This window comes from Thunnus albacares, chromosome 21 (genome assembly GCF_914725855.1).
Source record: "Thunnus albacares chromosome 21, fThuAlb1.1, whole genome shotgun sequence".
In the NCBI taxonomy this organism is placed as follows: Eukaryota; Metazoa; Chordata; class Actinopteri; order Scombriformes; family Scombridae; genus Thunnus; species Thunnus albacares.
This window is the reverse complement of record NC_058126.1, coordinates 21,238,441-21,717,880: the sequence shown is the minus strand read 5'-3', so window position 1 is coordinate 21,717,880 and position 479,440 is coordinate 21,238,441. Positions and strand designations below refer to the sequence as shown.

Below are 479,440 nucleotides of genomic sequence, written 5' to 3'. Positions count from 1 at the left end.
AAAATAATAAACATGAAATTAAAAACAAAAAAAATCAAGTAAAATAAGCAAGCAGCTGAGGTAAAATCGGGAAATGCGTCCCCATAAAAGTACATTTTAAGAAGAGACTTGAAAGACAAAGCTGACTCAGACAGCCTTATTTCCTCAGGCAGGTTGTTCCAGAGCCTTAGGGCCCTGATGGCAAAGGCTCTGTCCCCTTTAGTTTTCAGCCTGGACTCTGGAAGGGACAGAAGACCTCTGCCCGAGGATCTCAAACTATGCAAAGGTTCATAAGGGATCAAAAGGTCTAAAATAGGCTATAATCTGGAGCCAAGTCATGAAGAGCAAAAGGTAATCAGTAAGATTGATATTTTCAATGAAAATAAGTGTCTTTTATGTGATAAAGAAAACGATTCAATCTTTTTACTAAAATGTCAGTGATAGTTATTCTGGATAGTAAGTTAGTCTTGGCTTGCCTTGATTAAAGAGAGAAAGCAGCACTGCATTTTTGGGGGACACATTGGAGTTTCAGCTTCATTTATACACTATGGGTTTTTCTTTTCCAATCAGTGTCACTTATGTGGCGTTTTGTTTAAAGCCACAATATTATCATAACTGATGGACATGATGGCAAAACCTACAAAAAAGCCAAAAAATCCAGTAAATGGAATTTCCTTTTATGTTTCTCTGTCACACAGTTGGGGTGGGTCATTGTGAAAGATGAATTACAATGACCAGCTTGCTTCTTCTTTTTCACATGGCGAATTCTAAGTATGAAGGCTCATGTTTCACCCTATCCCATCTGAATAGGCCAATGCATTTTTCATTGACCAGGGGCTCTGTTAGACATGCTGATAGATGTTTCTGACACTGGAGGAGCACATTTTCATACATCCACACAGGGGTGATTATGAACAGAGATAAGCAGAGTGAAATGACACACAATTACACTCTTGTCCCCCCTCCCTCTCTCCTCTCACATCCCAATTTTGACAGCAATCATCTAGCATTTCACACCTCGGAACCCAGGCAGACAAGCCAGCACTGTCAGGAGCGCTGACCTAGAATCAGAGATACATTTCCGATATGAATGATAGCAAACTTAGTCATATTTTTAGCACGGTAAACCGTCATTATTTGTGACCAGTAAATATAGGAAGGGAGCAGCAGTTATAATAGTGACAGCACCTCTGCTTGTTTACTCCTATCAAACAGCAGGATCTAAAAGGCAGCTACATATATATACTGACTGCCTTAGAACAAAAAATATATATATACATTGTGAAGACAAGGCAAGAAAAACAACTAATAGAGGAAATTACAGATGTTATTGAGTTTTCAGTTATCTGTATCGTTCTCTATGATTTCCCACCAGTCAGCGAATACAGAATGTGTGAGCTTAGAGTTGCTGTGCTTTGTTGTGCTCTGAGGAGCCCACTCAGGTTTCAGTCCAATCAGTCAATCCAAAGCATGATAGTGTATTGCTGTAAAACTGCATGGTGCCAACATGTCACATCCTTGTGCTTTTAAGAAAGAACTCAAATAATTCCAAGCAAGTTTTGTGCACTCAGACGGAAGAATAGCTGCATTTTTTTAAGCAGATGAATTCTCCAAATGACTCTGCTGTGAATACATCTGTATCATCCTCTAAGTACGTGAATAATGGCACGCGTTCAATAAGTGCATGTGGAATGGACTGAGAGTTCATCATCATTACCGTCCCCACATAGCAACAATCATCACATCTTACACCTTTCTCTCCAACCTCTGATGTTTACAAAAATGCGTGAATGAACTCCACTTTAAAACCCATTCCAAATAAATGGTTTTATTGATCTGTTGTTTTGCCACATAATTATCTGAGAGGTGTAGCTCTTTGAATAGTTTTAATGGACCTTGGCCAAGCGTGTGGGCTTGTACTTACAGATGACAACATGATTGTGTAATTATTCCAGGACAATAAGTTGGAGACAAAGCGCAGCTCTCCCTGTTGCCAAATGTAATGATCACAGCTGCAATACCTAAGTTCACTTGTAAAATTTCACCTGATACCTTTCCAATCGATTGTCTTTTTTGAAAAAAAAAAAAAACCTACAGCCTGATTTCTGTTATCTACAATGTAACGTATTTCCATTTACAACTTCCATGTTAGGCTTTATCTCTGCTGCACTCAACCAGTTATATTCCACATCAGTTTTTTTGTACGTGCTTAGATCGACACAGTGCAGATGCCAACTGGCTCTCAATCTCCCAGCCTTCCTGCCCCGGGCTCTGGAGATGGAGAGAGGCCGTCCTGGGGTCACAACACTCCATGTTCTCATTCAGAGAAACCCCACTGCTGTTATTTTCTCATTACCCACGAGCCCCGTGTCTGTGCAAACCCCCTTTCACAACCGCACGCCTCAGCCTCAGGTCAGAGGTCAGGTATTATTGAAGTTGTTTTCATTTATTTATTTATTTATTTATTCTCCACACTCTTGTATCACTGTTGTTGTAACCGTGGACAATCTTGTTTGAGAGTGCTGTGGCAAATTCTTCAGTGTCTATGAGAAATCATACATTTCTGATTTGTTTGCCCATCTTATAAGAAACTGAAAACTGTTCTAATGTCCCATGACTGTCTGGGAAGAAAGTATTATTTATTCAGAAAGCAAAAAAAAAAAAAAAAACTTGCACAGGAGGAGGATTAATACCAACAACCGCTGAGGGGAATGAATAGGCTTTTGTCAACCCCTCAGTCCACCCAAACATCTGCAGGAAGGAAAAAAAAACTGCTGCCATATTCTTAATTAATAACATGCAGTACATTCCAAACACGGAAACACATAAAAACATATTATATTCGATTGGACACATGAAAGACTGCACATGTGAGACTTCTCTGCAGTCTAATCACATGTATAGATGATCTGTGGTGCACTGATGAAAGAATTCAGGAGTCACGCTTTACTTGCAAACAGAATAAAATATATTACCTTCATCAGAGCAGAGCACCACTTATTCAACAGTTTGTATTCATAGTTAGTCTTCAGCACGCCTGGATCACCATCAGTGCATGCAGGACACCTGCTGCTTTGAGGTTACTAACAACTGAGGGTTCTAAAGATTTGTTTTCATAAGGAGATTAATCTAAATGACCAAATTCATTAATTTTAAATAATACAGTACTGTCAGTGCCCATATAAGGAGCTGAAGTCACTAACAGGGTGCTCTATTTCCAGCAAGTGTTACAGTATGTGTGCTACTTTCACACAGAATTGGAGAAACAAATAAGCCTCTTGTTCATCCGACTTGGGAGAGTTCACACAATATTCCAAGACGGTTGTAATCACGTCACTGGGTACGGCTCTTTTTAAGCCATTTTGCCACATATTTGTTGATACTGCGTATACTTCTTTTCATGCAGTCAAAAATTCCCTATATCTCACAGCTGCAACTGTCTATACGACTCAGTTGTTGTTACTGATGGGCAGAGCAACATGACATGAATGTGACAATAGTACAGATGCACTGGGAATCACTATTATTGTTTGGTCATTTCCGAAGGTTTTTCCCAAAGGCGTCGGATTGAAACATCATTAATTTTGTTACCTCTCTGACTCCCCTTTTAAGCAGTCAGCAACAACATGTTGACCATTTCGTGAGGATGACATTAGTCTGCCACTGAAGCTTCTGAAACCCTCTAGTTGGGGGTGCCAAATCATCACATGCAAAATATAAATAGCGCCTTGATAATGTTAGATTAGATTTAATTTACTGTGTAACTTTGGTTCTGCAAACAGAAATCACTTTAATCCTAGATGCTAAAATCTGCCTCTCCCCCCACTTAAAGCCAAGTTCACTGGAAAAAAACACACATAAATAAGAGAAAACTCAAAAAAAATGATAATAACTGTGTTGCCTTATGAATAAATATGTTGTTGTCATCTTAGCTACAAAAACCTTGTGTTGCTTTCAAGTGATATCAGTTTCTGCCTCTGTGCTTTCATTTCTGTGATTAATGAACAAATCTGTCAAGGCTGCGATATGTTTGAGTCGAACATCTTAAAGTTTACAGCGGGCCTGAATTGGACAAATGAAGTCAGATTTGAAATTGTTATTAAACCTGCCTAGACACCATACATTGCTAATATGTTGTGCATAAACTAGCTTTTGCCAATGCCACAATCATCTAGCTGCTACTGTAAATAACAAAATAATAAATAAGGCATATCCATACATCCGTACATTTTAAGTGCTTAAAGCAATAGTTATGATAACTTTTCTTATGTTTCTTTGTATGGTCACATTGGTCAGGGTGGTTAGTCTGTGGGAACAAAATGCTAAATCTGATACATTTAGGCCAAAAGTGACCAACAGGAATGAAGCAAAACCTTAAAAATAAACATTCATGTTGAGGAGCTTGGGGGTGGGCTGCACTGTGTGGCGGAAAAGGTACAACTTAAGTATGCTTATGTGATTTTATTGTTTGATAAACAATAAAGAATATTTATTGGCATGCATTTCTTGCTAACCTCACTATTCTCCACTGAATACACAATGATTTAATGGAGGAAGTGTGAGGTGGACCAGCCTTGGGCGACGGGCCCGCCTCGCAGCAGCTGTTGGTGCAGATGTAAGGTGACAGTAATCAATACTGATTATTAAAGTGGGAACACCATCTCCAGTGTGTGATTAATCTTCATTCCCCCATGTTTACAGAGCCTCTTCTGGCCCGTTCGCCTCACAGGGGGGAGCGTTCCCCATTATCTATCCCCAGAGACAGGAAAAACAAAACACTGTCACCATTAAAGATACACACTGTCACTGTGGAGGAAGGCAGGTACAGGTCGGCAGTGGGATAGGGTCCACATGTGCTGCAGTATTAAAGCACAACATCTGTAATATATTGGGAAGGTGTAGAGAGACAATATATCTAGTATCTAAAATGTAGTTAAAGGAACAGTCTGCCCTTGTGTACACTGTTATAGTGTGTTCAGACTGAAAGTAAAGCTCATTTTTAGAGGGAGGGCAATTACATACAAAGTCAATGAGAAGATGCAATTGGACCGGAACAGCTGCAAATTCAAGTAGCAAATTGGGGTTTGAGATCATCAGAGTGTGAGATGTCACAAATAGGCAGACTCCACACACACACGGCAGTATGTATGATCCTAGCTGTCAAATTCAGGAGATATTTAGAGATAAAGTTCTGCAAATGGCTTTCTTAGGTGTTCTTCCTTTCCCATTTCCTTTTACTTCTTCCAGTGTAACTCTGTCTCCTAGAGCAGAAACATAAGGGTCTCAGTCCTGCGCTCTGTTCACCCACCATCCACCCTGATCACCTCCACCCATAATGAGGAAATGTTTTTAGTGTATGTATCTTCAAAGCAACAAAATGTTTTCACTGCTTGCATTTTCAAAATGCTGAATGACAACATATTTTAAATGTTTCCCCTGTTATATACACTCATAGCAGCTAAAGCATGGTTGTGGTTAGACAAGTCCAAGCACTTGGTTAAAGTCAGGGAAAGATTATAGTTTTGGTCAAATATTGAAAAAGGCAAGACTTCAATAATTATTTTTGACCATTCCCATCCTCAACCCAAGTGTTTTGGTAGCCTAAACCAAAGGTCAGCCCCAGTTTCTGGTGTCAAAGTCCTTGTCTTTGTACACCAACCGTCCACCTCGACCTCATCTCTACGACTTGTGTGCCGTACAAGAACGCAGCTCTTCCTTGACTGAAAAAAAAAATTCCATCCAAGTGAACATAATACAGACCGCCATGTGTTCACATTTCATTCTAAACACACTGGGAAAACAATTTAGCAGTATATAAACATAATTTTCAGGAGATAGGTCTGGCGAGTGATTTATAACATTTCCCAGAATGCATTTTAACAGTGACCTGGGAATATACTTGAATCTAATGTATTCATTTACCAGTTATGCCTTGTGGCTGGGGAAATTGTTATTGCAGCCTTATTCCCCCTCATTTAAAAAACAGTACTGCTGTTGGTGGATAATCATATAATAAAAGTTTGTCTGGTCATCTGAAAGACTAAGCAACAAAATAGGCACAGACATGCGGGTACAATAGTTATTTTAGGGTTGATTTTTCCCTCCCTTTTAACTTAATCAGTTCCTAATTTCTCTTTGCCTGTGTCAGATGTTATATACGCTGCAGCAGAAGTAAAACCATGGAGCTATAGATATGCAGATGAATAATTCAACCTCTAACCTTCCTCGAATGAACAATGTGTCTTTGTACAATAAGTTAAACCCAGTTGTTATTTTGAAAAGTTAAGTCCTGTAACCTTGCCATATGGCAGCTATTGCGAAACAAACAATTCATCATCCTTGCTCCACTGCATCCACAATCAAATTCAGATTAATGTTTAAAACAAAACAAAACAAAAATAAAATTAGAGTCACTTAGGGTATTGATTGTTTGGTTCGGGGGCATTTATGCTACCAGGTCAATTAAAGTAAGAATCAATAATACAATAATGAAACAATAATGAAAGTTTGGCATCACGTGGGGGAGAAAATAAAACAACCCAGGGTGATAATGCTAATCACAAACATCCAAACCATGCAGGAGCAGGTATGAATCATGTATTTAAAGTCAGAAGGAGAATGCTGCTCCGTGCGCAGATGTGCGTTTGATATGCATCAGCGGCACACCATTAACATTTTTGGACTGGGTTGAAGGCTCTCAGTGCCTCTCGTCTCCATCGCCTGTGACTGCAACAGATGGTCACCCCCTTTCTCGCAGGCTCCACCTCCTCCTCGAGTACTCCCCCACAGGTGTCAAGCTCCCACCCACCCACCCCCTCCTCCATCGTTAAATAATCGCCAGCAGTGGCCCCGCCCCTCCTCCTCCTGCTTGTCAAAAAAGGGAACGCCATCCTTCCTCTCTTTAATCGGCTCTTACTCCTCCTCTCCTCGCCTCCCTCTTCCTCTTGAGGACCCCCACCCCCGCTCTCCCATGCTCACATCACTCAGCACCTGTGAGGATCCCACCGAGAGCAGATAAGGCCTCTGTGTAGCTCTCTCTCAGTGAGTGGGGTTGTGTGTTAGGAGGGAGATGAGGGAGGAAGGGAGGGGCGGGGAGGGGGGTCAGGTAGAACAAAGAGGGAGAGAGCGCATCGAGACGTTGGGAATTCTTGACAGCTGTTTCATTCGGAAGGCAATCTCCTCTCCCGAGTGCCATACAGTATCTGAAAAAAGAGGGGTCTTGTGAGGGAGGGGGGCACAGAGAGTGGCTCCACTCTCATGAAGAAAAAGGGAATAGACGAAGATCTTTAGGAAAGTTCAGAGGATTAATTTGACACAAGGCAGAGAGGATGGTAGAAGGCAAGGAGGAAGAGGAGGAAGAAGGGGAAAAAAAAACCTTCTTTGTCAGAGTAATTGCTCTCAGCCAGTCTAGTGTGCAAACTGGGGAGAGATTATAGGATTTATTCCCATGTAGATTTTCAACAGAGACGCTTTGCCAGAGCCATTTTATTCCCTTCAGCAGAACGTGTGGCCTGGGATGTTCTGTATAAATCCATAAATCCATAAATACTGAACAATGCTGGAGCACCATGTCTTTTATTTGGCGGGACAGTGAGGCAGAGCGAGTACACATGGATCAAATGTGTGTGTGTCAGTGCAAACAAATGGAATGTCTGCATAAATGACAGCGCTGTATATATTTAGCGTATGGAGGAGCAGAATGGCAGCTGCAAACTACACAGCCATTGTTTCACAATGAGGAAACAAGCCTTTGTTCAGTGTCAGAAGGCAGAAATCATTTCAGATGGCCGTAATCACTCTCTACTGTTAAAGGTGGATAGAGCAGAAGCCAGCAAGAGGGATGGAAATAGTAATTATAGATGCTATCACACAAGTAGATATTCAGCAGAATTATTCATTTATTTGATGTTGAAAACACAGAAACAACCTGAATTTGGGGGAAGAGATTATTACAAGATCAAAACCACTGCACATATTTGCATTTGTTGTGCTACTTTGTTTACCAGAATACTTCAAACAATGCATTACCATTTCAAAGCTGGTCAAGTACGTGTAATTCCTTGTCCACACATGAAAACAAGATGAAATTGTGTTTGTCGATTTTATTTATTTATATATTTATTTGCTTGCCCGCGAGCTGAGTGAGTGAGAGTGCAGCTATAAACCATCAGCTTATCTTTACAGTGAACTTCTGCTGACTCCCTCATGACTTGCATAAAGTAATGGGGGTAAATAGCGTTGTGTGCAGGAGAAGATGCTTCATGCAGGACAGATGCCTCAAAGATACTTTGTGAGGAATCAAAGGCCCCTCTGACCTTGTGAGGCAGCTGGATTTGCGAGATCACGTCATCACAGGATCATGCAAGAATCCATCTTGTCATGCCTCAAGTTATGTGCTTTTGTCCAAACCACCGGTGGTTTGGACCAATCAGCATCCTATGAGGATTCTCACGTGATCTCATAATCTTGCGCATCCAGCTGCCTCACAAGGTAAAACAGTGATAGACAGATGGTTCATCCAATCACCTGCTGGGTATTTTTTGAAAGTCTCTGTCCTTTTCCAAACAGTTTCCAAGGACAACTTCTCAGATGGTTCTGTGTAACAAACCATCTGGCACGGCAGGTTAAGGCCCCTCTGCTAGGAAAGAAACTTCTGTCATTCCTAACGGTTTCTTTCAACATGTGTCGCCAATCAAACAGCCCTCAGAACACCTTCTGTTTTCAATCCGATTCTTTGACAGGCTACTTGAAAAGTAAAAGGTCCTGAATGTTCCCTGTGGTGTGTGTGTGTGTGTGTGTGAGAGCATGGAATATGACAGGTTCCATTACCTTCAACGCTGCCCACCAGGGAATGCCCCATAGTTGCCCACAAGCTTCTGTTTCTACAGTAATACAGCTAAAGGCAGCCTGTCTGTATGTTCCTTCACGGCACAGAAACAGTGTGTCATACAAGCGAGAACAAACACCACCACCAGTTTTTACAGGCCTTAATGACACCAGAGTGAAACAGCTCTTACACAAACAGTTCTGAGGCTTCAGAGGAGACAGAGTTTACTGAAACCATTTTTCTGTGTAATGAAGTTGCATCATAACCTAAGCAGAAAACCAAAGACTTTTTTATGTACTTTGTTGCATGCTTCATGGTGACCTCAAACTCCACTGAAGTGTAAATAAAATGTTCAAGTAAAACATCAAGCTTGAGCTTTCACAAGGCGGTGACTCATGGCACATGTGTAAGCTTGTTATCTTGATTGCTCCTCCTCATTTGTGGGGAAGTCCTCTCTTGCTGTCGCCTTCAGGGCTGTAGCTGGTCACAGGCAGTGTGTGATGCTCCATGGGTGGCAGGATGGGAAAAGGCCCCAGGTTAAACTGGCACAGGAAGAGCAGGCCTGTCAGAGGACGACTGTAGCCTAGTTAGGACTTTTTTTTTTGGCCCAAAGAGACCTAATTGTGCACTGGGATCAGTGACATGGTAGATAAGCTGGTGGGCTGCTATGACCTTCCAGCTGATGATAGAAACAAATAAATAGCCACACAATCAATGATTTTCTCAATTATGTGACCTGTGACCCCATCTGATAATAGGGTAAGAAAAAAATATTTGATGAGAATTCTTGAACTTGGCATAGAAATCAGACCACTTTGAACACTGTAATATATAATAAGATGTATAATAATTCATCTCAGTTTAGGAGTTAATTAGATATAAATTTCTCTGCTTAGAGCTGGAATGTAAAGGGGGCGAATATATTATGTTTGTACTGCATTTATGTCCTCATACACCATGTTCACACTTGTTTGTCAGTGCATACAGTTTACAAGTACAGTTCACACTATTATGCATTTTGGGCTACACACTGATGGTTTGCATGGACCTTCACTGACATAGACAGATGACTAAATTTACATCATATCCGTCTGTGCAGATTGGAGATGCTATTTCTGCTGAATCCAGTGATTGAATCAGAAGTGGCCTTGACCCAGAAAACCTGAAAAAAAAACTGCATTGCACACAAGCTTGACCGTGTAAAATTAAGCCCACTCAACTTATTTCAAGAATTTACAAAAATCAAGTGTCATTTTTATTAATACTAATGCACCAACCTGCCTGAAGTCCAATTGCGTAGATTTAAATCTAAATATACATACTTCCACTTAGATGTATGTTTATTTGCAGTGGAGACTGTGCTTTTAACCAATTCAGGTAAAATCAATAAAAAAAGAAAAATATTTCTGATTATATGCTGTTTTGCCCAGTTGAAAAATAGATTGAATATTTTACCTGGCAAATCAAGACTGGTTACCTTGAAAAAGCTACATATTTCATGGTCAAGCAAAATGTTTCTTAAGATGAGACAAAATAAGATTTCATCAAATATTATGACTTCCTTGAATCACCCGTGCAGTGTACCTTCTTTCTTTTAAAAACACTACAACCATACAGCTTGAATCCATTTGATATCACTCAATACTTCCATACTATAAAATATGTGGGTTATAGGAAAAATGACATGTATACATTTATATGCAATGAAAAAAAGAGTCCCTAGAATTTATTGCAGTCTTAAAAGTTTGGTAGGCTTCATCCAACATCACATCCATGACTGCTGCTAAAGGTCAACTGGTGCGGCCTAAAACATTTTTTCTCAAATTCCACATAATATTTGGCTACACAAAGTGCTTGGATTCCAGCTGAAGCTATATTTTGTCCCACTAAGAGGGAGATGAGGCCTCTCTCATAAACAAGCAGTACGCTCTCTCTGTTCCTCATCTGGTCATCTTTTCAGTAAGCCAGTTCATCTGTGACTCCTTTTGCCTCACAGCTGCACACACACGCACACGCACACACACACACACACACACACACACACACACACACAAGCCTATTCCACTTTCCATGGTCCAGAGAGTGAAAGACATTAGTCCTCCTCCTTCCCCTACCCACACATTACAGAGACCAGCCTCTGCTCAGACACACACTCACCAGATGTTGCCCAAAGCTTTGGGGAAGATCCTCCAGGTATGTGTATGTGTGTGTGTGTGTGTGTGTGCATGAGTTCATGTCAGCCTCCCACAATTGGCTTTTCTTGCGCATCTGCCAGGATTTATGACCACAGATTTTCCTACAACAGAGCCGGCTTCCTCTTTTAAATTCCCAGTGGGGCAGCAGATTGAGGATCAGAGGGAGAAGCAGGTTCTTCAACCCAAAACAGGTGACTCCGACTAAGGCCTCACCAAGCTGAAATAAAAAAAAAGTTATCTTCCATATCCCCAGACCTAAGCATTTTTATCTACCGGCAGTTCACACGAAGCCCATCTGCTTCTCATATCAACACACTTGCACTCGCCAACACAGGGGTCTACTGGTCTGGCCTGCAGGGGTCAAGAGGACAAAGTGGAGTAATGAAATCAAACTGGCCGAATGACAGAGTCTGCTGTTGATCACTGGAAATCACTGAAGGTTTTCATTATAAAGTATTATGATGGTGGGAATGCAAAAGGGGGATATTAAAGACTCAGTAGAGCTCTTTCAGTGTGAGTAATGATCGGACAGAGCGAGGCCAAAGACAGCTTAACTGTTCCCCCAGGCCTCAAAGTGTTAACGGTGCAAGCTGATACAGCAGAGTACCCACTAGGTAACATGCTGCGCTGTGTATCATACTGGGATGAAACCTATTGTGTTTTGATGGCTTTACATCACGTCTATAGATGTGTCAACTGGATTTATGTCTGCGACGTCAGTTTTGTGATGATGTTGTTGTACATGAGAATATCCTGTCTGTATTTCCACAAATCACAACGGAAATATAGCAAGAAAATTAACATTTTATTACCTATCAAAGCTAAAATATTTCCTCATACTATGCGGTATCTGTTGTCATAAATATGTCTAAACCTGGAGATTTACTGGCATTATAATACTCTTTGATAAGTTAACTTTATAGCTTAAAAAACTGAAACCAGCTTTGTAAATAACAAAAGAATATCATCAACATATAATGAAATAATGTGAGATATTTCATGCACTTTAAATCCTATCAAGACAACACTGGGCTCCATTGCAATTACAAACAAAAGTGGTAAAAGATGACATCCTCATCTTGTGCCACGCAAAAGGAAGAATTCTGTCTATAAAAACATATAGTTTTGAGCTTATAGTTTGTAACCAGGATGAAAGCTGAAACACTGCTGGTGGCTTCTAAAAAGCATATGACTGTAAAAGGCAGACTGGACCAAACACAGGATCATTTCTCTCCATTTGCTCTATTGACACTCAATCAAAGGTAATATTGAAGGAAATGGACCGTAGCTCGGCAGGGATGTTCAGAGTTGAGTTAAACTCCCCCCTGAGGTATTATTCAGGGTTAAGGCCTCTCTCTGTCCTTTCACAGTCTGGGCGAATTTCCAGTATTCTCCCTCTTCACCTTAATTTTATCCTTATCCCCAAAGGTGATATATACACGAGTGGATGTCTTTATCCCTGATGCATGTGCTTTCTAGTATATTTCCTCTCTGACCAGACGGATCCTTTTAAAGACCTCTCCCTTCCTCAGGATGAAGACAGATTTGGCAGGAGTTCTGTGATGCTGGGCCAGCGCGGCCCTTTCTAAAACCTGACTTTCCCCGGGAGTTGCACATTATAAATTTGACTATTGTCTTTATCACCCATCAGAGTCATCACAGGATGTTATTAGAAGTTAAGCCAGCTCAAGGCAAAACCTCCCGGCCAGGCGTTACAGTGACCTATCAAGAATGGAGATTAAAGAGATGGGGAGACAGGGAAGGTTTAATCTCACATTTTCACAGCCGCTTCAACACATGTGAGAGCCACATTTTGAACTAGTGCCAATATAGCTGTAGCTGTTGCAGAGGTTTAGTTTTTGGGTGCAAACTTGATTCAACATTGCTTCAGTTGTGAGAGGAACTGTTGAGAAATTCCTGATTTTTTTAAAAGTTTATTTTTAGCTGTTGAAGGCATAAGGAAGAATCTGGCAACCAGATGACTAAAAGACAAGTTATTTTGTTAAAGTATGCCATCTTACTGTAGTTCAACTAACTACATGTAGTTCTGAAAGATAATAACCAATTTGAACTGTTTCATTTTGAATTTTGAAGTCAACAATATCATAAACTGCAGTATGATAGCAAAATAAGATATTCATTACTCTCCTTAAATGATCTCACTAGTGTGTTATCAGTAAGAGAAAACTTTTGTGAATGTTGAAGAGAGACAATCAAGGGAAATTATTGTTACAAGGATTGAAACTACCCTCAATTTATTCTTTGAAAAAAGTTGATATTGTATGTACAGAGAATGGCAGAAACAGTCCTTAATGATACACTGTTGTAAAAAGGAAAATTGCACTGTGCTTACATATTAGTCACCACCATAGTACCATATTGTGGATAATAAAACACAATGAGGGATGGTCATAAAAACACAATGAAACAACAACAATATATTTCTCATTTCTCCCAGGATAAAAAAAAAACAAACAATCCCTTGAAACAATAGCTTTATGGGAAGAAACCATGTGTTACAGAGGCGGCCCACAAACATTAATTACACAACACAAATAATAAACGTGAAATTATGGGATATTATCAAATTTGCATATGAGGGGGGGGGGGGGGGGGGGGGACTCGTTAGATTTTGCAGGCACTTGAACCCTTCCCCAGTTCATGATTAGACACATACAAATGGAAACATCAGTTAAAATAGCTGCTGTAACCTTCCTCCACACACGCACCCGTACACACACACACACACACACACACACACACAAACAAACTGCCACTTTCACCCTAACAAACCAAACCCAGTCTAACTCTGCCCCAGAAAAAAACAAACAAACAAACACGAAACTCGACAGACAGAAGAAGGATGAAAATGAAGAGAAGAAGAAGAGACTGCAAAAGTGAGAGCAGCCTTTTCCGTAACCTCCTATTTGTACTGCAGACCCAGAGGAATACTTGTGATTACTCCATTGACTGAATCATCTGCAAGGTCAGGTCTCCCATCTTCTCTCCCTCCTACTCCTCTGCTCTTCTCCCACTCAGCAGCCAAGTGGTTCATACGCATGGCTGCCAAGACATATTCATAGACATATTGGAGCATCCAGTAACTGGCAGCATTCACAGACACTTAAACACATGTCCACCTACACACATGCACGCTGGAACATTGGTGGATGAACAAACATACAAGTATTTTACATCTCCTTGTATTGTATGTGTGAGGAAGCACAAACACAGATACCAGCATCTTTTTTTTTCTTTTAATTGTAAGAACCTCTCATAGAATCTCAACTACAATATTTCTCTAGATCCTACTAGTAGCCTACACTCTACGTCTAATAGTAACCATGATCTTAATTCCAGTTTTAATCTTAAACCCAGGAGTTCATTTGGCTCAGAAATAACTTCCCTCTAAGGTTTAAAAATGAAACAGAGAAGGAAGAAAACGTCACCATTTTTGGTACGGACTTCTGCTTGTTTACAACACTGGAAAAGTAAATGTATGTTATATGTTATGTTTAATTTAAACAACTATGAATAACTATGGATGAACCATGAACAATTGTAAAAATCGGATAAAGTAAACAAAAAGTCATTTAATTTTGTAAATCTGTTAATTCTTTGAACCTTAAAGGTACAGTTCAACATTTTGTTCTGGTCTTTGTGCTAAGCTAAGCTAAGCTAACTGGTTGCTGGCTGTTGCCTTACAATTACTAGACAAATAAACACACTGTCTCTCAGCAGGGAAGCAAGTAAGCATAATGTTCCATTAATACTTGACCTAAAATGAATCTAAACCATATTTTAACCTTGAAATCAAAAACTACTCCTCAGATTTGCCCTTCAAGAAAAAGGCCTTCCATTGCACAAAAGTCCTCGCTCTCATCTGAAACTCATGCTCTCCTTCTCACAAGGATGCAACTACAAGAACACACACTCACACACACACACACACACTTTTAAAAATGCACCACTAATTATTGATTGAAAAGCTCCCGAGAGGTTTTCTATCAATGGACATAATCATGAAAGGAAAACAAAATCAGCTCCATTGTATCGGGGCGATAGATAGGCAGTCCCACACTGAGGCCACCCACTGCAGAGCTGATATGGTTTCCCGTGTAACCACCCCGATGAAATATTCAGCAAGGAACAGCTCAGGCTCCAGCGGGTTTCAGTTATAGCCAAATCATTCTAGGCGAGGTCGGGGCCATAGCCTCACCGGAAAGGTCGCTGTTTCTTCCTCCTCGCCACGCATGACAACAAACACACACGCATAAAGGGGTCTATTCATTTATAATGAGGTACAATAATTAATAGCCCAGACCTGACCCCGTTTATACTGCTGGATTCCCTGGGTGGGCGGGCAGGGTAGGAACAAAGGAGATCTAAAGCTGTTTTGCTTCATGGAGAGTGCCGTATGGTGAGGGTGACAATGTGAAGAGAAAAAAATGCAGATAAAGCAGCCAGCAGAGGGGAAGAGAGAATTTAGGATTATCATACTGAATACAAGAGAGGGTTGGAAGGAGGATACACACTCTGAGTATCTGAAACCGAAAAGGGATGTTTCTCTGAAGTGAGGGGGGGGGGGGGGGGGGGGGGGGAGCCGTCATGCCAAAAACCCCAAGCTGTGACTCCACAGTTCACACAAGCTGCTTAACCTCCACACACTCACATACACTTATGCACACACAGATGCACACACGTACATTAACACATAGTGCTTGACAAAGTCCCCATGAATAGCAAAACTCAAAAAAAAAAAACAACCTGGGCCGTGTCTTGTGCTTGGGTTTATGATGTTTAGGTCAGACTGCTGGCAGATGTAGCGATGCAGCAGTGGCCTGAAAACATATTGCCTTCTGCTGTGATGTCTACTGTGTGGAATGTGTCAGATGGATGGGTCAGAGCTGCAGATCATGAACAAAAAAAATGGGGCTGCTGCCTACAAAATGTGAATCATCAATAGACTAGAAGGCACTTATACACATAGATGCTAAACAATAAACATCTCAAACCTTTCCTTTTTCATAAAGCTAAAAAGGATCATGATTCATATCATTAAAAATCTTTTTTTTTTTTTAAATATTAACATTTTATATCAACATTCCCATAAAAATCTTTGTATCTCAGCATTTTTAAAAAACAGATTAATTGCTTTCTTTGTATAATTCCCTGTTCATCTCCCAAAACATCTTCTTTCCAGTTCCTTGTCGCTCTCTCAGGAATAAAATGGCCTCCCTTTCTCTGAGCTGTGATGCCTGCTAAGCTTGGCCAGTTGAGAAGGGGACGGGGGTACATCCTGTCTGTAGGGGCCCTTGGATTGAGGTGGGGCCTGCACTGGCACAGAGCTTGGGGCCTGAGTGTGGTCGTAGGTGCTGCTGCTGGGGGTTTCGAGTGGAGGAAGTGGCCTGCCTTTGTTGGCCTCCTGCTCTCTACGCCTCTGCTCCTGCCTTAGCAACTCCTGAGTCTCTAAGAGGACACGGGCATTAAAGCTGGACGCTCCCAGGTAGCCATTACGTGATCCATGGCTGCCGGAGTGGCGAGGGTTTTCCTTGGCGGCTTGGAAGCCCTCTGCTGGCAGGTACACCTTGTCCCATGAGTCCTGGGATGCCGTGCTGGGGTTCTTTCGAGGTTGCCTAAACACACAGAGACAGGTAAAGAGGTCAATCGTGCTGTTGAGTCACCTTAAAAAGGACCTGAATCTAAAGGGAAAAGAAGAGAATAGCAGTTAACTCTGCTCAGAAAAGATAGCTTTTTTCTGCAGCGGCCCCTGGGTCAGCACTATTGAAGGTGATTTCAAAAGAAACTGCACTTCAGCAGAGTGTGGCCATTTTCACATTTTGTCAGATGAAAAGGGGATGTGGTAGTGGCATCGCGTTAAAAAAAACTGAAAGCAACACGAGTGGAGCAAAGAGGGATGTGTTATAGCCTCCTGCATGATTACACTGAATCCAGTGACATAAAGACTGAGACATGAAAGAGACAGGAAACAAATGGAGGAAGCCTGAAACACCCACAGGACTATTAGTTCCACATTGTAAACAAACACAAATGTTAAAACCTCCTTGAGAAAAATGGCTGCTTTCATCCATTTAACTCCTTTTTGGAGTTGCAGACGGGTGCACTTACAGCACAGACACAGTAATGGCAGGCCTCACGGCGTTAACCGCCTTCTATTCGTCCTCGGTCCGCCTGCCAGCCCCTACACTGACAGGACGGCCCAAGATACAGACACGTATTATCTCTCATACAAAAAACAAACAAAACACACATGCATGCCTCCCGCCACGCATGCTCCCCTTTCCAGAAATTGGCCCTGGAAAGCTGTCATTGGGATTTGCCAGGTCTTTGGGTAAAGTGTTAAGTCTGCTCCTCCATTATTAGGATCCATTAAGGCCGACGTGCGATGGAAGACCTGTGACAGTGTCTTTTACGTCAGGGGTGCTAAGAGAAATCCCATTCACACCTCACTGACCCGCTGTGTGCTTAAAAGGCTTCTGAGTTCACAGCATACAAGGCTGCAGAGGGTAACAGGAGCCCGGCATGCTTTTAGACCAAAGCGCCTGCACTTCTTATCTGGCGGCTCTCATTCCAGAGAGGCTGAGAGGAACAAAAGATAGAATAGGCTACTTATTGTTCAAAGCGCTTGTGTTTCTGACAAACTGATGTTTTTTTAAAACCGAAACTTAAAATAAGGTAAATGGATCTGATTTCTTATTCTGTATGTACTGAAACGTTGAGAGAAAATGACTTGCCAAAAGTAAAAAAAAAAAAGCCCTTCGGAGCTACAGCGGCTACAAAGGGGGACCACATGGGGACCAGAAGAACTGTGATAGGCTGCTTGTGTTTTCTGCAAGTCTGTGATGGCGGTGGAGATTGTTGATAGTGAAGATAAATGTTGAGGAAGTTGAAAGAATTGAGTAAGAGTTGAAAGATTGAGTAATCTGCTGCTTTTCAGTAACACACATCTAACACAGTCACCTTCACTGCAAACCTTCTGCTCACTGCGATTGCTGCTCTGTATGAATGAACATAAACATGCTGATTGCACAGCAGCAGTCTCCTATTCAGTAACATGGATGTGACCCCGGTTCTGTAAGTCCATGCAAAACCCACTGTTGCTCTCTATCATGAAGTATATGAAAACATTTAACAAAGTTACTGTAGGGAATATAATTAAAGCTTGATATATCTTGATGCGTTTGGTGTTACTGTGGTGATATCAACAGGTGTAATGCAATGTGATGCTTGTACATTAACTGCATTGTAATATTTTCTTCCTACTTCTTGCCATTTTATTCAGCTCTCCCTTGCACAATCTCTATGTATAATCTCTAATGAGAATCCAGCACTGCTAATAGAAGGCCTTGTGGTCAAGAATATCTAAGGGGAGGGGAAGCGCTGACGCACATGACACTGAAATGTGAGTATGTGTGAGCTTTGCTTTACATTTATGCATGTGTGGACAAATGTGAATGCATTTATGTACTGTACTCGCAACACAAGCGCATTATCTTGTTCCGCCCTGCGTATGTGTGTGTGTGTGTGTGTGTGTGCATGCGTGTAGCTCATGTGTAAATATGAGGGTAATTGGCGGCGGAGCAGATGTAGGGACAGACTGCAGAGAGAGCCCCACCACATGCTCCATATCTGGGTTTTGCTGTCTGGGCGAGCCGCCATGCATTTACACCCCGGCTTGGCTTACAGAGCAGCCAGCACCGCTCATGAGGGAGCTGCTTGTTCAGAAACCTGGGACGCCTGTTGCATGAGGCAGCGATCTGCGTTTTCCAGAATTACCTTTTAGTTTTCTAAAGTAGATAAGTGAAGAAGGGAGATTTAGGGGCGAAGTCGGCGGCGGCGATGAGAAGAGAGCAAAGATGGCATTGTTCCACGGGAATGTATTCGTGATTGATGCATCGGGGGAACTAGTTCTCTTATCACCTCTACTCCTGTGCCAGAATATGTCACAAAGTAGATTAGTTACATTTACAGAGGGAGGGGATGGGAAAATACATCATGCCAAAGAGTGGGATAAATTTAGAATGACAGAACATAACAAACAAGGCCAGGAAGTTGGCTCGCAGAAAAATTTGTGGCCGCTGTGTGTTTCTTTAAAACAGCTGGGAAGAATCAGAGTTTATGAGAAGGAGGAGAATGCACACACACACACACACACACACACACGTACAGACACAAAATGATTGGGAAAAAACCAAAATGCATGCAATGGGCAATGGAACAATCATTCCTATACTGTACAAATAAATTGTCTACAAACCTGGAATAATGTTTTCTTTATGGTGTGGAACAATGTTGTTTTGGCTAAGGAATGTAAGAGCTGCATGGGTAGATGGGCGAGCTACTGGCTGTTCACTCAGGCCACTGTTAAGAACCTTATCTTGACTGCATTCATGTGTGTGTTTGTGTGTGTTTTTTGTGTGCGAGTGTGTCTCTTTCAGGCTAATCAGTGGTCTGTCTTTCCTACTAACACACTCGTTCCTCTCCCGGCCCCTCTCGCCCTCCACTGCCTGTCACTGCTAATCCTGCTCCGACAACAAGCCTTCATTAGTGCTCCTCCAATCCTCACATCCCAGACACTGAGCTTAGCCTGGCCGTCATCAGATAACCAGCTACCATGGCTTCTTCTGGAAGCTCTTTGGGAGGGAGTTTTTTTTTTTTTTTGTTGAGCGGAATGTCCCCTTTTGGCTGAACGGATGACTGCTCAGGCTTCCTGTTTTGGAAGAGAAGGAAAGGATGAAGGGCTTCCAAAAGAGAGGTGGTTGGAGTTAGAGGGAATTGTGGTTATTAATCTGGGGATGTAAGACTTTAGTTCTTTAATGAGGAGCCGTGCCGAGACACGAGATCTGAAAAGCCTTAGCTGGGGTCAAATGTCAAACCTGAGCTCATGCGACTGTTTGCTAAAAGACGCTATGAGATTATGAGAGGAATGCATATCAAAGGCTATCCTCGCCGGGCTTTTTGGGCTGGCCAGACCGACTTTCCCAAGAGAAGCAACTCGCTGAGATGGGAGGGTTTGGAGGCAACTGTCACATCACATGAGATGCCAGCAGATAACACCTATGAAGGGAATCTATAGATTGGCCTGGCTCATACAGACCACATTGATTATACGTCCATGTGGACCACAAATCCATAGCCATAGACAGGAACATGTTTTAATCGACCCGACTGTGGCTGTTGAGAGACAGCAGAGCAAAGGAGGATGGCTATGAAGAAATGATTGCTGTTTGTGCAGAGAGAGATTGAAATCACAAGAGAGCAGACTTACTCTGGCCAAGAAAATGAAAAGACCACACACACATATACATATACATATTAAGTGTTCTGTCATTGTTTAAATTGGCAAAGCAGCAAAACTTAAATAAATCAGACTTCACTCCAACTTCCCTCCCAACACTTGAGAACATAATGTACATTTCATAATATGAAAAACTCACACTAGATTATTTTCAATGTGGAAATATTTAACAGGGAGAGAAAATAACGTTTATTGTTACTAATTTTAAATCCCTGTGTCAGTCAAAGTGTAGAATTAGTGCCTTTAGTGACTTTCTTTTTCAGTGTGTAAAGCTTAAAATGTGGGAATTTTCCACCAGCATTGGTTGGCTTTGCAATTTGCATTGACTACAGTGCGATTAGAGAGCTTCAGAGGATTGGTAAAGATACTTCACGGAGTGATGGCAGGAAATGCAAATACTGATACTAAACTCTTCTCCCCCCCGAGGCCTCGAGATGTAAGATATGGTAAGCTTTATTGGCATCTCTTTGACAAATATGCAAAAGAATCGAAACAGGGGAATGGAGAACATTAAGAGCAGCAGTTGTAGCTCTGAACTCGAGATGTGTAAGGCGAGAGATTGGCAAGAAAAAATTCCTTTTAAAAACACGTTTTGAGAGGGAGTTGGAGAGTGGGGAAGATGTCTGTGACAAAGTCACCACTTCCTCAGGGTCAACATTGACTTAATGAAGTTGAATATCAGTCAAATAATTTCAAGCGATCATATTAAATGATTATATTCAAAGAGTTTTGCTAAGAATCATTTAAATGTCTGGAGATGAGTTGAAAGTGTCTTTGTGGTGATTGACTTTGAGGGTAACCAAAGAGATACGCCGAAGAAAGTGTGGAGGAAAAGGAGTAAAGGCACAAATATGAGGAAAAGAAATTGACAGGAATAAAAAAAAAAAAAGTCAAATGAAGAGGTCGAGAAAGGGCAGCAAGAACGTGATAAGTCACAGAGAGGCACGGGCACAAACAGACAGGCAGACAGATGGAATACAGAAAGGACAGGAAGAAAGATGTCTCACCGTGGTAGGGAGCTGTACTGTCTCTGTGCTTGTTGGAAACCATCTCTGTCGTCTTGCTGCTGTTTCTGGACCTGAGTATCCACGGTTACTGAATGGCGTCCGCTCGCCGTCTCCGTCCCGTTGTTAGCCTGTAACATTAACCAAATTACACAAGTCAAGACACACACAGCAACAGACAGTAGCATCAGAAGAAATGGTTGACATATTCTGTCTTTGGACACAGTGGTTACCCACAAACCAAAACATGCTCGCACAAATCTGCAAAAAGAGAAAACATTCACACGCTCATATACACACATACACACACTTAGATGATGGATTATAATTCCCACAGCACAGCAGGTGGGATGACAGTGTGATGCCTCCTGTGTGTTGGGCTGCCCCCAGGGAACAGGTAGTTAGTGAGTGTGATTCCATAATGACAATAGCAATGAAAATGCACCTGTGCCAGCGGACAAAAAGTCCCCTGATGATTGTGTTCATGCAGATATTACGATTCTTCTATACACCAAAAGTGTCTAAGATGACGTTAACTAGTCTTGGGTGTGCTGACCATGTAACAAATACATTATAATAATTAAATATAGCTGAAAATACACTTACACTGCAGTTTTGGATCATGTGGTTGGATGTCTTTGATGTCACTATGACTTGTGATTTGCTCTGATTTCGTTTATATTTCAATGACTTTGGCATGAAGCATTCTTCCTTCTAAAGGATTTTGAATGCATTTCTCATTACAGTCAAACTGTGTGCTGGCCAATTACTGTTGCGCCTTCTTCTCTGGATTTTCTGTTAATGACTTTCTGTTGATGGAGCTGTTTTTGTCTGTTCAGCTGTAGCGGCTATCACTGCATATGCTAGCAACTCTGTTTTATTTTTTATTAAACACCAGTTTGTGTGCATCAGAAAGCTGTTCCCCAGAAAGAAAAAGTGTGTTAAGAATAGCAAGTATAAAGGTTTTTCATGAAAATTCAAACGGTTTTCATAATGTGCTGTGTATTTGCGAACAAAGTAAGCACCACCAGTGTGCTGGAGACATAAGATATAGATCAGTATTATGTATGCTTCATTTCACAGATTTGACTACACAGCAGGAACCCCTATCAGTGTGTATGTGTGTTTGTTGTCTGATCATCAGAGGGGTTGACATGGAGATATCATCTCCCTCAACACCAGGCACACTGCTAACGAGCTGGCTGATGAAAGAACATGACAAGCCAATTAAACAGAGGCGAGCTGAGGTGTCGCAAGCGTGGCTTGACCAAGTGTCAGTTTTCATAAGGCTAGGATGGGGATGTGGTGGACAGGTGGGATTGCGGATAGAAATTTTTGCTAAAGATGGAAATTATTTTTACTGTTTTACCAGCAAGTTGAATTAAAAAGAAACTTATCAGAACCTCTAAATAATCAGTGTTTGAAAGTTTGGGAGAGATTTTCTTGAATTTGGTGTTTATGTGTTTGCGGGGAAGAGGTAATAGTACGTGACAGAGTGGATTGATGGGGTAAAGGTGTGTTGATGGATGGAAAGGCTGTCAGTGAAAACATCAACTTGGAAACATCTTGTGTTCTTGAAATGGTTGCTTTCCTCCTCACTTGGACAGCTGCAATAACAGCACAATTACATTTCACTCAGCGTCAATACCATGTCCTTTCTCAAGCCCTCCAAGTCCTAAAAACACAACAGATTTCCACGTGGGTGAAGTGAATTGGACTCATATGTTTCAGGTTTCGCTGAAACAACACGTTTCCCCCAGCCTGGAAAGTGCATAGCACATAAACGAATATCAGATGAACTGTACGGGAAAAGGAGAAATTATTTGACTGTGGTGGTGAGAAAATAATTAGTCACGCACACTGACGGCTTTTAATGTGATTCGAAAGGAAGTGGTGAGGAATCCGGAGGTGCTTGACGCTTCGGTTTAAAACTGAAGGGTTGAGTTGGATGACGCCATGCCAAGAGAAATGCATGAGAAATAGCCAGGAGAGAAAATCAGTCAATGTAATGGCATTAGGCAGGGAAGGAGAATCAGATTATTCCATGTTAGGCCTGGAATACAATGCCATATAAAACATGACATTTGTTGAAATCGAATCAAAGAGACGTCCATGTTCGTTTTTATCCAATAATGTGAAAAATGATGTCGATACGGCACGCTTTTATCTCTCCCTTGTTTCCTTGGTGGTGTCAGACAAAGTGTCAGACGAAGCATGGAGAAGAAAAAAAAAAAAAAGACTTCCCCACCTGTTTAAACATAGGAGCGTTCACAGACGGTGAGCTGGGACGGGGGTGGGGGGTGGGGGTGGGGGCATAATTATGAAAATTATTTGCAGCTATCAAAAATCCGGCAACAGGAACACAGCTGGGAGGGAGCCCGGTTTTAAAAGTTCAAAACACAAGCAAGACAGCCAAGGTGTAATATTTCTTGGTTCAGAGCTGGTCACAGACCTTTCAGATATCAAAGCAGGTTGCTGCAATGGGTCAACACTAACATATGGCTTCACCGCCCACACTCCTCATGATGCTATGTTTGTAGACCACATAGGAAACAGTTTGGAGAGAGCACCCGCGCTGTACACAAACAGACATATGGAAGGCATTTAAGCTGCTAATGGGCAGACAGAACAAGAAGAAAGTGAGAGAATGGTAGTGAAACACCACTTCCTGACAAAAGCCCAGTTGGATAATGATCCTCTCTTAAAGTCTTTGCACCGACCCAATTCCGCCAATTTATTATAAACAAGCCCAGTCCATTTGTGGTCGCCGGGGTGTGTAGCTCCGGGCGAAGTATCCATCCGAGAGCAAGCAGTGTGGTCTGCCATTTCCCAGTGCCTGGCCCAGGAAACCATGGTGAATGGGAGGGTGGTTTGGTTATCTCTTTATCGCTTCAGGACTCCACAGCATGCACGGAAGGCAGAACAAAATCTTGGAGTCTCATTTTTTTTGCAGTACAGATATCTGTGTGGGGTAATAGTGCTGAGAAATATTATCACGCCCACATAAGAGAAGTGTAATCGTTTTGTTCTCCTCTCCCCCCCTCTATCTTATCTGTGAACAGATATAGTTTCTAAGTGAATTGAGCTCAATAAAATTGCTGGATGTGTAGGCATGCGTACATCTGTGCGCGCTTGTGAGTGCAGATGTGTGTTTTATCTGTGATTTGGCAGCAGGGCTGAACAGAGCAACGATAATGTTCTTGCTATGTGAAATCCATTCCATACTCACACGTCTTTATAATTAAGTTTGTGTTTGTGTGGTGTTCTTTCACATATGTAGTGAAGTCTTAAAGCTTGTTGCGGATGTAATCATACAAACAATAAACACACTTGCTGCACAACATTGAACAGCACTGTCCATACTTAACCCCTGCAGCCATGACAACCAGCGCTAGCATAGTTGAGAAGGAGCTCAAAGGAGATCATAAGCATCATAATCGATGTAGTAGTAGGAAGAGGACTCTGATATCCAAGTCACCAAGTTTGAAATGCATCTTGAAGAAAGAGAATCTTCTCATCGCTCTGAGAAAGTCGAGTCTCACAGAGATAATCAAGAGTGGCAAAAGGATTTCTCTGCTGCTTTCTATATGTTAAGGTGCTTCTTCTACAAGGTTGCCTTTAAACAGTTCCATCATTGTAAGACATCTGATATGTTACAATATTTTTGAGGATGTGTATTTGTGTTTCAGTGTTTAACATAAAAGAATCATATTATTTTTGAATTTTTTTTATCTCAGTACTGCTACAGAAGTGAACATACAGTCTGCATGGTAGCAGCCGGGGGCTCCTACACTGTCATGGCACAGAGCTACGTTGTCTTAACTCTGACCCATAGCTTCTGGGAAGTCAAGTGACTGCGGCTAAAAGAGGTTTATGCTTCACATGATCACATAAGAAATAGTTGGCTGTACACAAAAAAACACTCACCGAAATGAAAGCACCATATAGAGTAGCTCGAGTTTGCATAAACTCAACAAATGGTTGTAGACACATGAATCCTGGTAGCAGCAGATAGCATGATAATAAAATCAAAAGAATTCACATAAATAAGGGCTTTACAAGCTGCTGTTGGTGTGTTTGATCCAAAGTGCCAGCATGGTGCTCACGCTCCTCTGTGTGGTCATGCTCATTGGAGCTCCAACCCAACAGCACAAATTGATTTTATTGCTGCAGACAGAGAGCGAGAGAGAAAAAGGCAACTCTTTGGAAAATACATAGCGCTTTATGATGAACATCTGGAAATCCCCTCTAGCAGAGCAGCAGGGAGGGAGAGAAAACATGCCAGCTCTAATTGTGAGTGTTGGCTTGGGGGCTTCATGATAGACAGGGCTTCTAGTGTCCTGGTCATTATTCCATTAAGGAGGAGCCGGGGTTCGAGGACTGACCTCGGCACTGTCATTACAGGCGTTCACAGCAGACATACCTGAGCTCAGTCTCCAACACCCCAGAGACAAGCCGGGGTCAAACCCACAGAGAGGGAGCCTCACACCTCTTGCTGCCCCATGTGCTCTTTCTGTACCTGTTCCTCATTATGGTGATCATTTTCTACCACATTTCCCCCCTAAAAGTGAAACATCTTTAAGGGGGTAATGTGTTACAGCAGGTTGTTTACACTGAGTGGAAGAAGATGCATTGCTGGCAATATAGTTGGACAGTTGGTTTGACCTGTGATCACAGAAGGTGACCACAGACAAAATAAATAAATATTTGTTTAGTTTTAAAATGTATTCTTGAACTTGGAAACAGTGTAATAATGTCAACTCTAGGTCCATTTAGTAGCTGATCTGGAGCATTCAATCATATTACTAATTGGAAATTTGAACATCAACATTTGCATTACAACTGGGTAGGCTGTATCATGCAATATGATTGAAGATCAAGAAAAGATCCTAAATGGACCTTGAGGTGAGACTCTTTTGTCAACTTCTGTTTCCAAGGTCAAGAATTAGCTTTGAAAATCAGCTTTTAAGCCAACAACAACAAGCAGCCCTTAAAGTGCTAAAAAAAGAACATTTTAACATCTACATTTCCATGAAACCTGGATAGATCATGTGATATGATTGAGAGCATCCCAACAGCTACCAAAAGGACCAAGAGGTGAGATTGTTTTGACATTATTACTTTCATCACTTTTTAAATGTCAGGATATGTGATTGAATAAATCTCGGGTGGTGCCGTTTGTTTTGATCAACAGTATACAGTAAAAATATTACACCGCATGTCACATTTTGAGAAGCTATGAAGCAGCTGCTTCTGTTCTGGCTTGTAGAATCTGCGTGCAAGCCATTACAATACAACCTTGAGTTCTCAGGGACAATGTACATCAATGTGAAGCTCTGCAGACTTTGATGTGGTAGGCATTTAACTGCCTTCTCAAACATCGTGCCTTTTCCTGCTTCTATTCACTGAATGTTTTGATTTACAAAAAAAAAGTAGAGGTCATAGAGGTTTCGCTTTCATCACCGTGGACAACATTCAGCAATGACACGGAGCAAAATACACTGTAAAAGAGAAAAATATATCCATTTCTGCACATAAAGTTGTTTTAATAGGTTGGAATGCAATGAAGACACAAGGTTATGTTTTTCAATGTGGGTCAAAAGATCTTCTAAAAACGCTGGTGACGTCATGCTACCAACTCACAGTTGGCAGCAACAAGTTCAGGTCAGTTTTTTTGAAAGTCGTATAGACTTTTCTGTTTCATAATCAGTCTAAAAATATACAGGTAAGAGTTTGTTTCTCTGGTGTATTTTTACCTCTTGGCCCAGCCTCTGCATGTACATCTTTGAAGGCTTTTGTAATTTCTCTTTTCTTCTTTTCACAAACAAATCAAATGGCAGATGCGTCACCCCACGTTTGTCCCTCTTCCTTTTCTGTCAACATTTTTTTCCATATCAAAATGCTTGTTCCATACAACTCAAATAGAGCCATATTCATTTTGCTTTTGGATGACACTAAGACAGGATTTCCCTCGAGTTCCTCTAATCAGTGTCAGCACATAACATGGGTACGGCTGTATCTTTCCTAACAAGCTCTGCCATTGTGAATCTTTCTACGCAGGACTAAAATAACATGAAAGAGAACTAATAAAATAGACTTCAATACTCAGGGGCTGGCCCTGTATCTTATTACCAGTGGAGTAGCGGGGGTATGCTCAACAATGTCAACAATCACAAGCAATTAGGAGCTCAGAGTCTCAGAGAGAAAGACGGAGACTGCTTAGCGCTGAACAAACAGTTAACATCTCATTTTGACAGCGAGAATGGGAAGAAGGAGAGAGATTGAGAAAACAGTGGAGAAAGATGACCGCTTTCAGTGATTTTCAACCATCAGTTGGACTAACACTGAAGCAAATCCAGAGTAAATAAAGTCTTCCTTTCTCTGTATCTGTAAAACATGGTGGGAAGTGTGCGGTTAAGGCTAACCCAAACTCATTTAGACCATAAGAAAAACAACAGAAGATCCCTGCCACATCAGACCACCACTCCAAACAAATTCAACTGACAAACTGACGCTGATAATTGTTAAGAAAATTGGATGCCAAATATTTTAACTTTCAAGGTCTGACATTATGACCCATAATTTGGAAAATTGCTCAACTTGGTGCAACAATTAGTCGCCTCCTTCTACAACCAGGTTAGAAAGGTCACAGGACAAAAAAGCCATGTCTGTCTCAAGCCATTACACCGCTAAATATACAAATATTTGACCTCTGAACTGTCTCTGCTTGGCTATGAGTTTGGTTCTGTTAAGAGTTTGATAATATTTTAAAATAATAGGATGTCTGACCTCTAATTAAGACATATTAAGATCATCGGTGATATTACAGGTTATATGGAAAGATATTTCTGAGACAGTTGAAAGGCCTGACACAGACAAGCTTCTGTACTTACACTCCAGGCACAGCTGAACTTTTCATGCACAGCAGGGAGGAATATGAGATCAGTCAAGTCTGGGTGAATTAACAACGGAATTAACTTGATTACATTTTTCCAATTATGAGTAAATCCCGTTACAGATCAATCATGGGAGAGGAGAACGGCTTAAAGAAAAGTTTTCTTAAATTTTAATTTAAATTTTTTTTAATTTAAAAATCCGTTTAATCAAGTCTAATGAAAATGAAAATGAACAGTGTTTCTTTTTGTCTTCAACTTCTCTTCCCTTACTTTGCCTCAAAGTCCTGAATTGTCATTTGCCATCAAATGTTCCCCTCATTCGTCTCCTCTCCTCCTTCCCGCCGCCAGTGTGTCATATTTCCAAGACAGGAACAGTACAATTAGTTGTGGGTCAAAGGTTGACCCCGGAAATTAGAAATTAGTCTAAGAAATTTGGCAGAAGTTGGGACTGAAGCCTTAAGATTTAAGGACATGAGTCAGACAGTTTGGCATTCGTACAGTTTTCACTGTCTGAAAGGATGACGCTGTTAGAGGACTGACAGAAGCAGCTAAGCTTGCTCTTGTGCTGGGATTTATACTGTGCTTTATCACTTATTATTCATTTCACAAGTTGATTATTATTATTACTGTTAGTCCCTGGGTGCAGGAATGTATGACATTCGTTTATTGCAGTCTGCACTCTCTCTTACCTTGAAAGATATTTATAATAAAATGGATTCTCCTGGGAATGATTGCAGGAAACAAATCACATTCATGTATTTGTATTACTAACATCAACTGGAAATAGTCAAATATATTATAACATTTCAATCCACTGGATATTTGACCAAATAAACAGGGTAATAGTGATAATCATTATGAGAATACCAATGACAAAAGGCATTTTCTCTTAAAATAGAAATACTGAAATACTGATTTTCTGGTTGCCAACATACAGAATAATGTCACTCTGACTGAAGTTAGGTTACATTGCACGTAGACAGGTAAAGAAATAAGATTCAGATCGAGTTCTGTAGGAATAGGAAAATAACTGAACTGAGTGTCAGGAATTCATTTGGAGATGACCAGAATGTCCAGTGGTGCAGTGGTGGGAATTACCCTTGGAGCGCTGAGTCTCGGGTATTATACAGTATGTGTTTCTGGGTCTGTGCAGCTCAGCGCTGCTCTGATGGAGCGTGGCTTCTATCGGACACTCACCCAGGACTGGTCGAAGCTGTAGGTGTGCCGATGGTCCTCGATGTCCTCCTCCTGCTTGGCCTGCTGGAACTCATGCCTCAGCCTCTGTATCCGGTCGTGGTTACTGGGAGCCATCTGACTGCTGGGAGAGAGAGAGAAAGAGAAACAAGCTGTTTTAAATGCAGATACTGTAGGTGGTAATTTGAAGGTCATTTTTCAGTATCGCCCCTCACTCAAAAACACCTGGTACATTACTCTAGCTAGCATCTTGTTACGGATGCTTTTTCATATTTGAATCATTCACTTGACCACCCAAACACCCCTCTAAATTGTGTTGAGGATCCCTTGATCTGACAGTCATGATTCCCTTTCGCATACCTAACTGACATCCCTTTATGCTTTTTCTTCCCACCCTCCTTTCTTCCGGCCGTTGCTCCTGAACATCCCTATAACTGAAAGTGTCCCTCGTGCACCATTGTGCGTGATGCATGTCCCTTTTAGACTGCAGGAGAATGTTGGCCTTTTATGGTACGCAGTCATTAAACACTGTGGAAAACCCTCATTTACATCCCCTTCATTAAAGGGCTTTGAGGGGCCTGTCAATAGGAATCAATAGCCTTCCCTCAGCTTAATCAGGCTCTTCTTTTATCACCAGCTACAGAGGCAGCACATGACAAAACGCATAATTATGATGAGACAACTGGCTTGATAATAGGCCTGCATTTATGCATACCGCAGGGATGAAAGTGACCAAAGGTTAAGAATTTGTGCTGGGAGGGGATGGGAGCTTGGGGATGTAGGGAGTGGGATGGATAGGGTGAGGGAAGGAAAAGGAGATAAAGGTAGAAGGGGTGTTCTGAGAGAAAAAGGGAAAGGCTAATCAAGAGCATGTGAGAGAAAAGAAAGAAACAATGTCAGCCAGGACGAAGGAACTGAAAAACACCGATGAGACATAGAGCACAGAAGTGCAGGCGCATGAAACAAGGAGCAAGGGGAGAAAAAGCCAAAAACATTTTCAAAACGGACACTTGACACGAGGACCTGTCACCCTGTCATTGTTTGTGTCCTCCTGAGTAGCACTTACAGGTGGCACGACAGTGGTGGAAGTGATTGCTTATTTGGGCCCAGAGGATTCTGGGTGCAATTATGGTGATAATTGCAGATTAGAATGAGCACATCCTTCTGATGATAATGGGCACTAGGACATGCTGCCAATCAAGCTTCATTAAAAGCACAATAAATAGCAGCTCATAAAGGATGCACGGATCCCGGTGCATGCCCCTGAGTCGCACTTGGCGAGACACGGTTGTCGTGTTCTTCGTACTGCCTGATCAAAATCAATTGTATTAGTTATACTCCATTTGATTCCTATAGCTTTATGTGGACAGGAGTGCAGGGAGCGTACATTAGGCCTTTTATGTGGATGTGGGCAATTAAGTGGCTCACTGGAGTGTGAGATGGCTTATGGTTTTAGGTTCTGGGGTGATGATGAAGTCTCTCTATTACTGTTCATTACCAAATAAATGTTTCCTTTATTTAATGTTTCCCTTTTTGCATGAGGTTGCTTGAATAGCATATGAGATGTTAAAGAAATTGAATTACCTAATTGTAGTCATTAAACAACAAAGCTACACTGACTAAATGTCTTTGACTTTGTTTTGAGTGAAACTGACAACACTTAAAGGCTCATAAAAAAAGGCATTCTCTTAAATTTCATATCTTTTATCATACAATGAGTTCTTATCGCTTTTAACGGCCAAAGTAGCATGCAACAGTTATATGTAAGAGTTACGAGTTCCAGAAAGAGTATTTCTGTCTGAATACCAATGCAACATGTTCCATATGCACACTGAGTCCATCTGTTGAGTTTCATCTGTTGCAAAATACACCACTACACCCACAGGTCTCCAGGTTTCCCCAAAGATATGTTGTGTGAAAGTGTGTGTGCCTTAGCTACATTGTACATACACACACACACACACACACACACACACACAGTATGCTATTGTGAGTAAAAAATAAAAAATCTGCAATTCTGAATTAATTTTCCTCATACCTCCCAAATATATTCGAGCTAAAACGTGCATTGAAAAACAGTACATGCCATCATCCCCACCAGTCGAGAGAGACGTATGACAAGACTGTAATAGGTGGAAAAAGAAGAAAAGATAGATCTTGAAAGTCCAATGCGTTCAATTAGCTTAATCCCTCAGGCTGGTCAAAGAGAAGACCGGGCCGACTCAAAACAAACAGCCTCATAAATTTTTCTCTGTGACCCTCCAGGGAGGGTCAGTGCTAGCATCAGCATCTCAAACATGCACCACTGGGGCCAGAGGAACCAAGGGAGTAGTGGGAACCAGCTGGGGACCCAGAAAAAGGGCCACAACCCAGGCTATAAACAAGACTACTTGAGTCCATATACACTCACTACACAATAAGACCTATTGCCCTTCTCTCACCCACTCTCTCATCAATCTAAGAAAAAGGAGTGGTTGTATATTACCCAAGATCTGCTTCAGAGTGTGGTGAATGAGGTGGTGGGGAGTGGAATGAGAGAAGATCTACGGAGACAAGATCTCCAGCAAATTAAAAACTAGCAGCATGGCACTTCAATATATTTTTCAAGGCGCTACAAATGGAAATTGCATCGAGAAGGGGCAGGGAGTGGGGGTGGGATTTAACGAGGGGTGAATTTGTCATGGCAGTTCAAAGGAGGCCTGTGCAGTATCTAGATTATCTGCAGGGGCTTCTCCTCTTGGTCCTCCACCCACCATGGGGGTACCAAGTTGATGGGATTCTTAGAAAGCGCTCTATGGAATTCTCCAAGTGTAAATATATTCATATGCTTGGAAAAAAAGAACTAGAAAGTGAAGCATTTGGGATGAGCAGGAATTAAACATACGGCATCAGAGGCTGCCTACTTTCTGCAGCCGACAGCAGGCCTGTCTTTGTAAATAAAGAAGATAGATTTAGCTGCCTTCTCTGAGAGCTCTCCAATGTTTGGGCACCTCGATGCGTAATTAGTCAGCATGATCGTGGCTGATGCATCAGGTGTCACTGCTTATAAATTCCCCTCTGAATACATCAATGTCTGTAATGGGCCAGAAGAACAAGAGCTGTGAGGAAAGACTGGGAGGGAAACTGGTAGCAATTTACGTCAGCAGACTACCTCATCAATTAGTATGAATGTGTCACCCTGGCCAGCAATGGATGGGTATGAGAGAATATGAATGAGCACTGCTCATCAGTTTGCTATAAGCCATGTGTTTGTGCATAAAGGAAAAAGGTCACAGGTTGTGTAAGTGTACTCATGGGTACATGCAGGCAGGCTGTCTGCATCATGATCATATGAGCTTACAGGGCTTAGCCACAAGGTTGTTTTTTTCCAAAAGTTCTCTTTTTAAAATCTGAGTCAATGGGAAATTGGATACCGCTTGTAAAGTAATTAAAAAACAAAAGGGAGATAAAGTATTCATATACCACAGCATTTTCACAGCCAGCATCTTCATTTTGTCTCGTATAATGAGATTTCTAAAAAATCATCGGTGTGTTCCCAGGCTGAAATATCAGCACTTGGCCTCTCAGGGTGGCCGTGTCGCTCCCCAACACACGCAAACACACCCGAATGACACAGATTGCAACACACAGAAGTGGAAATAGACACAAAGACAGCGAAACACACTGTCTGTCTCTCTCGTTCCCTGTCTAGCTTCTCTTCACTTTGCAGACACTTTGTATTTATAGCTTGGATGAAAGCTTACTCTCAAGGCTTATGGAGAAAGGTGAACCTGTGAATTCACAGGCAAGCAGAGTCAGGCCAAACAGCAAGGATCCATACCCATCTCATCAACAGACCCTCTAGTCATCTCCTCCTTCTGATGCTGCTCCATTTCCTTCACTCCGTAATACATGGCATTATGAAAACTATTTAAATTAGGAAAATGCCATGGAGGACCAAAAAAGCTAAGCCCCAAGCTTATAAGACTGGTGATGAATGCAGCTCTGCAAGCAAATAATGCTATTTGGTTTTCTATATACCTTACAATATCACAACTGCAAGAGCACATCTGCTAGTGCAACATGAACAACATGCTCGCAACATGAACAAAGAAGAGGAGAAGGACAAGTGCTGTGCATGTGTCAATATGTGTACATATGTGTGACCCCCATTCCACCTGTGTTTTTTAACCTGACCTGTTGACAGGGGTCATGAGCCCTTTAAAACTGCAGTTGGGGATATGTGGACGCCTGTCTGTGTAATAGTCATCCTTTGATCCAGGAGGATTTGGCAGATGTCTCACACACCACAAGGCTTAGGCCGAGGATGCAAACTATGCCACAGTCCCCCTATTTGCTTCTGTTAGTGGATCAAAGCCTTGCTGAGTCTCAGCATGTCCTATAACCACTGCCATTGGCCAATAAAGGAGTAATCCAATCACCAAGAGTGTAACATGGGTCATGTGAGCATGCAAAAGGTCGGGGGTCAGTCCCAGCCAATCAGAATGAGAGCAAAAGAGTATTATAATCCCAAAGATAAAATTTCAAGGGATGAAGTTTGACAGGAGCTCTGAGAGTTATCACAGACTTGTTCATTCCCAACTAAAGGCAAAAAGGCTGAACTGCTGGGGCTTCGATGTGACTTTAAAATCAGACGGTCTGTTATTACTTATCTGATCGGTGTTGATTGAAATTCTATCAGATTATCTGGTTTCGTGCTCTGGCCTCAGTATCTCCATGCAGCAGATGATGGGGCAGGCTTCTTAAGTTTGGGCCCTTCGGCAATCTTGCATCAAGTCAAAGGCTTAGCTCATCTTTATTCCATTGCCCTGTGGACTTTCATTTATTTCAAAGACAGAAAGATGAGGCTTTTTGGGGAGATGGACAGCCTTTGGGACCTACCGCGATGATAGAAGCAGATTAGATCTGCATTACCGCTGGTCATTTTTGAAGGGGAGAGGGACAAAGATAAAACATTTTTTTAGTCTTCAGAGGAAATCAGCATATATCGGCCAATCTTCCATGATTTTGCAGCAATCAAAAGGAAGCATTTGAAGCATACAGCCCTCTTCCAGTATTTCTATCCCTCTCCACTTTACTCTCTTTTCCATCTTCTTAAAAATATCTTCCTATTTTTTTTCCTTTCTTCATTTCTGTCTTTTTTTCCTCCCATATGTTTCATCTCTGAATGCCTCAATCCTCCTCTGTGGTTACAGGGATAGGTCATGAATTCCCTTCTGTCCCCCTCATCCTCTCCCACTAGCCTGGTAAGTGACAGCTGCAGGCTGGACAAAGGCCTGATAATACCCTGGATTTGTCAGGCTCTGACTTCACCCATGTCCTCCTGTGACTGATGCACCGACAGTGGCGCCTTGCCAGCTAAAAAACCCACTTCTAAATGGGGGCTGTTGCTGTTGTTGAGCTGTGTGTGAACGTATGTGTGCATGTGTATCCATGGTTTCTTTCAAACTCCAAAGCAGCCCATATGGGGTCCTTGGGGTGTCTAAGAGGCCATCATCTGGGATGCCTGCCGAGGCCATGGTGGTGGCGTGACTGGGGAGCGTGGAGCTCTGATTAGCAAGGGAAAGAAGCAACGCCTGTGGAGCTGCTCCCTCCAAGAGGCTGTCCAGCATGGCTGGCCCCTGGTGTACCGTTCATCTCTCGCTTTCCTAGTGTGAGAAATGAAGAAACAGCTCTGCCCTGAAGGGAGCCACAGAAGGCCCTCAACTAGGAAAACACAGCTCACAGGAAATGAAGAAAAGAAGCACTTCTTCAGCTATCTTTTTGTCCCCATAGAGACATATACCCTTTCGTATTTCAAAGTCCCTGTTTGCACCAGCACACATAAAGCCTGCTATCCCCTCTACCCCTTCTATCCTCTGAAGTTCACCCCGATGTGCTTTATTACCCCAAGGACACATGCTACAAATAGTCTTCCCCAAAAGTCATTACATTTGAAATATTTCTTTCTCTCCTCTTTCTTTCTTCTGTTTGAGGGATTGCCAAAATACAGGTGCATGTGAGGAATCATCTTGCAGCTGTCTACATTTGAGAGAAACACTGTTAATGCCTTCTATCCTGCCGTTTCACAAGTTTTACGGCTTCGGTTCCAAAGAGAATGCACTGGAACTGATCAAAGGCACTTTTGTTTTTGTGTGTTGTACCGTGTGGATGTATTACTCGTGTTTAGAAGGAAACAGGTGTGACCTTTTCTACAAAAGTGGAACCGAAAGTGCTTTTGGTTGTTTAAAAACTTCTAATATATGGTCTGTGGCTTAAACGCTACAAGAAAAAGAGGCTAAGTTGGGACTTTACGGGCCAGAGAAATGGCTCGAGGCAATGTTGTGGCAGAGCCAGCTGGATGGCTGTAACATAAAAGTAAAAAAATAAATAAATAAAAAGATGGTTGCTCAAGTGTAGTCTTGAAATATATCAATTATTCAACTGAGGTGGATGGCAGCTGCTCTAACTCGGAGTGAAAGACAGACAGGAGGACAGTCAGGAGGTCGTGGTGGCTGTCCATTTGAGGTAAATGCAGCTTAAGGGGGCCGAGTTCAAAAAGTTTTTGTTTTCACTAGAAAAAAAAAGTGGTTTGGTGCCATGTTTCTGTGTCTGTTCTCCTTAATTTAAGTGGAAAAACAAGTACCCATATATCATGGTATAATGTATAACAAAGTGAACTATTCATGGAGAGGCTCATTCACTGCTATGACTAAACTTACATTCTAACATATATTCTAAGAAGATCCATTTACAAGATTCATTTAGCTAATTCTCATGAGTTACGCCAAATCCAATCCAGTAACCCAATTTAAATCCAACAGCAGCTACCATTTCTCTGGCTGCCTTTTCTGTCCTCATACACTAAGTTAAAAAAAGAATCAAACATACAAAGGAGGAAAAGACAACATTGACATAGCATGTTCCACTGTATGCACGTGACTAAAATTTTAAATGAATGATAAGACTCTTTGATAAGTTTCTTCGCCTCAATTGCTGGCAACTTTTCTATAAGTTGTTCTCTGGGAAGAAGGGAATAAGGGGGCTTCTGACTGACAGCTGCTTCCGCTATGAAGAAAGAGATGATCTTTGAAGTTAAGGCCCGTAATCCAAATCCATTGATTCAAAGGCACTTGCTCACTCTGAGAGAGAGAGAGAGAGAGAGACTTGGAGTATGGCTAGGACTGCATAATTTATTCACACAGACACAAACACACTCACACATGCATGCGTCCACATCAGGGTAGGTTCAGAGCAGTGCCCCTTCGTAATGAGACAAAGCTGCACTGCATGCTAATGATTAAAGCTAATCACGTGCCCAAAATTTGCAAGCACACACAAAATGAATTTGCTGGATCATGCCCCAGAACACTAATACAGGAAATCTTTTAATTTTCAAAGAAGCATATAAATAGTATGAAAACACATTTGAAACAGCCAAAGTCTCTTTCCAGCGTGAATACAACTTTGAATATCTTACATATGTGTGGTGTTAAGGCTGTTTATGTTGCACAGAGGCATCTGATGAGTCAACATCCCTCTTCAGGGTAAGGAGAGTGAAGTGTCAGTCTTAAATAAGGTGTGAAGGCCATAGGCTAAAGTATCCATCTAAACAGGTTAGCTCAGCTTTTATGAGCCTATCAGGCTTTTTATGAGATATCAGCTAGCTTGACACTAAGAGGCCAGAAGAGAAGTGAGATGGGGGGATACTATATGACTTTGGCTTCCAATTATGTACCCTGACACCAAAAAATTTGGTCTAAGTATAGATTGGCGCCATGAAATATGAAATTCGTGGCTGTTTTGCATTGGGTGACCTCAAATAAATGCCCAGTGAGGCTGGTGTGCTGCAGCTACGAGTCACCTTTGCAGGTTTCTCTGTTGAGGACCACTCCAAAACCCAGAGAGGCCTGGAGAATTTGGCAGAAGCACCGGCTAGACAACTGTCAGCACTTAGACAAGAAGGAGCCGAGTGGATCTTGAGACGAGTTTGTCCAGCCAAGTGTGGATACCTCAAGTGCTTTGCATAAAATAGATGCCATGTCTGAAGTTAAACAACCCGCTAAATGAAAGTGTAGGAAAAAAACTGCCAAACTTAGGAATTTAACAAGTTTTGGAACTATAGAAAAGAGACAGAGTGGAGCTGCTTGTCCTCCATGTTTCTATGTCTTGGTGTTCTGCCACAGCCATAGTCCCACAGACACAGTCTGACAAACATCTCCAACCTGCCTGGCCAGGTCCAACTGAGCTCATCACACAGCTGTGTGACCCAGCAACCCCCTGCCAAACCCCTCCTTCCCACTTGACTTACTTTTCAACTTTGCATTCTGAAACTGTCTCATCCTTCAGCTGCTCTCATGTGCTGGAATGCCCACAGGCAGCTTATTAGAGGGACACACATTTTTTTCAAGCACAGTATAGCACAGCCCCAGCACAGTAGCAGGAAAAAAAAAACAGATGGGAGGGAAGAAATTCAAAAACAAGGTCTTGGGGTGAGCCTGTTCTAAAAACCAGAGAATGGGATGGATTATTATTCACATGAAAAAGGCATAGGTGGTGATGTCAGCTACTAGAAAATCTCATCAAGTTGGTCATTCATGAAATCACTTGAAATCAAATTTTAAGTGGTGGTAAATTGCTCTTCCTCCACTAGCTCATAGTTTAAAAGTAAAGCAGATTGTGCTTTTGAGGTTGTGGCTGATAAACTTTGGAACTCTTCTCCTTTTGGACTTAAGATCTGTGAACACCTTTAAAAAGCAGCTCAAGACCAATTTGTTTCTATTTTCTATTTATTTCTGATTTTATTGTGTATTATGTCTATATGTAGGTTTATGCTTTATTTCCTCTGTGAAGCACTTTGTGACATCTCTGCTCCTGAAAGGTGCTATATAAATAAAGTTACTTACGTACTCATGTCTGGGACAATGACTGAATGTACTTTATATACTGTATACACACACACACACACACACACACACACACACACACACACATATATATATATATATATATATATATATATATATATATATAATTATGCTTTACTGATGACTTTTGATAGGATACCATAGTGTTTTGAATTTTTCCTACCTGCAGGCAAAACATCAGTGGATGCTGATTTTGAAATGGTATGAAATTTCCTTGCAGAGACTTGAAACTGAAGAGAAATCATTAAGGGTTTTATTAGAAAATACTTAAAGGGCAGCATTCTTGGATGTCTTGGCTTCTCACCACACAACTTGAACATATGGTATTCACCCCAAGACCTTTGAAAACAATCCCCATTTACAACTGCATTACCACGTAATGTGTACTTTATCGTTTGATAAAAATAAAATATATAATATTATATATCATTAATACATAATATATAATATTATGTTTACTAAACAGTACTACATACTGTCAGTTCACCATATGGTCTGTGTAAATTAATTTTCATCCTTCATTTATTCTGAGATAACTGAAAACCAATGGTTGCCTGCAGGGCAGGAGAATACACATGAGAAAATCTATGGTATCCTTTGTTACATGGTTGGCAGTGTAAACATGTCCTATACGGATTAAAATACTGGTGTGGTCCTTTAATGCAAATATATGCAAATGTATCAGCATGTGAATGAGCAGATGAATCCATTCCAGATGCAGATATTCACATGCAACTGCCCCTGTCTAACTCGTTTGCTATTCCAGCACGTTGCCAGAGTGACACATACTCACTGGCTACCTATAATGAAAGGCTAATATTAGATTTCAAATGGGCCTAAGGAGCAGTGGTGTATTGGCCATATATTACATATGTATTCAGAAATGTACCAGCTGACATCTGGAGCATCATTTTCAGTGAGATTCTGGTCACAGGAACACCTGTTTTTTTTGTAATCCCCTTTAGCCGCTAACAAGCCAAGCAGATATCCTGTCTTTTATTAGGGCACTGAGGTCCCTCAGGTTCATGCTGGAAGGCCTACACCTGTAAAGTATCTCATTTACTCCAGCACAACATCACACTGTGCTGAATGCAGACAATCGCTCCCTTTCCAAATGTCAGAGCCTGACGCTCAGCGGGCGAGCCACGAGCCAACGGTAAATAATTCACGCCAGCGCTCCGTAGCCCTCCTCGCCATCCCATACACAAGCAGCCCGCAAGTCTCCTCTCCTACGACCCCCCGCACCACCACTACTTCCTCTATACATAATTAAAGAGAGAGGCACAGTGGGATGCCCGTCAGTCAGAGCTGGGCTACAGCCAGGGCCACTTTAAACAATAACAATATTGATAGTGGGTGTAATAAAGCAGAATTAAAAAGATGGATTCCAATGATTTTTTTTGCTCCCGGCGCAGCTGGTCCTGGCTTTAAGTGGTGAGAAAAGGGAAAGGGGGCGGGGGGTCTGCTTGTTGGTGGTTCTTCTATGGGAGTGGGAAAGAAAGCGAGGGAAGGGAGTAGAAGAAGAGGAGGAGAAGAGGGGAGCTGGTGCCCCTTTCCCCTCCTCTTCCCCGTCATCCCCAGGCGTCCCGTACAGGCTGCTCTCCTGTCCCCTCCATTACTGGATTAAGTCTTGGAGCCCTCTTCTGAGAGTCAGAAAGAGGGAAGAGGGAGGAGGTCAGGGGTCATGACCTTTAGTAATGGCAACGCAGACAGACGAGCAGAAGAAAAAACAGATGAGGCTGGCAGCATCATTTCAATTTAGGCTATCAATGTTGTGTAATAATCAATGTGAGGGTCAAGAGGTTGGCAGATACTGACAGATGGAGAGACAAAAAGAGGTAGAATAAAAGGAGTAAAATGAGAGAATCAGAGCTAAAAAAGACTAATCAATGTTCATATAACAGCACTTGGAATGATTTGTCTTCTATCCTTCTCCATAATGACTAAAATGGATTATAAGCACTAACAAGTGATTTGCATGACAGTTCAAGTCTATTTAAAGCTTTTTTTATTTATTTATTTATTTATTTTTTACACAAAACAAAATGTAAACTATATTGACTTGTAAGACAATTCGGGGGCTTTTAGCAATTGTTCCATTTATCTTTTATTGAGCCTTTATGCATGTAAAACACATTCACATATCAAATCAACCAATCCTGTGTGGGTTTTACTACGCTGTAATGCATTTGTACCAGTCCATAAAGTCACCAAATCAAATCAGTGAAGAAGAAATCCTGCCACTACCGCTATCTCACATCAACCTCCAGGAGGCTTACATATGTTAATGCCCCTTCAACCTGTGACCCTCACATTCATGACATCATTATCAACCCAGCCAGACATAATGTTGGCCTGTCACCGCCATGATCTATGGCCGCAGCGGCTCTCTGCCTTAATGAAGCCGTAACACTGCCTTAAACTGCTGAAGCCGCGACGAGCTTCGGCATGGCCGTCACCCGGCTTAATGCGAGTACACATCCATCATCTCGCATCAGGCATCAATCAATCAAAAGCCCCTATGACAGCTGGGAGCCCCCCTTGCCCCCCAGTACACCACTATGACCACCATACACACACACAAACACATACATACACACACACACACACAAACTCATTGGCTGTGATTATGATCTCAATTATCATCATGACCGCGGGCCACCACTTCCCCTGTGACCGACATGCTAATCAGGAGCACTGGCAGTCAATAATCAAGGCATGGAAGAGGCCATCGGGTGTAGAATTGGTCAAGTATAATTATAACTTTTAATGTCAATTGGTGGAAATTAATGAGCTTGGACCCCAGTGAAGACACATGCTAATGCACAAACACCCCAAACCCCTCCCCCTGAATTTGAGAGGCAGAAGCTAAAGCTCTGTTTCAGTCTCAGTGGTCATTTCTTTAAAGCTAACATCAGATCTATCCTGTTGTTTCTTCTCAGCCATGGGGATTTGAACCAGCGTAACATAAGATGGGCTTTGGGCTTCAGCAAACACGCAGAGATCTGATAATGTTTCTCCACACCTTTCAACAGACAGCTAATAAGGATAACATCCCGTCATGAGGCCAAATTTAGCATTTCAACTGGGCAAGTTTTGTCTCTTTCTTTATTTCTTTCTCTGCAGGTGACTTTTGGAGGCCTTCCCAAATATGAGCTGTTATCACAAACTGGATCACAGCGTAATCTCTTCTAATCCTCTAACTAAACTGCTTCTGAGTCAGGAAAAAACAGAGCTGTGAAGAGAGAAGAGATGGAGGGTGGGGGTGGGGGGGGGATACAAGATGAGAGAAGGGCAGGAAACAGACAGGAATTTGTACAGAAACAGAGTCTGTGTCACCAACAGCAGAAATCTATCTAATTATCTTCCTGAGAGGAACTCCTGTCTGGCATTTCAGCCGTCATGAAGGGAGACTGCAAATTCATGAGAGGGACTACAGAGTTGAAATAGCGATTCTCATAACACTGCTCTTTCTGTGTGTCTCTTATTTCATCTCATAACACAGTCCCTCTTTTCACAAGACTATGTGTTTGTATGTAAAAACCCTATAAGGAGCCACATTTTAAATGTGACACAGCAAAGCACTTAGCCAAGCTCCTAATGTGCCTTGTAATGTCCGAGAGAATTATTCAGGCCTGGTTAGGTGGCTCACTTTGGCGCTGAGGGTTTAGACTGCACTTTAAGTGAAGGGAGCTGAGAGGCACTGATGACAAAACACTGTCACCTTCAGGTGGTTTAAGGAATGGGTGACAGTGGAGACGTTTTTGATGGTGCTCCGAGAGTCCCAGACAAGCCATAGAGGATTATCCCCAAGTGCTGATAAAAGAGGCCAAGCGGTCATGGGTTTGCCCACAGATGGCGACTGCGGCGGCTGATGTGTGAATGAATGCACCAGTGAGTCAAAACCAAATTAAGATACCGTCACTACATCTGCCTATATGCACACAGGCATACACACATATGTGCGTACACACCCACATACACAGAATGCTCATTATCCTTAACCCCCATAATAAGGGAGGGTGAGGGGGGCATGGGAACAAAAGCATTAAGTAGGAGTGAGCCCTTTAATTATTGGCCAGTGTTTGGAGATCTCTCCATAGAGTGGAGAACAATAGAGGTCTTTGGTAATGCTCAACCTGCTGAGTTAACACATATCCGGCAGGTATGACAAAACACACACACACACACACACACACTCATACACAAAGCCAATGGTCACACCATGGAAATGAAGCAATAATTGCCCTGTTGGTAACTGAGACCTGAGTGGCTAGTCCATGTGGAGGCAGAAATATCTGAAGCACATTTAATTAGCTTTCCCTTTATACTAACTGCAACTTATATCTCATTATTTACCATCATCTTTAGCATTCAATTTAAAGCATCTATGTGTAGGATACTTACCTGAATATATAATTATCAAATTCATTTTGATACTATAGTGTAATGGCTGCAGAAAGGGAGACTATCGAGAGAGAATTAGTTAATTCTACATTTTGCTTTGTATTTGCTGCTTTTATATGTCCCTGGGTGAGTTTCTGAATTGCTACAGACTGCTAAAGACCCAAACCACCTCACAGAAGGTGGAACCATTAAGACACGCAATTCCCAGCAGCTGTCTGCTCTACAGTAAAATGTAGTTAGTAGCTTAAAGGGCAGTAAAGAGGTGATACTAAATGAGTAAATTGTCACTCTTGGTCTCTGAGCGTGGTGAGGTGTCATGTTATGTGAGTCCTTATAGTAGCGAATGTGTGAAGGATGAGACCTATAAATAACCTGAGTGCTGATTGTGTCCATATGACCATATGAGAAGTGACAGCTTTCCCTGTCAGTGCATTTGACAGGTTTAAGGATAACTCCACATGCCTGGCAAATTGGATTGGAGCTCTGGTGGCTTTGCAATAACATAAAAAAAAAAGAAAAAAGAAATGAATCCTCCCCTGCCTTCTACTTGTCCCCCTCTATCTCTTTTCTCACTCTCACTTTTCCCCCACCCACCTTCAGAAATTCAAAGAAGTGAGTGATGAGCCAGTAATAGGTAATAGTTTCTATTTCATGTTTTAAAGTCAGTACTAAAGCACGAGGCTGGCCAGGAGCTGATAAATCATTATTGGTGCAGATTAAAGACTAATATCACCTTTAAACAGCCCTGCCCCCCTTTTCCACCAACGCATCGGCATGGTGATCGTCTGAAGAAGACAGAGATGGGGGACAAGAGACCAGGCTTTTGAAACCTCTGACGGCACGACTGTGTCTGAAGGACACCACTAGGTCAACTGGGAAAGGCAACTTGAAAGAGACCTAAAATGAACGTCTTCAAAACGACAAGAGATGGAGTCCAACCCTCCCTGTCTTTCCCCAATGACACCAAAATCCCGAGAGACTGTCAGCCAACCTCCCACCCAAATCCAATCCATCACCATCGCAGAGAATAAATGAGAAGAAGAATGCTCAACAAGTGGTATCTTTTGTCATAGTCTGATCAAAACCAAGGCGCTCCCAAAAATAGCTTTAACGGGCATCACAGGCCGGTTAATATGGCAAAGCTTAACTTATGGGATCTTGTAAAGATTAATGAGAGGGGAGAGAAGAGAGAGAAAGTAGATTGATGTGTAAAAGAGAGGCAACAACTTCAATGAGCAAAAGCAGCTGGTAGCAGTGAACAGTGGTTGCCAATTGGCCACTGTTCACAGAATGCCAATCTCAAAAACGGGGTGTGGCGTCCACGCCAAAAATGGCACAAAAAAAAAAAAAAAAAAAAAAAAAAAGCTCCCAAAAGTCGCCTAACATGGATAACAGAAGGGATTGGCCACTTTTCAAGTTTTTTTTCTCTTTAGATCTGAGATCAGAACATTTTATAGGGGACTGAGAGAACATGCAACCAAGAATGTACTGGTCATTAAGACATCGGCAATGAAAAAAAAGAAAGAAAAGGAGAAAAAAATCAGTCCAATTAAATAAAACAGCTGACAGACACTCGTCATCAGCAGATTTGTGTTGATGAACGGCCAAAATGTCAACGTTTGCTCAGAAATCAATTGGAAAATCCTTAAAATTCAATCACATCCTATAAAGATGAACCATAAAACAGATTTATTTCCTTCCTCTTCTGCAGCTTTAATATGTGCATGTTTATGTGCTTGTGCGTGCGGCCCACCCTGTATTCGTCTCATGAGAGACAGATGAAGTGAAGTTTTTCCGCACATATATGGTTTCTATGCTTATTGTAATATTTCTTCAGGCTGTTTAAAATCTGAAACCTAGTCATTTCACTTCTGGCAGGTTATGATAGTTTTCCTTAGCATACGTCTATATTTGCACAAGGCCATTACAATATTCCCCAAGTGGGTGATTTCCAAACTTATGTAGCATGAATTGGCTATTGCTCCAGTAAGTCCAATATTCTCCACTGCCCGGGTTATTTCAGTAATGGCGGCTTTGCAAGTCAAGTGCTAATGGCCTGATATGGTGATTTCTCTATAGACGATTTCAGATTAATTTCCTGTGTTGAAAGGGAATAGATACACGAAACAGTCCCACTCCAGACAAGTCAGGTCTCTATGTCTAGGATGTAAGTGTGCAAAGATTATGTGACAGTGTTGGGAGTAATGAGAGTTCGCCGTATGCTCTGGTCGCTGTGCCCCTTCAAGAGGAAAATCTCTGATAATGAACTCTAGACCTTTACTGTGCTCCTCAGCGGCATAGACAGACAGACAGAGAGAGAGAGAGAGCACTGGAAGGCCACATCACCATCACTGTCATGATCATCATACTGTATACTCAGACTGCCTCTTATTTCTCCTCTTTTTTCCAGCACATAGTAACACACTCACTCACATGTGCAGACATATTGCATGTGTATGAAAATGTATTCTTTGAGTGAAACCTTTTCACAAACATGCAAACATAAAGACAGTTTCCACTTAAATTCTCATCATCTCACATTTATCTTAATATTTAAAAGATTACAAATTGTTTTAATGTTTTATTTGCATTAACTAATGTGTTTTAAAGTGTGAGTCAGATTCTTTGCATATGAACATAATTCATATGCATGTATGTTTGATACTATAATGTGTGACAACAACTGATTCTGACTGGTGAGGAAAGTGGTGAAAATCAAAACACACACGCATGCATGCACACACACGCACGCGCACGCACACACACACACACACACACACACACACACAGACACACACACACACACACGCACACACACGCACACACACGCACACACACATACACTGATGTCATTAGAATGTGAGGCAATAAAGGCAGAACCAGATGTCATGGAACCCAATGATGTAATAAAGGCTGCTTTGATATATGCTTGAAGTAATCTAGATACACAGCATCTGGCATTGCAGATCAGACAAACGTCCTGACAACCTGCAACTGCGAACAAAGTATTTTTGTTCACATCTTGTTAACGGTTTGAAGTACACTTGAAGAAAACCAATCAACACGACAATGTACAACACATCTAGTGAGAACTTGCAGATTTTTAAAGGGAGCACACTGGGCAGGTGCCACAAAGTTGAGGCTTTCCTCGGCGAGGGCGGCTTTGGGTTTGTCACCAAATGCCGCAACATCGATACCGACAGGGTGGTGGCCATTAAGGTCAATAAGAACCACCCTGAAATCGTGCAACAGGCAAGAGAGGAGATTGCCATTCTAAAAAGCCTCAAGTGTCTGGATCCAGACACATCTAATATTGTGAGGTGGAATGGTTTTTTCTTCGACAAAGACCATATTTGCCTCAATTTTGAACTTTTGGACCAAAGCCTGTATGACTACATGGAAGAGAGACATCACCAAGGTCTTTCCATACAAGAGCTGAGTCCAGTGGTACATCAGTTGGCCACAGCCCTGTCACATCTGAGGTCCATGAGAATTATACATGCGGACCTCAAACCTGATAATATCATGGTCGTGAACCGCCACCAGCAGCCACTGAAGGTCAAAATCATTGACTTTGGCCTCGCCTGTCACGCGTCTACTGCTGAGCCTGGAGTCTGTCTGCAGACAATCTGGTACAGGGCACCAGAAATAATCCTGCAGACCCCTTTCAACGAGGCCATCGACATGTGGTCTCTCGGCCTGGTAGCTGCAGAGCTGGCTACAGGCTACCCGCTGTATCCTGGAGACACGGACTACGAAATGCTGTCCTTCATCATGCAGGCCCAGGGTCAGCCAGAGGACCACGTGCTGGATCGTGGAAGGGGAACTGATTACTACTTCTACAAGAAGCCCAACAGTCAGAGGATGTGGACATTCAAGACACCAGAAGAGTTCAGTTATGAGACGGGAATGTACACCGGAGAACCCAGATACCTTGAGCTCGGCTCTCTGGATGATCTTGAGCAGATCATGGTTATGAACAGGGGACCTCAAAGAGACCAGCGTCTATTATTAGACCTGGTCAAGAAGATGCTGCAGCTGGACGCAGACATGCGCATTAAACCCCTGGAGGTTCTGCAGCACCCTCTTTTCAACCATACCGACCATCAGATCTCCTGCCCCAACACCTTCACTATAATGGACACTGAGGAGGATGAGCCACAAGTCAACTGGCAGTCTTCCTCATTCCAAACATCAGGGCCAGGGAGGCATCTTAAACATTGCAGTACCACAACTGTAACTGCCTCCCGTGCTCCAGGAACTGCCCTGACACATAATGACCCTGCCAAAATGGAGGTGAATGATCTGGAAGAGGCCGTCGTCCAGCCTGACACTGCTAGGAATGACAGATGGTTTAGACGCCTCTTCAGATGGATCACAGGGCCGTTCCGCCGTTTCTTCTCTGGTGATGGAGAAGACAACAATTTCAACAGTTGATCAAACAACAACTTTCATCACCTCTCCTTACAGACGGCCACATTGTGGCCTCTGTTTCATCTTTTCATATTTTTCACTAATTTGTTCTAAAAAAAATATTTTGAACAAATTTTCTGTAAATTGATAATTTATTTTCTACAATTTTTCTGTAAATTAATATATTATATTTTTCTAATATGCTGTAAATAAATATATTATATTTTTCTAATATACTGTAAATAAATATATTATATTTTTCTAATATGCTGTAAATAAATATATTATATTTTTATAATATGCTGTAAATAAATATATTATATTTTACTAATATGCTGTAAATAAATAAATTATTTTCTACCAATATGTTAAATGCTCCTTTGTGGCAGCCTTGTTGCTGCTCTGTGTTTTCCTGTCTGTGGGGGCTGCACCTGAAGGTGCACCTTCTGTTTTATCTTTTCTTATTTTTTAATATTTTGTTGTGAATTGTTTTCACTAATTTGCTGTAAATTAATGTATTATTTTCTGCTAATTCACTGTAAAATAATTTATTATTTTCTACTAATTTGCTATAAAACTGTATTGTTTTTTACTAATTTGCTATAAATTATTATTATTTTCTTTTAACTTATTTGCTGTAAATAAATGTATTATTATTATGTGGCAGACTTCCTCAGAGATCAAACATATTTTTATTTGATCAAATATAAATAAATATAATACAAATATATAATAAATGTATTGTTAATAAAAATACTGTTTTTAAATATTTTTTTTTTAATAAGAGAATGTAACCACAGGACAAATGTCCTGAAGAAGGTCTTATCTGTCCAAATTTGCCCAAATATCTGACCTAACCTTCTTCAGTTAGCAACTTCTGATTTCATTCATCCACATCCCAGCATGCAAAGCACACCTGGCTTCAGGAGCTAAATTTGCAGGGTAGGCCTTGTAGTTGGGTCAGATTGGGTCACATTCTTACCACAAACAAACCACTCCAGAATTCAAACTCTCATAGCAAGGTTTTTGGACACAGCATACATCTGTTTTCAGCAGAAAAACACTGCATGCTACCTGCCCATCATCAAATAGCAGACTAACAAAGTTAGCTGTTGAACATATTTAACAATTTAGCAGCAAAGAGTGAGATATTTCCTAACCTGCATAAAACCAACACAGAGCTAAAAGAAGATTGAATATTGGACTTTTATTCACCAGTAAGACAAAAACACAACTCTGAATGAATGCTTATGTCGCTCTGTTTCTATATAAAGAGTGGACACACTAAAGGCCCTGTTTTCCTGAAAGTGGAGTATTCCTGGTGCAGACACATGTGAGTGTGATTTACATTTTTTTTTTTACAATTTTCCTGACCATCAGCATTTGTGCAAAGTGGGCACAGCCAGGTGCAATGTGGGTAAGAGTACATTATCAGTGGGAAGGATACAGAATAAGCAGGTGGAATTGGGGCGAGCTTCAGTAATGACCAATCATCTAAACTGCTCTCATCCCCTTTAAAAGCAGTTACAGGTGAAACATGGTAGAGAGGCTGAGGTCTCAGAGAGAGAGAGAACGGTTCACCTCTGTGAAGCACCTGAAGTTCCAAAATACAAATTCAGGACACCTCAAATATTAATATACATCACTGTAAATATGCTGACAGTGGTAGAAAGAAAATAAAGCTGTTATGTTCTCATGTCTGCATATATCATAAGTCCTCATTTATGATTTTAAGTCAAATAAAGATAAAGGTGTTAAAATGCAATAGATAAGTCCTGATTTATCCAATAGGAAAAAAATAAACAGTCCTCATACAATATCTTTAACCTGTTAAATGACGCTGTCCTGCCCATGGGACACTTTAGCCTTGGTAGTGCTATATTCAGGATCACATATACTCATTCTGACTTTTTGGTTGTAAAAAAAAAGTTACATTTCAAATGAGACCAGGGCTATGACAGCACTGTTTTTTTGTCCAAATGTTTAAATAATGAATGAAGGTATCAATGCTGTGCCAGCTGTGCATAAAGTGAGCAGGATTTTGGAGAGGTGTGAGTACGTTCCTCTGTCAGAGCTGATCACAGATCATGTTAGGTTTTATATTAACGGGTCAGATCAGAATTGATTTCGAGATAATTGGGTAACAGATCAGTTCCTGATGAGCTTTATTACTGTCTCACATGTTTAAACCAGTTGGATACACATCCACGCGCAGAACCCAATACTGCAAATATTTTAAGACTTGACTGCATGTGGTGAAACTGAACTACTCACTATAATAATCCTCCTGACATGACAGAAAAAACTATTTGATTCTCCAAACTGAATTCAAACTTATCTTAATCAAACTTAATCAAAATGTCTGGACAGATTTGATGCTCAGGATGCATCATGAGGATAACTGTGTTACTTCAGATTATTTTATTGTTAAACTTGGAATCTGATAGTATAGTTTTACAATCTGATGTTTAGAAAATACAAAACATTCATTACTGTAGATCCTGATAGATCCTATATACACTATCAGAACAGATGCACACAAACGCAAACTTACAAATTTATAAATCCTTACACACCAAGAAAAACACACTACCAACACACACACACACACACATTTGCTCTCATAGACAGACTCAGGACTACCTGAGCCCCATATCTGATTTCACATGTCTCATCGATCACAGCTTACACGTCTGAGATGGACAGCTGCTGTTGAGAGGCAGAGGTCCCTGCTATTACAGAGCCATCTCATCCATTTACTTGCAGATCAATGGGACAGTTACTGAAATGGCCCTTGCAGCAGTGTGTCATCCAGCCCAGACCGCTTTGGTTGTGCACTAACTCCTCTCTTGCTCACCTGAGCCGGTCTCTGTCTTATCGGGGCTGTCCTCTCTCACCTCGGCTGTTTGTTTGGGAGATGGACTCTGAGACAAGACTGTGACCTGGACCAGTGAGTCTTATTAAAGTTTGATGGCAGCGCCGGGAGGAGGTTTTGTTGGCTCGTGTTCTTTACAGCGCCACTCTGATTAACAGGTCGCTCAGAAACAAAGTCACTTTATGAATAAGTAATGGATCTGCCTGGACACTGCCAAGTTTCCTTTTAATTAAATTAAGTCACATTTTTTTTTTTAAAAAAAAGCACAAGGAGAGGTGGGAAAAATGGACTATCCTTCTCATTTGGACATGAAAGTGAGGTATGATTGCTGCCCGGTAGGGGATTAACGACTCGTCATTAAAAACGATGATGATGATTCTTGCTGAGGTTCAAGCTCAAAGTCACCACAGAGAGAAGGGGACATTTGGGAACTCAAAGTGAAAGAAATGCACGCAGGAGGTGCATAGGTCCCTTGGACATCATTGTTTTTCTATAGGCCTTTTCTCACGCCTGTGCACATGCATACAAACACACACATACACATGCATGCACACACCCCGGCATTCTTTTCAGGACGAGCTGACCACTGAAAGCCCTCCAAAGAGAGGGAATCAAATAAAGCCGTCAGTGGATGGAGATTAAAAGGAGTGCTACACAGTAAAAAACTGATTTATGAAGCTCAGGCTGGGTTGCTACGGGGGTTTTGGTGCCATGGTAACCCAGTGAACGGTAAGGTCGAAGGGGCGGTTGAATAAGGAGCCGGAGAATGGGGAGAAAAGAAAGGAGACTTTTAACCTCTCACTGTTCACATCTTTTCATCAAGCCTCAAGCTTTTTCCAGGCTAACGCATAAAGGTAGAGTTTCAATAGGAGGGTCAAAGTCCTCTTCATAAATTACGAAAGCCTTTCTCATTGTTTCCATTCACGCCAGAGCAGACCTATTTGTGTCCTGAATGAGACATGGATTTAAAGGCAACAAGTTCATGATTTTAACTTAGAATAGAAATGGCTCTTTTTTTTTTATAACCTTTATTTCTTTCTGTTGCTGTCTCCCAATTCCCTCCACCTCTTTCTACTTCTTTTCCTCCTCCATCTCTCCACTATCCTTTATTGTCAGTCCACCACTGTGCAGCCAGTCATTCAGCCAGCCAGCCTGTGTGGCAGTTGTGAGACCCACCGTGGTTAGTGCTGCCTCAGTGTGTTGTTGTGTTTTGTCTGTGGGAGCTGTCCTGTGCCATGCTGCTGTGTCCGGGGCCAAGGCCCTTTCCTATTGTCTGCTGCCATATGGAAGCCAGCACCAACATGGAGATAAGCCTGTCCTCATGCTGTTCCCTGACCTTCTCAGGCACCCAGCTGGCACTAAATGCAGAAATAATTATTATCCCAATTACCCAGGCCTACTCTGTCTCCTCTTTGTGTGCTGAGGGTGAAGGGGGGGGCCTCTGAAGTGCTGGCGGAGATACTGTGGAGGGAGGTCCTACACAAAAGGAGACCACTAAGAGGTTGGTCTCATGCTGCCTCATACACTGTATATTAGCCTGTCTGCCTCTGTAGAGAGCTGATAGAGGGTCTATAAATCTTGCTGACGATTCAATATTGTGCTACTGACATGGATATGGGTCATAGCCTGTGTTTGAACCCAATTGTTAAGTAAAGACGTGTTTCTTTAAGCAAACGTGTTGTTGCATAATAGGAAAAACATAGTTGCATCAGGTCGGGGATGGTAATGCTCAGTGGCTGCCACCAAAATAATTGTAGACTTTTTCAGAAGGTAATTATAATACATTTTAGAATGGATGCATTTGAAAACACTATTTATGAAGTGATTAAATACATTTGCATTTAAATGATGTGATTAAAACATTGTAAAAAGTAATAAATGTTCCATTTAATGCTTCTATTTCATTATTCAGTCTTAAACGATGATTAAACTGATTTTTAAACAGAGTACTCAAATAGTTTTGAAAGGGCTTTTAAATTGTATTTTGTTATTCCATTATGTGGCAGAATATGGAGTCCTCAAACACAGGAAATGTGCTGAAGTGAATAATGTGTCAGGGGTAGTTTGAGAAGCCTTTTCATCCATTTTGATACTTGGGGTTTACTTGTTTTAAGTTGACTGAAGCTATGGTTCTCTATGGAGGTACAAACTTCCATTCAAGCCATAAGCGCATAAATAATTGATACTTATTGATTTAACAAATGCTTTTGTGACATTCACATGCTTTAAACTGTACCTATTCCCTTTTCTTGTCTTTATTTTTTGTAAATAAAGTTAAAGGATGGAGAATACATCCTTTAAACATACCATACATAAACACACACTTAAGTACAGGACCTATTAATCATTGTTATTTCTTCAGAGATTAAGCTGGCATGTAGGTTCAAAGGTGACTCAAGTTCCAAATGTTTTCCTTTATCTTACTTTCACTACATTTTCCTCTTGTTGCACGTCATCTGTCTGGAACAGGTGTAATGTTGAGTAAGAAAAGGAGGGCAAGGTGTTTAATGGTTACTACTTTTTGAGTTGTGACATGTTGATTGCACACTGAACTCATAAATAAACATGGTTCAAAGGGAAATCCTGATATACTGCTACAGAGACACAGGTTTAATAAAGTTGGCACCAGCCTTTAAAAGACGCTGCTTTCACCTTCTCACCCTCCTCTAATCAGTTCCCGGTGCACACTGGAGCTCGGGACACCAGGGTCTAAGCTCCACAGATGTTCCAGCCTTCCCACCGCTGGAGCATCAGCGTCATAAACCCCGTCGTACACGCTGAAAGATGGATGGGCAGACAAGATGACAAGCACAGAGCTTCAAAGCCTGGTCAGTAAGAGGGGGAAACAATGGATGTGTTCACTGGATGTGGAAAAAGCCATGTGAGAAGGATGTCTTTGCTCTGAAGTCCCCCCCCCCCCCCCTCCACTCCCTGGAATCTGCTCCAAGAGTCCAAAGCAAAGGTGGGAGGGGGAAACTGAGGATCCCAGAGAAAGTGGGAGAGATGAGGAGCCCTCAGTGGCAAAACAATGTATTGCATGCACTGTATGAAGAATCCGCAAAGTTGAGCTGAGTTGATCATCTGCGCAACATAACAAAATGGACAGAAAATGTACATGAAATGCCTCTCAACATGCATACAGACTGTAAAAAGATAATATGCTGTAATATTTGCCAAGAATAACTTAAACATAGTGAAAGTTTAGCTTACTTGCAAATGTGCCTCAATAAATATGTGAAGCAGCCACAAACAAAAGCCAAGTACACAATAAAAGCTGTAGAAAATAGTGGGCGAAACACACAACAAAAACACTGAAGGCATCATGAGTGCCGAAAATGTCTGCACCATCAGCTCATCTTATCTCTGCACTTTTTATTGCTTTCTCTCCCTGTGGTGAAACGCTGAGGCTGCTGGGGATGTTGCTGATTCCTCCCCAAAGATTTTTATCCGTACTGAATGTCACGGGAGCTTTGGGCGCTCAAATCACTTTAGAAAGCTGTATTTTATTGTGTCGTTTCGCTTCAGGGCTCAAGCGCTAAAGAATGAAGGGGAGCGGGAGTGGTGGTGGTGGTGGGGGGGGGGTTTGAGGAAGAGAAAATATCATATCCATGCCAGGAGAAATGATCTCACTTATCTTCTCAGGATCTCGGCGACGCTTCCGCTAGATAGATAAATAATGAGGTAAATGCCACGATTGGGGAAAAAGTGAGGGAGGATTATTACATAGCTCTGTAGACCAATGAACATTTCATGTCTTTATCGACGTTGGCCTGTCAGAGCTCGTCCTTTATTTGATACATAACAAAGTAGATTCCCATACTATACTTTACGGCCTGGGGTGTTTCATAGAGAGTTAAGCAATTCCACTGCTGGAAACTGGAGCAAAATGGTCGTCTTTGACATTGCGAGAAATCACTTTCTGACTTGTAATATCAAAGGGAACGACCAGAAAGAAAAGAAAACAGCGCACACCTCAGTGAAGTAATGAAAGCAACGGAGGGTGGATTTGAAGAGATTAGCCTCCCAGCACTTACATTTAAATGCATGTATCTGGCCTTGCTTCGCTCCATCACATAGAAAATGTTAAGAAGCAGAGAAAGGAGCAGCAGGTTTGATTAGAGTGGGGTTGGGGATTAGGCCTGAGCGAAGGCCCTTTTGAGTTATTTAAATCTGCCCCCTTCGTCAAGGCACAAAGCCACCGCCGGGAAGGTGCATCATGACTTATTGGAATAGAGTGAATAAAAAAGGCAGAAATAAAAAGAAGCAGATAAGTGAATTGCCACCCTGCGATTCTGCAGTGTTCATTAGCTCAACGTTGTTCAGGTAGCGGCTGGAGAACAAGGATCCCAGAGAATGGATTGTCCTGTGTTGGCAGGTGTGGAGTTAAAGCTTAGGCTCCATCCAACCGGGAAAGCTGGCAGAGTCCACTTTTAATTAGGGGCATCTCTGTGAGAGGTCACTCAGTAATGAAGAGGTGGCAAGGTGGGGAGGATTTGTGATAACTGTGATTTAATGTCACCTTGACAGAAAAAGAGGAGAAAAACTGCACATACCATAAATACTGTTCATATTTTAAAGTGAAAAACTACCATTTTGTTAAGGTTAAAAAAAGTGATCTGGAAAACATTTTCCAGAAAAGCTATAAAGCCATTTGTTTGCCAATCACTTTCCACATTAAACATTAAAGAATCTTAAGAGTGTAGGCCTTTAGCTTTTCATGTACTCCCACCCTTAGTGTCTGTACACTGGGGCTTTCTTGTGTCTCTCTTGCCTTGCCAAGACTGTGATCTTTTCCCTCCGAGTGTGTGTTGGTGCCAATGAAAGACAGACTAACACTGCCGCGGGAGACGATGGGAACACTGACCTTCTTTTTTGCCATTACATCTCCCACAAAAGATGAAAATGGCCCCTGTGTTTGTGATAGCAACACGGTCTCATCAGTATATCCAGGGTGGATGGAGAGATTGTGTGTATGCATGTGCATGTGTGCGTGCGTGCGTGTGTATGTGTGTGTGAAGAGAGAAATGTGAGACGGAGAGAGGAGATGACTTGGTGTCTCAGCAGGGGGACACAGCCATCAAAGAGAATCCCAAAACCACTCATCTCCCTCCGCTGACGAGACACTCCGCTCACACTCGCTGACACTCACAAATGTGTGTGTGTGTGTGTGTGTGTGTGTGGATGTGTGTGTGTGAGAATGTTTATTCTAAAACCCAAAATTACTTCTCAGAGCATCTGACCTCCATCTGTTGGTTGTTGCTGGAGCCATATTTGTCTTTGTTTCATCTGCTAAGATTCAAAGACTGTAATCCTGTTGAAATAGGCAGCATCACACTTTTACACATTATGCTGGATGTGATGCTATGTGTGGTCAGGGGTGTACTCTGATGCAGGAAGTTGAATTTGTATAAATTGGTTTTATGGCTACTTGGGGTCAGCACAACAAGCTGTAAACAAAACACTGACTTGTTTTAGTTTCAAAGTTATGGTGAATATGTTGGTAGACTATTTACACATCCAGCAGACAGGGCAACATTAGCATTCATTTGGAGTCCTGTTTGCAATAATTACTATCCAGCAACTTCTGAGAAAAATATCTCTTTAACAGCTAAATGATGCATTATGTTCACCAGCTAGTTGTTAATGTTGTCTAGTATTTCATGCTGAGGAGGCAGTATACAAATGGTGTGATGGCAGGAAACAATAAGAGTGAAATGAGTTAAAAGGAGCTGCAGAGTGAGGTGATAATTCTCTAATTTGTAAAATTTGAGCAACCCCTTTCACATTATACATAGTAATTAGGTCCATTGTTAATATAATACTGATTAGAGCATCTTAACGCACCAAGATCACCTGGTCTGACACAGTGACCATCTCGAAAGGCATTAATAATGTTAGTTTGATTCTAGCTTTAGATGACACACCAGGCAGAGATATTATGTTTATTAATCAAAATGTTCCACATGATTTATGTAGTCAGATTATCTGCCCTTCTGACGTATCCAAATACTATATTTACTATACTGTTTCTCATCCTGTCGTGAAGAGCAGCTGACTCTAAGATCATTTCTCAATTTTTTGGAATCTAGTGTTCACCGATGCTTTAAAAGCTGTTTCAGAGGCATTTCCATCTTTATTTCTGAAATATCTGAAATGTTCTGGTCAAATCTAATGAGCATTGTTTTTTTGGTTCTTCGTCCAACATGTCTGACCTCCTTATTGACTGTCAAGAGTAGAGGGACTGTTTGAGTGACCTTTCACACTTCTGTGTGACGGGGATGGAAGCGGTGCAGGATGGTTGAGCTGAAATTCGAAGGGCTCGGGCAGGTTGAATGTCCCGAGTCTGATTCAAAGCGATCTGGCTTTTCCGTCTGCTGAAATGTCAAATGACAAGCCCTAGCACACACACATACACACACACACGCACACACAGTGTGACAGTGTCTGAGCAAGGACTACTGTATGACATTTCACTGGTCCTGACAGGGCCAGAGAGCAAAGAGATTAGCGTGCAGGCCTCTAAGCTCAGGCAAACGGGTGATTTTGATATGAACTCCTTGCCAAGTCATGTTTAGAATCTCTGTTTGACAGCTTAAGAGAACCATTTTAAACCTTATTGCAGCTGTTCAAAGCTTTACACAGCCTTCTTGGCCAATATAAAGTGTGTAATCTTTTCAAGTTCAGATGGTGTTTTTTTTGTGCAATAAGCTGCGAGGCATCATTATACATCATGGATATATAAAAATCTTCTTTTCCATAATAAGAAAACAACGCATTTTTGTGTATTCACAATGGCAAAACACAACCTGCATTTGCATACACCTGTAACCTGAAGCGTGATCTGACTGGTGAACAAACATGGATCCATTGTTGTGTGTATTCACTGTCAGGGACGTCAACCTGGCTGCAGAGACACCTACGTTAGGTGCCACTGGAGCAACACAAAGAGTGCAGTTTCTTTCATTCAGCAGCAACAATTGAGAGTCTTTAGCTGATTGCTTCGATTGATCGCGCAGGGCGGCGAGGGAGTTGGTCACAGAACAGCCTACCATTGACTCCTGCATATGGGAGGGACTACGCGGCATTGGTGGAAATAAATCATGTGTTAAAATTATATTCTGATGTGGGGCCTTGAGTGCATATTGATTCGTAATTATTTGTACTAACAGTGGCGAGGGAGGGACAATGCCATCCATTACTGTGTGAAAATAGGCAGGGGGATCAATGTGAGTGGAATAAGGATTGTGGTGAAAAGCACGGTGGCCATTCCTCTGTCAAAGGCGATCATTAGCCTGAGCAGAAGAGAGAGCGCTCTCCTCCATGACCATGGCTTTGCCTTTACAAAGCTGACGGTAAATTACATTCCATTCACAGAGGAAAAATTGACCTCACTGCTCTTGTGGTGGCACAGGCAGCTATGTAATAACAGTGTCTGTGGGCCGAGGGCAATCATCCTTTGCTTCTCTTTTGTCAGTCATTTTCTGCGCCACTGATATCTTCTCACTTGAAGTGTGATTTCCGACTCATCAAGGGAAGATGACATAACAAACCAAGACCAAAACCGAGACCAAAACAACAGTGGGGGGGGGGGGGGGGGGGTGAAGTACTCACTCAGCATGCACATGAGAATGGATGAAGTCAAGCTGGCCTGGCATTAGGGTTGCAAGGTAGAAATGAGACAGAAATATAAGACACATATAATAACCATGGAAGTCAGATTTGAAGGCTGTTCATGGTGGTCTGCACCAGTGATGTCATAAGAAATCCACTTCAGAGACAATGTGCTGCACAGTGATCCCCACAGGCACAAGATGTAAAGGTAACAGCTGGAGAAGTAAAAATTACAAATAATGTACAATAATGTTCTGTATTGCAAAGCATGAAATTAGTACAGCTTATTCTGATGTCTGACTCTCGGTTACAGCAATGCATGTCAAATTTATTACAGGCAAAAACAGAGTGAGAAGCAGTCCCACAGACAAGTGTTCCCAGTTTCTACTAATTAAGACAGGGAACTCTGCAGTGAAAACCCAGAGAAACAACAAAGAAAAAACTACCTTCTCCTCAGTTGGAAAATAGGAGAACAAATGTGAGCTATCTAAACACATTAACCCCAGCCTACGGGCCCAGAGAATATAAACCTGCTTAGCTACCCGCCATGTACACATTCACCCACACATACACACACAAGCGCCGAGGAAAGAAAGGCAATCTCATCCTCCCATTATGATTTGATAGCTCAAATTGTAGCAATGATTCAAGTGTGGTCCTGTGGGTTTTGTGGATGAGCCCAGAGCCTGTTATTTCACCACTGGGCACCAGGGGATGGGAAAGGATCCTATTGCAGCCAACAAAATAACCATTAAATCACAGGCTATGAAGCCACTCTGGACTGTGAAAAAGCATGCACCTACTGTTTGATGTGTCAGGTGCATGTATGTGTGTGGATATAAGGCTTTGCTATCAGTGTACATTGTTACCTTTGTGTCTGTGCGAACAAGAGGAAATTGCTTGGATAAAAATCGTACAGATACACATTTGCATTGCTGAAGTGCACATTGTGTCAGTACAGATTGTACGGCAGTGTATAAGTGCAAATTGTGTCTATACACATTCCGCGGATGTACATGAAGCGTACACAATGTTTTTTGTTCATCTCTTCCTCAAATGGTAGAGGTCGTGACAGTAAGCATGGTACACCTGCCTCACATTATTACATGAAATATAGTGTGTGTATGCCGTATAATAAGGTGAGAGGCAGGTCAGTTGAGATGTGATGAAATGCATGTGTTTACATTGTAACTGTAGAAATCCAGTACATAATGTATCTATCTTTCAGGCATTGGAATGGGTTGTGCTTGCACATTTACGCTGTTTGTGTGCCTGCAGTGGATTTGTGGGTGTATGACGATATGACTTTTGGTCTCTTGTCACAGCCTGTCATAGCCAATTAAAGAGAGGCGTAAGTTTTTGGTAGACTGACCTGCTAGCTCGGTCATGAGAACATAAACATGAAAGTTAGAACGTGGCCTCTTTTGGCAAACGTCTCACTCCCTTGACATGCTAACATTAAAGTAGTGTTTTTGACTTCTATCTTCAAGTATTTCTTTGAACTTCTTCATTGGATCCATAGGATACTTTGAAGAGTGGGCTTGTGTATCAAATGTTGGGAAAAACCCAGGATCATTCAGGGGCCCAGAGCTGGACACAGGCCCCAGGATATTTATTATATTAGGTCTCAGAGTGAACTGTTGTCAGTGTCAGGGAGTCTAGCAGCTAGTGAGAGCTACTTCTGTGAACACAGCCAATCATTAGCCATGTTTACAAGAATAACTTTGTGCAAAACCAGGACATATCTGCATGATGCCCTGCAGTTGAGTGATGCTCATTTTCATATTTTGCCTCCACCTTATTTTGTTGTAGTAAACAGGCTGACTCAGTGTTGAAGAGCATGCTAATAGCAACGTGACTTGGCAAGTGTTTTTCGCTGAAAGGTGAAACATGATGCAGCTCCTCCATGATGGCCTGATTTCTACAGTCTGTGTACTCCATAGTAGGAAGAAGCTCCAGCTGTGCAAAGGCCATCCCTCCCTCTGCTTCATTCCTAGCCAGGAGCTACTTGGACTAGTTGTAGATAGGAGAGTGGCTCTTTGGGGGATTGGAGTGGGTTGGGTGGTTACCTCCCTACCACTGTGCTTAGCATCCTGCCAGGAGCTGACATATTGGGGGTGCAAGACTCCCCCTTGTGCTCAGCTGAACAGAGCAAACACAGCACTTTCCCTATCCGTGGCATCACACTGGCATATTCTATAAACACAGGAAAACTGGGATGGCATGTGATGTTAGCTGCTGCACAAAGCTACAGTGTATTAAAGGCTAAAGCGACAGGTAAAGACACAAACAATGCTAGAAAAAAAGACCCGAACAGTACCCGATGACTTTTTTTTTTTTAGTCCTACCAAGGAAACAAACAGATGTATGGAGCCAACACAACAAGCAGCAACAAATCTGCTGAGAGCAGGAGTAGCTGATGGCTACAATCTACCACCTGTGCCACTGATGATAGCTATGAGAGGCCGAGTACTTCACTGAGCAGACAAAAATACCTTGATCCGACGACAAACCCTGGGTTCCCATAGAAACAACATGGAGGAGGTGAATGCAACAGATTGCACTAAAGAACACCGTCTGAAACAACCATGCTGTTTTCTTGTCTCCAAGATATTTCTGTCTAATGACGATGAATCTTTGAATCTTTATATTTTGTTGAAACATTAATGGAGTATTTGAAAGTTTTTAATAAAATCATTCAGAGCAAGTTGAGTAGCCCTGCATGACTCAACTAAAGGCTACACGTCTATTAGACATAGGGTAACTGCTTCAAGGTTGTTAGAGTCATATCACACAGTGCAATGACTGATAGATCTCACTACTGTAACTTTATGAGGAGGCACATCAAAGGCTCACAATAGGACATCTGAACTATGGATATCTCACCCCCTCCCTGCCTCGGCTCACTGCAAAGCAAAAGAGTACGGGAGAACAGCAGAGAAAGAGAGGGAGAGGGAAAAAAGAGAGGTAGAGGCTTAGCCTTATCTCCTCCATGCCTGCCTACCTCCAGAGGTATGTGCTTGGAAGGTTACAAAGTGCTGGGGTTTGGCCCTTGTCGCTGCATTACTGTGTTTCCAATAGACCTGTATAGTAAAGCCACGGGAGAGGGTGTCGTCTGAACTGAGATATGTCTGTGCTGCTAAAGGGCTTTTTCAAAGTCAGTACATCATGTGTATTTTGTCTTTTGAACACATGAATGTGCAATGCTGTAGTCAAGACTCCCAAGTCAGTTCCAACGTAGGTCCAGTTAAGTTTGAGTAAAGCTCAAAAGGGCTAAAGCAACAATCAGAGATATGACTCTTTCTGCAGGAGATGGACCCTTTCACTGATAACCTTTAGTATCTTGTTCACACAATGTGGACTACTCATCCATATCCACATGTAATTATTCAACTATTCTGCTGCTGGAGAGACAGTAAAGGTGGATGAGGAAGAGAAACTTCCTTCGTAACATTTTTAGAATTGTTAAAAGTTCAGTCAACATCCAGTAGAGACAGAGACAAAAAAAGCACATAAATGCAGTGAGAGATGCATATGTAATGAGCCTCAAATCTACAGTAACACTGTTTGCACAGGCACACACAGTCACATGGATACAAACCAGAACTGGGCACAAGCCTGTTTTAGCTTTTCCATTTACCAAACTGTTTTGAAAAGGCTGCCATAACCTTTTCCTACACTCTTATCTTTCCTTTTCCCTGAGTCACATGAAGAGTTTTAGTTTACCTCAATCTCTTAAATCCCCAAGTGTTCTCTCAGGAGAGAGAGGGTCTGTCTTTTTAAGTCCAGCTTTAAATGACATGTGTGCAAACAAGAAGACTTCTGGCTTTTCTCCAGCATGCGATGTGATGCCATAATTTCTCCTGACAAGCAGGGCTTGGAATTGGCATTTATCTAAACAGGCCGTGAAAACAGCGCAGCAGTGAAAGTGACACATGTTAAGACTCAGCATAACAAAGGCAGAAGAGCTTTGGGGGGTGTAGGGGTTGACAAGTCAAAGGTCTCCCTCTGTGAAAGTTGACATGGAAAGGATTAAAAAAAAGAAAATTGCATTAATTAAGTCATTATGGGGGGTTTGGTGTGTGACTTTTGACTTTTGAAAAAGGGGGAGAGTGAATGAGCAGCCCATATTTGGGAATGTCCATGTGTGAGCTTGTCAGGAGAGAAGTATGCTACAGGTGGGAGTCATTCTGCTGGTTGGACTGGCTTTTGTCATTTTCTGGGATCAAATTTAAAATGAAAAGGAGTCATATTCCAAACATAATATAGTCAAAGTAGAGGATTACAATTCAGTCTAGTTGTGGTCAATATGATGATGGAAACAAAATAAACATGAATTCCAGTCAATTTCAAGAACACAAAGGCAAACAAACACAGTTAACACTTCCCTATGACGAGTTACACATTTCATCCCGTTACCCCTCCTCCAACTATGCAGGATACGTAATTCAAATGTCGGGCTTGTGTTTCTATAACCGCCATCCATTCACATGTGAATTAATTCCCTTAAATACAAGCCCCTCTAGTTGGAATAAAATTTCATTACAGAGATGAGAGGGAAAATAATAATCTTTGACTCACAGTTATAGCAAATGAAAGATGGTATCTCCTGGTGCCAATATTTTCCCTCACAGTTATTAAAATGAAAATGAATGCCTGAATGTTGGAGAATACAAAACAACTGTATTTGCTGCTGAGTGTGTGTGTTATAAGGGGTGATTGTCTTCAAAGAGGCCTGGTCAAAGACAACAACACCATAAACAAATAGAAACTGTATTATTTGTAATTGGAAAAACCTATTTTCTGACATCAACCTTTGTGTGATGGCATCTTCTTTATGAATTGTCTGTCACCAATGTTACATCTCATACACGAGTGGCTATTCTACTAATACTGCCACAATGAACTCATCCCTATGTGTGCTGGAAGGAATTTTTGATCTTTCTGGGAACTACCACCATAGTTTCTGGCTGCTCTGTTCCCCGAAGGCATGTTACTTTGCTCGGTAAGCAGTGATGAAGAGCGCGATTAATGCCCCCTTGACCAGAAACTTGCGTGCATGTGCATCTGTTTGACTGTTCAAGTGGTAAAAGAGAGTGTGTTTGTGTGTGCCCCTGGGTGCCTGCTCCCACTGCATCTTTTTTCCCCGGGGAGCCACCACAGCTGCATAAACCTGTCGGCTCTCATGATCGGCAGGGCGATGCGTGGAGACACACGGTGACAAGGCCCACCTAGTTTCATTAGACCTCCTAAGGACCAGATCCATACAGCACTGCAGGCTGGTGTCACTGCTGGTTACCCTGATGCACACAGGCACACACACGCACAAGCATAACCAGAGCAAAACAAATGTTCCAGATTGGAAAAACATGGAAGAGGACCTAAATCGATCTTGATACACAGTGAGACTTCTAACAGTCGATATCAGACAATTCATGTCAAGGAGTGCGACAGGTATTGTGTTTCACTTCTGAAAGTTGGCTATAGTTGACATTGTCAAGATTGCGGAAAGTTGATGGGAAAACATTGAAGGAATTGGGCATAAAAAGGCAGCAGTGATGACATACTTGCAAGAAAATAAGGTTTTTATTTCTGGAGGCAAAGCAGAGTGCTGCAAAATGAGGATGTTTAGCTGAAAGAGTAGAGAAGCAGGCTGGTTAGAGACTGGCTATGAAAATATTACACCAGACCCTTCTTCAATAACTACCTTAAGATGCCTTTATTGAAAGCACTTCAACTACAGCATTAATACTTAGGGGTGTTGATAGAAAACAAAACTAAACATGCATGCTCAGTACAGTCTCCTTGCATAAATAAAAAAAGACCAAGCCAACCAAACGATCCAATGTGCAGCAATGTTGCCAAAATGGGACAAACTGTAAAGATGGCAACTAAAAAAAAAAAAAAATCTGCATCCCTTTGTGCATGAGTCTGTGTCAGTGTTTTTTGTGTGCATCTGTATGGCGGTGCCAGGGCTGAGACAGGACGGGCCACAGAGCTGGCAGCCATGCTAAACCCCCCGACTCTGTGTCTGCTCTGATTAGATGGGGCTTCTTACTACTGTGTGCCAGGAGCTCTGCCAGAGATAAAGACAGACTAACAGATGTTCCCCTTATCTCAGGACCAACCTCAAGCCCATCAACCCCTTAACACACACACAGACACACACAATCACAGAGATACACGCATACACACACACACACACACACTCTGACACTAGTTTTGTTTAGTCTCATTCTGGAATGAGTCAAGTCTTGCAAGGAAATATTTCTTACTTTCAATTATGAACACACATATACGAACAGTGATTCATGCATGGGAAACTAAGAGGGACATATGCTGGATAGAACTGCAGAAGCATAGAAAACGCACAACTCCAGGCCCTGGTAGCTTCCTTTGACAGAGAGAGGAAACATTTTCAGCCGCTCCACCCCTCTGCCTTCCTCCAGCCGCATGCAGTCAGGGCTGAAGTGGAATGTTAAGGTGGCTTTGAAGAGGTGTCTGCTTCGTGTCAGCCCGACACGACACACTTATTGTTCTCACCACGCACGACTGATTATATTATCTCTCTCTTCCACACGCTACAGAAAGAGAGAGTTTGAGAGATGGGGGTGAGGTGTGGGTGGAGAGAGAGAGAAACAGAGACAGAAAAAGTAGCAAAGAGAGAAGGAGAAAAAGAGTGGAGGAGGCTCTAAATCAGGAGACAAAGAGATCACGGCACAAAGACGAGAAGCTGAGCTCTGGGCCCCCGAGGGTTTGGGGTCTATGTGTAGGCATAATGAGCGGAGCCAAACATATCCAGCCTCATTAATTTCAGCTATCAAAGCCACCTTCTCCGTGTGCCACGCTGTTGTTTCTTCTCCTGTCTGCAGAAGCCCTCACTTGTCACCTAAGATCAAAACAAGTGAGAAGGAGTGCTAGGCTAGTGGAACCGCGAGTTGGAAAATACATGTTTCATGTTAAAAAAAAAAAAAAAAAAAGGATTTCTGAGAGAACGTCTTGCTATTTGCAGCATTACCCGGCAGAGTCTGGACTTAGATGCCTAAGAATATCACCAAACACCTGGTTTGGAACAGAGACTGTGTGTTGTAATGCAAGTGGTTAAACATCAATATTTATGAAGGGCATCTCCTTGGGATGGTAACAAGGAGACCCAGTTAAAAGACAAAAAACAAAAACAAAAACAAAAAGACACTAAGGGTCTCGAATGGAAGTGCAATCAGAACAGAAGAAAAATACCACCATCCTCCATGAAGTGAAAAGTCAATATGCCAATTACTCTCTATAATGAAAGCAGAAACGTTCAAACTGTCAGCACAGCAATATAGAGCGGGGAAGTAATAATCACTGAATGAATAGATGAGAATATGTTGAATCCCATGCAAGAAAAAATTAAACTGGTTTCATTTGAAACAACAAAGATAAAAGACGGTGTTTTATTTTTTTGAGGCATGCTATACTAGAAGAAGACTGTTGCCAAGAGTTTTGTAGCTCCTTTCACCAGTTTGCATCAGTGTTGTTTCCTTTCTATACTGCAAGTAAACACACGCCTCATTATGAGACATTTCTCAGCTGAACGTCAACGAGCTACAGCTAGTTCTCCAAAGCATTTCACAAACTAGTTTGCTCTGCGATGCTTTTCAACTCTTATTTGTGGCTTGTTTGTGAAAACACACACTGGTACGCACCTCAGGACATCTGGAGCTCAATCCTTTGGCTACATGCTCTTCCCACAGAGGCCAGACAAAGTGGTCATTGTGACATTATCTCCATCGTGTGCTGAGGACAGGCCCGAGGACATCCATAACCACCAAAACCTCTAGACCTTGGCATTTGATGGTCCCCTTATGGGTTTCCCAAACAAAGCCCGCCTTCATTAGGAGATGGCATCCACCGCTCTGATGTTGCACATGTCAAGTGCAGTCAGATGTTTCATAATGTCGAGCATAGAGGCAGCTCTTGTGGCTCTGAGTTAAACAAACAAACAGACTTTTCCAAAAGCAGAGGAGAGAAAGAAGAAAGGTGGCTTTTGTGTAGGCATCACCTACACAACAATAGGCATGCTGTTCATTTGACACGTACATCTACCAGTTGATAACCTATCTGATTAGCAGACAATACCAGAACATCATTTGTAAACATGGAAAAGAGTAGGGGTTGTATGTCATGCAGGCGCTATCAGGAGTCCTACATTCCTGATCTTATCGTCGGGACTTGATTCGAGTTGTACTGTTGTAAAATGTCTCAATGGAGAACGGAGCATATCCCTACATGCTTGTGTTCCGTGCGGAAAAAGAAAAAGAGAGAATATATTCACCTAGAGTGAGGGAGAAAAGTGGACAGGCTGTCGAGTGGCGGCCAAGTTTGTGTCATGTCCTATCTCGCTCGGCATGGGATTTTATTGCCATATCACCTCCCTCCCTCCCTCTCAGAAAGAGGAAAGTGTATGATAAACAACACTCTTCTCGTGGTATGAAAAATGACAGCGATCTTGCCATCTCAGTTTACTGTTTCTTATCTTCCCTCCCTCTTCTATCCCGCCCTTCACTCAGTCTCTCACCTGCATTTTCCACGCGCTTCTTTTCAACCACATATGCAAATACACACAAACAAGCACACAAAGAATGAATTAAGAATCAAAAAGTGACTCAACAGTGAAAACTTTTCCTGAGCAAAAGTTGGAGACAGCCAACTGATAATGTGTTTGCAGGTAAGGCAATGATAGAGAAGAAGGGAGGGAAGAAAAACATTACATGAAATTCTAGTTTTTCGCTTTTGCCGGTAATCTGACACTGTTGATGGCAAATCAGGTATGAATATGAAAAGCATAAAAAACAAAGAGGCCTCATTCTCTTTGGTCTTTGCCTGGTAGACTTTCACTTTTATAGAGGTAGAGTGCTGAGTTCTTCAGACAGACATAAAGTTTTTTCACACAGCGCAGGCATGAAACAGAGATTTCACAATGGGGGCTGCCAGATATGTGAACGCCTGTGTGTGGGTGGTGAGGTAACTGGGGAAATACGCCATACTGCGCTTTTATTAGGGTTTTATAGTGAATCATAATCGTCAAAATATGACGGGCCCTTACAAAGCCATGACCATACCAACCTGTTTTATATATATATACATATATATACATACATATATATATATATACATATATATATATATGTATATATATGAAAGGGATCTAAGGGGGCCATTTCTTCACTTTTGTCATTTTCAGTTCAAAGGCGAGCTGAAACCCACAGAGCAAATTCTATAATTCTATTTTCCTTTATTTTACTAATTAACTACAAGCTAATGTATTTTGTAAATCTTGTTTTTGATCCTCTGAGGCTTTGTAATAAACACAATTTGAGAAAATTCTGATATGATGGATGGTTGTAATCCCTAAAGTGTTAGTCACTGACAAGAGCTACATCCTTACAATGTCAGCTTTTAAAAACTGTTAACTTCATTTAATTTCTTGCATAAAACTTTTATTAAGTTTTTTCACCTTTTTTTGTGAGCTAACTTCTCATAAACTTGTAACATACCCAAATGATTTATGATTTTATTATCATTTGGGTATGTTACCCAAATAATAATAGATCCTATTTTTTCATTCTTCAAAAGAAGATATATTTGTGGAAACAGCTTTTAAGTTTTCAGCTGCTGGGTGGGCGTTTCCCATGACAGTGAGATGAAACATTTTCAGCCATTCTACACAGCATCTGTCTAGCCTATATGAACACTGATAACATTTTCTTTTTCAACAAGTCCACATTGCTATCAGCCATTCAAGACTTCTGTCCCACCAGAATTTTGCCAAAATTTTCACCAATTTCCACCAAATGTAACTTTTCCTTCATGTTATTTCAACACCTGCTGAATCATCAGCAGCTCCTGCTTATTCAATGCCAGCTAGCATTAGCCATCTATCTTTCATGTGTCCAGCTGTGGTGATGGCAATTGACAAGATTGTCACAACTCACAGCAACAGATAGTCCTCTAACCTCAGCACCCCATATATTATCTCTCATGCTTTGAATCACTACACAAACTAACATGCAGAGTCATGGAGAACAGAAGTAGTGCTCAAATCACACAATTGCAACAGCTAACAGCATTGGCCCACCAGTTGCCCTCACAGATACTAATCAAATTGAATTAATCTAATTCATATGAAAAATCACAAGAACTTCCTGTTACAGCTGGAAGATAAATCAAATTTCTTCAAAAAAAGTACACCAGTGAAAACAAACAACACTGGCTGATTTCTTAGCAGAAATTAATTTTAATTTCAGTTCAACTCTAAATAATTTCATTAGTCTGAATTTTTGTGATTCAAGAGATTCATCCAAATTAGTTTTTGACATATAAATTCTAATTTAAAGCAGCTGTTGAAATAAGAACATAAATTGGCCAACTCTGGCCTTCAAACACCCATGTCAGTCAAGCCCAGACGTGTGCACAAGTGTAAGTGTTTTCAGCAGCTGTGGGGGTCATTCCAGTAGCTTTCAGACACTGATCAGTCAGCAAGGCTTTAAGCCGGGGCAGGTCACTCTCAACACAGTCACTTTCATTGAGCTGCCGTCACAGTGTGGCTAGTGACAGAAGACATCAGCAAGCCACTAATCCCTGTTTAGGCCTGCAAAAACAAAGACAAAGGCCTCTCCTACCCTCTCACTCAGTCTTGTTATCCCTCTCGCTGCCAGTCCTTCTCCCCCTTCACCCACACAGCCAGCCAGTCACTCAGCCTGCCTGCCTCCCCGCTGCTTAGCAGCCTTCACACACATTCACACGCACACTCTGTCCATACGGAGAGGCCTGGCCATTGCCATTGTCTCCCAGGTTATCTCCTCTCTCAGCACCTGGTAGGGGAGGGAGGATTAGTGTGCCTCCTAACCACTTTAAGAATGCTCTCTAGTCTTTGACTCTCTCCCGCCACACTTCCTGTTTTGTTCTCCTCCCGTTGTGGTCAAGCACCATATGTCGGACTGAATGAGGCTTATCCGTGAGGGGCAGGGGATTACATGCAGGGCTGTTTAGCCCAACACTGGCATGTGTGGTGATGAACGGAGGAGGAGGCAAAAATGAATGGGCCTTGGGTTAAGCTACTTGACATTCTCACACACACAGGGCCAAATGGTGCATAGGCACACTCGCCCTTTGCCTGTGACTGTGCCAACAGTGCCACACTTAACCATGATACTATAAGATTACATAGTTACAGTAGGCTTAGTGATGTGGAGGCCAAAACTGTAGTGTGACTTTCAACATGACAAGACAAAAACTAACAAAAATCTACAGTATACTACTTTAAGAAAGGCATTTTTGGCCTTTCATCCAGTGCTAATAGTCTACTGAAAATGTATCTTTACTCCATTATTAATTAGTGTAGTTTACATAGCATTCTGGGTAAAAATAAATGTATGAAATGTTCTGTTTACCACAAGTTGTGTAACCTTTGTGACAAAATCCACACCAAGGACGATGTTTAATGGACGCACAGATGTGCTTTGTGATTCATTTGCTTTCTGATAAGATGGACTGGTAAACAAACATTAGAGCCTTTTTGTTAGTGAGGTGAAGCCATCAAGGTCCCCAGATAACCTTGTTTACTGCTCTGTACGTATGTCTCATATGATATGAAACTCTGCTACCCTAATAGCCTTGTGGGGTTCAAAACTGAAAATAAACAGTGCTTTAAAGTTACCACCATGCTTCGCCAAACACTTCTAGCTGTTCTATTTAATCTAACCAGAAATCAGGAGAGCTATCTGGGCTGTGAACTGCATGGAGCGAAACAAAAATCAATAATTTGTTTAATTGTGTTAGGCTAATGTGCAGGAAAGCCATCTATGCTCACATCAGCCAGCCTGGCCAGCACGCAGGCGGGCAGGGAGGCAGATAACAGAGGATGGCTCTGTTACACCTACGGGCTAATTACAAGTGATTCATCAGACAGATACTGCAATGACACTTGTGAATTAATAATCAGGGGTAAAATAATTCTGCTGCCAATATGATTCTGCCGTCATGGTATCTGGCCAATGACGAGACGCTCTGCATGCTGCGGGCTGCTTCTACTGATCAGAAACAAACAAAGGTAGAAGATTGAACGCTTTATCTCACAACTTCATATCTGATTATGTCGCAAAGTACATTTATCGTTTTGCAGCATTTTGTTGTGAAGCTGCTTTTACATAAATTTTCCACTTGTCATCCCTTGAGCAAAAAATTACCCAGTTGCAAGTTGACCAAGCTTTCACACATCTAACAAAGCACCACGGCTAGTTCCTCATATCCCTGATACTTACAGACAGGAAAAAGTGGACACCATGTAGAGTGGATTCTGGTAAAACACCACTGTAAGGTTCCCTGTCAAGCACTTTTCTTTTCACTAGCTTCTCAGGGCGCTCGGAAGGGGAAGAGAAAAAGGTAGGAGAGGGAAGAGAACTGGCAAAGAAAGAAAGTTGGAAGAAAGAAGGAGTTGGAAGCATGAGTGGATTCACAGGTAGGGCTATGGCCTGCAGGGAAACAGGGGCTATGCCAGTATGGTTGGTTAAAGGTTGTACTGTTATTACAGCCAGGTATGGGGGATGGCAGCGTTCAGGCAGAGAAAGCACAAGGAGGTTAGGGGGTCATGGGGGACTGGAAATAATGAAGAGGAAAGCCTCATTCACTTCCTTGGTTTAGCCTTTGGCCTATAATGAGGGCTCTTGACACCGGGGAGCACACTGATACGACACATTTGGCAGCCTGGCAAATTGACCTGGGAGCCTGACGGGTGATTGACAGGTACTCCTCAGGGCGCCTAAGCTGCCCTGCATGTGAGTGTGTGTGTGCATGTGCGTGTGAAGGAGTGCGTTAGGATGACCGAGAAGGAAAGATAGTGAGTGAGATGGAGTCAGTGAGTGAGAGAGTAAGAGAGAGACAGAGAGAGAGAGAGAGAGAGAGAGAGGATGAAGTGACAAGGGGCTGCTGATGATGAAGAGGAAAAAGTACTGAACCAATCCTGGAAAGGTAATTGTGGGTAATTTAGTGCAGGACCAAATTAGAATTGAGGTTCAAACATCAAAATGGTCTGGAAGGAAAGTGTTTACCAGACAGGGTAATTCGATATTGGTGTAGGCACTGATGCAAGTGTGTGTGTGTGTGTGTGTTAGTGTGCTTACGCTTGTGTGTTGCTGTGTCTAAATACATAATGTATCTCTGTCTAGACTCTACCTCTACTGCTCCATAGTTGTCTTCAGAAAACAATGAAATATTTTGGTGCTAAAATACCACAGAGCTCGGCCACAAATTGTAAAGTTGTATTTTTGTCAAACAAAGAGATGACGGTGGAAAAAGTCATTTACCATCTTTAAATCTACGCTTTGTAAATAAACATTTTACACCTAATAAATTAAATTTTAAAAGAAATATTCATGACAAGTTGTAGTATTTGTCTTTAACACATCATAATCATTATTTCTTAAACCAAACCAAACCTATATATATCATAATCAAACCTTATAAAATAAACCACTCAAGAAGAGTTGCAACCAAATGATAACAAATGTATACTGCATGACAAGATTTATTATAAGACAGATGAGATTTATTTTTGTGGAGATTTATTAGATTACCTTATTTTACAGATGTTTGTTGGGATGATTGACATCACTGACAGGAGGTTACATACTTGTTTATTGCTTTTTCCCACTCATGTGCCTATTATAAGATTCTGCTATTTACCACCTACCTAGCACTTATGGAGTGCAGATTTTCTCTTCTGTATTTCACTTTTGAGGTGAGATGTATTATTCTAAACATTTGAAACAAGGATATCTCAAATAAAGCAGGGGAAGAATGTAAGTTGAGGTTTATTTTTGTGGAGATTTATGTTGTAGATAACCTTATACTAATGTGTTGATGAGATGATTGACATCATTTTTGATTGTTATATATTCTGTATATTGTAGTTTAAAATGTCCTTGTTTTGCATAGATGGGGAACTACATTACTGTGTACATTGCCTGCAGTGTTCACACAGTTTAGCTTGGTTAAACTGTTGAAGTGGTCACTATAGTAGATCACATTATACTGCAGCAGCTGTCCCTGTTCTTAGCGTTTATTGTTAACCAGTGAATAATTATGAGAACCAGCGTTACATTATTGTGAGAAGCTGATCTCTTATTATGTGATGAAAGATTAAATATGGATGATACAGCATTAAAAAAGGCAGTTTGTTTGCATTAGCTTACAGTTGTATCGATCATTTTGCAAAATGTGCACATTAATTTGGTCCTCGAGTTGTTCTAATACAATATGTTCTTGGGCTGCAATCCCTGAAATGTTACAATAATGATATTAGCAAGGCTGTAACACTCAACATATTAGACTTCAGTATCTTTTAAAACAAAGAGATATAATGTAAGCACGAGCTGTGGAAGTCTTGTCTAAATATTGTGCAGCTACAGGGTGACAGTTATTTCAAATAGTCCAAGATTGGATATGACAAGAAGTGATGCCCGGACACAAACTGGAGATTTAAACCTCACATGTGCCTGTCTCTAAATCTTCTTTGTCTCTCAATCTTTTTTGTCCTGCATCCTCTTCCTATTCAGCATACTGTACATCAGAGCTGCAGTCCATAACTCTGACTCATATCTGTGGCCTGATGGGCTGTGATGTCTGACTGGTGGACAGAGATGAGTAGGTGAATGAGATCTTTATGTCTCTCTTAACCGTGGGGACATATATCAGTCTGACCCAGGTGTAAACACTGACTAACAGTCTATTCATCTCACAAGCCACAGAGACCCTGACCTCGCTGCTGCACAGCTCATAAAATAGACTCCCAAACCTGGAGGGGAGACTTGTACCTGATGTGGAGTATTTAGATACTGTCACGGCATAACATACTAGATGGAAAAACAATATTTTCTTTAAGGTCCTTAATGTCTAAATCTCTGACACTGCAACAGAGAGGTGCAGCCTACTATGATTGAAACACTAGATTGAGCCTATTTACTTAATGAAATTCTGTTCTTATGTTCATTATTGAAAATCTAACTTTTGGCTATAACTGGCACATTTACAGTGATGTTACTCAGTGTATTTTGTCTCTGTATAAATATATAATAATACCAGGCTATAATATAACTAGGCTGCAAATATCTGTACCCTCAAGGGCTTATGATTTGCCTAATGACTTTTGATTTTGCACTTTTTTATGAAGAATTTTACTCAGGCTTCATGATTGATATGAGCATGCATGACATAGACTATGTGTCTTTGATATGAACCGTTTTTTACTGTCATAATAATAAAGGTGCATTGTGAACACTTAAATCTCACTGTCTAGTTTTCTTAATAGCTGTATACTTCTCAAGTGATTTGAAATTAAATCTTTGGGTCAGCTCATTAAAAGCTTAGTCTAATCAGCACTGCTGTGTTGGACAGCGCTGTCCAGGGTGGGGCACCACGAAAGGAGTGATAATGGTGCATATTTACAGCACTTCCCTCCCAGAAAATAATTCCAGCTTCCCTGAGTGAACCTGCAGGAAACAGAGTCGACACATGAAAGCTCCTCTACCGTGTTTACTTGCTGTCAACACACTGCCGGCACACAGCCACCTAATTAACATCTATGGCCTGTAAATGTGCCAATGTGTGTGTTTTTAATTCTCAGTCAGATATTGGGGAAACAAAGCGAAATCACAACAAAAGGAAAGCAAAAGTATTTTGTCCAGAGGCATCAATCGCACCGCCATCATACAAAAAAAAAGCAGAAATTATCAACAGTGGAGCCCAAAGCTGGCTCAAGAGAAATAAGTAAATAAAAAGAAAAGGATGGTTTCACGTGAACGTGAGCAATAATGACACAGTGACAGCTCTAGTTTATATGGCTAATAACCGTGTCACAGCATCATGGAGCCGGCTTGGTGAATTATAGCCCCTGTAGACTCTATTGCTGCCATTTTTCCCAAAGTCTCCCTGAGGAGCAACACCATCCACATGTCGGCCACATTCTTTTCCCCCCCGGGCCTGCAGGGATGAGGCTGGTAGATATGTGGAGAGTTACGGTGATGGTCGCAGGCTGTTGGTTCTCATATCTCCACTGGTTGTTTTAAAGACAGACTGATGGGAGTGATGAGAGAGCGGGTGGAGGGAGGCGGTGTTTAAGGAGCGTCTCTCTGGAGAAGAAGGCTTGAGTTATGGAGCGTGATGGAGACTGGAAACACCTCGCACCGCTCTGCAATGGCGGGGATGAATGATGGGATGGGAGTCTACCGCCGTGGCCTCAGCAGGGAGGTGTGGGAGGGTGAAGCGCTCTTCACTGCAATCACTCTCGCTCTCTGGGAGGTGGAGGTCTGTTTGTCTTGCTGTATTCTCTTCCTCTGCGTTAATCTTTGTCTTTTTGAGCACCTCTGCTTGGTTCACTGCCTCTCTCTCTCTTTGCTATTTAGTTTTTTTTTCTTCTTACCTTCTGCTTGTTGTTTTCCTTACATTTTCCCCCTCATTCATCAACTCTCTGTGTTTACACCTCTCCAGCTGTGTCTTCCCTCTGGTGTCTGCCTATCATTCTCCCTTACTCACTCTCCTTTGTTCTTGCTTTAAAAGATGTGAAGGTTAAGAACAAGTTATACAATATCATCTAGTCAGATGGAGCTTTCCACAAATTTCAACCCTCCTGATTGTCATGATTTGCATCAGAACTTGCACCCTTTTTCTTTTCAGAGTCATAACTCAGTCCACTCTGACCACACATATATCATACACACACTGATGGAAACAGTTACTCTTTCCAGTGATAGATCTCTGATGTCTATCAAGGAGAAATGTCCATAAACCTACTTAGAAATCATAGAAAAAAAGACTAAAACCTAATCCAGTTGATGATTACAGTGCAACTAGGAGCTACTGTACTATTAGCTAAGATTTAAGGTTCATGTATGTGTTTGTTAATCTGGGATTTGTTCTCCCACAACAATCCTCATTGTTCCCTCAAAGAGCGGAGCCTTTTCTACTAAATCTATCAGTATAAAATATATTATCATTTGAAATGGTCAGTTTCTTAGGTAAGTGTCTGAAACAGTCTAAAACACAGCTCATAACTCACTGACTCCATGGGAACATTATCCTTCCTGTTTAAACCGACCAAAATATGAAGGGAATGAAGGTGGCAGAGACTCAAAACACATCAATCCCAAATGGAAATAAGAAAAAGAAAAATAATGTGAGTGAGAAGTTTGTTGACATTCTCCTGCATATCCAGTCATACAGAGATGTTTGCGGTGCGTTGAAAACCTGAAGGCAAATAGCCCAAATATTTGGGATTGTGTAAAACTGACCTTGTACATCTACAGTATGTCAAATGATGGCATATATGAGTAGCATAAGATAATAAACATGAAAATAAAAATATTTGGCATGCCTGGCTCTGACAGGTGAAAATGCCAAGAGCCTGAAAATAAAAGGAGAGAAAACTGAGCTGACAGCCCTGGGTTCAAAGGGTTTAAGGTGGTTACAGCTTTATTCCACAAATATGAGGTGGCTAAACTTTTAGTTTGTTTACCCTCCACTTCTACATTCCTGCTCGCTTTTGTTATCTATTTATTTCCCTGCCTCTCCCTTCCTCTCTTTTCTCTGACTCTGTCTTTCACTCATCCCTCCCTCTCTCTCCCGGCTCTCTATGACCGTGCGGGGAAGTGACGATGACACAGCATGCCATCCTGATTACAAGGTTAAAAGACACAGACGGAGGACTCGCACAAACAGTGGCAGCGCTTAAATCACCCTCGTTAAAATAGAAACGACGTCTGTCAGATGCGGCCGTAATCCTATTTATGATTTGTGCGCTTTCTGACAAATGCATGGGCAAGTCCAAAACCATGCACAAACACACACACACACACACACACACACACACACGTCAAGCAATATGAAAGATGTGCTGCAAACAATTTCATTACACAGGACATTTTGCTGTCTGTTTGCATTGGCCACCTCCAGCCCAGCAGATTGAATGAGACAAGACATGAGTGGGTGTGTGGGGGGTTCATCATGTCACTCTGCACCCCCAGAAAAGATGTTCACCCGGTGTGTGAGTAGCATGTGTGTGTGTGGGCTGCTTTCACCAATGGGCCACCTACCCAATCAAGTAGCAAAAACACTAGTTTCTCTTTTCTCTTTCGCTGTCATCCTCCTCTTTTTCCTCATCTCCATCCTTTTAACTAAGCTGATTAAAAGGCAACCCCCCCCCCCCGCCCCACCACTACCCCCGCCTCCTCCAACCCCCCTACTCACCCTCCGCCCAACCCACAGCCCTACGGCAGCGCGGGACGGCGAGGGGCCCAACCGCTTCTGCATGAATATTAAGTGCAGGATTTGTGTCGCGGGTTTGAAATTGGAAATCACAAGTTTGACTAATCAGCTTTGGAGGTTCCACATTCGGGGTTTTGTGTGTGTATGTGTGTATGTGTGTGTGTGTGTGTGTGTGTGTGTGCGTATGCATCTCTTCCCTCGTCTCCAGTGGCAATCCCACCACCACCACCCCTGATCCTGCTGCGAGTCAGAATGCTTATTCACTGCCTCGACAGGGCCAAATACACCCCCTCCCCCCCGACACACACACATACACACACACACACACTCCCCTCCCCTCCGCCCCCTCCACTCCTTCACTGCATTCACTGCCACCCACCTCCCATTTAAAAAGGGACCCAGAAATAGCCCAAGAGGCTATTAGGAAAAATACAGCCAGAGGAGGAGGAAGCTGTAGGGGTTTACAGTCCAAAGCCATTCAAGGGTACACTCCAGCCTCTCCCTCTCTCTCTTTCATTCTCTCTCTCCCCCTTGTCATCCATCCTTCTCCCTCGCTCTCTCTGCCTCTCTTTGTTCCGATGAATCAGTGCTTTAGTGAACATGCTCATTATGGCTTGATAGCAGGGGCTTGTTCAGTATCCCTGGCATTGGTGGAAAATGGGGGAGAAAGACGAAGATAAAGAGAGAGAGACGGGGAACGGAGGGTGGGGAGTGAAAGAGCGCAACAGGGAGAGGGAGAAAAAGAAAAAGAATGAATGTAGATTGAGAAGAAGGAGCATTAATGAAGCAGAATAGAAAAAGTGAACAAGTATAGATTCTTCACAGCCTCATGATGGAGGACAGATGAAATGGAGGGGAAGGACGCGACCTGAAAGAACACGTCAGGTCTCCCAGCTATAACTAATGTTCAAATTCTAATTTTCTACCTCTTTCTACTCATAACCTTTTCTATATTCTGGTCATACTTGCAACATCTTTGTCTTGTCCTATGTCATATAAAAAAAGACAAGTTATTTTCAAGAGACAAATGCATTGCCATTAAATTCCACCTGTCTTAAATCACTTTTATAGAGCACTTTTGCTTCATGGCTAGAGCTGTAGCTATCAATTGATGCTGCTCTAGTTCTTGCAAAAAAAATGCCAAGAGTTTGGTAAGAGATTAAAATTATAGAGAACATTCAAATGTATTATTGATAATAACAATAATATCAGTTTTAGTTCTTTTCACAAATGTCACGCTTCTTACTAAAGGACAGAGGGTTTTTTTTGTTGAAAGTGGTTTCTCAGAAGCTGAATTTTCGTGAGAAGTTAAATGTCTTACTGACTAGCCTGACTGTGCCTCCTGATAGCAAAGTGCAAAGATAAAAGGATGATAAAAAGGCACGCAAAGAGATACTTTAGCAAATACTTCAGGTACCAGCTCCTATGATGAAATCTCTAACCTCATCACACAGTTTATGACCTCACAGGATTGCAAGCATGATTCAATGGCCCTGCCGATATATAAACCGTGACACTGTAGCACCTCGCTATATCCATGACTCAAGCTCTGCGGTGAAACAGATGTCTGGTGAGATTTACTGTGATTATGTAGAAACACAGCCAGACAACAGGCATAACAGCATTTTATGCGCAATCCTACGATAGAAACATTTTCTTAATCCCTAGATAGAGCGACTTTAGACCACAGACTGTCAGGTGGTGAGATTTTGCAAACCTCCATATGGGAAGATTTTGAATTGTCTGGCAGCATACATACTGTTGCACTCAGGTAGAAAATACTGGCGATGGTGAAATGTGTAAATGTAATTGCCATATATTCTCAAACTGGGGTTGTACTGTATGTATGTAAATCCTACAAATAAGTAAATGATCAAAACCATTGCATAGATGAGCTATGTGGTCATACATTTTCATTACATTGGGAGTCTCACAAGAAAGAGATTAAAAAGAGGAATGGTAAAATTCAAGCAGCAGAAGTCAAAATATCCCATGCCTAATATGGGTCCAGCTCCAAAAACTCTGGAGCCTACAAGTCCCATAAAACAATGCATTAGCGCATTCCATTGGAGCCTTCCTGCCAATTAAATTCCCACTTCTTTCAAACTCCATGTCCCAAGTTTGTAACACAGGATTTTTGTTATAAAAAAAGTCCCAAACCCGATCCAAGATAACCTTCTGACATCATCAGGCATATTTTTTCCCTCAGAGCAACAGAAGACATATAACTGTTTTCATAAACTGAGCAGGGCTCCTTGGGACAAGTAAACTGATCGTCATGCGTGAAATTGATAGAGTTCCCCTTTAAAAAGGTCGGTGAGCAGCATCTGACTCTTAAATCTCAGGTTTGGGATCATTGTCTTAAAACGCATAAACAAGCTCAGAGTTTCATTATGACAATAAAGTGACAAAATGTTAACTGCAGTGGATTAGCAAGCAAATTTATAGCTTATGCGAGTTGATTTTTAAACCACAACGGCATGAATGGAAAGCAAAGGCTGACTTGAAAGGAAGGAATTTTATCTAAAACATCTGGTATGCTTTGAAAAATCGGTTGGTTGTCAGGAATGTAAAGCATAAATGATTAAGTAGTTAACGGAAGAAAATCTTGCAAAACCACTGATCTTATCCCTTAAATCATTCTGTTTTTCCACCAAAACAATACAACAATGTTCAGACCTCTGTCAGCAGTTACTCACGCTGGTGAAGTCAGTCTTTACTTAGCCTCGCTGTAGGGGGCTGTTTTGCAGCTGACCCTGCCATCTGACCACTGACCTCCTCCCTATGGAGTATTGCAGCCTGAATGACATAATATGACATAATATCAAACATATATATCGAAGGACATTATCACAATACACCAGGGAGTACATGTTTTATGTTTATTCTAATTCTATGATTCTCTGGATGTAACCATACTCGCTGTATTTTTTTTTCTTTTTTGTCACAGCCAGCTTCATTATCTGAGAGCCCGTCTTTTCCCAGTCAGGACTCCCAGCCTCACTATCAACCACTCTATTAAAGTCATTCTGCACAATCAAATCTCCGCCTGTTGCTATATATATTATTAATAAGTGACAGACACTAACACACACCAGAGAAAGAATGGTAACACACTGCACTGGTCTCAAACAAGGATGTGGAGTCACGCACACACACCACAACACAAATATGAAAACAATACTCCAGCCATAAACACAAAACCATAAACTGCTGTGAAATTACATCACAAAGTCAACCCTCACAGCCACGCGATGGATAAACCACAACTTCCTACAAAAGGTCATAAAACCGAGGTGGATTTTAATTGACGTCCCTGACTACCACTAAAACATGCCCATTATCCAGGGTGAAACAAAGGCAGGTTGGCCTGGCAGTGAGCCTTTAATGATGGCCATATAACTGCAGGACAGGGATTATTCTTTATGTTTAACCACTGCAGAGAAGACAAGTGTTTCTGGGATGCCGTCTCTCACTGGGACGCTTAGAGACCATCAGTCTTAGATGCTGTGAGGCTAAAGGATGGCGGAGCGGAGAGAGCCCACGGCCACACAGGAGTGTTTAGGTAACAGCCAGCAATAATGTGTGTGTTCACCTACAGACACACACACACATCTGTGTGTGTCAACACACGCACAGATTTGAAAAAATACCCATTTTAAACATTCAATTCGTCCTTAAATCCATCTTAAAATAGATGGAAAATTGAGACGGACCAACGTTTGGTCCAATCAGTGAACCAATTCAATAAGGCTGACTAGGTTAAAATGCCTTTGGTTATTAACTTCCCCAGTAATTTCTTCTGGCACAAACAAACTCCCCCAATCACAGTGAGCACAGTGGAAACTGAAAGACACTTATGTGATTCCCTTGAATGCGACTTCTTTTCTTTGAAAGCAGGCCAGGCTCTAAGACCTTTGGCTCCATGATGATCTGGGATGACATCATGGGCCCATTAAACTGAACCAATAAGACCATGCGCTGCCATTACTCTGCTGCAAGTGGCTAAGAGCATTTTTACAGGCATGCTGATGGCATTAGAGATGTCTGGTGGCCCCAACAGGGTTTTATTAGGCCCCACTGTGAGCTCAAACAGGTCCGGTTCAGGTGCCCTAACGATACACTTGTCCCATTTCGCTAGAGGGGTCCCAGCAGAACCTGTACTGCTTGGAAACACACACAGAGAAGCCCCCAGGCTTTTCCCGGTATATTATGGTTTAATTCTATTCTGACTGCTTTGGATGATGGAGTAATAGTCAGGAAATGAGCCCCACGTTCACTGTATGACCACATTATACACTCTGCTGACAGGTCAAAAATCTAATGTGAACATGAACATGAAAACCAAACACTGAAAACATTTAAAACATGAACACTGGTTCTATGTTAACTGATTATATCACACACTTCACTCTGCAAAGAAGGGAACACTTCTGTTTGAATTCTTTGTCCCTGCATTGGCATTTTATGAACTTTCATTTAACATGACACTGCTGCTCAACAAAATAGCTCTCAAATGCACCATTACAATAGCCGAGGATTATTCATTCACACAACAATGTTATCAACACGTTAGAATGGAACAGCACTAATGCACCAGAAACAATTACTTTTACAGAATACATGAGGAATGGACAGTTTTTTCAAGAACTGGTAATAACAAATTTTGTCCTAAACTTTCTAAAGACTTAACACAATTCTCACACAAGCAGCTGAAAAAAAAATGGTGATGGTGCACACTATTTCAGTACCTTCTCATGAGTCAATCTCAAATACTGGAAGGAGGCTTAAGACAGATGGAATGTGTCGCTGGCTGGTCTTGTGGATTTGGGACGTATTCACCCATTCAGCTCCCTGTAATTACAAAGGCTCTTGCTGAGATCCGATTTGTCGCTGGGAGCTTGTTCAAGGCACAAGGATTGGAACGACAATGGCGTAGTCTGACAAAGGAATATGGATACTGCTCTTAAAATAGAGAAAACTAATGCTGTTCTGTGCTGAGTGCACAGGCTTGCTGGCTCAGATGTGGGCAAGGTAAATTTAATTATGTAGCCTGTACACAGTGGATGGCTTTCGATTAGAATGGACTAACTTCTTGATACAGTTGTACCCCAGCGACCACTTAAAAAATAGTGTTCAAGACACAGTCTGGTAATTGATGCAGGAGCCATTGGTCAGTATTAAACTTTCAGGCATACAACACTATTGTCTCTACTGTTTCCAAGTCAGAACATATCAGCAGGGATCTATTACTACTGCAAGGGAATGGCAAAGGTTAGGGTTGACTATGACAATTTTAAAGGAGAACTCCACCAATTTTTACACATAAAGGTCAGTTTACTAGAGAGTGAGTGATTATTACTCAGCCTTTAAAAACAGCTGTATAATGTCTTCTATGGATCTGGAGGAAGATTTCCACAGTCTGTGAAAATCACCCTGATGATGTCATCAGGGTTATTACCTCGACTTACGCATGGAATTTCAAATTTATAACGCAAAGCAGTGTAACAAAATGGCGGTGAACTTCGAAAGAGGAGGGCATTTACTAGACAGGGAAAGTCCAAATTAAAGACCTTATAGAGTTGCATTATAGGAATTATGGGATTCAGAAGGTGATTAAAGGTTAATACGAATACCACTTGTTATATTGCTCCAGTTAAAGGATAGTCAGGCTGTTTCAAGCATTTTATGCCAATGAAAATGCAAGTATTTGGGGTAACCCATTATACCCCGGTTACAATATCTTTATGGTACATACTATGTCAGGTAAAATTTTATTATATTGTTATATGCTTACCTTTAATATTATGTTTACTCAACCAGCACTGTTGGGTCTTATGCTATCCGGTTCTGTTCTGTCATCATTTCAGTTCTTATTTTGTTCTCCCCTGTCTTCTACCAGATGTATTTACAGTGAATGTAGAGACCTTAAACACTCCCTAAATCCTCTACCAGCTTTCACCTCACAGTAAACAATAACTTCCCCAGCCTCACTTCACTGGTCGGCAAACATCAATACACAGAAGGAAAATTGCAGCAGTTAGCGTCCCTGTCTGACACGCTGAGGTCACTTTCATGTGTATGTGCGTGTTTACATTCGGCGTAACTGAAGGGGAGAGATGAAAGCAAGGTGAGGAGGATGGGGTGGCATGACAGTCATCTGCTTGCTGACACGGTTCATAGTGCAAACCCACGCTCCGCAGTCACCTGCCTCTCTCACATTTGTCACCTGATCTATTTCTGGTGAGGCTGTGTGGGAGCGACGTGCAGTGGGGATGAAAGCGGTGATGCTATGTTAGCCGAGAGGACCTGTGATTAGTTTATGAAATTGGGTTATCTATCATGTGAAAACCGGAGCTTCTCACAGAGTAACCTCATATTCACGTAACAGGCGCACCACAGTGTGTGTTATTCAATCAAAATGGATTTTTAAGCAATTGAATTCGGAGAAAAGTAGATCCCATATTTGCTAACAGCATGTTCTCCGTGTGCTTTTCAAAACAAATCATCACATTCACTCTAAATTGTAGAGGAAAACTTGCCAGGCACAGCAAATGGTTGTCTATTTTGTTAATCTCTCCTCGGTGCGGTGCAGTCAGTTACGGTGTCAGACATCGGCAGCCTTCAGGAGAGTTGAGGGGGGATTAACTGTCTGTTTGCAGCTGCTGATTGCTGGGAATGAGATGCCCTTTGGTGCCGATCAACAAACGAGGCTTCAGCAGCCCTCGGCGATATTCAAACCTCCCCCCATCTCCACTTCCCATTTTTTCTGCCGGGGCACCCCTGGTCTAAATGGCACGCTCCCCTTCTTTCCTTTCATCTTCTTGTGAAAATTCATTAGGTACTGTATGCATGTCTTCTGGGCTTCCCATTTGAAGGACGATGATAAAATACATACTGTATTTGCAACCTTAATCAGCTTGATCCACTTGATGTAGAGTTGAAGGCGAAGTGGGTCTATATCCCTCTCTCACTCTCCCTCCCTCTTTCTCTCTCTTGCTCGATCTGCTTTCAGGCTGTTTGCTTTCTTAAATGAACGTAATGGTACAAACGGAGGATAAATTGCTGTCTGTGTGCTCCATCTCATCACATCCATCCCACAGGGCCAACTCTGAAGCGGGAGGGTGAAAATAAATGAAAACAGACCAGGAAAATAATTCACTTGCTTTGCCTGGGAGATACACGTTGCTATCTGTGTAGAACCCCTGCGATAAGGCTGATGTGCATTTGGTGCATTAGGCCTTCTGCACTATCGCCACAGTACAGAGCAGGCTGGGAGGAAGGGCAAAAGTCAGTGCGCGAGTGTGCGCGTGTATCAGACTTGCACCCTCATTTTGTAACCTATCTACAGCGTTTACATGGGGCTTTTTCAAAGCTGTGAGGCAACTGAAACATCACCTACACAGGTTTACCAGGTGCGGGGTATGCCCTGTAGATACCGGTAACAACAGCTGACCTGAGGATTCACCCAGGCTCATTCATTACACCGGCAGCTCTCTCAGCAGGAGCTAACATTCCCCATCACCTCAGTGTCCCTTTGCTATTCTCAATTAGAGCAGGAGAAGGCACTACTCCACACATTTACTGTGACACTAATTTCCACACAAGGACACTCAGAGGGAGTAACGGAAATTGCTGGCGGATGTCAGAGACAAACAAAAAGGCAGCGCCAAATCATGCTGTCGCAGCTCTGGGAAGAAAATGTGATACAGTCAGCGTCGACTCTAAGTCCTGTTTAGCTTGGCAGCCTACAGGAGGTGAAGGAACTGGATACGACAGACAAAACACCCTGGAATAACAGAGATACCATTGAGTTAGTAAAATGTAATTAGTTACCACTAATGTATGTGCCTCATTCAAGCAAACTGTTCCTTGATGCTAGACATATAAATTTTACTCCCTTGGGAATTACAAGAAACGTTATTAGACTTGGGAGCTGTTATTAAAGTCTTAACGCAGACGCAGGGGTCGTGAAAGATTCATTTGTTTACCAATGAATTATTGAGAGGTAGGATTTAATCAAAGCTACAGATGTTGCAGTCAGAAAGTGTTGTTAATCTCACTTTGATTGCATCTAAATGAAAATATAGACTATAAAAATCACAGAGACTGATTGTTGATTGCAGAGTTAATTACAGACGCCAAATAAGAGACAGCAAACAATAAAAAAACGATTATTTCGGATTGGCTCAGTGATCATCTGATTGAAGTGGAACATTGCTGTTCATAAGAACTTATACTCAATCTACATTACTTTAATGAACTCATCCAATGGTCCACTCAGACAATACGGCAAAGAATAAAACCAAATGATTATGTGTCCCTGTTTGAATGCTACAGTGATGTTTTCTCTTCCAAAAAACATGATGTGTTCAATAAGAAACAAGACAACAAGGATCATGCTTAGTGATAATTATCCAAACAATAGTGGGGATAAAAGCTCTATCTGCCTGTGGCTCTGAACAGTACAGGAACAGGCTTTTAACAATAGTGGACGGCTGTAAAAGACCCTTCATCTGAGGTGTGAAGCGTGCGTCTCACTGCAGATTAACTTTCCCACCTCACAAGTTGACGTCTTTCAACCTCAGAGTGGTGAGAGCGAAGGGGAGAAATCCTCACAAACTTTCTCCTGAGATTAAAAGCCTGACCTTTTATCAGCTACAGAAAATGCATTAGCTACCTCATAATCCAATTTCAAGACCATGCAAAGTAGAGGTTTTGACTGAATTTTCGTGTGGAGAGAGCAAGGGGGAAAACACCACAGTGAGTGTTTCTTTCGGTGAGGATCTTTAGGTTCTCTTTCTCTCTCTGCTGCTTGCCTGCTTGCCTGCAAGGCTCTCTGGTGCTGCTGAGTTGCAGAGGACTTCAAGGGCTTTGCACCGTTGAGCTCTGTGAGCTCCATATCTTTTTCTCCCTGCTTTCCTCCACCTCTTCCTCTCTGTCTCTCTGACTCTTTCTCGCCCATGCTCTAAGGAGCTTTAGAAACTCGACTGGGTAATGGGAGCAGCAGTCAATCAAATTGCAGTTTCAAAGGTGATGCTTTGTTTCACGCTCGCTTCCCACAAATCCCTTCGAGCCTGGCACCTGTCAGGTTGTCGTTCTGAAACGCAGCATCCAACACCAGTCACCGAAACCCCAGGGTCCCTTGGCAGATGGAGGGGTTGACTTGTCATATGCCTATCGAGAAATGAGGTCATTCCATTTTGCTAGGTATACCTTTTTTTAATAAGGTAAGACAAAACGATTGAAAAAGAAAGCACTGTGTTCAGGTGTTTACAGCCCGCTTTCATGTAAACCCGGTAATAGAGCAGAATTCATGCAACAAGTTTTAGGGTGAGTATGATATTTACCTTAGCTTTATATGAGGTTTTAACAAAACTGAACACAAATAAATCCTGAATTTCTATTGGTGCCCTTCAGTTTTACTGAGTCTGACAGCATTGTCAAAACACCACTGGTGCTGCCAGCTCTAATAACGTGGAGGTTGGTAATAAATTGTCAAATGAGCTCTTGTTGTACCGTGATCCCGTAGAGGAACAGTAAAACCTGATACGGCAGAATGGGCAGGATCTCTGGACGCCCACAGCATCCAGGGGTCCTCGTATCTCCAAGGGTTTATAGGCTCAGGTCTGACTCATTCCAGCTTTACAATCACAGTGACCTTCCCATTAGGGCTCCATTACCAAAGGTCTATTCGAGTGAGAGGCATATACCCAGGCTATTTATCCAGCTGTAGCCTCTTCTTATGAACTGCAGTAGGTAAACAAGAGTGCAGCTTTGAAAGCCTTGGTGAGTCATGGGCAAATGCCTTTATTATGGCATAAAATGAATGCACATGTATATAAACACATGAGGCATAAAAAGAGCTCAAGATGCAAAACTATAATGTACAGTAACCGGCAATTGCTGACATGTGGACCCCACCTCCTCTAACAAGGAGCACCTCCCCACATCAACCAAAGGGCCCCTAAGTGTCTCTAATTAGTTAACCGGATCTAAAAGAACTGTCTCCTCATTGAGCGAATATGTTGTGTAATGACAGCACCAAGGGATATACAGTAAACAAACTGATGGTATCTTCTACTCCTGGGTACACCGGCATTGTCTGATGTCTTTCCAGCTATGCTAATGTTTGTCTAGGTGGCTTTTAGATGAAAGATACTGATCGGTTTGACTGTAGTAATCCTCCAACACACTTGCACTCTCTGTTCAGCATTTGGTGTGTTTTTCCCAGCAAAGACTGAAAAATAAAGGAGGGCTGCCAGCTAATTCAAACTCAATTTACTTCCATTACTTGGTCCCTGGAAGCAATTTTACAAGGTAAGACTTGTGCAGTCGTGCCATGCATCTAGAGGTCATATGATAGGCAGAGGATGGCCTCCACCATGGTAACATCCCCATATAACATTATTTACTATGCTGTAGGTGTTAGTGGAAGCTAGTCAACAACCAGTGCTGGGTTTACTTTTGACTGGTACTGTATATATATTTTGTAAATTATGTAACAAAAAGCAAACAAAAGAACAAGCATATCTTCCCTACACTGCATGAAATTAAACCTCCCTTGGAACTATTTTGTTTGTTTGTCAGGTTATGGGCAGTGTGATTTAAAAAAAAAAAAAAAATTATTTATCTGTTTTTGAATATTAGATCATTAATTTGTGCTGGCTTTCTGTCAGGTCCCTGGCCGACACTACCGGAAAATAAATAATACATATGCCTGTAAGACAGGATCCTTATAATCTGTCCCTTTGATCAGACAGGTTTCTCCAGGGCCCACCACAGAAGGCTGTAACTGTACCCAGGTTGGGGTTAAATGCTACTCATTCTTCTCTTTCATACTGAAGACTGACTGACAGCTAGGAATGAGCAGCCTTCCCTAGACCAACATCATCTATTTCCTGTTTCCTGACCTTCAAACAGGAAGTTCATGTTATCCCTGCAGTTGAAAAATATTAAGTGAAGCAGCAGCAAGCTTAAAAAAGTAAGGATATAAGCTATTCTGTTTAAAACTGTATGTCCCCTAAAAGGTAAGACAAAAGTTCTGAGTTCAATTTTGCTGTCTTACTACATTGAACAGTCAGAAATGACTGCAAATTCTGTTGTGTTGGTGCTTTATATTTGACAATGAAAGTTCCATTAAGTTTAATTTAGAAATGCAAATTACTATTTATGTTTGTTATGATAGACAAGTGACAGGAGTCTTGAATCTGAATGTGTTTCAAGCTCCTTTTTGCAAATCGTAAATAGAAAGCCTCTGAGCTAAATAAGAACCAGTGCATATTATTATATCTCAAAGGCAGCAAGACAAATATTACAGGCATACAGCCGGGCTGGCATACACAAGATATGCAAAGCAGCAAGAGGTGCAAAACAAAAACGCTGTGTTGAACACGCGGTGCATATTTCAAATGAAATCACAACACTCGTAACAGCTAATCCTGTCTCTGCAAATAAAATTTCATACTGCGCTATCAATACCTAAGGCTCAGACCCCAAACTAAATATAAGCTTGTATTTATAACTAACACGCAACACTAAGCTTTTTATGCTGAAATAAACCCGTGAAGGTGAGAACTCACTACCACCATGAAACCACAAAAACAGGAGAGCAGGAAGGAAAATAGGTTATTTTTATGTTATTTGCTTTTTTAAACCAATTAATTTCATAGAAGACCTAATAACTAGTATAATGTATTCATATTGCAATCCAAAAAGATTTTATGCCAATTTGTAAAATGAATTTACCAGATGGTCAGAGCAAATTTGGCATAATCTGAATAAACCTAAGCAACCAAAATTACTTGGAAAGTTACTTTAAACAAAGCATCTGTTTACAATCAGAATCCTCATGCAGGAGGAACTTTACATAACTCTTGTTTTCTCTGTGAAAGCCACTAAGCAGATTGCTATTAATATTCCCTCTAGCAATAAAGGAGAAAAGGAAATAATCACTTACAGGTTTGTGTTGTGTTAAGGCCTTTATACTGTATCCCAGCACAGAGAGGGGTATTGATAAACCCCTGAGTATCATTAGCATCACGTCTATCACTAACCAATATCTATGAGTCTTGTGATCTGAATACACAGATTCACTGAACATCACTCAAGCACTGTCTTGCCCTCTTCATTTAAAAATGTCAACTGGCTGCCAGACTTATCATCAGCTTCTGCTATGGAAGTGGGATAGTTTACAGTAGATATTGACACAACAAGGCTATCCTGAGGAAACATGTGGCTCTATCTGCTAGAGGTAACCTTCACTTTAGACATATGGATCGGTGGCCTTCAGTAAGCCCCGGATGTATTGGCACATGGATTTAACTGGATATTGGAGGGGCCAGATAACCTTGTCATTTCTGCTGTGATTGTCATAGGGGGGTGACAGGATGGAGATTCTACCTCTGCTGATCCTCTTACAAAAACATACCCACTCACACAGAGGTGCTCTATCGCGGTCACGCATAGCAACACATACACCCCAACCCACCTGAGCTTAGCAGTGAAAGGTCACAAGCCCACAAGTGACAGCTGTCAGTCACAGGAGGTGGGAATTATTCGATCCATTAATAACAACCTTAAAGGTTCTGGGAGGCCATGGAGAGGAAATCTGTGGCCCACATAACACCTCCAAATTAGCAGAGGAACAACCATTATTTAAGCAAAATAAATACAAGTGTTGTTTTCAGAACCAAAATGTGGACCATGCAATCTGTAGACTAAGACTACAGAAAGACTGAAGCTAAAATGCATAATACAACTGTTGATGGGGCTTAGATATATCAAGAATCCTAAAATTGCAATATTGGTTTATCGCAGGTCTCTAAAAAATGTGCTCTGGTTAGCTGATGCCAAGTTAGTTTGATTTAAGTTTCATGGTTGTTAGTTGGACGTTGTTAATAGAAAGGGTAGCTGAAAAGCTGTAGTGTATCATTAGGGAATTGACATTGCTCATAGTTGGCAAAGTGTGTAACTTACACTTTAACTCACAACACAAGAAATCATGTATACTTTCCTGTTTACTGGAGCTGAAAAAGTGAATAAATTTGATGCTAAAAGCATACAAGACACCTGTGTAGTAATAGCTTCACACTGGCTTTTTGGCAATTGGTTATCAACACATTCATATGAAAGTAAAGTCTTGCATGGGTTTGTCAGCACATCAAATATTCTTGTTGACAAGGAAGCTATGAGTGATACAACCTCCCAGCAGTCAAAGTAGCTGAACTCAGATTCAGTGTGACTCTCTGAAAAAGGTGTGTGAGTAGGCGGGGAGGATTACCTGTGATCCAGGGATAATGAAAAAAAAAAGACACTGTCTGATATTAAATTCGAACACATGGAGAATAACTGATAGGCTCCTGTTGTTGTTTCACCTTGCCTGTGGATTTTGCCTGCTTGCATGGGGCAATGCCTTGTGGGACGAGGCAGCGATAAAACCCTGTGTAAAATTCATTGTTTTTCTGTGCAGTATGTGTCATCCATGACAAGTAAAAGTGAACAAACCCGCCACAGCTTATACATTATAGATGAGGTGTAAATGAACTAGATTGTTGCAAAGCATAAGCACAAGGCACAAAGCTAGTTAGTGTCATCTAAATGAACGGGAAAGGTAGAGTAACAAAGCACACTGTTGCGCCCTGAGAATTGTGAGCTTTGCATGTAGAGTCAGAAGCCTTGAAACACCTCCGGATCAACTGTGTTTTCTGAGCGTTCCCTACCTGTCCGGAGCTGCAGGGCGTCCGTTGCGTGGCTTGTTGACCTGGGCATACAGAGCCTCTAGGGGTGGACCGTTGTCCTGAAGATTCAAGGGAACGTGAGGGCTCTGGGGACTCTGAGGGAGGTGGTAGTGGTGGTGACTGCCATAAGGCTCCATGCTACTGCTGTCCACCGATGAGTCTAATGATCCAATGCCAGCGTAGGTGTGCTCTTCATCTGAGCTGAAGGTGCGGCTGACAACATCTTGGATCTCAGCGTATTCCCTCTCCTTTGCCTGCCTCTCCCGGAGCTCCCGCATCTTGGCCTGTATTCTGTGATAAACATTGAGGATGAAGAAGTGTTTCTTACTTGTGAATTGTCCAGTGAAATTAAAATGATGCACATAAATTACAAAATTCAATACAATTTCCTCACAGGGAAAAAAGATTTCACACTCAATAACATGTTTGGTGATAAGGACATTATCCCACAAATAGTGATGGAATACATTTGAGGAGTCAAAAATTACACACTTGGTTTCAGATGATCAGCTTGGAGAATGGTATAGTGTCTATGCAGATAAAAAGAGTTTTTGGATGGCCTGAAATATCTGTAAAATGTTGCCAGTTGCTTTTCTTTGCCTTCATCTTTGGGTACATGTAGTTGGCCAACTTAGGCTAACATAAAAGAACCATATCAAATTGCTCAATATTAATGAGCTTTTGAAAGATTCTTTTCTTGTTTTCCAGAGAGGGAGTTTGTTTATTTTTATGTTCAGGGAACTCATATAGAGTATTTGCTCCAGCTGTGCTGTGGGAAACACTTTTTTTGTTTTCATGTTGTTTTTGCAAGATTGGAAAAGTTTCATAAATTTGCCTAGGAAATAAGACAATGATGCTGATTTCACTAAGTACAGAAATGTCTTTGTGAAGACTGTGTTTTATTATATGGAGAAACAAAGTGACACTTAAAAATCATGAAAAATGAATTTAAGGTATTGAAAAGCTATTGATAAGCAAGCGAGCAGAATATGTAAGAAGGTACACAACACTTCAGGAGAAAAAGGATGGGGGAATTTCGTGTTTAAAAAAAAAAAAAAAAAAATTCCATCCAAGCTTCAGGGCGGTTTACAGCAGCATTCCAACTTTCAAGTTTAATCTCAGATATTGATCAGTCCAGACTGGAGAACCTCAAACCTAAGTAACAAGGAATGAAGGGAAATAGAGAAAAATGTCTTCCCCTGTAGTGAGAGAAGCCCTGCAGTATTATTCAAATATATGGTTTTCCCTGAGCTATTAGAAGGCCGAGATGACTTTACTTATCTTATCCCTCAGGTCCTCTAACACAGTGGTACTCAACTTTTTCACATCAAGGACCCCTCAACTGACACATATTAGACCACGGACCCCCATTTGATAAGAGTTTTGCTTTTAGATGTTTTATTACAGAAAGTGTATGAAACACCTTGACCAAAATAGTCATACATTCTGTCACTGTGTTACCTATGGATGGAATTATAGTGAAAATAAATTATTCTTTTTGCAGGGGATCCCCTGGAACCCCCTCAAGGACCCCTGGGGGCTCCTGGACCCCGTTCCCCAGAACCACTGCTCTAACAAGAGGAGGTGGGAAGGAGACAGTCAGACCTTCCCTTCCTCCTTTCCGCCCCTTCCTCTCCCTCCATGCCGTTCCTCTCCCCGGGACCACTTCAACACAACAGAGCCTTTCACAGGGCCTTTCCTGTCTCATAGAATGGTTCCATGTGAATGCCCATGTGTCCGCAGCTAACAAGATTCAGTCATGGTGCTGCATGGGGAAGCGAGGAGTGCTGGCATTGTGGGAGTGGGGAGGTGGACAGTGGGGAGTAGAGAGGAGAAGGGTTGAGGACAGGCGAAGAGGGGGAGGGAGCTGACCTCCCACTGCTATGACCCTAGCAGCAGCCACCAGACTGCTCACCAGTTCCAGATGTTGTATCCCTGCCGTAGGGCAACACACACATCATCTACACATGCATACAAGCACGCTACCTCCCACTGGCACTAGACTTCCCTATTACCTCGAGTCATAACTGACCTCTGACCCTCCACACTACTCCTCACAGATGATTGACAAGTTTGGAACAGGGCTAGAATCCCCTCTAGCCTAACTCTGTCTCCCATGTCTGTGTATTTTAATAACAGTAATCACATTTCAAACAATCACCATTTTTCAGTGCTGGATTAACCCAATTCCCACATCCTATCCATAGACTGCCTTGTTTATTTTTAGCCGTCCAAAATCCCATTTTCTCGGCATTATCTGCGGAATGAGATTTTGATGGAGGCCTGATGCAATGTTGCATGATATGCAGTCATCTATAAAGCCTCTAAGCTGGTTTAGTGTATTTTTACATTGTCGTGGACCAGGTACAGTATGGAAATTATCAACTCACTGCACAGTTGTGTGCACACCGTGTGGTCTCACTTTAGCTGGTGCTGTCAGGAAACAGTAAACAAGCCTCACAGGAGAAAGAACACTAATTCCCAGAAGCCCTTTCACCTGCCATCTGGCTAATGTGATGTCAGATCTCTGCCAGGAAGGACCAGACAATGATGTTACCACAGGTTCACGGAAGTCCACTGGGATCTCAAGACCCTCTGGCGTTTTATGGACTAATCAAATTCATAAAAACGGCAATATTGACATTTGGGACGAGATAATGGCCTTGGCTAGACTGGCGACATGAAGCTAAAAGAGAGAGACTTCTCTATCAGGCCTCAGGAGTCCGACATGGATAAAGCTAATAGGTGCAATTTAAATAAGAGGATATTAACAAGCAAAAATACCAAAGATATGAGTCATGCTGTTGTCATTACTGTGGGATCCATATTGCATTATAACTTCTGGTTTTTATATACCTATCAGCTTTCAAAACAAGCTTTTGTTTCAATTCATGATATCCTATGCTATTTCAAGGAGAGCAGTCATGGCTCATTTTGTCTGTGTGTTTGTGGAGAAAACATATCCACAATCCAAACCTGTCGGTCTGCTGTGAGAGGCCTATTCCAACTTGTTCTGGCTGTCAGAATATGGTGTTAAGTTTCTATCCTTGGCCAGTTGGCAATGGGTCTCTCTGTGACATGCTGAGATTTGAGTGCTACATTCCCAAGTGCATATTTTCAGCTAGATGACTCTTATTAACCCATTAAGAATGAAATAACTGTATTGATTTATCGACTCTTTCTCCTAACTTTTGTTGTTGTTAAGTGAATCTGCAAACTTTTCACTGCCGACATAAAATTTTAATGTATATGGTGAAAAGTTCACAATCAAAATATTTCATCTGTTTTTTGTATAATATCCACTCTTGACAACAAAGGAACCACACTTTCTTAACTATGAAAGGTCTTGGTTAAAAATGGGACACGTTGACGTTTTCAATATTAAAACAAAACCCCCATCCTTCCCTACCTTTACCCATGTTAGTAGCCTAGTCCTAACAACACATGTAACCCAAGACACAACCCAAGCCAAAGTCCTGTGCTTTGTCCGGCCAACCATTCACCCTAATATCCTTCCTATTACTTCTGTGCAGCATAATGATGTCACACTTCCAGGATCAGAAAAAAAACCAGCAAGCAAATTAATGGTACATAAACATATTTTGTTGGAGAGGGGGGTAGAATTAAGAAGCCATTTTTCTGCTTTGCTGATTAGCTCCAAACCTTACATCCACACCTGCTAACAACCTACAACTGCTCCTCCACTGCCAACTCATCTCCTTCCCCCAATTTCTCCTAAGAGACCACCACACACTCTACCATATATACTCTATTAGCCAATTAATGGCCCAGCATGTTAACATTGAGGAGAGTGCTGCCCACACTAAACACATTATTACCGTACAGCCCCAATTACCAGCCCTTTTCCTCTCTTCTCCTCTTACCAGATACTACGTACAAGAGGAGAGGACACTGCAGCCTTTAATGCGACCAGCCCAGAGAGATTTTATTTCACAAAGGGGACAATTGAGTTGCAGTGCTTTATAGCAGCCCCAGCAAGAAGATACCGCTAATATTACACCACTAATTGCTCAGTTTTGTGTCTCTGTGTCTTGTCTTAATGCTGCATTGTATTGTATATTCTTGGAAATAGAAGCGACCTCACATGTACCTTTATATAAAATACAGTGCTAACACTTGAGTTTGTTCTTCATAACAGTGCAGTGGAATGGCATTTCCTCCTGGCTAACAGACAGTCTAGACAGTCTAATGCTGAGGCTTTCAGGGCAGTCAAAGTTTAACACCTAATCCACTGACTGACCATGTCCTCAAAAAAATGATGTGTCAACCAGATGATGCTGTTCTTTCTTTAACATTCCTCCTTTTTCAACCTTTTCTGTTCTCCCTGTTGTTTTTTTCTTGTCCTTCATTGCCACTAAATTGAGTCTGAAAACCGCATCTTCACACCAACTAAAACTGAATTTGTAATGATACTGTTGTGCAAGGTTCATTTCAGCGCATGAACGTGAAAGCGGGAGACTGTCACGTCAGGTAATTATTTAAACGTATTATATTGGGAGAGTGAGAGTCCTGGTGTGAAATGGTAGCAACCTGTCAGCTCACCTCAAGTCCTCCCTCTCCGCACTGAATAAATCTCGCTGTTTATCCAACAGTGCTGTTATTTTGGACCAACAAAGCCAGCAGACTCCTACCCCATATGTTTGTCAATGTTTAATCTAACCAAGGGAGACAAGGGGGAGTTGGAGAGAGCGAGGGGGGGGGGGCTGTCTGTACTCTCAGACACTCATTTTGAAGTCAACACACTTAGAAGTTTGAAAGCCTGCCTCTTCAATATGCATTGTTACTGTGGTGGATGAAACAGAATGTATTTGCTCTCTTACTTTCTCATCCAGCCGTCTTGAATAGATTTTTCTTTTCAATACCCCCTCATCAAAACATGTTCTATTGTTCTGAAGTGGAGATGGAGGGCAGAATGAATCTGAATCTAATCAAAGTGCAGTAAATGACTCTGCATGCAGCTGTCTGTGCAGAATTGCAAACCTCCGATAGCCCATCTTTTGTGTTGACACTTGGCCCATAACAGCATAATGCAATCACAGAGATAATTGTCCATGTTCCATGGTGTTAATTCACACTGTTAATAATCGCATTAACTTGCTTGTAGGTATCAATATAATTACAAATGTAATCACACTTCCCAATCAGCCGGTTGGAGCTTCCTTTGAACTTGCTATGGAAATGAGACTCAAATAGGATACTGAAATAATGAGATAGTTTGACAAAGTGGAATGATAACATTAGTGCCACAATCACTGATATGAAAAAACAGAAACGGAAGGATCTGCCTTAAAGCAAATTGCTTTATTCTTTTCTATCTGTGGCACAAAGTCTCTGAAAGCTGAGCAGGGTGTTAGAAAAAAAAAGCCTCTCTCAAAAGACCAAATTCTCACACCTAATCCAGGTTTGCTGTTTGTCAAAAGTGAATTGTGCTGACTGACCCAGTCCAGGAACACTGGTCAGGTTTTGTTTGTCTAGAGTCAGCAGGAAGTCAAACAATAAACAAGAGGAAGGGGCCCACTGTCGAGGAAAAATAAGCAGCAATGTGCTGTGCTGAGGTCTGGGGAGCAGGGACAAGGAGAGTGGCAGTGGAGTGCTGGCCGCTGATTAGAAGCCAACTGGAGCCAAGCAGATAAGAGAGAATGGACATCATAATCAGCTGCCACAGAGAAAGACAGAGAGAATAGAGTTCAGTTCAGGCATAAAATGAAGAAGGAACATTGTCAGGTTGTCTTTGTGTGCTCCCCACTTTGGCCGGGAAAATATAGTTTCAGGGCTAGTATGTGCAGAGATAAGTCAGAGACTGATAGAACCCATCCTCTGTTTCTTTCTTTCTCTCTCTTCTCCCCCATGGCCTCATATGAATGAGGGCCACATCCACAGAAACGGCTGCTCTCCAACCCACCCAGGGTCCAATCAGAGAGTTTGTTGTCTCCACAGTCCTCTCAACATGAGCCAATCAGATAGGGGTGCCTTGGGTGCTGTCCACGGGCATAAAGAAACAAGAGTGATGGCTGCTGCCGCTGGGCTGAACAGAGATTTAGATCAGTCTAACCACAGGTTCTAATGCTGCCTTGATGATACATGAAACAGTCAATCACAGGAGCTGTATAAAATCTGCCAGATTTTATCAAAACAAATGCTGCTGATAACCTCTCTTCATCAAGTGGATGCAGTACACTGTGCTCTAGTAATGAAGTCAAAGTTTTATGTACTCTCTTCTCCATCATGTTCAATCCATATGAGGCTGACAAAATATCAATGGAGGAGAACACATCTACTCAAAATAAACGGGTTGTGTCTGCAAGGACTGCAGGCCAAACCATAAATTGCATGAATCATATCAAGGTCAGAGTTTTAAATATATAACCATAGCTGCCTTATTGCAGGGTAAAAAGGGCAGGTTTTATGAATTAATCTGTCTCACCTCTTCTCTGACTCCTATTTTGAATCACTAAAAGCCCCTGTCAAAACCGTCTGCTTGAATTAATGATCGCTAATGTCAAATGAGCCGGGAGTTTGGCTGCAGCCCATCCCGGGTCGTGCTGACACATAGTGCTAGCTGATGACTGCCAGCTTCGGAAACCCGTTACGGTCCGATCCATAATTTCATAAACGCACTCTGAAATAGTCCTATCTCCGCGGCAGCAATGTAATCAATCAGAGCATGTGCCTTAAGCGGAGAACTACGACAATCAAATGTAACACCTTAATACAGTAGTGCAACCAAAAAATACAACAAGTAATGGATTTCTGAGCTGTCGTCCTGCGGAAACCTAATGCTTTGAATATCGACTTGGCTTCATGGCAGGTTGGTTTATTATTACCCACCACGATTTCCCTCAGGATTCCCTTTCCATTAACTGAGGGACAATCCCGGCCTGGCTGAGTGATGGGATTTGGGAACAGGTACAAAAGGAAAGAATTAGGTTGGCCTCCTGCACAGGGAGCTGGGACCACAGCTCACACATGCAGAACGGACGCAAACAAGACAGGGAACGAGAATGTGCTGCAAGACAAAGCAGCAGACAAAGAAATTGGGTGACACCGGTGAAAGAAGAAGAAGAAGAGTTAGAACGGGATTTAAATAGCATGTGTGTGTGTTTGTGGGGAGGGGATGGTTGCGAGGGCATGTGCGCTACATATCTCATGTCCACTGTGTGTCTGTGTTGATTCTGCTGCTTAGCATGACAGTCGTTTGGGAGCTGCTCAAAGGGGACAGATCTAGATGGAGAGCCAGGCCCGCCTGTCTCCAGGGTGCACTGAGGGAAATGTGTCGGGCCCTCAGCCAGAGGGGGTCGCATCCGCAGTGGAGAGGACCTTCACTGCGAGTCATGGTCAAATACCGCAAAGAAATGTGCTGCAGCCTTTTGAGCGAGGCCTCCAGATGTTCCATTCAGCAGGGAAGAGGGCCTTTGTGAGTGGTTTTTTGTGTGTGTACACTTGTTTGTGCTTGTGGTACCATGCATTTGCGACAGCCATCCATCCTTCTCTCCCTTCGCCGTAAGAGGGAGCGGTATCAAGCCCTATTGTTTCTATTCAATTAGCTGTCATTACCAACGGCAGTTTGATTACTGAGTTCATTTGGCTGGTGGAGAACAATGGAGGCAGCAAGCTGTCTTTTCATTCACCCTGCCACCAATATTGTCTCTCCTTCTGGAGAGAATTAAATAGGGCTTGTCTGTGAGGGATGAGGTGTACGCGACAAAACCAATTCCTCGCCTCATTCTTCTGGACGTCCTGATGTCCACAAACACCAGAGGACATAGAGCCAAGAGGGTTGGATAAAAAGGAACTTTTTATTTATTCTTGAGCGATTAACAACCTGGGCGAGCTGCAGGAGAAGACAAATGCAGAGCTACATCGATTTCACTGTTATAATGAGCACCATTCAATCATGACAAATCCACAGGGGCCTACGAGCACCATTAGGAGGTCAGCGCCTCTGAATGGCACAGGCAACAACAATCCATAAATGATCTATTTAATGTACTGATATAAAAGAAAGGGACATTTCACAAATTGACATCTGAGTGCTTTCCCAGAATTTCCCAACCTTGCTCCCCCATTTTGTTAATTAGGTAGTTTGCTAATTTTCCGGTCAGCAATGTCGCTCCTCCGCCCCCTTTGTTCAGCTGGGACTTAATTGTTTAGGCTTTTAGCGAGCCAAGGCTGTGTCTGAGCGCTCACCTCTCTTGTTCCAGCCTCATCCGCTGGGTCTCCTCTTCTGACGCCTGCACGTCCTCTGCTTTAGATTTACTGGAGCCCTTCCTCTCCATCCTGTCTCCCGGCCGCTCATCCCTCCGATGCTTTCCAAACCTGAGAAAAAGAGAAGGGCAGACATGGATTTAATTGATGTCCAGGCTTTAATAATTTCTAACCCAATATGGACATTTTTTACAGCAGTGTGGCTCCTCCTTTGTCGCTGAAATTCAGGTGAAATACTCAGAAGGAAATTAAAGTGTCAAACTGTCAAAATCTTCAGGTCGGGTGTGTATAGGGGAGACAGCTCAGGAGGAGTTTCCCCAGGCACCCATTCGTTATTGAAAGAATAACTTGGCCTTTTTCATATAAATGCAATCAAAATGCATCAAGCCATATCAAAAGATAACTCGACGTAGTGAATTCCCTCCCTGCCAAGTCTCCATCCAGGACAGTAGAAAAGATTCAGTGTGCAGTGTTTAAAGTAAGTTTGAAAAGCGGATAATAGCAAAACTCCCCTTTTTTAAAGAGAGGATGAGCTCCCTGTTTCCTCCCTGAGCTGTAGAGTTTACTTAAAGTGATGGGAGCAGTGACAGCTCATGATTTAGTTTTGAACGAGGAGGGAACAAACTACCTCCAACCAAGCAAAATGTAAGTGGAGGAAACGGCATCATTTGTAACTTTCTAGGCAGCGTCGCAAACTTTTACATTTTAATGACGGGAGTGACACACCGGTGGTGGTAAATCTGTGACAGCTTTACAGCGAGGTGAGAATAAGCCAAGCCGATGATCGTAAATTCGTCTGGTCGGGCCGGACTTCGTGCTGGGTGAATAAATGACTGAAGTCTCTGGCTGACTGAGAAGTGTGAGAAAATGATGAGGAACGGAAAACAGAAAGGAGGCCTGCAGTTGACAGGGAGTACGGTACATTTACAGAGCTGCACACTCACAAACACACACACAAGATATGGGCAAGTCTATTATCTGACCTAACTGGCTGAGACGTCATTATACTGACTACAATGTGCTTGTGAATAACACTAAGATCAGATGCCAACTTTATACATCTGCAGAGAATTTAGGGATTTAGGACAAACCCTCTGATGAGGCAGAACGGGAAAGACAATATCGTAAAAATCTGATGTCATTTCCTGCCGCTCCACAATGGTGCCAGCTGTAGAGGAAGTGCAAAACGGCAGGATACAGAAAAAGGAAGTATTACAGACAGTTATCCAGGAAGTGCACAGAATGGTCATTTTTCATATCAAGATAGAAGCACATCTGTACACCATACGCACTAAATACATCTGCTTTGATCCATGGTGTGTGGTTTTCAATACGTATGCACAATCTTAATTAAATACACCTATGTAGAATGCAACCATTTCAATCATTTGATTATTTTATAAAAGAGGTGAGCAATTGGTCACTGCATGGACATGAATGGCATAATTAAGATTATTATGGAGGCTTATAATCAGTGTTGGGTCATCTCTGCTCTCAATCATAAAAGGCTGACCAAGAAACTGTTTAAGTTACTGGAAATGAAAATGTGTATATATTTCTACCCTATGACATTTATTTGTTCTGTTTTATTTTGTTTTTGTACCACTGTCAAATGTTACTGGTTTCATATGTGACAAATCAATAAGAATCAAAGTATCAAAAAAAAAAGAAAAAGAAAACCTTGTACATATTATGAGTGACAGCTTTGTGGGAACCAGGCCACTTAGACTGTGAACAAATTGGATGATTGTAAAGACAAGACAATAAGAGAGAGTGTATGAATGTGAGGACATGTGGCCACAAGTGAGAAGGGAATTCAATAAATATAATCACAGAAAATGACTGGATTTTTATTGAGTGTTTATACTGCATAACATAACTCGATGTTCTCGCATTGTACACACGGACATTGATCATGATGTTCCAAATGATGGGCTTTTTCCCCCCCCAGCGGTCCCGTTCAATTTCAGACGGAGCAACAAGAGAAAACATGAAACTCTGCAGTCTCCCAGATCCACAGTGCGTCACTCCCAAGTTTATTTTTACCGTCCTCATAGCAAAGCTTTATTTGACAGTTTGAAAACTTTCACTGAAAGCTGAAAAAATTACATCAGACAAGGTTGACTTTGGGCCGGTGGAAGTGAATGTATTCATGAAATGGGAGACTGTTTCCCTCACGGATGTTTATTATTCTACTTTACATTAAAAGCAGCCAGGACCTTTGTGCAAATGGCTTCTCTTTGGTAGCGGCTGCTTTGGAATTGTAATCTTCTGAATGCGCTGTGGCCTGGTGGGAGATCCTGGTTTGGGGTTATACAGAGAGCCCAGGAGAGGCCGGGAGAACGATATGTGGACTCTGTCGCCCGGATAGCATACATTACCTGATTAATTAATCAACAAATGGCTCTAGTAAGGCATAAAACTCTAGGCTGGGGCTGGGAATGCTAATAATAGTGAGCCTGCTATCTATCACCAGGGCAGGTGACAGCTTCCCTCGCCTCACTTCAAGGACTTTCATTAACTTCCTCAGGAAAATTCACCTTCCTCCAGTTTTTTTGCTCAGTCTCTTCTTTCTCTCCACACCTAAAAAAAAACATAAAATAACCTCAGGCGAGACAAACTTCTGCCCTCAACTTTTTTTCTTCTTCTTCTGGATCAACATCAATACAGTCAGGGATTTGTCATAGTCAAACATATTGGCGGATTAGACTGAGCAGGACCCTGGGCATGCAGCAGCTCAAATATGAAAGGCTATTCCCCCATCGCCGGTGGCCTGAGAAGGAGGGCCCACATCAAAGTGGAGGCGGAGGAAAGGGACGATACTACCAGAGCTATTAGAAGGCTATCGGGACACTTGCTGGTTCACTGACAACATGGCTCTGCCCTTCACTCGAACAGCCTGAGCCCTGCCAGTGGGGACCATGGTGGAACACAGGATTAACCACCAAACCTCCACTGACTCACAAAGCCCAGTGTAATATTGCTACACTCGACATTTTAGTAGAAAGATACAAATACAAAAATCTGTGGTACCAGTGTGTGTAGAAAAACTGCAAACCACATTGACTTTTATACCTGTCTCTGGAAGATAAGTGTCTCTTTTGAGAAATGAAGGGAATCCGATAGAAAACAGTAATGATTTGGAGTTAATCAGTGTCAGGAGGGACTGGGAGGACACAACTCAGCCGTTTCTGTAAAACTCTTGAGCTAGTATTGACATCTTGGCATTAATTGGGGCTGGCATCAGAATAGCTGTATTGAGAGTGAGGTTGATGAGGCTTGATAATGAGATACTGATTGGTAGCTACAACTTATGGACAGAATGACAATGGAGTAACTACAGTATGTCTTGCAGTTTGGGAAAGAGAACCTGTTTCGGCCCAAAAATCTGATCAGTCTCTTAATGTGGCTGCACAACTGTACTTACATGTTGTATAATTACAACTTAGGCATCATGATGACAATTGTCAATTAACACTATTTTTCATTGCACACATTGTAAAAACAAAGTTGAGAATACCTGAAATTTCAAGGTAAGTTACAACAAACTACAATAACATTTTGAGTTGAGCAATTTAACTTAACTTCTTATGTTAAGGCTTTGAGTTTATCCAACTTTGAATTTTTTACATCTGTTAATAAATTTAAAGTGAAATCAAATCTAAACTTTGTAATCTCTTGAAATTTTTTGCTTATAATTGGGGTTGGTTTTCAATTATGCTTGTTTTATCAATCATACAATTGTGATAGATACACTCCCTCATGACTATAGCTGAATTATTAACAGCCACAATCAGCCCAAGATCAATGTTGTTTAACTCAAGTCATGTAAAGCAAGTACACTGGAAAACAAGCATATAGAGAGTAGGTGAAGTGCATATCTGTTTGCATTGTTTTACAAATAATGAGGTAAAAGTATGTAGAGGTAACCCCTGTGAGTTAAAAGCACTGGCTTCAGACTACTCTTAACGCTCGGTTTCCAACAGTTTTTTCTACTTTCAGCCCAAGCCAACATAGACTTGTGACGGATTTCTTTATATGGTCATCTGCTCCACACACAGCGTGTAAGTTCACTGCTGCACTCTGCTAACATTATGACGTTTTTTCATTTCATTTCATTTCATTTCTCACGCCAAGCTATGACTCAAGTCGAGCTGGCACGTTTTGAGTGTTTTTTTCATTACACAGCACTACAAAGTAAAATAAGTAGTTAACCTGTTGGAGGTGTACTCGTCTGTAGCTATTCATCAAACGTCATCATCACTGTAGCTGTTTCTGCTTGTACTATTCCTCCCTGCATTATTTCTAAGTGATCCACTGAACAAAGAGCTCCAAATATCTCCAGATGTTGTTTGTCAACTGGTTTTTAGCATCACTAATAAAACTGCTAATTCAGTGATCAATACGTTTCACTTCCTGTAAATTCTTCACAATAAAAGTCCCCTGTTATTCAGACATTTAAAAGCTTTTAATATGAAGCAGCAAAAGCAGAAAATGTTGTCAATAACTTAATATGACTCTGAAACAGCTGCCCCTCGGCAGGCTTCCGGAAAGCCGGCCAATCAGAACAGAGCTGACTCATCGGGAGGCGGGCTTTAAATAGACAGGAGCTAAGACTGCCTGTTAAGAGACAGAGGCTAAACTGAGGGGCTGCATAAAGAGCCAGTATAAGATAAATAAGGAGTTTTTTGAACTGCTAATCATGCAGAGCTACTCTAGTGGAGTCCCAGAATAAAATTAAAGAGCTGCAAATGAGCATAATAGGTCCCCTTTAAATTTGACAAGTTAAGTGGACAATCAGTTAGACATTTAGTCAAATTCTCATTTTGTTGAAAGACTGAACTTGTAATTTTAAGTTTTGAAAGTGCTAACTTAACAATGTAAGTTGACCTTACTTGAAACTGACAAACTTATCAAATTACTCTGAGTTCATAATAAAAGCATTCATTTAATAAAACTGATTATATGATTTTACAGTCTACATAAGTCTGGTATAGTAAAGGAGGAGTCTTCATGCCATCCACAACCACAACAACAACAAAAACACAAATTAATGTTTTCACTTTTAATGGATTTCAGATAAAGATTCTAAATTTTCTGGACTCAAATTTGTAAGAGAGAGCAAGTAACTAGCATGACTTTTTGCCACAACCTCAATCGTACAATTTCAAATGCTGATAATTTCTAAGGTGTAACAACTTTATGTATGCCAAAGAATATGTGTTGCTGTTTTTTTGTTTTTTTTGTTTTTTTACAATGTAGATGTACGACAGCTATTTGAATTGAGAATGGAAATAATTCATTCTTGACCTTGGGAACAGTAGTGTAACATAATGACCGTAACCCAGAAGTTTACAAACTGGCTTTTTTCTGAAAAAAGTAATAAGTGGGCCTTTGAATTAGGATAATTTTGTTAAATAGCTATTTGAAATGACTTGTGCTGGTCATTATTTGAGCAACGGCCAGACCTCACATCTCCATTCAAACCAGGTAAACAATGATACGCCATTTACATCCTCATAAAGCTCTGATCTCCTTTTTCTGCATCTGTCCACCAGACCGCAGCACTGTTTAATGATGCGTTCCTAAGCATCTATCTCACTGTGGCAAACAGCAGGTACTGTAAGAGTGATGAATACACAATTGCAAAGGGGCCCTCAAAAGACAAAGAAAGATGGAGAGAGGAGAGATGCGTCTGGATAGAAAGACAATGATCTCAGATTACATGAGCACAAACACACAACAGCTGAGTGAGATGCACATTTGATCAGTAGGATAGTGATAAACACACAGAATGCAGATAGACACAAGGAACGTTTATGACCTTTAGCCTGCATTCAAAGCTTGAGCTGCTCTGTGCTATTCATCACTGGTTGGCCTCGATGATGTCTGATTGGCCATCACAACTCATTTGGGGGGTATGTAATCTAACATGTGTCAGTCATATATAATAATATATTATATATTAGTGTTTTGATGGCCACTGATGCAATGAAACATCGGGAGTAAAATTGAAGTGTTCAATCAAAGTGCCGTCGGTTAGATATCTGCTGACAGCATGTCATGAAATAAAATGTTTTCAAAGACTGTTGCATATTAGGCATGTTACTGAGTAGCTGGCTTTACTCTATGTATGTACGGTATCTCCTTTTAGTAGAAAAGAAGTCAGTAAATAGGTACTCCATTCGATATGATACATCATCATATATCACAGAAAACAGAAGGGTTTATACCACTAGCAGTGGATGCCTCATACATCATCTTCATCGATTTACAGGGTAATAATACTTCAAGGCTGCAGCACAACAGGGGAGTAAAAAGTCAAAGACAGAATTTCCAAAGAGGGAGAAAAAGTAAATTATGCAAAGCCTCAAAGCCAGTTTGATTGTTACAATCATTTAATCTGGGGAGTAGATTTGAGAGAAGCTAATCTGTTTTGACATCTTCTGTGGGGAATTTTGTGGTTTGCTCACAGAGAGTTGCTGACTTAGGAGGGAGGATTGGGGATATAACTGCCTATTCCTTCCCCTAAAATGTGTGGTTTCTGAAAGTGAATGCAAGGATGTGATGGACCACCTGGTTTAACCTCACATGAAGCACTCATCGCATTAGGTGTTAAATCTTTGGCATTATTCAAAGCTGAAAATGGAACAGGTGAGCCAGAAAGAAAAAACGACTGCATCTATCAATATGAGTAAGTGATGAGAAGATAATTTCAAGGGCAGATAGAGAGAATCATTATGGTTTCTGCTCGGCCAACCTGAAAGTTAATCCAAATCTCCCAGGGCGAAGTCCCCCACAGGCATCTGACGTGGTGTCTGAGCCCCCATCCCCCGAAACTGTATTTGTCGCTGACTCGCAGTCAGGAGGAAAATAAATAACTATGCCCCCACCCACTGCATTTCATGCTGATAATCTATAAAGCACCATAAAAAAACACTTTTTTTCTCTCAGAGAAGAATCAAGAAATGTTATTATCATCTTATTGATGGCCAAAAGCACACTGCAGAAAGTTTAGACTAACACACATACCCACACACAAACAAACACACTTTTTTTTTTTTTTTTTACCATTTCTCTACCTTCTCCTATCCCTGTCCAATGCAAGTGCATGTCAATATGAAGTAGTGCATGATTTCTACACAGAGCTGCACCTGGGGCAAAACCCTGACAGTGGCATGTCATTGTACAGTGCCTTGTAGGAAGGTGAGGCTGTCGGATTTGTCTGTCCTCCTTGCAAGCTAAGTGTTGTGTGGTGAGTAAACACTCTCTACCTGGGGTGAGACACATCGATGCCTTGTAAAAAAAAAAAAAAAATCCAATAAGACAGTCAGAGAAAGAAAAAGGGAGAGAGTGTTTTTTTCTTCCCCGGGAATCACACTGTGACCCGGGGATCGTTAACAGGCATTAAAGTGGCGTTCGTTATCGTCGAGTGGCCTCGGCGTAATGTCGCCACCACTGGTTTCCAGGGACACCGACCCCAGAGAGGTATGCGAGGATGTTCTCCAGTTGTTCCTGCAGCCTCCAGCCACTGCCAGCCGATTATCTCCCTCCCCGTGGAACTCATTATCTGCAACTTGTAATGTCAGTCAGCGCTTACCCTGCCAGACCTCTTTTAAACCAGAATCTGCAACCTGACGCATCCTCAGAAAAGCATTTTTCAAAGGGAGTGTTTCATGAAAGAGACTTCAACCTGAGATTCATCAGTGAATAAATGTGTAAGATTTTTGGCATCATGCTTGGGCTTCAGTCTTGGGGTTCATTATATGGAATATGCCTTCAAAATAACACAACCCTTAATGCAGTCGAACATTCCCTTGCCTTTTACAGAGACTCTGCCTCTTGCAGGTCACAGCGAGACATGACATCTTTGCGCTTTCCCCTCATTGGACAAGGGCTTGCACACACTGAACCAATCGATTTCCTCCTGAGGAGGAGGGTGGGGAGCTGTTGTTGATTGGCTGCAGCTCTGGAGGGAAGCCAGGCCTAATTCTTTTCAGCGACGGTGTGAAAACAGTGGGGAGAAGTACAGGAGGAGGGAGCATGGCAGTCGAAATGGTTCATGCCGGGTGGGAAAGTGGCATGTCCCGCACGGCGAAGGCATGACATGCATTTATTCATGACATCAGGCCGAGCCCCGGTAGGTGGACAGCACTGTGGGTGAAACGGAGGGAAAAAATTATTCTCACCAGAAACTTGTATGCCTCTTAGGTCTCCCAGCTGAGCAAAGAAGACACCGTCACTTTGGAGAATGTTCAGTCTCAGTGACGCTCTATGTGGTCTTTCAATGTGCCAAAATAATGAAAAAGGAAATCAATTTACAGGTATATGAATTGTATACCATCTCAGATCACTGTATTTAAATGACAGTCTTTTTCTCAAACAATATCGCTGTCCCCACCTGTTTACCATAAAAAGGTTATTGTATGGAAATTAATATTTTCTGGCTGAAATACACATGCATGGAAATTGATGCGATACAGCCCTCTCTGAAAATTGTTTTCAGCCTTAACGTTATCTTTTTTCCTGCCATGTCAGTCAGTATTTCCTATTATTTCTGCTACTCTGTCAGTCAGGTCGTCCGCCATCTGTTTTTTCCTCTCTTCACACTTCTCTTGCAGAATTTATCTTTCTGCCTCGCTCTGTTTTTCCTCCCAGCCTTTTATTTTCCTTCATCCGAGTCTGTATGTGTGTCCAATGGCCAGATCAACAACTACATTCCACCACTGGTCTCGTTGTTGTTGGCCTCTCGTTGAGAGGTAGACACAGATAAGACAAACAGAGCTGGAAATTCTTACCCCACAACCAACACCCCCCAAGGAGGAAGAAGGAGAGAAAAAAAGACAAAGGGTTTACACTAAAATAAATATATGTGTGAAGAATGGTCAGCCATGGAGGGCTGCCAGGCTATTTCAGGGTGCTATCCCATCCTCCAGATATTTTATTGTACTTCCACAATGTTTGTTTGTACCACTTTGTACACTGTACCACTGTGTGTGTCTGTGTGTGTGTGTTTGTGTGTGTGTAGGAGGGTATGGTAGATTTTCAAAATTCCACCAACAGAGTTAATCCGCTCTTATTGAGAAATGTTCTTTCTAGCCACAGAGACCAGACAGAATATAGACACGCATAACTGCAGCAACATCCAAGATGCTGGAATTACATCACAGTGAATGGCTGAGGATGTTCTCTGCCTTTAAACTAACAACTATCAGTATCAAAGCCACTGTTGAACTGAATAAGTGTATATGTGTGTGTGTGGGGGAGAGTTTGAATGTCTATCAACAATAAAAGTTCTTGCATGCGTGTGGGTTTGTGTGTTCGCAAGCTGGAAAAAAACCAGCATTCATCTGTTTTCTCTGTGTGCCAATTATTCATATTTAAGCAAGAGCAGGTACACACAAGCATCTTTGTGTGTGTGTGTGTGTGTATGTGTGTGTGTGTTTACCTATATGTGTGTTCCCGTATATCAAGGGACAGCTTGGCTTTTCCATATTTCAAACAGCCTGTGCAACACAAAGGACGAGGCCCAGCCCAACATGATTGCCTTTAATGTTTCACATAAATCACTGAGTTGTGTGTGTGTGAGTGTGTGTGTATGCGTGTGTATGTGTGAGGAGGGGTGGGGTGTTTTTGCACACGCTCTGAGGAACGTTTCAAATCCCTGACACCCCTGATTAAAGCCTCTCATTACAACACAAATAAACAGTCCAAACGCATTCATACATCCATTTGTTAAAGTGTATGAGCGCAGTGAGCGGGGAGTTTCTGAAGGACAATTTACACAGAAACAGTCGAGCAGCTCAGAGGGAAGTTCAGGTGATGAGGTAGGCTTTGAGTGTGTGTTTGTGTCTGTGTGTGTACATTCTGATCATGCAATGGCATATTTAATATAATTGCTGGTATTTGCTCCACTAATAATCGTGCACACTTTCTATCACAAACACATTATCAGCTGCCAAATGCTTTGACTGGCCACAACCTATGCATGAGCAGACACACACAGTCTCACATGCTCATATACATATACGCATTTGACTAATGCCTAACCATCCTAGCCCACACAGCTACACACACAGGGATGCAGGAATGGAGATGGGGGTAGCGGGGAGGAGGGAACAACACTGCTGTGGTTTCTCAGTGGAAGAGCTACAGTAGGTGGCTCGGGCTGTGACCTAGATACAGTATGGCACACTGCATTCCTAATGGGCCATTTTGATCATTGCCACTCGCTGTATGCAGCTAGGTTGCTGCTGCATGCCTCAAACGCAAAAACTCAGCATTCAGCAAACATAGCAGCCAAAGTCTGCTCAGCTCTTCTAATGATGGCAACCGCAACTGTGAATGTGGGGGTACCATGGTGGAAAAAAAACAGAAAACCAGAATTTTGAAATAGCTGTACAAAATACAAGTGTTGCGCAGAAACTTGCAGAGGCCTCCACTGATAATAGGTTTGGTGATGTATTTACAACTGCTTTCACCACCCACAACTTGGACCCATTAGGATGTGTAGGTGAGAGGAAATAGCTTATGATTACTGTCATGATACAAGATTGCCTCATAAATTAATTTTCAGCCCTCTTTTCTTGTCTTTTCTGTTTTGATTATCTTTGGCTTCTTGCAATTGTTTCCTAACTAATTTACATGCTGATGAGTTTGGAGACAGATGTCTTTTGCAACGCTCAAATGCCTGATTTCCAAGATGCTCGGTTAAAGGACAGGCGAGGGGAGAGGGGAGAAGTGAGGCAGGTTTTCTGTCTCGTAAAACGTCAGACTTTGAAATACAGGCATGGACACACACCGGCCCAAGTGTTGTATTTGAGTCCATCGGAGAAAGGAGACAGCAGAACCACTGATCCGTGATATACATCCCTCCCAGCATTCAGAGGGAGACGGGAAAGGTCTTTCTGTCAATGCCACGATGAATCTCCAGGGCAGCTGGGGGGAGGAGGGAAGAGGGATACTGGTGGATATATGGAAAGAAAGTGGGAGGGAGTGACAGTAATTGTGAGTAAAGTGAGGATGAGAGACAGTAGGAATCCCATGGAATCTCAGGGATAGTGACTGTACATCACAAGCAGCGTTTGACAAATAACCCTGGACACTCCTCTTCTGTCTGTTGGACTTCTACAGGATGAAAGGGTTGTTTTTCCAAAAGCAAAATAAATGAATGGAAACTGAGTACAGAACCACAAGTATGTCAAATTAAACATGCTGAACATTCCATTTTTGAATCTAGATGTCATTTATAAAACCTTAGTATAATCAATGAAAACAAATGAGAGAGCAAAAATCAATTGCATGGTTTGCAGCTTGTACCAGTCTTCTTTATATTGTGGGATATTTCCCTACTGAATTGCAGCACAAAGGGTACTTGCTTTACAGCACAAATTAGGAATAAAGAGGCTTTTGTGTAGCAAAAAGCTGTAGCTTTTGGAATTTCTTGCAATGCCAAATGGTGTAAGGAGACAAAAATCCATCCAATGATTGTAGAGACATTTCACTCAAAACCACACATGTGAACCTCATGGTGACACTACAGGAAATGTCAAGGGATCAGCAAAGTCAATAGGCTTCCTTCTTTAGGGACCATGGAAATCTGAACAAACATTCATACAAACAGTAGTTGTTGAAATATTTCAGTCTAGACCAAAGGAGTGGACCAACCAACATTACCATTTCTACAGCCTGGCTAAAAATGACTGACACACATTCAACTGTTATGGTGAAGCAAAAGAGAAAACCTTGGGACAGAGGAAGAAGGGTTTATGGGTAAAGTGGTATACAACTTGCATGAGATAGAAACAACAAATCCACCATGGTCTCATTAGGAAATACTGCCAATACAAGAGAGATATACCAAACCTATCACCAGGCAAGACCATCAATATCAGACAAACTGGCAAAATCCCAGACATTCAACAATATCTGCACATGGCAACTATGATACAGTCAGTAAGGGAAAGATAATGTTTATGTTAATAAAAAAGGCAAACCTTACATACAAGTCTATATCAGGACATAAAGTCTGGTGCGCTGCATGAAAGTCAGATGTGCTACACAGCCTTCCACCACCCCAACCTCCACAGTTACTGTCCAACTCAAGCTACACAAAGGACACACTATGTCTGGCATCCACACTGAATGTTGGCGTTGGGCATAAATTAGGAGGTGTAGAATTGTCCAAACTGGACATAATTACAGGGTACACTGTTCAAGTTTATATGATATTGTTTGGCCCATCTGTGGCACAGACAGTGAAACAGAGGCTGCTGCACTGACAGACTGGAGGATGGATGCACTGGACCTGCTGGGAAATGATTTCAACTTATAAGGGGCTGAACCAGATATATGGATCTGTAGCTGGAAATATCAACTAGCCTTCATCTACTATTATGGGCTGTTCAGACCATCATCACATACTCTCTCTTCCTCTCTCCCTCAGCCTTGCATTCACACCCTCCCTAACTCACAAACTAGAAGGAAAACAGCTCACACATCTTCCCTATGACAGTGAGAGCCCAATTAAGATTCCTTCATGACAAACATGGGGAAGGATGAAATCCTGATTCAGCCATGAAAAGAATCTTCATTTCTTTGACACCCTCACCAAAGACAGGGAAAAAAGAGAGAGAGAGAGAGAGAGAGAGAAAACCGTGAAGGAAAAATAGACAATTTCTCTTTACATGCCAAACACATGTCGAGACGCTGACAGAACAAGAGGAGTATGGTTCCTACCTTTAATTGGTTGCCTTTGATGGAAATCAGAAGTGTAATTCAACATCGATTGATATTACCTTTGTAATTCAAAAGCAATTTTCCCAGCTTTTTTTCTACCTAGCCTTCACTGTGATTGTGTCTCTCTCACTACCCATCTTCTCACTCACATGTTTAAGTGTGTGTGCGTATCAGCAGGTGGGAACTCAGTGGATGGGAAAGGTCATTTCAGCCAAAGGCCTCTATTTCATTACATGCTAAGCCTGGTGGATGGATGAGCAGACTAGCAATGAGTCCTACTGTAGCAGGCAGCCCACTTCATTTGCATAACACATAGGGGCAAATAAATAGGTTCTCCCATGTGCATTTCTCACCTCTGTCTCTGTAATATCAAGCATGCTTTGCATCTCTAATTCAACGTATACTTTATTTCCTTCTTCAGACCAAGACATACATTTACAGTAATACGGTTTATTACGGGGGACATTAATGATTCATTTGTACTATTTGGAAAAACAAAATAGGATTGTGCTGTTCTCAGATCCTTGAACGTGTTCTTAATGTTTTCTCATTATTTTCAAATCCGCATGTCCTCTGAGAGTCGACTCGCATTGGAACAGCCTTTCCCTGATTGATCAAAGCAATCTGGGCCAGAGTGAAAAAATAACATCAAAGTGGAATCAAAGTGTCTCAAAGTGTGAAAAACAAATATCAAACAGAGAGGGAGGAAGTTAAGAAACATCGGCCGGTTATTGTTTGGAACATGAAGGTTGATGTAAGGAGAGAGCATGGAGCATGGATGTAGAAAGAGAACTGGATACAGTGTTGGAGGCGGAGCCCCGTCCATTCCTATCAAAGTTGCTCAGTGGCACATGAAGCCAAAAAAGCCAATTCCTGTTGTAAAGAAACTACCCAGATGTTGCTCATGCTTCCTGATTGTTGGGCCCATATAGCATGTGCACCAGAGACTTCCACCGGCTGAGCAGGTTAACTTCCAGTTTAGCCCTCCGCTAACTTGAATGGGTATTAAAATAATTAAATTGTGCAGCTTTTCTAGACTTTCCATATGTTATCAGACGGAATGGATCAAATTCTGACAGTGAAACTAGTCATTTCATGCGGGAGTTTTTGAAATTCAAATCCACTGATTTACACATGTCTCTTTTACAATGTAAGTCTATGGGAAAAAGTCTTTTTGGGCCCAAAAGCATCACGTGGTGAACCCGGAAGTTGTAATTATACAGTTTGGCCACTATGTCAAATTGGCTTCAAAGCCGGCATACTTCCTGGGGCCTTGGCATGGAGGGAGGGAAGGAGGGCAACTAAAGTCAGAAAGATAGCTGAGAGGAGAAAAGAAGACAGGAGAAGAGAGAAGAGAGAAGAGAGGAGAAGAGAAGAGAAGAGAAGAGAAGAGAAGAGAAGAGAAGAGAAGAGAAGAGAAGAGAAGAGAAGAGAAGAGAAGAGAAGAGAAGAGAAGAGAAGAGAAGAGAAGAGAAGAGAAGAGGACTCTTAGGTTTCCACTGGTGGGTCCGGGTGTGATTCCACTGGGGTTGGATCATTAGTAGTCATAGGCCTGATAGAGTATGGAGGGGTGCACTGCTACACTTAATTTGAGCTCTTTAATAACACACTTTATGAATTCAGTCATGTTTGCAGCCCTCTGCCTGAGACACAGCGTGAGAGACATCGGTGGATCTCATTTCAGGCCGACAAGATTTCAGATTCAATTAACTCCATCGTGCAACACCACCTCTCCACACACACACACACACACACACACACACAGTCATGTTTCCATCACTTCAGAGGACATTACATTGACTTATATTCATTTCCTCGAGACTTATCCCAACCCTTACCATAACCACTACTTGCCTAACCCTAACTCTTACCCTAACCTTAACATAACACTAAACTAATCTGACTATAAACCAAGTCTTCATCCTCAAATTAATGATTTACATTAAGGGGACTTGCTTTTTGTCCCCATAAGGGAGGCAGGTCCCCACGACATGACTGCGTAAACAGATTTATGTCCCCACAACATGAGGAATACCTCGTACACACACACACACACACCAGACTCCCATCTTCTCCCCATGCTTCAAGGTCTATCTCGGAGCACTGCATGATCATTCTAAACCTAATTACTCCAGGGCTGTCTGATGGAGGCCCAGTGCTGCCCAATCACATTTGCATCGAGTGGCCAAAAGCAGAGGAAGTGCAGCCGGACAGCAACCCCCCCACCCCCACCCTCTCCCCAATGCCTGAAACGACCATCTCTCATTCTTGCATGGTGGCTGAAGTCGCAGAGCATCCTCTCCTCCCCCCTCCTTAATCCTATCCCTCAGCCTCTCCTTACGTCTAAATAAATGCGTCACCTCGCCAGAAATTGACAGTGACATCCAATTTTTTTTGACACCAGATACAAAGCTGCACTTGCCTTAACCTGGCGTACAGAAGAGTTTTGTTGTTTTACTGTTTTCATCTCCCGTTGCTGCACTCTGTGACAGTGGCGCTAATCTTCTCAGTGGGGGACTTTGTTGTTAGTTGTTTGTCTCCCTGCTGGGCCTCTTTGGTATATGATTGGCAGGAGAGTAATGGGATGTCACACTCAGAGGACATTTTTGTGGAGGAGTTTGGAGTTCACCCTGCAAAAATGACCCCTTCAAAGTCCAGGGATCATGCATCAGCTTTGAAGATGCAGGGGGGGGGGCAGTTCTTCTGAAAAGATGTTTCACCCACAAGTTGAAAAAGCTGACCCTCCTGTCTGTATAGAGCCTCTGGTGACATGATATTTCCTCTAGCTGTGCAGCCATTTGAAGGTGATATTGAGGTATAACTTTTTTGCCTTAACCTAATTGCCCTTAATTGAGTACTTCATGACCTTGTACTGCATGGAGGGTCAGTGTTTATCTCTGTGAATTTACTAATCGCTGTCCTGCCGATGAGATTATTTATCATTGCAACTGTTCTGATAACAATTGCATCTCACTATCCTTCTGTTTGTTTGTTCCACAAACACATGAGCATCCGAGCTGCGTGCCCCTCTCTCTTCTCCTCTCCTCTCTTGTCTCTCAGGCATCTCTTGCTAGACCAGCACCCATCCTTTCCTGAAGTTTTGGATCTGGTTCCCCATCCTGCCAGAATTCAGCCTCACCTCATGTCTTTATCCTTCTCTCTCTCCTGTGTGAATAATGTCTTTTCTTGTCTCTTCTCTTGTGTATGTGAATGGTGTGATGTGAGTCTCCCCTGTGTGCATGAGTAGTCAGTCCTCCTGCCAGGTCTCCATGGTGATGGAGGTCATGTGGCTCAGGTCCTATTCTGTTCTGGTGGCATCTGGAAGCTGCTTGGCATTCTCTGCATTACATTCTTCATATATATTATAAATCTGTTGTTATTTTCATTATCTTGTTCAATGCTGTATTCTGTAATTTGTGTTCTATTCTGTACACACAACATCTATTGCACGTCTGTCCGTCCTGGGAGAGTGATCCCTTCTCTGTTGCTCTTCCTGAGATTTCTTCCTTTTTTTCCCCATTAAAGGTTCATTAAAAGAGTCTTTCCTTATTCGAATCGAGGGTCTAAGCACAGGGGATGTTGTATTGCTGTACAGACTGTAAAGCGCCCTGAGGCAAATTTGTGATTTGTGATATTGGGCTATACAAATAAAATTGACTAGACTTGACTTTGCACTTGGCAAAGCTACCAAGGTTCACTATTGAGTTCCCTCTGAAATATTTATACATGACAGGGGAAATTTGTGGCTCACTGTGTTTTAGCCCTCTCCACAGGGAGGTGGAAGGTCAGGGTCAGCAGCATAAAAGTACCCCTGGACCTGACAGGAAGTCACTTTTCTGCTAACAGGCGCTACAAGGGAGTGACACCTTGCCCATACGGAGACTAGAAAAGCGATTTCCCCAATCACTGACCACCCGGTGAGCTGATGTTTATTTTTACATCACCATGTTACATTCTTTTTTTCATGTAATTATCTTCTGTTACATTACTCACACTCTTCACTTCACCCCAGCTGCCACTCATTCTCACATACAGGCTCCAGCTTGATGCCGTGCCCTGCGCTTGCCCTTACTACCTCAGCACAGACATTATGATGAGTGAGGCAGAGCAAAAGAAGGACAATTATCATTTTCTCTCAGATTACATTCAGCAGATGTCAGCGCCCACATGTGGAGGCGGCTAATTGCTGTCTCCAAATCAACTGTGGCATAATACTACAAGCATATGTGAGCATGTGTGTGTGTGTCTTGGGGAAGGTGGACGGGAATGAACATTATGGAGGGAAAGTCATATGTTGATCCATCAGGCATGCTCTTGGCCATGTGTGTGTATAAAAAGCCAGGCTAATGCGCGTCATGTCGGTATACTAATGATCAAACTGGCTTACCCGCCATCAGCTGTTCACACCCACACGAGCAGAAAGAATCATATGGTACCAAGACACGGAGTGGCTCAGGAACACGCTAACTACCTACTCTCATGCTACACATGAGGTAATCGTGCTTTCGTAGCATTGTATCCATATTCTAGGCATACTCACGCATGCATGCAAACACACACTCGTGCCAAACCCCCCACACTCCAGCGCTCCCAGCATGCTTCCACACTGCCTAAGAATAATAAAGATTGAAGGATAGAAAGCATCCCTCTACTCCGGCTCTCACTGCTTTCCTTCCCACTCCACACCCCTCTCTCCCGCATCCCTCCGTGTAGCCTTGAGTGGGGCTGCATCTGCGGGGAGGAGCAGGCAGACGAGGTCCCCAGGGTGATGGAGGGCGAGGAGGAAGGGGAGGTGGAGGGTGGGGGCGCCCGGCTGTCACACTGAGCTTCAGTGTTGGCTGATGGCTCTCGGTGTGAGGCATGCCACTTATCAGATTGGTGGGGAGAGTGGGAGTGGGGGGTAAGGAGGGGGGGGGGGGGGGGGGTGAGTGTATGTGCGTGGGTGAGGACACACTGGGGAGAATGGGTGAGGGTGATGCCAGAACCCATTAACACTGTCTTTTCATCTATACGCACACAAATTTACATGTATCTTCAAAATGCGCACTCATGCTAACACACACACACACACACACTAAAAATCGCCAGAGATCCTCAATCCTCCCTCCAGGCAGACACGATGCCGTGACTGCCGCTGTGAAAAGCTCCCTTCTTTTCTCATTCCCCCTCTCCCTTTCCTTTTCATCCTCCTTTCCCACTCTCTCTTGGTGCCCCAGTTCACTCCAGTGCACACGCTCTCCCTCCACCCTCGCCCAATCCACCCCCCACCTCTCTGGCCCCCCATTCCCCTGTCCCATCCCCTGCCTTCCAATTTTGCAGCCTCCTCCCACTTGTCTCCTTCATGCTACTTTTCCTGCAGTATTATGCATTTCCAAAGCTTAATCAAACACACACACACACTAACTGTACAAAATCATTACATACACACAAAAACATACAGAACATCCATAAAGAAAATACATATGCAGACACTGCAAAAATACCCATCTAAAAGTCTAATTAACCCATTTAAAAATGTATTACAGTATCCACTGTGTTTTAACAATTGAACACTCTTACTTATTATAAATGACTCAGGATGGGTATTTTTTTGCATGTGCATCTGCACAACAAGCTCACACACATATAGACACATCAGAGGATGGAGATGGGGATTTGATGGAGGAGGTCAGTCAGTCACAGAGCAGATAAACAACACCTCATTAGGCATGTTGAAGGGAGTCTTGCAGGCCAGGCCGAGACAGCATTGTCTGCTAGCATGCTAACAGGGCCCAGGGCAAACCTTCCAACATCCAAACAAACCTGATATGATCGGAAAGTAATGATCACATGTTATCCACTAGAAAGGACATGAATAATTACGTCCAATGGTTTGGGGGATAATGCATCGCCCTGCAGATGCAGACATGGACACAGGGATACATGCGTGCAACAGACATCCTTGAAATAACATTGATGCCAGGCTGCCTAGGGCTGGATTTTTATCCTATGCATGCATGCACATTGCTATCCATTCACAAGATTATGAGCTATTCATTACTGGATGGTACGGGACTGTATACCAGGCAGTCTGCCATCGTATAAGCAGTACAGTATGAATCCAGAGAGGCAGGGAAGCCGGGGCTCTGCACTGCAGTTTCTTTGCTTTGGGCTTTAGGCAGTCAATTTTCTTTCCATCACGCACTCGCACACTTTCAGTCATTCTTGCACTCACAGTATTTATCTCACAGTCTCTCCCTCTACCCTCCCTCTCTCTCCCTATATTAGGCCATCCTCCTTTCCCCTGGCTCTGATGTTAATGCACTCCCAATCAGGCTGTCCATTAAGCGGACGTGCGCTACAACGTTCATCAGGCCGTCCAAAGGCCTGCATGCAAATGAGCTCAAATTGCAGCGCCCTGCAAACTCCTTGAAATCTCCTTAGAGGGAGAACGTGCGTGTAAGACATGCCTGTGTGAGAAATGCAGGAGAAAGTGAGAGCTTGTCCATTTTATGCAAATGAAAACCACGGAGACAAGCATTACAAAGGATTAACCCAATCAGGATGTCTTTTTGATGTTTTTGATGCAATGGTGAAACGCTCACATGTGATACTTGCTAATGTAAATTCTATGCGTGATCCGTAAGCCTGAGAGCGTTGAGTTACTGTCAGCCAAACCTTTTGTCATGCACAGGAAGACTTCTCTATTTTGAAATCACTGTCAAAACTTTTGCTAGAATCGCTAAAAATGAGACACATGACAGATCTTTCACTTGCGTTCCCTCTCCTCCCTTTTGACCGCTAGGCATTTCATATCACTCCATTTTGTTGTTCACTAAAAAAAAAGTTTGTTATTGTATCCAGTGGGATGCATTCTTTCTCACCTCAGTTCCTTGCCATCTCTAACTTTCTAAACCTGTTAAGTGGATTGTGAGAGAATGGGGAGAGAATAGAAGAGGACAGTGTAGACGTGTGGGTGTGAAAGCTGTCACAGCTTTAAGTAGAAAATTGTTTGAGGTATCAACAAGGAGTACGTGTAGCAGAAAGATGGGAAGACAAAGCTTGAGAGTTGGAGAGACACGCTGGTTCAGGAGGCTGCCTCTTTGCATTCAGGAGGCACATGGCCTGGCGTTAAATGCATGGAGCAGGGGGGATTGTCAGCGAGGCCTGCCGCGTGCCAACTCTTAAGTGGCGGTGGCACTCAAAGATAATGAAGAACGATGATGAGGCTGAGGAGGGCATGCCGAGGGCTCACGTGCACTGCTAAAATCACCCAGCAGTCACCTATCGGGGCGAGCACGCAGCCTCTCAAAAAGGTTTGCCAACGGCACTGATTGCATGTCACGGAGAGTCAAACCTGTGGCTCAAATTCCAGCTTTCATCAACTAATTCAGCACACTTCTCTGTGTGCACCCCTGTGAACACATGTGCATTTCCACATATGTGCTCATGTTGCCTGGTGTGTGACAGAATGTGAGCCTGTATGAGTCATTATGCATTTACACCACAGGATGCAGTGACAGTTGAGTTAAAAAAACAAAAAAAACCAAAAAAAAAAACCCACAAAAGTGAAAATAATAGAAGATAAGCTCCTCACATTCCTCAATCGTGACCTCGAAACACACTTGTCGTCTTTATTGTTCATTACCGAGCCGTGTGCTGCGATACGCTAACTAATCCCATTAAACTAATCCACATGAAAACAACTTACGGCACGATAACGGCTCGCACCGCCTCCATCGTTAATTTATGCCATATTCAAATGTGCACGGAACTGAAATAATGTGACTCCCCCACTAATTTTCCTTGTGGAAAAGATACTGAATGGATACCTGCAGGATGTTTATTTTCATCTGGAGTTTCTTTGCATGTTTCTCCTGCTATTGTCTATATGCACAACGGTCCAAAGTAACCCTACCCAGGGTAAAGAACTTATGTTTTTGTCCATTAGTCCACAGTGGCAGTTGAATTATTTTCCAGGCTGTAAGACAAACCTAACAACCAGAAATATTGCCTGCAGAGGTGTCTGGTTTGAATTTGCCTCCAACTTCCTTTAGTATATGAGGTGATAACACAATGTTTTAGACCTTTAGCAGGTGTGTATTATTAAATGAAAGGCGTATCCTCAAATGAAATCATTGAAATGAAAGCTTTTGCTTGTGAATATGTGTTTTCTGAAATGATGAATATTTAAAGGCTGTTGAGAGCAGGATCATAACACCTCTCCCGGACTCCCGAGGTAGTCTGCCTCTAAAATTTTTCTACAGCTGCTGAGAATACGATCTGTAGTCAACATTCCAATCTGCAGTCCATTTTATCATCTCCAATGGTCTTTCATCCCCAGAACCAAATCACAGCAACACATTAGCACCCGTATGGGTCCTCAACATTGTCCGCTGGTTAACAAATGCTGAGCGTGTTTGGATAGGAGGAGCGTGCACATGGGATTATGAATAAAACATGTTGCCCTTATTAAAAATAATCTGGCTCAAAAGTGCTAGAGGCCCTTGAGGTCGATAACCCCCCCTCCCCCTCCGCTACACCCACCCCCTCCATCTCACAGGGTTCAAGGAGAGGGGTCCCTGATTAGCACTGGCAACATCCAGAGAACGCATTCAAATTCTGTATGATCCTGTGGAGAACGTGTTCAGTGGAATTAAATAAAGCAGACAGCGATTAGCACTTGAGGCTACACAGAAGGGAGTTGTTTAGGAGTTTGAGCTAATCTCTGTCTTGTTCCTACCTGAGAATCTCGCCCAGGCCCTTCAGCACGCCTTTCTTGGCTTTGTTCTTGTCCTTGTCTTTCTCCTTCTCTTTATCCCTTTCAGGTTTCTTCTTTTCCTTCCCCCCGGTCTTATCCCGATCTTTCCCTCTGTCGTCTTTGGAGAGGTTGCCGTTCAGCCCGGGGCCCACAATGAGGTCACCGCTGGTGGACATCGACTCCCGACCTGATCGGGAACTTCCCTCTGTGTCCTCGTCCACTGGAAAGAAGTGATTGGGGGGGGGGGATAAAGGGGGAGGAGAAGGTGTTAAATATAGATACTGAGAAGGAGACAGAATAGTGCACTCACACAAACACAGGGATAGACAGAAAAATAAAATGTAAGTCAATAAAGACAAAAACTTCAACTTCCACTTGACTCCCTGTAGATCACAGAAGCTTATTTGAAATCAGCACACAAAAACAACTTTTTTTTGTCTTTTTCTTTTTTTTAGTAGTAACAAAGCCTTACGTCTTTCTTCTGGTAACATCAGATGAACCATTAATGGAAAATCTGTGTCCCACAAGGTATAGCAGCTTTGAACAAAACACACTGAATTCATCCGCCTCATTAGAGCAGAATATATTTATATTGTACACCCTTTGAGAATAGTGTTCAGTTGAACATATTTTCACTTAGCTGGAAGCCTGAAGTTATTTCAAATGTGTACATTTCACACAGCTCACAAGTGAACCATCTTTTTTCTCTTTTTCTCCTTCTTTCATATAAAAATGATGTGACCAAATAGTGGAAGCTCTAATGATAGTCATATGAATCTGGTTCTTAATTTACGTCTGAACTCATTTCAACCCAGACATCAAATTGAAACCAAACTCCTTAGGTGATGTAGGGTTGATTAAACTCAAAGTTTCCATCACATCTAATCAGAACTGATGTGCAAAATGTAATTAATCTGTCAGTAATTATACATTTAAATAATCTTGAAAAAGGCTCCCAGGGATCTTAATTGCAAATGTGGTGTGCTCTGCAATCGGCATAGCTCCTGTCTATGCTATATCTCTCGCTCTGAGGCGTGAGGTAGATGTCCTTCAGATTACAACTTATTACAGTCTTGCGCAATGTCGTCTAAGTTATGTGTTTGATGGAGGAGAGAAAAGCGCTTATCGTCGGGGAAGGAGAGGGAGGGGAGACAATGATGGATTTTCGGCATACGGGATGAAACAGACTACGGGAGGGAGGAGCGGCTGGATTCACATTTCAAGGATGAACAGTGGGGTTTGTTTTCTCTTGTGATCTGTGGAGCTATCAGCTATTTCTTTCAGCTGCTATCTCAGAGGAAATTACTGAAATGGAATCTCAACATGAGGCACTGTATGGTAGGAATAGAGAGCGAACCGGCAGATTAAACCTGCTCAATTATGCAATTCATTGCCGCACGTAACCCCTCCCTTTCCTCTCTCCACCTCTACAAATTTGGGAGCAGGTTCTGGATGGGTATCAGCTTTATCACTCAATCTGCTGCCTGCTTATCAGTCACTTATGAGCAACTGCAGCAAATAGCAGCTGTGAGCTGTATCTGGCTATTTAAATGATAGAGATTAGCAGGAGTGCTAATGTTGCTACTGCTTAATGATGCCAAGCTACAGATAACATAGTAAACATTGTAATCCAGAGCCTCCCACAGGGCACTGGTCATATATGTGTGTGTGTGTGAGTGCATGTATGTGCATGTATGTGTTGTCTTAGCCAGGTTCTTTACATGTATTCTTATAAAGGCCTCATATTGAAATTGAAGACAGACCAAACAAAAGGGAGCGCATCTTTTTTATAATTTATCATCTTCCTTTAAATCTGAATCTTTCAAATAAAGCAAGTCAGAAAAAAAGTGCCATCTCTTATCAAAAAACAGACAAAAGCCTTTAACACCGCACATCAAAAGGTGAGGCCATCCACAGCAATTTAACAGAGCTGAAAAGAAAAGACTGGTCTAACAATTTCAAATGACAGCAGAACCATTGATGAAATTGTCAGGAGACTGAAAGATAATTTGCAGAGACAGACAACCACAGGAAACATTTTGTCACTTTAGTGAAACTTTCCTGCTTTAATAATCGAGGATATTTAAGCTGGTCTGTCAGTTAAGGTTATGACAGACAAGTACAATTGCCAGTCTTATTCCGACACATGAAAGAAGGGTTTTTTGCCCAACAGTGCAGATTTCCGTCTTTCTTTTTCATTTCCTCGAACGATGCAACACAAAGTAGCACAAAGGTAAGTGCATTTTGCCCAGCAGGATATCTTGTGGGGACACATTTTCTTTAGGTGATGCCACATTCTTATTTTATGTAAATAAAAGTCTGGGAGCAGAGGAAGGCAGCGGCTTATCTGTCAACTTTGACTATTAACCTCAGTGACGAGCACAGACTGGCTGCTTTTATCTAAATTGAAAAACAGAGTTATTTGAATATCATGGGGGAGAATGCAATATACCGCAGCAGGGGAAATCGGTTGCTTTCCCCATTTTTCTTTGCCGAGATAAGACTGTATTTAGTGGCTTGCCGACAGAGCTTATGAGAACAAAGCGTTTCAGGCAAATAATTCCCTCTTTTTCAAATATCTCCCAGCTCTTTTAATGGAATCCTTTAATGGTGAATGGAAATTTATATCTAGCAATTACTCTTGTGGTGTTGCAGTGTTATTACCTGTCGGAAAACGTAAGACGGCTGTCTCTCTATACTCAACGCATGTCTTTTTGTCATCAAACACCAAGTAGGAATGGATATATTCACTCAAACGGAATGTGTCATGTCTTTACTTTCTAAGGTTGTCTTCATAGTTTAGAATAAAGTAAGGTAATTCTGATTTCAGTCTCAGTTAGGTACACAGGAAAACAAACAAAAGGAATCCTGGTATGTAGATGTATAGTGCCATGTGTCGAAAACTAACTGGCACAGGCCGCAGCAAATACATGTATTTGATTTGCAGTCATATAAGCTATAATAAAAACATATTACATGTAAAATGGATACAATAGGATCCTGACTCATGTGGATAAACACCATCATTTTTTTTCTTGCGTGCAGTCTGTTAAAAAACATGGCAATGCACTTTAAGAGTATGCAAGCTCCTGGGAAAACATGTTGCCTCAGTCTCTAACAATTGCACTCAACATGAACTGTGTGAATATTAATGAGTGTGTAACCTAGACACTTATTGCTGGTGTGCTTTGTGATACACACACATCACTCTAGCAAGCGGGGATCCCTAACCTAGTTTACTTGGGGGTGAATCTTGCCATTCTGAAAATGCTCTGGGGAAATAGTTGGCTTGAGGTGGCCTACATTACATTACACTAAATTAGTTAGTGATAATATACCAGTGTCTTCCACTGTACCTTATATAATGACACATGTTTGGGCACATTGTGGATCATGTACACATTATTGCAAAACAATAATTCTGTTTAAATGGCTTATACCAGGGGTTTTCAAAGTCTGAGACTGTGGGCCTCCCCACAAAGTTTACAAAGCTACCTATGGGATCATGATTACGTCATTTGATCCCATAGACACTCAACAAAACACTGAGCCAAAATAGCCTGATATTGCTGTTGGACATACTTCAGATTACACCAAATATCTATAAAACGTCTGTCTGAAGGCATTTATTAGTTTCTGACTCTGGGAAAGTGGGAAAAATAGTAAAATTACCCAAAACTACCGTATCTTTGAACTGTCTCTTTAACTAAATCACACACATTTAGGCCTTTTTATATGATTTCCTTTTGATAACTAATGTAATAACTAATGTAATATTTTTTCACTTCTATTCAATGAGCCTCCACTAAAACTGTTTGGAGCCCCCCTGAGGAGGCCCACATCCCACTTTGAAAACCTCTGGCTTATCCAGTATGTTTCTGCACTTACATGTCTCCATGCTGTTCTCCTCCTCTGCCGCAGTGACACCGGGCTTCTCGTATGACTTGTCAATTGCAGCTCGGAAACTCTCATTGCAGCCGCGGCCCCTGACGATCCGAGAGCGCCTGTGGACGTTGACCTCACCGTTGAGTGTCACCTCGGCAACAGCCGTCTGGAGGCTTTCGAGGGAACTGGACTTTTTCAGGCCCAGCGAGGGTCCGACCTCTTGTTCTGAAGAATGGAGTGAGGAAATAGTGTCACTAAGGCCAGCTAACTAATGGTGTGTGACTACGACTCCCCCACAAAGGCAGCGTAAAACCTGTCATCACAGAGCTCATTGCGTGTCAATGAATCATTCACGTTTTGCTAGTTTCGTATGGGATGATGTTATGTGGCATACTTGGCAAGCAAAGGGAAAGGTGTGAGTCTGGCAATTAACATGAAAAACAAATGATGCCATTGCCTGGCCAATGAAGTGTGTGAAATGAGAACAGAGTATTATATCTTCACTCAGTTTACTGAGACATTTTCCTGTTGAGAATTATAATTCAACCTTTGTCCTTGTGTCTGTACAGTTAAATTATGTGGTTGAATCATAATGCATATAAATGGGCCACTGTAAAAGACAGCAATGTAGCACAGCACTAGAGTGATTATGGTGTTATGGTTTTATATATTAAATTCCCAAAATGTTTAAATAGACTATAAAGCTAAAACTATTTCCATAGGAGGCCCTCTCTCCCCCTTTTCTTTTACTTTCTCAAATGAGAATGAAAGAGGGAATGCATGCAGACTGAACAAACTAATGTCCCTTCATTTACAACACCATTCCAATGTATTCACAAGCCCATCTTAGCACAAGCAACATTTAACAGCTGTCATTTTTTGCTCTGTTTCTAAGTCCTTCACATGTGTAGATGTTAGATAGCAGGTAATACCACAATATGAAGGCAAAGACTCTGTTATCAGTCTTATGTTGATTAACCCGGAGGGCGAAAACAAACCAAAACAGTCAACACAGGCCTCTTGCAGAACAAAGCTAGCACATGGAATCTTTCCAATACATTATCCTCATATGCACTGCACATAGAAACATGAATCACACTTCAGTATGAGCTTGGCAATATCATTTCTGGACAATAATGTCTTCATGAGACAACACAAATGGCATCCATTGCAGTTATTTCACTGAAGGATTCTGCACAATGCATAACCATTATGTAAAACAAATACAATTAACATGTAAATTTTACATATGATACAAATGGAGGGCTGTAATGAAGCGAATAGCTAACTGAATAGCTAAGTATGTCATATATATCATACTCATAGTATCAAAGTATCTCCTTAAAAGGATATACATAGCACTGATAGAGCAGCTGTGTAGACAGCACACTGAATGTTGAACAGTCAACCTGTTCAACACTTGGGCCAGGCCCCGGACAGCCGTAATTATTTTTCCAATGCTTGCCGGGGGTTTGTTTAGGGTATGTAATTGGACCGCGACTCAAGTATTGGTATTTCATTTTGTCAGGGAGCGTCCGTCAGTTCCCTGTAGCTCTTACCTTACCCGCCAGTTGGTAAACAAGCAGCCTGGTTGATTTTCTGTCCCCTTTATTCTGCCACGATTCAGCGTGCGGCAAGGTGCTGTCAAACGTAACAAGATGGATTTCTGAATATGTGCTAGTGGAAGCCTTGTTAGATGTAAACTTCTGCTGAGGAAACTATCAGTAATAATGAATAAACTGTTGATTCAATTACTTTGGCAGCCTCGCTGACTCTCCGAGGGCACAGCACATGTCAATGGAGTCTGGACAAAGCAGCATTGTGTGTTTACGACTCCCTGTAGACCATACAGACCCTCCACATGTACTGAGTATGTACTGCTGTTTCCTCTGTGGCTTCCCTCGGTGTAAATAAACGTCTACTACAGCTCTTCCTGTTGGTTTTCAATAACAATGTTGCCTCTACCCTCACTGCATTGGACACACACATGGAAAAACTGGATGTATGGGTTTTTATGCGTGCTCCATGCAGGGAGTCCCCAATAGGCACAATAACACAAACACATGACATGATGAAACACAGACACACACTTCTGTGTCAGCTACCATCAACAAGAACCCCGACATGTTTAAAGTGGCCTAAATGAGGCATGTCCCACTGCTGCTGGGTGATCACAGTGGATCTTTAGGTGGAGGACTGCATAGCCAAACACAGATTAGGCAAAGAAAATAAACCCCCTTCACTGAAAGAAAACAATTTGTTACCTTTGTATGGACTCTGAAATTCATTTGGTGCAAGGAAAGCAGGAGGAGAAGAAACACTGTGCGATGTGAATATACAAAATTTGCACAAGAAGGGTATGAATAAACTGGCGGCACTGTGCAGAAATCCATATATGCTGCTACTGTTATCATAATTTTACCAGTGGCAGCTTGTCTCTTTTGTTGGCTGAACCCCTTTGCTATTCTCTTCTTGATCCCTTAACCAAGCAAACCTGCAGCAGCTCACTAGTGATTAGCCAGCTATCTGGGTTTCGCAGTTCAAACACACACCATCTAGACAGATACTTACAGAGGACAAACGTAGGAACAGAACAGAACAATGGTGTTGATTCCTTATTTCAGTCATCTTTTCATTTCAAACTAGCTGAAAGTTTTCTTGCTACTCTAAGGATCTTTGGGGTCACAAGGGCATCCCTCTTTCTGCTACGTTTGCTACCAATGCACTCTTACTGAGAGTGTGAGTGCTTCTCTATCATCCATGGCAGCTATAGATCTGGTGTCAAAGAAGTCAAATAGGCTAAAAGGTCAGCTGTTAGTCAGTGTGTTGGGTTTCCAGACTGGTAAATGTATTGTAATGTCTTTTACGCACCATTTTCCCCTCTCCGTTTCGTCAATGTTAATAAAAGTGGCCAATCCCGAGAGAACCGGGACTCAATCCTGAAAGTACCATTTAAAATAAATGAACACCAATCCTATAATGCTGCATCCCATTTAGTTGGAAGAGCTCATATGTGCGCCTTCAGGCAGCCTTGGACAGTAAAATGAAACTTTACTGTGTGCTACAAATGTCTGGGGGGTGAGGGTGGGGGGGGTCAAAAGCTCTCTAAGTCAGGAATAGAAGATTCATTTTACTGCTCGCTTCCCCTGAGGAGGTGGACCATTTCTGATTAGTATGACAAATTTTAATGTCAGGAAAGAGTAAACAGCCTTATATGACCAAGAAAATGCAAGTAAAAATCATGGAAATTCATTTGATGAAAAGAAGTAATCTCATCACGTGAAGGGCAAGAGAGGACAGGCCAAAGAAAAAACACATTAAAAGGAAACAAAGGCGCAGATACAGTGTAGCAGGAAAATGCTGTGATTTTTCATACTTTGTGCAAAAACTCAATCAAGCCAGTATAAATGGCATGCAAATTTGGGTTTTTTTGAGGCTTATGCATAAAGCCTGCCAACAGCGGACATGCAGAAGCCAGGGTTCATGTTTGACACAATGGGATTGCAAGTTAGAGCCGCACAGGATGTGCAACAGTTCAAGGCATGACATCTGCTGTACTCGGAAACAGGGAATTATCCTCCCGCTCGGTATTCCGCACCACGATCCTCTTCGCCATTGTTTCTAGTCAGCGTGGTGAATGACTGAGAGGAGCAGAGAGACAAAGAGAATGGGAGAGCGAGCGAAAGAGAGAGAGTTTGCCCATAGACCCTGGCTGCCTCGAACCTGCCTTTGTTTTCACCAGAAACAGCCCCGGCTCTCCTGGGAGAGTTTGACGGACAGCTCTCTGTATGCCAGTCTATTATGTGATTCCTATCACACAACAGAAGCCTCACTGCTCTGCTCCTCATCTCCCTCTTATTCAGAGGGATGAAAATACAAATTCCCCCATTGCATACAGACATCAGTTTGTCACTCCCCACACGTCTGGAGGAGAAATGAAAATCATCAAAATGAAACACATGAAAGACAATCAAATCAAATAGGGGGAAAGTGCACCTGAAATTTTGTCATGGTCAAAGACAAAAATGGCCAACGTGTTGTGTTCCTTAGCCAGATTAAGGGCAAGGACAGTTAATTGGAGAAGATCCATTGCCACTAAACGTTAAAGGGGAGGTATGGCAAACTCCATGAATAAATCAGCAGTGGTTATTACAGGAACAGGAGCCCATAGTATAATTAGAGCAGCTAAAACTATGCTCCCCAGCCATTATTCACCGTGGGCTCTTGCATGTAAAGATCTGTGTACAGACAGGGGCTCCATTACACATAATTTATTCAGCGAGCTAGGGCTTTAAGCAGGGCGGTAAAAGGGTAATTATGTTAAAAATAGCCTCCAAGGTGGCCGGGGGAAGGCCATGTCCAGGTATCCCAATGGAAGTGAGGCTTCCATGGGTCGGCCGGGCTCCTATGTCTCTGTGGATCATTAGCCCAGACAGAGGACGTCCTCCGTACGCAGAACATGTGTCAAAAAGGAATCATCATTAACCAGACTTAGGGTTAATATCTCAATCAAGGATGCTGGATACCTTGCTGTGACTGCTTTACTCAACCCAATAAAATAATGTTTTTAATGTTTGTCTCTCTCCGTGTCAGCCTACTCACTCTACTAGCTATGATAATAATTTGGGTAGGCATGCTCCTCTTATGTCAAGCCTGGCAACCACTGGATCAGCAACTGACTTGGCAAGAATGGCAACTCCCAATAATGGTAAGCTTGAAGTCATCTGATAGTCTCTCTTTTACCGCAGCTCGTCTATCAGTGACTAGGAAAGCCGCCATGTTCATCAATCTCATTGTGCCGCCTACAGTTCCTGTCTTGTTTAATGTGTAGAACATGAACTATGCAAAAAGTTGTAATATATAATGTCAAATACCTGCTATGGGCGCACGTTCTTTTAAATTGTTAGTTTCCAATTACTGCTCACAGAAATCACTCAAAAATATCCCCTTATGACCCAGTGACCAGCTTATTCGGTGTTAATTGACTGGAGTGAATTCACCCCAACATGCTCCAACCAGAGCTCAAAACAGCCTCACTATGATGGATCAATTGCAACGAGCTGGAGAGGCCAACTGGCAATGAACGTCTCTCTATTGCAAATGCCACTCCATTGCCTAGTTCCCTCCAGCCCTCCACACCTCCTGGAGTAATGAGTGTTTTCTTCAATCATTTGCACTGCAGAACGAGCAAAATGGCACAGTTTCCCATATTAATTGCCAAGTCTCTATTCAACGCCATGCAACTCCCTCAGCAATATGAAAACCCTCTTTTGATCATGCTGCAATTACCTCAAACAACACTCTCCTCCATATGCATCTAAAGGTGCCAAGATCACACAGCCAATAATGGTTGGTTATGAGCTGGTTATAGAGAAGGAGTGGGGGGCTGCTTTTGCAATCTCTTCTATTGACTCGTGGACCCAGCTGAACAATCATAATGGTCCATTGTTATAATGGTGACAGTGTATTGAGCTGGGCCCGGCATGGTTGCTTACCTCCGTCGGTTCTTGTGCTGCAGTTAATCTCATCTGCTACTGTTAAAGAGCATAAACAAGCGTGAGTGGTTAGTGCCTTCTGTACCATGTTATCGTGCACATGCAAAGCAGAAAGAGACAGAACCGGAAAGTGCAGGACAGATACTGAGTAGTTTGAGAATGTGATCTAAGTGGAGCAGATATTACACCCCATGCAAGAGCCTGTCAGTCATGAGACTTACAAGGCAAAGTGGTGAGAATGTGCTAGGATATTACTGCCAGCTGTGGCGCCTCACGTCTCTTTCTTCCCTTTTCTTACCTCACTCAATCTTGTTCCCCATCTAAATGGGATTGAACCACGGGGTGTCTGACCAGTTTAGCATATTTCAACAATGATGGGCTTCAAAGTCATGAAATCCATCTGCTGATGTGATTTGGGAGCACGATTTAAAGGCAGGACAAAAATACCTAGTGACAACATAAAATGAGACTTTGTAGGGGATAGCATTGTTGAGCATGTTAAGCATTTAGTCAGGGTAGCATGAAAGCAAAGAGCGGCTTTATTAATGTGTTAATGAAATGCAGAGAGGTATGCTTACACCTGCTTCTTCACCTAACTTTCCAATACAAACCACAATGTCCAACGGTGTGCCAAAGAGAAGGCTTAAAGGTAAATGCTGGCATTATCTTCTTTAGCTCATTTAATTTTCAACTCTATTATACGTTACCCATAGGCCATTTTTCATTGTGTGGCTTTGATGTAATAATTTCATTAAAATAGTCACCATGTTATAGCAGTATGCGCCTTTCAGATAATTGGAATGTGACATTAGATATGTAGCCAATGTAGCTTTCATTTTGAACACAGACTCTAGAGTTTGTGCTCCACGTATTGACTGAAACATTTCTCCTCTGGGAGCTCACGTCAGTTACTAGATATTATATGAGAGGAACAAGTTAGTTATTTCCCTGCACCATCTGAACGCCGTGATTTTCTCACTGATGGATTATGATTTTGTATTGGCAAGGATTTCTGTCAGCAGGGTATTTCTCAAACTCAATCGAGCCCTGCCAGTAGTGGAGGGGAATGTGATTTTGAATTACATTGAATAACACACACACACACGCACGCACGCACGCACACACACAGTTATCTTCAGAAATAGAACTTAGAAATAATAGAGCAATAATAGTGAGAACATCAATAACACTGGTTATTCCAAGAGTGAAGCTCTTATGAGCAGATGAACTAGTCTTTTTAGTAAAGACAAACACTGTTGTTTTTTAGAACTAATCAAATTCACAAGTAAACGCTGACACCACTTTTGAACAATTAAGAAGCTTTTTTGATTTAACTCATTGATAAAATGTGCATTTGCAACAATGAGCTATCTCAGCTTCCTGTCCATTCTACCCACTTCCTGTCCAGTAATATCCAATTATATTTTCAATTGACACTAAGAACATAATGGAAAAGATCAACTAATTGCTCAGTGAAACATATCCTATGACTAACTATCATCTTTCTCCTAAGCAGCACTTTCTGCTGAAAGTTTATGTGCGGTTCACTTTGTGGAAAAGTTTTGAGGGCTGGCAAAGGGTAGGGCTAATCCAGGGAAGGTGGACCCCACAGAGCTGAATGCAGTGGCCCGGACCTGCATTAGTCTGTGGGAGAGTGAAAGATTTCTACAGGTCTCTGGGCTCTGTGTAGCGTTGGCTGTTATCTGTTATGATTAGCCAGTGATCCGAGAGAAGGCAGCGTCTGCTTCAGCCTCAGTGGGAGAGGCTCTGAATTCACACCATCTTCTTCCCTTGATACAGTCTGTGTGTTTGGGCGCATGCTTGTGCATGTGTGTATGGGCATGCATGCGTCTCACAACCTTCCCATTCAAAGACAGTCACTAAAGAGGCCATTGTGCTTTTGCTTCTTGTGTTTTAGCCATGCTCCACTGGACACAGGGCCATGGGAGATAGAGGCCAAAAGAGGAGAGGTGGTGGCTGGACAGGACTCAAAGGTCTATGTGTGTGTGTGTGTGTGTGTGTGTGTGTGTGTGTTTGTGTGTGTGTGTGTTTGTGGGTATTCTGGTTTTGAAAGTGACTGTCTTCATTTCCCCAATATTGTGCTTTTACTCAGACAGCCGTAAAAGGTGAGCGACATCAGATGCTTCACAGAATCACAGGTTACAGTTGGATTTGGTTGTGGTTAATTAAAGGATAATTCTGCTCATGTCTCTTCACCTGTTGTTTAAGTGATTTTCTTCCAAGATCTCAGCAATCTCGGTGAGTAAGATCATAACCGAATAATGACCAAAAACTAGAATTATCCTTTAATCACACACTCTTGACAACATGCATGTGTTTGAAACCAGCATAGCATTTACCTAGATCCATGCTCTTAGACTTGCGTGTCTTGATGATCTCCAGGTGAGCGGGACTCTCATACTGCTTAGTGCGTTTTTCTGACATACTCTGGCGACCGAATCCCTCCCTCTGGAAGGAACCATCAGGGTCTATGTCTGGACTGAGTGAGCTGCAGTTGATAAGAAAGAAATAAGAGAGGGACAGAGGCAGAAGATTGTTATAATGTTGCCAAGAGACATGGCAAATGCACCCTTTAATCCCATGATTATCCAAAGAATATATTTTGCAATCATCTCCATCAAGTTGCCGGTGTAATGGGGACCATCCTAATAATAAGATGGTGAGATAATCTACCTATTAATATTCATACACCCCCAAACCTCAGCCCAAAACACTATTATTATCAGATAATGACCACCATTCACACACACAATCAGTTTCAATCATTCATCTCAATGAGCATTCTAATCAAGGACACCTCCGCCTCTGCTGGGTGGGTTCAGGACATGCCACAATTCAACTTGTGTGATACCCCAGTGAGGTGAGGGTGCTCTGGGGTCACTGCCACTCAATAACCCCCTCCTCCTATGAGCAGTGGCAGAGACCGGCCCACCATAGCACCTTACCTCTGAGATCCTCTATCTCTGTCTGGATCTTAATTGAAAATCGGAGGGGAGTGGGGAACGGAGGTTGGGAGAAGGGGCACAGTGGTATTTGCATGCAAAAGAGTGCATTCACAATTAAGGTGAGAACATCTTGCCATTTAAGGAGAGACAGAAGCGGGGATGCAGTGCTGCATGCATGAGAGGACACTGTCACTATTTGTTTTGTTCTGTTGATGATTCTACATTATGTTCATTAAAGGGTCTTTGTGTTTTTACCTCTAGAGTTCCTTAAGGACACTGAAATACCTGAATCTTACAATGGAAATTTCAAAGCCACATAAGAAATGCAATCTTTCCTGCAACTGCAGATGGAGGGCTTTTGTTCTTACTTGGCTGATGTTATGCATTTCAAAGCGAAGTAGGAAGGAAACATGTTTTTTTGTCAAAGTATCCTCTCTGAGCAGATGCTCCTTCAAGTATCCTTCAGTATTTGTAATATCGCTAAACAGCAACTGCAGACCTGCTGGCACTTGTTTGCATGTAAACAATTCTGATTTAGGTTGTCAATCCTATTTAACAAAAGAGCTGCTTCATGTGTTACAGAGGGGACAGCATCAGCATGTCACTTTGCTGTCGACCATACCTGACAATCCCAACTAAGATCAGACTGCCTCGAAGGACCAACCCCAGCTGACACAGGAAGAGAGGGAGGTGAAGCAGGAAGAGAGGAATGACAGCACAGATGTATTATTCATTTATTCATCATCCCTCGCTTTTCTCCTTTCATCATTCGAAAGCCCTCTTTTTTTCTGTCTCCACAAATGTCATCTGTCGGAGCGTGACTGAGACGGCGAAGGCAAGGAAGGACGTATTTTCAGCCTGAATTTAGATTTCATTCGTTCTTGCCAGCATTGTGTTTCTGGGCCGATTGAACACATAAGACCATAGACAAAGTGAGAAGCCAGCAGGTGGGATCACGCACACCTCTGTCACACAGGTACAGAGAGTTGGCGAGTGTGTGACCATTTGTGAGAGCAATTACAGAGACAAGCAGTTGGGATGAATCAGGATCCAGCTCGTCTGAGCAAAAACAGTGAGAACTCTGTGGGCAGTAAGAGTGAAGTTCAAAGGCACAGCCTAGCAGTGGTGCAAATTCACTCTGTAGGACGTTAGATCTGTTGGTTTAAGCTGTTGCCCATTTTAATACTGCCTCTACTTTACTTTGGTTCATGCAGAGCAATAACTAAATGCAGGTTAATGCAGACTAAAGAAACGCTGACAATCGTGTTGGTTTGAGCACCCCTCCAAGCCGGAGGTACCTGCTGTCGGAAATTGCACCTAAGGTCTCTGCAGCAGTAATCATGACTATTTAAAGAAATGACAGTGGCTCTCTACACCACTGGCTCCAAACCTTCTCAACTTGTGACACTTTATTGCCAAGTGATTCCTTCCTGCGAACCTCCGTCACAGGTTCCATATGTCTTTGAGCTCTAAATAGTTCAACCCGCGTGATGTTCCCTTCTGATACCGTTTCATTTTAATAGGTTTAGCTTTTAAAATCTCCTTGAACAAGTCCTAAAAAGGTCAAACTTTTACATAAAAAACCTATAATATATATAATTGATATATTAAGCTGCATTGCTATGGACTAAACTACAACAATATAAAGTCAGATCCACCTCAACCAACTATAACATAAAAAGGAGATATCCATTTTTAAGTACCATTAAAAATAATCCAACAATATAATAATAATATACATGTAATAATGCAGTCTGTCCTACTGAAAGGATCCATTCTGCATAATGGTGCATTTTACTTTTTTTATTTACGCTTTGCTGATAATACTTCTGTACTTTTACCAAAGTAAACCTTGCAGGACTTTTACTTGCAATGGAGAATTTTTACAAGTTGACAGTGAAAGTTTTACATAACTAAAACATGTGAATAACTCCTTCCCCCCTGTTTAAAAGCAATGCAATGCAAGCCTTATGCACCAAGTGTGCTACTCTTACTATAGCAAAAGCATGACCGAGACTGGTATTAATCTTCAAGTCTACTTAAAGCTGGCACACAAAGATTCATAGCTACCAGAGTCCATTAATAGAAATACAGCACTCAATTACAGATCTCGCATTCACTTTCTACTGGCTATTAATTTCTTCATAGGAATGCTCATTGTAATGAGATACTCCTTTGGAAGTCTTTCTGCTCTTATACAGTTGCTTCTTGAGACAAGCTGCTAACAGAAGAAAAAACCAATTAAAGTAACGTTAACTGGCTGAGTCTATGAAGGTGAAGCCAGACTTGGATGACCATTAAATTGTTCATTTTGGTCACAAATTCAAAGACAGATATATTTGACAGATTGAAATAAGAAATGGCTTGACCATGTGACCGCCTCCGAGACAAGTTGTACAATCTACAGAGCGGCAAAATTTGTTCTTCAGGCCATCTATCCTGTCTACGCCTCTGGTCTATCTCTAATAGTGAGCTCAATCCATTTGGATAATACATTCCCTCATCTCTCCTTCTTTAAGCGGTGTTTAAAAGCAATTTCCACCATTTCGAGCAGATGCTTTCCTCTCCGTTCAAAGTCCTCCCATCATCTAAAATTAACTAGCGCTGAGGATTGCTCACAGGCAAATCCACAGCTTTAACTTGCATTTACATCAACTTGTTCCTGTCTCCGTCTCCCTTGCAGGAAGTTAAATGTGTCAAACTGCACATCGGCCTTGTTGCTAAGTGGTGTGTGCTAAAAGCCGTATGTGCTCACAATCTACCCGAGTGACTTTTTTTTTTTTTTTTTTACTTCCTTTACCACTTTTTCATGATTCCCTTCTTAATGTCATTTAAAAACAGTAAGTCTCAAAGCATCCTACTTCTCACAAAAGTGCAGCTCAGTTTGATCAACTAGCAGGGGGGGTCTGTGCAGAAGTTTCCATGCCTCAGAGAGGGGGCAAATGCCCGGTAAGGTGCTTCTTAAATGGTCCTTCTGAGGTTTGGAAGGGTTGATTCAGCTGACTGCACGGTTGCATAACTGGGCCAGACAGCTTGGAGCTGCCTTCAATCATTGCATGAAGCCCTCCATGAGAAGTCAGTGCAGACGTCTGTACTGCTGGAATCTGCACCAGCGGACACTAGATAGTCTAAATATTATATACGTTTCAGAAGAGAGAAGGTGAACAAAGAAGTCATTTCTTTCATCTCTGCAATAATTTTCTTAAACATATTGTAAAAAGGATGTCTCAGATTGACAGTTTTATTCCACTCACTTAATTGCACCAATAGAACATTTGACATAAACATTGTGAAATAAAATAGTTCCACTGCTGCCACACAGAGTAGCAGCAGCTGCACCTGTAATTTGTTGTAATCTCTTTTTAATTGTGATGAAGGTAGAGAGAGAGACAGTTTGGGAGTGAACAAGATCAATTAAGACCGCTTTGTCCGTCTGCTGACTCCTGCGTTGACCTCCTCATTCATTTCCTGCCTTGTGTATGAATGCTTTAATTAAGTTTTGCTGCATCGACTTCTCTAGAGCGACTGACAAGGACCAGGCTAAAGAGATATTTTGGTGTGTGTGTTAGGAGTATGTGTGTAGGTTGCTTTGGCATCACTCATGCTGAGATTCACCTGCATCCCTGTCAAAATGAGGCAGTGTGTGGCACACACACCCACATAGTACACAACACAGGAAGCGGTATATAAACACAGTCAAGGTGAGCCCTGAAACGGGAGCATGTATGACATGCTTGTAGCAATGGCGCGCCACTGAGATATGGTAAATATTCATGAAGCTAGAGGGGACTATTAGCATTTAAGGAAAAAAATGCCTGCAATTTATGTGTGTGTGTGCGCAAATGTGTACTACCTAGTATTAAAATAACCGCCAACTTAAATTGACATTTGAAATTAGTGGAATGGTGTTTGTGTGTGTCTGTTTGTGTGTGTGTGTGTACATGCACTACAGGGCTGTTGTTATTCTGATAGTTTGATAAGACAAACACATGCACTTAATAGAGCACTTGTGATTCTTAGTTACATTACTGATGATAGAAACTATTAGCGAGTCAACTGAAGTAGGCAGTCTGCCTGCAATGTTTGTTCATGTCTATGCGGACCTTTTCCACTTTATATGTTAATTTGTGAAATTGTTTACCAGCCAATGTGTATCTAAATACTCGTGAGACTGAGGGCGTCTGTGCAGCAGAGTGTATGTGAGTGTGTGTGTTTGTCTGGAGTCCTTTTCCATCTCTGCTGGTTGACAGACTATGTCAGAGCTGCCTGGGAAATGATGTTTCCACCTGTGACATCTCCCAAAGGCAGAAAAGGACACACTCTCTCTCTCTCTCTCTTTCTCTCTCTCTGTCTCTCTCTGTCTCGCGCGCTGTCCACTTCTCTGCTCCCTCACCTTAATGAGAATTGACACCTATCGCCCACTCTGTCAGCTACAACAAGATAGAGGTCCAAGCCATGCGGATGGTAGTCCTCCAGTTAGAGTTCATCTGGGTTGTGACAGTGTCCCTAGTGGTGAAAGTGGGGAGGTATTTTATTTAAAGGAGGTTACTTTTCTTCCTCCAGCTCAACTGCTGTCCTCGGTCCATCACACGCCCTGAACCCTGGGAATAGATTTTGGGATGTTTTACAGCATACGGACCATAAAATCATTTCAATTCAACTAAACCAAACTGTGGATGAAACTGTAAAACTGTGTTTGTTAGTTTTTTTAATATTTGTGGAGGTAAGGGTGTTTGGCAGTGTGGACTGAGCTATAAAAACAGTGAGTTAAAAAGTGCTTTGGGATGTAATCTCAATACATTTGGAATAGTGTGCATCTTTGAAAGATTGTTTTGTGCTGATTTTCATTTTTAAGTTGGACTTTTTAATGCCAAAAATCTTAAAATGTAGTACTGAGAAGTGATTCCTTAGTAGAGTTTAAGAGCTTTAAAAATCAGCCTGCAAAGTCTTTTCACAGAAAGACATGCAATCAATATGCTATAATTTAATAAATTGCACCATGTTACTCATATCAGAGGTGCACATTCTCTGATTTTAACTGTGCATACTTTCTTTGCTCCTGCGTGTAGAGAATCATAATGCAGGTGGTATACAGGGCCATTATGATAACAGTGGTTGGTATGGTAATAGCAGCATGTGCGCCACAGGCTAGCTGGTAGTAGTTAGTTCCTGGCTCTCAGTGATGTTGCATAACGCTCCCTAAACTTCAGACTGATGAGCATGCTGCAGACAACCCTTGGCTTTCTCCACACTTCAGTGCCAATTCAGAGTACATTGCACTCTCACCTCACGTCCTCGCACAAGTTAGAAAACAGCATGTTTGTGACTTAGAAAGATATCGTGTTCTACTGGAGCTGAGAGATGAGGTGTGTTCATGGCAGAGAGAGGCCTCTGGAGACTTCTTAACATTCTCAGAACAATCAGGCTCTAAAACACTTTTCTTTCACGCTCATTGCAATAACATCTAAAAAAAAACACAGCCAAAACCTACTATGATGTATTTATGTGGTCAAAACTGTAACCTTGTGCTCATGTTGTACTGTATAATTACATGAGCATGACAGTCTTCAGTGCTGCATTGTAATATGCTATAGTAGATTTTAATGACAGGACATAGGGTTGATAAATTTATCAGTTTATCAATGTAAGAATATAACATTTTCAGTGATAAAATGTTGGACTTTCTTATACTGTTCTTAACTAGCACTGTCGGATTTATTGTGCATAGAAAATGTGAGCAGCTAAATGAGCAGAAACACACCACTGTGGGTTCACAGGAAAAAAAAAAAAACTGCATGAAGAAGCAGGAGGAGAGACGTTCTCAGTCTCTCACAGAGCTTTATCTTCAAAGCCAAGTTGCTTTGTTTCAGCTCTGTAAGGGGTTTACACTCCTCCTGGTGCTCTCACAAACTTCTCCTGAGCATGGGGACTGTGTTTTGTCTTTTTTAGAAAGCTACATCGCGACATACGCCTGCAAACACTTTTAAAAAGCTGCTATTTTTGCTTCTGAAGGATGAAGTTGATGGCATCTCAGAGAGTATTTGATAAATTTCCAAGGCGGCATTGTTGTGAAAGGGAAATATTCATACAGGCGTGGGTGAATGCGCAGAACAGTCAGAATGAAAGGTAAAACTTCCCCAAGTGTTCTCATCTCTAGTTGCTTGAGAGCGTAGGCTTAATGCAGCTAGTTGGAGAGTTGATGTGAACTCCTCATACTTAAACATCTTTAATTCCTATTTTATTAGATAAGAATCCCTAATTTCAAAGATTTCCTAAATTATAATTCCAGACGTCTTGATTTTAACAGATTTTTATAAAACAAAGCGCACTAACTTAAAGAGGAATAGAAATTGACTGGGACCCCAGTTAGAAGGCACAGACACACCCAGCAACTTCACTTTATCAACTTTTGGGATGAAAACCAGGTGGAAACTTGAAACACTCCTTACGCATCTCAGATGAGCGTGCTTGTATTAGGAGCTGCCATGTTGGTACACTAAATTGTGATTCTGACACTGACCCGCATTCCATTCCTGAGAGAAAAACCTTTCATCTTCTTATTTATCCAGACTATTCTGCAAAGCCACGATATCACCCAGTATGTCTTATCTGTTTTACTGTAAATCATTTAGACGTGGGCCTTCCTGTTTGGCTTTTGGATTCAGACTAATGAAGGAGGAGGCAGACACCGCAAAATGTGACGGGCCGGGACCCAATGCTCAAATGAAGCAATCATTTACAAACTTTATTTATCCGGTGAAACCTGACAGGGGACACATGCTGGTTTCCATCACTACTCTGAATCATGTTCACACACTGTTTAACCCCGCACTCTGACATCCTGGACTCAACCAACGCAGTCATAGTCTGCCGGCTGAAAAATACCACACCACATCAAAGCTGTGGAGTTAAGCATACCAAAAGTGTCTCCGTAGAGGTTGTTGGTTTTACCACCTGGATTCTGAACTGGAATTGAACCAGTCACTACTAAACACTACCACCACCAGGCTGATAAAAAGGAGTATTTTAATAATAATACTAATAAAACAGTCTGTAATAGAAGCAATACAAGCTTTGATGTCTGTATGTTACCATTTTAACAGAGAGCTAAAAGCATTGGGTTGTAATATTTATAGTCTGGTTTATGTTCATTTAAGACCTGTAAAGCTGATGTGGTACAACAACAGTTCATAACAACGGGACCGCTCTAAGTACCTGCATAATAAGACTAAACTGCGTTGTCTTCATGAAGCAAGACATGAACACCCAGCATAGCAACCGTGTATGCAAGCATATACAGAACACACACTCATTAGATATTGGCTGGGGATGTCAGGAGGAAAAAAAAAAAAAAAAAAAAGTAGGTCAATTTATGTGTGTTGTGTGAGATGGGATTTCTGTCTCCAAAACAATCATTTATCTTGGGGGCAAACATGTTAACACACTGACATGTGTGCTGTATCATTCAGTAGAAACCTGCTGAAGAAAAGAAAGAAAAAGAGGGAAAATAAGGTAGGGTTGAAATTGAAGATGAGACTGTACATTTATAAAATTCTACAAGGCTGAAATTTAATGAATAAAAATAAGAGTAGGAAAGGAGGAGAAAAAACAAAAAAAAAAACTTCTTCTTTTTAATTGATTTTTGTTACATTAATAGTTATTCGCCTCTTAATAGCCACTGCCAGATGCTAAAATGACCTTATGATCACCCCTACATTAATAAAGAGAAGTAAGCAAGAATGAAATAAATTTTTCAAGTCAACTGTTCGGATATTCTGTTTGTGAACAAAGTAAATTTAAATACATGAATAAAAGGAAATAAAGGAGTAGAGGAAAAGTATATCTGAGTTTGTTAAATTCCACTGGGTGAAAAAAGGACATTAATAGTGCGGGGCTGCAGCAATTACTGAAGGTGTGCTCACAGTACGGCAAGGATTATGATATTAAATTTAATGCTAAAAAGAGCAATGTCATGATAGTCTGAAGTAGAGGAGGATAGGAAATGAGTTTTTCATGTGTCTCACTTGTGCCATATTCCTCTCATGACATGCAAGGAAATAAAATATCTTCCCCGTTTTCTCACTGATGATTTGAATGATGACAGAGATATTTATCGACGGTGTTGTAAAAACTATATTCTCGGGCCAATATTCTGCTTCGCAAGTTTAGTATGTGTTCTGTCGATGTAAAATGTTCATTATTTAGAGCTTTCTGCACACCTCTGTGTACGGCTCATCTTTGATGTTGCTACAGGAAAAGTAGTATGCAGAGGCTCGTAGTGGTTTACAACGATGCTATGAGGTTGCTGCTTCAGGTTCCCAGATGGCATAGTGCCAGTCAACTGTTTGTGTTCTCTGGTGTTCCTACATGTGAGGCATTTCTAAGACATCTGATGCACAGTTTTATGTGTCGCTTGGATGAGTCAGAGAACATCATCATAGAGGCTTTAACCAGCCCTGGGAAGAGCTGTTCTCTGTACTCATCCAGGCTCACAAAACACTGGTGAGCCTACATATGAGCTGTTTTTTAAATTGAATGTTGAACTGTTGTGATTTTATCTTGTACGTCTATTTTTTTTTTTCTTTTTATACGCTGTGGACTGTCTTGTGAGTCTGAAATAAAGTTTGAATTGAATTGAATTGACATGAAGGAAAAGCACCTGAATTACAATGATTTTTATAAGCCAAGCAGTCATTTTTCTGCTTTGTGTATGCACTGTAGGTTTAGCTGTGGCCTTGGTAAGGCGCCTCCCAGGAGGAAGGAGGGCTGCATAATACTGGAGGCCAGAGGTGAGACTTTCACAGCTCTGCACAATACATATTCAATACGTACAGGGCCCTGGCTGCTTAATTAAAAAGTAACAGTTCCAATACATTGGAGCTTGGCTGACCCACATCCCCTGCTGGCTCAGTATGCCTGTTAACGCTGTGTGTGTGTGTATATATGTGTGTGTGTGTGTGTGTAGTAGGATGTTTGGGGCACTTGAAAAGTAAAATGAGAAACAATGTAAGTCAGTCAGAATGAGGATACACACTTGGCACGTTTAAGCAGCTGTTAGCATTTGAGTAAAGGAGAATGTGTGCCTGATGTGTGTGTGTGTATGTGTGTGTGACTTTGAGGACATGAATTATTCACAATAACCCTAGGCAGTGGTATATAGCATACTTCTGCCTCGAGTGCACACGTCATGCACGTGTGTGTGTGTGTGTGTTTGCATCTGTGTGTGTGTACACATGGTGAGTGTATGAGGGAGCCTGAGTGCAATTCAGCCATATGCTGTGGACCTAATCCACTATGACAAACCTCTGACATCACATGAACAACAGGCATGCTGAGCAAATCTACTCATTCATAATTAATGAGAGAAAGAGAGAGAGAGACATAGAGAGAGAGAGAGAGAGGAAGGGTAGAGAGTCTCTGGGGAAAAGAAATAAAAATACTAAAAAAAATAAATAAATAAAGTGAGCATCTCTATTCATGGCAGCTGGCATTTCACCTTGAAAAAAAAAAAAATCTTCAACTCTGTAGCAGCATGCCATTACATGTGACATCAACCAACCAATCATGAGAAAGAATAACAATCCTTATTAAAAAAAAGAAAACATAAATCAATATAAGAGTTGGAAACAGCAGTCCTTGACTCTGTCGTTCAGACCAGAATGAAGACATGATTGAACGTCTTGTCTTTACATTTCCTGTACCTGAACACTGCAATCATACAGGAAATGCCATCGGTAATTTTAGAGTATGTGATTATATCTTTAAGTGCGAATGGCTGCAACTTCCTGTGTTAAAAGACAGCCTTTAAGTGACAGCAATAACAACGAAATGTTTTCTTGGAAATATAGCATTTTAAAATGCATCCTGTCCTGCAGTCTTGATATCTCATTGTTTTATTTTTGTTTTTCCTGGTCTGTAGGGGTTCCTTTGCTTAACCGGTTGGGTCCCTAAAGAGACTTTGTCCTCTGAAAATGAAGATGATGAGCCCTGGCTTCACATTTTATATATTATGAGGGTGCTCCACTCAGGCTGCAGTGTGAGGAGCTGAAATCCCATGGGTGGTCGGGTTTAGAGGGGTGGAGGTACTGTACAAGCCCCTGAGAGTTTTTTTTTATTCACAGTCTGACTACTGCTGCTGGGTCATCCATTATTTAACACACACACACGCACACACACACACACGCACACACATTCAGAGCCACACATGAGTATCTTGCCATTTACACACAAACTTCCACACAGTGTTACACAACTGCACACTTGTACCTAAATATTAGGTATTCCCAATGCAGCCCTGATTTCATTACTTTCTCAAAACAAACTTAGTGTATCATATTAAAATATTATTTCCTAGTTTGTTAAGGCAGACTGTCTGGTTTGCTGATTTCTATGAATGAAAACCATCACATATATTGCACACATTTACTGTAATAAATGTGTGCAATAACTGAAAATGCATTTATATTTATTACTGTAATGTCATTATTATTATGATTTTGCATTTAAATCCAGGAAATGCAACAGTCATTGACAGTCCTGAGATTCAATGACCAGCAGGAACTGTCACACACACACACACACACACACACACACACACACACACACACACACACACTCACACACACACACACACACTAAGCTAATCTACACCATCTGCACATTGTAACTGAAAATACAAAAAGCGTCCTGTTTTCTTCCACAGAGGGCCTGTCTTAAGTCCATCAAGTTATAAATAATTCAGCCGACTCCACCGCAAAGTAAGAACAACTCACTGCTCACCATTCATTCTGTCCGGGCAGCTCATGGATCCAGGGCACGGGGTTCTCGCCAACAAAGCCCATGTCATCGTGGGAACTGGAGGATGACTGGTCAGAAAGGTGGGCAGGAAGCAGAGGCGGTCTATCGTCTTCGATCATCACTATGTCATCCTGCGGCATGTTGACAGTGGGAGAGAGCTGGTAGTTACCTGAGAGAGAGAGAGAAGGAGAGAGACAGATGGGTCAAGACTACAAATATGTGTAAGAGATTTTTCCCAATTATAAAACACCAGATTGAATTAATACTCAAGTCCTTTAAACATCCATCAGTGGCGTCTGATAACAGGTGTGAAAAAGATGGATTGGAAAAATATGTGTAGAGGCACACACATGTTGAAGACACATACACACACACACCTCCACAGACACATTTTGGTAAACATAATTTTATCTTACTTTAATAATTATGAAGATAATATGGTAGAGAGATAACTTTGGGAAAGATAACTGTACTATGAAATGTTCATATCAGAACATGCCTGAAGGACAACAGCATTTTTCAAAAAGGGTAAATTAAGAATGCTTATCAGGCACACGTTTGCAGTGCTGAATGCAAACAAAGAGGTTGCATGATGAGACAATATCCACTAGATAGTAGCCAACACATGACACTCATTAAAGGACACGAAAATGGGCAAGATGGTTACAAGTGGACAAGACAAAGTGGCCTTCAAGACTCACAGAACTAGACACAAAATGTCTACTGTCCCGTAAAGTCATTTTAAGTCAGCTAAAAGTTTTAGACCTGAGTTGTTTTATCCATTCTCCTTCACTCTTCTCCAAGGACAAAGATGAGCAGAAGAATAACTCCCCTGATCTGTATTCTTTCCCGTCTGACCCCCCTCAGCTGAGGACTTCTCTGAATCGCTCCTTTGCTGCTCCTCAGGAGTCAAAGTCAATGGGGAATATTCTGCTGTGTCTGGCACTCAGCACCAAGGGCAGGACAAAGGTTGTTCAACAGCATGAGAAGTGCTACAATGCAGAGGTGCAAGATTCTCTCTGCAAATTGATCAGTACCTGACTTAAGTACAGACATGGATGCATAAAAAAAGGGGGGGGGAATCAAAGTCAAGACGAGTGACAAGTGCTGAGTTCAACCACACACCTGATTACCATTAGACAAAGGGTTTCAGAAATGCTGAACTTCCTGTGGTCTTTGCTTTTGTTTCCATTAGAGGAGAGCCATTCTGCAAATTTAACAGCTTAGGAACAATTGCGTGTAATCACGAACAGCAGACAACAATATTTACCCTGGCAGGATCCCAACATGACTCTCAGAGGCATTTCATTTCACCGGACAAATGATAAATGCATACCGTGAAAGTGCATCTGAGCACCAATCAACACAGCAATGAGGTATATAGCTCAGTTTGGTTATTTGCACAGAAAAAAATTAAAAGAAAAACAAAAAGACACAAAACAGCTGTGCAGAGGAAGGAAACCCGGTGGGCTTATAAAGGTCCTCCCAAAAGTGCACTGAAAGTCAAATAACAAACAGAAATGGACTGAAGTGCATTCCAAGGTTATTTGTCATATATGTCCAAAGCCTTATCAGTGGCATGTGACAAAAGACATATTTATTATACATTGTGTGAATATATTCCAAACAAACGGTTTCAAAGCAAACGCCAGATTTATTGAGGTTACAAGTCTGATGTTTATTATTTTAACTTATGCTTCACACCTGCATTTCTTGTGTTTTACTTGTTTTGCTATGTATCTATTAATTGATTCTTTTGGAAGCCTCATCTCTTTGTCTATAGACTGCTCATCTGAACCAGTTAAGATGGCTGCCAACCCTGTACAGGTGAAATGAAGGCCATTTCTCACTTGGGCAGCTTGACAGAGAACCATGGGTAATTGAATTCACCCCGTACAGTAAATCAGCAGGACTGGAGTAATGACAGTGAGAAACTCCAGGAAGTCTGTCAGACTAAGCTCAGTCTCACAGACTGAATAGTTAGGAGTTAAATTATAGTTGGACATTTACATTATATTCATCATTTATCATCTACTTGTCATCTTTTTTTAAATTTCATTAATTGTGGTATATAAGTTAGTTGTTTTTTTTTTTTGCAGCTCTAGGAAAATTAGATAAATACTATTGTTTGCAGCTTATAGTCATCAGTACTTAGTATCATTATTGTGCACATTGTTTGTGTACTTCATTGTTTTGTGTGCCTTTTGCTCTATATTGTAGTTTAGGTTTGTCCTCAAAGTCCCTGTGCAATTTTTGTCAGTCACTTCTCCAACTGCATCAAACACTCTTTCTTTCAAAATTCAACACCTCTTTCCTTTGTCTTCAAAACACTGTCAGTTTTATAAAAGTGCCGCAGTGTCAATAAGAGATGCCCTTCGGATGTGTATCCACAGGGGCCGTTGCTTTACCAGCCTTTGCTTTTCCTCACTTGTTAGGTAGAGTTACCTCTCGGTTGCATCAGCGGCACTGAGTATTTCACTACAGTAGCAGCCTGGAAAAGACACACAGTGCTACTAGAATGAGAATCGCTGTTTCTTTAAAAGATGAGGTGTAGACAATACATAACCCATAATCACTTTACATTCACTCATGTCAGCAGACCACTTTTGCCAACAGAGGACACAGTTTTAATTAGAAACTTTATGAAATATTTCCAGTCAGGACCTCTTGAAACAATTGGTCAGCTCTCCAGATGAAGAGTTGTTAAAGTCATTCCACTTTCTTCCTTGCTAAGTGGCTAAAGGACACACACACATACACGCACATGCACAGGGCGATGAATGGCTAGTGGACACATACAGTAAGGGCTAGCTGATGCTTTGAAAGGTGAAAATAATTAGAGAAACTACTTGCTTTTCTGCAGCTGTCAGCATAATAAGCATAGAGGGAAATCACAGCCCACTCACCCCACAGTTCTTGTTGTAACATTCAGCAAGTTAGCTCTGAAAATTACAGCCAAACTGCAACACTGAAGCAGACAAGACTAAGGCCAGCTAGATCCTCGCAGGAACGGATCACACACCCTCACATAAACACAGGAGCAAAACTACACAGAGATAGGAATACAGCCAGGGCTGTAACAAACAGACTGAAAGAAAATTTCTCTTAGGAACAGTATGTTTGTATTAAATTGCTCTTTCATAAAACTGGGCCGGGAAAGCTAAAAGGCAAAGGGCAGAGTGGGAAAAGAGACAAACACTGAAGAGAAAGACTTTTCAGCACCTTCGGTGGTGTTTTGGCACAGTGAGGTGCAGATGGGGCTGCTCACTCACTGTTTTAACACCATTGTCTTTTACCAGCTCCTCACAGTTGGTGACGGGGGGGAAAAAGGGCAGGTGACAAGACCAGCAGAGACACTTCACTTCCTTTCGCCAGCCAGATCGACAGGCGGTGTATATGTGTGTGTTTGAGCTTGAACTAGCTGATATCTAAGCTCAGGGGTGCAGGCAGTTGAAAGTCAAAGCTGGTCTGGAGTGATGATAGTGAATGCAAACAAATGCTGATGAAATAAAGACGGAATATATTTTCAGTGTCTTGTTTGCAGTCTTCTTTTATGTGCTTTGAGTGGTCTTTCTGTTGTTTACATCATTTTGCGCAAAGGAATCTGAGCTCACTGTTGTCTGGAGTTTTGAAGCAGGTTTTACCTTTATGTTGTTCCTTTGCCTAATAGCACCACAGCAAATAACAACAAGCATTCATACCTGAGTATTGTGAATACAGTCACTGTTTTCACCAAACACCAAAACCGCTATCTTAGCTAGAATCAAAACGCTGTTATTCAGCCTGCGATGACCTCGACAATCCTGAATACACTAGAACCTTTCATGCTGTCAGTTCATGGAAAAAAAAAAGAAAAAGACAAAGACAACAAAGAAACATCACAAATGAATCAACAGTCACATACGTATCTTAAGAGACATGTACGTGAGGTCACATGGGGATAAATATTACACCAGATTAATGGTTCACAGAGGCTGGCTCCTTCACAAAGGGGCTATTTGGTTATTTGTTAAAAAGCTTCTGATTCATGCTTACCATCCATGCAGCACATAGTACTCTGGCAACATTGTGCCACTGTGGCCTTTGTCACACTGTAATTAAAGATAGCTTCTCATGAGTCACACTGACAGAAGCAGACACACACCCTCCACCATCTCAGCACCCACCATTACAGTCACCATCCTGCTAGAAAACAAACACAAGTTGTCGGGGTGGGGTTTACAATAATTGCAATAATGCTGTAATGTGTTGCGTAAACAGGATCAGCTGAGACGCATTAAAGTCAAAGTGATTACTGTGGTTGTTAATTTTAATGTTATGACATAAAATTTTAATTGCAACTGTGGCTCATAGATACAACATCACTAAAGCATTTTGTTTCAGTTTATGTAATGTATGTAACACCTTCATATTAATCATGCTACTCTATCTGTCCACTCATCATGCCCAACACTTGAGAAGTTTGCTGCAGACAATCTTCAAGCACACAATCAGTATAGTGAAAGTCACATGTCTCCACGACTGTACTGAAGCACACGTAGCCCGCTGGCCAGCCGTGCTCAGCATATGGAAGCTATTCCATGATATTGAAGCAGAGATGTTCTTCCTCCTTCTGGCAGAGAATGAAGACAGAGACGGATGAGCTCTCTGGCTCAAGAGGCCACCTGGCTACATCCATCCAAATGGATCAGAGCTTCACTCTCCTCTTTCTCTGCCTTCTGACCAAGCGTTGCCCGTTGAAACATTGAGCTGTAAGGTGAGAGGTCACACTAATAGCCGCACTCCATCTTCTTTCTGCTACACGATTTCCTCCATCTATGTCCATCACACACACTCGTACTTTCTTTTCCTCTCTTACGCTGTCTCATTTTCTCTCTTGCTTCTTCTGTGACACTTTGGCCTATTGATCTGACTGGAGGAGGAATCATTAGTTGATCCACGCGGCCACGGCTATCAGACCCATACATGGATTGCAGCAGGTAAGCACCCTAAGTACACGCTGGTGGTAACCAAAGCCTTATGCTCACCAGGGGACACTGGTGCCGTTTCCTAACAGCGGTCCACCATGTACCACAAGGGATTTCCTCGTCAATGCAATTGATCAGAACATTTAGTTGATTGGCTGGATGACAGTGTCTCACTTCCATGCGGAAAAATGACACTCAGACATCTAGGACAGGATTAGAGACACTGAACACTGGGACCAACAGATGGTTCCCATGGACCCAGGATCACAGCATTCAGGCAACAGTCATGATCAGTTTTTGTCTGAGTCCTGGTCTGGGAGGTGACAAATTGTGGTTATTGTTATGACAGGAAAACTAATTTGGTGAAAAGCTTAAGGCTAATAATATATGAATGTTGACAATGCTACCAAGATGGCATCATTACTGGCAAAGATTATCTCACGTAGTTCGTCGTCAAACTAAACTAACCACCTCTCTGGCATATATTACCACGATGAGGCTGAAAGATTTTCCTTTTCCAGAGGTCAACCCATCAACAGTGTTGAAGGAAGAGCCGCCCACCTATCCAAGCCTGTTATTTAGCCTTTAAATGCCATTTCAAGGAATATAATTTCAAACCACCTCAACCTTTTCACACAAGCACCAGCTGTGTTAGCTAAAGCTCAAGAGGAGCTCACCCACGCCGAAGGCAGAGATACTGAGCGGTTTGAGTCCTCTGCAGCTTGTGTGGGGTGAAAGGTTAGAAGCAAATATCAAACAAGTCATCCTCTGATGCTATAAATGGAAAACATGCTTACAAAGAAGAGAAAAATGTTATAAACTTACTATATTAATTATTATGTATTAATGTACATTTACTCTTACACATGACTGATATATATAGCTACTGTACTCTATATATCTCAATAGACCTCCAATAATGTGGAGGTCTGGAAATATTCATATTTCATGCTTGATGCTTTGGGCTGTAATCATCATTCACACAAGTCAAATTCCACTTGTTCTGTTTCCGAGACAAACACCAATCTATCATATCACAATAATACAATATCAGATGGTAAATGTAGAATTGCTGACCTGCATACTCATTAAGGTGTTCTAACTTATTCTGGCTAATTAGACATTTGCTCAGGCAGAAGTTGGACGGAGTTATGATAGAATTATATAAAACAACAAAGCTAGATGCAAAGAAAATGTCTAATTAGGCAGACTAAGTGAAAACACCTGTGTGAGTTGATAAAGCTAATTTTCTTGTTTAATTGTACCTTGAAAGATGCTGATGTAATGATGTTGTAATGGTTCTAATTTTAAGAGGACCTATTATGCTCATTTCAGCTCTAAATTTCTATTTGATTTATTATCAGTATTAACTACCCAAATTTTAAAAAAAAGAAAAAAAAAGATAAAATAAAATAAATCAAACATAAAACAAGTTAAGAAATCTACTGTATGATAAGACCTCACCATGTATGTACTGTGTAGAGTCAGATTTCACCAGTGCACAGTCCCGGGTACAGTAAAACTTGCAAATAAGCTAAATATAATAAAAGAATGAATCAGTGAGTATATGTATCACAGCTTCATTTTGTTCTAATATAACAACATGTATCAACTTACCACATCTTACAGGTGCTTCAAGTTATAAAAGTGTTTTAAAAGAATATATTAAATATGTCAAAAGATTCTATTGCAGCTGCACCTCTTTTGCCCCAAATGACCACAATGAATAAGTATAAAGTGCAGGAAAAGGGAAAGTTCCTGGGTAACATCATTTATGTCTGTCATTTTCTCACTGAGGCATGTTAATAGCACTCTCAAGCAGCCTAAACACCAAGTTAAGGGAGGTCACTCCGCCTCATCTCCTGCACTGATGGCTGAGCATACAGAGAAGATGAGTCTGCAGGCTGTGTAATACTGAAGGTGAGGGGACGGAAGGGTCAATTCCTGGGAAGACGGCTCTTAAAGACCATTAGAGAAGACTACAGTGTCTAGGGACACTCAGAGGTTGGTGTGTTCATGTTAGTCTTGTTGCTAGTCTGCTCATGACTGTGTGTTTGCTCTTCATCTTTTAAATAAGTACATGTCATCATAATGATAGAAAAAGTAGAAAGTCCTCCAAAGTGAGAGAACTTTGTTGTTACACACTTTTATAAGTAACTAATTTTGGATTTGCCTCAGTGTGTGTCTGGTTTAGTCTATAGAATTTTCCACTGCTACCTGCGCTGCACCAATGGCATCCTGTGAATGCCTTCTTTCCTGTGTGAAAACAGCATAAGTCCACTCGCTTGGTTCCCACCTCTCCCACACTCCTGTACCCCTCCTAGGTGTACACTCAGACTCAGGCATTCATCCAAACAGCCACATTCACAGACAGTGTCAGTTCATGGGCCTCAATTTTCACCCCAGCGTGTGGAGCCCACACCCAGCAGCACTTTTCAATTAGATAGAATAGAAGGCAAAGCCGGGTGTGATGCTAACGACCTTTGTGTCAAACCCCGGCTGTCGCTATCACAGTGCGTGCACACAGGAGATTTCACTCAGTTCCATATTTCCTTCTCCTTAATTCAACTTTTCTTCTTTCTTTCTGCTTTTCCTTCTTTGAGTGAGAATGCATCTCTGCTGATTTCTCCATCCTTTCACCCCCAAGGGCAAAAGGAGGGTGGGGATAGAGTGAAAACAGAGAAAGATAAGACAGAAAGTGTCAGAAACTCATTTCATTTGAGCAGGGAGTTAAGCATACTGTATGTTCACTACCTGCTAGTTGTGGATTCAGCCTCTGGCCAATGATGCTACGATGCATGGTGTGTGCATGTGTGAAGCTAAAGCTGACAATGTCACAGTATCGCATGGTTTACTGAAGCAAACAGGGGATGGGATTACCTCTGACTATTGATTATATGAATGTATGTGCTCACAGACACACACACACACACACACACACACACACACACACATAGAGCAGATAGTTCTGAATGACAGCCCGAAACACTACAGGGAGGATTGAGGCAAAGTGCCCTTACAATCAATGTGATGGCACTATAATAGCACCTGTCTCCTGTGTCATTTTGTGCTTTTCTTCCCCGTTGCCATGGTAATTATAATTCCTATAATTCATTGAATTGTGCCTTTCCCTAAAAGAAGACCTATTCCTGCTGTTTCGGAAGAAAGGCAACGAGCTACCTGTGACTGCAGGGAGTAGATGAGACTGTCCAGCATATGATCAATATCTGGGTGAGGTGAGATAAGGCATCCATAGGACGTGGTAGTTATCTGCTGTCTTTTAACAGAAAATAGAGAGTGTAGCAATAACAATCATAGGTTGGCAGAAATATGGAGTTTACAATTTCACTGTATTGACTTGCTGCCCTCTGTAATAACTCACAATCAAAGTCAGGTCTTAATTCTTGAACAGCAAAACCATTCCTTTCCATTTACCTCTGTGTCTTGCTCCATTTATAGCAGCACGGGCCGTATAATGGAGCAGATGAGAGCACATGATTTGGTTAGAGAGTTCCTCCGTTGTCTTTTAAGAGGTAAAATGCCTCAGAGTTTTGTCAGTAATCACTATTTGCTCCGAGGAAAAATGTATGGCTCACATCAGTGGGGAGAGTGTGTAACCTGATTGAGAGGTTGTACTGTGAGTGAGTGAGTGAGTGAGCGGGTGTGTGTGCACGCAACCTTGTGTATGTACTGCTGCACGTGTACCCTACCATATCCTAAACTCCACGACTGGCCTTCATGATTCAGTAATTTAGCAGGTCTAGATACACTCCACATCGAGCTGTCAGTCAAGCCCTGGCGGCTGTGCGTTTCCTGACCTTGCCGAGCCCATCTCAGCATCTGTCCTCTAACCAACTGTCACATCTCACACAACAGGCAATATGTCTGAGCCCATCTGAAATAACATATAGAGGAGGATAGAGAGTGGAAACAGCTACATACTGTCTGTCCAGCCTGCAGTGATTTACCATCCACACAAAATGTCTTACTAAGTGGAGACATGGTAAGAGACACTTTGGTGTTATTTCTGAATGGTGTCTCTGTTTATTAGTTTAATTTATTTAAACTAAAAGAGAAACAGTTCAGTTAGATAAGAGAAAGAAAAGCAAAAAAAAAATCCACATCAGATGAACACAGATGAGATATGTGAGGAATACTGATGCTACTTGCTTGTGATATTTGACCAAGGTTAACTAGATCTCTGCTCTGTGTTGTCACTGCAAGGTCATAGACACTTGCTTGTGACTTTCTTCCTCCAATTTTTCCTCAAATATAAAGTATCTAATATGCCTTCATGCATGTTTAAGAAACAAGACGCGTTTTCTGCATGCACCAAATAACCACCAAATGTCCAGTAAATGTTAAAGAACAAAAATGAAGATTATATAGAGAGTAATTTTGAAAAGTAGACACCCAGCCTTGGAAGGAGCGAATCCCTGCATTTTACCTCTCAGGTGCTGAACTTTACCTCAATGTGACAGTGTTGTGTTGCTGTAATGACTATAAACTCAACTGTGACTGCATCAGAAATTTAAATAACAAAATTGTGTCAGTTTAAAAAAAATGAAGACCTGTCAGAGCATGTAGGCACGGGTTAATGAGGGCACGACTCCGAGACAGCCTGAAGACAGAGAAGAAAAGGAGCTGACATTTTCTTGCTGTGAGAAAAGCGGAGTCAAAGATCTGAGACTCCGCTGAGCTTTCGGTTGTGATAACTTACTGCTTTAGCACCCACTCCGCCCCCACCTCTAAAACTTTTCCACTTGGCTCATTTGACTCCCACTCTGCAGGATGAGATGTGCGCTGGGCGCCCTTGAAGTTTCAATGGCAAGAAACTTTTCCATCAGCGCGCCCACAGTTGCCGCTTATGATCACAGCGGCGTTCTGAAAAGCCTGCGTCGGAAAAGCCAGTGGAATAAATAACCCAAACTGAGAGGAAAACCCAACCAATTTGAGAAGATTTGATTTGGGATGGGAGAGGAAGACATGATGAAAGAGTAGAAAAAGAGAAGGGCAGAAAGAGAGACACAGGGAGAGAGAGTGTCAGGGGCAAGCCCTATTGATCTGGAGGCTTAATTAACCATCAGATGCTTCTGACACAGCCTCTGATCTTCTATGATCAGTGGCAGAGTGGCACCACTCTGGGGGGAAATGGTGGGAGGGGGATAGGAGAGAAACGGGAGAACAGATAGGGGAAGGACAGAAAAGAAAAAAGTGTAGATCGTTGACGGATTACAAATTCACTCCATCTGTGCAGAGGAGGGTGGAAGGGTGAAAGAGGAGAAGGAGTGAGAGACGAGGAGATCATGAGGAGACAGTTTATCAGTGGGTAGAAAAATGGTAAAAGGATGAGTTTGGAGATTAGATGGAAAAAGAGGGAGGAAGGGTGTGGATACATGTCCATACACTGCGTCATCCCCCACAAACACACCCTCCCTAGACCGACGCAATCACCTTTCAGCTCTGTGTATGTATATGTGAAAGGTCTGTCGATGTTGAGATGACAGCAGTGACTGGTTGAGGATTGAATTGCCAATTCTAATACACCTGAAGAGCTGAGATCTCAGCCTGCTGATGTCAACTGGATAGAATGGGAATTGACCCCAGTGAAACCAGTCGGGAATGGAGTGAAGGCTGGGAGGATTGGGGATGACGTTAATCCCTGAGAGGTTTGAATAGTGAAATAGCGTAGCTTAGGATTCAGGGTGATGAGGGGGGAAGAGGCTTTGAAGGAGATGCTGGTTGGGGGTTTAAGGTAAGACGCTAGCAGAAGCTCTTCAGAGGTGCTGGGGTGAATGTTAAAATTGATCAGATAATGTCAGATTGCAGACAGCATCAATTCATGGGGAAAATATATCTAATGAGAATGAGGTTAGCAGGTCAACCACACTTCCCATCAAGGCCAAAGAGGAGTGACCGGCTAAAAAAAAATCCAATTTGTGGAATGATGTTGTTTAGTAGCAGTTGAAAGAAACATAAAGGTGTTGAAAGAGAGAGTCAAAGAACTATGATGATTTATTTAAGGTGGCGTTGACTCACCAATACGTCCGATCACATTAGTCCGTGGTGTGGAGATGTTGTCAAAGCCCTCGATGGTTTCATACAGAGAATGGGAGATCCGGCGCTCATGGTTGTCCAGTAGAGAGTTGACAGGATGCTCCAACACTGGAGGGCTGCCAGGAGCTTCCTACAGACACCAGGAGAGGTGGAGAGTAGACATGGTGCTTACAAAGGTGTACAATGCCAAAATGAAAGCAATTAGACTCAGAGTTTGTCTTAAAATACCTTCCTTGAAGGCCCAATTTAACCACATACTCTTAAAGTATATGCATACATACATGAAAATTTTAAACTAAAAATTAAATTGAGCTTAATGCTGATGTAAGCATGCTAACATATTCACAATGACAATGTTAACACTGATGTTTAACAGGTGTAATGTTTACCATGTTCACCATCACCATCAAATTTCATGGCAACCTATCCAATTGTTGTCTGGACCAAAATGGTGGACTGACTGTTATTTCCACCCCTAGCCGCTATCATGGCTAAAAAACTTAGGTAGGCTTGTGTTATTCTGTGTGTTAATAGCTCATGTGTCATGTGTTTTGATATTTGGTGGTGGGGTTAACCTTTGCTTTTACATGTGAAACATAGATTGTGACTTAAAAACAAACCAAACAGATGGTAAAAAGGGTAAAAATTGGACTACTACTGGATTTTTTTTTTTTAAAATCAAATTGGTAGTCTGAACTTCAGGCACAGTATGGCTCTTAATGTGATTCCATCAATACTCCAGAAACATGTAACCTGGGCTTCAGTATCTATCTCAGCTAACGTCGTATTTTCTGGCTCAGCAGTGTGAGACGGCTCCTGCAGTAGTCCGAGCCGGATAAAGCTCCATGGATTTCCCATAGGCCGATAGACAGCTGTCTCTAACAATGAGCTCTAGTAAATGGACCAGTGACATTTGCCATGTGGTCAATGTGCCGCACTGCTGGTTATTGAGCCCACTGTACACTCAGTGCATGTGTCAGTCTTGACAGAGGGACAGTGTTAGCGGTTAGTCTTTGGGTCTGTGACCACCAAGCCCAGATACTGGCTTCAACAGCCAATAGTATTTTTTAGCATAGAGACAATGGAACTACTACAGCAAGAGTCAGCAAGTAGAGAGAGAAAAAAAAATCAAATCCACGTGCAGAGAGTTAGAGAATAAAGCTAGGGCCTTGGCCTTATTTTGACAATGCTTCATAGGAGCCTGTGGGCAGCCGGGGGAATGCACTGGAGAAGAACTCCCTGAACAGGACCTATTACAGATAGCTCCCTCACAGCTAGATAGTCTTGCACAGTTCAACTCTGTACCTCAAGCATGCTTTAAACCAGGAGGCCCTGGCTAATATTGATGTCTCATAACACTCTGCTGGCTCCCGGCCAAGAGAGAGGGGAGTAAAAAATCAGACAACAGCAGCAGCAGGAAGACAGAAGGGCAGGAGGAAGAGGAGGAGGGAGGAAGAAGAGGAGGAGGAGGAGGTGGGGAGTTTTCGGTAAACAAATTGAAGGAATAACAAGAAAGAGGGAGATTGTAGGGGTGTGTGAGCTGAGGCCCCAGTGCAGTATGGGTGCTGCCAAGTTACCTTCTCGTGGGAGTAGCGTGCCCTGGGAGACGCATACCAGGCGAGAGGGACTTATCGGCTGTTTAATATAAATGAGAGGTTTAATGAGGTTGAGAGCGCAGGACTTTATCGGGACAGCGTGTTGATAAGAGCGAGGGGAGAGGCGGGAGAGAGGCAATGTGTGCGTGTCAGTGTGTGTGTGTGTGTGTGTGTATGTGTGTGAAATGGAGGCCTGGGTCAATGCAATTACAATCAGAGCCATGGCCACTGCCAGCCTTATAATAAAAAGCATGTCCCTGGATGATTCAGACTCAATAAGGTTCAAATTGTCTAAATGAAAATTTATTTTACTTGCTACTCTCTCTTTCACTCTAACCCGCTCTGCACTTTTCAATCTGTTTCACATCTGGTGGAGACTTGCCATGAGCTGAAAAGAAGTAAGATGGAAGGTTTAAGGTAAGAGGTGGAGAAGTGTGTGGACAGAGTGGAACAGAGAGAGCGTGCAGCTGAGAATCAAATGATATGAAAACTATGTATAGAATGTGTCAAGAGAAATAGATCTCAAAAAGACATCCTAGTCACTGTCTCCCTCTATCTCCGAGAGCCGAACAGGCTAATTTCAAAAGTATTCACCGGCTTCGATGGCAAATAGACTTTGGAATCAACTTAATATTTGTGTAACCAATACTAATTGAGTCTGCATCTGTGCATACTAATATTTCAGCATGCTGTGAATGTTTACTGACTTGTGAATGTTTACTGACTGGTGGAAGTTCATGTCAAGCTGTGATATTTTCATGTCAAATCTGCGCTCTGCTGTTAGCTGATATTCAATGTCAGAGTAGTGATTTAACATTTAGGTCTTTTCCTAGAAAAATATTTTCTGATACCCGAGATGGGATGCATTTTGCCAATTCTGCAACTGAACCAGCAGACTTAAAAAATGTGGAAGTGAGTGGTTAGTTCGCATGAGCATCAGTAGCCATGACCGCCACAACAGACAAAAAGGTTTGCGGTATCATAGTGTTCAAACCACTGCTGATTTAATTCTTAAATAACAGCAACAGCAAGTTGATCAAGGAGTTTATTTACCCAAAAGTGGATGTGTTCCGTTAAGTCTTTCAGCGTCTTTGGTGAGATTTTAGTCCTTTCTTACCAGTGGTTCTCATCACCTCATCATGTGTTTAATCTGCCTTAATCTAGTCATTTTCAGAGTGGATTATCCTGTTGACTGAGGGGAGAGGGGAGAGCACTGTGACTTACACTGAGCCCAGTCAAGATCAACTGCTGCTCAGCTCCCATTGGACTGCATGCTTGTGTGTTCAAGGTATTGCTTTTATTCGTCAGTGTGGCTGTGGTGTAATAGAGTGTGCTTGCACAGCTGCATCCATGCGCACGTGTGTGAGTGTGTTTGTATGCGTTTGTGGTTAAGTGCAGACTCATGCACAAACAGGTTTTTGCCTGTGCATCAACATCTCCCTGACCTTGAGTACTAAGTGAGGGTGAAGAAGCAGTGTGTTGACAGGGCTGGTCTTAAGCTGTCAACTAAGGCTAATGATGTCTAGTCTATGGCCATTTCCTGGCCTTCTATCTTGGTCTCAGCCTGTTGCCATGGCCCTAATCCAGTCAACCTCCACCATAATGCTGTAATTACAATCCTTAAACTGCTGCATGCTGCCCCGGGCACAACCTGCCTCTCTGCTGGCCAGATACCCCACTTTTATTAGCCTCTCACAACTTCAGTTTCACTAAAACACGGGAACAACAGCTGGATATGTGAGAGTAAATCTCCTAATCAGGTTTCACTGCCCAAACTACTGTTGTCTCTCCATCTAAAGATACATAAAGTGTCTTGTCTTGATGCCAATCTGTGTAGAGTCGACAATCCTCTGTTGTTATCAGCTGTGTTCATACGCCGTGCAATAGTATCACATACAGCTTACAACTGAACATCACGTGTACTATGGTGCAAAGTGAAAGGAATGTGTGTGTGTGTGTGTATGTATGTATTCACATACACGTGTGTATGTTGCTTAACTACACTTGGGTTTTCAGACTCTAAAACACACACTTCACCTCCACAGTCCTCAACTGTGCCCAAGCAGCCCACTCAACCACCAGATTCAATATATTATTCTCTCAATTGGTCCTATTGAGTTTCCCCTGCCGCTCCTAAATGAGTTAGTCCTCAGAGAGCCGGCTGGGAATGAGGGCCCGGCAGCGCTGGAATTGCATTTCTGCTGCTCTGCGATCTACTTTCCTCAATTTAGTCACCGCTTCATTGGAAACTGCATTTCCCAGAGTGCACTGCTCTGTGCCCTCACTCTATCCCCTTTCCATGAATCACTCCTATTTGCTATGACAACAGGGGAGCTGTAGTCTCTACATGTCATGATCTAACTTGACTTCAATCACTCCATATTAAGGTGGGGGTTGGGGTTGACACAAATTTCCCTCCTTTTCTCTTCCCTCTGGTGTGGGCCAGCATCTCAATGTTTTAAGGTCTCTCCCAGCAGTGGTCAGCTCAATACTAATAAAACCATAATTTACTAGGCCGGGGCTCTGATTGATAGCTCTCTCCTGGCTCTATCGATCAGCCCTTCTCTCATCCGAGTGAGCGTCTTTTGTTAGGGCCAGCCACTTCCTTCCCCCTTGTCTCTTTGCATAAACGTTCCCTCACTGACTGCAACGCTATTGGACTGGATTACAAACAGAGCCATTGGCATGCTGCAGAGAGTACTTGGATGCTCTTTTATATACAGAATAAGCTGTTACATCTACTCTCCTCACAGAGTTAACTAAACTACTGTGTCTGCAAACTCCTATGATGCAACAATGCTAAAGTGAAAGCATCATCTGCTTTGATCTTAATCCTATACCGCCTGCTGCTTCTCATAAATAATAAAAGTGTTTCAGCTGGTCAATTACCTGACCATGTTCCCTAATGGTGTAGCTGTAAAAAGAAAAAAAAAAAGAAAAGGAAAGTAAACTCTGATCCCTAGTTAGTCACCATCATGGCCACAGTGGCCACAGATAAACAATCAGTTCTGTTTTCAGAAGAGGTCATTCTTGCTTTTTTGATTATTTGAGACACACTATCTTATGTAAATCGTGTCATTTTCATTCCACTCACTGTTGTATGTAATATTTAGTCATGTCATTATGTCAGCCTAAAAATGTGGATTGACGCCCCACCTCACTCTTCATGCTGATCTGTCATCCTTGTGCATCATGCTGTTATGAGGCTGTCACATTCCTTCCCATCTAGGCATTGACGTTAATTAGCTGGCTTGTATATCAAAACCTCTGCAGTGTATTAAATGTCTGCATCACTAGTGGTTTGTTGGTTTGAGGAACAACAGACGCTGGTTGGCATTTATTTAAATGTAGTAATATGTTGCTGGCTTAAGAAAAAACAAAACCATAAACAGGTTTCTCAGGTGACTCAATGCACTGGAGCATTTTGCAGTGGTTTCTTGTCCCACGAGGTACATGATTGGGGTTTCTGGACTGAAAAAGTCTTTGGTCAAAAGAGAGGGAACAATTTGCATAAAAGCTTTACATTTATGTCTCGAGGCTGTCTTGACAGAGCTCTGCTGAGACAAGCAAAAAAAAAAGAAAGAGAAAGTTAGAAAATCTTTATTTCAATGAATTGAATCAAATGGGGAGGATGGTGAAGCGAAGGGTTGAAGTGATAGCACTGCTGTCCTTAGGCTGAAGCTCCGTCTCATGAATTATCATGAGAACTCTGTAGAAATAGTACACTGTGAAATTCAACTCAGTCCTTAATCTGTAAAATGAGAGAATTATGTCCCTGGTAAACACAGGCAGGGAGGATGAGAAAGCTTTTGTGGTGATGCATCTTGGTGGAAATATGTTTTTGTTGCTCTGATTAATGCAGTGCTTTATTGGCAAGTTGCCGTAGTTCTGTCAAGAAGGACGAAAAAAAAAAGCCACAAGACAGCCAGTCTGTCAAAAAAAAAGTCGACGTCTGCAGGAGATCTGTCACAAATAACATCATAAATGTACAGACAGGCGTGTGCGTACATTACGTGATGAATTTCAAATCAGACAAATGAAACCCAGCCACAAGCATGCTTGTCATCAGTCTGTCTGCTTTTAGATGCTGGTGTGATAAATATCTTAGTAATGTCATGAACTGACGTGGCTGTTGCAACAGACAGAAACAGACACGCACCACTGAATAGAAGTTTGTAAACAGGATACGAGACATAGGGGGAAAGGGGTTGTTGTTTTATAAACTCAGACATGAAACCCAGCGTATTTATTGTCAGAATATAATCTTGAACATTTGCCACTATGTTCTAATAATCCTCTTTGTATTTAATGAGTTCTGATGATCCAATGATAAACCGACTTCTTTGTTCTGTATATATAAAGGTCAATTTGTCAGTTTAAGCCACAGCCAAGATGGGCTGCTGACCAAGGAGGCCAAAGAGCTAAGATTCAAATCAAATGCTAATTAATTAGGTCTACATGTCATCATGAGTCTGTACTTATTTAGTCTGTAGTCTATCCACCACTTCACCTCTCTCTCCCAATTTTTTTTTTACATTTGTGCTACACTTTGCTCAGCATTTCCCATTTCCAACCACATTACTTTCAAGCCAGTGGAAAACTGCTACGGCAAGTTCCTCCATCTAATGTAACATAACTGTATCAGCAACAGCAACAGCCTCGTCTCCAGAAAACATACACAGGATTATGTCTCTATACCTGAAGTTTTTCCCAAAGAAATGTCCAAATTATTGAATCAATGCATGTACGTTTTTGAAAAGTAATAACAGCAGAGGGCAGAAAGTGGAAATTAAATCTAATGCTGACTTTGAACAAGCAAACGACTGTAACAGATCTGCATTTGATTCAGTCACAGGACTTTGGGTTTGTGACTTGAGGATTGTGAAAGATGGAGAACATTCAGGAAGTGTGGCCAGCAAAAAAAAAAAAAAAGGGGGAATGGAATTGAAATGACTTTTCATAAATTTAATTGCTTAAACACATGTGACGATATATTAATAGAACTCAGATACAGAAAGAGAAATTATGCAGTCTCTGAAGCAGCGATGCAATTACAATGCTTCAAACAAATTGGCAGTAACCAATCATATCGCTTGACTATCTGGGGCAGAATGATACTTTTTCAAACAGAGGCAATCTGTGGAGTCAGAACAGAGGAAAAATTAATTGTTCTGGTACAGACTGTGCGGGTACAGTGTGTGTGTATGTGGGTAACCATGCTTGTGTGTGTGTGCTTCTCACTGATGGAGCATATTCAAAATGTTATGAAATACACTTTTTCTGCATACCTTTGACTTCTGTCTGCACACTACAAATGTATCCTGATTACACATCAAATGCATTGTAAGGTATGATATTAAGATTGGTTTTTAAAAGCGGAAAGTCAATAGCAGCAGAGGACGTTTAGCTACTCCTCCAGTAACTTTATCATTTCTACTGACTAGTTTCTTTTGACTGATTGCTTTTTTGGACTCACTTCAATCCTCTGATGAGGCTGACTGACAGTCTTCCTCAATTTGGCATTTTTTCAGCTTTGATAAGGGCAGTAAAGGTCCATATTTTTGAATCAGGCTCATGGAGACCTTGTGGCCTTGTGCTACACTAAAATAGCTCCTAAATAGTGTGGCACACTGCTTTGTTAGACTTGAATACATCCTTAATCGTGTTGAAGAGTTTTTTTTTCTGTATTCCAAGGCAAAAAATCTCATTTTAACCCAAGGCAAAGGCCACTCATTGTCACTGCTTTAATGGCAGCAAAAATAGACGAGGTACTCCACCTCAGACATGGGCTTAATCATGGGCCATCAGCGGTATGAACTAGCCCTTTGAAACACTTGTCTTTCGCCACTGAGAGGATCTGTCTAGATGGATCTAGCCCCGAGTCCTTCTGAAAGCAAATAGGCTTCTGTGAGACCTTGGGCAAGAAATGGAAGCGTGTGTTTTTAGGTAATGCGTTTGAATGTGCGTGCGCATGAAGAGGCTACATAGTGTCACATAATGCATTTCATATTTCCATTGAAGTGTTTTCTGTTTGTATCCATGTGTTACAGGATCCTTAGCTACATCACAAGAAAATGCAGCCTAGCTTAGTGACTGGTGTGTGGTTTTGGTTTTGCAAACATCCACCAAACCAAGCAAGCTTAAACTACCAAGAGACATTACACTGCTCTGTCCTAACAGAGATGATCGTACTTTAACCCACAGCACCAAGCAATGATGAAATCAATGCAATTTTCATGGAGTGGGGTGGCCTGGATACGCTGCACCCATCAAAGTCCCCCCTCTGATGCATTAGGCTGTGCTGCTCGGCTCCTCTCCCCTGCAGACAGTGATGGATCTGATTCATTTCAATGGTGGCCTCCAGTGCTCACTCCCATTCGGCTGGGTGACAGTGGCAAACTGGCGCTGGCTCCTCACATATCTGCCTGGCCAACACAGAAGAGCTGGGGAGGAGGGGGTGGCAGTGGTTGAAGCTGCCGGGAGCCTGCGTCGACATTTAACTTCTGCTTTTCTTATTTGAGGTTTGCAACTGACCTTAAAGTGTAACTTCACCCCCAGGTCTGAGCCTAACTCAACCCACTGCATAATTTTTAAAAATGCTAAAAAGTGGGCAAAGGAGCTGAGAGGAGGGAGTAGGGCGTAAAATTGTGAGGCAGGCAGGCAGGCAGGCAGGCAGGCAGGAGTTGCTCAGTGACATCCCCTGGCCAGAAAAAAAATGATAATAATAATAACAATAATAATGAGAGGAAGACAAACAGTGTGATGACATTTAACAAGCCAGGAGTCATTTTTAAATAAACCTGTCTGTGTTTAAACCTGCAGAATTCAAGCCCTTGCTAAATGAGTTCACACAATGCTGATTAAGCCCGCCAGATAAATCTCTCTGTAGTTCACAGTATACAGAGTTTTTAAATATCATGTCGAGCAGGACATTCCTACTCTGGCTGTTTAAATGTGCATCCAGAGACTTCCACCAGCTGAGCCAGCTAACTTCCGGTTAGCCCTCTGCTAACATGAATGGGGATAAAATAATTTCATTGCGTGGCTCTTCTAGACTTTCAAAATGTTATTGGATCGAATGGATCAAATTCTGATGGTGATACAATTCATTTCATGGGGGTTGTGTGACGCCGTTTTACAGCCGCAACAGTAGCAACTTAGTAGACTACGGCACAATCTATGATGTAAGCACGTGTTGACAATGATTTTTTTATAATTACTCTAACTTCCAGAAACTTAACTTAGTTTATTGTCACATGAACACAGTTTTAGCTTCAGGAGCTAACAGCAGCACTGACCTGATGGAGGAAATCTGTCCATCTGTGACTATACGCTGCTGAGCACAGCTGCAGGTTCAGTAATGGTGGAGTTTAGTTACACCGTGATTTCATGTTTTAAAACAAGATTTTACCAGCTGATGACTGCAGGAACAGACAGCCGGAGAGTTAAAGAGCTACTGAACAAAATGCAAAAAAGGATTTCTGCTGTTTTTGTGGCTTCCAGCAGCATTTCCTCCCGCGAACAGTCACAGACGGAGAGATTCCCTCCATCAGGTCAGTGCTGCTACTAGCTGCTGTTAGCTGCTGAAGCGCAAACTTTCTCAATCAGCATATTTTTGAAAATGAGTGCAGACGGGCTATGTGGTTTCATAGACTCACACTCAAGGGTGGGGGCTGAGGGAGGTGGGCTTAACATTCTACCATTTATATAAATTTCATCACATAGAGACCTCACAAATGGTCGACTCTACGTGAGCGTTGGCCCTGCCTTTTCAGGGCTGATTTTAAACAGCAGATGACAGGTTGAGCCATTTTCAACCCATGAAATGCTGATTTTTATAAATTTGGTGTCAATGTCAATATTTACACCAGCATTGATGAGTTTCATCACAGTGCAGTCATCTGATTTAGCTTACAGCTCAAAAAACACGTGTAAGTGTTGCAGTACCTCTTTAAATTCTTCATTTACAATCTTATCTTTTCTCTACTTTGAGTACATTAAAGTTCCTTCTCGTGACTTCATTACACTTATTCAAACCACTTTTCAGAAACCAAGTCTCCTGTAAACAATGCAGCTTAAACAATGTATGATTGTATGTAATGGGACTTTAATGGACGCAATCTAAAATGCACTGTCACATCACCTTTTGTTTCACACACTCTCTTTACATCTCTCTCTGCAGCATCATCAATATGCTGTCTCATAGCAACTGACGATGTCAAATTATATACAAACTTGTCAAAATTTCTCTCTAAATTGCCTCTCTAAATGCATCAGAAATGTAATAGACTTTAAAGTAATGTTATCCTTCATCCTTCCACCTACAAAGTGATAATAAAAAAACATTTCTCCTCTTTCTGAAGATGTGTCTCAGAGCCTAACTGTCTGCTCAGTGTCAGTCTGTCTACCTGTCTGCCTGCTGGTGAGGGATTAAAGAGGACAGAAGAGTGACTGGACCAAAGTGATAGAACTCACTGAACCTTGGGGCTGAGCTTTCCCAGGAGGGACGTGTGTCCTCTCGTGTGGAAGAGGGGGATGGAGGGGGTAGAGGGAGGGAGAGGAAGAAGGAGAGGGGGAGGAGGGATAAAGGCAGAAGGGAAAGAGAAAGGTGTGTAGAACGAAAACGTGCATTTAAAAATGCAAGAGGCTGCTGCGTTGGTGGGGGCTAGTTGCTTCAGGTACCAGTGAGTCCACAGACCCATGAGTTTCAAGGCTTTTCATTGGGATAAAGCATCCACATTACAAGGTAACAGCAAGGTGAGTGTGGATGTGTTGATTTGGCTAATCCAGCACCTTTATTATACAACCTTTATTTTTTTAGATTACCCTGCTGAGTTTTTTTTTTTTTCAGGCAGTGCTATTGTCTGTCTGAATGATGCCTAAATCTGAAAATACTGGGGGGAGGGTTCATGGCCATGTAATGAAAGAAAAGAAAAGCAGGGCTTAAGTGAGTGATGAAAGAAATAAACAGGAAGTATAACATAGCTGTAGTTATTGCATTTTAAACTTGTTAAAGGGACATTTTGTGTTTCTGAAAATAACCACGTTTCACATTACTCTGCTTTCTGCAGCTGAAGACACTTTGCTACAACTTGCCCTCTAGCCTCTCTCTATCTCTGGGTTTGTCTTGTTGGCTTTATTTTGATTTGCAAGAAGAGGGATAAGACCAATAAGAGCCCAACTAGTATACATATGAAAACAGATATTGTCATTGCTATTGTTCGAAAAACAACGCATTTAGTGAACAAGAACAACATCTGCAGAGTAAATGTAGTTCAAGGGTAAAACAAAGTAAAATTTAGAAACAGAAATGTCAAACTCTTACAGTCTATGAAAATCACATGCTGCAATGCCATAATGTACCGTATGGCAAATTATGAGTGATACCTGTGGGAATTCAGTTGCAGGCCCTGGCTGTTTATGTGCCATGTTCTTCCTGTTTAACTATGGAGCGCCATAAGTTGAGGGGAAAGGAGGTGAAAATTAACATTAAAACACGGTGAAAAACAAGCACACACAGGGCGTCAGGGGGATGACGTGTGGCGAGAAGACAGAGAGAGAGAGAGAGAGAGAGAGAGAGAGAGAGAGAGAGAGAGAGAGAGAGAGAGAGAGAGAGAGAGAGAGAGAGAGAAAGAGAGAGAGAGAGAGAGAGAGAGACAGAGCGCTCAGAGGATGAGGGCTAACAGCGAGGGTGAAGGGCAGAGAGGGGGGGGACTGGGGCTCAGCGTGGTACTCCAAACTGACACACAGCCACGGGACACAGGCTCCAATTAGAGTCACAGCAACACTAATCAAACCTGATCTACAACCTCTGGCTGCAGGGTGAGTGAACGTGTGTGAAGAGTGAATGCGTGTGCGCTTGACTATTCACACATGAATCCACAATACTGAAATATAGTCATACTGTGCTTAGCATTCCACATTCAGCTAAATCATGTTTGCATTCATCTTCTTTTTTACCCCGGCATATAAAAAAATATGATTTCTGATATAAGAAAAAAGGGCTGGTATTAGTTCAGTATTAGAATGCACATTTCATGAAGTTGAAATCCCCTCCCTTTCCAATATTCTTGACTGTTCGCTCATGACAAATATCCACCTGGCTGCAATACATATTCTTTTATCTGCCTATCCTACAGTGTTATTCCGTAGGCCTGTCAATCATAACTCAGTGAAGTGCTTCTTAGATATCATATCAAGGCCCACGGTGGGCAAAGAAAATCATACAGAGGATGGAGGGAAATGTGAGACGGTATCACGTATCTCACACAGGAAATGGGACTGTTTGAAGATTTGCATGGTGGTGTGGTCGCTTCATAAAGGTCCTCCTCTAGCTATCTCAAAGCTCCCAAAACCTATGGGGGGATAGACTAGGGACAGTGGCAAAGTAGAAGAAAGCCACTCTCATTTATCATTCTATTCCATGGAAATGTAGCTATCCCTCTCCTTCATTCAATGTCTCCCACTTATTCAAAGACAAGGCTTAGAATTAGAGCATGTATGTGTGTTTGTTGAGTGTGTGTGTGTGTACAGTATGTGCTATATACTGTATGTGTGTACCGTCCATATTAGAGTTGTGTAAGCTCATGATTAGAATACTAATAATTATATCTGATTAGAAAAAGTAAACAAAGGCAGACAAATTAAATCTGACTCCTTTTGATGCCAATTAGTCTCTGGCACATCAGTGTGAGTCCTCCCTGACTGTTGGGCTACCTCGTTGTTTTTGGTCAACCGTCGAGCCACGATGAGCTGGATCATCCCTCGCTTGTTGCCCTCTACTGACATGGATTTGCGCAGTGTTTCCATGGAGTCCTGGTTGGTCTTCCCTAGCAACGACTCCCCGTTGACTGCGATGAGTTGGTCGTTGACATGCAGACGCCCATCCTGCAGACGAATACCATCATGGGAAAGTATTTAGATCTGGCTCATAAAATACTTCAAATCCTCATACAACTTAGAGGAGACAGACTTCTGGGATCATATGGACCCTTGCTCCCAGAAAATCCCAATAAATACTGGGAGAAAGCCCATAATCTTGTTTCTCTATTCATAATAATGAATTAATGATAGTGTAATTCTTCTGTTGTGCAAAACCACTGGCATTTATGAAGACTTAAATTCAACACATTTTTTTTTTTTTACAAAGGGATAATAAAATATTACAGAACGTTGTTGCCCTGAGGAAAAATATTGCAGCATGGTAGTCATGCCTCTTAAACAGCATTAACATCATGTAAACACTTCAAAATCACCATGACAATGACTGAATCCAATATTTCAGTGGTGCACCAGCTTTGCAGCATCTTTGCATTACCTGTAGATAATTGAATTGCAACAAAACGATCATTTAAATCAATCAAGGTAATGGTCAGGGGGTAAAGGGGGAAGTAGTTACTTGCCTTGCTAGCAGCACCTCCATTGATGATGGATTTGACAAAGATGCCCAAGTCAGCGTGGTTCTCCTTGTCCCTATTACCCTTGACGCTGACCCCCAGGCCTGCTGAGCCTGACTCATTCAGTGGGATCTCAAAGGTCATGAACTCTCGTGTACCATCAGGGGTTAACACCATGTCATCTTCGTCTGGCTGCTGTGAGTAATAAAGAAAAAGGGAGAGATGTCTGATTGAGATGTTACATATTTTATTTAACTGTTTCAAGCACTTACTGGTCTGTCGCTGGTATGAAATAAAAGTTTCACAGCTCTGAGTCTTCTAAATTTTGACGACCCAATTTACCAATCAAAGTTTGCAAACTCTTGTGGAGCTTTTCTACAGTGTCATTGTTGCAAAGATACTGTATGTGCAGCCTCTAACTTTACCTTTGGTGAAAAGACAGAAAAACAAAGAGAACAAAAACAGATCACAGAGAACAGCAGAAAAAAACTAAAAGAAGAACAGGCATGAATGACAAGAAAATGGAAAACAGGCGGGAGACAAGATAAAGAGGGGTAAGATGAGGGGAGCGGGAGAAGAAAGCGAATGGATGGCAAGCATGTCACATATCTTGGGGCTGTCATCGTCAATTGGCCGTACTGTCTAGCCGAGCACTGCAAATTCTTTTCCACCCTCGTGAGCTTGGTGTAGGAACAGCGGGGACAGCGGAGAACTTTTGAAAACGCCAGGTAGTAATTTGATGTTCAAAAAAGTTGTTTCCTTTGAACAACATCCTTTTGAAGGATAATTTGTGACACGTTAAGAACTGGACCCTCCTTCCCCTTGCAAACCAATGGGCCCTTTGTTGAAAATGACCAGAGAAGTGTTTTGTTGCAGGGCTGGTTTGGCAGATTCTCATGCATTGGTACACAAAAAATGGTTCATTTCAGCTGCCAGAGAGATGTGAGAGAGGACTATTGAGTGTCTAACACCCAGCACGATCAATTCACCTGGAAAATGGTCCATAAAACAACCACACCAGTCTCTTTTCTAACAATTTCTACTGGTGTCTCACAAAGAGCATCTGTAAAAAATAACAAAAGAATATCGCATTTGTGTATTTTACTTCTCGCTCTTTGTCAAACAGAAAGGGGAAAAGAGGTGTGAGAGAAAGGTAATGGTGTAGAGAAAACACCAGAGGCATCGAAAAGCTGACAACTTCTTTCTTAGGTTCAATGCGACAAAACCTGGTTAAGATTTAACAATGTTTTAAAATAATTTCCATTTTGTGGTTCAGTGCCTACCTGTGCCTGAACACCAACATATTGCAGTTGAGTAAATGTACTGAAACCAATTGCTTTGACGTCAGTCCACAGCTGTTCTTTCAGAACAGTTTGATAATCAAGAAAAATAAGACATGATACATACATACAGCAATGTAGTCCTGTGCTACTGGCCGTGCTAATAGCCATTCCAGTTTTTGAGGTTTAGATGCCTTGCTTAAGGTGCCTCAGCAGCAACAACTGAGTGTGTTTCCTGTTCTCACACACACACACATGTTTATTGTCAGGAGATAAGAACTGACGACTGTCCGATCACGAGCACGCTCCACAGGAAGCCTGAGAGCAGTGCTGTAATACTGTGATTGGCCAGATTGTACTGTATTTGTGTAGTTATTGCCATGGCAGCCAAATCCACATGAACAATACTGGCGGTGAGAGCAATCAACCCCAGAAACCCACCGCAAGACCTCTTTAAATAGACTCACATCAATACACACGCATGCACACACACACAGCCCTTAACAGCTGCTGGGATAAAGAGTGAAGCACAGGAAAGAGGGGAAAGATAGAGCATAAGGTGTGTTTTTTTTTTTTTTCGGAGGCTGAGGAGTTATTAGGATGCAGCGGTGCGTTCAGGTGGAGGCTCTTTTCAACACCCTCTGACTGAGCCCCTATTCTCCAGACGGCCCTCCTATCTGCCCCCTTTTCTTTCTTTCTCTGTTATTTTCTTCTCTTGCTTTCAAAATGGCACTACACCTGTCTGTACAACTTGCCAACTGGGCTTTGTCCGTGACTGGACCCTTAGTAAATTCAGACAACTGGAATCCATTTAAGGGAGCTGCATTTCAACACCTCCAGTTCTATTACAGAAATCACCGGCTCTTGTCGGGAAATGACCCTTTGATTGCCCTCAGACAGCTGAACAAAGCGGACAGAAGACTATTGAAAAACAATTTGATACCCAGTGCAGCGGTAAATATAATGCATTAACACTGTTTTACTTCCCATTCTTGTCTGGAGCTTATAAAGACATCATGTCAGAAATTCTGTAAGTGTTGACACCTGTTATACTGGAATAACCTTAACTCAAGTCAGTGTGTTGTGATCAGTTGGTTACCAATGCAGGCCCATAGCAACGCAGCACAAACGTACAATTTCCACTCTGAAAAGAAAACTTATGGATGAATAGCCTTGTGCGTCATTGGCAGGGTCAGTCTCTATCTCTAATGAAGATGTTTTTTATCAAAATAAAATAAATAAATATTGGCTATGAGTTATGTCCCTGGAGAGGCTTTTAGCCCAGCAGTTGAAGATAGTAATACACTGGATGAAAAAATTACTTTGGATGGACCCTATCTGAGTGTGTGTGAGTGCGTGTGAGTGTGTGTGTACGCTCTCTTCCAAAATGATGACAGAATAACCACCCACTCAGAGCTGTGTTCCGGGAATAGCGGGCCGAGGCAGAGAATGAGAGAGCAGTGTAACATTTTCATCAGACAGGAACAAGCGCCGCTAGCCAAGAATGAGTTTGTCAGGCTGCTTGACAGGCCTCGTTGCACCGATTCAGCTCGGGCAGAGCCGGATTCAACTACCTCTGAACAGGAGAAAAAAGAAAGTCAGCTCATTGTTCCAAGCTCAGCCCCGTGTGTGCACCTGGGACAGAGAGCGCAAAAGTACTGATAATAGATGAACTTGTGTAAAAAGAGTGGAAACACCAGGAAATATGTAAAATATGTCTGTTGTCAGCTTAAGTCCCAAACTGGAACCTGCTACATCTTGGGAGTCACGTTTTCTCAAATCCAATTCTTTTCACAGGCACAGTCACTTCCTTGAAACCTTCTGCTAACATGGAGTGACAAAACAGAATTGTCTCCTGAACAATGAGGAGAAGATTCTCTCCAGTGAAAGCTGTACTCACTAATGATGTCTGAACGTCTCCAACACTGAGTTCCACTTGGAACGTTTTGGCAGCGCAGCACTTAGCTGTAGCATGGATGTATGCGAGTTGGTTTAGCAAAGGTAGCCTGGTTACCTTGTAGTGTCGCTGCCGTCAGAATGACAAAAAAGGAACCCATAGCACTGACCGACTGCAACGCTATTATAAAAATATGCTCCGTTGTCTCTGTAGTGAAACGATACCGCATCTCTTTTCACTCCGCCTTTCAGTGAAGCTGTTCAGAACAAAGATAAACATATTTGATTTCTGACATGGTCAGACAGCACGTCATAAGAACCAGTTCTGAGAGAGAAAAATGTAGTTTAAAAAGTATTGCAGTAAAAGTAGTGGTTTGGTCCTCCTGACTGATATATTATTATATATGACATCATTAGATTATTAATACTGAAGAATCAGTGTTAGAGCAGCATGTTACTGTTGTAGCTGCTGAAGGTATAGCTAGTTTCAACTACTTTATATACAGTTAGACCGTAAATCAGCATGTAACAGCTGTCAGCTGGTGTCCTGACACCATGCAAGAAACAGAAAGCTTGTTTTCCTTTTCCACTGCGGCACAACTAAACTGTTTCAGTAATACATTACTCTAATACATTTTTCAAAATGAAAGACTAAAATGTTATTTTCCACCTTTTTTTTCTGCTGTACTGAAATCATACCAAACCATGACCCCAAAACCAAGGTACATAATGAACCATGAATTCAGTGTACTTTTACACCCCTAGTCAGGAGGCAAGAAAGTTTTATCCAAGACTCACTCATTTTACTTTCATCTAAATGGTCGTGTACACATGATCCTTAGAAATGAACTCTTTATGCATCTGGAAGATGAAATCAAGCACATGATCACTGGAGTTGCATGTCAACATGTGACATAAAGCCAGCAGCGAACTGAATTTGGAACTGATCTACCCCCTTTTAGATACAGTTTTTAATTATCAAGGTATTGCATAATTTGCTGTTCACATACTCTTGTAGACAACCACAACACATGTCTACATGTTTGCACTGTTAAAATTGTGTTTATAAGTGCCCTTACACTGCAACAAAGCCAAAAATTGTCCACACACCATCTTGTTTTTGCAAATAACCTAAGTGTAGACTGTCTACAGGCTTAAAATTGTTGTTATGCCCAAATTAAAATTGTATTACAGTATGTAGTTCCCTCATTGAAAAGAAGAGGTCTGCAGAGTCTGTAGTTCATTCAGCATCACATGACTCAAGTCACCCAAGTGCTTTCAAGACTCAGTGCTGTGTTCAGGTACTGATCATCAAGGTCAAACTTAACACTAAACCAATTTTAAGTGGAGTGGCTGTAATATCATTATCATTTTCCCACTAGCTCAAGTGACTATAGCCACTCCAAGAAGCCCCTGTCTTCTTCTTTTTGCTCTCTCTAGTTCCGCCATGCCGTCACAGTCCATTATACGATTAAGTCCTTTATTAATTAACACTGTGATGGGGAAGCACTCATTCATTATGGTCTATTGTCCTGGCAGGGGAGGGCGATGGAGGTGGCATGTGAGCAGAGACACAACCAGGTGAACACAGGAGGGCAGACAGAAGAAAGTGTTGTTCATCAGTCTAGCAAAAGAGGTCCGCCTGCTTAATAGGCCTTTTTGTTTTGTTTCTACCTCGCTTAACTCGTCACATGCTAACAAGGAATGTGTGCTGTACGGTTGCAAGTGTGTGTCAGAGAAACAGAGAAACAGCAAAAGCAAGAGAGAGATGCAGGAGAGAAAAGAGAGAGAGAGAGAGAGAGAGAAATAGAGAGTGCAAATGAATCACAATTACTTCTATTCACATATAAGTCTGAGTTCTCCGCACATCACTGCCTAAAACAATTAACACTGCTGGAAACTTCTCTGCACACTTGGCCCAATTTGGCAACATAAAGGTCATTGGAAATGAATTTAACAGGGCTAAAAGAAATCAGCCATGGGTGTAATTGCAAAAGTGGCACACGTGTGATAAGTATTGTAACACAAATTTCTATTGGCGGTGTTTCTCCTCACAACATTTTGTGACAAAGGGGACGAATATTAAATACCACTAAGCCTAACAAACAAATCCAGCCTTTTTCAGGTACAATAAAGGGTTGAGAGGCGAGCTGTTACACAACACTGAAGGGCATGAAGTGCACAGCTGGCAGTGGCAGGTTTGTGAGCTAACATTACATGTTGTTCACTGGGCTACCCAGTAGATTTTGACTCAGCACTGACAAACTGGGACTGTTACCCTTTGGGGATTATCCAATGAGGAAGCTCATTTTGCTCATTAGCAGAACAAAGCCTGGTTCTATGAGGGCATCAGAAGCCAGATCTATCTACATCACTGCAAATGCATTATGGCTACTGGCTATGAATGAAGAGTGGATCTCACTGTGAGCAACCAAAAACAGATTCATAAATAGGGATGACTTGACACTAGATGTTTCTGTAGGCGGTTCAAGAAGCGATTACATCTAATTAAAGAGAAGATAAAAAAAAAAAAAAGGTGACTTTCTGAGTGTACTTGGCAACTGGAAATGTTTGCAAAGGCATTTCAGTGAAACCAAAGTATAGACGCACATCATGAAGCAGATGCCTCTCATTTCAAGCTAATGGTGGATAAAAAGCGATTTGCTATGTCCAACTGCACATACACACTTCCACCCATTATGTGTTCTGGAAACAGACGCTGAATCCCCTTCGGGAGAGTAACCGTGTCGCCATAAGTGGCCTTTAACTACCTTGTTTATCGGCATAGCACAATGCTGCGGAGCACCCTCCCGTTCTCTGCACTGACAGCAAGCATAATTATGGGAACAGCTGCTGAAAAGTGCTAAATGAAAACAGGTGGCATCGACGTGACACGCTCGAAATCGTTAACCAGGCTGGCATTGTCTTCAACCGCGCTTGGCAGCATTAGCTTTAATTACGACAGAGCATGTTTCTGAGCTCTGCACTTTGATCACAAAACATTTCTATAGGAGCCAAATTAATAATGCAGGAAAAACTCATCAGCCGTCTTGAAATAGAAGGCTGAAGTAATAAACAAGAGAAAAGCAAGCAGATAGGAGAAGAGAATAGAAGGAGGAAGGTGCAATGGGAGGGTTTTTCTGCTAAACATCAGGGAGTGAGAGCAAAGTATCAATTTTTATGAAACTTACAGCAGACAATCTGGATAAAGTGTCTCCAAAAGGAAGATGCTTTCTGGAGAGGGAGAAGAGGTTTTTGGTACCATGGTAACACATCAGAGCCCTTACCTACTAAATCACCATGCCCTGTCATTTCAGAGACATTTTTAGGCATAAAGTGGAAGAGAGAGTGACCTCTAAGATGCATCTGCTGCTGCCAAACTGTTCTGAAGAGCTCTGTAAAGTCATAGATGCTCTCTCCGATTGCAGGTTGCCAAACCGCTCTACACTGCTCCTTCCAAAAGCCTTCAGAGCAACTCCTGTAATTTGACTTCACCTGAGTTCCAACTAGAACAAATTTACAGAGTAAGGGTCAGCTATTTCTAAACATTTGTAATGGTAGAGCAATTTGCTGATTACAGCCAATTATATTCTAACAGCTGGTGTGTTTTTAAGTTATATCATAGAGTGCATTTGGGAATTCATTATTGTAGAAGTGTGAAGACAGGCAAGAAGGTTATAGCACCTTGAATTATCAGCTTCACCAGTGAGAAATGACTCATCTCCTCGAGTCGTTTGCCAAGTTTTGCTAAGGTAAAATTTCTGGCTCAGTAACCTGCTGTAATATAAATACACTGCTTAAAAGACAGACAAGAAAGATTCTGTCTTCAGCACTTTATTAGCAAAAAGTTGCAACAAATTACATCATCCCTACAGTGAGGTGAATAAGCATTACTCTAAGAGACATCTAATTATATTAACACCAAAGGTGTCATTTTTTGGCATGGCTATACTGCATAGCTTCAAGACAGTACTGTTTATTGCCACTTCTGTGTAATACCTAAAAAGGTTTATCATCATCTGAATTCTGCACAGTTAAAGCATTGAAAAGGCTAATGATTCTGCTTGAGTTTGCAAGTGGATTGAGTGAAAAGAGATGTAAGTCAAGGCACAGATGAAAGTTGGATCAAAGATCTTAGTAGAAAACTGCTTATGTATCCAAGATACATCCATTATCAGATACTCTTTATAGTATTACATATCAAAGCTTCTGTTCTCAGCTACTTTTTCAAAATCTGAACTAAACATTGGGAAATAAATGAAACAAAAAAGCGTGAACTTGGCTTTAACTCAACAGATCTGTGTATCATTTAGTTGCCTCCAAAGACAGGGGATCGTGTTTTGTTTGCCTTGTATCAATTCATTTCTCCCTCTACCGACTCGGTAAATGGATCTCAGCAGCAAAGAAATCAATACAACTTCATAAGTCTGTTCTTGTCTTCCAACAACTCTAATATGGGCACGTCATGAGTGGTAACCTTGCCGTGCTGCGTGCACTACAACAAAGGATAGCTGTGTAACATTGAGACCAAAGATTAAGAAAAATGAACAGCGGTATCATCTGCTATGAATAACTGTGCAAGGCAACGCAACACTGATGATTGTTTGAATCCAATTCAAAGAACCTGGTGCTTATATTTCTACTGTATATAACTATTTGAGGGACTTATATAAATAGGATTATTTTAGCTAACACAATATTAAAATGAAGTAGTTCTGAATGCCTCAATTACAGTCCATTGGTAAAAAAAAAAAAAAAAAAACATATCAGGGAGGATTTTAAACCAGGCCACCGGGGTTGGCACTTATGAAACAGGCCATTAGTCTGCTATAATTGTCAGCAATACTGTCACGCATTTGTCTACTGCGTCCCCAGCATTCGCACAAGCCATAAATTTGGCTGTCACATCAATCAGAGGCCGGAATTAATTGTGCAATTAAGATTCTCATTGCTTGGCAGATATAGCTACTAATGGATCAGTGACAAGTGTGATATGATCATAAAAAGGGGATTTTAATGTACTGTTTAATTGCTCTTATGTGGTCCACAGTGTTACAACAGAGGGTCCTCAAGCCCATTTGTTCTCCACAGTCCATAGTCCTATTGGAAGTAAAAAAAAATACTGTTCACGTAGGTCATAGAATGATGTAAGGGCAAGTACGAACGACGTTATTATGGCACTTGAGCATATGGAACACATGTGACTAATCAAGCCCATATTGTGTATCAGGTTTTTACATGGAGTGGTTTAGCATTAGTGGTGTTGTTAAAAATATGTTTAGGGCATGACTGAGTGTACGTATACTGTGTGTGTGTGTGTGTAAGACATGGAGTTGAGATCACAGCAGTCATGCTGACACAGCAGCAATACCAAGACTAATTCACTTATACTGTAGCAAGGGGTTTAGAACGAATTAAAATGATTTGTCATCAGTGGGGACATGGCAGGCCTGTACTATATTTCCCCCATCTCATTGTTTATGTAATAATAAACTGGTAGTAACAGATCATATTTTTCTACCTTTGTTTTGCTGTGTCTGCTCTGGATGTCAGGTGAATAATCACCACTGGCAGCAGGGTGTGGATGGACATCTTTTCGAGAAGGCAGGAGTAGTTCCTCATTTTTGACTGTTGCCATTGCTTGTTGCACAGTGAAGCATTACATTAGACTCGGTTATTACAGGGAAATAAAGTGCTAGAAAAACAATCTCCACTCCACGAAACTGGGCGATGTGGACTGAAGACGTAGCGTTGCTTGCAGCTGTAAGCACAGACAGCGCTGTACGCTGGGAGGAGATAAATGCCTACAATAAATAACATCCACTGGCTATGCGTGGGAAGAGTGCAGTGTATATGTGTGTGTTCAAATGCAATTAAATGTGCCTTTCTTGTTTCTATGTGGTTGTGTGTGCAGTTGTTTGTGTGTGAGAGAGTTGTTTTGTAATGTACCTTTATTGTCCTGCGGTGCTGTGGTCAGTGTTACCAGGCAGGTAAATGCATCTGAGGTCATGAATAATGGTTGGTCTCAGACTAAGTGACGGAGGGGAGAGCTAAGTCCTAATAAAACACAATTTGCTTTGAATATCACTGCTACTAACTCCAATCCGTCAATATATCTGTTATTTTCACAGTAATTACTTTTAGATTGCTACCACAGTTTCATAACACATTTTCATATATATTTTTCTTTTCTCTCCACATTTATCTCTCTTACCCTGTACCTCAGTCCATAGAGCATTCATATTTCATTCATTCAAGTTATCTAAAGACCACAAAGCACTAAGTTCCTGTATGTATTGAGGGTTTTTATCGAGGTACGTCTGTTTCTCTCTTTGTTTCTACCTACTCAAGCTGTATCAGCCCCTTCTGATGATACAAGTCTTCATGAATTAACCTCCAAATCTGTAGGGGGCAGCAATTCATCTGTTAGTCTGTTGTAATCCTGCCTAGAATTCACTGATTCAAACTCCCAGAGCTGTCAAGTGGAAAAACAGCATAAAGTGACTTGCTCACATCACCTACTGATCAGAACCTCCAACTGCGTCTTCAGCATTCGATTTGAGCATTAAGAGAGATTACTGTATGTCTCTGCTTGTCTCTCTCTTCTTCTTTTAATGAACATGTATAACCTGAAGGTCACAGGTTTTATCCGAGAGAACCAAACACAAGCCTGTGTCTCTACTAGGAATATTATAAAATACTGTATTATGCATGTGTAGGTTTAAGAGAGAAGAAAAAAGTATCCAAAGGCATGCTTATTAGTGATGAATCCAGAGTTAGGTAAAGGTTAAAGCTGCGCTATTTCTCTGGTAGAACATACTGTATCTGTCTGAAAACGTCTATTGATATCCTTGGAGAAGACAGAGAGATAACCACAAAGAGAAAGGGAATCACGAGGCAACGCCCCACTCTGCTCTTTTGCCATTTAACCTTATCTCTTCCCAGTGAGTACATATTTATTGAAAGCTATTGAGAGCTACTGCTATTGCTACTGAAAGCATGTCAAAATACACCCCGACCGTGGTAATTAAAGACGCAACACAAACATGCTGGGAGGATAAATTAATTCCTCTGGGGCGCCTGGAGTACGCCTGGCATACAATAACACATCTAAACAAAGGGAGACGTGGAGGGATTTTCGGCGCTGACATTAAACATCAGCAGGCAAATGTCAACTAGACAAAAAAACAGCTCCTTTCTATTTTCATCTATATGGCTAGATCTCCTGCCAGTGTGAGAGTGTGTGTGTGTGTGTGTATGTGTGTCTATGTGTGTGTAAGGCTATACTTATTTGACAGATGCCTGCAGTTCTCTGGCATGTCACTCACGCTACAATTTAAAACATCATCGCATTGTCATTGAGGGAATTACATGAATGACAGCACGTAAACGCTCGTCCTTATATGTGATTGTGTATGTGTGTCCTAGCACTACAGTGTGTAGTGCATATGCACGCACACACACACACACTCACTCACCCTTCCAGAGTCTGTGACAGAGGAGGCAATTACCAACCATGCTTTTCCACCATGCTTTATTTGCAATAACTGTCACCGGCGGAGCTTTGGCCTCCTTATCTGATTTTTATGAACATACTTGTAGGGATTATTGAGATTTGTGAAAGCACTGCTGGGAAATGCGAAAGTGTGTGACAGAAAGAGAAAAAAAAAGAAACAGCGAGAGAGAAAGAAAATGCTAATCTGCCAAGGAAAGTGATGAAATATTAACTAGCAGTCTCTCACAGCATGTGGAAGTTGGTCAAGAGAGAGCGAAAGAAAAAAAAAACAAAAACAGAGAGAAAGATTATTAGACAGTGTTTCCATGATGGGCTTTTTCTAATCACGTCATGCCTGAGGAGCTAAGAGAGCGTAGCCATCAAACTCTCACAGCACCACTCATGAGTCGACAGGCCGGGGGCAGCCGTGCATTTTTTAACACGCCACACCCCCTCGCGGCATCTTTCAACTGCTGTCAAGGCTGCTGAGCAGAGGCGAGAATCAGTTTACTGCATCACCCAGTAAGAGTTTTGGAGAGAGCTTTGTCTGTAGTGGTTAAAGAGCATGCTGAGTAACCTGAAGGTCACCGGTTTGATGGCAGAAGCATGCAATGAGATGAACTACAGCCACATTGTGCTATCTTTGGGCAAGAAAACACACTTTTAACATTAATGACACATTCTAAGATTGTGATACTTTCCCGAATTTAAGTCTAGGCTTTGCTGGAAGTCCTTAAACACAAGTAAGGATGAAAAGTGATCCCGTTTGCCATTTTATGAATGTGAAAATTAAAGTAAAGCTGTAGATGATTAAAATGTGGCTAGGTCTGGCGTTTCTAACTGGGGAAACAGCACATTAACAGAGTAAAATGTGTCTCAGAGGGCCATTACTCTACAGGTTGAACAGCTCCTATGGCGGGGTTAACAGCTCGGGTGCCAGGCTGAGTATTATGGGTAGGAGTGAGGTTGGCATCAGGGGCCTCTGGTCTGCCAAGGTGGTGTGACGCCCGAGCCTGCTGTCAGAGCCGCTAAGCGCAGGCTGGACGAGGGCAGTAGCCTCACCATCTGTTGTGCGACAGCCAAAGTCACCCTGTACGTAGGCTGTGTGGCTGAGTGGGAGTGTGTGTGCGAATTCAGAGTGTGTCTGAATATGTCCGAAGCTGATTCTTTGCCTGCTCATACAGTACACATCACTTGCGTGTGCTTGTACTGCTCAATTTATGTGTATGTGTGTGAGTTGGTGCCAGTGGGTATGTGTCTGCACGTGCTCCTTTTTTGTGTTTCTGATCATCAGTGGGTGTGTATCTGTGTGTGTGACAGTGCACATCTGCACACAGAGAGAGTGTGTGTGTGTGCACTTATGCCAGTGGCTGTATCTGTATCTATGTACACATTCCTCAAAATTAACTATGTTTATTTATAAGTGTGTGTATATATGTGAAGATATGTGGGGTTGGTTGTGTACCTCGACCTGCCTACCACTTCAAGGACTGTGTGTGTGATTCTCAGCTCTAATCTTGTTGGGGTTGAGGTGGGTGTGGCTGGTGAAGAATGAAGTTCCTAAATTCTAAATTCAGTTCAGCAAATATTTAGATGCATCAAAGCCACTGTTAAAACTTTCAGGTGGATCTAAAACTGGATATGCTTAAAATGTATCTTGAGGACATTTAAGCTAGAAAGAAGAGCACAAAAATGTAAGATTTTCAGTGCAGAGAGCATAATGGAAAGCTAGACAGAGGAGTTGATGCGGTGAAGGTGCAGTTAAAAGCACATCAGTTCAGCCACCGTGACAAATCCATATACCAGCTGTACTGACTCTTACACATTTAGTGACCTTTATCATATTCCTGAAGTGAATTCGGTGAGTCAGGGATGTGCTGGATCAAACTGACTATGAGAGATTGTTTAATTTACAGTGAATAGTAATTATAATAAGTAAATAAATATATAAAGTTTTCCCAATGTAATTTCAAAGCATTTAGAGTTTAGAAAGGGAGAGTATTAGGTAAAATTATTTTCTAGTACCATTTACACACTTGTTAAGAAATAGACAAATTACAATGTGTTTCAGTTAACTGTTCAGGAGATATTCTTGTCTCTGGGCGGGAAAGCAGTAGTGGAAACGTTAGGTTATAAGGAAAGGAGATGGGTGGGTACTGACCACTTCTCGAGGCAACAGGGAGTCCTCTTGGCGAATCACCGACAGATTCACAGTTCCACCCATGGGAGTGGCTCGGAGCAGAGCTACCACCTCTTCCTGGGTCTTACCATTCAGGTCCACTCCACTGACCTGCATCACACACACACACATAAATACTAACAAATGTATACACAGACACACTGATACACACACACACACTTAGAACTAATATCCAAGAGCTCTTCAACTTTAACGAGGGGGAGTCTATGGCCTCCACATAACCTTTAAGCAGATTACTCTCAGAGCCAGTTGGAGCTGGAATTAAATATGGGTTATTTCCCCTTACAGTGAGCACTAGTTGATTTTCATGTCAGTCTGACTGAAGTATAATCAAAATATTGTTCCATCTAACCACTTTTCCTCCGCAATTCAAAGCTGGAGCTGAATTGTTATAGCCGTAGGGAAGGCAGTGTCTTTGACTCATTTCACCAAAAGCTCTGTAAGACTGAATTTTGGAACAAAGCCATATCAGCAAGAGTAATTAGTCTCTGAAATAACGTACAATCTCACAGAACACACTTGCAGAACAATATATCATGGTTGAAGATTGTTAAAACCAGACCTCCAGAAGCCGGTCTCCAGCTTTCAATCGGCCATCTTGGATGGCAGCCCCTCGAGGGAGGATGTTTTTGACGTAAATAGGAGCACTGCCGCCAACAGGGACATCTCTGGAAGTGATGCTGAACCCAAGACCCTCTGGACCTAGGAAACATAGAACAAATGTAAATTGTTTGAGATATAACATGATATTCTACCAACTGCTGTTGATCACTTTTTCTCTTTCCTCCTCGCCACAAAGAGGGCAGAGGTTCACCTACACAACATCAATCCTGGAGATTTCAGTGTCTTTTGCTCAAGAACACTTCATTGGGTACATTTGCCAGAGAAGGAAGTAAATAACATGCAGGTGTTTATGTTTGGTAAAGTGTTCCAGCATGTTCATAGGAGTTCATAAATGTCAGGAACAAAAGAATTGTTCCTCTAGGTGAACATAGTGAAGTTATTTTCTTGCTTTCATTTCTAACAGACAGCAAATACTGTATGTACTACACAACAATGTGGCTCTGATAAGATCTGATCAGAAGTAATATTTTGCTTCTTGTTACAGTTATTGCTAATAAAAGGCATACAGGAAGCTGAAAATGTCTTACTGTGGTTCTAAGAAGCAGGCTAGACTCTTAGAAAGATCCTTTTCATTACATGCCGCTGTAACATGAGTAACCACTGCACAGGGATCAAATTATGGTTTCCAACCATGTTCTGAAACTCCTACAGTTAATACAAACATACTTACTTCCAACCTTTTTCATTGGTTTGCCATCAGGGTGTGTCTAACTCATGTCTTTTAGAAAGCAAAAATGAAACATATCCCAAACTCTAAATATAGTGTCAATGCTAGGAACCAAAATTGAGTGTTTATGATAAGTGCATGTGGACTGTAAAGCCACTCTCGCAAGTTATGGTCGGATTAAAGACCAGTTAGGGACCAGAATAAGCAGAGAGAAATGAATGATCATGGAATGGATCATGCAAAATGCATCAAAATTCTGTTCAACAGCCTCTTAAAATGAAGTGCACCACTCCTGAATTGCTAAAAACTCTGTTTTTCAAATCATTCTGCACATGTAAAATGTGCCAGATGTTTTGTCCAAAAGCCCTTCAGACTTTTTGGTACAATGGCAGGTCAGGAGGCAATGTTCAAATCATGTCTGGATCAAGGCAATCTGGAGAAAGCAGTGATCAGTACGTGTTCCTTAAAAGTTGCTTCCTACTGATGTATCCTTGAGTAAGAACTACATGCCTTTTTGAAGTGCAGTGAGTGATAAGGATAAATTCAACAGCTGAATCTGAGCTGAACACTTCAGGTACCAGCTGTGCAAAGCCATTTGCTTTAGGTTTTAAGATTGACCTTTAAGGTTCATCAAATGAATATGAATTGCTGGTCTGGAGGATATAGGCAAATACAATAACGGATAAATAAGAAGATCTCAGGCCTGACCTTTTCTGCTGACCAGACCTGAATTTGTCAAATAAAAGCAAGAAATGGCTTCAAATGTCAGCTAGGGAATGAGGTAAACCAAATAAATTGTGTTTGTCAGGTTATTCTTTGACAGAATATTTAAAAATTTAATAACCCCGCTGCATAACTAGATGAGTCATTAAGAACGGTGTTCAGAGAGATAGATTTCACCATGCATAATCTAGCCGTCGGCGTTTCTAGCAGTCAAGTGTGAAAGTTGCGTTCTGTGGTTTCAGTGGAGGCTTTTCTGATGGTAGCAACAGTGATCAGTATTCATGTCGAAGTAGCTGCTCATTTCACAGAGCTGTCAGCACCTCTGATGGTTCATCATGACCTAGTTTTCCCAGTATGTCTCTCTAGCAGTCTGTCGAACTGTCTGTCGTCTCGCTGACAGTGATTGCGTTGATGAACAAGAAACACAAAGAGGGAGAAGTGCGGATGGTAATTTCTCAAGGCTTCTGCACACAAACAAACATGCAGAAAGGTGATAAAGAGGTTGCTTATAAAGTCAAAAAGTTGAGCTGACTCAAGGATGATGACATTCTTTGATCTCTCCATCAATGCAGCATAATAACTAAGCAGACAGAAATAGCTGCCATCGTTTATGTTGAATGTTAAATCTGTAAAGTTCGGCATCATGAATATAAAACTTTTAATACAAGGAAATGTGCGCTGCCATGGCATCATTTCCCTGCAGTTGCTTTACTCAAAATGAGCACAAACTATAAAACCAGAGTTACAAAATAATGCATATTTAATTTCTAGCCAAATAGATGATGATGTGATTTTCAGCTTTCATAACAAAATTATGTTGATCATTACTCCATTAACCACTGATATCATACTTTACTTCTGTCCTACATTTCCTGATCTGGCTAAGCTTTATATCATGGTGCCCATTTCAAATCCTCTTCATCACGGTCTTTGTTCCAGCCATGCCCCTTCTCCACAGTGACACTCCTCCCATGACGGTCACTTTCTTCTCCCCTGGCCTGCACACAGTCTAATGGGCAGAATCAAACTCCTGCCCATTGTAAGATCCCATCATTAACGGTATCCAATCAGGCAATTAGGAGAATGCATCTCTAGTAGGCCTGCAGTAATTAACCACTGACGTCTTTATTTTGGGTAATAGAAGACCAGGATACAAGTAATTGTATCCCTTTCTGGATTAGTGGGAATCTAAGCCAATTAAACAGCAAACATGAGGAGAGGCTGAACACATTAGAATGACTTGATGGGGTGCATATGTCCTTTTCAACTGCACTATTTGATTAAGGCACTCTTGTTAATTTGCCATGCAAGATCTGTTCTTGCCACTTGGCACCTCAGAGCCACTTAGGCCAAATCATAACAATTACAACAAGTCAACAACAAAACTGCTGAAGCCTGTCTAAAAGTACATTAGTTGTGATAAAGTCTGATGGTAATCAAATGGAACTGTCAAAATGGATTTCAGAGGCACATTTCCCTCTACTCTGTTGCATTTTAGTCCTCAGTTCAATTCCCAATTCAACAACATTTGGACAATAATTAATCTCCATTTAGAGTTCACGAATGGCTTGACGTCTGCAAGTGATGCACATCCATTCCAGTGAGCCTCATTTAAATCATGAGCAATAATCATAGAAAACATTTCTGTCACTTGGGCAAGAGCATAGTTTGAGAATTATGAGTTGTGTGTTGGATTAGACCATGAAGCAATGTGGCTGGTGAAAATAAACTACTGGCATCAGTCTTTTGCTGGAACTCCACCAACATCTCCCTGGCTTGGTTTCACTAAAATGAGAGGCTTGTGTGCAGACAGAAGAGATGATCTTTATCACATTATGAACAAATAAATATAACTTGCGCTGCAGCACCACACTGTAGAAGAACTTTGAAATTCTGCTGGCTGCACTCAAGGACCTACGCCAAACATATTAGAGCAGCTTGTGACTGCGTTTCCCCAAAGCGCGTTGCATTTAGCTGGCGCTGCTGCACTATTCCCTGAAGCTCGCTGCTAAGGCTTCATTGCCAGCTTTCAACGAAACATCTGCTCCCTCCAACAGAAAAAAAAAAAGGAGTCGAGAGAAAGAGCAGGCAAGTCACCTCAGCGCTGGTTCATTTCACAACCAACTCATAGATTCATATAAAGATACCGAAGTGATGAAAATGAGATGGAGCCCAGCAGTTAAGATATACAGCTACTCCGGTATCAAAGATCTATCCAAGTCCATAAACAAAACAACCTGAGCTGGAAGCAGATTGATTGCTGAATCTGAATATTTCAACCACAGGACCACGGTGATGTAGCCTTAGTGCATCACAAACTCTGTTTTCAAAAAAAGGGCTGATGTGTGTTTGCTTTTGGCCTGCTCAGTTAAACAAAGCCCAGAGGCAAGATAGTGTTCAAGGGATGTTTGAATATTTCCTGAAAGAGTTTTCAAACATTGTCTTTTCTCCCTCAATCTTTTTTACTGTGAAGAACATAAATGCATACAGATGATCAGACTTCCCTTTGTCACCTTGGTCTCAATGAGGAGTAAAGGAGGTTAATTAAAGGACTAAGCCATTGTAAAAGTGCAGTTAAATGCCAGAATGCTGCTGGAATTGGCTTGTACCAGCTTGCAAAACACACTTTGACACTTTTATATCATCAGTTACAAAGAGCCTGCTGGTATAAATGGAAACCAGTGTAATCTGTCCATCCTGACTGTTTATTTTCTATTGCTGCCACCTGTTGAAGCTAACCACATCACTGATTTGATCATTATTCGCATGAAGATGCCTGGATGTTTTTACCATGGCTTCATGTGACCTGGTTCTTACCTTTCTTCAGCTGGATGTTGAATTTGCGGCCTTTTTTCTTTAGGTAGGAGCTGGTGGAGGGGTTTGCGCTCACCCTGCGCTGCAGGGAGGGGGAGGGGGCTGACGAGGTCCTGGAGACCATTGTGTGAGGTAACGTGGCGTACCGTCGGCTTGGCTCTGGGGTGCTTCCTGCCAGGGGGCCTTGATGGCTACAGGGGGATAAAAATCAAAGTTTGATTTGGGTTTTTTTGGGGGTTTTTTTTGTCTTTTTGCCTACCCAGATAGACAGCATTGTATTGTAATGTGTTAAATCCTATGACATTTAAAGCGTAGAGTTTTTATATTCTGTGTATTTAATGAACTAATCCAGCAGTAATTGAACATTTCACAGATGATGATGTGCATGAAAGACCCATTGCAACAAATACCTGAACGAGTACAGATTTTTCATCATTATGTTAACACATTACATCATTAGTAAATGCATTAGTAAACTGCTCTGGAAACGGTTTTGAACAAGTATCAGGAAAATAAGTCCCCTATTTGGAGTATTGATGGTAGCAGTAGCTGTGAACAGACATCTAGGCTTGACCTCGGTTGGTCCCTGGATTGATTGGTTGGTCAAAATGCACTTGTCCAGCCAATACTTTATCGGTTGACAAACTGCTTGAGACTTAGGTTTGTTATTTTATGAATCTGAAGGTCTGATACTGTACTCAAATCATCGGATTAATACATTCTGTTACTGTTCGTTGTCCCTGTAATAAATAGTCTGTCAGACTGCTATAATGTAAAGTATGATTTGCAATCATAAGAACATCTCATCATGAAATAATCTTTCTATTCAGTAGAGAACATTAACAGATTGACTTGAATGATATAACATACAGAGAATGGATCGATGATTTAGTACTCATTTATTTTAAAATTCTAAAGATACTGATATATAAATCTGTAGATAGACCAATCACATGCTTTTGGAAATAGTGAATAGATGTTACAGAAATAAATAAATAACCACAATGTGGACTTTTAACCTGATGGTGAGTGAAGCAGACTCTTTTTATTTTTCCAATAAACTGCTTGTACACAAGGGCAACTTTCATTTCATGGTTGAGAACAGCTGTATGTCTTACTTTAATTTGACTCTCAACATCTGTCTTAACATCTATACAACAACACAATACTATATAGACAGGGACACCAGAAAACACGAGGTGTCTCTTCTACAGAAAAAAAAAGGAGGTCAAACCCACTTGTGGTTGAGGCCTGGTAGGGGTCCAGACCTGGATGCCAGCCCGCCCACCAGACTAGACCGGTCTCCTGGCTGCTGAGAGTCTTGGCTAAAGCGGACCCTGTGGGGCTGGGGCGGGCTGAGCTCGCTCTGGACTGACAGCAGCTCGTACTGCCGCTTCATGGCGGCAGGGACCACATGGAAGAGGATGACTGGGGAACGCATCGCCTGCCTGAAAATGTTCTGGGCTCTAGCGTTGGTAAGAGAGAGAGAAAGAGTGTGGGGAGGTCATACAGACAGAAATGAATTAGCTTTAACATGATAAGAGATACAAGTACAATAATGTACTATCATAGCTTGGCAGATATAGGAGGATAAGGAAGGCTATGAAGTACTGTATGTTGAGAGGTGATAGGGAGAGTTGAGGTTAGCATGGCTAATCGCAGGGCTACTCACTGCATAGCAGCAAAGGACAAAAATTACATTATCTATAATTACCAGCATCAAGACAGGAGAGAGATAAGAATGGTAAATGGTGAGTCAAAGATGAAACATTATATATTGTGTATGCTATATAATGCCTGTGAAACATATTATATGAGTATCTAAGACTCTCTACAGTATAGAAGTCTGTGTGTTTGTGTGTGGTTAGATGAATGGACATGAGCTGACTCGACAATCGGAACAGAGATGATGAATCATGCATCAGGGAAGCTTTCCAGACAATGAGGTTCCAAAGTAAGCAGACAGACACTTTGTTCCTTACACACAAAATAAGAAAAAAAAAGCCAAAACACACACTGAGTCTCATGCGAGTTTTGGGGCCAAATAAGCCAAGACAAGTGCTCAACATCATTCCCAGACGCAAGAATTGTTTAGTCTGCTTTGCCGGCGGCACTTAGCATATAGATAGGCTGGTCAGAAGCGAGCCACACTGCAGCATGAAGGGCCAGGGGCGCGGTACAGTAGATGCCTGGATTCCAACAATCCCACCTCCTGTTTCAAGACCCCTATTATCACGCCAGTAATGCCGGTTCTATCCAAATGACAGCCGCTAAGCTGCTTCCGCCACAACAGACAGCACTTCATTTGAGCGGTATCATAGAGGCGAGGCACATGCCGCACCGTACCACTTCTGTGAGATTTGGTTTCTCCCATCTTTATTCTTATGGTAATTTACAAAAATCACTCACACGGGCACACAAAGGGGTGATGACAGAGTGAGTCAGTGTGCGTGCGTACGTGTGTTCGTGCGCACATGTTCCCACATGCACATGTACAGTGCCATCACTCCAGTAATCAGCCTCCACGCGGGCCTGATTGAATAATAAATTACCCCATCAATGCATCATTACATTCAGTTAGATTAAGCGCCTCAAAATATTTACCCATGCAAAACAATCCAAGGAGATTAGACTATCACTTTAAATTGTCGCTCTGTGCGGTGCACAATCAAGACGGGTGAGAGGGAGTGATGAGAGAGTGAGGGGGGTTGGGGGGGGGGGGCAGACGGGGAGGAAAGTTTAGCTCCTTCACCTCATTTTCATGCGGAATCACAAACATCATATGCATTTGGATGCCGGTGAGGAGTGGGTGTTTGGCAGGGGAGGGTAAGTGCGGAACGCTACAAAACATCACTCCCTTGTGGATTTGGTTTGTAAGCCTCTTTCACAGTAGAAAAGGCTTGGAAGGGAACTGGGATGTTTACTAATGACAATAGCAACGTTGTGAAATAAGAATCTTAAAACCTTAGTGGCTTTGTACACAGTCTGATGAACACATTAGCATAATGTGGTAAGGTAACCATGATAGTCTGGAGTTTTACAAGCTGGCGGAGAGCTTTTCTCATCTTTTGCCAAAGTCGGTTAGCGAATGTTCAGCATGCTTTGTTTAAAAACAGCATGGTTTGACGTTGAGTTTTTCCAAGAAAAAAAAAAAATCAGTAGTTTCTGACTCTATTTCTGAATACAGGAGGGTTCCAAACATGGTCTCTGTCATTCATTCAGCAGGGTGGCTCTAAGCCCAGTGGTTTTATATGACTATGTCCAGCCCAGTATGACTGTAGGCTGAGCCTTCGTTAGCAGGAATCCAGGCTATTTCTTCCTGTGGAGGAGTGGATGATAAGAGAAAGAGCCAAGCAGACCACCTCCGTACACCTCCAGACTAGAGCCTGGACGAGAATCAATCTATTTCTCAGCTTGGCACACAGACATGCAGACACACATGGGTGTAGATAAGACTTTATAGCTCAGCGTCATTGTACGTGTGTGACACAACGTGCGAGCGCGTGTGAGAGTGTGCGCGTTCAGGCTCATGTGTGTGTGTCTGTGAGGGAGGAGGATGGCTTTGGGTAAATGGGAGGGGAAAGTTGCAGGCTTATATCTTCATTCCACTTTAGGAAATGAAGGGGAGCGATGAATCGATAGAAATGAATGGAGAGAAGAGTGGAGGTGGTTTTGGATCAGAGGGCGAAGCGGTGGTGAAGGACTGCGGGTCACTGAGACCTATTACAGGAAGGCCAACAAGTCAGTAATATTTCTGTTTTATTGTGCAGCTGTGTGGGTGTCACGTCTCCCTGCAGTTTGGGCTCCACTTATCACCAGCAACACTATTTACTGTCACTGCACTTAATGTCCAACACAGTGCTCTCTGTGTGAACTATATCACATAGTGGACGGCGCTTCGGGATAATATGTCCTGGCTTGGGAAGTAGTGAAGGGAAATAAAAATCAGCATGACATTCAGTGCACCTGACAAGAAGAGGAACCTTACAGTTTATGAAATTATGTGTATGTATGTGAAGGAAAACCACTGTAAAATCTTCTAGCATAGGAAAGAGAACGTATACAGGAAGAGGTGAGATATAACACCAGTGAAAGGCCGAATCTGCTTACTGTTCGAAGCGCAGGTTGCGTATGTCTCCCTGATTTATCTTGACAATACAGTCGTTCTCCTGGAAGAGACGCTCTTGTTCAGCTTTGCCTCCACGCTCCAGACGCTTGACTAGCAAGCCCTGAGTCCTGGAAATGATCGCATAACAGCATACAGATAAAACATCATTTAGACACATAATGTAGCAATTACACCACTGACAGTCACGTATCAATATACTGAACAGCGGGCTGCAAGTTGCCAGCTTTGTTTCCTGCATCTTTATATTAGAAAGGTAATGACAGTCCACAGAAGTCAGGAAAAGAGGGAATGGAAGAGGAAGAAGAAGTGAATTTTAAAGATAAGCAGGTGATTAATATTATCTGAAGTATGAAGTAAATCTTGTAGTAATACAGAGTTGATTTTAGTAGTTTTTTATGGTCCAAAGATCCATAACACATGAATTAACAGTGAAACAAGTTCTGCAAGTCTTTCATCAAGTCTGACAGATCATGAAAATCAACTATCTGGTTTTACAATTGTGATTTAAAATGTTGTGACTTTTTGTACAGTAATAGTATTACCTCTTGCTTTATGTACTGTATACACAAAATAATTAGAGAGCAGGTAGATGCCTACTGGAGACAGAGATGCAGCCAATCATCTCACAAAAGTTTGGGTAAATGTTTTGACAAACAGGCCAAACTCCTACAAACTAAGTTTCGTCCTATTGTACCATACTGTACTTTTGTACTCTGTCACCAAAAGTTAACTTTCCAAATAGTAAGCTTGGATAAAGACCTGTATTTTCCTGTGGCCTGGAGAAGCACTGCATTACTAACTAAATTTTAAGCCTCTGTCCGTCCTTCTGTCCCCCCACTCTGTCTGCCTCTCTGTGGGCAGGTCTGAGAGAATGACAGGGTGGGTTGTCTGAGGTAATCCAAACCAACAGCTAAGAGATCATTTTATGGCTTCAGAGGAAATGCTGCAGTTGCCTTCACTGGAGCTTAAGACGAGAGCCGGCGGTGCTGTAATAAATACCCAAGCAGTTCCACGGCAGTGCCATCTCAGCAATCCCCTCAAAAAAGGCAACCTTTACCTTCATATACCCCCCTCTCTCCCTCTTCTAAATAAATACATCAGTGAGCTCCTTGGGGCTTTAGTTAGGCCCTGAGGATAACCACATGCAAGGAGATCTGATGTGCGCTCGCACAGCACAACTACAAACTCCATCCGTCTCTAAGGCGCCAGATGCCTGAGGTAGCAGGTAGACTGAGTGGGTACAAACCTTTTGTGTCCTTGCTAAAACTGACAAAAAAGTTTGGAGGCTAACTTTAGGGAAATTAGAAATAATGATATAATATATCACAAAGAAAACGATCAAAATGCCAAAGTAAGATGTGAAAGATATGGTAAATTGCATGCTTTTCATAATTCTCGGTTACTTCCTATCGTTTGACCGGACACATAAACAAAAGCACATTGAAACCGTGACCCCGTTTACCGCAGACATCAAGGGCAGATTTGCAGAACTCTTTAGCATTTCAGCCAAACAGGGCCACTCCCAGAACATTGCTCTAATTGGCTGCATTATGTGGACATCCACGCTCACACTGCAGACTCATCTCAGCTCCTCAATGGGGGTAAATGGTTCAGCATTAAGTCAAAATTAAAGATCACAAAAGGCCCTTCCCTCTTCCTCGTTGTCTGAGCCGGCGTTGCCAGGTCAGCTTAAGTGTGTTGAACAGAGAGTAATTGCGGGCGGTGTGGAAGCAGACATGATTGTGCTTTATCTACATAAGTGTTGGCAGCTTGAAAACAAAGTATTGCGCATGAAGATTACAGCATGGACACACTCTAATGACTTGTAGCAGACCAGAGACAGTAGATAAAGGAGTTTTGGTTGATCCCTGATCAGTATTCAAAGCAGCAGCGGGGAGGATTGGGGATAAAGCGGCATCTTTTAGAGATTTGAAGAAGATGATGATTTCGTAAAAGCACTATTATTGTGATGACTGTAATGCACTGCCACCCTCTCAATTCCTTCCCATCTCACTGATGGGGTTTTTTTTTGTAGATAGTTATCAGTAACTTGAGGAAAGCAGGAGAGCTAAAGCAAAATCTAAATGGCATTCTAATAGGCTGCAAGTCAGTGAATTCATTAGGTGTCAGATATAAGCATGAGGAGTTTGTAGAAGATTCTCTGCAGTCTCTGGAGAAGAATATCAAGCTCGCCAAGTCCTACTTTTCCAAGAACACGAGAATCAGCGTTGTACTATGGCTTTACTCCATCTTGTGGCTGTGAAGCAGTGCTGAGAAATGATTTGAAGGAGGCCACCTGCTCTCATCTTCTGCCTTTAATCAAATAATAATCCAATCAGGATCCATTTATGCACGGCAATTATGTCCGCAGTTTGTTTACAATTGAAACTGGTCATGGAATGAGAAGTTCATTAAGCACAGAATGCATCTGTGCATCTGTGTGTTTGTGTGTGCAGATGTACAGTATATTTATGTGTGTATGTCGCATTCAGGGTAGATCAGCACTGCTCCCAAAACTGTCTGCGTATGTGTGTAAGAAAAAGAGTGTGGAAACTGTCGAGGTAACTTCATACTGTTCACAACTGCATGGGTGTAAGTTCTCTTACAGGAAAGGATCTATGTATTTGGGTATGCGTGTAAGATTTTGCCTGCTAGAGTGACAGAGTCTCTAAGCTCTCTCCTGCAGCTGTCTTTCCCTCCTGCTTGGATCTAGCTTGATGTCAGTGCAGTGAAGCAGAATGCTGGCAGCCAAGACTGGAGCGCCTGCAGTTCCTTGTTTGCTGTCTGGTTTTGCAGGCTGTCTGACCCCTGTGGCCCTGGTCTAGACACTAATGACAGCCCACTGAGCCTAATGCCTCCTGTCCTAGCGCACAGCACACAGGAAAGAGCTAGGCCAGGCCATTAGCATCATCCCACTGACCAGACGCTAACTCTTATCATGTCTCAAGTTAATTGAAGGCTCTGATAGCTATTAGTGCAGACCTTAGCTGATGGAGAAGAAATTTACTGGCCATGCAGCATTACTGCTTTATTACAAGATGCAGTCCGATTTTGTGGGAAGCTTTAGGATAATAGCAAGTCTAATAAACTGTTGCGCTTGAACTTTATTTAATCAATATCGCTTGATACGACTCATCGTGAATCATTATTTTCCTACTCTGACTCAGGATAAATCAAAGTGTCACAGCTTCTGAGGGAGTCGATCACACGAGGTCAAAGCTAAATATAGTTTCCCGACACTTGCTTATAAACAGCAATGGGATTAGTGTCCCAAAGAACTGACACGCAGCAATCTTCAATGACAGCCATCCTCTCTCCCTCAAATGTCATCCCATTTCATCGTCCTCGCTCTCTGTCTTCTCACCTCATTCCCCCTGCCTCCCTTTCCCAGCGCTGAGTAGTCACATTCACCTTGGTGGTTTGCCAGTGTCTTGGCATGCAGCAGGGATCTGTGTTATACACAAGCTTTTAGTTTGATTACATCTGGCCACTTTCTCTGTCCTTTATTTTTTTTCCTTGAATAACCATAAACTGGGATCCATTCCTCCTCTTGTCCCATGTCATCGTCTCTGCTCGTCAGTTAAAAAATGGCAAAAATAAGGCAAAAGGAAGCAGTCTGAATCACCTTCAGAGCAGACATTATTGTGACTGAGGACGTAGGATGTAATAAAAGAAAAACATAACAAGACTTTTAAAAACTGTGCAGTCGGGAGCAAAACTACTTTCATCTACTCTCCTTCCTGCTGGGGCTGTCTGAGCTGTGGGATATGATATGTGCCGGGTATGGGTGTGGTGCTTCAGGAGTGAGACTCACAAAAATAAAAAGATGGTTAGGAGAATCAGAATCAATGAAAAAGACAGCCTTGAGCAACACAAAAAGAGAGGTGAATAAGAAAGAACGGAGAACAGAGAGTTAGAGAAAGTGAGGGAAAAAAAAGCTCAGTGAAATGATGAGTAAAAGCAAAAAGAAAGCAACAACCACAGGGCTTTAAAACCGAAGGATGCAGGAGACATACTGGATGTTGAAACTAACTGGCCATCGTTCGTACACTAAGCTGCATTGACTCACAGATTTTTCTTTTCTTTTTTGTTACCTGACATCCTGCGAACTGAAAGGCACTACGTGGATCCCCAGGGGCCCTCCTTCATTGGACACCTCGACCGGCTTGAGCATGCCTCTGCAGGACGATGATGGATGAGGCCGAGAGGAGGAGGAGAAGAAGAAGGAGGAGGAGGAAGAAGAGGGAGACATGCATGAATAAAAAATAACAGGAATGACAAGAAAATGTAGAAAAGCAGGATATAAAAGATGACACAGTCATGACAAGAGGTTGATGGGATGTATGGGATGGGGGTTGGCACGGCCTTATTGGTGGAGGCTGCATTGTGTTGTCTATACAAAGTCATCCATTATAAAGTCATGCTGGTGGACCTCGGGGTCGATTAAGGACCCAAATGGAGACTCCAATTAAGTGATTAAGATCAGATTGTTGTGCTAAAAGAGAACAGATTAATTGAAAAACGTGAGAAAAAGGGTAGGGTGGGAGGAGGAGGAGAAGGTTAATTTGTGTCGATAAAGACGTGAAGACAAATGAATACAAGCAACCACTGATGTAGATGTGTGTGATGATGTTGATGGAGGAAGGCTTTGGTCTTGATGTAAGCTTTGTAGTAGGGTTGTGTTTAGGTATAATGATAATGTTCTGGCAATTATTGATCTGTCTGGTGTTATTGTAATAAATTAAGAGGTCAGTTCATGCAAATTACAAAAAAATGGTATTCAGGCATGCAGATAGTTTTGTTTTGCACAGGTTTTGGGGCACACAGCACTGAAGAAGACTAAGAGGCTACAGCTACACTAGCTGCTCTGTAAGGGACAACAATGCTTTGAGCTAAATGCTAACGTTAGCATGCCTTCAATGAAAATGATAATATTATGTGTGGGTGCAGTGCTCAACATTATCAGCGCTGCAAACAAAATTCTATTATCAGAGAAGATATCTCAAAATCTGACAAATAAAACCAAAACTATCTACATGGCTAGATACAAATAGGTAAGTGAAGGGGTGGTGTGGGTGACTCAACCCTTTAAGACATACTATATGGTTATAGTTAGTTGGGGGTTTGTCTGGGGTCACTCACTCTAGACTTAACACAGGTGAATATTCCAACGAGGAGTCAGCCCTCCCTACTGGCTCTATCCGCTCAATTCTCCGTTCTTGTTTCCTTCGCTCTTCTTCCTCCTCCTCCTAAAAAGAAAGAAAGAAAAAAGAAAAAAAGACAAAATAAATCAGCAAAGTAATAAAAACTTAACTCTCTTTGTTGTTATTTCTACTTGGCTGTGCTTGCATCTCCTTTGGCTTTTAATTCAATTACCTGCAAGAACAAGTAACAACCTCTATTCTAAATCAAAAAAGATTTTCAGTATAGGACAGACAGGAGTCATCATGCTGCTGGAGAAACATCCCGGCTTGGCCAAAAACCTCAGTGACAAAGTGGCCCTGATTGATTGTTCCTACTCAATCAATCAGGTCTGGCCTGGGGCGTGGCACTGCTGCCGGGTCATTGCGGTGATGTGATCAGGTCTAGAGTGAAGAAAAGTGGTCACGCCTGCTGTCATTTGTTTCGCTCACTCTCTTCATTTCATTTACTCATCTTCCTTCAGAGCCATTAGGCTGTGGGACCGGGAAGCAGCGGCTTTTACAGGCAAGCCAGATGTCTGAGGACTTAACTGGTTTCTTGGACTAGACACAGTGGCTTCATGCTCTCCTTAACTGGGGAAAAAAATCTTTATCTGAGCTCTCTTAATGGGGATGGTAGAGTTTGAGCAGCGCACTTACATGCAGTGATGACATACTACATGTAGAATAGGAGGGAGACGTTTAATAACACAGAGTTCAATTTCAACTAATCATCATCTGTAGTTACAGGAAAGGAGGGCAGCTTCATCAACCAGTGACAAGCACACTGAATGTCACAGTTTCTTCATTTTAAAGAGAAAGTCATTTCAGTTTTTGCTTGTTAGTCATTGCGGATGTGTGTGTGTGTGTGTGTGTGTGTGTGTGAGCATGTCAGCATCCAGACAGCGCATCGTCTCCTTGGGAGGGTCTGCTGAAACGCTTTGTTAGCCACTGCGATTTCACCGCCCTCACCCCTCACCCTCCTGTTACTCTCTCTTTTACTGAAATGTCAAGCACATCCAAATGGGTCTTGTGCCTTTCTGGTTTCTTTATGGAAATGGATTCAACCCTTTTCAGAGGCCAGGATATCTTTGGCGACACGCAGGGGTGGCGCAGAGAGACTCTGCCCCCTATTTATTTATTAGAGCGGGGCGGGGGGGTAAGGTAGGCTGGGTGCATGAAAATTTCATCAGCAGTCTACCTTAGGAGACCTCAACTCACCTTACCTGTCTGTCTCCTGTCTCTAACCGTCCAGTGTGAAAATGAGTCAGTCAACCAGTCAGCCCCGCCTTTAATTACGTGTCAGCTGAGGTCCCGGGTGCCTCACGGGGCCTGTTATTCACAAAGCCTTTTATGAAAACCCCCAAAGTGAGTTGGCTGAGTATTTCATTCGCTGTGAACAAAGGACCTGACCACCTGTGGGAATCAATAAATAAGGATGGGAGGGCACAGAGTGGAGCAGGCAAATAAAATTGGACAAGAAGAAGAAATACAAGACCATATGCTATAAGAAGAGATTGGCACAAACTGCAGTATGAAAGCCAAAGGAATATCTTGACTTTTAATGGTCAAGATCACTTTCATTATCAGCGAGCGAATAAAGAAGGCGACGGTGCCCGACGCCTTTGTCTCATTAGAAAACAGAGTGATCTGAGAGGCGAGCTGATTCACAGTGTATCATCACTGAATGTGACATGTAATTAACTTCAGTAACAGTAGCTCTCAGTAACAATCTCCTGTCTGTTAGTTTGCTCCTGTAGGTGGCAAGTGTTCGTGGCGTGACTGCATCACGCATAGATTGTGTCTAACGCACAAGAAAGACTATGATGTGATGTAAAGAAGCTTGAAGCTTTTTCTTCGAGATCTAAGGTGAAGGGATCCTTCACTTGAACTGGACCAAAAGCACAGTGCCAGCAGGTTGATTGTGTGAATTTGACAGGAATAATTACCATAAACTGGCACAAGTAGATATCAGAGCAACACCAGAGCAGGGGCAGGGTAATATTTCTATTCAGGCACTGCAGACACATGGTGTGAAAATCTAAGAAACTGTGAAAAGGCATGAAAGAGAAGAGGAACCCAGTGATAAAAAAAGAAAGAAATTGTGGAAAAGTGAGGAAAAGCCAAAGTGAGTTGGCAATAAAGGAAAGAAAAGAAGAGACAAAAGTAAGCTGTAAATTAGACAAAAAAAAACAAAAGGGGAGAGATGTGGAGAGATTTTCACTTGTGTCAAGAACTTGCCTTAAGTATTGTTTCATTGATACAAGAGCAGTGATCTGACTTCTGACTCCCTGTGATTCAAATATTGACTTTTCTTCCAAGGACGTCTGTGTAAAACTTGAATTACTCTGGATGTTAAAGTGGATTCATTTCACTGCTTTGGCAGGGTTTGTCATGTTTTTATGAAAAATATGCCATATTGCCAAATTGAAACAAATAACATACCCCTCTTACAAGCGGCAACAACCACGGCTTGAAATTGAAGCCAATGTGGAAGTTCCTTAAGGTGTAATACTACTAATGGTTGCTAGATGCTGGCTCAAAAAAATCCCTGGCTCCAATAGACTCCCATTCAAAATACATCAACTTCTCTCATGAAATACTGAGTCAATAAATTTTTTCAACAAGTCATTACGGTCTCAAATTTTAAATTCAGGCCCACTAATAAGTGTACTGTTGGTCATTTTGGAAATTATTACTCCGTTAATGAGATATAAAGACAAATAGTAGCTTTAATGCCTGCTGTGTGGGTGTTAATTGACAGCTGTGATTGACAGTTCGCTCCTCAGCCCCAGGACTCACAATGAGTCACAGTTTTTCGGTAAGTTTAACGTTTCTTGATAACGATACCTGCTGTGTTAGTTAGCTAATATTGGCACAAGTCTGCACCACTCGGTGTTCCTGGTAAGCTAGCGTTAGCTTGGGTCCAAGTTAGCAGGGCGTGTTTCCAGAGTGTGAAAGGAAACACCCTACACTGGCGACAAACGGAAAAGATGGCGTAGGCAGCAACTATGGGCTTCAAACTGGCTCTGATGCAAACCAGCGGGTGATGTCACGCCTTGTTATGTCCATCTTTATATGCAATCTATGCCCTCTTACCACGGTGGAGTTGTTAGTGCTTGTGTTTCTCAATATTAAGAGCACATTTCCTCAGCCCCTAGGAGTGTTTTTATTCTCATATTTAAATGCACAACACGCCTCGTCTGCCGGTCAATTTTCACCGTAAACAGAAACACATGATTGACACTTGACACTGGATTCACGAGGCACTGCTTAAGTGGCTACTGTGGTTCATTAGACTCAAAATAGGGATATCCAACCAGCAAGGGCACAGCCTCTTCATTATGCCAGACTCTGGACAAGAAATCTGTGCTTTAACCAGCCCAACAAATACCACTTCTAAGACTGAATATGATGAATAATTACTTGTTAAGACTGACATTTCATGCAGGGAAGTCCTTAAGCAGAGCTGCTGACTTCCCAACAGAATGACAGAGTGAGTGTTGAGTCAGTATTAGAGGGGTCAGTGTCTACTTGTGACCAGGGGCAGAAGAAGAAGCCATCTCCCTTTATATTCACTGCCAACCCACTTACTGTCTGTCCTCGTGTCAGCGGCAAAGCCGAGTGCTGTGTGACAGCAGAGGAGAGACACAGGCTAAATATACATCCACCTCTCTCTGCCCCTTCACTCTCCCTCTTTCTTTGTCTCTCCATCATTCTAAACTCTTCTTTCGCCCTCTCTAAAAACCCTACATTTCTTCCTCCCGAGTGCTTTTAGCACCCTGTTGATCCCTTGGTAACCAGTGGAGTAGGGAAGCAACAAGGCTTTTCAACTCTCCATGCCGTTCATTCCTAGCTCTCTCTCCCTCTCTCTCTTCCTCTCTCCACTTCCCTCCCTCCCTCCCATGCAGCAAGGAGGATTTGAATCCCTGGTCTCTGGCCAAAAATCCACCAGCCTCTTTGACAATAAAGGTAAGCTAAATCAAGGGTTAGAGGCTTGGCCATCGGACAGCTTCAGCATTAGATTATTGAGAATCATGTAAGAGATAGAGAGAGAGGGAGAGAGAGAGAGAAAGAGAGGAAAGAGAGAGAGAGAGATAGAGAGAGGGAGGGAGAGCTGCAAAGTGCAGAGTCTTGTTACCTTCAAATAGGCAGACAGGTTAGAAAGGTGAGAGGACCAAGGAGAGAGGAGAAAGCGGGAGGAGGGAGGTAGCAGCTGTCTGGTCAGGAGGGAGAACTACACACATACACACACACAAACACACACAAATTGAAGCCCACTGCTTGAGGGTTGGGGCAAAGGGTGTGTGTTGAAGAGCTGTCATCCTCCATCAACCACTGTCCTAAAGGAGACCTACTGTAAGCATGTTTGTGTGTGTGTGTGTGTGTGTGTGCATGTGTGTGTGTGTGTGTGTGTCATGCCATTAGCTATGGGCAAGTACAACATGTAGCTGTTAGGGGAAGTGAGGGGAAGGGTTGGGGACTCCCTCCTGAGCCCATCTTTGGCGTCAAGGGCTTAACAAGGACAGGTTCAAAGGTCATAGTGAATGGTGTGTTTCTGGCCAGCACCCCTCCTTAAGGGCTGAGGTCCACATCTGTGTGACAGCTTCATGTGTGTGGAACGGGCCTCCCTGTCAGATGTTGTCACACGCTCCCTTACAATGGGCTGTGTGTGACGAATAGAACAATGGAGGCCAGAGCAGGGTATAGAAATGTCTTGAAATGAACAATGTAGCGTGTTCTCTGCGTGTAAAAATAAAGGAAACAAGCAATTTAACGAGAGAATTTAGCAAAATGGCTGTTGAAATATTTACAAAGACTGCCTTCCCTTCTGATCTGGCAAGCTAAAAATATGAAACATTAATTGTGCAAGGTGACATACACCCCTTATGGAAACATGAGACCAGCCAAAGGTAACAAATGATGGCATGATGTGAAAAGAATCTGTTTTTAGTAAGAAGAGGTGTAAGTCGGGGGGAAAAAAGCAGCAGAGGTGGAGGCTTTTCCTGTCCCTCACAAAAGGTTAAGGAGCCATAATTGTAGCCTCATTACCTAGAGTTAATGCAGTTCGACTAAACACTGTACAACAGAAAAGGCCGAACAGGACTACACAGTGCCGCTGCATTGCACAATGGCATTGAAATACTAAGACAAGCCGCCGGTAATAACTCCTAATAGTCCTATTAAAGTTCCTTTGACCTCACAAAGTAATTACCAATACTCTTCCATTTTTACCAGTACCAGAATCTTGCTGTTTTCAATCAGCAGTTAAAATACGTTTTATAACAATAGACACAAAGATTTTCCCCTAAATTTGAACAACAGATGATCCCAACTTGTGTAATAGAGCAACAGACTTCACCAGCTGGTGATGGATGGCAAGCTGTGTCAGAATTTAACCATACATGCGTTATTCTTCATGTTACAGAAGGTCTTTTATCTCTCATATCCATCCCCTTGGAGGAAACTGCCATTAGGGCCAAATTAGGCCCCAAAATGGCCTCTGTGATTAGATTGGACTTGACTGCTGCACCCAATGACCCAGCCCCACCCTCTCCACCACCCTTAACCCTTCATTTTCCACCAGCCCATTGGACTCCACCGCCATTAAAACAACCGATATGTCACAATGACTAAGATTATGAGACACTTATTTACATTTATGTTGGGGATAAGGCGACATTATAAAAGGGTGGGCGAAGAGTTAAACTGGTTAGTGGATGATGAAAGGGTCATAATGACCTTTATCCTACCCACAAGTTCCCTAAATGGCACTTAATGGTTTTTAGCAGAAAGGCAAAAACCAGTTTCAGCATACTTTCTTATCTTCTTTATATTGTTATGATCTTAAGGATCATGGCGATGTAAGCTAATGGTCATTTCAATACACAGCAATTGAGGATTTATTGTGTCGATGTAAGGGCAGACACAGAATATAGTTTACAGTATTGGGCCTTCTTTCTTTTGGCAAACGATAAGCTCTCTATTGGACTGGAAAGAGCCGATCTGGAAGGAAATCAAAGCAGTGTGACCCTTGTGTCTGCCATCTCTTGCTTTGTATGTGTGTGTGAGAGAAAAAAAAGAGAGAGGGAGGATACGATACTATAGTCCTGTGTTTGTGTGCCAAGGGGAGAAGCTGAAGCGCCGCCTGTCCTCAGATGAGGACATGTGTTGTCTTTCATTTTTCACACTCTGCACCCATGGGCGCCAGCCTTGTTCAAAGGAGAGCACTCGCATTCCAGATTTGATGTACTATTCCTTTGGATAATGAGGAATGGGAGTCAAATATGCGTTGCTGTGCTAGGTGAAGACAGTGGGGAGTGAGGTTGGGTATCCAGAACCTGTTCTCAACTGGAACCAGTTCCAAATTTTCAAGAAGGGATTTGTTGAGAAACATGCTTTTTGGTTTCCTTTATCCTTTCCTGACAGTTTGGACTTGCTGTATATGACTGTTTTTTCATAGATATGCATGCGTCAGTGCAAGTGTACAATGTTTATAGTGTGGCGAATCAGAGTTGGCACCTCAAAGTCTGGCTAAATCTCTAAAAAGACAGCAGTGATACACAAATATTCACTGTGAAAGATAATTTCATGCAATTGAGGAAGTCCATCTGAAATGACAAAGCATTTCCTGCTGCATGATGTAAGAATGCAAGACTTTCCATCTGGCACCATTATCAGGTCAAAAGTTTAATTTGTCCAATACTTTATCTGCTGAAATCTTCTTTATCTACCTGCAAAACTAATGACATTCCCATCAGCCTCAGCTATGCTTTGTGTTTAGTGCTAATTAGAAAATGTTAGCATGCAAACACACTAAACTAAGATGGTGAAAATGATAAGCATACCTGCTAAAAATCTGTATGTTAGCATTGTGATTTTGAGCATGTTAACATGCTCACGTTAGCATTTAGCTAAAAGTGCCTCATAGATCTGCTAGCATGACTGTAGACAAAGTAGATTTCTGCTTTTACAAAACAAGTGGAGGCATGTCATTCTTTGTGTTTTTATTTATCAGTGTATCTCAATTACATAGTACTTCCCTGCCAATGATATGCATGGTATATAGTATCCCCAATAGGTCAAGTTTATACGAGTTTATATAACTCTCTCATCCTAACAGCTCTTTTAATCAACAATGGTCTCTAGCCTTTAAATCTGTCTCCCTTTGTTTTGTCTTGGAAAGATGTAGCCTCTGGCTCATAAAAGTTCGGGCTCTGACGTGGATTTACTTGAAGCAAATTACAGGGACGGGACAGACAGGTTCCTAATGCTGTTAAGCAAATTAGATCAGAGATGTGAGGCTGCATTTGTCCACATCAGGGCGGAGAGCGGCAAGATGTGGAGGGGTGGGGATGAGAGACGGACAGCACTGTTTGTGGGCTGACATTTGGAAAAACAAAGGCCTGTCTTGCTCTCTACTCCTCTCATTCTCTCTCTTTGTCTCTCAACCACAATCTTTGTCTCTTCTTCTGTCTCTGCCAGTGGGAGACCTGCTGTGTGTGGAATACATCATCCGCCAGCGCCTGTTTCATATCAGGCCTGGACTGATCTATCAATGACACAGCTGCCTTTGCCTTTGCCTACTGTATCGTTAAATTGTACTTTAATTAAATTAGGCCTGCTAATTATGAGGGCTTAAATCAATCACCAGGTCAATAACAAAGGCCCAAAGCGGACGGAGAGGACCAAGACTTCTTCCAAATCTCATCAATAACAGCCGCAACCGGAGCAGACCGCTCCTGTACCAGAGAGCCAGAGGTTCAAACGGGTAGGAATTACTGAGAATTGAGTTATCGTCACCAGCTTTTGTCCAGAGCACTTCTTACTCTTACAAGCTCTGTGAATAATGTTGTTTGAATACAGTAGGAGTGTTTCAAAGAGTTTGAATGTGCATAGCGTTTTGCATTAGAATAGCACTTCAAAGGGGTATTAAAAGCAGATTTAGAGTTTCTGGTGCATAGAAAATAGTTCAAAAGGGATATTATGACTTTTCAGACACCTGGCTTAGGTGAGAGGAGGTGATTCTGAACAGATAATCCTAGGGGTTGAGTGCACAGCCCTGCTGAGCGGACGGTCCCAGCTGAATCCTGGGTCTTTACCCGTGCATTAAAAGGAGCTCTGTGCTGCTTTTCACAGATTAATCATCATTTTGAGCTTATTAAGTGGGAGGACAGTCTGCTTTCCACTGCTCAGAACGTTTAATCCATCTTTCAAACTGTGAAGGTCAGTGAGCGAATGTTACCCCCGTTGAAATAATAGCGTCTGTTTGAATTTCAATGAGAGTACCCGTGGTTCAGATCTGGATTGTAATTAAATACATTTTCTTTTTATTATTATTATTATTTTTAGTAGCCGCTCCTGCAATTATGAGAGTCAGAATCAAACTGACTTACTGAGTAGCACAGTGGTTGCCAATAAACTACACTCCTTGCACTCCTTGCTAAATTGTCATCTGAACTATTTAATGTTACAGTTATTGCGATGCAAATGTTGTATCAGCGAGTAAAAATGGGAGCATTGCAAAAGGAAATGTGGAAAGCGGCTATTTGCAGATGAATCTCATCTCATCCTCTATAGGATGTTTTAACACACTGTGACCTACCACCCTGAATACACTGAACATGAAGAAGAAAGAAATGAAGAAGAGGGAATGAGGTGACTGATGTTGAACTATGAATAATTAAGTGGAAAGTAAAGCTCTGGTAGACATTGCAGCGAGTGATAACAGGGGATGAACGGTCTATTCCACAGATCAGCCGTTGTTTGCTGCCTTGTTTGAGCAAGTGGGGGGTGTGAGGGCTCATCTGTAGCGTCATGGGAGCAGTGTGGGGCAAGGTGGGGGGCTCTTTCCATTTCATTTTAATTGGAAGCTGAAATTCTTGGATAAGGGGGAGACAGAAAGCCATTTGGCCGAGTCCTTGCTCTCAGCCGGGGCTAAATGAAGAGGGCTGTTTGGAGATGAGGGGCCTAGTAATGAAGGGGGGGGCTAGTAATGAAGAGAGGTCCCAAAAGACTCCGTCAGAGCCATGGCAATCTAGTGGCCCCGGTAAGGTGGGGGTGAGGTGTGGGTGTGTGCTTTTATCAAGAGAAAAGGAGGATAAAAGATGCAGGGGGGCGCTGTTTAAGTTACACAGCATCATCAACAAATTGGAACATCCATGTAATTATTTCAAAATTTTTTGTTTGTGGGTTTTGTCGTTCTGAATGCAACCAAGATTAGTCAAGGTATCGGTTGATCAAAGGAATGTGCAAGTTAGAACTGAAGATAATGTACTCGCTAAATACAACAAGCGATTGTAATCACTGATGAGATAAGAGCATGGGGAAATCATCAGTGTCACAACAAACAGGACAGATTGGAGCATGGATAGTCAATTTGTAGCATGTAAACACTGTATATACACACACACACACCCATAGGCATCATCAGGTAACATCAGCAGGAGTCTGACTTTCCAGCCCAACAGATACACATAAATCCTAACAAGCAAGCCGACACATGGCTCAAACATTCAGTTTTATAAATGACAAAGGCTGTCAGCGTGGTTCTGGTTGCATGCGGGAATATCAGAGTATGTTGTGATGGAGCTCAGCAGGGGTGCTATTCTACAAACAGCTCCCATGACCCGTATACCTAAAGCATAAAGAGAAGAAAATTACGATGGAAAACTGCTCTGCAGGGAAAAGCGTGGCCCATTACATGTGCTCCGTGGTAGAATGACACCATTAACGCTACCTGGGCTATTCCGAATTCAAAGGATTACACCTGTGTTTGTGTGTGGCTTTTTTTCTCCCAAGTTTTAGGCCAGTATCCTCACATCAAGTATACATGTACTTTAAATTACTACAGACCATTTTTGAAAGTATCACAGTCAAAGACAACCGAGCTACTGGTGTATATTCTTTTGAGTAAAGTATAAGTTCTGAAACTTGCTTGTTGTAGATGATCTATCACTGGAAATGTTTCCATTGTGAAAGTTACTGTACATTATCGTGGCTTTGTGGGCTACTGCAGTCAAGCGTGATATTATTTGTCTTCCAGGGAAGTCAATTAATGTGTTGGTGGGATGCTGCAACAGATTTAGCTGCCAAACTGTTAATCTCCTCGTTAATGAAATTCATATTTTCTTCATTCTTGTCTTCAGGTTTGAGTTCCTGACCACAGGACATTCCTGGAATGTGAGTGCAAGGCTGAAATCTGGGGTGTCAGAGTTTCCTATTTTTTACTTTCACCTGCCTTGCAAGATAATAACAGCATTATGTTAATGATAAACAAAGGTGACAGTTGTTCTGATTGAAGGTATAGCTGTCAAGCAAATTATCAAGCAAATTTCAAGTCTTACCAAGTTCATCTTCATATTGTACTGAAGCAATAATCATATTTTAATTATAAAAATCACTTTTCCAAAGTGACATACAGAACTTAACATGGACCGCTATCGGACATATCGCAGGGATGTTAGGACCATACTCAGACCTCTCCAAACAAATTTAATTATCCAAAAAAAAGACAAAATTTTATAGCAGAACTTTTTTTCTACCTACCCCATTATTAATCTCATTCTCCTCCAATTTACTGTATCTTGTGACCTTTTAAAAGGGGCCCAACCTATAGGTTGCAAACCACTGAACTAAACTACCAAACCTTATATAATGTAATTCAAATTAGCTCCACCTCGACCTGCTACAACAGTAAAATTCTATTAATGCAATAATGCATCAGTATTAAGAATCTAATAATGCAATGTTTGATAATACAGCATCACATGACAATACTTATCTACATTTATTTATGATTTTGAATACATAACTTTGACTTGTAATTAATTATTTTTACATTGTTGCATTGCTATTTTAGTTCAGTAAAGGACTAAAAATATCCGTTGCGAGGTCAAATCTTTATCATAGTGTAGGTGCATGGCCTTTATAACAGCAATGTTGACTTATTTGTTATGCTTCTGCATATATCCTTTATATTGAAGTTGTTATAGCGTTTTCACTATCAAATGTTGATATAAAACTGGAAAAAAATGTCTCACAATCAAGAATAGAGCAATATCTGAATGAATCCAAATAATACATCTGAGTAGTGCAGCACAAAGTGGCTGGCTACCATGGCTACATCTGTCTGGGAGGAACAGAAATGGACTGATTGGCCAGCTACCATCTCTCTCCTCCTCACCCTCTCTCTTTAGAAGCTTTCTATTTCTCCATCTCCTTGGCTCTGAAATAAAAACCACCCCATTCCTCTCCATTCACATCCAACTGTGACCGCTTTTGTTCTCTGGACGATGCAAATGAAACGGGTCTGTTCGGCCGAGATGGCGAAGCAGCCTCATCTCATGTTTCTCTGTGGCCCCGAGATGTGGATGTTTACTGTCGGCCGGGGCCTTATTACATTCCTTCAGCAACTTAAAAGCATTGCCCCCCTAATGGGACCTATAAAACAGTGAGAAAAGCCTATTGTGACAATGGACCTCATTGTGTCAGAGTGGACTCATTTGGCACTCTGCGGAGAGTGGAAATGTGTGACAGATTAAAAAAAAGGAAAAGTGGGGTAGAGAGGGTGAGAAAGGAGAGAAAAATCAAATAAATAGGAGTGAATGACTTCTCGCTGTGGGAAATCAGACACTGTCAGTCATCAAAGACCATTTTGTTCCTCGGTGTTGGGGATAAACAGAACTTAGCTTTTAGCCTTAACTGTTGTGGAATATACTTTCTTTGGCCACTAGATTTCTGTTTTTCTGGGGGTTTTCTGGCCCGTGTGTCACTTCAAAACAGCAAAACCTTGCTGTGGATATTGGCCACGCTCCTCCTAGAAAAAAACTCAGCACTTCCCTCTCCTTCTCTCCAAAGCCCAGGCACTGCCCCCTCTGAGAAAACTGACTCTGATTCAACTGAAAATGCAGGAAGATAAGCGCAAAATGATTTCACCTTAAGAAACAGTGTTAAGAGTGTGCATCATCCTCTCCCAGCTTTGTTCTGTGCTGCCCACGCTGGTTTGGCTCCATGCTGGCGGCCCTGTTTTTATTCCCTGAAGTCATTATTGTCTTCAGCTAAGGTGCCCCTGCTCCCTGTGATTTGTGGGTAATGAGCTGGCACCCCCCTGCCCGTGTTCAATTATTCTCATTGAGAAAGTGATTTCTCACTCCACGGAGCAAATCAGAGAAGGCAAATGCGTGAACTCTAATCAAGAATTAACACGTTCACAGCCACCAGTGCGGAGAGGGATATCCACCCTGATACTGCAGGGATGCTGTAGGTGTGGACAGAAAAGAGAGGCAGGAGGAGGAAGAGGACAACAGACGGATAGACCAGTGACCGTCACTGAGGTAAACAGAATCTACACCTGTTGCTGAAAACTCCCAGTTTAGTGCATCCACTTGTCTTTAGCGCCTTGAAGTTAAAAAAAAGGAATAAAGTAAAACTTGTCCAAAGGTTTTACGGTGATGTGTTTACAAGTGAAACACAGACAGACTTGCTGAAATGCTGTTCGCTGTGATGAGGTGAATGTGTGAGAGAGAATGACATCTGAGCAGTAATTAACAACGAATACAGTGAGCAGAAATGGGAGGAAACGAGGAGACGAGCAAACCTTTTAGAGAAAAAAGGAGACAGAGAGAGGAAGAGATGAAGAGCAACCACAGCTCAGTGACTACTAATGACTCGACTGGAGGAATAGAGGTGGAGGAAGACTGACAGATTCAGCACGAAGAGGAAGGACACTGACAAGTACCTCCATGCTAATGTTTTATTAACAAGTGAATATTATGAAGTGACATCCACTTCTTGTATCCAGGTTATTTCAAGCACCTGGCATGAATTATGGGTGCAACTTATAGTTATTCCTTTCACTGAACCAGCATCTGCAAAAAAATGCAGCCTTCTCATTCATTTGAGTTGGGGCAATGTGATGTCATCAGGCAAGGCGCTGCATTGGCCAATCACATTAATGCAAGTGCACATTCCTGGTAGATTACTTTGTAATGTAAAGTATTATTTTTACTGTTTTCCCCGTGATTCTCATGACAAAAGATAAAAATAGTTGCCGCCATTTAAAATCCTGTCTGTCCTGAGTATTATAAGCCACAGCAGCCTTTTGGTATGTAAGAAGCCTTCAAATTCACAGATATGTTTCTCAAACTAAACTTCTTGGATTTTTTTGTATGTATGCTCATGTTCATGTACGAGAGACATCCACAGAGTGAAACAGATGAAAGAGCAGAGGGAGTTAACAGATTGGTAATTAAAATTGTTATAATTGGTTCTCTTTCGAGTTTCAGTTGCCTCTTTCAAATCAAACATCCCAAGATATGAGTGGAAAGTATTTTTCTTGCAACTGCATTTATACATTTTTTTTTTGACTCAAACATAGCTTAACCATGTCATGTGATAGTACTACTTACACTTTAATAACACACATTACTGGGACCACTACAGAAAATTGCAATTGAACATTTAATATCCAGAAACTCACATTATAGACATGACCACTGACTATCCTTGTAATAAACTGGCCACAATTTCACACATTGACCACATACAGTCCAGCCATATACTAGGTTCTGACCTAGTCTTGCTTACCTTTATTTTTCACATGATTTTTCAGAGTTCTTCATGTTCACTCTGACAACAATACAATTATGAAGGAAAAAGTAACCATTTTTAATTCTCAGGGGGAGTTTTTTTTTCATATAATAGTGAAAGTTGAAAGATGGCACAAAAAGCTCTTGGGAGTTTCAAAAACACTGCTATCAGCCCTCTGACACCCAAATCAGTCAAACTAATCTGAACTGTCTAGTCGCACACACATCCACACACACACAAAACCTGCAGAGCAAGGCAGGTTAAACATTTTCAGGCTATAGTACAGTTGATAGAGAGGAGTGTTGGCAACTTCAAAAAAAAAAATCTGCCACTTCTTCTCCTGTTCAAACGAGATAAGAGGGGAGACATGATTTCCATTCTCACTAAAGTAAGAAAGGCAAGAAAATGAAGAAAAGAAAGAACAAGAAAAGAAATATCTTGTTTAAAGGGGAAAGAAAAGGCAGACGTGGCATGAAACTTTGTCATGGAACAACAGAGAGTGGCAGCTTTTTTTGTTGTTCTTTCCAAAGAGGTTGATTCCCAGCAACACCGACTCTCTTCCAGTCCCCTGCTGACGGCCTTTTCACACTCTGTCCTTGGGAACTATATTTGTCTTGTGCTTGGGATTAAGTTGTGAAAGTTGTGACAGTTGCTCTGAATTGTTAAGCATTTATTTCTATCATTCACATTCTCTGTCTCTCCCTGTGTGTCTATGTTGTGTGTGTATGTGTGTGTGTGTGTGTGTGTGTGTGTTTGTGTGAAGGTGAGAGGGGAGCCTTTCCGAATGTTAATATGCACAGAGAGCCAAGTGAGAAAAGCTTCTGGGCAAAAAAAGCCGGTGGATGGTTAACTGTCGTGGTCTCAATATAAATCATGCGTACACACACACACACACACACACAAACCCACATTAAGGCTCATAAGTAATTATCACTGGCGCTTATCTCTAACAAAGATGTTAAGTTAATAATGAGATGTTAAATATCATTATTTTCATAATTGCTAATTTACAATCTATTTTCCCTGCTGCGGAATGATCAACTAAATGATGATACCAGTAGTGTGTGCATGTGCGCGCGTGTGTGTGTAGGTGGTGTGTGTGTTTGTGTATACGTGTTTGAGGTTCAGATGATGGGAACAGGTAAGGCACACACACACACACACACACACAGAAAGAAATACACTAAATCTGTAATGCATGTAGTTGCTACAGGCTGTGTGCAGGATTCTACACACAGCTGGTGGCTAAAACATGTTGAGGTGAAAACCTGTGAAGCAAAGTCCTTTATTTTAGACTCTGTTGTAATTCAGATTTTGCTAAATTCCAAAATTTAAGCACAGTTTTGATCCCTAAACACTGGAAATCAATTAATGACACTGACAATTTGATTAGTAATTAAAGGGGAAGTTGTCTTTTCTTGACAGGTGAATAAAAGTATTAAGGAAGGAGCCGTTTCTTAAAATTAACAGTTTACCTCAAAAATTGAAATCATAAACCTGAGGTGCTCTCCTGAGTGTCAGGAGTTTCTCATTCACTTCAATAGGAAAAAAGTAAGATCCTTACTTTCATTTTGCTCACCAACATTATGTATGTTCTATGAACAAACACTACCCACCCCGATGCTAAAGCTAACTGCCAATTTATAGGTGAAAGAGGAGGTAACCAGTCCTAACTGAGTCTGAAGAAGCAGAGTTGTCCTTGAGAAAAAAAAAGCACTAAATAAACTTGCTCTGGTCTGTGAGGGGTTGCAGCATGCCGGCAGTGGTTCAGTGGCGATGGCTAATTAAGTGAAGAGAGGCCATTGTGAGGCTCAGGGCTACATTGTTCTCACTCAGGTCCTCAGTCTGGAGCGTCTCTGGTGAGCTGCCATTTACACAGCATTCACAAAGAGGAGGAAAAAAAAAATCCCTGCCGTGTAATTTACTAGAAAAATGTACATCTTAAGTCAATTATTGTCAGGTTCAGTCTTAAAATCTTTGTTTTCATAGATTATTTCTGCCATTGAGTTGAGATAATTCCACCAATTGCCTGAAAACAAGAGTGCTGCATAAATCAATGAGTCATAATTTCAGAGAAAGTCGCAATAAATATGATAAGTCGTATTACAAATATTAATATTAGTTAGTGTTACAGAAATGACACTTGACTGTGCAACATTTTGATTTGCATTAGTACTTTGGAAATTAATTCAACCCCATGGCAGATTTTTTTTTGTTCCCTTTAAAGAAAAACAAACACACTGAGTTGCAGATCAAATGGACTGTTAAAGTCAATATTGTTTTTTGCATTTTTTTGTAGAAATAAAGAGCAGGAAAGAAAACAGAGAAATGGAAAGAGGCCTACAAGGAGAGATAACACTTAATAGGAAAAAAAAAGGAAATGAGAGAACAAATGTGTCCTTTTCTCCTAGTACTGCTGTGTGCATGTAGTCAATGTTGAATACACAGCAGCACCTACTGGCCAGGCCCACTGGGCAGCAATTAGAAGAGACATGGTAAATACATCTTGCATTTCTGCATACATTTGAGTATTTTTTTCTACGGACTAAAAACACACAAGGGCTTTCATCCACTTTTGCAGCTGTTTTAGAGCTGACCTTGCTGTGTGTGTGTTTCAGGCAGAATTAAGAGGGAAGTCTTGGATAAGTGCAAGGTCCTCCCTGCAGACACAGGACACCAGACTGGGACTGACTGCACTGCTCTGGAATGTGGGTTGCTGTTTTTTTCTGCGCGCTCTCCTGCACACAACAAATCTCCGACCTGCTCTTCATCAAACATTGTACCACATTCATTGGACACACACATACACACACAGGACACACACACACTGCTTCTACCAGATTAAGCTGGAGAGAAGAGAGAGATGAAGACAGGTGAGGATGGTGAGGAGAACTCACCTGTTTCTCAGTCACTCAGAGAAACAGGTAAAGAAAGGGAGAGAGACAGAAAGAAAGAAAGACAGGACTGTATCATTCAGGCAGAGTTTGGGGGTTATCTCTGTGTTTTCTCTACATGCCCAACTGCTCTAACATTGCCTGCAGCTTGCCTCAGGGTCTGCAGACTGTGTGGGCTTTACCAACAGGCTAGTCAGGAGAATAGACATAAGTTCACTCACCAACAACAGCACAGAGAATTAAATGCTAACTTTGGTGCAGAATTGACTCGCCCAGGGGTTTTACAAAGTGCCTGTTTTATATTGCATTCATATTGCATAAATATTTTGTTTTCAATGTAGTCTGACTTCCTTCTATAATGTACCTGAATTTTAAAACGAGGCGGACTACTGCACAACAATGATTTGCATTTAAAAGGGAAAAATATTAATATTAAAATATTTATTTCGACCTAGGTGTTCCTGTCATTTTTGTCCATGTTCACTATAACATTTTATTCACCACCTCCGTTGTGGAGATTTGCAAAAAAAAAAAAGATGAGAATTCATCTCGAACACCAGCCATTAATCGTGCAAAAGTTATGAGTCATGAGAAAGCAGGAAACTATAAAGCTACTGTCTTCTGTCTGAAGTGAGACATGAGTAAGGGAGAAAAACAACATTTTGTTGACAAATCAATCCACAAATGCCAATCTGTGTTCATCTGGTGAAGTATCTTTGATGTGAGAATATAAAAGGGAAGGAGGGTGCGCTCCTCTCACGCTTCTTCCGACTTGAAGTTGAATGGACTCATCTCGCTCTCCTTTCAACGCGTTGGCTCGATGATTTAGCCGGGCACCTCGCCACTTTGCTTTCCTTTAAAACTCGCCAGACAAGGTGTCTCATTTAGACAACAAAGAGAGGGAGGCTCTCTGACAGTTGGAGGCCTGATCAAAGATGTCTGATCAGAGCTGCTTCCACTTCTACATGTTTTGGATTGTTATGCAACCGTTTTGTTTTTCTGTTTGTTTGTTTGTTGTTTTTTTTTGTCTATCTAAATCTCCCTCTCTTTTAATTTGTTGTGGGCATTACTGTTTGAAACAGCATTTTCAAAGCAGTATGCTGTAAGCCATAAATAACAAATCAATAAATCATCTCAGAGGATTAGGATAATGATTTGTTTTGAAAATATTCTGTGAGTAATAACTATTCATAACAAAAGATCCCTTTTTCTACAACCCTCAAACTCTGAACTTTAACTATGGATGCTCTTCAAACTTCTCTGTCTCCATGTCCCTCTGCGAGGCATTCTGATTGGGTTAAATCCCTCTATGATTGACAGCTGGTGTCAGTCCTGCCTCTGGTACAGCTCATGATAATGGTCTCCGGTCCCTCATCAGGGCCGCAAAATAATACAGTGGAAGGGCACTCTGCCAGATCCAAATGTGTGTGTGCATGTGAGCATGTAAGCGTGTGTGTGTGTGTGTGTGTGCGTGTGTGTGATGCTGAGCGGGAAGGCCCATTAGCATTCATCAGTGGGATAATAGGCCGGCATTAATGTCAGCTGTTTATATAAAGAATAACTCATAAGGCCTTGGCGTATATGAGCTGATAGAGCATGCTTTCCTCCACGCCACATTTGGCAGAGCGTGTGTGTGTGCGTGTGCGGAAGGGTGGCGAGGGATTTGGGGGCTGATGCTCCCGAAGCCTCAGATGTAATCATTTGACACTGAAGTGTATTTATTGACTGCTTAGATAAACATAAGACAGGGCCGGCGCATTTGCCAGATATAACTAGGGGACGATACGTCTTTGTGACAACTGTGTATGTGAAACACGTGCATGTAAGCTCACAAAAGACAGATAGCAAATCACTACATTTTAAAAATACGCCAAACTCGTTGTCAGATTTATAGAATGTTTCTGTTTTTCATGATAGGTTTAAGGTCTGAGGAGCAATGAAGCACCTGCATAGTGCTTGGAGTTGATCACTTTTGGGTTCTTGTGGTGATGACAGAATCACAGATTGTACAGTTAACGGTGTCGTGCGTCCAACTTCCCCCGAACCTATTTTAAACGTGGAGGTCGATGTGCTGTTTTAGTCGGCCTGGCTTCGCATTCTTAATTTATAGCAGGGGGTGGGAAGGCCTGCTCAAATATGAATGGTGAGGTAAAGCACTTTCAGAGTATAACAAACGGTGCCAGGCAGGAAACAGAACCGCTTCACACACATCAGCCATCAAGGGAAAAGATTTGATATTTAAAGTACTTAAAAACAGGAAGGTGCAGTATGATTCAGGGAGGAACGAAGTTTATAATGACGCTGGTGGAGCGCGGCGCAGACACCCACACGCACGCAGTACACTGTTCATATACAAAGAAAAAAATTGTCAGTTGTGTCGGTGAACAGACAGAGATGAGTGTGATGCCCTCTCTTAGTTTTCTTTGTTTTTGCTTTAATCTTCACTCATAAAGCAGAACAATAAAGTACAGCAGATAAATAATCCCTGATAAACAAACAACTGCTAATTGGTGTGATTTTCCTAAAACCTTGGTGTGCATGTGTGTGTGTGTGTGTGTGTGTGTGTGTGAGTGTGTACACTCATTATCTCCGCCAGCGCTTTAGCACTGATCACAATTCTCTTTAATTAACCCACACGGTGTATTTTTATCTCACAATTCGATGCTGCTGTGTTGCCCGCCCATCAAAAAAGACAAAGAAGACAAAATATCAAACCGTCGGTGTGTGGGAGGGGGAAAGGCAGCGATCAAGACTGAGAAACAGTGAGTGACGGAAAGAAACAACTGGGCGACAAGGTGCCTCTTTGAAACCTACACTGCGTCACCTCTAATGAGCGGATTTGCATTTTGTGAACCATCCAGTCATACAGCTGTCAGATTACAAACACTCAGGTAGCATGAAAGTATTAGCCATGAGGATGCTTACACTCACACTTTGGCACTCCTGCTGGTATCTATTAAATGTTTACATACCGATGTTGGTATGACTCCTGCTCTAAAATAATAATCTCCTACTTTACAAGATGTTCGTTTTATGTATTAACCTGAAACCTTAATCTTGGATTTGGGAAGGTTTTTTAACTTTTCAACAAAACTATGTTCTGCACTGTTTGTGTCCTCTTTCAGCTACTTTGTTTTTGCTGTGGATAGTTCTGTAATCACTATTTATGCAAATTAAAATCAAGAGTTTTAATATAAACATGATCAAAACAATCAAATAACATGGTCGGGCTGATTTTGAATAAAATTAGAAAGAGAAATGGAGACAGGCCACCCAGAAACACACAGCACAGTAGCCCACACATTCAGGTGAGAATTCTGGCAAGCTGAACGGAATACAAGCCAGGAAAGTTGTTTGTGAATAAGCCAACAGCCACATTTTTGGCAGCTTGAATCTCAATCAGCTCTCTTTTATTTTGACTCTGTGGTTATTCCCTCATGCCGTCTCTTTACTCTATTTTTATTCTTTAATATGAAGGAAAAGATCTATCAAACACATCCTACATAGGTCAGAGCAGGTAGCTTGAGGTAGTGACGGAAGAGACTGACAGACAAACGGGGAGAAATCCTCCCAAGGTCATTTCTGTTCTCCCCGCAGAGAGCCTCTGTCACTTTTAATAACTTTTAAAGGGAAGTGTTTTTTGCTCCTCTGACAGACTGAGGAGTAGAGGGACCAGACGTAGAGTGAGACAATCACAAAGTGCCGACAGAGCGAGGAGGTGTGAAGTGAGGAGACAAGCCTGCAATGACTAACAATGTGCAGCATTACTTTATGGAAAGTATCGCTAGACAGAACATCGGTATGAAGTCTGATGTCAGTCACCGTTTCTGTTTCAAGTCGGCTTGGCCGGTGAGCAGCAGGGTCGCTGTAGTCAGTACTCTGTGGCAGGGTATGATGCATTATGACACATTTCAGTGTAGTGTGAAACTTCATACAGACATGAATAGTCTTATGGTACTATCAATTAAAGTCTCAATGAAGTGACATATGTTACATGTTACTGTCAATCAATAGGACATTTTATTAGGGAAGTAGAGTTGCCCAGTATGTATGAAATATGTCCAGTTAATAATACCTGCCAGACAGAGCATACAGTTTGTACTGTACCTTTCAGTAGGGATACACTGATCCAGCGTTTTATCTCCCAATACCAAATCTGATAGTGAATACTGAGCTGATACACTGCACTCTCTGCTCAGAATGTGAAATCTGTTAACTTGACATTATGGAATCATTTTTATGTAAGGTAACATGAGGCCAAGGATCGCTGTGACACACTAAAAACTAAGTTGAGCCCAGTCCCCTTAATAAGGTCAGTACTGATACTGATCCGTCATACCCTTCCCTTCCAGTTTAGTTTATTGCTTGGGTTTATTGGCAGTGCTTATGTTTGCACACAAGCAGCCATATAAATTCTTCATACCCCCCAAAAATGACCACATTTTATTGCATCCACCACCATACCTGCTCCTGTCGGTCGAGCCAACGGTCCACCATTGGATGGTTGGCGCTCAGCGAGGATCGTGTCATCTCTCTCTGGAACTGAGTGGTCCAGCCACTCGCATCTCGAGGAAGACTTCGGTAGGCATGGCCTCCTCTAGCCTGCAAAGGAACAGGAGGACACGGAGACATTAACATGGTGAGTGAGGAAAAAGGTCACCAAATATACAAATAATCAGCTATCTTAAGTCATTTGCCAACAATCAATTTCAAAGACTGATCTATCTTCCATTTTTCTGGTCCTTAAACAGATAATGTTGTGGCTTGGTTCTATCTACTGTATAGCAGCTGAATGGTATTTTGTGGTGGAAGTCAGTTAGCATGTCTTGGATTTGTGCCACACACCAATACTGTGTTGTTCATTCAAGTCTCACTCCACTCCACCCTCACCCCTTAACCCTTCCCCACAGCTAAACCTGAGCTGCTAATAAGAGGCCTCTCATAATAAGACAGCCACAGCTGAGCTCCTCCATTACACAAAAAGCACCTTCAAAAATGCATCTGCCAAGGTAATGTCAAACACCAGCAGACTCATTACAATGACCACGAACACAAAAACACACACACACACACAAGCACACTACATTACATTCCAGACATGCTACTCTTGGCTTTGAAATCCCGGTGATTGAAGGTCATGGTGGCTGAAGCGATTTGAATAAAAATGAAAGAAACATTAATATTAAAAATCACAGTGGAGACAAGGATTCACCAAGACAGATGAGAGAATGATTTAAGGTTTAATGAGTTACGAAACGGCAGCTAAAGAGCGAGACAAAAACAGAAGTTTGCCACTCTTTAATGAGACATCACACAACAAAGAACACAGACAAAAGTTTAAAAAAGAAATAAATTCCCGAGTGGCTTGTTGCAGAATGAGCGGGAGGATGAGAGGCAGACGAAAAGATGAACAAAGGCAAAAGAATACAAGTTATGCTCAGTGAGTCACAAAACAGCAACAAACAATACAAAAAATAAAAAAAAAAAAGTGAGAAAAAAAAAACAGGAGAGAGATCCCTATCCCCTGCACGCTATAATAAGCCATGTGTGTTTTAGTGGAGTTGAATGTGCCGTGACGGGGCCCGAGGAAGCACTGCAGACATGACTGTAAAACTAAGCCGGACACGTGGGCTCTACTCAGACGGCCCCTGATAGCCATCGTGGCCTCGGTCCCCCCCATACAACACGGCGTGACAAAGGACCTCTCTACAAAATTTTACGACACAACAGTTCGTAAAATGTGGAGAAACCTAGATACCAGAGAGGTAGCAGTAAATCAGCAGACTCATATCCACTGCTTAATCCCTTTAGTTGACTCTGCTAAGCGTGGAGAAACTAGAGTATGAGGTATTGTAAAGTCATTGGGAGACGTGATGAGTTTACAGTGCTAGCTGATGACTGAGGACTCCTGTTGGCTTATAGCGTGGAGATTTAGCAGAACCGTACCTGACTCAGCCGTTACTAGACTCACAGGGAATTGAACAGAACATGGCTGGCTGTAGTGTGTAAAGGAAATTATCCCAGACAATGGAAAGAGTCTATAGTGTATGGCTTACATCCATACTCCCTTCTGTCAGTGCTGATCACTGATGTATGGTTCCCTTTAGCATAAATATGCACCAAGACATAAATATATCAAAGTCTGTGTTGACTAATCCATTCAACATCTGTTGTTGATTGGATAAAAATAGACTTCATCTTGGACTGACTGTGAATATATGACAGTTAGATGTATGAAAAAGAGATGCTGAGGATTATGGAGACAAGACTCCCTTTTTATTGTAAAGATCTAACAGCCCTGTCAAAACATTGCTCTCAGTCAAGCCTTGTTTCAAAATTTATACAGTGTGGAAATGAATCGTCTATTCCCGCCTGTTCAATCACATATTGGCCAAACATCATCATGAGATGTCTTAAAGGACCAGTGTGTAGGATTTAGTAGCACCTACGGATTTAGAGCACCTACGGTAGCTGCAAAAAACATTTAAGGCCCTCTCTAGAGTCAGTGTTTGGTTTGTCCGTTCTGGGCTACTGTAGAAATATGGTGAAGCATGGTGGCCTCCGTAGAAGAGGACCTGTTCCCTATGTAGATATAAAGGGCTCATTCTACGGTAACAAAAACACAACAATTCTTATTTTTAGGTGAATATACACTAATTAAACTTATATATTATATTCCATTTCTGCCAAGTCTGTTCCACTAGATGCCACTAAATTCTACACACTGCACCTTTAAATCAGCCACTGCCTTTATTGTCAGTCTTTTTGAGTAATCCAGTCAAAAAAGGAATCCCTTTTACATGTAATCTGGTGTGTAATGTCACTTTATGTTGTTATGATATGTATAATGTGAAATAATTTGTTTACAATTCGTAAATCCTGTTTTATGTTAAATCTGAAACCCTTACCCTGCTTATCTCATACTGCAAAGCAACCAAACATTAATATCCCACAGAATGTACACAAAAGTGGCAGCCACAAGGCACCAGAGGGTAGACCAGAAGGGCCGAAGAGAGAATCAGGAAGAGCATCTGCTATCTACTAACACTCCTGTTCTGCTGCCGTTATATTTTTCATTCTCTTTAACAAACATTCCCACATGTTTGCTCAGTGTGACATGGGCCAGAAAGGAAACCTTCCTGACAAAATGAGTGGTCTAATAACCATTTCACCTCGAACTTTCTTCTCCACCCTCCGCTGAGGAGTGTGCTGTTACATTGTACTAAAGTGTCTTTAAATAGGATTATCAGACGACGCTTCCAGACACACTAAAAACGTGGAGGGTTGCTGTGTCACGTTCAGACCACTCAATCATCTCCCTTTTTTAACCTCCCCGTTTCATTGGGAATGTATCTCTTTCTCAGCAAGAAGTAAAGGTCTGTCAGCACCACGTGGGGGCAGCCATTTTGAGAAGTTAATTGGCTTCTCTTCTCTTTTGGAAGCCGCGGGGAGGATGTACGCTTTTTTTTTTTTTAAAGATTTATAATCAGAGGCTTAAAAAGCCTCAGAAAAGGTGAATTTGGAACAAAGGGAAAGTGTTTAACAATCTCTGCTCGTCTTTTTGGAAGACAAGAGGAGGCACTATCAGAGGGAACTAGTGTCAGATAAAAACTGTCTATGCCACTGCTGGATATCTGCAAACAGGGCAGCACAGGTTTCATATCTAATGCTTATTTCTTTGATTTGGGGTGCAGAGGAGAGAGGGAATGAAAATGAGGAAAGAAAGCTCAGTAAGAAGTTAAGAACAGAGAGACTGCTGTAGGTTGGAAGATTTCAGAGCACATACAGTATCTCTCACATTATAATTGATGCAGCTCCAGCATATCTCCAGCACTGTGGAAAATAACTTGTGGGCAAGATGCTGTGTGAATCAGTGTGTACTACTTGACGGTGGTGTAATAAAGAACACATATCATGACAATCTGTTCTGTTGAATTTTGACACCTCTTTAGATTCACCTTTACTACCATAGTGGGTACCGTAGTATTTATTAGGTATTTCTCTTGATGGTAATCAAAGGTCAAGGTTGACACACATATATGTTACCTTTCGTTCCAGGCTGCTGGTGCCAGTGCCGGCGCTTGTGTTTGGTTTGTTGTTATACTTTTGGAAGCCAGCAGTTGTGGACCAGCGAGTTGGGTTCTTTCTGGACGGTTCTTCTGGACCAACTGGGACTTCGCCCGGTGCAAGGCCAGCCAGGGAGGGATCACTGCTGCGACGGACATGGAGGGGCATGTCTGCTGAATACAAGAAGGGTGGGGGGAAAAAAATGAGGTGGAATGAGGAAAAAATAGGGGACACAGAGAGGAAAAGAGAGTTAAAGCAACATCAAACCACTTGCTGCTTTATCAACTTATTGAGCGGATCACTTTCACGCAGTGGCACATTTTCTGGGGCCACTGATCCATCTGGTAGCCATAAGACCCTTAAAGTACCTTGTTGACTGTACTGCATGTCAGTGGCAACATGGAGAGTGGGGATGATAAGTACTTTTGTTTCCATAATAGGTCTATTGAGCCCAAAAGGAAACACTGTACAACTCGACTATGGAAGGTTTGGCTTGGCTTGAGTCCTGCTACAGTGAAAGGAATACTGTATACACAATTTTAGCTGGAAAATAACCGTACACAGCTATAAAAATGTAAATATGGAGGGAAAAAAAATATGTATGTGAAATTGTATCCAATCCTTTGCTCAGCCTAGCCGCTCTTAAAATAACAATTACAATCGTAGTTGCGGCAAAATCGGTCATATATCATGATCTGATTCCCAAGATAAGAGTCATTCTAACACACTGCGCTACCGATTGAAGCTGATTCTGGAAAGTTTCCTGGGAGTGAAACCGGGTCTCACAACCAAAATTACCTCAGATATTTAAACATCTACAAGAAGACTGCACAGGAAACTCTGGCCCTTGTAACAACTGCCACATTGACCGACCTGCAACTGAAACTCAGTATGAAGTTCCCACATTTGATCGGAGCTGCCAAAACAAGTAAAGGGAATGAAGTTGCTTCACACTTTGCACTCCAGTTAAAACATTCAGTGAGAAATCCTGCTCATGTCTGTTACACAGGAAAGGCGGTAAGTATATCTGTGAGCTGTGGTGTGAATCATCTGGATTTTCCCAAAAGACCATATGGATTTGTTTATGACGCTCTAGCAGCCTGCGCGTTACACCCATAATTATGCAAATAGTTGGGTAACCACCTGTCATCCATCGGCAGATCATTGCAGCGAGCATATGCTGGTGCTAAGCTTCCATCTGATACACAGGAGACAAGTCTTAGTGGTGGAAGCGACGCATTTTAATCACGGCTTACGCTGTGCTGCAAGTCATGCGTATTTAATACTGTGACAAGACTGGGGAGTTTTGAATGCTACTGTAAGTGATTCTTGCGACCGCCTGCAGGGTAGCTGGGAATGAAAGCAGTTTAATTATGAGACTGAATTCCAAAAAGAAAGGTGAGATCAACATGTGTTTGTCAGTGTCTTTATACTGCACGCAGGAGAAATCATGTCCTAGTTTTCAATATTCTCAAACATTGATCTTTTCAAGAAGCACCTCTCTTGACCCTGATCACTCACATCCCCCCCTTCCCCCCAATGTCCTTCACCTGTACTTGCTCTAATATGCTCATATCATAACACATCCCTTTTTATCTGTTTTTCTTTCATTCCCATTTAGTATTCTACTACCTGATCATTCTGTGGTCTCAGGATACTAGTCAGCACTCTATAGCACTGACCTGTACTTTTCGCACTCAACATAAATTGTAAAGTTTCATTTTTCTCAGTGTGTAAATGACTGTCATTAAGGGCTATACAAATAAACTTGACTTGTCGCAGTCTACATAGTTTAGGGCCTACAGTGCCTCCACATAAGGAAGATGATTGATGGTTTTGAGTCCTGATGTAGCCTCAGACATTTAAGCAAGGCAGCTGTTTGCATCACACAACTTTAAACTGATGTCCTCTGGTCAATGTTGATGACTTGATTCACTACTTTTACTACATTTCACAGTAGTTTAGCAACAGCCAGAAAAGAGGACGGGAGGGATATTTTTGACCTTGATCGGCATGGCTTAATGACAAGTTGAATCCTTATCAGCCATTACAAAGGATACATTTGAAAGCACAAAGCCTTGTAATTCTATCTGTGTACCAGTGTCACTGAAACAAGTTTCTTATTTTCTTTATTTTTATACAGAACAGAGCAGTAAAACTAAAAAAATTGGGAAGAAAGAAATGTGCTCATATTTTTACTATGTTTGTGCCTCTGTAAGTTTGGTTTCATATCACTTAGACTAATCTGACTTTCTGATAGTAGACTCCAAAAGTGATGTTTGAGAAGAGACCAACATCATGACTGTGATCAAAACACTTTGATAACAGTAATCATTTCATGTTTATCATTTTCGGGCTTGTGCATAAAAAAGGGGGTGCTTGTTTTTATCTTTTTGATGTGTAATGTTGATGCAAACTATGGCTTACCATAAAGTTAGATGTTACAAAAAAAACCCTTTTCATTGTTGCCAACTTTGCTGCTAAATTTAGCAATTTCTTCAGCCACCAACTCTACTCTCAAAGCTCCCAACCAATATGATAGAAGGCAACGTAGATACATTTCCACAAATATCTTGTTTTAGTCAAAAAGATCTGTTATTACAGCATATCTCATGGAGCACAGCACCTTCCTTCCACTAAGAGCAGGGGGACTCTGGCAGAGAGACTTCATATGCAAATAAGTGTATGATTACATCTAGAAACTTCTTGGAACTTTCTCAGCAACCAAGCAGTAGAGTTAGCAACAGGGGTTTCAAACTATTTTTTCTAAGTAACTTGAGTTGATAAAATTATTTTTCTCAGGAGGGAATCTTTGCCGCAGTTCATGTTCTTATGCATTAACAGGTAGCTTGTAAAACTACACTTCCAATGTAGCTTTCCAAACCACTCTGCTGACACAGACCGTGCCAACAAAACTCACCAGCAGCTTTCAATATATTCTGTACTTCTCTACTACAAATGTGTTTCATTTACTTTGGCAGTTGTCTGCAGGCTTCTTCAAAGGGGGTTGGGAATTGAGTAAAGAAACCGCAGCAAGCAGCCAGACGGCCAGTCGTTGTGCGTTTACTCTTAAATTAGGTTGAAGATTCAATAATGGCATTTAATGGACTTTGCCTCCTATCGGTAACGGCTGGTTCAAGTCCAGTTCAGGGCTCTAATGAGGTTCACCTCAGACAGTGGGGGTAATTAACATCCGGTATTATCCTATATGACAGGCTTAGAGATGACATACAAATAAATAAAGAAGGAGAGTGAGATCCACAGAGAGAGAGAAACATTTAGAGGGAAAACTGGAATCGAATTTGACAAAGGGTGAAAAACAAATACAGCTCTAAGATTGTTCTTCTCGTAAAATCTCTATATATCTGTATTTGTGCAGCATGTATTAAGTCTTTTTAATAAAGCTACGTTGTGTGTGTCAGTGTGTGTGTGTGTGTGTGTGTGGACAGCGAGTTACACAAGACACTTGTCATGGATTAAAAGCCTTGGTGTGTTTCCCAGAATACCTCAAGGCTCAGCTCTTACTGGACGTTTATCTTGGGTCTTTTGAAACGATGACAACATCGATCTTGCTTTATGTGAAGTGATTGTTTCCAGATGCTAGCAAAGTAAAAATGTCCATTGTAATGGACTAATAATCATTTCTCCTCAAATATATTTGAAGATAATGCTTCCTTAACAATCACACCAAATACCTGAATCCAATCAAAATTCTGTAAAGTTAAGAATTTCTATAAAAAGATGCAACGGCACATCATGTGATGATATATGATCTCGAAGAGGTCTTTTAATATTACATTTAAAAGACACTAGATTAGGCAAATCAGTTTTCCAGATTTTATCAAATCGTCTTATTCTTTCTGTTCACACGTCCCCTTCCAGCATACAAAACCTCACAGATTTAGATATGCATGAGTGAGATATATGAAGGATTTACTTTGCTTGCCAGAGACAGCACATTCTCAGACTCTCTTTGCACTCTGGATATATCTTTACACAACAGCTAATAATGTTTGGCTACTTTACAATACCACTGGCATCTAAACATTGACAACAGCATATTCCTTCTCTTTAATAAAATGCTGATCCATCACAGGTACAAATCCTTACAGGTTTACATATGACAAGAGAGTTGTTATGGAGTGTGTGTTTATTTGTGTGTTTACTGTTTAGAAGGTCGCAATATGAAGATTCTCTCCCCTCCCCTTTCTCCCTGACCAATTTTCTTCTACTTAATTTGTGATGGGATTATCCTGGCAGTCCGAAGGGTTTGGTTGGTCCCACGTTTAATAACCAGTGCCGCCACTTCAGACATCGATCCAGGCTGAAGAGGGAGCCAGACCATTGGGGGGGTTGGCTAATAAGTCGAGGCCATAATCCAGCCCCTGTAGTGAGGGATTATGGCCAGGGCGCAGGGTCACAGAGATGTACACACACCACAATTCACCACTGGGAGAGGTCAGACTCTCCAAGGGCTATTACATCGTATTGTTTGTCCTTTATTTATGATTCACACTCACCTTGTTTGGAGGAGAAATATACGGTATAAGCTTGTATGAATCGCTGGATAAAAGTACCATATACACAGCACAAAAGTCAATATTAAAGTCATTTTGTCAGATATAAAATCGAAGGCTGAGTGTATGTGAGAGACCTATAGATGAGGTACGTCCAAGTTTTGAAAATGAAGAGCTGTTTTATTTTATTTTCATTTCTTTGTAAGCTTCTTTTTCAATGTGTGTGTGGTTTAAACTCTGCAAAGAGAGCAAAAAGTATCATTACATAAAACAAGTAAGCACTGATAACAGAACCAAAAATATGAATGAGAATTATGTGAGAATTGAATTAAATCAAATAATGAATAAATCTCACGCACATGACGCACATAACACATGGCTGCGGTCAAAAAGGACAAACAAAGGGAGGAAGGCAACATATATATAGCCTTTTGAGTGGATTGATTGATTTCAGCAGAGAGGGGTCTGCCTGGGAATAGTCAGGTCCTTGGTAGACTTTTGACATTTAGTTTAGTATTGGATTGAAGAATCTTAGACATTCTGGATGCTGTAAGGTCACTCAACTCGATTCTTGGCCTGGGCACACACGCACATCTACTGATTTTTGCGGCCAGAGGGACCTGAAGCACAGTTTGAAATGGGCAGGAAGAAATTGTCAATAGGTGTGGTGGGCCTTGCTTCAATTACAACTGACAGCTTGTGCCCACTCCACTGGCAAAAATCACCAACGTAAGCTGTCATGAGTATGAAGCCATAAATGATTAAGAATATCAACCAGCTGTAGAACAGTATGCTGGACTTACAACATAGAGGACTTATAATGTGAAGTTGAGGATTTTTCACTGTTCCATAGCTCTGACATCATACAAAGCCAGACAACATCTCAGTCTTTTCAACAAAATGTAGAGAAACTTCCAATAAGAATAAATTAGAATGTTTATAATAACCTCAGTCCAAATCTCCAAACGATATAAATGCTTGTTTTAGTTTTTTTGCCAACATTTATTCAGAAAGTGACGTGATGATGAATTTAGTGGAGAAATATGAAGACTGTATGATTCCAATGGCAGCCCAGCAAATGGTGTGTTGGTTCAAATCAGGAGCAGGAAAGGTTTGTGTTGTCATAGGAGATAACTGCCAATCATCCATAATCTGTTGTCAAGTTTACCTTAAATGATGCTTGCTTCAAGCACTGCCATCAGTCATAATGAAAGCCATGAATAAATAAAGCCAGAAATAACTCGGGTTGACCAGCTATGGAAAAGTTTAGTGAACTCACTATAGTGAGGACATTTCGTTGTTGCTCCATATGGTGTGTTCAGTTCTGACATGCCACAGGGAGGTCACAAGCCTTACAAAGCCAGACTACATCTCAGTTTCTACAACAAATATTGGAAAAGCATCCAAAAAAGAATCAATAAAGCTTGACCGGATCAGCAAATGTTTACACAATATGACTCACAACCAATTCAAAACCAAGCAAACACCTATTTACCTGTTACATGAAACACTATTCAGCATATGCATTAGCTAATCTTTTTTAAAATCAAAAACAGATTTGGTGATAGGTAGGGAGAAGGGAAAAAATGACAACCTTCTGTGTCTTTCCAGCTGGAAAATCCAAAGCAAACACCAATCACTGCCCAAATAGTGTTTTGATCTGATCAGTAGTATGGAGCATTGATGTCTGAGAGAAGGAGATAACTGTCAATCATCTATTGTCAAGTCCACTTTAAAAGACCTCCATCTCAAGCAAGTGCCTTGCCAGACAAAAACATTATGAAACACCATCATTTATCGCTGTCAAGATGCTATTCCTCTCAATGGGGAAGTGTTTGAGGACACCCACTCAGACAGCACAGCTCTTACAGAGTGCTTTGATGTCCTATTGATGCTTCCATGTTGTCAAGTTCACAGGAGTGTTTTATACCTCCATAAGATCTTATTAACTGGATGACTGAGATTAATCCACACAAACTGTGTGATCTGATAACAACAATTTCTGCAGAGTAAAAAATGTAAAACAACATATTTTTTTACAAAGTCACTACTCAGGTTGGTTATAAACAACACCAACCTGCAGCACAGTAACATCCACCTCACCTCATTTTCCCACTTTTTCCTGAAGTGGCTCTAATAATGTAGCAAAATCAGCTTCTAACGTAGTGGTGAAAGAGATGGGGGTCAGCTCTTCCAATCACTGAAATGGCATGGAGTAAAGACAGCAGGTCCTTAAAATACCTGGAGAGCAGGGAGTGGTCCTACCTCCTGACTGGATGCCAGCACATGGTAATGGAGCTAATGCCTCAGCATACTGATAAGGTTATAGAGAGGACATGCTGAGGATAGACTTTGTATTTATGTGTGTGTGTGCTTGTCTGTGCGTGTGTATGTGTTTTTGTATTTCTATTCTTATGAAACTAAATAACGTCACAGTGATAGGAAAAAATAACCTTTATTACATTCTGACACTTCTCACTTAAATGTAAAATTAGTTAGAGTTGTGTCTTAATGTTGTTGTCAATGAACATATTCTGGCATATTCAGAGGAACTTATGTGAGTTTTGTTTCCTCTTGATGCCAAGAGCACAATCAAAAGCTGTTAACCAAAAGGACTTTAAATGCAGGCGCAGAAATCTCAGAGATTAGTTAATATTATATAATGTGCTGTCTGGCTTGAATCAGTGTGCAGCGCTGAGGAAATCAAGTTTGAAATCAAATCAAACAGGTTTTAGGTTTTTAGTTGGTCCCTCACAATTTAAAGAAAGAACTTCTTTCTAGATTCACAATATTTGTACTGAAGTTCAACAATCATACAAGGAGAAATGCACTATAGAAGAGTGAGGTATATTCTTCCTCCATACACAAAAACCTCAATAATTCAGAATTCAGTGTTGTTGTGACTCTTACTTTTTCTTGACTGGAGCATCATTTTCTCCAATATCACTGGTTTCATTGACACATGAAAGTACGAACGTGAAGCCTGGCTCTAAACTGCAGCTTCTCTAATCTCGGTGGTTTGAAGCTCTCAAGCACAATACTGCAGCAGGTGATCATCATGGAAACCTGCTCTGACATCCCTGATTGGGGTGTGGCCATGAGTGTAACGTGCTTGTGAGTTTGACCCATAAAGAGCAGTGCTACAGCAATTTGTTTTCTCGATGTATCGCAGTGTGGATCTACTTTTTAACCTGCTAATGTGAAGAGAAAGTAGGTACACTAATAAATTATGACATAACATCTGCAATGTACCAAATATCAGTGAGAACATGCTGTAATGTATCTAAGGGTGGACTTTTCCTATACAGCAAGATGTAGGTTAGAGGTTATAGAATAAATAAAGTCAGGTCCTTACTAGTATTTAAATACAAATGTGTGCATACACTAAGAATATAGGCACTATCAGTCGACCAGGGATGAAGGCTGTCTGCTGGGTGAATAGGGTATTTTCTCCTGTGACCCTCTGGCCCTGGCGTACTCCGAGTCCATGCTTTCACATCGAACTGATTTAAATATAAATGCCAAGCGACCACGGCTTCATGAAATGTCTAAAAGCTATTTTTTCCTGGGCTACTTTGAATACTTCAAGCCTGGGCCAGTTCAATGTCTGAATAAATTATGGCACTGAGACATTTTAACTCTCTCTCCAACCGCTGACTACATATTGATGTCCCTTGTGTGTAGCGAGGGGGGATTTCCACTGAATACAGCCTGACCTGAATCATCCACATGGGGACAAAAGGTTCCATTTTTTGGGGGAGTAAGGCAGTTCTCGAGTGGTGGGAACCAGGACTGTGGAGAAGGAGATGAAATATGTAGAGAACTTAAATGGGACAGTGGTCAAGTAAAGGCCAGACGGGGTCGAGAACACCACTTAGAGTGCTTCTGTGAAGTGTTTAGAAAACTCTAATCTGATGTAATGTCAGAAAGCAAGACAAGACAAACTTTGAATAAACATCAACTGCTGACCTTTACCAAGAGCAGAAGATGGAATTGAATAGACGGATGATGGAAAAGCACTTTAAAGCAAAGGGGCATTTATGACAACAAAAACTCTATTTGGCTTCAGAGCTAAGTGCCGTACTGTCTATACAGTGTGTGTGTTTGTCTGCTTCTACACATAAGCATGGTTGTGTAAAGCTTTATGTGCAGACTTTTGTGTAAAGGCTTATACCTGTCCATATGCCTGTGTTTGTCTATGCTTGTATATGCATGAATGCGTATACATCGTCTGAGTGTGTGTTTGGGCTTTCATGTACATGTGTACGTGTGCAAATTGATTTTTACATTTTCATGTCCTCCTGTTTCTGAGAAAATCCTCTGTGGAAGATGTAAACACACTGTACAATAGCTGCTTTTGAGCGAAACATGGAAATATAAAAAAAAAAACAGCCTCTTCCAGCATCTCTTTCATTTCATTTTCATTCTGAACTCAAACCTTACAGACAGAATCTGTCAATAAACTTGTGTTTGCAAACCACTGAAATTAAAAAAAAATGGGTCTAGGAAAACAAAAAATGTCCATCATTTGGTGTTTCTGAAGCCATACTTCACCATTTTGAGAAATACGCTTTTTCAACTTCTTGCAGCAAGTTAATAAATAGCAAACTATTTCTTTGTTTTTTTAATCACTTTGAGGCAACAGGAGGAAACAACAGGAAGTAACTGGCCAGACCTAGAAACTGTTTCAGCATGTCCTATAGGACCACAACTTGTCATTTTCAGACTTTTCATACAAACTTAAAAAACAAGCTATGTTAATTTATGAGCTTTAGAGATGCTTTGTTTTGGACAAAGCCAGGCTTGCTGTTTCACCCTGCTTGCAGTCTTTATGCCAAGCTAAGCTAAAGATATGACAAACATGAGAGTGGTTTTCATCCTGACATCAAACTCTCTGCAAGAATAATTCCCAAAAAGTCCAACTATTCTTTTAACACAAAATCCAGTCTTATGTTGCTAGTTTATTAAGTTATTTACCATTGCACATGATCTAAAGCACCTAATCCGTCTGGTTTTGTGTGAGTACCATACAGCTGCACAACAGGTAATATTTACAGAGAAATCAAAACACTGCCCTGACGTTGTCCTCCATACTGTTTACAGATTTTAAGATGAAATTCTTCACACAGCAGCCTCCTCCTCACGAACAGGACAGAAATATCCCTTGACCTGCTGTGTAGACTCTGTAGAAAAGAGTCTCTACTTCTCGTGATGGTGTTTGTGCAGGTGATATACTGTATATTAGGGTCACTTCTTCAAAATGAACTGTTTAAAGCTGCAGTTATATTGATCTCTTCAATCACTTTCGACCTTGTTCGGCATGAAGTGTCAAGCTAAAAGATATGATGATACTACGGATGTTACAGGATCCAATCTGTAACATTTGTATCATTGTTTGTCCAGAAAACAATGTCGTTATCGTTAAATAAGGATGTTACCATGTATACAGGAATTTCTACTTTGTTCAGAATGTTTCCTGTCCTCAATAAACTTCCTCTATCAGTCATATTAGTTACAGTATACTGGGTAAGAAGTCCCATCACTGTCCCTAACACCAGAGAGAGCTGTATTCTCACAGGGTTGCTGAGTCAACCATTGTGTTTTCATTTTGAACAAGAAATAGAGAGAGACAGACACAGATTCGTTTCTCCTGACAGAAAGACAATACAGACTATTTACTGGAGAGAGAGAGAGGAGAGGATGTCAGCCTTCCTCAAGCCCTCAGAGATGAGTCCTCCAGCGGCAGACACCTAGACACTTCAACAACAATAACACCAGTATGTGTGTGTGTGTGTTTGTGCGTGTTTGTGTGCGCGTGCATGCTTGCGTGTGTTTGTGTGTGAGTGTGTGTGTACTGCTCTCAGACTGTTTCCCCAGACAATGAAGATCTCAGAGAGGAGGGGAGGAGTAGAGTTCACTCCCCAAATCAAACCTGACTCAACTAGGTCGAGGCTCTACTCACACTGAGACTTCAGAGAGCAGCAGAACTAGTGTGAGTACCTGCGTCTACATGTACAGTGAGGTCGGTAAGTCTGAGACCACGTTAAAAAGTTTGCCATATTACACAGCAGACCTTCAAAAAAATGTTTATTTTCACATAAAGCCTGAAATAATCAGAGAGTTTGAGGATTCAGAAACACAAGAAGTTTTGACATGTAAAATGAAGAAGAAATATTTAAGATTCTGCACTATTTCTAACTCAGCAGTCAAATTTAAGCAAATCAACTTAGATCCATTGTACAAAAGTACAGATTTCATTGAGTTGTGCCCTTCCATTCAAGCATGCACTCAGATGACACTCAGGTGGATCAAATCTACTCATCAGAGGCTCGTTAAAGTAACTCAACCTGCAGCCAGTCTTCACCTGTTATGAATATGGCTGTGCCTCAAGTTTCCAGCAGATCATTGCTTACTAAGTAGCATTGTGATAGTGGGAAACATGGCATCAGCACAAAGTTGTCAGAAGTCCAATTGTTATTTTAAGCATCTCAGCATCAAATCATGGCTAAAGATTTTCAAGGGGGCAGTGTATGGAAAGCTTTGCAGGAACTGGATCAGTTGTGTCTAAGGTACGATCAGGCAGACCAAAAGTGACCACACCATCGGAAGGACAATACATCAAGCTTAGTTCCCTGACAGATAGAAAAGCAACCTCATCACTGATACAGAATTTGCTGAATAAAGAACACAAGACTCTAATCAGCAAAAGTAGTGTCAAAGGCTATGTTGTAGTGGTCCCAGAGGACAAGTAGCAGTTTCTCAACAACTTCTCAGGAGGGGAAACAAGGCCAAACGCATGGGGTGGGCTAAGAAATACCAGCATTTTACAGTCTGAAAGAAGACTGGAAAAATAAAATGTAAGCATGCGTATACTTCTATGTGCACATGCTTCATAAAGCTGGATTTATGTTTCTGCATTAAGGGTTTATGCCTAACCTACAGCAGCTATGAGTGTTTTTCTACGATGTAGCTGACTTGAGCCTTGAGCCTCCTAAAACTTCATATTTGGGTTACAGCCAGTTTTGCATCTGTTTTTCCCTACAAGTTTCAGTCTCTGATGCCGGTGGACATCATTGAAAGAGAAGACAATATTAAGGAAGTTGAAGGACACACATCTAGCAAAGCCATATTACACAGCAGACCTTCAATGATCGCTGAATGGTAGTGGTTCCCTATTCAGTAATGAGACAGGGCAAATAATGGTTATGTTACCTAGATGTAACTCCAGTTCAGTATCAGACGTGTATCAGACAGTTCAGATCTAGTAATGCTGTAGAGATATTAAGATAAAAAACAGATGCTCAACCCTAAATCAAAACCTGCAGCACCTACTGCAAGACTCCCCTTGCATTGATTATATATCCAGTTTAAGTGTTCCTAGTTTAAGGTGATTCTCAGATTAAATATCATGTTGCCTATTTATTTAGTGTTTTTTCCACCTTATATGTTACTTCACTATGCCTATATTCCCCAAAACTAAAAAAATCTAATGAAAAAAAAAAAACCTTGTTAAAAAATAGGATCAGCAGTCCCATTACAAGACCACAACCTTATCCCGACTTAAACCAGACTCATGGAGACTCCCATCCACATCCCCAACACACCCACCTCTCCAGGGAGTTGCTAATCAGCAAACCAAACAACCCTCAGCCGCACCAGACACAGGTCCACAGCAGCACCTTCTATTTAAACACAATTTTGTGTGTTTCTCCATTATGGCCGGTCTGGAGGTACAGACTCTGGGAGAAAAGGGGCCATAAATCTCACTCAGCCTGATATGTGGCCAAGTCGCTCATGATTAAAAACACCGCTCTGAAAAAGTCATGAGCCAGGAGAGGTAGAATTTACAGCCGTGGCTAAAGCTACCAGGCGTTTTAAGGATTCGGTTTGGGTGGCTGAGGAAGTTTTGACGTCTCCAAAAAATATCAAAAACGTGTCACTGCTGAGATGATTAAAAAGCTCTTCAAAGTCAGATCTCTTCTCAGCCCTGAGGTATCACTTCAGTGTGGGAGGCTACTCTGGTCAACATTAGGGTTTGCCAGTCTGTAAAAGCTGCGATGAAACCTGCCTCACTCTGCTTTGAGAAGGTACTCAGGCACCCAAAACAATTTTATTAATATGACTTCCAGTGGTACTCCTGAGTGTGGCATTGTAGTCTAAATGCAGTTGAAGAGGCTTTTACAACCAGAGAAAATAGGCAGTGAAAACTACTGGCACAAAAAGCTGATCTGCACAGGTTCAGGGTGAAGATAAAACACTCATAGGTATAAATGTGTTGAAGAAGAGTTAGGCACATTGTCTCATATATTAAAGGTGCATTTTTTAGCATGCGAATATCAAATCATTACATCTACATCACTATATTATACAATAGCAATGTAGACACGAGACTATTATTGAGAACTCAAAGCTTATGTCAGCCTCCACACTAGATTTTCCACAGTGGGCAGCCATATCTTTGCAGGAGAGCGTCTGGATCAATTTACAGCACAAAGAGTTTGCTTCTCACAGTATATCTCAAAACAAGCTTCAACTGTCACAGATTTAATTGCCACAGTCGATGTGTGAGTGGAAACTGGAGGCTGATGAGTGAGTGAATGAATTTCAGTTTCTGGCAGGTCAGACGGCATCTAAAGCGCGGAGCGGTTTCCAGGCAGCACATACACGAAATCCATATCGCAAACATTTCAGCTGTGAGAACGACTCCTTCCTCTGCTGTGAACAAAAACATCTTCACTTCATCTGCTCTTTTTTTTAGCAAACATGACGAATTCAAGCTTCCGCCAGAGTCCCCCAACTTTTTCTGGACCCTTTGATGATTTATTGGGAAAAAGAGAAAGTTATTTGGTGTGTGAGATGAGAGGAGTGCTGTGGTAGGAGTGATATGGGCACTGGTGTGAGGCCTGGCTTAAATGTGTTGTTTAATGAACAGAGATATTTCTGGTTAAAAGCTGCCTGTGGGGAGCCGCTGCAGAGTACGTATGCTAATCTTGAAACAACTCGTACACACATAAATTCATTTCTGCTCAGATACACACACACACACACACACACACACACACACACACACACACAACGCAATGTATGAGGTCAGAATGGTTTACATACAACAAGTCAAAGCATATCAGAGAAGCGTTCTTTCCCGTAACAGAACACAGCAACAAAGACAAAAACAGAAGAAAGGAACTCAAAACTCAGTGCTATTGTGCACTATGGGAAGGACTTATTAGGACTGTTTTAGAAAACATGAATATAGGATCCTAAGGAACAGATGGTATTATGATGTGCCGACTCTGTGTTTTGGATATGCATCACTCTGATCAGTCACGCAGTATTATGAAAGCACATGAGGTTTTCATAGAGATTCGAGGCAGGGGATGATGAGAGGAGAGCGGGGCTTCAAAAAAATCTAACTTTTTCTAGGTAGGTATATTCAGCACCCTTGGTAGAAATCACACGTGTAATTGGGCAACAGGGCGTCATAGGGAGTAAGAACTTTTCCTGTCTCACTGGTAATGCTGATAATGCCGAAATAATGCTCAGATAGTGGCAGAGAGTAGTGGTTACATGAGGTTACAAGAGCTATATGTGGCACTTAAACATCAATAAATCATTACTGCAGTTACTCTTTATCTTTTAACATCATGTACCACCAGGTCAGATTTCACAGACAATTGTCTGGATTGTGTTATCGTACCAAAAAGAGATTGCTTTACATCTCAAAACAGGAAAAGGATTATGTTCTGTCGGTGCAAGTTTCCAGAGTTTCTTGCAGTTATAGATGGAAGTAGTGCAAGGCTTCAACTAGTTTCAATTGCTCACAGCAATGACACGACTTGACCACACAGTTAAGTGTATGGAATGATGAAACATGCAGGTAATGGGAAAATTTTAGCAGCACTTGAGCACTTGAACATTTGATCTTGACACACACATAACTCTAAATTCTGCTGTCATGCTGTGATGAAAATTTTGACAGTATTTTATTTATTAAGCTATTTGATTCTTTGGATCTTTTATTGCTCTTGAACCAACATCCATGGGACGATGGCCCAGCTGGGTCTCAGTTCAAAGCGTCACACCCAAATTTCGGCGTATTTGTTGTGTGTGAGTGAATGTTTTTTTTATCCATTATCCAAACATTTTTTACCATAAACTAACAGTAAGTTTAGTTCTTGTTTGGTCAGAAGTTTTTGTCACAGCAGAGGACAACTTTTTGTCTCCTACCAGGAGTTACGCAAGCGAGCAAGGAAGCAAGGACAGAAATGACTTGAACTGAAAGAGTTGTTTGCTTATATTATTGCAATAATCCATTAGAGATGAAGTGGCCCTTTCACAAACTTTAGCCCAAACACAATAATCCATAAAGAATACTTCCTGACATCCTATTTCTTCAAAAAAAGCTTTCTGAAAGAAGATAGTATTGGAACAGTTAGCTAAATGGCAAATATAAGCCAAGAGGTGATCAAGAAAAGCAGGAATGCAACTGTCTGAATCGAGCAGAATTAAGCAAGGTGTGAGCTTGCTGACAAGGCAAGTTGAACCCAGTCTCCATTTGATGGGTGCATCATGTCATCACCCTGTCCTAAAATGAGGGGGCACCCAGAATTGAACTAGGGACCTCTTGATCTGCAGTCAAATGCTCTACCGCTGAGCTATACCCCCTGACACTACTCCCAGGCCACATGAGGGAAGATGATCTCTGCTGCTTGACTGAATTGCACTTAACAAAGACAATTTGGGCCAGTGGGCTTTAGGAAGTGGGCAGGAAATCCAACGCCTCATGTCAACCTGCATCTGCTCTGCTAAAGTAAGACACTAAAAACCAAACAAGCTCCGGGGTGTTTTCCTCTAACTTACCAAGTGCTGACAACTCAATATAGAGGGTTGCAAATGAAAGGAGACTTTTCCTTATAGATATCAATAAAGTATTATTGCCCTTAATACAAATGAGCTGCCAGGATGAAAACAAAAATCTGCAGTTGATCAGAGAAAATGCAAGAAAGACTTTCATACAAGACATGATTAATGGGGAGTTTGCTGCAGTGGAAGAGTTTGTAACATTCTCTCTTCTTTGTGTTTCTGCTGCTTCCTGTAGGCGAATGAAAACATCTCAACACATTTTAATAATTCATAGACAAATCTATGCCAAAAGATAGGGAGCAGCTTTTTCTTCATATCCAAACATTGCAGAGCCAGGACTTCAGTCCAATATACCAACATGTGGTTTCTAGACATTTGCAAGGATAGCTTAAAGGAAGTCCGCCGGGTAGTCGCTGCACATTGTCAAATTAATTTGCCCTTAATGTTCAAATAGCTGGCAGAAACCATTCCATGAGGAAAAAAAAAAAAAAAAAAAACAATAAATCAAGCAGACTCTGCAAAAATGTTTTGCTTTGATCAAAGCTGCGATTGTGGGCCAGAGTAAGTACTCTGACAGTGATCATGTTTGTGGGAAGACGGGAATGTGGTAGGGGAGTGTTCTGGGATTTTCACAGCGCTTTGGGGCGGATTGTATCTTTGTGGATCTGATGAAAAACAGGAGGAGGGGGATGACAGACTTACTGTAGCTGCGACAAAGAAGATGCATCTCTCTCTCTCTTTCTCATAAGCAAGCTAGCACCAGTTTCATCATTATTCATGAACACTTCACACATGTTAATTGTGCCTTCTTACTTTCTTATTCCATGGCTTTTACTGCATTGTTAGTCACTTGTTGAGTATTTCTGTGTATTGTGAGTGTGCAGCAAAAAAAAAAATCTAGCACATCCATGTAGTGACATAATTTCGCTGAACTTGTTTTGTTTTTCATGAAGGGAGTGATATTCTCTAGATATTGGACAAATAATTTTAGCCATATGTTAAAGTATTTCTTCCTACAAACAGGGAGTGAGTTAGAGTATTACATCCTTTACTAATTGTGTGTGTGTGTGTGTGTGTGGGGGGGTATTATATGACTGGATACGAGTCTGTATTACTTGTTAGGGTGGAGTGTTTCTGCAGTATGTCAGCGTTTGTGTATTTATGTTTGCGTGTGCTGTTTTATGAATCCGTTCACCTATAATGATGAAAACCTGTTTGCTTGCACACAACCTGTCTGCCTGCATTATGCGGGTGTAAACATACGTGTATTTCTAGCCGCATGTGGCAGCCAGTATGTGCCTGGACATGCCTCCGAGTGCTTCCCTCACATGTGCTTTGAAGCAGACGAACTTCACAGGTGACCTCCTGGTGGACGACAATGGAGCAGATTGGTGCGGGAAAGAGAGAGGGGTTGGAGCCTTTTACAAAGGGACTAATGAGGCGGGTGTAGGAGTCAAGGGGTTGTTTGCAGGTCCGCTGGGACAGAGAGCCTGGAGACAAAGAGATGCTAAACACCTCTAACCCTTTGTGGACTTATTGTGCCGAGAGCAGGAGGCATTGCCCTTGGCCAACTGTGACCCTCTTTTGACATGTGATACACAATGTAAATGAACCATAGAGGTTCCCGCAGACTAATGAGAGAGACAGACAGTAGGAGAGACACACAGAGACAGATTTACTGTGTTGCACGATTTTTGCATTAAACATTTTAAATTTGAATAGACAGGAGAGGAGGAGAGGCATAGCAATTATGCTAATTATACTGAGGTGTAATCATTATAATTATTGTTTGTATTGTTATAGTGATGTGTTCTTAGATTAAGCCTAGACGTTTTTTTTCCTCCTCTTTTCATCTATTGTTTGAATGTTCCACATTTTTGTTTTTGTCAAGAAATATAACACGTATGAGCAAAAATACTAATGTGTTTTTGTAAATTCAGAATTTGTTCTTCTGCAGAAAAGCGAGTTTCTCAGAGTCCTGTGCTTGCTTAGAAGAAGGGAGACTTTTGAATTTGGGGGTGAAAAAGTGAGAGGAAATATAAGACTGGTATAATCACTTGTTATTTAAGTTGCATTCAGAGTGTCAGACTAAAAACAAATGAGCATTCAGCACAAGAGGAAGAGAAAGGCAGTTAAATGATTCGTTTCCTGCTGAAGTTACGAAATAACATCAGAATAGCTGCATTGAATTACCATGACCATAAACTTGGCATGTGTGCGTATATTCAAGTAAGAGATAAACAACCACAGAGATTTATTAATAAATGACGCAAGAGATAACTATTGAGGAAGTCCAGCTTTATTTTAGTTTATTAAATTGTTGCTCAAATTCAAAATCAGAAGGTTCTAATTGTAACTTGGCAACAGCAACCCTTTGTGATATTTTTAGTGGTCGGTGACTAAGTGAGAAAAAGATACCCTGAAGACTTATACTGAATGTTTGAGAAAAATGAGATGAAGAAAGGTCAGATGACTCTGTTAACTCAGCAATCAAATTCCCTGCTAACACTTCCTGTCTCTGGAAAACTGCAAAATCTCAGCCCCAAAATTATCCCTCAAAGCAGAGCCATTATGAGCAGGATTTATCTCAATACTGCATATTAGTGTTTACACAGAGGATAAACAAACTGTGCATTAAGAGTCCTGTGAGAAGTCAGAAGTGGGCTGAGATGCCATATTTCAGACACATAATTCTCCTAAATGTCCTTCTGTTGAGTGTCTGTGATACTGAGATGACACCAGAGTCAGTGCAAACAAACTCTGACTCCCTTCCCATGCTCTCCGTCACAGGGTTAAGGCCAGTCCCCACTTGAATCTGTTTCTATATGTCAGAAAGTGTAAATAACTTTGTTTCCCAATAAAGACCTCACTGGTCCTGTGTTGCCTTAAGTGTGACACAAGTGACCTGCAGAGCTGCTCTCAGCTCGTCTCAGGAAGTAATAAAGCAGTCAACAAACACACAATCACATACACACACACAGCTCCACAAGATTCAGCTGTCTGGCTATGGCTTTATTGGGATTCTGGCAGAAGTAATAATAGCAATAGTACGACAGAGAGCAAGATGGCTGCCTGACCGGGAGTTCTATAACTATTTGGTGGATATAATTTAATGGGCTGCGATTGACAAATAAAATAAGCTAAGTAGTAAATCTAAGTGTGGTCAAGCATGCTCAAAAATGTTGAATGATGGGCGAGTTATGAGACTGAAGAATAGAAAGATGGTGATTCCGGATTGTTTAACAGTTGAGTTGAAGATGAAAGTGGCGTTCAAGAGGCGATTAAACTCAAAGGTGGACAGTCTACTTTACTTGCTGGAAAAGCTAGTCATTGAAAACAGAGACTGTCTGAAAGCTGAACTCATTCAAAAACTAAGGAAATTCTGTACAGGATATGGTGGATGTGCTACACAAGAAACAAAAGCTGAAGAGTAACGAGAAGTTTCTGAAAGTTTACATTCAACCAGCCAAGACTCACACCAAAAGAATGATTGAATTGAACTTCAGAGCTCTATTGGATGAAATACCCCTTGGGCGACAGATTTACACTGCAGGGAACAGGAGAGTCAGAAGACGCCCAACAGGTGTGGATAACAACTGAGATGTGGAAAACAGAGACAGAGGGCGGACAACTGAAGATTGTCTGGAAAGCTTGTAAGTCCTGAACAATTCACTCTTGTGCACTGGAATACAAATGGATGGATGGATATGAACTTCATTTCCCTCAATGAAATGCATTGATATAGATGGATATACTTGGTTTGGCTATAACAGAAGAACTAACATTAAGACCCCTAACTCTCGGGGGTGTGGGTATCTATGAAAATGAAATTTTTAGGTTATACAGGGTTAGCCTAATTGATAAATCAGTAGATGGGATAATTGATTTACAGTTAAAGCATTTGGTGTCAGAGTATTGCTTTATACTTTTCTCCTGCTATCTTCCCCCTGATGGATCACTAAGGGCTGACTCCTATGGGTTGTCTTGGGCGTTATCAAGGTATTACAGTATACCAGAGTATTTAGAAATCTTTTTTTATACCGTCAAAAATACAGATGCTCCTCTTTCTGTAAAACTGATAAGGAGATGCTGTATTGAGGTGATGTATTGCAGTGCACAGCACACACCAGCATAGGTCAGTCTCTACTGGTGGAACAGGCAATTGAGCTGCGAAAGATGGCGACTGCGAGTGGTATGGAATTAGGACTGTCAAGATAACCACAATAACCACAATATTGCAATACCACGCAAGCAACCGCCACATCTGCTATGTTCACATTTTTTCTTTTTTTCATGAGGCTAGGCCCTTCTTGTTTTACACAATGTGTGTGTATTGAATGTTCGATGGCTCCTCCAGTCCAGTCTGGTGCAGCACCTCCAGAGCATCCCGTCTGCCGTGCGCAATGTTTCAAGCACTTGTGGGGTCCAAGGAGCCTTGCGCTGGCCTTCTGCAGCTAGCATCTAGGCTAACAAGCTAACCTGGCATCCAGTCTTCATAATAGAGCCGGGCTTGGGGTGAGCTGACCCGTGGGTCGGTGCTGAATTGAATTATAGAGGGATAAGTTTTCTGTGTGCTGTTGGTGAAGTAAATGGAGATTGAAGATAAACAAATATAAAACTCAGGTTATGCATTTAATTTCATTTTGGTTCAACATACACTGAGTATTACAAATACTTAGGACTTACTCTAGAGGACCATCTAGGTGCAGGGGTCTGGGGTTATTGTAAGCAAGCAAAATGTGACGCAGTTCAGAACAGAGTAATGCACTGTTTTCTGGGTGTGCACATGGAAAGGGAGGGGAGCCATGTGAAGTGCGCCATAAGGGACATGTTGCGACTGTGGAATAGATTAATCAACATGCCAGATAAGAGACTTACAAAACAACTTTGCTTTTGGGATTTGTCAAATAATTATTCTTGGACAAGGGGGCTTGCAAAAATATTTGGCAAGACAGGTCTTATATATTATATGTATAAATTATCTTGTAGTGCTGGTCAAATTAAAACAATACTATTTGAAATTTAGAAACAGTAATGGTGAGAAGACATTTTTTAAACTTTTTTTTATAAACCAAAACTGAGAACGTACAGTCTGATTAAGTGTATTTACCACCCTGAGCACTACGCCACCCTTAACCAGAGCACAGAGGTCTGTCTGTGCCCAGTTGAGATATGATATCTTGCCTCTGGCGGTGGACACTGGATGCTTCTATTCAATTCCAGTAGAGAATAGAGAGTGTTACCTGTGTGATCTGGGAGAGGTTGAAAATGAAATGCACTTTTTGTTCTATTGTCCATTATATCACAATCTTAGATATAGGCGTTTCCTTGAAATGTCTGCAGAATGTCCTGATTTATTTTCTATGTCTGATGAATGTAGGCCTCAGAACATGTGTGTTTCATTAAGCTCAGTTTGTGTTAAATGCTTATCAACAGTGTCTGAGGGAACTTTATGTTTGAAGTGTTAAAGGCACAGTTTGTGCCTCAGATGTAACTCAGTTATATTTTATAGCTGTATTGTCTAAGGAGCAGGATTGTATTCATATTTGGTTTGACATTGATTGACATGTATGAAGGTATATTATATTTGTTCTTTCGCTCTCATCGTGTTAATGCTCTTGTTTGTGATGTTTGTAGTGTCTTGTAAGCCCGTGCGGGCTGGGCACCTTTTGGTGCATGACACTTTGAAATAAATGACCATACCATACCAGTACTGGTAGCACAATCCTTACGGTGCTGAGTGGAGACTTTTACCACTCCAAGCACTTCACACTTCATTACCAAAACACTGTCTTCACCATTTAACAGTGTGGGTCGTTGCAATAATTAGCTATAATAAGCCCTGGATGATATTATGACAGTATGAGTGTTTTTATGACTAATAATCCCAATGACTGTGAACTGAACGCCCACTCCTCAGCAATTTCAAGACCCATCCTGGGCACTCCCTCTCTCTCCCTCTCCCTCAACAAGCGTGTGTATGATTAAGAGTTGACATAACTAATAGCCTCTCCACTAACTCAGGTAGAGGAAGGCAGTTCAAAGTCTCACGAGGGCCAGTGGGTTTAAAAGTGCTTTCAGCTCGCTAATGATGAGCTTGCTGAGGGAGATGAGCTAGCTATCCCAACATCCTCACTGCTGAGTGTGTACTTAACTCCAGTATGTGCGAATGAAGCTACTTTGAGAGGTGTTATGCACAGATGGAGTGGCTGTGGATCATTGGTGAAGAACGGTTGAATAGATCTATGAAGGGCCACCATGACATGACCATGTCTTCTGTGCCATCTCCTCTTCCATATCCCAACACTCTCAAAAAATGATTCCTTGCCAAATTATTTGGGAAATTCATACTGATAGGTCCATTAAAACAATGATAATTTGCTTACATAGCCACTTACAGCACAAGTGGATGAAGTAATGAGAGAAAAGAGAAAATATAGTACATAACTCTAGGCTTTTTAGTTTTTATTTTTAGGTGAATCGGAGCTAAATAAATGGTTGGTTGTTGTTCAGTGTTACTGTAGCTGAGGGGATAAGCCTGTCACAACAAGTATGTCACAACGATTAATAGCGTCACGGCACTGTAGAGGAGAGGAGAGAAACAGAGAGTCCTAAAAAAGGCCATTTCATCACATCTTACTGGAGCCAAATAACAGAGCGAGAGAGAGAAAGAAACAAAGAAAATCTAAGCTCACCGGTTGAGAAATAGTGGTCTGTCTCTTGACAATTCCATTGGCTGTAATGATAAAACTCAGTGAGGAATGGAGGGTGTTTCTTGCATTCATTCTGATCTGCAGTTTTGTTTTTGTAACCATAGAGACTAGCCTCACAGAGGTAGGTGGTGGGGAAGGTAAGAAGTACAGCTAACACAAGGTCTATGTAGTTGAACGTGCAATGAAGTACAAACTCATTCCAAGTTACCTACTTACTCCCATATGCAAGTAACTTAGCTAAATACTAATATGTAAGTTAGCTAATACTAATTGGGAATATTTTAGGTCATTTTTTTGTTATGTAAAACTTTGCAGCCCACTGGCCAACAGTCCACAGACCCATAGCTGCAGTACAAATCAGCCCCAAGGACTGTAAAAGGTTCAACCAACGGGACCTTGAAGCCAACAATCAAGGCTCTGTTAGTGAGAATCACTGTACTAGGCAACCAATAGTCTAGATTGTAAACTTGAAATACAGCATTGTGACAATTAGAGTAAAAAAGTTTCAAGCAAAAAATAACAGATTCCATCAATCAATTCTAGTTAAAGTTCAAATTGTTAATGTTATAAGAACTTTAGACAGAGAGACAGAGAGAAGGGGAGAGGAAGACAGACAGACAGACAGACACCAGATGATGTGAGATGGGTTAACCATCAGACAGGACCAATCAGCAGATGCACACTGCCGCTGTTATCAACTCTGTGATTCTACCGATATGAAAGCCCTGAGATCGCACTGCATCACCTGCTCACTGCTGAAGTGAGAGATTGAAGAAGTAGTTCTGGACCAGAGAGAGAGAGGGCAGATGAGAGAGATAAGTATCAGTGCCTGCTATCAGACCTAGTGGCATGTGGTTCCAAACCTAAACCTAGTAGTTTATCTATAATGGGCAATCACTGCCTTTGGAAGTCACCCAAATCCTCTGGGACAGCCCTTGATGAGATGACAGTCTACTTCATGGGCTTAAATCTGTCATGAAAATCTTAAAAAGAAAGAAAGAGCTGAAAGAATACTGTCTCAGAGCATGTGCCTATCAAAACTAATGTCTTAATTGAGCAAAACTGTGCTTTTTAAGTGTTTAAGATTTGGTGAGGCATTTTACAACCACTGTAACCTACATGTTGGTCACTACAAACTATTTGCACTTATAGCATGTGTTGTCCGCAGGGATGAAACGGTTACCATGATAAACCTCAGTAAATATCCAGGTGGTTTAATTTAAATTATCATTAATTTGATCACCATGTTTTGAAATACTCACAGTTAATACTGTCCACCATCAGCCAATGTTAGCAACAGTCTCCCAGATGCAGGCGCTCAGGCGCAGAATGCAACATGAGTTTGTTTTGTGTCAATGAAAACAAGGTGGAAGGCACTGACAACGCTGCAGAGATTTTTCAGCCTTATAAGAGGAGCAAAGGCCAATTCATGCTTTCTGTGTTCCGTATCCGAGGACAGCTGCGGTCTCACAGATGTGCATGCAGTTCAATTCATATTTTTTTCAGAGGTCTGCAGACATAGACATGTTCCACATGTGCCTGCTGGTAAACAGGGCTGCAGCGTGATAACTTTCTAGTATTATAAAATCCAGTCTGAGTATTACAAACCACTGTGCAGTGTTTTTCTGATCAACCTTTAAATGTAATAATCTGTTACTCTAACTGGACTTGCTGGATAGTATTTCATTGTCTCACTGGCATTTTAAACAACACACCCACACCAACACAGCCACCTGTATTGTTTTACACAGGACTGTTTTCAGTCTGAATGCAGCTAAGGAGTTCCTGTATGTTGCTGAACAACAAGAAAAGTTGAAAAAAGAAAAGCAACGGCTTCATGAGAACAAGAATACAGTACTTACATACAATAGACAAGACAGGCATTGCTGTTTGCAGCAGTGCAAAGTGCTGTTACCTCTCATGGCCACATGGTGCCATCTTTAATGTTGATGCACATTTGATTTGATTTTCATATGTTTACATAAGGTATTGGCTATGTTATTATTTTAATGTTTATTCATACCAAAAAGTGCATAATGTTAGTGCTGCCAATTTTATTTGTGGTTTTCAATATAAAACTTGGTGAAATCATTTCAGTGCGTCAGTACTTTTTGAGCATTAACAATACCACAATAATACTGATAACTGTGATAATTTTGGTCACTATAATCATGATATGAAATTTTCATAGCCTTTCATCTCTAGTGTCATTGTGCATCTCCTCTGCTTTAGTGACTTTTATATGGCCTTGGCTGGCAGCAGGGAGCCTCCTCACTGGCAGAGCACTAAGCCAAATTGATTAGATGAAGGCCCTCCTGTTCGAAGGTGTCCACACTCCCCATCCCCACCCCCTCCAAAGCCAATCTCTGTAATGGCCTCCCAGCAACCCTGTCACTGCAGAGCTTCAAGGACCACAGGACCAGGTCACTGGAGAAATGGACAATTTGTCACCACACCTTCCTTTACGAACAGGAGCACTAGTAAAATAGCTTGACAGCCCGGGGTTCAAAGTTGATGAAGGTGTCACAGTGTAAATAGCAAAATGACCAGCTATCGGTTGATGTTTTAGTTTGATCTGTACAAAGAAGGATTTGTTGGCAGGGGGTCAATCATGGAAGTATCACTGCAATCACTGTGATCTTCTGTGGTGTGTTTTAGAGCCTCTCCACATCAATGTCAGTGTAGTTTCAACCTTTGTCAATAGCACTCACAGTTCCTGATTGTGCACCCTCAGCAACTGCAATTGAGTTTTTAAAAAATACTAGGAATGAAAATCCTCACAGTCAAGGAACAACTACATGAAAGTGGCATCCATGAAAGTCAAGTTCAAGGAAGAAAGACCAATGATAGAAAAAAACAGAGTTTCTGTGATCTGTTGAATATCCCTTTCACACATGTAAGTTTGTGTAAAAGATAATTTACACTGAGAACATTTTGACACAGAGGACACTGGCTTAAACTGGCCACCAACTCACAAACCATCTTATCCTTGTGACCTCAGCAGTGTGTACATTACTCTGTGATCTGGACACTCGTGACTGAGTCTAGTTTACCATATAAACACCAGAGGGCCTTTTTAATTTGTTCCTCTCTGTCTGCAAGTGGAGGAGGCAGGGGAGTGAAGCCATCATTAGTGGATTTTGTCACTTGGCACAGCTGCCCACTAATATTTTACTTCTATTAACTTCAGCCTTAATGAGGTTTTGCACCATTTCTGTCACCCAGGGGCTTAAGTCCATACCTGAGACTGTCAACAAACTGTTTAAACATAGGGAAACTATGACAAATAGCAACCTGACTGTCAGTAATATGAAGTCAAGTCCTGGGTCAAATAAAAGTACCTCTTTGACAAACTCTTTGAGCAACAAAGAACAGCATTCAATTTAGAATTTACAAGATCCAGTATTAACTGAAAGGGATCATATCGATATCCTTACACCTTCCAGTTCCAGTCATTTCCCAAATCATGAAGCTATATTTTAGCTTTTGTAACAATTGCTGATTGTGCAAATAGTTTAAATTTCTAAAATTAAATCCCCCAACAACACACCCACCTTTATAACTCACAATAATTATGATTTAATAAAACATAAATCAATAATCATAAAAGAATCATTTATCCTACTATAGTACACATTTCCATGGCGGAGACATGTCAGTGCAGTTCCGTGCCATGACCAGTGTACCAACTGATTGGACGGACTCTGCTCTGTGAAGCAACCTAATCAAATCATTCTAGCTAGAAGGGATGCACAACTTTGTCAACTTTACTGTGCACTTGCAACAGAGCACTGAAATCAGGATGGCTTGTCACACACGTGGGTTCATCCGCTGCATTGCTGCCTTGCCCATTCATGGCAGCAAAAACACTCTGTTGTTGATTATATAGTTTGGCATGTGTTACAACTACACCACCAGCTGCTGTCTGTTTGTTCCAGAGGCTGGCCTTCTGCTTGATCTGATGATGTAGCAGCAGTATTCTCTCTTCTTGCCCTTTCCCTTTCTCATTCTGCTCGCCTCAGTACCATTTCCTCCTTTGCAGAGCTATCTCTTTGCTAACTACTTTTTGTTTACTATCTGAGTTGGATGTAGAGGAATAGTGCATTTATGTGCTGTCATGTAGCTAAAACCATAGCTAAAAACTTTCAATCTGAAGTCAGCAAAATTATTTTTTTAGACCATTCAATAGAACTAACTGGTAACAAAATTACAACAGGATTTTATGGCATTCATGTTTGATAATTATTTGTATTTCCTGTTGAGTCATCAGACCTTCACTTCAGGACCTGAATGCACCACCAAGAAGGATTCACAGACCACTCACGATTTTCACATGTTAAACATATCTTCCATATAAATGTTTTTTTAATGAAAACCAGTGTGGACATGTGTTTCATTATGATGCAGTAGCTATGTTGAGCAAGATGTACTGTACTTGTGCTTGTACTTATGAACTCAAACCAATGTGCAGGGACAGGAAGGTAAGAAAAACACATTTAAAATTACAGCGTCACTTGCATGAGCTGGGAGCTGGTTGTCAGTAATATAAGCTGTAAGCACAAAGGATTTACTTGGCTGAACCAGTGGTATGGTCCCAAAGTTTCAGATATTTTCTCTTACTTCTGAAAGATTAGAATGTAGCGGTGAGTAGAGGCAGCTCTGGCATCCATATAATTACGGGAAAATTACATTCATTATTGTAATTTACATCTCATCTCCAATCCAATTATTAGCAGTTTGACCTGCACGGCACATGTTAGCATGGAAATCTAAAATGGGCTCCCAAGGCAGAGGCAAGGGAGGGGTGGAGGACAGAAAGAAAGCGAGAGGGAGAGTTTGGGACTTTGGGAGTTGTAGGAGGGGAAAAACAATCAATATGGCTCTAAAAGATGATGATTTTAAATAGCCATAATTCTCTGCCTCAGAGCACAGCTGCCAAGGGCGCCGCTGCTACACTTTGATGTCTGATATGCAATATTGCTGCCAGTAATTTGCTCATCTGCATCTCTGGAGGGACTATCGCCTGTCTGTCTTGTTCATCTGCTTGTCCGTGTGTATGTGTTGCCAGTCAGTCTGTCTGTCTAACTGTCTCTCTACCTCTTCAAAATACTTATTCACAACACGTATATTCAAGGTACTTTTGGAGTTGAAATAGGAACTTGTAAGTGGGGAAGTGTAAGTGTATATGGTCTCCGAGGAACAAACATACCCTGTAAACAATGCAATCTCACTTGTGTTTTGTTGGTAATACTGCACTTGAGTAAACTACCACAAAACAAAGCATGGCCTTAACTGCCTGACTGCCTGAATCATTCATAGGTCCAGCCCCCAGTCTGTCAATCCTACATATCTTTCTCACTGTCTTTATCTCTAAGAAATTGCTATAGATATACCTATCACCATGTAAGATGCAGTGTGTGAGAGGCAATCAGTTCTTCTGCTTCGCAGCAATTTTGTCATTATATTTGTAGAATGCTAGACATACAATTTACAGGGCCAGCGATGAACTGCATTACAAGTGTGTGTTTGTGTGGGTGAGTAGGACAGAGCTTGCATAAGCTCTCCATTGTTGTATCATGATGACAAAAAAGTGTGCAGCATGATATTTTTCTATGAAAAACATTCAAGTCCAAATATGGGCTGCAGATCAAACATTTCAATAACTTGAAATTGGTTCTGACGAGGTTCCATGACAACCCAAAGCTCATACTTTTTGTTGCCCTGCCTTTATGGAGGCCACAGATCAGGAACAGCTACAGAATATCTGAAAGGAGAACTTTTCTGAACTGATCCCTTCTCAGTAGCCCTTCACTATAGACCATCACTTATTGGGATGCACTGCTATACTCTCAACCATGAACAGGAAACTTCCATCCTCATGGACACTGATATATGCCTTTCTCATTCAGCTGGTAAGTTACATCCCAGAGACAATCAACATGTGCTTTAAAACAGAAGGCATATTCTTCTTTATTTGATGGCTGCATATGATTATAAGACAAATCAGATACATTTAGATAGGGACAAAGTGGTGCTTCCTTTTATTTCACTTTCTTTGCTGTAAATTCTGTGATCTTAAACCCACCATGAAAAGGCATAGTTAGGACATGTAGCTAAAGCTTTTCATGACCAAAATATCTACCAAGTAGCCTTAGTAGACCTAACATTTATAACATTTTCTGCTTTTTCTAACACCATTGTTTCCCTTAGGGATAGACTCGCTGTTCAAGGATTCTATTGTACACTTTCACTGCACTCTGGTTTAGAGCAGCCCTTAATAAGGCAAAACATCCTTTCTGCCTACAAACGTATGGTAAGGGCTGGTGTAGAGACCAGATGGGATTGATCCACTGCCTTGTTTTAGGACACTTTAACATGGCAGAGGCCTAACAACACAGAGCCTTGAACCTAGTTTGTCCGATTGAAGGACAATGTTTTTAATCAATCATAATCTTTAATCTTTCTACTGCACACAGACAGTTTTAGAAGCTGGTATTCAGCACCGCCAGATTTTTGTCTGTGTGGGGGATGAGAAAGACTAACATGCCTCAGAAACCCAGTCACAGCTTCAAATGTGGGTTTGTTTGGACCAAGCTGACAGCGGGTCAGATAACTTCAAACAAACCTGCTCTCACACTGTGCTACTGGTTTCCTTTCAGACTGCCATTGCACCATTCTTGGGAGCAATTTCTATAAATCTCCACAGTCTAACAGGCAGGTTTAGAAAGACTGGAATGAGCTTTTACATTAGGGCAAGAGAGTAAAGTCTACTGCTCATTCATGTGCATTTGTGTGTGTGAGTCCATGCCCGTATCTGAGTTGTGGCTTTACATGTCTTAAATGTCCTTTGAAGTTTAAGACAGCTCTGCATCAGCTCACCGGTTCCACTTCATGGGATGTGAATATGTGGACATGAGCAACAGCTGAGTCACTGACTTGTGGGTGCCATTTTATGGGTGTGTGTGTGTGTGTGTGTGTGTGTGTGTGTGTGTTCATGTTCACCTTGCTCTGGCATGTGTGCTGCTGCTCATGCATGACTGAGCACCCAACTGTGTCTCAATTCCTTCCTTTGTCTCGGTTTCTACCTGTCTGTCTAAGTCGGCGCTGCCATTCCCTGGACACACTGCACAGTTTTGACAGACACTTGACTCCATGCAATACACCTGAAGCATGTCAAGTAAAACTGACACCAGCCAGTTTGTTTTCTATGGTTTGGGTTTGAGTAGAAAAAGTTAACTTTGTAGCATTTTTGTTTTTTTTATCTGACATTTTGGCAGCCATTGTGGTTCTAAACAATAATACAACTTAGCCAAAACTTGGTCGATTTTTTAATGTAATTTAGCTTAATATCAGCATCAGTCCAGACTGTGGTTTGCTTTCAGTTCTTTGTGTTATGCTTTGCTTTCTAAGCCACTTTAGCTTCCAGATGTCAGCTTTCATGTCCTTCCCATTTAAAGGCTTGCAATTTGAAGTTGTGTTGGTGGCATAGATTACATATTCATTCTTTAAAAGAGCAGAACACAGGCCTTAAGGTGCTACTTGAGCTACGGTTAATTCCTCACTGAAGTTGCAAGTTTTTGTTTTTACAACACTGCGTCGCTTAATTTGAGTTTTTTGATTTTTTTGTTAGAAGTATGGATGTCGTAGTGGTAGTGTTAACTTTGTCTTGCTGACATAATCTTAGCAGTAATATAAAAAGTTGTAGGAATGAGCTTTTAATGGAGATTTTTATTCTTGATATATGATAGTTTTGTTTTTCTGTTGAGTGCTTTTGTTTAATGCTGACATACTGTAATTTCATGATAACATTGTCATTGTACTTACTAGATCGCAAGGAGGATGGGGTGACCTCGATCTCACTGTTGGACTGGTAGGGCTGGAAGGCTGATGCTGAACTCAGCTCGCTGGCAAAGGGTTCAGGACTCTGCGTGCCTGTGGAGCTGGCACTCGTACCGTCACCTCCATTATGAGGATCCTGCTCTTCATATACTGCTACCAGCTGGAAAGAGAAGGAAAAACAAGCGTGTGTTTATTAGTGTGTGTGTTTTGGGGAATAAAGAGACTGTTTTGTACTGTATTGATCTGTCAGTATCTATATATGCAGTGTATAGGGTTCTTTTTGTGAGTGTAGGAATTTGTGTCCATACAGGCAAAAACATGCAACTTATAAACAAGTAGGATGTCTGTTCAATAATATGCATAAAGTATCAGCCCTAATCACTCAATCATGTTTTAAGTGTTGTAGTAACACACCCTCACATACACTCTCACTCTCTCTACAGTCTAATCTTGCAACATCTGCAGTCATGTAGAGCGGGGAGTTCCGGGTTGCCAGGTTTGGCTCCCACAGCGTGCAGCTGCTCCATCCCCACAAAGGTGATACGTTGCCACATTTCCCAGGCCAGACAGGGAGAACTCCCCGCAGCATCCCGTAATTATCTGAGTCTAACACACACTGCTCATCACTCCAGCCAACTCACCCACTTAACGAGAGAGAGAGAGAGAGAGAGAGAGAGAGAGAGTGAGATGACAGTGTGGGTTATGGTGCGAGAGAAACACTAGACTCTCACTAGACTGTTTCCTCTTGAGATCAGCCAATGTTGATTGACCACGTACGAGTCAAGGATTTTCTTTAAGTGACTGGACTGAAACATACTGTACGTGGAAAAAAAAAAGAGAGAGCAAGCAATGAAAGCATACAACCTGTGGTGATGAAGTGGAGGAAGCGGTGCCAAGTGGTTTTCATTGCCAGCACAACCTGTTTCTAAACCTCTCACAAGAAGATTAACCTCTCATTCTATCCAGACACAGCAATCATACAGCAGCAACCTGCTTCACACCATACCGTATACAGAACAACAGTATGTATATTACAGACTTGAGATGAGCTCCTTTATGTTTTTGTGCTAACTGCAAATCTATTTAATGGAAGGCCATGGATGTGGAGAGAGCAGCCAACAAAGAAAGCATTAGTCGCCGTTGGGAGCAAACAGCTTTTGTGTATCGTATATGTCTGAAGGTAAAAATAGCACAAGTGTTTTTCCATGTATTTGGTGTTTTTCATCACCCCGATGCAGGGAAATCTGCATATAAACAAGTTTAGAAGCCCCTGCTCCTCTTTGTGATTTAATTCATATGCAGAGGATGATGCTTAAGTGTGTATGTGTTTGTGTATCTGCGTCTGAATTTATGCCTTTCTGTGAGTATGCCCATGTGGTTTACTGTTGCCGTAATTCACGGCGACATCTCTCACGCTGGCTTTGCACAATTAAAGCTGACTGCGTTTTTTTTTTTGTTTTTTTTTTCTCCCCTCCTAAGATGTTTCCTCGCATACGGATAACATGTGTGCGACGTACACTATCACTGAAGGCATCACCCGTTTCACTCTAATCACACTCTATTCCGATTTTGAAATTACATTCCTCAGGTTGTAAGGGTTTATCGCAAATATGCTCAGTGCTCCAGAGAGGCAATCAGAAAGGAGAGAGACCTGATGGCACAAAATAAGAAGGCTTTAATATTAGAAATCAGGCAGTTTGAGGAGGTAATTTGCTGGAGGTTTGCTTATTGGGAAATGTGTAAACGTGCGTGTGTTAAAAACATACTTACATACAAAATGAGGATAAATATTGATCAGTTTGGCTAGAGAATTTCCTTAAATCAAGTGCTGTTTTTAATGCAAGTTGGGTCATCTGTTTGTTTTTTAATACCTTATATTCTGATATCTGGCTAAGCATTTCTGTTGTGATAATGATGACAAGCACAGCTATGCAAAGAAGTGGCTGTGAACACAGACAAGAGTGAAGGGCTGTTCCCAGAAGTATTTACACTGCCTGAGTGTATGTGTGAGCCAATGAATCATTAGTGACAAAGTAATCAGGCCTCCCATTCATATGTTGCTGGGGGTATTTAGCAACCCGACAAGCCCTCTGCCTGCCAGCTGCCCATTTAGAGAAGTGGTTTATACTGTTGTTGGTGTCGCGGCGAAGCGTGATTCATTTTTAAATACATTCCAAATCCCTCTAATTAGGTCCACTTTGCTATGCCTTGCCTCCTTTCACCAGACGCTCCAGAGTACTCTGTGGGTATCTGACATGTACAGCTAAACCCATCCACACACTCTCCATTTCATAATCAAATGGGCTTGCATTTATTCTGCATTCAATATTTATGGGTTCTTGAAAGTGCTTGTTTGGCCCCTAAACCCAAAGAGACATGAAAAGTTCCACTGGGCAGAAATCTGAGGACCTTATTATAAGCTGCTGGCTGAGACACCAGACTACCTGTTATCCAACTTATTAATCCAAATGGAAAGTACGCCATTGCTTTAGGATTTTTAAGAGGATATTATTAAAATCCCAACATCATATTTGCCAACTGTATGATAATGACAATCTGGTTTCCCATTTCCACATAGTTAACACAGTTTTTACTTTAACTTTACTTTTTCTACATCTCTCCTCCTGCCTCCTCCTGTTTTCTCTCACTGTCTCTACACACTAATCTTAAAAAGTAAAAAAGTTGTACCTGACATGCAGGTTTGATTAAAAGGTTTTAAATGCAAAGTAGCAGGCTTATAATTTCATCATTTCATATCAAGTTTTAGCACTGATGCATATCATATTAGTATCAGTCTACCATGAGTATAATTTACCATTTTCTGGATACCAAACAAGTGTGTTTATCTACCAGGTCCAGTTACAGATTGCTACTCTGAATCATTTAAACCGTGACCAAAACATGAAACAGAGATTGAACAAGGAGTTAGAAAGGACATAAACCTCCTTGTTTAACTTACACTCTTATCATAAGTACACATCTGCAGAGTATTTGGAGGAGGTATGGGTTGCAAGATTTTGAAAAGTACCCCCCAAAATCCCCCTCTTTCTCTCGGCTCTCTCCACGCTTTTTCAGTCATCATCCTGTCCTCTGCCTGTGCCGTGGAGAAGGGGGCACTCTTGGCCAGAGGGAGAACTGACGCAACTCTTGCTGTTGACTAGACAGCTCAAGCGGCAACGCAGAAAAAGCCATCACACAAACGCTTTCTCTCCGTCTGGGAATTGGTCACAGCCACTTTAAAACTGAGACGATTTCACGTTTCTTTTTTTTTTTTTTTCCCCTCCTCACATTTCCCCCCGTGGCTGCTGTACAGCAGGCGTCGAGTTGTATTCAGAAGTTTTTCAAAAGGAGGAAAAAGTTTTTTAGCGATGCACAGACGGGAACGGCATGGCTAATTGTCAAGTGGCGTGACAGATGAGGATTCAGAGTGGATAAGAGGTAGAGAGGGAGGGAGGCAGTGAAAAAAGAATTTTAAAGAGCCCCTGAAAAACAAGATGCTGCAACCTACAATAAAACATAGTTACATCAAAACCCAAAACCAAAAAACATAGTCATATCAAAACCAAAGGTGAGGAATAAAAGAAGGAGAGCATATGACAGGATGTGAGTTGAAGAAATTTTCCACTTTGCAGTCTCAGGATAAACTCTGGGGCGATTTGAAAAACCTATTTAGCTCCTACCTGCTTCAGTTGAGAGAAGCGAGAAAAAGAGAAGAACTGACTCTGAGTCTTATTTCATGGGCCTCTCTCTCTTCAGCAGGGAGCTACAACATTGCTGCTGCCTTAAGCCCCTGGAGCAAGGCTGACACTCATCCACTCTCAGCCGGTTCCACTGACTGTCACAGCAGCTGCCAATCAACCGCTATCTACCTGGGAGCCTGAGGGCTGCTTGGAGAGAGAGGCAAGAGCAGAGGATGGAGGGAGATGATGATGAAGGGCTAAGACGAGGTGGTGGAGGAGAAGAGAAGAAGTAGAAGGAATGAAAGAGAGAGAGGCTGGGCATTCTCTGCAGTTTTTGTATTTGGGATTCAGCATTTCCATATCTGTAACAGTGAGAGCAGAGAGACAGGGCGCGGAAAAAACAGAAATCTCAGGGATGCCTTTCATGTTGGCCTCCTTTGATCTCCTTCCGGCTTTTGGCAGCAAGGGTGGAGTAGAAGAAGAGATGGAGAGGAAGCAGCCGAGGAGGGGATGAGGAGCTGTTTTGACAACCTTTCTCCATCTCTTTCCTCTCTCCTCCGATACACCGACCTCCTCCACCAAACACACACTCCTCCACCTCCGGAAACCTCTGATCTGCCAGGAAGCCTGGGCATCAGGATTGGCACCGGCACAAAACAGCCGTCCTGAGCGTTCACCAAGCGGCACTTCGAAGACGCAATACAACAGAGGTTATTAGTAGTCACGGGCAGCGCTGGCAGTGCCACCGGAGGCATGTAATACCTGCGCTGTGATGCTCTGACGCTAATCCATATCTGCCACGACAGCTTTTTCACAGCCGAGTGGAAGGGACGGCTGACATGAGTCAACCCGCGGGAAACCTGTCTGCTCAATCCACACCTTCAATTAAAGAGCACATCCAAAGTCGCGCCAGCCTGCCAACTGCTGTGAATATTTATTGCTGCACAAAAAGTCACCCCTTGGAGGCAATATAAATATTTATTCATTTGTCTGTCACAATTTTTCTTTTGCCCTCCCATCCAACAACTAAAATTCAATGTGCGACTAATAAGCAGTGATAATAAATTAAAGAACAGGAAATTATTGAGTTGAGTTTACCACCTCTATCTCCTTCCTACTTTTGTCTTCTGTGTGTGTGCAGTGTGTTTTAAGATGAAAAAAAAAAGGAAAGAATGACACTGGTCACTGTATTAATTGGTATAGCGTATAAGGTTCTGTCAAATTATGCAATGGCTGAAATAACTTTCATATATACCGTCTCTCCCAGAAAACACAAACACACACTTACCCTCACACACACAAATATAAACCAGGTTTCATCTCCCCTCCCTATCATTTATCATCATTTTATTGCAAGGGCACCGGGGGCGCAAAGTTATTACAGGTACAGTAGCGGTGGAAACTGTGAAAGCCACTTACTCCACCAGAAACTCCAAGGACTCTAAACTTGTTGAGTAATAGCCATGAGCCACCATCTTTCATCTCCACACCAGCCATCTATCCATCCATCTGTCCATCCATGCATTGCACCCCCTTCAACACTCTCCATCTATCAGTCATGGATCCTTCGATCATCCATCAAATAGTAGGATTTTTGATTGTCTGTATGCAAACAGATCATCTCAATGCGACCCTGATATGGCGTGCTCCACTGTAGTACCAGCACAGGGTCTTTTCATTTCCCTTATTGCACTCATCTAAGAGTATGTGACCTTTACTTTTTCATGACCTTAGGCAACATCACAATGGATAAGCCTGCCTCCTCTCACTGTAGCATTATCACACAGTTTTCAATATTTCATCCTTTCCTCCCGTCCATTATTCCTCACACGCCGTGAGTTGAGCAAACCAACAAAGTGCTTAGTCCTGTATTTTTCCTGCTCATTAAGACCATCAAATATTCAGAGAATAGGTCTTGAGCACTCTGGCCTGCCATCACTAGCATTCCAAATAACCCTCAAATGGCACCCCGCAGTGCTTCAGAAACATATGCATATTTCAGGTGCTGTCACATGGGGTTGATGCAAGGGAAGAGCGCCCCGGAGGCTTGCTAAGGCAAGACCTGAAATGATGACACACACCGCAAAGGAAATGTAATGCGTAAAGATGCTGCGACACATGGAATACATCCTCCAGTTTATAACGGCGATGGTGTGCGAGGGCATCGGGAGAGGGCGGTGGGAAGGAGATAGGAGGGGGAAGTTTATATGCCGGCGAGCAGGAAGATGACAGGCTTAATATAATCCCCAAACAAGCATACGCAAGTCCCGAGATTGGTTTACGCTGCTGTTCTCACTGAAACATTAAGTCATCATTTCTTTCACTTTTTAAAGCAAAACAGCTCACAAGGTAGATTCACCGCTGGAAGAAAAAAAAAAAAACACAAAGTGGGAGGGGTGTTGGAGAAAGAATTGGCAAAGAGGCAGTGAGAAAATATACAGAGCAAGCAAAGTTTAACCAGATTAGAGACTCATCCCTTTCAAATCCACTCGGCCAAGTTCTCGTCCCTGCCTTTGAAGTTTTCCTCCTGCGTTAGGGGAAATGAATTCACACATATTAGGGCGCCCTGTACGAGCGCTACCTACGCAGTGCTGACAGAAGGGAAAATTCCTACTACGCCCCCATCCCATTCTGCTGTGTATATTAATACCTTATAACCCGTGGTCATAAGTACAATTCAACCCTATTCAGCCCTGGGAAATAAATAACACTTTTTTTTTTATGATGGCACACAAAAAACCTTTGTTGTCTGCAACTTTGAGTGAAAGGAACAAAAAAAGGAAGGAGTGATGAATGGAAAAATGATGACATATTCATGAAAGCAATTAGAGAGGGTCTCAATAAGCAAGAAACAAGATGAGCATCTTATGACACCGATGGCTAAATTACCCTCAATCACCTGTCACTAATTAACACTGAGCGGACACATGAAATAATGCTGAATTAATCTTGTTCCATCAACATGTCTACATTTTTAAATGTAATCATATTAATTATCCTATTCCAGTCTAGGTGTAAATGTATTCATTTTTAGATTCTGTCTAATTTCAGTTCATTTTGTGCCACGACTTGCACACATGTAGTCTGAAACATGTTTTTAAGTTGCACGCACTTTACTTTTTTTGGTTGCTTTGAAGGACGTTGCGCTTGTAAGCTGAATGCTCAGAAAGCACAAGCTGTGCCCAATACAGTTTGTTTATGATATCCTCTATTGATTTTCATGCCACCCCATATCCATTTTGCTGTCTAAACAGAGTAGTTGGAGGCACCTTGAGGTGTCGCACCCTCAAACTGGTCTTAAAGAAATCTAATCAATGCAATGAAGCTAGCTGTTCCCCCAGTCTTTATCCAGCCCGCCCCACCACCCTGCTCAACCAATCTAATAATGCCTTTCTTTCCTCCCCAGCCCTGATTCACATGCAAAACAACAGCCAGACAGTCTGTCTAGGGGCCGCACTCGCAAATACACACACGCAGATATGAGTACGTGAGCGGCACACACACACACACACACACACACACACACACAAACTGCAGATACACACAAAAGCACAAAAAGTCACAGTTTGTGTATTAGTATTCCTCTCCCAAAGCGATGGCATTAGAAAAACCCATATTCTAACAGTGCCTTTCAGAGGGAAGTGCCCTTCAATCTTTCATTGGTTATGCACAAAGCCAGGAGAGAGTAATTAAAAACTCTACATCCAGGGACCTCAGCACAGAGAGAGAGGGGGGGCAAAAGAAAAAAGGGAAAGCTTCAAACATTTCAGGCCTCCCTGGTGGAAAGAGATGGAGGGAATGAGGTGCAGACAGAGAGGGAGGAGGGCCGTATCCTTGACAAGGCCATACATCCTCTGTAGTCAAGGCGGATGGAAATCAGGTATTTCATACCTTTAACAAGGCCAGACCCAATCATTAACCAGGAGAATTTAAGCTTTAAGATTGTCGTCTCAAACACGCTGGCGCTAATTGCTAAAGTATTATCTGTCTCAGGGCGTTGGTGAAAAGATCTGGAGAAAAGCTCTTTCTCTTTGATTCTCAGAGGATGACACCACAAGCTCACATCTAACGCTGATATGTCAGAAAGCCGCTAAGACTCCACTGCAGCTGCACTGGAAAAGATCTGACTTGACAGTAATGAAAATGTGAGTTGAAACAGTTAATTAATGAATCAATTAGTTACTTGACAGAAAATAAATTTGTTACTCTAATATAACTGTTCTAATGATTGAATTAAATTGTGATGGACTTTTTTCACTATTCAACACCATTAATTGATTAATCAAGAAAGTAATTAGCAGATTATTCAACAATATAATGTAAATCAGAATTAGCTGCAACCCTGCAAGAATTGAGGTAGAAACCCAAGGTGCTGTACTCACAACAACTCTCTCCAATCTCATATCAGATTAAGGCAACAACTGTCAAACAACAGGTATGAATCAACAATTCCAATGTAATACAAAAGATTAAAATTGACTGTCTGGCTCTGATGTGCATATATTGTTGCCAAATGAGGGTGTTGGTCTCCCTCCTGGGTGGCCTTTGCCCTGTCACCTGGGATGGCCCTGGGTGAGGTGCCTGATAGCCCGAGGCTGTGGATCAACAACAGAGGCTGTATGTGTGTGCACAGACTACTTAACATGCAAAGAGGAGCACTTTGAACTTAGGCAGAATAGACTTCAAAACAAATACCTCAGTCTGTTTGACTACTGAAAGCAACCCTGATGGCAGATCATTGGCAATAAATTAATCATTTTAATTTATTATACGTTGCCCTGAACTGCATTCAACTCATAAGTCATAAGTCAATTATGACAATTTAATTACAAGATATTCATGTATAAAGTCGATTTTACAAGTTTTAATTTGCATTCCTTATCAACAAGTAGTAGTGAATTCACCAATTGGACATAAATTATCTTCTGTCAGAAATTAAAACAGTCTTTGTGTTAAAATGTGGCTCAGACAAAGTGTTGTGGCTTTATTCAACCCTGTCTCCTAGAAATTACCTTTATATACAACTACATTTCAACAGCAGTGTTCTGCAGGAAACGTCATGCTGGCTGAAAAGAACAAACTAGTGTTGCTGCGTAGTCATGTTACTGCTAAAATTACTGCCGAGTACACACACATACAGTGAGATCAGCTGGACAGGGCACCTGTGGAGACTAATACTGTACCTATTCCAACGAGCCGACGCAGTGATACAAGCAGGCGCAGGCTGAAGGGAAAGGGCACTAGAACACCTGAGGTCCTTAAAACACACACACACACACACAAAGTCTTGCCTTGTTACTGTACCCCAACCTATCTTTGAGCTGAACAGCTGCTAGTGCTAGACTACTAAGCCAATCAGCTTCCCAATCAGTCTGTCAGGTGAGTTGCTGGGCAACATGCTAACCAGTTGGTAAGTAGGTTAGCCATTCAGTCAGCCAATGAGTAAGTCAACAAATTCCAAGCTACTGAGCCATTTATCTAGTCAGTCGATCATTCTGCCAGCCTATCAGAAGTTAGTAAATTGATTAGTCATTCAGTCAGCCACTAAGACAGTCACCCATCCATTCAGTTAGTGTATTAGCTAGTATATCATCCACTGGTATACCACTGATACACAGTATTAGCCAGTAAAATGTTCTGCCAGTCAGTCAGTAAGCCAACCATTGACCCAGTCACCTAGTCAGCCAGCATTGGCCAGGAGATGGCCAAGTGGAGCTGAACACCCCTCCTGCAATACACACATAGAGTCACACACGCGCAGAAACACACAACTAGCCAGTGGGGACAGCACTGTCATTATCTGCCATCTGCAGGCCTGAGTGGTCTTAGCCTAGAGGGAGAGGAAATGAAGGGAGGACAAGCAGGGAGAGAGGGTGCTTGTCCTTATGTGTGTATCTGTAGGTGGCTAAACACACAAAATGTGAAAAGAAACACACCCTCGCTCACACACTCACTGACTCACACGAGAAGACGACAAAGAAATGGCTTTGTGCCCACGAGGAAACATTCTGGCCTTGCTTTGTGAGTGTGTTAGACTAGAAGAGCGCAATTACAGCAGTGCACTCGACAAGCACAAACTGACAGACAAAACACCAGTACAAGTGCGTGTATGTGTGTGTGTGTGTGAGTGTGGATTCTACTCACATTGTGCATAACTCTTCAGACAGATGTAGGCGTTAATGACACTCTTTTTTCATCTATCACTACATTTTTTACTAATAATGGCCTGATTTTACATATTTATGAACGTATTTTTAAATGTGTCATGTTATTGATAGTATATTTGTTTGTGTGTGTATATATATCCACAAATCAGTCATTCATGGTGGTGTGAAGGGTTCTGTAAGAGTAGAAACTTTAAGCCTATGGCATCAGGGCATATTGAAGGCAGGACGGTGCCATCTGAAGGGCAAGAAAACTTAGCGCTGAAGCTTCAGACTGAATAACAAGGATGCAGGCTACTGAGATATTGAGTGTGTTTTTCTGCTGCTTCTTACTCTCCATGCTGTTTCTGTGGCTGCCATGGGCTGTGGCCAAGTGCAGCGCTTCACAGAGCTCAGCACCTCTATGGTGCTAAGGTTCTGGCTGTGGAGAAGTGTGTGTGTTTTGCGTGCAGCTGGCGCTCATGTGCAGACTGACTAGCACCATGGAGCCTGAAAGAAGCTGCTTGAAGAAGTAGACAAGAGAACTAGAAGCTACGTAAGTGTGAAGTTTGAAAAGAAAGAAAGACATGTAGAAACACACCAAACACAGCTTATCAGTAGAGCTGCCGTAGCTGCAGTGTGTGTGGGGAGGGGGCTAGTGACTGTTGGACTCCCGCAGTTAGTCTTTCAGTCTATTTCTGTGTGTCAGAGGTGACTACTTCTCAGATTGGCTCTTTTAAGAGACTGAGAAGTTCGGCATGCTATTTGTCAAAAATAAACTGATACTGACAGACTTTGGCTGTTACATCAACACTGTCAGACAAAACATTGAGAGCTAAGACTGAAATCAACACAAATCTCAGCATTTGCTACAACTTGGACAACCGTGACAGTACAGCCATTTCACAAATCACATGCCCTTGAAACCTTGAGTAAATGGGTTCCATTTTGTTAGCCCTTCATCACAAAGGTGAAATTATTCCTCTCTGTTCAGTCTCATAACACCCCTTTGAACAGAGGCCCACCTCTCAGCTCACCCTGTCTGTTCTTTCCAACACTGGATATTGGTGTCTTAGCAAGGCAGCTTGTGCCCTCTAGTGCATGCGACACTCCAAGTACCTTGCAAGTGACTGTACTGTCTGCTGTTTTCTCTCCACTTGTACATTCTCTGGTAGTGGAAGGCAGAGAAATGTCGTAACACAATGTTTTGGTATCACTCTTACAGTAGATGTAAAGGTACATCAAATGAAAAGCAGGTTTTATACACATTCAGATCTTTCTCAAAGTACAGTTTTTTCCACGTCTACAGTACATCTCTCACGAGATATCACAGGAATCTGTCTTGGCAGGCCGGCAGTCTGTGTTGATCTGTATTTTTAGATTAACCGGATGAACTTTCTTTCTAAAGAATGATAAATCCATGACTGAATAGCTACTAGTAACCTCTAAAGAGCAATTAAATGAGAAAGCGCTGCAGCATTCAAACAGTCAGCAAATAAAATAAATGTATCTGTAAGACTGAGTGTGAAAGGAGAAGGGACGTGAGGACACAGTGCGCCCCACCCTGTGCATAATGGGAGGTTACAGGACAGGGTGGGGGTGTATGTCTGGGGAGTGCTGCTGAACTCCCGTAACCTCAATTATTCAGCATTAGGCCCTGCTATTGATTTCCTGTTGGATCGACTTACTGAGTCCCGAGCATTGGGACAGTGACATGCTATAGTCTTTCCTGGGAGGGATCTTAAAGAATGGATGGATGGATGGGAGTCTGTTAGAGGGAGAGAGAAAAAAGATACAGATCCACTGTTGGAGGGGAGGGTGTAATTAAAGATACCCCTTATCAAGGCTGTGATAGATGAAGATGTCACAGCTAGTGGGTTAGCCAGTTAGTTAGTGAGAGGTGAGGGACTGGTTAGTTTGACTCGACTCGCGACCTTGGGAAGGGACGTTGACATTGCATGGAGGCCAGAGGGTTCCCATGACTGGGGCTCCTGGTGAGGGAGGAACAATATTTATGTTTGAAAGGAAAACTCTGTGACTGTCAGATATGCGGGGGAAGACTAATTGGTTGAGGATATGGGGTATTATTACTGGTGCTGAGGTTTTGGGAGAGTTGGGTCATTTTCTCAAGCATTCATCAGTGCCCAAGCTGACCTCAGTGAAAACAAACAACATAACCATGCCAGGCAAAGTCGGACTCAATATTTCTCACACTTATCAGAGCTATCAGCTGTGAAAGCAAGTGACATGCCCACAACATGAGAAAACAATGCAGCCATTACGTTGGCAAGGGAGGAATAACTTTCTTCTCCTTCACCATCAAGGTCTAAACATGGTCATATGTAGGTGTAGTGTAACCTGTCTTCTTCTGTACCTGACTGCATGGTCAGACATGGGTCAGGTTCCAAATAAAACAGATGGCAAGAGTTGCCTTTCTGCAGTTTCTCCTTGGCCCAACCTTGAGAAGCTGTGCTGGGCTGAGCAGAGCGCTGATCTGGGTTGAGCTGGTCTGGAGGTTGAAGACTGGAGGGGGGAAATCAGAGGCCCGTAGCCTAACAGAGAGCACTCTGATTCGAGAAGGGTGAGGTAGATGAAAGGTTTTGAGGTGTGGCGAGAAGTGAGATGGTAGTGGAGTGAGGAGGATGTCTTCAGACCGATGAACTACATTTATGGTATTCATACAAGTAATTTAATCTACTGTTAAATTCCAGAATCTCTCTTTAAACTGTTTTAATAAACTGTAATGCAATTAAGTTGTTATCAAAGCAAAATAACTACTTACAAGATTTAAATGAATGAAGAAATGGAATTTCTTGATGCTATCATGATACTAGAGGACCTTATTTAATGATGGCATCAATTTTAAAACTCCATCCATGTACAAACATTTAATCTTTTTTTTGGCTTAAGTTTAGCAGAGGGTCAACTAATTTGTACAACCAATTTATATGAAAGCAAGATGTTGCTTACATAAGACTTATTGCTAGAGTTGTGCTAGAGAACTACTTGTCACTGATTAAAGACACTTAGAGCTATTCAAAATAAATGATATAATTACCAACTATTTTGATCATTGTTTCTCTGGTTCCAACCTCTTATATGTGAATATTTTCTGGTTTCTTGAGTCTTCCATGATAGTTATCTTTGGGTTGTGGACTTTTAGTCGGGACAGATAAAAAGACATCTGTTTGTGATGTTTGTTGTATACTGAGGCACCACAATGGAAATGATTCATTAGGCTCTAATGTGTTTTTACCCCCAATGATTATAACTACTGCAGAGTTTTATTGTACATTTTAGTAATCAAATAAAATCAATGACACAATCAAAAATACTTTCAAAAGTATACTGAAGAACAGAGAAATGATCTCAACACTCTGATGAGGTTATAACGCTTGACTTAAAATAAATTTTGATTATGACCAAACTTGTCTTGATAATCTAATAATATCTTTGATTTTTCAAAAAACTTTTTAGGAACAGAGTTACAGTAGAAGTGGTTGGATTTACGGTTATCCTGAGTGACTCAGAGGTTCATGGAGGTTTGTGGTGGTGTATTTTCCAGGGCATGTGATATGAGGGCGGGTAAGGGGTGAACGGGGTGATGTTGGGGTCTTGGCAGACAGCAGTTAGCTGTTGAGGATTGGGCTCCACCTCCTAATCAACGCTTAATTGGCAGTGTTGATGACAAGTCCAGGCCGTAGGGCAGACCACAGCGACTGTTTACTGCTGTCTCGTCTTTTCTCTACAAATTAAAGCCATGCGCCATGCCCCAGACACACAGATGTCTAAGTGTCTACCTGGTTGTGCCTACAGTATGTGAATAAGTATGTACACTATTGGTGTGTGTGCAGCAGTGCTTGGAGGCTTGTTCTGACCTGCGTTCATATCAGTCAACCTCCACTTTGCAGTTACTGTGTTGTAATGTTTTAGCAACAGAGATCTCTCATAATTTATTAGTGGCATGTTACTGCATTTGTCAGTCAACAGCACAGATTGAAAGGCACTATAATTACAGGAAGTTACTCAACTGATGCAAATATTGTCAGTAAGGTCATTGCGGATACTACCCGTCAAGACTTTGCCTTGAGTTTAAGACTCATCAAATAGTTGTGAGAGTATCAGCCTGGAGGCAAAATTCATTCTGATACACAACGCATAACTTTGGCAGAACTTCCTGCATACAGAGAAAAACATCCAACTGTTAGTACTCACCCAGAGGGTTATACAAAACACCAAAGAGATTTTCAGCCGTGGGATGAAGAGGGAGATAAAGAGAGATAGATGGAGAGGTAAAATAAAGATCTGCACTTCACAAGATGGCTGAGAGCTCGGTGCCGGCTCGCACATGGTGGCATGAATGTAAATCAGTCGGTGGATCGTGCTGTCAGTTGCTGTCAGGGGGTTGGAGCGGAGAGGTTCTGCACCTCTCTCTAGTCCACAACCTGAGAACTAACACTCATATTCCTGACTTTTGTCTGTCCAAACGTCATCTTCCTCTCTATCTCTTCATACTGTTTTCTTTCATCCTCTGCTTTGTTGTCTCTGCCAGTTACAACCTTCATCTCCCTCTATTCACTCTTTCTCTCTTTCTTTCAAAACCCAACCTTTACCGCAGCCCTCCTTCACATTACCTTCACTTATTATCGCAATATCTTGAGGGGTTTGCAGTTTTTTTCTTTTTTGCTGCTAGTCCAGGCAAAGTTCATCATCTGAATATGGAGCGATAAATGAGCTTCTCCACTGAAGCCTTACAGTTAATTTGCAGTGCTATTAGACTGACATGGCGAAAGCACCTAGTGGCTGACACAGAGTAACCGACCAGAGCTAGGGTGTAAGAAAGTGATTGGAAGTGTGTGTTGGTGTGTTTTTATGGGGTTCTATACTTCTGAACCTGTGAGAATCTTTTACTTCTAGACATTTTAAGCGAGAGCGTTTTAAGGTTTAGCCTAAAGCTTCAGGATAGGGCTTAAATTAAGAATATGTTGACTTGTGTTAGGGTTAATGTCATCATTATGTATCATGTTATCATTATGTATCAGAGAATAGGTGGTAGTCAGTTGTTTTTTTTAATTTCTTTTAATCTTAATATAAAATTGAATATCTGCTGGATGAAGATGTCATACAATAACATTTGCATTTTTGGCAGGTTAACAGCTGCATATAGTACTACAAGCATCACAATGATTGGTCATAGAATACCAGCATACCTACAGAAGGTCAGCTTCATACTCATACAAAACACTGCATGAAGAATGAAAGCTTTTCAGTATGACAGCCTTTTTGATATCTTTAAGGGTAATTATTGACTTATATTAATGGACAATAAGATAACAGGCACCTCTCCATTGCAAAGGCTGGTTACACAGGTTTAGAGCACATAAACTTTATGCAACAGCTGGCATAAATGATCTAATGGTAAAGAATTTACACTGAAAATGAAAAGATGTGATTTGAAATCTACAGTAGCTGGTAGAAATCGATCAACGTTTTCTTGATCAGGTCAGATTATGACTTTTACTGTCAGTTCTGAACACACCTTGAGAGAGTTGAGAAATCCAGGAAGGTGTGAAAGTACATCAAAGATAAAAAAATGAAACAAATACATGTGCAGACATAGAAAGAGCTTGACACAGAAAGAAAGAGAGATATTCATTCACACTCCATCCTTCCACGACACAGGCACATTTTGCTGGCCAGAGTGACACTAGCCTGCTCTGTCGTCCCACCATGCCAACACCAGCTGGAGATCCAGCTTCCTCTCTGCTGTACACAGCTGCAAATCCCCTCAGCCTCTCTCAAAGGCTCCTCTGAAAAATGAGGCATGCAGCAGGAGCCAAAATGTCAGCTCTTCTAGCAGGTGGACAGCTGATCTGCGTAGAAAATAGGCCTTGGCATACAGTTACGGCAGTAGTGTCTTGAGGTGCAACAAAAAACCCTCCCAGGAGCATAATCTCCCCCTTCAGAAGATATGTAAGCTGCAGCTTTCAAGGAGCAGAATCAGCAGATTTCTCAGCAGGAAAACAGCAGCCTTTGACACCTCGTGACACTTGTTAAAAAGGAGATTCCTGACAAATTATAAGTGCATGTAAAGCCTGTCCATACTGTTGAAGCTAAAGTGAACAGGGTTTTTGAGAAAGAAATCTTTCTGAAGACATTAAAAGAAAGCTGTTAAACAGATGCTCAGAAGGCCAAAGTTTACTTTGTTCAGTTTTCCATGCTGGTATTTCAAACACTGAGCTTCTTGAGACGAGTACTCTAAAGAACATTTCTTGGATTGAGGTTTGTTGGAGGAGTCATAGAACAGGCACTGCACTGGGTTAGTCTATGTTTTGACACTGAGGTCTTTGTAAGAGAAGGTTTTATTTCAGCTCAAGCTGTGGTGTCAATACTTGTAAAGCTGTGGACTATGCACAGGTCCAAGAAAGAGTATAGGATAACGTGCTATTTTGAAAATCTAACAGCAATCACTGCCAAGAGGTTTTCAACAGTACTGCTACCTAAAAGACAACATCTATATACTGTCACAGTCATCTTAAGCAGGCTATTTAAATTGCATTATTCCCTTCGTCCTGTATCTACAATGGTCATGGTGGGATGCAAGAGAAGCACTGGAGATCTTTCTTTTACAGTATGAGATAGGCAATACAAGCAGAGGTAGCCAAATGTGAGCTTTCCATGAGCTGTGTGACCATGTTTCCACCCCTAACTCATGTTTTATAGAAGACTTTATGAATTAATTGTGTGCCTAGGGAAGAGGATGACTCTGGCGATCATGGATGAGTGAAGAGCCGATGGCAAAAGAAAGAAGTTTTCCTTTACTTAAAGTTAGCTCTGTGTGGGTGAAATTTGTACCATTTTTAGTCATGCAAACATTCAACTGTCCTTGGAAAATCTGATAAGCAGTTAACTGTAAATCTGTACAAGATTTTAGCAGTACAAGTGTGTGTGTGTATGTGTGTCTGTGTGTGTGTTTTCTCCGGGGCCACCTAATGGACGACATAAGCCAGAACACCCCTAAACAAGGCATGACAGCACCCAGGCCACACTATGCTATTTATGGGCCACATGCACCGTCCTAATTCACCTTTCTCCTGTTTGTCTCCTGTTAGCAATCCTTCAAACCAATTAACACCTAGACAACCATTCAGGTCTGATTCCAAATGGCTGGATGCAATTAGAAGAAGGAAACATGGCCACTTATGGCAGGAAGGGGATTTAAGACACTCGGCTGGGAATTGAGTCTACTGCTGGTTAGCCTAATGACTGGGAGGTAGACAGTGGTTGCTGATAATAAGTGAAAATGGAAAGTCAGTGAAATACAGAATAACTTTTCCTCGACATTCAAATTTGGTAAGGTCTTTGGATCCAACTTTGGAATTAGGTGGGTAAAGTATCATTGGGAAATTATCTTAACATAAAGTAAGACTGAATGAGAATTGGATTGCTGCATGCTGTTTCGTGTTCGTTTTTTTCTGTGCTTTAAGGGTCCCATGGGAAAAAGCGACGAATGCGGTATTGCACTCTGATCTCCAAACACTCCACCCCGTTGAGATTATCGCTGTGTGGGACTGGCGCCAGCGGTTTTGGCTTGCCTCGGGTTCCCAGCATTGCCCCCTTCAGCGAAGATGTGTTAGGCGCACGTGATGGCGCTCATTAGCACCAAAACAAAGAGAAACCGCTGCTGTTCTGAATCACGACCGCCGACCAAGATCTGAAAATGTGTCCTGGAAATCTTACAGTAGGCCGCGCAGCACGAATCTTCGTGGAGGGCTTTGAAGGCAAGGTGCATTTTCACATGTGCGACCAAGGTTTTTAACGCAAACACATTCCATTCTGTAGGGTAATATAGCCTTTTGTGGTGCAATGTTCCACACAAAAACAGATTTGGGGCCGAGCAATTACACAAGAGGTGTGTGAAATAGTGCCATCCAGTGGTTAGAAAGACCTTCTGCTTCTTCTACCTCAAAGTCACAGGTTTAATTTCAGCAACAGAAATGTATCTAATCTGTATCTGTATTTATCCCATGATCAACAATAGACTGAACTGAATTTTTAACAAATATGATACTGCTAATTCGTTTGTGCCATAGGGCTCCACTGTGGTCTAAAAACTACTAATAACACATCAATGAGTCCCACCGTTGCACTGGGTGACATGTTCCTTCTTTACGATAAACATAGGCACTGTAGTTTATTTTATTTTGCTGCTATATATATTTATATATATGTATATAGTTAGTGTGATGCTGCTAACGCCAACCCCATAAATATTGGTTATATCTGAATGTTCAGTGTTAACATTTTATGACAGAAACTCTTTATGCCATGCAAATGACTGTATTCTCATTTCTTCCAACTGGTAGGTGACATCCGACAGCAGTGAACTGGGCCAGCCTTCCCATTTTCCTCTGTGGGCTGTAAATTATTCATTCCAACTAGAGGCCCCTACATACAGCTTAACTATATGATGGCCTAATGAGGGCTATTGATCGAATAATTGATTGCTTTATGCATGGCCTAACTGACTGCCCACTGATCCATTTGGGCAGCTCATTACTTAATATGTATTATTCAGAGCTAACCACTAACCAGTGGAGACTGCAGTATCATCTGAAGAATGAATGTCAACAAGAATATAATAGCAGAGTCAGAGCCACATCAAAGCCTCAATGACTCTTTCAGTGCAGTGTATAAACACACTGCGGCAAAGGAGTAAGAGCAATACAACGACTGCCAGGTTTGATTTGTCAGTTAATAACACAGGGCCAGTAAAGTCTTATATTTATCCAACCTGCTCTTGCCCTGTTTTCGTACTTAACCTTGAATGTGACTTCTCATATTCTGTACACCACTTTTACTTATAGGTTGTTTTATCCAGTTGTTCTATCCATCGCCGACTCTTCTGGCTTTTAATCCCATAAAGACTGACAGATCCAGCCACACAGACCCTTGGCCTTCCGAACTTAAACTTTCAAATAAGAGACTACAGTGTGTTTGGCTTAAATCCTAGAGAGGCATCAACTGCTGTGCTCTTTGAGTTTTTCCCACAGACTTAGAGGTGAACCACAACATAACCATCTCTTCTTCTCCTTGTCTAGTAACAGAACCCAGGAGGAACCCCTCTAGAGAGTGTTTGACAAAAAATAAATTACTAAACGCCCACACACTCACTCTGACCTGTACTGGCTTTCTGGCTCGACTGTGAGGGCTTAGGTTGCAGCACAGCTGGTTGGCCCATAACTAGAACTTGGACTGTACCATTGTGCTAACTTAGCATCCTTCCTGTGAGTGATGGTTCAAGAAACACTGGCAATTCAAAGGAAATGCTGCTCGTTTACTGTAAATATGTGATCACATCACATTACAATGGAGTGTGTTGTCTAACAGAATAACAAGCTGGGGTTATGAACTGGTTGCCTGGCCTATTTTCCTATCCTTATTTTTCTATTTTCTATGGTGCTAGCAGACATGCTTTCATTCCAAACCATGTGCACTGACCATTTGACAGAGATGACAGGAGTGAGATGCCCTCCTGCCTTTCTTTTCAATAAAACAGCGCTTTGAGGTCTCTCTGAGATCGTAGAACCATAGAAAGACAGTATGAAGAGGGAGGAAGAGTAGGAGGGAGACGAAGAATGAGAGAAAGAGAAAATGTGACTGATGACATACCGTAGAGAATAGAGGGGTCTCCAGAGGGAACTGAAGCTGAAAGCATCCAAATTGACTTCCTGAAAAAAGCAACAGCAGCAGCGCACACTGTATGTGGAATGGGTCAACAGGGGCTAACTAGCCAGGGTTGTACTGGGGTCATCACAGTGAGGGAAGTTCAACTTTCACTTCTCAGCTTGGCCTTCTTTTTCCATTTAAGCGAACTTGACTTTAGCTTTGTCTGGCACTGTTACTCACAGAGGATGCTGGTTCTTTTTTAGTCGACATTTCTTTGCAGACAAAACAATGAGAATGATGCTAAGGGAGCTAATCTACTGGTAATGAATAATACCATATGTGTTGCAGTGATACTAAGACTCAATGCTGACAAAATGGCAACAGCCTTCTTTTTGTTTTTTATCCAACTATCATCACATGTAAGCAGATTAAACAATGCCAACTGAAATCATGTCTTCAGAAAACAAATGTCTACTACAAGCTAAGTATGCCTGCATAGTTCTCCTTCAGTTTCTTTTTTTTTTTTTACATCAGCAGTGCGTTAATAACATGACTGTTTATTTATGGCATATTTCAACCAAATTCTCTACATAACTCATTCGAGAGTATGGAGTTATATTTCTTAATCAACCTGGGGAAATTCCAAGCAAGTGAGGTTCAAGCAAAAGAAGGTATTTGTAAAGTTAAAACTGGTGTGTCTCTCAGTAGTAATGCAGCAGTAATATTTCATGTATTCCAGTCAGGCTGGGACTCATGCAGACACACTAAAACACAAATATGTATGCAAAGAAATGAAATATATTACAGTGATCAGCTCTCAGGTGCAACAGGATGCTATACCGCAAGAATAATTTAACACCACAGAACTATATACTATTTGTCTACCATGTAAGGCTTGGAGAAGACATTGCTGTGAGAAGTTAATTAAAACGTAACTCTCACTTTCTCCACCCCAAAGCTTTCTGTGTCTAACCATGTCCCCTGAACAGATGGATGCCTGGCTCTCCTGCATGTGGGTACAAACTTGCAGAGCATTGCTGGGGTCATGGGAATGTGTTTGCTTGGCCTTTAGGTGATTCCAGTGGGACAGAGTTAAATGTCCCCATTCATTGGCAATTCACATTCTTTCTTCTAATTAAAGTGAAGCAGAAAGCTGTCCAGTTTTATGATCTATTTACAATTCTAATTTGGCCCATGTGCTCCATATAAACATTTGTCATTGATAATCAAATAGCAATTGTCCAGCAAAATGGCAGCAGAAGAAGCTTAGCCGAACCAAGCTTCTGCTATTTATATCCCCTTCCAAGTTATCCCAGGTTCAGTGCTGGTTTCCTGCCAGTCTCCTTCCATTGTCACCGACAGACATAGAAACAGACACATGGGACACTCACAACAAGCACCTGGAATCGTTCCCTGGTACCAGCGTCATTTATGAGCCAGGTTATCCACAGTCCTCCAGGGTCAGCTAGGACGCCAGGTCTGGGTTTGTCACTAATGGGGCTCTGTGAGTGCCAGGGTACCAGAGCTGTGAATCCCCAAGAGAGGCATCAGTCTGAATGGCCCGGGCCTCTAATTGGGGGAGCCCATGTACATAAATGACAGATTATGACCTATAAATGAGAATTTATGTGACCATTAGACGTGCCGGGTGATCCCGGCAGAGATGGAGAAGGTGCTCATTAGCTATGCATTCACAATGCTTGGCTCTGCCTAATTAGCCTGATGATATGCAGGCTACAGACATTCTCTTGTTTTCCAGACTCAAACCTTTCAGGCTTGTTATTTTAGTGCACTTTCAGGCACAATTAGTAGGTGATCTGAATTATTTGCAGTTTAACTGCATTTTTGTGTGGAAATAGCAAAAACAAGACATCAAGTGAAGCTTGAGAGTCCATATGAGGTGAGAAAAACATTGGCAGTTATTGTTGTGTGATAGTGATCCAACTTCAACAGCTTTATGAGATAAGCTCTCTCGTCACCTTGAGAGTGGATGAAGGGAATATTTACCCAATATTAAAAAAGCTTTGATTTGATATATCCGCGGGGAAAGGATATGTCTAGAAAAACGTCAAAATCAATATGCTTGTCCGAAGGTCTTCAGTTGAACGGTAATATCTGGGAGATTGATCGGTGTGATTAGGGATTTGACGGCAGACTCAAATATTTGCACATGAAGTGGCAGTATTAGCGCTGTAATATTGAAGGGTGATGGTGGTGGTGGGTGGAGGGGCTGTCATGGGAGGAGGAGATGAAGACAGCTTGGAGAGGGAGGGTGATAAGGATAGAGAGTGAGAATGGAGAGAGTGTGATTGTGTAGTACCTGTTTTTTTTTTTTTTAACCAAATGGTTAATGGTTATTGTATAGTAGTGTATTAGTAATTATATACTGTTGTGCTTACAAGCCAAATAGCTTATATCATTATATCGTATATCATATCAATATGATGTGTGAATGCAGAAATGTTTTTGATTACTGCTATGCCAATATAGTTCCTGATCAGCAGTCATGCCAGTAAAGTTAATGAAATGAGCAAAATTGAATTGAAAGATGTAGCTTTGCTCATTCAGACGTGTTAAGGCAGGCCAACATGAGGAGAGCCAGAAACAGCATGACTGTGTGTGTGTGTGTGGGTGAAAGAGAAAGAGAGAGAGAGAGTGGGGAGAGTGTGTTTGATAAACCCCCTTGTCTTTGCTCCCCACCTTCATCTCTATCGGTTCTGCCTGTTTTGATCAGCTCACTGAAGGGTTGTGGGCTCTCCAAGCATCACACACTTTACACAATTAACTGGTGGTGACAGACAAAAGGTGCAGCAAACAGGGTTTTGAAAAACAGTGTTCAATAGAAAAAAAAAAAAAGCTGCCATCTCTGCTCTGCTCTCTCTTTGTTCTTTGACCTTGTTTCTAAGTAGCATGGAACCAGTTGATCAAAAGCTCCAAAATGCAGTTTCCCCTTTGGGCAAAAGAACATTACTGCAGATGTAAATGAGAAGGACTGAAGAGTTGATCATCCAAATCCCATTCAGCAACTTCAGAAATTGATAAACTTCTATACTTTCTCACATCTAAAAATGAAGTGTATCTAAATTAGAATAACATGAAGCGGGAAGCTCAAACGCTAACATGCTTGTCAACAATGTCTGATATGCATACTAATAGACAGAGAACAAGAGAGACAAGGCTTATAAATGGAAATATTAAGACAAAGTGACATGTACGGCAATAGGAATCTAATTTCAATGCACACCAAAGGAGCATTTTAATGCCAGGTGTACGTGTAACCCGGCAAACGCAGATCTAGACAGCAGCAATGTAACAGTTATAATACCAGGTGTGCAGCCAGTCATTCCTCGTTCCCACTGCTCTCTCTTCCTCCCTGCCTCCTCATGTTTCTCTCTTTCTTCAATGAAAGAGAGAAATGCCAGAGTGTTATTTCTCTTTGAGGAGGCTGCTTGTGTTCCCATCGGGCATGAGGGCGGCGGGGTGGAGATGGAAGCAGTGACCGTGCGAGACGGCGACATCGGACTGGGCGAGCCTATTAGCGCACTTCACAGCTGGTCCTCTCTCTCTCTCTCTTTCTTTCACTCACACACACACACACACACACACACATATGCACACACAATGGTCTTCAAGAGACTTATTGAAGGCTGCTAGTTTCAAGGGGGAGAAAAGGGAAAGAAAGATGGTGCTGGTCGTCCTCTGAGCTCCCATTAAAAGCGCCTTAAAAGCTGCCAGAGCGGCTGGATGAGGGGTGAGAGATGGCATCCATCAATTAGAGGAAAATGAGATAGAGGAAAGAGGGGTGGAGGAAGAAACAGTGTGTATGTGTGTATACTAGAAAAACAGAAAAGTGAACCCAAGCAGTATAACCCCAATCTGGCCAGTCCAAATTGAACAGAGGAAACCGAAAAATTAATAAGAGCTGTAGTGCATGTAGCTCTGACAGGCTGAGAAATCCAACAACGGGGTTACAAAAAGTTATAAGAATACTTTGCAAGATTTTGACATTCACACTGACTTTGTTACATTATACCCGACAACCCCAAACTCATGTTAACATCGGGTTAAAAAGGGCAAAGAGTAAGACAGAAAGAGCTGCGAAACTCAGACAGATAGAAAGACATTGTGACGCAAAGTGAAAGAAAGACAGAGAAACTTTATTCAAGTTGTGTTAAGCTGAGCAAAAGTGGCTCCTTCTTTAAGTTGTACTGTCGTCTCCAAGGTGCTGTTCTCATTTAGACTGAAAGGTGCCACAGCTTTCACGCCGCTGGCAGGTACTTGAGGTGCCAATGACACTGAAATACTTTGAATACATTACGGCTGTCTTTTCTTCATTCTTCTCACTGGTAATAATTGTACCTTTCACTGTTTCCTGAATATCATTACAGCACAGCAATGACACCAGGGAGACTGTTTCATATCATTTTATTCCAAGAGCTGGAGGTTGTAAAACAAGATAATTAACCAGATTGCAAGTAAGGTAGTGAAGTGTAAAGTTGTTTTTTTACTAATTTTTTATTTTTTTCCCAGAGAATGCAATGAATAATTGTCTTGATTTTGCTATTTCCTTTTTTATAATGTATATTAAATTCTGTAAGTAACTCAGATGGTGTCCAAAAAGTTCTACTTGAAGAAACGATATCAATTTGTAATTTTTGAGGAGTTTCTCTGTGTGTTGAAGTGGCTTTTACACCAGTGGGATCCATTTAGGAATCCCAAAAACTCCACAGAGATGAAGAGTACATGTCTCCCATTGGATATGTTTCTATTTTTAATTTGTATTTTATCTCTAATGTTGAGTGCATTGCTTGCTATGTAATGATAGATCCATAGATGAATTGATTGGAAATATTCATGTTAATAACTGTGTTACCTCTAGGTTTTATTTTGATAAAACTGATTTTTTTCCTAAAGGACGGTTGGGATAGTCAGCCTGGCTAACATGAGTTTCTTATGTAAAAGAAGCTTTAATGTGGATCACGTAGTGTGTAGTCGTGGGTAGTGGTGTTGATGACATTTGATATGATATGATATTACTGGCTTTTGGTGCCTCTAAGCTCCTCAAGCTGTGTCAAAGAGTTATTCACCTGCTAATGTGACCGTTGACTGCTGGCCAACAGCAGAATCTCCAGCAGGTTGTGTGAGGTCCATTTAGTATACAAACTGATGTTGGAAAACAGCTTGTTATGCTAAATAGACAGTAGATGAGAAATTCCCTGTGAACATGTCCTCCATCAACTAACTAGATTGGTAAAACCTGCAGCATGTTTGGGTTGTTTCCTTAAATGTTTTACTTATAACAGCTGAGTATAAAAAACATTCTGATTTCAATTCTGTGTGATTAACATCAACGAATGAGATGATGAGCCTCTATCGACAGATTCTAAGTTGCATCATGTTGTGGCTGCAGGAGCCAAAGAAATGCTCTGAAATGTAACATCTCCGTTCAAACATTTTACCAGCAAGCAAATATAATTCTGTTTTGTTTACGGTATCTTGAATAAAAAACAAATCACTGTTATCAAAAAACCCCACTTGATTCACTTCAGTGTTCACCTTCTGATCCACTTGATTTGCATCAAGAAACAATCTAAACCAATTGGCAAATTTTCTGGGTTTTTTGGGGGTGTTTTTTGTTTTTGTTTTGTTTGTTTTTTTAAAGAAAATGATTTTTAGATTTAATGCTACATTAAATCAACTGATGAAATGAATATGTCACAGAATCAGGGGTATCAGATAGACCACAGATTGGAGGAAAGAATAAATGAGTGTGTGTATGTGCTCTGTCGATCTCCTTGCAGCTGCTTGAGTGTTAACTTGTTTCAACAAGTTGAATGATCAGGCTGTTATCACGGACAAGATGTTACTGAAAAACAGCCTTTACTTGATCAACACATTCAAACTAAGTTGATACAGTTGACTAGTAGATTCACAAAATAATACAATCTGATCACATGGTCTCCTTTTAAACACTGGTCGTGCCTTATTCTGCAGCAAGCATGCAGTGATAGACGGATGATCACTGTAATGTAATATTTTCCATTAAAGTTGAAACATAATATTTTTACTTTTTATGTGGGTTTCATTATTGATTTTTTTCACTATTTTGTATCTTTTTTCACTGGATGTCTCTATAAGCTGAAACTGAGCCTTTGATACAATGTGTGCACATGTGAGTGTGTACATACAGTACGTATAGCGCACATCTGTATGCATAAACACGGCTGTTAATTTGCACGTGTCAACACACATAATGTGTGCATGAGCGCAGGTATGCATATAGTGTAAATATCATACATGTATGTATGAATATGTACGGTATGTCTGTGTGTGTGTGCACCTGTGTCAACATTCTATGAGGCAACAGTCTCCTGCCTCTCATCCTCTTTAACATAGCCTCCCTCTCTCTCTTACTCTCTCTCTCTCCATTGATCCTCCCTCGCTCGGCATGTGTGGCCACTCCTCTCGTCACCCTACTGGGATCTCTGTCTTCATGGAATCCTATTAGACAAGGCCTGCTTCCATCTGGATCTACCACTGACAGCCCATTCATCAACACCGCTGTCTCACACCAGACACACACAGGCACACGCAGGGCTCTTCATTGTGTAGCGGGACGAACAAACATCCCATAATAATAAATATAAAAACAGACGCCCGCCGGGAGGAGGGGATGAAATGGCACTGCCACGGCGAGAGCGCGAAAGGAGGGAAGGAGAAGATGGAGAAGGAAAAGGGGAAGAGTTTGATAAAGGGGGGAGGGTGTGGTGTGTGTGTGTGTGTGTGGTCTGCGTCGACTGGCCTCTCTATGTTCATGATCTGGCTCACAGTTTGAACATACTGATGAAAGAGACTTCTGAGACTAAGGTGCATGAAATAACTTACCTGGTGGATCAGAGACACGGCGACACATCAGGCAGCAGCAGCAGCAGCAGCAGCAGCAGCAGCAGCGAGGCAGCGGGCGGAAAGACAAAGAACGAGAGACGGGTTAATATCAACACATGATCCATATGAGGTTTGAGTGTGTCAGGTAAGTACGACGCAGCTGAACAAAAATCAAGGTCATGAGAAAAGGGATTCACCCGGTGAGGTAGAGGTAAACAAATAGGTGGATAAAATTCAATCCCACTCGGTGATCATCATAAGACAAACAACAACAGAAATCATTCAGACAGATTTATTTACCGTGTTCTGATACAAGTAAAGTCACTGCTGTGTTTCTAGGTTGTTTTGTGTTCTTCCAGTTGTTGTGTCAACCGATAAAGTTTTAATGAGTTTATTATCCCCTAATACATGCCAAGATGCACCTGTGTATATGAGCCAGGCCTCGACAAACTGCATCAGAAATCAATTTTCAATCTTGACTGACTCTTGATCTTCAATATCTTATACAACAGAGAGTAGAAAGAGCACATACAGTAGTATTTATCATACACACACACACACACACACACACACACACACACACACACACACACACACACAATCATCAGCAATACTATTGGCAGCCAAGCCATGAGAGGCTGATGGAGTGGTTGTCTTGGAAACAGAGACTGGCACGGGTTATTATGAAGGAAGAAATGAAGGGTGAGGTGGGGGTGAGTGAGGGCCACGATGCAAAGATCTGCAGCGAGACAGCAAGTGTGTGTGTGTGTGTGTGTGTGTGTGTGTGTGTGGTTACGGTAGGTGATTACAGAGAGGTTCACCTGTAGATAAAGTTCTCTCACTACCTCCACTATCAATAATTCACATAAGACAAATGAATCAATAATTCAAACAAACATTCAGACATTCACAGCTGAGGCTACATTTCTAATAGCATGTATAGTTAATATTCATTTGGAGGAAAAACAGAATAAGAAAGAGAGGAAATGGATAAATAAGGAGGGATCATAACAAGCAGAGACCAAGTGACAGACTGACAGCCGCCCCCATCCCCCCTCTGTTCTCTGTTTCCCCCTTCCTCCCCATTTTTCCTCCAGCCGTCTCCCTTCAGTGGGTTCGTAGCCCTGTGGTGATTGTTGTTGGCCTCCTTCTTCACTCCCTCCCTCCACCCTCCCCCCCTCTATACCCTCTTTCCTTCTCCCCCCCTCCCCTTTAACAGAGAGGAGAAAACAAGTATCCAGGCAACCCAGCATCACTAACTAGGAGGAGAGGAGAGGAGAGGAGAGGAGAGGAGAGGAGAGGAGAGGAGAGGAGAGGAGAGGAGAGGAGAGGAGAGGAGAGGAGAGGAGAGGAGAGGAGAGGAGAGGAGAGGAGAGGAGAGGAGAGGAGAGGAGTAAAATCCGCATTGTGATGGAAGTAAGAATACAGATGAGAATGAGAAAAAGCGAGGATGAATGAGAGGAATACAGAGAGAGAAAAGATAGAGAGTGTGATATGCTATAAAGGAGTAAGGACAGCACAGAAAAATAAAGAGATCAGTATCAAATGAATCCCCCAAATAAGAAGAGAGTCTTTCTGGTGAAGAGGGTAAAACAGACCAAGCAGTGGCATCTAATAAACGATGAGATGGTGTGAGACAGAAATATCCTGATGGGAATGATGGGAAAGGAGAGATGCTATTTGATTATCTAGTATCAAAAATTAAATGCAGGAAAAGTGTGAGTGTACCTCTACCACATGTTGTTAAACCGTCCCTGTTCCATGTGTAATTCTCTCTCTTTCATCAGATTAATTCATGATATTTATATCAGTGTGATGTTGTGTGCTTTAACATAAGCACAATACATTAACTGATCCACTCACACTTTGAACCATTAGACTTAGGATTGTTTTTGAGTCAATCAATTATACCAAAAAGAATAAACCCAACAAGATGGATGAAAAAGTACACTTTATGTCTTGTATGACTACACAAAAAATATTACTTCCATGATCATGCATTGCGTTGCATACAGTGCTGTTTTTTACTAAATTGAACTACTTGATCTATACCACACATAGCCTACCTGAATTTGAACTTGATTTTAAAAGCATCCACAGTCCAAAGAGGGGATCATGGACATCGGCTTCATCAACATCAGGCTTCTGGGGCTTTAGCCAGGAATGTTTTTTGACTAGCCCCAAATCTTTCTGACAGAGGAAAAAATCTATAATCATCAGGAAATGTAATTACTTTAATTCCTGACCACCCCAAACTTGTGCTCATGTCCTCACCTGCACTATGGCATGGATACACAGTGTGCAATACTGCCTCTGCTTCATGCTGTCTGTCAGGCTCACACAGCAGGAACAACACTACACCAAAAAGATATAAACAAAAGTCCCTCTAGTGACCGTGCTGCCCCTAGGTTTGAAAACCATTCCTTTATTGACTAATGTAGCTAAGCAAATGCTTAATACATATCTGCTCCTGGTGCATTCTGACATTTTTTGCCACAGAATGTGGCTAAGCTAACGTTACTGGTACATGTCAACAAGCTAGTTAGCATAAGGTAACAGCGTTTTGTCCTGTAGGCATAGATGACATGAGTTAAATCATATAGGATACTTGGGGAGTTAGTAACACGATTTGGAGAAAAGTGAGATGTTCAAAACACCTGGTTCAATTAAATCTACTGTCATCAGCCTGCTGGTTTATTTTATTTGTGCTACACAAAGTGCTAAACATCACAGCAGTCAAATAAAAATGTAAAAGCAGAATAAAAAAGTAAAGTAATAAACACTGGTGCCATGGGTTTGAGAATTCTCAGCTGACCTACAGATATCCATTTTGTCCAAAGCAATTGTCTTAACATTACTATTAAAAATGAAATTTCAAATGAAATGTGATGTTTGTAATAGTCATACACTGCAGTAAAATTAAATGAAATTCAGGCAGTAGTTATTCCACGTAGAACAGCAGAGACCACCCTCAAAAATCTGACACGCTCTCCACGTGCACGGCCTTCTTCACCCCAAATACTTAAGTGTCTTGAAAATATCCTGGGACTCCCAACTCCTAAACAGCCCACCTTATTTCTATTCAATAATGACTCCACCCTCAGTGATAACATCACGTTAGCCCTCATCATATTTGCAGGTTTAACTGCCACCAAGAAGACCATAATACACTCATAGTTCTCCCTTCAGCCTCCTTCAATAAAAGAATGGCAGAATCATTTTAGGGATATTGCTCTCATAGAAAGATCATTAGCTGTAATTCATAAAGCGCTGGCATCCACTGTAGAGGCTTGGGATATCTTCATTGATTCTCTTTCCAAGCCAAACTTTCTTGCACAGACATAATGTGTCATTTTGATAGAATGCAAGACACTCACATACACACATTATCTTTTTTTTTTTTTTAATCATTTTATTTATTTATCTGCTTGTGTTTTTTTTCTTTTTACCCCTTTTTTTCTTTGCAAGGCAATGGTGATATGTATATAGTTTGTGCTAAATGCTGTTTGTATACAAGGATTCTTGTCAAAGGTACCTCTTATACAACAGATTTCAGATGACAAATTCAATAAAAAGTCACAAAAAAAGAGGGGATCATGCAGCGTCTTCCTCGCTGTCGATTTACTGCGCAGTTCTGCAAATGTAGAACTAGTAGTAAACATGCTAAAAAAAATAACTTAAAAAAATACATGGTAAATTGGAAATTATGCTAATTTCATTGTGTCTTCAGGCATTTGGGGGGTGTTTGCATGAGGGCAAGCTGCGCGATAGATAAGGTTCCAGAAAAGAGGGTTTTCCTCGGCTCTCCAAACCCCTCAAGACACACAGCGAGATGGCAGAGGAGGAGGAGGAAGAGGAGGAGGGAGAGCAGACATAAAAACACTGTTGTTGTGTGTGTGTTTACTTTCATCTGCCTTTTCCATTTAGCCAAGAAAATGAAGTTTTATTCATATTTTTTGAGTCACAATGGTGAAAGTAAGGATCCAAGTATGCCAAATAAAGTTTGTTGATGATGCGCAGCCCTTTCTGGGACATAAATATAATAGTTGAATGGACAGAAAGACATGAAGAAAGTGAACTACTAAAAGACATATTCAGCTAGCTGACAATTCGATTTGCAAAGAATTGTTCACATTTGACCCCTTGTAAATCCTTTTTGCAGTGCTCTGCATGGGATCATGACGCCAAGCTTAGTGTGTGGCCCAACACACACACACACACCCACACACACACATGCGCTCACACACACACAACATGGCCCTTGCGACAGCTGGATGATGACATTTGATAGGGCTACGGTAGCTCATCTCCACACCCACTGTAATCCATGACATGTACAACCAGTGTGAAATGGGATGAATTAGGTGCTGTGGCATACTGTATCATTCAGGGTAACAGGGTTTGTAATTTATTATGGAGGAACTGGGGGAGACAGCTGACCTGCGCCATACCAGGATCCATAGGGATGTCAACCCTCTCCAAAGCAAGGTGGTTTGAGTTACCAGCCCTTTGTTTTTAGTACTGTTTGACAAAATGACACAAAATCATGTGCATGTCCGGATTCAATCTGCAATCACACTGAGCAATCAGTAGAGAGCCGCGTTAAAGCCCTGCGGGGAGCAATCTGGGCCATTTCCAAGCAGCATCTCCCACAGCCACATAAAAAAAAAGCTTTCCGCAGAGGAGCTGAGCTCATTTTGAACACATAATTGTCCTCTTCTTCCCCTACAGCCTCATTACAGTACAATCTGATTATAGGGTGGAAAACAAAGGATGAAGATCAAAAATACCATCCACCATTGATGAGGTGGATGCAGGTCTGTTTGTATCTCTGTCAACTTTAGGCGCAAAACACTCCCTTTCCTACTTAACGTGGGCTTGACTTCAAGCAAGCTGGGAAAAGTACAACTCTATAAAAACACAGTTTGTGTTCATTCCAGGTGAAACTGCATGTCACATCCGTTTGGGTTTCACAACGTAAAAGCATAAATTCTCATCCCCGATGTCAAAGCCGCTGTAGCTGGAGCAGAGAAGTGGCAGGAACCTCAGAGGGCCCAACACGGCTGTGACTGAAGTCAGCCCATTTTCTGTGTATGACAGCAGCAGAATGAGACTGTTTCGGCTCAGTTAACGCGACGACGATCGGGTCCCTGCTCCCAATGAGCAGATTTCATTGGCCTCTATTACTGGGTCAGACTGCGTGTGGCGGCGGCTGTGTGTGTTTGACTAGGCAATAAGCCTAGTGTCACTGTCACTTTCATCAGCAGAAACTCTCTCTCTCTCTCACTGTGTCCCGTGTCTTTTTTCTTTGTCTTTTTCTCTCTCAAGGGCAGCCTTGGAAAAAGCGTCCAACCCTCCAGGAGAGAGGCAGGTAGGAAGAACATGACTATACCAACTGATTTACACAAAAGGCTCAACAAACATGCACTGAGAAGCAAACTGTATGGCTTTTTATGAAAACTGTCACAGTTGGGGAACAATTTTGACATATGAATTTGATTTATATATTGTATATATATTGTAAATATGTAATATACTGTAAAATTAAACACAAAGTCTGCTTGCCTTTTTATTTTTGTAAATACTGGACAATACTGGTGCAAGTTACAGTATCACCTACCAGCACCAACATCACTGTCTGTGAAAACAGAAGCCAGTACGCACAAGTTATACAAGTACATTGACTGCATTCCTACTGTATGTGGAGAAGCTCTACTACACATCCAAGATGTGTGTTAATACCACTGTAAGGTAGGAAGGGACTGGAAATGAAAAGCGGCCCTGGCCTTTGGACTCAGCTTGCCTAAAGCAAGTGAATAATAGTGAAATACCAGAAGAAATAGAAACTATGAGTTTTACAGGACAAATATAGTGAAGAGAAAAGGACTTGAAATGGCTTCAAATGATGAACAAACTATTTTGTCCATGTGAGTGAAGTATAAAGTAGATTTGAGAATTTTGTCTTCAGCACCGACAAACTAAATTCCACCTCTGAATTCAATCAATGGTAAGTATGGAAGCACATAATGTCCATAAAGATCTGAATCTTGCAAGCTTAATATCTAAATATGAAATTGAATCTTTGAAGAAAAAACTACTGAATTTTTCATGTTGAAATTGAAATACCACTACTTTATAACACTGACATACCGTACAGCATAAAAAACATCTATATACTGATTAATATGGTCTGAATTCGCCTCTTTGATATTTCAGTTTCCTGCTGTGCAATTTCAAAAACAAACTGCAACTCTGTAAAAGGGTCTCTGTAAAACGTGGAAGCCGCTGCCTCCAGTGTTTCCACAGTAAAGATAACAGAGGTGGCCGGCAGCGGTAAGACTCCTGGTTAAGAGTGAGACACCCACTTTTTCAGACACCAAATAAGAGGAAGCCACAAAGCCAATACTTATAGGCTACCTCTGTACACAGGACAACGTCTGAACATCATGCTTGTCCCCACATTTCAGCACATTGGTAAATAAACATTACCGAGAACACAAAAGCCACAGTTTGCATGGCTTAAGTTGACAGAGGTGCACACACAGACATCTCCAAAAATCACAAAACCTTTCATGTATTTGCCTCTATCACTTTGCTCTTCTCTCCAGAACCAACATTCTCCAGAACTCCCAGACGATCACTCCACCTCTAAGGTTTGCACCGCTACCTAAATTACTGTGCTGCTGCAAAAATAAACCCGACTTCTCTATATATACACCAGTCTCTAACAGGTTGGAGTCTGGAATGTACTTCTTGGGATATAAATCTAGCTGCAGGTGAATCTATGTGAGCTGTGTGAGAGTGAAATAAGACAGACAGGAGGAGGAACACTGCAGCACTGAGCTAAAACATGAGGACGGTTGCAAGTTCACCTCCCATACTGCAGTGTCTATCTGTGTGTGTGTGTGTGTGAGAGAAAGATATAGACAGGTTGAAAAGGAGAGTCTTGAGTTACAGGTGCATGCATGATGTGGGTGTCTGTATTAAATCTATGTGCATACATCCATGTTTATGAACAGACAAGTGTAGTGCTAATCTGGATTCTGTTCACATCATCCCATCCATGAGGGATTTGACGTGAACGAGCGGAGCAGTGCAGAAGTACCGTACACTCTCCAGGGACGAACACAGCCCTCAGTCATTGGAGTAAATCCATTACCCAGGCAGACACAACATCGAGAACGTCAACACTAAGCCGCTTAAATTTGTAAATGCATCTTTTTCTCTCAGTTTCAGCCCTCCGTCCAGACTAAAACAGTGTTTTTCTCACCCAAAAACGGAGCTTTTCTAAAATGGTCTCCAGAGTGTATGAGTCTTAAAACAACCACTTGGTGTCTCGGTGTGTACAGGAAAAACTGAGCTTTGCAAAACAATGACGTAAGCTGCCCAGTGAAGGGCTATGTGGCAGTAAAGTCAATAAAGGACTTCCTGTCATCTCTGTGATCAATCATTTCAAATGTCAATATAGTCAAATACACTACAGAGCTTTTTCCTATTTTATACAGAGATTTTCTTATTTTGTCAGATGGCGTTACGATCATAAAATAATATTTTTATCCCCACAGCAGAGCAGTTTGGGAATGACTGCTGGTTCACAGGTGGATTTTATGAGCGGCGATTAAATCACAATTTCATACTCATTTTGCTGTGTGACGACAGAAACATATGTAAATGGCCACAACTACAGTACCAGCCAAAAGTCTGGATACTTGAACGAGAAAGTGTGTCCAAACATTTGACTGGCGCTGTATGTTGTCTCTAACATTCTGTGTAAGCACTCATTTTAAATGTCAATCACACAGTATTTATGTTGATTTGACATCATGACCATAAAACAGTGATTTGGTCAGCCAGGCTGTCTGTCCTGCTCCTTTACCAGATGTTAGCTGTGATGCACAGTTCTGTTTGACTACTACGACGAAGAAGTGATTTTGCTGTTGTTGCTCTGTTGTTCAGGTGTTTCACTCTGGGACCAGGTCTCTAGTGTGGATGCAAGTTGTTTTCACACAAAAACAGTGTTTAAAAATTAAAACAGCTTAGTGTAAATGTAGTCAAAGATTCAAACTACACTCATCTGCACACAGTATGTAACCCAGTCTAAACACTATAAACAAAGCAGTTTATCCACAAGTAAAATCTACAGATTTTTATATGATAAACCCATCTCACTAGCCTAATCGCAAACTGAGGCTTCAACTCATTATCACTGATAGAGAAGAAGTGGCAAATAATAACTTAATTGTAAAATATAAGCTGTCTAGAGTCCAAAGAAGGGTAAACACACCATCATTAGATCTCACTCTTCTCATCTTAAAGTGAACCTGAGTAATAAAGTTGAACAGTTTTCAAACAGTCTTGCTGCCATTTGGAGCTCTCAAGGTGCAAAACTGTCTGGTGCTTTAACGTTTGGTTTAGGGTGTCATCAGCAATGAGAATGCATCCAGGCAGACTGTCCGTATAATAACCTCAGTTATTGCTTCCCTGCTTTCTAAATATGACAAGCGATGCTGAGAAACTCAACCTTTTCATTGTGCAAAATGCACCTCTTAAATAAACGAGCTGCAGTAATAATTTGAGCGCTTTTCTTATTCCATTCCATCCCCTCTGATCATCAGTCCTTGTCCAGCTCCATTAGAGCAGTTTCATATCGGAGAATAACAATATCTCGCTCACCGCGCTGCTGTAGAGCTAATCAATCTACGGCTCGTCTCGTCATAGGTGGACTGATCGGCTGGCATTATTCTCCGGTCAATTACCTCCAGTGAGTGAGGCAGAAGGAAGAATGACAATGGACGCTGATGAATGCCACTCAGGGATAAATTTAGCCAGCCAGGGCACTGTCCCTAAGCTGGCAGTAAGACAATTGGGTCGTCTAATGGGTATTTATAAGAGCTCCCCTCCAGCGACCAGCTATTTGTTATAAAGAGGTTACTGCTGGAATGGACTGTTTACCTATGATGTGGTAGTTTGCATAAGGACATCATTGTTGAAGGCCACAGTGTGTATGACGTGTGGGTGCATGCATGTGTGTTTATGCACATGCGAATGCATCTGTATTCTCAATCATTTTAAAGACAGGTATTCATCTACTGCCTTGAGTATCAGGAGTCTAAAGTGGCAATCAAATAACTATAAATCAGTGTGGCTTGAATCTGAACTGCCTCATTTAAAGTCTCGGTGCACACAGCAGTAGGTAGTAATAGTTAAACAGCTGGTGAAGGTATTTAACACATCATTATGCCCTGCGTGCGCGTGCAAGAGTGAAGAAGCAGCCAAAAATGGTACTTGGCCTGACAGATCTATGGGTTCAGGGAACAGCAGACCACAGACAGCCTCTACTGTCCTGCAGGACGATGAGAAAAACACAGCAGCACACACAGGATGAAAAAAGGAACAGGGACAGAGAGGAAGAGAGGGCAAGAGAGAGGAAAAGAAGGATTGAGACAAACAGTTTTACAAAGACTAAAGTGATAGTGGCATACAGCAGGTGATGACAGATGAGGCCTGGGTGAAGACAGAGAGTATGGGAAGAGGAAAGAAAAGGAAAGTGTGGATTCTGGCAAAGAGAGCAAATATAAGCTAATACATAGGCTTTTTTAATGTCATTGCAAATTATACTGCTTCTTTAATTTCACTGCACTTTGATTAGGCGTGGAAAACTGATGGCTGTTCTGGGATGTAGCAGGGTTAGTTAATAAACTGATCCTTAAGACTCAACTGAGGAAACAGAGTGAAAGAGGGTTGCTTGTTTAATATGGTTATAACATTTTATTGCTATTTTCTTAATGTATTAGGGAAATAGCTTTGAGTTTGCATGCATTAGTTGCTGTTTTTCTTTGAACTTTTCTTTGAACTGCTGTAGATATAATGAAGGGTTCCACTACTGATTTCAGCCAACAAAGCTGAGTAGGTTTTTACTGCGTGAAAATATGTTTTGATTTTCTTTTTTAGTTATTCACACACAGACTTCACAACTGCTGCAATTCCCACAGGTAAAAGATTACTTTGTAGTTATCAGCTAAAACATAAAACAAGAAGACCTTGTGGCGCAACGGTAGCGCGTCTGACTCCAGATCAGAAGGTTGCGTGTTCAAATCACGTCAGGGTCAAAGCTTTTCACAGTCAGTGTTAACTTTGTTGGAAAAGGCTGTGCAACAGGAACCACAGGTTGTCTGCATGCGGGCTGCTCTTATACTGAAACACAGTGAAAGAGCTTATTAACAAGCAGCTGTCTTGTACTGACACATGCAGTGTAAAGAAAACATTCAAATTCACTGAGCAAAAATAAAATATTTCCACTTGAAATCTGAGCAGCTTTCCTTTTCTGAGTTTAAATCCATCCGGCAATTTTGCTCCCACCACTCGGGAGTAAAATAATACAACACCATTATGCTTCACTGAAATAATTTCCTATGAAAGAGCAGATGTCTGCATTTTCTCTGACTGTCTCCTCTGTTTTTGTCTGTGAAATAAGGTTCTTTTGTGTATCTTAACGGGATAATCCTTTTCACAGTCATACCTACCTGGCACTAAGGTGTCTACTGTCCTGTAATTCTAATAACAGATGGCAACAACTGTCCAGAGCAGCTCAATTCCATCGTACAAATTACTGCTTTAGGCAAATGTCCTACACACAGGCGGTTATTTAGTTACAACATATAACCTCTACAATCCTTTTAGTATGCATGTGGCCCCTGCTGAACATTTCTAAGGAGGCTTTGAGAGGCAGGTTTCACTGCCCTTAGCTGAGCTCATATTCCCGCTGTTAATTGGGCCTGACGAGATCTACGTGCCGACAGATCTGTCTTTTCTTCCTCTCTCTACGCTTTAAGTGTGCAGCTACTTGTATTTTTCACCTCTCATTTTTCAGATGTGACAAACCTCTGGGTTCTGAATACACACAGAGCTAGGATTCATAGAAATATAAAAGTTGTCCTTTTAATACTTCCCCCGTTGTCCCATGTTACTCTTACATTTCCTCTCCCCCTGCTCCAGCACCCACCTCTCAGAAAAGCCCTTCCCTGACCTGACCCTGGGGTGATCACATCCAGCATGTTAACCATTTGACCCCCTGACCTACTTAAGCACTTCCTGTGGTCCGCTACAAGGAAATTTGGTTAAAACACATGTAAGGAAATACGAAGAAGTTAGCGGAACAGTCTGTTTTGTTTTCTAATGGCTCGCCTTTATGTGTGCGTGCGTGTGTGTGTGTGTGTGTGTGTGCGTGTGCGTGTGTGTATCTGGAAGCAAAAAACCATTAGTGGAGTGAAGATAGAGCTCACTCACACACCTGGGCCCCATTCAGCGCTGCCCTGCCAAACACCCGTGACGTGCCCTGAACAGAGCGGCATCATGGGAAGTCTAAATTAAGCGTAGGGCTCTGTCATGGTCAGGGCACACTGTTGAACACTTGCTGTGTTTGGAGGATTGAGAGACAGAGACGACCAAGACACACACAGACACAAAGACACACACACACACACACACAATACAAGTGAATTAAAACAGGAGCTGAATGAATAAAAACATCTAAGCAGTGTAATTAAACTTACTTTAGTAATTAAACTTGCAACACTGGCCTTGGTTTGACTTGAGTATGAAACGCCCACACTGCTTTCAGCTATTAAAGGAAGCACTGATGTTGGTCAGAATGTAAAACCAGAGTGAGCCTATTATGAAAGCATATTACAATGAACACCTACACAGCAACCCTGCACAGCTATGCCCGGTGTGTTATTCCAACATGTTACACTCATGAAATTAATTCAATAAATCACAGCAAACTAATGAGAGTGTAAGAAAAGCATATTTCATGACACGTCCAAATACTTCTTAGTCTGTGGAATAACAGGAGAGAGGGGAGGGAGAGCCGTTCCCAGAACTGAAAACTCCCTGGATCTGGAATACGGGGCGTTGATATTTTCTTAAGTAGGCCTCGGGGATAGCTTTTGAAACCATGCTTCATGTAGGATTTTATTTGGCTTGGAATAAAAGCCCTCCCTAGGGTGCTCCCTCCTCCTATAGGCTGGTTAACCCTGCCCGACATGCACACACATTTAAAAACGCGCACACACACAGAGAAACGTTAAGTAGGTTATGATTCATTTTCTTTGTCATCCTCTGCTCATAAAACAAAGTCAGCTGGAGCGAATGGGGGCTTTCCTCCACTCCTTTTAGGCTGCACACTAAATCATTCATGGCTATTAAACAGTACATGTGTGTATTTAAAATGTAACACCCAAAATGTGAATGCTGGCACACATGGGCATGGACACACATGGTCTGTGCTTTCACATAATGTCATTCAAACTATAACCTGACATTTCCTCTGTATTGTTGCTTTTTAAATGGACCTGTAAATAACTGGGAGCACAAAGAGCCGACAGCGGCCGGTCGGTTAATGAATTCAATTAGTCAACGTCGGGGCGATTAAGAGGTCTGAAAAGAGGCATTGTCACATCGTAGATAGGACAGCAGTGTGTGTGTGTGTGTGTGTGTGTGTGTGTGTGTGAGAGAGAGAGAGAGAGAGCCAGAATCAATGGCTCTATCAGTCAGCCAGGCCAGGCCTCACACTCAGGGCCTCTTGCTCCATTCATCACCAAGGACCAACGGACAGCCAACATGGGACTTTATGTTTGTGTGTGTTTCTTTTTGTAGGAGTGTGTCAGCATCATTGTGTGTGCATTTTTCTTTGCTACAGTGTGTGCATGATGCCACGTGTGTTTGCATACCAGCAGCTCATTATAACTCTTTGTACCAACACACTGCACATCTCAAAGCCGGTAACATTGTCTCTTATCTCAACAGCAGGCTGAATGCTTTGAAACTGTCAAAGGCCTCATAGATGCTTTCTCAATTAAGAGTAACCTTTATGCAGAAGGATTCATTTCCACAAAAGCTTCTTGTCTGCTTTTACAGAATGTACTACAATAGAAATTGGAGGCACTGTACTTGTAGCTGTCAGATGCCGAGTTCAAACGGTGCGTTTTTTTTTGTTTGTTTGTTTGTTTTGTTTGTTTTTTGTTTGGTTTTTTTTTTTTGTCCCAACAGGGAATCGACCTTTTCACTGAGATGTCTGAGTAAACAAAAAGAAGCAAACAAACAAAATGCCAAACAAAACTCACAGTATTCACACTGACGAGACGGTGCCAAAAGACCACAAACAATAGTGCTCCTCAGTAGCCCACTAAAGCTGAGCGGAGCCTACGGAGAAATGGCTCTGTGCATGCAGGGTGAATTATTTTAGGTGTGGAATTTCCTTTGCTGATGGGACTTGAAATGAGAGAGAGAGAGAGAGAGAGAGCATTACAAGCTGAGCTCAGATATTAATACCAAAGAAAGGTTGCATGAATATATCACAGTGACTTGTAAAAATTACAAAAGGCTCCTCTGACACCTTTCTGGGGTGAGACAGGAGGCAGTCTTTGATACAAATGCAGAGCTAACAAGACTGTCATGAGTGTGTACCTGTTAAAGGGGACCTATTATGCTCATTTCCAGCTCTATATAATTATTATTTTTGGACTCCACTAGAGTAGCTTTGCATGATTCACATTTCAAAAAAATCCTCTTTTATCTTATACTGGTCTTTTATGCAGCCCTTCAGTTCAGCTTCTGTCTCTTAACAGGCAGTCTTAGCCTTTGTCTCTTTAAGGCCTGCCTCCTGATGAGTCCACTCTGTTCTGATTGGCCAACTTTCCAGAAGCTGCCAAGGGGCAGCCGTATCACAATGGTGTTTAGTTACTAATGATGCAAACCCACTATTATTTCATTTAATTTCATTGTTGTGCACTAAGGCAATAAACTTTATCAAAGATACAACATTTTGGTCATTAGACCTTCATTGGGTAAAACGTTATACAGTTATACTTCATCATAAAACATTACACTTCAGCGGTAAAAGTTTCACCTGAAGGTCTAAGGACCGAAACGTTGTATCTTTCATGAAGTTTATTGCAAGTAAAAGGACAGTGTGCAGGAATTCTCTGAAGGTGTGCATGAGCCTTTCCAGTTATAATTTTGTGCACCTGCAGTGTGACCATGGTAGGACTGCAGCAAACAACAATCCGGTGATTATTTTATCACTTAATTGATTCATTGTTTGATCAATGCAATGTCAGAATATTGTGAAAAAAGCCAATCGGAATCTTCATCGTTCCAGTTGACATCTTCATATTGCTTGTTTTTTTTGTGTATGTGCAACCAACAGTCCAAACACAAAACACACACTCAATGTACTATTGTAAAAGAGAAAAAAAATATCAAATATATACATCTGAGATATCAAATCCAGTGAATTTCTGCCAATTATGCTTAAAAACACTGATGTAAACAATGACAGCAATTTCAAAATAGTTTCCAATTAATCTTATGTTGATAAACTAATCAATTAATCAACTAATCATTTCAGCTCTAGAAGTTTTCTTTTTCAATGTAGAGGTAAAATAAGATTTTTTTACATGGAGAGGTTTTTTTTTCATAAAAGTCTTAATAATGACCCACAAAACAATACTTATGAAGGATTAACTGATGAATTTTAACTGATGATGACAATTCTACAGGTCTACACATACAGAGGGTGTGTGGAAGATGTTTCTCAATGATGGCTGTTACTGCAGTCCTCCTTGGTTTATGAACTTTAAAAGGTCAGAGGGAGCCCGTCAATTGTGACTTGAGAGCATTCATTCAAGGTTTCCTGACAAGATGTTTTTGCTTTCATCTGCTGTCCATCCTCTCCTCTGACAGACGCCTCAGCTTGCACCAAGCTCCTATTGATGGGTCTGCTTGCACAGGAGAGATGAATCAATTCTCTGTGAGTGGACACAAACAGTAGACAGGAAGTGTGCACTTGGTCTGGCCTGAGGGCCCCACTGATGCTACACTACGTTTATCTCTATGATAGGCTTCTCCTTTCACCCCCACCCTACAAACACACACACACACATACGCACACAGACAGACACTCGCTCAGATCCCGGCCGGATCCCTGATTGGATCTGGCTTGTCATTGTCAGCGGCCAGCTCGGCTCCTCGGGGGCCCCTGCTGCTCTGATGGAGCAAAGCAGGCTGGCCTCCCTCCATATACCCCGTCCACCCACCCCCCACTATTCACCCCTTCTCGGGACAAATTTAATTTGGAGGTGCCGAGGACTGATAAAACCAGGAGACAGCATAAGGGGCAGAGGGGGAGGGAGGTAATTTGATACCTCCTCCTGCCCCCTTTCACCTCCACACACGCATGCACGCACACACACACACCACCTCCTCTCCTTTTACTCCACCCTGGACCCCCTCTCCTCTCCTCTCCTCTCCCTGCATCCCCAGACAAAGACATCCTTTTTTTCCCTCCCTGCTATTTTTTCTGTTATCAGACGGATGACAGGGGGAAAACGGAAGAGAGGAGGATGAGCAACACCAGACTTCTGATCTCAGATACATTACCTGTGGAACTGTGTATCTATGCTGAATGATGACATGCTACCTGTATATGCACTGGCTAAATAATCATCCTCTTTTTTTGAACATTTTCTTGCGTACATAATAAGAGTAATAAGTCCAAAAGTATCTACTAAAAATCTACAAATTGACCCAAGTAAAACGTAATCCAATAAAATGTGTTCAAAAAAGGTACAAGTTTTACAAACATGAATTTGTTTTTACACAAAAATCAGTTCAGATCAGTTCAGATTTCTTTTGTCTTTAGGTCAAAGTGAGTAGAGCAGAAACAATTAGTCACTTGATCAATTAGTAAATCAACGGAAAATTAAATGACAACAATTTAAATAATCAGTTAATTGTCAATTATCAACCAAAAATACTACAAAGTCTCTCTTTCCAGATTCTTGTGAGCATTTGCTGCTTTTTTTGTCTTTTATTAATTACATATTTAATATCTTTGGGTTTTGGACTGGTTAGACAAAACTAGCAATCCGTTGTTTCCTTGGGCTCTTAGACATGATGATGGTTGTTCTTTACTACATTTAAAGACTGAACAATTAATTAAGAGGTAATCCACACATTAATCAATGATAAAGACAGTTATAAGACATAGCCATAACACAAGAGGGAGAAATACTGTAGCACCTGACCACAGTGTACCTCTGTGTCTATAAGCAGTATTGTGGAGCACTTACATAGATGCTTGTTCAGGCCTAAAACTTCAGTCAAGTGGTAACTGAGCATTAGTAGTGGTACCGGTGATCCTGAGTGGGGCCACCATGACGGGTGGGCACCCACAGATGCTGGCTTCAGTCTATCTGAATGGCCTTATTGAATTAGCAAGAGACTAGAGTGAGCAGTCTGTAGCTGAAGGTTTTCACAGGTCAGTGCTCCCCTCCAGCCCTGCAGCCATAAGGCCTCTCAGCCACCTGCAGCTGGGAGACGCAAGCTGAACCTCAACATTGCACACACACGCACACACAACTCTGTGTGTGTGTGTGTGGAAGAGAGAGAAAGGGGAGAAGAGAGAGACAGAGAGAGAAGGGCCCACCAACTAGTCGACAGATGGATTTTCTTGAAAAAAGGGACACACTTACCAGACACACACACACACTTTCTGCACACACACATTGACACACACAAATACACACATGCTAAGACAGAAGGTCAGGCAGGTGAGTGTGTGCAGCTGATGTCACCGGGAGACCAAGAATTCTGCTTTCTTCATATGGACAGGTGAGAGCTGCAATTATCACTGGAATCTCTCTCACACACATACACACATACACACACACACACACACACACACACACACACACACACACACACACACACACATACACACACATACACAAAGCTCAAGGCTCTCAAGACACACTTCTCACATACACACACACCACCATCAGGTCCCCAGTCTCTCTATGAAACCATAGTGAAAAGTGCTTTTTTCAGATCATATTACCATGCCAGCCCTCCTCGCCAAGCTGGTGAACGGGCACCAACCCACCCACCCCCTTTGCTCCCACTGCCCCACTCATCTATTATTGAAGCTGACATAATTGCAGGGGGCATCATCCACCAATATCAAGACTCCCAATATAAAAGGCCCTTAAATAATTCAGAGAAGCGATGCCCACCCCACATGGGGGGATCACATGATGAGATCATGGTCCCTCAGACGCAGGAGGGTGTGGGGGGCGTGTCAGTGGGTTTATATGTGTGTGTACGTATATGTGTGCTCATAACCATGTGTCATATGTCAACCGGAGTTGTGTAAATAAAAAAAAGTCAAGTCAGTTCATTATGAGATGTGTCGCCGGGGGAGGTGACGGGGCTGTGACCTAACGCACTCTTCACCTTCAGTTTCAACAGCACAACCGTCTAAAAACCACCTTCATTAATCAAGTGGGTGTGTGTGTGCGTTTGTTAAAAAAGGGGGGAGGGGTGATGCTCATTTGTATTCTAGTAAACTTCATGCATCAGCATATACTGTGATTACGGGTTAGGCAAATTGCTAAGCATGATTGATTGTGTCTCATTGTTGGGATAATGTGTGATCTGTGACCGATTGATTATGTCTTGCACTGAATGGCCCATTTGAATATTAACGACCTTACACTTGTGTTTCTATGAAATGTCATCAAATTGTTCTTCATTTTGATACGCAAATGATACGCAAGAAGTAATTTGAGCCTCATCAGAACTGCAGTATGACGGTGCAGCATCGAGTGTGAGATGATGTCAAAAAGGATTCTACTCAAGAAACATTTTTACCACCTCATCCAGTGACCAAAACAATCATATGGATAAACATTTATTCTCCCCTTTTTACAGTGGAATCAAGTGATGTTGTAAATAAAATATATGTAGATGAATGCCCCCCAACAAAATATTAAATATGGGAAAAGTCAAGATTGTCTCACTGTAACATTTAGGGAACAGTTTCATCATATCAAGTCATTGCCCATGTTTCTGTATACAACAGTATAGTTATTATCTTCATGCAGAAACACTAAAATGCCATGACAAGTGATATTTACGACTTCCACCCTCAGTTTAAAAGATGCACTTGAGGGCAGCATCTTTTTTCTCCCACAGAATATCTGCTCTGGAGACGGAAGATATTCCGTTATCAATAATTGTATTTTTTTTTGTGTGCTGTATTTGTGAGAACACTGATAAACACAGACAGTACAACCAGCTAGTTTTGTCCGGAACAGTCTAAACACAAAAGGCAGACATCTGACGGCTCATGTCTGCACTGTTTCAGCATTGATGGAGATATCAGGGCTCATTTTCCGCCCTTCAGAGGAAACCATTAGCTGTCATTCATTCCTGCACTGTATGAAAAACAACTTCCACAGCGCAAGACAATCCATCACAACAACTATCAAGTCTGCATTTGGTCGGTTTTGTCGTTATCTCGGCGCGCTGAGTTGAGTATTTTCATATCATTGTGCACTTTGCATTTGAGTCTGCTTACTGTCAATCACTTAACACTGACAGGAAGAGACAGATTATTGCCTCATAAGTGTACTTACCACATTCACTCATTCATTTTAGGTAAACTTTCCTAACCAAGGTACTAGTCAATATATCTTGTAAATAACATGCAACAAAAATAAAAGTGAGAAAACTTCAGATCACAACAGTATTCTCTGGGGGGCTGCTGCCTATCCCAGCATGCACTGGGCAAATGCAAGGAAACACTCTGTAAATGCCTAACATCAAATTATATGAGCAGCACATATTTGTATCGTGGGAGAAAACAGACGCAGAGATTGTCTCACAGCCAAAAGGTCTGATGCAAGAAACTGCCAACACTGGTTCAAACTGTAGGCCAAAGAGTTCAACCACATCAGTAGTCATAACCTTATCAAAATATCCCTGTAAATGTAACACAACAAATGAGGATGCATCACCCACAGCTTGTGAAAATCCTCTCTCACTTGCACTTACGCAACAATATCACTAAAACTGACTACTGAACATGGAAGTGATGAGTAAAGTCAGCTGCCTGACCAAACAGCCAAACTTTACCAGGCTCCTACAGGGCCCATCAGGGGAAATCAACCTCCCTTAGCTAATAAACAGTAATGACCTGCTTCCCAATACGTCTCGGAGCCTCCCTTCGTGTCAGCGTGGTGATGAGGACAAAACAGCGGAGCCAGCAGAAAGAAGCTGCGCCTGGGGTGGCCCGGTAATTACTGTTAATTGGTTTAACATGGGGATGGAGGGAAGAAGGATGAAAGAGAGAGTGGTGGAAGGAGGGATGAGGTTCTCCCTCCAAGCCCTCTCTATGGCTCGTTTGATGTGATAGGGTGTGTTATCGTGGCTCTCTATCAGTAGCATGAGCTAATGTAGGAGAGTGGGGAGGGGAGGTTAGATATGCAGGGCGACGAGTACATAAGCAGTCTGGTAAACAAGTTTGTGCGCAAACATACATGAATGCAAAAAAAACATGAATTATGCAGCCGAAAAACAAACAAACACTGGCACTGGTGCGCAGGTACGATGAGGACGTGAGGAATGTACACACATAAAGGAAATCAAGGTATGGAAACTATGAGTTGTATACAGTGAACACATACAGACAGTCACACACAATACTGTAAAACACACACTCAGATTACACAGACCCCGAGGGGAGCTGCTCACCCAGATAAGACAAGCAGTCTGAGGGCCATTACGGCCATTTGATGCATAATGAGCCTCCTATCAGTGGCTGTGTGGGCAGAGAGATGAGGTGTGGAGTATTCCCCATTCAGCTCCATGCTAATACACTGACCGTAACCTCATCAACAACCTCTACACATCTACACAGCACTGCTCTGTAATCTGCCTGAGAGATGCACAGCGAGACAAAGAACAACAGCTTTTAAGGAGAAGATGAAAGAGACACTTTGTACCAAAAGCTCAAGTGTGGGTGTGGAGATAAAAAAAAAAGAGTGAATGCTTAAATGAGGGAGGATTATGACCTATAAGTTACCCACAGGACATTCTCACTTGCCTTGCATAATTTACACCATTGATACTGAAGGAGAAGCGATCTGCATCAAATGGTTTTTTTAATTGCAGACAATATTGCCAATTATAGGTTGTTTTCCACTCTGACGTGCAGCTGTATGTGCGTGCGTGTGCTGTTATTCACATCGTGTCTTTTTTCTTAAATAACAATTTCTCACGCTTGTTCATGTTCATACATGTCTATGTATATGCCGTGAGAGCTTGTGTTTGCTGTTACACAAAGAAGTAAATGGGATGTCATACAACAGCGAAAAGCACTGACCCCGATGTGATTTGAACACGCAAACTTCTAATCTGGAGTCAAACAGACTACCACTGCGCCACAAGGTCTTCACAGGTAAATAACCTACTGCAGTGAGTGAGAACACCAACAGGTGTGATCCACTGTGGCTGAACAACACCTTTCTTTTTTGCACATTTCAGTGTGAGGCCAGTGTGAGTTAGAAAACCTAAAGGTACCCTGTAGAGTTTTCTTATAAACAAACACAGCTATGCTCAGTGTTTATCCCATAAACACATTGTGTGTGTGTATCCTTGATGCTTAACAAACATGCTGTATGCAGTTTCTACAATATTTGTCAGGTGAATTCATTGAATATTTTTGACTTGCATTTCACAACCATGTGTAGATCAGTGGGGGGGTGAAACCTCGGGGCATCATATCTCCAGTAGACATGGAGATATGATGCCCCGAGCAAATCTTTAAGCTAAATGCCAGTTTCATTTGCCATTTGAGCAATTTGATATGCAGGCATAGCTAGCAACTGATGAGATGTTTGTAATAATATGTCCTGAAAACTTTGATTTACATGCCTAACATATGCACTACACATTTGCATTACAGCCCTCTGAAATTGGCAGGAGGGTGAATCACTCATGCCTGTTAGCGTGAAATGCAAAAAACAGGGAGACCAGGGTCCTCAAAACATTGCACCATAGCACCACTAGTGGTCAAAAACTCCACAAAGTACTTTTGATGCAGCAACAATTTGTTTTAATGACTGAAAACAAAATGTCATCTAGATGTAACTCTTTCACAGACTGTCTTATGTTGGCTTTTACAAATGAGAGCGTAGACATTGTATTTATGGTTTAATTATTTGCTTAACAGACAATTCAGTCTGCCCAGGGCATCCCGACAGTCTAATGGTTAGAGTGCAAACCACATACCTGCAATGTCCCTTCCTCTCTATCTATCATCTGTCTAACAAGCAAAAATCCCCCCAACAATTTAAAAGAATACAGCAGAAAACCACTTTGGAATGAGATTGAAGCAAACCCACACTGCCATGTATTTATTCAACGAGTGCTGTAAAGATGCAAAACAGAAGACGCTTTTTGAAAAACTGTATTGCAAACCCCATTACACTGTCACACGGAGAGATTTAAGAGTGGACCTGAGCTGCTATTTCACACAGATTCAGGGAAGTCAAAGACTGTTTTTGACTGGTGTCCATCAGTGCAGACACTAGTCATTCCCCCAACACACGTGCTCATACTCCCAGTCCTATTTCTGAGGAAACACAGGTTGTAAGCACAGCCACCAGTGATACCATAAAGACAGGTCTCCTCTACTTAGTTTTACAACTACTCCAATACAGGCAATCAGCCGTAAAATTCACCCTCACACAAAAGAGCCCTCCAATAAGCCCTTCTTGTGGAGGGCAATAAAACCCGACTGCCCCAGGCAGAAAACTACTGCTTCTCTTCAAGTCGATTACAGTCCTAGCCACTGTTGTTGGGTGGCGAGAAAAAGCAGCACTGTTTCCTTTTTTGGACAACTATGTCATCAAGAGAATTGAGGGCCGTCTGGATGTGGAGTGGTGAAATCAGCTGCTGTAAAACATGATGGCAGGTTGATTGGTAAATAGGCCTGACTGTCAAACAGACTTACGTAGGGATGGCTATAAAACAGCAGCGAGGGCAGAGGATTCGCTGGATGCTGTCACAAGGACAACGGGAGCAAAGTACATAAAATATAAATTTCACATACATTTCAGAATAAGAGATATGATTCAACATCACTGGTTCCCCACTGAGTTTTGCTCATGTTTGAGAGGTATCATAAATGAGTGATTTATTCATGTTCTGAATGTCTTGGCCTGAGATACAACACATACAGTAGACACAGAGCTGACTAGAAGCCATCTATTACCCAAAGAGCCACTACGTACTCAGGTATGGCGTCATATAGAGACAAAAGGTTAACACATTGCTTGCTGAGGTCATTACATCACCAACATCATCTCAAGGCCCATTGGCTTTAACAGTCACAGGTAAGTCATGGAACATGCCCCCATCACCAATACAGCTTAAGTGCCATGTCAACATTATAGTTTAACGGCTTTCACACGTATATCAACATAAAGTAGATGTCTGTATAGTACAACTGAAGATCACAGAGCTGTATTTTTCTGTCCCGTGTGTCTGGTTGGATTTATATGACTCCCGTTAATCAGGACAGCTCTAAAAAGTCTCGCTCTCATGTCAAGAGGAAGATGTCCTCAAAATGTTCTATGTCTTAATGCCACTCAGTCTCAGGCAGGAGTGTCTGACTGATGCTAAGGTACAGCACAACTTAGTGTCAACCGGGGTTTCGTGACTGCACATAACCCTGAGTGACACTGTGTAGGTGGTATACATAGTAAATCCTGCATTTAGGATTCTTTAAGTCTGCTTGAAAGTGTCTAAGCACACGTGTGTGTCTTCTCAACAAACTTTATTATTCCAGAGTTTTTCCCTCAGGCTCAGATGCCTGTTAACAGGTTTCTCCCAAGTCCTTCACCCAGTTTCCTCTCTCTCCCTCTGATCTATTGACAGTCCTCACCATCCTCGTCTCTAAACCTCACCAGCACAATGCAGGTTTTAGCTGGGATGAGAGACACTGGTGATGGCTTCGTGAGTTTATCAACAGGGGTATAAGCCTGAAAGTTAACCAGCGCCGGGCCATTAGGCTTTCAATGCGTAAGCTCTCTGAGCTGTGTAGTATCGCCAATGAGCGATGCTTCAAAGATGTGTACGGTGGGAGTAGAGAGGCAGAAGGCTTAGGGCTTTAAAGTACTGTAGTTGTGGGGAAGTTTTCTAAAGTACACTGAGTGGAGATTTCCTCGCAGGGGGAGGGAAAGACAGTCTTACAGTAGAAGTGATGAGTTGAAGGACTAATGTGTAAACCATCTGTGTGACTGATAAAAGTGATTTGTGCTCCCATCCGTGTCTTCTGAACGTCTATGAACAGGATGCACTAGTAAAAGAAGAACGGTCCTCTGAGGCCCTTTTGATCAGTCAGGGAGAAACATTGAAACAGAGGGGCTCAAAAAACTTTCTGAGTTTCAAATTGTGACGGTGCAATTTCAAAAATACAGTCACACACAAACACACATGCACAGACCACGGAAATAATATGCACGCACAGACACAGTTCCTGGCTGAGAAATCACATTTATGCACGCACGCACACACACACACACATGCACACACATATTAGTTTAGGTGAGCTCTGTGAGTGTGTCTTGGGACCGCCTGCTGTTAGATATTTTACAGTGAAGCAGCCACAAAGTAGGTTGAATCACATACAGCCTGTATACGCTCATAGAGGCCAGGCATAATGTAAAGCATAACAGCAGCACTTCCAAATAGACAAAGGGAATCCATTTAGAGCCATTTCATGCATGATGTAAGGAAACTAGCTGAGGAAGAGGAGGACAGTGGATAATAAATGGCACATTCTTCCTCTCTGCCTCCACTCTTTCCACATCAAGGTGACGACAGGAGAGAGGGAGCAAAGGCTGGTTTCTGCTTCATGCCTGTTATGCTATTTGTGATGAAAGCACGCCTAAGAATTTCAGCACTTCAGTGGCTCTCTGAGTAAATTTAGCTTTCCACATCCCCGACAAGTTTGCAACTTTACAGCTATGTCATTTTTAACTTTGTGAATTTGGTCTCATGCATATTTGTGTGACGCATGAGCCAGCCTGGAAAGGAAATGGATCAGAGGAGTTTCGAGTTACTCCTGCTGTGATGAGAAGTCCTTCAACTCGGCTTCTAAAGGAATCTATGAACATCTACGGAGCATAAAGTTCTCACGACGTAGCTGCTGAATACACCATGTTTTCAACATACCTCTGAATGCACACGCATGATTCAACACCGAGGTAACGTGATATTCCTGATATGGGAAGAAGCACAACACACAGTTTTGAGCCCTGACTTGTCCTTGAGCAAAAACCCTTTTTACCTCACTTTTAGGATAGCAGCATCAGCTAAATGCCTGAAACTGTGATAGCAAACACATTATCTACATAAGATCTATAGATGACCCCTGCTGAAAAGATACGACCTATTACATAATTACAAGATTTCCTTTAAATGTGAAAAGCTTTTTTAAAGTTAATTTAGTGAGTGACTTGGCAGTATGTAGTACAAGGTTTCATGCTTACAGAGGAATTTGATCCTGTTCACTGCTCGCACTATACGAGCTCCAACAGTGACGCCACAGTGCCCCCTGCTGCAGCTGGAGAGAAGTACAACCTGATGGGGAGCCATAAGTCATCAGTGCACCACAAGCTCCCATTTCAGCCAGTGCATCATTCTGACACCCTGGAGAGATGATTATACTTCTTCTGATGTATGCTGTCATTGACATGTTCCTGTCACAGTTGAGTGAGTCAGTGTGGTATGAGGAGATGTTTGGTATAGATCAAGAACTCTCCGGTGTCCCTTCAGTATAATGTGCTCCTATAGAGTTTACTCAATGGGTAAACCATAGCATAAACATTTTGTCAGCTAATTGTCTGCTCTCACTTGCTTAATTCATGTACATTCAAGTACTCTTAAAGGACCAGTGTGCAAGATTTAGTGGCATCTAGCGGTGAGGTCGCAGATTGCAGCCAACAGAATACACTTAACCCTCACCGCTCCCTTTCGAGCATATAGGAGAACCTACAGTGGCAGCGAAAATCGCGAAAACCACAAAAGGCCCTCTCTAGAGCCAGTGTTTGGTTTGTCTATTCTAGGCTACTGTAGAAACATGGCGGCGCAACATGGCGAGCTTCATCAAAGATAACCCGCTCCCTATGTAGATATAAAGGGCTCATTCTAAGATAACATAAACACAACGATTATTATTTTCATGTGATTATACACTAATGAAAACATACTTATGAATATTATATTCCATTTCTGCCAATAGATCCCCCTAAATCTTACACACTGGTCCTTTAAGAGAGAGAAATTACATACAATAGTTTATTAGAAATTTGGTGGAAATGATGTATAGTTGATTTTTTTTCATAAAATGTCAAAAAATAGTTTTTTTAAAATGATTATTGATGATTTTTTTTAAAAATATTATGATTTCCAAGAGCATTTCAAATAGCTTCTTTTGTTTGACCAAAACCAAAAATGAATTATCAAAATAACTTTTAATTAAATGATTTTTCTGTTGATTGATTTCACTAAATGTTTCAGATCTACATGAATCTAATATACCAAGTGTCTTCTACTGAATCCTTACAGTATACATTACGCTGTGTTTCTTTACTTCAGGCTATGCTTTTTGGTGACATTATGTTACAGTATATTAAATTGCAGTGTCAGTCATTCATGTTCTATATTACATTATCTCCTCTCCATTGTGTCTAGAGATTCTATAGATCACAGTAAAACAGTTTGAAAGGAAGCCGCTGAGACAATAATGAAGATAGTGAACCCCTGCTTATAAACTCCTCTACACCGTGATTTAATCCAGAAACACTACAGCTTGACAACACAACATTCTTACGCAAACCAGCTGGGGAAAGCATAGGTGGCACATTTCAATATTTCATCTCGACTGTCTCCTCCACCAAGCCAGCCGTGAAATACAGGCGGTGAGTGTGTTGTTCCACTCGGCATAAACACAACACACCCCCACTGAGACCAGCCTAGTTTAAATGGATGAGACGTCACACGTGTTAAATAACAGAGGCACACTGCCACATTCTGATATGGCGGGGTTAATCTGCAGATACGCACCATACAGCGTAGCGCACACTCGCCTACATTCATGTAAGAACAAACAAACCAAAACGCACACAAAAAAACACCCTTACACTTAGACACACCCAAACCTATAGCGATGGATAGGCAGGCATGCACAGAAACAGAAAAACACTCACACACACACACACACACACCAGAGGAGACCACCTGTCAGTGTGTGTGTTGAACGCCACAGGCAGCATCACTTGATCGCAGGAATATAACTCTTTGAAATTCATATCAACCTCCAGCTCCATACACTCCAATCAAATACCTCTCGCTTTCCTTTTGCTATCTCTCTCTATCTCTCTCCAGCAGACATAATAATGACACAACATAAAAGTGGAGTGTAGAAATCGAGCAGTGCAGGTGAGGTGTTTGATCTGGAGAAAGAAAACATACCGGCGTTTCTGGAGCCCAGCAACCTGCAAACCATGGAGGGGGGGTTGGAAAAAACAAGGGGGGAGTGAGACGAATAAACAAATTGCAAAGAAGTCGCGGAAAATTTCGAAGGAAGGAAAGCACACGAAACGGAGACACACACATATGATATGCCAACACACTTGTGGAGAGACGTGAGTGGCAACGGAAAGGGAACTCGGCCAAGTTATAGGAGGGCGCTGGGCCAGGGTGACCGTCCTGCCAAACATGCCCCCCACACAGCCGAGGACAATCCGCCATCATGACCGCCATCAACATCACAATTAGAAAGCAGGACCCAGCTGGTGGACTGTGATAGAGTGATGGGGGTGAAAAGGTGGTGAGATGGAAAACAACACATTTTTAAAAGTGCATACAGTGGACGGAATGAGTGGAGATGTACGGCATAAAAAAACATCTTAGCAAGTAATCTATTTTCAAATGGAATTCACAAGTCGCCACATTTTCTTGTGTCAGATTAGGGAAACTCCATTTGTTTCTGTTGTTAATTAACTTTCAATCATTTCATGTAAATGAACCAAAAATATCCATAGCAACAAGAAAACGATGGGTTATTTAAAAAAGCAACACAATGTGTTGGAAACACATGAAATTATCTCAACCTTATGCTATTTTTTGCAATAATAAAAAGATAAAAGAAGATGAAATGTTATTGGACGAGTGGGTCGTCAAGTCATTAAGAGTGAGACAAAATGTGGATGTATGTCTTGGCAAGCCATCATCCTCTCTGCTTTGTCTGAAGCATGTTTAACACAGATTTAGCTTTCAGAGTGCTCGATGATAATATTGTACTTTATTGCTCTTTGTAGGGAAAATGTGTCTTTGCTTTATGGCCCTCTCCTTATATGAAATACTACCGCCAAGATAAATACAATTTATTCTGCCTCCCAAGTAATGTGTGGCTGAAATGTTACTCCCTGCAGCAAAACTCATTTTCACAGCCACATGACAAAATATTACAGCTTTTTACAATTGCTTAAACACGATTTTGAAAACAGGGATCATTTTGTCAAAACACTACACACAATTTACACAACCGCACGCACAAGTAGCAGGAAACCTCAGATCTTTCGCAAAATGAAACACTTCATTCAAAAATATACAATAATTTATAAAAACCCAGTTTTGTCACCATATGGCACACACATGGTCCATATGATCTGATTCTGTTTGAACCTGTTACACACTGCTGTGCTCAATCTTAAACACTTAGATATTGTTAAAGTACATTAATATATTAACCAAACACAATGCACAAGACCAGTACTGCACACTGATGAAAATATTTATTTCTCTCCACATTGTTAAATCATCAATACATCAACGCAAAAACATTTGTGGAGAAAAAAAGCATGAATTTAAAAAAAACAAACCCTAAGCATCATCTGTTTGCCTGGCTGGATCTGGCCATAGCACGTTGTCCACATCACAGGCTATGTTCTCTCTCACAAGACAGCGAGGGAAGAATCTACTTGAATGGTGAATCCATCCTTGCACAGACCCTGCATCAATTTGGTCGCAGGCTTCCTCCATGGCATGAATGAGGAATATCCTGACACAGGGCTGGAGATTGTAAACCCTCTACCGCTGTGCCAAAAAAAAAAAAAATCCTCAATAGGGTTAAGGAAGGGAGAGTATGGTGGGAGGTACTGGAGTGAAAATCGTGGATGCTGATGAAACCAGTTTTGGACCAGAGCAGGTGGAAAGATACATTGTCCCAGATGACAATGTATCTCATCTGCATCCATTTGGTCTTCTGCTGTGACAACGTTGTGGAGTCTGTCTAAAAATGTGATTATGTGGGGCGTGTTGGACCTAAGTCAGCATGGCATGATTGCAGCGCACACAGTAATGTTACAATCATATTGGCCTGGGACATTCAAAATAGCTCTGTGGCCAATGATGTGTCTCCCTCTTCTTCTTACTTTTGTCAGATTAAACCCAGCCTCATCTATGAAGATAATTTCATTCAGGATTGCATCAGCATCCATTTGTAAAACTCTTTGGAAAAAAACATTTTCTAGTTCAATATAGGCCTTCTATAAATAACAGTAAAAAGGTTGTGTGTGCAGTGCACAGTACTGAAGTGTACATTACTTACCTCTACATATTCATGCCACAGGTCTTTTACTCTCTCAGAATTTCTTTCAAATGGCACTCGGTAGAAGTGTTCCATCTGTATGTGATGTTTTTTAAGGATTTGCCCCAGTGTCAACAGAGCGACATGATGGACATTATTGATAACTGTGTGGTCACTGAGGATGTGTGTTTGAATTTCTCTGAGGCATATTGCATTAGAGAGTATGGGGCCCCTTCCTGTAGACCAATCTAAATACATGTAAAATGTCACAGGTGTTGTTTCAAACATGGAATGTAGTGAATGGGTACCAAAAAGTAGTGATGTAGTGCATATAGTAGCCTACATTGCACTGATTTCACTGTAGACAGCATAGAAAGGTTGTTTTTCAACTGTGCTTTTGTCAAAATGTCTGAATTACTGTTGCAACAGTATATGTGCTGAGGATGGGCTGAACTCTGTCCAGCCTCTCTCAGTGTCAACTCATGCTTTACAACATGGTCAACCAATGTTGCTCGAATCTGATAAATGTGGTCCTTGTCTTCTTTGTCCACATCCTCCTCCAGGTCTCCCTCTACCTCCTCCTCTCCCTACCCTTCTTCCTCTGCGGGCTCCCCCTTTCATCCTCACTCCCCTTCTTCCTCTTCCTCTTACTGCAACATTGCCTTCCATCTTTGTTGAAGACAGGTAAGCTCACCTGTTGCCTTTTTATAGTGCTCGAACCTGATTGAAGAGTTTACAATGAAGCACCTGAGTGTCTGTACACCTGACGGCCGTGTTAGATCAATTGGTTCATAGGTGTGGTATTTTGAAAGGCCTTGAAATGGCAAAGAAGTGACATCATGTTAGATTTCTGTGTCTAATGTAGACAAGTGTGTTTAGTGTTTTGCAAAAAGTGTGAGGCTGAGAATGCACTTATAGTTGTGCAGATCTGGGCTGAGGTTTTGCTCCTTGGGTGTCAGGTTTCACTAACTGTGTGTTATTTGTAATTTTATTGTGTAAGTAATCGTTAAAATCTGTAGAACGGGAGTCAGAGTGAAATGTCACAGTGATTTCTATGTCAAGCTAAAGCCGAGGCTGGTTCTTCTAATGCCTTGTTGCAGTGTCAGGGGAAACTCCCGACGCGGCTAGTCGGGTCTCAGGTGTCACACCTGTGCTAATAGGACTGCTAATTGGAGCGTGGCACTGCGAGAGCGCACATGCAGACTAAAGCCAGACACACCAGGGAGATGTATGCTTCACTCAGGGTTTAGGGACTGTGTGTGGGGAACAAGCGAAGCAGCTAAGAGAGTCTCGACATAGAGATATTTTTTTAATATTCTGGTTTTTAAACATAACTTATTCATCATAAAATACAGATGGAGACAGGTAGACATAAAAATAGAAAGAAGCATAAAACCAAGAATGAGGTCTTTTGACTTGACAGAGGTGCAAAAGCCTAGATGGCATTTTTTCTTTTTCTCTCAGTCTCTCTGTCCTTTTTATTCAACCCTCCACTTATTCATTATAAGCGTGGCGGCAACATGTTAAATAAAATATAAGTATGCGTTGTTGACGGAGTAACCTGGTTTTGGGTCTCAGCATGTGTGTGTGTGTGTGTGTGTGTGTGTGTGTGTGTGTTGAACAACCCCTACAGTATTTCACCATGTTATATGGATTGTCAGGGTCACAAAAACACAACATCAACACACATCTTACATGCTATAAACACTGCTCTCCCCCACTGTCTAACTCTACACCTAAACAACTTGATAATACACACACACACACACACACACACACACACACACACACACACACACACACAGTCTCTGCTCTCATTCCTTTTCACTTAGGCTGGTGTGTTGTTGCTAAAAAAACATATGTTCCATCTGCACACTCCCACAGAAAAAGAAAATAGGGTTTTTTTCTGTTGGTGGTGATGGGAATGTGTTCCACAGTTGTTGTTCAAGAGCCATATTTGAAAACAAGTAGGTGGCACATCTGTCGAGTATTTTTTTTTTTTTCTGTCATGAATTATTAACGTCCTGTCATTGCTGGCAGCCACAGTTGTCATTATTTTGCTTATGAATAGAAATAAAGCCACAACCACCATATCTTGTATCAACTCATATCAGCTGTGCCCACGCAGTTTTTGTGGAGTTGAAACTTTGAGGTCTTCATGATAAAGAAGAAAACTGAATTATTAACTAAAGGTATGTGGCTTATCAGAGTTACTTTGAAAACGCATGCATAGTTTGATGGAATGCTTATATAATAGTTACCTGCACAGTTTAATAGGCGATATATGATATATTTATCCTCATTAGGAAATGCTCTGTTCCGCATGCCACCAACAAACAGAGGTCAAAGGTCAGATACATAGCAGCACCTGTGATGTCAGGAGAGACTGACGCATAAACCTGGTCTCCTGATTCAAGAACAGTCTGTCAAATCATTGCACAGAAAGCAAAAGCTTGAATAAAAATGATTTCTGTGCTGAAGTTGAAATAACAACAGCCCTAATTGAAAAAATAAATCTTTGACTTGCAATTAGGTAACAAAAACAACTTTGATCGCATCTACATGTGGATTTGGTTAAATGTTTAGTGAGAAGAAGAAAGAGAAGAAACCACATCCAATTTTCATTTGTTTGATTTGCAGAAAATTAATTTTCCTAATGCGGGTCTTGAACTCACTCACTTTTTATCTTGGCAGTCTATCTTACCATTTCACCACTTTACACATAATATAACTGTCACTTTACACACAGTTACAAGCTATGGTTGGGCAAAAGAATTCTCTTTAATACGACTTCTGGTAAATGACTGTGTGTGTGTATGTGTGTGTATCTGTGTGTGATCAATAGAGTCAGTTTGTGAGTCCATGTGCAGTTCATTCACTGACTGATGATCAATATGGGTTGGAAAGGAAAGCAGCCTTCTTTCTCATCTCATGGACTGTTTAAGGGCTCTTGTAGACAAGGTAAGAATAAACAGCAGAATGAGGAGAATAAAGAGGTGTGGATAGAGAAATGATGGTGTTGTGCAGTCTGCTGGGAGTTTACAGGAGTGTTGCGAGTAATACTGTATTTATTATGGCAGGAAAACATGCAGACATGTAAGACACACTACACATGCAGACACACATATAAAAATATTCCCATGCTTTCATATGTTCAGGAGGGTCTACTAAGTTACATTCATCCCCTAAACCAATGGTATCCAACCTGGGGATATAGGCCCCTCCAAGGGGTTGCACAACATATCTGAGTGGTCACAAGATGGTCAACTGGAGGAATATGTATATATATATATATATATATATATATATATACACTCCTCTAATCCTTGTTTTTTTCTCATTAATTACTAGGAACTGGGTTGTTCTCTTCAAATACAACAAGGAAATTATATAGCTGCAATGATTAGTCGATTATCTTTCAAACTGACAGAAACGGTTGTTTTACTGCTATTAAGTAAAAATGCCAAACATTTACTGGTTGTAGCTTCTCAAATGTTAGGATTTGAAGCTTTTCTGTGCCATACACAAGCAGCAACTACCACGACTTGAGGCTGAAGCCAATGCAGAAGTACTTTAAATTGCAATGACACCGACAACAGCAAGATGCTGGCTCCAAAAAATCCCCAGCTGTGACAGACTTAAGAAGCGTCAACTTCTCTCTAGAAATACTAAAATCACTTTTCATTACCAGTCATTATGGTATCAATCGCAAAATTTGGCTGTCTAATCAGTGTGCTGGTGTTCATTTTGGAAATTATTGCTCCGTTGATAAGATTTGTCTTATAGTAGCTTTGATGTCTGCTGTGGCGTTGATTGACATCTGTGATTGACAGTTGATTCGGCAGCTGCTCTCCACGGCTCTGAGACTTGCACTGAGTCGGATTATTGGCGCAATATTTCAGTATGTTTAATGTTACTTGATAACAATATCTGCCCTGTTAGCATAAATTAGCTAAAGTCACTAATGTTAGCCCAAGTAAAGCACTCTGCGTTCACAGTAAGCTAGCGTTTGGGTCCGAGGTAGCAGGACATGTCTCCAGAGCGTGAGAGGCAACACCCCATACTCCTTATTTGGAAGGTCCTGGCTCCAAACAGAAAAGATGGTGCCGACCATAAGCAGCAACTCTGAGCTTCAAACTGGCTCCAATGCAAACCAACTGGTGACGTCACACCTCACTATGTCCATCTTTATATTCAGTCTGTGGTCATACATGACAGTAAACTGAATTTCTTCAGATTTTGGTCTGTTTATTGGACAAAACAAAACATTTGAAGAGGTCACAATGGGATCTTTTCACTATTTTCTGACATTATACAGACAGAATATATCACTATTTGCTTGAACTGTTAACAATCAATATAAACATGTAACCAGTGTGATTTTTTTTTTCTTCCATTCAGGTCAAGTCTGTTATTATTATTATTATTATTAAGATTCAGTTAAGTAGTTATGGATTTTATGCAGTTAAAATAACATGAAAGATCTTTAACTTTTACTACAAAATACTTAAACCCATATCTTAGTTTCAGCTGTCATAATAAAACAAAGAAGTTCTGTGCAAAAACTTCTCGTTTACCATTATTTCAGGAGACAAACAGACCACACAGGACAGTAAAATCATATATTGCACTCACACAAGATAAAACACACAGTCTTGTAATATCTGTGTGTCCTGTGGGAGTGTGGTCAGCAGGCGAGGCCACACACAGTGTCAGTGAGTGATTCTACAGTATAATGGCCTTAAAACAAGGAAGCCAGAGAGAGTGCTGACAGGAGACAATACAGCACGTCATATGTGACTCTCGTTTCTTCGTAGAAAGACATTTGCACTAATGCATGTATACAGGACAGTGCTTCTGGCACAACAGAGCAATAATATCACAAACCATCAGATGTGTGTGTGCATGTGAGTGTGTGTTTGTGTGTACGCTGATGGATGAGTGTCTTCGGAGAAAAATGGGTGCCTATTATTTGTGCCTTTTATAGGCAAACTCCCCGCTGACTTCCCAATGAGGATAGCATGCAGTCTTCCCGCACACGTACACACACACACACAAACACACACACACATTCATATAACGAGCTACAACTGAGGGGCCCTAGGCTGTGGCACATCTGTTGTAGAAGAGACATAAGGCATTCATGCAGGGACTCTCAAGATTCTCCATGTAATACTATACACACATACTGTACACACACATATACTACACACTCACCGCATGTGATGAATGAGCTTTTTTCAGAGCACAAAGAGAAAGAAGGCGTAGTGGTGGAGGGGTCTTATGACAATTTTACCTAAAAATCCTTTCTGGATAAAAACACAAAGATACACTGAGACACATTCTCTCAAATTGGCCCACTGACCTTCAGATACCCTCTATACTGGCTTTTAGTATTCTTGAGTGAGAGACAGATGACAGAAAGATGGAGATAGAAGACTTTTAGTGTAGAAAGACAGAGGAAAATCCTGTCTATTGTTGCTCAAGATTCAAATTTTACCAATAAGGATTTGGAGTCAATAACATTTAATATATAATATGTTTTAACAAAAATACTCAGTCATCATGGTAGACCTCTGATATGACAAAATGTAGTTTCTCTAAATAAAAATATTTACAGGATATCAAATATATGCTACATGTCCTGCAGCATGATGATCCTTTCATCAGAATTAATTCTAACACTTTGTTTCTGTAGCACTTTACTTTAAGTCCTGATATCTAGTGTTTTTAGCATTTCATGTAGCTGTAAGCAGATATAAGGACATTTTAAGTGTTTATTAAAGGTATACTATGCAGGATTTTCCTGGGCGTCAACCTTTGGGCAGTGAGTGTGTAGCCCCCAGCCAACAGTGAGGATGGGACTCATAGAGACCAGGTTACATCGCTGTCTCCATCTCTCTCCTCTGCTCTCTGAGTCTGTTTGACCGAGGGCGGGGGGGAGGCTGAACTACCCACACACACGCATGCAGAGCAGAGAGGCCACAACAGACAGGATGAAGTGTGTGTTTTAACTACATTCACACAAAATCCATCAATGCAGCACCTTCCCACAGGGTTGTGCAGAGATGTGCAGAGGTGTGGGAGTGTTTATTTGTGTTTCTCTTCATTCACTCTCTAGCTCGCTCAATCACTGCTGCTCTCTCTCTCGCTTGAATGTCGCTAAGCCAGGGAGGAGGGGCCAACTTGAATGTTGTGTTTACAAACACCGACCGACAAATCCTGCATAGTATGCATTTAATATAAATCATTTATCAATAATTATAATTTCTACTATGAAGACATATTTTATAGGATTTCAACTGTGTTACATACTGTCATTCATTACCTGTCCAGCTATGGATGCTTCACTGGTGGAGTTTTTTGCAAATACATAATAAACACTTAAAAAATGTCCTCAAAGCTACTGTAACTACATCAGACTGTGTTATAAACCATTTATTAAATGTTGGGAGGTTTAAAGTAAATTAGTAGAAGTAGTAGTAGAGGTAGTATTGGCAGTAATAGTAGAAGTAGTAGTATCAGTAATAGTAATAGTATTGGTTATAGTTGTAGTAGTAGGGGCAGTATGTGTAATTATAGTGCTGCTTAAAAGTTTGTGAACCCTTTAGAATTTGCTCTATTTCTGCATAAATATGATGTAAAATGTGATCAGATTTCCATGTAAGTACTCAAACTAGATAAAGAGACATCAATTAAACAAATGAGACAAAAACCTTACGTATGTTGGTTTATTTATTGAGGAAAATTATCCATGTTACATATTTGTGCGCGGCAAAAGTATGTGGGAAATTAGAGTCGGGTGTTTCAATCAATGGGATGACAATCAAGTGTGAGTCTGGGAGGCTCTGCCTTATTTAAAGAAGAGAAATCTGGGTCTTCATTGAACTCTGAGCTTCACAACACAGCCTTGTGGAAATGTGTTATGGCTCGATCAAAGGAGATTTCTGAGGACCTTAGAAGAAGAGTTGCTAATACTCACCAGGCTGGAAAGAGTTAGAAAAGCATTTCTAAAGAGTTTGGATTGACAGGCAGATCATGTACAAATTGAAGACATCCGACACCATTGTTACCCTCCCCAAGAGTGGTCAAACAACAAAGATCACACCAAGAGAAAGGCATGCAATAGTCTGGGAGGCCACAAGGCACCCCAGGGTAATGTCTAGGAAACTAAAGGGCTCTCTTGATGTGGCTACAGTCAATGTTCATGAGTCCACCATCAGGAGAACACTGAACATCAATGGTGTGCATGGCAGAGTTGCCAAGAGAAAGCCGCAACTCTCCAAAAAGAACATTGCTGCCGTCTACGGTTTGCTCAAGACCACATGGATAAGCCAGCAGGCGACTGGAAAAATGTTCTGTGGATGAATGAGACCAAAATCAAACTTTTCAGCTTGAATGACAAGCATTATGTTTGGCGATGAACAAACTCTGCATTCCAGCATAAGAACCTTATCCCATCTGTGAAACATGGTGGTGGCAGTATCATGGTTTGGGCTGCTTTACTGCCTCTGTACCAGAACAGCTTGCAATCATTGATGAAGCTATGAGTTCTGAGTTGTACCACACAGGAAAACTACAGGACTACAGGAAAATGTCAAGGTATCCATCTGTGAAGAGAGGCTCAACAGAAAGTGGGTCATGCAGTAAGACAACGGCCCTAAATACACAAGTGGTTCTACCAAAGAATGGTTAGAGCAGAAGAAAGTTAATGTTTTGGAACGGCCGAGTCAAAGTCCTGACCTTAATCCTATAGAAATGCTGTGAAGGGACCTGAAGCATGTAGTTCATGCTAAGAAGCCCACCATCATCCCTGAGTTGAGACTGTTCTGTAAGGAGGAACAGGCCCTCAAGCCAGTGTGCAGGGCTGATAAACAGTTTGGTTGAAGTTATTGCTGCAGAAGGGGGTCATATGAATAAGTTTAATATTTTTGTCTCATTTGTTTAATTGGGTTTGCTTTAGGCCTTGTGTTAAAATCTCATCATGTTTTAGGTCTATTAGGTATATTTATGTAGAAATAGAGAAAATGCTAAAGGTTCCCAAACTTTAAAGCAGCACTGTATAGTAGTATTATTTGCAAAAGTAGTAGTTTCATACTATTTCAAAAAGGGTGTGGTCAAAGTGTGTAAACCATTTTTCATCTGACCACAAACAAAACTTTGGGGGAAAAATGGTACATTTTGTGAAAAGATCTTGAATGATAGCAAAAAGGAAAATTAAAAGCAAAAATGCAATTACCGTATTGAGTGAGTGACAATTGACACCAGCCAGCAGTTGTACGATATAAATGCATACGGCGCTTCAGTATGCCTATAAGCCTTCGGTATTTTAGCCGAGCAAGACATAATCTAAAGAGGTCTTTAGCCTTTTCTCATGAGAAGGGAGGCAATGAGAGCACACAGCCGTGGTGTTAGAGGGGATTCAGCTCTCTGTCTGCTACAATATGCCTGTCTAAAGCTCTCCAAGCCAGGCTTAGCTTCCCGGCCCTGGCACCGCCTCCCTCCCTTCCTGTGCCAGTGTCAACTTCAGCTCAGTACAGTGCCAGCCACCAACGCCAGACTCTGCTTAGCTCATGGCAATGCCTCCTCTCCTCTCTAACTGGGTTTCTTCTTCCCTTCCTACAATGCTTCCTCCGTTATTTTCTTTTTTTTTTTTTTTAAATCTGTCTTTCATTATTTTTTCTTTCTTTGTTCATTATTCTTTTCTTTCTTCCCCAAATTTTTCCTGCTTTTTTCTTGATTGCATCGTCTTTATTGTCTTCTTTGTCTTCACTGTTTATATTTTTCATTCATCACTTTATTTACTCTATTTTCATTTCCTTTTTTCAGTAAATACATAGAAGTGAGTTTTTGGTGGTTCGGTTAGAATAACAGTTCATGTGTCTGCAGAGTTGTTTTACTCACTGCTATACTAATTACTACAATATTTAAACCCACACACAGCTCAAACTTCCAACTAGCCTGGTGTATATCATGTAATAAATTAACCCAGTCTAAAACACAGCTTCACCTTCCAAAGTCTATTTGAGAGCCAATTTTCAGACACAACCTTGCAGTGACTTTGGATCTGTGAGGGTAATTATATACGGTTCTGAGAGAGGTAGTCAAGTGTTGAAAACAGCCGCTCATGGTCCGGAGACTCTTGAGACAAAAGCTACAGAGGGATACTTGTCATGCAGAAGAGACACTGACTTGGGTTAACAAGGAGCTGAGAGGCAGTAGGGTGTGAGGAAAATAGGTCTATATTCAAAAGAATAAGCAATTGATGGTAGATTGAAGTTTTCTGTTTAAGATTGCAGTTTCTGTTAAACTGGCTGTGACTTTGTATAAGTAATTTCCAGGCAGGCAATCATACTCTAGAGCCACATGGAGAATGCACTGTTGCCCCCATGAGGTGAGGTCCAAAAGACTCAAATGTGGAGAAGATGACTTCCTCTGAAATGAGCCAAACTCACTACTGACACATAATGAGACAATAAGGATAAATAGCAAGTACAGCTCATCCGGTTTCGAAATGGAAACCAGGGCAATGTGTCTCCCCCTGTATCTCTGTCTGATGCCACTGGGCCTTGTGGTTGCAGCATTTACCTCATATGGATAATAGAGGAGAAGAAGTCCTTTGTTATCTTAGTGCTCCTAGGTACACCCCTCCAGGGGTCTTTGGGAGGGCAGCAGGATTCCAGTAGGGGCCCTGTATCTGTCACCTCAGTTTAGGGCCTGTCTCATGGCGGCTGACCCAAATCGCCCCCCCGGGGCAATGCCAGGCCCCACCACAGGACTCCACCACTGCAGATAATAGGCTCGTTTGGCAAAGTATCCAGACACTGGAACTAAAGCAGCCCTGACAGCTGTCAACCAGGACAAACATCCTCCTACATGACACACGCATGCACACACGCAAGTATGGGGATGGGAGTGTGTGTCTGTACTGTAGTATGTTTTCATGTAGGGACATGATTTTTTTTTCAACATAGATGTGTTAATGTGTAGACGTTCTTGTTTGTGTGGGTCCCTCTAATTTTTTTTTTTTTACTTTTGGCACAGCCTATCCACCGCTGTGGTTGCACACCCCTGCATTTCCAGACAGTATTCAGGCAAGTTGACGCCATGTCAGGAGCAATTTGGCACATCGGCAAAAATCTCTTTCTGTAGGGGAGCTGTCATGGTGGAGAAATCAAAGACACCTACGTGACTAGCTGTATTGCCTCCAAGCTGAAAGAAAGGCTTGGTGACATGGCCTGATTTCACCCACTTTACTGCAAAACCACAGCAGAAGATGGAGGAGTTGCCCGCTGCTCTGCAATATAGGGTAACAGCATTCTTACCGCAGGCACAGGGATGTGTACATTATACTGCATATGCTATACGACTGAAGCAATAGTTTTTTTACAACAAGAATGGAAGGATGTTATCCACACTGGTGGCTCAGCGTGTCTGTATCAGCAGATATCTGCAGGCTGTCATGCCCTCACGCTCAAGGTTCAAGAACACTGGGTAACCTTTGTTCCATACCATTACCTCTCAGATTGTCTTTCCTACACACACAGCATACTAATCCCAACACACATGCTCACATTTAACATATGTGGTACGCAAAACCATTTTGCCATGACCGCCATGACCTTTGACTATCTCAGAATAGAGATATCCCGAACTCAAGCATTTGTTTTGGTAAAATAAAGGTTAAAAAATACAAATACAACATTTACAACATCTTTGGTTTGGTCACGGTTTGCACAATAGCACAACAACATTTATAAACCGTACAATTAATGACTTAAATCGCTTTTTTATTCACTCAAAAAGTTGATGAAATTCAGTAAAACCATACGTATTTCATGTTACACAGGTGTAAGTTGCCCAACTGAGCTGCTAAAGGCATGTGGTTCTCTTGAGCAACTACCAATGGAAAACAGCGCTGTGCAGCACTGTGGTTACACTGGCCATCTCCCCACTGTGAGGGATTATAACTGCATAAGTGGGGAGGGAGTTGCTGAAAAAGAACAACAGCGCTCGACAAAAGTAAGTGCAGTTCAAAAACTAGGAACCTAATAAACAAGCAACAACAGACAATAAATCCAAAGCCCCAGAGGAAAATGAAATGAAAAACTACTTGCTGCCGCCCACAAGCCTCTGAGCAGAGCAGCGGCAGTGAGGATAAATCCTGCTACCACACTGAGTCTTTCAGGACGCAGAGCTGACTCTGGTCCTTACAGGCTAATTACAGCTGACTACAGCGGGATGTCTGTAAAGATGTTATGTGCATGTATGTGTGACTCTGCCAGAGTGTGTGTTTTTGTGTGAACATACAGTATGAGTGTGATGTCTCATTTTGTATTGTTGCTTTATAGTCTGCTTGTTCAGTAATGACATTTACACTTTCTGGCCGAGAGAAGTGTGTGTGCGCATGTGTGTTTCTAATTTCAGCAGCTGTTAACACCTTTCAAAAGTTCATGTATAACCATATGTTTGCCTGAGTGTCAGTCTGAAGATGTCTGACAGTCTAAACATTTCTTTTTCTGAGAAACAGATGCTGATGGCTGAGAGAGAACAGAAGAAAGTGCCTCATCCTTCTGTACCTTCCTGCATGTATGTCTCCCTGTTCCTCCCTCCTTCCCTGAGGCCAACAGCTGTATCACACCTCAACTAGTAATCACCTTTGGAACCATCATCCTAGCCCATTGAAGAACTATCTAACAACCAACAAAAACATCTATTTTGTAGCATCTGTTGCAAAATGGCACTTTTCAGTCCAGTTAACTGTGTTTATTAACAGCCGTACTTTTAGAAATGCAAGTAGCTATTCACAAACATCGTTGCCAAGAGGTACAGCACCCAAATGACACCGGAGGGAACGGGAAATTACCTGTGCATCTTTTTACTCTTAAAGGTGGAGCTCATGCTTGTGTTAGCTAAACTCATAGTCAAGGTCCACTTGATTAGATGACAAATTGGATCAAGACTAGGTACAGTAGCTAGACCTCCACTGAGCTTGTTTGTGTGACCACCAGAGGGCAGCATCTAAATCACAAAAATAACCTGGGAATTGGCTCAATTTTCAGCACCTATCACACTATAGTTGGTTTTGCTCCAACAGGTAAATTTAAGTAGTCAGCCTGGAGTTAAGTCTGTCAACTAGTCTTTACATATAACAAGCAAATGAATGAATGAATGAAGGAAGGAAACCTTTATTGCCCCGAGGAGAATCTGCTTTACACAACCATACATGACAGCATATAATATAACATAAAACATAAGCATCATAAAAAAGCATCATTTTTGTGCAAGTTCCAGAGAGTGCCAAATTCAGACCATGTGATCAAGGCTTGTTAAGCAGCTGAATGTTGCACAAGACAAAGGATGTGATGCCTCTTTTCGTCCACACCCTGGGCATGCTATAATTTCCTTAAAACACAGAGACATTGTTGAGTCATTCCATGTCAGTTTGCTATCAATAATAGTGCCCAGGTACTTATACTCCTGTACACCTTCAATGGTTATGTTGTTCAAAATTACATTATTAATTATTTAGTTTTCTTTGTAATCAGTGAGTTATCTGAACACCAGTTGTAGAAGTGGTTAATTTCAGCTCTATAACTGGTCTCAACTGGTCTCATATGAGTGGTTTGATTGGTTTCCACTGTTGCCTCTCCACCTACAGAATAGAAAACTTTAATCATACCATACAGCAAAAATCAAATGGGGCTCCATGGATCCATGAAAACATTCAGGAACCACAGCAACGGGCAGAGTAATCATCCAACCAGTAGTTGGAATATAGAGTATACTGAGTCCACAATGTGTGAACTGAATGCGTCACACTGTCTGCAAGATGATGGTGAGAGGCAGCCAAGCAGACACAATAGTCTTCAATCTATGCCAAAAGAGGCTAGATTCACTCACAGACACACACAAACATTAACACACACATGCACAGACAAGTGCACACATGTGCTCGCATGCGTGTACGCACACACGCACAGACAAACAGAGTAATTAGTCTTTGATTTCCCCCGGCAGTGTTCTGGTACCAGGGGGCAGCTGCTGGGACCCTGCTTTAGCCTTGGCTAATTTCACTCACGGCTTGATCTCGACCCAGCACAGGTGCCCAACTTGGCACCCAACCGCTGTTGCCATGGCAATGCCAACTTCAGGGGCCAAGGAAATGCCAATTGTCCAAGGAGCTCAGCCACAGGAGCAAAGGAGCCATTGATGAGGTACTCATTATAAACAGACCACATTAGCACAACGAGAGGAGGCAGTCAGGTCTGGACAGTTCAGTTAGGTTCAAGTAGCCCTTTTCTTTTCATTTATTTGTACCTCTTATGTGTTTCTTACATGCATATTTTCCCTTCATAAATGACATGTGTCAGACTAAGCTGGTATCTACTCCCAAAAAACAAAAAAGATTCATTCAGTCTAACATCTGCTCTGTGCAGCAGACAGCATGCAGACATTCATGTAGACTGCTATAACTTGGACTTGAGTGCCTCCCTGTGGTTCATGGATGTGATTGCAATGTCTGTTAAGGTACAGGTCCACGACTGCATGCACCTGCTTTAAAACACACTACACTGAACTGCTGATTCAGGTACTTCTCCTGTAATGAGCTTTTTCCGTTAATCGCCCCTGAGGATTCACCCTACACCCCTGCACTCATTAAACCCAGGGGGACCGGCTTGCTTTGACTCATTTCTGTTAACGAGGGAGATCTAGACTTTGAACATCATGGAACCTAGCCCGTGAAATCATCTTCACTTACTTGTTATCAGGGTCCCTTTAGACAAAATATCTAGATGGCAACTTGCACACTAAGCAAGCAGACAAATTGGACTTGGATGAGACTCAGTGAAGAGGAAAAGGGTTCATACTGTTTGAAGTGAGGAGGGAAACAATAGTGAATAGACGGGCAGTTACAGCCATAAAAGATCAGATACGAGAGACAGCTCATATTGATTTTTGTGCATTAATGTCACATTTTTGATACTGTTACTGCCAGATCTGGGAAAAGTACTCATTAAAAGAAGAGATGCTCAGTCTATGTGTGATTTAGACTTTATACAGTATGTTATCCTGTCATTGACTTTAACACAATATCTGACCTGTAAATGGTAAATGAAGTCTGCTTCTGCATCAGAGAGTGTGTTTGTCTTGTGCAACAACAATACTTTCCAAGTACTGTATATCATTTTAATTGCCAGTGCAATAGCCCAATTTTCCCACAGTGACCATTTAAGTTTAATGTAATTTTCCATATCATACTCATTCCATTCCTTAATAAACTCATTTCAACAGACCCATATTGTGAATTTCTTACCTAAGGCCATCTTCTAACCAGGAGTCATTTTAACTGTCACATTGCCATCTGGTGTATGGATTACATGCCTGTATCAAAGCCATTTAAATGTTATTTCACACTGAATGTGTTTTTAAAAGTCTAAGCTAAAGGCTCTTGGCAAGATGAAAATTTCTACCTCCTTACTGGACACTCTACATTGACTGAAGCATTTGTATGAGCCTGTTTTACTTGCATGGAGTACATTGAGTTCCGCTGAAGATGTGGCAGCCTAAATATGAAGAACAGGGCAATAGTCTAAAATTATATATTGTATTAGCAGTACAGTCAGACATAAGACCATGGTCTCTATAATCCTCTGAAAAACTGTATTTTTGTTTTTTGAAATTTAATTACTATAGATGGACAAAGAAAAAATTCTTTTTTCTTTTTTCTTTTTGATTCAATTATCAATTATTTAATAAGTGTGAGTGTGTTGTAGTAATTCAATAATCTTCTTGACAGCTTTCATCTAACACAGAATATGCAGTGCAGGATTGACTCCACTTTCTTTCTGAGTGTGATGTGAACACTTAATGTGCACCATTGTGTTGTTATTGCAGCTTACGGTTATTATTTTCTCTATATTCTAGCAGTAAATAGTGAGTATGTAATTGGTGTTCTTATCATAATCTTATTTGTAACATTTTATTTATGGTATTAAGTTTAAGTGCTGTTGCTATTGACAGAGTGTCTTATTAAACTGCATTTCTAGTATCATTTATATTCACTGTGGGGACTGTTCTTAAATGTGCTCTACACTCTGCAACTGAAAATCTTTGACCTTGACGTGATTTGAACACGCAGCCTTCTGATCTGGAGTCAGACGCGCTACCGTTGCGCCACAAGGTCCTCTGCAATGTGACGACAAATTGCATCGTTGCAGAGACATCTTGAGTTTGTACAGTAGAGAGACTCACTCTTCAGGAAGACATTTGTACACAATATAAAAACACAGCTCATACAGTTAATTAGGAATATATCATACAGGTCTTGATTATTGGAAAATTGTCAAACAAAAGTAATTCTGATGTCCGATTGTCTGGATGAAAATCAAAAACCAACCTGCTATTACACATTTCAGTCCAGTTGGTGGCAGTAGTGGATCAGAGAGCTGGTATTACAACTGCCCATAAACAACAAAGAGAGCAATGAACCCACAATCTATCAAATCAAACACACAATGCATTCACAACAAAAATAATAGATATAACACAACAGATTATGAGTATTATGAGGACATCATAGACAGACAATATGGATCTAAAAGAGTGTTTTTTCTCTTTTCTCTGTTTAAGTGAAGCTTTTCAGCACCTTGAAGGAACTGTGTCTCCATTACCTTTGTGATGTGTGTTTTGATGGAGCAAATAAGACACCAAACCATCATAATTTCATCAGAATGATCTTAACAAGGAAGTAAATAGACACGAAGCTCCAAGTAACACTGGAACCAAACTTCAGCAGGGTGATTTGTGCAACACAAAACCAAAACTAACCCGTGACTTCTACAGTTGCAGTACATTTACACTGGCAGCTGTAGAAATACACGCTCATATTCCTCTTGCATGTGAAACAGAAGTTGGATCATCATTGTGCAGATCTGTAGAGACCAACAGGCTCCAGCATGTAGCTCTGTGCCGGCATATGAATCACAGCATGGTAATCTAACTGCTGAACCTGAGCCAGACATCTCACATACCAAACACACGTACACACCTCAGATTCAAACGGCTTTGCAGGGCACGTGCTCCCAACGGCAGAGGGGCCGAAACCTGCAAGGTGACAGCAGTACTTTCTACATGAACTCCCTTCTGCCCATCCACAGTGGATGTTAAAGCATTCCTGTACACTTAAATGTGACAGAACACCGATCTATTTTAGGAATCTTACTGACAGAAATCATTGCAGAAAAGGTAAAAGGGAAAAAAGAGAATAGAAAGCAATTTGTACTATTTTTTGTTAGGTTTTTAATCAACAAATTAACTGGTCATTATATTGAATCTGATGATTTTAAAGACAAATACTGAGTAAATATGAGATAGAGTACTCTACAAGGAAGAGACCAGTAAAATAATGAATATGTATGCTCTGTATAAAACTCTGATATGAAATCCACAATAGAGGTCTCTCATGTCAATTTTATTGTCTTCCATGGTGATTGCCGAGTCTGCTGAGCTGCATTTTGCTTCCAGTTTTTATAAATCACTTCATATTGGCTTCAAGATTGGCGATTAGTTTAATCCTTTTGAGACATTAGTGTTGATTATTGCATTGCAAGATTAATAACTCTTCTTAATAACAAGTATTTTACTTAGCTTTGAGTCCAGGAATGATACCTTTGAAAACAAGAGGTACAGTTTGCTATTGGGTTTATATAATTTCACTTTCAGATTACACTTTGACTTAGAGTGGTCTGAAATAATGGTTCATCAGCATCAATACCAGTCTACAAACTGTGTGTATGTGTGTGTTTGTGTGTGTGTGTGTGTGTGTGTGTGTGTGTGTGTGTGTGTGTGTGTGTGTGCAGCCTTGGAAGTAATTGTTACAATTGCTTCCAAACTCAGCCTTAATATTACATTCTCTGTTAGTGTTAAACACACTACCTACTTACCTAACTGGTACATTTGAGGGGTATTCAGAGGGGAAGTAACAACCTGACAAGTTTTACCTATGAAATTTTAATTATTTTCCTTTTAAAGCAAAAACAACATGATGTACCTTGTGGTCTAAGTGTGTAGATGTGCGTGTATGTCAGGGTGCCTGAGCTCTGTCTAGTAGCCCCATCTGAACTGAACACATATGGCATACTGCTTTTTTAATTGAGCTGGCAGGAGGGAGCACAGGAAGCTAAAAACAGTTGGAATGTAGAACTAATGTCAACTAAGGTCAGAGATAAAGCTCAGGTGTGAGACCTCGTGGCGCAACGGTAGCGCGTCTGACTCCAGATCAGAAGGTTGCGTGTTCAAATCACGTCGGGGTCAATGAATTTTGAGGTAGTGAAAGAACTGCATTCACTCTGCTGATTTATCCCATGAAACATGGTGACATTACTTCTGGCCATCAGCTGCTCCACTACAACATAATAGCAAATATCATTGACTTACTAGCAGATAAGGGAATTTTCACTGCAAAAAAATCGATACAGCAGCAATGCTTCTTCTCATCAGAAATGACTGAACTCGCTTAAAAACTAAAGCTTTCAGCTGATTATCAGTGAATGAATTATTTCTGTTACAATAACTTATATTTAAACTTCAATACCACAGAGATTCAGAATGTGGTTTTCAGGGAGAACACAATATATTTCTGTTTATATTATAGTATCACCAAGAGCAGTAGACCAATATTAATTGGTCAATCTATCAAGCCCAGCACAGCCTACGCAGCAAAGGAAACCTGTTAGAGCAGCACATCCATAAGAATAAGTGCTGTGATGTCATTAACGGGTTAAAATTAACAGGTCTGGTGAACTGTGTTCCCGCCTATTTAGATTACAGTAAAACAGGGACACAGGCAGTAGCTGATGCAGGGAACTGGACAGACTGGATCAACTACTACAACTATATACACACACACAAAGAAGCAAACATCCACACAGGAGATAAAATCCTGTGTGTACCCAGACACACACACACAGCAACACAGACAGGCACAGGGCTGTTCCACTGGTGTAAAGTCTGTTGTCCCAGCCCACATTCAGCTGAGCAGTGCGCTCTACTGCATGTCATTTACAGACTGTCAACAGTCTAGTACTACAGTATGTCTGTTGTGTTTAGTTTTTAAGCAGACAAATATTGTTGAGGGTTACAGACATGTACACTCCAGTCATCCCATAATGTGCTGGTTTGAAATAAGACAAATCGGCTGTTATTTTGCTTGTAAACTGGTATAAACAAAACGTTAACATTTTGCAATGCTAATGAAATATATCATTGTGTTGTGAGTTAGACTGTAATGAGTCCATATGACCACCAGGGGGAGCAGGTCTTCACAGGATCAGAGCAAATATCAGAACATACACATTGAATGTGCCAAGTACATTGTTTTGCTATATCTGACAGATACATAATTGTTTCTTCTTTCCTTCCTTTATTTTTTTCTTTTTGTATTAGCTGTCAATGACTACAGGGGATGGATGAGAGGAGAAGAGAAGAGGAGGGAGGAGAGGAGAGAAGAGGAGAAGAGAGGAGAGGAGAGGAAGGGAGGGGAGGGGAGGAGAGGAGAGGAGGGAAAAGGAGGGGAGGGGAAGGGAGGGGAGGGGAGAGGAGAGGAGAGGAGAGGAGAGGAGAGGAGAGGAGAGGAGAGGAGAGGAGAGGAGGAGAGGGGAAGGGAGGGGAGGGGAGAGGAGAGGAGAGGAGAGGAGAGGAGAGGAGAGGAGGAGAGGGGAGAGGAGAGGAGAGGAGAGGAGAAGAGGGGAGAGGAGAGGAGAGGAGAGGAGAGGAGAGGAGAGGAGGGGAGAGGAGAGGAGAGGAGAGGAGAGGAGAGGAGAGGAGAGGAGAGGAGAGGAGAGGAGAGGAGGGGAGAGGAGAGGAGGGGAGAGGAGAGGAGAGGAGAGGGTGTCAGACAGCAGGTGCAAAACAGCTGCTCTCACCACTGATCCCACCTGATGCGTAACCATGGCACCCACATAGTCATTACAAGGTGCGCAAATGCACATGCACTCACATTTTTCCTTCCTCTCATACACAGTCTGTCATTCACATCCTAATGTGTACACAAAACCAAAAACCGTATCTTCATTTTTTCAGACAGATCAACTGTTCAAATCAGTTTACAGCTCACCGCACTGCTTTAAGCATATTTCAGGTGTGGGAAATGTACTATTCAACATAAAACAGCAAGACAGGCAGCGCACACAGTGCTCTGGAGAGAGATACTGTGTCGATTTCACAAGATAGCAGTGGTTCACAGACATTGGATATCCTGAGAAAACTGCTAACAGATAGGAATCAAAAATAACACTTCCGATTCAAACCCGCATGTTTCATCATCATTGACATGAACACATAATCACAGCTTTAAGCGTAGTTATCTTTGAACACCAGATAAATCATCTTAATCATCACCGCAGTGTATCCTGCCATAGTAAAGACAGTCATCATTGTAACAAAAAAAGGTTTGAGTTGTCTGTATAATGGCCTATTGATAAATAACATTTAAATGCTGTTGATGTTCTTTATTATTTCAAGCGAGCAATCTTGTATTTACTGACTGCGGAGCAACTTTTAGCAGCAAACTTCAAACACTAGTAAAAATCGTTTAACCCATTTCTTTCTTACAAATACACAAAGCGGATTACAGCTCACTAACTGGCCCAGCATTAAAGTCAAACAGCTAGTGACTCAGGTGTAGTCAGCACTATTCCCATGAGAAGGGTGCAGTGGGATTGTGGGTAATCATTTACAGCTGGTCTGGTGGGTGCAGCTGGAAGTGTGATATCATGCTGCCTCTCACATATATTTTTGCCCACACACACTCTTATACAGGCTAATGTAGGAATACACACACACACACACGTGCACACACACACACACACACACACACACAGTGCAACCTTGAATGTAACACAACATAAATACGTCATTCAACCATCCACAGATATGAAAGCCATGGAGAACTGCCAACAGGTTGAAATAATTAAATAGAGAACATGGCGGTGTGCAGTAGTTTACTGTTTTGTAATGTTTTAGGTAATGATATGACAGTAAAAGCAGACAGGGGTAATCATAAGCACATGTCAGTGAAACTCTCTGTTGTACTGCCAAAGCTTCAGGTTTCAGAGTTCAGCAGCTATTGAAGCTGTTTTTGCAGGAGGAAAAACTGAATGGAAATGAGGTGAGCATGAAAAGACAGTTATGAATAAATAACACTATGCAAACACACTCTTTCTCTTAATCTCACACACACTCTGACTCACCCTGTCTTTGTCATCCGCCACGTCACACAACACATCATCCAGGTCCAGTATGCCTCCATCTCCATGTTCCAACCTGTGCACCTGAACCCAGTAGCTGGGGTCCTGGAAAAAAAGAAAGAGAGAGCATTAGCTCTGTAATGAGATCAGCTTTATTTGCGCCATATAGATTTAGGATTTATATAATTATGTCGCATTGCCAGGCCAAAGGAATAAGCAGCCCGTGCCCTTATGAATCAGCTGATCTAATCACCATAATGATCCACTCAGCTGGCACACAGAGGCTTTGCCAAGGTTATAGATTGACATCATGATAGCAGTTATGAAATATTTTAATCCCCTGCTGGATAGCCTGCAGAATAAGTATATGGCTCAAACCTTTCTTCATATGGAATTAGAAAAGGAAATGAATGTGAAACACTATTCTAATGGTGAGGTTTCGACACACATCCACCCTCCCTTGTTCAGTTCAAAAAAATACTGTAGTTTTTGCATCAAAATATGAATATTGTCCATGCATACATAGTGCATTCAGATGCAATATGTAAAGTAGTGCAGATATAGTCCCAGATAAAGTCAGTATGCTTTCAGAAAACTGTAATATCATACCAAATATTATGATCAACACAGTGTGAACTTTTAGAGGAAAAATAAAAAACAGCTTTCCCAAAAATATAACAAAATAATGAATGTTAATAATAGTTGTTGCCACATAATGATCACAGACTCCACAATTTTAATACTGCAATGCAGAGTGTATAGAATATAGTGTGGTACATGGATTTAAGTGCTGAGTTATGCAGTTCATATCAATAGTTTGAGAAGCTTCAATGTATAATTGTGAGATGGTCTGTATAGTGTGTTATTCCACTTGTCATGTATCCAGTAGTGTTGGTTTATTGGCTCACGAGCATCCTCTCTAAGTAGGTAAATGTTGCTGGTAGATGTGCAACTTTACCACTTCATGAGAGATATGTAGTGTTGTCACTTAATGAAATGTTACTAGAAAGTGTAACAAGTGGATATGATGCATTTTAGTAAATTGGTCATGTAATGTGAAACATTTGGCAAACAAGCTAGCTCGCCATTGTGCTAAAATAACTTGTTGATCTTTTATATATTTTCATGTCATAGTATTTGTCATGTCATTTTTACTGTGAAACTTTGCCAGTTCTTGAGTGATATGCTCAAAACAATGACAAACGGTAGCTCAGACACATGCCACCTCTACCCAACACAACACAGACAATGGTGTCTGGTGAAGCTCAGTTACATCGAAAGGAATAATGACATGTCTATATGTCATACAAAGACATAATAACACACAAGATACTGCTCTACAGAATATTGCACCAACATGTTCATAGGCCAGACATACTTCTGTAATGTGTCAGTAATGTTTGTGGAGCCACACTGATAAATTTCTGGGTCGATTTAGTGGCTGGTATTGCTTTTTCAGTGTACATGTCTGCCGATATGTGACAAGAACATGTAGTGGCGCTGTATAATGTCACTGTTTTGTCCATCAGAGAATCATGACAATTTTATTTATCAACAGTAAAATGAGTTACTCAGTACATATCCTGATCACAAAAAGGAAAAAATGAAGGTAGACATCAGAAATGTTTATGCATATGTTAATGTAAAAAAAAATTCTATTATCAGTTGGGCTATTACAGTATGGTCTGTAAAGGACACTGTATTAAATAGCAGCTTCATGCTGTACATTTTGTGAACACTTTAAATAAACAGAATGCTGTCTGAGATTCCATGCATGTTTGATATTCAACCATAACATTTTTAAATGAATGAAGGCCTCTCATTCTCTCCATTTTCCCTCTTCCTTTCTTCCTCCCTCCCTGGGTCTGGCTTTGCCCAGCTCATAGCCTAGGAGCACTGAAGCATGATGGCCAAGCCAGACAAGAGGGTAAAGAGAAAGCGCTCAGCTCAATGACTGTCCTTCCTGCTTCACCGTGTCAGGAAAGAATCTCCTCACTCTTTTGTCTGTATTCTGTTCTCACTCTGTTTCCCTCCCTCTGTCTCTGTTCTTCTATACTGTCTCCTCCAAACTGAGCTGTCTTCGGGTCTGTGGTTAAATGCCTTCATGCACGGCTCTGTTGTACTGAACTTCATTGCGGTTCACCAGGCAAAATGGTCCAAATCATGAAGGGAATGATTGTGTGGTATTTTCCTTCCTTCTGAGGTTATTAGGAGGGAAACTATGGTGAGTTTATCAGGTATGTTTCCAGAAGACAAGACAAGAATTTGGAAGCAAAGCTATAGTTGCCATTTTTGTAATGGCTAATGAAAGAACAATGTATGTTGTAGTAATTACAGAAAGATACAGAGTTAATGTGCATGCAGTTTAATATGAATTCTCTCATGTGTTGATCCACAGTAAAATTTAATGTAGTGTTGTTTGACTAGGAGAACTTGCTTTAATGCGCTCCAACCTGACAGAAAAAATGAAATACTGCTAAAACCATATTTCAATACCACTACAAAACATGTTGAAAACCCAGAAGAAGACAGAGTGCAAAAATTCCCCATCTCTGGAAGTCATTACAAACCACCAACTGACCCTCAGCTTTAAATAGGAAGAAAAAATCTTAATGTTCAAATGTTGACACACTCTGTGTCTGGGCATGTTTGGTCCTGATCCAGGCTAGGCTTGTTCCTCAGATGGATTATAAGGAACAAATATGATTCTGAGAGGAGCTCAGCCACAAAACGTAATCCCAGAAACACACTCGGGATGGGGGAAGAACATCTGAGTTTGACAAATGCTGTTTAGATTTGACTTGGTCAAAGTGATGTAGGAGCTTTACATCAGTGTGGCTTTTCCTCCAACAAGCCAAAAGCAGCAAGATTTCTCAGTTCAAAGACTCCTCATTACAGGAGCATTAGTGGAGAATTCATCAGTGACTGGAATGAGTTTTGTGTTTTGGGAGGTCATCTCTGAATGCTTTGGTGTAAATACCAAGGTCTTAACTGCCACACATGAATAAACTTTTTTTCCCCCCTGGTGGATACTTGTCAGCATTAGTAAAGACCTCCTAAGACACAGCTGTTCATGTTAGCCAATCAGATCACAAAACCCCAAAGGTCAAATTTAGTTTAGCCTATTTCTTAGTATCATTCAACCTTTCTCTCCAGAGACATGTAGACCTGCGCTACTAATGAGGATATACTACATTGAGTATGTCTTCTAATGATGTATTCACGCTCAAAACATAGTTCTCATCCCACTGACATGTGGTAATCCCATTTACTTCCTGTGCAACTCATCGTTTCTTAAGAATTTTCCTGAACAAAGACATGATTGATTCGCAGTGATATTAAAAACAATGCCTTTAAATATGAGGAGAGTCCATGTTTGCATTTTTTGTAGAGAATAGCACAAGTTCAGGGGCAAACTTAAGTACACATTAGCGAGTGAACATTTATATCTTTCACATTTGAACCCATATGGGATTAATCAGATGTTGAACAATAGTATGGACACCAGTACAGATGGACTGTAGAGAAACAGAGGAGGAGCAGACTTTCCCACAATGACTGCATTGTGATGGAGTCATTTGTATTACTTTAGTGTACAGTAACAGAGAGTAGGGAGGACAGCAGTGGAGTTGATAAAGTGTTAGCACACTCAGCAGTCAACCTCAGCTCACTTTGTTACCATCATCTCTGCTACTAAATCAACACATTACACAAGATCGGCTCTTACACAGTACTTTCCTGATTATATCTGCATACATCTACAGCTACATTCCTTCTTTTTCTGTGTATAGTGTCGACACACCTTTACAAAAACTAGAATCTGTTTCACAGGGAGGTGGGCTGTCTAGTGGATACACTGACACGCCTAAACAGAGAACCTCTGTCCTGCTGAAAGGTCTTTGACCAGAGAACTAAGTGGAAAGAAAATTTCCCAAATAGGATTAGTATGATAAAGTTAAGTTTAAGTGTTGTGAAGTTGAAACAAACAGGAAATTAATCTTTGATTGTGACAAATTATGTCATTAAAACTGTTTCAGTCTTACAATTATCTTTAGAGTGGAAACTTTATGTGCTGAGGAACGAAGCCAACATCAGATCCACACAGCATGTCTTTACTATTGCTCAAGTACAACCAAGTCTCATATATCGCCTGGTTTTTTTGAGACAAAATCCACAGGAACAAAACATATTTGACAAAAAGAGTTGTCAAGAACAGCTCTCATAGACAATCGAAGCAGAGTGAAACATGAGAACAACACATATGTGCCCCTTACTGCACAACAGGAAGAAGGATGATGGAAAACTTGCAGAAACCAGTGTAACCTGTGTTGGAAAAAAATAATAATCAACACTCTTAAGTTGTATCAGCGTCATGTGAAATGTAACTTTTCAGCCTAATGCAGAGCTTGAAGCAACATTCTCAGGTCAAGTACAAAAAATTTAAATGGTCAGCCATACCACTCCTGATATGACTCTCACCATGAAACCATGAGATACCAGCAAACACACTAAAACATCAAATATAACACTTGACTGGTACAGCAACAAGCTGCAAGTACTCAAGAACTCTATAACCAAGCATCACTATCTTTAAGATCATTGTCATATTAATGTCATCATATTACAAATATATACTGAAAAAAGTATTTTAATTACTGTCACTAGAGTCAAGAGCCCATGAAGAGAAAGATACATTTCACAGCAAAGTACAAATGTAAGAGGAGTAGCTTCAATTGTCCTCATGTAGTGTTGCCAAATGCAACAGCACATGAATGTATGCTTGGTTTCACTTTAATGAGTGAGTGAGTCTAGCAAATGCAGCAGCAGTAGTGCAAAATGAGCCAGACTTGCTGATTATGTATCATGAGGAGTATGTAAATAGGAGATGTGGTTACATGTGCGTCAAACTGTCCAACACTGAACATATCAGTGACTTGGTGGCTGAACATTCAGCCACAGAGTAATGCCTGCTATGTTGACATGAAGCAGATCTGCAGGTAAAAAGACTTTTGTATTAAGCGACGCGGATATGAGCAGATATACGAGGTGTGTCGGTGTGTATTGTCTGCAGGTCATTTAGCTCCTACTCCAGTGACCTGTTTAGTCACTCGTGAGCGTTAGTCATTCATTCATACACTGAGTGAGTGACATACCGCCACCACGGTCTGATCAGGTATCCGCTTATCTGATCCACTGTAGAAGGTGAGGGGAAACAGAGAGGTGGTTGTTCTCTGTGTCACACACACACACACACACACACACACACACACACACTTGCGACATAAGCCCAGACAATAGCTCTCTTCACCCTATTATCTGTCTCTTTGTACCAGAGTGGGTTGCCTGTTCCTGTCAAAGACCACACAAAGACCAGTGCCCTGGAGGAAATTAGGAGAGAGAGGAGTGTGGGAGAAAGTGTGTGTAAGAGAGAGAACATGTGCCTGTGTGTGTTTTATGATTGCTTCTTTAGCTCCAGCAAGTGTTGCTATTCCCACAGGAGGAATGTCAGTGGCTACATGGGCTTCTCAAATGTCCAGGGCTATAGCAGGACCTCGTGGCGCAACGGTAGCGCGTCTGACTCCAGATCAGAAGGTTGCGTGTTCAAATCACGTCGGGGTCAAAGCTTTTCAAAGTCTGACACACCTCATTACAGCCATGCATTCACTACCAGTTCAAGGAAAGTGAAATACCTTTGTATGACACACAAATTAATGAGGGCAACAGAGAGATGCCAGTCACAATTGTGGGTTTCTAGTTAGCACCATGGAATGTTAAGCATTTGTAGATGATCCTGTGAAGACAGAGAACAAGCAGGATGATGCGCTTTCACAAACCACAAGCGGCAATAGTTTACGGGACATGTGAAATGTGACCCTGTGTCTTATCATCTAAAGATGGCATCAACAAGCACTGTTCTGTAAACTGAAAAGGTAGGAGAGATGTGATAAGCATGCAAGCAGCTGACAAACGACTAGTCACAAAGTAGAACAATACTGTGCTCATTATATCTACTTAATGTGTTAAAGACACGGTTGAAGTGTAAATCAATCAGCACTGCATGCTGAAAGGACGTCATCATCTATAGAAACTGAGTTTTCTAGATAATTAATTATCTCTCAAATCAGACTTTTGTCAAATCTAATTCCATGTAGTCCCTTGATCACCCTATGTGATTCAGCTTAGATTAACATCTAGTAACGGCTGGTCAGGGTTCAAGGTTTGGTCATGGCTGCTGCTCACCCTTTTCACAAAAGAAGGCTCTTATTTAAACTGATTATATGTCTCAAACTTAGAAAAGGGCAAACTTCACAGAAGAAAATATGTGTGCCCAGTAGTCTCACATCAGCAAACTCTATAACGACATCATCCACTCTAATCTTCCTATTGACATATACTGAGCCTAAAAAAAGATTAAGGAGATCAAATATCTCAAAAATGAAAAGTAGAAGGTCCCTTATGTGATCTTTAGTATGGACAGCTTCAAGTCAATTCAACTTAGCTGAATTTCACCCAATTTTCTTCTTTCACAAGACTGACAAAAAAAAGAGAGTAATTCAACAACCAAAATCTCACTAAAATCTCAAAAAGTCATTTAGAGAGAACTGTGGAATCGCCAGACTTTCACTGTGTGAGCAAAGAGGTTAGAAACTACCATTAGGCTGTGACCTCTGACCTCTGGAAATACAGACCTCCTTGTGAATCACCAGTTCAACCCAGTACTTCAACCTCTCAACCTCCCACTTTCAGCGTTTGTGCTCTGCGACACAATACTGCTGTGATTTATGGAGTATATGTTCTCCCCTGTGAGTCATAAACACTAGTGTCGCAAACGAGCCTTTTCTGTCTCTCTCACACACATACACGCACATGCACAAGCACACACACACACACACATACGCACACAGCTAGACCACACACACACACCTCCCTAGCTCCTTATCATTTCCAAAAGGTTCACTGTTGCTATCAGGAGAAAGTTAAACAAATGCAAAATAGAGGATATAGGACAGTAGCAGGCTACTATTGCTGCTACTGCAGGGTGTCATGTAACATAGCTTACATGTTCTTACTCATGAGTCAAACACAAAAACTGTAGGTTTATGTGTTAAGTTTTTTTGAGGGTGAGTTGCTGCATCTTCAGTCAAGAGTTATCAAAGCATCATTGAGCAGTTTTTTTTCATAGACAAAATAACTAATATAAGTGGCTTATTTTGTATGTAATCAGGTCTGAGAAGTAGGTGTGTGTATGCTATACGCACACACACATACACACACCTCAAAAGCAACAGTAGTGGAAGAATGTGCTTTAATGAAAGACAAATAAAATCCTCAAATAACACTCATTATCATTACACGGCTAAGATTCCCTATAGATTTACCAAAATCCTAAGAGAATGACTGCAGTTTTGTGTCATTCTTAATAGATTGATGAAATATCATCTTATAAAAACAAACATGGAGTGTGGAATTCTGGCATGGTCACTATGTCATCTAGTCAAAATGTCCCTGTAGAGCTGACACTGCCAATTCATAAAGAGCTAAATACTAGTTGTTTATGAAAGCCTTCATTATCCTTAATTGACCCAACAGACAAGTTGTTTTGTTGACATGATTCATTTGAGGTGAGACAAACTCTTGTGGGAGACAGTAGTTGATTTTCCAGTTCAGTTTAGTTCACCAGGTTTGTTTTAGCTAACTAGGATACACTGAAAGTCCCTTGAGGCATAACTTTCACTTCATATTGGAAGATTGCACTTCCCTTTAAGGATGATTTGTGTCTTCAAGTCCCAAACTGTGTTCGAACAACACTGTATGTATGTGACTGTCTATGTGTGCATGGTTTGATAGTAATGGGCTTAAGAACTAGTATACTGGGGGAAGTCTTGCACTGGTATTCCTCTGAGACAAAGTCACCTCCAGGGTCTCTGCATTATTGATGCCCTGCCTGCCCAGAGCGACCACAGCCTGCAGAGTACAACACTGAAAGAAATATGACACCTCACTACACACATACAGCTGTACTCCACACACTGGAGGCCTACTGCATGTCATTATCCATAGGAGCAAACCCATAATATACAGCATGATACAAAGAAACATGTACTGGAGACTCAAAAGCCACATTTAATGGCCATGAAGAACTTTCATGTCTTATAGTAATTAAACTGAACAGATTTTTACATTTTAAGAAACTGCAGACACTGTAATTGGGCAGCAACCAAATATGTATCCAACTTTACAACATTGTTTCTGGGGAAAAATGCATAACTCCACCCTGAGAGAGACAGAAAGACGAGTGTACTGTATGTGCCCACAGACACATAAACAGAGAGGACACCCAGCACGCTTTTTGGTGATACTTTACTTACACACAGTAGTTAGTTCAGTTAGTTTTCCACATCGAATTATTCCAATGAAGACTGTTTTTCAGGACTATCTATCGTAGAAATAGTGTGGCAGAATAAGGCAGACTACTCCACCAAGCAACACAAAAAATTACAATTCAAAATTATCTATATGTCTGTCTGCTTTTCTCTTAGGATTAATCAGTTTGCATATCTACCATTTATTAGAATGATACTATAAAGCACAGTGAGTTATACTGTAACTTCCTATCAGTTCAGTGTCCATGGTGGCACTGTGCTCTGTACAGTTTTGTACAACTTGAAAATGCAAAGTAGTGAGTATTCCGGACAGCTGTTAACAGCCTGTCTTGGCACTGTCTACAATATTGGCTGGCTGCACTTAAAAATGGGCCAGCTACAAGCACAAAAAATCTCAAACTTCCTCACTCATTCACTCATTGTCAATTTCCCAAACAACATACTTTATGATTAGTCACTCAATTCATTCCACTATTAAGTTGCGAGTACATCATGTGGGTTAGTAGCTCAATATCTGTCATTTAAACCCCAAGAGAACCAAGTTCATTAATGAATCATTCTTCCACCACCTATTTTTAAATGCAAATAATCAAACTTCCCCCACAACACTGGCAGAAACTTTCACTTGCACTGAGAGACAGAAGTTTAAAGGTGTCAACACTAGATTAATATCTCTGTAAGATATTTTAAGTGCAAGCACATATGAAAGGCTAGAAGAGGTATATATGTATGTATGTTGGCCAACAGTTAACATCTCCCCATGCTGTGTACTATAACAGAGTGACAGTATTGGTGCCAGAGTGGTTAGCGAGGGATCAAGCTGGTAATACAGGCCAGCCTGTCAAACACCGAGCCAAATCCTGCAGCCTCTTGACATGGAGACCCTCCAAATATCTGCCACACCTACACATACTGAGCCAGAGCTAGACTGTCAATTCCCCAGAGTCTCATACAGGAGCTATGGAGCCAGAACAACATCCCACTGTCACTATAAGTTAAAGACACACACAAATGAAGCTTTCTGAATTTTGGGATAAGTTGCGTGCTTGGATAAACCTCTGCAATCGTCACTGTTGCTGTGTGATCTGCTTGAGTAAGGGATTTGTAGTCTCTAAACCCTGTTTCTCCAGGACTACAACTGCACATATCAACCCTCGTGATAAGTACAACGTGGAAAGCTAAGCATCTGGTCTGGATAAAAAAAAAAACAGGTTGGAGTGTGTGTGTGCATGTGTGTGTGTGTGTGTGTACGCACAGGCCAGACATGCTGCCTCATGGCTCAGCATGAGCTGGAACTGCTGCTGTGATGAAGGTCTCACTAACAAATTAAAACAGACATTATCACATGAGGCTCTCATTGAGTAGTTTCATAATGATACATCATTAAGCCAATCAAAGAGTAAACCTTCAGACAGGATATGCCAGTTATTACAAGGCTGCTGTTTGTCAGATAGTCTAAGAGGTAACATCAATTAGTGAATTATTAAACGCAAATGTGTTATACACGATAGAAATAACCACCGTGGGGAAGTCATGAGTGAGTAGAAGCTATTTAGATGCATTACCTAATAAATGAACAAAATGTAGGTTACTGTAGTTATGCATAATTGACATTAAAATGAACCTTTTATTGAGTCAGTAGAAAAAAGAAACCCTAACTCTACATGTGGACTGGACAATGAACTGTTGACGGCTCACAGTCTGTGTTAGCTAACAGTTAGCATGTTGGCTTGCATCCCAAAGTCACATTTTATTAGCATGTTTATTAGCAATCTGTCTGGAGTGCCAGGATAGGTAGCTTGTTTGGGCAGCTAGCCAGTCTCATCCCATCTGAGACAAGTGGTCATTAGCAACAGCAGGATGGCTTTACAAACACACACACACACACACACACACAAACACACACACACCTTGCACACATTTCCTGTCTTGAGCATCAAAAACTTCTGGGAATATAGAACGTGCAAATTAACATGCATGATTTGGCAACTGGGCTGCACTAAAGAGAAAATAGTTTAATTGTATATGCAATTGCAAGCATGAATGTATTTGCTATCATAAAGCTAATGAAAATGAAATAAACTGTAAGACATTCTGGCTCGTATAACATGCTATGATACATTATTGGTGTATATAGTAAATTGTGATCCATCTGGATAATGCATACAAGCTTTTAAAGCTTGGTGGTTAGCACTATCAGGCAGCAAGCTGCTGATAAAAGCAGCATTATTCTGGCTAAGTTGCTCCCTGAGGTGGTCATGAGCAAGACACAGAATTCTATTGCTAAAGGGACACTGTCCTGTAGTTGATCCTGTGGTCAGAAGAAACCAAAAGGAAAATATCCTAGAGAGTTTGACAACGACTCTATCCAATGTTTATCAGTAAAAATCTACTGACAGCAGGAGCAGAGGGTGAGAGTGTCATGTTACTGAAAGGACATTTTAGTCTGAGACCCCTGAGGGAGACGTCCCATCTGCTCAGCCTTGGACTGGACACAGGAACAGTCAGATTTGGTGCAGATGTGATATCTGCACCAAATAACTGAATTATATGTGAAATATCTGAATTCTATGGTGAGCATTACAGTAAAATCATATGTAGATTGACAACTTTCTTTAAATGTCTGTCACCATCTCTTTACATTATGCCCTTTATATTATCCATTATTCATTGCTAGTGCATCTTTTACTTTGTATCCTTACAAGGTTTAGTCATAATTTATTAAAAACAATGACAACTGCAGACATGTTGGTGCCAACATACTACAATCTAGTATAACAAAAATTAAATAAAGACAGGAATAAGAGAACAATTAACTAATTTTATCATTTTGGATATGCTACTTTGAAGGTATTGCTATTAAAACATTCACATATATAAAAGAACCACACCAACAATCACAACAATAACTGAGCAGCAGAAATAAATCCCTGTAATTTTTAACCTGCAAAGCAAAGACAACAGTTTATACTTGATCAGTGTCCAACATCAGCTACAAAATCCTGCAAACGGCACCGACAGTCTGAACGCGTAGTCCCTGCACGTTAAAGCCTGCTGGTTCAGTAAAACTGGTTGAGCATTTCTCTTTGTCTACTTATAGAGGCAGCAGTCAGCAAAATTTCGGCACACTTTTGTTTATTATTTCATAAGCACAGAGGTTATGCTTGCCAGATGGGACCTCTGAAAGAGCCAAGAGAAACACAGTGCACATAGTGAATCACCAAGAACAGACAACCCGCAGTGGAGATGTCACGACACACACGGCTCTTTCACCGACTGCAGATGTGGAACACAGTGTGGTCACAGAGTGTTTTCTAAGGTTTGTGTTTATGTTTGTGTGTATGTGGAGGAGGAGGAGGAGGTGAGATCTAAATGTAGAACAAACATCATTATGTGCTACTTACTGTGTGCTGTTTAAATAGAAAGATAATGTCAAAGCTCGTGTTAACAAATGGTAAAGCTACAACTCCGATCCACATCAGCAGCTATGGAAACAGGGTTAACTTCAGTCAGTCAGGAAATGCACACGAGTTTAACAGGTGGCAGGCAGCTCAGACTGTCATCTCATCTGTGGATGCTGAGCACACAGGACGGGGTGCTGGGTGTCATGTTTTGGAATGTAAAATATGAGGAGAGAGGATGTTTACCTGACTGATATAATCTGCATTTGCAAGGGAAAACAGAAATTCAATGTCATTGCTTTAGACAATTTAGACACAGTGATAATTAGATATGGGTGTTGAGACAGTGCACCATCCTCGCCACATCTGCGCCGCAACTGCTGAGCACAAAATTATCTCATGTGGCCAGTAAAAAGTTCTCTAATAGCTCCACACACAACCCCTACATCCTACAATGAAGGCTAATTTAATCCATCTCCTTCATGTGCCCACTGTCTGCCTCCAGCATGGTATGACTCCAGACATGATTCAAACACCGCCTAAGAAATGTATTTCCAAACCAAACAATCAAACCCTGATACTGACCAGCAGTAGTAGACTAGGTTTCTGGAAAAAAAAGAAAAATAAGTCCCTGGAAATTTGATCCATCACAACCAAGCCACAGAGTCCACCCATTGCCCCATTTCTCACAAACTAAATATAGAAACACGTATAATTACAGTACATTGGTGATATATTGAGAGTATTTAAAATAAATATAGCATTTTGTGAAGAGAATGGATAGCCTACATTTACATTTTAGTTTGTAAGACACTATAATTAATTTATTAAGTCAACTCAGTCAAGTTATGCAGCTCGTTATGCCATTTAAGGTAGAAGATACTAGTGTAAAGCTGGAGGAGGTTGAAAGACAGTTTGCAGATCCACTACAGAAAACACAAACACACACACACACACAGATAAACTGCACGGAAGAGCAGCCTGTACGCCATGAGCAAATACCTATCCAGGAAAAACTTACAGTAGCTGCTGTATTTTGACATTCCTGCACTTGCATTCCTTCGCTGTGAGCACTTGAGGGCTTGAAGGCATTGACCCTGACGTGATTTGAACACGCAACCTTCTGATCTGGAGTCAGACGCGCTACCGTTGCGCCACAAGGTCATATCCCTGCAGTTCACAATTTCCATCTCCAACCTGCACTCAAGTCTCCACCCATTTGAAGTCTATATCCAAAATTAGAAAAATGTTATTGTCATCTTTGTGAGAGACAGGAAGATCTAGTCAGGTAACTGCACTTGTGCTGTGAAAATGTTATGTGCAATGAATACCACAGCTGGAATTTATTTCTCTCACTCAAGACAAACTGAAATTCTCTTGCTTCTTGGCACTATATATAAAACTGTTTAGTAAAGAATATAGAAACTAAATTGTAAAAGTATATTTAGAATAAGTAATAAAGTCAGAATGACACATTTGATACTGTATATCAAAAAGGAAAATGTGAAATACTAAAAAATAAATCTTGCAGTGGGGATAAAGGTGTGTAAGTGTAGAGACATTGAGTTTCAATCCACATATAGCCATTCACCTCTTAACTGTCTATGTGTTGTCAAAATGATGTGTTAATGTTAATCATCTAAAAAACATCAACTGAGATCATGTCGCACCGGTGGTAGATATCATGTTGTGAATTAAATTGATTTTATGATAACTGGCTTTGAGGTGTGCAATGGAAACATGTTCCAATTTGAGATATTTTAACACAATACACTGTATTTTACAAGTTGTGACAGGAACTTCCAAACTTTTGAATCTTTGCCAAGAAAAAAAAACACACAGAGACAGACACAGTGAAGAGGCAGAGAGAAAGAGAGTTGATGAAAGCCACTTTCCAAAGGAACAGTGGGGCAAACATCCAAAATCCACAAACACTGACGTCTAAAACTCCGAGCCACAGAGTTACAGTAAAGTGATGGTCTCAAAAATATATGAGATGTAAACAAAGGGAAAGAAAGCTGTCTATAAAGACAAGGAAAAGGAGAAATAAAGTCCAGATGTGTGTCTGTATTTGGAATGAGATGGGCCCTGTTTTTCCTTGTGCACTGTGTTTATGTCTCACCGATCTTCAAACTTAGCTCTGCTCTCTAACAACGTCCATTAGCTGGTGATAATAAGTGATTGTTTGGACAAGAACTGACAAAGTAAAGTGGAGGAAGAAGCACCGTGCATGTGGGGACGCTCATATTCCTATATAAGCCTGGAAGTAACAGCTCTATTTACAGTGATCAGTCTCTAGAGGATCTGGATCAGTGTTTGTGTTTGCATGACTGCTGGAAGAGGAAATATGCAGGGCACTTGGAGAAGGCTGCGGTTTTGCTAAGGACAATATTGCAAAGGAGGAATGATGAGAGAATGATCAGCCGCAGTAAACCACTTAGGTAAAGAAACAGTGAAAATTAAAACATCCACACAAATTAAACTGTTGTCCCAGGATGCATAAATACTGCCTCACCAAGTCAATCTGATTCTTCATGATAATTAATTCATCATAGATCAGTGCTTCACACCCTCAGACGGTGTTACAAAGGCACTGCATATACAGCACTGAACAGTAACATGCAGTGGCCCTCTTCACTTGGCTGATTTCCATTTGTTTTCCTCTTAGCAGACCAGATTATGTAATATGAGAAGTCTTCTGCATCAGCTGAGCCTGGTGCTCCACATCACAGACAAGCATGACCTCTTACTCAGACAGTCAAAGCAGTCAAACCTGTCTAGTCAATAAAGGAAAGCAAGCAAAAGCATCATAGAGAGAATCAGAGAATCAGTCCAGTATAGTACAGTGACACATGTCACACTTAACACTTGTGCATAGTGAAGAGGTGCTAAAACAGGTTTGGAGTTCAGATAACCCAGACTAGCTATGTTTAGTCTCATATCCGCAATCCACCTCCTCCATTGAGTGATGGAGGAGTTTGCTCTGGAGCTGTGGAAATGCTCATTGACCCTGAACAGGAAACAGGCAACACATAGGATAAAGTACTTGAGGCTGAAGAGAGGCAACATCAGTGGGAAACCTGCATGTTGGTTGGTGTAAGTGAGGTGAGAGAGGAAAGCAGGAAAGGAGGGGCACAGTGAAGAGTGGAAGTGAGACAGAGAGAAAGAAAAAGGGATCAAGGACAAAGGATGTGTTTAGTGGTTCAGATCGACAGAGTAAACTGTGAAAGAGGAAAAAAGAGAGTAACTGCAATGCAACTATAATATTTGCAACACAACAGGAGAATATCTGATTTTACAGTTGGGTTACTCGCAGATTGTGTTGTGTTTTAAACAGCACGAGGAGGATGATTCAAAGCTATCTGAGATTCAGGTGAAAAAGTTTAACAACAAAAAACTGTCTCACTATCCTGTAAATAACCTTCAGCGCACAAAACCAATGGTGCACTACATTTAATTTAGTGAAATACATAAAAACTGCTGGCTCTCTGGAGAGCACATACTTTAATCACCACTGATAAACTTTTAACTCTGTAAATACTTTGTTTATAGCTTGACTTCTGGGCTTGATTTTCTAACAAACAGCATGTAAATACAATGCTGTTAAGCAGCCAACTAGAAAGTAAGCAAAGTCAGAGCTGCCTTCCAGCACACAAACACTTACACCCAAAGCAACCAGGAAGGTGGAACTCTAAGATCAGGCTGGACATTAAAATGTAATCAAAATGCGTCATCCTGTATTTCTCTATATTTCTCTAGATGTCTCACAATCAAACAAACACACAGGAAGATGGATGAAAACGTCACTGGCAGAGTTAATCACGCAAACTCTGCTCTCGTGTACAATTTTATGTAAGAATGACAACTTTAGCCAATAAATTCAAAAGAAAACTGAGCTATGATGTGTTACAAAGATTTTGTGATGCAGTGGTAGCATATCTGACTCAAGATCAAAAGACTATATTCTCAAATCATGTTGAGGTCAGTGCAGTGGAGCAATGCCTCCACAGATCAAAGCTCCACTCCAGGGTTTTAACATGACTGGGCTTATTTCTTCTATCTGGAGAGAGCCTCATCTGAATCAAACTGAACAACCGGCTGGTCTCATTCTTTCCCAACATAACTTCATCTCTGGTTTTAGAGGTGTCTCATATCATTTCTATGATGTGTGTGCTGATGGAATACTCATCCATCAGCACCTCAATTTATGATATCTTCCTGGCTAATAATCTACCTAATGCTCTGTTTTGTCTGTTTAAGCAAAGGTGCCATTTATCACTTGTGCATGATTGTGTTTATTTTGCTCGTGTTGTTATTATGTAAAGTACATCACACAGCTTAAATCATTACCATGGCAAAACTATTCACTGTTCTCCTATAGTGCGGACTACTGTGGTATGATAATGAATAGGCTTCCATTTACTTTGCAAACATTAAGCAATGCTTTTTAATCTTTCATTAATCCAGACAAAGCTTTGCTGAGAACAAGTACTCCTTTGAAGTGCTTCTGTGCGTTACCCTATACTCTGTTTGCATCTTGATGATGCCCAGTATAACTACAGTCCTCTCCTCAGCAGCTTCACTGGGACAGCGAGGAGTTCTATAGATATTCATTATTGATTAAAAATCAGATTCATATTCAGAAAATAGTTAACAGGTGGTGGTTGGACAGACTGGATTTGTGCCATCCATGAAAACGTGTCATAATTCTGACATAAGGAACTTAATAAATCTTAAGTGGAGATGATGTGTCCTTGACACACAGGGCCAATGTGACACAGCTACTGAATTCAATCCAGTTTTACTTCAGCCTCGGTTTGAGATGCTAAGAAATGCAACTTGACAAGCACACATCATATAGTCTGCTCAGATTTATTGAGATCATAAGGAATTACAGGATAATTATCTCAGGGTTATGACATCTTTTCCTAGACTCATGAGAAATTGTCATTAATGTGAGATTAGCTTTTTTTTTCTATTCCAGATGAATGCAATTAGCTTCTGTATCTTAATGTGTCCCTAGTGTCAACTCCAAGAGCACACACAGCACAGAATGCATAAAGCCACATAGCCATCCGGCTGTTTTTCTGCTCACTGTCTTGAAGCTTGGCAGCGTAAGTTGCATTCAAATCCAAAAGCTGACGGAGACGCCTGCTCACACACACGGCAGTCTGTTAGTGCAGCCCAGTTCTTCTTAGTGTCACTGAAACAGACTTCCTGCACTGTGACTAAATGCTGGAAGACTGTGGTGAAATCCTGAAGTTTTCTTAAAGTCATATCTTTGCAGTCCGAGATTATTCATAGCTGAGAGACAGTGATGCCTCACAGGCAAAAATCTGGATATACTGTATGTCTTCACCATGCAAGACGAACTGTACATTTGTCCTTTCATTTATAGGCAAATCTTGGTGCATATGAATGCAGCTGCACATGTATCCATTTGTCAGCACATGCATCTGCATCCATGTATGCCAGCAAGGGTTCGAACAGGCCTTGTCACCTACAGTGAGACTCTGCAGATGACTTTGAACACTAATACAACAGTAACACACTTAAATTGTCATCACCATGAGTCAAATCTCCTCTCTAGACCTACTGAAAATAAACCCATAAATCATTGTGTCCAAATCTGTTTATCATCCAGGAAAACACTGGGTTTTAGAGAACCTTATAATTCCAGCCACCATCAATCTAGCTGGATTAAAAACAAAAAAAAACTTTCCCTCTGTCCAAAATTGTGTAAAGTGTCAAAAAGAGGTAAACCCCTAACCTCAAAAAAGGATGAGTCTTCCGTGTGTTTCTATCTTCCCACATTGCCCTTCTAATGGCAACTGAGTCTTCCAAACATAATAAGATTATATTTAACTTTCAGGGTACCCACCCACAACTAATAAAGTGCCTTTGAAAAGAGAGGCAGAGGAGAAGAGAAGCCATTCAAGACATGCACTAAGAAGGGGGTTTTGCATGTATGGTAAAGCACAGACATGGTGTGTTGGCATGGGTTTAATTATCTCTCTACAGGAGCACCAGCTGGAAAGTTTCAGAAGTGAAACAGTGAACAATATTGAGTATGTCGTGTCTCCAGGCTGCAACTGTTATGCCACTGTTCCTCTTACTTTCACTACTACTACTACTACTGCTCTCTCCCACTTTCTCCTTTCTGTTAATGGACCAACCATGTAACCATCAAAACCTCGGAATGTAGCGCACCACTTTATTCTCATGTTTCAACATGATCCGCCGTCATGCTCTTTGCTTTTATCTCTTAACATCTTTCAAAATGCGTCTGATGTGCCCTCAACATTAAATGTGAATGTATCATCAGAAAGTGAGTGAGAATTGGTGGGTATGAACATCTTAACCCTTTGATACACAACATGGGTCAAAAGTGACCTGACTGAGTTTTTATTTTCTATTTCTTTGCAACAAATTAATTTCATCATTCAGTATTCCAGGTATTCCTCAATTAACTTGTTTTTGATCATCACAAATCCTTATTCTCATTTTTCCTTTCTTACTTTTTGAATAAAAATAATTTTTGTATCACTACATTTCTAATGCGCAACATGAGTCAAAAATGACCAGTATTCATTCCCTACGTAATGTCATGCATGGCTGAGTGTTTCTTTGTTGTATCTTTGAAATAAATGTACTTTATCATTTAATATTCCAGGTATTCAGTAGATGTCTTGTTTTTGATTACTACAAATTTAAATGTTTCCTTTCTTTATTTCCTTACTTTATGAACAAAAATAGTTTTTGTATTTCTACATCTATTTTACACTTTTGGGTCAAAAATGGGCCATATGTGGAATCTGATAGGAACTTCTGATATTTGGAAATGTTTGCACTTAGGAACATATTTACTGCAGACAACTATTCACCTGCCACACATTTCACAACTCAACACGGCTGCTTTTACACATCTGATGCACATAAGTCTTATTTTACACATTATTTTTCATATTTAACATGCAAGGACATCCATCATAGCAAAATGTTTACTTATTTCTTCTCAAAACATTATTAGCTATGTTATTATGTTATTATTAGTTAACATTATTAGAGCAAACCTCAAATCCTTCTCCTTGCATACTGCTCCTTCTCAGCCTCTCCCTCTGCAGTCTCAGAAATGACTACATTTGTGCTGTTTCCCACACTCACACCATGCCCTGATCATGTTCCTGATCATCATGGAGGTGGCCCATGGTGCTTTGGTACGATGTGCTGGATGTTGCCACCCTCAATGCCTACACCAACTTCACTGCACAACACCCTGATTACATGGGTGGTGTGACCAATGCACGCTGGCTATTCATCAAGGAGCTGGGCAAAGAGTTTGTCATGCCACATATGAGGAGGCTCATGGAGGGCACACCCCACCTCCAAAAGCATATTACAGAGGCAATGGGAAGATGTAGGATAAAAAAACAAAACGCAGCCACCACTCAGCCACAGGAGGACATTAGACAGGAGGACCGAGTGAAGAGGAAGAGGTGCAAGATCTGCCCAGCTGCCAAAGACAGAATAGTCAGCAGCTGGTGTTCCCAGTACACCAGGCCTGTGTGCAGGGAGCACCAACATGTAATTGTCATTTGTGAGGCATATAAGCATTGAGATGGCAATTTGCGCTCTACTCGTGTGATTTTTTTTCATCAGTTTTATTTTCTTTTATTCAGTCACATTCACCACAGTTGACTACAGTTACACTACAGATACACTACAGTTCAATATCAGTGTTACTGGTTATGGTTGATATGTGTATGTTATATGTGACAAAGTGACAAATAGATATATTTTGAATATTAAATGTATTATTGTTTGGTCTAAATCACTGCTAAAATAATTATTTAAAAAAATATATCATTACAGTATGTACAGTCTATTTTTTTAAAATTACATTTGCATACATGGATCATGGATAACTTGATGTAATAATACAAAAACTAATTTTGTTCATAAAGTAAGAAAGGAAAAATGAAAATAAATTATTTATGTTAAGCAAAAACAAGATATTTAATGAATACTTGGAAAATTAAATGATGAAATAAATTAATTTCAAAAGATATAGCAAAGAAACACTCAGCAATGCATAAAATAACACGGGAAATGAATATATTTAGAAGGGGTTTGCATAGCTTGTGCATCAAAGGGTTAAAAGGATCTTGCAAGACTGTGCTTGAGATCACCTCTAAATAGATAGACTTTTTCATTGTGAGCAGCAAGAAAAAACACACTTGAAAGTATACAAGGAAATAAGGGTGATAGCCACAGAGCGAGTTGGAGAAGGAGGAGGAAAAAAAGAGACAGAGGAAGAAAAAATAACATATCAGTAATAACATGTCAGTGGGAACGGTAGAAAAGGAGGACAAAAGAAAAAAGGGTGGGAATAGAAGACAACAAGGGAGAGGTGAAGAGAGAAGAGGGAAGTTGAGAGAGAATAAAAAGATGTTGAGAGAAAGCACCAGAGGCTGTGCTGCAAGGTTAAATCTAATGAGCTCAGTGTTTATTGATGAGTGAATTAGGGACACAATTACGCTGGGGAGAATAGGAATTTTCACGCACGTGAATACATACATGCACACACACACATTCACTATAGGTAATTTCAGGCCCTGCTGATGCTTGAAACAAGATCGTAACGTAAAGAAACTGCCATACATCTCATTCTCCTTGCCTGCGCATGAAGACAGTGTACCACTAAGCTGAAAATAACCCACAGAGTCAAACCAGCTCAGAACTACCAGTGTGAAGAACATGTACATGAATTTTACTTTTATTGTGCTGCACAAACATACTTCAGTCCAACCCACATTTCAACAGCAATGAACAAATGCAACAGGTGCGCCACTGACTGAGCTGGACAGACAGTCAGCGTACCAATTTTGCTGTGGTTCAGTCTGAGATGCAAGGTGATAAGACAAGTGGCAATGTATCTGTTTGACTCCCTTTAACCCCCTCGCTGTTCCATCACCCCGCCTCCCCCTCCGCCCAGTGCTTTCACTGAGCCTGCTCTCATTAAAGTCAGTGAGTGATGGAGGAGAGCCCCATCAATCTCTCTTTAGGACCACCAGGGTTGAAGGCGGAGTGCAAGAGTACAGCTTCTGGAGAGGGAAAATGGCATGGGTCCATATGAGTCTCAGGGTGGTGGTGGCTAAGAGTAAAAGTGGAAATGATGGCAGAGTCATGCATTCTTTTCATGAAGATGAAGAGGTGCAGACCTACTGTAAACAGCACTGGGTGGGGCTATGTGTTTACCTCAAACTTAAAATGTGCTGCCAGATGCAAACCAAAGCAGGGTATTTTTCAATCGATTCCTGGCCAATGCAGAAACCAGACACCTCCTTTTTGGAGGACTTGTTTTGAATCTAAAGGATAAACAACGTGATTTTCGTGCTATTTTAACAAACACAGACAGACTGCCAAAAACAAGGCCTAAACAAGACCTTGTAGCGCAACGGTAGCGCGTCTGACTCCAGATCAGAAGGTTGCGTGTTCAAATCACGTCAAGGTCAAGGGAATTCAACCGAGACAACTCATTGCTTTACATCTGAAGACTAGTTTCTGAAACTAAGCTGATGATTACACAGGGATTATGTAGTATTGCTAAACCCAGCTCCTCAGAGGATTGTTTGCCAATCTGACTGTCGTAAGGATCAATATGTAGTGGAAGCTCATGTGCTCCTTGACTGCAAAATTGAGCTTAAGAAAGCAGATTCTGTTTGGTTTTGGCAAATAATGAATATAAAAGGAAGACCTAGACTTAGCCCTGGATCAACAGCGAACTGAAGGGGCAAGTTGCAGTTTTTCTTGAGAACGCTGTGGGCAACACACTGCGAAGAGGTGTGTCTGGTGGAGGATGTTTACATAGCCTTGCTTTGTAGATGTATTCAAATTCATCAGTACACAAGTGGATGCGCGCACAAACACCTCAGAGGTCTTCTCCTGTCAGAGGTAAACCAGTCAGCGGGCTCTGTGGTGTAATGTGATCTAAGATATCCAACACCTACTGCCAGTCAGACTCCTGCAAAGAAAATCTCCTGGGCTCCTGCAGTACCAGTCACTTCCTTCAATAGCAGGGATGTAAAAACAAAGTAAACCTCCAGCACACTGATCATCAGAGGAAGCTGGTTTGAGTGGGTGGGCAGAAATGAACACATATACCCCACTGCTTTAATTATAGATTTTAGGGCAATCTTGAATGTTACTTATAAGTGAAAAAAGGTTTCAACTACAATCAATATTGATGGAGAAAAAAACCTGTTAATGCTTACAGTCAAGTTCTAAATGTTTAACTACAATATCCAGTATTTTTTCCAAGAATTTTAGAGGCACTTTGTACAAAATGATGCACAAAAAACAAACACACTGATTCAATGTCATGGTAGCTTATCTATCATAAACATTTTACAAGTTAGAAATAGCACTTTTCCTCTATCCTGGCAATACAAAAAAACAATCCCTCCAGTGTGCAATCAATTTTAATCTAATGCAGTAGGTGTATTTTCATTCCTTCACCCAAAGGCTGCAAATCAGCAGCTATCATTTCTGGTCGCCATCTTTTAGACCAGACGCTTTGGAAGATGTAAGGATCTGTTTGCAGGAAGCAGATGCTATTTGCAGGCTGTCTCCTTTCCTTGGGCATTACTGATCCCTAATCACAGGGTGTGAGATATCTGGCCTGTCAGTGGCAACTCGGCATCCTCACAGCCTCATAAAACAGATGAGCAGAAACCCATCTGTTATCAATGTACTGTAACTCTTACCCCAGCAGCAACATGCAACCCTACAATGATTCCTCATGACATTCAAGTCAGCCTTAAGTATTGAGGGAAGAAAATGATAGTACATGTTGAACAAGATAACTTTCACTACTCATTGTTGTTATGAGACAGAATATGACTGTCCTGCATGCTTCGTCGTAGCGACGTTTTTAAATACTGAAATAAGTGGTTGAGATTGGTCCAAAGGTGATGGAGATACTGTATCCAGAGTGTGAAACGCAAGCTGGAACCTAAATTCAAAAAGTCAATATTGGGTTTTAATGAATTCTGACCACACATAGTGGTCAAGACAAACATACAAACTCACTGTGACTGACTCTGATTTCACATTTAAATAGTTCCCATGTCTTTCAGCCACATTTCCTTAGTCTGTACCCAATGACCCCATTTCAAGGCCCAAGCAAAGACTAATCATCCCTAAACATGTTCTGTGACCAGAAAAAATGTCTGGGCAGGAAATTACTCTGCAAAGATAAATCCACAACTTTACATATTCATCAGTGAAATTCTCCCAGCAAAATCTCTATGTTGGCCACCCAAATCAGAGGAGCTGAATTTACCGCTCATTTGCACAACCACAGTGTCACACCAAGTTAAAAATTAAAAAAATGTGTATAATAACCCTCTCATGAGCTCACATCTTAGTGCTTTGGGATGAACTTTGTATCTTTTTAATAACCAACCTGCTGTCTTCTATATCTTGGACAGAACACCAGCACCTTTGTTTCTATCAGTCTGTTTACACTACAGGTACAAAGACAGGTGAATGCTGGCAATAATACATTTTTATAATGAAAACCAGTCAAAATAATTAGGTTATTTTCATGAATTTACCCAAATGTTTGTATTCCTGCTGACTTGTTTCTTGCAACCAACAGGCCACAACATAATCAATCAAAATACATGAAATCACTATCATTGTTAATCTGTCAAAGCAGATTGCATTGGGATATTTATCTTTCTAGTGGTGGAATTCCAGCAGCAAAGCAGTGACACAATGTCATTTCATTGTGTTTGATGCGGCTCTCTGTAGGTGTCCATGGGACAAACAACAAACCATTCATCTTGCTATTGCTCCTCTGGGTGCATGTCGATTCAAATCAAAGGCATCTCGGTCAACATGATAAAAAAGACTGAGTCATCTCTGAATCATTTTTTCTCGTGAAGAACTTGGTAGCCTTGGGCTGCGATCGCATAATTGTTCTTGTTGAAGAGCAATAAAGAACTAGTTCACTTACTCCAAAGGCCGCACACAATGGAACTACAGCCAAGGTCAAAATGCAATGCTCTGCTTTAATGTAATAGCAAATACGGTGAGTGACATCAGCACACTACAGCTGGAGGATATAAGCATGTCAAGAGAGTTTGCAGATTTCCGCCATTAATCTTTGTATCAGGGAATTTCAGCTGCTCATGTCAAGTCTCATTCATACTTTATAGGACTCCTGAGTGGGAACACATAAAAAACAGGCAGCTTTTGGAACTCAGCTCATAGTGATAATAATACCAATCTAAATTATCATTCATCAGAGTTAAGCCGCATTGAACTCCTGACTACTTTAGTATATTTCCACAACAGAAACTCTTGAATCAGTGCCCTGAGAACAGAGAAGAGCGATTCCCAGCAAGGGAAGTCCTAACTTTGATTTTAAAGACTTTAAGCTCCAGAGCACAAAACCTGCCAAAAACGTTTCTCCTGCGTTCATTAACTTCTCAAAGATAGGAATCCACTTTAGAATAGAAAACTTTTCCTATCACTTTGTTCATATACCACTGCTCAATTCAAAATAGATCAGTCCAAATGACAGCAATATCCTACAGTCCCGCCGGCGTCTAAGCCCTTCTACATCACGGATTTATTTTTCTCCTGTAGTCCTGAGCATGCCATATCCATTTCACAGCTCCGTCTGGGTGTTTTGAGAGGATATCTTGGTGGGCAGATGCTTGGAAAAATCCACACAAATACATTCATATAAATGCCAGTCACCACTATGCATAAAAAGTGGATATTTTTCACCCACGTTCCCTAAGGAATAGAGCAAAAGTACGTACATTTTCAATACTACAATCACAGGTGAATAATGTCTGTGTCAATGTGATATCCCTTCTCTGACACTGATGGACGGGTGTTTTTCAGAAAAACAGGTTTGTTTGCAGATGTGTTGGCAAAGCAGAGGCAAGTAAAGGAGGATCATATATCACAGAGAGGACAGATTATTTAGTTATTTGGTAAAGGAAATGCCAAAGTGCCCTCAGCTCGAGAGAATAGCAATGATTTAATTTGACAACATAATGGATTCCAGACCAGTAGGGAACGGTTTATGAGAACAATTATAGCTGATCAATAGATGCGCAGTTTGAATACTAGTCACCTCTTTTTGGCACAAGGCTCTTTTGAGTTAATCAGGGTAAACTGCATCCAGGGAACTGCTGTATCAACAGCATGAAAAATTAAGCTCATGCTGATAATGAACACTGAATACTGAATGAATAATGAATACTGAAATGTCCTAAAGCCAAACCCAGTTTAAAGTTAAAAATGGGGTTGAAGAACATCTTGAAATTAGATATTGTTCATCTTTTACTTACTATTTTAAGTCAAAAAATATGGATGGCCTTATAAAAAAGGCATTTCTATGGTCAGATCATTACTGAGTATTGATACTGAAGTACAATTATGTCACATAGATGCTCAAATACACAATTACTGATTAGGTTCAGTATAATTATAGTTCATCTACTAATATGAGATCAAGATGTAGGTTGAATAAAGCTTCGTGCAGCCACTGACTATATAGAACCATGTTTATTTACTTTACTCATTGAAAGATAGAGTCTGTGTGTGCGTGGTGCTCGAGGGTTCAAAGACCCAGAGTGCATTAGTGGGATCAAAAACCAATGACAGACAAAGCCACAGGACAGCTTTGATGTTGTATATGAATCTTTTTCTAAATCTTACGTGGCTTAATCAAATTACTGCAAGCCTTAATAAATACACAAAATAAAGCATATAAATCAATTAGCTATGAAATTATCATTCTAATCAACACTGTAATTGCTTTTCCCACCCAGTCTGTACAAAGACTTCTACTGGAGGGTAATTGCTCAAGCTGTTTTTCCAAACATCTGCCCTGCTTAAGTGCTCGTGTGCAAGGCTCTCAATCCCAAACAGAGACACTGCTGTATGGGAGAAACTGCACACAAGGAGAAAGCAGAAAGAGTTTTCCATGAGGAAATAATAAAATGTGGCATTATTATGTTGAAATAACTTAGGCTACTAAAATCTGCCAAAGCTCATTTAACTGGCCAAATTACACATGCTGTGGACTCATAATAGTATTTTATCCAAATTTAGATGTCAGTACTACTTGCAAAAGTAGAAGGCAACTAATAACCACTGGGAGACATTAAATTCTACCTGCATTTCTCCAGAGGACAAAAAGGGTGTTATGTAGGGAAAGCTAACACCAGTAATTAAGGCAAAAAGAAACATTAAAGAAAGTTGAGATGAGATACATATTTATCCAAGTAACACCTGGGACCTGCTACAACGGAGTGGGTAACAGTAACAGTCTCAACCATGTTCAACAGAGGTTCAGTTAGCTAAAGCTTGGCTAATACATATTTTTATGTTAACACAGAATCAAATGATTATGTGTAATGTCAAAAAAAGAGTCATTCACAGTGATAAACACAAAGATTTATCACCTAATTCCATAACTGTTAGCTCAAAGCAGGATTTCAGCATCTTTAGCTCATTGTTTCGCAGAAGCAACAGGCAGATGTTGACACAAACAAAGTTAACAGTTAGCTTGCTAGCTAGTGACGAAAGTCGACACCTAGCATGCTAAGAGCCAGATATTTTAGTAGTTTAGTAGTTGGTAGAGAACAAAACACACCTAAAGGGGAATAAACATTGGACTAACCTGTTTGAGGTGTCCAGAAACATAACGAAAACTGGTGCTCCATGTCTGCCGGTTGTGTAAATAGGCAGTTGTTTGCTAACAATTCAGCCATAGCAACTTTATAAAGCGATAACGTGTTAAGGCTGTCTGTCGGCTCATTTAGGAGTTGTTGTACACCCTTGTATACATAGAAAAATAATCATAGACCTTTTTTACAGCACACATTCTGACGTGTCATAGGAGGAAAAGCACAGGTGTAATTAATTACATTATTAGCTAACGGCTGCATTCCATTTAGGTGTTCTGTGGTATTGTGCGTGTTGGCTGACTATCATGGCTTATATATGATGCTCCTAAATGGAATAGACACATCGTTAAGGTTATTAGTTCCACCTGTGCCATTAAGTGCCACAAGTTATATTGCAGCTTTAAAAGTAAATATATTTTTTAACTTTTTTTGGTTTTTTAATTTATTAAAAAGTCACTCTTAATTTAGGGTTGTTCCCATTCACTTTGTTTTTCACATATGGTGTACCTTTTTTTAATGCACCATAGTTATGTGGACAGATAAAGCTGCCGCATTAATGAGCATGTAAGGTTTCATAATATAGTCTGAAGCAGCATTATAGAAATTACAGTTGCCATTATAGTGTTCCTGACCTGGAGCTTTAAAATCATATTTTTAGCACTGTAACAGGGATAGGCCTGTCTCCTCACCCATATATAATGTGAAAATAACCTTACATAAGGAATATAGGATATGCCCCCTCTGAAACCTGAAAGACAAGCGTTGATGGTGCTTTTTCTTAATTCTTTGACAAACACCCCGTGCTTGTGAGCTCTCTGTAAATGCAGTCGTGGCCGCAGAAATAAGCTGTTGACAAAACAGTGGATCACACCCAAGAGGGCCTGGCTTGGCCTGCATGTCGAAACACCGCAAACCACATAGCTGGCCTTTGCTACGACTTGCTCACAGTCAGATCCAGCTGGAGGCAGGAATTGTCATCTCACGGAGACGTGGGATGAGAAAAACAAAAGGAACAACTGGAAGCACTTCAGCATGCTGCTGTACACAAAACAAAAGGAAATACGCTTTGAATTGGTCTTATCCAAATCACTGTGCTGACCAAATCCACATATTTACCCCCCAAAATTCCCATAATTACCTCTTTCCAACAAACACACCATTTTTAGCCATGACTATGTCATCACATTGAACAATAAAAATGCTGTGAAGTAAATGTATACACTATATAGCTTTCCACACCATAGCTGTAGGGTTGTTAGTGGAGACCACTCAACTTCCTCGACTCTGTGGTCAGCTTTAACTTCAGTCCGTTCCATCAGCCAGTGTGCCAGCCAGTCGGTGAAGCATATTATATGAACTACCAACCATTGTCTTGCGGCTCTGAAACAACAGTAGACTGGAGTTTTAGTTTTACAAACAGGCGAGCTGCTCTGAGGGCAGAAATCATCTTGAGTTGGATGCTGATATGCAGAGCCAAAAAGATGACAGTTTTTCTTTTTTCTGGCTTAGTAGCATGAAAGCTGTCAGTAAAAAGTTAAGCGAGCAGGAAGCTTAGATCATAAAGTCTTATGTTCGTTCTTTCTGCTAACTGAACTGATGCAGATAGTGAAAAGTTATTAGATACCCTGACTGACCTTTCAAGTTGATGAATGGTCACAACAACATTATTATTCATATTTTTCAAACCATTCTTATTCACCAGCCTACAAAGCCAAGATTCCTTGACTGTATCCATTGAAGTTTAAGTAAACCAAAGCGATTATTTCTGCCTCCAGAGCAGCTCTGCCTCTGAGAAATGATGTTATAACTGGAATCTATAAAAGCTAGGGGGGGGAGCTTCTCCCCTCCAAAAAGCCAGATCTGGGAGCTTCTCCTGAATTAAGAAGTGGAGCTACAGCAGCCCATACCATTACTGAATGGAAAAGTAATGCCTGAGTGTATTTTAAGAGCAGAAAAAAGGGGCCTCCATGTTAAGATGTGCTGAGTGTAGACAGTGGAGGCTGTCAAAACAGCCTTTAAGAACATGCTGGGGAGGTTTGAAAGTGCTTTTCCATCTTAGTGGCATTAGTGAAATATATTGTTGGCCCTTTCTTCCAGAAATACGTTTAATTCAACACCTTGTCACCCTGCTCAAATATTCCATTTAAAAGAATCTAAATATGGGTTATGAATGCCATCTTTCAACCCATCCAATGGCTGAACATTGTGCTAATCCTTTCTTTCATGAAGGCATATTTCTGGCCACTACCCCACAACAAAAAAGAGAGAGAGTGGTTTGACGGTACAGGATGAATTTGTAGATTTACATGTTCTGAATTTTCCACCAACAAGCAACTGCCCTACACCAACTTGCCTCACAAAAGATGGAAAAGGCTAAATAATCTCCAAAAATGCTGCAGAAAAGAAGATGGAGGAAAATAATATAAAACAAGGGAATAGACGCAATAACACATCTAATGAGGGGTTTAGATTTTAGATCATAGCTTCTGTAGAACAATAAGCTGCAGGATGGTTTTGTATAACAAAAGATTACTACTTATTCTGCCATGTCCTACTGTGTTTCAGTTGGCTGTGTTGAGGCTCATTTCCCTGACTCCCAAACACTGCCTGCCATCTACCATTCAGTTCAGAAGAATTACATGAACGGAGCTTAATGGTAACCTTTCCCAAAGCTAGTCTGCTGGTGACTAACCTGTGACAACAAACGGAAGAGTTAGAGGTGAATAGGGATGGAGTTAGAGGGGTAGGCAGGAGTAATAACGAAAAGAGAAGGCAAACACAAAATTACAGTTGTGCCAATGACCTCGTGGCGCAACGGTAGCGCGTCTGACTCCAGATCAGAAGGGTGCGTGTTCAAATCACGTCGGGGTCAAAAGTTTAAGATGCACACCTGGAAATTGTGGATAAGATATTGTACCTAGCTGTGTTGCTGTAAAAGCATCATTAAGTGCAGTTACCTGGCTATAACTCCCCATCCATCATGAATAGGACAATTATCAGAACACAGGCCTGTACTACAAAGCAAGTTCAACATACCGAGGGTGTCTTTACTGAGCCTCACATTGGTCGTCCACATAACCAGTACTACGAAGCTGGCTATCAACTAGAACTCTACGTTTCCCTCTCCAGCTACAAGCGTGTTCATGTGAAAGACGCAAGGTTGTTAATTACGAGCGACATCATCAAACCATGAATGAAGTACTTCATATGATATGAGATGAAACGATTATACCAAGTGCCTGCAGAAAACCTCTGTTCTAGGGACAGCAAAAAGTCATATTCAATAAGCCTGTAATCATACAACAGAATAAAAAGATATAGAAACACTAGAAATAATTTCCAAATATTAAAAGTTGGCTAGGGCTTCAAATACATGTAGGAATTATTATATATGGTGATGGTTACCATGGTGATGTACCCTGGTAAGAAATGAGCCACTGTCATAGGACTGAAAACCCAGAGTTAAATCTGAAGTTATCTTGCTAACCCCAAATCCTGCTTTGTAGTACAGGCTGCTGATCCCAATTTTTATTGTAAACTCCTATTATTATGGGAGAGACTTGAGTGCAGTTTGGATATGGAAGTAGACTACAGGTCCTGTCAAGACCTCGTGGCGCAACGGTAGCGCGTCTGACTCCAGATCAGAAGGTTGCGTGTTCAAATCACGTCGGGGTCAAAAGTTTAAGATGCACACCTGGAAATTGTGGATAAGAAATTGTACCTAGCTGTGTTGCTGTAAAGACATCATTAAGTGCAGTTACCTGGCTATATCCATCATAAATAGGACAATTATCAGAACACAAGCCTGTACGACAAAGCAAGTTCAACATACCCAGGGTCGAACATTGGTTGTCCAGATAACCAGTACTATGAACCTGGCTATCAACTAGATCAGTCAACTCCACATTTTCCTATCCAGCTACAAGCTTGTTCACGTGAAAGAGGCAGGGTTGTTAATTATGAGCGACATCATCAAACCATTAATGAAGTACTTCAACTGATATGAGATAAAACGATTATACCAAGTACCTGCAGAAAACCTCTGTTCTAGGGACAGCAAAAAGTCATATTCAATAAGCCTGTAATCATACAACAGAATAAAAAGATATAGAAACACTAGAAATAATTTCCAAATATTAAAAGTTGGCTAGGGCTTCAAATACATGTAGGAATTATTATATATGGTGATGGTTACCATGGTGATGTACCCTGGTAAGAAATGAGCCACTGTCATAGGACTGAAAACCCAGAGTTAAATCTGAAGTTATCTTGCTAACCCCAAATCCTGCTTTGTAGTACAGGCTGCTGATCCTAATTTTTATTGTAAACTCCTATTATTATGGGAGAGACTTGAGTGCAGTTTGGATATGGAAGTAGACTACAGGTCCTGTCAAGACCTCGTGGCGCAACGGTAGCGCGTCTGACTCCAGATCAGAAGGTTGCGTGTTCAAATCACGTCGGGGTCAAAAGTTTAAGATGCACACCTGGAAATTGTGGATAAGAAATTGTACCTAGCTGTGTTGCTGTAAAGACATCGTTAAGTGCAGTTACCTGACTATATCCATCATGAATAGGACAATTATCAGAACACAAGCCTGTATGACAAAGCAAGTTCAACATACCCAGGGTCTAACATTGGTCGTCCAGATAACCAGTACTATGAACCTGGCTATCAACTAGATCAGTCAACTCCACATTTTCCTAGCCAGCTACAAGCTTGATCATGTGAAAGAGGCAGGGTTGTTAATTATGAGCGACATCATCAAACCATGAATGAAGTACCTCAACTGATATGAGATAAAACGATTATACCAAGTGCCTGCAGAAAACTTCTGTTCTAGGGACAGCAAAAAGTCATATTCAATAAGCCTGTAATTATAGAACAGAATAAAAAGATATAGAAACACTAGAAATAATTTCCAAATATTAAAAGTTGGCTAGGGCTTCAAATACATGTAGGAATTATTATATATGGTGACGGTTACCATGGTGATGTACCCTGGTAAGAAATGAGCCACTGTCATAGGACTGAAAACCCAGAGTTAAATCTGAAGTTATCTTGCTAACCCCAAATCCTGCTTTGTAGTACAGGCTGCTGATCCCAATTTTTATTGTAAACTCCTAATGTTATGGGAGAGTCTTGAGTGCAGTTTGGATATGGAAGTAGACTACAGGTCCTGTCAAGACCTCGTGGCGCAACGGTAGCGCGTCTGACTCCAGATCAGAAGGTTGCGTTTTCAAATCACGTCGGGGTCAAAAGTTTAAGATGTACACCTGGAAATTGTGGACAAGAAATTGCACCTAGCTGTGTTGTTCAAGAACCTACCTTTTGTAAGGGCATCATTAAGCGCAGCGACCTGGCTATAACTTCCTATCCATTATGAACAGGACAATTATCAGAACAGATCTCAACTTTTTATTGTAAACTCCCAATGTTATGGGAGAGACTTGGCTACAGGTTGGATATGGAAGTAGACTACCAGGCCTGTCAAGACCTCGTGGCGCAACGGTAGCGCGTCTGACTCCAGATCAGAAGGTTGCGTGTTCAAATCACGTCGGGGTCAAAGTTTTAAGAAGCACATCTGCATACAAAAAAATTGATGTTAGCAATGTACCTGTCATCCAAGTTGCCAGATAAAGAAAACAAAGCTTCTAATGCAATTAAGATCCTCCTGAACTCTACACATTACTCACAACAGGACCTCAAAACACAACTGAAAAGATAACAAATTCATCCCAGGCTGCCTCTTCTAATCATAAACATCGACCACATGTGTCTAAGGACTGGTTCAGTTCAATTCATGGTGAAGATGTTGAATTGTCACTGTAAAATGTTTCCTATGGCTCACACCAGTGTGTCAGTTAATCAAATGGTTAACAATTAATCTGTAAAATGCTCATGCTACCATACAGTCTGTTCCAACCATTATTCTCAAACAAACCTCCAACTGGAGTTTGTCAGGATGGTTAAACTGGTGTAAATGTGCCAAATAATACTAAGAGGGCCCTTCAAAAAGACAAATACAAACAATTTATGATGGCTAAACAAATAGTTCTTGGTGATATCTGCTGCTACATTTTATTGGCACAACAACAGATATTCACCATCTTGAATAAACAGGGACGGCAACGCTATCTCTAGCATTCCTGAAGCTATGAAGAGTAGCCTTTCAACACAAACATACATCTAAGTTATGCGAGTTCATGTGTAGTGCACTCTATTGTCCTGCTTCTAACGGTTCAGGCTAATGATTAGCTGGATTATCTGAACCAGTGGGTAAAGATAACAAAACGGAGTCCCCACCATCACAAGGCTGTGGCTGGGATAGGAAAACACAAGCTGGCAGCTATCAAGAACTCATGTTTGATATGTCAGTTTGGTCACACTGAGCTACGTCTGAACGGAGCCGTGTTATCTCTGAAAGAAAAAAACATACGCCAAAATGTTAAACACCTACAAATTCAACATTTGCTTTTTGCCACACAGTATCAATGCCTGAGAAATCTGTGAATGATTTTACAACAAAAGGGATTTCTGTTATTTAGCTTCAAGGCCAGTGGATAATGAAACTAAAAAGAAAACCAAAAGATCTGTACCAGCTATTAAAACCACATCAGCAGTGACAACAGAAACTGACCCTGACCCTGAATGCCTAGACATAGGGTATATGTAGCCGGAAAACACCAGTCATGCAATGGTTTGGCATGGCAATGGCATATTCAGACTTTGGCAGTTGCCGTGATGGCATGCAGCCTGCTCACATTGCTGTGTTTAGCAACTACTGCCAGAAATTCTCCCACTTTTGTGTGCAGCACTCAAGCTCTATGCTTTGAATACAAAATGACTGGTGTTTTGCCCTCTGCAGAGTCACAAGTCTTTGCATGCATGTGCCCTCCCTACCACGTGCATACCATATATCAGCACCTGTGTGTACACCTGAGTGGCATGATAGCCAGTGGGGAAGCCCTAAAGTCATCTTAGCCTGACCCTAAAGAGAGACGCTGTTTGGGAAAGATAAGGGACTCAATGTGGAGGTCGTTGTCCTTGGTGCCATTCACATGAGCGAGAGAACTCGCCAGACAGTCATTAAATCAGTCAGCCAGACAGGTTGTTCGGAAGTAGTCTCAAATTCTCTTTGACATTGACTCAAATGCCCGGCCACACTAATGTAGACCACAGTCTATAGCATCTACAGTGCAGTCCTTAAACCTGCAGTGTGGAACTTTTACATATAAATGAACATCTGTTACATTCAAGCCCTTGCCAAATGAGTTCACACAATGCTGATTAAGCCTATCGCCACCAGTTAAATCTCTCTGTATTTCACAGTATACCAGAGTTTTAATCTCATGTCAGGTTTGACATTCCCACTCTGGTTGGATGAATGCATACTGTACATGCTCTGCCCATAGAGATCTCTGCCCACAAGACACGTCCACTGGCCGAGCCAGCTAACTTCCACTTAGCTCTCTGCTAACTTGAATGGGGATAAAATAATCATGCAGCTCTTCTAGACCTTTCCAAATGTTATCAGACCGAATAGATCAAATTCTGATGAAATGAGTCATTTCATTGGTGGGATTGGGGTTGTGTGACACTCAAAACAATTTATCCACTGTTATAGTAGCGATGGAGTAGGCTATGGCGGAGCCTATGACATAAACATGTGTCAACATTATTTTATTACTCTCGAAAGTCCCACACTCCAGCTTTAATATGTATTTGGACATTGACCGTTTTTTGTTGTTTTGGTTTTGTACTGCACTACACTGGATTTCAAATGAAGCAACAACTGTGAGGTTAAAGTTGTAACTTTCAGCTTTAATTTAAGGGCATTTGTACCCGTATTGGGTGAACAGTTTGGGAAATGTAGAACTTTTTGTATTCTACCTTCAAACCCTAACTGTAGCCCTCTGGATTTGTATTAGACAGATTTGGAGCAAATGACTGACTCTATGAACTCTATAACCCACAGATACCAGCAGGCACTTGATATCTAACCTGGTGATGTTCTGTCAGGCCTGTACTGCAGCCAACATCACTTCTTACTTGTTTTGGGGTTTTGCCACATCAGGTGACTGACTTTACTACTCAAAACATTCCAATGTTGAGTCATAAAACATCTTGCCATGATTATCAGTATGTTTAGGGTTATCATGCTCCTAATATTGGGGATCTATGTATAAAAAGTATTGCACTGTTCACTCAATAACACATTGAAACACCCTAAAAGCTGAAAATCAGAACTTAAACCTCATAGTCACTGTGTCTGACGTGCTGGAGTACAGAGCCAAAGCTACAAATAATGTGTCACAGTCTGGCAACTGATGGACAGCACTGTATGTTTCTACACTGACCGAACTAAACTTACCCTGCAGTCATTTCTTTGAGGTCTCTTCCAAATTTTTGAGGCTAGTATTTAACTACTGCTTCTGCATCTGCACTATACAACTAAACATAATGTTACCTCAATGTGAAATTACAGCCTTTTTGTCCTGCGATGCTGTGTGCTCTATTATTGCTGCAGATTTTTGACATTGCGTAAAGCACCTGGCGTTCTTTCACAATATACTGTGCCATATTTTTAAGGAAAGAACTGCAGAGAAGATTAAGTAAGTCAAAGTCTTAAACCTCAGTGGACAGATGGTGAAGGAGTGCAGTGCAGGCCGGTGTACTGAACATCTTTTCTGGATGCTTGGGCAAACTGCAACTCGTGACTTTTGGAGCAGCGGGTGTTGTGTGATGTTTTACTCAAAGGCTGGTAGGCAACAATTCCCCTGGAAGGAGTTAGCACGAAAGCAAGGACAATGCTCAGTCGGCTGGAAGACAACACTTTGTCGACCAGCTGGAGAGAAAGGGAAAAAAAAGGCGAAAGATCAAGATACAAGAGGAGATTAAAAACAAATGAAGAATAAACTGAAGAAAAGTAAGAGGACAACACAACAAGAAGATGAAAGGTTATTGAGTCCACACTTCTCTTATTCTACCCCTGCTTTACTCCCTGCTGTGGTAGAAATGAACTTGAAAATCATTGCTACTTGACCACAGTTGAACCATAGACCCACTCCTACTCAGTTACCATCAATCACACAGCACCCCATCATCCTACAGGACCTATAGAGCTCAGCCTTGTACAGTCCACTGACATGATAATCTCCTCAATTATCTTCCACTGCTGTAATATTCCTATTCACATACAGCAGCCCTCTCCATTACATAACCACTGAGCCGCTGAGTGTAGTGAGCTAATGATCTCTGACAACCTTTCCTACGGCACTTCCCACTTTCTCTTAGCGGTGTTTCTGTGCAGCTGTACTGGCATGAGACTCGTGTTAGGTCCTTACCTGAGAGTAGATGACCATTAAAACCTCTAGTTGTACTTTGAGTAGAATAGAGAACAGACAAGTCGTGTTTTAAGCAGTGCATTTGGAAGCAAGTTCAACTGTTCTTCACGTTTTTACCATTTAATGTAATTTGATACCGGATTTTCCGGCAGAGATACAGTATCTTTGCTTAAGATCACTTAAGAAATGTCAGTACATGCCAACACAACACTTCACAACTCCCTCTCTATGTGCCACTCTGGTGTCCAGGTTTAGGCCACCCATCAAGATATGGAGTTTAAAACGTTCGAAGTAACAACAATGGCTGTTCCTGCTCTGAAAATGCCTAGAGGCTGGTTTCTACAACAGATGCAAATGCATCCAACATATGATTTGGAGGCCTTTTTGTCATTCACTTTCCCCACAAATCAACATCTAAACATTTTATCTCACACAGATACTCAGGTTTCAGCCTTTGCCCTGTGGCAGGAAAGCATCTATCCTGAGTTCACCGACAGTGCTGAGGGGAGCAGCTTTCCCCCTGTGTGTTTGTCTGTCATGAGGTATAACTTAAAGTTACTCAACAGCCAATTTGTTTTGATCTGACAAGGAGCCAGAGAGACTGGGAGCCCTAAGACAGGGGTCAGCGGTACGCAGCTGGCAAGGTGTAGCGTTTGTACACGTGTGTGGGTCTAATGAACTGTATGGCAGATTATTGTTAGTTATTAGTTGTCCATTCCTCTGGCCCAATGAATCTGTTTTCTGTCCCTGTGTGTGATTCTGCCATCTGGTTCTTTTAAGTGCAATAAACATGTTACTTTATCCAGTACCATATAAAACAATATCCACGGTCTCATTAACATGGTTTACAACTTTTCACAGTGGATGAAGCTACACTTCTTTGACGCTAATTAACAGAAAAAAACCATCAAGAAAAACAGTGTATATAAAACCATGATTCAATGGTATTTGACAGGATTTATGTCCAACCATTAATAAGAACACGGGTGGCCTCCTCTGGGGGAAGCACAGGGTGAGAAAAACAAGAAAGACAAAGAAAGCACATAAGAGGGACTTGGTATAGCATAGTAATCTGTTACAAGAAGTCAAAGAGACATGGTATATGTTCAAAGAAACACATTAAACTGACACATTGAATTTGCTCTTCAATTTGCAGTTTGGTAGTTTGACATTTTGGGTAATGCAAATGAGCTAGCATAAAGTTTAGCATTAAGACTGGAAGCAAGCGGAAGCAGCTTGCTTAACTTTGTCCAAAAATTCACCTAACAGCTCCTCTACAGCTCAATAATTAACACATTGTAGCTTGTTTTTTGCGTAAAAGTGACAATTTCTGCTAACTGTTTCCCCCTGCTACCAGTCTTAATGCTAAGGTAAGCTAATCAGTTACCTGCTTTACCGTATTTAACAGACAGATCTAACTCATCTAACTCTCAGCAAAAAAGTGCATAAGCAGAGCCCTATTCCCCTAAATGTCAGGGTATATTATCAGTCACAGTGAAAGTAGGGGATTTCAGCTTCTATGGTGTTATTTGCAGAAAACCTGCAGTTTGGAGCAGTGCAGAGGAGCGACACAGCGACAGCAACACTGCTAGAGACTAAATATTTCTGAGGAGTGTTCCCAATCAGTGGGTAGGGCTGCTATTTTAAGTGGTAATGACAGACAATAGCATACAGCCTCAAATCAGTCCTATGCCTATTCCCACTAACCACTGTTTAAATCATTTGGCTCCAAGAATGATTTTAGTATAACAGCAATTTTCATCATTTCTCTTGTGGACATGTCACTGTTAAGTCAACCAGCCATTTAACATTTTGTGATTGATGACCATAGCTCATACAATCTGTATGGGCTATAAAAATAGATAAATCATTGACTTCATGGTCTTAAGACATGCAGGAACCAGAGGACATATGCTCATTATATGCTACTGATACTGTATAAACAAACAAAGGGTAGTATGGAAATGTAGGGCTTTGCATTGCTTAAGTGTATTGTTCCATGAGAATACTCTGAATCTGTGTATTACAACAACCTTTGGTATGTTGTGACTTGTCTGTAAGTCTGAATTTGTGGAATTCTGGGAGGAAAAACAGCAGCCTACATTTAGCTTTCTGTGGGAAAGTAGGGGACAAATGGGCTCTTGGGATGCATCTCATCAAAGGGTTGGAGCCACAAATTATGGATTTAGTGACTGAGTGCTTGAGTATTCTGTTGTTTTATGTCTCTGACAGTGCACCAGATGTGAGTGAAACCAGACTATAAGAAGATGAGCAAAGAACCTGAACCTCCCAGTCACGTCCACGTGGTGTTTTGTATGCCAACAGGAAAGCCCACAAAATATTCCTCTTTCTTATATGACTAAAAATGTGGTTAGTACTCAGTCATTACGTGACCGGCCAAGTGCAAAAAACAACAGCCCTGTCAACAGGAAGGCAGGATGAGAAGCGCAAAAAGCCATTTAGCATTAATCCTTCATGACTGTGCATACTGTTGACTAGATTGACTCTGAGGTTAATGGTGCTTGAGTGGGTGATTGATGCATACTTCCTGGTCCCGCAGAGACTGTGACAAAGCCCTCAAGAGTCCCCAGAGAAGATCAGGTACACCAGCACCAGCTTGTGACTGTGTCTGATTGGGCTCCACCACTGTTACAGCTAATTCAACAGACAGGAGAATATGTCTAATTTCACAGATCACTGACATTACAAGCAAGTGAGCGCTAAGCATCACTGCATTGCCGTAACAATGCGTGCAACAAATATCTATGGAATGCAAGACAGTTCATGTGTATTAACGAGGAAGATAAAACATTCCAGACAGAAGGTAGGCGGAGGGAGGATCAGCTGTAAGTATAGACGAGGATGGTAGAGAAGAGGCGGACGTGAAGTAGCTGTTGAAGAGATGAGTTTCAGCTCAAGCAGGAAGTGTTTCCAATAGAGAGAGCACGACAGGCCTGCGTTCACACTGCAAGGCCTTTGGATCTTAATTGTGTCTGATTCTTGGCTATTGTAACATTAATATTGTAACAACTACTGGATTGATTGACTCGCCAAATCTCATTGATTCAGTGACCCCCTGACTTTTCATCTACTGCCATTATCAGGTCCATTTTTTTTTTACTTTGTCCAATACTTGAGGTTGATGATCAAATACCAGCATTATGATTATGAGCACATTAGCATACTGACATGTAGCTCATAGCACAACTTTACTAAAGCACAGCCTAGCATGGCTATAGACTCTTAGTCGTGTTTTACCTTGTTGTCTGGCATGCCGCCAATATTCCATACATTTATGAACTGTGAGTGATGTACCTACACTTCCCTGTATCGTTTTTTCAACATTTTTCACTTGCAGAACATGTCTTTGCACTCTGAAGTATCTGAATTGTGGCAGATGCCTATTTCACTTTTCTTTTTTTCTTTGCTCTTCCTGCTAAATCTGCATCACCCAAGCTGACTTTGTGAGATGAATTATGTATGATTTAGGTATTTTTTTATAGCAGCAGTGACAAATTCTGATTTGAGCATTTAAATACATATTGCATGATACAGACTTTGCACATCTTTGGATCCAGTTTTGTGTCAGGTCTTTTCATATTTGTTGCAGTGTCCTGGTGGCCTATGGTTAAGCCACATACTACATAAATTCAACATCCAGTTTCTTTGTTAGATCTCATACTCCTCCCTCACTTTTCAGCAAGGGTCAACAAATAGCAACCTTTGCACACAGGAGTTAAGGGTTAAAGCACTACTATGCTGCTGTCAGCTGCAGGAATATCATAAAACTCAAGTGACCTACTGTATATCTGATTACATCTTCCTGTAGTCCAAAGGTCTTGGGTGGCCTGTAATACGGTAGTTAGTGTTGACCCAGAGCCAAAGTGTTCTCCAGAGGGAAAGCCTACACTTCTACATTTACAGTACCACTGCATGGATCAATGGGCCAGTCGCCTCCATTCTGCTGAACCGTGGAAAACCATCAAGCACTGGTAAACAGAGGAGTGAATGTGTGTGTCATTGCTTGTGTGTGCCTAAGGAGGAAGTGCTGTTTAAGAATGAGTGTTAACGTTGACCTACTTCGACACTGTTTGCCTTCAGTGGCAACATCCACTCCTGAACTAATATAGTGAATGTTCATCCTTTCCAGAGTATTTTATCAGTCTATACGTTGTTGAGCATCTCACCCTCATTCTAGATCTTTCTGTAACCTTTCAAAAGGTTACTGAAATTTCATCTCTCTAAAACAGAGAAGATGAAAGGCTCTCTGAATGCTTAAACGCAGAAAAGAAATTACTTGGCGAAACCAGCTTGGGGTCATCAAGGCCCTTGAGGAAAATCTTCAACATTAATGTGACTCCAATGATAATACCACACACAGTCAAAGAGAAAGTGCTGTCACTACCAAACTTTAATTCGTTCTTTAGTCATTAAATGGGCTTTAAAGCACAGCCACTTGAAACCCACAAAGGGAAAAGCAATCAGTGTCCTAGTCGGGCCTCATTCAAATTTGGCACAGGAGTTTCACACAGTCATGCGCTCCATCACTTCATAGATGAAAATTTTTTCACAAACATGTAACTGAAAGGGCAATGACTACAAGGCAGGGTTTCTCAAAATAGAAGGGAGAGATTCCATTGGAATATGACTACTTATTCCATAAAAACAGATTAACTGTGTTGCGTTGTAAAGACATGAATCCAGAAAAAATGTGACAACCAGTGAATTTACAGTATAGTGAATGGTATTTGTACCCCAGGTATAACTAATAGTCCTAGTGGGACTTGTAATATTTATGTCATAGCCAGTTTGCTATGTTTTAATGCATATTTTGTAATTGTTTTGTCATGTTGCACACGTTTTTTACTGTAACTTTAAACTGCAGTAATGACACACACACACACTAACACAGCGCGGGTTACTCTGTTCCTATTTCATCCTCTGCTCCACACACTCTGTTTGGATGAACTCTGCGCACTCTTGTGCACTTTCCTGCCACTACAACTAGTAGGCTACTGAATGGGAACAATTAACAGTCAACACACCAGGGTTTTCCCAACTTTTTCACGGACAACCAAACAGATCCACATCACCCCATTTACTTCAACGCAGAAACACAACTTTGTAAATCGCGACCAAAACAATCCCTCTTCGGCATTTCTCTTGAAATAACAATGAAAAGTTTAACTAAGTGGACTCCCCCACCCTCTTCCCACCGGGGGGCCCCTGGGGGTCCTCGCTCCAAATTTTGGGGGCAGCCACCGGCTCTCTTCTGCCCACTCTCTCCCTCTTTCTCAGCCCGGTGAAAGCGCCATGTTGAGGCTCCAGTCTGGGTGCAGCGTGCAGCTCCGCGCCCACGGAGGGGAAACGTTACAAAAGCACACCGGAGCAGAGGGACTCACCTTTGCGATCGCCTTCTTATACCTCATAGCCGCTTTATCGATAAGGCTGTGGACTTTTATATTCCCATCTCCACACGGAACGACCACCCGGGTCCTCCCGAAACACACCGTCACTTTCATTACTCCTCCGCTGCGTTAATTCCAAAGAGGAAAAAGCCGCGTCAAAGCGACAATAACCATCCCCGGCGTGCGAAGGTGAAAAACGAATAAATCCCCAGCTGTTGCGAAGAGATCGAAGTGAAGTTGTCTTCGTGTCCTACGTCCTCGGAGGAGAAGAGAGAAGCCCAGCATTGGATCCAGCGGCGGGGCTGGGTGGCGTCCTCCCTGTGCCGTGTTGACTCACTTACAGAAACTTCCCAACAAAACGCTTCTCCAGCGAGAGCGCACCACTGGACTGACACTGCGAGCGCGCACACATGTTAGAGCAGGCACTAAGAATGTTTCCAACACTAATCAACACGCTGCAGGTGGTGTCAGAATTCACCTTACATGTCTTTGTTTTTGTTATCTCAAAAAGTTGCGTAACGCTTCGGTTTGCAAGTGTAGTTTCGAGATATATGAGTGAGGTGTAACTGAAAACCATATAAAACATTTATTTTTGTTGTAGTCAAGAAAGGTAGTCATTAGGACTAGATAAACTCTCTAAAAATACATATTTATGTCCTATATCACCACAATAACAATACATCCACATCATATGAAATATCAGCAGGTATCCATTGTATATGGCTCTCACCATTTCACTATTATTGTGCTTTGGCGGTGGATATTACCAAACAAACCTGCAATCAATCGATTGCCACAAAGTAATTGCAACGCAGACAACCTGCCCAGTTGGTAATCCAGCCTTGCCAGGACTTGCCGAAGAACACTTCAAATTCACACCTCACTCACTATTGGTTCACACATTATCACTACTCTCTCTGCACACTATCAAGTGCAAATATGTGAAATCTTTACTGATGCATATCTATCTTCTGTTCAAACATCTCATATGGGATTTCCCCTGGAGTCATACATTATCTTATATAAACTGGAGATCTATTCGTTTGGTAGTTGGGGTTAGGTAAGTCTGGGAATCACTGCACACTTGGATATGATGGATCTGTGACACAGTAATGACTACCTTGATGATTCAGCACATGAGATATGAACTGATGTCATACTTGAATGCATGAGACAGACTGAAAACCCAGCAGAGTGAGCTGTAGTAATCATATGATCTCAGATGTAGCTGCTGGGAACACACCAAAGTCAGGTTTGTGTATCTATCTATAAAAAGCATTGCTCCAACCTGCACTTATGCCACTGATTAATGTAATATATATGCCTGAATTATTAAACTGCAGTGCAGGATAAGAAATCAGCCTAAGGCTGGATCTACAATGTGACCCAATTTACTGATAAAAGCTGCAACCTTTCTGCAGAGCTTCACTTCTTTCCCTGCAGCTCTTATTCTTTATGAACTAATGTGGTCCAAATGAATGAACATGAACACGAGTGCAATATGGTCAATCCTTTTATCAAACTATCTCAATGCAACATATAGCTGGGCTTAATAGTTATAACTCTGCTCAAATACTCTCAGTTTTGTTTTATAGCTTGCTTTGATTTAATTTGACCATGAGTCCCACCATTCCTTTTCTTTATTTGTCATTTGCTCAGATGGTGCAAGAATAGTGTGTCTGACTCTGACGTTAGAAGGTTGAGTGTTCAAGTCACATCAAGGTCATACCTTAGGCTCATGCAAATCTCTTGATTTATACTAAAGTAAGAAAATATTTCAGTGACAAAGTGAAAAGCAGAAAGCAGAAGTTTTTGGAGTCCAATTTTCCACTTTGACAACTGCAGCTGTAAAACAGACTCCTTCTTTCACACATCTATTACTCCCCCTAGAGGTAAAAGAAGAAAAACACTTCCCAAAAGTCCAGACTAGAACAGTTTCATGACTTTATACTACTTCTTTTCAAATTTCACTGCATCTAAAATAAAAGAAAAACGAAAGATATAACATCAAGGGCCCCAATGTGCCCTTGATGCCTGATAACTTTTCTTTAAGGTGGATGGTGGCAGGAATCCAAACCCTGAGAGCTTGATACAAACAACATCCATGAGCATGTCAATGTTATTAACCCCAACTGCTCTAGTCAAGTAAGGCTGGATTTTAGTATGTCCACTGCACATCAGGAATGCAGGGAGGAGGAGAGAGACAGTGCAGCTTCACTGGGGTCCGTTGCCTATAAGGGCCTGTGTTCTCATTGTGAAGTGCGGGCCCTTAACACAAAACTGTTTAAAAATCCATCTAAATACATAACTGCTGTTCTGACAGCAAAATTTTCCATCCGCAATTTACAGCACTGTATGATGAGCCTGTGTTTGTGTGGTAAACAAAAGTTTTGGGGGAAAAGCAATTAAAGTACAGCCCATATTTTCTCTGCTACTAATTTTGTTCACATGGAAGGAAATTCTAGACCTAAAAATAAATACGTCACGCTTCATGAGCCTGTTTATTGGCTTCATCGAGTGATCTGATGAAGTTACTCTGGTTTGGTGATGATCAAATATCAAATAACACGATAACAAAGACAACATAATAATAACTGATGGAGGAAAGAAGATAAATGGTTGTGAGCGTACATAAAGCTTTTGATTTTAATACTTCTCCTAGACTGTAATAAAATAAAGCATGTGTGTATGTGTGTGTGTGTATGTGTGTGTGTGTTGTAGCTGTCAGTTGACGGTTTCTTAATGGCAGACGTGCTCAAACATGGTCCCCCTGACACATCCCCCTGTCAACACAGTGTTACCTCACCACTGGAGCATTCATCACTCACATACACACTACCAGACTGCTATTATATGAAATCATTCATTCACATACTCAGTGTACTGTGACCTTTCTCTAATCTTACTACCGATCTGTGGTGTGTGTTTCTGCATTGATGTTGTGATCATTTATTGGTAAAACTTAGTGTGGATTTGGCTGTAAGTTGAAGGGAGGATATCCTTCATTCACCCATAAAACCTTTATTTATACAGCACGGTCCAATGAGAGTAGTTCACACTCCTTTGCATGCGAGCCCTGTGCACACAGGGCAATAAAAGCAAAACTCCAAAGTGAAAACTTATAAAACTGCAAATGAAGAATAAAATAGAGAATGGGCAAAAAGGGGCATCAAACCAACATTTAAGGAATTTGGAACACAACCCTATGGGATGACGGCAAAGTTAACCTTAAAGATCAACACTTCATACAGATCTAACAACTGCAGGTACAGGAACAGTCAATGGTCACCTGCTCCATTGGTGAGACACCCATGGCTTATATGTTCATGAGTTGATGTATGCCTGCATTCACATACAGTTTGTATCTACAGCGACAAAGTGAGGACTCGTGTTTATTAGGATTATTGTCATGTCTCCTTGGTTGGTTCCTTGTCTTGCATGTCATGTGAGAACTTGGGCAGATCCAAGACAAAACAGCAGGTAAAGAGAATATATTGTGTGATATGCTTATGTGTTGCTGCTAACACTGTGTACCGAGTGTTATTAAAATACAACCTAATTCCACTGACAGTTCCACTGTCTTTTGGGCTTTAAGTGAAATGAGAAGAGTGGACGCATTTTATCAGAATTGAAAAAGGGCCAAGGAGAAATCAGCCTCACTTACTATGCACATCAGTGGCGACTGGCGACTCAAAAAACTAGGGAGGACAGGAGGAAAATCAACCCACAGCGTCATGTTATTTTACACTAGTTGGCTACATATCTCTGCTTCCTTATGTTCAAGTTATGTTATGTTCTTATGTTCAGATGCAGGGCAGTGTAGAGATCTTTAGAGGGGCAGGTGCTCAAAGTTTAAAAGGGGCACGTGGAGCAAGATTTTAAAACCCCATACACCAACATCATTTATAGCATAAGCTGCTGAATTATAGTAACCAATATTCAACCAGAATGTAACATTGATTCTTACAACAAACCACATCATACTATATTATTGTCCCTCACCTGATGAAATCAGAGGGGGGGGGGCAGTTTTATATGCCAATAAAACATTTTACTTTCAAAAACAAAAACCCCTGAGTGGTGTAGAGGCTGCTCTTTCAAAGACATTTATACATATTGTTGTTAAACAAAGAAGCCCTGGAGTGCTTTAGAATGTGTCATTCTGCCAACAAAGTTTCAAATTTATAGTGTTGTTCTATTGTGACGACAGATTTATGTTCTCATCAAGAACAGACAAGATATAACATGATTTACATGTGTTTCCTATGTATTTTCTTTGTATAGGACATATATAAAGTACCACAAAGCTTATAATCTGATACAGTTACAGATCAGTGCTGAATATTAGAAAGACTGAACACTAAAAACATTCACAGATCTAAAAGTGTAGATTCACACTTCTCTATATGCACGACATACAAGATGTAGTCTAGAAAACTGACATGCTAACACTGTTGTTATTCTAGTTATTAAAGTCTTAATTCTAGTCACTTTAAGCTCAGTGCTCAATATACAGTTCAGCTTAAAAACGAACAATGAAGACATTCTTACAAGCAAGCAGCCAGACCTCCCGCATACTCACTCACAAATCACACAACATCAACAAGTGACTGAACAACCACTCAGTACAAAACTGGATCAATTCCAAATGAATCAGACTTTTTCTATGTGAATCCAGACAGCTCACTGTAACTCTTCAACAGCTTCAGTGTCCTGGAAAACTACCTACAGCAAGTTATATGATCTCTGCTGCATTCTTGTTAAGGAGACAAATTCACACAATAGCCACAGAGACATTTAACCATCAGAGAAGAAATTAGCGACCAAAGACAGAGAGAGAAAGTGTATCTGACTCACGTTATCGGATGTCTTCTTTCTTGTTTCATGGAGTTGAAGTATCCATGTCATAACGTCCCACTGCATTAGTGACTGTAAGTCATCTTGTTTGTTTGTTGACAGAACTTTGTCTCTGTTAGTTAACCAGTCTGGTTCATCCGTAAATCCATTCTCCCGTTAGCTTAACAACAGTCTTCATCAGTCCTCCACGGCTGCTACAACAAGCTAACTTAGCTGTTGCGTTACAAGTACGTTAGCTATCCACTGCTCGATAAAAGGGGGGTGGCGTAACCGCTAAATCTGAAAAAAGAAACTTTTTTCAGTTTGCAGTTTGCACGCTGTAATCTCTTTCCTAAAATGCTACTGACTATCTATCGTTTTCCTGCATGACTGTATATAAATATGGACGACGCGTCGCCACTTCCTACCGCTATGCAAAAGTGAAGCCAAAATATCTCCTTTCCGGGAGCTGCCATCTTGCTTGTGTGACGTCATTTGGAGCCAGAGTTTGCGCAGTAGAGTCGGGCGGCGGGATGACGGCCCGCGGAATACGCCCTCTCAGCCGTCCCACTGCCTGACGGAGGTTTGAGAGCGGCTGTCACCGCTGTCAATCATGACGTCAAACCCCCTCTCTAATAATAATTAAAAACAAACTTACAAGAAAAATGAGCACTTGAACAAACATCAGCATGATAATGACTACCTGAAATGACAGAAACCATCTTTGAGAAAAATTTATTTGACGCATATTTTGATTTTTTACTTTGGCTCATGTCCCATCCACTAACATGGAGGGGGCGGGACTTATGACCTATACTGCAGCCAGCCACCACGGGGCGATCGAGACGTTTTGGCTTCACTTTTGGGGAGCTGTCATGACGTCCATCTTTATATACAGTCTATACATACAGTGGCAGAGAATTGAGGATGACATTTGGAAACTTTCATTGGACCAACATGATGTCAATATTGTATTCTGGTTGTTGATTGGTTATAAAGGACGCCCTCCCTTGGGACGTCATTTTACGTATTTTGGCCAATCATAGATCAGCATGAATAAAAAGCCCGTCCTCCTTGGCCTGCCCTGCACAATGGTCCTGCAGGTGTCGCTGTTGATGTATTGTAATCAGAATTTCAATAATGGATTTTTTCCAAAGAAGAGAGAAAATTATTTTACAAATGGTACTGAGATTTGTTGCTGGTTTATTTCAACCAATTACTCTTTTTAATATTTCAGTCATCTCCCTCTTGCCTCTCAAAAATAGAGGAAGAGCAACCTCCTCTGCCTCTATGGACGAGCCTCTGGTGCACAAAATCATAACTAATCCATGGCAGTGTTGTGCAACACATAAATTTAATATTATGTACATTGTTTGAAGCAGATGTGTGGCACAATATTAGAGTGTCTGACTCTGGATTAGTAGGCTGCATGTTCAAATCTGATATAGGCCTCAGGTTCTTGTGAAAGTTGAGAGACTCTAGTATCCACTTGAAATCTACAGCTGCATACTAACACCGCATATTGTAAACACTCAGCACCCTGATGGGATGTTTCATGAAAATAAAGCTCTTTATGTGATGGCAGTATTGTAAATGTGTTTTTCACAACTGTCTAATATGATTAAGGCTGATGTTTGCATGCTTTTAAAGTGTTTTGTAATAAATCCATATTCCCTGCCATATCATGAATCTGTGCTCTTAATCTTTATTACATCGAGACTGTAGGAGGGAGCTGTGATGAGGGCATGCTGGCATCAGTGTTTTGTAACTGCTGACTTGTTTTCTATGCACTCACCGTTATTTCACCATTTCATCTTTGTCTAAATCTTGATCAATTCCTCACCAGATGACTTTATCTCAGTCTGTACATGAACATACAGTAATCAGTTGGTCAGTTGCCTCAGTTACAGATACAGCTTTAAACACTACAGTTGAGTGATTTAATTCACGCAGAACAATGCTGACAGACAGATGAATCTAGATGAAGAGCACTGCTTACTTAGATTTCTGAAAGCTAAAAGGCTCCATCTGCAGGCTCTAAAAAGTATTACACCTCATCTTGTCTTCTCTCCAGGAATCTTCTTTGTTTGGATTAAGCGTACAGCCTTTAATTGCCATGTTTGTGGGGATTGGGCCCAGTGTGTGCTGTGAACACTGAGAATGGTGTTAACGCAGCTTTAGCACTCTGATTTCATGGATTAGCTGATGCTGCCAGCTGCCGTTTTGCATACACTTTCTGTCTTGCAATTCAGATCCCTTCTAGTCCAACAATAAATCAACACAGATTTAGTTAGAATGAAAACTTCCTGTGGTGCATATGATTCATATCTCAACCTAGTAATCCTGGTATAGGCCAATAGATGATGTGAAATCTGTGAATTAAATCTTGACAGATATCAACTATCTGCTGAAAAATCTACATATTTAGAAAAATGAAAGAAAGTGGCTTTTGAAGTTTATTGGTTTGATCAGTAAAAATTAAGGGGGTGAGGCTGGAAAATCTTGGTTGGTGCCTTGTCTGAAAATATCAGTATTATCTATACCACAGCTAATTTTAGCAGCACTTATCAATTTCATACTTTGACAGGTTTTAATACCCAGAAATCATGTGAAATGAGTAAACTACTTATGGTCAACAACAAGGTTTTATTAAGAAAAAAAAATGGATACAAGAGAAGGCAAGGATCTTATATTAATAAACACAGGTCCTTCACTGTCTCCTTGATTAAATTAAATGTTCAGATAACCACTCATGGTCATGCACATTCTCTGGATATGGCTGGTGAACTGTAAACCACAAGCTTCCTGCAAAATTAAGATGAAGAACGCTTGGACAGAGTGTAATTTAGAGAGTAATTTAGGAGGCAGAGAAAACTCAAGATATTCACTCAAAAGTCCATCTCAACAATCTCTGAAAAAGGTCAAGAGGACAAACAAGCCTCCAGCAGGTTATATAGAAGACATGATAGGACTTTACCACGCCACATGGCCTACAATCATTACAGGTATCACCTCCGCAGCATATTGACAGATCGAAATTGAAGGTAAGTCTCCAAATTAACTGTCTGATACCCGCTAAAGCTTAGTTGATGATCTTGTTCATGTAGTGGAGAATAAATCTACCATAGAAGTCTGATTATTGGCAGTAATTTGCAGTGATAGGGAACAGGAAAATTTATAAAAAGAGAGGCCATGTTGGCTGAAGCTGAAGCCATGATGGTTCTGTCTCAATATTAGAGCTACAAGTTTTATGTCACAGACTGACATGATCTGATTGGTCACTGGGTGACTGTACACTTATCTGATGGATGCTAATGATGAAAATAAATGAAATAACAACAAATGTGACAAGTTTTTAGTCTATTTCAAACAATCAAAGGTCCAGAAAACAATCACATTGCAATAATTAACAAGCAAAATGGGAAAAATAAAGAAGGGCCCTTGGCTATATTTTTTCCCTGTGGGGCCCTCCAGTGGGTAAATCCGACCCTGCCTGAATGCTGTTATGTTTGTAGCTTTAGATTTTTACTTCATCATTGTTCACATAAACATTAAGAGTCATATCAGTCAGTTTGCCAAGAGACATAATTTCTCCCTGCTTGACTACAGATCAGCAGGTAGTGTGTTCAAATCAAAGCATTACAAACTCACGTCAGTAACTGAGATGTGAAACAAATGAACAAAAAGGCCTAGATTATCCCGCCACTTTCAGTTATCATCAGATTAGTCTGAAAACAGCAGTTGATGAGACAGGTTGGGTGCTTTGCCTGTCTGCGCATCATGCAAAGGCCCTCTTTTAACCAGGAGTCATTTTACTGAACTGACACATTGCCATCTGGTGAATGTACGAGAACCTTTTATCACAGCCATTACATTAACTGAAGTTTAATTTAATTGTATTGCACTTGTATGAGATTCTCCCTCTTGCTGTTGAGCTCTATCAGTCAGTGTGAGGAGTGGACATGTGGGTGGAAAGACAGTTAAGATGTACTTCACATTACTGTACATACAACACAAGCTACAGCTCTGACAAAAACGATTATTTTAGAACTGAACTGGCAAAGCGCTGACACAGTGTGAACAAAAAAAGAGGAGAGAAAATTATAAGCTTCAAAAGACAACCATCATCTTCTACTTTCATATTCGGTTATATTTGAAAGAATGCGTATCCATGACGACAGACTTAGTACGTGCACCATGTATACTGCATTAATATATTGACAGCAATTTTCAGCAGTGTATCACCACATGAAAATATTTGACCCCGACGTGATTTGAACACGCAACCTTCTGATCTGGAGTCAGACGCGCTACCGTTGCGCCACGAGGTCCAGCTACCCTTCACTGTATAATTAAAGATATTAGAAATTCCTTAGTGTGTATGCTACAGTCATTTTTATTTGTTTGCATGTATGTCACCATCTGGATGTCATTTCACGGGGCGAATTTAAATTTTCAACGCTTCCGTTAATTTTTGAAGTCTCCTGAATAATTAAACCATACTATGTTTATTTTGTGACCAATCTTTTCATCTTCCATCCTGATTCATTGTTTTCCCTCCGCTCCGTTTTGCCTGCGTCAGCACCATGGACAGCTGTCGGCACAGCTGTTGGCTCACCTAGCGCTGTACTCATCGCGCATGCGCACAGGACGCACTTTTTTTCAGTCCCAAGCCGATGCGCTGGACCCTGAAGCCTGTCTTTCGTTCTTGTCACTTAACATACAAATATTTTACTAATTGCTGCATTTTTATTTACTCTTGAGCCTACTATTATTTACTCAAATGTTAAATATCCCTTATTACAACATGTAGGCCTGAGCGCAATGATTTTACACCATTGTTTGATATATTTATCCATGACAGCTTGACGAGCAAATTTTTTTCAGTTGTTCTGTAGCTTCTTGTAAACTTAATGATAGGTTAAAGCCTGCTAGCTGAGCTGCTTCCTATTTCATGTATTTGTTATATTTTCAGCAGTGTTTCTTCTTCATTACAGTTTTGACAGCACACCACAGGGGGGTGGGGATCAGAAAGTTAGCTTCCTACCTGTTAGATATACATTATATGGTAACAGCATTAAAGTATCAGAGTATACATTCAGTCTCAATCACTGTGAAATTACTCACACATGGATGCACATGACAAATGTTTACATAAAACCCTTCAGTGTTTTTTATTTATTTATTTGACAAGCAGCAGGATCATGTTTGTCACCTCATTTTTTCTTTACATTTGAAAGTAGATACAATAGTCAGTATACCAGTTTTATTACAATATTTTTTTCCTAACTTCAGTACATTTAACAAAGAAAAAAAAAATAAACACACAACAACTGCAAACGTGAGAAAAGAAAGCATGTTTTTTAATGTGTAGCCACCAATGTGTCATTGATGTCATAACTAGATTCTTTCCCCGTTTTCTTATTTTTTCCTTTATTTTCGGTCGACTAGTATGTTTATCAGCTCTTTCCTCTCGAACAGCTATAGGCATTTTCTTTTAGTTGTTTGACGCACAGGTGCGTGGCACTGGTGATGTTGTAAACAGCTTAAAATCAGAAGGTGGGTGGGGGTTGGGAAGAGGGCCTTATGGATGGTGGTGTCGGCTAGCTGTCTGACGTGACACGGTGACCTGTCTTGTTTTCAAAGATGGAGGCACCAGTCCTGCTTTGGTCACCGCGTGGGATCACAGCAGACAGCGACAGTCCAAAACCTAAATGGATGAATGAGTCTGTTTTGTTGTTGTTTACTTTGTTTTAAACCTGCATCTGCCAGTCAGTCACACAGGCGGGTGTTTTTGTGTAGGCGCTCTCTGGCTCTTCTGTCTATGCGACGTAGCTGTACTCGTCTGCCGAGGTCTGGCTTCGTTCGATGTACTGCTTGTCGATGAGCACTTCGATGCACTTCTTGATCATGCTGATACTGGGGTTGAACCTGGCTTTGGACTGATTGATGACCTGCACACATGGACAATTGAGAAACATCAACAACAGTTAATGTCATGTTACAAACACAGATGCTGCTGTACAGACCTGCTGCTGCTGAAACTAAATCTGCAATATCTATATAGTTTGAAATGAGAAAATGTGATTCTTTAGATAAACAAAAGTATGTAAATTGGAGTGATCACTGAATTGTGATCAGTGATGTAAAAAAAGACAACAGGGGTTGCCACCAGTTGGGCTGAACCTCAAAACTGATGTACCAAAAGTGCATGCTTTGTCAGATTTACACATTCTTTGTTCAGATACTTCCTAAATCTCCTCATGTACAGTAACTATTGCTGCACTGACAAATTTGCCAATTTTACATCATTTTATTTTAGCAAAGTTCTATGTCTGCTTGTGTTAAGAAAACATCAAAAACACTGCCATGTTTGAGAAATATGGCTTGTTTTATTACCTGACAAAAAAGTGCTTATATTCCTTAAAAGTATCATAAAATGTTCATTTTGGTATTGACTCCTTATCAAAAACAATGCTGTACATATAAGACAATATTTCTTTCTGAAAATGACGTTTGAAAAAGCATGGGTCGCATTATATTCGAGTACTAGACATTTACATGTTCAAAACATCAGATATTCTTTTTGAGTGTGGAGAGTGCTGGTGTAACACTGACTCCTACAGAGATTATTACATTATGGGTTGTTTGTAGCCTTAATGTTGCTTGGCTGGCCAGTTTCTTAAACCAGTGTAAAGTGTGTGTTAGGTTTAGTCAGCACTAAAGGGGTTTAATTCGCCAAATTTAACATACAGGAGTTTTCTGATGGTTTGTATAATGTATTTTATTGCCACAAAGGAAATAAATACCTAATGAAAGAGAATAAGTCTCTCATTTGGAGTCTCCTGAAAGGACAGTGTGTGATAGAAAAAGTACATAAATATTAACGTAACATAAATGTTACGTTATGCTTTTATGGAAGTAATTCATGTTCAGTTTAACCAGAGGCTGTATTGGGGGGAAACTTTCCCAGCAGGATAAGTCTGAAAGTGTTTCATATCTTCAAAAATTATTTTTCCAAAAGATGATGTTGGAAAAGGGGGGGTCATCTTATAATCAGGGTTGCCTTATATTTGGGCCAAGCTGTTACAACTTACCACATGTTATGAATTTTCCTGAGAATTACATTAAATGAGATGCAGAGTAGGGAATTAAACTCTGCTTATAGTGCAAATATGCCTCTATCACACATTGGAGTCTGCACATATATGTGTGTGTGTGCGTGAGCTGTCAGGGAGGGGGTTTTTCCAAGGCACCAACATGGTCCCACTAGGGAGGGTGGTCATTTCAGACATCATCCCTCTATCATAGCAATGTTACATCACCACTGAAGAACTCACTTCTCACATACACACCACAAGACTGTCTTTATATAGATTCATTGATGCACATGCTCAGTTTACTGTGTCCTTCTATCCTCACCACAGTCTCTCTTTGTGCCTTTCTTGTGGGTAAACATTAGTTATTCTGAACCTACAGTATGTTCTACTGCCAAGACTTTCAAAAACCCTCCATTACAAATTGCCAAATTCCCTGTATATCTCTTTGATATGTACTTCAATAGTAAGCTTGCTGGATGTCACCCACCTCCTGTATGAGGGCGTTGTGTCGGAGCACTTTGCGGGCCTTCATAATTCTCACTATAGCAGCTTGTAAATACATTTTACGGTCCTCGTCTACGGCACTCCTCGTCTGCTCCATCTCCTGAACATGAGACAGATATGTGAGAAGCTTTCCAACACAATGAGCACAGTCTGCGACACATAATGGTAACAGCAAAGCCTGAGAACTGGATTGAGATGGGTGCATAACTACTTGTCTGACCTGTGGTGTGTCTTTCTGCATTGATGTTGTGATCTTGAACTTTGTCCTTTTACTGGTGAAACTCATATTTAGTGAAAACGTGGACTCGGCTTCAATCTCCTCCTGTGGGCAAAGGGGAGAGAAGAGAACATCACGTCATCAAATGCTTTCCAAGTGTCTGAAATAAAGTTATTGTTGTGGAAGGAGAACATTTGTATACACAAGACCTTAAAAACTTAGGGGAAGACAGAAACTCCTGGCTGACACCATAATTACTGTCCTCTTCATATTTATGCTTGCTTGCTTAACCTTAAATTCTGGCATTTCAAACAGCCACCTGCAGCTGAGATGTTATTCTGAAAGTTTCCAGTGTTGTCAGTCTCATGTTCTACCCTCAGGTCAACCAGGGAATGTTTTTCCAGTGGGCAGATTTCCAGTACACAGCAAGCATTGTTACAAAAATTCTGTGGCCACATTGAATTTACTGTGTTGGCGTCTCTCTGCGATGTTTTCACTGTACATTTTTCACACAAGCAGAACAATTGCCACAAATAATCAATGCAGAAGGAAATGGGAGGGAAGACTGTCCACTAGTTAATCAAAAAGAGAGCCGCGTATTAGGGAAAGACTACATGTAACCATTTCTCATTGGTGAACCATTATGTCTTCATGTCACTGCCAGATACAACAACAAAAAGTTGATGATTCACTAGTTTTTTCCAACATTAACCAAGCTTAATAAGAACTTGTCTCAGCATGTAGAAAACAGACAATAATCATAAACCCTCCCCATCAATATCCAGTGAAAGTTGTGGGCTCAACATCTGCTTATTTCTCATGGGAGCTCGGACCTTTTGTGAGTCGTGGTTGAGCATCTTCACGTCCAGCAGGGACTTGATGGTCTTCTGTAGCTCTTTCTCGTTCATCTGGGTGCCGTCCTGCAGCTCCTTGCAGGTCACCGTCTGGCTGTTGTTGAAGGCCAGCAGCACAGCCATCTGGTAGGTGGTCACCATGGCAACGTAGGGCTTGGACAGGTAGTTCATCTTCACCTCACCTGTTTGAGCCGAGTGGACGCAGATGAATGGTGGTACATTAATAATAAATTGAACTAGCTTATTATTTACTATTCTTTTCCCCCTTCTCTTCCACAAATGAACATGATTCTGTGGAATAACAGAATTTTGTTTGTAATGGCTATTCTAATATAGTGCTCTTAAGTTGAAGTCACACAAACAGAAGCACTTTTACATTCAAATCTGCCACAATTCAGCTTACATGTGTGTATCTGTGTTACCTGTGCAGAGATAATGCAGCCAGGTCAACTTCCTCCCACTGAAGTGCTGATTATAGAACAACTCAAACTGTAAAGGAAGGTGAAACCAAAAGGTCACTCCATAACATGCTCCTTTAATTAACTCAATAAAAAATTCTGCTGTGCTCCACAAGAGCAACTCACCATCTGCACACTCTTCTCTAGTTCTTGAGGGATGGCGAATGTGGAGGAGGGGACGTGTGTGAGAGGCCAGGCTCCAGCCTACAAACACATGACATATACCGTATAAATAACACATATATGGAGAAAATGTTGGATCATAAACTGTTTGGTTAACATAACAAATAACTGATAATGTACATAATACTCTCACATACTCTCGCTGGTTGGGCATGCGTCATGATATGATTTATAAGGCATTAGTCAGGACACAATCCAACTCCAAAAAGCATGCTGTTTAGGTGTGTCATACCAGATAAGAACATACAAACAGTAGCTAAATATTTGCTCCAATCTAGTTCAGTTCATTCTGTTATACTGTAAGTTCTAAGCATGAGTCTTTATACTGATTAACTTTGCATTTTTCCTGTAGTTGGTTCAGATCACTTTATCAATCTGAACAAATAAAAACCAGTTTGCTTGGGAAAAAGACGCTTGAGACATTTTAGTGTTATTTGGTGCTGCCTCAGTTTCAATACTAACATTCTCAAGTGCACAAACACACACTTAAAGCAGTAAGCATTCTATTTTTTACAGTCATTACAGTTGATTTGGAGGGAAGCACTGCCCACAATTTTGGACAGGATCACCAAACATTTTTGTTAAATTCATTTTCTATGACCCACAAATATACAACTTTCAGTTTTTGTAGGGTTTTAATGACCAAAGCTAACCAGCCGACGCTCAGCTCCTTGTGAATAAACCTTGCCTTTAATCAAATGGTTGTAAAGTATGGTTGAGGCGGGTCAACCATCCCAGAGTCCTCCTCACCTGTAATACATAGATCTGGAAGCTGATGCCCAGGTCCACCACAGTCTCCTGCGTCTTGATGAAATTGTTGAACTTGTTGTTGAGGTCGGCACTCACGCTCATGTCTGTGTACATTCTGTGGAGTTTGCTCGTGAACTCGTAGCCACAAGCTTGCTGCAGTATTGAGAGTGTTTGACACAGAGGAGTAGTGCAGAGAAAAAGAGAGAGGCGTAGGAGATTTAATGAGTATGTCCTTCACGGTCAGAGAAAAAAAATGGCAGGACATTGAAAGAATGACATGCTGGCTCAGATTAAAACACTGCATGCTTTTAAGATGAGGCACTGGCACTGTCAAACATAAAACTAGTCTTTTCTATGTTTACCTTTAGTTTGTTGATCATGGCTTCTTCTGAGTCCATCGACAATGATAAACCATGTATTAACCTCTTTGCTAGCATTCTGGCATAAAACTGTGGAAATCAGAGAGAAACAAAACAACTGATTAATGCAGGGATGAATGGACAAAGATTATTCTTAAAGTGGGTATTTTAGGACTACTGAGGATACTAAAAAAGAACACAATGAGGATTATATTTCTATTATATAACTATTTTAAGCTCAAAACTACCCTCCTAGGCGGGGCTTGTACATCAGAATATTATGAGATATCATCTGAGGAAAGAAAAAATGAAACATTTGTTTTTATTCAATTCCAGTATTAGAAGAGTTCTGGTCACCTTTTGAAAGATGTCCTTGTCGTCTATGTACTTGAAGACTGTGATGAAGCTGGTCAGCTTGTCTTCCACCTCATTCTCTGTCATTCCCTTTGCAGACTTCTTCAGCAGATTGTCACAGTATTTTGCCAGCTGCACAGACACATCGGGAGGGACATGACCTGGTCAAAGCACTGTGTATAATACTGTGTGTGTGGCTGTGTGTGTGGTTGTGTGTGTGTGTGTGCTCACCAGTTCAGGGGCTTTACAGATGGACTTAGGCTCCCTGAAGTTCACCACAGACGTCAAAGCCTGAGAAAGAGACGAGAAATAAAAACATTCACTCAGACCATTTAAATGGTGAAAAAGACAATAACACATGCACCTGATTTTACTTTTAACAAATGTTTAACTGTAGCTTTACAGTAAAAAGAAGTATACTATTCTTTTTGCCATCAAGTGACTGTTATGAATATGCTCTTCGGTGAAGCACCTGCCATTAGAGTCTAGTGTTTAATACCTTATCGAGTGCACTCATGAAGTGCTGATCTCCATTTAGAACTGTGTTAATGAGCTGAACAAATTTACTGTGAACCTCCAGCACTGACTCCACAAACAGGGTTGGCATCTAGAGGCAGAGGAGAAGTTGTATTAGTAGGGGAATGATTTGCAAGTGAAGCTTAAAAGACAAATATGGCATTTTTATAATAGTCAAAATAATCAACATCTGTGTGTTTTAAGCAATTGACCACAAGGGTGGACAGAATGCTGCAGCCACCAATGATAACACTTAACAAATATAAGAGCACAGGTTCACTGTTTTAACACATTTGTCAAATCAAGAGGCTTGCATGTTTTAGCAGTGCAACAAGCCATGATGAAACCAAAATAAATAAAGGAGATGAATATGACAGGTATGTCTACCCCTCACAGGTATCATGAAAAAAAAGCACTTTCAAAGAAGCCCTTATCCACAAAAGGAGAGCAACTTGAAAATCATCTATACTGTAGGTTCAAGTACAGGCATGCAAGTGCGCACCCACCCACCCACCCACACAATGTTGTATTACTAACGTTTTCCTGAGAGAGGTTACTGGTGCCTCGGATGCCCTCATTGTGGATATGGACCTGCAGCTCCTGGATCATGTGGGGCAAGCCATTGGCCACGGCTCGCAACAGGGTGTACATGTTGGCCATGTCTGGATAAAACAATACAATAACACAAAGTTTTATTCCAATCCAACACAGGCATGCACATACTGTAGATATGTTCTATTAGTTTTCTAAAACATGTACAGTGAGTTACAGTACTGACCCTCTCTCTTCTCCTGCCGAATAATGCTCTGGCACTCTCCGTGGAGGAACTGCAGATGATCTGCCACCATCCTCTGCTGGCATTCATGGATGACTTTGGCATAGGAGCTGGGGTGCAGGTACTTCCGACATCGCACCTCTTCATCTTTCAACCGACCCAAAACCTGCAGGAAGAGAAAGGTGGGAAGAGAAACGCACAAGGGTCAGTTTTAGTGGTTTGGTTTCATGAAACATATTCTTTTTAAAAGCCAAATATATTATTCAAATATACCTTTTTAAAAAACCAAACCTTTTTAATGCAACCTGGAACTGAATTTAGGACCAAACTGAAACATCAGACACTTTAAAGTGTGCAGAGATAATAATGTCTTGAAACTAAAATTGGACTAAGATTAAAAATTAAAAACATACACATAGAAATTAAATTATTAGTAACATGACGTCAAACTGCGTTTTTTGATGCGATAAAAAGATTAAATGTATTGCATATTGTGTCACCAACAGTTTTTACTTATCATAGAGTGGATATATGTACATGTGGGTTAACTTACTTACTGTGACCAAATCAAGTAGTAGAAAACAACATAAGAAAATAAAAATGCCACTATTCAAGTCTTCTTCACTTTTTTGGTGATAATACATAGTTTTTAACATTTGCACATTTTCATTAGTTGACGAGACATAAAGGGCCAGTAGCCTGTTGTTTCTTTATGCTGTTTCTTTTTCCTTCAAAAATATTTGTATCATGAAATACTTATTTTAGCAGTCAGACAACATGTGATAGATGACTTTTTGTTCATCTCAGCCATTTATCTTGAAATTTTAAACTTTGACAAAATGTTGAATTTTGTTTGCTTTCCTTTAGAAATGAATCTTTTTTTAATTATTCATGACTAAAATGTAAGACAGGAACCCAGTTTTCTTGTTCTTGCTTGAAGTTATATTTGCCTTACAATTTTAACCTTTCAAATCCTGTAACAGCTGATCTTAAGAGACTATATCACTCACTTTAATGTCATTTTTCAGACTTTTTTAAGGACCCACAGGTATCTTGAACAAGCTCTGTTGTATAGAACATATTGGCTAGAATGTCATTCTGTTGTGAAGGAGCTGCTTATATAGTCAATATGGGTTTTTTGCAGACACACACACACATAAACACACAGCATGTAGAATAAACTAAGCAAGGCAAAAAAAAAAAAAAAAAACTCCCAACAGCGGTAAACTGGGTCAGATAAGCAACTGTGACTGAGCCTGTCCAGACAGGAGAGAACTTCATTGTGCTGTTTGTCTCTTTCTCAGTCATATCACATATTAATCTTCATATTAACTTGGCAGCACAGTGACAGATCAAACAGGAAGGCAAGGCACACTATATTAATGCATGGTAACGCTTTAATGATGATCCTGTTTACAGGCAGGAGGGATAAATCTATCAGAGAAATCTGATTATTGCTGGAACGAATGAATGAGAGAGATAAAAAGAGAGAGAGAGAGAGAGAGAGAGAGAGAGAGATAGATCATGGTGGCTGAAGTTGCCTAAGGGTCTGTGATCTCAGCTTTAGCGGGTTAATGGTAGAGCTAATACTCAGATTAAAACTCTTATGTCACCACACTGACATGACCTGACAGTTCACACGCACAAGTACACACAGGCCCAGGGTGAACACACAGTACACACAAACAGATAAACACACATTCATCTCTAGCTGCACGCAGAGTATTAGTCACCAGAAACCCAACACTGACTATAAACAAAGCAGCTGACTTATTATTTGCAGGTTCTTTAATCCATGCTGAACACAAACTCAACTCGAAAAAAATCAGGTAAAAGGTAAAACTGGGTCACATGGCAGCTTGATGATAAACAGCATTCACATACTTGCATTATCTGTCTATCTTACCTTCTCCATATACTGTGAGCAGTTGGATTCTTGCAGTAGATTGGAGGCTTCCTGTTTGTAATACTCTCCTGTTTTTGTCAGAAATGGCCCTTCGAAGATTTCCTGATAAAACTGAAAAACATGAAGAGGACGTGGCCCACATAGGATTTAGCATACGTGCACATACACATGCCTATATGAATGCCTGCTGTGCATCTTGTGGAGATCGCAAAAATATTCAGAGAACATTGCACATTTATCAGGGGTGTGATCAGAACAAATACACAAACAGGAGATTAAAAGATTAAGCTGGAAAAGAGCATCAATAGCAGTTATATGTACAGAAACTACAACACGAGAGACACTAATAAAATAAATAAATAGTTTAACAACAATAATTCGATATAAATCACATTGCATGCTTCTGTAATCCTCTGGATCACCCCAGAGTCTCACCTTTAGTGGGAACTTCTTCTTGTACTGTTCAACATGAACAAAGGAGTTGATGACCCCATGGATTACCTTCTGGTTGGGGTTCTCACCACAACGATCACTGTAGGATAAGAGGAAGCTGGTGTTAGGTCTGATGCTTCTACAGTATTGGTGCAGTGACATTATCACCTTGGAGGGAACAATGTTTTTTTTAAGTGTGGGTCCAAATCAGGCATTTCAGATTGTTTATTTCAGGAAAAAAACCCAAACATTCTGGTGCTTGTGTGAGAAACATACTTTTTGATTTCATTCAGCAACATCCGGATCAGGACAGCCTGAAGAGGCTCAATCATTAGCTTCCTCCACATATCTAGCGCCAACTGCAATGACAAATAAAAAGATTATATTATCACTAAAGCACAGACAGTGCTGACTCTTGAGCTGGATACGGGATCACAGATCATTTCTCCATCATTCTGTGCACAAGCTCTCCATCCTTGCATCCTTGGAGATGTGAAGGAGAATACTGTTTATACCAGTGTGAGTGAATCAGTCAGTACCTCTCCAATCTCCATGAGCGGCTCATTCATGTCCACTCCCCCGTAGCCGTACTGTAGGTCTGCTTCTGTAAGTTTGTTCTTCTTGATGAACTGAGTGTTGAGATACCTGTACAAAGCAGAGTGGAGTGGTCAAGATATAGATAACAAATACGTCTGAAGGAGCCGAATCAGATGTCATATAATGTCTAATATGAGTATGTCAAGCATTCGTTGGACTGCTGCCGCCAAACTGAGTTCATTCATTTATGGAGGTCATGTGAGACAGTCGTTCTTTGGTTACCCTGGCCTAATGGTCACTCACTCCCTCCCTCTGTGGCTATTTGGTATCAGGTTAGCCAATGAAAACCAACACTGTCCAGGATTTTTTAGCCAATTAATGAGGCGGTGGCAGACATGAATGCTTTATTTATGAATACTGTGAAAATATCTGTGTTTAAGAAAGTGGGTAGCTCCGGGTCTGAAAAGTGAAGCCAATGAGGAAGTGACTTAAACCTGCATTCTCTGTAATGGCTATCAGGGGGCGACTCCACTTGCTCCAAAAAGAAGTGTGATTGTATGGAAGTCCATGAGGAGATGACCCTACTTCTCACTTGATTTATTACCTAAGTAAACATTTTCCTAATGGCCTCAATCGCTAGTTTCAAGTCTTCTTCAATACAGCATGATGTTCATTTTCTAAATTATGGTCCCATTTTGAGTAAAATAGACAATAAAGGAGGATATGCTTTGGGGCATGGCTACCTTGTGATTGACAAGTCACGTCCACGGTAACCATGACGTAACCCCAGATACACAGAGTTTAGGCGTAGGCATAGCCATCACTATGTCAGTGTATTTTCAGTTCATGAAAGTTAATTTAACATTTTGGTCGCCTAACACAGTCTTGTTCAGCGTTTGATTGTACTAAAAGACCCTCTAAGGAGTCTCATATAACTACATTTTGTTTTAATGAGCATTTGCATTATCACAGTTAAACATAGACTGTTTATGCACCGTGCTCACCAAGCTAGCAGCTAGTGTTAGGGTCGGCTCCACCCTCTCATCCACATATGGTCACTTCTAGCTCCAAAAATCCAAGGTGGCGATGGTCAAAATGCAAACTAGAGGCTTCAAAACGGGAGTTCACAAACCAATGGGTGACAACACGGTGGCTACGCCCATTATTTTTTTTTACAGTCTATGTGCTTAGGACATACAGAGTTCACAAGCTGACACCTGAGATTTGGCATATTAAAAAGTTTTTACCTCTGGGCTGTTAAAGCTCTGTTATCTGAAGAATATAACTGCAAATGTTTTCATCTTGCATTCCAGGCAATAGGAGGTTAATCAATAAACACCATCTATAGTTTATGACTGTAGTATTCCTTTGAGTCAACTTAATGGTTCATGGTTTAACAGCATAATTCAGGAGCATTTGTCTTTGTTGTTTTCATGTTTTAGACCCAACATTGGTACCATGTATGATATTTAAGAGATTAACCTACACACTCTAAACACTTTACACCCAATCCCAATTCAGGCCAAATTATTTATAAAGGATTAAAATATTTTTTACAAACTGCTAATTAGGTAGCCCTAACAGTAAAATTAAGCATAACTCTAGAACTGAAATTACTAGGAATTATCAGCTGAGTGCAGGTCTGCAAAGCATTTTAGCTCAATGTTTTAGTTTGACAGCGTGCTGTGGACATTTACTGTATGGTGGTGTCTTACTGCTCATCAACCCTCATTAATTAATTAATGAATGTATACCATGGTTAAACATTCTGATAGTACCAATACCGCCAGCAATTTCTAATATTGTCATTATTGTGACAACTCCTACCTTCATCAGCAACCTTCATTTCTACCAACCAGACAGAGACAGAGACAGCACAGCAGGATCAGTGAAGTCAGCTCCTTGTCTATCTAGCTCTAGCTGCAGTTACTGTGGCCATGGCTTACTATGCTAACTTAAGCTAGTCCACTGGCTGGAGAACAGCTACTTTAGGGGTCTTGAGTTGTAATGTTAAATGAAAAAGAGAGCCCTTAACAACAAGGAAACTTGCTGTCTCAAGACTGTGCATATTATGTCCATTTGCGTGGGTCAGCTTCAGCTCTGCCCACACTGTTTGTTGGTAGTAAAGTGGGAAGTAGTGTGCACAGATGGGGGCAGTGCCAGTGGCTTCAAAGTGCCCAGTATAACTGTACCACAGCCCATTACTGTTATTTTATGTGCATGTTTACAAATGTTCTGCCTTTTCAAAATTAATTTAATATTAACACCCAAAAGAAATCAGAACATGTATGAAAATATAAGTGGGTACATAGAATAAAAATTCTGGTCACAGTGATCACAGCATGAAAGTGTGATACCAGCACATCCGTATTAGTCATTAAAACTTTATAAAGCTGGCATTAAGGTGGCCACTGGATATCTGTCAGCTTGTTTTGATGCTTTTATGAATCATAGTGGGCAAAACTCAGTTAATGCAGCTTTAATATAAATGACATTTTGCCTGCATGTTCATGGCTCCTCTTGTGCACCATAGGTGCCATGTCTGCTAAACAGCAAAACAGCAGAATTTTAGCATTTTTACATCTGGAGCCATTTTCCTCTTTCTGGGAAAGTTTTCTCTTGCACAAAAAAGTACTGAGGATGATTAATTCAACAGTCCAAGAGGAAGTGCTTAAAAGTGGGCTGCCACTAATTCATGACAGATACACTGATGTTGAAATTCATATACTTAAAGTGTGTTTCAACAGAGCTCTGATGCGTTTCAAAATTTCAAGGAGGCAACGAGTTAGGAGTAAGGAGCAGGACAGCAACCAGAGGGCTGACACACAACACTCACATTTTGTTGGCTGTCATCAAGCTGATCTGTTGACTGATTCAGTCTAGCTTACATGACATGTAGTTTTCACAGCTGTGCCATTCGCCTCTATCAGCAGTATAGTAATGCCACTCCGCCTGATTTCTGTCATACACTCAAGCTTTGACAAGCATCAAACACCAGCATGATATTTTAAAGAACTGCTAATATAACCAGCTAGTGTTGAGTACTGATAACCACTAGACTGAGAGTGTGAGATAGTGATTGAAGGTGTAAACAGTCTGTCTTGATTCTGTTGGCACTTCAGTCCAGCTGCCACTGCATGATGATATGTGTTTGACAGGATGCAAACACACACATGTATATTCACATAGAGATCTGATGAGGATAATAGGCAACCCTCTTCTATATAAAGAACTGAACTTTACTATGTCACTACAAAGCCTTGAGCCTCACGTTCTCTCTCTCTCTCTCTCTCTCTCTGTCTGACATAATAAATTACAAAGGCATATGTATGCACAGGCAGTCTGGTGGGAAGAACACATAAAAATAGATCTGAAAGCTCTCCAAGGGGGTATTGATTTAGAATGAATCAGGACACGCCAAATTCACCATTTCACACTACGCTTTTCAAGGTAATACTTTAAGTGTAAAAAATCTGTAGGCTGGATTATTGTAGCTTGTAATAAAATTGCTACACTCTGCATCTAAGGACCCTGACACACCAAGCCAACTTCAAGGAATTAGACCTGACAAAGACAAAGCCATATGCATCACCTCACATCTTCTGTTAAAAGCTGTACTTGAACTCACCACAGTGACTACAGCCAACTGTTAGCTGACCAATGACACATACTTAAAACACTGCGCCTGCTCGGTTTTATTTGTACTTGAAACAGCATCGCACAGACAAAAAAAACCAAACTAGCCAACAGTCTCAATATCAAATGCTTGGATACAAACTGAGAAAATGTCTCACAAAAAAAAAAAAAAAAAAAAAAGGAAAAAACCCAGACGCACAGAAAAGTTTTGCTTTGGTCTTTTGTTAGTGAGAAAAAAGAAGAGGTAGAGGAGCAAAAGAGAAGACAGCACTAAATGGTGTGTCTGCATGATGAATTACTGTTGTCAAATATTTTATCAGTCTAATATCAAGGAAAAACAAATGATGTCAAAGGCAACAGTGTTACCTGTACAAGCAGTCCATGTAGTCAGCTCCTTTGCTGTACTCATCCCAGTATCTGTGGTACATCACTAAAACCTTCTCCTCTGATTCCAGGACTTTCTAAAGTACACATGCAACACAAGCGTAACAGGTGTTATGGAAAGCAGCATAATGCAGTAACAAAAGAAAATGCACTCTATACATTTTTTTTTTGCTAGCCACTGGGGAGCTTTTGTAAGTGCTTACCTTGTACAACTGCCGAACATGATTCTCAAGAAACACCTTGGTCTCTGTGTATAATCTTTCGCCCAAAGGCTCTGGGTATGCAACACACAAGGCATAAATGTCGCTGGTGTCAAAGTTCAGGAAATAAAAATGTGGAAAACATGATTCCATTGTGTTGCATGAGGCAGTTAATGTTTTGACGGTATGAAAATAACGGTGCTATAGATACAATTAATAAAAATGTAGTATGGATGTAATACTTGATGCAGTATTTTGCTCAGTGATTCTCTATAAATGAATTAAGGGTTTTAGGTGAATTTGATCCTTAATAACATTTTTCAACATTGAGCAAGTTGGCAAAGGATACGAAAACCGATCATTCCACGTGGCTCTCTCCACATAGTCGAGCATCACAACAGCCTTGATTGTCGTCAGTAACTTGTTCCATGTCTCGTCAAAATCCACCACCCGCGGCTTCAAGGACATTGTACAGTTTCTCTTCTAGCCTGATAGAAAAAATAAAACAAAACACAGAAATACAGGAGTGAGTAAAGAAATATAAAAATGAACAAATTAATTGCTTGGCGCTGGGGTTTAATTTCTTTTTTCTCAGTTTATGATGTACCTTCCCACCTGTCCATCCTGCAGTATGGACTGTTTAAAGCAAAAACAATGCTCCCTAACTGAATGGATAACATTTTAGTGTGTAAACCGGACCCATGTAACAGCCATTACACACAAATAAAAAACACAGGTATACTTTGCCAGGAGGCAGAATAAATATAATGACAAAAAACATTTTTGAAAGTCATTTTTATGAAGCTATATTCTAAGTATACATTAATAACAAACTTGGTGATTTCTTTTTGTAATCATTTGTAAAACAACACACATCATTATAAGAATTTGAACATTGACAATAGTTATCAAGGGTAAATACATTGAACAGCTGTCAGAATATCGGGCAAAGTGAACACGGACATCAGCAGAAAATAGTTTTATGGTAAATAGTCTGATTTAAATGTTGTACTGCTGCCCTACTATGGCAGCAACAGATGATATAAACATCGTGCTCAAGTTCATGGGGGTAGTAACACTAACGCTCATCGACACATTGGGTTAACCATCAGTCATCGATACCATTGTAACTGACCTATTAGGCCAGGCGAGGCTGCTGCATGTAACCACACACAAACTTCCATATCTATGCTACAAGAATGATAGATCACCTGGAATTACGAGACACAAGGCCCCTTGTGTTGTTTCTCATCATTCATACCAGTTGATTTCACGTCAGAGGAAACATTGCAACATCATCATCATCATCATGCACAGCTTTTCTCGCTCGCCACTTCACATCAGCCGATATCAGTTTTTTACAAAAGGAGGTGTTGACGTGACTTAATAAACAGTCTTCTTACAGTCACGATAAGGGCAGCTAAGTTAAGGTTACTAGCTAGCGGAATGCCAATCCCAAAATAGGATGGGCAAGCTAAAAAGGGCTAACTAGCATCTCTCTACCTAGCATGCTACTTCTTCCTGCTCAAGTCCCGTTCTGTGTAATCAGCTAGCAGCTAGCAAATAGCAGCTAGCAGGAAGCTACCGCTAGCAAGTGGTCATCTTCTTTGCAATTTTCCCCCACATTTGCACTGACAGCTCGGCAAAACATAGCACTGCTGTTAAAAAAAACATGTTACCGAGGTCAAACCGTGGACTTTTGAATAGTACGTACCTCTGTACAGTATTTACTTGTTATAAAAGTCAAGTTTGTCCGCTGTCACAGGCTTGATTTGTCTCACTTACAGGGCTTCCCTACCTCTTGGACTATACCATTGTGTTACATGGGGGTGTGTCATGAAGTAGCGTAAATTAGTCAAGTTCTTTTGCTTTTAACCTTGATAACGAGTCTTTGAGATTTTTTTTTATTTCAAACAATGTATTCTGTGTTTATACACACTGATGAGAATAAGACCAAACTCACTTGGATTCAAGTCATAAGAACACCCATATATCTATGGTATCGCCTAAAACTACGGAAACCCCTGAGGAATCGAGTGTTTTAAAAATGCAACCAAAGACAGTCTGTACAATGTTTTTTAATTCCTGTAATGACCACAATAATTTGCTAATAGAGAAGTGGGCCAACATTTCATTTCATCTCGTATACATTTAAAGTGATTCACCAAACAGCAGCTTAAATGTTCATAACGCCCCATCCGACTCATGAATACAGCGAGTGACAGTTGTGAGAGAAAAAACATTTTTTTATGTTTGTTTTTGTTGTTTTTACCATAGTACCCGATTTAAAAAGCATAAGTTGATCCATGTAACATTATATCATAATACTTAAGAAAATAAGAAAAATCAACCAATCAGAATCCAGAATAAAATATCCTAACGGTCCTTTGGGTTCGTAGGATTTTCAAATAACAGCAATTCGCGTTAATACAGTTTATAACAAATCATCATCGTCAGTTTACGTTATTAACTGAAGCTACGTTTTTTTTTTTAAACTTTCTGGGCGTCACTCAAGCTCATGAAGTTTCACACGACCTGGACAGTATAATTTAGAGTGAGTACACTGTTGATCGAATATCTAACGTTAATTAAAATAAATATGTTAGGTTGTCGTACTGACAGATCTTACCAAGCTAACGTTAAATAATAACGTTAGCTAAAATATCAGTTGAGGTTAATTAAGCTAGCCCGAAGTACTCAATTTGGGTGATTTTTAAAAATATATTATTATTTAAAGATTTCTGATAGGAGACTACTCTCTCCATAGCAATACTGGAAATAGATAGAACACCCTTGTTAGCAAATGAGTTATCAACTAGCTGAGTTATCAACATGGATGCAACGTTATTTAACGTTCCATGGTTATCACACAGGAGACTTTGCGTTAGGTTAGCTAATTTAGATGAACGACAGATTATTTGATTTAACCAGCAGAGGGAGCCACCTCTTTCAAACAGGAAATGTCACTTTTAAAAATAACTCTAAAATCAACATGTCCTGACCATGGTGGTCCTGATACAGTTAAAACCAGCTGACAAATTGCTGACATTCATATTAAGCAGAAGTAGGTTAGTGTCTGATGGCAATCTAACCTGCTCTATCTAACAGTTCTTAGACTCAATAATTCAAGCCACAGAAAGTAGGAAGGGAGAAGTTTACAGCAGCTTGTGTACAGGCTATAATTTGAGTCTACAATCACAAACACGCCAGTGGGGCTAGAGGTTGTAATAAAATAAAAATAATAATTATAATGAATTAATAGTTAAATAAATATCTTGTAAAGCTTACAGTGGTTATGGTTTGAACAGCTTTTTTGTCTGTACATTCAGATATTGAAGAAATGTATTGTTTGATGTGGACAGTCAGCTCTGAAAAGTTTGGCTTTGTGAATTTGGATCTGTGAATATAAAATTTGGTCAAAATAGTGAGCAAATGAATCAAATAGAACTGTGAACAGAGATTCATATTCAGTGAGTCCAAACAATACATTTTTCCAAAGTAATAAATCATGACAATTTACTCCACAGTAGTTTATTATATGGGCAAGACCAAAACAAATATAATACCAGTGTTTCTCTGAGCTCCCCACAAAAGATACAACTTACATCAATGTCTTTCTTGAGTTTCTGCAAATAATCATTAGTTGGATAAAACCTGTGAAGCATTTTAAAGGATATCTCTTTGACTTTGTTAGTCAAAAAATCTTTGTGGTAATAGCCAAACTCTTTCCCAACAAATATCTCCAACAAATGTGGATCAATATGATAAGGCAGAGGGTGTGCCTATGACGTCTTGTATAAAAATAGAAAGCAAAAGTGTTTCACAAATTTCAGGAACTGGTTGAGTCATCATGTCTGAGTAATTGCTTTAATTTATTGCTTAAGCTATTAATTTACCATTATCCATGACCTCCTCCAGGTTTTATTACCTGCCATATGCTGACATGCATTTGCATTGTTTTACCTAACATTGTGTTACATCTCCACCATTTAGGTTCACACAAAAAGAATGTTGATCTCAAATCAGTAAGGAGAAATCAGCGTGAACACTATTAACAGTAGCCACACTCAGTGCCTGTCAGGATGAACCAAGTAAAGAAAGAAGACAAATATCAGTCACATGCTCCTCCGCCCTGCACACATAACCCAGGGTACCAGACCAGCCCCAACCAGCAGTGTAAGCATGTCTGAAAACACATTTATGACCACATGCCTTCAACCTGCACCACTAGTACAGATGAAACAACTTTTAGCGTTATGTTTTTGTGTTTTGTAACTCCTTGGGTAAATACCTGGGTCTTTAGCTTGCTAGATGTTGAAATGTGTTCATTCCACACTGCAGCTATATTATTTTGTAATGAAAAAAAAGAGAGAAAGAAAATAGAAAGAGAAACTTTTTATTTTTATCGATCCCCGAAGGGAAATTCAAATTGTTAAGACACTATAACACTATGTTGACAGGTACTGCTACATATCTTTTAACCACCACCCCTTTTGTTTGCCATGATGATATAGTTATTTCAAAGTTATTTGAATTTTTTATTATCTCTTCTTATTTATGCTTATGTATTTGAGAAAGTTGTATCTTAACAAGTGTTACATTATGGCATAATGTATAAAAAAAAGAATAAAAACTTTATCGGTGCCATAATTACCACAGTGTTATGTAAGTAAATAACCTGATCTGTTATTATTTACAAGGTCTTTTTTTTTTTTAATCATTTTACTCCTCTCAGGTGGGTATATTCAAAGAGGTCCCGTCAACTTCCTGCCTGAGGGGATACAGCAGCTGCCATCTATGACCATGACCAGCACACAAACACCACAGCATTCATCAAACACCTTTCATTACTATAGGGAGACGCTGAGCTGCCAGCAGCACTGTTGCATGCCCCCGCTCCCAGGTGACACCTGATTTCCAGATTTGTGTGTGTTATGGATATATGGTCCTCTGCATGGAGTGGAGCCTCTTCTTTTGTCTGTGTTGTTTTCTCTGCGTGCTCCAGTTTCTTCCCCACCAAAAGAGCAGTAGTCCGGCTGTATCTTACAGTTCATAAATTAATATATTAAGCAAATTATTATTATGTATAAAAATAGAAACTAGTAGTAGGAACTTTATTGTTGCCATAATCACAACCATGTCTTGTAATTAAAATGCCATATCTGTTATTATTTACTCAGTCTTTTTATCCTATCAGTCTTTTTTTTTGGTCTTTTTTTTCTCCATTAAGGTTCTGTCCAGTTCCAGCATGAGGGCCCACAGAATCTGACGTCTATGGCCACGACCAGCACACAAACACCACATCCTCCACCATGCACCGTTCCATACTGCAAGAAGAAGCTGGATGTCCCGAATATGCATAGTAATCCAGCATTGCCAGGTAACACCTCATTTGCAGACCTCTGTCACTAAATAGTCTGGATGGGGAGCAAACAAGTGTAGCAAATAAGACAAACAAAAACTGATACTTGGTCAGGCTCTCTCTGTGCATTGTTTAGCAGGTGCTGACCACCTCCCCTGCACTGAAGTTCACCTCCGCAAACATCAGACCAAATTATTAGACATTTATTAAATAAAATGAACCACCAGGAAAAAGACAAGCAAAACAACTAAACCAGTGGTTCTCAAACTTTTTCACGTCAAGGACCCCTAAACTGACACAAATTATACATCAGACCCCCATTTGATAAGATTTTTGCTTTTAGATGTTTTATTACAGAAAGTGTGTGAACCCCATGACCAAATTAGTCAAACATTCTGTCATTGTGTTACTTATGGATGGAATCATAGTGAAAATAAATTATTCCTCTTTTTGCTGGGGACGCCCTGGAACCCCTCAATGACCCCTTGGGGTCCCTGAATCTCACTTTGAGAAATACTGTATTAAATCACACAACAGAGGACATATGTTCGGGTATCAGATAGTAGCTAATCTGATCATGAAACTGCATCAGCACTGATTGGCCACATCATCTGTTCACTTTGCAGCTTACCATCTCCACTAACAAATATCCTGTTGTCTGATAGAGATGTCTGATAAATATTTCATAAAACATATTTGATAAGATATTTTATATTCCCATAAATATATTAATGCTACATGAAACATGTACTGTATGTATGACTTTTGTTGCAGACCAACAGCATACGGCAGTGAATAAAATCTAGTAAATAGTGTCAATATCTCACTAAAGAAGGTAGTCACTAAAACACTGTATAAATTCAAATGTAAACCAAATCACAGAGAGGAAAGAACCAAGTAAGATTTTTTACCACTACACCAAATGTTAAATCAACAGGTTCAGTTAGTCCTTCATTTAGCTGTGTAACACCTGCAGAGGGAGCCAGCTCCTTTAGTTTGGAGTGTGAGATGATTTCATTGAGGGATCATGTTTTGCAGTTACAGGGGTTACATGAGGAACCTGGTTTTATATTGTAGGTCTTATTTGGGTTCATGTATTCACACCAAGCTTTGACATCCAATTAGTCTTCCCTTTGCATATAATAGGACTTTTGTTCTGCCTTTTAAAAAGCAATCTTGCACAGTTGTACTTGACTTTTATCCAGATATACCATTTTGATTTATAGCAATGAAAACATACTGCGTGTTAACTAATGTTATGACTGGGATACACAAAATAGTTTTGAAGAAAGAATATATGTGTTTGTGAAGTCCAAATGATCTAAGTCTCTACTGACTGTCGAAGAAAATTCCTCTCCAAAGACAAACAGCAGAGCCCCTGACTCATAGCACTGTGTCAGGGAGAGAGCAAACCATACTGTTGACATCAGGAGGCCAATGATGTCATGGTGATGTCAATGCCTCTAATTGTAAATTGCACACATAGCCTCGCTGTTGGCTGTGGTAACATTTCAGTCAGAGAGAAGACTCTGAAGGGGACAGTCTCTCTTGGAAAACCTGGGAGTTAATACAATATGGCTGTAACTGGGGATGAGACAGAAACAGGTATGTTTACCATCGTCTCTTTTATTGCCAGATCTAAAAAATAGTGGTATTTTTTTTTTACATTGTTCTTCAGTTGTAATATTAATTTAGTCTCAATCATTCATTTATTATTAATGTCAACAATCAATATGGACAAATGCAGACTTACTTTGTCATAACTGAAATTGAAAAAAAAAAATCTTTGATAATTATAAGCTTTTGCTTTTCAGACATGACATGTTTGTTTACATTTTTCAGTGGATTTTTCCCAAACCACTATTAGAAAGCTCAATAATTCCCTAAAATAATATTACAAGCTGTCTTTTCTAAAATAAAATAGCAAAGGTCGAAATATTCTTTTCCCACAGTGAGTTGCAACAAGCTCACTCCGATAAAAAACATTTCTGCTCGTCTCCTCAGTCGTACTCCTTCTCTATTTCTCACTCTCTCTTTCTCGTCCTCCACTCCCGCTCCCTCTCTCTCCCTCTGTGAAATGCTTCAGTGCTCTGCCCACTCAAAGCACATAGCAGCAGTAGTTGACGTCACTGCTTTTCCTGGAACAGGCCCCCAGCAGCGACATGTAAATGCAAACCAGCGAATAAGATGCACACTGACGTCAGTCGCCGGCCACGCTGTGATTATATGCAGTGCCTTCTGCGAGATGATATGATAGAGGGGTAGTGAGTTCTTCTGGCATTGAGCAAACAATGAACAGAAGGAGAAGTAGATAAGAATGGCACCATCTTTCACTGGGTGTCTCTTTCTCTTTTAGTGTCACGCATCCATTTCGTAAGATTCTATCACAAGGATTATTCCATAGGAAGACTTTGATTTAGCTTGAACTTTGACCTTTCTTGTGTGGCAGAGATGAAAGAGGAGATAAACAAATGTGTGATACAGTCACTTATACTCGCTAAAGAAAATTGTATCTATTTATTATCACGAACTGTTATGACGTAAGTGGAGATTTACGCAATACTTATTTAGAAATTACCGAACTAAATTGGTTATGTTAGCATAATCAGATCCTCCCAACCAACTCATTCTAAACTACATGTTTACTTCTAACTCTGAAAAACATATTTCTCCAAGTATGAATAAATAAGCAAAATGAAGTGATACCTGCATTTACAAAGGATTGGCAGTTAAAGATGCCCGTCACACGTTTCAAGAGATATAAAACTACTCCGATGTGGTTTTTCCACAAAAAAATTGAATTACCAAGTTAAAATTCTTAAAATGACATCTACTCATTCTTTCTCATTGAAAAATCCAAAATCTAAGTGTGAATAGTGTGAATATCACACTTAAGTCATATACTGGACCACAAGTGGTTCCCAAACTAGTTGTGATGTCACAGATCATGCTCATTGTAGGTAAACAACCTAGACTCAGGTTTTAGCTGAGCACAGACTTTCAGCAGATGAGTGTGAAAACAGCCCTCTAGTGTCAGACTCTGCACAAACATCATTCTGCACGTTTGGGTGGAAGCAGACCTCAAGTTAAATATATTGCTTGGTATCCTAAAACTGTTGCTTTTGGTGGTTATGTTACAGCTTGTAATTTTACAGTGACTTATTGCGTAACTCTACACAGTTGTTTGCTTGATTGGATGGTGCAACTGATTTAGACATAAATAGTCTTTACAAGTAAAGTCATTTCTTAAGTTTTAATTGTCCAACCAAATTTAGCAAATAACTAGCTTGAAGCTAGCTAATGGTTACTAAGAACCTAGGAAAGACTTTACACACCAACTTAGTGATGGATACAACCAAGTCCTGTTGTCTGACGTGTTTTGTGCCTCTGCAGGCTCCACAGGTGACTTGACTGCCTGTCAGCTGCGTAACCCCGGCTCCAGCCTCCTGCAGGGTGTGATGGGGGCCAGCACTCATAGCTCACAGAAACTTACAGAGGACGCCGTTCAAAAGAGGGAGCTCCGCTTGATGAGGAACAGGTAGAGAGGAGCTTTCACACTCATCAGCCTGAACGTTACAACCCTGACGATCAATTGGCCACGTTAATATTATTGGACAAAATTAAATTATCACAGATATATCGGTATCAGTGTATGTCAACTGATCAGGTGATACTTAAAGGTCAAGTCACACCAGAAAGAAGAAGGGAAACATAAAAAAGGAAGTTCTTTACTTCATGTGTTCACGAAATATGGTTGTAGAGGCTTGGCGATGTGGTGATGACTCACAGGGCTACATTTCACAGTTTTAAATGCTGGTGTGACTGAAACACAAGAATAAATGTCAGTGCAGAAACACCGGAGATATGTTTGAAATAATTTAAGAACAGTGTCTCTGATACATAGTTAAATTTTCAACTGTAGAATATCCCACTCAATAGATATCTTGATCACAATTCTCTAAAAACTAATTTAAGGAATCCTTACAAAGTATGCCATATGTTTATATTATCAATATTGGTATTGGTCTAAAAATCCAGTATTAGTCTGGCTCTTCTGGACATATTCACTGTATACCCACTGAGGTTCTCTTTCTATCCCCTTCCTGCTGTGTTGACTGTATAATACAGTACCACACAGCAAGTGACAGTGGATGACAATAACTGCATGTAATAATAAGATCCACAAACCTATCATCATTCCACCGCATGATTCTCCTCCATTCAGGGTGTTAGCTGCTAATTCTTAGGTTGACTACTCATAATCTGCTCTGTAACGTGCATCATGTTTAGAGAGATGAGTGACTGTTTGGACTTGTGTTTTGAGAAGGTCAGTTGTGTGTGGACAAGTCTGGGTTGCTAGTGAACAAGCTTGGTTACTTTCTGGGTTTTTTTATACGATTTTTGCTTGCTGTCCATAGAAGGCTTTGAGCTTACAGTCTGTTCCCTGTAAACAACTGCTGGTTTTGACTCCCACTTTCTTATTTGCATTCTGCATGATTTTTACTACAATCAATGATCACGATTCTATTGCGTGAAGTCCTATCCCCAAAGTATCTAATGTCACAAACATGTTCATAATCATTCTGAATATGCTGCACCCTCATAAGAAATTGTGAGCTCTTTTTGTCTCTTGGTGTAAACTGATTCATGGCCAGAATGAGCTGTCTGTTGTATCTGGGAGAAAAGCCAAAATGTTAAGGCTTCTTTTTTCATGGTAACTGTTGTTGTTGCCTCCAGAGAAGCTGCCCGGGAGTGTCGACGAAAGAAGAAGGAATACGTCAAATGCCTGGAGAATCGCGTGGATGTGCTCGAGAATCAAAACAAGACTCTGATTGAGGAGCTTAAAGCGTTAAAAGACATCTATCGACACAAAACCGAGTGATTCCTCTGAGGAGAGGAGGGACTGGGATTATGCAGACTGTATTGGTCTGCTTCTGTGGGGTATCTTGAGGACTCTGGTTTTGCTTATACAGACATGCACACAAACACACGCACGCTCACACAAAACACTCCTTGTCCTTTCTGTTAAATGTGTTTACACTATGATGTCAATGTTTCTGGCTCAGAATTATCCATGCGCCACCACAGCGAAAACAAGAACCTTTTTCACCTCGGGGTTATTATCAGCGAAGACCTTATGTCCCTTTGCACAGGGCGGCTGAAGGAAGGAATATATGGACTACCTGCAGACTTCCAACACCTTACTAGAGACGGAGAATCAGATGTTGAAGGCTCATCTGAATACCTTGCCTCTCTATATGTCACTAACACCTTCACTGCACTGCATTTTACATTCCTTGATGCTCAGTTTTGTCTTTCGGCTCTATTAAAAAAAACTTTATAACTTGATAGTCTTTGTGATGGTCTATTTTTCTACAGAGTTTTTTCAGGGGAAAATATTGCCAGAAGCTAAATTTTCAAAGGGAATCGGAGCATCAGGGCCTCTATGTGATTTATTTTACTCCACCTAACAAAGGAATTAAACCCTACTGCATTTATTGCCCATCTTCTGAGAAATTTTTCTGCTTCTGTCCTGTGGCGTTCATATTTATTTGGCAGGAATACCCTGTGTTTATGTATGTTTTAAGTACCAGTGCTTGATTTGTGCAAAAAAGTCTTTGTCTTAATATGAACAAATGTATGTTTAGTTATCAAATACACACATTTGTGGACATTTTATTAACTTACACTCTTAGTAACTAGCTGTTTCATTTTAGTATGCATGGCTGAAATGAGAAGTTATTTATGTAACTTTTATTTTGAATGATAAATTGTATGTAGAAATCCTGTCTTTTGACGAGCCTCTCAGTTGGTGCTTTATTTCCTCTTGGCTGTTGTCTTGTTATGATTACACAATATTTATAGGTTGTGTACACATTTTCAATATTTATTTGCTTCAATAAAAGTAGTTTCTCAGTCTTTCTCTGTTGTTTTCACACACATCAAGTATAAGACCTAGATATAGTGTATGTTGTTCAGTGTTAAGCGGTGGCTGGAAAACCACTAAAAGACAGAATAACAGGACGCAGAAGTTCAGTTATGAGTGTTGATGAAACTCTTATCACCATGCTGAGTCTCAACTTTGGAATTCTGCTCAGGACACAGCGTACTGTCCTTTAAATGATGAGTCAACTTGATTGTGCCTCCGTTAATGCAAGGACGGCCACTTATAAAGCAAATTTCTCCTCTCTTACATCTTTTGTTGTAACAGCCACGCTGATATTATGCAGTGCACGCTGGAAGAAGGGGAAGTAAGATGAGTATTTAAACACATTTTCCATAAATCACATCCAAAGGAATGTGCATGTGCTTAAGGGGAAGGAAAGATTGGCCCTGTTTTCAGTGTTGCCATTCTTTGATTTAGTGGATCTCCTTAAATGAAACAATTACTTAAGAATGTGCTGCTTTAAAAGGAAAATTATGAAGCCTCCAACTTACAGTAGGACCAAAACAAATCCTGATTTGACAGGAAAGACTACCCAATAAAAAAGGGAAAGACTTTCTGGAGAGTCTTTGGAAGAGTGATTGATCGTAATGATTATGGGATTTTGTATTTCTTTTACATGGAACATTTCAAGTAAACATGTTCAAACATCATCAAGTCTACACTATTATTCTTTTGTGCAATGTCTTTGCTGCTTAGTGTTTGGTTGCAGTGATGATGGGTTTCCTGCTCTGTCACTCCCATGTGCAGTTTGTTAGGGAGACGGTATGGAAACAAAACAACTGAGGAAAGAATCCAATACCACAGAGACTTGTCCTGCACCTGGGCCTATTGTGAAACCTTATTCCTGTCCAGTCTGTAACAAAACACAGTCAACTTCCACCCTGATACAGACAAAACTACACTGTGGAATGCACCAGTAGGGAACAGGAAATACTGAAAGATTTCGGTTAAACTAAGTCATTGGCACCACAGACTACACTCAGCATTTAAATGTTGCAACACCACCGAAAGCAGATGAAATGATTTGTGCCAATAGACCATGGCTTTAAACCATGACAACATGTTTTGGTTTGCTGAATTTGAAACACTGTGTATGTTTGCAGATGTTTTAAAATATGAATCAGCATGTTCATGAGAAGTCCCCCTCCACTCATAAATTTGTTTTGCTTATTTTTACTTCAGTTGGATATTTGACAACATCCAAGTGCAGGAACATCTGTTTGATCAAAAAAAAAGTGTTTTATTTCAAACCAGAGACAGGCAGTGATGTTATACTGTACATCTTGGCTGTCTTTTTTCATTAAATGCAATGTGGCTGCAGTACCAGCAGGCTGCACTACAGCACCATGTCTGATTATGGAATACAGCATGTCAACCAGTGTAATAATACAAAAGGCATCTCTATCCTCTCACATCCTTTAGTCTCCAGCATCATCAGTGATAGTCTGAGGCATCAACATGTGCACATTGTCAAGGAAGCATCTCAAAGGATTAGGATATTCTTTAGGACTCCACTTTGTTTGCGTTGACCTTTACTAATCTGGCCTAATCCTGCAGTGAGATTAAGTATGAGCAGCCATTTTACTCTGTCACAAGCAATGCAAAGCCCTTATGGATTTGTCAGTCATCAGTCAAGATCAAATAATTAACTGGCACACAGAAGTATTGGTAATAGGGAGATGACAGATGTCCATCTTTAGATCCATAACAGGTCTTAAAGAGCAAGGATATACAGAAGTAGAGCTCATCCACCTGTTACAACAAGAACAATATATTCTATAGGCTATACTATATATTCTGAGTTTATTGATATTATACCAACTATATCGCCAAAATATTGGTGTCTATGACGGACTTCAGCAACCCACTTCAATCATTTGAGAGTATTCTATTCTATTCCATGTTTTTTTTCTTATTTAACTATATTCCCCAAGAGACAGTCACAATTGTTCATTTATTATACAGTTGTAGTCACCCACTTGAACCGGAACCTTTTTCATCACAGCCTAAGCGCTGTAGGTTTTTAAGACACATTTACGTGCTGCCATAAATGTAGTAATTCAGATGAAGCTACATGTACGAACGTTCTCTCACAATGTGGTAAAACAGGATACGACAAATGAACAGCAGGAATACCGAGTCAGCGACTGAAATTAAAAAGAACACTTTTTAAATGCTACGTCTCAATTTTGTGTAACTTGTTTTTATTTAGGCTAATAAAGGACAAACAAAGTCCAAGGTTATTACTACCAAAGCTTTTTAATAGGCTAAGTGTCCTTGTTTTCTTCTCTTATAATATAATCAATCTGCGTTTTGAACGCGTACACTTTAAGGATTTCGTGAAGGGAAAACGAATGCACCGCAAGAATTTATTTTAAAAAGTGACGAGTTATTTTTGAAACGTCGGAGTTTACGCGATGCACATGAAGGCAACACGGCAGCGGATGTAGCAGTAGCGGCAGCAGTCTACAGTACATCGGCAACCATGTAGCGCTGAGAGCAAAAAATATCTTTCCCTGACTAGCTAAAGTATCATGTCCTCAAATTCATTCATGTCGCCATAACGCAACAGTGTATCAAAATGTATTTGTGAAGATAACTGGACGCTCGGACGGGAATAACAAGGCGAGGGAGTCGACAGTGAAACGAAGCCTGTTATATACAGTATACAGAGGCACATATCTGCCCTCGCCTGAAGGCTTGGAAGGGGACGTTGGGCTACTCTTCTGATTTATTAACCTATCTAAGCGTTTTATCAGCCTTTTAAATGGCTCTGCATGACCAGTTAAGCCTATTTTAGACTAGGGGAAGGGCGTGTAACGCTAACGGATACCCGGGGCCAGTTTGTAGTTTTGCACCAGGTCTGTCTATCCGCGTTACCGCCCCGTTTTTTCACTCTCTTGTAGTAACATTGAGCGCCAAGAGAAGGCTAGAGATAAAGTGTTAGACGAGGAATATCGCAACAACCTGCTTACACCATGGGGAATACAACCTCTTGCTGCGTGTCGTCGAGCCCCAAACACCGGAGGAACAACCACTCCAGGCTGGAGCCCTATCGGCCAGAGCCGGAGCTGAGCCGGGAGGACACGGGCTGCAACCTCCAGCACATCAGCGACAGAGAAAATATAGACGGTAAGTTGCAGACTTAGCTTATTCCTCATGACCGACGCGTCTCAATGCGATTTAAACAATATTAAAACCAAACACATAGACTACCAATTTCCAAAATGTTTATTATTATGTTGTAAAGTAGCTGTGGACAGTGATGTATTGTCCTTTGAAGAGTTAAACTGGTATTAACAGATAATGAGAGCTTGCAACATCTGTGCAAAGGACCCACCCACCCGTTACAGCACTAACTACAGTACGTTTCTCTTTCATTGGATCTAGGTCACTGCTTCTCAAACTTTTTCACGTCAAGGACCCCTAGACTGGCACAAATTAGACCACAGACCCCCATCTGATATGATTTTTGCTTTTAGATGTTTTATTAAAGAAAGTGTATGAAACCCATGAACAAAATAGTCATACATTCTGTCATTGAGTTACTTATGGATTGAATTATAGTGAAAATAAATGATTCCCTTTTTTGTGGGGACCCCTTGGAACTCCCTCAAGAATCCATGGGAATCCCTGGACCCCACTTTGAGAGCCACTGATCTAGAGCATATTGGAAATCAGCCTTAAGATTGTAGTAGATTGTAATTGTCCAAACTGGGGTGTCAGGGTACCAGCAAAATGAGATATACTTTGATATTCCTGTCCGTTTGCATGTTTTGCTGCAGGTCTGCTCTGGGAAAGAACATGTTCTGATGGTCACACGTTTCTGTTATCTTCTATCCTTATTATTAAGAGCTTCCAGGTTGGTGCTGCATTGGATAAAACCTGGTGGTTTGGCAGTCTGTGGTCAGCTTTTTTTCCCCCTTGTTGTGCTCTTTTACTCAAAAAAAAGGGAATCCCTCTCTGACAGGCTTGGATGTTGTCTTTTTACTACAATGTCCAGAAGGCAGTTTGAATGAGTTTGCTAAGGGAGAAATGACTCAGTGTAGGATCTCAAGCTTGTGTCATCTCCACCATGTGTCTGCGTGTGAATGCGGGTGTGTGTGTAAGGTGATGACAGTGTATTGAAGGGTGAGTGTGAATTTGTGTTCCAGTGGGAGGTGTTGTGAGAATGATGGACAGTGTTTATGGCAGGGGAAGGGGATCCATTTAATTCCTCCGGAGAGCTGGATAGGAAATGACCAGCAACACGTTTCAACTTTCCATTAACACCAGCACAGTCACACTCGACTGTACATTTAAGGGAATGGCCTGTTGGGAGGTTTTAGCGAGTGTCCCAGCAGAATGAAGACTAGTTTAGTGAAAATGTTGTGGAGACAAAAGATGTTTTCATCCTGAACAAATACAACATTTTATCAGACATCACAGTACCTTGGGATTCTCTGGTGCACGATTTCTATCATTCATCCGGGTATAATGAGATTTTAAGTGTGTCTAATTATGTATCACTGATACAAAAAATTTGACGCCAGTAATTATTAAAGAAATGGGGAGGAGGGAGACAAGGAGGGAATACAACACAGGAAAACATCACAGCATGCCAATGCAATAAGGAAATTACCTGCAATGCTGGAGAAAATATGCAGCTATTAGCAACCAGCTCTAAACTCCACGCAGGTCATAGCATTAGCACCCAACTTGGCATCACAGCCTCTCAGACTGGAGTCTTACTGATGGCTTTTGTCATGCAGTGCAGAGCATATTGAGTACAAATAGCACAAACAACCCTTTACAGGATGGTATGATGTCAGCCAAAAACAGGTCAAAATGCCACTTGGATGTCTATCTCACTTTCTCTGGCATGACAGGTTTCTTCCCAAAGCTATATTGCTCAGTTGTAATGATGTGCTGCAAAAAGGGCCAGTCAACCTCACTGTACTCCTCTCTGTGAGGATTGGGCTCCCTGGAGTGAGTAATCAGGAAAGCCTCAGGCCTCTGAACTGTGCCTTCTTGTACAACTTTATTATTATCATGGAATGGGTGGGCTCACCAGTATGGTTTTTGAAGACCAATCATATATTGTCACTGTATTTTTGGACTGAAGCTGCTGAAAGGTAGATATTTTGTGCTAATATCCATCCATCCATCCATTCATTTTCTGTTACTGGGGCGCTGTAGTAGCAGGCTTTGCAAACTATCTCGCACATCCCTCTTCCTAGGCATTCCAAGACAGGATGGGATATATGATCCCTCCAGCATGTTTGGGTCTGTCCCGGGATATCCTCCCAGTTGGACGTGCCTGGAATACCTCCACAGGGAGGCGTCAAGGGGGCATCCTAATCAGATGTTTGAACCGGCTTTTTCGGGTGAACCAGACACACCACAAAGGAAATTCAGTTTGGTCGCGCTTGTGCCAGGAACATGATTCTTTTGATAATCACCCACAGTTGGAACAATTAGTACATCATTTTGAACTCTTTCATGCCTGAAAAAAAAAATCCAAAATTAGTATGAATGAAGCCATGAGACAGGATTTACTTCAGATCATCATGAGATACTAAAAGTCTCATCATGACCCCTTGTTAAAGGATTTGTAGATGGGTGAGAAGTTGCTTTTATGACAGGTCCTATTGCAGTTTTTAGTTTGCCTCTCCTGGAGCTTGCAAAATAATATCACCTCAGTTATATTGGGAATGAACATTCACTGACTCACTGATATCGAGTGTTTACTGAAAGACCAATATCAGCCTGAGTTACTGGCTAATATACACTCACCAGCCACTTTATTAGAGACACCTTTGCAATCTAATGCAACCCAATACAACAGCTTTCCCATAAAGTCTACTTTTACAAAGCTTATACATTATCAGTCTTTGTTTACATTGTCAGAAAGGTGATAATTTTACTTTATGTTTATTATTGAGGTTGTGTATATGTAACCTTATAGTCAGTGTAACTTTTTGTCCACACAGGAGGTCAGTCTCAAGTATAATTCTTCTGTCATCAACTTGCTCAAAATCTTGGAGTTGTGCATTTTAGGATAAATGTGATCATTAAAGGAAAGTAAAAGCAAGAGCTGGTTTTTAGTGTTTGTCCTAAGCTAAGTTTAAGCATGTCTGTAAGTAATGACCCTTTGACCCTGTCACTGGACCTCTAATTGCATTCCATAGCCAACTTGGTCCAGGTCAATGAGTACATGGGAAAGTCACATATAAGTCACCATGCCTGAGACTTACTATAGTAAAGATCTGGTGTAATCTTGAACACTCTGTGAACAGTAAATATGGAAATCATGTGGTGCAAGGAGATTGGATGTCTGTGCTATGAACGACTGAGGAAATAGACGCTCAAGTGTTTATCTTGCCTGATTGGCTCTTATAGAGTAGGGCAGTATGATGGTTATCTAGCTCTTGTGGTTTCTCGGTTTTATTTGATTTGGCTTTACCAGAACAAATAATACGTTTTTTTTTATTGTGTGTTGTTTTGTGACTCTGCACTAATGTGTGTGTGTTTATGTGTGTGACCTTGAGAGCATTGAGTGTGTGATTACCAAAAAAAACAAAATCTACCATGAGAACTGTCGACAGTGGTGACCACACACACCACACACACACTATTAAATGTGCACAAACAAAACACACACAGTGGTCATTGAACAGCCTCCTTATAAATATGAGAGGCCAGGGCTTTCAAATGGCCCCTTGCATAAATCAGCAATGTAATCTGATTTTCCCGAGCAATTGCTCCCTCTCTAGACATTCCCATGTGTGTTCTCATCTTAACTCATACACCCGTCAGAGATAAAGAGGCTCATGCCTCTCCCAACAGCTTATTTATCTCTATTTATGCCTATTTGTGTTCAGTCCGTCATGCTACATAGATTTTACTTCACAGCATGTACATCTACTTGTAAGTACATGCCAATACCATGGGACGGGTCTTTCAGGGTCAAGTCCATCACTTGTCTTTGACTGGAATATAAAGATTATGCAGGCCTAAAGGGTAGTTAAGTTTTATGACTGTTATCAACACAAAGGTTAAGTAATTGATTCCCGAGGGGGGAGGAAATCACTTGTGAAATACTCCTGCTCTCCGGCTAGTGTTGTTCGACTGGTGTCTCAGTGTGGTCACTGAGCAGATTCCACAGTTAAGATGCTTTCTAGTCTGAATTTGATATAAAAAATGCATGGAAACTTAGATACAAGTGTTTTCTAAAGTCTATAAAAGGCGGCTCTTTGGATATTGGATGTTGGCAGCCGGCAGCAGTGATGTGGGTATAAAGGTTTCATCAGCATGGCTTCACACAGCATCAAATACCTTTTTATAGTTTTATTAAAACAACCACAATCTAACAATAATGAATAGTCTCATATTTTGTAATTTAAATGGGGAAAAAAGCAAAACAATCTCTCCTTTTCTTGATCCCACGCATATTTTCAACTGAGCGATGTGCTATATTTATATATTTGGTAGACAATCTCTGAAACAGATGTATTAGAAGCAGCCCTTTTCTTATCTTCTCTTGAGAGAAATAAGCTGTCTGAAAAGACTTGCTGAGATGGAGATTTTATGTCCTTTGCACCATACAGAAGATGAAGGCTTGCCCTGGAAGATGAGGAGGAGAGGATGATGGAGGGCATGATGCTCAGGGATTAAGATTAAAGATTGTCATATATGTAACTCTAGCTCAACACTTCTAGGTTCACCGTCATTGCAGCGTTCAAAGGAGAAAGGGACATTCTTTGCTATTCCCAGACCTTCCAAACAAATAGCTGAGCTATTTTTAGCCTAATTTGATCAGGGAGCATTGTATTGTGGTATTGCGGCACAGCAGCTCTAAGTAAAGGAGTAAACTAAAGTAAACCGAGGCCGCTCATGATGTGAATGGCTCAGAAATAAGAGAGAATGGAGAGGATGAAACAGATGGATCTCTCACCCTGTTTGGGTTTTACTTAACATAGACATCTGTAAATGAGCAATGGCTCCAGGCCCAGCATTTGTCTCTGTCTCATCGGTGTTAAAGTTAGTTATTTCTGGAGCACACACGCACACATATTGATGAGTCTTGCTTGCAGGCTAATTGAAATCTGGACATGGATTATTCATGCTTGGTTGATGAGCCTGGGGAGTCTCCACAGTATGAATTCCAGACGAGTTGACCTAGATGTACGGTATATGATACTATTTTGTTTTGATTGTTGGCGAAGTGAAAAATGCTTCTGATTGTGTCTTGAGTTTCGTACACATTTCGATTTAGATTTAGCTGACAGTGTTCTCCAACACGCCTCATAGTCACTGCAACATCAGCATGATTTCAAATCTGTTACTTACAATAATTACAAACATCTATTATTAAACAGTCATATGTTTTATGCATGTTGTATGCATGTGAAAGCCATAACTGCTAAATAGTGTTTCTTCCTCCAAATAAAACATGTAAAATACACAAATTGTGTAAAAAAGTTTGAGAATAAATTAGATGTAAATGTATCTTGTTTACCTTCATTATGACTGTTGTAATATATTTCTCTTTTACGTATCATCTCTTATGCTCAAACAAAATCAAATTAGTCAAATAAACGGTGAATGGGTCAGTTTTACTTTATTCGGGGGACCCTTCAAATGTCAGATCAGTCTAAAAAAAAGGGGTTTTTGCCCACGCGGTGTAACCAGTGCAAAAGACATTAAAAATAACTTGTACAACCACGATATTAATCAAATCAGCTGTCTCCTTCGTTATGGCTTCAACTTTCATCCTTTCATGGATGAATAAATGAATACCCAGTAAAACACTAAAGCATGTGAGCAAGTAGGATTTCAAACAAGAGTTTGTTTCAGTAAAATATGCAGCTGTTATGTAATAAATGATCATCATGCTCAAGATGGTCATTAATGAAGACGTCAACCACAAGATAAGTTTTCAGATCAATCTCTGATGCAACCTTTGAGAGAACAGGCAACACTCTTCTTTCTTCGTATCATTAAACTTTTCAACCTGCTGCTGTTTTCCAGCAGTGATACAGCTCCATCTTCCGCACCAGGTGCCACATTTGGCTCATTTATGTGGCCCTTTTTGTAAATGTCCCATCATGTCTGAATAAAGCTGTAAAAAATGCCATCCACGTGTCAAATAATGGCCGTAAAAACTGACTGAAGCGAGGCCAGTCAGAGGGCCAATAAATGTTCCTCTACACTGCTGAGAGCATGATCTATTGCTGCCACAGACTGTCTGCTGGGATTTCCTGTCCTCCCATTGCAGTTAACTTTATCAGCAGTTAGTGCATTTACACTGCGTTCATTAGATTATCTTATCTGTGCAGGTGTATGAAACTTTGTTTATCCAGGGATAATGGGTAAAATACAGATGGAATGCTTTGCTTCACAGCCAGGTCTCTCTTCATACTTTAGAATGTGTTGCTTTGTCCATCTATCAGTTTGGACACCTGTAGTTGTAGTGCCTGTCTGTTATTTCCCACACTGTATTGTATTTGTGTTTATGGCTGTCTCCGCACTGACAGCCATGTCTAATAGGAGACAAACTGTAAGCCTGCTCTTGTCTGCAAACCCATTATGCATGAGAAATGCATCAAATAGCAGAAGCGGGTATGGTTGTTTGTGAGATTCTAAATCATATCAGGTTAAGCGACTCACAACCGTTGCCTCTTCAAAAACAATTCATCTACTTTACCACTTCTCGTTTTCACTCACAAAAGCCAGCAATTTCCCAGAAGGAATAACAAATCATTTCAGAGGGAGCGGCTTCCATTGTAAAAACAAATTAACCGATTTTACAAAGTGTTAATGAAAATGCAATTGCCTGTGACAATCTCATTCTGGTGTCTCGTTTTGGCTTGGCTTGGCCTCCACATTTGTGAGCTCCACAGCTCACAAATTACCTGCTCACGTGTTCACTCATAGTGCCGCTGTCTCCTGAGAAATTCACATTGTAATGGTCTACTGGCAGTTCTGATGAAGAGCAGGGATGAAGACTCTGGATCACTGATCGCGAGCATTCATTAAAATAAAAAAGAATATATCTCTGCATGGAAGATAGGCCTGAAATGCATTTTCAACTACCACACTTCTTCTAACCAATCTACAGTATGACATATCCTTAAATCCTTAAATCATTTCAAATGCTTTGGGTTGGGATCATAGTGGAGGTAAAGTGGAGTGTGACTGTGGCTGATCACTTCAGTTCATTATTCACAGTCAAGTCCAATAGTTGACAGCAAAATAATGCTGCCATTGTGCTTCTACCAGAGATAGGAAAAAGACTGATAAAAAGAAAACGTGTCAATATGGAAAGGACATTTACTTTCTCTCAAATTGATAAAACATTGACATTTTGGAGATGGACAGTAGATGTAGAGTAGAAGGTCCATGTTCATAAGAGCCATTATATTAATATCTGTGTTTGAAGTCGGTCCTGATGATCCACTGGGACTCAAAGGAGCTTGGAAAAGGGCTTCCCCCCCATGCCCATTCTGAATATTTTAGTTCCCTTTCTGATGGTCGGAGCAGGCTGACACTGCTTGAGAAAAAAAAAAAAAGACAAAAGCAACCTCAGGGATTTGTACTGTAAAATTGCTTAACCTTTATGTTTGTTTTGGTTCTGTGCTGTCAAAGTGTTAAGCTTAGGCTTTGGCAAGATGGTTGAGTAGTGAAGCGTGGGAATGCCAATAGCCTCTGTGATCCAAGTCTTCACCTCATCATTTGGACTTTATTTCCCAAATCCAGTTTGTCAAGATTGTGTTGCTTCTTGGATGCGGGAAGAGGAAAAAAAAAAAAACAGTGAAAAAAAAAACAGTGAATGCCCTTCAGTGTTGAGTGTCTAAGTAAATTCCCATCAGTGCTCTTGAATGGTGTAATCAGAAATTAGCTTACATAATGCAGTCTGTCTATTTGCTCACTGAAGTGATGCTTTCAAGTACGTACACGCTTGGGAACGGGACTCGGTGGCAATTAGATGTGGTGTTTGGGAGCTTAAGAGATCATTTGGGCACAGCTGTCAGAAGGTCACGTGCATAACTGGCAAATTTGTGTTGTGAAATAGGAGAGACTACTGTGTGTAGCTTTTGAGCTGAGAGGATGGAGTCACCCAAATTGTGCAGACTGATCAAGTCTGCAGGGTTAGTCTTTATGTGGTTTTCACAATTGGATTTAGAGTAGAGCTTTGCATTTATTACCTCAGAGCCAATTCTGACCAAGTGAAACGGAAAGAGTGAGTCTCTTCATCGAAGTCTAAGCCTCGTCTGAAGGTAAGTATGAATCAAGTCTTAGATGGTCTGCTTAAACAATAATTATGTTACTGTTGAATCCCGGACCGGACAGATAGATCTGGGTGAAAAAGTTGACAAACAGCTCTTTTCTCTCGCCCCCCATTACCCAATGTGGTGATGCCCTTTGCAAGGCAGCTAAGCCCTAAAGTAGGCCGATGGGACCAACCTGTGTTCAACAGATTGGACTGTGGTTGTATTAACTGGACCAGCTGTGCATACAGGAACAGTGTTACAACTGGGGTAGGGTGTCACGATAAAATGGGATGAATGTTTCTCAAGAAATTCCAAATGAAACAACCAAATTCCATTTTTTTTGTTTTGTTTTGTGGTTAAACATAAAACTCACTCAAGAAAAAGGAAATTGTTCGCTGCACTTTTTCCTGTTCCAAAGTTCCAAACTGACTGAAGAAAATACTATACATGGAGGCGGAAATGTGCAGATTCACACATTCATTCTTATGACCTGACGTCAGCCCTACAGCTGCTGCTGCTGGACTCGCTACATAAACAGCTATGTGTGGATGAAGAGTCATACATTTTTTCCCCTTAGAAATATAACCTCCTTCCTTAAGCAGGAACTTGTAATTAATAGGATGAACTGATTAACAGAGGATTCCCTCTGATGGGCAGCACTGTGGCAGCACTTTAATCAAACTGAGACACAGGCATACACATTCACAAATTCACACTTTCACAAGTGAATACCAACATGTGCTTTGACATGTGGGCTTTTCATGTGACTGTCCCGTGAGGATAACTGCAATCACATGCTGCTCTCCCCTATAGAAGAACTCATGAAGTTTGAATAGATCATTCTGATGTCTTGGGTGAGAGCAGAGAGAGTGAAGCCATGATGTTTGTGGAGTCAGGGCTAATTTAGCCAGCTCACTGAGCATGCAGCCATCAGATGGTACTACTAGATTTGCTGGTGGTGTTTTGGTGAGCAGGTGCAGAGGTAATTACTTGCTGCTGATTGGCTGTTAGAAGTGACCTGGGCCAGCATGGCACAACAACACCAAACAGGCAATACATGCAACAACAGGCAATTTCAATGGACATAATGGTTCATTGAAATGGTTTGCCTCAGTGTGATTATGGTGCAGCAAATGTGCCATCTTTTTTTTATGAAGAATGGGTGAAAGATGTTGTTTTCCATTGTATTTTAAGTCACAAAATGATAATGCTACTCTTGATCTTTGAGGGCATACTGAGTCTATCCCAGCACATGTTCTGCAGAGAGGCAGGCTACACCTTGGACAGGTTGCCAGTCTGTGTCAGCTACCCTAATAACTACAGTTCATATGTGTGTACCAGTGCCTTTATGCATCACTGATAAAAGCCATTGTTAATCTAGTGTGTTTATTTGTGTTGGTTTATGCATGTGTGCTAACGATTGTATGTGGGCATGTGTGTGTGCATGCCAGCATTTGCATGCGCGTATGCCTTGTGTGGAAATGTCAACACAGACAGAGTATGTCAGAGCTTGGCACAGATGGCCTTCCTGTCATCCTCAGCTCCTTCCACAGCTTGACACCGGATGAACCTCACAGAGAGAGAGAGGGAGGTTTGGATTAAACAAGTAGTTGTGAGGGGAAGATATAGGGTGGTGTCAGGTTAATGCATCACAGGGCGATCATGGTTGAACAGCTTTCACTGGCAATCACTTCTCTAATATTTGTGTATCTAACTTTTAGGGCCAAAAAGCACTTCTGCTTTGCTTTTGCAACTGGATTCAGAAGAGCTGTACTAGCATGAAAAAAGAGTGTTTGAGGATAGCTGCAATTTTACTGGTTTAATTCCTTTGCATTAGAGTTTGTATTGAAAAAGGATGCTAATGTGCATTATCCTACAATATCATTGAGCTCAAGCATGTCTATCTAACTCACTCCCTGCAGACACGGTGATATTTTCAGACTTTTCTCACAGACGTAACTGCTGTCGATCCTCACTAGCGGTGCACGGATCATGTTGTGCAGGGGCAGATGGTCAGTAGCAGGAGAGTAACTTGGGGGGTCATGTTGCCTTTTTAAGCATTACACGGCTGTTATAATGAAACATGGATCTTTGTTACCCTCACATGTCCTCTGATCCCAGGAATGAAGCCATTGATCTCAAGCAGCCATGTACATTTGTACCGTACATGCTATTTTAAAGAAAATTAAAAACATAATCGTTCTTTCCTGTGAGTGAGTATTCAAATTGTTTGTTTTTATGACCCATCACTCCTATGTTCTACCTCATTTTTTTATTTTTAAATCCTCTCAGTGCTGTTGCCTCTAATTGGCCATTTCCCTCCCATGTGTCAGCGCTCATAGGACCCAGCTGTCTGTCCACCCTTTATACCATAATTGCTGTCCCCCAGTGTGTCTGTACTGATGAACTCCATGACAGTATTTTACCACAGTCACGCCTCTGTTGTGTGTGTGTGTGTAGACATGTATGTAGTTACACTAAATGTTTTAAAGTTGTGGCATTTCTCAACATATTGGACAGCAAGGGTTGCTTGTTTTATGATGCCTTTTAACTCAGCTTCCACACATTCAAACTGTACTTTACTACTTAAATCTTTGTACTCTGTCACTCACCCTGAAAAGAATGACTTCCATTCTCCATCAGTGAGACAATGAGTGAAGGTGTGCACACTGTATAAAAGGGCAATTCAGCGTTCTCTTTACTAGTGCTCTGTGTAATACATGGTCACTACTTTATCAGGCTCAATAAGACTCAGCAGCAATTAGTACAGTGTAGTGTACAAGCAGGTGGGAGAAGCAGAGGAATAAAGCAATAGAAAGGAAGAAAAAGATAGCAAAGCCCGGCTGTCTGTCTTTGCCTTTGATGGGCCTGCCTCTACCATCTGAATCGTTTCAAGCCAGCGTTGCCTAGTTACAGCGAGCAGAGGATGCGGGGATGGGAGGAGAGAGAAAGAGGGAGGGTGGGTTTATGGCTCTCGGTTGGGTGCAGAGTAAATGAGTCCTCTCCCTGTCCATGGACTCTCCAACCCCCTAACATCTCTCTGTTCTAGCTCTCTCTTTCTCTCACTCTCACTATTTCTCACTCCTTCTCTTATACACAACACATGAAAACATAAAATCATCTTTTTCTCATCTGTTTTTTGAGGGTGGATACATGTCAGTACACTACAAGTTATGTTCACAGATGTGAAGAAAGTTCTTTCCAAAACAAACTGTTGTTTCTTCCAAAGGAGGCACTGCATTTTTTTCTGGAAAACACCACATTCTTAGTGTTTAGGACAGCAAACATGAATGCTTACATGGTGAGTGTAGGCTGAATCACTGTAGTGTTATATCAGCAGACAGTAGAGAACAGCAGAATCCACATTTAAGTGGGGCAAATTGAAGTCTCAGTGTCATCAATGATTCTATAGTTTTTAAACATAGCTTTGACAATCAGATGGAATTGTAATAGCTGATGTAACAATGTTAGATTAAACTTGAATGAGACTTCAGTGCCTGGAAAATATGAGTTACTTGCCTGGCTAAATTAAGTGTCAAATTAAGTGTGGAGCCACTCTTTCCTTACCTTTGTAACATCTTTTTCTCTCTCCATCTGTCCTTGCAGCATCATTCACCGCTGCCTCTTTTGTGCCTCTCCTTGGCAAAGCTTCCTTTATACTGCAAACATGACTTTTGTATTTTGTTATGTGTTCTATCAACAGCTTTTTACAGTGCTTCAGTGCTTTTGTGATGAACAGTTCTCCTCCTCTTTATTCCTCTTCTTTCTCCTGTGCTGTTTCATGTCAGCTTCACCTAATTACAGCCATCCTTCAAGTTTGAAAGTAATCAACAGCAGCGCTCCACATCCGACACATCAGTATACACAGCCAGGTACACCGCCAGTGATTGTGACTGTGACACGTCACTCTGATGGATCGTAGAAATTTTGGGCTGAGTGGATGTTTTCATGTAGTCCTCCAACACAGCGCTTTTATTGTAGTTTTATTGTAGTTCCTCATGAGGTTTTTCCTCATGTGATTCCAGGATGTCTTCCCCTTACAGAACAGGATGTGGCTGTGCAGGCAGACAGGAGGTGTGGCGTGTGTTTGGTACATCATGTGTAAAAACTTAACCTACCTGATGCAAGTGTGTGTATGTGTGTATATGGTAGGATACCTCAAGACTGTGACAAACCTTTGTCAGAGTTATGGCAAAAGCAGCACAGATATTTCAGATTAATGTGATACCATTACCTTCTTTTTTTCTTGAACTGATACATTATTAACATGAATACTGACTTCTCCATGTGTGTGTAGCGTCTCAGGATCGATTCAGTTTAAGTGAAGGCTCATAACTGTGTTTTTCTCCTATAACACATTTTTTGCTTCCTATTGTAAATATTTCTTCCAATCTTCACAAAACATAGTACATACCATATGTTAGTGACCCCAAAGATAAGCTATGCTTAGTTTTTCTTTTACTCCTACCGCTTGTCTGTAATTGGTTAAATACTTAAACTGTGATAACTCTTGATAGCATCATCCAATTGCTACCAAATTTGGGAATACTGTACACACATGGACGCTAAACAATTTTGTACAGTTGGATGCAATTTCACCCATATGTGGCACCACCATAAAAACAAAATTGCTGCAGCAGCAGCTGGCAGCAGTCATAGGCATTTCTCTGGAAACGCACATTCTAGTTGTGTCGAGTGTTTCGTAAGCATCTTTTGGTGTTTTTGGGGGCACAGTGAAGTGATGAAAAGAAATGTAATGATGATGACTTCTGTTCCTTGAAGGAAGGGACAAAGCATATAGTACAGAAAATGATGTCCTATACTATATGTGTTGTACTGTAGCAATAAATGGAACAAAACGTCATGACAAACTTTTTTTAATGGTGTGGTGAATTTTTTTTGGTGTGATGATCAAAATCAGAGGCTCATGACCACACACACACACACACACACACACACACACACACACACAAACAAGCACACTTATTTAAGTAGATCCTGTGGGAGAGGGAATATGTTTTCTGTTGAGTTGAGGTGAAATGTCCCTGACTCATTCCCCTACCATCTTCTTGTCCTTGGTGGCTTTTCTTTGATAAAAGCTCAGCGCTTTTCCTCTGACGAGTCTGCATCACTGCACCGAGTTTGGCAGATGCCTGCGATCAATGTTTCGAGCTTAGAGGTGGTTTAAGCTGTTAGGAAGAGCTGTGATGGTGCTGCTGGGGTGTTGCTCCCTTGTTTTGTGTGTGTGTGTGGGGGGAGAAAGCAAAAAGTAAGCATTTCATTCACTTCATTTTTCATTCATGTGGTCTCGAACAAAATTTGTTTCCCTTGAATTTTAGAAACTGAAGAATTTTGACAATCTGCCCTTAGTGTGTGGCAGGAATTGAGGTTGTTTGTTTTGATTTACACACTACAGAATTTTGGCATGATAATGTTATTAAGGTTAGGGATGTGCCGTATCGTATGTTGTTCATGATAATATAGGTATAATTTTTATTATGATAAAAAAAAATCATATTGTGGTAATGGCAGTATTGCAACTTGTTGATGTAATGACATCATACCACTATGCACAGCAAAAACAAGCATGGCTGGCTTCAGTTCATTTTCACATATCAGCTCCCATGTTTATCAAACAAAAAACTTTAATTAGTAAAATACTAAACATGATATCAATACTTAGCCGGATGACAGATGCTACAATTATAAACTGAAAGTGTCTGCTCTGAGCTGTTACTCAACCTGTCCCACCACAGCTCTGCTCCGTAGTGGACAGATTCAGTTTAGGCAGAGCTGCCACACGGAGAACAGGTTCAGCTGACAGACAGGACAGAAAGTTTCGGTGGAGCTCCAGTTACACCACGAGTTAACGTTTCTAAACAAGATTTTACCAGCTGATAATCGCAGGAACAGACAGCCGGAGAGTTAAAAAGCTGCAGGGTGAGATGCGAGGAGGATTTCTGTTGTTTTTGTGGCTGCCAGCTCTGACTTCAGGCTTGTTTAAATGTCGTTGCACTGTTTGTCTTCCTCTCATTATTACTATTATAGGTCAATGAGCAACTCCTGCCTCACACAGCCGCGCTCCCCCCTCCCCTCCGTTCCCCTCCTGTCCCCTCCCCTCTCCTCTCCTCAGCCCCTCCCACCCCCCTCTCAGTCCCTTGCCCACTTTTTAGTATTTTTCAGAATTATGCAGTGGGTGGATTTAGGCTCAGACCTAGGGGTGCAGTTACGCTTTAAGTATTTTTAATGTTATTCTTATGTGTATAGCACCTTGAGTTACAACTACTGTATGACAAGTGCTATACAGATAAATAGAAGTACATAAAACAAACATCTTAAAAATGCTGTGATGTCCATGTCTGATGGTAACCAGGTGTCATACAAATTAAAAGCCTTCTAGTGTTTCAAACACGTCCAGTCATATACTAGGTTTTGACCTTGTGCTCTTGATTTCCCTTTTTCCTTTCTTCTCACATTACAGCACATACACAGGAGTGTTATCAGGGCCAAATCACAGCATGATGTGGTGTAGCGGTCATAAAGTTTGCACTGTGATAAGTATCAGATGAAAATTGCTTGGCTTTTCTACTCTAAACTGCACTCAGGAGGCTGGTATACACTAGAAAACAGATGGCTGAAATTCAAGGTGAGACAAACAGAGTGAAACAGTAGCCAAATAGGGCAAGAGCTTAAATGGTTGAAGGTAAATCCAGACACGGCATGACGCACCAAGATACTTCATGTATTAACTGAGGGACAGCTTGCCTTTGCTTTGCTTCATAAACTGCAATTTGTACTGATATCTCATGAGAAACTGTTCAGTAAAATACTGGTTGAGTGAATTTAAAATACCAAATCAAATATCAGTGGTCGAACCAGATTGCATCATTTCAAACAGCAACAAAACAGTTTTAGCTGATGTTATAAAAATAGCATCCAGTGTGACACTATCTAGAACCATGCAACACCGTGTTCCTTTTAACACGTCTATTTTCAAACACCAGCTACATCTTGTGCTCTTTTCTCAAACACTCCATTACAAGATGTGCTGTGTGCTTCTTATCTCAACCATGTGGGCGTACTGTTTGATAGCATGCTGTTGACAGCCGGGCAGTGCCGTGCTGCACCATCTGGATTCCTTCAGGCTGGCACCTCTCAGCAGGGCAGCCAAAAACCAGCAAAGGGTCTTCCTTTCTGGGCTGATGTTGCACCCTGAAGCCAACCTCATGACAGGCTACGAGGGCATAAAGACAGAGTGCTAGCTAGCTGTTAACCACAGTCATACAGCTATTCTTGTTCACAGTATAACCACTGGCATCAGTTTCTTTTTGCACTGGAGGTGCTCGCAGCTGATTGAGGTGATGCTATGGAGGAGGAAAAATGAATTCAACCAGCTCGATCTTCTATTAAGGCAAGCAATAGGATTCATTTCTATATTAACATTCTTCTAGAGAAGACAGCAAGGATTTACTCATGTTTTTCGTCAGGTGTGATATAAAATGTAGCTCAAAATTAAGCTGACAACTAGTTTTGACCGAAGTGGCTGCCTTAACCAAACATTTTCAAATAAAGCAGAGAGGATATTTTTCCTGCAGTCATTTATTTCATGCTGTCCTTTGCAGTGATCTGAGCAACACTGTCATTAGACAACAGTTTTTCATGAAAAATGTATAAAATATTTTTTTGAAATGCAAACTTTGCACTGATAAAACTGATCAAGATATAAAATGTACAAAGATTCTCATCTTAATGGAAAATAAATGTATGTACACTGATGATATAAAAATCCATCAATTAGCCCTGCTCATTGATTTGCATCATTGCCCACAATGGTCTAATACTTAAGAAATATTAAAGGGAGAGCTACCTTGGTATAAACAGTAGAGTAAAATCTCTGACAGTTGACAAATATATATTGTCTCAAGGTATGGTATACATCATCATATCGCCCAGCCCGACCCTCTATTTATTATTGTATGATTGTGCACTCTTACACGATTGTTGCTGAAAAGACAATTCCCAGATGATAGATTTCCTTTACTTTGAATGGAACACTGGAAGAAGTGTATTCATTTATCAGAGGAGAACCATGAGAAGAAGAACAATGAGATGGGGCCATTTTAGTGTCTAGTTTCTTTTGGTTTTGTCCCTCATCTTTCCCATATTGTAGGTGTGTTCGTTGTGTGCTCTGCAGGGATTCAGTAGGAGTGTATATCCCTCCACTCTTTGTTCAGCTTATACCTCTCTAACAATGTGTAACCACCACCCCCTACTTCATTTCCTCTCCACTTCCTGAAACGCAGGAAGTTGGGTGCTTTCGTCCACCCCAAGGTTGGAGAAAAGTAGAAAAATGGGGAGGGTGGAACCACACCAGAGGTCATAGACATCATCCGTAGAGAGGGATACAGCCTGGGTCTGTGGATAGTAGGCTTCCTGTCTTGAAAATGTTACGTCATGAGGAATCCAGAAAATCAGATTTACTTGCTAAGTTATTTAAAGGCGTTTTTAATAGTTATCTAATATCCTGCCTCTTAAGGCTGTAGAAATTTCAGCTTTTAACTGTTATTTGCAACTGATGTGTTGCAGACGTGTGTGTGTGTGTGTGTTGAGCTGTATGTGCAGCATCATTAACCCACCTTCAGTTCTCCTTCACTACTCTTTGCTTCTTCCCACACACCCATCTTGTATTCAGTATCGTGTGTCACTTCCTCCTACATCATGTGTCCTTTGAGGCTCTTCAAGTGGCTCTCAAACATAAAAAGACAGTAGTTCAAAAGAGTTTGGACACAATAGCTGTGGCTTGCATGCGTAACCTGCAGTGTACCGAAAGAGGCTCTGTGATCTCAGGCATGCTCTGTAGTTATCAGGACTTAGTTTGTTTTAATGGTAGATTGAAACTCAAGCTTTTCATGAACCAGAGTTTAACTCATTTTCAGGAGGTTTCACACTGTAGCTGGTTGCAAACTGACCTCATCCCTTCCTTTCATTTCTCCTCACTTTTGGTTTCATTTCTTATTTTCCATTTCTCATATCCTCTCCTCCTCTACATTCCCACTCTCTCTATCTCCCTTTTTATTTCCTCTCTTTTCTCCTTTCCTCTCCCCTTCTCTCCTCTTTTCTTCTCTCTGTCAATCATGTTTCAAATATATCACTCTCAGTACTTCATTTTCTGCTCTCTTGCCCCTTTTGCCCCTTTCTCTCTTATTATCCGTCTCTCTCTCTGCATCTGTTTCTCACTCTCTCTAATAGTGTATCTGGGTGTTGGTCCTTTCTGGCCCTTCCTGTTTCACTGACATCATCTAAGAAACCAGGAAGCTGCCGACGGGGTCACCACCCCACACTGCTTGTCTGTGTTGAGTTTTAGTTTAGTTTCCTCCCCTGCTTTCATTTCATTCATTTTTTTCCTTTGGTTATATTGAGATTTTGGGAGTTAAGATTACAAATTGAGTTAATGCATAAACTAGACCAGAACATGATAATGATCATAACCTTATGTTTCATCTAAGGTTGTCCAGGATATTAAATCACCTCACCAGGGTAGCATAAAATTCAAGCAACCTTGAGGACATAGGTGGAGACAACGGAGAGACCAAGTGGGAGAGACAGAAGCTTCTAGTTACGGATTATAACCACCAATATAAGCAGCGCTCTGACCGTTTCCTGAATTTGTTTTGCTTGGCTGTGTATTTTGGTGCTAAGCACAGCACACACGGTGCACAGGTGGGAGGAGAGGAACAAACAGGTGGTGGGGGAGGGGAGTGGTTTATTCAGTGAAGCATTGAAAAGCAAGTTGTTGGTGTTGCTGTGCTGAGAATAGATGTCTCAGAACCACATCTGTTTCTGAAGCAAAGTCACTCCACTGACACGTCAGTGATTTTACCAACAAGACTAAACTAAATTCTGTCAGCAAATGCACAGAAATGCTTCAAATATAAATAAAGTGTATTTAATCAAACACTCCCCGGCTAATAGACATGTTTAAATTGGCATAAAAAATATAAAGTTTAATATGGTTCAAGCTGTAAAAGTAGTCTGCATTGATTTATAAACTAATATGACTGATTCTGACAGTATTTGTTGTCCACAGCAGTTTTATACTGTATGAAAAGCTTCCCCTTCAGGTCATCAAATCCCTGCAGCCATCTGAAGGCAGCAGGACACATATGTTAATTAATCTTCAGCCTCTAAACACTTCAGACTGGTCAGTTAGAAGTCGGCATTCTTCCTGTCATGTGGGAGACATCGGATTACCCGAGCTCTTTAATCCTGTGTGTCATGAAAGTTCTTTCCAACTTTGAAATCTTCTTGAAATGCCTCATAATGCTAATACTGTCGCATCATATTTTGCAATATGATGTGACAATTTACAACATGAGATAGAGTAGAATTAAGACTGAAAAAGCATTAGATTGATGTGATCATATAAATGTCTTCATCAAAGTATTTTTTTTATTTTTTATTTATTTCTTTAATTAATTATTAAAAGACAGCAACAGGTTATGTGTTGTGTTCACATGGTGCTGCCCCACCTCCGCCCCCACCCAACTGCTTACTTTTAGCCTCTCCAAGCATGATGTCCTGGTGCCGCCTATGCTTCAGGATATAATACCAATCCACTGTTCAAACAGTGGTTCTCTGTTTCACCAACCACAGCTATGAAAAACTACCGGCTCAGAACTGCTCTTTGTAAATTTGTTCTTTTGAACTAAACAATAAAAACTCTCAGCAGCATGTCTCATCCTTTGGGATTTAATCAGGGCAAAGAACAAGGACACAAGATTGATACTGATATATTCAGAGATTTTTACATAACAGACATCTGCCAGGTGACAGTGTCTGTGGCTAGTTCTGGTTTGGCACGTACACATCAATAAGGGAGGACAGTGTGTTACAAGAGAAGTTTAAAGCTGAAAGGTGATCTTTTAAACAGACATCCATGCTGTTTGTGTTTTGATGTAGAAATTTAGGTGGATGAAGCAACAACCATCTGTACCTGGAAAACAGAAAAAAGAAATGAAGGCTGTGACAAGAGAGAATTACTTTCAAAGTCCCTTAATTACTTCAGAATATGAAAATATTGTTGATGTGTAGACTTTTTTAGAGTTTTAGATTATTGTATTTATTTTCCATAAACACTCTAGCTGTGAAATGATCTGTCAATGAACTGATCATTTGTTAGCCAGTCAGTTCTGATAATCAAGCGAGGATTTGAGTCATTTATCATTTATCTCAAATTTGAACATGTGCGTGGGCTCACAGACCAACTATTTATGCATTGAATTAAAATGTGCTATATCAGGATAGGTATCGTTATGGGGATATGAATGAGCTATATCTGGATATGAGATTTACTTTTAACTTACTTTTAAAAAGTCTGAAATAAAAATTTCTCTTGATTACATTGCATGCATGATTATAAGGCAAATTCTTTTCCTCAGGATTAATTTGCATTGTTGGACTAATACAATGCTCACAGTCACTCCAAAATGTTATTAAACTTCAAACCTGAATGTTTAACACAGGAAAAGTGAGTTTTGTCTTTCTCAGGGGAAGATATAAATGTGCACAATTATTTGGCAACTATTAGTGTGCAGACTTATAAGGCAGCTAAATTACAAGAAGAAATTTCCCTACCTCACTTTTTTATTCTGACAATTAAATAACATTTTTGGCCTTTCAAAAATATTCAGTGACCAATATGACCACCCTACTTTTCAATAACTGCCATGAGCCTTACATTCATGTAGTCTGTCAGTTTCTTGATCTGTTTATGAAATGCTGTTCAAAGAGGTGTATTGTCTTCCTTTATTGTAAGTCTCATGTTTGAGAAGGGCCCACAAGTTCTCAATAGGATTTAAGTCAGATGAGGAAGGAGCCAGGTCATTATTTGGTCATCTTTGAGGCCTTTGCTGGCTAACCAAGCAGTGGAGTACTCGGATGCATGTGATGGAGCAAAGTCCTGCATAAAGATCATGGCCTTCTTGAATGCTGAAGACTTTTTCCTGCACCACTGCTTGAAGAAAGTATCTTCCAGAAACTGGCAGTAGGTTTGGGAGTTGATTTTCAGTCCATCTTCAACCCGAAAAAGTCCAACTAGCTCATCCTTAATGATAACAGCTCATACCAGTACCCCTCTTCCACCTTGCTGGTGCCTGACTTGAAGTGGTGCCCTGTGTCTATTAGGGATCCAATCCCAGGCCCATCTCCATCAAGAGTCACTCTCATTTCATCTGTCCATAAAACCTTTGAAAAATCTGTCAGCAGGTATTTCTTGGCCCAATCTTGACATTTCGACTTGTGAATCTTATTCAGTGGTGGTCGTGTCTCAGCCTTCTTTACCATGGCCATGTCTCTGAGCACTTGACACCTTTTACTTCTGGACACTCCAGACAGGTTCTGTAATATGGTAGCACTGGAGTATAATTGGCTCCAGGTAGCTCCATCTTTAATTCTTCTCAACTCTTTTGCAGTTAATTTGCACCTTTTCTTCTCCATGCGTTTTTTTGCGATGTTTGATAGTCCGGTTGTCACACCTCAGTAGTTTAGCTATTTCAAGAGTGTTGCATCTGTCTGAAAGGCATTTTACAATTTTTGACTTTTCAGTGTTAATATAAGGTGTTAATCACTTGAGGCCACACCTTCCCTCATTACACAACCTGAAAATGATTAAATCCAATAAGCATTCAAGTTTATATGGTTCTGAGTTGGGAAATGTGAATAGAAATAATGATAAGGTCAGAATACTCACTTGCCTGATAATTGTGCATGTAGTGTGAATGAACTCTTGTCAGAGAGAACACCTTGTGGCAGATAGCCGTACCTGCAGCACCCAGTGTTAGACTCGGAAGACAGAAATTGCGCAAAAAGGCTGTCAAGTTCATCAGCTATTGAATGTTAAGATCTTTTGCTTGTGATTTATTGCAGTTTCTGTCAGTTACTGTCTAAGCTGGTGGTTGATCCTAGGTGGTATGTGTGTGTGCAGACAATGATCTAAAACAAATCTATACCTTTCTGCTGTGTTTGCTTAGCGCATCGATTTACAAACTGCTGTTTACACAGCGCTGGTGCAGCTTTACTGTCTGCTGACAGATTGTTTTTCCATTCAGCTAAGTCCATTACAAGAGAGGTGGTTAACCCCTAAAGCCAGTCCCACACTTTAACCTCAAATGAATTTCATTCTGCCATGTGCTGTAGTTATTCTGGTAAAACGTCATCGCTTGATGTTCATTGCTTATTATACCAGAGCTCTGCTCATCTGCTGCTGCTGAAAAAACATTAGGAAGATCATAAACTTGTTCAGCTACTAAACAATCAGTATGCAGACTCACAGTGAAATTGATTTTGTACTAGAGGTGTATCCTGGTTGTCCTGGTTTTTCAAATGACATGGAAATCCATTTGAGCTAAAACGTAATGAACTGCTTGTGAGACTTAAATTTTCTGTCCTCTATTTTCAGATCTGCCCATGGAGTACAATCCCTCGGATCATCCTCGGGCCAGCACCATCTTCCTCAGCAAGTCACAGACGGACGGTGAGCATAGCTGTACGAGCACCTTGTATTTCTCTTAAACATATGAATCTTTGAAATGTCATACTCCTTGGCTTGCAAAAGGACTTTTGCAATATGACCAGTACGATGATTATGATCTGGTGAATCATCGTGAATACCAGATCATAATCATCATACTGGTCATATTGCAAAATTCTTATATTTCTCTGTTCTTATATTATATTCTATTCTTATTCAGCTGATAAAATTCTTATAGCTTATATCTGATGGCTCCAGGGCCAGTATATGCATTCCATCTGAAGTCTGTAGAAGAATGTTCTGTACAAATTTAAAGCACTGTGCAATTATGCATGCCTTATACATTGTTAATACCTTGATGAAATGGCATGCAACCAGCACCAGTCTATTACATAATAAGTAAGCAAACTCAGATGTCAAACTACTTGGTTACAGTTTGGTATTCTGCAAAGCTTCCAACCCACTAGCAATGTGGACTGACATTCTGGGAACACTTTGGACACACACAGTTCAGACAGTTCCATCAAAGATCTTGATATTTTAAAGTTTTCTTGCCACTTTATATCAGGGAACTCAGTCCATTTTCACAAAAATTCTCTATCTCTTTTGGCCCTGAAACTACTAAACATGATATTTACCACCATGTGTGCTAGTTGCACACATTGTAATATTTGCCATTGATCCTCTAAAATGTGACCCCTTGTTGACAGAGGACATTCAAAGAGCAGCTTTGCCATATGTGGTAGATTGTGCATCAAGCGATAAAGCAGCCTGTGTAAAATAATTTCTAAGTATCTTTATCTTTCAAACTCGTGCAAGTCAAGTGATGACATGTGCGGCCTAGTTTGTGGGAAAGCAAGCTGTTTCATGGATGCAGGGATTTCAGATGTGGAACTACACAAAAATACATTTGACCTATACGTATCATCCACCATAAAGGCGCTGCAGACTCCAGTGAAAACTTCATACTACCAGCCCTCATCAGATTTTTTGACATTTTTTTCACATGGGGGTGTTTTGATCATTTTTCTGTATCTGCTGTCAGGCAGCGAGACTGATCCTGTAGTAGTCGGCACCTCCCAGAGTGGCAGTAATATCATATTTTAATCAACTGAAATGTGATGAAGTTGTTTTTGAGATTAATTTTCAGTTTAGACATAATCTCTTTACTGTGATGATAAGAGGCTTAATATTGTTCCATTTGCACACACTGAAGAAAAGCCGGTTCAGCTGAAGAGATTGTAGCCTGAAGGCTGATGTATTGATCTGATATTAGGTACTGATGCTCCTTATCAAGCTCGTGTGTGAATGCTTGCTGGCCTATTTTCTCAGCATATTATACAGACCAGACAAGTCTGATGCTAAAGCTGAAAACATTACTACTACTGAGTAGGGGTGTAATGGTTCTGAAACTCAGAACACGCGATACAAACGTCCACAATCAAGAGGTGGTTCCATCTTCCATCGTCCCCCCCCCCCAAACCAACTGCCACCACAGCCACCCCATTGAGCTCTCATTACGTTACTAACTAGTGCAGAGCCCATTCAAAACGTGCCTGTTCGGAACAGGCAGATTGCTTGGCCTCCGGCTGCCACTTCAACACATAGAAAAATTAATAGGTACAGTTGATGTAAGTATAAAGGCTACACGAACAACATGAAAGAATTTAACATTCAATCAAACACGTAAAATAATGTGCATCCTAAAATAAAGTGGATCGATCAAATTTGGCTCTTCATTGTTCCTGTTTCCTATTTTCTGTGCCTTGAGTTCGGATTTGAGTGGGTGTTTCCTCCAAAGATTTGTGCTTTGTCTGTTGTGGTGCTTCACAGTCTTGGAGCATATGAGACAAACTGGTTTTGAACTGCCTGTGGAAGTATTTCCTTTATTTTACACACATAACTCCAGTCATTGTGTATTGGGCTGTGAGCGCTTCCAAAATGCAGGTGACATACGCTAAACCATGTACTTGAATGCCTCCTGTGAAGACACAACCGTTCACGTGCTGCTGATCTGCTAAACGTGCAGCTCACGCTACACTTTCTGTCTAGACACGGGGTCAGAGTGTCCATTCTTGATTAAAAGCTCTGTTTTCGCTGTCTACTTTTCTCTTTTTAGAGCTCTTTTCTCTGACGTGTGTCACACCTCGTCTCTGGTCTATCCCTGACATGCTTGAGTCAGTTGGCAGAGCTCCGAAGCTCCGCCCTGCACCTGCATAGAGTGGAGCGGCTTGCTAATTGCTTGTTTATTCAAAGTTTATTAATATTGAACATATCACATTTCCAAATTGCACCAAATTTGACACTACACTCCCTTGGGTCCCCAGCCATGCACTCATCAAGTGTGGAGTCAATTGGATGAACAGCTCAAGAGATACACAAAGGACATACATACATACATACAGAGATTCCTTCCTTTAGTAGAGAGATTTAGCAAAACTCACACAATCCCTTGCAAAATGACTCATTTCATTATCAGAATTTGATCCATTCCGATAACATCTGGAAAGTCTAGAAGAGCCATACAATTAGATTATTTTATCCCCATTCAAGTTGCGGAAGGCTAACCAGGAGTTAGCAGGTGGAGGTCTCTTGTGTGGATTACCATAATTACTGGTAATGCAGTAACAAAAATTTAACACAGCCAACAGAAGCAGATCAGAAAACAAGGAGGCTTCGTACTAAAATATGAGCAAATATATCAAATTTTCAAATGGAAATAAAGTCCTCTAATATAGTAACATAAGCCTGCTTCCAATCCTGCAGTTGAGGTAAATAAAGGTAATTTTGTTTACTTAGTTAATATGTAGACTGGTGTTAAAGGTTCTCTTTGTAAGAATCAGAAATTTCTTCTCATTAGAGACAGAGGTGGCTGTTAAGTGAGCTGCAGTCAACATCCTGTCGCTTATGCTCACTCACATGCTCGCTCAGCAGCACAAGACTATTGCAGGTGATGTCATTTTCCTCGCTTACACTTCTCATAACATAAGATCTCTAACGTTGTGTTTTGCACCGTGTTTCAGCAAAGCATCTCCCACCTCCCAGTCAGTCAGCTCCCCCGTTTTTGCTGTGTTGTAGTGTCGTTATGCAGGTTGTTTGTTGATGTTAGTGGGAGAGAGGCAAGGCAGTCGGGGGCGTGAAAGAACGTCACATCCTTTGAATTTTCATGGAAAATCCAGCCTGAGTCCTTCACAAAGAAATCAGTCCACAGGCTGGCACAGACAACTGAGAAAGTCAGAGAAGGTCTCATTTTTTACATTATGTAACAACTTGTTCACTCATTGACAATAAAGAACAATTAATACATATAAATTACTTCACAATTCTTAAACATAGAACCTTTAAGAGAATTGTTTTTTTTATTTATTTTTGTCTGTGTTCTTTAGTTCTTGATATTCCAAATTGTAGTTGATTTAATAACCCCCCCCCCCACATAACTATTATGTATCTGTTACAACAAATAGCTACATCTGCAGCCAACATGTTTGCTAAATGATTATGTCCTTTAAGAACCACCTAACATTTCATTTATATACTCTGCACAATGGGCAATTTTTTCCTCTCCAAACTTGAACCAAAGCCCAATGTGCATATCTATGTATGTCAAAAACAAGCATATAGACAACTTGGACTTTGTGTTTTTTCAGTTGCTGTGGCCAACAGGAGAGGTAAGCATGAATATGTCCGGTGTCAGCAGGCAGGAAGCATTATGTTGTCTCAAGCTGTACTGTATGCTTGTACTTGATATATATTGTCTTCTGTTCGCAGGTGATGTGCCTTCGCTGCTGATATCAGTGCATTTGTGTTTGTGCTTATGCTCATGTTGGTCTATGAGATGTACAATTACTACATAGTGTTGACCAAAAAACTGTATTTGGTTACTAAAATGATACGCCAACCTTTTATTTTCCTCATCAGCAGTACTTGAGAAATCTTTTCTATTGAGGAGGTGTGAATGATTGTGATTTGACAGGAGCATCACAGCACATTGTTTAGACAGATGTTTAGATAGATGTTATCAGTAATATTTTTAAAAATCCATTCAGGATTGTGATTTTGTTATTTTTTTTCACTAAAATATCCAGCCCTAATTATGACGTAAGAGACTGCTGCTTTTTGCTAGAAAGCAGCGCACAGTCACGACTGCTCATTGGAAAAAACGTGTCCATTAGAGAGTGTGTGTGTTTGTGTGTGTGTGTGTGTGTGTGTCAGAGAGGTGAGAGACAGACAGCACTAGGTTGAGAGGTGGCAGACAGCTCACTACGTCACTGTGTGTGTGTGTGCGTGTGTGTGTGTGTGTGTGCGTGTGTGTGTGCGTGTGTGTGTGTGTGATGCTGTGTGCTCTGCATCTGCTCCAGTTTGCTTTGCCAGCGATCCTTTCCCCCGTTGTGTGTTCTCCTACATCAGAGCGAACATACACACACACACACACACACACAGACACATATGGATACACAAACAAACACCGTCGCATGAGCGCTGACACACAGCTGCGCTTGTGTGTTGTGCCATATTTAGCCTGACACAACATGGCACTCTGTGAAGCGAGCTCCACCGTATAAAACTAACAAATCATTACATCCATTAAGCAGAATTAGCATTGCAAATAACCAGATTTGTATGACCAGAAAAAAAAAGGAACCAGACTAGCTCAAATGACAGTCTCCACTTAAATTAAACAGTCACTATACTGATTTAATTTGGACTCATGTAGGCCAAATTGATAAATGGATGAATTAATTAGCACATAGTCATTCCCACACATAAGACACATTTTTCAATTGAACAGGAGGAGGGAAAAGCCACTTACAGGCTTTGAAAAGTTCTTTACTCCATTAAAAATGCTATTTGCTGAAAATGCTTTGCTTTGTGTAATGCAGTGCAGAATAATTAGGGGGAAAAAGCTGTTCTCCCAATATTTGCTCAAAATCTATAATGAAAGGGAACTTATGAACCCTGGATAAATGCTGCTCCCTGTCTGTCAGGGTTTGGTATTGCACTGATACTGAGCCTCAAGTGTGTGTTGCCTGGCAGCACTGACACCTGTCTCTCCATCTTCCTTTTCAGTTCGAGAAAAAAGGAAGAGCCTTTACATCAACCATGTGAGTAACATAAAAGACACTGACACATCAAAGGGGCAGCAGTGGGTCTTAATACCTCATGCAAAGGCTAAAGACCATGAAAGTAAAATTTATTATGTAACTGTCAACAGATTTAACATGTCATTTGGTAGCGTAATACATTTGTGACTATCGTGAGTGTGCAAATGGTAATTTTACTGTGTTATATTTTTTGCAAGTTCACACACATTTCGGAGAACAAGGTAAAGTCCTTAAAAGTAATCCAACACTTTTTTATCATTGAGCCTCTCTCTTTCAAACCTCAAAGTCCATTAATGGTCTTACTCATCGTGTGTGTGAGTTAGATGTCATTATTTAGATGTAGTGAGATTGTAGTAGCATCAGTTTCATCACATCATGGTGCAGATCATCTTTGTCCACCACTCCCTCAGTCCCAAGTGCAGGAATTTGGTGCAATTTTTAGAATAAACATTGATGTTGATTTTGAATATTGCCATCGCATTTGTCCAATTCCTTGAGGAAAGAACCATCTCATCAACACTTTTGAATGAACAAATTATGTATCTAAATGATAAAAGAAGTACTGTAAGGGAGAAAACAAAGCTTCTGTGACTCTTTATAATGAATATGAATTAAACGCTCTTGACATGTTAAAGCACTGGTTTAATAGAAGGAACAGATTTAGGGCAAAATGAGTCAATGAAAATAAAGTGTTTTTCACTACATGGAAGTTTGGGGGTTGTCTAAAGATGCGCTCCACCATAACTGCCATTCCCACATGCAAGCATGTCAGGCACTGATAGAGGACAGACAGAATTAGTTTGTGGGCTTACAGGTGCCCTACTTTCCATAGCTGTTAGAGGCCTTTTGGCTGGTCCAAGTATGACAGAAATAGAGATTGACGTGCATGTGTGTGTGTTTGTTTTTCTGTTTGTGTGTCAACTCCAGCATCATCCCGGCCCAGTGAGACGAAAGTACAGCTCATGCTCCACTATATTCCTTGATGACAGCACTGTCAGTCAGCCCAACCTCAAATACACCATCAAATGGTAACTTCATAAGTGTCTCATTTAAAATGACTTATTATTTAATATTTAATCTCACAGCGACGAGAGGTTTTACTGTAGTTTGTAATTCTCTTTTATGTCCTTTTTTGTCTCAACAGTGTAGCCCTCGCAATATACTACCACATAAAGAACAGGTACGATAAATAGTTTCATCCATTTCTGTCAGTTTCCACAGTCCTGCATTAAATCAGCAGACAAAGCCCATGCAGGGCTCAAAGATTCAGATAGGGGCCCATATATGGCTTACTGAACAGGGAATATCTTAGAAGATCAAGTTATTAATAGTCATATATTACATTTTTTAAATTTACAATGTAGACTAACGTTCTGTCTGTTTGTCATTCCAGAGAGGTCGACGGAAGAATGTTGTTAGACATTTTCGATGAGAAGCTGCACCCGCTCTCGGTAAGGCCTTAACCGAAGATACATTTCCATTACACGAAAGCTGTAGAGCTGTCAGGATTCATCAGCACGGCAAATCACACACGCTGATGAACAGCAAATAAGCCTGCATGGATCAAACGGTGGGGAAATCTGTCTGGTAATCTCACGAGCCATCTGGAGCATTCAGATGTGTTTTCACTTCAATTCTTCCACTTAACAATTGCACATTTTCAGTACAAAAATTTACCACAGTACCTAATGCTCACTGCTTCATATCCAAATGTTGCAATCACTCCATTCAAAAATAAGACTGATTCATAAGAACTATTGTGAAAGCTCGTATTTCCATTTTGGCTAACGATGTTTTGTTGTTATCTTCTATTTACCGCAGAAGTCTGAGGTTCCTCCTGATTATGACAAACATGATCCTGAGCAGAAGCAGATCTATCGCTTTGTCAGGACGCTGTTCAGCGCTGCGCAGCTCACTGCTGAGTGTGCCATTGTTACATTGGTGAGTGTGTGTGTGTGTATGTGTGTGTTTTAGTGCTGACACTAGGAGGGAGTGTTGCTTCCTTATTCTCTTGTGTCATGTGCTGCCACCTTCTTGTTGCCTTTTCTCTCATTTATTTTTGGAACACAATTTTTCTCTGGAATCATATGAAATGCTCAGTTGATCCCTCTGGAGAATTTTTCCCAAAAAAGTTGAAATGAACTAATTCTCAAGAAAATTGGAAAGTAACTCAAGAATTGCGACAAGATCAGTTTGAACTGTGCAATTTCCTGTCAGGATTACTTTGGTGTGAAGTATGTCTGTGCCTGTAGCAAGGATATCATGGCACTTTTTGTACAGTAGATTTAAGACTTACTGACATCCTGCACTGCTCTTACAACTCATTTCTTTCTCCTTCTATCCTCCCCTGACTTTTTATTTTTATTGTACTAACAGTTTTATGTGTTTTGTCTGAAATATTGTAAATAGAACAAATGTTATATATGTTTTTATCAAATTATACACTTAAAGTATATTTGTGGGATGATTTAAATAAAATATAGCAATTTAGTTTAGAATAACTACTGTACTACACTCTTAAATTTACTTGTTCTATTTTACTTCTTATATATACGCAGTAGTTTCCTAATTTTAATCAGCCATGTTCAGTTGGGAAAAAAAGCAGTCTCTCCCTCCCACTCATCTGCCCTGAAACATCTCTTTCAACACTTTGTTGCTCTGGCTGACATGTGTGTCTCTGGAGACTGGGAAGTGCAGGGTTAATATGGCTGGACTGGTGGCCTAGTATTGGGTTGCTCCATTTCCTGACAGATGCACATATATGTGAACTGCATATATATGGGTGGGTGTGTCCAGACATTGAGAGGAAAGTGAATACATTGACATACTGTGTTTATGAGAGTGTCTGTGTCTTTATCCATGTACAGGTGTTCTTGAGCTAAAATGTTACAGAATCACCCACACACACGCACACACACACACCACCTGGCACATGGCCTGCCTCTTCCTGTCCTCCAGAGTAAAGTTTGGCATGCCATCAGTAATTGAATCGGGCTGTTGGCTGGTGGTTATGGGCTTAGCTTAGCTGACACAGCTAACTTTAGACAGGGGACTGGAGATTGAAGCTGGGCGGCTTTCTTCCCTTCTCAGTCATTACATCATATGATAGAAAAGAGAATGTCTCTTTTGAGGATGAGGAAACATTTCGGAAATCAAAGAGCAAGAAAGTCAACATGTCTACTTTTGTGAATCGTTGCTCAGACATTCCAGCAGAAGGCACTAAGAACATGACACACACACAGGAACATTGGAACAGGTGAAGCTACAGCTCCTCAGGTCAAACTAGTATTACTAGAGCCATTTTCAGGGGGGCAGAGGTCATTCATCGGCATGTCACACACTAACTATTAGTTTAAATGAGTTTAGAAACATTTACCTATATTAAGATAATTATAGATGTTCCATTTTAGACCTGTGTGTTTAAAAAGGGACTGCTGCATTTTGCCCTCCATCTGCTCTAACTGGATAGTCATGCACTGGTAGTAGAGAGTAGATGAATATTTATATAAGATTAGATAGGGTTACTATACTGTACACTATTATTACTGGATCAGTCTTATTCTCAATGGTCTCAGCAGGAGAAGAAGAAGGTAGAAGCAGAAGGTAGGTCAGAAAATGATTCTCAGTGGTTGGTTGTTGAAATGAGGAATACTACATATAGAAAAAACATGAACATAAAAGCATGAAAGTAGTGTACATATGAAAGATGGTATGTTATTTAATGTTTCTGATCTCCATGGAGACCCGTTGCTCTGTCTAGTCCCAAACCTCATCTGTGGCAATGGCCTGAGAATCATAACATTAAATCATTTGGGTTTCATCTGATGCACAGGGCTACTGTTTGCCCACCACACAACCTCAGGATCCTTTGTTGTGCTTGTTTGTATAGTTTTCTCTCTGTGCTGTTGCATTCATAACACTCAGCATGTGGTGGCTCTCATTTCATGCGGGCTTTCTTCAGTGTTTGCTGCCTGCTGCCAGATCAGTGTATATGTGGTGTCTGTTGGCAGGCTTAGGGCCACAACAGAGATAGGTTAACATTGCCCGCAGGCACAAAGCCCAACCCAGCATGACTTGTCCAATTAGCCACCTGAGCTGTGCTAGTGGGCAAGTCAAACCAGGTTGCAAAACAGGATGAAAGAATATTTCACTCTCTTCTCTTTGACTCTCTCTTTGTCCAAACCACAAGCTACCATTACCATGTAATAATTAGATGCTAATGATTATGTAGCGGATGACCGTCCACTTTCCAAAACTGTTCTAGGATTCTCTTAAGGTTTTTTTTATGTCACTCAATTCTGACAGTTCTGCCACTGTGCAGAGTCAGGCAGAATTATAAAAAGTGGGATGTGCAGTACATTCCCCTGATGGAAAAAAGTACAGCATCTCTGCAAACCAGATTTATTTGTCAAACTTGTCATCTGAGATGACAGACTTCAAATCCTTAGGCTACTCTAACTGGTCTGAATTCAGACTGCTGTTGAGCCTGCAGTTCATTTCACTTGTGGAAAATAAAAAATGTAGTCCCAAGGGAAAAATCACAGACTTTTTGAAAAACTTTTGAAAATGTTAAAACAAATTAACTCTAAGAAACTCTTAGAAACCTAAAACTAAACTGACACTGAAATAAAAAATACAGAACTACAAAAAAGGGGGAAAAAACCTACATAGATTACATATAGTATGTTTGTGTCTACAGACGAGAAAACAACAGATTACTGCAGAAGAGAAAAATGAATTTGATTATTTGGGAGCATGTACTGTGAGATATTTGAGCTTTTATGGGAAAACTGTGAGGTATCACTGCCACTAGCAAGCTAGACATTTAGTTGTCTTCGCGCAGCAAATCACTACAGCTTTAGAGCTTGACAACGACTATAAAATCTAATAGAATACACTCTCTCTTAGATTCTAACAAAATGATGATCAATGGATAAAAAGCATCAGTACAAATATTCCGACATGTGAGGAGCAGGTGCCTGCGGGCTCAGTGTGCTTTGTAATCTGTAGACTGTGGGAATTTTGGCTACTGAGAGACAGAGAAATGGAAATGCTGAGAGAGGCAGAGAGACAGAAGGGTTCTATCGACATGGATATTTTATGAGCGAGCTCCAGGGAAGTTGGATTTCATTGGCATCTGACATCTTGTTATTGTGGTTTTTACCTGGAGGAGGAGTAGGCAGGAGACTGCAAAACAGTAAAACAACACAATAACTCTGCAAATGAATGAAGGCAGGGAGAGCAGAGGGTGACTAAACACAGGAAAAAATGTGAGGAAATGCTAATTACATAGGAAATGGATGACACATGGAGATTTGTTTTTAAAAATTGATATGATTTTTTAATATGCGTCATTTACTGGATTGTGTATTCTGATATATGACATGACTGGAGAAAAACACATGTTGGTACCAGCATGGTGGTGTCAGAGATTAAAAGGTGGTAGGCCAAATGTTAATGATAATGCCATCTGAACCCGTGTGTAGAACATTTTAATGTATTAAAATGAAGTCCTGACCTAGTTTGGTTGTCTATCATTTAATTTCAAGATCTTGTTCTATTGATGTTATTATACTGTGTTCATGAGATGGAAGGAAAAGACAGTTATTTATGCATCATTTTGTATGTTCAAAGAAGTGGAAAACAGACACATTTTCTGAGGTATTTACGTGTTATACATTTCTTTATCCAAGGTGTATTTGGAGAGGCTCCTGACCTATGCTGAGATCGACATTTGCCCCGCCAACTGGAAGCGTATCGTGTTGGGAGCCATCCTCCTGGCATCCAAGGTCTGGGACGACCAGGCGGTCTGGAACGTCGACTACTGCCAAATTCTCAAGGATATCACTGTGGAGGACATGTGAGTTGCTGCAAACACATCCAAAATACTGCACTTTATTGATATGAAGGTAGTCAAGGAAGACTGGACTAGATTGAGGTCAGTAATGCTAGGTGTTAGCAGCTGGTGCAAATGGTTATTGACACAGTTGGCATTTATAGCATATATTGTTCCTGAAGCTACATTTCCTCCTGCATAACAATAATTATTAAGCATGACATTTGTTATTGATTTTTATGTGTCTTTGTTGAAGATGACAGGAGGTGCACTCTGTCATGCAGCAGGACTGCATTGAAATATTTACAATAAGTAGCATGTAGCTTTAATGGCCAGATTTCAGTTAGATTGCATGATATGTTGTTTTTTATGATACACTTGATACACGTTATAGCTTGGTAGTTTAAGTTTATGCTGAGTTCATAGCCAAGAATTATGCCAAAGATCTAAAAGCTATAACGGTCTCAGAAAATATCTGGTAGAGTTTAGTGACAAAAGAGGTGCATTATACATTATCACTGCTGTGTGGAAGAGCTGGCAACACCAATCAGCTGACTTCTTTTCCTTCTGTAAAAGCAGTGCTCTTATGATTGTGAAAACAGTCTGGACTGCTTCCACCACACAGCTTCTCTCAAAAGGAAACTGGCGTCCTTGTGTGGGAGGTGCAGAATCACTTGACAGAATATACCATACAACGACTTAAATAAAAATTAGCATGGGAGCACATGCAGCATATTTTCTTAGCCTGTTTCTCTGGCTGCTGTTGAATGTATTTTGGGTATCACATACACAAGATAGGATCTGTTCTTGTCACATCAATCTCTGTGTCCAAGCCATTTTTATTAATCTTTCCTTGTTGCTACTACACTTGCCTTAACCCACATTTAGTGACTAACAATCAGAGTCCTTATTTGCTGAGAATAACCTGTGTTTGAGGGGTTATCCTGAGTTCAAGAGGTGTTGAGAGGCACATACATGGAGGTCTAGACCTCCTTGATCACAGTGCTTATGTTGGGCTTATGTTGGGGAAGCATCTTGAGCTCGAGGACTCACCACGCTGTCCTATATTCCACATCCGTCTCAAATCATCAGGAATTTGGGCTGGATTATTCTAAGGAAGAAACACGATGCTGCAGACGTGTTGCTACTGCTACGACCTCTCACCCCTGATGCCTTCACACTCTTTCTGCACCAGTGCCTGTATACTCCTGTCCTTGGGCTCAGAATTCACACAGCCATGACTGTGGTCCACCTGTTTAGGACTCTTTCCAGTGAGAGGAGCCCAGCATGTGGCTCTGCTATGCTCCCATATGGCAATTTACCGGACAGTGACTCAGTATTTGACCGCAGATTTCTTTGGAAGATCAATTTTAAATCCCTGCTCGGAAGCCTAGTCTGCCGTATTCCCCCTTCCCACCCGAGTAGACACAGATGACTGTAGATCCACATTGGCTCGACTGTAAAATTACAAAAAGAAGTTGATGAGAATAGCTGGGTGAGTGCCATGGCGAGATAAAAAAACAGCAGCAAGCATGAGGCAGAGTTGGGCTACAGTGAAGTCTAAATTTAGCTGGTGTGTTGCTGCGTGCCTGTAAATGTGCGTGGGTGGTGAACAAAGGCTAGGAAGAGGAGATGGATAGTGCTTCTTATGCAGGTAACAATGCAAAATGAAATGGTCATGACTGAAGAGAAACAAATGAAGGCATCTGTCATCACACTGAATAAGGGATCACAGAGCTGTTGAGCATGAGGCGACTCATGACAATAGCATTTTCAGGGTGTGGGATTAATATTTTCTTACACATAAAGCTCAGAGCTGCAGAGCTTACTTAGATATCACTCCCTTTCAGTATGAGGGAAGGCTTATGTTTGGTGGGTGCATTGGGGATTTACTTAGTGTATGTGTATTGGTACTGTACATAATAACACCCACTGTCGGTGTGAGGTGATGGATTTGCCAGGATGCTCTCATGTGGTCTGACTAGTATTACTGTCATTTCTCTGCATTCATACAGGATTTCTTTGCAGACAGAAATGGAATTTTAATGGTCTAAGTAACTTTATTTCAATCTCAGCTACATCAGGTTTTTTAGTTTGTCAAAAGGCTCTTCTCTCAACTCACATATACTGTCTTTCTGATAAAGGAATGAGCTGGAGCGTCAGTTTCTGGAGCTGCTGCAGTTCAACATCAACGTGCCGTCCAGTGTCTACGCCAAGTACTACTTTGACCTGCGCTCCCTGGCTGAGGCAAACAACCTCAGCTTCCCCCTGGAACCCCTCAGCAGGGACAAGGCCCAGAAACTAGAGGTGAGCAGTACACAGAAATACTGGAGACAGAGTTTGATTTTGGAGCTCAAGACATATAAAAAAAATGATTGAAAAATAAATCTCACAACGTGTCCTAGTTAATTTATCAAATCTGAACCCAATTTATCGTGGGCTGTATGTGAAATGCAGTACAATGAACCAAGTCCAAGTGGGTAATTAGTATTTTGAAGTGCCTCAGCTTAACACACATGCACACAAAACACATCCTCTGCGGGGTGAAGGACAGGATGTAAGGCCGTGTTGCTGTGTAATTAGCTTCACTGCCTCATCATCTGTCTCTCCCCTCGTCCTTATGCCTTACTCCGGTTCATTTGAAGCAAATCTCAGCAGCAGCGATGATGCATCATTGACCATTTTTCTCTCCCTCCAAAAGACTATATCAAAATTGTAGTGTGTTGACAAGTGTTTGTCAATAATAGATATTTTACAGCATACTATTTGCATATGGAACAGAACCATTGGTAATGTTATTAATTCTACCTGTGCTTTTTTTTTTTGCACTTTTTCTCTTCTAGTTTATTTCAGTTTTGCCAAACAGACTTGAATGAAGTGTTGTCAGAGCAAGGAACAGAGGTGGTCAAACATTTTGTAAATGACATTTGAAAGAATAAGATGAGGTCATTGGTTAATGTGTTGCTGTTTGTTACATAGAGTCACAGTAGCTCCAACCGGTTTAGTATACCAACAGTGCTCTTTGTTTGGTATGCTAAGACAGCACTTTGTTGTCACATGGATACACAGGAGACCTGTGCTTTTCTTTTGCTGACAAGTCAAAATGTCTGCTGTGAAAAAAGTGTAATTATTTGCCCAGTAAGTGTGTTACTAGAGTAATGGTAGTAATGGAATGGAATTTTTTAAAAATAATTTTGATGATTTTAGATGATATGCTGTTTATCTTTTGGTGTAGAGAAAGTTGTCCAATAGAGATTGATTGATGTTTGTTTCCGTTCTTTAAAAGAAGTCAAAAAGGATTTAAGTTTGAAATGATTTTAGCATGCAATTAGAGTTTTGTGTAATATTTTTTATTTTGCTTTTGACTGTTTGGGTTTTGTTCACCCATAGTTAATGTTGTTAATGCTGGAATTTAAACCATGATAATTAGATAACACTATTTGTCTGCTTATAAATCTTTGTGTTTCCTGTGTTTGATTTGGATTTTTGTCTCACTACTGTCAAGTTATATAGAAAAAAGATTCAGGACAGAAAAATCACTCCATTTTAATGAAAGTTCATGGCAAATAAATTACATGCTTTGTATAAACCCAGTCCAACTCTCAGTTATGGTGTCATGACCACACTATTATTGTAACTCACACAAGGATAGGATTTGCCATCTCAATCTAATTTTTGTTGTGTTTTGACTTTCAGGCCATCTCACGGTTGTGTGACGACAAATACAAGGACTTGAGGAAACTAGCCAAGAAGCGGTCAGTGAGTGCAGACAACCTGACGGTGGTGCGGTGGTGTCCAGCCATCATTTCCTAACACTGGCCGCCGGCAGTAGATAGACCTGTCAGACGTACTGTATTTCTGCCCAGTAAGCAGGCAGACCAGGTGGGCAGCAGTCCTGTGGATCAGTGGGTCTGTCTGCCTGATAAAACAGGAAAACACACACAATCTGGCACTTTTTCAAGTGTGATTGCACCCTCGCTGGTTGTTGTACATAAAGGAGGTCCCACTGGCTACCTGCACTGAACCAAACAGAGCTGAGCTGAACCAAACTGAGGTGTGTGAGTGAAAAATGTTGGAATGAAGACTGCAGAAGAGAAGAAGCCAAATGGAAATACACCTGGCAATGTGAGAGACTGTGTCACATTGAAGAAAGAAAATAGGAACAAGCTTAAACTTAACAGAACACACACGACAGCGGTAGCAGCATTACGATATCCTCTCTAAGGCTCAACTGGCCTTGTATGGTTGACTGAGGAGACCGTGTACATTCCTTTAATTTTAATCTTCTGGCTCAGTCAGTTTCTTAGCGGAAACATGAGCTGATTTATTTTTTTTTGACAGCTTACAGGCACATTGAACATTTTCAGTGCTCAATTCCCCAGTTTGTTTCAGTGTTTTGTTGATGTTTTTCTGTTCATGTGCATTCCCATCCAGCAGAAAGCTCTGCTAGCAGATCCAAACACACGAAAAGGAAAGACATATACATTCCACCATTAACCTGAGTGAACAGTTAACTGACACATTAGACTGCATATTATTAGCCCTCCCTGATAAAATATTCCACAGAGTATTCAGTGACATTACAGCCATTCAACTGAAGTTCTCATTTAGAGAGCCAACAATGAAGCAAGTCAGTGTTTAAGTGTGTTAGACTCAAGGGCGCTTTGACAGGACCTGGGAATTCACTCTATCTCCATTCAGATACAGCCATTCACTTAAAGCAATATTCATGCGCTGCTTCGTTGTTGTGATCAGATACAATGAAGCCTGCATACTTGGGAAAAGACTGACTGGAAGACGAGGGTCCACTGCTCTCAGTCAGATGTGAGACATACTGTAGAGCTTATGTTGTACTTTATTCACTGCCATTGTCCTGACCTGTGGTGCCTGTAATAAGCTAGTTTAACACTTCTCCCCTCTCTACTGGAGGAACAGAACAAATAACTCAAGTATTTTTTCCACAACATTTTGTATGGTTCTTCCAGCTTACAAAGAAACAGCACAAATTGAATATTAACATTTACAAGCCACTAAAAGCATGACTCTTCAGGGTTGTTTTTTGTTGTTCTGGAGAGGTCCTAAATGAATGGAAAAAGCATTATATGATTATTCAAACACTGCTCACGAAAAGATAGATTGTATAAATTTTGCTAAATTTTGTCTCTATAGTGTAAATACAGTGCCAGTGTGCAAAATCTGTAGACTGAGGTTGTACTGTAAAAAAAACAAAAAAACAAACAAACAAAAAAAAAAAACAGAATGATGTTAGAATATTTATATTGGATCAGTTTTTACTGTACATGAGGAGGACGGTAAATATGTTTGATTCCTTGTTCCTATGACAAATCATTAAAAGAAAGGTGAAGTATTAAGATGTAAATGGGAGACACCACTTAAGAATTTTTGTCTCTTTTCTTGTTACAATGTTTTCGCACTGCAGAAAATGCCACGTTTTTATGTGTTACATACTGTATATGATATAAAGACAATACAAGACAATTCAGGCTTATTTTATTTGTTTTTATTTTTAAAGATTTTTTAACCCCACTCTGAGGAAACATTGACTGATTCATATGTTTTTGATGTACAGTAAATGAAGAGACTTATTTCTTATGGAGTCCCGAAACTGACAAAATGTAGTAAAAGATTATCAGGCAAGTGAAAAATGAATTGGATACATCAATAAATGTTATTGTTAGTTAAATAATTACAGTGTAAAAAGAAATGTAAAACTTTTCTTTTAACCCGCAATCATTTGTTAATTAATCAAAACTTATGTTTCTCTTTTATCATTTTATTTTTCCAACTCCTTATTTTTCTACAGCACACATTTAATCATTTATCTATTTGCTATTTTCCCCTCACTCCTTTTCCTCAATACCAGTTTTTCTCATGTTTCAAAGTTGTGTTAGCTAGCTAACTATGTTAGTGTTAGCTTGCTGGTTAAAATGCTTTGGCTACCATACAGTGATGCTACAGCAGTACACAGGTCAGTACATGGATGATAAACATTATAGTGGCTGGTAGTTTTTTTGACAAGCCAAAGCTAGCAGAAAAGTGTGGTGCTCCACGTGTTCATCCATCTGTGCTAGCTAGCTAGCCACACAATCCTCTCATTGCTCTAGTATGATGTTACACACAGAAACCCTGGACCAATGACTGCTCTGGACATGCACTGACATTTGTTTTATATTGTATTATATTGTATTATATTTTCGTGGCAAAAACAGGAAATAGAAAATGACTGAAAGTGTGCCAAGACCTAAAAATAGGAATATCAAGGGAGTGGGAAAATTAAACAAGCTAATGCAAGACGAAAATGAAAAGGCAAACAATTTTTGTCAGTTGTCAGTTTCGGGGATCCATATTTTCTGGCATTTACAGGAAATAAGTGAAACTATCAAACTGTTTTTTTTCCACAAACAAATCACCTCCTGATTTGCTCTTTTTTCTCGATATTTCATAAGGCAAGAAGTAGGAAATATACAGGGATGTAGTATGCTGTAAACCTATAAAATAATTGAGTTTAATTCATTCTAATTTTCACACTTTAATGGGCCGATTGAAGTGATGCTTTTAATATATAGACTTTATAATAGTGGTTTGCCTTATGATCAACTGGACTCACATTAATAGTAAACTGAACACTTAAGAATATCATGACATAACCTGGAAATCTAAAGTTTGAATAAGACACAAAAACAGCTTTTTAATGCGTTTTTCTTCTTAAAACAACAGTCATAAAAAGGTTCAAATTCCAATGTGATATCAACTCATTCTCCTCCACCACAATGTACTTGTAACATTTGAGTTTCCAGCTTATTTTGTGGCAACTTCCATGTCTGTGATTTAATTTATGTTGTATGTCAGGCTACTAGAGAACAAGTCAGTCAGGTCAGTGATATTTCTCATTCTGACAAGTAGGTGTAAGGAGGGACAGAACCGTACCAAAGTCATGGAGAAATGAAGGACGATCCTGTCGGACGTGTTGCTCTGACCCAGCCCACTTGCACATGAAGTATATGAAAAGGTGTCTGGATTCGGAGAGAGAACTGTTGCGTTGCCCAGTGCTTTGAATGAGTGGAATGTGTCTTTAGGAAAAGTAATGTTACTGGAGTTGCTGTTGTAAGTTCAAACTGTTAGAGGTTATTCAAAGATTGTATATCATATTTATTGTATGTGTGTGTGCATACAGCCCAGTCTGGTGTTTTCTAGACCCAGAAATAAGCGTTTTGATGCCATGTGGTCAACTATGGTGAGTCCTGAGGTGGAAAATGAAACCCTGACAGCAAAGACGTTGGGCCTGTGGTGTCCTGTCGGCTGGTTACAGTAGGTGTGTGTCATAGCCTTGTGCACTGAACTCTACCTCTACATAGAGTTTTACTTTTCTCTCAATTTTTCTTCCTCTCTTCGACTGCAATTTTTTGGATTCAGCTTTGGTCATGACGATTTCCCGTGCTAACGTCTGTCATTGCTGTTGCTGTGACATTTTTTTTGTTTTTTCATTGATTGCCATTTTCCACAAGTTGTACTGTATTCTGTTATTGTTGTCATTGTCAGTGTATTATTTCCTTTTCAGTGAGTCATACCATTCCTGTTCTCAGTTTGCCAAACTCAAATTTCTCTCTTTCTCTCTGTTCTCTTTTTCTCTGTATGTTTTCAACTATGATTTAAAAAATTGCTCCCAGTTCTTCTCTTCTGAAGCAATGTTTAGAAAAACCTGTGCGAGAATTAAACTTTAAAACCTTGCAATAAATCCAGTGTATGTTTCTTGTCAATTTTACACTCATTTTTAATGGGACATAGTATGAGACATCAAAGCATCAGTCATGGTCTTATCATGAGTGCTTTCCACTTGGCATCACAATATTTCGATATGTACTGCATTGTGCAGCTGATGTGACTCGGAGGGCTTTCTTCTCCCAGAAAGAACCATTAAAATGGCTTAGAGCAAGTGTTAATACAGAGATTACACTGTGCCATATTGTCACGGAGGGACACATTTAATCCTCCGTATTAGCCTTGATTTGCATTTCAATCGCTGCTCTGGTAATTGCTATACAAGTCAATTCAATGCAATGAAGAGGTGCTGTGAGCTTTAGTGAGAGCAACAGCCAAACATCTCTTATGAACTACATCAAACATGGAAAATTGATGCACATACACTAAACACACAAACTCACTTTTGAAACCAAATCTCTTGGTTTCCTGAACACAGTTGAACAAAGTATGTAAGTGCTGTCAGTTCATTTTTCAGAGAATTTAAGGGAGTTCAGCTTCATTTTGTCATATTAGGCTCCTTACAGTCATACATAAATTACACGTCTATAGCCTCTCCTGAAGTTCAAACAAATACGTATACGTGGATAATACAGTTTCAATGCAGAAACAGGACGCCATGTCATATATGTCTGTATGGCTCATTGCCTCCTCATTGTACCTAAACATTCCTGAAACTGCGTATTTCTCTAAGAAGACTGACTAATTGTCAACATTAACACCTTAACACCTTAATTACTTTGTTTATTTATTTACTTTATGAGATTAAGTTTGGTAACATCATGTTCCCAAATGTAAATGTCCACCTATGTAACCTGAACAGAGGTCCAATCAGCAAAAGAAATAGAAAACACCTGTGTAGTTAATAAACGGGACAGGCTTTATGGGCATGACAGAATCTTCACTTATCTTGTGCTTATGCTAATTTAATGGGGAACAGCTGTGAGATCAGGTGGACTATATATCCCAAGTTTTTGGACAGGTGGGGAATAGTGGAGAGTTTACATGGAAAGTAAAGGAAACAAATTGCTGATGCTGGAGTCAATGAGGAACCATCCAATGAGAACATAGGCATAATAATCCATGAGCTGAAAGGCATATATTCCTCCCTGAAAATAAACCAGGCTCAGATGCTTTATGGGAACTATGATTACATTTCTTGTGACTTTTATCTGTGATGAAAATGAGCAAAAGCAGATGGGACAGCAGAAGGAGTTCTTGCCTCCTTGTTTTGTGTAACTGTGGAATACAGATCAGTCATTGTCACTCCATTATTACAAACTGTAGAAGAAGTTTAAGGTGTGATGAGTTCCAAATAAAATCTGATTTTTTTTAATATTGTGACAATCAAAGACACCTCTAACCTGTCACAACAGGATATAGTCTACTCTTGGCTGAGGACACGTGTGTTTAATATAAGGATTCATTAGAAAACAGAAATGCACACATTTTGATAAAGAGCCAATAGTTTAACATATAAATCAAATAATATAATATCAAAACATACTGTATAAAATAAGACTGGATGTGCATAATCATAAATATAATATCTTAACAAATTACACCAGTTCAATTTCAAATGAATTAAAAAGCAGTAGATGTGTATGGAGAAGGCTTTACATATAAAATGTTTTTGTGTGTTGTTGCAGGTCATCTGCTCAATCAGTGAAACTGAAAACAGGTGTGCTTCATTAACCTGTAGGCAGTGACTAGACATGCTCAAGTAATTGTAGGGAAGGGGTAAAACTGTTTAATATGTATTGACGTTGGTGTGTGTGTGTGTGAGATTGTGTGTGATAATCGCCAACTTTAAATGTTGATATTAACATATTAAATATCTTAAATTAGTATTTTATTTCTTATTGGGAATTCCTGGAATGCTTGCACCTGTTTGTTAACCCTGTACTAACCTGAGCAGATGGTATGTTCCAGTTCAAATGAAGCTCAGAGAATAAGAAAGGCAGTCACTTCTCTGTGGTGGGAAATGGGTGCATGTTTGTTTTTTTGTTAATAAAACTCTGCGTTCAGTTGTTGCATTGTCGTCATCATCCCTTTCAAAGTTTCGTTTCCCAATGCCAAACACTCTACTGCCCTGCTATATCAGTTCTACAGTGTAAATGTATTAGATGTGTAAATTCTTCTCTATCCTATGTTACCTTGTCAAAAATTCATATTCACTCTATTTATTTTCAACTATATTCCCTATCCCACCCTTGTAATACCTTTTAATGAGTCGTGGGAATTTTACTGTGAGCCAGTATTGAAGTGCTAATGACCATTGATCTGTAGTGATTATGAGCCAAGCTACCTTTTAGCCATGTGGATGCAGCATGTAAAGAAGGATCTGATTTGTCCCCTGCAGAATCGAAATCTTCTCTATATGATGTGGACTAGTATATTACAGAACCCATTTAGAATTGATCTCATCTAATTAGAAATTAAAATTGTAAATCAGATTAATGATTAAATTGTTTTAGTTCTCACACACATTAAATGACTATACAATAGCTCCTTATCAGTCATAAACTGGCATCAGTTGTGGGAAAATGCAGTTTACAACTTATTTATCTTTTCATGAGGGCTCATCCACTGTCTGCATGTCTACAAGTAATGATTTATCACTGAAAGATGCAAAAGGAAGGGCTTGTATTTTTTATGGTGTTGCTAGTTTGAAAATGCTTGTCTTTGTGCTTGAGAACTTAATACAGCAATTTGAATGAGTAAGCCAGGAGGCTTGTTGTTCTCCTGTAAGGATGACCAACAGCACCAAAATATCTCCGCAATGCCAGGACAGCGACGTGCCTTTGGAAGTGTGTTAAGAATAGACCCACAATGGGGCTCGCTCCCGTCTTCTGTTGTCTGAGGACAGACAGTTGTCTGCAAGGGACAGAGGGGGAGGTAAGACGGGAGTATATACTAGATATCCCTCACAGTCTTCCAGAGATTTAGGTGACTCAAGTGGATCAGCTTGGATTTTGCCCACCGGGATCTGGCACATGCTCCTCATAGATGAAGACTGGAGCGTCAGACTGCAGTTGGAGACTTTGTGTCAACCTGGAGGTTATTGTGCTACTGGAAGCTGCTGTGGCCCTTGGCAGGGTAGAGGTGGACACAGGAGAAGAACAGAGGCGGCAGGACAGAGAGTGGGGTTCTGGCTTAAGGATTTAGGACTGGAAGATATTGGAGGACCTTGAGCACAGCAAGCATGGCGGGCTCAACTGCCTCCGAGGTTATCTTTATCTCTGTCAATCACAGCATCACCTTGATGGGTGAGTTGACTTGAATGACAAAAGAGATTCATTGGTGTCAGTCTTAAGTACATGTTTAAAGAATATTTTTATCATGCTTTTCTACAAATCTATAAACTTCAAGGTGAAATATCAGACAGGCATTTTTTGCTGATTTCTCAGGCCTTGAGTTCTTTGCAAAGTCTGCAATATTTGCTATACCACACACTGTCAACTCAGCACACTTTTAATTCCAATGTGCTTATATTTCAGGAAAGGTGTGGCTCATTGTGATGATCTTCCTCCGTGTCCTGATCCTTCTCTTTGCTGGTTATCCTCTCTACCAGGATGAGCAAGAGCGATTTGTATGTAACACCATTCAGCCTGGCTGTGCCAACGTATGCTATGATCTATTTTCCCCCATCTCTCTCTTTCGCTTCTGGCTGGTGCAGCTCATTACCTTATGTCTCCCTTACATCATCTTTATCATCTATGTGGTCCATAAGGTCTCAAATGGGCTCAACGTGGACCTGAGCTCCTCAGGTCCAATCAAAACCATGCAGCTGTACAAGATTCACCAGGAGATGTTCAGCAAGACGTCCGTAAACAAGATGGCTCTAGGGGCTGAGCGAGGGTGGGCACGATGCTTCACAGGAGCCTACATCCTCCATTTGATGTTCAGGACATTGCTGGAGGCAGGGTTTGGGGCAGCTCACTACTATTTGTTTGGTTTCTATATCCCCAGGAGGTTCCTGTGCCAGCACCCTCCATGCACTACTCAGGTGGACTGCTACATCTCCAGGCCCACTGAGAAGACTGTAATGCTCAACTTCATGCTCGGTGCAGCCGCTCTGTCCCTTTTTCTAAATGTGCTGGATTTCATCTGTGCCATCAAGCGCTCTGTGAGGCAGAAGGGCAAGAGGAAGATGATAGTGGAGAAGATATATGAGGAGCAAAGTTTCCTTTCAGCTGGGGAAGCCTCCAGGGGTATAGATCCAAATGCCTCCCTGACTCAACAGGATCCAGAGGCAGAGGCTGCTCAAACAGGGAGTTTCAGGAAGAGGCGAGGCAGCAAGGGTTCTTGCAGAGGGGGAACATTTGCTCTAGGTCAGGAGGCACCCTCTCTGGAGCACTCCTCTCTACCTCATTCTCCAGGACCTCTGGGCTGCAACACCAATGGAAACAACGGCTGCTCTGCTTCCCAAGAGGAGGCTTTGGAGAGGGATGGCAGTGAGCTGGCTCTCTGTCCCCCAGAGCCCGTGGGCACACCCAGATCCATTCGTGTTAGTAAACGCAGCAGACTCAAGCCACCGCCTCCGCCCAGACGGGACCTTGGGTTGCTCCCTGGGGTGTTAGCAGGGCCCACCGGGGATGTTTCCACAGCAACAGCAGTCTGCACCAGGAGGGTGGGTCAGTACACGCTGGTTGAATTAGGTAGCGGTGCAGAGCTCCAGACCAATGATGAAGGGCAGGAGAAAAGATCTGAGTGGGTATGACTCTAGAAGGTTGGGTTGCTTTATTTCTGGGTTATTTTGGAACATAAGACTGGGGTAAATAGATATGAGAGCCATATGAGAAAGAGATACCCCAAGGGTTAGACAGTGGGAACAACTGTTGGAGCCATGCAGTGCTCTCTACCTCATTTTACAATGCAGACTGCACTGTCAGTTAAGGAGAATCCATGCCAGCAATACATTCACTAGATGCTGCAGAATCATGAGGGGTAAGCATATTTACTTTGATTTTGTCACGCCATCAGATCACATTGCCTTTGAAGAGCGTGCATTTTTTACCCCTGTGATGCAAAGTGACAGGAATTCAAGAAGTGAAAAGAAACTCTCTTAACAAAACAAGTCAGGAACGAAAGGACACATTAGCCTTTAGCGTCCTTGGGCAAACCTCAACCTTGAGAAAATCTAAAAGAGTGCAACCCACCTGTTTCTTGCTGTGTTGGCTTTACCCCCACCTCCGTTGACACACTGTCCATAAACAAAGGCAGGCCTTGACCTATCCCACATATACAACCCCTTAACCCCCACCACAGCCATTCTATATGATACCACCATCAAACTCCTCCATTGTGTGTGGGTCACTGGGGTCAAAGTGGACATGGGTAGCCTCTGGGGCCTGTGTTTGTATGACCTTTTGGACTAGGAGGGTCAGGTTGAAATGAAAGGCAGTAATATTGCTAAGGTGATGTTATCAAGCTCATAGAATGAAATAGGACCCCTCCATCAGAAGTGAAGGACACTATGAAGGCCCCTAAAGCCGACATAGGCTCACAAAGCAATTATGTTCCCCCATAGGGGCTCTATATTTATGGAGACAGCTTGTCACTCTATTTCAGGGCCTAGCAGAGCTTAGGAGGAATACAAGCCTCAACATATACTGTCACTAGAAATAGAGCGCAGCAGAGCTCTGCAAAGGAGAAGTGTTTCCTGTTGCCCTTCAGGATATCTGCACTCGGCTTGATGTGGCTTTGGTTTCACCTTGATCAAAGCTCAGATTAATGTGGGTCAGAAGACACCACTTCCCACTGTGACACATGTCAGTCATACACAATATAATAACCTTCGCTGAAATGTGTTCAGGTTTTTGACAGCAGCATAACCTGTCAACCAAGTTTCTTGAAATAATAGAATGACTTTATACTGATGGTTGTGAGACTCCCGCAGTAAATCAGCGGCATCACCGTTGCATCTGCTGCTCTATAGCTGAAGGGCCAGTCTCTGTGTAAACAGATAGCTCTTGATCTTCCTCCTCTTGTGGTCTCTTTGAAGGTGACAACAAAAGCTTCTGGCCTCATATCTCACCTTTCTACAGAGAGCTGCACTCTGACTGTCATAGGGGTGACCACAGGGGGTTTTCATAAAACCACATCATATGCCCAAGTGTTGAGTGTGTAAAAGTTTGACTTGGGGAGAAAGGACATACAATTCACCAAAGGTGGACTTAGTTACCCTTGTTTTCATCAGTGCTTTACTGTATGTTAAACTTTAATTGTTAAAATGCTAAAATGAAAACATAACCACATATGAATTCTTATTGTAAATTATATATTTTGTGAAAGACAGTTTTTGTTGTAATACCTTTTAAAAAAAATCTGTATTATACATACACATTTGATTAAAACAACTATATCTAATTTTATCATATCTTGGACTTAAAGTTTTCCAATAAAATATCAAATAAATTACTGTGCCTGTACAGTTTAATACACTCAATTATATATAGAATCATTTGTTTTTTTTAGAGTGAAAAATCTTTTTGGTTTTTTAAACCTATTTTTTTTGTGTGTATTTTACCCATTGACTCTCTAATGTGAAGTGATCTTACAATGTTCAACAGTGATGGCTGTTCGACAGTGTTTTTCATGTTATAAACTATTAATATATTAAGATAATGTACACTTTCAAAGCACTTTACAGTACTGACACAATGTCTTTTTGCAAGATCAGTTTGGTCCAGTCCATTGTGCTGTAGATGTTTCACTGATACTTTGAAATCATGCTGCCCTCCAGTGACACAAAATATGAAATGCTGCAATATGATGAATCCAACACTTGAAATCTTCCCAGCTGCTGTCTGGTATTTTGATGACTTTTTTCAAATGTGAATATTTGTATCTTCATAACATGTGGTTGTGACACTTTTTTCTTGTAATAAAACTAGTGGATAAGGTGTCTTTACTAGATTCATTTCAATTTTTTATTCAATTTGCCTGAATTTTCAAACTGTAGATTTACTAAACATTATTGTGCCAAGTCTCTACTGACTACAAGAAGAGCAGTGTCCCTTCACTTATTATTATTATTATTATTATTATTATTGTTATTAATTATTATTCTTTCTTTTTCATTCATTTTAGTCCATCAGGAGTAATACTTTATCAGCCACAGCAATAAATCAGTGTGATATTACTGAGAGGTTTTGAATGGTGCTAATATCTGTTTTTGAAATGCAAATTTACTGGTCAGAGTGACAAGCAGGACCAGCTTAACCTGTTAAGAGGCCCAGAGGTAAAAATGAGTTGTGGGCCCCTACTAGGCCCCACCAACACATACAAAACACAACACACAAATTTATGTGCCCTTGTCAAGCAAATTAGGCCAGTCTGACCATTGACAGTTGTCAAAGTCCGCCCTTAGCATTCACAGCCACATGAATATGACAGGTTTTTTAGGCACTGTGCAGGTTACTGCAGGTAAAGTGGAATGCAAAGAAATAAAGCATGCTTATTTTGTTACGTAATCAAAGCTTGTCAGAACTTGCTCAGTTGTGTCTTCCCACGTGTCTGAACTGTTGCCTGCTCATTTACATTTCAACAGCTACAAGAAGCAGGGCTTCTTCTAGCTTTTACCACTTTTTTAAAAGCTAGTCAAACAGCTAGCCTCTTCAGATCAGCCTAATCCATTCACCATGTTCATTTCTTTCATCCTACTATGGCTCTGTATTTTTGTCTTCATCCTCTGTCTCAAATGTCAGAGACCAGAGAACTTTCCTCCAGGACCTCCTCCACTGCCATTCCTGGGGAACCTGTTGGACCTCAGCCTAGACAACCCCATGAAGGACTTTGAGAGGGTAGGAAAAACACTGAAATAGGACATCTGTTCTACAAGACGGACAATCCTATATACATATATATATACAAAGCAGTTGTAAATGATTGGTTATTGGAAGCAAATCATCCCCACACTGTTTCTACTTTAAGAGCAGATTTATAGCTGTCTGTATAGAATTGCATAGCCTTATTTTAAAAACTCCTTAACCTGCTGAACACATGCATAGTTTCAAGGTGGATTGCAGCTGTGAGCTGGGAGTAACATAACTGTTCAAGAGTTTCAGTCCTGCAATAAGAAGGAGGCTCAGAAAATCTTCTTCTTGGGTGTGAATTAAAAGCAAAGCTATTGCATTATGCATTTTGACTACTCACTGATTCATGATCACTTTAAGAGCATCTTACTTTGCTCTACCCTAGCTGAGGAAGTGCTATGGAAACGTCTACACTCTTCATTGGACCAAACCAGCCATAGTCATCAATGGGGTGCAGGCAATGAAAGAGGCTATGATCACCAAGGCTGCTGATTTTGCTGGACGACCCCAGGACATCTTTGTCACTCACCTCACTCAGAACGGTACAACTGAAATAAGGTGTCATAAACAGAGGATGTAAAGACAATAGATATAGTATAGTTCCATTTGATAAAGTATCATATGCTACATGTTATAGGAGTAGTTCTGGCAGACTACGGCTCTAGTTGGAAGGAGCACCGTCGCTTCGCTCTGATGACCGTGAGGAATTTTGGTCTGGGGAAACAGTCCATGGAGCAGAGGATTCTGGGAGAGATACAGTACACAATAGAAACACTGGAAAAGAGCATTGGTATGCCATCTGTGGGTCCACTCACCATGACTTCTCATTTAGTAAGCAGGTTTAAAACATATTTTATCACATAATGCTCTGTTACAATGGTTTGAATTGCACTATGCTGTATTGGATTTATGTTATTGTTACATCTTTCACAGGTAAAACCTTGAGTCCTCAAGTTATGTTTCATAATGCGGCTTCCAACATCATCTGCCAGATTCTGTTTGGTACACGTTATGATTATGATGACGACTTCATCAAAGTGGTTGTTCAGTGCTTTAAAGAAAACTTCAAGATAGCTAATGGACCCTGGGCTATGGTGAGTCACAACTTGTTTAGAAGATAACAACATCAGCTCAGAAATATCAGAAATTCTGCAATTAAGAATGGCAGTGAAATATAACTACAGTTGTTAATTAAAGTGCATACAGTTTTGAAACCACTGTTCCAATGGTAGAAGAAAAGGATGTTCATGGCAGAACTATACAAAAGACTTGAAAGACTGTATTTAGGTCCTGTAGAAATTACCAGGTGTCCTATATTGGATCCAATGATACACAGCATGCTGTCTCTTTTGGAATTAGAAGTCATAATCAATCACATTTTTAGTTTGTACCAGATTTTAATCAGCAGCAATAGCAAACAGCCTTTGTATACCACTTTAGAAGTGCATTTGAAAGATTAGCTGTGCTAGCTTCATTAAGTGGTTAAAAGGGGGGTTCTCAGACTTTTTCATATTCAGGGCACTCAAAAATGCTGTATATGAAAATGTCTTGAATGCTTGATGAAGTTTTGACTTTTGCAGAGAATTCAGAGCATCTAAATTAGCAGCCATTTGTCGACAATATCAGAAAACCTATGAAAGCTTCTTGATAGTAAAACTGGAGCAGTGTTTTACTTCGGTCCATGTTCCAGATTTTAGAAGATGCAGCAAAGTGACACAGGCTCCAGGAGTTCTTCTGTACTTTTCCTCATTATAATTTAAAAAGGTATGAACAAAGCCTTTCCAAAGCAAAATCCTCAGCATTTAAACTGACATTTAATGCTGTTGATCAAGGAAAAAATATTGATTACAAAATGAATATCTCACATCTTTCCTTCTTTCCTACTTTGGCATTTCTTCTATTGGAGCTACTTTCCCCATTTGAAAAGTAAAAAAATCATACATTTCCAAAAACACTTTACAAAATTGTCATGTTTTATTTTTCAGACTTCTAACAAACTTGCAACTCATCTGATCGCTGAGCACAAGGAGACCAGAGTCCCTAGGCAACCAAGAGACTTACTTGACTGCTACCTGGACGACCTGGACAAGGTGTGTCTGTGTATGTGTCATGCAAATAAAACAGATTTTAATGCTAAAAAACAGAGAAAGAGACAATCAATAAGGCAGAGTTGCTCATACATAATCTGTCAATTAGGGATACACTCAGACGGTTGAAAACGTTGTTTCGTCTTTCCAGAGAGCCTATGATGGCTCTTCTTTTTCGGAAGATCGACTCATCATGTTTGTTTTAGATCTTCACTTTGCTGGGACTGACACTACCTCCAACGCCCTGCTCACTGGCTTCCTCTACCTCATGACCCATCCACATATACAAGGTACACCTGCAAAGTCTTTCAATCTGTCATTCTTTCATTCTGTTGCTCAATTCTTTCACATTAACTGTGTGTGTAGGATTTTCTACTAATTATTTGACATTTTGATGTGTTGTTCTTAAACTCTGTCAGAGCGATGTCAGCGGGAGATAGACCAGGTATTGGAAAAGAAGGATCATGCCAGTTATGATGACAGACACAACATGCCTTACATGCAGGTATGTTGTTAGACATTTCAGAATGGTTTTGTTTTGATATTGCACATGCAGATATGAATCATAGTAGCATATTTGGAATTATATATTTAGTAGTATAACACAAACTCTGCTACAGATAGGCCTCATTCACTCATTGCATTAGGTTTGCTTATATCAGAGGCCTTGGTAAAATGATTAAAATCCTTCATTGGATTTGGAGATTGTGTACAGCTCTTAAGTAAACTTAATGGCCTGGTTTCTTGCTTTGTTGTTGTCAAGAAATGTAAATTTTCAGCATCTCCATAGCCACCTCTCATATTAATACTTTAGTGGTCTTCTTGTGTTTTGTGGTTTAGCTTCTGGAGATCCTGAATTTTTTTTTCACAGTCAGAGAATGTACAAGAACATGGTGTCTAATCTCTTTGAATCCAGGCTGTGATCCATGAAGTCCAGAGGATAGCCAACACTGTTCCTCTCAGCGTCTACCACTGTACAACTAAAGACACAGAGCTCATGGGATATTCTTTACCAAGGGTAAGAAACATGATGATAGTTTCTTTGGAACATTTTACTGTTTCCCGGCGATGCCATGTGAAAAACTTTGGACATGGTCAAGTGCAATGTCGCAAAAACATGGACTGAAAGCCAGTTGATTGTTGTCCCATTTTCTCCTCAGGGAACACTGATTATCCAAAACCTGAATTCAGTGCTGAATGAGGAAGGACAGTGGAAATCCCCTCATGAATTCAACCCTGAGAACTTCCTGAATGACCAGGGAGAGTTTGATAAACCAGAGGCCTTCATGCCTTTCTCTGCAGGTATTAAAGCTCAAGCTCTAGTGTTCATGTCCATCTTGTATTCTAAGAGTTGTACATGACTTACTGATACAAAATATCTCAGGTTCTCGCATGTGTCTTGGAGAGGGTCTGGCCCGTATGGAGCTCTTTCTCATTATGGTGACTCTTCTGAGGAATTTCCAGTTCGTTTGGCCTGAGGACGCAGGACAGCCAGACTACACACCCGTCTATGGGGTCACTCTGTCTCCCAAACCTTACCGCATGAAGGTCCAACTCAGGGCCACATGGTAGAACTGTAGTAACACACGAGAAACAATGAAGATGGATCCAAACCTGGACACAAGTGGCCAGTAACTCACGATAACACAATAAATACAATGAGAAGAACATTTTTTAAATATTAAAACTATATGCAGAATATGTAATTTTATATACTGGTCTGTGTGTGTGTGTGTGGTGTGCAGGGTTTGATATCATCTCTGTAAACAGCCTGTGTGGAATTTCACAGCGTTTCCTTTGCAAAATTGTCACACCTAACCTCATATCCTGTCATCCATCTCCCAAAATAGATGTTCAGCACATCTTGGACCTCTATTTATAGAGACTATCTGCACACAGTGTTAGAGAATTTAACATACTGGTTTAGTAAAACATTTTTATTGTGGATTATAAAGAGACTAATAATAAACTCAGAAGCTAAAATTTAAGAATGTTTTTTCCAAACTTAGTACAAACAACACACTTTATGTTGTCCATGTCCATCTCAGAAAGAAAAGGCAACATCTAGTTAATGGCCCCATCAAGTGGACAGAAGAGGGAACTACACTTAATAAAGTTTCATTTTTGAACATGTGAAGTGTGGCACAGTTTCACATGGGGAAAAAATGTCTTAAGCTAAATAAATGAGTTTTGATATAGTGGGCTATTCTACTTTATCAGATTAGTTGGATTGGATGTGGATGTGTGTGATATATGAGTATATAGATTAAATATATGCTTTGTCTTGCATAATAATACACATCTATAAATGATACCCCTGATACCATATCATGTGACTTTAAGCAATACTTTCAAATGTTTTTAAAATGTTTGTGGACAATTTAAAATTAAAGCATGTATAAAAAATAGCTGTCAATTTGTTGGTGTCTATTTTTTTACATGTTGTCCTCCTGCTGTCATTCCACAGCAGGTAACCTATTGAGGCTGCAGATAACTAACTAATGGCCATTTGTATTAATAAGTGATATTGTTTTTGCATAGGTAATAATTTACTTTGAAAAATACCAAAGGTTTGGTGAAATGATAAATTAATTTCATTTCACTTGGCATATACTAAAATATTGCACACTGCAGGTTGCTATTATCTTTCATGAGAACTGAAGTTACAGTTTGCATTACATCCTCCTATAAACAGAGATCCCTGTAGTCCCTCTTTTAGACATCACCAATCTGGAAAAACACTCAGCGCTTCAGATGAAAGAAGTTTTCCTTTTGTGTACATGTCAGTCAGTCAGTGTAGGGAGTGTAGGAGTGAGGGAACACAGTGTTCTGCTAGTGTGTGTGTGTATGTGTGTGTGTGTGTGTGTGCGTGTGTGTGTGGAGGTGGGGGGTCCCGGGATTGGAAGAGGCAGCAGGGGTGCACTGTAAGGACTACTAAACCACAGAGGCATTGTTACTGTGCCAATGGGGAGTCGGCCATTTATGCTGATATCTTTGTTAGACTCAGTCATAGTACTAACCCCAAAGTGACACACTTTGTTAAAGAAGCACAGTTAAAAAAGCATAACTGACAAAATATTAATTTGACCTTTGAATTAAACTTTTACTAAAATAGACTAGATCTGTTCCAGGAAATCCAGGATCATTACCTTCAGAATAACAAAAGGAACTGACTTAAATCACGTTTCTAAACTCACCTTTTAACTTTAGCTTCGATGACGTTCATGTCCCTTAGAAACTATTACCACGCAGCCTGACAGAACTCAGGATGCAGAGCCCCTCTATTTTCCAACATCTGGTGTCTCAAATGGCCAGCTGGGAATATTGTGCCTGAGCTGGAGGTCAGGAGCTTCAACATTAATCTAAATGGGTCACACAAACCCCGAGGTCACTGTTATGCTTTAAGTTTAGGAGAATACACCCACGGAAACTCTGGGGCTTTTACTGCTATTGTTCTTTTTCCACTGACAAATTAAATCTAGAAAATAAAGAGAAATTATAGTAACTGAGTGATGGTTTGCATGTTGTAAATGTCATATTTCAAATATTTAGGCCGATTTTGATTTACATACATGTAGTAGAGAGTGTAAAACAGTGTAAAACCAACATATAATTGGACTTTTTTGCATTTTTTATTCTTAATATTATTGTTAAATCATGTTTTTATAATTTATGTTGTCATCCAAAAGACTTATGTACACCAAATTTAGGTCTACTGAAAAAAGAAAAACAACAACACCAAAAACAAAAAACAGATAGGATTTCAGTCTAGTAATGGGCTAGATGCTGTTTCTACACTGCAGTCCCAATTAAAGATACTATGTATATATATATATATATATATATATATATATATATGTATGTATGTATGTATGTATGATATAGTTGTCTGTCTTAATGTTTAGAAAAACAGCTAATAAAAATCACAACATGCTGTCTACAGCTGCAAAATCTCCTCTCATGCATTAAGAGATAAAAAAACCCTTTACCCAGGTGTATCAGAAGGATCAATAATAATAAAAAAGCATGGCCTGCCTATCACCCCTCCACTCTCCTCTGTGTCTGCCTCTCATCAAACGCTGCCATTAATATTTGATGGGCAGCAATGTCAGAATGCTCCTCCTGGCCCCTAAAATAAGGCTTTAACACCTGGCTGCGGAGAGCGATCGGGTAAGAAGACAATTCAATCAGAGAGGCTGCGTGAGCGGTCGTTTCTTGAATTGCTGCACAGGTTCTGCTTTTGTTGCTGTATGCTGGCCAGAAATACCTGCATGTTTATAATGTGGCCTTAGAGAACACACAAAAAAGCCCTGACAAGATCAGATGTGTGTCTGTAACATACCCCCCCATAAAAAAAAAAAACAACCCCATAAATTCAGACTTGACCTGGACTATTACCAGCTAATACGCAGCCATTGTGAGAGCCCTGCCCAGTCTGTGTGAAGCATCTCTTAACAAAACTCCCAGCACCACTCATACTTTCTCCTGTAAACTGCACCTATATGGGTTGGTGACCGCTGTGGAGGAAATGGGCTGTTCCCTGATAATTACAGTGTGTGTGTAACAGCCAAGCCAGGACATGCTTTTTTTAAGTGCCTGGACAGTTGGTTCATGGAGCCAGCAGGTAGTTAGGACTGTGTGTTCAGCAGTGAATGTCAGGTTTTGGTGTGAGTGGAGAGGCAAACTTAATGTCAACGCTCAGAATTCAGTGTGGAGATGTGCATTGCTGCTTTCACCAGTAGGTGGTGCTGCACATTCATGTCACTTCCATGAGGCTGTACAGTCAGAGCTGGAGCTGACTGCCTGACTGAGGTTTTTGAGGTAAACACAAGAAAAACAAGCTGTAAGACTGAGAGCAAAATGTGACTATCTGATAGAAATGATTCAGACCATGAACTTGCACTTAAGGTCTTTACCAAGCAGAGAGCAGCGTGATGTTTAAAGTTTTAATGGATTAATTTCAAAGATGCACCTAAACAATAACTCCCAAACTTAATCTTCAGTAACTTCACACAAATGTTAGAACTACTCGGAACTGCTGAAAAGCAATGCGGAAGAAAAATGCTCTTTTGATCTTGAGAAAAGTACATTTTTGTGTGACTGCACACCAGTGATACAAGATTTATATGGCTGATGTTCAGTCCCTACAGATGCATGTCTACACTGAACTGAGGCTTTTGGATTCTACATCTACAGTCTGAGCGTAAAGGAACAAAGCAGTGACTACAAAGCAAACTGTCACCATTGACCAGCAAATCAAAGGCATTTCTAGGCTGGGTTACAGTGTATCATCTTATGCCAGCGCATTGGGTTAATTGGGACTGCACCAGATACATTTGTTGCAAAAATGCCTCGATTAGGGGGCCCTAAGATGTGAGATCATGTGGAACAGACCACCTGTGGGGCTTTCATTGCTATTTCAATATCATTCATGTCAAGGCCCCTGCACTCGCTGACACAGCTTGAGCTGAGGGGAGAGATGTTTCAATTCAGGCCCGACGAAAAAACCAAACACAAGACGCAGGGGCTCTGGCAGGTTTCAGCTCTGACAACCAGCCCCCCACCCCCTCCAAAAAAAAGTGAGGGTTCCAAAATGCTCTTTCAATTGTAGGACGTCCATCAAAGCATCCAAATGGGGACGTTTAGGAGAAACTTGGCACATCAGACAGACACTCCTAATACACACCACCTTTATTCTAGGCTGTTAAAAAAGAAAGATCAAAGTTTCTGCAGATGAAAAGGGTCCCTTCCCTGCATTTATACCCCATTCACCCAGTCCCCCCTTTTTTACTAAATTAAGAAAGCGGGCTTCGGCAGGCATGTGAAGAGGACTTTAACAATTATGGAGATGCTCCAACTCAACCCCTGCCTCTAATTACCGGTCTCTGATGGTTAAAAGGGCTTCCTTTTTAGCCGTGACTCTCAAAAGCTGCTATTGCTGCTGCCATCCTCAACACGGTGCAAGGAACCACAAAAACATGCCTGCATAGGCTGGGAAGAAACACACAAGACCCCCACCCACCACCACCACCACCACCACCCCCACCCTCTCTACATGGGAAAACATTGCAAAGTTACACAGGTCTTGAGATTTATCAAATGTTTTATTGTCAAAATAGAGGTCATATTTGCTTTTTTGCTTTCTCACAAAAAAGACATCTACACTTTGTACAAATTTACAATAGCTTATAAAGTTTTCTTTTATACACAAATTTACACATTTGTACATAAGCTTTATATAAATACATTTGAAATTACAAAATGAAGACCCGTAAAATACTTGGGCACTATTAAGGCTTAATTTAAACCATCTTTGATGTGATTGACATTATACAATGTTATCTGGCACTATGTAGATAAAATGGTAATAAAAACCCAAATGCTCTTTGTATGAAGCTAGTTAGGAACAAAATTGTCTCTCTTCCTACAACAAGTAATGCCCAGTTTGCGTAAAAGCCTCAGTCTGTACCTCTTATACATTTAACAGGGAGGAATTAACCTGTGTGAATGCCAGGTGCATTGTTCCAACCAGTTCTCCCCACAGAGGTGTGTGTGGATGTTTGGGAGGAAGGAGGGGAACACCTCAGCAGCAGTTCATTACTATGCAAATTGCTTAAGACAGGGAGTGATGGGTTATCTCCCAAACAATTAGCAGTCCTCATAAGCTGCTTTTGTTTTCTCATTCAAACCTGGGACAATGGCATCTGCTTGGGGCAAGACACGGAGCTGGCCGTGCCTGACCTCCACGTCAGTCCGGTGCTCACGTCGCTGTACATGGAGCCACTGGTGCCTTTACTGCCCCAACAGCACCTGGTGCAAAAAGTCCTCCAAGAGTCCAAAGTCTTTCCCGACCAGATCCACACCCCAGACGTGATGCCCACCAGAAGGCACATAAAGTACTTTAACATAAAAACTGCATAGTCCGGACTCCTGCGGTCCCGCTCCAGTAAACAGTTGGAGCAATTGTGTGTGATCTCCCAGCTCTGCCTGTTGTGCTGCTCATAAAAGTAACAGGCTACTATGATTGTGGCAGGTACGGTGTAGAGCACTGTGAAGATGCCTATTCTAATCATCAGCTTCTCCAGCTTGTCAGTCTTGGTGCCACCTTGTTTGATGACGCTGCGGATCCTGAACAGGGACACAAATCCGGCCAGGAGGAACATAGTGCCTATGAATAAATAAATAACCAAAGGGGCGAGAACGAAGCCCCGCAGGTTGTCCAGGTTCTGGTTCCCCACGTAGCAGATGCCAGCCACCGAGTCCCCGTCCACAGAGCTCAGCGCCAAGACCGCGATGGACTTCATGCTGGGGATGAGCCAGGCGGCCAGGTGGAAGTACTGCGAGTAACTGGCGATCGCCTCGTTCCCCCACTTCATCCCCGCTGCGAGGAACCAAGTCAGAGACAGGATGACCCACCAGATCGAGCTGGCCATGCCGAAAAAGTAAATAAGGAGGAAGACCACGGTGCAGAGTGCGGGGCCGGTGGTCTCGTAGTGGATGTGCTCCAGGTCGAACTCCCGGTTGCAGGCCACCTTCTCGTGTCCGGCGATCAGTCTGACAATGTAGCCGATCGAAACAAACATGTAACAAGCTGAGAGGAAGATGATGGGTCTCTCTGGGTACTTGAACCGCTCCATGTCGATGAGGAAAGTGGCGACGGTAGCAAAAGTTGACACGAAGCACAACACGGACCAAAGTCCTATCCAAAAAGCGGTGAATGCTCTCTCGTCGTGCGTAAAATACGGGTTGTGGCACGGCATGGCGCAGTTGGTGATCTGTCCTGTTTTGACACGGTTGTAAAGCGGGTGACGGTCCGTGTTCACCGGTACCATGGGCTCCAAACACTTGCAGCCCGGCTCGCACGGAGCGGCGGGCGGCTTGTATTTCCCAGGCGCACCGGGTCGGCCGGGCTTATTTTTCGGTGGATTGTAACCCTTGCCGGGATGGTTCGTGGGTTTAGAGAGCACGGGAGAAACTGTGGTGGAGTCGGTCCTGTTATAGTCCATGCACAGCGTGTCCGGGTTGCCTTGCACCGGCAGCAGGTCACACTTCATCCTGTCCGGCCAGGGAAAGCCATACTGCCTCATAAGAGGCGCACAGCCGGCCCGGGCTCTCTCACACACGCTCCGGCACGGCGGGAGAGGCTTTTTGTAGTCCTCCAGGCAGATCGGGGTGTACATGCTGCACAGGAAGAACTTCAGGTCCGGTGAACACTGGATCTCAACCAGAGGCCAGAACTGGTGCACCTCCAGTCCCGCCTCGTCCTGCGTGTCGTGGTTAAACTGGTTGGGCATGTAGGTGTAGTTGTAGCCGATCCCCTTACACAGGGGCACGGCTATCTCCTGGCACGTGATCTCCTTGGCCGTGGTGCGGCTGGATCGGGGCAGGAGAGCGAGTGAGAGAAGCAGGTAAATCCCAAACAGGTCGTACTCCATCCCTCCGGCGCGTCGTGTCCCCCTCTTCTGCTCTGGTACAAACGCGTAAATCCTCTCAGCCGCCTGCTTTTGCCTCCAGTCCGGTTAGATTTTGCGCAGCGAGCCCATCTCGCTTCTCTCAGTATCTTGCACGGAGTTGCAAGCAATGTGCAAGCCGTGTTTACTTTCAGCTGAGCAGGAGGAGGAGGAGGAGGAGAGGAGAAAGCAGCCTTCAGGGCGGCGAGCAGCAGTCAAGATGGCTGAGAGGAGAATCCACCTTCTTCTGGAGACTGCTTTCAGTATCCTCAGCCAGTCTGATGATGAAAAAAACCCAAGTGCTGCTGTCCGATCGCTACAAACAGGGAAATGTGGGCCTCCTTTCTTTCTTCAAAACACAGCGACTACATTCAGTCGGCTCGTCCCACCTTAGTCCTGGTTCCCATACAAATCATCGGCTAGGAGACGACGCGGTGCCGATATATACTAGACCCAGGCAGGCTACACCCCCGGAGCCGCTCATCCAATCACAGAGCGGCAGGGGCGGTGCCTCTCAGGAGTCAATCAAGTTTTTTTTTTTTAAACCAAAGTATGTTTTGATATATAGCTCATGATCATAGTAGTTTTGCCAGTGTCTGTGACTCCGGGATACAGGAACGACGATGTGGATGATATATAGAAAATGATGATGCATGAGTTTATCTCCAGCTGATGATTACTACAAATCAGTCACATTCTGAGAAAAAATAAGGACTGTTATAGATTTTTATTCCAAAATATTAATATTTCATATTCAACTTCTGACTGTAGGTAATGTGTGTATTAAAATTTATATTCTGCGCGGAGCCATCAGCTCATCTAAACTATAATAACCCCATAATCAATCCCCAAAAATGTATTCCAAATAGCAAAACTATCATTTTAACATCATCATCATCATAATAAAGTAAATATAAATACGCTATGAAGTATCTAAGGCGCACTAGAATGTTAATCTATTATTTTTACAATCTTACTCCGTGTCTAAACTTCTAACTTCCTTTAACTCACAATCTTTGATAGTGTCACAACAATGGTAACATGCACACCAGGCAGAGCGAGGATTCGTCTAGCTCCAGATGATTGTTTCTCTGTGTGTGTGTGTGTGTGTGTGTGAGAGAGAGAGGCCAGTTTGGTAAATTGGCTAATTTGCGCATGATAAGACTACCCAGGGAGCTGTCTGTCCTTGTGAAAAGCTGTTTTATTTTTTAAATGAGGTGCTAATGTTTCGTTTAACGCTTGCATAGAGCTCCGCGGGAGGCGTAATTGCGCGAGGCAGAGACCAAGCAGCACAACACACTGAAACACTGGCAGAGAACTCATATCAGTGTTAACATGCTTACAGAGTGTGTCTGGGGATCTCTGCAGCGGGTTGACAGCAGTCTTATTGTACTAAATGGTAATTTTTTATCATTTCTGATATGGTCAGTTAATTTTTCTTATAACTTCTTTATAGAGACTGGCTGCATAGTGTGCCTTTATTAACTTTATGGCATTTCTATCTTCTGTGCAATGACCATAAAACTTCTACAATATACTCAGCAGTAAATTTATACAGACCTGATCATACTGTATGGATTCATATACACTGTGTATACTTCTGCTGTGATATTTGCAGTGGTGGAATGTAACTAAGTACGTTTACTCAAGTACTATACATTTTCTGCTACTTTATAATTCTTCTCTACTACATTTAAGAAGAAAATGCTGTTCTTTTTATTACACTACATTTATCTGACAGCTATAGTTACTATGTTCTTTTACAGATTAAATTTTGCATACAAAACATATGATGAGCCTTTATAAAGTACCATGCGTTGCTACAGATTAAACTGCCCAACAGTATATAAGGTCAATAAACTTAGCTTCACCTGCCACAACATTAAAATATTTTAACACATTAATGAATTAAATAACGGAAATCTAGTAATGAAACATAGATAAAAACATAACTGAAGGGCCATTCTGCTACATGCAGTACAGACTTTTTTAACTTTTGATATTCTAAAGACATATTTCTGATAATAGTTTTTTTTTACTCAAGTATAGTTTTGCGTGCAGGACTTTTGCTTGTAATGGAATATTTTTGTAGTGTGGTATTGATACTTTAACTCAAGTATAGGATCTGAATACTTCTTACACCAGTGGTCTAGAATCCCTCTAAAATATGTCACACAAGTACTAAATCTTTCTCTTACATGAGGAGAACTTATAACTATTGGATTTAGCTGCAGAGGCTACACTGTTTCTTAAAAAATAACACTGAAATAATGTACTTAATAATAATAATAATGATGATAATAATAATAAACATTTAACCCCAAGGTGAACTTAGAGTGCATAACTGATAAAGTGCACATAATAATCTCTGTCTGTGGTGTTAAAACATTGTTTTTACAGACCTAACACCTCACTAAACTCATAAAAGATGTGTAATTGATATTGTATTGTTGTGAGTATGATTATTATTGTTATCACAGACTATTCTCGGGATGTAAAATCATGCACTTTCTGCTGAAACGAGGCAAGAAAAGCCCGACATGTGATCGGCACATCTGTTCGAAACCCAATATTCATTTCACCAACAAGAGGGATGTGTTTTTGAATGGACATTTTGTTCTCCACTGTGCACAGACTGGCACGCACGTACACATAGTTCTTGTTAAATTTGTGTGCTAGGAGGCCAATGTGTGGTCTTACAGTTCAAGCAGAGTGTAAAAAAAAAAAAAAAAAAAAAAAAAGCATCTTCTTCCCGCTTTCCCATCCAAGCATAATGCAACATTGTGTGCGGGGGCAGGGGTGTGGTGTTGGAGTTTAACTTTAGTGGTATTGTGTTTGGAAAGGGGCCAGGTCTTTATCATGTGAGGCAATTTTTTTTTACAGCCTCGACCCACTGAACGAATAAAATAACCCAGAGTAAGCTTGGTGGTGGCTGAGCATCAGGAGAACACAGATTGATTAAGTGACTCGCCGGTGTGAGATAACAAGGAAGGAGCTCTGTTAATGGCTGTTTGCCTTTGATTAGGAAACAAGAGTTCGGCTAGCCAGGTATGTGTGTCCATGTATGAGTGTATGTTTGTGCACACAATGGATGGTGTGATATTATCCCTATAATAAACCCTGGTATTTGAGATGTGTGAAAAAGGACACATAATAAAAAGGGAGTGAGGGTAAGGTGGACACAGTGTGGGAGACTGATGGAGGGAGGATAGACGAGGGCAAGAGAGGTCTGCTCTATGCTGAGATAATGATTTACTCAAGAAAGTCCACTTGTCCTCTGTTTGTAACGCAGAGTCGCACGCTGTGAGAAAATATCTCCCCAGACCAAAGCCTTAAAAAAACCACTCTGTGACCAATGAATAAAATCTACCATAACATCAAGATCCAAAGTTAATATGTTCCATTTAAAACCCATTCTGTCTGTCAGAATCAAGTGCTCCCCCTGCAAAAAGAAAGCCCATCAAGTGTGACTACTTGCCAGATCCTGGACTTTACCTCTGAGATGGTGAGACAGAGATATGCTAATGCAACTTTATCTTGTAAAGGAAAGCTTCGAGGAGATTTAGCCAATCTGCTGGACACAATTCCAAGAGCCTCGGTGGCATTTAGCGGGCTCGCGCTAACCCGGGGCTGCTTGTTAAGACTTCATTAGCTGTGTTTGCTCAGGCCTCCTCTCTCCAAAGAGGTGGAGGAAGGCTCCCCAGGCTCCAGCCTCAGCCCCACTATAGACACTCCATATGGGGCTTGTTTGCTCACGGCTGGCCTGGTAATCACTTTCAGGTGGAGCTGGAGGAGACAGAGCAAGGCTGAGGGGATTTTGGGAGAGCTGTAGAGCTCTCCCCCAACCCCAGCCCCCACCAGCAACCTCCTTTTTCACCGAGGTGCTCCTGAGGTGACAGAGCGTGGAGCGTGTACCCTGTGAATTAGCTCACCTAGGGCCCATTACCTTAACAAACACAGCCGGCCCCTCCAATCAGCCTACTGCTGGGAGGACAGGCGGCCCCTGTAAATCCTTCCTCACAGCCACTGTCCCTCTCTGTGTGACCAGGGAGGGCTTGTGTGTGTGTTTGCATGTAGAGTAAAAACTATGAACTAAGTGAGAGAATCAAGTCTAGCTGACAATGCATTGTCTTGAAGCAGCACAAGTCAGCCTTTCATGATAACTGCTTGAGAAAGCTGAACTTCATTACACAGATGTCATCCCTGCACATAGTGTGCTCATGTTTACATACCCTACCAGTCTGTGATGCTTCATATCAAAATGTACCAAAGGGATAAGAGAGGCAAAAGATTGAAGAGTATCTCCAGTTGAAACCAGAATTCATTTGTGCAAGTAGAAAAGAATAATCTTCCAAATCTAAATTTAGTTGGATGATTCTGTCTGATGCAGCTTTTTGTGATTAAAAGGTTGGTTCACCCAAATTACAAAAAAGCCAGATTTTCTCACGCACCTATCGTGATATCTAGCCATGCAGACAGTTTGGTTTTGAGATATTCATCTCTGAGATTTCTGCCTCCACCCCACAGACTTGGCTGTGAACAATGTTAAACAACTTTCCACCGAAGAAATAGTCCCTAGTTTTCACAGCGATGTCTGGATAATTCAGCATGACAGGGGCACTGATTGTGGAAAGATATTTTTAAATATAATTGTTTTAATGATGTGAGCCCCCCAAAATAGAATTCGGTACCACTTTCTAGTAAGGTGCTATTAATAAAAGCTTCATAACTTGCGGCTTGAGAAATGGTTAATAAATGATTTCCTAATACTTTGTAGATGATTTATTAGCCATTAATAACAAAAATATTTGGGTCAAGTAGAAAAAGCCAGGTTGAACTGACTACTTACTCCGACCAAAATGTTTTTAGCTGCAGAGAAGATGGTTTATTAGAAAGTGAGATGCCCACAAGCATTTATTACTGGTTTACCACCATTTATAAATACATCATTGCAAAATAGAAAGGTTAAACACAGCCAGAGGGATTTTTCATAACCTAGCAGCCAAAAAGTTGTTGAGTTGAGAAACAGTTAATTAAAATGAATAAATCCTTTTATACAGGGTGCCTTATTTAAGTGGTACCCCAAATTTCACCTTATTGTATTGAGTTGGCATTGGTGCAATTAAACCACAACTATCTGCATGGATAGATGTCACTAGATGAAAGTGAGGAAAGATATTTTTTCCGGGGAACTAACCCTTTAATACTGATTAATAACACTTGTGTCTGTTAATTCCATGTTTAATGCAGCTTTAATCCTGTGAGAATATACTGTCAGTTTAAACAGTTTAAATGAGCTACTATTCTTTTCTGACAAACAGTGAAACTGAATATAAGTTGCTAAGCAGCAGTGAGAATTAGTTACATGTCACAAACATGTGTAGAGTGGATTATTCCTAAAATCTTGAGAAAAACAGATTCACTTTTAAAACTAATTAAAAAACAACATTGCCTCCACGAAGAGAATCTGTACCATTCTCCTGCAGCCAAAGAACCGACTGTTGTTGGCTGCCGTCCCTGAGCCATAAGTGAGTGTGTGTGTGTGTGTTATCGTGTGATTGTTTGGAGTTTTCAGCCATCTGATGCCACAAGAATCTGGCCAGCCAGCAGAGGTCTGCTTTTGGCCGCTATGACGCCTGCTACTTGACACTCCCGTCAGATTTATCTCCCCTCTTGTAAAACAGCATGCAACTTGTTCTCTGCGTCCAGAAAGGTAAGTGAGCCCGCAGAGATTTCTTTTGCTCAGGAAGCACACACACATACACACACACACACACACACACTAACCCATATAATAGCAGGAGCCAATTTTTTTTAACCCCTGCGTGTAATCGGATCTGAGGCCTGCGTGCCTGGAACGACACATGGGCGGCTCTTCAGCAGGTAGATTTGCCATCTGGCTCCAACACATGGGGTGGAACACTTGTCTTTGGATCGTGAAGGTGGTAATTTCATTTTCGTGCTTTGCTGCCTGTAGTTGTTGTAGTGCAGAGCGGTGGGAGACTGTGGAAGGGTCGGCCTGCTTGCTTCAGGGCTGATTCTGACCAGACTGCAGAGGGTCACAGGGGGTCACAAGGTGTCTGCATTCATTTCTACAGGGAGAGATGAGAAAGCGAGTCCTGCTAATTAACTCATCTCATTACTATTCATGCAGTCTTTGAATACATCCTATTCCACCTCTCTACCTGTGCTCCTTTAACCTCTTCTCAAGGTATTAATGTCTCTTCACGTCAGCTGCTATGAGCTAAAAATCATTGTTTAGATCTTGCATTGTCAGCTGAGACTCCTGGGATGTCTATTCAGTTGAATCACTTGCTGCTTTATTAATGGGGTGATCGAAGAATGAGTACGGCTGTCTCAAACCCAATCTGCAAGTTTCACTCAAATATCTGACATTTTTTGTTGGGGAGGTATCTCTATCTTTGATTCACAAGGAGTTGAGGATAAAATGATTAAAATATAGGAGCAGCAGACTATCCAGGAAGTAAATCTCCATGCAGTTAGCCTCGATAGCTAAATTGGGAGGTTTATTTCTGTGTTTACATTCGGTTGGAATCAGAGACTAGTGTTTGAAATTATTTATCTATGTAGTTTATTTGAAAAGCTTCAGGAGGTTTGCATGGTAAACGTCACTCTTGCCAGATCTCAACAACACAGGGGGTGAGTGCAAAGTTTGCATGACCCATAGTCAGGACAGCCAAAATTATGACCCAGATTGAAAAATACCAGAATTTCCTTTTAAAGAGAGCAGAATCTTGTGATGACGACAACAGATGGCTGGCTTCACAAAGATATATATATATAAGACTGGTCTATAGAGTCAAGATTTAGTTTTGCTCTTAGACCAGTTTAATCTAAGTTGAACTGAATTGTTACAATCAATTCAACCTGCTGACTGTGTATACATGTACACGCGTGTTGAAAATATTTCAGCTTGAGTGAAAAATTTGCATGTATCTCAGGGTTTTATGAGGGTGCTTCATAAATGTACAGAGACGAGAGGGGTTGGAGGGAAATAATAGAAAGAATCGGATCTCTGGTGAGTTCTGAGTTCAGTGGTCAATGACACCTGCTGATGAGTGACAAAAAGAGTAAACCATAGCTCAGTTTGTGGGTTGCTAACTATGTTGTGATTGTTTAGAGACAGCAATAGCCACTTTATTGCCTCACTCATAATGAAATTTACCAAGTAAATTGTCCTTATACATATTAAAATCTTCCACAAAGCACACATTTTCTGCTAGAGTGAATGGAGTTCAGCAGTTTGAAGCTGTAACCCATTCAGCCGTTTGAAATTAGTCTTAATTTATCCAGACTTCATGCCAAATTAGTTGCAGATAGTCTAGAACTAGACAACTTAGATGTCAGTGTGAAGTCTATTTTGTCATATCTCTGTGAAAGCAGCCCCAGAATGTGACTCCAGCAAATCTATAAATGTCTACAGAAGCATGCATATCATTCAGGTTTTCTTTCCTCACTTATTCTCTCCTTAGCACCATCTCCCTTTCCCTCTCTCCACCTCCCTCTGTCTCTGTGTGTGGCGTACTGTGAAACAGATGGCGAGGGCAAGGATGACCGCCAGACAGAAGGGGGGAGAGAGCAAGAGGCAGAAAACGACAAGGTAGGGAAGCGGGAAACCATAACCAGAAGGTGAGAGACAGAGAAACAGAGAGGTAGCAGATGTGTAAAACACAAACGACCTTGTGGAGTTTGCTACTCGTTCTTGGCGGGCTCCGATCAAACCCCCCGATCGCTCTTACTGCGCACATCAGAGGCTGAGCGACACCCCTAGTGAGCTACCCTGGGCATCCTATACTGCTCATTAGCAGTCCAACTAAGACATGTTTATGTATGTAAACACAGGCGTTATTTACAGTATTAATCACATAGCCTTCACACTGGCAGACTTAATTTAGGAAACAGTTCCAGACGTACAGAATATTATTTGAAGCTCTCTGGCAAACATCTGCGACAAGCTGGGGGCATGAGGAGACTCTTGGGTGGGTGGTATTTGTGTAAATATGTGTGAATGAGGGAAAACTCAGGCTCCCCAAGGCCAGATAGTGGAACACTGATGACCTTATCTGTTACATGCTTCCCGCCCCACCATCTCTCCATGGACTGGAACGCCTCCGAATCTCGACAAGCTTTATCCGCCCCCTTCATATAAACACTGACAGCCATGTTGTTTCTAGCTAAATAATTAATATGAATTGATAAAGAACGTTGTAGTTACCCACATATGATGCTCATACAGTGTCACAGACACTATAGGCATTTCCCTACACTTTAATGAGATGTGTACACTGAATATTAGTGGTGCAACCACATCAATAAGAACAGATTGGAAGTGCCTGGGCTCAAAATTTATTCTAGACCTTCACTTTTGTGTGCCATTTGAAGGAATGCAACAAACAAGTCAAGAAAATTATAATGAATGGACTCTCTGAACTCCTGTGGTAGTCCTCCCAGGAAAAATGAAAGATCACATCTGTGTAGCCTTTTAGATCACTTCATCCTCATCCTTCATCATGCGTTTACCGAAGCTGCAAGTGTATGTTGTTAGCTATTCTCTGTAGTTTTCAGGGGGAGGAAGGTGAAGAGTAGCCTGAGACTGAATTAACATTTAGTTTCACGTCATGCATTTAGCCTAAAAATGTGTTCATGTCAGCTGATTTCTTGTTGGGAAGAGGGGTTAGTTTGTTTTGACCTAACCAGTCAGGAAGGAGTGATGTACCAGTCCAGCTGACATCATTTTAGTTGACACAGGAGCTGTGGTAGTGGTTGCTAGGAGCCAAGAATAACAAAGAAATATGTGGATTTAAGAGTCGTTATAGCTGTAAGTCAACTTACAACAATATATCCTTTTTTTCTGTAATTAAGGGCAATGACCTTGTGATTACCTTTCCTCACCGGAAATGCATCCACACTATTAATGCACACTATTAATGCTGTGTTGTTTCTATCTGATTTAGCAGTTGTACCTTTCCATCCGCTCCTGATCGGACTGTGCAATGTGCAACAACACTGAGAGATAAAAGCTCACTCCTGACACTCTCTTCACCTCTAACATTATGGGCCCTCTACTCCAGCAAACAGTAATTGGATCAATTGAAATCATACTGTTGCTGAAATGAGGTTAGCGGGCTTGACTGAGCTCCTTTGAGGACACTTTGTTTTATTTTCACTGATTGCATTAGGCAGGTAAGGCATGGCATAATAATGCTTCGACTCTCCAACCGGTGATGTTATCTCCTCATATATAGACTGAGGACATCTTTATCAGCCAATGACACCATTAAGATTGGGATCTCCAGACAATGCAAGTGTGCTTAGTAGGCTGCTAAACTAATTGTGCAATCAGGGAGGATCAACATGAGGGTTGTGACCACATTCTTATTGAGCTTTTACACTTATTATGGTTCTGCCTTACAGCTTGTTTTGTGTGACCTGCGAGTTAGCATTTCCTGCTATTTTAGCTAATGATTACATTCTAAAATTCCTAGTGGGATTGTATTTGCACAGTTTGTTGCTGCTATGAGAGCTGCTTTCCAAGACTATCATTTATTGTAGAGTCCTATATTTGACATGTAACCATTGCCAATGTCAACACAACATACTCAGATATCGTCATTTGCTATAGGACTGAGACTGTATATATATAGTCTGGTGTCACACTTGTGTGATGTCTTTTAGAGGGTCAACCTGGACACAAAATAATATAAACATGAAAACTGTAATAAATTCCCTCTGTCAAAATATCTGTAGATTACATAAGGAAAATGTGAGAAAGTAGAACTGAGTAGAATCTGAGTTCTTCTTAATGTGCCATAAAAAAGGTGAAAAGGACACCAGAGGTTGAGAATAGGTGGACTGAAGTGTGAGAGCCTCCCCTGAGCTATGCTGTATGATGTCTGATTGACAGGCTACATGCTAAGCTCACCTGAGCCTCTGACCTCCCTTTTTACATCTCTCTGTCGCTCTTCTCCTCCCTCCTCCTTTTCTTTTTTTTTCTATTTCTCTGAGAGGGGGAAACCTGAGGAGGGCCAGATTCAGGGTGGAATGGCTTCAGGCTGCAACCTGCTCTAAGGGGGGTCACTGGGAAACAAAGGCCATTCAGGTAAACCGCTCTGAGCAACCCTGAGACAGACAGGCTCCCAGCATAGATAACACTGACGCTAATGTACTAGCGTTTGCACAGTCAATGCCACCAGACTCAGCCGCAGTGAGTGCTCAGGGTGGGTGAGGTGTGTGTATGTGTGTTTGGTTTGTTTCAATCAGTGAAAGAAGAGGAAAAACAGACTGACAGGTGAGTAAACACAATGCTCTGAAAGCCCCACTGAACATTCCTGAAATGACTACGCCAGTGTTGAAAATATTCCGTACAAAAGTGGTAATCCTCTTTATGGAGCTAATCTTGGGCAAATTCAGAACTTACAAACCACATAAGAGGACTTGAAAAGCTCTCCTCACACTCACTCACTCACTCCATGCATTTATGGACCGTACGACTCCGTGAGGAATCAATATCCTTTGTGTTTGATTGTACCTCTTCAGCAAAGTGCTGCAGACGGAATGTTGATGAGTGACTGAGACGTCGACGTTAATTGCAGGAGCAGGAGGAACGTTTCCTTATCTCATCTTCTTAACTGGTCCACTCTTGTTCAGGGACTGAATAACTACAGCAGATACAGCTGATACAGTCATATTTACAGAGCTGATGACAGCACTGCTGTCTCACTGCAAAAAGGTTCCAATACTATCAGAGCCAAGTGAGGCCTTTGGTGCTTGACTTCACATGCTCTCCTTGTATTTGTATGTTTTTTTAAACAGGATTTTCTGGTTTCTGGTCTTTTCCCCAACCCAAAAGACTTGGATTTCTGGTATTAGGAATGCCTCTGACATTGCTCTTTATTCAAGGCCACAGAAATTGAGTTGGTCTGCTTGTGTTAAGTTGTTAGGATGAGTGTGCACATTTCTCTGCTGGGAATGAAGAAAAAACGAACTCCAGGAAAGAACACAGATTTTTCCTTCCTTTTCCCTTTGTTCCTTGCCGTCATCATCACCCCTGGATTATATGACAATAAGTGGATGTCATTTTCACCTATTTTTAACTCGTGCTTAGCTTAGGTAACAATAAAAACTACTTTGGTTAAGGTTATGATAGTACTTTTTTAGCTGTGCTGTGCTGTCCACCAAATTCATTTGGAAATATGTGGCTCCTTTGCTGCTAAATATGTTCACCAGCTAGTCACTAACTTTGTCTGTCTGTTGTTTGGTGCTTCACTGAAAACAGCTGCCTGCTGCATCTGGAAACAACATTGATGACAGCAGAGAGAGTGATCAAAACAGTAAAAGTTGTGGTCCATGAAAACCAAAACAATGAGCTGAAAGATGCCAGAAAGCTCCGTAGAGCTGAGGGGAACTGGGAAGTCCAGTGACAATTCTTTGTGAGTTTGTTATAACAGTTTTAAGGGTTGGGTAAAGTTTAAAGGGGATATATTATGCTTTCTCTGTTATTTATATACTGTTATGTTCGGATATTTATGTTAAACATGGTTAAAGTTCCAAAACTTGAGGTTAATGTAATTAGAAATGCTTCCTGCTAGTCAAAATCCAGGGCTTCAACCTGCTCTGAATGCTTTGTTTGCGAAGTCATGCCCATAACCAGCCATCCATTCCATAGCCTTTGTTGCTAAGGTTGTTGCTAAGTTTTTCCATGTGTTGTTTGCGTTGTTCGCTCTCGTATTTAGGATCATATTTCTGCTCAAACATGTACAAATGTATTTGAGAAGTTGACATTTAGAGTAAAGAATGAGAAAAAGTAGTGAAATCCTGCTACTATACTTTGTTTCATGGTTTGTTTACGTAGCCTCCTGAGCCGTCAGAAGCCGGCTGTGACACAGCTTCCGGAAGCTAACCAATCAGAACAGAGTGGGCTCATCGGGAGGGGGGCCTTAAAGAGACAGGAGCTACAACGGCTGAACTGAAGGACTGTGTAAAGGATCAGTATGACTTAAATAAGGATTTTTTTTAACTGTAAATCATGCAAAGATATTCCAGCAGAGCCCCAGATTCAAAATATAGACCTGGAAATGTGCATAATATGTCCCCTTTAAGTGAAGACTAGCTGTGGGGAAATGTATCCATCCACCCACCACCCCGACCTCCACACTTTTACTTTTGATGTCAGAACGCTGCCTGTTTGCAGTCACACTTCGTCCATGCTCTCTTTATGCTGGGGAAACCAATTTCTCTCATTTATTCTCATGCTCAGGTAAATGAGAGACTCTAGATTGCCCAGAGGTGTGAATGTGAGTGTGAATGTGCATCTGTCATTTTGTGTTAGCCCTATGATGGACTGGCAGCCTGTGCAGAATGTTTCCCTGTGTTCTGCCCGCTGGGAGGCCGACGAACATTAAACTACTCACGGCAATGAATTTAAAACTGTAACTTCAGTTACTCAAATGGGCAGCTTTTCTCCAGTTTGTCAGTTTTACTAATGACAGAAACCTACTGGGGACATTTGGTATGGTGACACTATGTAGATTATTATTTCCCCTATAGCCTATCCAGCTAAATTGAAAAAAAAAATTGAGACTACTTCATTATTGCCGCAAGTCTGTGTCAGGAGTGTATAAAATGTGAGAGGGCTCTAGAAAGAGCTCTCCCTCATTTGTGCCTACAAATCCTGTGTTGGCTCCAAGCAATAACACTCGGCTCCCCTGTGGACGGGACTCAGGAGCCTGCTGTCCCATCACAAAGGTTTTTTAACGTGTCACCATGGACCATTAGCATAGGCCGGGTGATCACCCCGGGCTGCTTCCATATTTTAGACTTCCAACAAAGCCACGGTGATGAAATGTTATCTGTAGCCAAACTGTAGGTTTGAAACTGTGCCTGACTCCCCCAATCCATCTTTTCCATCTCCCTCCTCCTCATTTCTCTGAGCAGGTTTCACTCTTGTGCCTGTCATTCTTCTGCCTTTTGTATCTGTGGGCCTTTTTGCTATTGAATGCTGCTTTCTCTCCCACCCCCACCGTCCTCCTCTCCTTCTCCCCTCTCCTCACCCACTCACTCATTCACTCTAGGGCCTAATTATGAGATAGCTTCGAATAAATACATGTATTTTTTTTTCCTGCAAGGGGGGAAAAAACCTTGTGCTCCACTTTTTTTGACAGTAGGTTGAATTCTAGACTCAAGGAGGTTTTATTCAGCGAGGTCTCTGCAGATCGGAGTGGTCGCTGGGACGGGAGATTTCCTGGGTGCAGTAATTGTGTCTCATTAATTCTTACTGTAATGCTGGGTAGCTAAACAGGCTACGCAATTAGGGGGCTGAGCCCTGAATAGGCTGGCTAATCAGGGGACAAAAGCTGCGGCTCAGAGGCCATTAGGCCTGGAGGAAGTGCTTCCATTGTAAGGAGTGGTCTGTGATGCCTTCATCTTCCACCAATCCAGGTTTAGAAGAAAGCTTGTGGGTAGGGGGGTTCTTCCACTTCCAATCCTTGAACCTGCTCAGTTCATAATAATGTGCCTGTAATACCTTCAGCTTTCAACAAAGGTTGCATCCTGCTTTGGATTTTGCAAGATCAACAGTGGATTTCCTTGCCATGACTGAACAAAACTTTAAAGACATTTATCCTACACTTTGTTGGGCCTCCTGGATTGTCTTCAAGTTTGTTGAAACCATAAGAAGCCAGTTTGGATCCAGATAAACTTAAGGTGCTGAAATGTCTCTTTTTTATGAGAATATCCTGATTGGCTGCTCTCAGAGACGTCAAGTGGACCCAGAGAGACTTTCTCCCTCCCCCTCCCATTTGGTATGTGCCCCGGTAGCACACGTGCTCCTCCAAACTGTCGACTCAGGAGTCTGGGAGACCTTTCTGCCATGTGGGAAGGGTGGAGGAAGGAAGAGAATAGAAGATCCTAACATTATCTATCCCCTGCCTTTCTCCTTCTCCTTTCTCCCCCTCTCCCTCTGCAGCTTTATCTTTCATCCCTATTAATCACATCGTCAGGCAGCCTCGACGGAGAATAAATGAACTCTCCTGGTCATTAAAATTAAGCATTGAATTATTGACATGCAATTAGCCTGCCTTTTTGTGGGGAGACACTGAAAACTTTCTCCCCGCGGTGAGAAAGGAGAAATAATATGACTGCTGTAGTCATCAGAACTAGAAAAAAAAAAAAACTGGGAAAGTGTGGAAAAAAATATTACATGCCAGAAAATTCTAACTTGGAAAATCCTATTTATCACATAATAAGAGCACTAAGCCTGGTTCCATCTCATTTAGCTGAGTTTTATTCCCATAAGGAGTGGTGTCTTGCGCTCGTTATCTGCTTCGTTATGGAGAGGCCCGTGCTGCCGCCTCTGGATTATACTGTGGATTATGTTAATGTAGCAGAGACGCACGGTCACACTAACATTTGGGTGATCTCTCCCTGCTGTACATTCCTATGCGCTAAACTTGTTTATCTGTTTTCATTTAGCATTATGCAGATTCTATTATTATAATAACTGAACAGATTGATTCCTAACTCTATTTGCCATAATCCCCTATCACTCAAAACACAGCGACAATTTGAAGGAGGAAAAAAAAAAAGAGTAAACAATATTTTGGGGAGATGTGCCTACATACACTCTATTTTCACAATCTCTTCCAATTACAGTGACAATTGCCTCGGTAATTTTATAAATAGAAAGAAACACTTACTGTGCTTGTTAGTCAAATACACATTCTACAGCCTTTTCATAGCAGCAGAGCAGGAGTTTGACAAGCTGTTTACGCTAAACCTGAGTAAATCAAATTCAGAGTTTGCCTTCCCTCCCCAGTAATCTCATTTTGTTTACCACTAACGCTAAGTACATTAGCATCTGCAAGGCCTGTCTGTATTTACTCTATTTACCCCTACTGTACTGGCTTTAAGCCAAACAGGGACTAATGTTACGAAATGAGGGTAACCAGCTGTATATTCATGAACAACTCGCTCCTAATCTGACACTGAGGCAGGGATCCAGAGCAGGCAGCGCCGCAGTCGGAGTATAAACTGACAGAAGATGTAGTTTTTGCTTAAGTGAATGGAGATATTAACTGCTTTTAAGCCGTAATATATTCTCTCTCTCTCCTCTTGGGTGTTTATGTGGGAAAGAGAGGCATGGCAGGAAGGGAAATAGCAAACCTCCCTCTCAGGAAACCAAAATATACACACAAGGAAGTAATGGTTTGGGTAAAATCATTCCAGAGAAGTTTGAGGTTCGAGGTTTGCATAGGAAGTAAGGGTAATTTGAACTTTTAAGTAAAGAGGAAGTGACATCAGGGTCAAAGATCATCAGGTTTCCGTGCCTCTGTGGTGTTGTCTCTCCTGGCTATTTAGAATGAATGGGGTCAGTATCAGATCTCACCTGTTGTATTCGACCCTCCTGTTTGTCCACAGTTCCAGGGTCTGACCATGGCCCAGGTTCCCATAACCTACAACCTGGCCTCCACGCCTCATTAGACAGCCGCATCACAGATGAACACTGGCCTGGGTTGCAAACAGATGCTGCGTTTATACTGTGGCCTGATGAAAAGCCAGACGTTCCGGGAACTCAGTTAAAGCATAAGTCTGGTAATATTTTAGACTTTCTTAACGAATCTCATGAAATGTCCAAAACCAACAATGAACTGATCCTACTAACAAGTATTGTGTGTGTATCCAGAACCTGATATATCTTATTCCTCTGTGCAATAGAGATCTATTGTTGTCCAAAAACTATTAAAAACACATCAGTGAGCCACACCATTGCACTCTGTGACGTGCTCCATCATTATCATGAACATGGTTTGGCAGTGGGGTTTATTTTGAGTCAACAATAGTCCAGTCCTCACCTTCACACTGGAGCATAAAAGTCAGGAAAATATCCTGTGGCTTCTAGTTAAAATACATGGATTGACATGAGTCTAAAAAGGAAAGCCATCCATAGGTTTAGAGTTAGATCTGCCATTTTGTGCAATTCATTTATGTAGGAAGACAGCTTCTCAAAAATCATTTGCATGTCAGTCTTTGTCAGACTGTTGTTCCACCTCACTGCTGTTGCATTCTCACATTTTTTAAATAGTTTTGATATTTTGGTAAATATGCTAATATGCTTTTTTTTGCTGACATTTAGATGAAAAGATTGACATCACTCTCATGTCTATACACCCAACATGAAGCTACAGTATAGACAGCAGCAGATTAGCTTGGCTTAGCATAAGGACTGTAAACAGGTGGAAACAGTTAGCCTGGCTCTGTCCAAAGGTAAAAGAAGAAGCATTTGCCTACCAACACCTCTCAAGATCACAAATGTATTATATGTCGTTCGTTTAATCCAATCAAAAACCAAAATGTAAAAATTACAAGAGTTGGCTTTAAGGGGGTTATGTGGAGGGCTAGGGAGCAGTGACTTCTGGAGTCTCAGCTAGTTGGAAGAGCTTTGGAGGTGCTCGTAGGTGTATTTTTTAACCTTTGGACAGGGCAGGGCTAGTGGTTTCCCCAGGCTTTCAGTCTTTATGGTATGCTAAGCTAATCAGGTGCTGGATATAGCTTCTTTTTAGTGTACAGACATGACAATGGTATCGATCTTGACATGTGGCTCTCAGCAAGAAAGCAAATAAGCAAATTTCCCAAATTTAAACACTTGAAACGTGACCACCAGTTCAATAACAAGCTTAGCATTAAAATAATTATACCTTTACCTTATCACTGCTTGGTAATTGTTTGACTGCCATTGCAAACAAATGATTAGCAACAGTGTTAACGAATTCCTTCATTTGACACTACTTCATGTGAACCATTGTCTTGCTAATGTTGTTGCTCAGTATGAACAGATTACTTGGCACATCTCCATAGACAACAGTCTGACCACTTAATTAGCACAGGGCACAAACTATGTAGTACCACTCTGCTATATAGAGTTGCCAAATTTTGCATAACACCTTCTGCACTGTTCAGAAGGTTGCTCATTGGAAAAAAGTGCTGATTCCAGAGTATAAACAGAGAAAATATATGCTTTAATTTCAGTCTCCCAATTAAAGGTGGAACATATTTTTTCAATGTTGTTAAAAACAGTTGATCAGCACTTTATTCACATATATAGAAGCCAAAAATCTTAATTCTCAGTAGTTTCAGGTGGTTTTAGATTGGCCTTTAGGTAAATTAAAGCAGTTTCTTCTTATGTATTGGTATGTACACATACTCGCCCAGCTCACATGTTCTCAAGCGATGAAAGCTTGAATAGGATTTCAGCACTTCATGCCTGTGCTTGATTTTCTCCCATTTATGAGGATCAAACACAGTCCAACTGTAGCCAGCTTGCCAGCCTCATTGAGTCTGCTGCAGCGCTGAGAAGTTTTAGCGATGGGAGTATTTTAGCCCTGTGGCAACGCAATCTCTATATCCCAATGTAATTATCAGGATAAGACATTCTCCCTCCGTGGTGAAGGCCAAAGTTTCCTGCCATGGTGTGTGGAGATTTGATTTGATTGAAAAGGCTGTGCTGCATGGAGCGTTCTCGCGGGCTCCAGGGCTTCTGCAGCTCATGCATTAAGCCTCCATGTCCACATACAATAGTTGTTGAATACATGGCTATTTTCTCTTCCTCTGAATTATATCTGCATAGAATTGTGAGAGGAACTGGAGAAAAACCTTTACACAACTGCAGCAGATATGTGCTGAAAAATGTCCAGTAAAATTATATGTATATGGAATTTTTGAAATCTAAATCTAACCTTCATTGTGGAGCTTTTTTTAATCTCTCTCCAGCCAGCTGAATCATCTCTACCTGGGTTACCTGCTTGTCAGTGGCTGCTACACATGACAGCATGGTCAGGTATCTCATGACATCAGCT

The 479,440-nt window shown here is 41.1% G+C and overlaps 7 protein-coding genes and 13 non-coding genes across 35 annotated transcripts; 13 read left to right on the top strand and 7 right to left on the bottom strand.

Moving 5' to 3' along the window:
- Window positions 1-13,249: 13,249 nt before the first annotated feature.
- Window positions 13,250-369,780, bottom strand: LOC122972572 (partitioning defective 3 homolog). Of its 8 annotated transcripts, none has more exons than XM_044339771.1 (25): window positions 369,261-369,780; window positions 323,152-323,253; window positions 248,004-248,178; window positions 218,066-218,259; window positions 214,484-214,621; window positions 193,498-193,604; window positions 192,450-192,533; window positions 188,337-188,462; window positions 185,465-185,692; window positions 184,230-184,417; window positions 179,961-180,100; window positions 179,360-179,488; window positions 166,534-166,722; window positions 165,848-166,018; window positions 153,519-153,666; window positions 142,495-142,681; window positions 131,110-131,258; window positions 128,750-128,788; window positions 123,258-123,479; window positions 119,352-119,589; window positions 97,874-98,002; window positions 89,648-89,956; window positions 29,418-29,538; window positions 21,328-21,455; window positions 13,250-16,637 (listed from the first exon to the last, which is right to left on the bottom strand). In XM_044339771.1, exons 1-25 carry the CDS (start codon window positions 369,324-369,326, stop codon window positions 16,220-16,222), a joined length of 4,125 nt encoding a protein of 1,374 aa, XP_044195706.1. In that variant the 5' UTR covers window positions 369,327-369,780; the 3' UTR covers window positions 13,250-16,219. The 8 variants fall into 8 exon arrangements, with proteins under 8 accessions (XP_044195706.1, XP_044195699.1, XP_044195703.1 ...); XM_044339764.1 differs by lacking the exon at window positions 369,261-369,780 and adding an exon at window positions 364,398-364,762; XM_044339768.1 differs by lacking the exon at window positions 369,261-369,780 and adding an exon at window positions 364,398-364,762 and having other exon boundaries at window positions 29,418-29,535.
- On the bottom strand, window positions 233,197-233,268 carry trnac-gca. The gene has a single exon. It is a non-coding gene; the product is annotated as a tRNA-Cys (tRNA).
- Window positions 284,433-284,504, top strand: trnaw-cca. Its single transcript has one exon. It is a non-coding gene; the product is annotated as a tRNA-Trp (tRNA).
- trnaw-cca lies at window positions 318,015-318,086 on the bottom strand. The gene has a single exon. It is a non-coding gene; the product is annotated as a tRNA-Trp (tRNA).
- trnaw-cca lies at window positions 320,144-320,215 on the top strand. The gene has a single exon. It is a non-coding gene; the product is annotated as a tRNA-Trp (tRNA).
- trnaw-cca lies at window positions 328,697-328,768 on the top strand. Its single transcript has one exon. It is a non-coding gene; the product is annotated as a tRNA-Trp (tRNA).
- On the bottom strand, window positions 336,026-336,097 carry trnaw-cca. The gene has a single exon. It is a non-coding gene; the product is annotated as a tRNA-Trp (tRNA).
- On the top strand, window positions 344,377-344,448 carry trnaw-cca. Its single transcript has one exon. It is a non-coding gene; the product is annotated as a tRNA-Trp (tRNA).
- Window positions 352,451-352,522, top strand: trnaw-cca. The gene has a single exon. It is a non-coding gene; the product is annotated as a tRNA-Trp (tRNA).
- Window positions 353,255-353,326, top strand: trnaw-cca. The gene has a single exon. It is a non-coding gene; the product is annotated as a tRNA-Trp (tRNA).
- Window positions 354,045-354,116, top strand: trnaw-cca. Its single transcript has one exon. It is a non-coding gene; the product is annotated as a tRNA-Trp (tRNA).
- Window positions 354,835-354,906, top strand: trnaw-cca. Its single transcript has one exon. It is a non-coding gene; the product is annotated as a tRNA-Trp (tRNA).
- On the top strand, window positions 355,143-355,214 carry trnaw-cca. The gene has a single exon. It is a non-coding gene; the product is annotated as a tRNA-Trp (tRNA).
- A 3,718-nt stretch (window positions 369,781-373,498) lies between the features above and the next one.
- Window positions 373,499-373,570, bottom strand: trnaw-cca. Its single transcript has one exon. It is a non-coding gene; the product is annotated as a tRNA-Trp (tRNA).
- An 832-nt stretch (window positions 373,571-374,402) lies between these two features.
- cul2 (cullin 2) lies at window positions 374,403-390,229 on the bottom strand. Of its 2 annotated transcripts, none has more exons than XM_044339727.1 (21): window positions 390,119-390,229; window positions 388,754-388,892; window positions 388,408-388,510; window positions 388,187-388,281; window positions 384,187-384,292; window positions 383,924-384,006; window positions 383,651-383,747; window positions 383,216-383,326; window positions 381,313-381,475; window positions 381,072-381,196; window positions 380,518-380,625; window positions 380,250-380,309; window positions 380,022-380,150; window positions 379,668-379,754; window positions 379,306-379,458; window positions 378,499-378,576; window positions 378,337-378,403; window positions 377,894-378,096; window positions 377,064-377,165; window positions 376,827-376,943; window positions 374,403-375,193 (listed from the first exon to the last, which is right to left on the bottom strand). In XM_044339727.1, the coding sequence occupies exons 2-21, from the start codon at window positions 388,870-388,872 to the stop codon at window positions 375,062-375,064; spliced, it is 2,238 nt and encodes a 745-aa protein (XP_044195662.1). In that variant the 5' UTR covers window positions 388,873-388,892; window positions 390,119-390,229; the 3' UTR covers window positions 374,403-375,061. The 2 variants fall into 2 exon arrangements, with proteins under 2 accessions (XP_044195662.1, XP_044195663.1); XM_044339728.1 differs by lacking the exon at window positions 390,119-390,229 and adding an exon at window positions 389,616-389,868.
- Window positions 390,230-390,444: 215 nt separating this feature from the next.
- Window positions 390,445-399,687, top strand: LOC122972548 (cAMP-responsive element modulator-like). Of its 3 annotated transcripts, XM_044339730.1 has the most exons (6): window positions 390,445-390,958; window positions 392,398-392,580; window positions 393,140-393,307; window positions 393,635-393,784; window positions 397,160-397,304; window positions 398,504-399,687. In XM_044339730.1, the coding sequence occupies exons 2-6, from the start codon at window positions 392,487-392,489 to the stop codon at window positions 398,646-398,648; spliced, it is 702 nt and encodes a 233-aa protein (XP_044195665.1). In that variant the 5' UTR covers window positions 390,445-390,958; window positions 392,398-392,486; the 3' UTR covers window positions 398,649-399,687. The 3 variants fall into 3 exon arrangements, with proteins under 3 accessions (XP_044195665.1, XP_044195666.1, XP_044195667.1); XM_044339731.1 differs by lacking the exon at window positions 392,398-392,580; XM_044339732.1 differs by lacking the exons at window positions 390,445-390,958; window positions 392,398-392,580; window positions 393,140-393,307; window positions 393,635-393,784 and adding an exon at window positions 395,259-395,371.
- A 2,470-nt stretch (window positions 399,688-402,157) lies between these two features.
- ccny (cyclin Y) lies at window positions 402,158-443,190 on the top strand. Of its 6 annotated transcripts, none has more exons than XM_044339513.1 (11): window positions 402,158-402,845; window positions 424,425-424,499; window positions 428,144-428,164; window positions 429,564-429,598; window positions 430,526-430,626; window positions 430,743-430,778; window positions 430,992-431,049; window positions 431,420-431,539; window positions 435,292-435,458; window positions 437,579-437,741; window positions 439,131-443,190. In XM_044339513.1, exons 1-11 carry the CDS (start codon window positions 402,692-402,694, stop codon window positions 439,245-439,247), a joined length of 1,047 nt encoding a protein of 348 aa, XP_044195448.1. In that variant the 5' UTR covers window positions 402,158-402,691; the 3' UTR covers window positions 439,248-443,190. The 6 variants fall into 6 exon arrangements, with proteins under 6 accessions (XP_044195448.1, XP_044195446.1, XP_044195450.1 ...); XM_044339511.1 differs by having other exon boundaries at window positions 424,425-424,511; XM_044339516.1 differs by lacking the exon at window positions 402,158-402,845 and adding an exon at window positions 418,182-418,379 and having other exon boundaries at window positions 424,425-424,511.
- A 1,849-nt stretch (window positions 443,191-445,039) lies between these two features.
- Window positions 445,040-448,613, top strand: LOC122973016 (gap junction delta-4 protein). The gene is given in 4 exon segments (XM_044340463.1): window positions 445,040-446,482; window positions 446,714-447,844; window positions 448,527-448,575; window positions 448,577-448,613. Coding segments are annotated over 4 exon segments (1,281 nt in total). The 5' UTR covers window positions 445,040-446,418.
- A 2,104-nt stretch (window positions 448,614-450,717) lies between these two features.
- Window positions 450,718-455,489, top strand: LOC122972930 (cytochrome P450 2F2-like). Its single transcript, XM_044340351.1, has 11 exons — window positions 450,718-451,021; window positions 451,419-451,575; window positions 451,671-451,823; window positions 451,967-452,141; window positions 452,699-452,710; window positions 452,961-453,137; window positions 453,274-453,410; window positions 453,540-453,625; window positions 454,037-454,138; window positions 454,281-454,422; window positions 454,505-455,489. The coding sequence occupies exons 1-11, from the start codon at window positions 450,860-450,862 to the stop codon at window positions 454,690-454,692; spliced, it is 1,491 nt and encodes a 496-aa protein (XP_044196286.1). The 5' UTR covers window positions 450,718-450,859; the 3' UTR covers window positions 454,693-455,489.
- A 3,716-nt stretch (window positions 455,490-459,205) lies between these two features.
- On the bottom strand, window positions 459,206-461,999 carry fzd8a (frizzled class receptor 8a). The gene has a single exon (XM_044340350.1). It carries the CDS (start codon window positions 461,553-461,555, stop codon window positions 459,804-459,806), a length of 1,752 nt encoding a protein of 583 aa, XP_044196285.1. The 5' UTR covers window positions 461,556-461,999; the 3' UTR covers window positions 459,206-459,803.
- Window positions 462,000-479,440: the final 17,441 nt, after the last annotated feature.

Coding starts and splice junctions, on each gene's coding strand:
- LOC122972572 (XM_044339764.1), bottom strand. CDS start 364,517: ATGAAAGTGACGGTGTGTTTCGGGAGGACCCGGGTGGTCGTTCCGTGT. Junction 188,463..192,449: donor TTCAGTTCGCAGGATGTCAG/GTAACAAAAAAG, acceptor GATCATTTCCAG/GACTCAGGGCTTGCTAGTCA. Junction 89,957..97,873: donor ATGAGGCTGGAACAAGAGAG/GTGAGCGCTCAG, acceptor TGTTTATCACAG/AATACAGGCCAAGATGCGGG.
- cul2 (XM_044339727.1), bottom strand. CDS start 388,872: ATGTCCTTGAAGCCGCGGGTGGTGGATTTTGACGAGACATGGAACAAG. Junction 384,293..388,186: donor TACATGGACTGCTTGTACAG/GTAACACTGTTG, acceptor TGCTTTGTACAG/GTATCTCAACACTCAGTTCA. Junction 381,476..383,215: donor GCTCACAGTATATGGAGAAG/GTAAGATAGACA, acceptor CTCTTCCTGCAG/GTTTTGGGTCGGTTGAAAGA.
- LOC122972548 (XM_044339730.1), top strand. CDS start 392,487: ATGAACCAAGTAAAGAAAGAAGACAAATATCAGTCACATGCTCCTCCG. Junction 393,308..393,634: donor TTGCATGCCCCCGCTCCCAG/GTGACACCTGAT, acceptor TTCTCCATTAAG/GTTCTGTCCAGTTCCAGCAT. Junction 393,785..397,159: donor TAGTAATCCAGCATTGCCAG/GTAACACCTCAT, acceptor GTGCCTCTGCAG/GCTCCACAGGTGACTTGACT.
- ccny (XM_044339511.1), top strand. CDS start 402,692: ATGGGGAATACAACCTCTTGCTGCGTGTCGTCGAGCCCCAAACACCGG. Junction 430,779..430,991: donor TACTACCACATAAAGAACAG/GTACGATAAATA, acceptor TTGTCATTCCAG/AGAGGTCGACGGAAGAATGT. Junction 435,459..437,578: donor GATATCACTGTGGAGGACAT/GTGAGTTGCTGC, acceptor TTTCTGATAAAG/GAATGAGCTGGAGCGTCAGT.
- LOC122972930 (XM_044340351.1), top strand. CDS start 450,860: ATGTTCATTTCTTTCATCCTACTATGGCTCTGTATTTTTGTCTTCATC. Junction 451,824..451,966: donor AACACTGGAAAAGAGCATTG/GTATGCCATCTG, acceptor CATCTTTCACAG/GTAAAACCTTGAGTCCTCAA. Junction 454,139..454,280: donor TGGGATATTCTTTACCAAGG/GTAAGAAACATG, acceptor TTTTCTCCTCAG/GGAACACTGATTATCCAAAA.
- fzd8a (XM_044340350.1), bottom strand. CDS start 461,555: ATGGAGTACGACCTGTTTGGGATTTACCTGCTTCTCTCACTCGCTCTC.